General features: G+C 33.5%; 1 protein-coding gene and 1 pseudogene across 1 annotated transcript; one reads left to right on the forward strand and one right to left on the reverse strand.

The window, feature by feature from the left end:
• Window positions 1-16,027: 16,027 nt before the first annotated feature.
• KCNH5 (potassium voltage-gated channel subfamily H member 5) lies at window positions 16,028-458,219 on the reverse strand. Its single transcript, XM_031952690.1, has 11 exons — window positions 457,479-458,219; window positions 421,079-421,202; window positions 384,947-385,053; window positions 377,561-377,689; window positions 337,763-337,878; window positions 334,405-334,797; window positions 298,442-298,868; window positions 158,822-159,021; window positions 108,764-109,016; window positions 72,667-72,863; window positions 16,028-21,124 (listed from the first exon to the last, which is right to left on the reverse strand). The coding sequence occupies exons 1-11, from the start codon at window positions 457,549-457,551 to the stop codon at window positions 20,177-20,179; spliced, it is 2,967 nt and encodes a 988-aa protein (XP_031808550.1). The 5' UTR covers window positions 457,552-458,219; the 3' UTR covers window positions 16,028-20,176.
• A 102,249-nt stretch (window positions 458,220-560,468) lies between these two features.
• Window positions 560,469-561,390, forward strand: LOC100914084 (annotated as a pseudogene).
• Window positions 561,391-576,716: the final 15,326 nt, after the last annotated feature.

A 576,716-nucleotide genomic window follows, 5' to 3' on the forward strand; every position in this document is an offset into this window, starting at 1 on the left:
CCTTAATATTTACTCTTTCTCATACTTTATAATCCAATTTGGTACAAAGTATTATCACTTCTAAGCCCAGGATAGTACTCATACCAATTCTCATATTTTTGTTCACATGTTCAACACCCTAGGATCCCAATTCTTTTTTGTTTTGTTTTTGGAAAAAAATTAATATATTTTGTATTTTTACTTCTGATTTTATCCCTTTCCTTCTTTCCCATTCAGTGAGTTATGCCTTATACAAAGAATAAGAAAAGAAAAGTAGCTTGGTAAGAAAAACAAACATTAATTTTATATGAAAGTGTAGGCAATGTTCATATTTTTATAAGGAAAACAGAGGGATTATTGCTATCCCAGCTTAACAGACAAGGCTAAGTGACTTATCCAGAGTCACATGGCTAATAAATGTTTAAGGCTGGATTTGAATTTAGGTTTTCATGACTCCACATCTGACACTGTCCAATGCACCATCTATTTCTTTTCTATAAGTCACACACATATGTACATGTATGTATGTATATATATATTTAGATATTCACAGCTCTACTGAGAGAGTATTAGAGTTTCTTTTTCAGTAGCTCCTATATCATTATTTTCAATTTTTTTGTCATGCATATCAAGTTACTGAATATGAAAAAAAACCCTCAAACTTGCTTTGACTTGCATTCTCTTATTAGTGATTTGGAACAATTACTCAATGGTTATTAATAGACTGAAATTATTTTTAGAATTGTTTGTTCATATGCAATGTTCATACCCTTAATAGTTCATTCTGTTAAATACTCTGTAAATTTCAAATATTTGATCCTTACAAGAGTTGTTTATTATATTTTGCCCAAACTTAATTCCTAATTAACAAATTAACTCCCAGTTAACAAATAAGCTTTTAATTATTTACCTTACCTTTCATTTTGCCTCCTAATCTAACTTCCATTCAAATGTGAAAATAATAATTATTAAAATTCAATCCTGACTATGTCATTCTCCTGCTCTAAAAACTTTGACGACTCTCTTGCTTCTATGATAAAATAAAAACTCCTTTTCTTGACATTTAAAGCCTACCCTTATAGGCTTATTACATACTAGTCCACTTCACACATTCTACTTTCCAGCCAAATTAACCTAACATATTGTTTCTTATACACAATAATATGCTTCAGGTATTACTTCAGGTTTTTTACTATTTTGAATGTACTACTACAACATTTGGCTGGTCTCTGTTATTCCTCATTCTTATTATCTATTTCAGCTCCTCTCTGTCTTTTGCTTTATCTTTTAATTTCACGAAATTTATTGTTAGCATAGCACAACTAATTTGCTTGCATTTTTCCATTGACCTTTGGATCATTTACAATTCTGACTTTTATGAATTATGCATGCACATATAGCATCACTTGGAGAATACTAGTATTAAAATAGTATGTTTTTTAAAAAGGAAACATTTTGGGATTAAAAAAAATATTATGTAATTCCTAAATGAAATCCAATTTGTTCTATCATGCTGGTCCATATGTAGTGTTTTTCTAATATCAATACATTAGTGAACTCAATAGGCTTTCCTTTCAACTGAATGTCAGAATCTGATTATTAAGCATTCCTTATCTATTTTCTGTTTCCTAAGTGTTAGACTTATCTATTTGTTACTTAACTCTTTTCATGAGATCCTCTAGGATTCTGGAGTTTGATGCAATCAGCACAATAGGCAGAAAATCTAGAGAATCTCATTTACAGGGAATTCCTTTTTCACTCCATAATCTGCATTGGGCATTCTCTTGATAAACACTTCTAGTGAGCATACTTCTACTTTATACCTTAATTGATATTGGTATCAATGTCATAACAGAGGAATAGGGAAAAAAGTATTTTTATAAATAGATGTATCAGAGATTGTATATCATTTTATCATACATTTGAGAGATACTTTGTGAAAAGAGGGCTTCTGCATTTACTCTTCTGAGAAGTGATTTTTAAGAAGAGGAAAAGGAACAAAAAAATGTACCCTATAGGATTTTGTATTTCATGCAAATCTTAATCATGTGACTTTGAACACAGTGTTTTTTTTTTACATCAGCAAAAAACAAACAAACAAACAAACAAAAAACACTTGCTATTTTCATGAGGGATAAACTCAAAAGATACATAGGCGATTAATAAAGATTTTTTTTTAAAGATATGGGAAGTAAACCTTAGTCACAATATTTACAAGTAGACACTTGTAAATTGCCCATCCAGCAAACTCTAGATCTTACCACTCAAATGTCTCCTTAGGTCATTTTGCCATCCACCCAAACTCCAGGCATGGTAACATACTCCACTATCATCTTCCTATCTCCTGCTCCAGGCATAGTAATCAAAAGAATGCTATCATTAATTTTGTAAATGGTGTGAAATGGCTGCCTTGTAAGTCAACTCTCCATGTCTTTTGATTCTAAGACTCCTCTATGCAAAGTATATTTTTTAGTTGCATATAAACTCCTTGAGAGCAGGAACTCTTTTACTTTTTAATTTGTATTCTCATTTAACATTTATTTGCTGCATAAAAAAGTCTAAGTCATTTTTCACATGTAGCTGTAGCCTTTGAGTTGTAAACAGACCAGGAATGTAGTTTACTGGAGAAGAAAATGAAACATTTGTTTCATAGGCTTTAAATTATCTGTCTGCCATTTTTCAAATCATTATCTATGTGAGAGAACATAAAAGACTTTAGAAAGTTCAAAGGTTGAGGTAGCCAGACATCGAATATCCTTTAGAGATTAAAATTGTGAGGTACACAGAATACTTAATGTGAAATAGTATTATGTCTCTGACAGAGCATGAAGCTCCTAGATCAAGAAGAGGAATCCAAAGAAAAGACCAAGTTTGAGAGGATTAATGAGTTAGAATAAGGGTCTAAATTCTCAAATGTCTGATGCTTAGGACAAAGAGAGATGAAAGACTTTTAAGACAGGAGCACCTGATGGGTGCTGCTGGTACCATATGGAGGTTTGTATATTTTCAAAAAAGAATTGGAAGAATAGATTTTGACAGAGATAGGGAGGAAATACATTCCAAGTAGAGAGGACATATTGCCTGAATGTGAAAAAAAAAAAATGATCTGAGCAATGATGCTCCAGGAAAATGTCACAGCTCTCATGTACAGAGAAGTTTTGTTTACTCTGTATTAATGATGTTACTGGGGAATAAATTGGCTTGGGAAACAGACACAAGGCACAACTTTCTCTTACCAGCCCTTCTGCTCCCCCAACAAAACAAAACAAACCAGAAACTTTGCCTAGATCCCCACATTAAAATAAAGGACATTTTGAAAATGAGTTGATTTTACCTATAAAAGTGGTGGTAAGAAATAATGCTTCTGTTAAACATAAGAAAATATTTTTTCAACTTAATTAAACTTTTGAAGATTATGTGAACACTTTTTCATAAGCTATTAGGCTTATACTACATGCCTGAAGTTTTCACATTACAATTCTCATACACTTTTAGATATGTCCATTAAGATCTTACGTTTGAATACTTTCTTTTATTCCCAAAAGAAAGGAAAGGAATTAAGAAAACATATTCTTTCCTTCCATGCATTTTTCATCCTCAAAACCTTTACAGACTAGCTAGATTTAATACAATGAATTCCTTCTTAGAAAGTTCTTTTTTCTTAATCTTTTTTTTTCTGTTTTCCTGTGTATTCACACAGTGCACAGATCTATTATTTCAGTCTGAAGTTGAGGCTCATTAAACAGGATCATTGGGGAAGGACCCATAGAGCACACTGTACATTTATAAGGAAGAAGGATACCAACATAAGGAAGAGAGCATATTGTGACAGGGGCATTCTGTGGGGAACAAGGTTCTCTCCAAATTCAGATCTTTATCCAACCATTCTGGAGAGCAATTTGGAACTATGCTCAAAAAGTTATCCAATTGTGCATACCCTTTGATCCAGCAGTGTTACTACTGGGCTTATATCCCAAAGAGATCTTAAAGAAGGGGAAAGGACCCACATGTGCAAAACTGTTTGTGGCAGCCCTCTTTCTTTTGGCTAGAAACTGGAAATTGAATGGATGCCTATCAATTGGAGAATGGCTGAATAACTTGTGTTATATGAATGTTATGGAATATTATTGTTCTGTAAGAAATAACCAGCAGGAGAATTTCAGAAAGGCCTGTAGAGACTTACATGAACTGATGCTGAGTGAAATGAGCAGGACCAGGAGATCATTATATACTTCAACAACAATATGGTATGATGATCAGTTCTGATGGACGTGGCTCTCTTCAACAATGAGATGAATCAAATCAGTTCCATTTGTTCAATAATGACTAGAACCAGCTACATCCAGAGAAAGAACTCTTGGGAATGAGTGTGAACCACTACATAGTATTTCCAATGCCTCTGTTTTTGTCCGCTAGCATTTTTTATTTCCTTCTCAGGTTAATTTTACATTATTTCAAAGTCTGATTCTTCTTGTGCAGCAAAATAACTGTTATGGATAGGTATACATATATTGTATTTAACATATACTTTAACATATTCAACATGTATTGGTCTACCTGCCATCTGGGGAAGGGGGAAGGGGAAGGAGGGGAAAAGTTGAAACAGAAGGTTTTGTAAATAAAAAGCTATTAAAAAAAAAAAAAAACAAATTCAGATCGTCATGTGGTTTCCCAGATTCTTGCTTCATCCCCACCCTTAAGTTCCTGGTTCTGAACTTTGGATGTCTATTCCAATTAATTTTAAAAATATTTCTGTCACTACAGAGTTATGTGAAAGATATCTTTGTCTTTTCTCTGTCTCTCTCTTCATCTTTCCTTTCCCTCCCCCCTCCTTATTCTCCCTCCTGCCCTTCAGTTCTACAAAAATTTAAACTGTTTAACTACCACCTCCCAACTCTTTTTCTATTATGAGCCCCCACTTTGTATAAGTACAATTACTAGATCTACACAAAATAGAAAATTTTGATTATATCAAGTTAAAAAGCTTTTGTACAAACAAAACTAACGCAGACAAGCTTAGAAGGGAAGCAATAAAATGGGAAAACATTTTTACATTTACAGGTTCTGAAAAAGGTCTCATTTCCAAAATATAAAGAATTGAGTCAAATTTGTAAGAAATCAAGCCATTCTCAAATTGGTAAATGGTCAAAAAATATGGACAGATAATTTTCAGGTGAAGAAATTGAAACTATTTCTACACATAAGAAAAGGTGTCTCAAATCATTATTGATCAGAGAAATGCAAATTAAGACATCTCTGAGATACCACTACACACCTCTCAGAATGGCTAAGATGACAGGAAAAGATAATGATGAATGTTGGAGGGGATGTGGGAAAAATGGTACACTGATACATAGTTAGTGGAGTTGTGAACAGATCCAGCTATTCTGGAGAGCAATTTGGAATTATGCCCAAAAAGTTATCTAATTGTGCATGCCCTTTGATCCAGCAGTGTTACTACTGGGCTTATATCCCAAAGAGATACTAAAGAAGGGAAAGGACCCATATGTGCAAAACTGTTTGTGGCAGCCTTTTTTGTAGAGGTTAGAAACTGGAAATTGAATGGATGGCCACCAATTGGAGAATGGCTGAGTAAATTGTGGTATATGAATGTTATGGAGTATTATTGTTCTGTAAGAAATGACCAACAATGATACTCTATGAGAATCAATTCTGATGGATATGGCTCTCTTCAACAATGAGAGGATCCAAATCAGTTCCAATTGATCAGTAATGAACAGAATCAGCTAAACCCAGTGAAAGAACACTGGGAAATGAATGTGGACCACAACATAGCATTTCTACTCTTTCTGTTATTGTTTGCTTGCATTTTTTTTTCTTCTCAGGTTATTTTTACCTTCTTTCTAAATCTGATTTTTGTGTGTGTGTGCAGCAAAATACTGTATAAATATGTATACATATATTGTATTTAACATATACTTTAACATATTTAACATGTATGGGACTATCTGCCATCTAGGGGAGGGGGTGGAGGGAAGGAGGGGAAAAGCTGAAATAGAAGTTTTTGCAAGGGTCAATGTTGAAAAATTATCCATGCATATTTTTTGTCACTAAAAACCTATAATAATAATAATAAAACAATTACTGGATCTAATACTGTTGTTCCAAAATTTTGTTAAATGATTTCACGATATTTATTCCAAGTGATTTATTCTCATGTTATGATATGCTTTTCAAAAGAAAGATATTATAAAAATATCTACTAAGATACATCTCAGATTAAAGATAGAAAGATTTGATATATTCTTCAGAGGAAAGGTACTATAAAAATATAAAATAACCATAGCTGAAATAATATATCTAAGGACAATTGGAAATAAATCATGTCCTTCACTAAAGCTCTGACATTTTTATCCTAAGGGACAGATATAAAATTTAATATAAATTCAAAACAGAAGTTGTCAACAAAGACCCAGGTTCACACACATTCAATAAAATGCACTTTTTTTTTATTTTGTATCAATGAAAAAATATCAACATTTAAATTAATCGTGAAAAAAATCAAAGTTGATCTTCCCTGAAGAATTACAATTTATTGTGCTAAAATCCAGAACCCTTTTGAGTTAAAAACTTCTATCTCTCAATTCTTTTTTAATGTGACTCTTTTTTTGCTTGCTTACAAATGATCATTGCAACAAACTTTCCAGAAGTGACCATGTGTGTGGGTCATATATTTTCCAATATTAATAAATTGCAGTCTCATTAAGTTAAAAATGACACATTCCTTTAGCAACCTGTAACTGGTCAACAGTGCATACAAAATTTTTATAACACATTGAGATAACTTTTTTAGTAGAAAAATAGTCTGCTTAGCCCTAGTCAAAATCATCTCAGAGACTTTTGAACAAAGCAGACACAGACTGCTAGCATAGCAATCATAAAAACGTCTTACATGAGAGCTTCACATTATTCAGAATGTAAGATCAGAATATAAGAAAGCTCATTCTGTGGAAATAGTCTCTCAGAAAAGGGACATTCCCAAGTTTCCACTAAATGGGAGCAATGACAAAACAGCTCTAGAATTTGCTGTGTCCTAGATCACATTAATGTCACATGCAGGTATTTGTATTAAAATATACAAAAGGTAGTTAAACTTGTAAAAACGAAAAAGCACAATATCAAATCCTCAAAAATTGCATTTGTAGATTCACCGCAAATGCCCAGTCCTTCACTGCAAAGCTGAGAATCAAGTATTTAGGCCAATCATACATTTAGGCCACATTCAATAAACAACATTATACTCTAAAGGATAGAAATGGTTCCAAACTGTGTCATCTTTCAAATGTCAATGGAATGAAATTTCCTTCTAGATTCTCACTTTTTTCATGGAATGCATGTTCTGTTTTACTTAAATATCTAGGTTGAAGTAGACTAGTTCAGAGATTCTAGTGCAAATAATCCCAAAGTATTAATAACTCTCACTACTGTACATATTCTATTAGTAAACCAAGATACAGAAGACATATAAAAGCATTCCCTGATATTGCCAAATATGGAACAAGTTCAGTAAAACCAGCTTTACATAATTGTTCATTTGGGATGTAAAACATTTTAAACTAAGTTTCCTTTTAAAGCTGAAAATTCATTTGATCTTCCATTTTGGTGTCTTACTATCTGAATTTCAGGTCTCTTTTCCTAAGTCAATTAAATCTTTTCTGGTTCTGTACTCCAAATTATGCCTTTGTACACATAAAGGTTTTGCATAGGTGATATCCATACTTCTTGCTCACCAAATATCTATGTGATCATAAATGCTCCCATTTGATTAAAAATAGTTTGGGTGGCAAAGTTCCAGAAGTAGAAAATGTAACATGAGACTTTGAGCAGATCTAATCTAAACAGAAGATTTTTTTTTTAAAGAAAAGAAAACCCCTAAGTTTTATAACATTAGAAATTTTAGATGGAGGAAAAAATTCCAAGTAAGAAAAAGATAAGTGTAGTTTGTCATTGATTCAGCACAAAATGAAGATAAAAATTTGGAAATTATCCAACTTCTTTTTTATAATTGACCAATTATTTGCTTCAGTTGTTAAAAACAGTTACTCTTGATTATCAAGGTCCCAGGTTGAGGCTTAGGCCCTAAATGATGTGCTAGATTTAGCCACCTACACATTAATTAAATGCACTTGATTTAATTAGGTTAGTAACAAATTTATTCTTCATTTTATGTTATATAATTTCAGCCTGAAGGACCAGAGGATACAGTTGGACTTATGGTTGCAGGTTTTAGCAATCCCTGTTAGGAATTAGCATAGGTGTTCTATGACCTCACTCATGCCCTCACATATAATGGAAGAATATGAATGTGACTTTCTATATATAGCAGGACAGAACCTTAAGTGTAATCTGTCCCAAATCTCTCATTTTACAGGTAAGGAAGCAGAGTGCCAGAATTGCCTAAGGCAGTAAATGTCAGAGATGAGATTCAAATGTAGATACTATGGCTACCTTACTCCAAACAATTCTAGATTTAACTAATTTAAGTCAAAAGTATCAGATAGCTACACTGAAATTCTTCGTGATTTATATATATAGATATATATACACATATACACACAAGTACATATGTTTTAAATTACAAAGGATGGAGAAGAAATTCAATGGTTTCTGAAAATAAAAAAAATTATTTTGGGAAAATGTATTTGGATATCAAGAAATTATTTTAAAGGACCCATGTATTTTAGAAATAAGAAATGTGATGTGCCATTCTAAACAGAAATATTTCAGATCAGATTTTAAAGTGCAAGTTTTGTATTTGTTTGGCAAATGAACTGGCATCATTAATATTGTTAAAAAAGAGAGAATAATCCATTCAAAATTCAAATGATACTTGATTGGTCAAAAGTTAAATCTTGAATAAATAATGAATATAATGTTTGATCCAAAGGATTTCTCTTCAGCATACACTATCTACCACTATCTACCATGTGTGAGTATGGGTGTGTGGGTATTTGTGAGGGTATTTATCTAAATATCTTATTTTAGCCCAGCCTTGACTTGGCATGTTTTATTGCCAGCATGATTTAGCCAAACCTTCATTTCCATTCAGTTTCTCATTTTTACTAATCCTTAGTGGTTTTATGGTCCTACATGGTCCTTAAAAGCCCCTGCCCTAAAAACCAAGAGGATAAGAATGAGTGTTGGAGGCCAGGCCTCAATGCGGGTTTCTCTTAATTTCTTATTGTTGTATGTTGGGTTTCCTCGCTGTTTAAAAAATGGTTCAATAACAATGACAATGATGTTATGACCATCATGGAGATATAAGCTTGGTACTTCATTAGTAGTTCTTTACATCAATGAAATCACAGATAAGAACATCCTTCCTCCTCTCCAAAAAAGTAAATCTTCATTTTTAACAATTATTTGTCATCTAAAATTTGGAGAGACCAAAGTGGATTTCTTTCATTAAATGCAAAATATTCCTCATGATTTAAATTATCAACATTAAATGCTGTCATAAACTAATCCACATAGGTTTTCTCATTGTTAATAGAATCATTTTGCCCTGGTAAGTAAACACTAGCCTTGGAATCAGAAAAATTAAGAATCTAATCCCATCTCTGACCTATGTATAACCCTGAAAATAAATTGTTCTCAAAGAGGCCTGGGAAGCTTCAGTTAATTGGAAGAAGACTCTAAGTTACAGAATGCTGCTAGCCTATATTTTTTAAAAGGGAACTTCCTATACAGATAAGATAAAAAGACAAGGTCAGAAATAATTTGGTGTTTATGTTTTTCCCAAGATACAATGGAAAAAGAGAAGGTGAGTTGCTAAGATACCACTACACACCTGTCAGATTGGCTAAGATGACAGGAAAAAATAATGATGATTGTTGGAGGGGATGCGGGAAAACTGGGACATTGATGCATTGTTGGTGGAGTTGTGAACAAATCCAACCATTCTGAAGACTAGTTTGGAACTATGCTCAAAAAGTTATCAAACTGTGCATACCCTTTGATCCAGCAGTGTTACTACTGGGCTGATATCCCAAAGAGATCATAAAGAAGGGAAAGGGACCTGTATGTGCACGAATGTTTGTGGCAGCCTTGTTTGTAGTGGCTAGAAACTGGAAACTGAGTGGATGCCCATCAGTTGAAGAATGGCTGAATAAATTGTGGTATATGAATATTATGGAATTATTGTTCTGTAAGAAATGACCAACAGGATGATTTCAGAAAGGCCTGGAGAGACTTACACGAACTGATGCTGAGTGAAATGAGCAGGACCAGGAGATCATTATATACTTCAACAACAATACTATATGATGACCAGTTCTGATGGACCTGGCCATCCTCAGCAAGGAGATCAACCAAATCATTTCCAATGGAGCAGTAATGAACTGAACCAGCTATGCCCAGAGAAAGAACTCTGGGTGATGACTAAAAACCATTACATTGAATTCCCAATCCCTCTATTTATGCCCATGTGTATTTTTGATTTCCTTCACAAGCTAATTGTACAATATTTCAGAGTCTGATTCTTTTTGTACAGCAAAATTTGGTAATGTATACTTATTGTGTATCTAATTTATATTTTAATATATTTAACATCTACTGGTCATCCTGCCATCTGGGGGAGAGGGTGACGGGTAAGAGGGGAAAAATTGGAACAAGAGGTTTGGCAATTGTTAATGCTGTAAAGTTACCCATACATATAACCTGTAAATAAAAGGCTATTAAACAAAACAAAACAAAAAGAGAGAGAGAGAGAGAGAGAGAGAGAGAGAGAGAGAGAGAGAGAGAGAGAGAGTTGTTTGGTAATTAATGGGGTAGAAAGGTAAGAAAGGACCAGGGTAAGAAAAAAAGAGAGCTTAGCAATGGATGTTGAACTCATGAGGGCAGCTAGGTAGTATTGTGGCTAGAGTGCCAAGCCTGTGAACAGAAAGACTCATATCCCTGAGATGAAATTAACCCTGCCTCAGACATACATCAGCTGTGTGACCCTGATCAAGTCACTAAATCCTGTTTTACTCTGTTTCCTCATCTCTAAAATGAATTGAAGAAGGAAATGGTGAACAACTTTACTATCTTGTGCCAAGAAAAGCTCAAATGAGGTCTTAAGTCATATAAGACTGAATAACAATAACAATTGGACTCATAACAGGACAGCTGTCTCCTCTAATGGTTAAAATATTAGTTACTCTGTGTACAATATTTTACTAAAGGAAAATATTAATAATGATCAATACTGGTACCATTATAATAATTTGCACAATCTAATTATCCTCACATTATAACATTAAAAAACCCTTAGCTTTTTAGCATTTCACACCCAAACATTTCAGTTTAATTACTTTCAAAATTCTTTGTTATAGATCTATGTATATGTATACACACACACATATATATATAATGGCAAATAGATAAATTAATTAAGCTTGAGGCTTTAATCAACATCTGAGATACAATCACAATTGATAAGTTGTAAATTCTATTCATAGCTAGCCCTGTGCTCTGGACAGATTAGGTATTTAATAGGCATTGTCTGATTGATTTGCTAGTGTGCAAAAAATGATTTAGATCTTTTGAATCTTTGAGGAGATTGAAAGCAATGAAAAACAAAGCTTTAATAAAATTAATATCAAGTACCTAAATTTTGCAAAAAAAAAAAAAAAAAGTCTTTTTGACTACATGTCTCTAGTAAAATTCTATTCCTACTCTTCATTGTGATATGCAGAGTTCTATGCCAAATGGAGCATAAACTGTTCATTGATAGCAAACAGGAAGCAATTTTCGTGTAGATGGGCCACATATTTCCCATGCAGGAACCAGATTAGCTAAGTTCAATAGAACAAAAGTTCTATTGTGGACTCTCAAAATATTAGAATTTACGTTAACTCTTCGCAAAATTTCTGATTTATCTGAAGGGAGTCACAAGGAGGCCATTCCCTCTAAATTTCAGTTCAATAAGAAATAAAAGTGAGATATGTGTTAGGAGAGTTGTGAGGTATCATGCATTTTGACAGTATAGTCTTGAGAAAAAAATATGGTGAAAATATAACCTGTCAATCATGAGGTAATTAATATAATAAGCATTTATCATATAACTGACTCCCCCAAAATTTTTCAGAAGCAAAAGACTTCAAAATTCCATAAGAATGGGTTAAGAATCAACGGATAGAAGGTTGATCACTTTGAATACAAAGATGGGCTGGTAGAACATTCCATTTTGAGTGGCTCTTTTCAGAAGAAACAGGAATAGAAAGTCTGAACATGTGTTTCTTTTTGTGTGGGTGGTCCTACAGCATCATTATTAAGAATTGAAGCTGTCTTGCATTTTAATGAGTTAATATGGGGGAATATCTCACATAAGGATATTTTTAAGAAGTAGGTTGAATAAGGGTGGATGAAGACAAGGTTAGAGATAAGCTTATGCAATCAAGTTACACTGTATGTTAACATTGTTTTGGAAGTCCTGTGACTTTTCAGGACTGACTAAAATATAGGAAGAAATTCTCTCATATAGAGATGACTGGAAATTGAATAAAATACAGAATCATCCTTTAAAAAATACTCGTGCAATAGAGGAATATGTATTCTAAGCTCAAATTTTGATCCTTTTCTTTGAAGGTCACCACCAAGCCCTCATTTTAGCTGACTATTTTACTCCTCCCTCTCCCAAATTATACACAAACTAGTTTGAGTATTACAATAATTATTATACTCTTTCTTTCCTTCTCATTGTCTAACTTACTCTTCTATTATAACATTTGATGTGGCTAGGTGTAATTTGATTCTGTGGCCTTATATTGCATGATCCTTGGATTATATTCAAAGATTTTACTGCACAGAAACTTCTCTGATGGGGAACTGATCTGTATAATTTCTTAGAAATGCAATGTAAACTTCTATATATTGTCACAGGCATAAATTTTGTTGTTATCCATATTGTATCCAGGCATTTAAGGAGTGTTATGTTTGTATTGATGGCCAATTCAATGACTGCAATATTTGTACATTTAAACCATAAATGCAATTGTTTGTATTTATTTATGTATTTAAATAATAAATACAATTGTTTATAGAAATGATGTGATGGTATAGACATATAAAAGTATTATTAGTTCAGAAATCAATTTAGCAATTTTATAGTAGGTTAAAGCATAGCATAAAGTTTTATAGAGCAAGAATATTAGAAGCCTCAAACTTCACTCCTTTAAAATATGATGATCTTGTTATACTTTGTTTTTATCTACTCTGAGGTGTTTATTTTATCAAATTCAAATTAAAGTATGCATAATTCTTCCATTATTCATTACATTTTGAAGGACATTACATGAAAATAATCCAATGAGAACTCTCACAATCCAGTCTAATGTATATAAACTTTATCCATTGTTTTTCTGTATTGTCTTTTGTTTTATTCCTTAAGCAAAAAAGGAAGGAAACAAATTTGATGACTGTGTGCTTGATAGTGTCCCTCTAAGATATTTGAATTGCTATGTTTTTCATAAGAAATATTGTACATTATTTAATGGAATTTCATTTAAAATATTTGGTGTGTTACTTAAGTTGCAGTACTAATCATATTTTCCCTAGATTTCTTATCTTTTGCTTAATATTATCTTAAAGTTCTTCCTGACTATACATACATACATACACATTTGAAACACCTTTAGCTTTATAAAAAGAGTAATTTTTTCATTAAAGAATTAATAGGCTCATTTTCTTTCTAATGAGATCATTACTTTGTAACTACTACTGGAACCTAATTTACTTTAGTTCATTTGATAAAAAATATAGCAACAAATTCAATTGTTTGAGGATTTTTTTAGAAAGTAATTTTATTTTAGGGATAAATGCATAGACAAATCTGTATAACTTTAAAATTTCAGAATCATCTTAGTAAAGAAACACCTTAAGAAACTACCTGCTTAGTCCATAGTAAGCATTCAAGAAAGATTGACAAACTCATTGTGAGTATATAAAGTAAAAATTCTTAGAAATATATGCCTGTGGTACAGCTGATCATCTTTCCCTGAACATACACAGTTAGAAAACATGTATCATTGAATAATGTCATTACATGGAGGAAGAAAAAAACATAAGTACTAATTTCTCTCTCTTTAAGAAACATCATACCACTACATCATCTTTATTCTGCATAATAGTTCCAAATATTCAAATAATTTTTATACCTTATGAAACTCTTCACTTGCCAAATTGTGTCCAACGGAAATCTGGGTGAAATAAATGAAAATTAAATCAAACTCTTCTATTTGTTCATAATAAGCATTAATCATCATGCATTACCCCAAATGAAAAATAAAATGTTTGGATAGCTACCATGTTCTGGGATCTACCTCACAAGTTAAATATTTTGATAATTTAATTTGATAGTTGTTTATTTGAGTTCTCCAGAGGATAATTGTCTCCAATCTTGAAATATATATAGAGAGAGAGCCCTTTATTTTCTTACCTAAGTGAGAAAATTAGCTCTAAAATTGAGCTCTAAATACACAACATTTCACAGATATAATTCTCATACAAAGACAAAGAGAGCATCATCTTCATTTAAATTCATTTAAATTTTACTGATGGGGAACTTGAATCCAAAAACACCCCAAAAACTGATATCTAAAGAAATTCTTTTCAATTTGTGATGAAGTGTGTGATTAATATTCATTGTCTTTATCAAATTATTTCCTAGGGAAAAAAAAAAACTCTTCTAAAATATACCCCCAAACAACCAAGATATTACATCTGAAAAATACTACCATTAATATCTTTTAAAAGTCAATATCCAACTAGAGATCATTACTGATCACAAAATAGAAAATTTCGATTATACCAAACTGAAAAGTTTTTGTACAAACAAAACTAATGCAGACAAGATTAGAAGGGAAGCAATAAACTGGGAAAATATTTTTACAGTCAAAGGTTCTGATAAAGGCCTCATTTCCAAAATATATAGAGAATTAACTCTAATTTATAAAAAATCAAGCCATTCTCCAATTGAAAAATGGTCAAAGGATATGAACAGACAATTCTCAGATGAAGAAATTGAAACAATTTCTAGTCATATGAAAAGATGCTCCAAGTCATTATTAATCAGAGAAATGCAAATTAAGACAACTCTAAGATACCACTACACACCTGTCAGATTGGCTAAGATGACAGGAAAAAATAATGATGATTGTTGGAGGGGATGCGGGAAAACTGGGACATTGATGCATTGTTGGTGGAGTTGTGAATGAATCCAACCATTTTGGAGAGTTTTGGAACTATGCTCAAAAAGTTATCAAACTGTGCATACCCTTTGATCCAGCAGTGTTACTACTGGGATTATATCCCAAAGAGATTATAAAGAAGGGAAAGGGACCTGTATGTGCACGAATGTTTGTGGCAGCCCTTTTTGTAGTGGCTAAAAACTGGAAACTGAATGGATGTCCATCAGTTGGAGAATGGCTGAATAAATTGTGGTATATGAATATTATGGAATATTACTGTTCTGTAAGAAATGACCAACAGGATGATTTCAGAAAGGCCTGGAGAGACTTACATGAACTGATGCTGAGTGAAATGAGCAGGACCAGGAGATCATTATATACTTCAACAATAATACTAGATGATGACCAGTTCTGATGGATCAGGCCATCCTCAGCAACGAGATCAACCAAATCATTTCTAATGGAGCAGTAATGAACTGAACTAGCTATGCCCAGAAAAAGAACTCTGGGAGATGACTAAAAACCATTACATTGAATTCCCAATCCCTATATTTATGCACACCTGCATTTTTGATTTCCTTCACAAGCTAATTGTACAATATTTCAGAGTCTGATTCTTTTTGTACAGCAAAATAACGTTTTGGTCAGGTATACTTATTGTGTATCTAATTTATATTTTAATATATTTAACATCTACTGGTCATCCTGCCATCTAGGGGAGGGGGTGGGGGGGTAAGAGGTGAAAAATTGGAACAAGAGGTTTGGCAATTGTTAATGCTGTAAAGTTACCCATGTATATATCCTGTAAATAAAAGGCTATTAAATAAAAAAAAAAAAAAAAGAAAAATTCAACCAAAAAAAAAAAAAAAGTCAATATCCATGCATAATGTAGATATTTTAGACAAACTTTCTAGTTCCCTACACGAAATTTTGCAAAAGAAAATCAAAACAAGTGTATCATAAATACAAGCCAAATGATTCCATTAGACTGAAAAACCATCATTTCACAAGAACCAGCCTCTTTACTTTACAAAAGCAGTGCCTGCTATATGACTCAGAAATGAAAAATTAACTTAAAGAGATTCATTTTTATTTTTAATTTTAAGAATCAAATGGTCCAAATCCCACAGGTGAATAAACTACTTGATTTCAAGTTAAACATTTGGATTTAATGAATCTTAGATCTAGATTTCTGGGAGACAATTAATAAGATGATACCCAAGTTGGCAAAGTTAATATCTTTCATAAAGTGTTGCATAATCAAGGAACAATTTAATCTCTTCTTATAGAATCTATGTAAGCTATAAAACTCTAAAGTTTCTCATTTTTCTCACCTTTATCTCCACAAACATTATAGATAATATAAACACACATTTGAACAATGGGATTTGATCATGCTACACAGTCTTCTCCTTAAGAATGATTTTATAAAGTGATATTAATGTTTTGATGCATCTTTTATACTTCTTGCATTTTTAAAAAAAATGTCCAATACTTTTAAATTCTTCTATATTTCTGTTCACCCCTTTCCCCATCTTCTTAACATAATGCACCTCTGGTCCAATTGCTTACCCTCTCAATATCCCTCATTAGAACACATCTTAATAACATATCCTATTGCAGACAGAGAAAGCTTATCAATTTGTGATACCTGGTTCATTTTTTCATTTTAAAAACATCACTATTATGTTTTATCTATTCATTCAAGTTATGGTGACTAATAATATACATTATTTTAGAAAAATATTGAAGATGTATAAGTTGCTTTGGAAAAGTTTGAATTTTCAATACACATATTTACTCATATTACTGTCTTGGTCAGAAAGAGATACATAAATAAACACATATGTATATCTTTTAAAAAAGCCAAAACATTTTTCTGTATGCACCAAGAGCTTTTGTAGAATAAATCATGCAGTTATCTGGTCCCTCCAAAAGAGAGGGACCACTTATGTGCTGAGTGAGGCAACACAGAAAATATTTCTATCATTATTGCACTTATTAAAGCAAGTGTTCACTGTTACTATGTTTGTGTTAGATCAATATGCAGGAATTGTCCTTCCTGGAAACCCAGAGGAAAACAATATATACAATGTTCAATGAATGCATGCGGCCAGCACCATGACTAGGCCATGCAGGCATGGAAAGGAGATGACTGAGAAGCAAAACCTAGAGCTTCACTGAAAAGCAATTGATGCTACATTATCTGCTTGAGAACTCAAAATACTCCACTACCATGAGGTTCCTTCTATTTAAGGACAGAGAATGTTTTCTGATATTTTGTTTCATGACTACAATTAACTATATAAACCTGGCATTAATTTGTGAAGTTGAACATTTCATGAAATGGGAAGGAACACATTTCTGAGTTCAGATTATATTTCATATTTGTTCCTCCTATTAAAATTTCAATCATGTCGCCTACAAAGTTGAAACACACATACACACCAGATTCACAGATCATGAAAGAATTAGAGGTTAATAAAATGTTAGCACATGTAAAGGAACCTTAGAGAACATCCACTACATTCCCTTTCCTTTGCCGATGAGAGGATGAGAGAAGTGATAAAGTTATAAGAGTATAAACCAAATCATACAAGCAAAGAAATCTCTTTTTTGGAAAACAATGATTTACTGTGTTATATTTAACTCATTCTATAATGTCTACACTATATAGGCAAACATTATAACATGTTTTCACCTAAAGACCCCCTTTATAGTAATGAAAATTATGTATATAAAAATGGAAATATTACCTATAGCCTCTGATCTTACAATTTTGTGAGACGTTTGGGATAGATAGGCACATATTGAACATATACAAGAAGTGGGTTGGCCCAGTGAAATGCATGTCAATTTTATTTGTAGATTTCTTTGCTTCATAGGAGACATGCAACAAAGATAAACCAAGTTAGGTACTGGCCTCTAGCACATAAAGCTAGGAGGTAGAGGAAAACAATGTGTAAAATATTAATCAATTATCCCAAATACCTCATGTCATTAGGATAGGGAACACAATTTTTTCACTTGAGTGTAAAATTAGCTGTTACAGTGCTGCTTTACAGTTCTCAAGTTAGACTATGATATATTTGACTGAATGTTTTGCCTGTAGACGCTGAAAGATTTGGTTGGATTGAAGGAGAGCAAACGTAGGGATTGATCATAAAAATTTGAGTATTGCCATCTTTGGTTCCACTATCATCTTTTCTGTGCTATAATATGTATATTTCACACATATGTGTGTATATTCCATATGCCCCCAACATATGTATGCATGTACATGTGTGTGCATATTAATATCAGATAATAAAATCACACACCATATATACATATGAATAGAACATATTCTCCCCTTGACACATACATCTGATTCCCACTAACATTTAGAAAACTCATGCATGCACCCAAAGGAAAACACACTTCTCAGAGCTATTTAAAATACATTGTTTCATTGTCAAAAAAGAAATTAATAGATTCCTTTGCATCCTTTAAGTGAATTTGCATTTTAGTAGGATGTTAATTATAAATATACATTTCATTTAGTTACTGACTATAAGCAGCTCATTGTGAATATTGTTAAGTTTGGTTGTTTTTGTTTGTTTATTTGTTCCTTTTGTTTTTGGTTCTGTTTTGTTTGTTTTAAGATAAAATAGGCACTTTCTAAGAGGATTAGTGACTAGGAAAAAAAAAACACAATCAATCAAACAAACAAAATTAAAAGTTTTTACCTTCCTATTAGAGGACAATGGTTCAGAGCCTTAGGGGATTATTTTTTCAACACTCATTCATTTAGCAGCAGAACCAAGTTAGTGTACAAAAGAAAAAATCCTTAGAAAATTTTGACTGGGGAAAAATCAGCCCAAAAGCAGTTCTCTGATTGAACAATCTTTGATTTTTAAGTATCTACTCTTTTTTTTTTTTTTGCTTCTTTTCAAGTAAGTTACCCATAGATATTTTTTTCCCAAACTAATAGGACTTACCACAAATATGTCTCATGCTAAATTCTACTCTTTGTGAATTACCAACATATTTTTTAAAATTACAACCAATAATTTTATATTCACTTTTAGTATCCTCATACCTAAATCTGAGATGCAAATATTTTGTTTTCATTTTCTGCCATCATATTCTGGTTTTGGAAAACCAGTAGTAGTCTTAGAAAATTAGATTATCTAATGTAAATATTGATAAACCTTTACCTAACATAATATTTCTATAATGACTTACCCTATAATCATAGTCCAGTATTCATGTTATGGATGTCAGTTTAAAAGAAGGTAACATCACTAAGAAAGAGTGTGCAAGGATTCTCTTGTGAGACTGTCTCTGATTATTATCTAAAGTAACATGGGAAAAGAGAAAGGGGGGAAGGAGTAGCTGAAAGAAAATGTAGTTCATGCATAATTTCCATAGCAATCGATCCCCCTTACCCTTAATACTTGACATAGACCTCTCATGAGGACTTTCAAAATTGATTGACCTGATAGGGAATAGAAACTTCCACACAAAGTACACAAAATACCACATGAAGAGATATCATAGAATGTGACTAACAGTTTGAAAAAGTTAATTTCCTCATTGGTATTAATCTATAATTCAAACTCAAAAGAACAATGAAGAAATGAGAACTGAACCCACCCTAGACTGAGGTCAAAATGCTCATGGAAATCCTAGCAGGTTGGACCCTGATTTTTTTTTTAATAGTACATTGCCTTTTTAAACAAACAAAATCGTCCTTTTTATTATATAATATATTATAAATAACTATAAATTGTGCATGCAGTCAACTGCATATTATACAAGCAATATCTAGGTTGTCAATAGTCATCTTCTTTGGCAGGCCAGAATCCAGCTGGACATGCAATATTTACATATCAAAATCCTTGTTATATTCAAGTCATAGTGAAAGCAAGTGAAAATATATATGTATATACTATATATACACACGTATATAACTGTATATACTATTTCAATATATAAACAAATATATATGTATGCATATAATATTAAAAGTGGATTTCATCTTTTTCAGAATCGGGTGACTCAGGCCTTGAAACACTAAAAATATCCTGACAGGGTATTTGAGGAGGTGCTTGAGATGGCACTTGGGACTGGGGAGAAGAGATCTGGGGCATATTCTTTTCAGAGAGTAGTTTCAAAATTTCTGCCACCTGCTTTTCCAGGGCAGTCATTCTGCAGCTTAGCAGGTGAATGTCATCTTTGAGTTCATGTTTGACTTCCTGCAGTGTTGTCTGTAAGGCCTGCTCGGGAATGGGATAAAAAGGATGTTTTGCATCAGCCTGAATAGGACTGTGCTCCAATGGGCTCCTAGTCTCACCAGCTTTATCTAAACGGAGATCACTTTTTGTTATTCCACTGTCACAAGAATCTGTTTTCCTTAATGGGTTTTTGGTCATGCTGGTCTCTGAATCACTGCATTTAGGGTCATCAGACAATAAACCCATGGATTCAGCCTTTGTGACATTGTTCCAGTCTTCCTTTTTCTCCTCATGACCACCCATATTATTCTTCAGTCTCAGCCATCCTTTCCCATTTCCATTTTTCATTCTCATGGGACTGTTGACTTTGAGACACTTTGGGTCAGTACTGCCATTTGGCTTTAGTTCCATTGCATCTCGGTTGTTCTGTTTTAGGGACTCACTAGTTTTCACATAGGCTAGAGAAGTCTGTATAGGTGTGATCTGAGAAACAGTAACCACACTGGTGCCAGTGATAGAAGCCCCATTCTGTAAGGAGCGGCTCTCCACTTGAAGCTGGTTTCTTTCTGGATCACTCTGTGTTGACCCTTGATTTCTTAACTCCTTCTGCTGTTTGAATTTCTGGAAAAGCTTCCTGACAGGGTGATCGACTGGGATACTGAGGGTTACCTCATTTTTCTGCCGAAGACGTTCCTCTTCTTCTTTTTTCACATCACTGATTTTACGGAAGATAATCTGTCAATGAAAAGGGAGAACCCACAATGTAATTTTTAAAATAAAGTCAATATATAAATGTATAATAATCTTATTATTAAATATTGTTTGGAAAGGAAGTATTCTCAGCAATAAGAATAGCATTCATTAAGAGATTAAAAAACAATCTACAGAATATAATTGAATAGAAAATTCAATATAATTTAAACCTTAAAATGGGAGAATCAGTATGTTCAGCTCCTTTACATTTGAGAACAGAAAGATATTCACAATCAATTCACCATACTCACTTTGCTTTATACTTAATATTTACATCTAATAGAAAAATATAAACTTTAAAATTGCTTGGAAACACACTTGCATTTTAACTAAGGAGGTAAATTAGACATGAATAAAGCATCAAGGTCCTAAAAACTTGCAAGGGTCCTGGAGAGTACAATATATGCACAATTGAAAAAATGAGGAAGAACTCAAAAGATGTTGCAATATTTTGTCTCTCCGAAAAAGAATCATCAAAGAGCATCATAATTTAATGGATTAAGCTCAAACTCAGGAAGAAATGGATTTTGTAACCTACCTTCTTCAGCAGTTACAACTGGGAAGATCAAATTTTTTGTTACAAATACTCAAAGATAATGTGACAATGTGCATAAAGCAATTTGTAAACATTAGGTACCATATCAATGTTTACCTTAATGTTTATTACTGAGCTTTTCATTATTCTGAATCCTTTCAGAGATTTCATTCTATTACCACAAACAATAGGACAATACACAAGATCTTTCCCAGGATAATACACAAGACAAAGGAAAATAAAACACATACATACAAACCCATGCACATAAAAAGACACCTAAGAATATCAGACTGTCAGTGGTACAAAACACTGACACAGAGTTCTCATCACTTGAATCTCTTATTTAACACATATTGCCACTGTTGGACCCATTCTTACATTCTTCTAAGACATACAGCAGTTATTGGCCCCATACATGGCCAACTTCTACATGAGTCTCCAGACTTTTGCTATCTTTAAATTATATGTGCTATCTTCCAACAGCCTCACAATGGGGAGAGAGACTAATAGCCTTATTAGGACTAATTACAATATCTTCTGCATTCCTTCATCCTCTCAAAAATTAATTGTACACCAATTCTTTTAATAGAATGAAATAGAAAACAATATAATGCAGAAATTCTTGATCTTTTGTATGTCATCGATCTCTTTGGCAGAACCGATGTACTCTTTTACAGAATAATGATTTTAATGCACAGATTTATTTTTTTAAATTATATTTAAAGCAATTTTTCAACTTTGGTTTTGAAACCAGTTTGATTCCTCAAGAATGTCTGCGGTAACACAAAGAATCTAAACCAATGGGCTTCTATGCAGTCAACATAACAATCCCCATCACAGGGTACCCCTGGACCTAAAAATGTCTGTCCTCTACAGGACAACTCAGTTCTGATCCCCACTCAATCTTTTTGTCAGTGTCATAATTGACTAGAATAACTAGAGGTGATAACTTAATAAGGAGGAGAGAAAGGATAATAATATCCTTTAAAAGATCTTTAAAAGATGGCTTTGTTTAAAAAAAAGAGAAAAAAATAGAGAAGAAAATGTTCCAATGGTAGGTAGAGAAAATGGAATAATTAATAAAATGAACAGAAAACTTTAAATCAGTGGCTCCAGTTAAATAGTGCTGAGTACAGCAGCTATATGTGATCCCTGAAGAGAAAATGGAAAGAAAAAGTATTCTAGAAATAACTTTCCCCCCCAAAGATTGGTGCTTATATATTTGATTTAATTTGGTTCTTCTAAAAACATTTTTTTCCTTCTTTTTATTGAAAATGCAAATAGTATATAGCATTGTAAGATTAATCTAGGTTCGGAATTGAACCTAGGTTTAGGACTGTTGTATTCAACAGGCATAGTCTTATAAGGAATGGGTGTAAGTTTATTACTTCTCAGAATCCTGATTTAAACAAGGCAAAAAAACTCAAAGCATAAAGGTAATGTAAGATTACCAAACATAGTGACCACCATATAAAGACGCTATTAGCAAACACACAAACAACATATAACATACATCATCACCACTCTGAGGAAGTACCAACATCTGAATTCCTTAGCTGGGAGGATTCATGGTCACAGCTATTCAGAGTTTCCAGTGGGAGCCTTTGCTAGGCAGGCTGAACAGTACTTTCTAGTCACTATGCTAAGTATTCTCATTTGATAATGGGATTCTTGAGACAAAGCAGCCCCTAGGTCCAGGATGCTCCCTCACAAGAGAGCCACTAAGGATAATATTTCTTTATTCATTTAGGAAAATTATGCTTACTTCAGGAACTGGCCAGGTTTCTGGGATAAGCACAGGCCTGCAATAAATGATGCTCATGAATTAAGGCACCAGAAGAATGGCAGACTCTTCTTGTGTGCTTCCTGAGATTCTATCAGATACCTGTGAGAACATTCCAATGTTCTCAGCAAACAGATTTACACAAAGGCATGCCAGAGACTCACTGAAATTTCTCACTAGGATTTCTCACAATCGTATATTGAAAAAAATCACAAGTTCTCATATTTGGAAATTCACCAGGCTTACTGATCTTTTTGGACTCTTCTTTTTTGCAGACTGCATCATTATCTCTTAAAGATTGAACATCTTTGAGCATTTGTAAAAATACATTTATTGTGAGAGGAGTAACCAAACAATGATTATGGACATTACCAAACATAGGGAAGTTAGTGAGGCTTCAATCTTCTCTTCCAACTAGATAAAGTACACATTTTCTAAATTGAGATAGATGGGTAAAACATAGCTTGTCAAGTGGTAATAATAAGGTACTTTAAAAAATATTCTCTACATTCAATAGCTATCTGTAAAGGGAGGCATATTTTTTCCTTTCAAGTGACACATGAAAATGAGTCTTTTAAAGATATAATATTAATCTCAAAGTCTGACATCAAAGCTCATACCATTTAATTACAAGCCTTTCAAAGGACTGACATATCTTTCAGTCTTCCTAAGTAAATAGCATTTGTACTTACTCTTCAGAATGTTAACACCTCGTGATGAACCAGTTATAAACATAGAAATACATTTTTGTGTGTGTTTGGGGGAGATTGGAGAGGGGAGGTGGGGCAGAACAGAAGAGTATGTTCAGGAGCAGCACATTTTCTATCTTGGAAAATATACAAGTTCTGGTGACATGAGGCCTAATAGCTTGTTATAGCTTAGAGAATTATCTGATCAAAAAAATTCAATAAAATTTTAATGACATTTATTTTGACCTAATTTCTGATAGATGTTGGCCTCAAACATATATAGTCCAAGATCCTGACTGTACCTACAAATGGTTTTCAAAGTAGATCAAATGATTGATTAAAAAAGTAATAATGTTCAACACAGATAATAAGATTTATTTCTGGAAAATAGCAGCAACCTTAGTAAATCTAAACACAAAATACTAAAATCTAAATTTATAAAACATGTCAATTAGGGCCTAGCTATTCACATGCTCAGAGTTTCTTACTTTGCAAAGAGATTCACTGCAAAGTTCTTTTAAATATCAAGCTTTTCTAGTAAAATTAAAATGTGATATGCTTTATAAAATTTCAACTTACATACCACTTTTCAGGAAGACACCTATTTTTATCAAGGTAAGTACTTTTTATTTTATTTTTTTTTAAGGTAAGCACTTTTATAATGAGTGACACTTATTAAATTCAGAGTAAGTAACTGAATGAATTCTCTCACTAATCTGTAATGGTTACTATTGTCACATTGCCAACGCTGATATAAATATATAAATATAAATAATAATATGAAGGCTGCAAAGAATAAATGACATAAAAGAGGATGAATTTCATGTCATTTTCTTTTTAATCTATAAAATTAGCTACTATTTTTTTCTTTTCAATTTGGACCTCTGCTACCAGAAATTTAATATATATGTAAATCTATATATGTAAATGTATATAAAAACAATGCAATGTATATACATATATACATATACACATATATATAGCATACAAATAAATATCTATCTATATACACACATACATATAGATACATGTAATATAGTGGTAACAATGTTGCCTACTGTCTATGTCCACTTCTGAACTTCCTTTTGCTGTTTGTGTATTTTAAAATGTTTATGTTTATAGTCCTTGTTTTCTTCTCCTTTTTTTTCTATTACATGCTATATACCTGATCCCCATCCTCCCATTCTCTGCTTCCTCTCTCCCCAAGAAAAGTCCTACTTTGTAAAAAATAAGAAGAATCAAGCAAAATATGTTTATATTTTATTGGTTTTATCTGAAAATATATGCTTAATTTTTTCCTACAATTTATCATGCTTCCACCAAGAGGTGGAAAGTACAAGAATTATTCATTATGTCTTCTAGTGTCATTATTATTGGTCACTCTAATGATCAGAGTTCTTATATTTATCAATTTTTTTTGGAAATATACAAATCCTGTGGTCATTGTGGAAACAATTCTTCTGATTCTTCTCACTTCACTTCTCATCAGTTCATACAAAATTTTCTAGGTTTCTCTAAATCTAATAAAATTCCCTTATTTGTATATATTCTAATTTATTTAGTCATACTCAAATTGATAGCCACCTACTTTTTTTCTAGTTCTTTGCTATAATAAAAAAGGACAGCCATAAAATTTTTGTACACTCAGCTCTTTCTTTTTGTCTTTGATTTCTTTGTTATATAATCCTAAAAGTGGTGTTTCTGGGGTTAAAGGATATGTAGAGTTTAGTGACTTTTTGATATGGTTGCAAATTGCTTTCCACAATAGTTGGAAAAATTCAAAACTTCATTAATAGTGAATTACTATTTTTTTTTTTTACTGTAGCCCCTACAAGAATGTTATTTATTAATGGAATACATTTCTCTTATTAGTAATTAGGAGTATATTCCCATATACCTTCCTTTGGAGAACTTTTGTATTCATATTTTATTATTAACTATAAAGGAATAGTTTTTATTTTTATATATTCATGTCAAATATCATGGATATCAAAGAAATTTGCTACAGAAAAAAAGTTCTCCCCTAATTCTTTCATCCTCCTCTAATTAAAATAAAGTGTGACCTTTTATATTTATTTCATCTTATGGATGAAAAATTTGAGCCACTTAAGGATGAAAATGAAGAAAGAGAGTATAAATATAAGAAAAAATTAACTCAGAAAGCATTTCAGTAAACTGATTTTTGTCCATCAAACTTAGAGTAATTACCATACTTGTATTCTAGCATCACAGTCCCTGAGATATTTATAGACACTCACAAATGAAACTAAGATTATCCCAAATAAGTATAGAACAGATCTCCTCCAGACACAATCTAGCTGTTAGAATAGTAATACAGAGTATTTGAAGAAGGAAAGATATCAAAGATAAGAAGGAAATCTCAGATCTTTTTCACGCCCAAAAATGATAATACATAAAAATGACTAAAACATAATTAACTCCAAATCTGTATAACTTCTTTCCCATATATAACAAATCATCTATATACACATTGAAGGTATAGTCAATGAGAGTATTACTAAGAAACAAGCAAACTTTCATAAGCAATAATCAATAAAAAAACCATGTTTACCATTTTAACATTAACTTTAAAGTCTAGAGTATAAAATATTGTGTTGTTCATTATTTTATAAAATTAAAGTTATATTATATTATAAAATATTGTGTAATTCATTATTTCTTGGTTATCAAAAAAGGGCTTATAAACTTTTTAATAGCAAGTTATTTCCTACCCATACATCAAGATCATGCAGGATTTTTTAAAAGATATAACAATAGGAAAAAAATAAACTCTCTTCATATAAAAATCAGATGAGTCATAAAATAGGAAGTAAATGCTCTTCAAAAGTACATACTACAATGATGGAGGAGACTAAGTTCAAGTAAAAGAAAAGATCTCTGTAAATCATGAAGTATTACAAATGTTTTTTGTTTGTGGATAACATTATATTAAGCTTCAAGATAATGAAAAGCTTCCTGGAAGAGATCAATAAAGATTCAAAAAAGTTTAGACTGTCCATCTAGAAAGGAATGACCAAGAGAATGAAGAGTATCTGTTGTCCATATTTCAGCATGGAAGAGATAAAACCTAGAGAACTTCTCCAACAGTATATATTTGGAATAGATAATATAGATGAATAATGAATTGGGCAACAGGATAAATATTTATTCTCTTAATGAATCCAATTTTTTCATGAAAATAAAAGCCCATCATTTAAATACTATTTTTTAATGTTGATATATGGAATTGAGATGTGGAATGCCATTGTTCCCAAAGAACTGAAGATGAGTATTATAGAGAGGATAATGAGAAGACAGATGATAAATGTGTGCAAATTGTACCATATAACCAAAAGGGGCCAAAGGGAGAATTAAAGGATGTTTTCAGGGAATTGTGTGTTAAGAAGAAAAGATGAGCTAACCTCACAGAAAGGGCAAGCCATAAAAAGTGCATAGTCAGAATCTTTTATAAGTACCTTGAGGTTGTCAGGAGAAAGAGACCAAGTCCTTCTGCACATTGAGAAGGCCCCATATAAAGACTTTGGGGAAAAGTAAGAAAAATAATTAAATAAGATATGATTGGATAGATTTCAATATGTATCATTTGAAGGAAATAATTAATCCATTAGACCCTATTTTGAGTACTTAGTTTTCTTTTCCTTAATATTAGAGCTAGAATTTCTCAAAATATGTCAAATAATAGTATTGAATATGAACAGCTATGCTTTACATAGCTTTATGCTTGATCTTATTAAAATAGTCTAGTATTTTTCCAAGGCAAGAAATATTAAGTCTTAGTTTTAGAGAGATTCTACACAATATACCAGGCAGCTAAGTAGCACAGTGACTAGAATGCTGGCCCTGAACTGAGGAAAAATTTAGTTCAAATACTTCTTAAACTTATTAAGTGTATGACCCAAGATAAGTCACTTAACCCTGTTAGACTCAGTTTCTTTATCTGCAAAAATAAGCTGAAGAAGGAAATGGCAACCCGTTCCAGTAGCTTTGCAAGAAAACTCAAAATGGGGATCAAGAAGAGTAGCACATGATTGAACAACAAAATAGATTAAGAGGAAAATGAATTTAATCTTAAACTGGTTCTTTTAATCAAAAAGAATATATTTTGACAAAAGATTCTCTGCATCTATTTATAACTGATCATATTATTTTAAAATTGATAATAATGATGATATTGATGACAATATCTACCATCTACCATATTAACTTGCTATGTGCCAAGCACTGTACTTTACTACTTTATAAAAATTTATCTTCAAAGCAATCCTGAGAGGGGTGCCATTATTATCAGTATTTTATAGATGAGGAAACTAAGATTAAGTGACTTGCTCAAGTGAGCTCAAATTTGAATACAGGTCTTTTTGACTCCAAGGTTGGTATTCTATCCACTGCCCCAAACAGTTATTTTGCTGCAATTTTTATTGTCTTTGTCAATGGAGATCATTATGTTTGCAGTTTTACCGATATCTGTTGTTTATATTATCTATTTGTTGTTCTGTTGATTTATTTTATATTTTTATAAATCTTTTCCTTTTTATTGTTTTTACTTTGATGTAATTGGGCAAAATACTTAGACTTTTAAATTATTTGCTGTATTTTCTCTTATTGTGAGTTTTATTTACTGTGGATTACAGTCATTTGAATTTCCTTTCTTTTTGGTCTTTTTGGTCATATTAACTAAATTGTTTTCTATTTTTATCAATTTGTTTCAAAAATCCAGCTCCTATTTAGGTTTTTTTTTTGAGGCAATTAGGTTTAAGTGACTTGCCCAGGGTCACACAGCTAGGAAGTGTTAAGTGTCTGAGGCCAGATTTCAACTCAGATCCTTTCAGGGCTGGTGCTCTATCACTGCGCCACCTCAGCTCCCACAACTCTTGATTAATTCAACATTTTCTTGATTTTTAAAAATTCTGTTTAGTACTTCTTTGCTTTTGGAATTTTTATTTTGTGTTTCATTGGGATTTTTTTTTCTTTTCTTTTTTTTTGCTTATTGCTTTTTTGCTACTTAGTGCTGTTGTTATAAAATGTATCCCCTGTTGATGTGTTCAATCTTTTTTCTCTTTAAGTAATGAAAATGTTAAGACATAAAAACTTTCCTTTCTTTCCCCTCAAAACTTTTTGGCTACATATTCAAAGCTTTGATATATTGTCTCATTGTGAAAATTTTCTTTAGTGAAATTATGTATGTTTTGTCCTATGCTATGTTCTTGCATAACCAAAATATTGCTTTTTGCATGTAATTGAGGTAAATAAAAATTAAAAAATAAGAAAACACAGACCCTGGGAGTTTGGAATGATGACAAAGAAAAGAGACAGCTACACCTCCCCACAGGATACCTGAAAACCTTAAAAAGGAAATGCAGTAAGACTAGCTTCTGAAAAAGTAGGGCCAGGATTCTAGATATTTAAACATAAATTCTTGATCCTGACTGATGTTCAAGGCCCTCTACAATCTGTCTAGAGGCTACATTTCCAAATTTACAATACTTCTCATTGTTTACTCTGTGTTCTAAATAAACTACCCTTGTTCACCATTTTTGTCTTCATTCCTTCTATCTGCACTCTCTAATCTCTAACTGTTCAAATCTCCTTCCTTCCTTCAAGCTCTACCTCTAGGTAATACCATATAACAGGCAAGCTTGTTCTCTCTCTCGCTCTCTCTCCCCCTCTCTCCATACTAGGGTGAACTTTAAAACACAAAGCAGAAGCACAAGAATGACTGAAAGTCTTTATAATTTCCAAGATAACTTCTATTAAGCTAAATTTTCAAACTGTATGCCAATGGTTTGTTATTATATCATACATACACTTAGCAAATTTCCCTGTAATGTGAAAATCAGGCATATAATCTCCATTATTTCATGCCAGCATTTTAATGTTTCTGTAATATATTCTGTTTATTCCTTATTTTTTGACAGCAATCCTTGGTCTCTTAAATTTTAAATGATTTCCATATCCAATAAAGCCTAGAATTTACTATGTAATGCAAATGACTGATAAATGGGTAATTAATGAAAGCCTTTTAATATAATAAGCAGAAATAAAGTTTTTGATGGGTTTTGTTTAAAAGGGAGGAGAATAAAAATATATTTACTACTCTTTTGGCTACTGAAAGAAGCTGAACCTCACTCTATCTTTCCTATTGTGAATCAAATACCCTCTTGTTGTTTGCATTTACATAGCATATATACAAATATAGCTCTTGAATTATTATAAAACTCCTTTTTATTAGACATTATGAATTTTCTGGATGTTCACAAAACTCAGAAGAGGATTTTTGATTTGTTTTGTTTAGAAATCTACAAGTTATAAAAGGAGAGAATCTGTATGTAATTCCCAAAGGAAGGTCTCATGAGCATGAATAAATTGAAAGGGATGACCTTCAAGACTCTACTGAATAGCTTTTATCTAAACACTAAGAGTCTTGTGCCACCTATACTTGACTGCCCACCATGATCTTGAGGATTAGGGATGGTTTTTATCTTATGCTCAGTGGGTGACTGGATTCATGTTGTACATCTTCAGCATTAAGAGAAGAAAGAAAAAAAAAAACAAAAGGAATCAGGCTGTGATTTCTGCTCTTGCTGCATATTCAGTGCTGGTGTGTGTAACCACCAGCACCATTTCCAGGCAGCAAAGGGGTACACTTAAGCCTTCCTCTCCTGTGCTTCATTACACTCTGCAGTGCCCACATTAAGAGGTTTAATTTATTTAAACAATAAAAGCTTCTTATACTTAACAGGGAAAGGACTAGCTAAGCTTTCCATTTCAGAAGTAGGGCATTTGATGATCAAAATGATATCAGAAACTGAGGAATGTGTGTGTACACTGAAATCCAGTGAAGAGAAGGAAAAAAGCCATTTGTTTAATGATGAGGATTTAGAGTTACACATTTTATAGGACATAGTTTTCCTCCAAATGCCCCTCACTTTCCAGATTGCTCATCTAAGCTTTCTTTTGCAGAAATATGTAATTTCATTAATGCAGGTTATCCCCAAAAGGAAACTCCCTCTGCCAGTACAGATTGTCAGGTCATCAGTAACTTATAGCTTTAAAGGGCTTTATGGGAACAGTAAGAGGGGAAGGGGAAAAGAACAATCATTTGTTGATTTAGATGATGCTACCTTCTGTATGTGAATCATTTGCTAAATAGTTTATAGATATTATTTCATTTGATAATCAAGCAATTATGACATATCAGCAGTTACATGGAATTGATTGATCAGAGGCAAGACATGAACCGTGACTTTTCTGATGTCAAAGATGGCCTTGTTCATTATTCTAGGCTCTTTCTGCTTGGTAGAGTGGAAAGGCTGTTGGATTTTGTCCTAGGACTTGGGTTCAAATCCTGATTCTGCAACTCACTACCTAAGTAATGTTGGATAAGTGTATGGTTATACCAAATTATAAAAATGAACAGCCTAAAATAGATCAATTAAATCATATTGAAATAGAATTAGGGCCAGTAATCCATACATAAGGATTCCTGTGGGACACATATCGACTTAGGTTTAAAATGTAATTTTATCTGTGTTGTTAAATATTTCCCAGGTATATTTTAATCTCATTGGGGCAGCAATTGGGAGTGTTGTTTGGAGTTGCATAGCTACATGCTTGACACCTTTGGACCAGATGACTTCAGAGGTCTTTTCTAACTCAATGGTTTTACAATGTAGGGCCATAATATCAAACTGAAATAGAAACAGATCTTTTGGGGCTACATATTGAATCAGAAAATGATAAATTATCTAAAACTGTATTATAAAGCAGCAGTCACCAAAACTATTTGGTATTGGCTAAGAAATAGATTAGTTGATCAGTGGAATAGGTATGATTCACAAGACAAAATAGTCAACTATAGCAATCTAGTGTTTGACAAACCCAAAGATCCCAACTTTTGGGATAAGAATTCATTATTTGACAAAAACTGCTGGGAAAACTGGAAATTAGTATGGCAGAAATTAGGCATATACTCACACTTAATACCATATAGCAAGATAAAATCAAAATGGGTCCATGATTCAGGCATAAAGAACGAGATTATAAATAAATTAGAGGAACATAGGATAGTTTACCTCTCAGACTTGTGGAGGAGGAAGAAATTTGTGACCAAAGATGAACTAGAGATCATTATTGATCACAAAATAGAAAATTTTAATTATATCAAATTAAAAAGCCTTTGTACAAACAAAACTAATGCAAACTAGATTAGAAGGGAAGCAACAAACTGGGAAAACATTTTCACAATGAAAGGTTCTGATAAAGGCCTTATTTCCAAAATATATAGAGAATTGACTCTAATTTATAAGAAATCAAGACATTTTCCTATTGATAAATGGTCAAAGGATATGAACAGACAATTTTCAGAGGATGAAATTGAAACTATTTCCACTCATATGAAAGAATGTTCCAAATCCTTATTGATCAGAGAAATGCAAATTAAGACAACTCTGAGATACCACTTCACACCTGTCAGATTGGCTAAAATGACAGGAAAAAATAATGATGAATATTGGAGGAGATGCGGGAAAACTGGGACACTGATGCATTGCTGGTGGAGTTGTGAACGAATCCAACCATTCTGGAGAGCAATCTGGAATTATGCCCATAAAGTTATCAAACTGTGCATACCCTTTGATCCAGCAGTGCTACTACTGGGCTTATACCCCAAAGAGATACTAAAGAATGGGGCCAAAATGTTTGTGGCAGCCCTGTTTGTAGTGGCTAGAAACTGGAAAACAAAGGATGCCCATCAATTGGAGAATGGCTGAATAAACTGTGGTATATGAATGTTATGAAATATTATTGTTCTGTAAGAAATAACCAGCAGGATGAACACAGAGAATCTTGGAGAGACTTACATGAATTGATGCTAAGTGAAATGAGCAGATCATTATATACCTCAATAACAATACTGTATGAGGATGTATTCTGATGGAAGTGAATTTCTTTGACAAAGAGAACCTCTAATTCAGTTTCAATTGATCAATGATGGACAGAAGCAGCTACATCCAAAGAAAGAACAGTGGGAGATGAGTGTAAACTGTTTGCATTTTTGTTTTTCTTCCGGGGTTATTTTTACCTTCTAAATCTAATTCTTCCTGTGCAACAAGACAATGTTCAGTTCTGCACACATATATTTTATCTAGGATATATTGTGACATATTTAACATGTATAGGACTGCTTGCCATCTGGGGGAGGGGGTAGAGGGAGGAAGGGAAAAGTCGGAACAGAAGTGAGTGCAAGGGATAATGTTGTAAAAAATTACCCAGGCATGGGTTCTGTCAACAAGAGGTCATAATTATTTTTAAAAAATGATAAATTAAAATGATCTATGTTGTATTTTATTTTTGTTTATTTTGCTAAATATGTCCCAATTATATTTTCATTTGGTTCATATAGTACACGGAAGTTTTGAAGGCTATTGAGTCTGACATCCCTTATCTAGAGAATAGTATCATTTAATTTTTTAAAAAAGTCGAAGTTATTCAAAGTCCACTGCAGCAAATCAATGATTCTATGTCATCCTATTGTCTTGGGTCTAACTGGTATAGTACTCTTTTGTCCTTACTTCCACTGTCTCAGCTACTACTTTCCCAATCAATCCTTTAATTTTTTTTTTATAATATAATCTGTGTATATGTATTGAGCACTTATGATTAATGAGGCACTATTAGAATATTCTAACACTAATACAAGGCCTTTTCTGGTACCCTGTTTGACATAAATGATACTAATTTTTGTGAAATTTAGTATTCCCATAATCTGATTTATAAAGGGACACTGGGAGGTACATGTAGATCTTTGGGTTTCAAATGCTACATTTTTTCCTCCATTCTTCTCATATAAAACCTGGAGCTCAAGAGAACAATATTTATTTTTAAAACTGCTATCTATAATTCTATATCATAAAGTACTTAAGGCCTAAACCTAAATCCTATAAACCAAATATTACCAACAATGCCTTGAAATTGACATTTAATAAATATTTGCTGAATAAAGACAATAATGTGGTGTTAAAGAAAGAGCATTACATTTATAGTCAGATATCCTGAGTTTAAAATTTGCGTTAGACAGTTTATGCCTATTTTACCCTCTGCAAACTCTTTTTGGTTTCCTCTTTGTTAAATGGGAATGATAATAGCACCTATTTGTTTTTGAGGATAAAATGAGAGAATATTTGCACATCTTTTTGCAAACCTTAAAGAGCTACATAAATATTAGTTATCTTGTAAATAAATGAAAAAAAAAAGTGATCTTGAGTATGATCTTGAAAATATCTTCACCTCTTCAAGTTTATTTATTTATATTTAAAATGAAATGAGTGAACCAGTTGATTTCAAAAATCTTTGACAGTTTCTTAGAGCATAATGGCCTGAATTCCTTATATGTTGAATTAAGGGGTAAATGATTTCCATATCTATTATTCATTTTTTTTAAAAAGCTTCTCAGCATTCCATTGGTAAGTTTCAATATAAAAAAAATGCTTGTGAAGTAGCCAAACCCCATGTCACTTGTTGCTCTGATCTTCATTCATAGACATAAAAACTAGATCTGTGATTTCATGACTATAGGGAACTCTCATGTGAGAAAATTTTGGTTGATATTTTATCTCTGCGATCTATAATCATAGACTTACCTTAGAACACAGGTAAATAGTATCACTCAAACCAGCATGAGTCAAACTTGATCTACTATAATGACTCCCCTAATTCAATCCATAGTAATTAATTAAATCATTTTAAATGTTATCTAACCTCTTTGATGTACACTACACTTTATTAGGTACATAGAAGGGAGATACAATTTCAATAAAACACTGCTCCTATCCACCTGAAACTTATCCAAGTGATAAGACCACATACCAAATAATTAAAATAGGAATTACAACATCATAGTACATAGAAAACATCCAATGTGCTATTAGAATTTTAAGTAAGAAATTCTTATTTCTGACTGGGTGTTTTAGGAAAGAATTCTGTAAGGAAATGGAAAATGCTGTATTTTAAGGCATTAAATAACAATAGTAATGTTAATAATATTGGTTTTGTTCAGCTGTGTCCTATGCTTCATGATCCCATTTGGGGTTTCTTTGGCAGAAATACTGGAATGGTGTGCCATCTCCTTCTCCAGTTCATTTTACACATGAGGAAAATGAAGTAAACAGAATTAAGTGACTTGCTCAGGTTTACACAGTTACTAATTAAAGATCTGGAATCAGAAAGACTCATCTTCATGAGTTCAAATCTGGCCTCAAACACTTACTATCTGTGTGACCCTAGACAAATCACTTAACCCTGTTTGCTTCAGTTTTTATCTATAAAAATGTGTTGGAGAAAAAAAATGGCAAATAGTTCCAGCATTTCTGCCAAGAATACCCCAAATGGGGTCAGACATAACTCAAACACCTGAACAGTAATAACAACGTTTGAACTCATGAAAATTAGTCTTCCTGATTCCAGATCTGATATTCTATCTACTATGCCACGTAGGTGTCCCAATATGCCCCAATAATAATGAGCTTTTATTCCTATAGCATTTTAGATATGCAAAGTGTTTTTAAAAGATTATCTCATTTTAGCTTTACAAGAAGCCTGGGAGATAAATACTATTATTGCATTTGAGGAAACTGAGGCAGGCAGAAGTTAAGTGACTTATTTTAATCCAATCACATGGAGCTAATGATGCCTGAGGTCAGATGTGAATTCAGGTCTTCCTGACTACTAAGCCACCTGGGTATGTCTTAATGCTATCTAAAGTTCAAATAGCATATAATAACAAGAAATTTGCCATCATCTTTAAACTGTATGAGAGCATTCTCTGCACTGTCGGGAAATCTTTTTTTTTTTTTTTTTTTTGGTTTGTTTTGGTCCTGATCTATGATTGTGTAAGTGTCAGAAACTCCTGGTATGAAAACTCCTTCTACCAATGTAGATCAAAAACTATAATATTAAAGAAATATTTAGAAGCAGTGAAAGGTTAAATGATTTATTCATGGTCTTTCATTCACTATGTATCTGAGGTAAGCCTTTTAAACCCAAATCTTCCTGATTTTGAGATTGTCTTTTCTGCCTACAACTTTGGTTTTTATAGAGGTATGCAAGTATCATTGTTTCCATTATGTATATGAAGAAAATGAGGATTAAACAATAATTTGCATAAAAATCACATAGCTACATAGTATCAGAGCTGAGGCTGGAGCCCCAGCCTATGGTTCCAAATACAGGACTTTTTCCACCATACCTCAGTAAGTTTTTTTTTTTTTAATGTATTTATTTATTTAAAACCTATTTTTTAATAGTTGATCTTGGAGTTGTATCCCTACAATCCCAACTAGCAGGGAGTCTGATTCTGACAGATCTCTGGAGCTCAGGAGTTCTGAGCTGCAATGGTTTAGACCAATCAGATGTTTTAACTAATTTTGTCATTCATATAGGGAGCTGCCAGGATCAGAGGTTATTTAAGGAGGGGCAAAGTATCGCATATCAGAAACAAAGCAAGTGAAAACCCCCATGCTGTTGAGTAGAAAGATCAGTTCTGTGATTAGCCCCTGCACTTTGAGCCTAGAAGAGATGTGGAGACCCAGACTAAAGTCTATAAAACTAAATACACACACATGTATATGATCCAGTCTTAAATTATATATTCATGTATAATGTGTACACTTAAGTATTTGCAATGTAAAGAATCACCTTTATTAGAAAAAAATATCTTTAGCTTTTATGGCTTTCAAGACTTAAACTGAGTAATCTTTCTCTCTTTAAGACAATATTTTACCAATGATTGCCCTCTAAGTTAAATGCCAAAGTCCCTTATTATTATTAACATAAGTTCTAAAACTTAGTAATGTAAGGAATTATAAAGATGAGAGAGTTCAATAGACTATGATTGGCCAAGGCAAATTTTGCACACTGATGTTAAACATTTGACATCTTAAACATTTTGTTTCAACATCCTCACATAGCAATTTTTGGGGGGTTTTTATTTTATTTTGCTTTTTATAGAAGAAAGATACCAAGCATTTATCAAGCTTCAATATATTCCAGGAACTGTGCTGAATGCTTTACCAACTATTATCTTATTTGATCCTTACAACAACCCTAGGAGGTAAGTGATATTATTATTCCCATTAACTGAGGAAGATGAAGGTTAAGTGACATGTCGAGGGTCAAAGAATTAATAAGTGTTTGAAATTGGATTTGAACTCAGATCTTCTTAATTCCAGTTCTAGTGCTTTCTTCATTGTGCCAGCTACTTGCCTAAACCATTTGATTCTTTTGCTGAATGGTTCAATTTGCAATCACAAATAATTAAGTTACTAAATTCTAAATTACATGTCTACAAACATTTATTAAGCACCTAATATGTATGATAAATACTGTACTAAGAGGTGATAATACAAAGAAAATCATAAGACAATTCCTGCTTTTAAGGAACATACAATCTAATGCAGCAAATACCACGAAAACTACGTAAAAATAAGCATTGTATAGGATAAGTTAGAGAGAATAAGTAAAGGAAAAGCACTAACACTAAGTAGGACTGGAAAAGGCTTCTTCATATAATTTAGACAGCCCAACATGAAGTAAATTCATGCCACTCTGAAATGTTAACTTTTTTCATTTTAAGTTAAGTGCCTCAAAGTCAGCCTAGCTATCTTGTAAAATCTAAGAAAAGTCTCATTATTCAGTTGAACAAAGACAAAACAAATTTTGATTACACTGCATCTATTTAGAAACAAATCACGTATTAGTTACTGTTTCTGAATATTGGAGTTTGCAGAAATTACCACTTTTCTTGCCTGTGAGCTGGTACATTGTTTTTTGAAATACAAAACACAATATGGGACTGTCTCAAAATGTCATTCGAGAGGTCATAAATATTTGAATGGCGCTTTTGTAACACTTTGTACTATTTGGGCTATTAGCTACCTTTGTTCATCTAATGAAATAGTACTTCATCTAATAAATCCAACACTAAGAAATGGGCTATCAAAATAATAAGTTTAACCAAAACTATGGTCTTTCATTCAGTCTTTGACAATGCTTTCAAGAGACATTTTATGAGAGAGGATAGTGGTTATCATCCATGAATGTATTTTCTCTTTCTCTATGCTTTATAAAATCCTTCTCTTCCCCCAGGATTCAGCTCAAATATTACATTCTACACAAAACCTTTCTTTTGTTCCTTCCCAATATTTAGAGCCCTACCTCCCTAATTTCCTTGTATTTAACTATTTTGTCTGTGTATATACACACACACACGTATACACATTATCTCTGCTGATAGAATGCAGGTTCTTTTAAGATTAAGGGTTATTTCATTTTTGGGGTTAACATTCTCAGTATCTAGTAAACAGTAGGTGATTATCAATTGTTTACTGATTTAACTGCAATTAGATAAATTTTAAATGTCCACATAATAGGTACTTAAATATTCATTGAATGACTGACTTATTTATGAAAATGTGGTTTTAATTTTATTCACATTATTTTTCATATTTCTATCTTAGAAAAATGATGACTATTACAATGTCTTTCTATCTTCTTAAGAACAAGTATAGTAGTGAGGCTTAGCATGAACTGTGAGTAGAATTAGAAGACAAAAATCACACCCACCCTATTCTTTTGGAGAGGGTCTATATTGGTAATTTTCTTTATACAAAGAACTTTTTCTTTATATAAGGAATTGAAAACTTCCTCCACCAATGCAATTACATATATAGACTATAATATACTTTTGGAAAGCTGCTTGAAGCAATGGGAGTTTCATGATATGGATAGCATATGACAGAGATACACTTCAAGATTTGGACCTAGGACTTTATGACTCCAAAGATGGCCATTTTTCCACTTTAAAAAATCTCTCTGAAAGCAGCATGGCAGAATTGGGCATAAGCCAGTATATTGCACCATTTTCCAGTGTTTTAAAATAGATACATAACTTAGATATAAAGAGAGAATTTAAAAAAACATGATAAGACATGCATTAAATGATGAAGAGAGAAATAATAGTAATAACAATATTGTTTTTAAAAAAACTTTTTTTTGCTTTTATAAATATCCAAATTAATTATAAAGGACATATGAAGTAAAACACTATTTGCATTCAGAGAAAGAATTGATAAATAGAACCATGGATAGAATAATTTTACATATATACATTTACATATATGTGTATATAGGCATATATGTGTATATACATATATAATTTGTGTATAATGGTAGCCATCTTCTAGAGTGGAGTTGGGGGAAAGGAAGAAAAAAAAAACTTACATAGTAATTTTGTTGGATATTTGAAAGAAATAGCAAGTTTTGCATTGTAGATTTGCACTTTCATTTGCATTTTTATTGTTCTTTGTCTTATTCTACAAATGAAAAATAAAATTTTAAAAATCTGTTTATGATGTTGAGTATAATACATTAATATATTCAAGAAAGGCAAAAAAGACAGTTTCTTCAAGAAAGTTACTTGAGACTTAAAATTAGAAATAATCATTTTAGAATTAGTGATTCCAAAAGAAATAATTAGTCATCTTATTCTGAGAGATAAAAGGTTAAACATTCATATAATAAGAAATTAATTGATGGATCTATTAACGTAACCAAGCATATTAAAAAAGTTGTTAGAACTATTATTTTCTTAATTATTTTCCTTATTCTTCATTGTTAGAATAAAAGGAAGAAAAACCTCTATATAATTTCCATTAGTATTGAACCAAAATCAATTGTAGAAAGAGGGAGAATAAGTTACCTTGAGTCTTGGCTAGACTACTCACTTCTATCAGGAATACAGAGTGATTAGGTAGAAGGAACTCTAAATGTAGAGTCCCAGGGCATGAGTACTAACATTGGCTCTGCTATTAATGATCTGTGTGACTTTAATCTTTATGCATCACAGTGTCCTAATGATTGGACAAAATCTCTAGAATATGTTCTAGATATAAATAATATCCTCTTATAAAAATTTACTAGTTAGATTATGAGTGCTAATCAACAAGCACTCAATAATCATATACTATGAGCCAGGTATGGGAGAATAGGAATAAGATGATACATACTCTCAAGGAGCTTACTTCCATTGAAATCAACCCAGTCCACTTGGGTTTTTATTAATCGTCAAAATATTTCATCTGGCACCTAAATTTTCCACATATTCAACATTTACCTCAAGGCCAGTAAAATTACAATAGAACAACTTCTATCTTAGTTTCAGTTGGTTGCATTTCAAGTACTGCATGACACTTAATCATTAGGCTAGTTTTTATAGGTGGCTGCTCTTGTAGAGCATGGTCTGTCATGTTTCCACAGATTATCTCTGTATAACAAGCATCTGGAATAAAGAAATATCCTTCTGATCTGAAAAATGAGACTCCAAAGGAAATAAAAAGAACTCAAAGAAAACAACATGTATCTGTAGTAAATATTAGATTTCATAGTGTCTATTAAAAACTTTGGCTTTTGAATTTTTTAATATATAATGTCATTCATATCTAACACGTTGTGATTATACTTGGAGTTTTCTTAGCAAATATATTATAGTGGATTTTCATTTTCTTTTCTAATTCATTTTGCAGATGAAGAAACTTAGGCAAATAACGTGACTTGCCCAGAATCACACAGCTTGTAAGTATCTGAGGCCATATTTGAACTCAGAAATATGTCTTCCTGACTTTACCCCTGGCTTTGATTGTACCACTAGATAAAAGTTTATATATTATTATGATTCATTACATATAATTATGCTGTATTATGTTAATTATCATATATAGAATGATACATAGGATAGATGTATCACTATAAACATATTATATATTTATTTTAAAAGTATTTAGTACTTTTAGTACTTAGTACTTAGTACTTAGTATTTTTGTACTAAGACTTGTGTGACATTATCCAAGTCACCTAAGGAAGGAAGGAAATAAACATTTGTGAAGTACCTACTCTGTGGTAGGTTCTGTGCTGAACATTTTTATTTAATTTGATCTTCACAACAAATCTGGGAAGCAAGTGTTACCTTCTCATTTTACAGTTGAAGAAACTGAAAAAACAGAGATTAAGTGATTTATCCAGAGTCACAGAACTAATGTATAAGGGCATATTTAAACTCAGGTCTTCTCTACTCCAAGGCCAGTACTTTATCCAATACACCATCTGGCTGCCTCTTAACCTCCTAGAGCTTTAGTTTCCCCATCTATAAATTGGGGCTTGAATTGGATTGATGAATCAAGCAACATTTATTAAGGATTATTTATGGGCCATGTACTTTGCCAAGCATTGGATTGCACTTGAAGTCCTTTTTCAGGTCTAAATCTATCATCCTGGGATCTCTTTGACTGCTAATCAAAATGATCAAAAGAATGTTGTTTAAACAAATTCTAGAAAACAATTTCAAAAGCCTTGATATGGTGTAAAAAGATTTATTGTTGAACTTTGTTCCCATAGAAATGGATGAAGTAGCATGATTCCAAGCAAAGAGGATGCACATTGATATTTGATCAATATATGTATTTTTCTGAATAGAATCACGTTAGCCTTGAGATAACCAAAAAAAGAAAAAAAATAAGAGACATCTCTACCATAGAAGGAGAGATTGTAACTCTTAACTATAATTATTCAAGGTCAATCAGTTAGAATCCAATATGGACAGGTTAGGGAATGCCAATCTTCTATTAAAATTGATATTCAAATATTATAATATTGGGTTTTTTCTTTTTTTTCCTCCTTTCAGAATCATACATAATGTAAATTTCTACTGTACTTTAATATAATTTTTTCTGAGTGTTATAGAAAGAAAGAGTTCTTAAGATATCAGAAGGACAATAAGACAAGGAAATTGATTACTAAGTCACATTTCTTAAAAATAAGTTGATTCTGAGGAGAAAAAGAAGACATCCTTAATTTAAAGAAATACTCTGCAAAAAGGATATTATTCTCATTGATTAATTATCTTCAACTGTTATTTGCTGGTAATTATTGCATTAGAGACAAATAGATAGCTTATTTGGATAGAGTGCTGGACCCGAGTTCAAATGAATTTCAGACACTTACTTAGAAATGGGAATATTAAGCCTAAAAAATACTGGGGATGGATGATAGCTACATTCAATTGTTTCAAGAGTTGCTATATGAGAGACCATGCCTGGAAGCAAAAAGTAAAACAGAGGAAAAAAGAGGAGATAAAGGAGCAGGAAGAAAAAGAGAAAAAAAAAAAAAAAGAATCGGTAAAGGTTGCAAAGAGGTAGATTTCAACTAAAAATAAAAATAATAGCCTTTCCCAGAAGTTTCTGGGAATAATAAGAAAATTTATCTTGGGAAAGGAGTTGATAATGATGGCTCTTTGTGTTTATGTAAGGTATGCACTTGTGGTTTATATGTTTATGTATATGTGTGTGTAAGAAAAAGCCAGAGACAGACAAAAGTCAGAGATAGGGATGGACAGAGTCAGTGAGATAGGAGACAGAGATGAAGGGAAAGTGAATGTAAAGAGTGGGCTAGAGAAAAAAATCTTGTGCCAGAGGGTGGTTTTTCATTTTCCCCCTTTTATACTGGGAGGAACACAATATGAGTAGGGCAAAGATAACCAAGTTCTATAGCAACACCTAGGAAGGAGTCATGCAAAGAAAAAAATATCCAGCGATAACAGTGGAATCAGTTGCATTGGAAAATGGAGAAATCCAGCTAATTATAACTCAGCAAACATATTGACTACCCAAATGTTTGGATGTTATATAGATGAAGTTGGAGAAGTAAAAAGGTGGTTAAGAAAAATGCTCATTCTGTATGTGCACGAATGTTTGTGGCAGCCCTTTTTGTAGTGGCTAGAAACTGGAAACTGAATGGATGTCCATCAGTTGGAGAGTGGCTGAATAAATTGTGATATATGAATATTATGGAATATTACTGTTCTGTAAGAAATGACCAACAGGATGATTTCAGAAAGGCCTGGAGAGACTTACACAAACTGATGCTGAGTGAAATGAGCAGGACCAGGAGATCATTATATACTTCAACAACAATACTATATGATGACCAATTCTGGTGGACCTGGCCATCCTCAGCAACAAGATCAACCAAATCATTTCCAATGGAGCAGTAATGAACTGAACCGGCTACACCCAGAGAAAGAACTCTGGGAGATGACTAAAAACCATTACATTGAATTCCCAATCCCTATATTTATGCCCACCTGCATTTTTGATTTCCTTCACAAGCTAATTGTATAATATTTCAGAGTCTGATTCTTTTTGTACAGCAAAATAACGTTTTGGTCATGTATACTTATTGTGTATATAATTTATATTTTAATGTATTTAACATCTACTGGTCATCCTGCCATCTGGGGGAGAGGGTGGGGGGTAAGAGGTGAAAAATTGGAACAAGAGGTTTGGCAATTGCTAATGCTGTAAAGTTACCCATGCATATAACCTGTAAATAAAATAAATAAAAAAAAAAAAAAGAAAAAAAGAAAAATGGTCATTAAGAAAACTATTCAGATTTTAAAACTATTATCTAAAATATAGTAATGGTGTATTCTTGGCAATGAATGTAGTTTAGTTTTAAATGGCTATGAAAAAAAATTTATTTCTTTAAGGGTAGATGTGGCACAGGAAGCAGGATCTGTTGTCAGGTAGACTGAGTTCAAATCTGATACTATATACTTAGTAGCCCTAGTCAAGTCATTTAACATCAATTTGGAAATATTATCACAAAATTAGAGAATCTTTGAATTAGAAAGCAAGGTCATCTACTTCAACTCTTTGCTTCTTTTCAACTATTTTCTCCTTTACTGTATATGTGTGTGTAAGAGACAGCCAGAGACAGATAGGGATGGACCTCCTCCAGATCACAGCCTCTAATTGTAGGTGTCCCTGAGAGATTTTTTCCTGTTCTTTCTTAATTGTTCTGTCTTATTTTCTTCTCCCTCTACACTATTTTACTTTATTTTGTCAGTTCCCATAGATTTAATTACCATCTCCATTATATTGTTTTTGATATATCAGTTCTATCTCTTCTGTCCTAATCTATTGGCTGACCTCCAATCTAGCATTTCTGCCTTTCAGACATCTCAAACTAAAAATTCAGTAAACACCTTAAACTCCATACTTCTAAAACAGAATTCACCATCTTTTCTCCTAAAGCTCTCTACCTCTTACCTTCACTAAACACTATCTTCCCAATCTCTCAGGTTCACAATGTAGAAGTCCCCTTGACTTCTTATGATGTCTCACCACCTCCAGATTACCATATGCAATGTTTCCAAGGCCTGTCAATTTCACATCTCTGGAATTTTTTTAATTTACTACCTTCTCTTCTCTGAAATTGCCACCAGTCAAGTATAGGCCCTCAGTATCTCATGCTTGGAATATTTCAGTTACCTGCTAATGTGTCTGTCAACTTCAAGTCTTTCTCTACTCCGTTCTATTTCCTATTCAACCAACAAAATGATTTTCCTAAAGCAAAGATCTAATCATATATCCTTATCCTCCCACTTAATAAATTTCATTGGTTCTCGCTCATATTCAGAATGAAATACAAAATCTTATTAGCATTCACAGTTCTTTGTAATTCAGTCCCTTCTTGCCTTTTCAGTCATCTTATGTCTTATTTTTACCATACATTCTTCAACATAGTGACACTGCCTTCTTGGCTAGTCGATGAACATGAGACTCCATCTCTTAGCAATGAGCATTCTCTCTGGCTGTCTACCATGCTTAGTGTGCTCTCCCTTCCAAATTATGCCTGCTGACTTCCCTGGATTCCTTTAACTATCAACTAAAATTCTAATTTTTATAGGAAGTCTTTCCCAATGCTTCTTAATTTTAATTCATTTTCTCCTTTTAAATTATTCCTATTTATCCTGGCAATAGCTCATTTGTATATATTTGTTTACATGCTGTCACCTACATTAAATTTTAAGGTAAATTGTAAGGAAGACAGAGTCAAGATGGCAGAGAACAAGCAGATTAGGAATAGAAAATCAACAATAGAGATGATGAGGTTATCACTATCAAACACACACACACACACACACACACACACACACATACACACACCCCTATAGGCTTCAGATCTAAGTCAGTGTTAATGGGGCCTCAGCTATTATTTCTCTAAAAAGAAAATCATCCTTGTCTCAGATTTCCACATTTGAGAGGTATCAATTCTAATATCCTTATTTGGGAATGGAAAATAAAATTTGGGATGGAAGAAAAAGCCTATTCTATCTTGTGATGTGATGAATCATTATATTAAGTAATTATTTTTACTAAGTTCTAAGCTTTATTGTTTTTCTACCTATGCCTTCAGTACATTCTCAGTTTGGATGATTAAGTAAAACTTTGGTTGTTCCACCATCACTATACTCTTCTGTGTAAAAGAAACATCAATGTATTCATTTATAAGAATATAATGGGTAATGTAATGAAGAACATATGCAAATTATAGATTAATAATTTTGATTTTAATTTCTTGAAAACCCCTATTAAGAGGATATTATATGAACACTTAAAAAGGGAGAGTGAGCACCTAATACAGATTTAAATTAATCTAGAATAAATATCAAAAAATTAATATGGTTACTAGACCAATAGCTATGGGAAATACTACATACATAGTATTATAAATTACACTTGAATAAAGTCATTTATAAAGTCTCATTCTATGAGACAGAATATAAGGCATTAGGTGAATGATTATAGATTTACAGTAAGTGGATTAGTAATTGGTTGAATGACTAGACCAAAAGAATAGTCATTAATAAATTAACATTAATGTGGGATATAATCTTTAAAGAATTTCCCATAGGGTTCTCTGATTGTCCCTGTGTCATTCAATATTTTTATCGATGACTTAGATGGCATGTTTGTTAAAAAGACAAAAATAAAGCTAATAAGATAAACTATGATATGAAAAAATTTAAATTCTTATACCTTAAACCTAGTACAAGAAATCAACTACACACTCCAAGGTGAAGGAAACTCTATAACTCTGGAAGTCTCTCCTGGTTCTTAGAATCTGAGATTCCATAATAGATATATCACCTTAACATTTACCAAAGTATTTCCTCAAAAAAAAAGCCCAATACAACAGTTAATGATCATTTTGTATCATAAACCTAGAGCTTTAAGGGACTTCAGAGATCATTTACTTTTTATTTTATACTTGAAGAGACTAGGCCTCAGACAAGTTAAGTAGCTTGCCAAAGTTATACAAGTATTTCATATGAGACTAGGCCTCAGACAAGTTAAGTAGCTTGCCAAAGTTATACAAGTATTTCATATGTCAGGTAGGGTTTTAACCCTGTCCTCTAACTTCACAACCAATATCCTTTCAATTGTACAATATTTTGTTCCCTTTGTATATTTTTTACATGAAGAAACAGAAGTTTACATAGATTTATCCATGGTCATACAGATAGAAAGTATTGTTGCTGTTCAGTAATTTTCAATCATTTCCAGTTCTTCAAGACCCTACTTGGTTTTTATCTAGCAAAGATATGGAGAAGTTTACACATTTGATTTTCCAGCTTATTGTACAGATGAGGAAACTGAGGCAAACAGGGTTAAGTGACTTGCCCAGGGTCATACATTTAGAGGTGTCTGTGGCCAGAACTCAGGAAGGTGAGTCTTCTTGACTCGCAGCCTGATATTTGTTCACTGTGTCACCTAGCTGCCCATAAAAAATACTACAGACTCTATTAATATGCAAGACTTCTGAAATGGTCTGATGTTCCTTATGCTGTCACACTACTTCCAAACATGCTGAAGAATATAATACTCAAGTCATTGGAGCCAGTATATCCTATGTTAAATAAAACACTTGAAATAATTACTAGACTTAAGCAGAAATTAGATAATTTTACAGATAAAAAATTCATAATATCTAATAAAGTAAAATAAGATATATTTGGGGGAGTATATCACTAAACTTCTCTGGTTGATCTTGAAACAATGGACAACCACAAGTTTCTAGTATGAAATTTCTTGTAGTCTTATAGTCTTAAAAAGGTAAATTGTGTGTGTGTGTGTGTGTGTGTGTGTATGTGTGTGTGTGTGTGTGTGTGTGTACATTTTACTGGTGTGGGCATCACAGGAAGTAGGGATTCATGGGATGATAAGATTAGGAAACTAGTTCAAGTACTGAGGGTGACATGGGACATTGGAAAAATGACAGGATTTGGTATCCCAAAGACCTGGGTTTAATCTTTTTTCTGATATTTACTGACTGGAAGATTATGAGAAAATCATTTTAACTACTCAAAGCCTCAAGTTAGTTCATCTGAAAAATGGGGATAATAATACCTGGAATTATTATGATATATATATATATATATATATATATATATATATATATATGATTTTGTCAATTTTGCAGCACTACAGAAGTATAAATTATTATTATAAATGTTTCCTTTGTATAAATGGCAAATGAATAGGAGTCCATGACCCTAGAGATCTCTGGAATAGGGAATATACTGTTATGATTTGACATATGAACTAAGAGAGCATTTAATGAATTGAGAGGAAGAAAAAATTTGTCACAGATCTCTGTAACTGCCAATGGAACATTATTTTTGATTTGTGTTCTCACTGTAATGGAATTGTGTAGATAGATCATAAACATAAAACTTAATCAAAGGAAAAGCTTTTAATGAAATGAATTTTAGTGACTTTGTATGTAAAGGTATGGGATGGGGTGTTGAAGTTTTTAATATCACCATCAATGCTTATGAAAGGTTATTTTCCTTGATATATCAAAATGGAAGACGTGTTAATCTTAGTTTATATCTCTACGCATCCCTTATTTGGTTAGGTCAGATCAGGCCAATCCAAAACAAGAAAGCTAACTTTAAGGAACAGTAAAGGCCATGAAGGCATTTGTCTGTGATAGATAGATTTGAAAAGCTGTCTTCCAATGTTCATCACTTAATATCACTAGGTCTCAGTTTCCTTCTTTATAAAATGAAGGGATTAGGCTAGAAGATTTCCAATATCCTTTCTAGCTCTAAATCTATGATACTGATGCCATCTATGATAGATACTGTGCATACAGGACAAACACAATGGCATATAATTACATGTCAGAATAATAATAATAATATTCACTTTTATATAACTTTGAAGTTTTCAAAGATTTTTACATATAAATCTCATCTAATACACATAATAAGCAGCATCCTGCAGTGTGGTTTTCTTTATAGCAAATGCTATATGGTGTAGTAGTCAATGGAAAAGCACCCTCAGAAGCAAGAAATCCTGGATTCAATACCAACCTTCAATATCCATCTTGGACATTGAATATGACACCTCTGAGCTAGACAAACAGCCTCAATTAAGCCATATAATATTTTCAAGCTCCTCCCTTTTTGTCTCTTTAGAATAAAATAGCTTCTCACAGCAATTTAAAATAGAAAATTCATGCGAAAGGTTTAATGATTCCATTCCTGACTTCTATTATTTGCTTAGCTGATTTTAATCTGCTAATTGTTATATCAATTATTTTTATTAACTACATATTATCTCAACATTTGTTGTTTTATAAAATAAGGACATTTTAAATGGGTGTAACATATTTTATGTTTTTTGTCTCTCCTATGGCAAGAGTTATCATTGTAAATATTAAAAAATTGCCCTATGAAAATTCAGTGGTAGTTGAAATAGAAACCATTATTTTAAAACTCTTCCAAATGTCTGTATATGCCAAAAGGGAGACCAGGAAAAAAGCCTCGTATCACATTTTCAGACTACACGGTGACTGGCAATAAGATATTATTCTATCACTAAAGTAGACAGGGAGGAGAAAATTGTGTTCAGTGAAAGCTCATTAAAGTACAGATTTGGAGAGACCTCCATCACACCATGTTACAGGCTGCCTGTGATATACTGACCTGTGCTCACAAACCATGACTCACTCTTTTAATAAACTAGGCCTCCTAAACCAGATGTCAATTATAACCAGGACTGGCTTATACAATATTTGAATTTAAAAAACATCTTTTCTGTGCCATACCTAACTTAAAAACATCTTTTATGTCCCATACCTAACTTTTGTCCATTTTGTTTTCTCCTTATACTCCCATTAATGGTGCACAAATCCCATAAAAACTCACTAGATTGTGAGGACTTGAATACACATTAGTGGTTTTGTTAAAAGTTTAGCAAGAAACAAGATAAAAACTTCTTGAAGAAAAGGAGATTTTAAGGTTTTCAAGATTTTCTGTTGACTTCTGATGCTACCTATCCAGTTTCTTCCCTATGTGCAATGAAAAAATACAGGCTTGAAATGGGCATTTTTTTTTTCTGTAAGTATGTTTAAAGATAGGCTGAAATTGGAACTAAAGTTACCTTAAAGGAAAACATATGAATGTTCTCTTTTGAATCTATAAAAACATCTCCATAGTCATTTATTCAAATTCAGAGGTTTTTTTAAACCCAGGTATTAACCAGTTTTAAAAACCATATATATTAGCATCTTGATAAAATGTCCTTTCTCTCTCAGAAGCCATGAAACAATTATAAGTGAAGTAATTACATTTTCATGACAAAGAGTTAAGTTACTTAGAATGTATTTTTAGTTGGGTAATTAAACCCACAGTAGGAAAAGAGCATTTTGGAAACTTGTGAGTTTAAGATAGTACAGAAATATTTTTAGTAGCAATTTTTGTTGTTGAGTTTTTTTAGTTGTGTCCAATGTGCATGGTTTTATTGGCAAAGATATTGGAGAGATTTCCCATTCCCTTTTCCAAATCATGTTACATATGAGGAAACTGAGAGTTAAGTGACTTGACCAGGTTCAAACTATTAGGAAGTGTCTGAGGTCACATCCTAAAGTATTGGGATTGAAGTATAATTTAAACCTGGATTTTTCTCCCTCCATGACCAACTCTCTATTTCTGATACCATTTCTCTGCAGTAGAAATAGGATGCAATTTCTCATATCATTATGTTTAGAGCTTTCTTTTGAATTTATCATGGTCTACTTTGTATTATAATTCTGTATGAATGTCTTATTTTTCTTTCTAGACTGAACTCTGAGCATGGAGATTGTCTTCTTTAACCTTTGTAATCCCAGAACTTAATTTATCAGTTTAAATATTTTTAAAGACATATTATGAAAGGATATTTCCTCTAACCAGGTAGATTACAACCTCAACCACACCTTAGTTCATATAACTGTGATCAAATTTCAAAATTACCCGGCATATAATTACCTTTTGTAATGAGCCTCTCCATCAGAGGGTCATGTCATTGTATGATGGAAACACTATTCATCATCAGCTCTATGTTTGAAGTTCTTTCTACATAGATAAGATTTGCTGATCTTCCACAAGCATAGTGTTTGAGAAACCAGGAAAACAATGCTTACGGTTCTGATGCTGATAAAATCATACATAGGACGATGTCCTCAACTAGTGCAGATTGTCAACTGTTAAATACAAAGATTTGTCTAGGTTTATGAAAAGTTGATATGACTTGCCCAGAGTCAAGCAATCATAATGTGTTAAAGAAAGGACTTGAACTTAAAGCTTCCTGACTTTGATAACATTTTTGTCTCTCCATACTGTCCTTAATAATGCACCGCCAAGTTGAGGTTTTAAGAAAAGAATGATTAAAAAATACCTGTTTTATAGGCCAAGCTATCTGCTAAAGGAGGCCACTAGATAACACAATGGATAAAGCACTGGGCTTGAGGTCAGGAAGTCTCATCTTTGCAAGTTCATCTGGCCTCATAGAAATCATTTTACTTTGCTGGTCTCAGTTTCCTCAAGTATAAATGAGTTGGAGAAAATGGCAACCCAGTTCAGTTGATCTTTGCCAAGAAAATTCCATGTGGAATTGGTCAGAAACGAAATACAACTGAACAACATACATCTGTTAAACACAAAAGATATATACTTAGGAGAGTCTGCTGACATTTTTATTCATTCAAAATGTATATCCATGGTTACAGACAGAACTTCACAATCATGTTTTTGAAAGACTTAGTCAATGGAGTAATTTCAGTCATAGAGAAAACATTTTGCACAAGACTCAGGGAATGTATTTTCCTGTTTTAATTCCTTTGTTCCTTTCTCCACTAAATCCTGAATTTCTGTCTCATGCTGGGGCCTCAAAGGCTATGTCCATGTAGCACAAGCTCTAACAGGCCCTGTCAATCAGGAAGGCTTTATTTAAGAATTCACCAGACAAGTCCTAACAATATAATTGTTCCTTCCTTGTATCCTTTAGTGGTTCATTATTCATAAGGATAATGCTTTATTCTTTGATCTCTGTTTAGATGGAAAAAAACAATGTTTCTTAAATCCATAAAATAAAGTACAGAGCATCCAGAAGGAATAAGTATAATTTATCACATTTATATATGAAATAAAGTCCAACAATCCCGAATTATGCAAACAGTATTGCATAGGAGACAAAATGCAGTGCTTGTATTAAAGAACTGAGTTTAAACCTAGGGTCTGATATGACTAGCTATGTGAACCTGGAAAAGTCATTCAATTTCTCTATGCCTCAGAGTTTTCTGTATCCTTACAAAGTAAATGTGATCTGCATTGTATAGGGAGTTCCCTTATCAAGAAATCATATATCTTCTCAATGTTCTCATTTTATACATATTGCTTCAAGTGAGCCTCACAAGCCTCTGGAAATTAATTTAAGGAGCATAAATTGATGTACATAACAGTCAAAGGCCAAATATTGAGTTAGTTGTATCTTCCTGATTATAATCCAGTTCTTCTGTTCCTAAAACCTGACTTCTCACTACACAAAAAGCAGCTTCAGTTCAGTGATCTATTATCTTTCTTGAATCATTAAGACTAACGACTTCAACACAAATTTTTGAATGTCTACCACATGTTATTACTTTACTTAAATTAAGAACACTTTGGGTATAGATAATGTAATGTCACATGTTAAATGTATTAGACAACTTCAAAACAAAGTTCTATGTCATGTTTGAGGCTAAAGGTTATGATTAATGGGGAACAATGGAAGATTTCACAAGGGAAGCTGCCATTTTAGTTGAACTATAAAAGATGAATAGAAATTAAACACCAAAGACAGGATAAGAGGGCAGTCCAAATATAGAGAACAGAATGAGAAAAAACAAAGAAGTAGCAATGCAAAGCTAATTCTCTGGACAGAAATTAATTCCTTTTTATCTAGGGGATAGAGTTAATAAAGGGCAGTTAGGCAGCACAGTGCATAGAACCCTGCTTTTAGAGTTAAAAAGAATCTTCTTTCTGAGTTCAAATCTGGCTTAGCTATATGACCCTGGACAAGTCACTCCTGATTGCCTCAGTTCCCTCATCTATAAAATGAGCTAAAGGAGGAAAAATACTCCAGTATTTTTGCCAAGAAAGCCTCAAATGAGATCATGAAGAGTCAGACAGAAATGAAAAACAACTGAACAATTGAAATAAAATAATTTTGGAAAAAAACTGGAATAATAGGATGGTATCCTATTGTTCATGGCCTTGAATAACCAGCAAAGGAGTTTGAATTCTTTACGATCTGCCACCTCTAGCTCCAGACTTATTTAATATTTCCCCCCTCTGTCACATTTCACATTCTATGATAACATCAAATTAGCCTAGGTACTTTTACTTAACTTTGACATTTCATTGTCAATCTCTATGCCCTTCATTCTGCATGCATTCTGTCCTCCTCTCCATGTCTTAGAATCCCTTCTTTCCTCCAAAGCTATGATTCTTACAAAATACTGCAAGATCCTTGCCCTCCCCATTTTTAAGTGTTCACTCCTTGCTAAATTCTCTTGAAATTATTTACATGTCCCCATTAGAATTTATAGATTGTAAACATCTATGTCCCCAAAACCTAGCACATGACCTAAATATTGTAGACACTTCACTAAATGTTTGTAGGACTGAATTCAACTTGGCATGACTCAATAAACAATAGGGAGACACCGTGGTCTTTGCAAGTGAATGATAGTATGATTAAATCCATTTGTAAGGAAGGATATTCTGACAGTGGCATAAAAAATAAATTAGAGATAGGATGAGTATGAAAGTAGGACTGTTTGACAGGAAATTGCTAATACAGTAACAAAAATTTTAATATCCAAAGAAATATGGATTGTCATTCCCTTAATGATCCCAATAATGTCAAAGTAATGTCTTTATACTCTTATTTTTAAGAGATTTACTTTTCATAATGATGTGGGGAAAGATTCCAATCTTTGATTCCCAACCCCCACCCCACCCCCAGTTAATGTAAATTACCCTTTGACTCACAAATCCTGGTCCCTTTGAATTCCAATAGAAGATCCGGACCTGTCCCAGCCCCACCCAGATCTGAGCCAACTTTGGGGCTACACCCCAAAGCCCCTCGAGCTAAGTCTCCGACTTAAAAGGACCACACTGGGAACTCCTCTTTGCAGAGATTCCAAACATAGTAGCCATGTGAGGACCCTCTGTCCACTGGACCCTCTGTCCAGTGCCCTCCTTATCTCTACCTTCACCTATCTCCTACTTCTAAACTCAGTAATAAACCTCTTTTATTAATCTAGCTCTCTGGGCCAATAAATGCTTTTATTGGGAATTCCGCGCTACTACTAGACCTCATATACCGCTGTATCCTTGCGCCGAATCTAAGGGGGTTGCAGGGGAACTCTGTTTGACTCTCTGTACCCCAAACCTGCCACTAGACCTTAACTAAACCCTAATTTCATTTAGGTACCCCAAATCTAGACCTCAACATGTGCTCTACACCTCAACATTTGGTTCCTGACCTCAACAATTAGATTGAGCTGATTCATAGCCTAAGTCCCCCTACCCAGAGATTTTTGCCTTGTATAGGAACCTAGCTCAGGATGGATTTAAACCTCTAATGTCAGAGAGAACTCTGTTTTGCCCTTCATATCATGAATCCCAATAGAAGAAGGAAATGACATTAGAGCATATTTAGACACACATATACATTGCATATATAGAGATATAGATAAATATAGAAATATATACTTTGACATTTGCAGAGAAGGCCTTCAGGAGTTATTGTTTGCTAAGAAATTTATCATCTTCTGGCCAACCTTGTGTGATTAATTATGTTTCTCAGAGTTCAGCTAAGTTTCTGCCCAGACACCATCACTGGCTCCATATTTGAAAGTTTTTCAGACAGTCAGGGTCTGTCAGTATTTATACTCTGTTGTCATTGACAAGCCAGGATCATCACCATGTCACTGTGACATCAGAGTAAGTAGCATTTTAGTGGAGGAACAACTAATTTGATGAGATTTGATTTTCAAAGTATTAGACTTCAAAATTAACACTAAGATCAAAAACATCATGATCACCCTATCAGACAGAAATCTATGAGAACACAGACTTATGCAATAAGCCATGGCTAAGCTCCAAAGCCAAAGAAAATTTTAAACTTTTTCCAACCTGTTTTAATTGAAAGCTGATTTTTCTCTCATGATCCTATCTTTCTGATAACTCCTCTAATCTTAGATACTGTTTTAAACTCTTCTATTCTTAAGTTCCAAATTTAATCTTTTCCTCCTAATTCTCGGAGTTAACATTTTATGTAGTCATTTTTCTGTTTTATCCGACCTTTTTTAAAATCATTTGGGGCTTTCTCTGTCAAAGACACAGGAGTGGTTTGCCATTTCCTTCTAAAGTTCATTTTACAGATGAACTAAGAGTCACATAGTTATTAAGTGTCTGAGGCCAGATGTGTACTCAGGAAACTGAGTCTTCCTGATTCTAGGGATGGTGCCCTATTCAGTGAATCACTTAGATGCCCCCAAAACAATCTTATCTTCTGCTGAATAAAACAACTGAAGCCAGTTGATGCCATCAAGCATAATGTACATAGTTGCCTACATATTACGATATCCAGCTCTGTCAATTACAACCTGTGTGACTTGGGACAAATCAATCATTCTCTTTGAGACTCAGTTTCTTCATGTATAAGGGAAAAAAAAAAAACTAATAAACTATATCACCACTTCAATCTCTTCCAGCTCTAGATTTGGGATCACAGCTTTACAATAAAATCAAAGGCCTCTGGAAGTGATTGGTGACTACAAATCATTCTTTTCTCTAGTAACGAGGAAAGCACCTTAAGTTTCAAATAAGGCTACTTTACTAGTCTGTAAACTCAAACCATTCTTGCTTTCATTGAATATAAACAATAGTTCTCAACTTCATTGTTGAGACTGATTACTTAGAATAAATATAAATACCAATTATTTTCTGTTCAAACCAAAACTTCTAAGGTTAGTTTTTGAGTCAGTAAATTGCATCTCCATTTCTGTCTCAGTTCTTACCTAGCCTTTAGGCATTGAATGGGCATTGCCTCAGAGGAACTGAGACCTAGGAAAGAATTAATTTAAAAAGGCCAAGGTCACCTTCTGTTTACAGGCCATCAGTAGACATCTTGACTTTTGCCTTGCTAGAGGATTTAATGATCTGCAGGAAAGAGCCAGGCTAACAGCTTTGTGCAGTTCTGAATCATTCAAATCCAAATCTGGCAGAAATCAAATTATCACTCTAATTAGCCTATTTGGCCTCCATTGTTAGAACTTTAATCCACTCATTCTGTTCCCATTGACTGTTTTGTTAATCTCATTGAATATTTAAATCAGTAGATCTTTCCTTGGCCCCTCCCTGGCCTTTCCCTAACTTTTCCCCAACACCTCCTTAAATCTTTCTCTTAGTCCCAAAATCTTGCTCTTGTTCCTCCTCTCCTCTGAGGTTTTAAAAGTCCCCTATTGGGAACTATGTTGCTTAATCTTATATGATTCTACCTTGTTTAGTTGAGTCTCTGAGCTATTTCATGTAATAAATTGCAAACCTTTGTGACCTGTGATAAATGTGTTAGTGATTGTTTCACATCTACTGGCACAATGCTCTTCCATAAAATAACCTGGTATTCTCTTAATATACTACTTCGCTGTGATGTTATTGGTTCTCTTCAAGAAAAAAAAAAGCAACAGGTCTATGATCCCATGAACCTGAAGAGTGTTAAAATAATTATATATATATATATATATATATATATATATATATATTACTAAACATAGTTTATACATTTTATGAAATTCTTTACATTAAAAAAATAAAATTGCTTTAATTCAACCAATGAACCATTATTGGTTCAAAATAGTTTAGAGGAGTCATTTTGCTTCTTGAAAAAAAAATAACTATATAAATTAATTAATTTTTGCTAACAGTTATCTGTTATGGGGCAATTAGGTGGTGCAGTGGAGAGAATGAAAGACCTGGAGTCAGGAAGATTCATTTTCCTGTCAAAGCCCACCTCAGATGCATACTAGCTGTGTCTACCTGGGCAAGTGATCTCACCCTGGCTGCTTCAATTTCCTTATCTATAAATGAACTAAAGAAGGAAATGGCAAACCATTCCATTACTTCTGCCAACATAAAACTCCAAACAGGGTTTCATATAGTTGGATACAATTGAACAATAGCCAGCTGAGAATGCTGAAGGACTAGGATTCTTGAATCTAAATTTGGATGGGAGGATAAATTCTGAAGAATGAAGAAAAGTATAAATGTCTAAATAGGACATGATGGAGGGACTTTGGAGGCAAACATTGGAGCCCTGGGCATATAGAAGTGAATAGTCAAAATAGGCATAAAGGGGAAAAAAATTCTTCCCTCTCCCATAATTTCCCTAAGGCAAAGTTAGTCTCATGCAGATTTTTTTTTAAATAAAATTTTCCTTAGTCTATTCTACAAGACTAAACAATTTTAGTTCTTTTAACCTTTCCTGAAGTGGTACATGTATTACAGTGATGGTGATGGGGGAACCCCATACTGTCCTGACTTGGGGGGGGGGGGTAACCAGGAGGTGAAGTGCCTGAGAACCTCCTTGAAGGGGAGGAATTTTCCTTGAACTCCTGGCAAGCCCTCTGGCATGGAGAGAGCCAAAATAACCTCCAGTATATAATATTGTATATAGACTAGAATCTCTTATTATTCATGTATCTCTCTAAAAAGAGGATTTTTTTTTCTTGTTAATTAATAACCTTGAAGAAATTATTTTCATTAAAATTTATTATTTTCTATACTGCAAAACATGAAATGCTATCATTTAACTATTACTATACATAGAACACTTGGTTTTATTAACTATAGCATGTAATTTTATATTCTAAATAAATTAGAAAACTTCAAAACAAACCACTGTCATGTCTTAAGGTAAAGGTTTTGAAAGATAGGGGATCAGGGAAGGCTTCCCAGAGGAAGTGTCATTGCAGTTAATGTCAACCATGCATATTTTTTTTTTCAAATTTGTTATTAGAAGCTTGAAAAAAGAAACTTGTAAATTTACCTTTTTGAGCAGATTAATGAGTAGATTAAGTTTATTAAAATAACATTTCTCCCTCTTTCCACAACTAGTGACTTTTCCATATATTCTGTGCATCCATGTACATATATGAATGGATATGTAAATATACACAAGCATTGAAAAAAGAAGAGTTTCAGATTGGAAGTAAAGTCACAGATTGGTAGAACTGAATTGCATTATAAGCAAAGAGAAGATCTTGTTTATTATTGAAAAGGCAATTCAAATTGAATTTGAAACATTAAAAGTTGTGAGCTAGGTTCCAAAGTAAATCTTTGTAGTGATTCTTAACTTGTTGGTTAACACTTACCAGAGTTGGGGCAAAGGGTGGTAGTGGTGCTGTCTTTCTCATTTTCCCCATGCTTTCCCTGGGTTTTCACTTATGGCTCTATAGTTGCAGGGTTATGGCTCATGGCCATGAAATTTCAGCAGATTAAGTACTTAGATTGTCAAATCTAATGCTTACAAGAATCCAGGATAAGTCTCTACTAAACAGGACAGTTAAAGTGCAGGCAGTTTAGTTAGTTAAATAAAGCTAATCTTAACACTGGGGGAAATGATGGGTCATCTAAGGTTTAGAAAGAATAAACACAGAGAGATTTGATTATCCCTTGAGCTTGGTAATAAGTGCCAGAGTAGCAGCTGGTAGCACAATAAATACAGATCTGGATTTGGATTTAGAAAGATCTGAGTTCAAATCCAACATTTGATAATTACTAGTTGTATGACCTTGGGCAAGTCAATTAATAGCTTTTTGACTTAGTTTCCTCATATGTAAAATGGAGACAATAATAATAATACCACTCAGTGCTGTTCTGAAGATCAAATGGGAAATTATTTGCAAGCACCTAATATGGTGCCTAGTACTATATAAAGATATTATATAAATATTTATTCCCTTCCACTCTGATATGTCATACAAATTTTGAGTGTACTAACCTTCACTTGATATAAAATTGCAAAATTGAGCTTATTTTCTGTGATTTAACTTGAGCTAGAGATCTTTCTCTAATGTCAAGAATCATTTTGGACTTTATAATAATAAACAAGCAATATGTAAACAAATAAATAGATTAATAGAGAAATAAGCAAACATTAACTAGAGAATCTATGTGTGTATACAATTTTAGTGAATACACTATTTGTTTTGTTTCTTTTTTAGTCCCCTTTTGTGCATTTTGAAGAACTACATTTTGCCAGTTTTGCCAATGGCATATCCTGCAGTTGGTTACAATGTCTCATGAAATTTTATATAAAGTTTGTGCTAGGAAAAAAAAACCTCTCCTGCAGAATGTGAAGGCGCCACTGACACTGACTACTTGCCTAAATAATATATTTGGCTGCTAGAGCTTCCACGTCTACTCTCTACCCCAAACATGTTGCATTAGAGTGCATGAGTTGTCCCAAGACTGCACCTGTCTGTGAGCTTAGATAGTTAGGGATTGTTGTTTCCAGTCTTTAGAATGTCAGATCCAGGGAACTAAGATGACTTTGTTCTCTGACCTTCTCTACAACCCTCAGACTAATTAGCAATTCCAGCCTCTGAATTAGCTCTAGACTGGTAGAACCCACAAATATTGGGAGTGCAACAAATTATCAGCAGAAGATAATTTTGAAGGTCACTAGAAAAGATCTGTTTCAATTGGAAATGGGAGGAAGGCAGTTAAGCACAAGGCTGAGCATAAATGCCAGCATAGACAGCACAGAGTCCTGGGGTCATGCAGTCTCTGAGTGGCAGAGAATCTACAGGGAGGAAACAGACCAGAAAGGGTCTGTTTCAATCAGAAACAGGAGGGAGGCAGTAAAGCACAAGCTGCTGGGCACAAACACACAGAGTCCCAGGGCAGTGCAGTCTCCATGTGATGGTATAGACTCCACATGGCAGAGAATCTACAGGGAGGAAACAGACAGGAAAGGTCTGTTTCAATCTGAAATGGGAGGGAAGAAGCCTAACACAAACACCTAACACAAACATATTTAGTTTGGTACTTAATGTGAAGTAATGATGTAATGTTCTACAACTGGCCTGTGCTCAGTGTGGTGTATTGATGTAATTGTACTGAAGTATTAAAAGGCTGGGACAATTGGGAATGCTCTTAGACACAGCTCTCAGCCACAGCTCTCTCAGACACAGGTCTCAGCCAAAGACACAAGAAAGGACACCAGACTACAGATTCCAGACTCCATCTTTAACCAGCCACGTAGTAGCTCTCCTACCTCCTTCATTCCTTCACTAAGACTAAGTATTTGGACTGATCCCGACATCCTTCAGGGTTAGTCCAGACATTACATTAATACACAGTAGCGATTACAAAGAGGTATAAGACATAGTTCTTACATTTTAAAATATTACAATCTAACATCAAATTTAAATATATGTGGATATCAATATAAACATATATGTATATTTACACATGTGTGTGCACATGTATGTGTGTATATGTGAACTGCAATGTGCTTATATATACATACATGTATATACATATACACACATACATACATACACACTTATACATAGTTCTTGAAGCATTCACAGGAGAGACAGTGAATATTCAAGAGCTAGATATCTCTATTACATGTTAATATACTTGGGACTAGGAATGGGGTTCTAGTTGTAGGAACATGTGCATTTGCTGAATCCATTTCTGGAAAGAAATGATGATGTATTATGAAGTAGCAGACTCTCTAATTTGGAGCATGGAAAACTCCTGTGACTTTTTTCTGTTCTTTTATTTCATGGTGAAGGAAAAGTGTTTTTTTTTTTTTTTTTTGGCTGCTGAGCCAGAACTGAGAGTTCATTCAAAGGGCATTAATGGAAAAATTCACTCCTTTCTTCCCTCTTGCTGGCCACAAGGTATAAAGGTGTCTCTCTGAGCTCCACAGGGTCAGTGAACATATTTCCTATTATGCATGTCTTTGAATGGGCCAGATCCACTAGAAGTCCCTCAAAAATTTTACTTTAGGTCTCTTCCTGTTTCTTTCCTTTTTTTCCTTTGGCCTAGGGCCTCATGAGACCTTGAAAAGCCAAAACAGCTCCAGAGACCCAACAACCAAGTTAAGAGAAGAGCAAAGTTTTTCCTGTATATGCTCTCAGGGGATATCTGGAAGCAGACTCACAAGCCTCCACACAAGTATCCTATACATATTTTCAAGCAATGGGGGCCTTCCTTGTATAGTTCCTTATTATAATTATCAAATATTCAATATATGTAATACAATATTCTAGGTGATAGTTATACAAAGTTATACAAATGTAACATAGGTTCTACTTTCAGTTATATGCTACAAGTAAGTGTGCTAGACATATGACACAAAAGTACAGACAAATTGATAGGAAAAAATTGAGGAGGCCTATCACTTGGGGTTTGATAAGAACTATGAAAGCCAGCAATATCTTAGTCAGGTTCTGAAGAAAGAGAAGAACTTCAGAAAGAGGGCATCTTTCTAAGCTATTCAGTACAGCTTGAAGAAAAGGCAAAATGAGAGGAAGGGAATTTTTGTTTGGTAAGGAGAATGTAAAGGCTGATAGATGAAATAAAGCTAGGAAATTAGGTTGAAAATGAATTATAAAGGGCCTTGAATCACAGCATTGTAAAGACCCAGAAAGGCTCTCAACTACATCTTGTTTAGACTACCTCAATTTAAAGATTTGGAAATTGAGGCCATGAGAGGTTAAATGACTTGCTCATGTGCCCTATGTTAGATACCAAGCTTTATACTCCATCAAATAGGCAATGGAAACCATGGAAGGCTTTTTAACTAGGTGAGATAATGCTCAGCAATATACACTATATTGGGAAGCAGGGTGTGAAGGACAGATTAAAGGGAAGAAAACTACAGACAAGACGAACAATTAATTCAGAGTATTACATTAGCCTAGTTGAGAGAGTCACCGAATAAGAGGTTACAATGTGAGTAGGGAAGAAGAGCTGACTATGAAAGATATATATAGATATATATAAACAAAATATCATGTCAGTTCCCTGATATCCAGTCACCATTACACCAGGATTCTTTTAATATAATGACATTATTAACAAAAATTAAAAAGCTAGTGGATCAATTTGAATGATATTAATGTTGTTTTAGACGTGAAATTTCAAGTGTCCATAGGATATCTGAGTGGATGTATCCAACAAAAATTAAAAATATATGACTAGATCCTACTAATTGGAGAAAAATTTAATGGTAGAGATAAAAATCGGGGCATTATCTGAATATGTTATAACTGAAGCAATGGGGCAAGCTTATGGGCATTATCAATAGTTATAATTTGGAAGAGAGAAAAGAAAAGGTATGAGATTATAACCCTAGGGAATATTAATATTTACATAGCAAAAGAGAGGAATATTTAAGAGAATAAGGAGTTAGGACCGTTAAAGTCAAGAGAATCAGGGAATGTAGCAACATGAAAAGTGAGGAAAGACTTCCAAGAAGAACAGCATCATATGTAGCAAATATGCAGAGAGAAAATGAGTATAGAAAAGAGTATTTGTCATGAAATAGCATACAGTATTTGCTATAATATATAGCAGTATAAGTATACAGAGAATTTAGTAGAGAAAAAGCTCATTTGGACTTCTTCAATGAATGAGATGGTTACCATCACTGAACTTTATGACAATTAAAAATCTATCCAAGGAATACAATTTTGCACAGTTTTGTTGTTTCAAACTCTGAGGATGAAACAAGCTTCTTCAATGCTAACAAATGAATAAAGTCACAATTTGTCTCCATTTTACTTTTTTTGGATTTATATTTACTAAGTAATTTAAATTACCAAGTGATTTTTTAATTACTGTGTAATGAATTTTAATTCCCATTTGATTTTTTTAAAATAATATTTCTCCAATTTTCCCAATTACATTAAAAAAAAACCAATTTTTAATGTTCTTTATTAAAAAAAAAAATTGAGTCCCTGTTGGAATACACAGGAGCCACCTGACAGTGGCTGATGGAGATCCAACTCAGAATGGATCTCCTCTTATGAGAGAATGATTCAAGGAGACTGAGAGGCAGTTGCTATTCTCTGAGCTCTCTCCCAAGAGGCCATTGGGCTGTCTCACTTCTCTTTCCTCTGCCTCCAATTTATCTCATTCCCAGTCCACAACACCTGTGTCAGCAAAGGTTACTTTGCAACTCCTTCAGATATTATAATCCACAGCTGTGGAGGCTCTCGAAAAATTGACCTGTCCCTTAACAATTCCCCATTTGTTTTTTTTTTTTTGTTTGTTTGTTTTTTGGTGTTATTTCACACACACACACACACACACACACACACACACACACACACACACACACACAACCATGGTCTTCACACTGAGGAATGCAAGCAGCACTATCACTTGTGGATGGTTGTAACAGGTGTTAAGGCAAACTTTCAAATAGAGAAGAGTATTGTGGTCAGAACAGGCATTTAAATCTCTCATTAGTCTCTTGGCTCAGCCCTTTGATGTGTTGGTCCACATTTAATTACCCCAACTAAAAAAAGTCTTAGCGGGGCTCTTCTTCTTGACTCTGGAAGGATCCTTCTGATAAACATCTCTGGTTCTCTGAGCATTCTCGTGAGAGGCCTTTGCATAGTCTGACTTCTCTCCTCTTCCCTCTGCCTCCAAATTATCTCATTCTCAGTCCACAACACCTATGTCAGCAAAGGCTGCCTTGCAACTCCTTCAGAGTTGATCCACAGCTGTAGAGGCTGTAGGAGAATTGGCCTGTCCCTTAACAAGTCCAAAATTTTCTCTCTCCCTTCTTTATCTACCCATTTCTTGAGAGATTAAATACTTTGATATACGTTACACAATCATGCAAATCACATTCCATATTATTTATGAAAGAAGACACAGAACAAAGGGGAAAATAACATGAAACAATATAGAAAAAACTAATATGCTTTGATTTTTTGTTTTTGTCTTTTACTTCAGCTGATGCATAATAGATTCTGCTTCAGCCTTTACTTTCTGTGTGACTCTCTTCTTCAAATGTGTTTCTTGTAAATAATATATTGGAGAATTCTGGTTTTTAATCCATTCTACCATCCACTTCCAGTATAATGATAGATTTTTCTCTTTGACCTTCACAGCAATTATTACTGTGTATTTCCCTTCATTCTACTCTCTCTCTCTCTCTCTCTCTCTCTCTCTCTCTCTCTCTCTCTCTCCTCTCTCCCCTCCCCCAGCCCTGTCCCTTCTTACCTTCCTTGTCCCTACCACTCTTCTACTTCTCTTTTATAGATTTCTATAACCAACTGAGTACTCATGTTATTCCTTTTCTGAGGCAAATCTGATGAGAATAAAGTTCAAGTGATGCTTAGCCCCCCCCCCCTTCTTCTTTTCTTTCAATATAATAAATCTTTCTTGCATCTTCATTTGAGATAATTTATTCTTTTTTACCTCTCAGTTCCTTCTTCTCCCAGTGCAATCTTCTTGTCATCCCTTATTTTTTATATCAACCCATCAAAGTTAACTTATACTCACACCATTTGTCTCTCTATACTCCTAACTGATCTATGTAAGTTCTTAAGAGTTACAAGTATTATCTTTCTATATAGGGATGCAAACCATTTAAGCCTATTGGATCATTTATATTTTCTCTTTCCTGTTTAGCTTTTTTATGCTTCTTTTGAGGCTTGAATATGACAATCAAATTTTCTGTTTGATTCTGATCTTTTCATCAGGAATGTTTGAAAATCCTCTATTTTATTGAATATCCTTTTTCCCCTGAAAAAAAAAAAATGCTCAGTTTTGCTGGGTAGCTGATTCTTAGGTGTAATTCAAGGTCCTTTGCTTCTCAGAATATTGTGTTCCAAGCTTTCTAATCCCTTAATGTAGAAAGCTCTAAATCGTGTGTGATCCTGACTGTGGTTTTTTTGAATTCTTTTTTTTTTTTTTTTTTCTGATTGCTTATAGTATTTTCCCCTTGAGAGTTCTAGAATTTAGTTATAATATTTGTAGGAGTTTTCATTTTGGGATCTCTTAGAAGAGGTGATCAGTGGAGTCGTTCAAATAGTTTACCCTCTGGTTCCAGGTTATCAGGGCAGTTTTCTTGACAATATCTTGAAATACGCTATCCAATCTTTATTTTTTCAATTATGGATTTCAAGTGGTCCAGTAAATTTTAAATAATATCTCTTGGATTTGTTTTCCAGGTCAGTTGTTTTCCCAGAATTTAATATTTTCTTCTATTTTTTCATTCTTTTAATTTAGTTTGATTCTGGATATTTCATGGGATCATTAGCTTTCACTTGCTCTATTCTAATTTTTAGGGGATTTTTTTCTTCATTGACCTTTCATACTTCTTTCTCATTTGGCTAATTCCACTTTTAAAAGAATTGTTTTGTTCAGTAAATTTTTGGACATCTTTTCCTATCTTTTGTGCTTCCTTTACTGAGCTATTGACTTTTTTCATGATTCTCTTGCATCACTCTCATTTCTTTCCCTACTTTTTCTTCTACCCTTCTTGATTTAAAAAAAAAAAAAAAAAAATGAGTTCTTCTGAGAGTTACTTAGAAGCCTGAGACCAATTTATGTTTTTCTTTGAGGTTTCACATGTAAGCATTTTAACATTATTGTCTTCTTTTAAGTTTATATGTTGATGTCCCCTGTCACCATAATAGCTTTCTAAGGTAAGATTTTTTTTCTTTGCTTTTTTGCTCATTTTCCAACCTACTTAATGATTTGATGTTGAGTTCTACTCTACTCTAATCCTCTTTCCAGAGTATACAGGAATCCCGCTTTAAATTTCTTGTGGTCAAGGCCAAGGGTCTGGCTTCTATTCTGTTGTACTGAGAATGCTGGGTTTGGTAATATCTGCTGTGCTGGGATTTAGTCTGGGCACTCACCTGCTGTGCTGGGGGAAGGGAGGCCTTCTGCTTCACTGTGCTGCTGATCTGCTGTGTCAGAGCCACAAGGCATTAGTTGCCAACCTGGACTAGGGCTAATGGCCTTCCACTGGTTTATCTGGTTTATTGGAGGCACTGGACTACATTCACCTTTTACTTGGGCTGGCAAATTGTTTGACTCTGTACATTTGTGCATTGTGCTACTTGAGAATTCATTTTGATGTGTGATTTAAATTTATTTGGAGAAGAATTTAGGAGAGTTCAGGCAAATTTCTTCCTTTTCTCTGTCTTCTTGGCTTTATCACCAATGAATTGATTTTCTATGTAATATAAGCATTCTTATCTTTTATTTTCATTTTTACTACATTCAATAATGAAACCATATCTTTGTTTCTATAAAGGTCTGAACTCATCTCTGATTCCATGTAATTAAAATTATTAATGACAAGAGAAAAAAGCCCAACTTCTAAATAGTCATTTTTTTTAAATTGGCCAGTTCTCCTCTATTGATTTTTTTTTAAAATAATGGAAAAGATGCAAGTATTTTTAGATATTAGAGAAATTGTTACAAAAATGACAAGTTGAGCCTTTAAAAATTCTTAGCTACTGATATTTCATTATCTAGAAAACAGATTTTTTTGTGTTTTTAACACTAACACACACACACACACACACACACACAACCAAGTTTATTGAAAAGTTGAAAACATACCTATTTTATTACAATTGTTGATACATTTCAGTAAATGTGTTACATAATAGCATTCAATGCATTAGGAAGCTCATATGAACTGCAGTATGAAAGATGGTTTGGAGATAGGAGACTGGAGATAATTAGAAAGCTAAAGTTATACTCCAGGTGAGAAATGATAAAAATCTGAACCACAGTGTTGGGAATGGAAGTTGGGAGGAAGTACTGAATGTCACCCACAAGTATATTTTTACATAATTACACAATGCACCAGAGACATTGTAACATAATTAGACCAGTAGCTAGTTTTCTCGATTATCTTAAATATTTTGATTCAATGAATGTTTCCTTGTATTTGTGACTCCTCAGAATCCCTTCTCCACAATTAAAAATATGTTCTAAAAAACTATGCCAGGAAGAATGGTTTGATAGCTAAGCTTTTTCAGTGACACACCTTTGACATTACCTTTGAAGAAGATCTTATTTAATTCTTTTACTTCATTGGGACAAATGTGCACTGGCAGAGCCTCCTTTGTTCTTTCCTTCAGATAAGTCAGCTATCTTATAATGAAAAAAGGTGATGAACTCAGGATAGGAAAGTTTCCACCCTAATCTATCCTTTTGGCCCCATATACAACACACAATAAAAGAAGATATTCTTGGGATTTCAACTTATATTGCCTTGTTATCCTTAGCTTTAGAGATGGAGTTTTAAAATGAGCAATCAGACCTACTTTAAAAAGTTTTAAATTCAGTGCCATGGATGTACACACATACACACACACATGCACACACACACTCACATGCCCTTTGCTGGAGAACAACACACACTATGTAAGCTAAGTAGGTCATCTCACTTAAATCCTCACAAAATCAGGTCTCTGATTTTGATTTGGTGGGATAGGAGTGGGAGGGAATGAGGAAGCAGTGAGCAAACATTTTCCCACTTGAATTACTCTCTGAGTGTCAGCATTGCTAATTTATCCACATAATACATAATTATCATGGAACTTAATCATATTTTAGTATTTATCAAGGCAAAAAGTAGAAATGAAAAAACATATTCCTGAACAATAGTTCATATAGAAGTATAATTTTCTAGTGTCATGTGTCCCTGTATGCAGCTGCAAGAGAAATGTATTTTCTTCTGAAGTATGCAATGGTTGGAAAACATTTTATCCAACACTTTCCATTTTAGATTTTATTTCCTAAGGCATTGAACTTCTCCTAGTTTTTTTTTTTTTTTTTGAAGCTTATATCCTTTTTTTTTGGAGAAGAAAAATAAATAAATAAACAAATAATCAAATACCAAGTTATAAAAGTGATAAGAGAATATAGTGCATGATGTTCCTTAGTATTAGTAGAAACAAGAAACAATTTCCTAGTAGGAAAAATGCATTGTTACGGTTTTCCAACATTCAGTCCCTACATATCTATGCCTACTTGGAATGAGTATTTGATTTGATTTGGTGGGGAGAAATGATGCATTTTACTGTCATGATTGGAAAATGTAAAATGCACCTCTTAAATAAAACAACAACAACAGAAAACTCTAAGGAAGTGATAATAACTGGCTTTTATATATGGTATTAATCCCCTCTTTCCCTTTTCTTTTGAAATTGGGTTTCTCTGTCTTGTCCAACCAGAGAGTGCAGTGGCAACTCACAGGTTCAAATCCTAGGACTTTATCAGCATGGGAAATTTACAGATGAAAAAACTGATGCTTAGAAAGTTTACAGAATTTAGTTCTAGTTCATCTCTATATACAAACTATAAACAGGATATATTGAAAATATTAATCAGAGGGAAGGTTGCTATAGAACCTAGAGAACCCTCAAAAAGGGTTCCTTATAGCTGGAATTTAAAGTAAGTCAGGAAAGCTAGGAGATGAAGAAAGAGCATTTCAGTCACTGGAAATAGCTAGTGAAAATTCCAGGAGTCAGAAGATAGATTATCTTGTTTGAAGAAGAAGAAGAAGGCTTGATCTCAGAATATGCTGTATCATATAAAGTGTAAGATGAATGGAAAGTTGATAGGGGAAGGGGAGAAGTTATAAAGACTTTTAAATACCAAAAAGAATGAATTCACAAGAAATGATGAAATCAGCAAGTAAAATAATATATATAGAGTGGAGGGCAAAGTGTGTGACTTGGAGATTCAAGTCACCAAAAAGTAAATGGAGATCCATGGAAAGAGGAATGTCATAAAAACCTAGAGAAAAAGAACATCTAAAAAAAGAGAGTTATTTACCTTGTCAAAAGGTGAAGAGAGGTCATGAAAGAAAAGGACTGAGAAAATGCTATTAGATTTGGAAATTAAGAGATCACATTCCTCTGGGAAGAAAAGTTTCTGTTTTATACTGTAGTCAGCAGCCAGACTGTAAAGAGTTAACACTGTCTTTCTAAGAAAACTGGAGTTATTTTCTCACTTTATACATGCACACACACACATACACACACACACACACACACACACACACACAAATACATTTTTTCTTTTTTTGAGAACAAAGAAATCTTAATTATCAAAAATGTCATTTTGGTGATTATTATCTATACATATTTTCTGTAATTATTTAATAACAGAACTGTTAGTATAGCATATAATAATGGAACTATTAATATAGAAAAATGAGCTTCTAAAATAGATCATTTCACTAGGTGGTGAGAATCATGTTATTATGATATATATACATACATAATATACTCATACATATAATATCATGACAGTAATTTTCTATTATTGCTAAACATGATTATTTATAATGTATAGTATAATCTCACATTGTAAATGTCATGGATTCTTAAATTTTTGTGTGTCATATATCCTTTGGAAGTCTGATGAAAAATATGGAATGATATTTTATTTTTATTTTATATATTTATTCCTCAAAATAATATTTTAAATGAATAAAATGCATGTGGGAACAAAAGAAATAAAATTATACTGAAGTATAGTTTGTTTTCATCATCATCATCATCATCACTGTCAATTATCAAAGGAAGTTTGGGAATCCCAGAGTCAAGAATTCCTGCTTAAGAGTATCTTTAATGCCCACAAAATAAATAGCTAAGGAGTCTGCAAGTCACATCCAATGTATATGTAGGTTGACTTTATAAGATGATGCAGTGCTTTAGATTCAGATCCTGAACCAACTTGTATTTTTGTCAGTTGACTCTCTCTGTAGTAAATTTTTGACTTGGCCTTTCCAAAACCAGGTTACTAGCACATGAAGTTTCGTGAAGGTCATGAGGCAATCTAATTAATTTCATTTGTATTCTCAAACTCTACAGCCTTTATCATTTACTTGGAATTCTTTTCTTATTATATCTTTATTATAACCCTTTACTTAATTTTCTCCCTTTTCAATTTTCCTTGTGCTATATTTGCATTAATGTTATATATTCCCCTGTCCAGTAGAATGTAAATTCCTAGAGTGTGGGACCTATCTCAAACTTTTTTTTTTTAAATTTATCTGTGCTCAGCAAAATGTCTTATGTGAAGAAGAAGACCAAAAAGAAGAAGAAGAAGAAGGTTGTTTAATTACAAATTGACCTAAAAAAGAAACATAAAGAAATATTTCATTTCTCTAAAAAGACTATTACCAAAATTATGTCCTTTTGGGAAAGACTGTAGAGTGGGAGGCAAAATTGAAATTTTCTTATTTTACTGTTAGTTTCCTGGGCTTTAGTTTCCTTATGTGTGCACTGAACCATATGATTCCTCATTTCCTTTCAGTTTAAAATTCTATGATACTTTCCCATAGTACTGTGACCTAGAAAGAGCAACCATGCCTTTTTTGGCATAGAAAACAAGGAAATGCTATGATTCTTTCTATGTGATATCTTCTGATCACAAATGTATGTATACACAAACAATATACACATATAAAATTAAATATATATATATATATATATATATATATATTTATAGTTCCTATATGTTAAATATGTGGTATATCTATGAAACATATGTGTGTGTGTGTATATATATATATACACACACATGCATATGTATGTATATTTCAGTTGTCATGTTCAACTCTTTGTGACCCCATGGACTGTAGCATGTCAATACTGTTCTTGAGTTTTCTTGGTAAAGATATTCTAATGATTTGTCATTTTCTTCTCAGACACATATGTGTATGTATGTGTGTATAAATAGACATATATAAAAGTCTATATATAATAAATACATATATATATAGGTGTAGAGACATATATATGGATATATGTGTGAGTATTTATGTGTGTATGTGAAATAACTGGACAATTAAAAATCTTTGAAAACTTTGATGAAAACCTCTTATCTAAGAAGTTGGGTATATGTCCTTCCTCTCTCCAAACTCTCTAAAGGGCTGGGTACCTTGAAGACACTTTAATTGATATTAAATCAGGAAGTAATTTTCTTCTCTTGTCCTTCCTCTCTGAATTCTCAATGTGTCTAATCTTATTTGAAATATTAACATCCAATGCTCCTTTTTTGGAAATCCTCTGGCATATGGCTTTACTTTTAGCATTGTTTTATATAATATAGACTTCTTAAACAAACAATTGTGAGATGGATGGCAGTTATAGCAGAAACACCATAGTTAATTAAAATTATATCAATTTCAATTTCCATCAGTCAAATCCCAATCAATCAAAGCCAATTAGGAATTCCCAACTTTTCTCCTTAAGTATAAAATTACTAAACAAACTGTATCACTCAGCCACCATTTCCTTTCTTAGAATACTAAGAAGTTAATTTTGTTTTATTCCTTCTTCAAACCCTTCAATAGACTGACCTGTGTAATGGGCTGAAGCTCGAGTTGATGCACTGAGGTCCCAAGTGCATGAGGCTAAATAGTAATTAGAACATATTCTATTAATATATATATACTTGGAGAAAGAATGGCCCCCGCCCACTCTTTGTGCAAGTCCTGATGTGTTCTATGGGAAATGACGATTTTGGTGGGTGGAGGCAGAGGGGCAGGAAGAGAGGTGGGGAAAGGAACAGCTGGCTGGTTTCTGGCCTGGCTGGCTTCCTGTTGCAGCTGCACACATTGCGTGATCCCCCCTTCACCTCCGATCCCCCTTCACCTCCAATCCTTCTTCACCTCTACTGAGAATAAAGATTGAAGATTTTCCCTTAACCTGAATTCCTGACTGGCTGATTTTAAAATACGCGGTCATCACAGACCTGAGTTTAAATTCAGTCTCTAACATTTACTAACTATGTGATCTTGGGCAAATCAATTAATGATCTCTGTTTGCCTCAGTTTCTTTATGAGTATATCAATAAGAGGATATTATAAATAAGACAACATAAATATGATATCATATTATAAATATGATAATATAAAAATGAGGATATTAATAAGACCTACCGTTCAGACTTGTGAGGACAGAATGAAATCCTTCTTGTAAGGCACTTTATTATTATTATTATTACAAATAAGTTATTACAAGTAATAATGATAATTATTATTATATTTTGTGGCCTACTAATTTCTGCTGTGATCATTTTATTCTATAATAGTATCTATGACAATTTATATCACATATTCAATCCTACATCTGTTAATAACCAATAGGGAAGATTTTGGTAGAGCTTATTTTTGTTTGGAACTATAACTCATGGTTATGAGGGAAATCTTTGGGTGCAAATTTCTTCTGCTAATACAGACCAGCAATTCATTGGGAGCTTAGAAAACTGACTAGTCCATGGACAACAGCTTTGTACCAGAGGCAGGTCTTGATATATCCTCTTAACCCTACAGTCAATTCTTTCACCACTGAGTTATGACGCTTCTTAAGTGATTTTAGCTGTTTTAAAATGCTTCACAAAGAGGGGCAATATTTTCTGATGAAATTCCTTAAGTTGAATTATCTGAAAATATATTTCATTATTAATCATAAAAGTGTCATCAGTGCTGTCTATGGGTAATAAGTCAGAACCTGGAGATCTCTTCACATAAATCAAATTTCTGTCACATTCTTCAATAATAGAGACAAAGGTGATGAAGACAGAAGTAATGAAGACTAAGCCCTCAGCTATAGTACAAATTAAAATTACACTAAATCTACAGAATTTACAAGTGATACCCTTATAGCTAATTAATTTTTTAGATAAAATGATCTTTTAAAGGATTAAAGGATAATATGTTCTTTGAATTGATTATAAAATGAGCTGACAAATTTAGAGAAAGCCAAGAGGGTCAAGCTTTCAGTAAGCTTTACTCACTTTCCCATTAAAAAATATAATATATATATATATATATACACACACAAATATATATGCATGTATATATACATATATGTAAAATGTGATACATTGGTTTGCAATTATATTTTTAGCAATTAAAACAATCTTAGGAAATTATTTAATATATTAATTTATCCCCTTACTTTTCTTGTTTTTTCCCCCTTACAACATGATTAGGAAACCATGAAAATTCATATTTAAGATGATACATTAATACATCTTCCTTACCTTTTTAACCCTAAAAAAATAAAAAGAAAACATAAAATTATGTCACTTGATACATAAAGAGATCTAGTGATGCAAAACTAAATCAAATTTCTCTTAATCTTAATTGTTGTGACAAATTATTACCATTATTACTAGCATGGTGAATATAATACAACATACCCTTTTCCTTAGATTGCAAGTGAGAGTGAGGTTTCTTGAGAAGGAGTTTGCAAAAGCTGTGTAGAAATCCAGAACTTTAAGCAAGGCTTCCCGCTTTATGATGTGTAAGTCACAATATGTCAGTGCCCGGACATTGGCACAAGCATGGGCAAGGGTGGTTTCCTTCCAGAAGATATCTCCGAACACATCCCCTTTCCCTGTAGAATAGGACAAAGGATTTTATTACTTTTTAAAGTAACACATGTCTGCTTCTATCTGTGTCCCAATCTTCATCCATTAGTCATTCTTTAATATCTTACTTTCCTTTTTTTAATTAAAGCTTTTTATTTTCAAAACATATGCATTGATCTTGCAAAATCTTGTTTTCCAAATTTTCCCCTCTTTCCCCCAACCCTGTCCCCTAGATGGCAAGTCATCCAATATATGTTAAACATGTTAAAATATATGTTAAATCCAATACTATCTTACTTTCAAAGAAAATTTAGAAGTAGAAACCTGTAATATTTAGACACACATCTTTAGATTATTTAAACACAAAACCAAAAGAACCATAATCTTTGACCAAAAAATCCATAGATAATTTTTAATTGTTTTACCAGGTAGTTGATACCCTTATCAACCTAAATATTTTCCAATCTACTTGGGTTTAAATTTTGACCAGGGCACAGTTGTATTGTAGATAAGAGTATTGTCTGTATTGTCTGTGTTTCTAATGTTGTATTTGACTCACACTGGCTATGTTACCCTGAGTAAGTCATTTAACCATAGTACACCAGGAAAATCTTTTAGAGTATAAACAAGAGTTTTCAATAAGGATTTATTTATCAGGATGAGGAGGGATATTTGACAAGTTTTCTATTCTACTGAGAATCACAGGTTCAGATCCCCAAATAAAAAAGGCATTATTCTAGGTATTGAAAATTGCAAAGGCAGAATAAAAAACAAAACAAAAACAAAAAACAGAGAAGTACCATAGAACTACTAACAGTTTAAATTGATAGTTGATAAATTCTATCCTTAAGCTCTGGTGGCAATCATTATGAGTACAGCTATATATCTTGATTAAGAAAAACAATATATTAATGATTATAATTGTACATAATTAAATCAGATAACTGATTCAACATTTTGTTGTTGTTCAGTTGTGTCCAACTCTTTATGACCCCATTTGGATTTTCTTAGCAAAGATACTGGAATAGTTTGCCATATCCTTATGTACTTCATTTTACAGATGAGGAAATTGAGGCAAACAGTTGAATGATTTCTTCAGTCACACAGCTAGTAAGTATCTGAGGTAGATGTGAACTCAAGAAAATGAGTCTTCCTGACTCTTGGCTTGGCAGTGACCTTAGTGAAGTGTAAAATTATTTTTGGTTATTGACTAAATTTGGAAGAGCTAACATATGAATGTAATAATAAGAGGTAGGGCATTTGCTTATTGTGGAACTAGATATTATTATTCACAGCATTCCAATTGTGGATGATCCAAAATAAAATAGAAAAACACCTTGTGAGTATAAACAGCTTCCAGCAAATTGCCAGTCATTATGTGAATCTAGGAGGTGGTATAACTGCTTTTTGTACATGATCAAAAAAGAAGGCAGGCTATTTATGAACTGAGAATGAAGGTCAATAGTCTCCATGATGAACATTTTTTCATCACTTACTAGAAATCATAGCGAAGGCCATGAGTGATGTACTAGATAGGTTATCTGGGAGCAAATAGGCATAGATATACATTGATAAAGAGTATAGAGAATGACAAGATATGGAGATGCTGTGGTAATGAATGGAGGAAGCACTCACATTGATAAAATAATAAAATCATAAATTTATAATTAAAAAAGACTTTAGGGCATATAGTCCAACCACCTCATTTTAAAAGTGAGAACCTGGAGCCTGGGAAGATCACATAGGTAATGTTAAATCTGGAATTTTAACCAAGATTCTCTGAGTAGAAAATCTAGCAGTTGTGCCCAGGTTCAGTTTAATAATCAAGTCAAAAAACATTTATTAAGCACCTATGTATATATGTATATTATATATATATGCATATATGTGTATGCATATATGTGTATATTTATATAAACTGGTTGTAGCTACAGAATAAATAATACTAGTGTCTTAAAGCATATATATTAAGGATCCCTAAAGAAAATTGTCTCTTCATTTACAGATCTTAAAATCACTTGCGTTTTATTATCCTTAAAGGTTAACTCATTATCACTCATTGTCACCCAGTGGAAATAAATTTGTCCAGAAGATGAAATTTCTCTTTTACTCTAGGAAAAGCTCTTTCACATGTACCCCCAGTATCTTATCTTCTCATCTCTTTATAATCCTTGTTATCATACTCACATCTTCCTTCCCTGAAATCAATCTCTCCCATTCCATTCATATACAATTCCATTTATTATAATTTTTAAAATCTTTTACTTAGTATTACTTTTCCTTCTATATCCTATATACACAGTCCAAAACCAAAATGAACATGTCAATAAAACACTGAATCAATCTATTACAAAACTTTAATCATCATCTCTATGTTAAATTGATAAAACTCTGAAGACGAGATTGACTAAAATTGTGCTTGAATTATTCACAGTTAGAAATAATATTTTCCCACTGAAACTTTCAGGCGACTGAACACAGAATTCTAAAGACTATGATGGAGAAATGTTTAGTATTAGGATAATTTTAAATAGGCATTCAGTTTCATGTAGTAGAATTGCTTTTTGAGGACTACTCAAGCTAAATTTAGAAGGCTCATAACCTTAAGGTTGGTCAGAGGGAAAGAATATCTTTTTCAATCCCAGCAAGATTCATTATATGGTCTACTAAGCCATGGAAAAGTTGGTGATTTGCATCAGTGGAGGATGTAACCTCACTGATGAAATTATGATCCTTGAAGAATTTTGCAATATAAGAATAACTTTCTAAAATCTTTCTTTTCCCAAATACTGTTGTGTGTGTGTATGTACATGTGTGCTTTCTCAGAATTAGTTATATAGAATAAAATTAAAGTTTTAGTATCCAAAATGCCATTAACAATAGCTAGCATTTATATAGGCTTTATGATCTGCACTGTTTTACAAATATTATGTTATTTGATCCTAGCAATAACTCATAAAAGTAAGTGCTATAATCAAAACAATTCTGAAATACCACTTCATACTTATTCAATTGGTTAAAATTATAGGAAAAAATGATGAAGATCGGAGGGGATTGGGAAATTTGGAATACTAATGCATTTTTGGTGGTGTTGTGAATGGATCCAACTATTCTAGAGAGCAATTTGTAACTATGCCCAAAACATTATAAAACTTTGTATACCTCTAGCAGTGTCACTACTGTCTGTATCCCACAGAAATCATGAAATGAGAAAAGATTCACATATGCAAAAATGTTTGTGGTGGCATGAAATTGCAGAAATTGCAAATGAATGAATGCTTATCAATTGGGGAACGATTGAATAAGTTATGGTATATGTATGTAATGGAGTATTATAGTTCTATAAGAAATGATGAGCAGGCTGATTTGATAAAAACCTGAAAAGCATTACATGAATTGATGCTAAGTGAGGTACGCAGAACCAAGAGAACATTGTACATAGAAATAACAAGATTATGGGATGATCAACTGTGATGGGCTTCGCTCTTTTTCAACAATGAAGTGATTCAAGGAAATTCCAGTAGAATCGAGATGGAAAATTCCATCTGCATCCAGAGAAAGAACTATGGAGATTGAATGCAGATCAAAACATACTATTTTAACTTTTTAATGATTTTTTTTTCTTTCTCGTGTTTTTTTTTTTTCCCTTTTGTCCTTATTTTTCATTCACAAAATGACTAATATGGAAAAAGGCTTAAAATGATTGTATATGTATAATCTATATCAAATTGCTGTCTTGAGAGAGGAGAAATAAGGAAGGGAGGGAGAAAAAAATTAGAACACAAAATCTCCCAAAAACGAATATTGATACAGCCTGGGAGTTAGGAGGATCTGAGTTCAAATCTGGTCTCAGACAATTAACACTTCCAAATCATTTAACCCTAATTGCCTCATAAAAATGTAATTAAAAATTGAGTGTTGAAAACAATTTTTACATATAGTTGGAAAAATAAAACACTATTGAATCAAAGAAGAAGAAGAAGAAGAAGAAGGTAGGTGCTATTATTATCCTCATTTTTCAGATAAGGAAATTAAAGCAGACAGAGATGTGTAAAAGGCCCCACAAGCTAGTAAGATTGCATTTGAATGCTCATCATTCTGATTCCAGACCCAGCATTCTATCCATTGTGTCACCAATTACTGCAATAGTATTAAACAAGAAACAGTACTAAACAAAATAAACACTGAAATTCAGTTCTCCTGTAAAATTGAGAAACTATTTTTAAACAACTTAATTTCCTTTGACAATTTCAATAAAATTTTCATAGTGATAGTTTGAGGTATTTGGGAGCTGATTTTTCCTTTTCCTTGACAAGAATTTTTTATTTCTTTCAAATGTTTCTATAGCAAAGATTAAAGGAATGAACAATTTAATTTTAATTCAGTTTTTGATACTATATAAATGTTCAAATATTTGAATCTATTTATGATAGAATTAGTGATTCTTTATCTTTATGTTGTATTGAATCAAAATTTTTATCTGAGAATCTGAAATTATTGTAATTTAAAAAACAAGACTTCTCTTGTAAGGCAGCAACATTTAATGGATATTGAGCTGGCCTCAGTCATTCCCTTCCCTATCCTGTCCCTCTCCCTCCCCCCAGTTTGCATTTCTGGTACTCTAGGATTTTCTTTACAATGTCCCAGAAATCTCTTCATTCTAAAAGGTCACTGACCCCTGGTCTTCATTTCATTGGAGGTATTTTTTTGTCCTTCTCCATATGATTGGCTTGTTCTTCCCAGGGCCCTCATTTCAAGACCAGCTATGTCTTCATTCTCTCCAGTGTATACTTCTCACTTTTCCAAACATTCTCCACATTGCTCTCAAATCCCTCTTCAGGTTTTTTTTTTTTTTTTTTTTTTTTTTACCTCTTTCCCCTTTTGGCTTCCTTTTGTGTGTTGTCTTTACCCCATTAGAATATAAATTCTTTGAGAGCAGAGGTTGTCTTTCCTTCTCTGTATATTTATTTCCCTGATATTCAGTCCAGTGTCTGGCATATAGTAATCACTTAAATAAGTGCATGTTAATTTGACTTAAGGAAAACTTGTATTTAAGTTTCATTTTTGAATCCTACTATATTTGTGACCAGGAATAGGTAGGTCACTTAACCTCTCAGTGCCCTAGACAGCTCTCTACAAAAATGAAGTTTCAAAGTGGTTGCTGTTCTACATTGCTGAGAAAATATCCTTAAAACAGCATCTGATATATACATGAAATCACAAGTTAGAAGGGGTGGTCTGAGGGAAAAGTTTTGTTTACTAGTTTAATATATGTAATTTTAATGAAGACCCTGTCTCCAGCTTGAAAAGGAAAGCATTAATATAGACTTGTGGTTAAATCTAGTGCTATGTGTTCCAAGATTCTCTTCTTTCCTTCCCCTTCTTATTTCCATTGTATAATTCCCTAGTTATTAGCAAATACTATCTCAAAATTTAATAGAAATTAACTTATCTTTATTCATGCATAAAACCCATTTTTAAAAGTGGAGAAACCAGATAAACAACTCTAATTAACCACTCAGTCACTCCCACTTAGCACTGATATGTTTATCAGATAAGAATACTTCCATAAATAAGTAAAAATAAGGTATAAATAGGTTGAGATAACTCTCTGTGCTCAATCAATCCAAGACTTGTGAATTTGGTATGAAATAGCAAAACAATTCAGAAACCAAGTGAAAAAAAAAAGATCATCTGCCAGCATAAAGGAAAGTCATTACAGCCAAGTTTCCAGTTTATTCAATTTCTTTTTGTGATACTGATTTGTTTATAAATTTTATATTTTGTCTTGATAATTTGAGTATTACATATTTTTATAAATGTTCATCTTTTTCCTTTTTATTTTCATTTTGGTGGCATAAGTTGTATATAGTAGTTACTGGCAATAATCTTTATTTTATCTCTATTATGAATTCATCTTGTTCATTTTTAATTGAGTAATTTGCCCTTTCTTTTTCATCCTGCCCTTTTTTTTTCAACCAGGGTAATAAAGTTGAAAAATTGTAAGTCTTTATTTAAAATGAGCTTTGAAGTTTATTTTTTCCTCTCATAATTAGTAAAATTTTTTCTTTTGTTCTTGTCTGAGTTGCTTATTTACTTTTTAGTTTTTAAATTTCATATTCAATTCATTAATTCTCTCTATACAGTTGTTAATGTTTCTCTTTCTTTGTCATTATTAATGTAAGTTTTCAGAGATAATATTTTTCTTCCCTACTATGAATTAGCTCCATCCCACTAATTTTAGCCTATTGTCTCATTATTGTCAATTCTTATAATATATTCATTTTTCCTATGTTTTGCTTTTTGATCAGTTAAGTACACAGCATGATGTTACTCAGACTCCTTTTATTCACAATCTTTTACTCATTTCCTTTCCCAACTATTTTTCCTGTGTTATGGTCTATAAAAAATGTATTTATTATCTCTATCTTTGGATGCTAATTCATTAATTTTAATGCCTAGCATATGATCAATTTGTAAAAGTACAAAACACATGTATGCTTTAATATTTACATTAAAAAAGATGTCTTTTCAATTACTTTTTCTGACAATCTATCACTGTGTGTTTATTCTTTGAATTTATTCAGCTTATTATTTTGAGTTTATTTATGCAGCAATTAAGAATATTAAGCCTTCTTTGATATTTTATTAACAATGTTTTATTTGAAAATTAGCTTATGTTCTCTAAGAATATAGAAACTTTGGCATTTGGTCCATAGATTTAAAAATTACATGTTTTTTTCATTGATCATAGTGCTTTTAAAAATGTTATATAATTTCCTTGACTAATTATCTTAATTTTTGTTTTGTTTTTTGACCTGTGATTTTCTTGATATAGGCATATAAATGTTTATTTTTTATCTTATCACATAGTATGATTTTCTCATTGCCTGAAAAATACATTTTATTCCACCTTATCTTTTCCCCTCTTTAAATAACTATTTGTTTTAAATGTATTGTTTATATGCAATTAACAATTACCCTTTTTTTTAAATCTGGGGGCATTTTATCTATTTATATTTAAGGTTATAATTGACTTCTTTATGTTTTCTCCCATTTATTTGTTTTATATTGTTCCTTTGCTTCTTTAAGATAGCCCTTAGTTTTTATGATTCATTTGGTATAACTAAGATGATCTATGTCTTCTCCCACTATCCCCATATCCTACTTAGCACACACATAATTTCTGTTTACATTGCCAAAATCTATGCCTAAATTCCTTGAGTTTATTCTTGTTGTGATACTCTAAATTGTAATCTTTTATTCATGGATATTATTACTTAAATATTCTTTCTTTCTTCACTCTGTGACCCTTGTCTGAAGTATGGTTTCTGGGGGGTGAGAACTTTGTCATTACCTTTATTTTGTTCTTGCTTCTGTCTTTTTTTCCCATTTTTTTCTGCTCCTTTCACAAGGTAACTCTAATCAAATCCTTGGAATGTTGCATATTCCCTATGAAGGAATTGTTGAATGTAGAAAATTTTATTTGTGGCTTTCCATATGTTAAACTTATTAAGAGACTTTAAAGTCTTGGACTCAAAACTGTATCATGTCTGAGCCGATTTTTCTCATCTCATTTGACGATACTAATATAAATCCATTGAGAACAGTCTATTTTCTTTTTATCTTTACATGTTCAGTGATTAATACAATGCCTGATACACAGCAAGTGCTCAAATAAAGTTTAGCGACTTGAATTGAATAAATTATATGTGAGATATGACAGGAAGAGATGGCATGTGATTTAAATTTTAGATGAGTAAGAATTCAATTTTTAGAAAGTGGGTAAATGTGGGTAAATCAACATTATTATTCAAAATGGTACTAGAAATGTTAATTTTAGCAATAAGAAAAGAAAAAAAAATTAAAGGCATATAATAGGCAGTGAGGAAATAAAACTATTGCTCTTTGCAGATGATATGAGGATATATTTAGAAAATCCTAGAGAATCAACTATAGAATTACATAATAGGGCAGCCAGATGGTGCATTAGACAGAGCAATAGTCCTGGAGTCAGAAAAACTGACTGAGTTCAAATCCAATTTCAGACACTGAACACTTTCTAGCTATGTGACCTTCAGTAAGTCACATAACACCAATTACCTCACAAAATAAATAAATAAATAAAAATCTACTTGAAATAATTAACAACTTTAGAAAAATTGCATAATAAAAAATAGAATACCAAATCACTAAAATCATTAGCAGTTCTACTCATTATTAACAACAAAGTCCAGCAGCAAGAAGCAGAAAGAGAAATTCTATTAAAAGTAACTGTAAACATTATAAAATATTTGAGAATCTATCAGCCAAGATAAACTCAGGAACTATATAAACACAATTACAAAACAGTTTTCTCATGAATAAAATCAGATCCAAATAATTGGAAGAATATCAATTGCTTGTGTGTAGGCTGAGCTAATATAATAAAAATGACAATTCTACCTAAATTAAATTATTCAGTGCCATATTAATAAAGCTACCAAAATTATTTTTAGAACTAGAAAAAACAATTTAAAAATTCATCTGGAAGAACAAAAAATCAAAAATATCAGGGAAAATTCATCCATCCATACATCCATCATCAGGGAAAAAATCATCCAAATTAATTGGTACTTGTTAAGGAATAATGTGTTGGATCAGTGGAATAGGTTAGGTACACAAGATATAATAGTCAATGACTATAATAATCTATTGTTTGATAAAGGACTCCAGCTTCTGGGATAAGAAATTACTATTTGGAGAGGCTTAACAAGATAGCAGAGTAAAGTCAGGGACTTTCCCAACCTCTCCCCGAAACTGATCCAAATTCCTTTAAAAAATGACTCTAAAGTTTTAGAGCATCAGAAAACCCCAAAAGATGGAGTAGAATATTTTCTAGTGAAAGTAATTTAGAAGCTCAATACAAAAGGCCTTTGACACCAGGGTAGAAATACATTGTGCAGTCTTGATACAGAATGAGCTAGCACAGCCCCACACCCAGCTGGGTGTGGCCAACCTGGACCTGGCCAACCTCTGAATCAGTGGCAGTACTGGTGGCTTAAAGACTTTTCAGCCCAAAAACAACAAAGAGGACTAGAAGGTCTGCAGGAAAAGTCAGTGTAACTAGAATGGGAACCCAGCACACAATTCAAGCACAAGACCAGCCCTGGACCCAGCTCCTGCATAGACCCCAGCATCAGTGAGGCAGAACCTCTGAATCAATAGCAAGTCGTGATATAGAGGCTTCTGGATCTCTCAGCCCTGGGACAGCAGTAGGAATGAGAATGGAGAGGTTTTGTGGCAATGGAATGGGAGTCTAGTGTGCAATTCTAGTGGAGCTCCAGCCCTAGCCAACATACTAGATCTTATAGCTACAGTGTGGTGCTAACACAACTAACAGTTCCAGGGCAGAGAAGAGAGCTTGTTTGTGGTCAGATTCCTAGAAGGATTTCTAAAAAAAGCTGCACCAAACAAAACCACTGAAGCTTAGGACATAACACCTTTCAACCTGGAAACAGTCTTACTTTAACAAATAGTTAAAAGCAGAGTAATAGGCTAAGAAAATGAGTAGAAAGAAATAAAAACAACCAAAATTTCTGCCAATTGGAAGTTATTATGATGACAAGGAGGATCAAAACACTCACTGAGGAGATAACGAATTCTAAGCTCCTACCTCCAAAGCCTCCAAGAAAAATAAGAAATGGGCTTATGGAAGAATTCAAAAGGAACTTTGAAAATCAAGTAAGAGAGCTAGAAGAAAAATTAGGGAAAGAATTAAGAGAGGTGCAAAAGGAAATGTTGGAATCTTTACAAAGTGTTAAGACATTGGAGTTGATAGAGACAATAATTATCTAATTTGGCATGCTTCAATATGATTGATTTGATCTTAGAAGGAGATATTTTGGGCCAGAACTTGAAACAAGATACTAAGTACAACTGATGGAAACAATGCCTATGTTCACACCTTTAGAGAGCTCATAAGTATCTAAGTACTCAATGGAGTTCACAGGTTTGGGAGAATTCAGGGTTTAGAAAGAAATATCTGAATTCACACCTCCCTTACGGCCAGAGAGCATGCTAGGAGATATCTCACAATCCCACTCTCGGAGAAGTAGCATAAATACAGCTCCAGTAAGCCACTCAAGAGAGTTTTCTGGGGAACATCAACTGGGGTCGGAGAAGAGCACTCTGGGAGGAAGCCTACAAGCCCTACCTTCAAGCAAGAGAGATTCTTTGCATCTTCTACCTTGGAGCTGGCTGGAGTTGGAAGGACAAACCTTTGGATTTGGAGACATTTGGAAGGAGCTCTTGGAACCAAGCAGAGAGATAGGCCTGAGCTAACCGGGCTGTATTGAAGGACATAATAAAAGATCTGAACTCTTTTATCACCTGGCTATGTTTTGGAAAAAGAACACCAACAAGGAAATATAAAAAGCTAATGAGGAGATAAATGCTTTAAAAAGCAAAACTGGCCAATTGGGAAAAGAAGTAAAAACTCACTGAGGACTCTAATTCCTTTAAAAAGAAAATTGAGGGACAGCTAGATGGTACAATGGATAGAGCATTGTCCTGAGAGTCAGGAGGACCTAAGTTCAAATCTGGTCTCAGACACTTAATATTTCTTAGCTCTGTGACCCTGGGCAAGTCACTTAACCCCAATTGCCTCAGGAAAAAATGGAATTGAGCAAATTGAAGCAAATAATTTTATGAGAAATTAATATATAATAGGGCAAAACCAAAAGATAAAAAAAATAGAAAAAATGTGAAATACCTCATTGGAATAACAACTAACCTGGAAAACAGATCGAGGAGAGATAATTTTAAAATTATTGGTCTACCTGAAAGTTATGATCAAAAAAAGAGCCTGGATAACATCTTTCAAGAAATTATCAAGGAAAACTTTCCTGGTATTCTAGAACCACAGGGTAAAATAGAAATGGAAAAAATTCACTAACCACCTGCTAAAAGAGATCCCAAAATAAAAACTCCCAGGAATATTATAATCAAATTCCAGAATTCCCAGGTCAAGGAGAAAATATTGAAGCATCCAGAAAGAAGCAGTTCAGGATAACACAAGATTTAGCAACTTCTACATTAGAAGATGAAAAGGTTTGGAATATGATATTCTGGAGAGCAATGGAACTACAATTGCAATCAAGAATTACCTATCTGGAAAAAACTGAGTATAATCCTTCAGAAGAAAAGGTAGTCAGCATTCCTGATGAAAATACCAGAGGTGAATGGAAATTTGATTTTCAAATACAGAACTCTGGAGAAGCATAATGAGGTAATCAGGAAAATTATATGAGATTTAATAAGATTTATTTGTTTACAATCCTACATGGCAGAATGATATTTGCAACTCATTAGAATGTTCTCATTGTTATGTCAGTTAGAAGGAATATATATAGACACAGGTGTGAGGGCACAGATGGGAGTTGAATATGAAGGGATAATATCTTTTTTTAAAGATGGAATTAAGATGTGAGAGAGGAATGTACTTGGAGAAATGGAAAGGGAGTAGTAGAATGGTACAAAATATCTGTCATTTTAAAAAGAGGCAAGAAAAAGCTTTTACAATTCAGGAGAGAAAGGGGAGCAGGGTGGAAGTGAGTGAACCTTATTCTCATCAAAATTGGCTCAAGTAGGAAATAACATACACACTCAATAAGGGTATAAAAATCTATCTTATCCTGCAGAAAAATAGGAAGAGAATGAGATATGGGAAGGGGAGAGAGTGATAAAAGGAAGGGTATATTGGAGGAAGAAGTGGTCAGTAGCAACATACTTTTAATGAAGGACAAGGTAAAAGGAAAGAGAGAATAAGTGGGGGTGATACAATTAGCAATAATAATTGTAAAAAAATTTGAAGTTTATATGATGGAATATTATTATTCTCTGTGAAATAATGAGCAAGATGCTCTCAGTAAACAAAAAGAAAAGAAAGGAAAAAAACCTGGAAAGTCCTACATGAACAAAGTGAAATATACAAAATATTTTGTATACAAAAATAATAGCAATGTTCTGAGATTACCAGATGTAAATGATTTCATTATTCTCAGTAGTACAGTCATCCATAACTACTCTGAAGGATTTACAATGAAAAAAATGATGAAAAATTCTATCCATATCAAGAATAGGAACTGATTGAGGCTTAATACAGATTGAAGCCTTCTCTATTTCTTTCTCTATTGTTCTCTTTCTTTTTAACTTATGTTTAATCTTTGTTTTCTTTCAGAACTTAACTTTTATGGAAATGTTTTGCATAACTTCCCATGTGGTTTCTTATCCCCGCTTATAATTAAGAAACCACATGTGAAATTAAGGGGAAAAAGCTAGAACTCAAAAATCTTAAAAACAAATGCAAAAAAAGAAATTAATATTTGACAAAAACTGCTGGGAAAACTGGAAAATATTTTGGCAGAAACTAGGCATTGACCAGTTCCTCACTCTATATGTATCAAGATAAGGCCAAAATGATTTAGATATACAAGGTTATGTGATAAGCAAATTAGGAGAGCAAGGAATCGTTTACCAATCAGATCACTGGAAAAGGGAAGAACTTATGATAAAACAAAAATGCAAAATGAATAATTTTGATTATATTAAATTTAAAAGTTTTTACACCAAGCCAATGCAACCAAAATCAGAAGGAAATCAGCAAGCAGGGAACCAACTTTCACAGCCTGTATTTCTGATAAAGGTCTCATTTCCAAAACATATAGAGAACTGAGTTAAATTTATAAGAATTCAAATTGTTCCCCAATTGATAAATGGTGAAAGGATATGAATAAGCAGTTTTCAGACAAAGTAATCAAACTATCTATAGTGATTTGGGAAAAAAAATGCTCCAAATCACTAGTTATGAGAGAAATGCAAATTTAAAAAACTTTGAGATATTACCTCATTCCTGTCAGATTTCCTAATATAACACAAAAGAAAAATGATAAATATTGAGGGATGTAGGAAAATTAAAATACTAATGTACTATTAGTAAAGTTATATATAGATTCAACCATTCTGGAGAACAACTAGGAACTGTGCTCAAAGGTCTATAAAACTATGCATTCTCTTTGACCAAGTAATACCAATACTAGGTCTATATCACAAAGACAAAAAAAAAAAAAAAAAAAAAAAAAAAAAAAAAAAGGAAAATGATTCATGTGTACAAAAATATTTATAGTGGCCCTTTTAATGGTGGCAAAGAATTAGAAATTTAGAGTATGTCCATCAACTGGGGAATGGTTGGACACTGATGGTATATGATTATGATGAAATATAGTACTAAAATAAATCATGAGCAAAAAACTAGGAAAACTTATATGAACTGATGCAAAGTGAAATGAGGAGAACCAGAAGAAAATGGTACACAGTAACAACAAAATTGTATGATGTTCTACTGTGAATAATTTAACTATTCTCAGCAATACAATGATCCAAGAAAATTCTGTAGGACTTTTGATGAAAGGTGTTGTCTATCTCAGAGAAAGAATTGTTAGATTTTGAAAATAGACAAAAGATACTTTTTCTTTGCTTTATATATTATTCTTGGATTTTGTGTATGAGTGTGTCTGTGTCTGAATTTCTGTCTGACTGTCTGTTTTCTTCTACAGAATGACCTACATGGAAATATGTTTTCATGTATTACATGTCAAATTTCTTGTTTTCTCAATGTGGAATGAGGAGAGAGTGGGAAAGAATTTGGAACTCAAATTTAAAAAAAAAAAATTAAATTGCTTACATGCAATTGTGGGGAAACAAAATATGAAATATAATTTTAAGAAGGAAAATATGTGCTAAATCGATAATAATTACAGAAATCTAAATTTAAGCCACTCCAAGGTGCTATTTTATAATCATCAGATTCACTAATACAATGAAAGTAAAATGACAAATGGTGCAACAGTTATGTGTAAACAGGTGCACTAATGCACTATTGTTGGAACTGAGTACTAAGCCATATTCTGGATAACAATTTGTTGCTGTTTGTTGTTTGCTATTCATCCTTCATTCTCAAAGAAGATTTTCAATTTTATTTTGGAAATGGTTAATGCAGAAATTCACTTTGCATTACTGTGCATACTTGCAATGGATTTTGGTTTTTTACCTTTCAATGAGAGAAGGAATTTAATGGGAAAGAGAAAATTTGTAACTAAAAAGTTTTCAAATCTTTGTCCTTTTTTTTAAAAAGGAAAGAAAAAATTTAATTTTAAACTACAAACTTCCATTTCCTCAATTCCAAAATAACTGAGTTGGACTAGATGTCTTCTTAGGACATTCCAGTGAAATAACAATCCTATAATACCTTTTATAAGTTACTGGCTGAAATTTTTCAAATTCGATTTATCAGAAAAATTATTTGCCTGGTTTTCTTTTTATTTTAATAGAAAAAATGAAATTCAGGGCCCTCACTGTTTCAAAGTGCTGCTATAAAATAGACAAATAAATTTAAAATTAGATTTGTCTCTACCCGAATAATGCTAAATTTATGCTAAAACTTAGTAGCCAAATTTTTTTAAATGCACATAAAATTTATCCAGTACATATTCAGTTGCCATGTTCATTTTTCTTCTAATACATCATGCACTTTTTATGTTCAGCCAGGAGGGTCACATACAATATGAACAGGATAAAATTTATATTGAAATACTACTTATGTATACCTTTTCACATTCCTTAGTATGCATTCAATTCACAGCTGACTTCTGAGATACTGGGAGAGGGACTGCCATGTAAATTATTAAACGTATGTGGCTAACACTTCTTCCAGGCAGTAGTGCATAATTATGCTAAATAATCTGTAGATCTTGAATGGAATTGTGAATGTATGGAGGTTTGATACATGAAAGGCAAAAGGAGAGACTTTTCACTCATCATGAAAAGTCTGCTCTTGAATTTTCAGACATCTAAAGAATCAAATACGAGTTTTTAGGTCAGCTTCCATTCTACCCAAATAATCATTGCTATCCCATTGAAGAATATGAGGACTAATTTGTTCCCATAAATCTAAAATTAGTAGAAAGTATAGCACTCAGCATGAAAGATGTTGTTTGTTCTATTTATATATTTCTCAGTTCTTTGCATCAAGCCTTATGATATATATCACTGCTTGATCATAGGAAGCAGGACAACAAAGTAGAAGTGATTTCAAGAAGTTCAAAAATAGCAAGGCACTGAAAAAAAATCAAAGTACTGAAAATATAGGCCAATTCTTTCATCATTATTAGAGCAGTATTTTCAGTTTAAAGGTTTCTAATTCTGGTGTTATGGTCTGTGAGGCACAATGCCAAAAGTAACAATTACAAATTATTCAGTGAGGTAAACATTTACAAAACAAAATTAAGTGGTAAATCATGTTAGATGCCAATAGCCAACCAGTAGAATCAGTGAACTATTGAATCCATAGCATGTGAATTGAGTTAACAAATCTAAAGTGTTTATTGCTATATAGATATATTATAATAGCAATAATATCTAGCATTTTATGAAGCTTTAAAATATATCATAGATACTAGAAATATTATATATTATATATCATAGTCATTTCAGATGAATTATGATTGATTCTTTGGCAATTATGTGTGTTAATGATGTATTATTTAAGTAAAATACTAATGTATTAAAATTATTTCTCATTTATAAATAATAATTGTCTATTTCCTGTATCCTATATCCATTTTGCTCAAGTATTATGTTATACCACATCAATAAAGATTTGACTTAATCAGTTCTGTTACTTCCTCCATTGACAGATATCAGTCCCTCTATAGTATTCAAGAGTTGCTATAGTCAGGGCAGCTAGGTGGCACAGTGAATAGAGCACCAACCTTGAAGTCAGGAGGACATGAGTTCAAATCTAGTCTCAGACACTTAACATTTCCTAGCTGTGTGACCCTGGACAAGTCACCTAATTCCAATTGCCTTAGGGGGGGGAAAAAAAAGAGTTGCTATAATCAACTAACTTATCTCATGCACCATATAAGAATTATATAAATACAAAACTGTACAGTTAAGAAAAACTATAAGTTTTCTAATTACCTCATATTAAGTAGGAAAGAATAAGTATTTGGTGACATGAGTAAGGTAACAAGATCATCATTTTAGAACTGAAAGGATCTCCATAAATTATCTTATCCACCTGCCTCACTCTATGAGAAAAATGAAACTCAGAGAGGAGTTATTTATTCCATGTCAAACTGTTAATAAATAACAGATGAAATTCAAATCCAGGTCCTCTTATCAATCGAGTATTTTATTATATCATACTTCTGGTAGTATCACTTCTCAAATCAAAGCAACTTTTTATCTTTCTAGACTACATTAATAAATTATTTCTCCCTGGTAGTACTTCAAGGGTGACTTAGTACTTTGAATATGATGAACTGAGAATCAATATATAAGATTTCATTGGAAATAAATATGTGTTACAGGCCTGGAAACAATTACCAAGGATGTTAGAGATAAATTTTCTATATACTTCTTTTTTTTTTTATTTTTATTTAATAGCCTTTTATTTACAGGATATATACATGGGTAACTTTACAGCATTAACAATTGCCAAACCTCTTGTTCCAATTTTTCACCTCTTACCCCCCACCTCCCTAGATGGCAGGATGACCAGTAGATGTTAAATATATTAAAATATAACTTAGATACACAATAAGTATACATGACCAAAACATTATTTTGCTATACAAAAAGAATCAGACTGAATTATTGTACAATTAGCTTGTGAAGGAAATCAAAAATGCATGTGTGCATAAATATAGGGATTGGGAATTTAATGTAATGGTTTTTAGTCATCTCCCAGAGTTATTTTTCTGGGCATAACTAGTTCAGTTCATTACTGCTCCATTAGAAATGATTTGGTTGATCTCGTTGCTGAGGATGGCCTGATCCATCAGAACTGGTCATCATCTAGTATTGTTGTTGAAGTATATAATGATCTCCTGGTCCTGCTCATTTCACTCAGCATCAGTTCGTGCAAGTCTCTCCAGGCCTTTCTGAAATCATCCTGTTGGTCATTTCTTACAGAACAGTAATATTCCATAATTTTCATATACCACAATCTATTCAGCCATTATCCAACTGATGGACATCCATTCAGTTTCCAGTTTCTAGCCACTACAAAAGGGCTGCCACAAACATTCGTGCACATACAGGTCCCTTTCCCTTCTTTATAATCTCTTTGTGATATAATCCAGTAGTAACACTGCTGGATCAAAGGTATGCACAGTTTGATAACTTTTGAGCATAGTTCAAACTACTCTCCAAAATGGTTGGATTCGTTCACAACTCCACCAACAATGCATCAATGTCCCAGTTTTCCGCATCCCTCAACAATCATCATTATTTTTTCCTGTCATCTTAGCCAATCTGACAGGTGTGTAGTGGTATCTTAGAGTTGTCTTAATTTGCATTTCTCTGATTAATAATGACTTGTAGCATCTTTTCAAATGACTAGAAATAGTTTCAATTTCTTCATCTGAGAATTGTCTGTTCATATCCTTTGACCATTTTCAATTGGAGAATGGCTTGATTTTTATAAATTAGAGTTAATTCTCTATATATTTTGGAAATGAGGCCTTTATCAGAACCTTTGACTGTAAAAATATTTTCCCAGTTTATTGGTTCCTTCTAATCTTGTCTGCATTAGTTTTGTTTGTACAAAAACTTTTCAGTTTAGTATAATCGAAATTTTCTATTTTGTGATCAGTAATGATCTCTAGTTCTGCTTTGGTCATAAAGACCTTCCCTTCCACAGGTCTGAGAGGTAAACTATCCTATGTTCCTCTAATTTATTAATAATTTCATTCTTTATGCCTAGGTCATGAACCCATTTTGACCTTATCTTGGTTATCGCGTTAAGTATGGATCAATGCCTAGTTTCTGCCATATTAGTTTCCAATTTTCCCAGCAATTTTATCAAACAGTAAGTTCTTATCCCAAAAGCTGGGATCTTTGGGTTTGTCAAAGACTAGGTTGCTATATTTGTTGACTGTTTTGTCCCTTGAACCTAATCTATTCCACTGATCAACTAATCTATTCCTTAGCCAATACCAAATAGTTTTGGTAACTGCTGCTCTATAATATAATTTTAGATCTGGTACAGCTAAGCCACCATCATTTGATTTTTTTTCATTAATTCCTTGAAATTCTTAACCTTTTGTTTTCTATATGAACTTTGTTGTTATTTTTTCTAGGTCATTAAAATAGTTTTTTGGGACTCTGATTGGTATAGCGCTAAATAAATAGATTAGTTTAGGTAATATTGTCATCTTTATTATATTTGCTCACCCTATCCAAGAGCATTTAATATTTTTCCAATTGGTTAGATCAGACTTAATTTGTGTGAAAAGTGGTCTGTAATTTTGCTCATAAAGTTTCTGATTTTCCCTTGGCAGATAGATTCCTAAATATTTTATATTATCAGTAGTTACTTTAAATGGAATTTCTCTTTGTAACTCTGACTGTTGGATTTTGTTAGTGATATATAAGAATGCTGATGACTTATGTGGGTTTATTTTATAACCAGCAACTTTGCTAAAGTTGTGGATTATTTCTAATAACTTTTTAGCAGAATCTCTGGGGTTCTCTAAGTATACCATCATGTCATCGGCAAAGAGTGATAATTTGGCTTCCTCATTTGCCTATTCTTATTCCTTTAATCTTTTCTCAGCTCTTATTGCTATAGCTAGTGTTTCTAATACAATATTAAATAGTAACAGTGATAGTGGGCAACCTTGTTTCACTCCAGATCTTATTGGGAATGGTTGCAGTTTGTCTCCATTACATATGATGCTTATTGATGGTTTTAAATAGATGCTGCTGATTATTTTAAGGAAAAGTCCATTTATTCCTATACTCTCAAGTGTTTTTAATAGGAATGGATGTTGGATTTTATCAAATGCTTTTTCTGCATCTATTGAGATGATCATATGGTTTTTGTTAATTTGGTTGTTAACATGGCCAATTATATTGATAGCTTTCCTATTATTGAACCAGCCCTGCATTCCTGGTATAAATCCTACTTGATCATAGTGTATTATCTTGGAGATGATTTTCTGTAGTCTTTTGCTAATATCTTATTTAAGATTTTAACATCAATATTCATTAGGGAGATTGGTCTATAATTTTCTTTCTCTGTTTTCAGCCTACCTGGTTTAGGTATCAGTACCATGTCTGTGTCATAGAAGGAATTTGGTAGGACTCCTTCATTCCCTATTTTGTCAAATAATTTATATAGCATTGGGGCCAATTGTTCTTTAAATGTTTGGTAAAATTCACATGTAAATCCATCTGGTCCTGGGGATTTTTTCTTAGGGAGTTGTTTAATTGCCTGTTCTATTTCTTTTTCTGAAATGGGACTATTCAAGCAATTACTTCCTCCTCTGTTAGTCTGGGAAGTCTATATTTTTGGAGGTAGTCATCCATTTCACTTAGGTTATCAAATTTATTGGCATAAAGTTGAGCAAAATAACTCCTTATTATTTCTCTAATTTCCTCTTCATTGGTGGAAAGTTCTCCCTTTTCATTTTAAGACTACTAATTTCATTTTCCTCCCTCCTTTTCTAATCAGATTTACCAAAGGCTTATCTATTTTATTGGCTTTTTCATAGAACCAACTCTTAGTTTTATTAATTAGTTCAATAGTTTTTTACTTTAAATATTTTTAATTTCTCCTTTTAATTTTAGAATTTCCAATTTAGCATTTGATTGGGGTTTTAATTTGGTCTTTTTTTAGTTTTTTAGTTGCAAGCCCAATTCATTAATCTTTTCTTTCTCTGTTTTATTCAAGTAAGCCTCTAAGGATATAAAATTCCCTCTTATTACCGCTTTAGCTGCATCCCACAAATTTTGGTATGATGTCTCATCATTGTCATTATCTTGAGTGAAATTATTAATTGTATCTATAATTTGCTGCTTCACCAATCATTCTTTAAGATGAGATTGTTTAGTTTCAATTACTTTTTGGTCTATTTCCCCCTAACTTTTTGTTGAATGTACTTTTTATTGCATCATGATCTGAAAAGAAAGCATTTACTATTTCTGCTTTCTTGCATTTAATTTTGAGGTCTTTATGTCCTAATATATGGTCAATTTTGAATAGGTTCCATGAACTGCTGAGAAGAAAGTATATTCCTTCTATCTCCATTCAATTTTCTCCAAGATCCAACATACCTAATTTTTCTAATATTCTATTTACTTCTTTAATTTCTTTCTTATTTGTTTGTGGTTTGATTTGTCTAATTCTGAGGTGCAAGGTTGAGATCTCCTACTATTACAGTTTTGTTGTCTATTTCTTCTTGCAACTCTCTTAACTTCTCCTTTAGGAAGTTGAGTGTCATACCACTTGGTGCATATATGTTTAATATTGATATTGCTTCATTGTTTATGCTACCCTTTAGCAGGATGTAGTTTCCTTCCTTATCTCTTTTAATTAGATCAATTTTACTTTTGCTTGATCTGAGATAGGATGGCTACCCTCTTTTGACTTCACCTGAAGCATAATAGATTTTGCTCAGCCTTTTACCTTTACTCTATATGTATCCCTGCTTTAAATGTGTTTCTTGTAAACAACATATTGTAGGGTTCTGACTTTTGATCCAGTCTGCTATCTGCCTCCTCTTTATGGGGGAGTTCATCCCATTCACATTTACGTTAGAATTACTAAATCTGTATTTCCTGCCATCCTAATAACCCCAGATTGTGCTTTACTTATTCTTGCCTCCCCCAACCCTCTTTCCCCCTTTTAAACTTATGTACCCCTCTTGTATCACGATACTTATCCTCTTTATAATCCCTCCCTCCCCCCTTTGAGTCTTTCCTCCTTCCTTCCCTTATTACTCTTTTTACCCTTTTCCTCTCCCCCGTTTTTAATGAAGCGGAGAGAATTTTCTCTAAAACAAATGTCAATTATTTTTTCTTTGAGCCAACTCTGATGAGAGTAAGATTCACACAATGTTCCTCCCCCTCTCTAAATTCCCTCAGATATGATAAGTTTCCTTAGCCTCTTTGTGGGATGTGGTTTCCCTCTTTTTATCCCTCCTTCCCCCCTTATTCTGCCATCATCCCTTTTCCATATCTACTTCCCTTTTTTATGTTATATCACTACAATCAAATTATACATGTATTCTTTTTGTATATCCACAACAGAAATACGATTCTCAAGAGTTATTTTTACCTTTTCTGCATCTCTTGAGGTTCTATGCTTGGAGATCAAATTTTTGTTTAGTTCTGGTTTTCTTCAGAAACAAATGGAATTCATTTGTTTCATTAAATATCCATCTTCTTCCTGGAAGAAAATGCTCAGCTTAGCTGGGTAGTTTATTCTTGGCTGCATCCCAAGTTCTTGTGCCTTTCGGAATATCATATTCCAGGCCCTTCTTTCCTTTAATGTAGAGGCAGCCAGATCTTGGGCGATCCTTATTGGCACCTTGGTATTTAAATGGTTTTTTTTTTTTGGCTGATTGTAAAATTTTTTCCTTAATCTGATAGTTCTGAAATTTTGCCACAATATTCCTTGGGGTTTTTATTTTAGGGTTTCTTTCAGAAGGTGTTCGATGAATTCTTTCAATGCCTATTTTACCTTCTGATTCTATTACATCTGGGCAGTTCTCTTTGATCATTTCTTGTAAAATAGTATCTAGGCTCTTTTTTTCTTCATAGTTTTCAGAAAGTCCAATAATCCTCAGATTATTCTCTCTAGATCTATTTTCCAAGTCTGTCGTTTTGCAAGTAGATAATTCATGGTTTTCAGTTTGTCATTTTTTGTTTTGCTTGACTGATTCTTGCTGTCTCAATGAATCATTAGTTTCTATTTGTTCAGTTCTAATTTTTAAAAATTATTTTCTTCATTAGCTTTTTTACTTCTTTCTGTATATGTCCAATTGGTTTTGAATGTATTGTTTTGGTCTGTGGAATTTTTTTCCATTTCACTAATTTTTTTTTTAGTGAATTATTTTCTTTTTCCAATTCATAGATCCTACTTTCTTGTGTGTTCTTTGTCTTTTCCAATTCACGGATCCTACTTTCTTGGGAGTTCTTTGTCTTTTCCAATTCACAAATCCTACTTTCTAGTGAATTCTTTATTTTTTCCAATTCGTATTTCAGGAAGTTGTTGCTCTCTTGTAAGGCTTCTCTTTCCTTTCCCCATTTATCTTCTAACTCTCTTTTGAGACTTTTAATGGTCTCTTCTGAGAGCATTATGTAAGGAGGACAGTCTGATGTATTTTGCTGTTTGAGGTCTCTTCAGGTTTGCTGACCTGCTCTTTTTCTGCATAGAAGCTGTTGATCGTTCTTTTCATCTTTTTATTCATGTTTTAAAGCCTTTAGGGTAGGTCTCCTAGGCAAGGGGGTTACCAGCTTCCTCTGCACAGCAGGGAAAGATGTAAACCGATTTCCGGCTCCGAGGTATGGGAGTGCTCTGAGTGAGAGTTTTCCCTTCCCCAACAGGAAGTGGATTCAGCACTGGCCGAGCTATCAAACTGCTTAGTAGGGCTGAGTGGGTTAGCGATTGCCCTCGGCTAGAGACTAAGGGGTGAAAGTGTCACTGCCCCAGGCCGGAGCCTCTTGTGGGACTGTGAGTATTAGCAGCTGACCGCAGACCACAGACCGCAGACCGCAGACCGCAGACCGCAGACCGACCGCAGACCGCCACAAACTCTGCCCAGCGTCTCTGCCTGATGCAAATCGGCCCTGGAAAAGCTCTATGGCTCCAAGCCGAGCTCCCCACTGCGCAGATTGGAGGCTAACCGGGCTGCGTCCTCCTGCCGTGCAGGATCACAACTGCCCCAAGGAAAAGCCCGTACTGCGGGTTGGGGCTGCGCGCTTGTGCTGAGATCTGTGCCTTCACCCTCGGTTTGAGACTCTCCTCGGAACCTAATTTCTCTCCCCGTCTGCGCCGATCTCCCCCCTGGCCCCGGAACCAACCTTTTTTGGCGAGACTGCAGATTTTCTTGGCGGTGAGTTGTTCTACTTCTTATCTTTACGAATTGTAGCAGTCAAGACTATTTTTGAGGCTCGATATAATATTGATAAAGAGGATAAGAGAAGAGCTTAGAAAGTCGCGTGTGTCTTCTCCGCCATCTTGGCTCCGCCATCTTGGCTCCGCCCCCGAGATAAATTTTCTAAAATAGAATTTCTCTTTATAAAAACAAAATAAAGTAAAATCCTGGCCTAGGCTAAGTCAAAGAGCTTAGAACATGAGTTTTGGGTTTTTTTTCCTCTCTTTTGAACAAGAAAACAATAGAGAATATAATCATATAAAACCCATCATACTGCTGAAATCTAGGGAAAACTAATAGTAGCTATATTATAGATGTTCCATTTTATAATCCTTTCATTAGTAAAATGAGGGAAATAATACCTCCCTGCCCTAACTCCTAGGGGTATCAAATGAAATAGAGTGCCTACTTTGAGGAAAGCATAAATCTTTATATAATTGTAAGGTACTGTTATTATCATTATTATTATAATGAGATACATCGCTAGGTGAATAGCAGAAATAATTTGATTAATTATATAACAAAATTCATTAAATCATGAGTCACTTCAAAATTATTTTTAAAATCTATTTCATCTACTAGGCATCTGTGCATGAATGGTTTAATCTTATAAACACTGACTTAGGATTCCAACATTCACCCACCTTCCAGATCCTTAACATGTCAAATGTTAAGGTTAATCAGTCATAGGGTTAATCAGTCACAAGGTTTCAGACACAGGTTAACTAGTCAATAAATTAATTAACCAACCAATTAAAAAAGCTTACTATTTTTCAGGTACTGCCCTAAAATCTAGAATTATGAAGACAAAAACAAGATGGTCCTTGTCTCCAAGGAACTTATATTTTATTGGGGAAACATCCACACATAAGCAAATGCAAAACACATACAAAAGAAATTTTAACAAGGGAACATCAGCAACTGGGGGAAAAACAGGAAAAGCTTCATGAGAAGGTGGCTTTGGCTGGAATGCACAGTGCAAGAAGGGAAAGGAATTGCAATATTGCCATTTTACAGTTAAGAAAACTGAGGTAGACAACAGTTGAATGAATCTGAACTAAGGGGTCACTGAAATAATAAGTAATTAAGACTAGGTTTGAACTCAGGTCTAAGGAAATGATCAAACTAAGCTTCATTCAATGGATAGAGAAATGTCTGCCCTTTTATTTGGTAAGTGAATTAGCTAAGTGTAAATTTCTGTAATAGATCTAAACTATCTTTATCATAGTGCATCTCTAAAAACACAGAAAGGGTACAAAGAAAAAAAATTCACTGTAGGAGGGCCTGGGAAAACCCTTTTAGATCTTGAAAGTGTGAAGCAGTTGATTGTTAACACCAGGAAATGAGGGAAGACAAGTATTCATGATAGCAGTGGTCACACTTTTACAGATTCTTAAAATAGCAAAATATCATTCATTCCAATTCCATTTTTTTTCTTCAGAGTGAAAGCAAAGAGCAAGCTTTGAAATATAAGAACTAGCATAGTTCAATTTTCTCTGAGAAACTAGAAAATATTTATGAAAGACTGATTTTTTTAAATCATTCCTGAATAAAATTCCTTATATTTACAAATTAATATTTTAAATTAGTCATTTTAATCCTTGTAATTTCCATCTTTTACCTCTTTTTGCCACTCCTCCAATCAACCAATAGTTGAGTTCATAGACCAGAACTTCATATAAAGCAACAACAACAAAAAAAAAATAAATATTTTTTTTTTTCTCATACTTACAAACCTACCCATGCTACACTAATGGCCAATATACACTGGAGAAAGAAAAGGGAAAACTTGCAAAAAGTTGAAAAAAATGTCTTGGGAGTAAGGCTCTATTGTCTGGGAAAATACAGGGAACTTTTATGTTCTGTGTTATAGGACAATATACTTGTCAAGGTACTGAAATACCCTAGCTATTTCTGCTACCAGGATGGATCTTTTCACATTAGCTAATTACAGGGAAGGAATTAAAAACTGGAAGGCATTAAAACATATTAAATATTATACATAATGAATTTATTTCTGTACTCTGTATAGTTTGTAAAAAAAAGAGATAAAATTGTAAAAGAGAAAGGAACTTCAAATTGGGAGAAGAAATGAAGTACAATAGTCATAATGTACTAGTCAGGAAAAGATACTAAATTATACATTAGACTAATAGACAGACTTTAACTCTAAGTTATTCAGTTTCCTTTAATTAATTCTGCCCCAGAAATTCAGGTTGGTACTTATTCATTTTGGTCAGAATTGGTTTTTTTCACTGAAATAAGAACTTCATTTTGTTATGATGCCCAGAGTTTCCAGTGTATAATTTATATATAAATCAGTAAGAATGATATACCTGAGATAATACAGCTATTTTAATACATGTAGCCTGGGCAGGGGGTAAAAGAGAAACTGTACAAGTTGATGGTTGTGTGAGTAAAGAGAAAGTGACATATATGAAAAAAAGGTATGAAGGTAGAAATGATAAAATTTGACAAATGATAGATTATATAGGATGAGTAAGTCTATGTGAGGAGATGAGAATGATATTGAGAATAACAGCTTGGGAGATGGAAAGATGGTAGCGATCATTCCAGTATTAGAAAAGCTGGGAAGAAAGGAGGATTTAAGGGTAAAAAATAATGAATTTTGTTTGGGGCATATTGAGTTTGAAAATAAAACAGGTCTTACAATTTGAGATGTCCAAAATCAGTTGAGTATATTGCAGCTTAAGATAGACAGTAAGGAGGGCAGAGCCAAGATGACAGAGAGGATACACATTTCTATCTGACCTTCTCCAATGACCTCAACTAATTACCAAATTCAGCCTCTGAATTATTTTCTAGACTAACAGAATTGAATATTGGGAGTGCAGCAAATTACCAGAAGAAGATAATTTTAAAGATTGCCAGAAAAGGTCTATTCCACTGAGAATCTATGGGGAAAACTCTACCACAGTGTTGGCTACTCTGTCCTGGTTGCAAGCCAGTAGATCAACAGAAAAGTTATAAAATATGCAACACAAACACAAAAGATTAATAGTGAACCCTGAAGCACCAGAGTCTCACAGGACCTGGGCACATCCACCCAGCACCAGAAATGAGTCAGCTTCCAGTACACAGTACAGTCACTGCCTTTCCACTGACTCTTTGCTGTGGCTTGTAGAGGAAGCTTTGAAAACCTCCCTTGCTCTAAAAGCAGATCCCAACATTTTTTTCATGAGTAAAAAGGCAAAGAGAACTCTAACTATAGATAGTTTCTATGATGAAAGAGAACAGATTTCAAACCCTGAGAAAACTAAAAGCATATGGTCTCCAAATGAAACCACAGAAGGGGATATAATCTGATCCCCATCATACAAGGCTCTCCTAGAAGAAATTAAAAAAGATATCATAAGAGAGCTAGAAGAAAATTAGGTAAAGGAAAGGAAAACTTTGCAGGAAGGTTTGGAAAAGGCATATAATTCATTAAAAGACAGATTTGACAAAATGGAAAATGAAAAGAATTCCCTAAAAAACAGAATTTGTGAATTGGAAAAGGTAAATAGCTCCAAGGAAAACAGAATTTGTGAGTAGAAAAAAAAAATAACTCCTTAAAAAACAGAATTTGTGAAATGAGAAAAAAATTCCATACAACAAAATAACTCATTTAAAAATTTAATTGGACAAATACAAAAAGAAGTAAAAAAAATTAAATTAAAATAGTTCATTAAACATCAGAATTGAACAAATGGAAATGGATGACTGGATGAGGCATCAAGAATCAGTTAAGCAAAACCAAAAAAAATTTAAAAATAGAAAAAAAATGTAATACAACTGACCTGGAAAATACATCTACGAGAGACAATCTAATGATTATTAGACTCACTGAAAACCATGGTGAAAAAAAGAGCATAGACACTATTTTTCAGGAAATCATCAAAGAGAACTGCCCTGATGTCATAGAATCAGAAGGTTAAATAGCCATTGAAAGAATTCACCAAATACCTTCTGAAAGACACCCCAAAATTAAAACCCAAAGCAATATCGTAGCTAAATTTTAGAACTATCACACCAAGGAAAAAATAATACAAGCAGCCAGAAAAAAAAAAAAAAAAACAATTCAAATACTGAGGAACCACAATAAGGATCACCCACAACCTAGCAGCTTCCACCTTAAAGTTTCGAAGGGCCTGGAATCTGATATTCTGAAAGGCAAAGGAACTTAGAATGCAGCCAAGAATAAATTACCCCGCTAAACAGAGCATTTTTCCCTAACAAAAAATCCCCAGAACCAGATGGTTATATATGTGAATTCTACCAAACATTTAAAGAACTAACTCCAATACTATATAAACCTGTGGAAGAGGAAGGAATTTGTGACAAAGAAGAACTAGAAATCATGAATGATCACAAATTAGAAAATTTTGATTATTTTAAGTTGAAAAGTTTTTGTACAAACAAAACTAATGCAAACAAGTTTAGAAGGGAAGCAATAAACTGGGAAAACATTTTTACAGTGAAAGGTTCTGATAAATGCCTCATTTCCAAAATATATAGAGAATTGACTCAAATTTATAAGAAATCAAGCCATTCTCCAGTTGATAAATGGTCAAAAGATATGAACAGACAATTTTCAGATCAAGAAACTGTAACTATCTCTAGTCATATGAAAAGGTGCTCCAAATCATTAGTGATCAGAGAAATGCAAATTAAAACAACTCTGAGATAGCACTATACACCTGTCAGATTGGCTAAGATGACAGGAAAAGATAATGACGAATATTGGAGGGAATATGAGAAAACTGGGATACTGATACATTGTTGGTGGAACTGTGGACAAATCCAAACATTCTGGAGAGTAATTTGGAACTATGCTCAAAAAGTTATCAAACTGTGCATACCCTTTGATCCAGCAGTGTTACTACTGGGCTTCTATCCCAAAGAGATCTTAAAGGAGGTAAAGGGACCCACATGTGCAAAAATATTTGTGGCAGCCTTTTTCATAGTGGCTAGAAACTGGAAACTGAATGGATGATCATCAATTGGAGAATGGCTGAATAAATTTTGGCATATAAATGTTATGAAATTTTACTGTTCTCTTAAGAAATGACCAACAGGATGATTTCACAGAGCCTGGAAAGAATTACAAAATTAAGTAAAATGAGCAGAATCAGGAAATCATTATACATGGCAACAACAAAACTATATGATGATCAATTCTGATGGACATGGCTCTCTTCATCAGTGAATTGATTCAAACCAGTTTCAATTGTCCAGCAATGAAGAGAGCCATCTACATCCAGAGAGAGGACTATGAGAACTGAATGTGGATCACAGCATAGCATTTTCATTCTTTCTTTTATTGTTTGCTTGCACTTTTGTTTTCCTTCTCTGGTTTTTTTTTTCCTCTCTACATCCAATTTTTCTTGTGCAGCAAAATAACTGTATAAATATGTATACATATATTGGATTTAATATATAATCTACCATATTTAACTTGTATTGGACTACCTGCCAGCTAGGGGAGTGGGGGGGGAGAAGGAAAGAAAAATTTGGAACAGAAGATTTTGCAAGGATCAATGTTAAAAAAAATTATCCATGCATATGTTTTGTAAATAAAAAGATATAATTTAAAAATAAAAAAATAAAAAGACAGTAGGGCTATATATATAGATCTGGGAATCATCTGTATAGACATGATAATTGAACCCATGGGAGCTGATGAGATCACTAAAAGAGACAGTATAGATGGAAAATGATTGATCCAAGACTTAATTTTGGTAGTTGTCCAAAATTAATGGACATGAGCTAGATGAAAATCTAGGAAAGGAACTGAGAGGAGCAGTCAAGTAAATGGGAGGGAAACACAAAGTACAACTGTTTTGAAATTTTAGAGAAGAGACTTAGAAAATTAAGGTTTTAAATCTAATTCAAGACCATAATATTAGAAGAGACAGAAGAAGTCACATAATACAAATCCTGAAGCATTACCACATACTTTTCTGTGACATTAAGTATCTACTTTGCTTTTCATCACTAAAGGGTTCACAGAGCAGAAAGAAAGCATCACTGTTACTACCACTGACATTTATACTACTCCAGCCGTAGACTTTGCCAAAGCCTTATTCAAAAAATGGAAACTGAAGGATTCCTCAACATAAATGTTGCCTGATTGCATTTTAATAAAAAAAAAATATGTTGCGATGGAACAGAAAGGTGAAATGAATGTCCAGATTTAGAAATTTCCATCAGTATATGACCTTTCCAATCATAATAACCATTTTAATTATCATTGATTTTCCCATACCCTTCTCTAATCACATTCTTACTATTTTCTTAATTCATGTCATAAGAGTTATCATGTACTAAGAAGCAGAGGATAATGAATTAACAGCTGGTTTTCAAGCAAGGAAGACTTAGATTCAAGATTTATCACTGATACATATTTTTTTATGTTGGCAAATGGCAGAGAAAATAATTGACATATAGGTAGAAGGAGTTTTTTCATTTGAGATTTCTCAATACCATTGGAATCACAGGTTTAAATCTTAAAGTATCTATATTATTTGATCAGGTAGAAGTCCCTTTTCTATTCCTGTCTCTATAAATTAAGTTCTGTTTAGTTCAGTTGCACCTTTACCCCAGTCTCTGCATATTCCTTTCTCAACACCTTTAAATTCTCTCCCAATTCTAACATTCTGTGACAATGTGAAAAAGTATTTTTGAAAGCAAAAGAATGAATTTGAGAAAGCAATGTAAGTACAACAGAAAGTAGTGAAATGGTTTAGGAGAAGACTACAAAGAGATACAGAGAAGAGTGGTACTTATTCTGATCAAATAGAACAAATTCCTACAATGTCAAATCCAGGCAAAATGTCAGGGAAATTGCAAACTTATGCTACTTTCTTTCAAAGTCAGCCCGGAAACCATCTCAGTCAACAAAATTTTTATATCCTTTCCAAATGGAGAATCATGCTGCCCATGAGCTACATCAGTTCAGAATATAAAATATTTGTAATCTACTATAGAGAAAGCTGATGAAAGATGATTCATAGAATCACTTCATAAGACAGTGAAGAGGAATGGAAATGAAAGTAAATCTCTAGAAATATTGGTTTCAGGCACATAGATGAAACTGACAAAAGCAGCTCCTATTTCAGTGACAATTGGGAAATTGGAAAATAACAATTTAGCCTCATTTCTACAATAATTTATTTTTATCATCATTGATAATGGAGCCACCAGATTTGGATCCAGGTATCTTGGATCTTGATGTCCTGTAAGAAATATAATGGAACTTGAAGCAGTTAGGCAGAATACTTGATCAAATACGGTCACCAAGATCACTGATCTCAGAAACAAGCAGTATTCAAAGCAAATGGAATAATTTCAGACAACATTTTTATTCCCATTCACCCAGAAAAAAGTAATACAGAAAATTTCAATAGTTATCCTTATGCCTATTGTCTCACTTCATAATATGTTCATCTTTATGAGAATCACCATCCTTTATGAAATTATAAGAAGGAACCACTTAAGCTTTTACTAATGATTCTCCAAAGTAGATCACTTCATTCTAGTCATACAAATGACTGAAATCAATATTGAATATAATATTCTTCTGTATTCATTACATTGATTAAACCATTTGACAAAGATTGATACATAGCACACTATTGTAAAATATCTCATGATGGATATTTGTATACCTGAAGTATTTGCTACTATCTTAGAAGATGCTCTGCAGAAAATTCCAGTGGTTTTCCTCTGATCTACAGATGAATGTGCTGATTGCCTCGTCTCAGACTACTGTGTCCCATAGTTTGTCTATCACTCTGTCCTTAGCACTAATGTTGGTAAATAAATTGAAGCTATTTTTATAGTTGTGGGGGTTTTTTGCAAATAATTATCATTAGTATTGTAAAATATATTGATCAAATACTCCATGAAACAGCATATCCATGTCACTTTTGGTCATATGGAAAAATTCATTTCATTAACTACTCCTAATCTTTCCTTCTTTAAGGAATATGTATGATCCATTTTTCTACTTAGCTACAATTCATTTTTTTGTAATTTCATTTATAAGCAATAATGTCATTTTTCAATTCCTTCAATAATATATGCTCTCATTAGTTATAGCCAAGGATCTCAAATACATAGTACAAATGAATTTTGCCAATAATATAAAAACAGTGTGAATCTTAACAGTCTCTGTCCTTTTTCCCACTACTATGTCTCCATCATGACAGAACTGGAAGGATAAGATTACACAGGAATGAAGTCCACATTTTATTTTTCTCTATTTCATAGCCAGATAGTCAGTTTATTAATGATGTATCTTTCAATAACAAGCAGGTTTTGTCCCTGGAAAACACATAGTCAAACCTTTTCCAACATGATAGAACCTTTCAGAACTTGCATTCCACTGGCACAATGCAAGAATTAACAGTCACTTCCACACCATGATGAAACATGAGAGTAGGAATTTGTGGGTTATTTATCATATAAAATATCACTCACTAATAATAATAATAGATAATGTTTGTATAGTTCCTTAAGGATTACAAAACTTCTATCTGTTATTCCTTTTGATCCTTGAAATAACATTTTATAGATGAGAAAATTGAAGCAAAATAAGCAATTTGTTCAGGGTTACACAAATAATAAATATCAGAGGCAGAATTTGAACTCAGGTCTTCCTAGCATCAATATTAGTACTCTATCCATTAGAACATGTAGAACATCTATCATGTGTGTGTATATATATATATATATATATACATATATATATATATATATCTGGAACAAACACTGAAGATAGTATATTTAGCTTGACCTAGAATTTACTACAAAGATAAATGGAAGAATTTTGGGAATTTGTGCAGTATCTTTAATGATCTTTAGTTGTTCTTCAGTGCAAAAACCAAATAAATTAAAATCTTTTAAATGTAAATATTTTTCTAGGGGTAATATGATTATGCATCTTAGAGCATCACTATATCAAAAAAGTCAAATGAATAGGTCATTTGAAGGATGATGAAGAGAGGGATAACAGGTCTCATAGTATTTTCTTTGATAATATATGGACAAGCAGCAAGACATGGACTACTCAAAAATAATTCATACATTGCCTGATTCCTTATCTGGTAACCACAAAATGTAAAGGGATAGATGCAGAAGCCGCTACCAGATTAGAAAGTTCTTTTCATGGAATATCTAAGATAGAATATGGATAAATAACTGAACAGGATGAAAGATACATATGGGCTGCAATCTGCACCAAGGAAGGAAATGCTGACTATTGACATCACAGAATTATTGAATACTATGTTAAAAAGTTCCATTTTTCCCATAGGCCACTGGGCAAATGTCAATCTGCCTATAATAATTAGTCTTTCCCAGAAAAGCATAGTGAATAAGTGAGTAGTTGGATAAGTGATTCCCATGCATGTCAGTTCATTAAAAATGGAAAGATGACACTACATTTCATTCTGATACTTCTGAGAAAGAAAAATTGAATGCCTTCAGAAATAAATTGTGCTAGATTTTTGATAAGAATAATCTGATATTATAAGGTTTCTGAGTGCATCTTCATTGTGCCATAGTACTATATAATCCACAATTGCATTTTAAAAATGAAATGTTTATCTCTGTGTTTCACTGGGTGACTAATCATCTGGCACAGATAACTAGTCTGGGAACATGAGACTAGTGTTCTCTCTTCATATAAAAGTTCTCTCCTCATATAAGAATAAAGTTGTTGAGTTAAGGCTATAATTAAGAAAATAAGATTAATAAATCTAACAACATGTGGATCTATAGTAATGATAATTCATTCTACTAGTATGTTAACAAATTTTGGATTTGAAATTATCTTCCTCCTTTATTGAGTAGAATCAAAATGAAAAAACCAAGCCCCATTTTTGACCTGTAACAGTGATTGGTTGGTTGGTTTGGTTTTTTTCTTCCCTTGATTTTAAGTAGCCCCAGAATACTTTCTACAGAATGAATATTTCTTAATGTATTCCCATTCACCCAAAAGGATTGGGTGAAATATGAGTCTTTTATGAGGAATTAAATATAATTCTTTTACACTGCCATAAACAAAACAAAAAGCAGGAACTCTGGACAGCATTTCACACACCCTGAATGCCAGCTTTGAAGTGCTAAAAGGATCAATGTAATAAAAACTAAAACAAAACAATCCCTGAAAGGCTGTAATAGAAGTATCATTTGCAGACACTTAGAGGATAGTTCTCAACTCTTTTCCTGGGTCTTTTTGTGCTACCCAGAACCTTTTCCAGTGATAGAAAGACCTCTTACAGTCTATTCAATGCCAGACCTTCCCATGAAGCCTAATTTCTCTCTCAATTCTGGCTGTTTCAACAATTGAGCTTAGTATAGCTATTTGCTTATTTCAAGTGGATTGAGAGTTGTTGACATTTCTGTTGCTTTGGGAAAAGCTCCTTTCAATTCCTAAAATATATCAAACTGTAACAGCTAGAAATGAAATAAGTATATTTTTGTGGCAGATTGTACATTTGTTGTTCAGTCATTTAGTCACGTCTCACTCTGTAAACCTCTGGACCACATCAAAGCAATATTGTTTATAGGGTGAAGATACTGAAATTGGGTGCCCTTTCTTTCTCCAGTGGATTAAGACAAACACTCTTTAAGTGACTCATGCAGGGTAACATATCTAGTAAATGTTTGAAACCAAATTTGAACTCAGATCTTCCCATCTCTGGACCAAGTGCTTTATGTACCATGTCACCCAGCTACCAGTTTACAAATGTGATTATCATTTTCACATTACTTTTGTCAACAAAAGTTAAATAATTTAAAGCTAAATGCATTTTCACAAAATTTGAACTTTAGAAAATTTTGTTTAAAATGTATTTGACACTTTGCAGCTCTAGTTTTATATACAACAAATAAAGGATGATTATCAGGGGAATAAATCAGAATTTTGGAATTAGAAGAGCCCTGAAAACCATTTGGTCTAGCTCAATAGCAGTTGGGTGGCAGAGGTAAGCACCAGACTTGGAGTCAGAAAGAACTGAATTCAAATCTGACCTCAGACACTTAGCAGTTATGTGACCCTAGCCAGGACATATCCTTACTCTGGTGAAAGTAAAATGAAATATTATTTGAAAAGAACTTTGCACCCCTTAAAGGGCTAAATAAATGTTCTCATTTTTGTTGTTGATATATTTTTTTTAATTTGTCTTTAATTTGTATCTGACAAATTGTTATTTGGCATCTTCTTGACTACCTTCTAAGGCAATTTAGTTTCATTGTTAGAAGTTCATTATTAGAAAAGTTGCTATATGAAATTAAAAATCTAAATCTTAATAATTTTCACCATCAGGTGAATAGGACTATCAAGTCCTATTTATTTCCACTAAAGATTCACTTGTCACCTTATTGAATTCCATCTATTTTTAAAAGATAATCTTTTTAAAATATATGGAATTGGTGCAGTGGATAGAGCAGCCCTGAAGTCAGGAGGATCTGACAAATCTGATTTAGACAATTAACACTTCCTAGCTGTGTGATCCTGGGCAAGTCACTGAACTCCAATTGTCTGAGCAATATATATATATATATATATATATATATATATATATATATATATAATTCAACATTTCATTTTTAAGATTTCATCTACATTTTACAGAAAATCAAAGCAACATGATATATAGGAAGAGGATAGGATTCAATGTCAGAAAACCTGTTTTGAAATCCCAGTTCTGATGCTTACTGTATAATGTGAGGCAAGTTATTTAATCACTCTGGTTTTCAGCTATCTCATCTGTGTGAATTGAAGATAATACTTGTACCACAGAATTATAGTAAAGAACTGTTTTATGAACTATAAAGTATTATATAGATTAAAGTATTTAGTTGACATAAAATATATATTTTCTATTCATTCAGTTTATTGTATTCAATATACATTCTCTTTTGACCTTTTTCTTCCTTTTCTTTCAAAAAAATAACATATCAAAGCTGGAAGGAACCTGAGAAGTCCTTTAGTCCAAATCAATTTGGAAAAAAAGAAGAAATTCCTTACAGATTGTCACTGACATGAGCCTATCCAGCTTCTATTTAGAAATATCTAGAAATAGTAAACACACTTTTTTTTTTAAAGTCCACCCCACTATTGGACAGATCTAACTATCCAAAATTTTTTGTTAGATTAAAGTCTTTACCACTGTCTACATGCTCTTAGTTTTAGTATGCTTTTTTTTCCCCAACAGATCACAATTTCCTGTTTGATATTCAGTAGATGAAATAACTTTTCAAAGATGTTCCAGGAAAAAAAGGAAAATTATCATCTCATCTAAAATGAATATGATTATATTGTGATCATTCTCTCAAGGCAGTTGCCCATAATTATCTCCCAAAACAGTCCTACTCTGCTGCTCAGGCCAAGTTCAGTATATATATAATGTTAGTTACTAATGTGAGTACTTAGAGACATTGCAGTATGATGAATCAAAAAAAAAAAAAAACTGAGAAGAAAACTGGCCATTGCTATCACTTTCACTTTCAGCCTTTGAGCTTCAACTTTTCATTTGCAAAATACAAAGTTTAGATTGGATCATTTCAAGTTCTTAGTTCACTAATCCTTTCACAAACTAAACAATATTGTGGTGATAAAATATGTTGATATTGCAAGTATCAGTCCCAGAAAGCTACAAGAAACATTTTCAATTTTTGTTAAGCCTTCTTGTGTTTAAAAATCCAATTTTTATTAGGCTACTAGACCCTTGACCAATATTAATTTTCTTGGCTCAAATCTCTTATCTGTGCTCCAAAAAAATCTATCCTTCAACAGGAATCCAACTTCCCAAGTCACCAAATTAAGGCAAATTCTCTTTTTAACAAAATTGAGAAACAAAATATTTTTTGAATATTCTATTATGCTAGAATATAATATTCTTTTATGTCAAGAAAGCTCACAGTACCTAAAATAGCCACCACCTCATCATCCTGTATAACTTCGAGGGATCCTGATACCACAAAGCAGAGGGCATCCACACTTTCTCCAGCATGGTAGATGAGGTCTCCTGGAGCACAATGAATTGTTTGGAATTCCACTGCCAAGGCGCGTAGGCATCCATCACTGGCCAGTCGGAAGGCAGGATGCTCATTAAAAACTTTGCGGTTCAGATGCACACAGATATCTGCTCTCATGTCCTTTGGACAAATGGAGAGGACCTGAAGATAGTGAAATATAAGAGAGATAGAGAGAGAGAGAGAAGAGAGAGACAATCACACAGAGGCAGAGATAGAGAGATAGAATGGAGAAACAGAGACAGAAAAAGACAGAGACAAAGAGAGAGAGAGAGAGAGAGAGAGAGAGAGAGAGAGAGAGAGAGATGGAGGGGGAGAGAGAGACATCAAAGACAGAGACAGAGACAAAGAAACAGAAATGAACAGAAATAGTGATCAAAAAAGACAATAAAGAGACCAAAACAGAAAGACAGAGATAGATAAAAGTGATGCAGACAAAAAAGATCAAGAAGTAGGGGGAAAGGAAAGGGAATCAGAGGATAGGAAAAGATAATACAGAAGAGGAGAAGAAAAGAAATGAGAAGAGAAGAGAAGAGAAGGCCACATCACAAACAGGGATAAATATCTATACATCAAAAACATTTTATAGCAGAAGTATGACTACCTAATATCATTTTTCTACTTCATGTTTTAAAAATTCTTTGTACCTAAACATATATCCAATTATATGCATTTAACTTCATGTTGGACCTCAATTCACATTACCTATTTAAACAAGGACAGCGTTATAGCAGAAGTAACTTGGCATGCTGACACTGCCTGATATTGTGTGACTATCTCTATACTTCCTGCTATGTGCAAGAATTCTTTCCCCTACAAGATGAATTGCTATCTAGGGAATAAAAGGATATTTACCATGTAGAACTTAGGCAGCTGGGAATGTCAGCAGGAAAGGCAAATTTTTTTTGGAGGGGGAAGTGGGGAGGAAACAACCAAAGGTAAGAACATTCTATTCTCTGGCTCCAAAGGACTGGCAAGGGCAAAGGTAAGAAGCAAACCATAGTCAACTTTTAAAAGAAAGAGCAAATGGGAGGTCATACTTAGAAAACTGAGGCCGTGAGAAACAGACCTTTATTGCTTATAGCTCTCAGACAGGAAATTAAATACCAGATAAAAATGAAGATTATCTTTAATTACAGTCATAAGAAAGCAAGGAAAATAAAAAGGTTATCTAAAATGTTCTTCAATTAGGATTACACAAATCCAATTTGTATGCTCTTGGTGAGCTATTCCTATCATGACATATTTTTATCTATTTTTAAATTTTATTTATGAGCTTAACATTCTTTTCTTTTAAAATTTTGAGTTTCAACTCCTCTTCCTCTCTCTCACCAATACCTTACTCACTAAGAAGGCAAACAATTTATCAATTATACATATGAAAACATAGTCTATGTTAGCCATATCACAAAAAAAAAAAAACCCATAAAGCAAACAAAGTATACTTTAGAGTTCATCTTGGATGGTGGATAGCATTTTTTTCTTCATGAGTCCTTTGGAATTGTCTTAGGTTACTGTATTGATCAAAATAGTCAAGTTTTTCCACAGTTCACTATCATTAAAATCTTGTTACTGTATACAGTGATCTAGCTTTTTTTAACCTCAATTTGTATTAGTTCATATAAGTTTTGTTATATTTCTCTGAAACCAAGCTCTTGTCATTTCTTATAGCACATTAGTATTCCATTACAATAATATGCCAGAACTTGTTCAGTCACTCCCCAATTAATGAGTATCCCATCAATTTCCAATTTTTGCCATCATAAAAAGAGCTACTATAAATATTTTGATGTATATAAGCCCTTTTTTTCTCTTTTTTCTGATCGCTTTTGAAGTACTAGCCTAGTAGTAATGGATTAGAGGATGTGCACTGTTTTAGAGTTCTTTGGAAATATTTCCAAATTAGTCTCCAGAATGGTTGGACCAGTTCACTATTCTGCCAACAAGTCATTAATGGATCTTTTTTCTCCTCTCTACCTCTAGCATTTGCCATTTTTATAGATGTTGGATGGTAACTTGGAATTGTTTGAATTTGCGTTTATCCAACAGTGATTTAGAGCATTTTGAATATGACTATAGAGAGTTTTTATTTCTATTCCTGGAAATTTCCCTTTCAAATCCTTTTAATACTTATCAACCTGCCCTTTACATAACCCTATTTGCCTCAGTGCCTCATCTGTAAAATGAACTGGAGAAGAAAATAGCAAACCACTCCCATATCTTTGCCAAAAAAAAAAACCAAAAAACAGAAAACAAAAAATCCTCCAAGATGAGAATCATAGAGAATTGGACATGAATGAACAACAACAGCAACAATGATAAGAAGTTTCCCTGATAATTTCTTTAAATTAGGTCTATTTTTGCTTCTGCTTTCTCTGTGATCATGATTGACACCCTTACCCTTTTTACTTCCACTGAAATAAAACAGATTTTATTCCAGGCCTTCACTTAAACACTTTGTGTCTTCTTGTTTTAATTTTATCTCTTGTATACATCATATTGTTGGATTCTGATTTCCAATATGTTCTACTATCTGCTTTCATTCTATGGGGTTAGCTCAAAACTTCATAAACTATGTATTGTGATGCATACAGGGTCATGAAAGTGTATGTGGGGGGTCCCAAAATTATGATTTATTATAAGTAAATGTTGGATTTGCATATCTACTTTATATACCTGTATACACAGACTTTTGTAAAAATTTCTCAGCTCAAAGGGGGTCTCATGTGGAAAAAATTTCAGAAGTCCTAGAGCTAATCACATTCACATTCACAAAATAATTATCATTATTTTATTGTAGTAAGTTTATTTAGTTTTAATATATATTAAATGCTTTATGAATAATATTGGGAGAGAAAAATCAAAGCAAATGGGGAAAAACCATGGAAGATATAAAAACAAAACAGAAAAAAATAAGTGATCATAGCAAGTGTTGATTTACATTCAGTCTCCTTAGATCTTTTTTCTGGATGAAGGTGGCATTTTCTGTCCAAGGTCTACTGGGATTACTTCAGATCACTGGACCACTGAAAAGAACCAAGCTTTTCATAGTTGATCATTGCACATTCTTGTAGATATTGTATATCCTGGTTCTGCTTGTTTTGCTCATCATAAGTTCATGTAAATCTTCCCAAGTCTTTCTAAAATTAGCTTGTTCATTTTTTATAGAACAATAATATTCCATTACCTTCCAATAATATTCTACTACAGATTGTTCAGTCATTTCCCAATTGAAGGGCTTCTTCTCCTTTTACAATTCTTTGCTACCACAAAAAGCTGTTACAAACATTTTTGCACTTGTGGTTCCTTTTCCTTCCTTTATGATTTCCTTGAAATATTGACACTATAATGGCACTACTGGGTTAAAGGATATGCACAGTTTTATAGCCCTTTGGGCATAGTTCCAGCATGTTCTCCAGAATGGTTGAATTGTTTCAACAACTCCACCAGCAATGCATTAGCATAGAGTTTTCCCACATTCCTCCAACATTTATCATTATCTTTTCCTGTCATCTTAACCAATCTGAGAAATGTGAGGGGGTACCTCAAAGTTGTTTTAATTTGCATTTCTCTAATCAATAGTGATTTAGAGAATTTTTTCATATACCTATAAATGGCTTCAATTTTGTCATCTAAAAATTGTCCGTTCAAATCCTTTGACCATTTATCAATCAGGAAATGCCTTGCATTCTTATAAATTTGACACAGTTCTTTACATATTTTAGAAATGAGACCTTTATCAGAAATACTATCGGAAATACTTGGTTCTTCTCAGTGGTATTTCTGATAAAATAATAAAAAATATTTTTTTCCCAGCTTTGTACTTACCTTTTAATCCTGTTTTTGTTGGTTTTGTTTGTGCAATTTTAAATTTTAATTTAATTAATATAATTAAAATTAATTTGATTTAATTTAATAAATTAATTTAATATAGAAATTTTAATTTTAATTTAATAATTTACTATATTTTAATTTAATAAAATTGTTTATTTCCTCTTTCATAATGTTCTCCAGCTCTTCTTTGGTCATAAATTCCTCACTCTTCCAAAGATATGAAAGGTAAATTATCCCTTGCTCTCTTATGGTACCATCCAACTCATGTATCAATTTTGACCTTATTTTGGTATGGGAATGAGATGTAAGTCTATAACTATTTTCTGACATACTAGATTCCAGTTTTTTCAGCAATTTTTTTTTATGTGAGTTCTTATTCCAGAAGCTGAAATTTGGAGATTGATAAATCTATTGATAACTAGATTGCTATAGGCCTTGATTATTGCCATGTATATCTGATTTATTCCAGTGATCCATCGCTCTATTTTTTAGTCACTACCAAATGATTTTGATTACTGCTGCTTTATAATATAGTTTTAGGTTTGGTAATTCTAAGCCATTTTTATATTTTTTTCCACTAATTCCTCTGAATTATTCCTTTATGTTCTTGACCATTTGTTCTTCTTTGTTATTATTTTTTCTAGTTCTATAAAATAATATTTTTGCACTTTGATTGGTATGACACTGAACAAGTAGACCAATGTAGGCAGAATTGTCATTTTTGTTATATTAGCTCAGCCTAGCCATGAACAATTCATATTTTTTGAAATGTTGAGATCAGATTTTATTTGTGTGGGAAGTGTTTTGTAATTCTAGTCATATAGTTCTTGCATTTGTCTTGGCAGGTAGACCCCAAAGTATTTTATTTCATCTACAGTAATCTTAAATGGAATTTCTCTTTCTATCTCTTGCTATTGGGCTTTGTCAGTAATATAGAAATGTTGATCATTTGTGTGGGTTTATTTTATATCCTGCAACTTTGCTAAAGCTGTGAAATGTTTCAAGTAGGTTTTTGGATGATTTTCCAGGATTCTCTAAGTATATTATCATATCATCTGCAAAGAGTGATTTCTTCATTGTCTATTCTAATTCCTTTAAAATATAAATTTTAATTTAATTTTAAATTTAATAATTTAATTTACTATATTTTGACTTAATTTTTCTTTCTTATTGCTAAAGCAATAATAGGGTTCCTTGTTTCAACACTGATCTTATTGGAAATGAGTCCAGCTTCTCTCCATTACAAATAATGCTTGCTATTGGTTTTAGGTAGATACTGCTTATTATTTTAAGGAAAGCTCCCTTTATCCCTATTCTCTCTAATGTTTTTAATAAGAATGGATGTTGTATTCTGTCCCAAGCTTTTTCTGCATCTATTGAGATTATCATATGATTTCAATTTGTTATTGATATGGTAAATTATGGTAATAGTTTTCCAGATATTGAACCAGCCCTGCGTTCCTGATATAAATTCTACTTGGTCATAGTGTATGTCATGCTGATAAATTGCTGTAATCTCTTTGTTAATATTTTATTTATAATTTTTACTTCAATATTCATTAGAAAGATTGGTCTGTAATTTTCTTTCTCTGTTTTTGCCCTTCCTGTTTTAGGTATCAATGCCATATTTGTGTCATAGAAAGAATTTGGCAGTATGCTTTCTTTACCTATTTTTGCAGATAGTTTACATAGAATTGGAATTATTTGTTCTTTAAATATTTGGTAGAATTCACTTGTGAATTCATCTGGCCTTGGAGATTTTTTTCTTAGGCTGTTCATTGATGATTTTTCAATTTCTTTTTGTAAAATGGGACTATTTAAGTATTTTATTTCCTCTTCTATTAATTGCTCAATTTATATTTTTGCAAATATTCATCCATTTAAGTTAGATTGCCAGGCTTGCTGCCATAGAGTTGGGGAAATCAGCTCCTAATTATTGCTTTAATTTCTTTTCATTTGTGGTGAGTTCACCCCTTTCATTTTTGATGCTAGTGATTGAATTTTTAAAATTCCTTTTTCTAATCAAATTATCAAAGGTTTATTTATTTTGTTAATTTTTTTTTATAAAAGCAACTCTTAGTTTTGTTTATTAGTTCAATAGTTTTCTTAGTCTCTATTTTATTAATCTCTTCTTCAAGTTTCAAAATTTCTAATTTAATATTTAATTGGGGGGGATTAATTTGCTTTTTTCCTAGCTTTTTTAAAGTTGCATGCCTAATTCATTGATCTCTTTGTTTTCTATTTTATTTATATAGCTATTTAGAGATATGAAATTTCCTCTAAGAACTGTTTTGGCTGCATCCCATAGGTTTTGGTATGTTGAATCATTATTATCATTTTCTTGGTTGAAATTAAAGATTGTTTCTGTGATTTGTTCTTTAGAATTTGATTATTTAATTTCCAATTGGTTTTTAGTCTATCTTTTTCTGGTCCTTTATTGAGTATAATTTTTATTGCATTGTAGTCTGAAATGGAAGCATTTACTAATTTTGCCTTTTTTGCACTTGATAGTGAAGCTTTTATCCCCTAATACATGGTCACTTTTTGTGTTAGTGCCGTGTACTGCCAAGAAAAAGGTGTATTCCTTTCTGTCCCTATTCAGTTTTCTCCACAGCCTTATCATATTTAGGTTTTCTAGGATCCTATTAAACTCCCTAGTTTCTTTCTTGTGTATTTTGTGGTGAGATTTGTCTGATTTTGAGAGGAGAAGGTTGAGGTCCCCCACTAGAACAGTTTTGCTGTCTATTTCTTCCTGTAACTGGCTTAAAATCTTCTCCAGCAATTTGCCTACTCTACTACCTTATACACACAAATTTAGTATCCTTATTACTTCATTATTTACTGTATCTTTTATCAAGATGCACTTTCCCTCTTTATCTCTTTTACTAAAATCTATTTTTACTTTTGCTTTATCTGAGATCAGAATTGCTACCTCTGATTTTTACTCCAACTGAAACATAATAAATTCTGTTCCAGCCTTTTACCTTTACTCTGTATGTGTCTCTCTGTGTTAAATATTATAGGATTCTTACACTCTACTACTTGCTTCCTTTTTATGGAAGAGTTCATCCTATTTACATAAACAGTTATGATTACCAATTCTGTTTTCCTCCATCCTCTTTTCTCCCTATATATACTTTTGTTCTCTCTTTCCACCCTGTCCTCAGTCATGTTTTTCCTTTTACCCACTCCACCCACTACCTTATCTTCTATCAATCCTTCCCCTCTTCTCCTACCTTTTTTCCTAGTGCCACTCCCCTGGCTTCTATCCTTTCCTTCCATTTTCTTTTCTTATTTCTTTATAGATTTAAATAAATTTCCATACCCAACTGAATGATCAAATTATTCTCTCTAAGAGCCAAAGCTGATGAAATCAAGCCCTCAAGAGTTACAGAAATATATATTTTCCCCTGTATGATTCTCTTGAATCCTGTATTTGTAAATTAAAGTTTTTGTTTAGTTTTGATTTTGTCAGTAGAAATAACTGAAAGTCTCTTACTTCATTGAAGCTCTATCTCCTCTCATGAAAAATGATGCAAAATCTTCTTGGGTACTTAATTTTTGGTTGTATCCCTTTGCCTTCCAGAATATGATATTCCAAGTCCTCCAATCCTTTATTGTAGCAGCTGCCAGATCCTGAGTAGTCCTGACTGTTGCTCCTTGATATTTTAATTATTTTTGTCTGGCAGCTTGCAGTATTTTTTTTTCTTCAGATTATAGTTTTGGAGTTTTACAACAATATTCCTTAAGGTTTTCCTTGTGGGAATCTCTTTCCAGAGGTGATTGATCCTTTCAATGAGTATTTTCCCCTCTGTTTTTAGAATATTGGGGGAGTTTTCCTCAATGACTTCTTGTAGAATGTAATCCAGGCTCCTTTTTTGATCACGGCCTTCAGGTAGGCAAATAATTTTCAGATTTTCTTTTCCGGATCTGTTTTTACCAATGAGATATTTCATATTTTCTTCCATTTTTCATTCTTTTTAGTTTGTTTAAATGATTCTTGTTGTCTCACAAAGTCATTAACTTCCATTTGCCCTGTTCTAGCTTTTAATATGTGATTTTCTTCAATTAGCTTTTGTGTTCCCTTTTCCATTTGGTTTATTCTACTTTTATTTTTTCAATCACTTTTTTCCTTTTTTTTCCAAACTGTTGACTCTCTCATGCATACCTCTCATTTGTTTTCTCATTTTTCTTCTACTTCTCTTATTTGCCTTTTGAAGTCTTTTATAAGCATTTCCAGGAAGACTCTTTGGGTTTGAGACCAATTTATCTCACTCTGTGAGATTTCTTCTGTGGACATTCTGTCCTCTGAGTTTATGTTTTCTTCTGCCCTGTCACCATAGTAGCTTTCTATGATCAAGGTTTTGTGTATATATATATATATATATACATAGGGGATGATAAAGAGGAGAGCTGATTGAGAAGGTAACATTCCAAACTAAAACAGATATTTGAGGAGAATAAACAGAAAAATGGGATGAAAGGAAATGAACAGTTTGTAATAACTGTGGAGGAGTTCTGGGGGTGAAGCCAAGATGGCGGAGTAAAATCAGGAAGTTACTTGAGCTTTCCCAGTTTCCCTTGAAAACCACATGAAATTAAGCCTCTGATGGAATGAAACCACTCTCTAGCTCAAGATAGGCAGAAAAAAACTCAAGAAAAGTCAGTCTCATTGGGGTGAAAAAGGTCATCACAGCCAGCTGAGATAGACTCTGGGAAAGTCAGTGAGAAGGTCTTAATTATAGCAAATCAGCAACTAATACTTTCAGTCCTGGCTTAATAGAAGAGCAAATTAGCGGAGTAGCTTCTAGTTCCAGCTCAGAATGCAAAATCTGGGAAATTGTGAGAATATAAGCAGTTTAAATCTGTTAAATAGCTTATTATTAATATTTCATGTTTATTTTTTTATGCTTCTCTTAAGTCTTCTGGTTGACTGTCACATTTTCTATTTATCTCTTGTCCTTTCATCAGAAATGGTTGGAAGTCTTCTATTTCACTAAATATCCATTCTCCTCTTGTAGGATTATCTCAGTTTTGCTGGGTAAGTTATTCTTAGTTGTAATTCTAACTCCTTTGTGCTCCAGAATATGAAATTCAAAGTCTTCTCTTCATTTAATGAGGAAACTAGTGAATCTTATGTAATCCTGATTGTAACTACAAAATATTTGAATTGTTTCTTTATGACTCCATGCAATTTTTTTCTCCTTGACCTGGGAGCTCTGAAATTTGGCTATAGTATTCCTAAGAATATTCATTTTGGAATATCTTCCCAGAGGTGATCAATAGATTCTTATTATTTTACCCTTTGGATCTAAGATATTTTGGACAGTTTTCTTCTGTAATTCCTTGAAATAATATGTCTAGACATTTTTCTTTTTTTTTTTTTTATACAGGTAGTTCAATCTATTTTTTTTTAATTTTGTAAAGCACTTTTTTTTATTATTATAGCTTTTCATGTACAAGTTATATGCATGGGTAATTTTACAGCATTGACAATTGCCAAACCTTTTGTTCCAATTTTTCCCCTCCTTTCCCCCATCGTCTCCCCCAGATGTCAGGTTGAAGAATACATGTAAAATATGATAAAGTATAAATTAAATACAATATCAGTATACATGTCCTAACAGTTATTTTGCTGTACAAAAGAATAAGACTTTAAAATAGTGTATTATTAGCCTGTGAAGGAAATCAAAAATGCGGGAGGACAAAAATAGAGGGATTGGGAATTCTATGTAATGGTTCATAGTCAACTCCCAGAGTTCTTTCACTGGGTATAGCTGGTTCAATTCATTACTGATCTATTGGAACTAATTTGGTTCATCTCATTGCTGGAGATGGCCACGTCCATCAGAATTGATCATCATATAGTATTGTTGTCGAAGTATATAATGGATCTCCTGATCCTGCTCATTTCACTCAGCATCAATTCATGTAAGTCTTTCCAGGCCTTTCTGAAATCATCCTGCTGGTCATTTCTTACCAAATAATAATATTCCATAATGTTCATATACCACAATTTATTCAGCCATTTTCAAATTGATGGGCATCCACTCAATTTCCAGTTTCTGGCCACTACAAAGAGACCTGCCACAAACATTCATGCATATACAGGTCCCTTTGCCTTCTTTAAGATTTCTTTGGGATATAAGCCTAGTAGGAACACTGCTAGATCAAAGGGTATGCACAGTTTGATAACTTTTTGAGCATAATTCCAAAATTGCTCTCCAGAATGGCTGGATGTATTCACAATTCCACCAACAATGTACTAGTGTTCCTGTTTTCCCACATCCCCTCCAACATTCCGCATTATCTTTCCCTGTCATTCTAGCCAATCTGACAGGGGTGTAGTGGTATCTTAGAGTTGTCTTAATTTGCATTTCTCTGATTAATAATGACTTGGAGCATCTGTTTATATGGCTAGAAATAGTTTCAATTTCTTTGTCTGAGAATTGTCTGTTCATATCCTTTGACCATTTATCAATTGGAGAATGGCTTGATTTCTTATAAATTAGAGCCAATTCTCTACATATTTTGGAAATGAGGCCTTTATCAGAACCTTTGACTATAAAAATGTTTTCCCAATTTCTTGCTTCCCTTCTAATCTTGTCTGCATTAGTTTTGATTGTACAAAAACTTTTCAATTTGATATAATCAAATTTTTCTATTTTGTGATCAATAACAATCTCTAGCTCTTCTTTGGTCATAAATTCCTTCTTCCTCCACAGATCTGAGAGGTAAACTATCCTATGCTCTTCCAATTTATTTATGATCTCATTCTTTATGCCTAGGTCATGAACCCATTTTGACCTTATTTTGGTGTACGGTGTTAAGTGTGGATCATTGTCTAGTTTCTGCCAAACTAGCTTCCAATTTTCCCAGCAATTTTTGTCAAATACTGAGTTCTTATCCCCTAAATTGGGGTCTTTGGGTTTCTCAAACACTAGATTATTAAAGTTATTGACTGTTTTGTCCTTTGCATCTAACCTATTCCATTGATCAACTAGTCTATTTCTTAGCCAATACCAAATGGCTTTGGTAACCACTGCTTTATAATATAATTTTAGATCTGGTACAGCTAGGCCACCTTCATTTGCTTTTTTTTTCCATTAATTACCTTGAAATTCTTGACCGTTTGTTTTTCCATATGAGCTTTGTTGTTATTTATTCAAGGTCATTAAAATAGTTTTTTGGGAGTCTGATTGGTATAGCGCTAAATAAATAGATTAGTTTATGTAGTATTGTCATTTTTATTATATTTGCTAGCCCTATCTAAGAGTATTTAATATTTTTCCAGTTGGTTAGATCAGACTTAATTTGTGTGGAAAGTGTTTTGTAGTTTTGCTCATAAAGTTTTTGATTTTCCCTTGGCAGATAGAGTCCTAAATATTTTATACTATCAGTAGTTACTTTAAATGGAATTTCTCTTTGTAACTCTAACTGTTGGATTTAGTTAGTGATATATAAGAATGCTGATAACTTATGTAGATTCATTTTGTATCCTGCAACTTTGCTAACGGTGTGGATAATTTCTAATAACATTTTAGTAGAATCTCTGGGGTTCTACAAGTATAGTATCATATCATCAGCAAAGAGTGATAATTTGGTTTCCTCATTGCCTACTCTAATTCCTTTAATCTCTTTCTCAACTCTTATTGCCAAAGCTAGCATTTCTAATACAATATTGAATAGTAACAGTGATAGTGAGCAACTTTGTTTCACTTCTGATCTTATTGGGAATGGTTGCAGTTTGTCCATATTACATATGATGCTTACTGATGATTTTAAATAGATGCTTCTGATTATTTTAAGAAAAAGTCCATTTATCCCTATACTCTCAAGTGTTTTTAATAGGAATGGATGTTGGATTTTATCAAATGCTTTTTCTACATCTATTGAGATGATCATATGGTTTTTGTTAATTTGGTTATTAATATGGCCAATTATACTGATAGTTTTCCTAATATTGAACCAGCCCTGCATTCCTGGTATAAATTTTACTTGATCATAGTATATTATCCTGGGGATGATTTTCTGTAGTCTTTTTGCTACTATATTATTTAAGACTTTACTATCAATATTCATTAGGGAGATTGGTGTATAATTTTCTTTCTCTGTTTTCAACCTATCTGGTTTAGGTATCAGTAACATGTCTGTGTCATAAAAGGAATTTGGTAGGACTCCTCCATTCGCTATTTTTTGAAATAGTTTATAAAGTATTGGGGCTAATTGTTCTTTAAATGTTTGGTAGAATTCATATGTAAATCCATCTGGTCCTGGGGATTTTTTCTTAGGGAGTTGATTAATAGCTTGTTCTATTTCTTTTTCTGAAATGGGACTATTTAAGCAATTTACTTCCTCCTCTGTTAATATAGGAAGCCTATATGTTTGGAGGTAATTATCCATTTCCCTTAGGTTATCAAATTTATTGGCATAAAGTTGGGTCAAGTAACTCATTATTTCTTTAATTTACTCTTCATTGGTGGAAAGTTCTCCTTTTTCTAATCAGATTTATCAAAAGTTTATCAATTTTATTGGTTTTTTCATAAAACTAACTCTTAGTTTTATTTATTAGTTCAATAGTTTTTTTTTTTTTACTTTCAATATTATTAATTTCTCCTTTTAATTTTAGAATTTCAGGTTTAGTATTTGATTGGGGGTTTTTAATTTGGTCTTTTTTCTAGCTTTTTAAGTTGCAAGACCAATTCATTGATCTTCTCTTTGTCTATTTTATTCAAGTAAGCCTCTGAGGATATAAAATTTCCCCTTATTATTGCCTTGGCTGCATCCCACAAATTTTGGTATGATATCTCATCATTGTCATTATCTTGAGTGAAATTATTAATTGTGTCTATAATTTGCTGCTTCACCCATTCTTTAAGATGAGATTATTTAGTTTCCAATTACTTTTTGGTTTATTTACCCCTAACTTTTTGTTGAATGTAGTTTTCATTGCATCATGAACTGAAAAGAAAGCATTTAATATTTCTACCTTCCTGCATTTAATTTTGAGGTCTTTCTGTCCTAATATATGGTCAATTTTTATGTAGGTTCCATGAACTGCTGAGAAGAAAGTATCCTCCTTTCTATCACCATTCAGTTTTCTCCAAAGATCTATCATACCTAATTTTTCTAATATTCTATCTACCTCTTTAATTTCTTTCTTATTTGTTTTGTGGTTTGATTTGTCTAATTCTGAGAGTGCAGGGTTGAGATCTCCCAATATTACAGTTTTGCTGTCTATGTCTTCTTGCAACTCTCTTAACTTCTCCTTTAGGAAGTTGGATGCCATACCACTTGGTGCATATATTTTTAATATTGATATTGCTCCACTGTCTATGCTACCCTTTAGCAAGATATAGTTTCCTTCCTTATCTCTTTTAATTAGATTATTTTTTGCTTTTGCTTGATTTGAGATCAGGATGGCTACCCCTGCTTTTTTTAATTCACCTGTAGCATAATAGATTCTGCTCCAGCCTTTTACTTTTACTCTGTATGTATCTCCCTGTTTTAAATGTGTTTCCTGTAAACAACATATTGTTGGGTTCTGACTTTTGATCCAGTCTGCTATCTGCCTCTGCTTTATGGGAGAGTTCATCCCATTCACATTTATGGTTAAAATTTCTAATTCTGTATTTCTTGCCATCATAATATCCCAGGATTGTGCTTTTCTTTTTCTTGCTCCCCCTTTACCCCCTTCCCTAGTATTAAATTTATGAGCCCCACTTGTGTCACCCAGCTCTCCCTCTTTAGGATCCCTCCTTTTTCCCTTTGAATCCCTTCCTCTTTCTTGTACCCTTCTCTTATTACTCTTTTTCCTTTTCCCTTTTCCTCTCCCACTTTTTAATGAGGTGAGAGAAGATTCTCTGTAAAATAAATGTCAATTATTTTCTCTTTGAGCCAACTCCGATAAGAGTAAGATTCACACAATGTTCCTTCCCCTCTCTAAGTTCCCTCAGATATGATAGGTTTCCTTTGCCTCATTGCGAGATGTAATTTCCCTCTTTTTATCTCCCCTTTTCCCTTTTTCTGACACCATTCCCTTTCCATTTCTACTTCCCTTTTTTATGTTATATCAGAAAATCAAATTATACATGTGGTTTTTATGTATATCCACAACAGAAATACAGTTCTCAAGAGTTCCTTTTACCTTTTTCTGCTTCTCTTGAGTCAAGAGATCAAAATTTTTGGAGGCAGCCAGATCTTGAATGACCCTTATTGGCAACTCGGTATTTTAATTGTTTTTTCCTTGCTGCTTGTAATATTTTTTCTTTAGTCTGATAGTTCTGAAATTTGACCCCAATATTCCTTGGAGTTTTTATTTTAGGGTCTTTTTCAGAAGGTGTTCGATGAATTCTTTCAACGTCTATTTTACCTTCTGGTTCTATTACTTCTGGGCAGTTGTCTTTGATGATTTCCTGTAAAATAGTATCTAAACTCTTTTTTTCATCATAATTTTCGGGTAGTCAGATGATCCTCAGGTTATCTCCCCTAGATCTATTTTCCAGGTCTGTTCTTTTTCCAAGTAAATATTTGACTTATTTTGTCTAATCTTTCATTTTTTCGGTTTTGCTTGCTGATTCTTGATGTCTCAATGAATCAGTCATTTCTATTTGTTCAGTGCTGATTTTTAGTGAGTTATTTCCTTCATTAGCTTTTTTTTTACTTCTTTTTCTATATGTCCAATTGAATTTTTAAATGAGTTGTTGTTATTGATCGTCCTTTTGACTTTTTCACTCATTTTGTTAAAGCCTGTAGGGTCTGCTTCAGGACCAGGAGGTTACCAGCTTCATCTGCAGAGCAAAGATAGGTGTATGGACAGGTAGCTGTCCTGCCAACTGGCTCTAAAGAGTAGCAAGGTAAGGGAGTGCTCTGGGAAAGAATTCCCCCTGGAAGTAACTCAGGCCTGCACTGTGGAGCTGCAGAAGTGCCCTGCAAAGAACCCTGCTGTGTGAGTTAAGGACTGCCCTGGGGCTAGAAGCTGGGCAGTGAAAGTGTTATTACCCCAAGCCAAAGCCCACTCTGGGGCTGTGGGTGTTAGTGGCTGACCAGTGAATAGTCCCTTAGGGAATGGAAGTGTCCCTGCCCAAGGAAGCATGGTCCTTGAAAGTTCTATTGCCCCAGGCTGAGCCCCCAGTGTGCAGATTAGAGGCTGCCCTGGACTGTGCCCTGCTGCTGTGCAGATTTGTAACTGCCCCTGCAAAAGCCCCGTACTGCAGGATGTGGCTGGAGGACTGTGTTACTGTCTGAACTGAGTCATTTCCAGTTTTGGGTGGTTATAGCCAGATCTTGTTAGGTTCTGGCATTTTTTAAAGAGTACCCTCTGTCTTTGGATTTAATTTCTCTGCAGGTTTACTGCTTTATAATTAAGGCAGAGCAGTTAGCCTATGGGAGAGTCATCTCTAGCCAGAGAGGTCACCCCAGCCCCTTGTCTGCTCTGAATGCTAGTTTCTCCCTGCCTGTGCTGGTCTGTTCCTAGCCTCTCAGGACAAATCTTTCCTAGCGATCTTTCAGATTTTCGGCTGGTAAATTGTGGTGCTTCTAAACTTCATGTGTTTTACCAGTCAAGCACTATTTTTGAGGTTGAATTCAATGTTGGTTGTGAGGGCATGAGAAGAGCTTAAAAAGTTGTGTGTGTCTTCTCTGCCATTTTGGCTCCGCCTCCAATATTTCTTAAATTATTTCTCCACAAACTATATATTGTTGTTTTTCTACTGAGATACTTTACATCATTTCTTCTAGTTTATTTTTTTTCCTTTTTTTGACTTTGTTGTTTTATTTTTGAAGACTCATGGATTCATCAGTTTCCACTTAGCCAATTTTAATTTTAAGAAATTGTTTTCTTCAGTCAGCTTATGTATCATTTTTGTTATTTTTTTTATAAATTATTTTATTATTAAGCTTTTTGAAGAGTTCTTTTCTTCCATAAATGTTTATACTTCCATTTCCATTTAATCTATCTGGCTTTTAAGAATTCTTTTTTTCAGTGAATATTTTTAGGTTTTTGTTGTTGTTGTTGTTGTTGTTGTTTTGCTGAGGCAATTGGGATTAAGTTACTTGCTCAGGGTCATACAACTAGGAAGTGTTATGTGTCTGAGTCCACATTTGAACTCAGGTCCTCCTGACTTCAGGGTTGGTGCTCTATCCATTGTACCACCTAGGTGTCTTATTTTATTAGGGTTTTAAAATTATGTTGTCTTCAATATTTGTTGTGCCTCATTCACCAAACTTTAATTCTCTTCTCATAATTTTCCTGCACCATTATCATTACTTTTTCTGATTTTTCTTGAATTCTTTTCATTTTCTTTAACTCTTCCAGAAATTCTTGCTGGATCTGACTAACTTTTTTTTGGAGGCTTTTCTTGTAGCTATTTTCACATCATTGTTTTCTTGTGAGATTATGAGTTAGTCTTCCCTGTCATTATAGTTTTTATGTTGTTGTTATTGTTTGCTCATTTTCCCAGCCTATTTCTTCACTCTGAACTTTATTTTGAGGTTTGACTCTACTTATCTGGGGATGGTGAGACACTGTCTCAAGCTTCAAGCTTTTTTGTGCTACTTTTTTCAGGTCTAATTCTGGAAATCTGAAAATTCTCAGTACTTCCAAAGTTGTGTTATCCTGGGAAAGGTGCAGTCATTGTTCTCCTGCTATGACCTTTGCTCTTTATCCAGCAAGTTACAATAAATAGTATTTCTTTTGACCCTAGAACTAGAACCAGATACCCTGCTCTCTTGTACTAAACACAAGCACTTCTCGCACCTTGGAACTGCAACTTATAAATGTATATGGACAATAGACCTGACAATCAGTTTCAGGAAAAGATCCCCATGATATCTTTCTGGATCAGTTGTCCAACTCCTTTATCATCTCAGGGTTGAGAGCTCCCAAAGATGTTGTTGATAGTGCTATAGCACCCACCTCCAAACCTACCAATAGTGTTCCCATCATATTCCAGACCTATGCAAACTTCTCTTGTGGATCTCATAAGTTATCTTAGCTGAAAAAAAAAAATCTCCCATTGATCTTTTTTTTTTTTTTTTTTTTTTTTTACTTTGCTGCTCTAAACTATAATTTGAGATGGTATTTTAAAGTTATTTGGAGAATAATGTTGAGAAAATTCAGGAGGATCTCTACTCTACCATACTCTACATACATCTAATGTAAATCACTCATTCTACTGCTTATCTCTTTGCTTCCCTGTAGACTGAACCCTTTCTTGTAACAAAGAAAAAGCAATTAAGAAACAACATCTGATATAGAGATCCCACATGATATTGTAACCAATAGTTTGTTGTAATCTTCCCCCACTTCTCTGTCATTTGAGAGGTCTGATAATTCATTAGGGTTTTTTTGTGACTTTAATTGGTTTTTCCCATCAGAATTCAAGAATCATTATTTCACTGATCTTTTAATTTATGTTGTTATAGTCATTGTGTTCATTATAATGTATTTTGACTGCATTTCCATATAAATTTGTACAAATCTTTTCAAAATGTTTTGGTCACATATTATTGCACAATAATATTGTATTACAACAATCTGCAATATTTTTTCAGCAATACCCCCAATTGATAGCCCTCCCCTCTTTGTTTCTAGTTTTTTTTTTTTTTTTTTTTGCTGCAATAACTGTTGCTCATAAATATTTTGCTACATATTGGACTTTGTGACTTTGATTTCCTTTCAGTACATGGTCAATAGTGGGGTGACTAGATAAAGGAGTATGAATAATTTAGCCTTTTTCTTTTTTGCATAATACCATATTAATATCCAGAATAACTGTACCACTTCATAGCACCAAATCAAATCAGTAAATATTTTAAGCATCTGCTATATGCCAGGCACTACGATAATCATTGGGAATGTGAAAACAGGCAAAAATGGTCCCTGCCAATAAGGAGCTTACAATCTAATAGAGGATACAACATGCAAACTATAAATATATAAAGATATGTACATGTATATGTATAGTAAAAATTAGAGCTGTTCCCAGAGAAAAGCACCAAAATTAAGGAGGATTAGAAATAGCTTATTATAACAGGTAGTTGGAATTGAAAGCCACATAAATCACAATGCAGAGATCAGAAGCATTCTAGGAATAGTAATAGCCAGTGTCAAAAGATGGAGTGAGTGTCTTTTGAGAGAAACCACAAGGAGCTCAGTTTCACTGGATCAAAGAATACATGGAAGAAGGAAAGTAAGGTGTAAACAAGCCTAGAGAAGCAGGAATAGGGTAGATTATTCAAAGCTTTAAAAGCTAGAATGCCATCAGTATGCCTATATTTCTACAGTGCCTCCAATATTAGATATTGCCATCATTTTTTATCTTTACTATTTTTTTTTTTTTGGTGACAGATGAAACTTTAGAATTGTTTTAATTTGAATCATTTTCTTCCTAAGGTTGTTATTGCTTGGCCTTCACTACAAATGAAAAGCTAATATCTTTCATCTATGCAAGAAATTTGAATTTAACTACATGTTAAATTGCCCTCCAGATTCCCTGTCTCAAACTGAATCATGTGATCACTGAATTTTAGAGTTGGGATTTCAGCAGCCCTCTCGTCTAATTTATACCTGAAAAAGAATGTCCAGCCCAATATATCCAGTCTCTGCTTGGAGAACTCTAATAACTGCATTCTACTTTTACACATTTCAATGTTTAAAGTTGCCTCTTTTTAACTTATATTCACTGCCCATTAGTTCTGACCTCTGAAGCCCAACAAAACAAGAATAAACTGTATTTAACACAACAGTCCTTCAAATGCCTGAACAATTATCATGTTACTACTGAGTCCTCCTTTTATAAATTAAACATTTCCAATTGTTGGTTGTTTTTCTTTTTTCTTTTAAAATTCATCTTCATTTGTCATGGATTCAGAATCCTTCACCATCATGATGGGTCTCTGGATACTTTTCAGTTTATCAATATATTCCTCTGTAAATTGGAATTAGGCCAAAGGCAATCAAAGGGGCAACAGGCATGAGCCAGAGGAGAGATACCTTGAATGATCAAAGGAACATGCAGAAAAGCTGTTGTTGGGAGCCATCAGAAGGGGAAACATCTCTCCATAGAGAATTTAGCCGAGACCTACCTACCTCTGAGGATGTTCCTCAGACACAAGAAGCCAAGTATGCAAGCTACTTTAAGCAAGGTTACACAGGCCTTAGAAAGGAACCATGTTAAATAAAAATACATGATGAATGAATCAATAAACATTCATTAAGTATCCACTACTGGTCAGATAATATGTCAACTACTAGGGATAAAAAGAAAGAAAAAGATACCTTTTGCTCTTGAGGAGCCCCCAATCTAATAGGGGAGATAAAATTCAAATAGTTTCAAACAAACAAGATAAATACAGGATAAATTGAAAATTACCAATAGAGAAAAGGCACTAAAAAGAAGAGAGTAAAGATGATCTTTCCTATACATAATCGGATGACTCTAAATGTGCAGTTTTAATTACGTCATGAAGAACTCAAGTACAATTTAGGACATTTCTAGAATTCTCAGCTGCGGTTTCAAGAAGTTTCACAACAATTATACACTGATAAAACTGTCTCTGCAAACAGGCTAAATAAACCATGTTGAGAGTAACCAACAGCCTCCATCAGTGAATTAATTGGACAACTAGGTGACTTAGTGTTGTGCCACAGTTCCCTTCTGATGTCCTGACCTAGTTTCCCTAATTGTCCTATTTAGTTACTCTGACTCAGTTTATAACCTTTCCCTCTTAATGTTCGATGAGATAAAGGTCTACCTCTGTTGCTCTGCTTCAAAACCCCAGGCTATAAACATTCCCTCTTAAATGGTTGATGAGATAAAGGTTTTATATCTTTAGGTTATAATCATTCCTTCTTAATGTTTTACAAGATATACATTTATCCATTTTAGATATCATTAGAATATCAGTAACCTCTCTAGTACCTCCCTCCATTGTGTTATCCTAGGTGCCTCCCCTCATTAGGTTATCCTCATCCAGGTACCTCTCCCATTATGTCATTGTTCTTGTTATTCTATAAAAGAGTCTTGCTGTCTAATGCTCAATGCTGGATTCTTTGAGATGATCCAGCCCTGGGACCAAACCTGGATCCATTGGTCCCAGTATATCTCTCCATTTAATAAACTATTAAATTGGTCTCTAATCTCTGTCTTGCTCAGTTTCTCTGGCATTACATTTGTAGATAGTGCCAAGCCTGGAGTCAGGAGATTGATTTTCCTGAGTTCAAATCTAGCCTGAAACACTTACTGGCTGTGTTACCCTGGGCAAGTTACTTAACCTAATTTAGCCTTACTTTCTTTACCTGAATAAGGAGCTGGAGAAGGAAATGGGAGTATCTATGCCAACAAACAAATAAACAAAATTGAGTGTTCTAGATCTAATAATAATAACCCATGTGATCAGACCAATAGAGATTACAGTAGTACCATCTCCCTATTCATGAAAGCTATGCCTCTCCTTGAAACCCAAATCTCATGTTTTGTTTTGTTTTTCTTCTCTTTTCTTTCCTTTTTCTTTTTTGTTCATTCAAATTCTAATGTTCATTTTACTAAATACTCAAGATTCTTAAAATGAGTACAATTCATTTAATATTTCCTTATGTTATGTATCTTATTTTACTTTTATTTAATCATCTCTGTGGTTCTTTATTATGGATGTTATTAAATGGTTTCATTCAAATTAAATCCTAAGGGTAATACTTTCATTTGTGCCTATGAAAAACAATTATCTTTGAAAAAAATGAGTGACTTAAAAACTCATGAAAAATTTTAATATATGGTATCCTATCTACAACCCCACAATTTTTTCCTGTATTCTATCATATATTTTATTTAAAGGAATCAGGATTTCTCTTTCTCTGTAAGTAATCTTTTCTGACTTCTAAGAGTATATTGGAAATTAGCCTCATGTCTCACAGGCTCAAGCCTATTGAGCCTGAGTAGGATAGGAGATAATTTTGTTTCTTTAGTTTCCAAAAAAAAAGTGATTTTTGCTTCAGTTTCATTCTATTCCCTTCAGTATGTTTTATTTTAAATTAACATCATGGTTTTCTAATGGGCCCAGTGGACAGTTTAAAGACATTAGGATTGGGTGGGAACTGGAAAAGGGAGGAGGTAGAAGATAAAACCAGGAGAAAGCACATTTAAAGCTTTAGGTATTATTAGATGTTTCTATGTTATACATTTTTTTTCATTTAAAATGAAAAAGGCATCACAAAGGGGGAAAAACACTTTCACATTAAAATATGGCTTAGAATAATTTAATGGGGAAATGGATAGCCTTGTTTATATCCATTTACCTTGTGAGATTTAATTGTTTTAAGATTCATTTTTGTAACAAAGTCATTTTATTCCTTTTTAATCCATTTCTTTAGGATTCATGCCACAAATAAAATCTGAGTCTTGCAATTTCTGTGTCTTAATGACACACCAAAGATTTTCTCTTACTTAAGTATTTGAATTTTTCTTTTAGCTCTATCCTGGCAAACAAATGAACTCATTTATTATTTTGATTGATGGAAGGTACTTGCTCTCTGGATGCCATAAACTAACACGTTAAACACAGGTGATGAAATATAACAAGTAAAGGCACACATAGTAATCACTAGTAAAATCCCCTTGTAACCCTAGAATCATGGCAGGTGCTTTAAATCATTCCTTAGCAGAGGAAGCCATGAAAATGTAAATGTTCTTTGGGCATGTTGTTTTCTTATTTTCCCTTCTGAGAATGAGTTAAGGATTGTGATTGTGATAATTCATAAAAGCTTAAATAAAATTTGGGGGGATGTCAGATTAAAAAAAAAGAATAACAAGATATTTTTCATTATTAGTCCCAATTTCAACATATATCTTGAATGATTCAATTCATCATAGTTAGATTATAATGAGAAGCAGTGTGTGACAGCACAAAAGAAGTGAACTTGTAGTGTGAAGACATTGGTCCAAATTGTGATTTGACCACTTAAAACATTGTGTAATCATGAATAACTTAATAATCATTGGATCTTCACCTGTAAAATGAGATAGTAATAGTTGTGCTGCCTATGTCAAAGGAAAATTGTGAGAACAGCATTTTGTAGACTATGCTATATAAATGTGAAGTACCTGAGCTTGGTTAAATGAAAGCTTTGCCACTTTACCTGTGTGACCTAGGACAAGTCAGTAAATCTTTTTTCTCTCTTATTACTTTCCTCATCTGCAAAATGAGAACTGAGCTAAATGATCTTTAAGGCCCATTCTAAATCTGTGTTTCTAATTCTAATAGGGAAATTCCTCCTACTTCCATTCTGGGAAAATTCTGCATTTATTTTATTCCTAATTGAAATAATCAAAGGGATAAAACATGGAAGACATGAAATAATGTTTTAGAAATTTAGAAATAATGGTTTTGAAATTAGAAATTGCCCTTCAGTCTCTGCAAGTCAAAACCTTAAATGCATAGAAAGCCCAGTAAGTAGAGATTTAAAACTTAAAACAACCTTTGTTGCTCACATAAACATAAAGTCTAGAATGGCCACTGGGCATGGAGAAAATAATAACCTTGCTCAAAGGGATTTCTTGTTGTTTTACTGCTTTTTCTGTTCTCATTCATGACCAAAAGGAGAAAAAAAAAAAAGTGGGAGAGGGGAATTGAGAAACTAGTGAACCCATGAATTCTAGGCTGTTTGGCATAATAATCTCAAGTGACTAAGAGTAGTTTAATTGTTAGAAGCTAAATAGGAAGCAACATAGATTTAGAGAAGCTAGGCGTCAGAGTAGATATAACACTGGGCTTGGACACATCTTTCTAAGTTCAAAATTAACCTTAGACCCTTACTAGCAGTATGACTCTGAACAAGTCACTTAACTCTGTTTATCTCAGTTTCCTCACTTTTATAAACTAGAGAAAGAAACAAAAAACCTCTCCAGATCTTTGCCAAAAAAACCCTAAATGGGTTCACAAAGAGTTGGACAGGACTGAAATAGTAGAACAACAACAACTTGGATTTGCCTGGCCCAAACTGAAGAGTATTCTCTGATCATGACCTTATTCAAATTATATAGCACAAATTTTATAGCCCTTTAAGCATAGTTCTTAATTGTGTGAGCCAATTCACAAATTTACCGACAGTGAATTAGTGTCCCTATTTTTCCAAATCTCTTCCAATATTTGTCCCTTATCTTTTTGTCATGTTAATCTGAGGTGTGTGATGGTTTTCCTTGGAAGACAGCCTTAGTCTCAGTTGAAATAAATAATTACTCCAAAATCGTAGAGCTGGTAAAAATGCAAACGTTTATTTCTCCTTCTGAATTTAGCCCGGTTAGTTGAAGCCTATCTCTCTGCCTGGCTCCAAGTGATCTTGCAGCTTTGTCCTTGGCTTCTGCCTCTGCTTTCTTCAGCCTCCAGCCAGCTCTGACTAGTGGCTTCTCAATCTCCAGGCTGTTCCACCAGAAGAAGTAACTTCAAGCTTCTAAAGCTCCCTATATTTATATGATCTCCCAAAGGTTAACTCTGCCTTCTGGAGGGAGAGGGATTCTGGGTTATCTCCCAGAGTGCTCTCTGGTCCTAAGGGAGGTGTGAATTCAGCTCTCATACTAGCCCTGAACTCTCCCAAAGGAGTGAACTCCATTGAGTACTTAGATACTTATGAGCTCTTTAAAGGTGTGAACACAAGCATTGTTCAATCAGTTCTACTTACTATCTTGTTTCAAGTTCTGGCCCAAAATAACTCTAAGATTAAATTAACTCCAATGTCTTTAACACTTTGTAAAGAAATGTCTTAACACTTTAGTAAAGATTCCAACAGAGGTGGTACTTCAAAGTTAATTTAAATTACATTTCACTAGTAAAGAATAATTTTGAGCAGATTTCATATTATTTACACATAACTATTGACAGCTTTGATTTCTCCTGAAAACTGCTTGTTTATATCCTTTGACAATCTGTTAATATCATATTCTTTGACTATTAATATCTCATTTTTATAAATTTATCTCAGTCCTCTATGTTTGAGAAATAAAGACTTTATCAGTTTTGTTTGTACAAAAAATATGTAATTTCATGTAACCAAAACAAAGCATTTTACTTCCCATAATCCTCCCTGTTTCTCATTTGGTCATAAACTCTTCACTTATGCATAGATCTGATATGTACTTTTTCTCATACTCTCTTAATTTGCTTTTATCACCCTTTATTTCTCAAATCATCTAACCATTATGACCTCCTCTTAGTATACAGTTAAGATGATGATCTATTCATGATTACTGCCAAAATACTTTACAATTTTATGAGTAATTTTTGTCAATTCATGAGTTCTTGCCACAGAAGCTTGGATCTTTGACTTTATTGAACACTAGATTACTATAGTAATTTCCTACTGTTCATTGTATACTCATTCACCACCTTATTTCTTAGTTTGTAACTGATTGTTTATTTACCGTTTTTTCATAAAACCAGCTCCTAGTTTAATTTATTAATTTAATTTTTTTCTTCATTTTCTTCATTATTTTTGTGCCTCTTTTACCAAGTTGTTCATTCTCTTTTCATAATTTTCTTGTATCATTATTGTTTTTTTCCCCAATTTTTCTTCTACAACTTTTATTTGTTTTTTAAATCACTTTATTAGTTCTCACAGGATTTTTGTTGTTGGGTTTGTGTCTATTACACTTTTCTTTTTCCTTTAAGGCTTTGTGTATAACTCTTCCCTGTCATCATAATGTCTTTTTATAATCCGAGTCTCTTATTTGCTCATTTTTCCAATCTATTTCTTAACTTTGAATTTTATGTTAAAATCTGCCTCTTTTCCAAGGGCCTGGGGAGTACCGTGCCAAGCTTTAAGGTTTTTTTTGTTTTTTTTTTTGAATTGCTATTTTCAGAGCTAGTTCTGGAGATGAGATGGAGGTGAAGGATTGTATGTTTTCAGGATTTTCAAGGTGACGTGATCTGCAAAAAGGTTTAGTCACTATTCTGTTCTCTAGTCCTTATCCAAGGAGAATGCCAGCCATCACTGCAATCACAAGTATTATTGCTCTATTGCTCTTCAGGGCCCCTGGTCCTTTGAAACCAGAAACATCAATGCTCTACTTCACCTTGAAACAGTTAACTAAAAGTGGGCTCAGCTAATGAATTGAAGCAGACAAATAGTGTCTGGTCCTGCTCCCATTGAAAGCACAGGAGTGCCCTGTAATCTCTTCCTGACTAATTGTCCAATTCCCTTGCTGTTTCTGGGTTGAGAACTTCTGAATCTTCTGCTACTACTGCTGTTGGCACCTCCAACAATTTATCTTTTCACAAAGAGGAAATAGATCTTTCGGGGTTCTAGGACTTAGCTAAGATTGCATAGGTAGTAAGTGTCAGTGGAGGAACTCAACTTCAGGACTAAAGCCAGTATCCTTATCAGCAAGCCTTATACAGAGTGACCAGAGTAAGGAAACCATTCCCTGAAAGTAAAAGGTCTTAGTAATAGCACAATTAAAGGGTCTTCAGCCACTTAAGTGAGTTCCTAGTCACAATTGTTCTATTAATTGAAGAAAACTAAATTAAGGATAGCAGCTTGGAAGTAGAGAAAATTATGAGTTTTAATACTTAAATACAAAATAGAATCAGAATTATATCTAAAAGAACAAAACAAAATTTTATAGATGAAAGATTAATAACAACAGTTTATATTTTATATCACTTTGTAGCTACAAAGGATTGCCATATACATCTTACTTGATCCTCTAAATAAACCAGCAAGGTGAGTACCTCACATATTATTGCTCTATTTTAAGGATGCAGAAAATGAGGCAGTTATAAGCCATACTCAAAGTTACATAGATAATGAATAACAGAGGTAGGACTCAAGTCTTTGTCTTATGACTTCTACCAGTAGCAAGGTGATTCATTAAAGTACTAGAACTGAATCAGAATCCTATCTCATTTAACTCCTCCAAATTCAATTGCCTCATCTTTAAGATAAAAGTGCATGAAGTTAGGATCAAAGAACTTGCCAAGTCCAGGCTAGCTCTAAATCTATGATCATATTATCTCTTTATCTAGTCTGTTTTATTTTCCTATATTACACTCTCAAGGTAAAGTGGACTCAAATAAAATAAAGCACACACAACACTTACCTTTCCTCAGATTATTTCAGAAATGCCAGATACAGAATTTTTAATAATTGGTCTAAACAATGCAAGTTATATGTTTATATAAGTTTGCTGAGTTCAGAGACATATACCCCCAAAATTTTCTAATTCCACAGTACCTAAAACAGGACAAAACCTTAAGGGAAATCTTTGGATAGAGGGTGTGCTCTGGAAGAGAATCCAGGAAAGGAAACAGAAAAGGAAACAATCAAATAGAAAGCGGTGGGGTCCCCCCCAAAAAAAAAAACAAAACAAACAAACAAAAAAAAACAAGAGAGAAGATGGTATCAAGGGTAGAGTGATTAAGAGTCAAAAGCTATAGAGAGGTCAAGGAGAATGACTATTGAGGAAAAAAAAAAACTAGATTTGACAGTGAAAAGATTATTTGTAAATTTGGAAAGAGCTGTTTTGATGGAAAGAGAAGGTCAGATTCCATATTGAAAGAAAGTAAGAAAAGAGAAAATTAAAGCACCTATTTTAGATAGTCGTGAAGAGTTTAGTTAGAAAAGGCAGAAGAGATATAAGATAAATAGTTAGCAAAGATATGAAAGGATTAAGTGAGAGGATAAAGGAGACATAGGAAAAATTTTAGACAGTAAGAAATGAGTAAAGTGAAAATAAATGAAAATTGGGATGGTGATGATAGAACAAACTCTTGGAGGAGATAGGATGGAAAGGGATTCTTTGAGCAGGCAGTAAGGAATAAAGAATAAGGAATTATGTGAGACAGAGTTGAGAAGATAATGACATCTGAGTGATAGGAGGTGAGGAAGAAGGGAAAAGTGAGAGTTTATGATGAGTTACTTAAATTTTTTCAGTAAAATTAAACAAATATAAATAAATTGTAAATATTTTTTTAAATTTTAAAAATATGAGACAAAGTTCAACACACACATACACACACATGTGCCTGCACACATGCATCAAAGAGATTTTTATTCCCATAATTAAATTAGCTGCCAATCTATAGGGAAGCAAAAAACTCCATGAAATGGACATAGGCTTTAGAATTTTTTTTAAATGGAATTAAATGACAACTTAAAAGAAAAGAATAAAGTTGAAAAGCATCTTCAAAAATTCATAAGAAGATGACAATAAGCAAACATAAATTTCACCTTTGAAACAGTCTTTTCAGGGTATAGTATCCAGTTATAGAAGTGAAGACTAGAATCAGTTTTAAAAGGAGATCCCAATTTAATATACACAAAGTCCCTGGGATCTCAGTTGTATGATACAGTGTTAAGTAAGAAACAATACCTATCACTAACATCATATGAGGAGTTTAGTTAGAAAAAGCAGAAGAGATAAGGATTAAATGAGAGGATAAAGGAAACATGGGAAAGTTTTTAGACAATAAGAAATGATATTTACAGATTTCAGAATATTTGCTCAGTTATATTATAATGCTGACCAAATAATGATCCAAGAAAAGTTTATTATGAATGTTATAATGTAATTGGGGGAAATGGCTCACTAGATCCAGTGCATAGAGTGTGGGATATGGAATCAGGAAGACCTAAATTTGAATCCTTATTTAGGCATTTATTAGCTGTATAATTTGGGCAAGGTACTTATTTTACAGAGTCTTAATTTACCCATTTTTAAAATGAAGATGATCATCATAGCACCTACCACACATCATTGTAAGAATTAAAAATGATAGCATGTCAAGCACTTTGAAAATCTTAGGGCACAATAAAATGTCATTGATTATTTAATGCCAGCTAAATAATTGTTCAGTTATTTTTTCATTCTCCCTGTCTAACTCTTTGTGATTCAATTTAGGGTTTCCTTGGCAAAGATACTGAAGCAATTTGCCATTTTTTCCAGCTCATTTTACAGATAAGGAAACTGAGGCAAACAGATTTAAGTCACTACCAAGAGCTATACAACTAATAAATGTCTGAGAAAGAATTTGAACACAGTTCTTTCTAACTCCAGAGTTAGTTAGTTAATCACTGCACCACCTAGTTGTTCCCAAGTTAACATAATCCTGTTAAATTTTTATTGTGATATCTTATTATTATAAAGCAAAGTCTATGTATTCTTAAAGTTTGTATCAGAAGAGAATATATCAGTTTTATCAATGAGAAAGGCTTTGACAATGACTTTGATGATGGATTGTATTTGTGTGATTGACAACCTAGCCAGCTTGAGAGTCAAAAAAATATCTAAATTGAGACTTGTTGAAGATCTTAGCTTAAAAAACTTTGGGTCTCCCATCATATCTAAGGCCATCTATAGCTGTATTGATCTAGATCTAGTCACTGGACCCAGATGACTGTGGAGAAAAATGAGGAAGGTGACTTTACACAGTCTTCCCTCATTGAAATCCAATTCACTTGTATGTCAGATATCATTTCCCTGATGTCATTGTCCTCTTTGAGAATGAAAGACACACAAAAAAACCTGAGAGGGTCATCATCAAAAGATCAGCCACCAAGTAATAAATATGTCTTTATTGCTTTAATTCAATGAATCAAAAAGACTGCTGCTAAAATAATGAGAAGCTATGATCTACAATGGCAGATCAAATACCAAATGATTGAAATTGTAAATATTTTGAAGAAGTGAATTAGAATTTTCATAAACCACATTTAGCAATTTATAATAACAAATCCCTTTATGGAAATTATCTCATCTGATCTTCAAAACAAGACTTTAGAGTAGGTACTATATTATTAATATCTGTATTTTCAGGGAGATCATTAAGGATTAATGAAATTAAGTAATTTGACCAAGATTGTGTAGATAGTGTGAGATGAAAACCACAGATAACTTGGATTTTAAATATTAAGATTTTTACATCATTTTTATTTTTTTCTAAGTTCAATTGTTGTCTTTTTATATCATAGTCACTTCTGAAAATGTGTAAGAGTTGATAAGCAGTGTGACAGATGGGATTTCAGATGAGATAGGATTGACAGTAAGAGGCATACTTACAGCAAGGACATCATAGATAAATCCACAGAGTGATTTATAAAGATAGAGAAAAAGTGACTGAGAAGTGAATAAGAATTTAAAGCATAAAATTATTTCTCAACAATACCCTCTCAGTCTCCCTTCCCTCAGGAGAAAAAGCTGAGTAAAATCTTCAGATGAAAATGAACATAATACAATAAATTCTATAAGACCCTTTGAAATGACAATGGAGAAACCTTTTGAACCAACTCCAAAATCATTCAGAAAACTGGTCAAAGAAAGAGCTTAAAGAAATAGGGATAGCTAAGTAGCATAAGAGTGCTGAGTACAGGGTCATGAAGACCTGAGTTCAAATCTGTCCTTACTTATTGCAACATAAGCCTGGTCAAATCATTTAACCCTATTTGCCTCTGTTTCTTTATTTGTAAAATGAGATAGAGAAGGAAATGACAAACCATTTTAGTATTTTTGCCAAGAAAACTCCAAATGGTGTCAAGAAGAAATTAACACAATTGAAGAACAAGAAAGAAATGCAAAAATCTAATTAAAGGTTAGAAGATTTTGAGCAAAAAACAGAAATTCTTCATTATAGTACATTTTATGGAAAAGAGATTGACAAATTTGAAATGCAAAAATGTCCAAATAAAAGGAAAGTTATTTGAATAAAATCAAAAGTTAGCAAGTTGGAAAGTCTCATACAACTAGAACAATGGACTTGATGATAGAATAATCTAAGAATTTATGATCTCCTAGAAAAAGAATATCGAAAAAAAAAATGAACACTAATTCCAGAAATCACACTGCAAAACTGAGCAGAAAGATTATGAAATAGACATCAACTTAGAGAAATTCAGTTGGAGGTTGGGAGAGGCAGAGAAAATAGAACATTTTAAGTGTTAACCATGTGTTAAGCAAAGGTAAACTTTAAAACCATAATATCAAAGAAAAACATTTCAGACAACAAGAAACAAATCTTCACTATATAAGGAAAAGGAATAAGAGCACAGGATTATTCTGCATTTATAAGAAATCAAAGGAAGAATTAGAATTTTTGTAGAGAGAAGATAATTTCACACCCTCAAATAAAACTTATAAAACTAAGAAATAAAGGCAATAAAGTGAAGATTGTGAATCATTCCTATAAAAAAAATTGAGAATTAGGCAATATATTCAGATTGTCAAAAGAAAGTTAACTATATTCAGATAATGAAAGAGTAGGATATGTAATGTTAATTTTCATGTGATAAAGATTAGACTTGGCATGTTGAAGTGTTTTTGCTTATTGTTTGATTTTTCCTTTTCAAAAAATCACTAACTAAAGTGACATTAAGAAATAAAAAAAAAAATCAATGAGTTAAAACATTTAAGAAGAAAATAGAAAATTTTTTTTGTATATTAATTTTTTTTAATTTAATAGCCTTTTATTTATAGGTTATATGCATGGGTAACTTTACAGCATTAACAATTGCCAGAAGAAAATAGAAAAATAAAAATTAGAAAGTATATGAGGGATAATACAGAAGAATTTATTTTGGGCAGGCAGAGGAGGGAGGAGGGAAATAAGCATATATTAAGTCCCTCCTATGTGTCAGACACTGTGCTAAATGCTTTTACAAATATTATCTCATTTGATTCTCACAACAGCTCTGTGAGGAAAGCGCTATTGTGATCCCCATTTTACAATTAAGGAAACTGAAGCAGACAAAGGTTAACTGCCTTATAAAAGTCATACAACTATGAAGTGTCAGAGTCTAGATTTCAGCTCAGGCCTTCACAATCTCAAAACCCAAAGTTCTTTTCATTCTACCACCTACCTTCTTCTAGAGGAGAGCAGGGGAGGCAGAAGGAGGAAGGAATAAAAAAATGACCAGTTAGGAAACAAGAGGAGAGATAGATGATACATTTAATTTCTTACATTGTATTTGGGATGGTGGGAAAATAAAGCTGTCTACTGAACTACATAGATGCCCTTGTTTTGCTTAGTCACTTTTAATCATGTCCAACCCTTTTGAGATTTCTTGACAAAAATACTGGAGTGAGGCAGTAAGGAGTTAGGAACCTTTGGAGACCAGGTGTAAAGAGAGTTAAACAAAATAGCATAGCCTCAAAGAAAGGAGCACATAGCATCAAAAGAGATGAGCAATGAAAAAAAATCTACGAATAAATGTCAATACATTTTCCATTGAACAATTGTCACTTTGAATTGTGTCAAATTGAATAGAAGTTGGAAGACTGATTATGGCCAGCCATGGGCATATAATTGAGGAAGAAAGAAACAAAAGATGCTAGCACAGAGTTGTCTCACAAAGACTTCTATGGACAAGGAAAAACAGAATGCATATCCAACTGGAGCCAGTATTTTCCCTTTGGAATTTACTCTAGGCCAGAAATCAATTGGGTCCTATGGTTTCCAATAAAAGAAGGCTGAAGATATTCAACTTTCTAGGACTATACAGAAGTGAAGTCTCAGGGACAAAAAGTGAGAATGGAAATCAGTAACAAGTTACTGAGATTACAAAAAAAAGGTATAAAATGCAGCAGTGAAAGACTAAGTTTAAGCCTAACCCGCAATTAGATAAACCTGCACAGAGATGCATCTGGGGAAGTTAGATATGAAAGATTTATAACATCCTCTGAATAGGAATGCAAAAGTATATACATGTCAGCACTATATTTCATATAGTATATCTATAAAAATAGATTATGTTCTAGGAAAAAGAAATGACTTATAAGCAAATATATAAAAAGACAGACATAGCTCTTCTCTCCTTGATATTATTTGACCCAGCTCTAGAAATGCTAATTAATAGCAATAAGATAAATTAAAGAAATTAGAGGCATAAAAAGAGGAGACAAAATTATCCCTATTTGCAGATGAAATTAAGTTTATTCAGAAATCCAGGAAAGTCTACAAAGAATTTGGAATAATAAATAGATTCAATAAAGTAGTAGGATACAAAACAAATCCATAAAATTTTCAGCATTTCTACCCAAAAAGCAGTTAAATAACAGAAAGAGAAATTCCTTTCAAAATAAATTTAAAATACATGATCAAAAAATCAATCTGAAGATATATGACAAATGCGTTGCTTATATGAAGGCCTCCCCAATATAATAAAAGGGATTATACTGCTGAAATTTATTTTAAAACATATACCATACTAATCAGATTCCCAAAGGATTATTTAAAAAACTAGAAAAAAATTACTGACAAAACTTGTTTGAGGAACAACAAATTTTGTTCAATCTTTTTCAAAGATATACAGTTGGAAGGGACTTTATATCATCAAGATAAATCCCTTATTTTATGGATAAGAAAATTGAAGCCCAGAGAGGCTATGTGAATTGAATTACATAGCTAGTAAATGTCAAATAATTTAAATCCAAGTCTTCCTGATTTCGAGTCCAATATAGTTTCAAAATCTGTAGCACTATTTTTTTTTTTAACTATAACTCACTATAGGTTAATCTACCTCCTAACCTCCAAATCCATTCAGTGAAATTAAATAAAACATATCATTATCATATCTGATGTGAATTTATAGCACCTGAGTGCCAATGCTTACCCTGTCATTTAATAGGTTAACTGGGACAAAGTGTTGTTATAACATTTTTTGGCTCTAACCTTCTCTGATTCTGACACCACAAACAATTATGGACTTAATGCTTTTGGACATGAGAATAATAATGAATTTTCTTTTTTACATCAATATCAGAAATAACATCATGAACAAGCATAATACCCTCAGAGCATCATGCTGAGATTAATGAAAGTTAACAGCAATTTCCCAGGCCATTTAAATATTTGTCAAGCTATTTTTAAGCATCTGAGTCATGAGAAAACTTTACTTATTTACAAGATATAAAATTTATCAATGAGTAGGGGTTAGAGCTATGGACTGCATCTGTGATTTCATTACTAAAGGAATCCCAAATGAGGAAATTCTCTAGACCAGTGTAGAGTGGTATCTTCTCTAAAAGTTAAAGTCTTACAGAGATGGCTAAAGGTTAAGTGACTTCCTACCCAGACAGTATGGATCAGAAGCAGGAAATGAAGCCAACCAGGTCTTCCTGGTTTCAAAGCCAGCTCTTTTTCTACTATGCCATATTATCTCTCAACTATCAAAAAAGAACCCAAAATCTTAAATAGAGAGCTTTCTATGTCAGAAAATGATAATAAAAGTTCTGGAATAATTAAATCCACAGAAATATTATGCTAATCCTATTATTCTTGAGTAAGAGAGCAAAGGCTAAAATTTCTAAAGATATTCATCAGATTTTTTCTAAACATTGCTATCTTTTCAGGTAGTTTAAGACAAAAGGAAAAACCCTCAGGTGGTCATAGAGATTTAAAGTGGAGTTATCAGAGGAGCAAATGTAATATACACTTTAAGGATTAAAAATATACATATAATGTCTCCTTGACAAGTTTTAAATTTCTGATACTGCAGAGACTGAAAAAATCCTTTGTTCAGCAGAATAAAATTCAGAAGGCAATATCATGTTGATAAATAAAATAATTGGTAAATCTTTTTCAGCAATCTTGTATAGCAATCTTATATGGATGCTATAATGTGTGTGTGAAACTATGCACATGCCTATATGTAATATGTATATTTTATATTTATATATAGTTATATGCATAATATATGATACACAATATAGTATGCTATTATTCTTCAGTAGTTTCAGTCATTTTCAATTCATTGTGATCCCATTTGGGATGTCTTTGGCAGCAATGTTAGAGCAGATTTCCATTTCTTTCTGCAGCTCATTATACAGATAAAAAAATTGAAGATAGAATTAAGTGTCATGCCCAGGGTCATAGAGCTAGTAAGTGTCTGAGATTGGATTTGAACTCAGGAAAATGAGTCTTCTTGACTTTAGACTTAGCACTCTACCCACTCTAGCCACCTAGCCACATATGGTATATAACTAACATAATAAATAAAAAGTATAACAATATTTAAATATATTAATATGTGATATACATATTATGTATAATATACATTTAATATATAACACATATGTATATACACATATGCTAGAGAAGGAGCACTCCAAATTCTTTTCCAAGAAAACATCAAAACGAGGTCATGAAGAATCAGACATGACCATGAACAACAAATAGACACACATATGACCATTAATTGGAATGAAGTTTATGTGAAATAACACTGTATGTGTCCCAGATACCTATATTTCAGTCAATATATTAGTGGATAAGGTTGAAGCTTATAATTTCATTTGTGTAGTGAACTATACAAGATCTCCAATATTACAGGCTAAATGCTGTGCTAAACTCTAAATATGCAAATAGAAGAAAGCAAGCTATCACATGCTCTCAAGAAGCTTACATTATAATGGGAGAAGAAAACATAGGGGGAAACTAGAAAGAGGAGAAAGTAGAGAGAAGGTTTCATGATTCAGGGTTTGAAAATGGTTAAGATGGAGGCTTGGACAAGATAAGGAAAAAGATTACTCTTTGGAGAGGAGAGAGAGGAGGGAGAAGTAGTTAAGGAGGAGGGAAGAATTCAAGGTTCTTGTGGTACAGGGATTAATTAGAAGGTGTTTCTTAATACTTGTGTTCACCAGATCAGATAAAATCAAACCAATTTTGGATAAAATTATTGATTATGTCTGTAATTTGCTGTTTCACCCAATCATTCTTTAGGATGAGATTATTTAGTTTCCAATTTCTTTTTGGTCTATTTTCTCCTGGTCCTTTATTGAATGTAATTTTTATTGCATTGTGATCTGAAAAAATGCACTTACTATTTCTGCCTTTCTGCATTTGATTTTTATGTCTTTATGTCCTAATATATGGTCAATTTTTGTATGAGTTCCATGAACTGATGAGAAAAAAGTACACTCCTTTCTTTCTCCATTCAATTTTCTCCAAAGATCTATCATATTTAGTTAACTTTAACTTCTTTATTATTTATTTTGTGGTTTGAATTATCTAGTTCTGAGAGAGCAAAGTTGAGATCTCTGACTATTATAGTTTTGGTGTCTTTTTCTTTTTGCAACTCTCTTAACTTCTCCTTTAGAAATTTAGATGCTACACCACTTGGTGCATATATGTTTAATATTGGTATTGCTTCATTATCTATGGTACTCTTTAACAAGATATAGTTTCCTTACTTATGTTTTTTAATTAGATCAATTTTTGCTTTTGCTTGACCTGAGATCAAGACCATTATATACAGAAGTCAGGGAAAGTGGGCTCAAGATTTAAAAATAAATATAGTAAAGGGAAGGGGGTAATCCATGACTCCTATTTGCTAGAAATCTTTTATTCCTATTCACAGTTTCCTTTTCAAGTTTATCTTTTAGACTTGTGTAGTCTGCTTAATGATGTAGAGTTCTAAAACTGCCTTTCCAGGTTGCTTCTCTCTTTTTCTCTTTTCATCCAAGAGAATGACAATAATGAGACAAAATGCCCAAATTTGTGGAATGCAGCCAAAGTGGCAACAAGGAGAAATTTTATATCTCTAAAGGCCTACTTGAATAAAATAGAGAAAGAGAAAATCAATAAATTGGGCTTGCAACAAAAAAGCTAGGAAAAGAGCAAATTAAAACCCCCCCAATCAAATACCAAACTTGAAATTCTAAAAATAAAAGGAGAAATCAATAAAATTCAAACTAGAAAACTATTGAATTAATAAATAAAACTAAGAGTTGGTTTTATGAAAAAAAAAAAAAACAAAATAGGCAAACCTTTAGTTAATTTGATTAGAAAAAGGAAAGAGGAAAATCAAATTGTTAGTCTTAAAAATACAAAGGGAGAACTGTCCACCAATGAAGAGGAAACTAGAGCAATTGTCAGGAGCTACTTTGCTCAACTTTATGCCAATAAATTTAACAACCTAAGTGAAATGAAGGAATACCTACAAAAATATAGATTGTCCAGATTAACAGAAGAGGAAATAAATTACTTAAAAATAGTTCCATTTTAGAAAAAGAAATCGAACAAGCTATTAATCAACTTCTTAAGAAAAAAATCCCCAGGACCAGAAGGATTTACATGTGAATTCTAAGAACAATTAACTCTGAAACTATATAAACTATTTCAAAAAATAGGGAATGAAGGACTCCTACCAAATTCCTTTTATGACATAGACATGGTACTAATACCTAAACCAGATAGGACAAAAACAGAGAAAAAAAATTATAGACCGATCACCAATGAATATTGATGCAAGAATCTTAAATAAAATATTAGCAAAGCGATTACAGAATCATTCCCAGGATAATATTCCATCACCAAGTAGGATTTATACCAGCAATACAGGGCTGGCTCAATATTAGGAAAACTATTAGTACAATTAATTGAGTATATCAATAATCAAATAAACAAAAATCATATGATTATCTCAATAGATGCAGAAAAAGCATTTGATAAAATCCAACACCCATTCCTATTAAAAATACTAGAGAGTATAGGAATAAATGGACTTTTCCTTAAAATAGTCAGTAATCTATTTAAACAATCAGCAAGCATAATATCTAATGGGGATAAACTAGAACTATTCCCAAAAAGATCAGGGATCAAACAAGGTTGCCCACTATCATCATTACTATTCAATATTGTATTCGAAATGCTATCCTTGGCAGTCAGAGAAGAAAAAGAGATTAAAGGAATTAAAGTGGGACAACTACATGGTTCAGTGGACAGAGCATCAGTCCTGAAATCAGGAGGACCTGAATTCAAAATCTGGTATCAGACACTTAAGACTTCCTGGCTGTGTGACCCTAGGCAGGCCATTTAACCACAATTGCCTCAAAATTTCAAAATTGCACTGTTAGACAAGTGAGATATTAATTGAAATGGCTGGACATAAGTAAGCAGGTTCTTTTGCTTATAATGATATCCTATTTTCTACAGGAGGGGAACAGCCCATTAACTTTTCATCTGCTATTATTTCATTTATTTTAAAGTATAAGGTATAAAGTAATAAATGAATTTAATATAAATCCATGGTTCTTAATTTTGGAAACCAAATGTGCAGAAAACTAAATTTAGGCTGGTTTTGCAAAAACAAAAGGAGGAGGTTGAGAAAGCCTGACACACTTACCCAAGTTTCCCCTGTTCTCCAAGGTTAATTGTTTATTTGTTTTAATTCCATAGGGACATGTAAACTCCTTAAATCACTTTCATTACTTGCTATAATAGGAGGTGTAAGATTATCCCCCAGTATTCCAAAAAAAAGCAATAAAAAATTTGGAGATACCTGCATTCCATAAGAGTGAATTTAACTGCACATTTTCTTTGCAATTTATTCCATGAAAAAGGTTGCATGTTGGAGCCAGTAGAGAGCTGGCCTTAAATTAGAGTCTATATTTAAAGTTTTGCCTCTGACATATACTGGTTTTGTGACCTTGAATATATCACTTTTCAATAGCTCAGATAATTCTCCAAGACAATACTTTGTAAAGTTAGTCCTCATCTGTATTGGTGGATATAGTTTCCTCACCGGAGTTTTGTGTACATCATTGGAATCCTGAACCTGGAATCCCAGGTCTTATTCAAAAGAAATGTTGATTTTCTGTATATTTAGAATACTTGAGAGAGTATTGTGCCACAGTTCCATTTTAATGTCCTGACCCAGTTTCCCAGTCGTCCTATTTAGTTACTCTGCCTCAGGTTATAAACTTTCCTTCTTAATGTTTGATGAGATAAAGGTCTATCTCAGTTGCTCTGCCCCAAAATCCCAGGCTATAATAATTCCCTATTAAATGGTTGATGAGATAAAGGTTTTATATCTTTAGGCTATAATCATTCCTTCTTAATGTTTGACAGGATAAAGGTCTATCCATTTTAGACATCATTAGAATATCAGTAACCTCTCCAGTAATTTCCCCATTATGTCACTGTTCTTGTTATTCTATAAAAAAATCTTTCTGTCTGATACTCAGGGCTGGATTCTTTGAGAGAGTAGTCTAGTTCAGCCCTGGGACCAAACATGGATCATTTGGTCCCAGAAAATCTCTCCATTGAATAAACTATTAAACTGTTTTCTAATCTTTTTCTTGCTCAGTTTCTCCAGCATTACAAGAGCAGAAAACTTTCCAAGATAACTAGAGTTGAGTCAAATGGTAGATTGGAATCTTTTATTAATTCTGAGCTATATTTCATTTAGAACCCAGTCAGTGAACACTTCTTTGTCATTATATGACATTGTTAGCTTTTACAAATGATTCACAGCAAACCTTTGCAGAAAGTAACACAGTATTATCATTTACATTTTATAAACAAGGATATTGAGATATAGTTAAGAGAGAATGAGTCATTAAATGGTTATCATGTGTCAATCAGTGGGCTAAGTACTGGATATCTGTTTAAGATTTGTTATTGGAGGTAAAATTTCTTGGGTTTGTAGTTAATGTCACTGCATTTTTTTTTCTCCTGTAACTGATTTCTATAATCAGAGCAATGGTCAAGAAGAAATTGTTAATTCAATTATGTCATACCTTGCTGTTTCCATTCTGGTTATCTGTAATCATTATATCCTAAATACTTGAGCAAATAAGTACTTAGTCTGGTCATCTATTGGTTACTAGACATTGTGTCTGGATATTCAATTTTTTTTTTAAAGATTTATAACCAATGAAAGGTCACATCTTATAGCCGTCCTTGTGAACCAGTCTTTCTACCTCAGACTGTTCTAACCTTTCTTTGTCAGATTTGTTTTTGTTTCTAGATTTGGTCAAATTACAGATATATTGACTTGCTTCTGGGACCTAGATCAAGCTCTAATTGTCAGCAAGCCATACCACACCCAGCAGGAAGCAGCTTTTGAAAAAAATCATCCAGATGTAATTTGGACTGATATGGGGGAGTGGGAAAATGCTTGAATTGTTAGAATTTTAACGTATTACTGTGTGTTAAGATTTGTGATGGAAATTGTTAAACTTGTGTAACTATTGCTGTTATGTTTGAGGGACTTTTAGTCTTATGTATATGCATATGTATATGATTTATATGTGGGGTAATTCCTTTCTGAAAGAAAAAAAAAGGAGGAAGAAATAGAAAATTGGGGAAACTGGTTTATTTTCTTAGGCACTTCTGCCCTACACCCTATCTTGCTAGTTCAGATTTAATTGGAAGTCCTTTAAATAGTCCTTTTCATTTTTTACTCCTTACTTAAATTTACTGGACTACGATTTGCTGGTTGTGCTTTAACTTTGAAATCCCTTATTCTGTTGCAATTACCCTGGCAGACTCAGTTTTGGGGAGTATTTTTTAGAAACAACCAGAAATTGGATACCTATCTTGGGACTGGCAGTCTCTGTGATCTGTTTCTCCACTCCTGTTATCCCAGGTCCTTAATTAGTATTTCAGCATACTTAAAAGGACCTTGTAGTTGATATCAGGCCTCTAAAAGTTTGGGGTTGGTCAAAATTGTGATGCTAAGACCTTCTAAAGGAAGATAATTCAAAGATTTGAATAGTTAGAAGAGAGTGAGGAATGTTGTGCCACAGTTCTCTTTTAATGTCCTGACCCAGTTTCTCCATTGTCCTCTGCCTCATAACCTCTGCCTCAGGTTATGACCTTTCCCTCTTAATGATGATGAGATAAAGGTTTTATATCTTTAGGCTATAATCATTCCTTCTTAATGTTTGACAGGATAAAGGTTTATCCATTTTAGATATCATTAGAATATCAGTAACCTCTCCAGTACCTCCCTCCATTGTGTCATCCTAGGTGCCTCCCCCCATTAGGTTACCCCCATCCAGGTACCTCCCCCATTATGTCATTGTTCTTGTTATTCTATAAAAGAGTCTTGCTGTCTAATGCTCAATGCTGGATTCTTTGAGATGATAGTCTCGTCCAGCCCTGGGACCAAACCTGGATCCATTGGTCCCAGTATATCTCTCCATTTAATAAACTATTAAATTGGTCTCTAATCTCTGTCTTGCTCAGTTTCTCTGGCATTACAAAACAAATAAGAATTAAAAATTAAAAAGACAATATTTAACCTGACAGAGCTTATATTTCAATGGGAGAATATGGGACTTCAAAGGAATCTGCAAAGGAGAAAGTGCTAGTCACATGTGGGCAAGATTATACTCTAGAGAATCATGAGTGGAGCCTAAAATAAGGTGAGGATAAGTGACCTGAATGCTTTGCTGAATGGAAGCTCTAGGCAGGAACTCAGGAAAAGAAGAATCTCCCAGGGTTAAGAGAAATAAAATGGCTTGATCACATAGCAAGGAGATTTTAAAGTTAGAATTTAGGCTTTGATCTCTTTCAAACTCAATTTTTTTTTTCCTACAATAACATAGTTTCTTACATATTTCCTTTGGTTAGATTGCTAGACAATTAGCTTAGGGTAATTGTGGTGATGCTAATTCCCATATTCTAGGCCTCAGTTTATTCATCTATAAAATAAAATTAGGCTAGATCACATCTAAGTGACTTTCCTGTAGAAAAAAAGAAAAAAGACAGATACAAAGGGAAAGAAAAGATCTCAATATTAAAAAAAAAAAAAAAAAAGGGATTGCATTCAGAAAAAGAATGTCCATTAACAAAATTCAGAGAATAAAATTTACAAATCTGTCTGCATAATATTTCACTGGGATGGCAAATCGTAAATGTAAGATACACAATTTAAATGATCTCAACAAAAATTCATTTTGGTAGCCATTAGTACAGTTTTATACTGATGGGAGTTTAAATAGAAATCAATCAAGAGGGCTATGAACAAAAAAAAAAAAAAAGATTTAAATGAAAGCACCTACTCATATCTCAATACAATCTGCAGATTAAATTGATTGTGATTCCCAAGAATGAGTTTCCATTCCCAAACATAACTAAAATACTACATAAATGTGTGTGTATGTATGTGTGTGCGTGCGTATATGTGTGTATGTGTGTGTGCGCATGTGTATAAATTATGCCTGGTTCTCTCAAAGTAGCATGGTATGGATTCCAATTTATGGGCCATTTTATTCCTGAATTTAAAGACAGCAGTTGAAATAGAATGACAACATGGATAGAAATGTGAGGAGAATTAGATTTTAATCTCAATTGTGCAACCATTTGGCTTTATGATTTGGGGTGAATCATTTCAACTTTTTGGACATCTATAAAATAAAATTATGTTGAGTTTATCTCTAAGGTGATTTTCAGAATCAGAATTCTATTATTCCATTCATTGATGGCTAAATAAAATTCAATCTAAATACCATTCAATTGGTTTTCCAATCTTTGCACTTTATTTTTATTGAAGGAATAAATAAGTTAGAATCATTGTATATCAACACTTCACTATATATATAACCTATATATTTAGAAATCTAGCAGAAGTTGAAGAACATTCAATTCAATTTAATAAGAAATGCCAAATATGTATAAGTCACTGTGCTATGCATTGGGAATACCAAGAAAAAAGTTAAAATAATCCTTGCCTTTGAAAAGCCTTGCTAGAGAAAAAGTGATTTACATTGTTTGCTTTTCCAGTCTTCCACAACTGACCTCCTATGTACTAAGCCATTCTTTATCTTCTTTAGCATAATAGAGATGGGAGAGATGAGATGTTTTTGTTCTACAGAAGCTTGAATAAAGAATGTTGGACAAAAATATAAATACCTTTTTTTTTGTTTTGTTTTGCTGAGGCAATTGGGGTTAAGTGACTTGCCCAGGGTCACACAGCTAGGGAGTGTTAAGTGTCTGAGGTCACATTTGAACTCAGGTCCTCATGACTTCAGGGCTAGTGCTCTATCCACTTAGCCACCTAGCTGCCCTGTGTAAATGCCATTTTTAAAGAGAACTTTGGAATTGATTTAGAATTTACTTTAGCTTTCCTATAGTTGATAAAGAAAACTGCTCCTATCTGAAGCAAATAGTAGTTGTCAAAAAGAATACAACAAAACAGTGGCAGAAAAGGGAATGAATGGCTCAGTCTCCCCAATTTTGAAGACACAGTCAATTTAAAGATACTTTCTCAATTTACATGACAGGAGGCAATGAGGCCTTTATTCTAGGTAACCTGGACATGGCCCAAAGGCCTCTTAAGGGTATTTACATGTTGCCCAAACTGAGTATGCCCAGACTAGCTCAGGTGTTACACATATAAAAGTGCATACAGGTTAGAATTAAGAGTTGTAACCCTCAGAATACACCTGCCTTTAGCAGACTATAGAGTCTTTATGATAGGCCAAATCTGTCACAGGTTGTGTCCCTTTCCTTACCTTGATACTCTAATGGCCACACTGATGAACCAAAAACCCTTTTATAATAACCAACCAGAAGTTGTTGTAATTGTCATCTTTTTAAAATATAAAATATAGTAGATATGCCAATTTTTGAAAGAATGAAACTAAATTGTAGAAATATATTTTTTCTGCCATAACTTATTTGAAGAACTTCAAATATTTACACTTTAGGCATAAATGCATTCTGTTTGGCAGTGGTCCAGGGATACTAGTGTAAACCTAATTTAAAAACCTGTTCAATTCCGAAATTGAACATCAATTTTCTGTGGAATCTCTGGTGATACAGTCACAGTATAATATAGTAGGAAAGGGATCCCAGAGGCTTGCAAGTCCCAGAATCCCCATATAATGTGCCAAAAAAAGTTGTCTCTCCTTAAAGATTTACAGTACCAAAGGGTTATCTAGTCTTTGAACCAATTTATTTACATAAAAGTATATAAAGCATGCAATTCCATTTTTGGATAGATCTATTTATGAGAAAGATCTTCTTTATCTTGCTTTAAAATCCACTTCCCTATAATTTTTGTCTACTTCATTAGCCCAAAATTTTCCCTCTGAAACAAAATAAAATGAATTTGGTAACTTTCATAGCAATAAAAAAATTACAGATTTCAGTTATTTTTTTCTCAAGTACTTTCTTTCTTAATTTAATTATTTAATTTAATAGCCTTTTATTTACAGGATTTATACATGGGTAACTTTACAGCATTAACAATTGCCAAACCTCTTGTTCCAATTTTTCACCTCTTACCCCCCCCCCCTCCCCTAGATGGCAGGATGACCAGTAGATGTTAAATAACTTTCTTTCTTAAGTTAAAAATCTCAGGTCTTTCAATGAATTCCTCCTGCAATCTAATTTTCAAACTCTTCATCAACTTAATTATCTTTTGAATAGGTTCTCATTTTTATGTCCCTCTTTTAAAGGGAAAATTTAAATTAAAATGGTCCAATGAGGTAATTAACTGAGAGATACTAATTTCATTTATTTCCAGCATCTCAATAATGTCTTATATCTGTTTATAGAAGAAATTCTTAACATGGTTCCCTGAATTCATCATATTCATCATTTTTTAACATATACAGTTATTCTATTATATTCAGCCATTAATTACATTCTATTACATTTACCCGCCTCCAATTAAGGGACAAGTACTCATATTTATGATTCTTTATTATGACAAAGAGAGCTGCTATGAATGTTTTCTTTCAAAAGAGACTCCCACCCCCCACCTTTGTCTCTTTGAAATAGATATTAAACAGAGGGTCAAAGGGCATGAGAATTATAGTCACTTTTTTTTAGCATAATTTCAAATTGTTTTCCAATATACCAATTCCAGCAATAGTAAGCATTATTCCTGCCTTTCCACATCTCCATTATAATTGACTTCTTTTTTTCTTTAAATCTTTTTCCAATTTTGTCAATTTACAGGGTACAGAAATATAAATTCTTAATCCTTAAGCCCTTCCCAAATTCTACATGTACATTTAATATATAAATTAAAGTATATTATGTGATGTGCTGGGATATCTTATACCTATCAAATTACTGAAGTGAAGATAATTAAATATAGAAACAACCAACATTAAGGGATTGCACTATAATAATCACATTAATTCATTTGTAAAGCTGTAAATTAGTCTAAAAATTCTGAAAAATAATTTGAAATTATTTGAGAAAAGATGAGAAACTCTTCATACTCTTTCATCTTATTTCCCCAATACAAAATGTACTTCAAGCAGATGATAAAAGAAAAAAAAAAAAACTTTGACATACAAAAAAATATTTGTTTTAACATTTTGCATGGTTGCAAAAGCTAGAAACAAAACATATGCTTATTGTTAAGGCAGTTACTAAATAAACTGTGGTATGCTATACAAATGGAAAGGAATGATGTTTTAAGTATAAGGAATTACAAATGAATTTCATTTCAAGGAAAAATCAGGAGACATGAACTAATTTAGAGAAAGGCAAGAAAATCAGAATTATATATACATGGCTAAAATAACAGAAATGAAAACAACACTAAAAGACAGCAGAATTCAGCTCAAAGTTCATGAAGTCATATAGAATCAGTCATGATTGAACAAATGAACAATAATAATATGTGTGTTGTGCCAGGGATACAAAGAAAAGTAAAATGCAGACAAACAAAAAACATGGTTTCTCTTTTCAAGGATCTTACAATCTAATAAGGAAGACTCTATCTAAATAATTATGTGCATATGCAAATGGAAGGTAATCTCAGATCAACTACCAGACCAATACATATTCCAGTTAACTTATATTAAAATGTTTCCTTTTACCTCTTTTAAGAAATAATAACTTTTAAAGTATTTTTACTAGTCAAATTCAATATGCAAAAGTTTGCTTAATTCATTTTTTGTTTCATTTCTTTTTTTTTTTTTTAAACCAAGGTACTAGAGGCAGAGGATGGGAAAGTAAATGTGTCAAAACAACATATCCCAACCCACTACCAGTATTAAAAAATAATAAATTCAGAAACAAAGTCAACAAAAGGGGAGCATGACAGATCAGGAAGACCTTAGGATTTGGATCAGAGGATCCAGGTTTAAATTCAGGCTTTTCTACTTTCTTCTGGTTTAACTTTGATATATTACACATCAGTTTCCTCATTCTAAAATAAAGGGGTCAAATGAGTCCAAAGACCAAGGTTTTTTCTTCTCTAAATTTTATGAAGCTTCAGGATGGTCTGATAAATTCAGATTACAGTTAGGATAGTGCTACCTTTTATCTAGATAGATAGACAGATAGATATGGAGATAGAGGTTTATTTATTAATAGAGTAAAATGGAATTAGTATTTTAGCATAATCTAGGGATGTTTGTGCTTATGAGTACATTTATTGTAAATACCTTAAAAAACTCCCACGATTATTTTCATTTCTATATTATCATACTGTGTGTATACACAGCTGTATATTCATTGTGTATATAAATAGATATATATTTAGCAAAGCATTTTGCTTGTGGAGCTATTTTTGGAGTGCTGAAATGCAATTGTTTATCATCATAGGAACCTGCTGCAGGAGAATCCAAGTAATATTTTCATATGTTGTGATTTTTTTTGCCTTGTTTTGGCTTTGAAGAAGAAACAGCAATATTTAAACTAGTTGGGCCAAATGACGAAACACAAAAGATGAGTGACTTAAAGGGATATACTGCAGACCTTGAATATAAACATTATAATGTTTTTCTTTTTCTACATTCAAAAAAAGTAGAGATCTACATTATTTGATTGGAAAAAAAAAGGCAAAACAAACCAAAAAAACACCTCTGAGATATTCAAAGAGTCTACATTAAAGTTCTGAATATTTTTCTTTCTTCTTTAAAATATAACTATTTTCAACCCTCCACTTTCTCTTATTCATCAAGCCAAGGGCTATTCTACCATTTAAGAAGGAAGGTCAGCATAGTATGCTTTGAATACTCTGGCTTCCTTTCACTGGTGTTAGATTAACACTAGTTAATTTAAGTACAGATCCTGCTGGTAGTAGCAAATATTTCAAGAAGAAAACAAATTACTTCTAACATAATTCTACAGAAAAGGCATTGAGTTAGAAAAACCAGTGTTCAAATCCCCTTTGTGATACTTATTAGCTACATGGTCCTCCTCAAAATGCTGAATATGTAATACTCCCCAGGATTTATCTATCTACTGTCATGAGTAATTTGTTATAATTGTTGGTCAAAGAAGCTCCCTATCATTGTCAAAACTGTGTTTCCATATTCTCTCTCCTAAAACTTTTGAAAGATATTGTTCACATAACAGCAGTCAGTAAACAAGAGATGAAAACCATTCTGGAAAGCAATTTTGAATTATGCAAATAAAGTAGTTAAAATGCCCATGATCCCTAAAGAACAGATTTCTCTGCTAGGCATTTACCCTAGGAAATTAATGGGGAAAAATGCCTCCAGATACACAAAAATATTTATAGCAGTTTTTTTTCTTTTTTTTCCCCCTTTTCTTTTTCATGTGTGTGTGTGTGTGTGTGTGTGTGGTGGGGGCAGCAAATTTGAGTAGATTAGCTTCTTTGGGATTGGGGACAAGCCACAAGTTTGGCTGAGTAGCCACAGTGGTTTGTGATGATATTATTAAGAATAAAGAACCATTCCACTTCAGGGAAGATTTAACAGAGAATTTCTGTTAAGAGAACTATTACCTACTCACAGGCAAATGTCTAAATTAAATCACAATGATTAATATGCTTGTGGAATAAAACTGCATTTGAGAAATCTATAAAACTAAATGTGGAAACTGTGGAAGGAAATCTCAGTAATTAAAGCAAAGATTTTTCTCTAATTAGCTGCAATACATCATTAAATTCTATTATAATTGTGATTGAAGAATATAGCTCCTTTAATCTGCCTACTGAGTGGATGAATTTTCTACAAACATTCATCTTTACACATTCTAATCCATTTCCAGCATATAATCTTTGATGTATGCCTCTAGCAAATTGTATTTATTTACATCTTTGGAAAGTAGATCATCAACTTAAAAAAAGAGAGAGAAAGAAAGAGACAGAGAAAGGTTGGGAGATGGGAGAGAGAGAGAGAATAAACACTGTTTAAAGAATTTGATGTATTGAGGCACAAGAAAACTATTTAAAATATGCCTGCCATTAACAAGATCATATAAAACCTATGTTTAATAGTGATTCAGGATAAACTATTTCTTAGTATATAATTAATTTGATAGCTATCTTTTTTGGACACAGTGATTGTAGCTACCTATTTGAAATGATTAACATCAACAATTTTCTTTTTTCATTCAAACACTCCAATTTTGACAGGCTTCAATCATTTCAAATCTCATTATAAAACAGCTTATCAGATAGTCTCTATAATTTAAATAGGAAAAGGCAGTCCTGTAATTCACTTCTAAAGAATAGGATGCAATTTGTTATTCACATTTAAACCTAATTAGTATAGAAGCAGCCATAGAAAGATGAACATTGTCTTACCAAAAAGGAGTTAGATTGGAAAGATGTTCTAGATTACATGTTAAATATTTTAAAAGTCAGCATTTCATAGTACAATCATAAGGAATGGTATTATATACTACTGGACCTATATAATTGATATCATTTTACCAACAGATAGAGAACACTATGGAAAAGCTAAAATTCAAAATTGGAACTAAAATATTTTCCATGGACAATATCTGCATAGATTCATCCAACTGATAAAAAAACAGTAGAAGCTAGCTAAATCAAATATATCTATTTACAGAAATGCAGAGGTTAGTGATAGTGAGAGTTTAGGTTATTGCTAAAAGAAATTACAATAACTTATTTTTTAAGGATCCTGGACTTACTAATCAAATCAAATCAGCATTTTTTTTAAAGAAATGATGGAAACTGTGTGAAATATCACTATATGTTGAAAATATTTAACATCTATTTAATGTCTAGCAAGATGCAATAAGGTAGTTGCAATTTATCTCAGAAACTCACTGATGCTTCATAAAATAAGAGGTGATAAATCACCCTATTATAAATATAAACTCCAAAATGTCATTAAGAATTCAACACATAAATTATAATGGAATATGACTGTTATTTTTATAGCAAACTCGCATTTGTCTGAACATAATATTGACCCGCAAAAATTTGACTGATGCTATACTGTAGTCAGTCAGAGGCATACTTAAGTATAGTATTATTCCCACTGCATGGAATCAAAAGTGATATCAAATAGTACAAAACTGAAAGGTCATTTCTATGCTAAGTTCACATTCCAAGAGTAGCATTAACTTTTCAGAACTGTCTCTGCTTCTAGAAACATGGAGTAGACACATTCAGAATTATAGTATATACTAGATTGGTAGGCCATGATACTTTGATAAGTATTAAATGTTGTCCATTATCTACCCAGGAGTTTTTTATTAGGTATTGTATCAGCTCATATTTATTAAATGATTGAATATTTGTTGGCTAAGTGAATATTAGACTGACAAACTTGAGGAGGTACCTTTATTCATAGGATATAAGCTCAAAGGATATACTGAACTCAATCTTTTTGAAGAAATTAAAGACAATCTTTCCAACTCCTTCCTCTACAAGATCTTTTCTTGTTTCTCCTTGAATTCTTTATCTGAAAGGAATCATAATCTTTCCCATATATATTTCTTATCTTTTTATTCTTCCTTTTACTTCCAATGGCACGGGTGTTCATGTCTTGTGGAGTCCAATAAAATCATTATCATTAAATAATGTACAATCTAGCTATTGAAATTCAAGAGAGAAAGCAATTCTGCTTCCTTCTTTCATATATTTTCCTCATGTAAGCATATTTTTCCTTTAACCAGAATACTCCCTCTATACTTCTTACATCCTGTTAGATACCATTAGCAGATTTCCTCCTCAAGTTACATTTTTCCTCTAAAACTCCTGATATAATTCTTCTAACCAAATCATTTCTCTTTTCTCTTTGACAGAAAAACAAATCCTGAGGAAGAACTGTCATTGCAAGACTGAAAGTCATAGTCATTGGAATAAAAACTATGTTTGCCCAAATAAATTCTTACAAGTTCAGTGTCAAAATTTATATCTGGGAAATTGATAAAAGCCACAAATCAGGGCTTAATTTTTTTGATTTTTAGACTTAAAAATACTTTTGGAAAGAGGTATCTAGATAGCTCAGTAGAGTCAGGAGGAATTGAATTCAAACGTGGCCTCAAATGCTTAACAGTTACTAGCAATGTTACCCTGGGCAAGTCACTTATCCCAACTGCCTTGGCAAAAAGTGTTGGATAAAATGTTAATATTGCAAAATAATTGTAAAAGTGTGTCATCCTTTTTTAGAGAGTCAGTTGTTTAACATTTGCCAGTTCAACACTTATTTCAGTTTTTGATTCACTAATTAACACATTTTTTTTTCAAATTGGCACACAAAATATGAATTAGAAAATTCTGACTTTTTAAATGCTCCTCACAACATGTTTCTTTTATCATTGAAGTTCCTTCATCACCCGTAATTGTTAAATCTCAGATGACAGCCAGGGATTGGGTACATGTTCAGATTTGGTTTTGTTCATTGTGGAGAAGGGTTATTAGTGTTTATTGTTGATAATAGCAACATTTTTAATTTTATAAAAATGATTTTGAAGACAGAAATTAGAGAGTATATGTTATCCTTGTTTTAACTGTAAAGACAAGGAAGAAAATGTAATTTCTAAGTAAGTATGAAGTAAGAAAAGGTATTTATTTTATAAATTGAGGAAGAGAAAATATTAGCTAAAAGAAACATTTTTAATCTGTGAAATGTTGATAAATGAGACTTGATGACAAAAAAGGAGGCATGTTTTTTTAAGACAGAAGTCTGTTTTCTTTCTATGGATGATATAAAATGAGTTTTTCTTGAATAATGAATTTCTCTTCTCTTGGAAGAATTCAAGTGGAGAATATACGAGTATTTGAGATGGATGTTGAAAAGGGAAGTTGGGATGTGAATAAGCAGTAGGGCATGTAACCTTTGAGATCCCTTTCAACTCTGAGACCCTAAGATTGTTTAAAAAGGTTAAGAGGTTAAGGCAAAAATCAAAACAGATAGGTAACAGAATTAATAGCAATTTGCAAGCTTTAAAAAATTGTCATGAGTCTTACATGATAGAGAAAAAGAATTGCAGTGATTAACTTCCAAAAAAATTAAAGGTTTTCAAAAGTGACAGGATGGATCAGTCTTAGCTGGAAATAAGTGATAGTCACTCAATATATTGATGAAAATACCATTTATGAAATAGTCATTCTAATTTACATTATATAATAGGGACTCCAATAATGAATTACACATGCACTAAGTGAGTATGGTAAAGGGGGAAATAAATGCTTAAGCATTTCATACCTTCTCTGTGTCAATGCCTTTTGACATGGACCATGTGGAGACGATATAATCCATAACTCGCTCACTAAGGCCTTTAGGGACTTGATATAGTTTTAGGAAGTCCCGAACATTATTCAGCATCTCATGGTAGCGATTGGTGTTGGCATACATTTGCTGGAATATTGTAGTAACATTTCCAAAAATAGTTGCATATAGGAGAGCTAAAAGAGAATAAAGAATGAAAAAATAAACACAAATAATACATAAAAAAATTTAAATAAGGTATAAATTAAAAGGCTATATCAATGAATACCACAAGCTAGATATATGCATATTTTAGTAGGATATATGACCAAAAGAAAAAAAATAAATGAAAGAACCTTGATTCAAGTTCTTTAGTTAGGAAAATAAAGTGATAAGCAACAAATGATATGTGTCCAGAATCTTGTGACTTTTTTCAGATTGTTCCCTTTTAATAAAATTTCATTAAAAATGTGTGTATTCATTCTCCAGGGTCTTATTGTCAAATTTGAGAACTGATTCTTTATGACATTGCTTCTTTCCCTACACATCTAATGACTGTTTCTCAACATCATTTGCAGATTCATCTTCTACATATGTCATAAATTGTGGGCCAAGGCTTTATTACACTTTCTTGATATACTCACAAACTTAGTGACCTTATCAGCTCTGGGGTTCAATTATCATTTCTATGTTGAATATTCCAATATATATAGTCCTAACCTCTCTCCTGAGTTCCAACTGTATATCAAAAACTGTTTATTAGACATTCCATTCTGCATGTATTACAAACATCTCAACTCAGTATATCTAAAATAAGAACATTATGTCTCCCCAACAAATCTCTTGATTTTCTAAACTTCCCTATTAGTTTTAGGAGTACTACCATCCTTCAAGTAATCAAGTTTCCAATTTTGGCCTTATATTTGATTCTTCACTCTCAATTACCCAACCTACCTAAGTTGCCAATGTTTTTCATGTATTTCTCCACAATATGTCTCATTTCCATCCCCTTATCTCTATGACCACCAAAAGTTTTCCTCTCACTTGGAGGGACTACTGTGATAGCCTCCTAATTAGTCTCTCTGCCTGTAGTATCTCTTCTCTCCAATTCATCCTCCCCAGAACTGCAAAAGTGATTTTCCAAAAGCATAATTCTAATCGTATTCCTCACCTTCTACTGTTTCAATAAACTCAAAGGCCTTCCTATTGCCTGTAGGAACAAATATACAGTAAATGTCTCTGTTTATCTTTGAAAGACTTTCAGATTGTGATTCCAATCATTTTTTCTGACATTATTATTTATTACTTCTTTTACCACACTTTAATGTCCCCCCCAAAGTCATGTTAGTATTGCTTCTGATAAAATTTTGGTGTGGTGCATTGTATATAAAAAGTGTTAAATGTTACTGTGAAATTATCAACTTTGTTTCTTATTAATAGCTTTAAAATGGATCTGATGAGGAAGAAATACAAATGAATGCTTAGAATAAAATCTAGGAATCATTTGCCATGTTATTTTTAAAGATAGCTCATGTTTTTACAATTTTTAAAATGTATGAAGTTCTGAACTCAGTCTCACATGGGTAGCTTATAATTGATTGCAAATATCTTTTAGTTACCATTAGTTTAGTATATTTTCTTCATCTAAAGCAGATTCTACTCCATTCTCAAAGAATATTCATTCTTTTTGTATATTGGAGGAATGTAATACAAAGCAGTACAAAAATCAAGCTTTTAATGACAAAGAATACAGAAAATAATTTTCTGAGGGAAATATTTTATTTCCCTTTGCCTCTAACAGTTTTCCCCTATGAAAACATTAATTCATAACAAAAAGCTGTTATCATTTCACATTAATTTACTACATAACTATGATTTAGGGATTCTAAAGCCAGGATAATGTAATTTTTAAAGATAATTTATTATTAGAACTGAATAGGGAAAATATATTGTGGACATGTATCAATTGAGTCTCAAAATTTTTGAGTATTTAAACATGAAAAATCAGGTTTCACATCTTTAGTGTACTAAAGTCAACATTAAATAATATAATTATTTTGGAAATTCAAATATATAAATATATTAAAATACATGAATAAAGTAAAGTTGCTGAAGAAACAAATTAATATCATAAGTTCTTAAGTGTTCAAGGAGAAGAAATGAGAATTGTTTACTTCATGGGGGGAAATGTAGTTCTTGACATATTGCTAAACTAAGTATTGTTTATCATAATATTTAACTAGAAGTTTTTGACAAATTTTCCAGACATTCTGAATATTTTGATATACAAAACTCATTTTGGTTCTCTAAGATACTTGCTTATCAACTAAACTGTTATGGTATCTTAGCTATACAGTATCTTAGGATAGATCTTCCTAGTTACATTTAACTACTAAATGACAGCTAATTGTAAATCAAGAGCATTATGTACAGCATCACACAAGATAAAACAATATTATATAGATATAGTATTTATATAAAATTTCATGTCATTTATTAATGTTGACATTGAATAAGGGTCATATTTAATATTTAATGGTTTAAGGCTCAAGGTTGGGAAAGGGGCAACAATTTTTTTTTTTTTTTGGCAACTTAAACTTGAAATAAAAAGTGAGTAACATTCCACAATGTTAAATTCTTCAAAAAAAAAATATTGTTTGTAGAACAGTAAGTACATCTCATCACCAGCATTAAATTATATTTCAAATCTATTCTCATGAAAATATGGAATCATCTTCACTAAGGAAATTCAACATTAAAACATCACTGCTAGAGAGAGTCTTCTCAACCTTGAAAAGGAAAGCAATATAATGCACTTTCCTCTCAAATTAATTTACTGTGAACATGTGAACACTGAAAAAAATAGCTTAAATTATCTTTTAAATCACCCTTTCTTTACCCCAAGTCCATTCATTAATCACTGGTAGAAGAGCATCGTGTTCATCTTCGAGGAGCATAGTGCTTGGCATGCAACATTTAGATCTGATCATAATTAAACAGACAGTGAATTAATTAAGGAAATATAATTTTCATTTCTATGAAATATTCATACACATACTTTGTGGCTACAAGTGCAGTTGAGATTTATTAAATGATTCTGTACATAGAATTTAAATGTCCAATCTGCCATCAGCAGGAATTTTGTACACATTACTAAAATGTCATTAAAATAAACTATAGAAAATGTATAATGATTTTTTCCTTGCAACTTTTCAGATCATAACAGATGATTTTATCAACATTTGAATCTTATGCAATACATGGTCAATACCTATATCTAAAACATCTCACTTGCATTTTGTCCATTCTTTCTTAGTACCCAATTCATGACTTCCAGATCTCCAAAACTCAAGTTCCACACTAAAAACTGCATTTTGGATATCTAAAACTGGATGTCCATTTCAAATTAACATGCCCAAAAGAGAATTCATTGTCCCCATTTTTCTCTTCCCAGTTTTCCTTTTACTGCTAAGGACATCACCATCTTCCTATTCATCTAGGCTCGCAATTGATTTATTTTGAATTTCTCATTCTTATTTATCCCATATATTTAGTCATTGTCTAAGCTTTATTATAAACGTCACATTTTTTGCATATATATCTTTTTATCCATTTATATCTCCTCTACTCACATTTAGGCCTCCATTACGACATGTTGAGATGATGGCAATGATCTTGTAATTAGTATTACTGGCTCAAATTTCTTCTCACTCGAATCCATCTTTCATACAACTACCAAAGTTATTTTTGAAAAGCATAGGTTTGATCATGTTAATTTTCCCTTTTTAAGAAAGTCCAGTGGCTCCCCATTGACTCCGGGATCAAATAAAATGTCTGCTGAAGTAGATACATTTTGTAGTGAATAAAGTACTGGGTCTGGAGTCAGAAACACCAGTCAAATCTGGTCTCAGACACTTACCAGTCACTTAACTTTTATCTGCCTCAGTTGTCTCAACTATGACATAAGAATAATGATAGTACCTATTTTCCACAGTTTTGTGAGGTTCAAATAAAGTATTATTTGAAAAGCGTTTTGCTTAGAACACACTAAATGCTTGTTCCCTTCTCTCTTCCACCCTTTTGTTTGGTATTTAATACTCTTTACAACCTTCCTATACTTCCAATCTTTTTAACAGTCTGCTCCCCTTCATGCATTCTGTGATCCATACATGTTTGCCAACTTACTTTTCCTTGTACATAACATCCCATTTCTCATCTTAATAGCTTTGTAATGGTTGTCACCTATACCTAGAATACTCTCTTATTTCACCTCCGCGTTTTAATTTTCCTGTCTTTTCCCCAATTCAATCAAATAGATTTTCTAAAGGAGGATTTTTCAGGCTATGCAAGTTACTATTTTCCCCACTTAGATCATCTTTATCTACATTGCATATATCATGTATGTATCTAATTATTTTCACATTTGACTCTCTAATTTGTTTAGTGAAATCTGTAAGGGCAGAAACTGTTTTCCCTTCTTTTTGTATCCATAGTACTTAACATAAATTTTGACTTATAGTTAAGTAGTTAATGATGCAAAACTGATTAATAATAATATAAACTGGTACACATGAGGATACATTGGCATCTGACATAATTAAACACACCATTTCAGTATTACATTTGTTTTCATATGTTGATCTCTTTTCAAGATCAAAAGCTAAATTATGCAAAACTCACATGTAAACACAGTGAGGTTTTTTTACCAATCTATTTCTAAGTCCTTTTCTCCCCTAATGACCTGCCTTCTCCATTACCATTTGCAAATCTTTAATTCCTTCATAATCACTCTCCTTTGCTCTTAAAAAAAAAAAAAAAAAAAAACTGATCTTAAGAATTTGGAACTCATTCACACTAAAATATAAATGATTGATATCAACAAAAGTCACAAGTTAAGGAACTGGAATTTTAGTAATAGTATTTCAGGCATCGGGCATTAATCAGGGAGTATTTTTCAAGTTTAAGTAACTATTCCCATACATGTAGATGCTTTTCTTATTTACATGCAGGGCCATAATTCATATAGATCTGATATCCAAATGTTATTCATAATATACTGTGCATGATATCAGGAAAAATCTATTTATGTTGAAAGGAGATTCAGGTAAGTTCATATGGAACACTCAGTTCCCCATTCCAATGGCCCAACCTAGCTCTACCTCATATATCTCTCACTTCTGAGGATCAAATACTGCTTTCTCAGTTCCAGGTATCTGGCACTCTCATTTAATATTTAACATGATTTCAATTGAACAATATTTTATTGCTGTTCTGTTCTAATATGCCAGAATTTTGGCATACTCTCTTCATTCCCTCTAAGTTGTCTTTTGAGTATGGTATAAATACTTAAAAACATAATGGGTCCAGTGTATATAACTTAAAAACATAACGGGTCCAGTGTTATATAACCACAAACAGAAAAACATATAATATCAGATTATACAGGAGTGGATTGAGAAAGGAGGATAAAAAATGGAAGCATAAAGAAACAAGAAAAAATTCAAATAAGATAGACATATTCCAAGTATTACAGTTTTGATGATCCATAAAGGCCTTAAATTGGGACAATTTTAGTGCCAGTGGTTATCAAGTATAGTGTTACCTGCAGTTTCAAATAAAGTCCAATTGGTATATAAATACCAATTGGTATTTATATAAATGTGTTCAGTGTTGTTCTTTATAAACCACAAAAAGGAGGAAAACAAAATGTACAGTGATTTTCTCACTTTTGGTTTTCACTCTCATGTAGAGTTTTCCCTACTATATCATATTAAAGCTTAAAAGAACTTTAAAAGACATCATGTTCATTCATTTGGTTGAGGAAGCTAAAACAGAAAAAAATGGCACATGGGCTATGTCAAGGCTAGCCTATGTGTACAAATCTAAGCCTCACTTTCCTCATCTGCAAAATGAAGTGTTTCAGTAAGATTGTCTAAGTTCTTTCAAGATCTAAATCCATGATCTATGAACAACAATAATAATTTAAAAAGAACTTCTCTACATGGGGGAATTGGACATTAATTATGATTATTTTTATTCACTGAAAACAACCAGCATTCACTCACTATCTATTTTATGACTTGCTCTTTTTGTTTTCTTTCTTTCTTTCTTTTTTTCTTTAAGATAACAACACTTAATTATTAAATGTCTTTATGGAGATTCCATGGAGTATAACAGATATTTCTTGTCTCTGGTGAATAAGAAGATTAAAAGAATTAGCAATGAAGTCTTGCATAAAAACATGTATATCTAATTAGTTGTAGGCCAGTCTTTTCTCTATTGAGAAGCTCAGTGAAAATAGATAAAATTATGATATCTGTACTTTAGGAGAAATTACCTTCTCTATCTTTTCATTTCATTTGCTTGTTAGGTCAAACTGTATTCATTCATCTCCTTATTAATGCTCTTCAGTTCTCAAACTTTTTTCATTTATTCATTCTGACATCTAACATTTACTTTTCCTAATTATCTTCCTTTCAGAAATCTTGGCCTGTCTATATTCGAATTTCAACTCGGCAATTTAAAATAATGATGTGAGAACACTTTTCTTCTAACCCTTAAGGCTATCTAGATGGTTTAACCATCATTTTCTTTTCTATTTATATTCACTAAAGTTGATTTTAATGATAAATATTTTCTAAAGAGATTTTGGGAAGGAAAATTCTCTGTCAATTTGTGATTAAGTATAGCCTAAACTGATCTCTTGCTAAAATATCTGCTGCACACCAATGCAAAATCATTGGCATTGATCCCAACCTTTCTGGAAAACAATTGGGAATTGTGCCTAATAAGTCACTAAACTGTGCATACCCTTTATCCCTGTGATACCATTGACTTTTGTCTTTATATTGCCATTGCTACACAAATATCTAAAGAAGAAAGACAAAGGAAAAAGCTCCATATACATAAAAATATTGATAGTGGTACTTCATACTAATAAGAACAAGTAGTAAAAAGATTACCAGTCAATTGAGAAATAGCTGAACTAGCTGCGGTATGTTAATATAATGGAATTTTATTACACAACAAGAAATGATAAAAATAATTTGAGGAACCTTGGGAAGATTGTATGAAATGATTCTAAGTCAAATGAATACAATCAGAACAACTTACAAAAAGATTACAATGATGTAAAGGAAAACAACAATTAAATACTTCAAAACTCTAATCATTAGTGGCCAGGAACTATATTAGAAGACTGATGGTAAAGCATATCTCCCAACCCACAGCAGAGGAGAAGTCATTTAGAGGTATGAAGCATGCATTTTTAGTCATACCCATTAATTTCCATTTATTATGCTCCTGGATATTTATTTGTTTTAAGAAAGGAAGAATATTGAAAATCAGAGGGAAATGACAAATCTAAAAAAAGTATCAATAAAACAAAAAAAATAGAAAACAAAAATATATCCTGGCTTGGAGCAAAATTATGAAATATCAGAATGTGGTTTGGGGTATATTGAGAATACCTCTATTCTAGGAGCCCCATATATATTAAGATCTGCCTTCATTGTTTTACAAATTCTTTTTTTCCCAGCCATAATTCAAAATTGAACTGACTCATGACCTTGTACTTCCATACATCTAGAAGTCTAGAAAGTAATCTCATGAAAGAGAGAGAGAAAGAGAGAAAGAAAGAAAGAGAGAAAGAGAGGGAAAAAAGGAGAGAGGGAGAGATGGAGAAACAGAGAGACAGAGAGAGAAACAGAGACAGAGAGAAAGGAGATCAATAGAAGAGATGACAGAAACATAAATATAAAGAAACAAAAATAAAGACAGAAAGAAAGAGAGGAAAACATTTGACACCAAAATATTGTGGCAGAGTGCTATCTCTGATTGGGGGCCTAGAGCTAAAAATAGAGAGAGGTGAGATCATTTCTTTACAACTTCTCAGAACAAAGGGAGAACATCTGCATCAGGAAATCCATCTAGGCAATGAGGCAGTAGTAGGGTTATGCAAAAAGGACTTGTTGAACAACCATATTTATCATATAAACAAGCAAATTATATATATATATATATATATATATATATATATGGGTGTGTGTATATGCATGTACATGCAAACTCTCTCATTAGAATGGAAGCCCCTTGAGGCAAGAGATATTTTTACTTGTATTCCCCATCATCTAACATGATTCATATTAAGTGTTTAATAAGTGTTTGCTGATTGATACACTCTGACTCAAATATCGGTCTCTAAAATATCAGCTTTTAGGGCTAACTTGACATTATTATAAAAAATACTTCCCTTTTCATTTCTCTTTAATGTCATATTCTCAACCTCCATCTTCTTTATTCCATTCCACAATATAAGTCATTCCCATTAGGCCCTGATTTCATCTACTAATCATCAGTGGAAATTTACTCATCACTTTTGGATAAAGTTTTTTGTTGATAATGGCCCAAGTTATTATACCTCCACTAGGGTATTTGTAAGTTTCAAGAGAGATTATGGGAATAGTTCTTGATTAAATTTCTCTTACTGTATATGACTGACCAGTGGAAGATTTTTCCCCTTAGGAGGCTTTATGAAGGCATATTGCATATTCTTTCTATTTATAAGATCAACTATATACCATAAAACCCCAACAATACTGTTCTCCTCATCCTATTGATAATGCTGCAACTACTACTTCTATCAATAAGAAAAACAATTATAATTACAATAATCCGTATTTATAAATTGCTTTAAGGTTTACATTATAATCTTCTCACAGCATCTTTTTATTATTCTCATTGTATAGAGAAGTAAATGCAGTCACAGACCATATACCTGAGATGAAAGAACATATGATATAACATGAAAAGTATCAACTAGGGATCAGAAGACTTGGACTTGAATTAAGCTTCATATATGTAGTAATTGTTGAGGTCATGGCAGATCACTCTACCTTTCAGATTCCCAAGTTTTTCATTTGTAAGACACACACAAACACTAATACTTCATATCTTAATGATTTATTGTGAGGAAAATGCTTTCCAAATCTTAGAAGTGTATACAGTGCGCCAAAAGTTTAAATGTAGGGTTTTTATTTTAAAAATTTCGTTGTTTAAATAACTCAATGCATAAGACTTTTGGTGATTTGTGATCATAATTAATTGCTGACCAGGATGATATTGCTAGGAAGTAGAAAAGGACAATAATTACTTAAAAGAAATGTATTATATAAATACATGAATAAAAATAAGTTAGTCACATGGAAAGAGCAACAGAAAACACAGAACATAGTAATAGACACCATGGACTGCACTGGTATCTTTCTGATGTGAATAGATATTAAAGAAGGTAAATGAACAGCCCATGACAAACATATACAGTCACAAAGATTGGTCAGGCATGTATAGCTTGTAATATGTAACACTGGACAAAAGATTTTTATCAATGAAATGACAAATACATTTGAATATTTTAGAGTATAGTAATTGATATTCATAAAATTCTTTAAAGTTGCAAAGTACTTTACATTTATTATTACAACACTTGATTCTTAGAATTGCCCATTGAAAGAGATCCTATTTACAGATAAAGAAACTGAAATTGAGATTTCTTCTTGCTCCCACCAAGGTCAAATAGCTTTGGAATATTTGATTTAGAATTTAGACTCTAGTCTTCCTCATCCCAAATCCAATGTTGTATTCACTATGCTATATTGCTACAAAATAGGTATAATGATTTTATTTTACATTATGCCTCTTGATCTTCATTACTATCCTGTAATGGGTTGAGGTTTGAGCTGATGCACTGAGGTCCCAAGTACATGAGGCTAGATAGTAATTGGGCTATACTCTATTAATATACATGATTGATAAAGAAATGGTCCCGCCACCTCCGCAAGTCCTGATATGTTGTATAGGAAATGACGATTTTGGTGGTGGAGGCAGAAGGAAAGGAAGAAAGCTGGGAGAGATTGGGTTCCGACTCCTAGTTTGGTCGTGTGGCTGCTGATCTAGCTTACTTTTGACTCACTGCAAATTGCTATTCTGATTCTCTTCCACCAATCCTTCTTCACTGTGAATAAAGAATGACATTTTCCAACCTGGAATTCTGTCTCTGCTATTTAAAATAACTGATCTTTAATTTGCCAACGGTGGGAACCAAGGATAAGAAGTCTCCGTGACAGAACTTGAGTATGTTAATAGCAAATAAGGAAATTATTTTCTTTAAAAACTAAACCAGTTATCTTTTTAAAATGGACAAATGTTAGCTAAAATCTCCATCCCACCCAACCCACCAGGGTGCCTAGGAAAGATGTTGTGGATAGAAACATGGGTTATTTTATAACTTGGGAACAGGTAGCAACTTTATAGGTTACATTAAACTGCATCTCCCCTTGATCGTAGAGAGCGATTGAGATAACTGGTCCCGGTTGGTGAAAGATGTCCATACATTTAGATATTGGTCCTCATTCAATTTCCATGGAGGCATTTATTTATACAAGTTTTGAGTTAGCTAGAATCCCTGAAGAAAAAAACCCATGGCTCCTTCCACTCCCAAAATTAGCCAATGATATTAAAGGGAAGACAATGAAAGAGAATTTGACCATATCCCCACAGGGTGGAGACTTAAGGAGCAAGGGTGGGGACCTTTCCCCGGAGGCGCCTTCAGCCCCACCTAGCAAGTGGATTGATCTCTCCACTCAACCCTACCCTCGGATGGAGGGAGGAGGGAAGTGAAGGACCAATCCTTGAGAGGCCTCCAAGAGGGCTAGAATGAAGGCCAAAGAAAAGGGTGTGGATATCCGGGAGCTTCCAGCCACTTATGTCCTGTAATTTCCCAGTCTAATGCCCTCGGTAACAAAATCGAAGATACACCCCTTTAACATTAGAAATCATTAAAGATCTTTAAAAAATTCATAATTAAATGGGGCTAATCAGCTTATGTTAAGATGCTGTTACAGAATTGGTTTCAAGTCTTGACCTTATGACTGGAAATCCATAGCAAGGGTACCTAGAACCTGGACAAAAATGTTTCTGAATATAGTGAGTCCCAAGGGATACAAGCCAACAAAATAGGTCAAACTTCATGTGAGGATCACCCATGACCCATTAGGGTATGGTCCAATGCAGAACGTCACGCACAGGGTTATTACAGTAGCAGCATATGAGCAAACTTTGCTAATGCTACAAAGCGGGTAATCACAATAAATGATAAAGGTGAGGCCCTTCAAAAATAATGCAAGGCCAGATGAGCCCTTGGCTGACTTAGGGACGTTTGCAGATGCTACTAAGAACTAATGGGAAATCAACAACAGATGTTTAAAAGCAACTTGGGAAAATGCCAATGAGGTGCAGAAGGATATTCTAGGATGTGAAGGATGTCCTTTAGAGAATTCAAAGACGCTGTGCCCAGTGGGGCACAAATGCCTTTTATAGCCAGACTATGATGCAGACTTCCCAAGATCCCAACATGGTAGACAGGGTCCCTTCCGCAAGGACTTCTTAGAGAGACACGTCAATGCTTTCCAGTGTGGTAAAGTGGGCATCTAAGCTAATGTTGGTATAGAGGCGAGGAAGACAGGTGGGAGAACAAGACCCAGTACCCATGTCCAAATCACAGAGGCTTCCATTGGCCTTGGGAATGAGACAGGTTCAGGAAAACAGGATGAGGGGCCCAAAGCCCTAGGGCCCCGTGAAAAACACTTGGGGCATGATGGCAGCCAATGGGCACCAAGAGTGCCTAGACAGCCAGTAACTAATATGACCAATCAGCCAGAATATGATGGCAGAAAGGGATTACACAACAATCAGCAGGAAGCAACCTGATGGAAGAAAGGGATTACAATTGAGGAGAATAGAATTGTATGCAGCTGAGACAACTGAGATTTCTGAGGGTGAAATCTGTTCTCTCCAGTCTATGGATCCTGCCTCGGACAGTAGGTTGACCATTTTCCTCCTGAGAGCATGCCAAAAAGTGTCCATCCACATATGATGTGAACTGGGAATTGTAGATAAATCCCAGGCACCAATAAGGCAGAAATGTGTACTTATCACCCAGGAGAAATAGTAGCATCAGGTTTACTTACAGAATTATCAACATCTTGGTGATAGTCACCCGATTCTGATTTCAGATCACAAATCCAGCAATATGATTGGACAGCAGCTGTAAAACTGACCGACCTATTCAAGATCTATATACATGGTCTTCCATTGGAAGGATTGGTGAACTGGTGCAGATGGAGGCATTAGAGGTGCCAGCTGGCCAGCACTGCCAAAAAGAAAAGAGACACCTAACATGTCGGGTGGAGGACACAGAGCGCTGAAGTTAGTGCTACCCTATGAGATGGACTTTTGAAGGCAAACAGTTTTACTCCTTTATAGTTGAAAAAATCCCATCAATCAGGGGAAAGACTTTACAGCAATTAGGGTTAAAATGAGTATCAGTTTTTAACAGGGCTGTTGTTGAAGCCTCCAACACTTTCACCTGTTCCATCCAATGGAAAAACTGATAACAGTGTGGATAGAGAGGGCCCTTAAGTAAAGATAAAATTCAGGCTTTTAAGATAATTAAGGAAAGCTTTGGTCAAGGACATTAAAACTTTAAGTCCTTGAATTCCAGTGTTTGTTGGAAAAAATCTGAAATGGAGGATGTTAAAGATTTAAGAAAGTGAATGAACAGATGGAAACATGGGAATCTCAAAGCCTGTTCATCTCCTACTCAAAGTTGAGAATGCCCTTGGGTCATAGATATTTAAGGATTGTTTCTATTCTATCCTTCTGGAATAAGGAGGATAGAAAAGATTTGTTTCAGTGCCCAGCGTTAACTAGCTGAGCCTTATAAAAAGATATGAATGGACAGTTTGCCACAGGAATGAAAAACAGCCCTACATGTGTCAAATGTATGTTGCTGCTGTTTGTCCATAAGAAAAGTATCTTCCCAAAGTTATGCTATTAATTACATGGATAAATTTTGGGAAAAATTTGAGAACAAATGTTAGAGGCATGTCTAAAAGACCATAGAAACATTAAGGAATATAAAATTATATAGCACCAGAAAAAATTCAAAGACATGCTCCTTTTCAATATTTAGGATATGAAGTATACCCTAAGGTGTTAATTCAAAAACTCTCCTTAAGAAAGAAAGCTAAAACATTGAATGATTTTCAGAAATTGATAGAGATATCCAATGGATGCAACCAGTGTTAGGGTTTTGACTACCTATCAGTTACAACTGTATATGACATTTTATGAGAAGTGCTTTAAATTCACCACGTCAGCTTACAAAAGAAGCTCAAGAGGTTTGGGAGAAGTTGAACTGGTTTTATCCAATGTGGTTGAAGAGTTACTCAAACCCTTGGAGATATTAGTTTTGCCACAAAGAGGCATCAGTCCTTCATCAAGACACAGTGGATAGGAGTGGGTGAACCTCCTGCACAACAGAACAAAGCCTTAACCTTACCCAGTGCTTGTGGTTAGAATTTTATTAAAGGCCACTAAGGAGCAGTACAATTATTCTGGGATAAGACCTGAAAGATATAACCTTTTAATACCAATACACAAATTATATGGTAGAGACTATCCAGAGTGGAAAATTTTATTAGCCAGGCTCCAAATTTTTAATGGGTCTCCATTAAAGATAACTAGATTATTAATAATTGGCGATGGACTCTGAAGAAAAAGTTTCTAAAGTTCCTCTTCAAGGACCAACAATCTTCACGGACGCATCCAAACATAATATTCATGCTGTGTACTCTCATGATCTAACTATAAAGAGAGTAGTCAGAACTCCTTTTCAGTCCACTCAGCAGAATGAATTGTACGCGATCATTCTAGCTCTTACTTATTATCCAGGAGACATAAATATAATATCTGATTCGGCCTATTCAGTAGGTGTGGTACAAAGAATTGCCCAGCCCAAATAAAATTTGCAGCCTCTAATATATATCAGCTCTTAAGAAACTTCAAGAGCAAGTGAGAAAGCATCCAGGTAAGATCTATATTACATGTCCATTCTCATAGTGGACTTCCAGGTCCCATATTTGATGGCAATTCAAAGGCAGATAGCCTTCAACTATGTTGGTCAATACCCTTTTCCAAGAAGCTGGCACTCATTCTAAATATCATCAGGCTGTTCGACTTTACGTTTCAAATTTGGAATAACAAAAAGAGGAAGCTAGATCATAGTAAAAGCCTGTTCGGCTTGCCTTCCTTTCCAGCTCCTACACTGCCTCAGGGAAGAACCCCTCGTGGTTTGAGACCCAATGAAATCTGGCAAATGGATGTGACCCATTATAAATCTTTGGTCGTCTTTTCATCCATGTTGTGGTAGACACTTTTCAGGATTCACTTTTGCAATACCAGGCAAAAGAGAAGCCTAAGTGGTCACTGAATTCCTCATACAAGCATTTCATTATGGGGTGCTACAAGAATAAAAACAGACAATGGTCCTTTAACTTCAAAACATTTTGCACACTTTGTGCACAATATAAGATTTTAACACCACGGATACCTTTTAATCCTCAAGGACAGGCAATAGTGGAGAGGAGAAACAGAGATATTAAGACACTACTCCAAAAAAAAGAAAGGGGAGCCCAGGTAACCCTAGAGAACTTCTAAATCTAGCTCTTTTATACTATTAACTCTTGATTTTGACAAAGATGCACTGGCTCCGGCTGACAGGTTTTATAACCCAACGGAAGGTCAAAGGTCCAGTGCAGCAGCTCCACTATCTTTAGATAATCGCCAGGTGATGTGGAGAGACCCGGAAAGGGTGAATGGAAAGGACCAGAGAGGCTAACTGCTTTGGGGAGAGGGTTTTGCTTGTCTCTACAGGTGGAGAAGGAATCAGATGGGTGCCAACGAGCCTATATCCGCCTTGTCCATCGCAGAGATGGAGCAGACCTTTGAAACAAAGGAAGACCCAAAAATATCGGGGTGGTGCTGTTCTGATTGTGCTCCATTGAAAGAGCTTGGCAGTTATGGCGTTTGTCTCATGGACATCAAAGATTGTTGACAAAACCCTAGGAATCATTGGATTCTCTGAGCCATAGGATTTGAAAACCCTGGGAATCATTGGATTCTCTTGAGACATAGGATTTGAAAACTCCTCAGGAATCATTGACTCTGAGAAATGATAAGATGTTACAACACTTAAAATCTGCTGGAATCATTGGATTCCTAACATAAAAAGACTTTTCAGACTTCAAAAACTCGGGGATCATTGGATTCCCTGAACGTGAAACAATGGACAATAGATTGGTTTTGGACTATCTCTGGCTGCTGAAGAAGGTGTATTGTGACTGTTGTTTAATACCCCACCTTCTAGGACTTCTGGTGATCTTTTCCAACACCATGTTGATTTATATTGTTTGCTATTCCGCTACTTTGTACAATTCATGTTTGTTACACCACATCGAGCCTGCACTGACTGTGGGGAGGGTCATCCCTAATACCCTGCATTATTGGTGTGCTTGGTAATACTCCCATGCTGTGGGTTTGTGCATAAAAGACCCTTCAGCCCAGAAACCCCTAGCACCCCCCATTTCCCTTTGGTGCTTTTTTATCTCCCTTCCTGAGATGTCAGGTAGGGTGATCATCTCCCTTTTAGTGCTTTCACCTGCCTTTTCTGAGAAGTCAGGGAGGCTGTGATCACCTCCTTTTCGGTGCTTTCACCTCCTTCCTGAGAAGTTAGAGGCTGTGAATCACTCTCCCTTGGGGGCTTGACCTCCTGAGGGAGTCAGGGATGGCATGACCACTGTGTTCTAAAATAAAAGAAAGCGGGAGAGTAATGGGCTGAGGTTTGAGCTGATGCACTGAGGTCCCGTACATGAGGCTAGATAGTAATTGGGCTATACTCTATTAATATACATGATTGATAAAGAATGTCCTGCCCACTCTCCGTCAAGTCCGATGTGTTGTATAGGAAATGACGATTTTTGTGGGTGGAGGCAGAGAGAAGACAGGAAGAGAAGCTGGAGAGATTGGGCCTGGGTTGAGATCCTGAGCTGCTGGTTGTGTGGCTGCTGGTTGAGCTAGCTTCTTGACTCAGCTGCACACATTGCTATTGCCGATTCTCTTCCACCTCTGATCCTTCTTCACTGAGAATAAAGACTGACGACTTTCCCCTAACCTGAATTCCTGTCTCGTGCTGATCTTAAAATACACGATCTTCACACTATCCCATAACATCAGTGTCAGATTCCAATGGGTAAAAAACTGAGTATCTTTTTTTAAAGTTAACCCTTGATAATTCAGAGCTACTTGATTTTCAAGTAAAGACAGAACTCAAAATGTCTAATGAAACTGAAGTGAGGTAGACCTCTAGTATATCTTCTGTGAAGTAATTAAACTGGACCATCGTCAAGATTCACATATGATGAGAAAATGTGTATGGGTAATGGTCTGCACTGATAAAAAGGAGTACCCACATCTATGAAATAATGAATCCATAAAAACATATAAATACAAAAGATCTTCTTTTCTATTGGCATAGACTTGAAGGATTCTTTACATACTAAGATGTAACCTTGAAATAGAAATTTTAGTGGAAGGATATGAGGGATGAATATAACATAAAAAGACATTTTGATGAGAAAAAATGGTTTTCTTGAACTAGAACAAAAGTCTTTAAAATCAAAAATCTGGTTCATTAAAATTTTCAATTTTAGTATCTTTATATTACAATGCTAAAAGCAATGGATATTAGAGAATTGGGGTTCAAATCCTGGAAGTAAAGCTTACTATCAGTTTGATTTGAGCAGGGAAGGGGAAGTCTACAGAGAATTAGTAATAGTCATTAAGCATCTAGTATGTTCCAGATACTACACTAAGTACATTATAATTTTATCTCATTTGATCTTCACCACATCCTAGAAGGTAGTTGCTATAACTATCTCCATTTTCTAGTTGAGGAAATTGAGGCAAAGAGCTTAAAATTACTTGCCCAGTCATACATCTAATAAATATCTGAGGCCAAATCTGAGTCCATATATAGCAGTTACTTAGTCAAGTATTTTATCCATTGTGCCTATGATTTTGTTATTTTAAAAAAAGGGGTTAGACTTGAAGACCTCGAGGTTTCCTTTTGACTCTAATTTTTTAAACTTATGATTTGAAAGTCAGTCTTTGATGAAGATAGCTTTAGAGCAAATATAAAGATATATTACTTTAAACTTGGTTAGTAGAATTTTGAAGGAAGATGGTATAAAAAATTAGATGGTATCAACACTAATAGTAGTTAAGGTGAAGCAGGGCACAAGTGACTGCTTGGTGGACAATACTGAGCCCTTAACAACTGAGTACATCGTAACTAGCATAGGATATATAAAGAGGAGAAAGGGCTGTTACCAAGGGCATAGGCTTAAAAACCCTGGATAATTTTTAGACTTTTGACTGTCTAGATTTATTACAGAACAAGAATTCATGTAAGCCTTTAGGGCATGTAAAAGACACAATTACTTTGAATGGGTCTTTTCTAAGATGATAGCAGTTAGTCAGCTAGCATTTATTAAGCACCTAGTACATGCCATGCACTGTCCTAAGCATTAGAATGAAGAAATTATAGGAGAGTATGTGCTGTCTCTCTGAGAGTGATAATGTTTGATATAATCCTATTTAAAACTTATATACTGTAAAAAAAAAAAGTATAATGAGGAGTTCTCTCAAAGACAATTCCAGATGAACTTCTAATATGGCACTATTTCTAATACTATCCTTTTATGGTAGGGGGATCATAGGCTATATATTACCCAAAAAATGATATAGTCTAAAAACATGTTTAGTTTCTAAGGAAAGCTTTGGTTTATTTGGAGGTTAAGAACATGAGGGATATTAATTAGTCAAGAAAAGTCATCATCCATGATCTACAACAAAATATCCCCTAATTATACTTTCAGAGTTGAAGTTCAAAGTTAGATGAGCATTTCAGTATGGCATTCTATGACAATTTTCAGCTGGTCTGAGAAAAGTCAAAATCTTCGCAGGATTCAAGACCAGACAGCCCATAAACCATATAGTGTAACTTATGTTATACTACACGAAATCATTTTGGCATGTGCTCACCGGATCTGAGTGACTTCTTGTTGTTATACCAAATGGTTAAATAACTAGTTAGAGCAATAGAAAAAATAATTTCTTGAATGATACTATCCTGAAGATTTAATTTCCCTTCAGAAGTAAAAACTTCACTAATGTTTAAAGATCACTTGATTCAGGATAAACCTAGATTCAATAACACTAAGCATATATTTTATTTATTTTTAGTTTATGGAATAAACAAGCATTTACATAATGGTATAATAAAAATGCACATGAAACTGCAAATCTACCATGTATTAACTTATTATTCCTTTTAAATACACACACACACATACACACACACACACACATATATATATATATATATAGAGAGAGAGAGAGAGAGAGAGAGAGAGAGAGAGAGAGAGAGAGAGAGAGAGAGGGCTGAAACTCGAGTCAGTGCACTGAGGTCGGTTCAAGCATTTAGGGCTAATTACTGATTGGACAATACTCTATGGGCATATGCTTGGAAAATGGTTCTTCCCACTATCCTGTGCTGGCTTGATGATTGGCGTATACAAAGGATTGTAGAAGGGACTAGGGGATGGAGTAAGATGAGCCAGAGTCACTTTTTGCGGTGGACAAGGAAGAAGGCAGTTGTGGAGATCCTGCTTCCATCCCTTTCACTTCTACCCCTAAAGACTAAGAATATAGACTAAGGACTTTTGTTTATCCTGACTGGCTGATTCTGAAGTATCCTGGTGCTAGCGTGGTCGTCACATATATGTGTGTGTGTGTGTGTGTGTGTGTGTGTGTGTGTGTTTATATAAAATGTATTTGTTTTTCTTTTTTATCTACTCTCCCCCTTCCTTACACATGGCCACGTTACACACAAATATGTGTGTGTGTATATATATATAAAATTTTTGACTCTCTCTCTCTCTCTCTCTCTGTATATATATATATGTAGATTAATTATATTATATATATACATATATATATATATATGTATATATATAATATAATTAATCTACATATTTTCCACTCATTATTCCTCTAGGTTCAAGTAGTCTTTCTTTATATGTCCTTTATAGCCAATTTGGGTATTTATAAAAGTCAAAATAACTTATTCAGTCAGAGTCATTCCTAAAACAATATTGCTGTCACTGCATAAAATTTTCTCTTGGTTCTGCTCATTTTAGTAATCATTTTGTGCAAATTTTCCATGTTTTTCTATGATCACTGAGTTTATCATTTCTTATAACACAGCCATATAGGTCTCAGACATTGTCTAATTCCAAACTTGTCTCCCTCTAAGGAAATAACTTAAGAAAAACAGGGAGAAGGGAGATGTGAAAGGGAAAACTAATGGGAAATAAAGGAGTTTGAAGAAATGTGGTATTAAGATGATTAGGTTCCATCTTCCATCTTTTGACCAAAAAAAACAAAAAGAAAGAAAGCTTGAATCACAGAAACTAGGGAAGGCAAAAGATGTATCTGACAGAGATCTAATAGATATTACAATGGATGACAAAATTTTTAGCACTTATTTCACTGAAAGTTGCCTGTTTTTAAATATACCTGACCTACTCAAGGTCAAATGCCCTTCATGAGCTTAATGGAGCAGCAACTGGCATGTAAACAAATTCTAACATTGTGACATAATTAATCTAAATTCAAATATATTAATTAAACTCCTCTTTTCCATTGACTTTTCCTTTTCTCTCAAAATAAAATGAAGATGAAAAACAAAAACAAAAACAACTTTGATTTTGGTGCCTCCAATAAGTACCCTGATAATTTTGTTTTGTTTTGCTGCTAAAATACTCAATATCTACATTTGGGATCTTAATAGCTCTTAAATATTATTATCTGGATTTTATTCCCATTACTCTGCTTTGGCTGTATCTCTGAAGATTACCAATGATTTCTATATTACCAAAGCCTTTTCTCTTCTTACATTGAAATCTATTGATTTCTCTTTTCTATTTAACACTATTGATCACATAATCTTGGTTAAATATATCTTCCTCTTGGCTTCTATGACATAATGAACATCTTAACAAACATATATTAAGCACTTATTGTACTCCAATCATTGTATTAAGATTTGGGGGTACAAATACAATCAAAAGAATGACTAATTCTTCCTGCAAGGAATTTACATTCTAAAAGGGAGAAACAGCATATAAAAGTGAGAAGCAGGAGTTGGAGGAGAGTAGAAGTGATTTCTGTGGGAGCAAGGCAATAAAGTCCATCAAATTAGAAGTAAAGGCAAGAAAGGAATAAAAGTGACTGGTCTGGGTCCACCCCCAAAATGTTGGCCCTGGAAAAACCTCACCAATGGAAGAAGGGGAGCATAGGAACAGAGGTCACAAGTACTGAGGGGTATTCTAGGGAAAAGAGGTAAATAAGGCATAGTGGCAAAGTCCTGCCTCTCTCAACACATCACTCCTCAATTTCCTCTGCTAACTCCTTTTCTTCTTCCAATTTTCGAAATATAGATATTCTACAAGACTCACTTCTTGAATCCTTTCATTAATAACTCTTTTTCTAAAGTACAAACCTTATCTTTCTGCTTTGATTGTAACTTCTATGCTAATGCAATTCAAATCTATATCTGCAGTCTCAAGGTCTTATCCAAGGCCCACTCCTATATTTCAAGCTCCCCATGATATTTCACTTAGACAGTTCACTGTTATATTAAAGTGAAAATAGCTAAAATCTCTGGTTCTCTATTTCAGTTTTCTCTATGTTGGTTAAGGTACTACACATTCTCACAGTCAACCAATTTCCAATTTTCAAATGCTTTTCTTTTTTTTTTTGCCCCCTTCTTCTTTATCCCATACTATGTTAATTTTTAACACACATACATGTATATCTTTATTTTGAATAATGAATCTTTTGACATGGGTATACATTCAGATTCATATTATTAGAAGTATATGCAAAATATGACAATTAGTTCCAAATCAACAGAAATAGGCAGATAAAATTCTAATAATGTAATCAGTTCACAAAATTTATTGATTTGCACTACTTGATTCCTCGTCATTATGTATACCTCTCTTTTTTTCCCCTCAAGGAATACCCTAATTCAAGGTTAACAAGAGCTAACTACTAAACACAACTACTAAAAATCTTTCCTAATTCGCCCCTCTACTTTCAACATTTCCTCTCTCTTTGTAATCTATCTCACATGTATCATAAGATTTATCATTATCACCATCATCATGATCCTCATCATCACCTCATTCTCATATTTTTGGTGGAAGAGGCTCAAATAAGGAAAAATTCTGGGAAAGTCATTATTAAATGTTATTATTTTTATTTAATATTTATAAAAATATACAAGGAAATACAATTAATACATTTAGTTGATTTAAAGTATTAGTATAAAAAGTCATCCAATTTAACTTATCTAAAAGCATTCTTGGTACAACTCAAGCAACACACAATAACAACTGTTCTGCATTCTGTTTTATTTCTATTTTTTAAAAATCTTACATATTCTGTATTTTGGAAGATTTTTGTGCCACCTAGACTAGAGATTTGAAGTATTTGATATGACATCTTTTAAAGTTTGCTTTAAAGTTTGAAAAAGTAATAGTATTTCATCTTCTTATTAATATTATTATCACTATTGTGGCATTATCTATTTTTCCTCAGGGTGGACAATTGCCAACACAGAAATTTTATCCAATGATACAGACTGACCACTCATCTGTAATTTATGGTATTAGAAAATTATCTGGGTCACTGAAAACTAAGTGATTTGTTCTTAGACACAGTCCTTTTTAGAAGCAGGTTTTAAACTCAAGTCTTCCTTACTCCATGGCTGGTCCACTATCCACCATGTCATGATGCTCCTCACTACCAGTTTAATCTTTTAAAACACTGATTTCATCAATGTCATTTTCCCTTAATGACCTTCAGTGACTCTTGATGGCCTGCAGGATACAAGCCAAACTCCTCAGCCTGATATATAATATCCTCTAGAGCCCCAGCATGAATATTCTGTTCCAAATAGATTAGTTTTTGTCATTCTCTCTTGATGACTGCATAGTGACTTTCAAGTCCAAGATTTTGTTCAAGCATTCCCCCTACCCATTTTAATAAATCTCTTCTAAGATTTAGAAAAGTAGAATCAGAGAAACTGGTTTTAAAGACTTTTTTTTTTATCTATCTATCTATCTATATAATCCCCCAAGCAAATCACTTCGATGCTCAGTTTCATTATATGCAAAATGAGAAAATTGGATTGAAGAACCCCTAATGTTCCTTCTAGTTATAAATCTATGATCCTATGTGAATTCTCAAATCTATTAGCTCTGACACTTTAACTATTTATTAGCTCCAATTCTATATAGTATTTTTACTTAGATGAACCAGTCACTTAATTTTTGACATATTAAAGCTTAATTCATTATTTCTTCCCCCCTCAAAATACCATCCCTTTATACCATTCCTGTTTTTATTACCATAACCATACTCCAAGTAGAAATAAAATTTAAACCCAAGGGGCAGCTAGTTGGTGTAGGGGATAGAGCACTAGCCCTGAAGTCAGGAGGACCTGAGTTCAATCTGGCCTCAGACACGTAACACTCCCTAGCTGTGTGACCCTGGGCAAGTCACTTAATTCCAATTGCCTTAGCAAATTTTTTTTTTTAAATTTAAACCCAAAGACCTCAGCACACTCTGTATTACTGTCAACAACTATACTGACAAAACCATAAGTGCAACTGATAAGAGATAAAATTTGGGAAACACTTGGGAAAATAATGAATTTAATGTTAAAATATTTTGTACAAAAAAACAATAATGAGTCAGTGCATGGTTTTAACCTTAGATGGAGGGAGTTACATGATAAGTATAAAGTGAATGAGTCTTGTCAAATTAAAAAAAAAAAGTTTTGCAAAGCATCTCCCTTTCAATGTGTAATGTTGACATTGCATCCCAATAGTCTATATTTTAATACAATCTGTGTTATTTTTCTATCTACTGGATAAATGTGTCTCTTTCTCTTCTGATGAGAACTAATATACAATGCTCAACTTTCAGTTTTATTTCTGCCCAGGTCTGACATCTATGAATTAAAGGCATATCTGGTTTCTCCTACTGAATCTACTGTGTCAGAAATGTCAACTATAATAAGTACAAGATGAAAAAGATTTGCAGGACTGCTGTAAAGAAGCATGAAACCTGACAGTAGGTTATGACTGATCATTTACATGAAGAGGTTGAGTGACTAAAGCTGGCAGCTGTCATTAACATTGTCAAAGATACACAACTTTCACTGCTAGGCTTCTGAGTTTTGATTCCACAGCTTTCTTTATCAAATTTCTAGCATTAACTTGGGGTAAAAATAAAAATAAACATCAAATAACAGATATAAGCTTAGGGCAAAGTTAGGTAACCATTAATCTTTTTTTTTTTTTTTTTGCTTTTTTCATACCAACATGGTATGATAGATAGTATATATTTTTTTCTGATTACATGCTACCATGAATTGGTTAATTTTAATTTGATACCTCTCTAACTATTCATATGAAAGTAATTTTTTTCACAAACTATTTTTACTCAAGAATACATTTATGTGATTTTTTTTGTTCAGTTGTGTCTGCCTCTTTATGATACCATTTTTAAAAATTTGTTTTTGTTTTTGCTTGCTTTTTGATTTTTTTGGCAATGACACTGAAGTGAGTGGCGTGCTGTGACATACAGAGCTGTATGACCCTGAGCGAGTCACTTAACCTCTCATCACCTTAATTCACTTAAAGAAGGAAGTGGTAAAGCACTCCAGTATTTTTGCCAAGAAAAGTCCATATGGGATCACAAAGAATGAGATAAAAGTGACCATCAGCAACAACTACCCTAATTAAAAACAAATTAAATAACATTAATAAAGTAAACTAAAACAAAACCCTTAGTGTATGTATGTATATGTGTGTTACATAAAAATATATATGACAAATTTTTTTTCTTTAACAACCTAAGGTCTTCTCTAAGTCATGATCAGGGCTGGAAGAAGGAAGCTACAAAGGTTTCAAACATTATTCTGAACATAAAGCAAGGTAGTAGTGTAAAGGTACTTAATGTATTAAAGTTTCATACAAATGTAAAACATCATAGCTGACTAAAGTACTTCAGGTGTATAAAAATAGCTTTCATCCATTTCAAATATGGAATAAGAGTATTCATCCTTTTCCTTGGATGTTTTCCTGGGTTTCAAAAAGAAAAAGTGCATTTAACCTCAAAATATCTCTTATAATTCACAATGGTAATTTTGTTAGTTTTGCTTAACCAAGTTTTGTTGGAATGATTTCATAGTGTTACTTCTAGATTCATGATTTTTTTTTTCATTTTGCACTGACCATGGAAAAGATTATTTTCCACTTAATTCTATTAGGTTTCTAAAGCTATTCTCTGCAGCATTCCTAGCACATCTACAGCTTTTGTTGTTTGTAAAGCTTTTCAGCACCAAATGTTTCCAAAGCATCCCTACTCACTCTTAACATCCCAGATAATGAAAAAAGGGAATATAAGGTCTGACTGTTCCTTTAGGGCAAGGTATTTTGGCTCTATAGATGTGTAGATTACATTACAGTGTCTAACAGAGATATTCAGAAAATAAAAATTTATGATGGTTAAGTCAAATAGAAGCCATAATTTACTTCTTTTGTATGGCAGTGATAAAGACATGTGGAGAATATATTTGTACAAAGAAAAGAGGGTGAGAGAAAAAAGAATATGCAATTTATTTTTTGAGACACTGTTAAACTAGACTTTTTCATCTTAGACACATTTCTTGTATATAATAGAGAGGAAGTATTTACAGTTTGGAAAAACGTGCATTCATTCATTTTAGGTTTATGGAAGCAAGCAAAAAAACATTCTTCTTAAGCTTGAAGAAAATGACATATATGATTTCATTACACTTGAATAATTGCAAGTTATTGAAGGTTCAAATTTGATAGTCTTCTAAAAGTAATGAACAGATACATTTGATGTTTTCCACAAAAAGAAGGATTGACTCAAAAATGAGAAATAATTTAACTTGAAGGTATTTGTCTTGCAAATAACTTGAGGGTATTAATTTATATACATGTGGTATGGCTTTGCTGAGAACAAATGTCTTTTATAATTACTTCAACTTTTACATACATATATATAATATATATGTTCCCATTACATTTTAAAAATGGAAAAATAGACAAATCAAAAATTCAAACCATGTATCTTGTGGACATTCAATAAAAATTGCTGACTGGCTTAATCAACAAAAATCTTATTTGGTGAATATGACTAATTAAATTTATACCATTGGAGTGTTAACTCTAGCTTGCAGATACTGAAGATTAATGAGGGATCAAACAATTATTATATTTCAAAACTGATTTTGCACAGAAAAAAATATTTTTTCTTGATCAGGGATTGTTTTACCAATCTATTAGAAATACCTCAAAATCAAGAGTTTCTTTTGTTTTAAATGAATGAATCAAGACTGCTAGAAGGGAGCTGATTGGCTAGGAATAATAGATAGGTGCATGGAGAATATACAACCTAGGAAGGGCTAGTGTTACCCACCTCCTGCTGACCACCATAGAGCTGAATTAAATAAGTGAAAAGGTCATTTGATGTACTGCCTTCCTGAGGCCAGTCTGACTCTCAGCATTTCTATTTTTATTTCTATGCTTCTAAGTACTTAATATAGCACTAGGTACCCTGTGGGTGCTCAATATTTACTGACTTCTATGCACACAGGCAGCCTTCTATGAATCTTTTATGATGCAGCTCCTGATGATAATAATGACAGTAATGTTTATTTAAACAAAGAGACCTTTTTACAGAGAAAGAGAAAGAAGCTTAGCATTAAGATTGATATTCATGCTTAAAATCCTAGAATTGTAATTGGGTTTTTCCCCTTTGCTTTCTTTTTTTTTTTTTTTTTATAGCAGAACTGATTATTTCAAAGCCATGGTAAGAAATTTTTTAAAAATTGGCACCCAGCATATTCTTTCTTGTCTTTCAAATACAAAATGCTTTGAGTATGTAAAAATCAATCATACAAAATAAATTTCTTCTGTTTCCTCACAAATATTCTCCTTGTCTAAACTCACCTATCATAGTTAAATGAACCACAACCTGGAAGGCATTGCAATACAAGTAAACAAGCTCAAGTTGTAGAGACAGCAGATCTGTGTTCAATTCCTGGATTTGCAATTTACTACCTGTGTAATAATGAGCTCACCATTCACCTACTATGGTATCTCAGTTATATTCTGTAAAATCAAGATGCTGGACTCTATCCTCTATGGCTCTTTGAGAACTAAATTTCTTGTCTTATTTGCTCCTTTTTAGTCATGCATCCTCATAGCATGAGTCATCCTTGATTTTTCTATCTTTTTTCCCTCTTCATATCCAATCTGTTACCAAATAGTGGTAAGATTTCTTACTTTCATCAGTTTCTCTTCACAAACTAGTTCAGTGACATCTGGAGTCTGGAAGATCTGAGTTCAAATCCAGTTTTAGATACTTTAGTGAATGATCCTGGGTAACTCATTTAACTACTATCTACTTCAATTTCCTCATTTATAAAATGGGGATAATAATAATACCTAACTCCCAGAGTTTTTGTGAGGATAGAATGACATAGTATTTGTAAAGCCTTTTGTAAACTTCAAAGCACCATATAAATATTAACTATTAATTACACATTCTCATTGATCTCCTTGCTTTTGGCCTTCCTCTTCTTTAATTCATGTTCTGCATAACTATCATGTTGATATTTCTAAAACATGGGGTCAACCCTTTCATTCGTGTGCATAAGAAACTCCAATGTCTCTGTCTTATCTCTTTTAAAAAAAAAATCTTTGTTTAGCTTTGGAGGTCCTTTATAATTGGCTCCATTTAACTTTTTTTTTTTTCATGGTTTTGTTGTTGAGAGCAAAAAGGAAGTCATTCCATTTCCTTTCCCTGATCCTTTTTCCTCATGTCTAGAATGTATTTCCACCTCACTTTAACCTTCTTCAAAGTTCATTTAAATGCTTCCTCTGAGAGACTATTTTTCATTAGAATTACGACTAACTCTCCACACACATACATACACAAAGACATACATATTTAGTTAGGATCATGGATCTAAAAAAGATGGAAAAAGCTTCACTCTTCACCTTATAGATGGGAAATTAATTTGAAATTGAGGTCTTATGACAAAATGAAGAAGAAGAAGAAGAGGAGGAGGAAGAAGAGGAGGAGGAGGAAGAGGAAGAAAAAGAAGAGGAAGAGGAGGGGAAGAAGGAGGAGGACAAGAACAAAAACAAGAAGAACAAAAAGAACAAGAACAAGAAGAACAAAGAGGAGGAGGAGAAGGAGAAATCATTCCAAAGCCATTTATCTTTCAACTTCTACTTCATCTGTTTACATGTTACCCCACAATGGAATAAAGCTCTTTGAGGGCAGAGAATTTCATTTTATCTTCATATCTTCAGAGGTTAGCATAGTGCCTGGTACATAGTTACCACTTAAATGTGTGTCAAATGAAGTCACCTGACTTCAATAAATAAATTATTTATTTATATGTTAATTCATCATAAGTACAAATTGTAGATTTAAAGTTGGAAGGGAACAATCCTCTCTACAACATTTTAAAATATATATTTTTAAAAATATATGCTTTGCATTTGATAAAATCCAACATCCATTCCAAATAAAAACACTTGAGAGAATAGGAATAAATAGACTTTTCCTTAAAATAGTCAGGAGCATATATTTAAAACCATCAGTAAGCATCATATGCAATGGGGAAAAACTGGAACCTTTCCCAGTAAGACCAGGAGTGAAGCAAGATTGCCCACTATTACCACTATTATTCAATCTTATATTAGAAACGCTAGCCTCAACAATAAGAGTCGGGAAAGAGATTAAAGGAATTAGGGTAGGTAATGAGGAAACCAAACTATCATTCTTTGCAGATGATATGATGGTATACTTAGAGAACCCTAGAGATTCTACTAAAAATCTATTAGAAATAATTCGTAACTTTAGCAAAGTTTCAGGATACAAAATAAATCCACATAAATCCTCAGCATTTTTATACATCACCAACAAATTCCAACAGCAAGAGATACAAAGAGAAATTCCATTCAAAATAACTGTCAGTAGAATAAAATATTTGGGAATCTATCTACCAAAGGAAAGTCAGGAATTATATCAGCAAAATTACAAAAAACTTTCCACACAAATAAAGTCAGATTTAAATAATTGGAAAAATATTAAGTGCTCTTGGATAGGCCGAGTGAATATAATAAAGATGACAATACTCCCTAAACTAATCTAGTTACTTAGTGCTATACCAATCAGATTCCCAAGAAAATACTTTAATGATCTAGAAAAAATAATAACAAAATTCATATGGAAGAACAAAAGATCAAGAATCTCAAGGGAATTAATGAAAAAAAAAATCAAATGAAGGTGACCTAGATGTACCTGATCTAAAACTATATTATAAAGCAGCAGTCACCAAAACCATTTGGTACTGGCTAAGAAATAGATTACTGGGATCAGTGGAATAGGTTAGGTTCACAAGACAAAATAGTCAACTATAGCAATCTAGTGTTTGACAAATCCAAAGATCCTAACTTTTGGGATAGGAATTCATTATTTGACAAAAACTGCTGGGAAAACTGGAAATTAGTATGGCAGAAATTAGGCATGGACCCACACTTAACACCGTATACCAAGATAAGATCAAAATGAGTCTATGATTTAGGCATAAAGAACAAGATTATAAATAAATTAGAGGAACATAGTATAGTTTACCTCTCAGACTTGTGGAGGAGGAAGAAATTTGTAACCAAAGATGAACTAGAGACTATTATTGATCACAAAATACAAAATTTTGATTACATCAAATTAAAAAGCCTTTGTACAAACAAAACTAATGCAAACAAGATTAGAAGGGAAGCAACAAACTGGGAAAACATCTTCACAGTTAAAGATTCTGATAAAGGCCTCATTTCCAAAATACATAGAGAATTGACTTTAATTTATAAGAAATCAAGTCATGCTCCAATTGATAAATGGTCAAAGGATATGAACAGACAATTTTCAGATGATGAAATTGAAACTATTACCACTCCTATGAAAGAGTGTTCCAAATCACTGTTGATCAGAGAAATGCAAATTAAGACAACTCTGAGATACCACTACACACCTGTCAGATTGGCTAAGATGACAGGAAAAAATAATGATGAATGTTGGAGGTCATGCGGGGAAAACTGGGACACTGATGCATTGTTGTGAATGAATCCACCCATTCTGGAGAGCAATCTGGAATTATGCCCAAAAAGTTATCAAATTGTGCATACCCTTTGATCCAGCAGTGTTACTCCTGGGCTTACATGCCAAAGAAATCTTAAAGAAGGGAAAGGGACCTGTATGTGCCAAAATGTTTGTGACAGCCCTGTTTGTAGTGGCTAGAAACTGGAAAATGAATGGATGCCCATCAATTGGAGAATGGTTGGGTAAATTGTGGTATATGAATGCTATGAAATATTATTGTTCTGTAAGAAATGACCAGCAGGATAAATACAGAGAGACTTGGACAGACTTACATGAACTGATGCTAAGTGAAATGAGCAGAACCAGGACATCATTATATACTTCAACAACGATACTGTATGAAGATGTATTCTGATGGAAGTGGATTTCTTTGACAAAGAGACCTATCTCAGTTTCAATTGATCAATGATGGACAGAAGCAGCTACACCCAAAGAAAGAACACTGGGAAATGAATGTAAACTGTTTGCATTTTTGTTTTTCTTCCCGGGTTATCTTTACCTTCTGAATACAACTCTTCCTGTGCAACAAGAGAACTGTTTGGTTCTGCACACATATATTGTATCTAGGATATACTATGACATATTTAACATGTATAGGACTGCCTGCCATCAAGGGGAAGGGGGTGGAGGGAGGTAGGGGAAAAGTCGGAATAGAAGTGAGTGCAAGGGATAATGTTGTAGGAAAAAAAATTACCCAGGCATGGATTCTGCCAATAAAAAGTAATAATTATATATATATATATATATATATATATATATATATATATATATATGCTTTGTTATTTTTTATATACTTTGTTCTTGTGTTGAGTCATTTTTTAATTGTATCTGACTCTTCATAGTCTCATTTGGAGTTTTCTTGGTAAAGATTCTGAAGCAGTTTGCATTTTCTTCTCCAGCTCATTTAACAAACAAGGAACTGAGGCAAACAAAGTTAAGTGACTTGCCCAAAGTTATACAGAGTGTCTGAGACCAGATTTGAACTCAGGAAGATGAGTCTTCTACCATTCTATTCACTACACACTTCATTTATTATATATATATATATATATATATATATATATATATATATGTGTGTGTAATGTTCTCTAAAATATATTGTTCTCTGGGATCAGGTTTCTTGGGGGGCTTCTGGAGGCAGCCTTTGTTTCAGTTCAGAGTAATAATCACTTCAAATGCATCCAGGGATAAAAGTCCAAATCCTTTAGTGTTTCCTTTTAAGTCTTATCTCCTTCCTTGGGCCCCGGTAGCTTTCTTAGAGACCTATCTCTCTCCTTGGTTCCTGCCACTAGTCCTTTGCCTCTGCCAACTTCATCCTCTAGCTCTCTCCAAACCCTCAGCCAGCACAAAGGTAGAATATGGAATGAATCTGACTCCGCCTCCAAGAGTGGGCTTGTGTCTTAGACTTGTGAATCTCCTGGACTGAATCCTGACTTGTGATTCTCCCGAAATGCATCCTGGTTGAGACTCCTAGCTTATATATGCTCTCTTAAAGGTGTGAAAGGTGTGGACTCTAATAAGTACTAAGTTCATTAGTGAACTAGCGGACTGTTAAATACCATGCTAAATCAGATAATTATTGTCTCTATCAATTCCAGGGACTTAGCACTTTGGAAGAATTCTAATATATATATATATATATATATATATATATATATATATATATATATATAGTTTAATAAATATCCAAACTCTTACATGGCTAGTAAATGTATAATAAAGATTAGAATCTAGGTCCTCTAACTATAATTTCATCTTCTTTCCACCAGAGCCTGAAGCCTCAGCCATGTGTTAATAAAAAATCTTAGAAAGCAAAAGTAAGATTCGTACTTTTTAAGCACTTTTACACTGAATAAATACCCCAAATACATAAGCTTCAAATCCCAGAATTTATCACAATAATATTTCATTCAGAAAGTACAATTTAAATAAAAATATATATTCAGATTTATATATCCCTTTAAAGCTTGGAAAGCATTTTACACAATTCATCTCATTTGAGCTTCACAGTTGCTCTGTGGGATAGAAGCTACTATGAATCCTATTTTATAGATGAATAAATTGAATGTTTGGAGATATTAAATGACTTATCCAGAGTCACTTCAGCAAATGAACTGAAAATCACAGCCAGTTCTAGATCCATTTATGTAACACAATCCTGCTTTTTCTAATGGTGGAAGCTATTTTAAAACTTCTTAATAAAATAAATCTAAATAAATAAAGTTTATTAATATGTCCTTAAAATAAGTTCATACCACAAACTTCCTAAATCTATGCATTCTCCCAACTCCATAATAATTGTGAAATTGTTACCATTTTTACCATTCAAACTTTTTCCATTCAAAACAGTCAATGCTATTTTAGTCTCAGGTTGAGAGAGGAATTACTTTTCTTGTTTGATTTCTCTCAGCTCAGTTTGCTCCCAAGCACAAGGTGGCAATCTTTTCACTCATTCCTAAAACTTATATTAACTATGTACAAAGAATTAAAGGAATAATAACAGCAGATGTTCATAAAGAATTTTGTAATTTCTATCAAGCTTTCCATATAATATCACATTTTATTTCCACAATAGGCTTATGAAATAGTACAGGCATTTATGTTGATTTTTAAAATGTGTAAACAGAAACTTAGGATAAACTCTTTTAAAAACTTGTCCAACTACTACAGATAACAAGCATTACAACTGTAGCTCAAACCCAAGTCTTCTGACTAACCTAATCCAATTCCCTTCTCATTATACAGCACACATAATGAAGATGGGGAAGGGGAAGGGAAGAGAATAAGCATTTGTATAGACACTTCTCTATGCCAGGTATTGTACTAAGTGATTTTTGCAAATATGTCATTTGGTGTGTTTTTTTTCCAAGATATCAATATTCACAGGGTGCTGGCCACATTTGCTGGCAGCATGAACCATAGTATCTAGTTAGTATGAATAATTAAATAGGAAAAAAAATCGGCTGGCACACTTTCTCACCCTCATACAGTATTACAGGTGAACTTCTTCCAGGCTTAACTCTATTCAACTGCTTCTTTAGTGATGGGTTCTCAAGTAGTATTACATTGGCTAGGGACCCAGAGTCATGGTGTTTGCCACCTTCTTCTGTGGCCTTGAGTATATATAATCAAAGTCTCTCCTCTTCTCCTTTTCATACAAACAATGGTCCTTTCAAGATGTTTACCTAAATGCATTTAGGAGTACTTACTTGAAACACTGCTATTGCCATTTATATTTCTACAGTATATTATAATTCTTCTGCCTACTGAATTTTGATGAAAATCTACTGATAGGTCTTGTCCTAAAATAGAATCTGGGGTAAAAAGCAGATGACTTTAAATGTTTTTCATATGTTTTATTAAAGATTTTCACCCCTACATCACAGGTATTTCTGAGGGAGAGGTGGGGAATCTCTTTGAGATTGAGGTCTTATGACAAAATAATCATGCCCAATGCAATGATGACATGTGATGATATAAGCAACATTTAATAAGCAATATTAGGAGATCTCTACCTTTCTGCAACACCATGAGAAGGAAGCTATATTTTATTATCTGTTCTCTGGGAGCTTTTCATTTTATTTGGTTTAATTGTTACTGATCAATCAATAAGGACTTAATAAGAGACTAATAAATTCTAGGACTATGTTGGTTGCTGCAGAGATAACTACCAAAAATGAAACAATTTCTGTTCATAAGGTACAAAGATGATAATATCAATAATAATATGAACACATACATAGTAGTGAAATATATGGTTATTTGGAAGGGAGAACACTAACAGCTGAGGGATCAGGAAAGGTTTCATGGGAAAGATGGTGCTTGAGAAACAAATTAGAGAAAGAGAGAGACTGGAGGAAGCACATTCCAGAAATAGAGGACAGACTGAATGAATAGAGTTGTGAGTGGTAAGATGGAGTGTCATGTGTAAGGAACATAGAGGACAATCTGACTATATCACATAGTGTAGGAAGGCAAATAATATCCAAAAGGCTGGGAAGGTAAATAGGGCTAGATTGTATCAGGCTTTAAAAAGTAAAAACAGAAGTCAAAATCTCCTTTACAGAAAATTGTTTGAATAACATTATGAAGGACAGAGTGGGATGGAGAGAGATAAAGTGTGGAGACAAATTAGGAAGCTGTTTCAATCATCCAGGATAAAGGTGATAAAGATGTGAAATAAGCTTTCTCTGTCAGGGGAGAGAAAGGGTCAGATGCCAGAGATGCTGCATAATAGATTAGCATGAGAATAGCTAGCATACAAAAGGCAGAAATATTAAATGCTTCCTTTTCAGACCACAATGCAATAAAAATTATATTCAATAAAGGGCCAGGAAAAAATAGAATAAAAATCAATTGGAAATTAAATAATCTAATTCTAAACAATGAGTGGGTCAAACGACAAATCACCAAAACACTATAATTTTATACAAGAAGGTGATAATAATGACACAACATATCAAAACCTACAGGATACAACATTTTTACAGGAAATTTTATATTTCTAAATAGCTACATGAATAAAATAGATAAAGAGGAGTCAATGAATTGGGCATGCAACTAAAAAGTCTAGAAAAAGAACAAATTAACCTCCCCCCAATTAAATTCCAAACTAGAAATTTTGAAACTTAAAGGAAAGATTAATAAAATTGAAACTAAGATTTCAATACTTTATTGAACTAATTAATAAAACTAAGATTTGTTTTTATGAAAAAACCAACAAACTAGAAAAGCCTTTGTTAATTTGATTAGAAAAATATAAGAAAAAAAAAAAAACAAATCAGTATCAAAAATGAAAAAGGTGAACTTACCACCAATAAAAAAGAAATTAAAATAATAATTAGGAGTGATTTTGCCCAACTGTATGACAGTAAATCTGACAATTTAACCAAACTTGTTGAATATTTCCAAAAATATAAATTGTCCAGATTAACAGAAGAGGAAATAAATTATTTAAATAGCCCCACTTTAGAAAAAGAAATTGAATAAGCCCTTAGTGAACTTTTTAAGCAAAAATTTCCAAGGCCAGATGGATTTACAAGTGAATTCTATCAAATATTTGAAAACAATTATAAAATATTATGTTACCTATTTGGGAAAAGAGATAAAGAAGGAGTCCTGCCAAATTCTTTCTATGGCACAAATATGGTACTGATAACTAAAGCAAGAAATGTCAAAACAGAGAAAGAAAATTACAGACCAATTTTCCTAATAAATGTTGATGCAAAAATTTTAAATAAAATATCAGCAAAGACATTATAGCAACCTATCAGCAGAATAACACACTATGAATAATTGGCATTTATACCAGGAATGCAGGGCTAGTTCAATATCAGGAAAATTATTACCATAATCAACCATATCAATAACAAAACCAACAGAAATCAAATGATAATCTCAATAGATGCAAAAAAAAAATTGACAAAATACAGCACCTATTCCTATTGAAAACACTAAAGAGCATAAGGATAAAGGGAGTTTTCCTTAAAATAATAAGCAGTATCTATCTAAAGCCAAGAACAAATAGAATTTATAATGGAGAAAAGCAGGATGCAATCCAAATAAGATCAGAGGCAAAATAAGGATGCCCATTATCAACATTTTTATTCAGCATTGTACTAAAAATATTGGCTTTAACAATTAAAAAAAAAAGGAATTAAAGGAATTAGAATAGGCAATGAGGAAATAAAACTATCACTCTTTGCAGATCATATAATGTCCTTGATGATCATCCAAAAACCTATTTGAAACAGTTATCAGCTTTAGCAAAGTTGCAGGAGATAAAATAAGACCACACAAATCATCAGCACTTCTATATATTATCGACAAAGTCCAGCAGCAAGAGATAAAAAGATAAATTCAATTTAAAATAACTGTAGACAAAATAAAATATTTGGGTGTCCAAGACAAACCTAGGAATTATATGCACACAATTACATAACACTTCTTACACAAATAAAGTCAGATCTAAACAAATGGGAAAAAATTACCAAATGCTCGTGATTAAATGATGATGTAATAAAAATGACATTTCTACCTAAATTGATCTACTTGTTCAGTGTTGTATCAAAATAAAAATTATTTTATAGAACTAGAAAAAAAATAATAAATTCATCTGGAAGAACAAAAGGTCAACTATATCAGAGGAATTAATGGAAAAAAAAAAAAGGATAGTGGCTTAGCAGTACCAGACGTAAAACCATCAAAATCATCAAAACCATTTAATACTGGCTAAGAAATAGAGTGGTGGATCAGTGGAATGAGTTAGATATACATGACACAATAATTAAGGCCTATAGTAATCTAGTATTTGATAAAACCCCAACCTATAGCTTCTAGGATAAGATATCACTATTTGACAAAAATTGCTGGGAAAACTGGAAAATAGACCTACATTTCACATCAAATACCAAAATATGTACAAAATGGATACATGATTTGGGCAAAAAGGGCAATACCATAAGCAAATTAGGAGAGCAAGGCATAATTTATCTGTCAAATGTTTGGAGAAAGGAAGAAGGTATGGCCAAACTAGAGAAGATTATGACAAGCAAAATGGACAATTTTGATTACATTAATTAAAAAGATTTTGCACAAACAAAATCAACTGAAATAAGATTACAAGGGAAGTACAAAGATGGAGAAAAAATTTTTACAGTTAATGTTTCTGATAAAGGTTTCATTTTTAAAATATATAAAGAACTGTGTCAAATTTATAAGAATACAAATCATTCCACAATTGATACACAGTCAAAAGATATGAACAGAAAATTTTCAGATAACAAAATTGAAGCCATCATATGAAAAAATTCTTTAAACCACTTTTGATTCAAGAAAAGCAAATTAAAACAACTTTAAAGTACCAACTCATATCTCTGATTGGCTAAGATGACAGGAAAAGATAATGATAAATGTTGGAGGAGATGTAGGAAAACTGGGACTCTAATGCATTGTTAGTGGAATTGTGAAATGATTCTACTATTCTGGAGAACAATTTGGAACTATGTCCAAAGGAGTTTAAAACAACATCCATTTGATCCATCAGTGACTCTACTGAGTCTGTATCCCAAGGAAATCATAAAAGAGGGAAAAGGGACCCACACATGTAAAAATGTTTGTAGTAGCTCTTTTTGTGGTAGGAAAGAATTGGAAAATGAATAGATGCCATCAATTGGGAAATGGCTGAACAAGTTATGGTTTATGAAGGTAACGGAATATTATTGTCATGTAAAAATGATAAATAAGCTGATTTTATTTAAAAGATCTGGAAAAATTTACACAAACTGCTGTTGAGTGAAACAAGCAAAACTAGGAATACATTGTACATAATAATAGCAAGAATGTGCGATGATCAGGGCGGAGCCAAGATGGCGGAGAAGACACACGCAACTTTCTAAGCTCTTCTCTTACCCTCTTTATCAATATTATATCGAGCCTCAAAAATAGTCTTGACTGCTACAATTCGTAAAGATAAGAAGTAGAACAACTCACCAGCCAAAGAAAATCTGCAGTCTCGCCAAAAAAAGGTTGGTTCCCGGGCCGGGGGGAGATCGGCGCAGACTGGGAGAGAAACTAGGTTCTGAGGAGAGCCTCAAACCGAAAGTGAAAGCACAGATCTCAGCACAAGTGCGCAGCCCCAACCCGCAGTACGGGGCTTTTCCTTGGGGCAGTTGTGATCCTGCACGGAAGGAGGACACAGCCCGGGTTAGCCTCCAATCTGAGCAATGGGGGGCTCGGCTTGGGGCCATAGAGCTTTCCCAGGGCCTATTTGCATCAGGCAGAGACACTGGGGCAGAGTTCGGGGCGGTCTGCGGTCTGCGGTCTGTGGTCTGCGGTCTATGGTCAGCTGCTAATACCCACAGCCCCACAAGAGGCTCTGGCCTGGGGCAGTGACACTTTCACCCCTTAAGTCTCTAGCAGAGGGCAATCGCTAACGCACACAGCCCAACTGGGCACTTCGATAGCTCGGCCAGTGCTGAATCCACTTCCTGTTGGGGGAAGGGAAAACTCTCACTCAGAGCACTCCCATACCTCGGAGCCGGAAATCGGTTTACATCTCTCCGCTCTGCAGAGGAAGCTGGTAACCCCCTTGCCTAGGAGACATACCCTAAAGGCTTTAAAACATGAATAAAAAGATTAAAAAAACGATGGACAGCTTCTATGCAGAAAAAGAGCAGGTCAGCAAACCTGAAGAGACCTCAAACAGCAAAAATGCATCAGACTGTCCTCCTTTACATGATGCTCTCATAGAAGAGACCATTAAAAGTCTCAAAAGACAGTTAGAAGATAAATGGGGAAAGGAAAGAGAAGCCTTACAAGAGAGCAACAACTTCCTGAAATACGAATTGAAAAGTTAAAAAATTCTCAGGAAGTGCAGGAAACAAAATTGGTGAACTGGAAAAATAAAGAACTTGCAAGAAAGTAGGATCTGTGAATTGAAAAAGAAAATAATTCACTAAAAAAAAAAATTAGTGAAATGGAAAAATCACAGACCAAAACAATACATTTGAAAACTCAATTGACATATACAGAAAGAAGTAAAAAACTAATGAAGAAAATAATTCTTTAAAAATTAGAACTGAACAAATAGAAACCAATGATTCATTGAGACAGCAAGAATCAGTCACAAAACAAAATAATGACAAACTGAAAAACCATGAATTATCTACTTGCAAAACGACAGACTTGGAAAATAGATCTAGGAGAGATAATCTGAGGATTATTGGACTTTCTGAAAACTATGATGAAAAAAAAGAGGCTAGATACTATTTTACAAGAAATCATCAAAGAGAACTGCCCAGATGTAATAGAATCAGAAGGTAAAATAGGCATTGAAAGAATTCATCGAACACCTTCTGAAAGAAACCCTAAAATAAAAACCCCAAGGAATATTGTGGCCAAATTTCAGAACCATCAGATTAAGGAAAAAATTTTACAAGCAGAAAAAAAAAAAACCATTTAAATACTGAGGTGCCACAATAAGGATCACCAAGATCTACTGCCCTACATTAAAGGAAAGAAGGCATGGAATCTGATATCTGAAAGGCACAAGAACTTGGATGCAGCCAAGAATAAACTACCAGCTAAGCTGAGCATTTTCTTCCAGGGAAGAAGATGGATATTAATGAAACAAATGAATTCCATTTGTTTTGAAGAAAAACCAGAACTAAACAAAATTTGATCTCCAACCATAGAACTCAAGAGATGCAGAAAAGGTAAAAATAACTCTTGAGAATTGTATTTCTGTTGTGGATATACAAAAAGAATACATGGATAATTTGATTGTACTGATATAACATAAAAAAGGGAAGTAGATATGGAAAAGGGATGATGGCAGAATAAGGTGGGAAGGAGGGATAAAAAGAGGGGAACCACATCCCACAAAGAGGCAAAGGAAACTTATCATATCTGAGGGAATTTAGAGAGGGGGAGGAACATTGTGTGAATCTTACTCTCATCAGAGTTGGCTCAAATTAAAAATAATTGACATTTGTTTTAGAGAAAATTCTCTCTCGCCTCATTAAAACAGGGAGAGGAAAAGGAAAAGAAAAAGAGTAATAAGGGAAGGAAGGGAAAAGACTCAAAGGGGGGGGGAGGGATTATAAAGAGGGTAAGCATCGTAATACAAGAGGGGCACATAAGTTTAAAAGGGGGAAAGAGGGTTGGGGGAGGCAAGAATAAGTAAAGCATAATCTGGGGTTATCAGGATGGGAGGAAACAGATTTAGTAATTCTAACTGTAAATGTGAATGGGATGAACTCCCCATAAAGAGGAGGCAGATAGCAGACTGGATCAAAAGTCAGAACCCTACAATATGTTGTTTACAAGAAACACATTTAAAGCAGGGAGATACATATAGAGTAAAGGTAAAAGGCTGGAGCAAAATCTTTTATGCTTCAGGTGAAGTCAAAAAAGCAGGGGTAGCCATCCGTAGATCAAGGAAAAGTAAAAATTGATCTAATTAAAAGAGATAAGGAAGGAAACTACATCCTGCTAAAGGTAGCATAAACAACGAAGCAATATCAATATTAAACATATATGCACAAGTCATATGGCATCTAACTCCAAAGGGAGAAGTTAAGAGAGCAAGAAGAAATAGACAACAAAACTGTAATAGTAGGAGATCTCAACCTTGCACCTCAGAATTAGACAAATCAAATCACAAAACAAATAAGAAAGAAATTAAAGAAGTAAAAAGAATATTAGAAAATTAGGTATGTTGGATCTGGAGAAAATTGAATGGAGATAGAAAGGAATATACCTTCTTCTCAGCAGTTCATGGAACCTATTCAAAAATTGACCATATATTAGGACATAAAGACCTCAAAATTAAATGCAAGAAAGCAGAAATAGTAAATGCTTTCTTTTCAGATCATGATGCAATAAAAACTACATTCAACAAAAGTTAGGGGAAATAGACTAAAAAGTAATTGGAAACTAAACAATCTCATCTTAAAGAATGATTGGGTGAAGCAGCAAATTATAGATACAATTAATAATTTCACTCAAGATAATGACAATGATGAGACATCATACCAAAATTTGTGGATGCAGCCAAAGCGGTAATAAGAGGGAATTTTATATCCTTAGAGGCTTACTTGAATAAAAACAGAGAAAGAAAAGATTAATGAATTGGGCTTGCAAACTAAAAACTAAAAAGACCAAATTAAAACCCCTCAATCAAATACTAAATTGGAAATTTAAAATTAAAAGGAGAAATTAAAATATTGAAAGTAAAAAACTATTGAACTAATTAATAAAACTAAGAGTTGGTTCTATGAAAAAGCCAATAAAATAGATAAGCCTTTGGTAAATCTGATTAGAAAAAGGAGAGAGGAAAATGAAATTAGTAGTCTTAAAAATGAAAAGTGAGAACTTTCCACCAATGAAGAGGAAATTAGAGAAATAATAAGGAGTTATTTTGCTCAACTTTATGCCAATAAATTTGATAACCTAAGTGAAATGGATGACTACCTCCAAAAATATAGACTTCCAGACTAAAGAAGAGGAAGTAAATTGTTTGAATAGTCCCATTTCAGAAAAAGAAATAGAATATGAAATTAAACAACTCCCTAAGAAAAATCCCCAGGACCAGATGGATTTACATGTGAATTTTACCAAACATTTAAAGAACAATTGGCCCCAATGCTATATAAATTATTTGATAAAATAGGGAATGAAGGAGTCCTACCAAATTCCTTCTATGACACAGACATGGTACTGATACCTAAACCAGGTAGGTTGAAAACAGAGAAAGAAAAATTATAGACCAATCTCCCTAATGAATATTGGCTAAAATCTTAAATAAGATATTAACAAAAAGACTACAGAAAATCATCCCCAGGATAATCCACTATGATCAAGTAGGATTTATACCAGGAATGCAGGGCTGGTTCAATATTAGGAAAACTATCAATATAATTGGCCATGTTAATAACCAAATTAACAAAACCATATGATCATCTCAATAGATGCAGAAAAGCATTTGATAAAATCCAAGATCCATTCCTATTAAAACACTTGAGCATATAGGAATAAATGGACTTTCCTTAAAATAATCACAGCATCTATTTAAAACCATCAGTAAGCATCATATGTAATGGAGATAAACTGCAACCATTCCTAATAAGATCTGAGTGAAACAAGGTTGCCCATTATCACCGTTACTATTTAATATTGTATTAGAAACGCTAGCTTTAGCAATAAGAGCTGAGAAAGAGATTAAAGGAATAAGAATAGGCAATGAGGAAGCCAAATTATCACTCTTTGCCGATGACATGATGATATACTTAGAGAACCCCAGAGATTCTGCTAAAAAGTATTAGAAATAATCCAAAACTTTAGCAAAGTTGCTGGTTATAAAATAAACCCACATAAGTCATCAGCATTCTTATATATCACTAACAAATCCAACAGTCAGAGTTACAAAGAGAAATTCCATTTAAAGTAACTACTGATAATATAAATATTTAGAATCTATCTGCCAAGGGAAAATCAGAAACTTTATGAGCAAAATTACAGACCACTTTTCACACAAATTAAGTCTGATCTAACCAATTGAAAATATTAAATGATCTTGATAGGGCGAGCAAATATAAAAGATGATAATATTACTAAACTAATCATTTATTTAGCGCATACCAATCAGACTCCAAAAACTATTTTAATGACCTAGAAAAAATAACAAAAAGTTCATATGGAAAACAAAAGGTCAAGAATTTCAAGGGAATTAATGAAAAAATCAAATGAAGGTGCTTAGCTGTACGAGATCTAAAATTATATTATAGAGCAGCAGTTACCAAAACTATTTGGTATTGGCTAAGGAATAGATTAGTTGATCAGTGGAATAGATTAGGTTCAAGCGATAAAACAGTCAACAAATATAGCAACCTAGTCTTTGACAACCCAAAGATCCCAGCTTTGGGATAAGAACTTACTGTTTGATAAAACTGTTGGAAAATTGGAAACTAATATGGCAGAAACTAGGCATTGATCCATACTTAACGCCGACACCAAGATAAGGTCAAATGGGTTCATGACCTAGGCATAAAGAATGAAATTATTAATAAATTAGAGGAACACAGGATAGTTTACCTCTCAGACCTGTGGAAGGGAAGTCCTTTATAGACCAAAGCAGAACTAGAGATCATTACTGATCACAAAATAGAAAATTTCGATTATATAAACTGAAAGTTTTTGTACAAACAAAACTAATGCAGACAAGATTAGAAGGAAGCAATAAACCGGAAAATATTTTTACAGTCAAAGGTTCTGATAAAGGCCTAATTCAAAATATATAGAGAATTAACTCTAATTTATAAAAAATCAAGCCATTCTCCAATTGAAAATGGTCAAAGGATATGAACAGACAATTCTCAGATGAAGAAATTGAAACTATTTCTAGTCATATGAAAAGATGCTCCAAGTCATTATTAATCAGAGAAATGCAAATTAAGACAACTCTAAGATACCACTACACACCTGTCAGATTGGCTAAGATGACAGAATAAAATAATGATGATTGTTGGAGGGGATGCGGAAAACTGGGACATTGATGCATTGTTGGTGGAGTTGTGAACGAATCAACCATTTTGGAGAGTAGTTTGAACTATGCTCAAAAAGTTATCAAACGTATACCCTTTGATCCAACAGAGTTACTACTGGGATTATATCCCAAAGAGATTATAAAGAAGGAAAGGGACCTGTATGTGCACAAATGTTTGTGGCGTCTTTTTGTGGCTAAAACTGAAACTGAATGGATGTCCATCAGTTGGGGAATGGCTGAATAAATTGTGGTATATGAATATTATGGAATATTACTGTTCTGTAAGAAATGACCAACAGGATGATTTCAGAAAGGCCTGAGAGACTTACACGAATTGATGCTGAGTGAAATGAGCAGGACCAGGAGATCATTATATACTTCAACAACAATACTATATGATGACCAGTTCTGATGGACCAGGCCATCCTCAGCAACGAGATCAACCAAATCATTTCCAGTGGAGCAGTAAGGAACTGAACCAGCTATGCCCAGAAAAAGAACTCTGGGAGATGACTAAAACCATTACATTGAATTCCCTAATCCTTATATTTATGCACACCTGCATTTTGATTTCCTTCACAAGCTAATTGTACAATATTTCATAGTCTGATTCTTTTTGTACAGCAAAATAACGTTTTGTCATGTATACTATTGTGTATCTAATTTATATTTTATATATTTAACATCTACTGGTCATCCTGCCATCTAGGGAGGGGTGGGGGTAAGAGGTGAAAATTGGAACAGAGGTTTGGCAATTGTTAATGCTGTAAAGTTACCCATGCATATATCCTGTAAATAAAAGGCTATTAAATTTAAAAAAAAAAAAAAAAAAAAAAAAAAAGAATGTGCGATGGTCAACTATGATACATTTGATTCTTCTCACTAGTTCAGTGATCTAAGACAATCCCAATAGACTTTGGATAGAAAATGTCATCTGCATCCAGAAAAAGAACTATGGAGATTGAATATAAACATTAGATAGAGAAGTTTGGACGTGGGGGAAGTTGGGGAAAAGAAAATTAGTTGAGTTTTTAGTATGTTAAGACAATATTTGTCTAGGATATCCAGTTTGAAATACTTAGTAGGCTGTTAGTGTTATGGGAAGAGAACACAGAGGAGAGACCAAGACTAGATCTATACATCTCTACATGAATACATACATACATACATACATATATACATAAATATATATTTAAAACATTGCTTACAGATAGTAATACTATCTATGTATTGTTACTGAGAATCATATACATAGATCAGTGATATTACATTTCTATTGCTGATATTATTGTGCACATCACTCATTATTCTGTTTATTTCATTCTGAAACAATTCATGCAAATATCCCCATGGTTTTTCTTCATTCTTCATATTCATACTTTTTGCTACATAAGATGATTATAAATGTTGCACAAAATTAAATAGTATCCAAATTCAAATAATAGCATACTCCAAATAAGTAATAATTAAAATTCCAAGCAAAATCAAGAGAGCATGGCCATAACCTTTGACTTGATTTCACAGATCACAGTATTTTGAGCTAGAGGAGACTTTAGAATCTAATCACCTATTTCAACCCCCATATTTTACATATAAAGACATTGAGCCCTTGGGAGATAAGTGACTTTTCCAGTATTTTTGAGGTACAAAATAATAGCCAACAAATACTCTACACAGTTTGACTCCAAGTTCAAGGTTTTTTCCAGTGTTATAAAAATTCCAGTTTCAAAAGAAAGACAATTGTAATAAATATGCTAAATAATTCATTTATTAATATAAGACCCATATCCATTTGATTTCAGTATCACTAACTTTCTCATAGGATTATAAATAATCAGTCAATTTAGAGGTCAAAAACTCAGTAAAATAAGATAAAGATTCAATTACTTAAAAAGAAGTAGAAATGATTAGAAATGATGGGTATAAATCATTTTGAGGGATAACAGTAGTAAGTAGTAACAGCAAAAGCAGCAGCAGCAGTAATGGTAGTGGTGGTGGTGGTGGTGGTAGTGTCAACAATTATAAATTCATATTTACATAGCAATCTAACTTTTACAAAGTACTTTCTTCCTAACAACCCAGTGAGGTAGATAATACCTTATATGCCATTATGAGTCAATCAATGAACTTTCACAAAAGAAACTATTTCTTCCTCAAAGTGGCAGCTGAAAAAAAAATCTATAATATGTATTATTGATAACATCTCCAATAAGTGACTGCATTTTGGTGCATACAAAAAAGAGGACAAAGAATCTGGCCAGTGAATTAGCTGTATGGGATTAAGTCTAACAAATTTTGTTTCCAATGCTCTATAATCTTCAGTCCCAAAAAATGCATAGTCTTGCTAATAAGTAAGTGATAAAATATCTATGAATAGCTATTGCAAGATAAAACGGGGAAAAACTCAAAGCACATGTTCAGATGAAAGCAAGCAAGACACATTAACTTCCTCTTTAAAAACTAGCATCCATTAACCCTATAGCTTTGTGTCTAATACAATTGGCAAATTTTTTTGTTAGCATTTATTAGAATTATTCCAGTTACTGTATCAAGAGATAGCTCCTAAATTCATTTCCTGTGGTGCATGACATGACATCTGAAACTTTCAGTGAGATATACTGGAGCTCAAAGTCTCCTCAGTAACTTTAAACATATATTATATATAACCTTCACTTCATGCTCCATGCCATTGCCCCCCCAAAACAACAAAACTTTGTACCAAAGAAGTAGCGCATTGAAATTAAAATACCTTTACACCAAGGATTGATCACATTCATAGGAATATGGTAAATAGCATTAAATGACTAAGGGAAATGTCTTTGTTTAATTCTAATAAATCCTCTCAATTAGGATGATGAGACAATCCTGAAGGAGTATTCTACAAGCCAAAAGAATAGACTAGATAGTCACTGTTTAACTTTGTTAAAAAAAAAAAAAATGTTATTAGAGGAATTGATTTGTGCTTGCAATTTAAATTAGTGAAAAACATCTGTTTAGTGATTTGAAGGTCAAGGGAAGAATGGATGAGAAAATAGACTAAGATTGTAATGAAGCATAAGAAAAAAGTGACATATTTCTCATTCTTAAAGGTAACTTCATCTTGGTGCTAAATTTTTATGGAACAAGGGCATACACATTTAAAATAGTTATAAATTTTGGTTAGCAATTTATTTACTTGAAAACAGCTCAACAATGTGCATATAGAGGAAGATTTTTAAAAGATCTTGGATGTTCATGTTATGAAGTTAAAACTAAAGGAAAGCCTTAAAGGAGAAAATCAACTGAAATATAGCAAGTGGTTCTTGTAATTGACACAGTAGGAAAAATGCAATTGCAATTGCAAATGTATCATGTGTTTGCTCTGGTTCCATTATCTGAAGGCTAGGCTTTTTACATTTTATCATTCCCTCAGGGCTCTCTAGATCCCTGAAGGCATAATGGATATCTGCCTTTTTTGCCTCTGGCTAGAGTCCCATTGATTGTGTTTCCTAAATTTTAGTGACCAAAATCCCTGATTCCATTTGACTATTACACAAAGAAATATTTACTTCAAAAACATAACAAAAAAAAAAAATCATTTCACCCAATACCTTGGGGGTATCTAGAAGAGAGGTATTGTATCTTGATTTCTGGGAAGGAGTAGTGTTTAGGCTCATAGTTTAACTAAATTCCTAGGTAGTTAGTCCCACCATGTTCAAGTTCAAAGCAAACCCTCCTCCCACCCTCATACTTGAGGAAGGAACCTTGGCTATTCAGGGGTTCCCTGTTGGGCTAGGTATAATATTTAGCCTGGAAACCTGTGCTCAAAGAAACTCATGTCTCAATTACTTGGTTCAGAGAGGAAAGTAATAAGTATTTATTTAACCCCTACTACATACCAGGCATCATGCTAGTATTATTTCATTTGATCCTCACAACAACCCTGGGAGATCTGTGTTGTTCATTAGTCCCATTTCATTTGAGGAAACTAATGCTAACAGGTTAAATGACTTGCCAATGGTTAAACAACTTAAATATCTGAGTTCAGATTTGAATTCAGGAAAACGCCCAACTTTTCCTGAGTCTGTGCCCAGCACTGTAGCCACAGTATCTTTTGTTTCAGTGTGTTGTGACTGTTTTGCCATAATTCCTCCCATAATGCCCATTTTAATTTTATGTCATCTTTGCTGCTTCTCTGATATAGTTATGGTAGAAAACTTAGAGAATATATAATCCCTGCCTACATAGAGTTTGCAATTCAATCCTATGTTATCATAAATTAGAAATGGAACAAATTGCAAAACAGTTTGACTAATATAATTACCAAAAGTGTATAGACTATTAGCCTAATTAATAGGCATATTCTTTTTTTTTTTGTAGTTGTTGTTTGTTTGTTTGGGGTATAAGTGAAAAAGTGAAGATAAAGGAATATTTGGAAGGAAAAAAAAAGAATGATTCAGTTACTCTAATGAGATTGGCATGGCCTAAGAGATTAGGGACAGAAGAAAACACTTTTATCTGAAGATATTAAAGTTTCATATAACTTCAGACAGACTGCATTTTTTTCAAGTAGTCCTTAACTGGCCCTAAGGGAGGACTTGTACAAAAGCACATTATTGCCAAAGGACAGGACAAAATGGGGCCAGAAAGTTCAGTGCAGAGGATAAAATTCACAAAGAAAAGTAATTAGGGGAAAAAGCTTAGAAAATAGGTTGGAAACTGCTTCTAAAAAACCTGGAATATAATGCTAAGGAATTCATACTTTTTTTCTGGTGACAAAATTTAGAAAGAGATGGTTTTTGAGGAAAGAATTAATATGGGCAGACATATTAATTCAACAATTACTTTGTCTTGCAAAGGACAAATTGAAAAGAGGAAAGACTGGAGACAGGAAAGTTAGGAGGCTGTTCTAGACAGAAGTACTGCTGGCCTTAACAAGATCAATGGGGAGGATGCATGTGAAGGCAGAATTTATAGGACTTGATGATAAGTGATTTGATATGGAGTCAAAGAAGAAAGTAAAGAACAACAAGTTTTGATCCCCAAGAACTAGAAGAAGGGTGCTAACAACAGGATTGAGGAAGAGATTTTGATCAGATCTCCAATTCCTGTCCTTCCTTCTCAGAGGACCAAATTGACATCACTATGTTTGAGTCAAGTTACTATGTGTCCGACAATGGCTGATTGGACCAATATGAGCTCAGAACACTTTGTGGCTCTGTAACCCTTCTGTTTGGTAGTCAGCCTAATATCTCTCCTATCTCACACTTTCCTTCAGACTCCCAAACAACAATGTGTGTGTCGATATCATTATCGGTGTAGACATCCTTGGAAAGTATACTGTCAATTTATCCACAGCATTCAAAACTTCACCATTTCCTATAACTGATGATTCTACATATGGATCTGAGTTCCAACACCACTCATGATATTATGAATGGAAAGTTATTTAATCTCTGAATGTTACAGATAACTCCCTTGAACTCCAAGGATATCACTATTGACTTGAACAACATGGACCCCGATTTACATTTTAGAGTCAGTGAAATTATTAGTTTGTGACTGGTCTGAAAGGAATAACATTTATGGGAATGACCATGAATTTGTTTTTAATGGCTAACGAGGAAGGCCTTTATTGATGGTGCTTAAAACCCAGTTGATTAACTCAGAGCTTGATTTTTTTATTTTGGAGGGTTGGAATAAGTATTCTGCAGAGACTAAAAGGGATGGAAAGAGTAGACTCGGAATATTAGTCTCTCTGATCTTTACAAAATAGCTATACTTAGTGACAGAAGGAAATGGGTACATATTTGTCGATATGTAAGAAAAAAGCCTATCGTATTCTCTCTAACGAAAGGAAGGAAAAGATTGATTTCTTCTTGACACATCACCTATCCAGGCATTCTTGTTTAAAGAACAATGATACCTGGACTCATGAAACCAGTAGTATGCAGCTTAATTACATTCAGCCTTATTTGGGCCAAGACTAAAAGCGTGAACTGCAAATGTTTAAATTTGTTGCATTTTTTTTTATAATAAGTACTTTTCCTTCAATGCAAGGAAACTTTATAACATGCTTCAAGTCAGGGGATAGCAAAGAGATAAAAATGGAAAGAAAAAAAAAGGAGCTGATAGAGAAGTAGAAAAATATCAGTTAAGGATGCATGGGATAAAAGATTATAAAATATCAAATTGTAAAGATTAAGGAAGATGACGATGAAAGCAGATGTTGGATTTAATAACAAAATCATTTAAGAGATGATTTTCAGTTTAGTGTGTGTTAGATAGTTTCTATCTAAAGAGATAGAAACAAGATGTAAAGGTTTGGAAGATAAAGCTACAGGTAAAGACTACCAGAAAGAAGTCTTTTGAAAATTGTTAATTAGGGAGTGAAAGAATTTAATTATTTCTTTCCTGCTTTCTTAGCTGATATTTCATATTATCATTCTATACCAGTTACTGCAATGGGAGGAGTGCTGAGGCTTAAAACATAGGGTTATAGAATCATACACCTAAGGCTGAAGAGACCTTGTTCAATACTTTTATTTTAGTAATGGAGACACTGTAAACCAAGAAGATTAAAGCTTGGGTTATATGAGTAGTAAATATCCAAGTCAGAATTTGAACCTAAGTCCTCCAATTTCAAAGCCCGCATTCTTTGTGCTGTAGTGCATATCCCGCCTTTGCTCCTTATGATGCTTTTGACTTTGGCCAAGTCATTTCCCTTTCCTGGGCTTCAGTTTCTCATTTATAAAATATGGGGATTAGATAATTGTCTATAATGTTGTTAGCTGATGTTAGCTAGCTGAATGACAATGGTCAAAATAAGGGAGTTATATTTGGGAACGTTAAAACTTAAACTTAAAACATAAACCTATATTCCTTGATATTTTCTAAGTTATAGACATGATCCACTTGATAGAGGGAGTTCCCATATTTTCCTTCCTGTATGTACAGATTATTTTGCTACTCAAAGCCTTCAAGTTCAATATTCTTTCCACTTTTTTATACTGCCTCTCCTAAATTCATTTAAGACTTCTAAAAACTTCAATATCATTTGTATAAAGTTAAAGTGCACTTAATTTTTGCATTTTGTAAAAATGTACCTTTGCATTTTTTACAATAATAATAATAATAGACATCATTTAAAAATGCTTTATTCATTGCAGTTCACAAATATTATCTCATTTTATCTTCAAAACAACACTGGGAGGTAGATACTATTATCATCCTTATTTTATGGATGAGGTAACTAAGGCATTGAAAAGTTAAGTTACTCATCTTGAGTCACACAGCTTATGCATATCTGAGACTGGATTTAAAGATGGAGATTACTTTAACTTCATATCCAGTATTCTAATATCATAATGATCAAGATGTATAAGACTGGGTATTAGGAACTAAGATTATCTGTCCTCTGTCATTCATTTTTCAGCTTGTGAAGTATGATGAAAGAAAACACAGCTGCTTATTAGAATTTGTAGGAAATCCTGCCTGCCTAGTATGGTCTAGAAATCAGGATTTTAAATAATTAAATTGCCTGGTTAGCAGAAGGATGCTATAGATGGCAAATATTGACTGCCAAGTTTCAAAAATTTTAAATAAAATAAAATGCATTCATTGTCAAAAATATAATGAACACAATACCATCTTTCTTTGGTAATTTAGAAAGCCTTGAAGCTCCTTCTGGCATCTTAGGGTCAGCATGGTGAATATCATAATTATTGTATTATGGATCTGAACAAGTGCCATTTAACAGAATGTCAGTTAATGAAGAGTTTACTGTCTATGAATAATCTATATGATAATAATAAAGCAATTTAAAAAATTAAGCAATACTTCAACTGAGAAGAGGAGGAGGGTAGAAAGAAGGCACAGGATTGTAGGAAAAACATGCTTCTCTAAGCCCTGAGCACTCTGACAAAACTATAATTCCTGCTTCAGAATCTGTGCTGTCACCACTTGTCTGTTTGCAAATAAACATCGAGCAATTATGTTCCCAACTGCTGAATATTTCCCTCATTGAAAACTGAGCACCTGCAGAGAAAAGAAAAACAACAACAATAATAATGGGAATCCCATCTTTCTGGGCATCTGCCAAGCTCCAATTTTTGTGGCGCGATGCCCAAAGTGCCACTAACTACACAGCTGGCTTATTCTGGAACTCATCAATCCACATGGTAACAAATATGATTGGAACCCATCTCCAAAACTCAGTCATGTCTACAATCAAACAAGCAGCATCACGTGCCTTGATTTTTATAGCTATGTCATTTGTCCTTCACTTAAAATTAGCAGCTAACAAAAATTTGGTCATTGTATGTGAGCTAGTGCATGGTCAAATGACCTCTTCCCTTCCCCCTCTTCCCTTCCCCTTTATTTTTTCTTGCTGTATTGGACTGTGGCTACTCCAGAACTAATTTTCATGCTACTTAAATAGGGATTGTGATAAGATTGAATTTAGGAGTCCATAAATACTTCTATAGTCATTCAATATTTAAATAGGACATTTCTTGTTTTTAATAACTCCAAGTTTCTCCCCTGAAACAAAGGCCAATTTTATTTAATAACAACAACTGTCATAAGATTCTGAATCATAGTACAGCATGTTCTACAAAGAATTAAAAAGTGAAATTCAAACCACCCCCCCCCAAAAAAAAATAAAAGTATGAGACACATGATAGGCATGAGCTGAATGCAACATATTAATAATTAAGGTATGTTCAGGAGAAATCACATCAAGGATATCATCAAAGAACTGTATGACCAGAAAAAAAAAATGTGATGTGAAAAGTATAAGACATGGCTAGGAAAGCAAGAGAGGAATTGGTAAGAAAACAAGGAGGTTTTACTAGTGAGAAATTTATGATAGCTGAATTTAAATAGCATTGAGGAAGAACAGGACTACATTTTCAAAACTATCAAAGATTATTTAAAGATAACTCAGGAAGAATAAAAGGAGAAAAGTCATAATGAATTAAGAAGATAATCCAGTGGTTTCACAAAGGCCTGGAGAAACTTACATGAACTGAAGCTAAGTGAAGTGAGTAGAGCCAAGAGAACATTGTACACAGTAACAACAAGATTATGTAGTGATCAATTCTGACTGCCAAGTTTCAACAATGAGGTGATTCAAGGAAATTCCAATAAACTTGTGATAAATAGAGCCATTTGCATCCAAAAAAAAAAAAAAAAAAAAGACTATGGGGACTGAATGTGGATCACAACATAGTGTTTTAACCTTTTTTGTTGTTGTTTGCTTGCTTTTTTTCCTCATTATTTTTCCTTTTTAATTTGATTTTTCTTCTGCAGCATGATAAATGTGGAAATATGTTTAGAAGTACTGCACATTTTTTATTTATATTGGGTTACTTGGTGTCTAGAGAAAGGGGGTAAGGGAAAGGAAGGGAGAAAAATTTGGATCACAAGGTGTTACAAGGGTGAATATTGAAACTATCTTTGCATGTATTTTGAAAATAATAAGATTATTTTTTAAAAGTAATTCAGATAGTCTTGTTTATTTTCTCTGACAATGTTAGAAGGGATATTTTCTAATAATAATAAATGTAATAAGTAGTTTTCCCCCATGCTGTTATTATTTTAGAAATACAAAAGTTCTCTTTAATACCCTTACTTAATAATCTATCTTAAATAAAACAGTTCTTCTGTTTTTTTCCATCATGGCAGAAATTTGAGAAAAATGTAGAGCCAATACTATTTTATCTAAGGCTTACTTGGTTTGAAGATTGATGTCCTCACACTTGCAAATGATTGGTAATCTATTGCACACAGATAAAGTATAGGTAGAGGAAAGGAAAAGAGATGCGGGTAGAGATCCACAGTGAAGGCAGAAATCTTGACACTTGTTAGGAGGCTGAAGAATGTGAAGAAATTCGACTTAGAAAAGGAAAGGAGGAAAAAGCTAAGTGTATAATGGAGCTGAATAAACTCATTTGATACTCATCTTGAAGAGGGAGCTAGACATCATTAGGAAATAGCTGTTCTTCCAAAAAAGGACTTGACAGGGCCACAAATATTATCAAGGAAGAGATTATGGTAAGAGACCAGTGATTATCCCCCAACTATGCAATTCTCTCCCTTATGCCTTCCTGGTCCCAAGTAAACTAATACCTTCTACAAATAGTTTTTCTTATCTTCTCCCTGCTTAATGTTGCTATCTTTCATTATGAATATCTTCAAATTATCCTCTACTTATCACAGTGCCTATTACACAGTAGGTGTTTAATCATTGATGGCTTACTTAACTTGACTATCCATTGACCTGAGAAAAAACAAAATCTGACAAAACAACAACAAATATGTGGCTTTTCCTGGGACAAATATCCAAAATATAACAGAAAAGTTCCCAAGAATTACCTACCTTGTGACATCCACCTAAACATAAATAGTATTACCAGAAAGAATCTTTAAAAATATTACTAAAGATTCGGAAGTTTTTGACATGAAACTAAATTTAATAGTAGCATAGATCATTATTTTTCTGGATGCTATTCATTCAAACTAAGGGATACAAAACAGGAAAAAAAAAATATTTGGGAAGGGCACTTATGAAGAATCTGTTTTAGAAGGCAATTTACATGGCAGATTCCTGGACAGGGATGAAGTGATAATCTAATAAAAAAAAAGACTTTAAATTAAAAAATAGGAGGAAAGAAGACAACTTTCTAAGTATATCTATCCTCCAAGTTAGATGCAACAAGGGGACAATAACAGTTCACAGGAAACAAAATTTAAGAAAAGAGCCAAAACTAAAATCTAAGATCAAAAAGTTGATACGCAATACCCTAAGTTTGGGGACAGAAAAAAAAAAAAAAAAACTTAAACTGGACATTTTAATACAAGGAGACAAAGTTTATCACAATTGTCACTAAGACTTGATGAAATAAAACCTATGATCACCCTATTCAAAGGACAAAAAGATAGGCAAAAAACATATATTGCTCATAATTGGCCATATCGGCAACAACTTACTATGTGAGAAAATCTGAAAACCTGAAGGAGAAAAGCATGCAGAGAACAAAGGGATACAGAACAATCTAGCAAGAAGCAATTTTGTGATCAGAGTAGATGATACAAATCACCTGGATATAGACTTAATAAAGTAGTGACAGTTGTTCAAATCATTTTTCAATTCCCTCCAATTCTTTGTGATCCCATTTGAAATTTTCTTGGCAGAGATATTGAAGTGGTTTGCCATTTCCTTCTCCAGATCATTTTATAAATGAGGAAACAGAGACAAAGATGATTAAGTGACTATTCCAGAATCACACACTTCTAAATGACTAGGGCCAAATTTGAATTCAGGAAGAGGAGTCTTCCTTATTCCAGGCCTTCTACTCATCCACCATACAGTGGATGTACAAGCACCTTATTGCCATTGTTAGTAACAGAAAATTTCAATTATTCAGACTTTCACTCTGTGTATCTCTCTGTCTCTCTGTGTGTGCCCTGTCTCTGTTTTTCTCTGTTTATCTTTCTTTCTAGATAGATAGATAATAAATAGATTTTCATTTACATATTTGTAAATTTCTGTTTCTAGCTCCATCTCTCTTCTCTCTCTCTCTCTCTCTCCATCTGTCTCTCTGTCTCTGATTCTGTCTCTGTCTCTGTCTCTTACACTTACATCAATAATAAATCAATTTTCCAAAAGGAAAACATATAAGAGAACAATCTACTTTGGATATGATTCTTGATAATAGGGAAGAAGTGGTTCCTAGGGTGGAAATGATGAGATCTCTGGGGATTCATCCTAGATTCAGGGAGAGCAGACTTCAAAGAGTTTGGGGGGAAGAATATATAAGATTCCAGGAACTAAATATCTGTAGGAGAAATGACCTCAGCAAGGATGGAAAACATTTAAGAACAGAATTCTGGGAGGGAAAAAGGAAACAATTCCAATGAGTAAGAAAATATGAGAATTATCTGAAGAGACTAATTTGCATACACAAGGAACTCATCAATCAACTTAGAGTTGAAAAACATATACACAGAAAATAAAAACAAAGGCAGGTAACAGGTTGAATATAAGAATATAGATTGGTCCTATAAAAATAATATCAAGAATGCTAAAAATTAGAATGAGCTAGTAAATGAAAGAAAGGACAATTAGAAGGATAATTGTTGCTATGTTTTGTTTCATTTAGGTTTGTTGCTTTGGGTTTTTTTTTGGGGGGGGGGGAGTTAAAGAGAAGAAAAGGAAAGAAGATTCAGAGACAAGACAGACACTCATGATGAAATGATTAAGGGGACCGAATTGATCACAAAGAAAAGGAAGAGCTGTTGAGTTCTTAAACTGCTTCAGTTCTGGTTGCCAAGGAATATGACCTTTTCACTGGAAATGACAGAATACAAACTGAAGATAAGTAAGAAATAATAAGAACATCTCATTTCTCTTGATGAATTCAAGTCACCTGACCATATCAACACCATCCTTGAGAGCTGAATGAACTGGAAAATGTGGAAACTGTAACCTAAACTGCAAAATATAACCCAATGAATTTTATTTCAGTTCCTCAAGAAATTTCACAACTGGTCATGAAAGAAAGGACTAGTGAATATTTGGAGAAAGAGGCATCTGTTTACCCAAAAAACAGCATCCAAAACTAAAATTCAGTATAGCTACGTTGAACAGATGATAAGCTTATTTTATTTTTCAGGGTGACTAGTTGATAAGGACAAGATTATAGCTATAGCATGTGAGTATTGTGTGTTTACATGCATATGTAAACACATGCATGCACACACACATTTACACATACATCTACATATAGATAAGCCCAGCTACAAGATGCAGTAGTTAGTGCTGGAAGCAAGTAGACAAGAATTCAAATCTGGCACTAGACATTTAGTAGTTGTATACTTCTGGGCAAGTCATTTAACCCTGTTTGCCTTAGTTTCCTCCTTTGTAAAATGAGTAGCAGAAGGAAAGGGCAAACCACTCCAATATCTCTGCAAAGAAAACCCCAAAATGGAGTTACAAAGAATTGGACAAGATTAAAAAAATCACTGCTTTGTTAAATCTCTATCCAAATTGACAAAATTGCTTCTTGCTAGATTGTTCTGTAGCCATGTGTTTTCTACATGCTTTTCCCTTCAGATTCTAAGATTTTTCTCATTTGAGTAAGTTGTGCAAATATGCCCAATTAATGGCCAACATACCCTTTTTGTCTATCTTTTTTTTTCGTTTGAATAAGGTAATCATAGGTGTCATTTCACCAAGTCTTAGAGATAACTTTGTCTCCTTGCATTAAAATGTCCAGTGCATGGTTAATAGGAAAGAGATTGGAAAAGGAAATAATAACTGTTACTTATAAGTACTTTAACATATACATTTGCAAAACTAACAAATATAAAGAAAAGAAAGAATAAATGACTGGCCCATAATCATATACCTAGTATTGGCCAGGGCCATGACTCAAATCCAAATCTCCTGATTCCCATGTCTCACAGTGACATTCTATGATTTTTCTCCTCAAAGCGGTAGCTTGAAACTTGAAAGGAAGCATTTGTGAATCAAGATCTGGGATACTAATAGGAAAAAAATGGGCTCTAGGCAATCTAATGAATTAAAACCAATGTTAATATAAGATGGGAAAAGAAAAGAATAAAATCTGGGGTACAAAATACAGTGTTAAATGTTTATTAAACACTAAAAATATTGACAGCTAAGTAATGGCTACAATTGCTTGTGTTTGGGCCTTGCTATCAATGAAATATCTGTTTTGGTTGATATGTTTGCAGAATATCAGCTTTCTTTTAAAGGTACAATAGAAAAAAATAGTCTTGTCAAGTCTCCAAGAGCAGAACCTCTGTACTACCCCATGAAATAAATTTAGCTTGAATTTAATCACTCCTACTTTTTCCAGCAAAATAAAACCCTTGACATGTAGAAATGCTGCACGCTACTCTCCCATACTAATCAGTCATTCAATTGAACAACCCATGAATTATGAAGTGATTACAATGTGTCTACTACTACTCTAGGTGATGGAGATTCAAAAGTGAGGTAGCCTTTTCCCTCAGATTGCTCACCTATCGTAAAGGGAAAGGAATTGGAGCTGGAAAATCAAGAATATTGACTTTAACTGAAAGGCCCACAGGTGTTGGGGGAAGTGGACTTTTTGAGTCATCAATTGTGTAGCCACACTGGACAATAAGCTCTTCATCTATACAAGAAGAATAAGCATAAGTTTTACTTTTTTTTTTCATTTCTCTATTGATGGGACTCTGCACTCACATAAATTTTCACTATTTTCAGTTTCAGGCACACTGATTTAATCTAAGACAATTTTTCATCCAAATGAATTATACCTTGCTTCTTTAGGATAGGTGACTTCATCAATGTGAACATCCCCTTCACTGATACAGATTGCAACAATTGTATACCTTATTAGACATTCTTTCAGAGTTTTTGTGGGCAAAGTTTAAAACAAAACATTCTCTCAAGTGATTAAATCCTCAGTTGATGAACTTATCTAAAAGCACTTGTGGATGAATACTTCTCAAGTGACAGACAATTTATTCCCAGGATTGCCCTTGGAACTTTTTCAACTTAATAGGACCTGAACAAGCTTACACTTTTCTGGCATACCCTGTGAGAAAATCAAGTTCACAGCTAGTTGATGATAAGGCACAAAAGGCTTTAAAGGTGTATTTTAAGTACAAAATGAGGAAAACCAAGTTAGACAGAATTTTGTCTGGAAAAAAAAAACCTAGTGTCTACTGAGATCATTAACTCAATGTAATTAGGCAGTGGACAGTGGCAATCAAAAAATATAATGTTCTCTTGGACTACATTGAGAGATAGAATATCTAGGAGTGTGGATATGATTGACTCAATGTTCTGTGCTCTGGACAGGTTTCATTTAGATTATAATATTCACTTTTGGATATTAAATTTTAAGAAGAATTTAGATTCACCAGGATAGTGAAGAACCTGGGGTCTATGTCATAGGAAGATTAGTTGAAGAAACTAAAGAGATTTAGTTAATCATAAGTAGAGAACACTGAAAGTGAAATGACAGGATAGTTGTCTTTAAATATGTAAAGGATTTTCATATGGAGGAGAGATTAGTCATGCTCATATTGGTCACAGAGAGCAGAACCAGGAGCAATAGTGAGAAATTGTAAAAAGGAAAATTTTAGGCTTGACATCTAGAAAAACTTCATAATGAGTAGAGCTGTCCAAAAATTTAATGAGTTGCATTAAGAGACAGGTTCTTCTTTGGAAGCCTTCAAGTAGAGACTGAATATCTACTTGTTTAATATTCTATAATGAGGATTACTTTCAGAAATAAATTAGATATTTGTCATAACTTCTGTTAACTCTCAAATTTTGTGATCTAAAAATTTTAGTTCCTAGGAGATTAATTGTCATGCAGTTATACATGTATGTATGTGTATATGTACAAGCCACATAATCTTTTAGTTCTCCAAACAACATTCTAGGGAAAATATATGAATTTATCACCCAGATTCCTAACTTCACAATGATCTTCCTCTACTCTTTACTTTCCATCTCATTCTCCATATCTAATCACTGCTAAGTGTCTTTTTTTTTCTTTTAAAAATTTATTTATTTATTTATTTTTAGGATTCTTTATACATCTTTGAGTTCCAAATTCTTTCCCTCTCTCCCAGCTGGCACCCACTGAGAAGGAAAACAAAATAATATCAATTATATATGTGAAATCATTCAAGACACATTTCTCTATTGGCCATATCACAAAAAGAAAAAAAAATGAGAAAATATTTCCTTCAGTTTATATCCAGAGTTCACCAGTTCTCCCATTGGAAGACATTTTGTCATCATGGACATCCTCTAGCATGGTCTTGGATCACTGAATTAATTAGAGTAGTTAAATCTTTCTCAGTTGATCATCATTACAACATTGCTATTACTGGGCACAATCATCTACTGGTTCTCCTGTCTTCACTTTCCCTTAATTCATATAGGTCTTGCCATATTTTTCTGAAACTATCTCCCTTATTATTTCTTATAAGCAGGATAATATTTCATCACAATCATATGCTACACCTTCTTCAGCTATTCCCCAATTGATAAGCATTCTCTCAATTTCCAATTCTTTACTACCACAAAAGAGCTGCTATAAATATATTTGCACATAGAGGACCTTTTTTCCTTTTCCTTTGATTTCTTCAGGATACTGGATCAAAAGGTATGCATGATTTTAAGGCCCTTTGGGCATAGTTTCAGATTATTCTCCAGAATAATTGGACCAGTTTATCATTCCACCAACAGCTCATTACTGAACCTTTTATGCTCAAGCTCCTTTTTGTTGCTTGCTCATTTTCCCAGACTAGTTATTCACTTTGAACTTTATGTTAAAGTTGAATTCTGCCCATCTTGGTGTGGGAAGGCACTGTGACAAACTTGTGCTGCTGTTTTCTAAGTTAGATTTGGGGATCTATTACTTTTTAGTGCTTCCAAGATAATGCTAGCCTGCTCTCCTGGTCTGAGCTTTAGTCTTTATCTTTCTTTTCTGCAACATAAATGTTAGAAGCTTTCTCTGCCCCGGAATTGTGACCCAGAACTGCTTATAAATTAAGTTGCCAAACTGCACCAGCTGCACCCACTGCCACAAAGGTTCCCCTGTAAACTCTTTCTGAGCATCTGTTTGTCCCCCTTATTTAAGCTGAGAGTTCCTGAAACTACTGCTATTGTCATGGTCACCTCTAAGGTCCACTGCTAATGCTTTTGTCACACTCCAGGTCTACACCCACCCCAACATCCCAAACCTCTCTTGCAAACCTCCTAAGTTGTCTTAGGCTGGAAAATTGTCTCCCTCTATCTTTTGTGGATTCTTCTATTCCAAAATTTGATTTGAAGTATTAAACTTGTTTGGAGGGAAATGCTGGGAGAGTTGAGCTGGGTCCGAGCCTATACTCTGACATACTGGCCCTGAACCCCACTGTCCATATTTTGTTGATCCCAGCACTTTTGTATAGCTCCCATAATCTGCTTTTCTACATTTATATTGTTCCCATTCACGTGGACTCTTACAGAAAATAGTCTACTCATTCCCTATCCTTCCCCTCCCCAAATAATCATCTACAATGCTATTGTCTTAATCTTTCTGAAGCACAGGCCTGACTATATAGTGTACTCTCAAGAAGACTCAATTACTCCCTATTACAGCTAGGATAAAATACAAATGTCATCTTTTGGTGATTATGATAGCTACTATGGAGTGCAGATGCAGAGTAGTTAACAGGAGGTAGTGAGAGGAACATTTCCTTTTGCCTAATCTTTGTCTGCCTGTTTAAACTCTGAGGTTCCACAATCCTGGGAAGTTGGGAGTGCTCAGTAGGAATAGGATTGGATTTGAGAGCATATTATTAGTGAGGTACTCTAATTTTTAGAGTAATATTTATTAGAGAGCAATATTTATTAGATTTTTGGAAGTTTTGCTTTAGCACATTTAATAAAACATGTGTCTATAGAATCTTTGCTTTCCTGTGAATCATCATCTTAGAAGGTCAACACATAACAAGAAATTTCCTAGAGTCAAAGAAATATCTCTACAGATTTTTCATCAATTGTTAATGATCTTTAATTTTTAGTAGCCAAATTCACCTTGAATCCAGGGACAGTTGCTGCTAATACATGAAATCGTAGAAGATAGGTAAAGAGTAATAAGAAGTATTAGTATGAAAATTAAGAACTATTAAATGAAAAATGGGATATTTCAGCCTTTTAGAAAGCCCATATATGCATACAAGAAAAGAAGTCTATTTAGGCAAAAGAACAAAATCCCATGCAGATATACCAAAATAGATGCTATCAAACTTAGTTGCATGATTGATTAGACATAGCACCACCTGGTGAAGAAATTATACAGACTTTTCTTACTTTATGTAAGTGAATCATTCCTCACTAAAGTGATATTTATGTAATTTAAATTTGCCTCTATTCATCCACTTTCCTTGCCTGTATAACAAAGCATTCACAAAATAATTCCCTTACACAACTCACTAAAATGCAGACCTACTAAATATTATACCATGATAATAAAAAAATTTTGAAATAAAAGGTAAAGTTAATGATAAAGTATGCACAGTACTATATAGTAAAATTTAAATAGATGTCCAGTATATTGTCTTATCTCCACTCACTGCTTCTAGACTTTATCACTGACAGTTGGTTTCATAACAATTTTTTTGTGAAGCTATAGAAAGATATTTGGACAGTGACTCTTTTTTCTCATATATCTGACAACTGCAAGCAATATTATTCTCAACTATTATTTGAGATTTTAAAAGTCTCGAAGTGTTTCAATCCATCCTTTCTTTTTTCCCCCCATCCTTTCAATATGAGAAAAAAATTCACTCAAATGATGAAATGGTTCTACCAACTATTGCACTGTGAAACTTTTTGGTTCATCTTTAGGTTCTGAAGCTTCCTTTTATTTTCTTTCAGCAATCTTTGCAACTAGCAACTCAATCAGATCCTCATTTGACCATTCTTCTCCACAAAACTCAAATCAACGGCTGCACATCATTTTCAACCACTTCCAGCTCCAATTCTTGTGCTAATTTTACAATTTTGTTACTCACATCTTCAAATATTTCATCTTTGTCAAATCAACAAAAATTGGGAACAAACTGCAGAAACACTTTTTTCCAAACTTGCATAAAGCCATATTTGACTAATGGGAATTTACATAAAGAACTGTCTGTATACTGTAACCCCTTTTCAGTAAATAGTAAAATAAAATTTTTCTTTCTACAGGCAATAGAATGTAAGCTCCTTGAAGGCAGGGAACTTTCTGCCTAAAAAACAAGGAATGTTTTTATTTTTGCATACCAAAATCTTGCTAAGCACTTGGCACATAGTAGGTGTTTAATAAGATTTTTAAAAATTAAGTTGAGATTATGTGAGATTTTGTGTGTGTGTGTACATGTGAAGGGGGTTGTCTATGTGTGTATGTGTGTGTGTGTGTAAACTTTCTGTAACATCTCCACAGGGGTAATTTTTTTTTTTTTGCAGAATATAAACAGATACAATATTTTTTTTAGATATTTGGGAGATAATCAAGCTTAACTAGGATGCACAGAAGGTGCATTCCCTAGCTTCTCAATATATGGTAGAAGTAAGCCAAAAAGAAAACTTCTTTCTCAGATGGCACAGGGGGTGGAGCACTATATTTTTCAAAAATGTCCACATTGATAATGAAGCTGACACACATGTTGCCAGAGGTAACTTAGTGTTTGGCAGTGTCTGAAGGAAAGTGTGGGAGAAAAGAGCTGACCACCAAACTGAAGGTCTGGAGATATTGTGCTGACATTGTTGTATACCTGTGAAACCTGGATTGTGTACCAGCACCATGTCAGCTCAGTGAATGTTTCCATTTGAATTGTCTTAGGAAGATTCTGAAGATCACCTGGTAGGATAAAATACCAAATACTGAGGTCCTATCTCAAATTAAACTGTGGAGCATTCAAACTCTAATGCCAACAGCTCAATTCCATTTGGCTGGCCCCACTGTTTGAATGCCAAATGTGCACATTCTGAAAAGATTTGATAAAAAAGTGATGAACTCACACAAAGCAAATAGTCACATGGTAGTCAGAAAATGCAATATAAAGAAATTCTCAAGGTCTTTCTTAAGAAATTGCATGATATAGGAGATACTGACTCGGGACCATCCAGCATGGTATGCCCTCAGAAGAGAAGGTGCTGTATGCTATGAGCAAAGCAGACATGAAGTAGATCCCAAAAAAGTAAGATGCACAAAGTTAGAGAATCTTCCCCAAATGTTCAAGTGAACTATTTGTCTCCAACTTATAGTAAAGCATTTTGAGCTCATATTAGTCTGATCATCCTTAGCTGGACACACTGTAATTTGACTCAACACAGTGATGTCATTTAGGTCCTCTTCAGGAAAAAAGGACAATAATCACATCAACCACTAACCCTTAAAATAATTTTCTTCTGTTTTCTCCGGAATTTAAAATAAAATTTGAAATGAAATTTGAGTCTTTATGTCTTTAGTCATAAAGGTTATAAAGCCCCCCTACAATGGAACTGACAGGCAATTGATCCTGACTTCCTTCACCAATTTATAGATTTAATGAGTGTTAGAATTGGAAAGGACTTCATAGATCATCTAGTTCAACTAATATCTGAACAAGCATCTCTTTTATAGTATAACTGAAATTTTTGCTAGTGAAGAGCAAGGCATTTACCTGCTGAAGCAACCTATTCCATTCTGAGAAAGCTGTAATTAGAAAAGTTCTTCCAAAATTGACACTCAGATACTTCTATCCATTACTCCTGGTTATCTCCTCTGTAGGGAAACAGAAAAACTCTTTTTCATATAATGGAGATATTTGAAGATAACAATTATAACTAGATAACTTAAATTTCCTCTTCTCCAGTCTTTACCTTTCCATTTCTTCCAAACAAAGTAGACATCATGTTATATCATGACCCCTATCTTCCTCGAACAATACACCATTTCCAACTGAGGATTTTCACTGGCTGTCTCCCATACCTGGAACTTTCTCCATTCTCATCTTTGCTTACTACCATTCCTAGTTTCTTTCATGACTCAGCTAAAGTACTACCCTCTCCAAAAAGTTTTTCTCAGTCCTCATTGTCCTTAGTACCTTCTTTCTAAAATTATACCTAACTTTTCCTTTATATGGCTTGTTTGTACATAGTTGTTTGTATGTTCTTCTCACCCCCAATTAGTTTCTTTGCAATTCAGAGATTTTTTAAAATTTTCTTTGTATCCTCAGCAAGCAATGCAAAGTGCCTGGCATATAGTAGGCATTTGATAAATGCTTGTTGACTTTCTATATCTGAAGCCCATTCTCTGGTCACTTCACAATTTGTCAATGTCTTACTGGAAATATGGCACCCAGAACCGAATGCACTACTTCAAATGTGGTCTGAGTATGAGCATTGTGACCCTCAGTGTAGTTATAATAACACTAACTTTTTTTGCTGCTACATAATATTGTTTCAGATTGAGCTTAATAAAAATAGTAGCCATACTCTTCTACTTAAGATTTTGTATTTTTTAAATTCTGATTTTCTGAACCCAAGGCAAGACTTTATATTTTTCCCAACCACATTAACCACTATTTCATCATCTCCCACTCAGTTACCAAGTACTAAAAATTTGTCTTCTGACTCTCCCAATTACCTAAAATCCAGTAGCCTATCCTTAGGCTTTATCCTTCTTGACCTCTGAAGCTTTTGAACCAATTACATACATTCTCCTAAATGTTCTCTCTATGATTTTTCATGAAATGTTCTTCCCAGCTTCATCTAGCACTTGTCTTTATCATTCTTCTTTGCAGGATTATTATCTATGTGTTGCCTCTGATGCATAGGTATAGATAGCTTAGGACTCTGTCCTAGGCCTGTTTCATTTATTTCTAAATATTCCTTCTTGATAATCTCATTAGTTCCCATTAGTTCAACTCACATCTCCATAAAGATGATTTCCAAATCTATCTATCCAAATCTTGTCAGTACTCTTGCACTCTTGTTCCACCAAATGCTTGCTAAATATTATCTTGAAACATCCTGTCATTGAAATTTCATTCATTATCTCCCCACCTCAAAACCCTCTTTCTAAATTCCATTTAATTCACAACCCTTTTTCAAGTCATTTGGCTTCACATATTAGAAGCTATTTTCAATTCTTTTTTCTAACTTACCTTCATTATTTCATTATCTAAATAGTTCCAGGATTGATGGAGTCTACCTGCACAAGTTTTTTGTTTGTCTGTTTGTTTGTTTACTTGGTTTTGTTTTGCATCCATTCCTCTCTGTTCTCATAGCCACCACTCTATTTAAGGCTCTCACCTTGATTGCTTATGTATGTTCACATTAATTTCTTACCCTACACTTTATCCTTTTTCATTATGTCTTCCTTCCTCCTTCCTTCCTTCCTTCCTTCCTTCCTTCCTTCCTTCCTTCCTTCCTTCCTTCCTTCCTTCCTTCTTTCCTCCCTCCCTTCCTCTTTCTTTCTTTCTTAGTTTCTTTCTTCCTTCTTTCTTTTTTTTTCTCTCCACTGCCACTATATTGTGTTTCTGTGGATATTCAGTCTTTTCAGTCTTTTCTGACTCTTCATGACCCCATTTGGAATTTTCTTGGCAAAGATATTAACCTTGTCACTTACATTTCTTCACAATCTGATTCCAATCTATAATTACTCATTAAACATTATCCCATCTCATATACTATATTCTAGTCAAATTAACCTAAGTTAAATTCTCCATAAGTAACACTGCATTTTCTATAAACTATGCCTTTTCACAGTCTGTCCCTAGAATGTTCTTCCTATGTTAGAATCCTAGTGTTAACTCAATGGAATTGGTAGATGCAATGGTTATTGGTTCACACATTAGAGCAAATCCTTACAATGTGATAACTCAATGGAATTGATGGAAGCACCTTTGAGAATTCACACATTAGCTCACACTTGGAGTTCACAAGTATGGGAGATTCACAAAGTTAACTTTGTACCTTTGTGAATTCACACCTCCCATAATCCCACTCTCAGAGAAGGAGTCAACCTTTGAGAGAGCATAAAAACAGTTGAGCTCAGTCAGCAGAGTTCAATTGAAAAGATTCAGAGTGGAGGAGAGTCAGTTCAGAAGAAGCCACGAGTTGGAGTTGAGCTAGAGCCAGAAGTCATTTTGAAAGATTGACAGAGTGAGAGTTCAGTTCGGGAGATTGAGAAGCTAATCTGCAGTCGGGCAGAACCAAGATTCAGAGAGAGGCTGAAGCTAGCAACAAGAGCTATTGGAACCAAAGAAAGCCAACTGGGCTATTTTGGAAGAAATAATAAAGAACTACTTTAACATCTGGTTGCATTTGAAGTGATTATTGATCTGAACCAAAACTAAGGATGCCTCCAGAAAACCTCCCCAAGAAACCTGCTCTCACAGAGAACCATTATATATTATAAAAAAGAAGAGAACACCACATTCCTACCCTCTTCTACCCTTAAAAACCCTAATTTTCTTCAAGGTTCAACTTGTGTCATATTCTATGAAAGACTTCCTTATTTCCAAAATTGTTAAACACATAGACATGCATACCACACACACATGTATATATAAATATAGACATGTGCTTATGTGTATATTATTTACTTATCAGGAACCAGAGGGCCTGCACATGGCTAAAATAGCATGGGAAAAGTTTTTTTCTCTGTCTATGAACTTTCTGCCATGATCCATTAAAACCAAGAAAAACATTTTGAAACTCTGCTCAGTGATGTGCAATTTTAGTTGGCACCTTATTACCTTACACCAGACATAGAAGCTTAACATTTCATTGATGTTCTAATGAGCATGTTTAAGACCCTGAGACCAAAAAAAAAAAAAAAAAAAAAAAACAAACTAATCTCAGTGAATTCAGTGTATGGCTTTTACATAATAATTCCCCCAGGAGTGATCCCATCAATTTTACATCCAATTTGACAATGACTGAACCTTAGCCATGCCTACCTGTTAACTTAGAGAAACTGTAGATACAACTAATGTATCTCAACTGAAGAAAAAAATGAAAGAAATTTACAAATTAACTATAATTTCAAGCCAGGAAGATGACTGAAAGAAATAAAGGAGATATCATGCTTGTGATCTTTAAAAGTTGGCAGTCATGTTGAGAAAACTTGATGCCCATGGAATACTCAGCTTAGGAAGCAAACTAATGGAAAGCTACCCCATACTGAGTTATCTAGAGTTGAGGCAATTTCTCTATTTATAAAGTAGCCTCTGAGGCTAAAAGAGGTCCCATAAAGACAACAATAATTATCTATTGCCATTTGGGTGAGAAAATTCATTTCTCAAATGGATAGGCTGAACCTGGGAATACTCACCTTAGCAGATTGTATGTAGAGAAAATTACCTTCCAGTCATGCAAAGACTATCTGATCCAGATAATGATTTAAAAACAATATTCTGAGGCTACTGAATCCAAATAATGAATTTTAAATGATAGAGGAGGAATGAATCCAGAGGTAAAACTTTTTTCTGTTTGCTACTTAAACCAAAAGAGATAACATATAATACTATCTTCAGACTTTATAATTTTGCTAGGCAGTCTAGGAAACATAAATATAATACTAACCTATATCATCTACTTCCACAGGTAGGACTATGCCTAGTGATAAGACTAACTTACAATGTCCTAGATAAAAATGGGGAAATGATGAAACACAGCCATATAATGATACTAGTATTTACTCAGCTAACATGTACCTTGAAAGTAAATACATATGTTAATGGATGCATGGGTAGTTTAAGTATAATTCTTTAAATTTTATCTTATATTATGAATTTTGTATTGCATTGTAATATCAGAGAAACTGAAATGAGTAAAGATTGATTTTAATCTTTAATGTGGAGAGTTTAAGCTAGCTGACTGAAATAGGAACATACTTCCAAAGCATTTGGTGTAGAGAAACTGAGGGCTAGAGTTTATATAAAATTTGCAAGCAGAATATAGAAGCTCAGAATACAATTAGCTTTTGCAGCTGTTATTATCTTTACTTCAAGGAGAGAAGAGTTAACTTGGTCCTATCAGACAGGAGAGGAAGGATAGATAACATAACGATGTCTATGCTTGACAATGATTCTATTCCCAGGGTAGTTTTGGACACGGATGAAGTCAGAGAGACAAGCACCTGGATACTGCTTTTTCTTTTCTATCCTTCATTGTGTTGCAATGGTATATAAAAGGGGAGTCAGAACCTCAAGGTTTAAAGTTTTCTTTTTAAACTCAATTTTCCCAAGTCTAATTGTACAAATGAAAGGGAAAAAGGAGGCAGTGGCCTAACAGTATTCATAATATACCTTTTTGAAAAAAACTCAATTTCTCTCTGAATCTTTGTCCCCTGGACTATCTTGTTTGATCAGCTGTTGTTATTATTGCTAAATTTACTTTTATTTATTTAATATTATAGAGTAGCCCATCATGAAAAGTGCATACAATTTAAACGTGTTCATGAGAAGCCTTAGAAGTGATGCTTTGCAATGTCCTATATCTGCTTAATGTATTGGGATTTTATTACATGGATTGTGTTATTTTAATTTTTTTTAATTTAGCAAGCTTTTGATAGCTGCCTCCTTGCTTGTCCTTAGAAAAAGATATTCCATGTCATAATTCCATATATGGTCCATTGATGCCTCTCATGCCTAAAATTCCTTCTCTTTTCCTGTTCATCTCCCTACTTCCTGGTCTTCAATTACCAGTTAAAATCCTATTTTCTGTAAGAAGAATTTCCTAATGCCTTTTAATTCTAGTGTTTTTCCTCTGTTAACTATCTCCACTTTTCTTCCATATATCGTGGCTGTTTATTCTAACTCTAACCCTAACCCTCTGCCAAATTTGAGATCCATTTTTGAAAATGTTTTTCTATCAGAACAGTCTTATCGTGTGAGGAAAATTAATAGGGTGCTGTATTATTTAATAACTAATATTTTGCTCTGATCCATGCTTTTTTTCATTTTGACAGATTCTCACTTCTGAAGGGCAGGGAGTTCCTGAGGGGCAAGATCAAATAAGGTGGCACTATGAGGCCCCAAAGCATCTGCTCTTTAAGCAGTTTGGGCAAGGCCCCTGCCAAGTAGGACTACCACTTCCATTTACAAAATAAATAGAACCCAGTTCAGTCTGGGCCCTTCCCAAGGGGCATAACCCTTTGTGTTTGTTTTCCTTCATTAAAGTTAGGAAAGATTTGGTCTATAAGGGGGAGATCAAACAGAGAACATCTTGATTGGGGTAGTTTTGTTTCTCTATGCAAGATTTTTATATTATAGCAACTAGTATTTATTAGGTGTTAGAGAAGAACACAATCAGTCTTATCTAAAGGCCAGACTCTTTTTCTTAAATTCATCCTTTCACAGAATTAATTATTTTCATAGATTAATCCTTTCATAGAAGAATTAGTCTTGCCCTCCAATTCTCCCCAATATTGAAGCAATTAGAAGAAGCTAAGAATTCTTCATCTATTTCCTCATTAAAATATCCACCAACTGAAATTGCCTTGTCTTTGACAGAAGAGTTTTAACTAATGTATTATCAGGCCAAACCTGATTAGATTTTAAAAGCTTTAAGATTTCTTATTCTGAGTCTTTGGGACAAATGGAAGCAGATCAGAGATAACTTTATTATCATCACCATGGGTTCATCACCCATTAATAAATAATATCTTCTTCAAAGAATTATTTCAGCTTACCTTTTTGTTAAATTTTACTCACAACATCCTGTCAAAGGGATCAGACATTAAAAAGAGAGTAGGATACTGGAGAACATTTGCATGAAATTCTGTATAGTGGAAATTGAATAAATGTTGCTATTACAGTAGGGTACAAACAGAATTAGGCAAATATATTTTATTAAACCTTGTTTATGTATGCTTCATTCCTGACCAGAAACCTGTCATGCTTATATTTTAAATGATGGTCCAGAAATCCAAATCACATTCTAAACAAATTGTTGACTTTTCAAATATGACTTTTTATTTTAAATTTGTAATTTGTGGTGAGTAGAAGTGATGAAAACATTACTTATGCCCTAAGATCTTCAGATTTCTTCTAAATTATTCTAGATTGCCATGTGAATCACTATAAAAAGATAGTAAATCTCATTTAACAAGTTTACTGTCACATCTTTAATGTGTATTCCAGAATGACAACAAGCTTCTTTAATATCATCAGACTGAAAATTAGTTGCTGCTGTATTTCTCAGAAGAGAAACACCATCATTCTTTGGCTCTTATTTCTCTGATGATTACTAATTAATCTCTAACATGGATTACCAAATTGTTCTTTAGATGACAAATCAATGCTTTTTCCTCCAAGCTTCAAACTCCTATGTTATCAGAAGGAGACATCTGCCCTTAAGAAAAGATCAAGAACTGAACTGCCTACTTCAGGTAAAAGAAAAGAAAGAAGAATCATGAAAAGAAACTGAAAAAGGCATGTAAACGGATTTGGTTCAGGTGATTTCTAAACTCTCTACAATTCTGTGATCTACAGCACAGTAATAGTAAAGATCATATGTTGAAGGAGTGTTGAGACCAGATATTAGGTCAGTAGAAGAGAGAAGTTTGGAGGAAGGGCAGAAACTACTAAGAAAATATGCCAGGGATTCAGTGAAAGAGGAATAAAAGAATCTCCAACCACTGGTGTGGTCCAAGATGAAGTTGGATAGCTAATTTCCACAAAATCCCCCATGAGCTCTCAGCAATAGAGAAGGTATGTGGTTTAGTGAAAGAAGAATGATTTTTGAATCAGAAGACTATGGTTGAAAACAGCCTTAAGTATTTACTAAATTGCATGACAGGGAAAGACCTACCTGAGACCCAGTGCCCCATTTGTAAAATAGGGGGTTGAACTATCTGGCCTCTGAAGTCTATTCTAACTCTTAAATGTTATATAAGTATAAAGTAGTTTACTTTTATTAACATTTAATACCAAGGAATACAGGGAAGGTTACAATATATACTAGGGGTACTTCTTGCCCCCATCATATAAAGAATGACAAAACAGCAATGACAAAAAAATAAATAGCTATGAACCTGACAAAAGGTAATTTTTAGAGAAAAATGTAATTAAAATAACACCACAGCCTTTCACTTTTGATGCTCTGAAGATAACACATTTGTGTTACTTTTACAAAAAAAAAACTGACATGAAATTCTTTATATGTTCATATACATATACACAACACTAAGAGCTTGTATAAGCTGTGAATAAATGCTACTCATTTCCTCAATGCAAATGGGGTGAAATAAGAGTAATTCATCTCCCTACTATTGTTTGACACAGTTCTAGAAATGCTACCAATAGGAATAAGACAGGAGAATAAAATTAAATGTATAAACATTAGCATGGAATAGAAAGGAAATTGTCCCTATTTGCATAAGAAATGATGGTGTACTTAGAAAACACCAGAGAATATCCAAAGATATTATTTGAAACTATTCACTATATTTGTCAGTATTTCTATGCAATACTAACAAGATCCAAGTGGAAATCTTTCAAAGAAATTTCAATTCAAATAATTAATAACTGCATAAAATATCTTGGAGTTAAATAACAAAGCAAATGCAATATTTATAGAAATGCCATCACAAAACATTCTTTACAAAAAATAATGGAAGACACGTTGTACTGGGGCAATATAATAAAATAATATCGCCTATATTAACATAAAACTTTAGTGCTATACCAATAAAATTGTTAAGGAGATATTTTATAGGAACAGAAAATTAATCAAAAAGTTCATTTGGAAGAGCAAAAGGTCTGGAATTTCAAGGTAAGCTTGAAATCATGAGCTCAAACCTTGTTATAATCAGTATTCAAAATTATTTGTATTGGTTAAAAATAAACAGAAAGACAGATCAGCAGACGCACCTAAAATAAGCAATAAACAGAAATTAAAAATAGCTTCACAGTGCTTGATTATCCCAAGAACACAAATCAGTAGATTGATGATTCCCTATTTATCTACAACTGCTAGGAAAACTGAAAAGCACTTTGAAAGAAATTAGATTAAGACCATAATCCCATAGCACATTTAAAGTTAAAATGGATGTAATCTAAATATAGAATAATGCCATTAAAAAAAAACTTAGAAGAGAATAAAATTAGCAACTTTCCTCTAGTACAGCAAAGGGGGTAATCCTTAACTAAATAAGAGATAAATTAGTTCAATAAAATAAAATACAATAACAGTTTTGACTATAAATAGGACAACAAATTATATGAACCATAGAGTTTAAAATTGTAAATGAACACACAATATATCACTAAATTTACATGAGATTCAAATTATAATAAGGTTAAAAAAATTTTATCACAGCTTATTAGCAAATTTGACAAAATATGGAAATAGGCTATGTATTGTTGGTAAAGCTATGAAAGGATAAAACTCTTCAAAATATCATCTTGGAACTATATAAGAAACATCACTAAACAATCTATACTCTTTTTTATCCAGTAATAACAAGACTAACACTAATAAATAGAATATTAATAAATACATAGTAAAATGCTTAACCTCTTGTATGACATATATATATACATGTATATATATATATATATATATATATATATGTCATACATATTATCTCATTTGATCTTCACAATATGCCCAGGAAATAGGGACTATCCTTATTTTTATTATCCTTATTTTACATTTGAGGAAACTGATATAAAGAGAGATTAAGTGAGTAGTGAGATCGCATATCTAATAACTATCCAATGATAAAATAGAACTCATGTCTTCCTGACTTTAGGCACAGAACTCTATTCACTGTGCATAAGCAAATATTCCAAGGAAATCAAATTTGCTATCTTGGGGAAGAGGGAAGGAAAGAAGAAAAAGAAAAAAAAAATTGAAACTCAAAATCTTACAAAAATGAATGTTGAAAACTATCTTTCCATGTCATTGGAAAAAAATAAAATGTTATTAAGTAGAATATTGATTGTATTAATCTTTGTGGCAGTAAAAAATATATAGAAACAAAGAAGGTACACATTGATTGGGAAAATTCTAAAAAAAATATGGTATTTGAAAATAGTGGAATATTATTGTCCAATAAGAAATGACTAGTATGCACCAGAACAGATATATGGAGGAACAAAAATACTTAATGCCAAATCATTTTATCTAATACCTGCTATGTAATAGATTTTTCATTGAGTTAAACATAAAATTTGATTACATTTTCAGAAAATATGCTAAAAATACTGACAATTTCATGAACACATGGAAAAACAATACATTCACTTTAATTTCTTGAGCAGTTGTCATTTCTATTTAATATAAGGACAGTTTTGTTCTCCTTCATTCCATTAGAAGCAGTGGTATTTCCAACAACAATAATATTATCTATGTATTTCTCCCATATGTCACAAAATTCATTGGTTTATGAGGGGAAAAGAACAAGCATTTGTTAATCATGCCAGATACCGTGCTAAGTACTATTAAACTCTAGTCCAAATAAAATACATTAGAAATAAACCTAAGTCTGAAGATTTGCATTATTGCACATATCTCACAAGCCTCAATAAAAGTATGTAAGGCCAAAGAAATACATAGAAAATTATCTCCTATCCAATACATAAATATGTATGCATAAGTATAAAAATTAGGCTATTTATTTATTTGTTTATTTATGCCATTAACATGAAAGTAAAAAAAGTTCCATAATGAATTCAGTGTAGGATAAAGAAAAGAATACTTGGCAATTGGGAGAAATATGGGTTTGAAACCTGCTCTGATATTTAGAATTTGTCTGATATTGAGAAAGGCATGCAATCTCTCTGAGCCTTGGTGTTCTTATCTATTAAATGGGAATTATTGTTGTCTGTCCATTTCCAAAGAGGATCAATGACATCACAGGTGATAATCTGACTTGCACATGAATTGGATTTAAGTGACAGAGTTGCACTGTCATCAGTCTAACTCTCTCTTCCAGAAGTATCAAAAGTCTAATAGCAGGGCAAAGGTCAAGATGACTGAAGATGGTCCAGGACACAGGATCTGACCTTGGCATTTTTAATGTCTAACTGCTTATCTGCCACTCTGGAAAGAGTTTTTGTAAACTTTAAAGTGGAACCTAAATGTCAGCCAATATTGGTTGCATCATGCCTTATTTGTGTTCTTATCAGTCAGGCAAAAGCAAATAAAACTGAAACAAATCAAGTCAAGTTATAGTGGTTTAATCCTGGGTCTCTGAATTTCTATCAAGCCAAAATGATCTTTTCAACTTTAGAACACATTCCTATGATTCTTAATTGTTTCAGCTTATGATGTTTTAAAATTTTCTATCACAAAAGACTTGCATCTTGTTATGACTGCTACTGGTGGACCTACATGAGTTTTTCTTGTTTATTTTTAATATGCATTTCTTTATGAATCATATTGGGAGAGAAAAATAAGAGCAAAAGAGAAAAACAATGGAAGAGATGAAAAAAACAGAATATAGCATGTGTTGATTTACATTCAGTCTCCATAGTTCTTTTCTGGGTGCAGATGGCATTTTCTATCCAAAGTCTCTTGGGATTACTTTGTATCACTGCTTTGGAACTACTGAAAAGAACCAAGCCTTTCATAGTTGTACATCACATATTCTTGCTATCGTTTTATACAATGTACTCCTGGTTCTGTTTTTTTTCACTCAGCATTCATTCATATAAATCTTTCCAAGCCTTTCTATCATCAGTTTGTTCACCATTTTTTATAGAACAATAATATTCCATTTCCTTCATGTACCACAGCATGTTAAGCCATTCCCTAATTGATGGGCATGCACTCCTTTTCCAATTCTTTGCTACCATAAGAGTTTTTCTTAATAATATTAAGTTTTCAATGTATCATACAGATTTCTCAATTGTCAATGTTTGCTCTTAGATTCCCACCCCATCTTCTTAATGTATTTAAAAAATCCTTTTATCTAATTTTGCTTTGTAATTCCTTTCTTTCAGCAGTTCACATTCATTATATTCCTCTCCACTGTGTTATATGACTTGCAGCAAGTAAGATATTAGTATTAAAAAGCAAATCTTTCTTAGAGAACAAAGTTCTGCAATTTCCCAAATAATTTGGGCTCAAAATATTGTCCCTTTGCTTTGAATATTCTGATGATGGATAAGCATAGTAGGCCATCTATATAACTGCACATCTTCATAAAGACAAACATTCTTTATCTACTTGATTTTTCTTGTGTGTATACTGAGACAATATTTTGAGTGTTTACAGATCTTTAGCAGGATATTCTACTGTGTTCTGAGATTTGACACAAGTAACACAAAAGCCATCTGAAGGACCTCATCATTCATAGGGAATACCTTTTGGATTTGAGCTAAATTGTATCACCTCCTTGGCAGTGGTAAATAATTTTGTAATTACAGACCTCCCTGTATTATTTCTTGTCTGATATTATTGATCAGAGAGTTGCTGAAAGAGGTTAACTCTATCATATCAATCAAGCAAAGCTATTTTGGTGTATGAACTAAAAAAGTATATAGATACACATAGATATAGACATAGACATAGACATATACTACACACACACACATACACACACACACACAGATTTAGAGAAATTATTTCACCATTGTTGCTACCTTGCTTAACATGGATTTCTAGTAGTTCATTTCTTTTTAGTAGCTTATTTTCAACAAATATTTGTTGAGACTATTATATTGGATACTGGAAGGAAAATAAAGGCTAAGGAGCCAAGTAAGACAAAATCCAATAATCAAGGAAAGATCCTTGAAGAAAAGATCATTTTGGATATATTGGACATATATTGAATATATTGGAATACATATCTTTGCAAGATTTTACATTCTACCAATGGTACTAGTAAGTAGCAATATATTTTTTCTTCATTTGTTTAGCATAATCCCAAGAATTAAAGGCATTTTACAAAGTCCAGTAGTTCACCCTTTCCTTTAGAAGGACTATAAGACTGCCCCTCTGTCAAGAAAAAAAGCTTATTTTCCTTCTTTAGAAAGACACTCAAGGAATAATCTTGATAACTCAACTCTTTATAACTCAACCCTATTGTTGCAATTTTTAGCATCTAATTTTATGCCAGAGCTAAATTCCTTAAACTGTAGATTAAGCCCATTCCGCCTTGTTCAAGCTTTGGTCTAAAAGGACAACATCTGGTGCTCTTTTGCATAATGACCCTTAATCTGAGGGTACTGTTTCTATTGTGCACATGAAACATGATAAGTGTGACACATAGTGAAGAGTTTTAGAAAGGAAAAAACCCATAGCTACATTTATTCTCAGAAATATGTAAACTCACATGCACTTGGATCTGCTGTGGCCTCAGTTCCGAAAGTATTAAATTAAGGATGTAGGTTTTCTTCATATAATTATTTCTTCATTGCAAAAAGCATCCATTCTTCACAAAAAGGAAGATATCTAAGTTAGGAGTGGAAAGCTATTAAATGGCATATGAGGATAGCATTGAACTTGAAATCAGAAAGATATGAGTTTGAATTCTGCCTCAGATATTTACTAGTTGACTGGTTTACTAGACTGGGCAAGTCATTTAACATCTTTCAATGTTTCCTCCATTACAAAATAGGGGTGTTGATAATAGCACATCATAAGACTTTTGAGAAGATCAAATGACATGATGATAAGACTTTAAATGAAGTCAGAACAAAAAGCAAAAAATCCATTGGAAAAAAAATGAAGTACTCTTCTACATGCGCTTAGTTTGCATGGAAAATTTTCATCTCTATCTACTGGTAAATGAATCCAAACTACAAGAGAACTACTAGACAGCACAAGAAGGTAAAAATATATAATTAAAGTTACCACCATATAGTGAACAAAAGATTTCTAGAGTGCTCCCAGATCTTTGATCACAATAATTTTTATATATTAAAAGCATGTGTGGCCTTTAAAATGTGTGTCTCATCTAGTTTGATAAAAGGCAGGTTCAGTTAGAACAATACTTATGGAAATCAGGCTCACACACAATCAAAAAATAGTAAGTGAAGTCGTAAACATTTAACTATCTGCTGCCATCACCTACCTTGCATCACAGTTGAGTAATCTCCCTCTACTTAGATGAGCAGTCAACCTAATAATTACATATTATAAAATGTTTAACCTTCTACAAGGAAAACACTTGCTTTTTTGTAAAATGCTTCATTTGACTCGATGATTCAATGATATAAACAGAATCTAAAATTTCTATATATTTCCTTTTTTCCTTCTTCCATCCCTTTTTTCCTTTCTTTCTTCATTTTCCTCTCCTGTCAACACCACTGCTCATTTTCACAAAGCTATAACTTTATTCTTATAAAGGTCTTAAAGATCACCTACTTTAACCAATTTATGTTACTGGTGAGGTAACTAACTGAGGGCAGCTATTTAGTACAGTTGTAAGATTTCCAGGTCTTGAGTCATTAACACTCATCTTCCTGAGTTCGAATCTAGTCACTAGATAGTCACTAACCTAATTTGCCTCAGTTTCCTCAAATTTAAAATGATCTGGAAAAGAAAATGACAAACTACTTCAATATCTCTTCCAAGAAAACCCCAAATAAGGTCATAAAGAATCAGATATAACCAAAAACAACTTAATTGAAATTAAAATTCAGACTTCCCCAAATCACCAAAGTAGTAAGTGGCATTATAGTTCAGATTCAAACTGATTAAATTCAACAAGTATTCATTAAATGGTTACTTCAATTTCCCTTGTGCAGTTTGGTGATCTCAAATTTGTTTAAAAAAATTAATCTAGCTTAGATTTAACTGTACAGAGAAATGGACCAACCTCATTATACCCAGTGACAAAAATCCTCAACTTCTCAACTAAAATACTATACAATAATATCTGGCGTATTTCAAGAATGATTTTAGGGATTAGAACTAGATTTTTTGTTCCCTCTTTTTTATCACTCTCCAAGAGAAGAAAATTAAACAAATTTGGCATGAATGATCTTTAGGGCACCAGGTATACTGTTCTTTAGGATTCCATTTTACTTTTTTAATATATATTGTCTTATTCATGATTTTACTAATTACCTATAAAAACACAGCTACAATGTAGAGATAATGTTTTTATTCTAAAGAAGAAAATAATTTGGTAACTGTTTTCAATTGGAATTTTATTATAGAAAAGTTGATTTTTTTACTTTGTTCCTACCCACACACACACTGGAATACTAAGGGCCTTCAATAAGAAAAAAAAAGTGAACATAAAAAAAAAAAGCTGGAGAGACGGAAAGTAGAAAGTTTAGCATGAAGTTCTAGGATTATCTATATATGAAGAGGTTCTTTTGCATTGAAATTATTTTAGAAGCAAACTTTACTTAAAAGGGTTTAGAGAAAAATGTCTTAAAGAAAACTACAATAACATATGATGCTAAATGAAAGTTGCTAACGCAGAATAAATGAACCTGTACTTTTGTATTCTTTCTAGAGTAATTGGGAATTAAACAGGATGTACAGAGAACTACCCTTACTGATCTGCTATTCACATGGGATAATCCAGTACTTTGGAGATGATACAGTTTCTGAATACTTCTGCATTTTATGTCTCAATACTAGGGTACATTGGGGATTACAAACTGGATGCTTCTGACAAATCATATGAGAGATTCAATAGAGAAGTGATGAAGTTATTTCCTACTTGACCACTGAATAAGAAAAGCCAATAATCCAATGGGTCTTTAAAGGGAGTGACCCCTCTTAATCACTCTTCTTTCTTCATGATGCAAGAGTTACCCTTTGAACCTCTTATCCTTAAGTAGAGTCAGAACTAGCACTCTCCATCACCATAGCCTCATGTTGACTATTTGCACAATTTAGTTTAAGTGGGTAGACTTAAATGCACAAGTTTGAGCCTGGGCTTCTCATTGATTTTGGATTTCTTTTGTTGAATAAATGACCACGCATCAGTCTTGAGATGATCTTATCTTTGGATGTGACTTTGTCTGTATGAGAAGTTCAAAAATAAGTGGATCCATTGAGACTGATAGCAGGGGAAGTTACTATTTCAGAAAACATGAGCACTGACAAGAAGAGTCTAAACCTTGGTCTCCCGACCAATTGACATGCAATTTGAGCACAGTGCAGAACCAAGGTGAAATATAACAGTGCTTATTTAGCAACTGTCATATTTTATTTGGATTTAAATATTAAATTCTCGGGAAGTACAATATTAGTAATAAGTTAAATTATGGAATTCTTGTTTAAGTTTTTCTGTCAATGCAATCTTTTGTATTTTGTGTTTAGCTTTTCTATCGTGTATACTAATAGATATACAAAAGGTTGTTATAGTTCAGTGGTTTTCAGTTATAGTTCAATTTGTTATAGTTCAGTGGTTTTCAGTCATATCTAACTCTGTGTGATCCATTTGATATTTGAGATCCATTTGATACTTGTGATCCAAAAATCCTTGAATGATTTGCCCTTTGCTCCTGCAGCTCATTTTCCAAATGAGAAATTGAATAAACACAATTAAGTAATTTGCCCAGGGTCACACAACTAGTAAAATCTGAGGACAGATTTGAACTCAGAAAAGATGAGTCTTCTTGACTCTAAGTCCAACACCCTGTTCACTGTGTCATCAAGCAGTCCTCAACTAGAAGAGATGAGTTTAAATAAAAGCAAAACAAATTTATACTAGAAATTATTACTAATAAAAATACTACATTTATGTCTATTTGTAGTAGCAAAAAATGAAAACTAATCAATTGCAAAATGGATAAACAATTATATTATATGGATGTAATGGAATATTATCATATATAAAAATCAACCAGTCCAAAAAAAAAAAAAAACATTTATTAGAGCCTATTATGAGCCAGGAACAGTGCTAAGTGTTGGATTTACAAAGAAAGAGAAAAGACAGTCTCTGATTTCAAGATGTTCATTAAATAGATGGTTTCAGAGAAACCTATAAAGAATAGAATGAACCAATTCAGAATGAAGTAAGCAGAAACCAGAAAAACAATTTATACATAAAAAAATCTTTGAAAGACTTGAGAACTTTGATACAATGATTAACTTCAGTTCTAGATTACTCAGGACATAGCATGACAGACAATTTTAGACACAGATGAGAGGATTTGTTTTGCTTAACTATGGGTATTTGCTTAAAGACTTTGTTTTTCTTTTTATTTATTTATTTATTTTATTTAATAGCCTTTTATTTACAGGTTATATGTATGGATGGATATATATAGATGTTAAATATATTAAAATATAAATTAGATACACAATAAATATACATGACCAAACCGTTATTTTGCTGTACAAAAAGAATCAGACTCTGAAATATTGTACAATTAGCCTGTGAAGGAAATCAAAAATGCAGGTAGGCAAAAATATGGGGATTGGGAATTCAATGTAATGGTTCTTAGTCATCTCCCAGAGTTCTTTCACTGGGCATAGTTGGTTCGACTTTGTTTTTCTTTTTGTTGTACAAATGGACATTGTTGGAGTATAAGGGGGAGGAAGGAAGGAAAGGAGGGAGGGAGGGAGGAAGGGAAGAAGGGAAGCAGGAAGGGAGGGAGAAAGAGAAAGAAAAGGAAGAAAAGAGGAAGGAAGAAAAGCAGATCACTGAGCCATAATGTTTAAAATGTAGAGAGGAAAAAAAAAACAAAAAAAAAATCAGAAACGAGCAGAAGCAAACAATAAATTTGAAAGCTACAGGTTGAATGTATATGTTTAAGAAGAAAACAACTTTAATATAATAGGGACCTGCAGTTTTATATATAATATTCTTTTTTTTTCCTACTACATACATGGTAAATGCTAGGTAGGTACTGAAGTGGCTACATCATGTGACTTGAAGACAGGAAGACCTGAGTTTAAATCCTGTCCAACAGTCAGTAGTTGTTAAGCCTTCTGCAAGACACTTAACTTCTTTCAGCCTCAATTTTATTCTCTGTAAAATAGACATAATAGTACCTACTTCACAGAACTATTAAGATCAAATGATATTTTATATATGTATGCATAAACAGACACTCATAGATATACACACAGACATAGAAATATATATATATATATATAATTTTAATACTACATAAAAGCTACTTATCATCATCATCATTATATTATATGAAAAAAACCTATTTTATTTGGTTGTTTGTTAAGTTTTATGAAATAAAAGGAGACATAACCATTTTCATTATAGTTCCAAGTTATTATAATACTGAACCTAATTCAGAAGAGTCCTAGCCCCTTTGTTCAGTCAGAATTTTTATTCTTAGACTTGTTTATACCTTACTTCCATTAAGGATCATTATTCATTCTATCTGTATACATGTGCCTACATTCACTCTGAAATTTAAACTTCTCTTGATTTTACTTATATTTACAATGTTTTGGTGCAAATGACATATATTTACTACCTGGTATGTTTTCCTTAATTTTATCCTTAAAGACCTTCATTTTACCTTCAAGGGTATCTTCCTACTTTTTAAAATTTAATTGGATCTTTTATTTCATTGGCATAGGGAATCAATCTGGTGAGAAAATTGTCCTTTATTAATACCAATCAGGTGCCACTCTACAACTTCAACAGCTACAGGTAACAGACTTTGGGAAATTGGCCATGGCATCAAGAGGTTAAATCAGTTGCCTACTGTCAAACTGGGGCAGCTAAATGGTGAAGCTGATAGAGTGATGGTCTGCATTCAGGAAGACTCATCTTCCTAATTTGAAATCTGGTCTTAGACACTTACTAGTTGTGTGACTCTAGGCAAGTCACTCAAACCTGTTTTGCCTCAGTTTCTTTATCTGTAAAATGAGCTGGAGAATGTAAATCATTCCAGTATCTTTGCCAAGAAAAAGCTAAATGGGTTCATGAAGAGATAAACATGACTGAAAAACAACTGAACAATGACAAATATGTATAAAAATTGGAACTTTAACCAGGTTTTCCTGTCTCTTAAGTTGGAACGTCAAACTACTATTTCATACAAAAACCTAGAGCGGGAATGCTCCTTAAAGACTTTTCATTTTCTGTCATATAAATGAGACTTAGAGAATTTAGACTGGTCCAAGGTAACTAGATATTGTCAGACTGAGAATCAGACTGATTTTTAACATTCACTTTGGCAAATCCTTGTGTTCCAAATTTTTCTCCCTTTCTCCCTTCCTCCCTTCCTTAAGACAGCAAGCAATCCAATATAGGCTAAACACGTGCAATTTATATATATATATATGTATATATATATATATATATATACATATATATGAATTGTATATATATACACACACATACATATACACATATACATAATATGTATATATACATACATACATACACACACATATATTTCCACATTCATGTTACACCGAAAAGAAATCAGCTCAAACAGAAAAAAACACAAAAAAGAAAAAATAAGCAAACAACAAAAAAGGTAGAAAATATTATGTTTTGATCCACATTCTGTCTTCATAGTTCTCTCTCTAGATGCAGATGACACAAGTCTTTCCTTCAAAAGTCTGTTGAAAATGTCTTCAACCACCTCACTGTTGAAAAGAGCCAAATCTATTACAGTTGATCATTACATAATATTTGTGAATTTGTATACACAAAATTGTATAAAATGATCTCTTGGTTCTACTCACTTCACTTAGCATCAGTTCATCTAAGTCTCTCGAGGTTGTTGGTTTTTTTTTTCTTTCCTGAAATCAGCCTGCAGAGATTGTTCTTTGATTCAAGAGCCTGTGCATTTTCCTCTACTGGAGACCTGAGACTTCCCACTAGTAGAAGGAGCACAGCCTCTTGAATCAGAGAAAATCAGGGTTTAAATCAGTTGCTGATGCTTCCTTATTATGTTTAATAATGTTCTGTTGCTATGAATTAGACATAACCAACTCTTCATGACCTATATTAGGATTTCCTTGCCAAAGATACTAGAGTGGTTTGCTATTTTCTTTTCCAGCTCATTTCACAGATGAGGAGACAGACAAACAGGGTTAAATGAGTTGCCCAGAATCACACAGCTAGTGTCTGAAGCCATATTTGAACTCAAGAAGATGAGTCTTTCTGCTCCAAGCCTGACACTCTGCACAATTTACCTGCCTATCATACCTGTAACTACCTGGCCAGACTATGACTTCTATTGTTAATAGAAAGTTAATAACATTCTAATGTTAAACGTCCTGAATTCTAGCTTTGCCCAGGTAATCAGTTTTTAATTACTAGAAAAAGACATAGAAGGTGATGAGTTTTGATTTACATAAAAATGTATTTAAATGAGGCAATGGTATACAAAGTTAGCAACCTCTCTTTCTCTTTGACTCATCACAGATGAGTGACAAGGCAAAATTAAGATGAAAGTTGATGGCTTGGGATGCAGTGAATGACACTGGTTTCTTCCTTGTCTAAGCAAGAATCTGCTTCAGCTGCCTTCATGGCTGCTGGAACAAATTGCTCTCATCTGCCCTTTCTGCCAGGGGAAGTCTTCTCATGCTTGGGGGAGGCAACTAATTCACTAAAAGGTTTGAGACCCCTATGTTATTCTCAGCCTAATTTAGCTGCCTGTCATACTACTGAGCACACTACATCTTCTTGGAGTCACAACTGAGAATGAACATCTAAGGTGAAAAGCATCACTTAAAAAAAGGTCATCAAGTCCTCATACCAGAGGTGCCAGTCCTCCCTGAACACACCCTACACCCCACATAGAAGGTAAGGAAAGAAACAAACTAACATTGATTAAGCTCCTGTTATGTGCCAGGCAGGATGCTAAGTACTTAATAAAGGTTTTCTCATTTGACCATTTTACAGTTGAGGAAAACTAAAGCACAAATTCAATGATTTGCCCAAAATCACAGAGTTAGGAAGTGTCTAAGAATGGATTTAACTAATTTCAGCTCCAGAACTAAGTAGCACTGAGGAATAAAAAGAATATAAACAATCCCAAAGTCTAATTCGAACTCTTTCCTCAGGAAAATAGTCCATATCAGTAGGAAAGGGGGAAAAAACCTGAGTGCAGAAGAGGGGTTAAAACAGGAGTGTTAAAAAATTAGCTAATCAGTACACAGAAAATCAGTGGAACTGGGAAAGCTATTGACAAACACAAGAAAGGTGCTTTGAATATTTCCAGAACACTGAACAGCTGGTTTTCTATCTATCCAGGGCTAACTGGCAAATGAGTACCAACAGAGACTGATAGGATCTTTCTTGATTCCCCACTGCATTTCTCATCTCTTTAGCTTTATAGACCAAAAGGTCTATTCATTAACCTGTCCTCCTGTGGAAGCTATTCTACCTTTTTGTGCATTCCAAGTATCTTTCTCTGGGATTTTTATTCTTCCATTATTTATAAATCAGGTTAATTATCTATATCCAACATTCAAAGTCCCATGGTATTTAATAAAACTAATATAATGGGTTCTTTATAGCTTAAATTACACAAATTAGAAGGTAAGAGTACAGAAAGTGAAAAGTCAAAAGTAAAATGATCTTTAAGATGAAGGCAATTTTCACATGACAAGTTGTATTTCCTTTAAAATCTCACAGGGCACATTAAGACTATGCAATTTCATGAGTCTATTTAAAATGAAACTCCATTTGGACACATAAATGACTACAGATAACATACTAGTAAACTAGGCCTTTTTTCTTAAATTGCATGCAATACCTACCAGGGTTACTGGTATTCTCAACTAACTATATCTATCAGGAGTAAACCTAGAAAAATGTTTAGAGTTCCTTCCCTAATAAAAGAGACTGAAGACTAATAATGAAGATATATATATATATATATATATATATATATATATATATATATATATAAATGGAACTAAGATCTAATGGAGAGAAACAGTCATATGGCTAATCCTTAAATGGCACATAAACCCAAAGCATTATATATATATATATATATATATATATATATATATATATATAATGTGTGTGTATGTGTGCATATATATATGAAAATATATATATATACACACACATATATGTGTGTGTGTATGTGTGTGTATATATATATATGTAAAATACTGAAATGTCATCTTTCATTTCACTTTCTTAAATGAGTTAAAATAAAGTTGAAAATATATCATGAAGCAAAATAGGAGTGGTAGACTAAGAGAATAGAGGGCAGAACAGGCAGTGGGTAGTCTCAATTTTTCAATGTAACATAAACAAACAACTGTACCATAATCAATGAAGCAATTTAGGTGGCTCAGTGGAAAGAGTCTGGGCCTGGAGATCTAAGTTTGAAGATCTAAATTCAAATCTGGCCTCAGATAACTATGTGACACTGGTCAAATTATTTCAGTCTCTGTGTCAATCCACTATGGAAGAAAATAGCAAATAATGACACATCTTTGCCAAGAAAACCATACATGAAGTCACAAAGAATCAGACACAATTGAAAAACAAAAAACAGTGAGCTGTAATCACAAAATTATCACATGACTGAGAATCTAATTTGGAAGGAAAGTACCCCTATTTTAATTGGAGAAACTGATTCAGATTTTTAGGTAATTTATCATTAGAATATCTTAGAAAAGAAGAAAAGATTCCCTTAAATAAGGGAATCTAGGTTCAAATTCAACTTCTGATTTATACTACTTAGAGAACCTCATGAAGTCAGTCATTTCTGTATCTAAAGCAATTATCCAGGACTTATCAACTGAGTCTTAGGGAATTGTTAAAATAGAAAGAGTGCCCACACTATGAGTTTCCAATTCTGAAGAAAATAACAAATTCTTTTTGTATTTGCCCATACAGAATTGATAGGGGTTGTGTCTAATCATTTAACATATTACAATGATAGGTTATTTACATAAAATTTCAAATAAATATCAATAATAAATTTAAAATTAAAATGTGAACTGAGTCACTTTCTTATGTATTAAAAGAGTTTTTGGTCTATTTTATTTCCAATAACTAGGACAACATGATTCTTCAAAGAAAGCCTTATTAATCATTCATGCAAATAAATATAGACCCTAGAATGAAAGAAATTAGTTTTGTTCTTGTTCTCCTGTCATAATGTGGTTTTGGAGAAAGCAACAATTATCTTATACACACACACCAGAACAACCACAACAACCAAAACAACCATCTATGGTTTAAAAATAAATATTCTAATGAACATAAGGATGAATGAAAACAATATGAACAATGAAAAGGGAATAGGTGTATATCCATCCCTTTTCCATTGTTTTCATTGTTCTTTGTTATACATACATATATATATATATATATATTCAATTTTAGTGAAAATGTAATAATAATAATGACTAGTATTTATATAATGTTTTAGGCTTATAAAATATTTTATGAATGTTATCTCCTTTTATCCTCTCAACTCCAAATGCTAAATGGTTTTGGACATGTTGTTAGTTTGGGTGGGACATTTATTTGGATAATAAATGTATCCCATAGATAATTGGAGCTATGAGACTAAAGTTCAGGATAGGAATTGGAGCTTGAGATAGGAATATGGGAATAACATGACTAGAAATATAGTCAAAACTATTTAGGTAAATTAAATTGCAAAGAGAAAATATAAAGAGATAAGAAAACAAATAATAGGAGAGAGCCTTGGGGAACACCCAAATTGATTGGTAAAAGTACAGGAAACACATAAAGAAAATAAAAAAATAGTTAGGTAAACCATGGGAATATACTAATTCTGAAGCCAAGGGAGAAGAAGAGATCCCAATAAAAGATGCTCAATCATGTCAAAAAAGACCCAATTCAATAGTCTAGTCTTGAAGTCCCCAAACCAAGAATAGAGTCTAGAGGGGAATGAAGGCCAGCCTGGGATCTTCCACAAATTGAAAGCACCAGGAGAAATTGGAAGAAGGAGGATAGTTTTTAACAAAAGTGATATTTCAGGTTGAGAACCTTCCAGAGATGGGTAAATGTAGGATCAGGAGGTATCCAGGTGCTGAGGGAAGCTTTAATGAGCTATTGAAGTAAAATAGTCAGTAACAGAACAAAAGAGGGGAATAGAGTGTGACTGGGCACAGAGATGAAAAGAAAAAGATTGGACCTATGACTATGAAGAGCCCAAAAGAATAAAATAAAAGGATATGTCTAATAATTTTATTTGTAGTTAATAAAATCAGCTGATCTTAAGGATATATAGGTAAATCACTTATCTTTTCAGTGTCCCAGGGAATATTCATTGGGATTTCCCTATGTCAATAAAAATTCAGGCCTTTTCCCCTACCAAATACATATCCTGGGACAGAGACAGACAGAAGATATTCACCATCAATTGTAAGGATAGCAGCACCAATCAGATGCAAAAACATGAAACATATTCATGAAGCTTTGAACAAAGAACATCATTCTTTGCAATGAATACATGAATATGGAAAACAAATACTGGTTTTTCCAAGCACAAATGAATACCTTTCCATTTTTTCCCTTAAGACTGAGAAGCATATAAAAGATTATGAAAATCATATTTGCTTTTGAAATATGCCTCGTCTTAACTGTATCCCATTTCCCAAAATAGAATTGTTAATAACAATCTAAATTAAGTTAATCATAGTGAATCATCATTTATGTTATTGTATCATTACAGAATGATAGTGTGCAGAGTTTCGCGGATACTTGTTTTCTGTACATGCTGAAAACCCATATTTTAAAATTCTAATTGTTGCTTTAAGGATTAACAAGTACTGAAATTCTTAGGCATCTTCTAGTACCATACAAATCAGCTTATGCAATAACTAAGTGAATCACTCTAATATCAAAAAGTGATAAAAACTAATTTATCAAGTAACTGATAGCCAAGGTCACCAAAAAACATCCAATCATACAGATAAATAAAATAGAGCCAAATAGTCTTTATAATTCATGTTGATTAGATGATGTGAATTCATTATAAATAGGCCATTGGAGAAAACATTTTCTCCTATTTACACACAAAACAAATACAAATGTTGTAAAAGGTTTTAAGGGAAGGTGTGCTTCAAGCAATAATAATGATTATTAATAACATTAATAGTATTTTTGTATCACTTTAAGGTTAGCAAAGAGATTTACATATGTTAATTCATTTGATTTTAACAAAATGTTAAATGTAGAATGTAGGAGGCATTAAATAAATACTTAATTGAAATTATTTGAATAGAGAAAAAATCAGGGATTTTTAAAATATTCTGGCAACAAAAACAAAGGGATCACCTGCAGCAGACATCTGGATATGTCAGAAAACACTAAAAGAGAATGTTTCTTTTGCATTTTTTGATGTCAAGTGTAAGTTAAGATTAAGAAACCACAAATTAGCCAACGACTTTTGAAGTCTCCTGATTGGACTTGCAAGAAAAAACCTGTTCAAGTAGGCAGATGCTCTTTATGCATTGCTTCTGTTTTTCAGGAGGCAGCTAACTGGCTCACTGACTAGAACACTGGGCTTGGAATCAGGAAGACCTGAATTCAAATCCAAACTCGGATACTTCCTAATTGTGTGACAAATCAAACCTCATGCGTATCTTTGCCAAGAAAACCCTATGGACAGTACTGGTATGCTGTAGTTCACAAGATTTAGAAGAATCAAACATGATTGCACAATTGAACAACTTCAACAAAAATCTATGTTTCAAGACACAAACACAAAATGAAATGCATAGCTCTATGATCTCTAGTCATTCAGTCATTCAAAAAATTTATCAAAAATCTACAGTGTGACTAATTCTTAGATGCATATAGAAGCTAATTAGGCTGAAAAGGTAGGGTCGCCCCTGATTACAGAAAACCTTGAATGACCAAAAGTAGGATTTCAAATCTTTTTGGTAGGTAATAGGAAAACATTGAGATTATTTTGGTAACAACATAAAGAAAATATTGGAGGAAGAACAGACTGGAGTTAGGAAGACTTTTTAATGAGATGATTGCTGTAGTCTAAGAAGGTTGTTATAAGATTCTATACTAAGATAATAAATATGGAGATAGATAAAAAGGAGAAACTTTTATAGGTCTTAAATAGAAATAATTTATGTGACCTGGTAATGTATTATATACAATAACTAAGGGAGAAGGAAGCATCATAACTATATTGCTGCTGCTGGGTCATTTCAGTCATGTCCCATTCTTCATGAACCAATTTGACGGTGCTTTTTTTTTTTTTTTTTTTTTTTTTTTAGCAAATATATTGGTTTGCCATTTTTTCTGTAACTCATTTTACAGATGAGAAAACTGAGGCAAATAATGTTAAGTGACTTGCCCAGTGTCATACAGCTAGTATATGTTGGAGGATGGATTTGAACTCAGAAAGATGAGCCTTTCTGACTCCAGGACTGGTGTTGTACATGAGAGATAAGTGAAACCACAGTTTAAAATCAAAAGGAAGAATAGGATAAGGGAAGAGATAATACATTTTATCAGCATTGCCCTAATTTGAAAATTAAAAGTATTAAAGATTTCCATTTCTACTTCAAAATTTACATATCTGAATTTAAATGCAATCATTTTTTCACTAACCTAGGGAATTTCAGCTCACTTCCAACAATCAGGAGAAAAATCAGATTTTAAGTGTATATTATGTACCATTCAATACACTAGTTCCAAGAAGAGATAAGATTGATTAAGACATGGCCTTTGTCCTCATGGCCTAAAAAAGTGATAAGAAACCTATACATGTAACGATTCTACAAAATGTGTGCATCTATGATGGATATCCAAATTAATTGTGAAATCGGCCCTAATACTCAAGTTTGATACTGGAGCTAATGATTTGCTCAAACTCTTATGGAAAGAACATCTTACCAAAAGCCACAGAAGAAACCATAAATTAAGAAGCAATAACATTTAATTAGCACAGAAAAGCAAAGTAGGTGAAGGAAACAATCACATGATAGAATCATTCATAGTTTCCCCCATAAGTGAATGCAAACAGTCTTCCACAGACACTGATACTACTAGGGAAAAGGACATCTCCTTGATAAACTCATGTTCTGAAAGAAGGAAGAATTGTTCTGTGTACAAATCACTTTTCTAGCCTGAGTTTCCATGCCTCCATCTCCCATATGGTGGTAGTGTCTCACTCTTTCTTGGCTCTTCCTCTCATATCTATTTTGGCCAGCATTTTCTTGGCACTGACATTGCTGCTCCATTCTTCCTCCACAAACATCACCTGATCCCCTCTATTGATGTTTCCCTCATCCCAAGTTACAATTCTCTATTGCTTCTCAACCAAGATACTGATATTATTCACTGAAGTTGTCATCTGCTGCTTTAGCTGAGACCACCCAGGGCCAAAAGGGCTCAAAGCTAATTAGCATAATTATCAGTACTTTTGTAGATTAAGATCATATTTTGCTAGCACACAAAAGGGTTACTCTGGCAGCTGCTCAAATTTTGCTTATTTACCACCCATGAAGAAATCTTCCCAACTTTCATTCATAAGTAGGTTAGGGAAAATGAATTCCCTTCACCTCTTCTTCACATCAGGATACAGACTGTGTGTCCCAATATAATCTACACCTCCTAATGAATCTTTCAGAGATTGAGAAAAAACTTATTGAGGCACAGCACCCTATACATACGTACGTGTGCATGTCTATATAGATATAGATATAGATATAGATCGTATCTATATCTATATATATGTATAAAGAGAGAGAGATGCAAATTATCTTGAAACTCTGTTAAGTCTCAAAAGAAAACAACAATTTACAAAAGAGAGAATGAAGGGTAATAGGCATCAGTCTAATAATTTTTGGTCTGTGTTCTTGCCACTGAGTAAAGCACCCTGTTACCTTGATACCTAAAATTGGTTATAAAAAGGGATATTCAAAATTCAGGCTAAGAAGGAAATTTTCATAAAATTTTTTTTGGATATTAAAGGATGAAGCTATTACAAGAATAGGGAAAGGTAAGAAAGTATAAGAGATGTATAACAGCTAATACAAAATCCATTTTAAAACTAACAAAAAGGTTAGGATTTTAAACAACATATGAAAATTGGTCTCTGACCAAGCCTTCTTCCCTTAGGCTGAGGAACCCAAGATCTAAATGCAGAAAATGAAGAGATGAACAAAAACTGTTTAACTATAAAGCTATAGCCCTGCTCATTGATCCAGGTATGAAGTGCAAAGAAGTTCCTTAGTGAAATTTAGAGATCCTAGCCATGATCTGAATAAAATGTTGGCCACATTCCTAAGTGGCCTTTAAATATAGTTGAACAGTTTAAGAGTGAGTCAATTTGATTGAATTCAAGCCAAGGCAGTTTTGTGAAGAATGACACATGAACCTGTACCAGAGAAGGAAAAAGTAAGGAACTTTATTTAAGAGTAGAGAAATTTCTCCTCATTCCCATTAGCACTAGCTTCTAATACCAGAGAAACTTGTCCAGTAGAACAATTAATGAGTTCAGGACACAGTTGAGAGAGGAGAGACACACAATCTTTTTAAAGACATAAATACAAGGAAGTAGTTACTCAAGGCTGGAAGTACCCTCAAGGAAAAAGATACTTGGCAATAAAGAAAGGAGCCAATCGTCCCTTCAAGCCAAATTAATAGTTGAGATACATGAGGACACTAGAAGGAAGAGAAGAACTTGTATGAGTTACTTTGGGCAAATGTGTTCCCTATTACCACTTTGCTACCATTAGAGTTAAGTGTTTTTACTTTCATCTATAGACATTATGTATAATTGTCAAAGAATTTGATCCAAGCTATTGTTTTTAACTAAGTACCTTCAATTTGAGGTGATTTTGTCTCCTAGGTAACTGGTTTAGGGAAGCACAGCAATTTTTGCTTGTAAACTATAACTTTACTGGGTACTCTTGGAGTTTCAAAGTATTAACCACTATCTAAGGAAAGAGCGGACTGTATGTGGGAGTTTGGAGGGTGCCACACAAGTATGTGATGCTTTTCTTATTCCCATTCTGAGGATTCATTCTATAGAAGTTGATCAAGACCAAAATGGAATTATAGGGGACAAATTTCCAAAGTTTTCTCTCAGAAAAATTCATATCAATTTAATTTTTCTAGGAATTTGTGTGAATTTAATTATCTTGGGTTTTTTTTTTTTTTGTCAATAGAGGCAACTAAGAACTTCTTGCAAATGTTTATGATTAAAAGAAATACCATAGAACTATTAGGGCAACTAGGTGACCCAGTGAATAGAGAGCTCCAGATCTGAGTCAGAAAGAAGAGTTCAAATGCAGCATTAGACAATTACTGTGATTCTGAGCAAATCACTTAACTCTGTTTGCTTCAGTTTCTCCATCTGTAATATGAGCCAGAGGAGGAAATGGCAAACCATTTTAGTACCTTTGCCAAATGGGGTAACAAAGATATATCTAAACAACAATAATATGAAGGTATTGAATATAAGGTCCTTATGACTTGATTAGGAAAAAGAGTAGTTCTAATCAAGATAAAGCAACCCCAAATCTCCTTTAGGAAACAATGGTTAAAAGATAAGTATCTTCATCTAGGATCTTCTCTTTCCCAATCTGGACTGTAATTAAACATTTTAATAACCATGTACATAATCAAATTATTAGATTAGACTGAGAAAATCCATTTATAGGTGTATATATATATGTGTGTGTGTGTGTGTGTGTGTGTGTGTGTGTGTGTGTGTATACATATATCCCAGAGGTCAAACACAAAAATGAAAGGTCTCCTACACATAAAAACATTCTTCACAGCTTCCTTTTTAAAATAGTGGGGGAAAAGAATGGAAAGAAAGCAGATGCCCATTAATTAATTAAGGAATGGCTGAATAAATGATGGTATGAGAGTGCAAAAGGAAAATATACCATAAGAAAGCACAGAATTAGAGAAATATGGGAAGCCTCATATAAATTCTCATAGATTAAAGTAAGAACCTATAAGTTAGAAAATTCAATGACTACAATAATTCAAAAAAAATCAATAAAACAAAGTTGAGAGCTTTTTACACAATATTTTCAAATAGATTAGATACTAAAGACATGAAAAACTAATTTTTGTTGTAGATTACAAAGCACTATAAAATATGTTATTTTTATAGTACAACTAAGTGAGTCAAACCACTGGATTCAGGACCACATGAGTTCAAATATTACCTTAGATGCTCATGAATCCTGGGCAGTCATGTAACCTATTTCTGCCTCTGTTTCCTTATCAGTAAAATGGGAATAATAATTGCACTTATTTTACAGAATTATTGTGAAGCTCAAATGAGATATTTTTAAAGCATTTTGCAAAACTTAAAGTGAATATAATAAGTGCTGGTTATTATTACATTATTGTTGGTAGGCAGATATAGCTTGGCACAGTGAATAGAGATTTAGCTGGTCTCAACTAGCTGAGCGAGCCTGATTTCAATGTTCAGTGCTCTAGGTGACATATGCAAGTAAGTCAAAGGAGTTTTCTTCTCTGGGAGTTCCCTTACTCAATAAAATCACCAATCTAGTCCCTCATTCTTATATTCATTATGACCAAGTAATAGTCGAAGTTAAGTTTAAAAGGGGGAAAAATGAACAAAAATGAAAAATCTTCCTGTTTCAAACAGCATTTAGAAACACAAACTTGACCTTCAGTAAAAATTCGTGAATAACTCATAGTCATAATCATAAATCATAAATGAACACACAGGTTGGGTATACACAAGTCTACTTGAGTACTTATCCTTGTTTCTCAAAAGCAATTTCTTCTTAATACCCTTGATTGACAAACAAGCATCTGATTTGATGTAAAGAGAAAACCCCTGCACTGACCCACACCTAAGACCATATACAAAGATAAGGTCGAAATGGGTTCATGATCTAGACATAAAGAATGATATTACAAACAAATTAGAAGAACATAGGATAGTTTTCCTCTCAGATCTGTGGAGGAGGAAGGAATTTGTGACCAAAGAATAATGATCTCTTCATCATTATTGATCACAAAATAGATAATTTTTATTATGTTAAGTTAAAAAAGTTTTTGTACAAACAAAACTAATGCAGACAAGTTTAGAAGGGATGAAATAAACTGGGAAAACATTTTTACATTCAAAGGTTCTGATAAAGGCCTCATTTCTAAAATATATAAAGAATTGACTCAAACATAATAGTTCAAGCCATTCTCCAATTGATAAATGATCAAAGGATATAAATGGACAATTTTCAGATCAGAAATTGAAACTGTTTCTACTCATATAAAAAGGTGTTCCAAGTCATTATTTATCAGAGAAATGCAAATTAAGACAACTCTGAGATATGACTATACACTTGTCAGATTAGCTAAAATGACAGGAAAAGATAATGAAGAATGTTGGAGGGGATGTGGGAAAACTGGAATACTGACACATTGTTGGTGGACCTGTGAATGGATCCAACCATTCTGGAGAACAGTTTGGAACTATGCTCAAAAAGCTATCAAATTGTGCATACCCTTTGACCCAGAAGTGTTTCTACTGGGATTATATCCCATAGAGATCTTAAAGAAGGGAAAGGGACCCACATGTGCAAAAATGTTTGTGGCAGCCTTTTCTATAGTGGCAAGAAACAAAACATCAATTGGAGAATGGCCAAAAAATTATGGTATGTGAATGCTATGGAATATTATTGTTCTGTAAGAAACAACCACCAGGACAATTTCAGAGAGGCCTGGAGAGACTTACATGAACTGATGCTAAGTGAAATGAGCAGAACCAGGAGATCATTATATACGGCAACACAAGATTATATGATGATCAATTCTGATGGACATGGCTCTCTTCAACAATGAGATGATTCAAACAAGTTCCAATTGTCCAGTGATGAAGACAGCCATCTACACCCAGTGAAAGGACTATAGGAACTGAATGTGGTTCACAACATAGGATTTTAACTCTTTTTATTGTTGCTTGCTTGCATTTTATTCTGCTGCTTTTTTTTTTTTACTGATTTGATTTTTCTTGTGCAGCACAATAATTGCATAAATATGTATGCATATAATGGATTTAACATATATTTCCACCATGTTTAACATATATTGGACTACTTGCCATCTAGGGAAGGGCATGGGGGAAGGGAGGGAAAATTGGAACACAAAGTTTCATGATGTTAAAAAATTGTCCACGCATATGTTTTTAAAAATAAAAAGCTTTAATTAATTAAACAAGAGAAAGCCCCTAGCAGTGAACCATCATAATTTTTTGCATTTATTACTTTGAAAGACTGTACCACTATAGTGCCTTTTTTAAGTTTTACTGGCAAATGAAATGCATTTCCCCAATTCTGCATTATCACAAATTTAGTACTAAATATCTCCAAGCCAGAAAATGTTACAGATGGAGATTTGGAAAATAAGAAGGATTATGAATTGAAATGGTTTGATTTAACAGAAAACCTAGAAAGGAGTGAATTATGATTAGGCAAAGATGAAACATGGGAATGGAATGTTCTTTTAACATATAATCACCAAATGATAGAGCTGAAAAGAACCATGAAGTTCATCTAGTAAAACTTCATTTCAGTAAGGAAGCAGAGTGCCAGAGAGAAGTGTATTGTCCAAGGTTATACAACAAAACTGTGGCAAATATAGTCCAAACTCATATGTCATGTAACCACTAAGTAACTGATGTTTTCCTTACAGCCCATTGGAATCTATGAAGCATATAAATGCTATAATTGAAAAAAAAATCTTCCTAATTTTTGAAAATATCAAACTATTACAAATGCATGTGTTTAATTTAACTGAAAGGGAGAATTAACATTCTAAATTTACAGTAGAAACTCCCTGAAAATAGGAGGCAGCTAGGTGGTTTAGTGGATAGAGTGCTTGACCTGGAGTCAAGAAGAAGAATTCAAATCTGGCCTCAGATACTCACAAATTGTGTTACTCTGGGCAACTTATTTAGCTTCTATTTATCTTAACCCATCAGAGAAGGAAATGACCAATCACTCCAGTATATTTGTCAAGAAAACCCTACGGACAATATTGATGTAATATGGTCTGTGGGTCACAAAGAGTCAGATGTGACTGAATAACAATAAAATGGCAAGACAGAATATTCTTTTAATTTGATGATTAATACTACTGGGGACTAGAAACATTGATTTTGGAAAGCAACAGAGATTAAGTAATTAGAGAGAGCTAAGTGGAATAGTGGCAGCTAGATAGTACAATGGATGGAATCAGGAAGACTCATTTTCCTGAGTTGAAATCTTCCCTCCAATACTAACTAGTTGTATCACTCTAAACAAGTCACTTAACTTTGCTGGCCTCTGTTTCCTCATCTGTAAATTGAGTTGGAAAAGAAAATGGCAAACCATTCCAGTATCTTTGCCAAGAAAACTCTAAATTGTATCACAAAGAGCCAAATGTGACTGAAATAACTGAACAACAACAAAATAAAATAGTAGAAAAAGATCTGACTCTGGAATCATAAAGACCTGACTTCAAATATATTACTGTGTGACCTTGGGAAAGTCATGTGACTTCTGTCTGTCAGTTTCCCCAACTATAACATCAGGAATGATAGTACCTACCTCTCAGAGTTGTGATAATCAAAAGAAATAATATCTATAAAACATTTAGCAAAATGCTAAATAAATGCTTATTCCCTTTCCTCACTGATTAACAGGTACTTTGTGGAAAATATAATTCAATATAATTCAACCTTTGAAAATAATTATTTCATAATCTTTCAATAAGAATCACATGCTTACCCCAAAATTATTACACATTATAAAATGAAAATATTCCAATGTTTTGTTGTAATCATTTTTAAAATTAGTTGAGATTTTGTGGCATAAACTTTGAGGAAGTATTTCATTCCTGTCAGCACCCTCATCATTCCCCTGTCCATCATATAACAAGTTAAAGTGAATTCCCACATCTTTTCCCTGAAATAGGACTCCCTCTTTTGCATTCCAACAAACAATATACAAGTTTCATTTGTATGAACTTCATTTAATCATTTAGAGGGTTTCTACCTACACATGAAAACTACAGAAAATATGTTGCTTTCAATATTGCTTCAATTGTAGGTGCTTAAAATTTTTACATGTGACAAAAAGATATTCATTTTGGATAATGTGACACAAATGATAGTCTTTTATTATAAAAAGCAAATCTCACTGATAACTTCTAATTACTGATTTTTTTAGATATTAAGAAATATGTTAGGTATATTATATAGTATAATAACAAGGAAGTTAAAATTTCCCCAGGTTCATGTAACAAATAGACGTCAGAGGCTAGACAAAGTCTTCCTCATTTCCTTGCAAGTTCCATATCCACTATGTCATGGTATTTCTCATTAGAATTTACCAACTGCTAAAAATTCAAATGATTAATTTTTTAAATTACTTGCATTTGTACATTTATTTGCAAGATGCTTTCACATATAGTCTCTCATATGTTATGTATTAATTCCATTTTAGTAGTGAAACAACAGAAGGGTTAAAAAAAAAGCTCTGTCAACATCAAAAAGTGAGTCAATAATGGAATCAGAATCAAGACAATCAAACAAACATTTATGAAGTGAATATTAGATACCATATCCTCTACTAGGTGTGCTGAGAAAAAAACAGTTTGAATAAGAAACAATCTCTCTATTTTCAACAGCCTAGTAAGGAGATCAGACATACACAAATAACTATAATGCAAAATAATATTTGGTAGGTCAATTAGAAAAGCATAAGTAAAGTCCTAGCTGAGATCCAGAGGGAGGAATGATTAGGAACTGAAAGTTTCAGAGAAGGCGTTACAGAAATGCTATTTAAATTAAGCTTTAAAGATTGGTAAGAATTCATCAGACAGACCAAAAAGCAGAAGAAGGTATTTCTGTCAAAGGAAATAGAACAACCAAATGAAACATATGGTGCTTGGTAAATAGCATGACTCTTTAAAACCAAATCCAATTCTCTTTTCTCCATCATTGTTAATCTCCTAGGAAAAGTTTTCTCCATTTAAAGCCTTCATTTCTTTAAAATCTTTATTCAAACCTTCAATCTGGTCTCTCACTCTACCACTTATATTCTCAAAGGTGAATAATGGAGTCAAAGCAGGATTTTTCTGCCCCTGAAACAATCATCTTTGGCATAAATATCACCAAAATCTTATTTGGTGGCTCAGAGAACGTGTAAATAACCATTGTTTTCTGTTTTGGCCAGAAACTTTGAGACAAACAGAGGTTAAAAGATCAGGTCACAAAACTCATAAATATCTGAGACCATATTTGAATGCAAATCTTTAAGATTCTAGGTCCAGAGTGCTATCCAATATACTACTAGCTGGATTAGCAACATATTCTCTGGCAATTTATATTTATAACATCTAAATAGTCTTTAACTCTTCCTTTTTCCTTGATACTCCTCCACCCTGCCACTATGTCATATTCTGTCAATTCCTTTTGCACAGTGTCTTTTGCATTCATCTCCCTTTGTTCCCTCACTTATGTCACCATCATTGTAGGTCAGATCCCCATCACCCCTTCTTAACGGATCTCCCTGACTTAAATCTTTGTTCTCTCATTATCTTCTAAGCCACAGTTATGGCCATGTCATTTTTATTCTTAAAAATCTTCAATGTCTTCCTCCTACTTCAAAGATAAAATATAAATCTTTTACCCCAGCATTTATATTGTCTTCAATCAGATTCCAATTTAATTTTCCAATCTTATTACTCTCTTCTCCTTTACACATTGCATATTCAGCCAAAATGAGAGATTCCATAATTTCAAATGCCTGCAGTCTACTACCTCCTCTTTCAGATTCTTATCTTCCTTTAATTTTCAGCTCATTTTATCTTTTCCATGAAAGTTACAAACACATATGCATGCATACAGATACACACACACATACACACACAATTCATCTGCTTGTACTCTCTCCTTTCTCATATAAAAGCTTTTGTACCCATCTTTAATTCACATCCTACTTTGGAATTATCTATCTATCTATCTATCTATGCACATATATATGTATGTATGTATGTGTATGTTATATTTTCTTTCTCTCAGTAAAAACTAAACCCCTTGAGGACAGCAAATATCTAATTTGTGTATTTACAAAACCAGTATTTATCACAGTTATTTTCACATGATATAGACTTACTAAATATTTACTGAATTGAATTGTTGCACTATACCAGAGTGCCTCTTCACCTAGGTGCAGAGGAGTGTTCCTAGAAAAACTTGTAGAAAAAACAAATGATCCTACTTTGGATGGAGGTAGTTATCTAACCTATCTTTTTAATTTGACAAACATTAGATTAAATACCCATAGATGTTTTTAAATTCCCAACAATTTGCTCAAAGAAACTGTATCTAAAGAGCTCTGAGGAATTATGTGAATAACAAATATATAAACTATCAAAGTAATATTTGATTTTAAAGTTTCAAAATCAATTTATGCAGAGAAAAAGTCAAGATAATTTTCAGGAATTTTGTGTGAGATATGTCTACAAAGTATATTTTGAAATTACATAGTTGGGAAGGAGTTAGTGGTTATCGATTCCAACACCATCATAGAATTTAAAAAATAAAATCTTAACGCTAAAGGAACATCAGAGACAATCTAATCAAATTCATGCCTGAACAAGAATCCTTTCAATAATATATCTGTCTAATAATCATCTAGCCACTGCTTAAAACTTTATGGTAAAGGAAAACCTACTCCCCTTCTGAAGCAGTTCAATTTCATTTTTTTTTTTAAGAAAAACTGGCATCTAGATACATTTTGTCCATTTATGTATTTATGAAATTGATTTTTAACCTAAATGTAAGACTTTTCACTTACTATTGCAAAATTGTCTTATTAGATCCAGTCTAACTTTCTAAGCTTTCAAGATTATTTTTTAGATTCTCAGTCATACAATATGTTATGTATCCCTTCCAGCTCTGTCACATCTGTAAACTTGGTAAATGGAACATTATCCAAGCCACTGAAAAAAATGTTAAGTTGTTGGAATCTTTACAAAGTGTTAAGACACTGGAGTTGATAGAGACAATAATTATCAAATTTGGCATGGTTCAATATGATTGATTTGATCTTAGAAAGAGATATTTTGGGCCAGAACTTGAAACAAGGTACTAAGTACAACTGATAGAAATGATGCTTGTGTTCATACCTTTAGGGAGCTCATAAGTATCTAAGTACTCAATGGAGTTCACACGTTTGGGAGATTTCAGGGATTAGTATGGCTTAGTATGAGATATCCGAATTCACACCTCCCTTAGGGTCAGAGAGCACTCTGGAAGATAACCCAGAATCCCTCTCTCTCCAGAAGGAGGAGTTAGCCTTTGGGAGATCATATATATATACAGGAAGCTCTTAGAGCTTGAGAGAGTTTTCTTGGGAACATTGACTGGGGTCAGAGAGGAGCACTCTGGGAGGAAGCCCACAAGCCCTATCTTTGAGGCAAGAGATTCATTGCATCTTACAACTTGGTGCTGGCTGGAGGTTAAAGAAAGCAGAGGCAGAAGCCAAGGACAAAGCTGCAAGAATTCTTGGAACCAAGTACAGAGATAGGCCTCTGAACTAACCGGGCTATATGAAAGACATAATAAAAGATCTGATCTCTTTTATCACCTGGCTGTGTTTTGGAAAAAGAACACCACATTAAGTAACATAAGGTTAAGAAGAAATCCTGGAGAACTATACTAAACACATCATTCCATACTTGTTGAGCCTGGATATCATTCAGTCCCAAATCAATAGAACTGTACTATTGAATAGTTGATAAATCTCTATAATTTCTCCAAGAATATCATGAGAATCTTTAAAAAATACTTTGCCAAAATGTAGACAAACTATATTTGAAGCCTCCTTATCTCAGTCTAATGACTGTCAGAAAAGGAAATGAAATTAGCCTGATTAAAATCTGTTCTTTATAAAGAAATCTATTAATCATCCATTAATAATACATAATAGAAGTTTTTCAATATTTTAAGTAAATCTCACTGATCTATAGATTGCAGATGCATTCTCCTCCCTGTTATCGAAACCGGTATATTTCCTAGTCTCCAAAATCACTGTACTCTTTCCATCTTTCCATCTTTCAACCACCAATCACAATAACTCACTTCTGCCAACTCTTTCTGCACACCACTAATAATTTCATTGACTTGAATTCATCCTGAGATCAAGAGAAATTAAAATACTTGCCCAACAAAATACTTCAAGTTAGTACAAAGTACCTAGAACGGAATCCTCACTTCTAGACTCTCAGACCCATAATCTTTCCATTGAAACTTCTCACTATAACTCAGTGAGTGAAGTGAAATTAGCAACTTTTACCCATTTTTGCTCCAAAACAAGGAAGAGCAAAATATCCAAATTGAAATACAGAAATATAAAATCTCTTAGGTAGGGTTCATTCACAGGAATTCATCTGGAAGGAACCCTCTTAGAGATCATCTAGTCAGTATGTTTTCTTTCTAAGAATTAAAAATCTTGACCATGAAAACAAATGTCTAATGATTTAAACAATAAACATGAAAAGGTTCAGATTCTAGAGAAGACATTCGTTTAATCATCCCTTAATAACTCTTTTAATTGAAACTTCAGAACCTGATGAACAAGGAGAATATAAAATATCCTTTACAAATATCAAAAAACTTTACCTAGTTTTAATAAATCATGGACAATTCTTTAATGTGCATTATTTATGAATTTTTTTCCTTATTAAACAGAAATTATGCAAATTGAAGAAGAGTTGTAGTTCTAGCAAAGCGATAATTTTTAATCTCACTATCATCTAGTGATAACACAATTAATTCATCATTCCTATAAAGGCAGGTGGTGTGTATTTTTACTATACCCTGTTTCTAACTACCTCTAAGTTGATCCAGAGATGTTTCATTCTTATTCCCTTGTTTCATCCTCTTTTATTGTGTTTTAGGACTGAAGAATCTGTATGCCATATAAACTACCACTTAGTTGAAAATACAAGTCAAATTTCGAGTGTTCACATGCGCTTTATTTTTCTTGTTTTGAAAAATCTGACAAATTGTTCAAGAAAAACTAAATAATATGAATCTACAACTTCTGAATAGAAAAGAAAATTGAACGCAAGTTCAGAAATGCAGAAAAACAAATGAAACTTGCAAATGACCTCATGGATAAGATCTTAATCAACATTTTAGCAATCCATGTGTTTGACAAACCATTATATGCCCAAGAAAAATAATACCCCAGAAATTTCTCTTTTTTTCCCTTATCTTTTCTTTACCCAATCACCTCACCCAATCCAGAAGTTAGCTTAGTTCTTCCCTAAATATGGTATTTAAGTGTGGATGAAAAAAAAAAAAAAAGTGGGAGAATCTACTTCCAAATGGCCAAATTCTAGGTCATCCCAAATTAAATTGCTTTATTCATTCCTAACTCTCATCTTGCTCCCTCAGCACATTACCTAAGAACTGATTTAGAATTTCCCAGGAATCTGCAGATTAGGTATAATATGAAATCAATCTATTATAATACTAGTTTTGTTTTTGTTTTGTTTTGTTCTAAATCTGTAAAATTGGGATGATAAGATAGAAATGTCATAATAACTGAACAAAGTACTATATGTAAATACATTTTTACAAATTTTGAAGGATTGAAAATATTATGAAAGTTAATTATAAAGTTCAATGGTTCTGTGCTTTCTTAAAATAGTTTCTTCTTTCCTTCAAAGATAACTACATTTCAAGAATAAAGGAATATTATTTTATATTTGCTTTATGAAGTTAGAAACACCTTCTGGCATCCTTATGGACAAAAAGAACATTTTAAATGTAAAATACCATGGTTTTTTTTTACATGTTTTTTTTTTCTGAATATCAGAAACTTTCCAATTTTTTCTCCTGCCAACTTAAACTTTTCTATGAAGAAGCCAGAAAATATCTCCTCGGAATAGTATTCACCATTATGATAAAAACAGAATAGAAATTTTATCAAACTAATAGTAGAAGAACATGTTTATACTGACCCTAAGAATCTATTTCAATCATTTCAATAATCACTCATTATGTAAAAAGATTATCCTGGGTACTGAGAATACAATGATATTTTTGAGGATTTTACACTATCATGTGAAGAAGGAACAAAGGAAAACATGATTTTATAGTTGGAAAGAAGCTTATATGACATCTAATATAGGCAAAGGAAAACTCTGGATTGCAGATTCAGAAATACGTTAAGAGAAAGGTCACTTTCTCTAACTAAACTAACTAAAGTTAGTGATCTCAAAAAAATGCTTAATAGAGGGGGTAGAACCTAAATAGCACTGATGTAAATAAATTATTTCAATATATATTGAGTATATAAAGGGAAATATATGGAAATATGGAGAGAGTTCAGATCAGAGAGTGAAATATTTGTTTAAACATATATACCATATAGGTCAAAAAAAGAACAGACCATTAATATAGTTCAACTGACCAAAATGTTGGATTTTTAAGGGACATAGAGAGTAAATTAATCTGAAATAAATTGAAGCTATAATGTCGAAGATCTTGAATGACAAACCAAAGAGTTTGTACTTCTTCATATACAATAAATATTAACTTAAGATTTTTGAGCAGGGAAATAACCATACTTGTGCATTAGAAAGATCGATTTGGCATCTTTATGAAAAGTTAATTGAAGTTAGGAGATGCAATAATCAGAAAAAAATACTAAGGAAGATATTAAGATAGTTTCAGAAAGTAATATTGAGGCCCTGAAAGAAAGATGATGGTAGTGTGAATAAAGAGGAAGCAGATTGAGAGATATTTTGAGTAGACAGTTTAATGGGACTTAATAGCTGACTGGATGTAGAGGGTGAAGAAAAAGATAAAAGATGAGGCAGAGGTTTGGAGTTGAGAGGGTGAGGGTGCCATAAAGAAATAACTGGATTTACAGTCAAAGACTTGCAAATACCTACTCTGCCACTTACAACTTCATTCATCAATGAAAATTTATTAAGTATCCTTTATGGTACTTAACATAGGCACTACTACTTGTGTGACATTGTAACATTGTTATTTAATGTGACAATGTTATTTAATCTTTGTGATTTCCTCACCAAAAAACTAGAGCAATGAATTAGATCCCTTTCAACTAAGGGCCCTTCTACCTTTAAATTCAATGACCCATCATGAGAGGCAACCCCCAAGAGAAAGCATAATTGGCCAGCCTCAGAGTCAAAGGTTGCTAGGTTCAAGTCGAGCCACTGGCACATAATAGCTTTAGGAGTCTAGCCAAGTTATTTAGCCTCTTAGGGTCCAAGTTGATTCTCCAAGATTCTTAATTATAGAAGTAACTGAGCTTCAAAAATCCATTTTGGTGAAAAAGTTTCCTTATTTTCAAGAAAGACCCTTATGCCAATGAAATCACATAGGTAAACTATTTGGTACAATTAATAGAGCACTGGGCCTGGCATCAAGAAGGATTGAATTCAAATCCAGCCTCAAACACTTATTAGCTGTGTGACCCTCAGCAAGTCATTTAAACTAATTTGCCTCTGTTCTTCATCTGTAAAATGAACTGGAGAAGAAAATGGCAAACCACTCCAGTATCTTTGACAAGAAAATCCCAAATGATGTCACAAGAGTTGGGTATAACTGACAGTACAACTACAACTGTCAACTACAACCACTACCAATGAAATCACAGGTTTGAAAATTTGTTGTTCCTTCATTCCTCTAAAAATAAAAAATAAAAAATTTCCCCATTCTTCAAATCTTCATATTGAAATGATAGGCAATTTAAAAATAATCCAATAAGCAATGCTTCTAGATATAGATTCTGATATATTCATGAAGGAGCAAGGAAATGTTAATCTAATCTAAAATCAAAGGATTAAGCAAAATGATTTCACATCTGATCTTTTCAGTTTATGGGTTCATAATAAGAGGCAGTTAGGATGACAGGGGTATCCAATAAAAGATTACTATTAAACAAACTATTCTGTTTCTTTCTCAGCCCAATCCTAAATAAAATGGTGAAATAAAAGAATATTGCCTTAAGGGATCCTCAAACTACTTTTAAATCCCATTTACTCCTTTCACTGCTACTCACCCAACTCTCTTCTAGGCAACTTCCAAGATGTCAGCATAATAAGGAAAGTAATCTGATTTCACATCTTCCTGTGAAATACATTAAGAGATTATCCATCTCAGTAACAATTAAAAATTAAAGAATCAAAGGAAATAGGACCTCAAAAAACAAACTAGTTGTGGAGATTTTGAGGTAATGGGCCTTTCTTGTGCCTCTCAGATAACATTATTTTTTAAATTATTTTTTCATTATTTAATATTTTATTTTTCTGCATGTGCATGTAAAACAATTTCTAACATTTGTTATTATTATTATTATAGCTTTTTATTTACAAAACATATGCATGGGTAATTTTTCAACACTGACCCTTGCAAAATCTTCTGTTCCAAATTTTCCCCTCCCTCCCCCCATCTCCTCCCATAGATGGCAGGTAGTCCAATACATGTTAAATATGTTAAAGTATATGTTAAATACAATATATGTATAACATTTATACAGTTATCTTGCTGCACAAGAAAAATAGGATCTAGAAAGAAAGAAAGAAAGAAAGAAACCTGAGAAGGAAAACAAAAACGCAAGCAAACAATAATATAAAGAGTGAAAATGCTATGTTGTGGTCCTCACTCATTTCCCATAGTTCTTTCTCTGGGTGTAGATGACTTTTCATTACTGAACAACTGGATCTTGTTTGAATCATCTCATGGTTGAAGAGAGCCATGTCTATCAGAATTGATCTTCGTATAGCCTTCTTGTTGCCATGTATAATGCAGATCACATTATTGAGTAGTCATTTCCATCTATAGATCAATTAAGCTGTCAGTTAATTCATTACTAGTGGTGTGTTTCTATGAATTCATTATGATGCAACATAATTATAATTTTTAAATATATAAGCTTTGTCATTATAGCATTTGCCTGAATACATTTACATGATATTTATTGAATAAGTAGGATGGAATAGTTTTTATTTATTTGAAATAGAGTTTCCTCCTGTAATTAAAAAAAAATGCACTTTATTACAGAAGTTCCCTGTATAAACCATTCAATCAACAAGTATTTATTAAACAACAGTTTTTTTTTTGTCTTTCTTTAAATCCCCAGATGGGTACTTAATAAAATAACTGACCTACTATGTTACAGCAAGGCAGTTCTTACTCTTAAAGTACTCAGAGTCTAATGGGAGACACAACATGAAAACAACTATTAAAAAGATACAAAAGATAACTCAAAGATAATCAACTGGGTTGTTGTTCAATTATGTGTGACTCTCTGTGACCCTATTTGCAATTTTCTTGTTAAAAATACTGATGTGGTTTGCCATTTCCTTCTCCAGCTCATTTTACAGATAAGGAAACAGCTAGTAAGTATACAAGACAATATTTGAACTCAGATCTTTCTGACTCTAGGCCTAGTGTTCTCTACAATTTGCCACCTGGAAGATGAAAGAGACAAAGACAGACAGACAGACCCAAATACACAAACACACACACACACACACACACACACACACACAGAGAGAGAGAGAGAGAGAGACAGAGACAGAGAGAGGGAGGAGGGAAACAGAGAGAGAGAGAGAGAATATGTGGAAATATATAGCTATATAGACTTAGATTATATAGAGATATTATAAACATAGATATACACATATATAACACATATACATGTTTTGTATTTCCTTAATTCATATTTCCACATAAAGCTTCTGTTTCTTTTTCAATTTAAAACTGAGTATTTTTAAAGGAAAACATTTAAGAAGAAAGCAAATAAAGCTGGCATTCTAGGGAGCAAAGTGGAAAGTGGAGGGTAAACTTAGAATAAGACAATTAGAGTTAGATTTAGGAACATGTAAATAAACAATCAGGTAGTATGAAAAGGAAAATTAGGTTTGAATGACAGTCAGTGAGGCAGAATCACAGGGATGGGGAGAGCATAACTTGGTGGGAGTTTATTAATTATTTAAAGAGTGACTTCCAGAAAGGTATTAATATCCCCCCAGGTTTGGCCTTAAGGTAGATTCCTCTCCATATTCACAGCTCAGGTGAAGGGATCTTTAATACCTTCAATTAGTTTTTGTGTTGTAATCTCAAGGTCTAGTCTTTATAAAATGTAGACCTAGAAATTTTCAAAATTTTAGAAATCAGGAGTATGCAAGATTTGCTTTATCTATCAGTTATGTAATGATTAGAAAAAGAATATATAGAACCTAGAAACAAAAACATATTTTTGATGGCCTCTAGGGATGTAGAGGGTTTTTATTATTTCAATAATCCTCCCCAAAATTCAATCAGTCTGGCAAAACTAGTTTGAGAAAAATTGACATTCATATTACATGTTCAATGCAAACTAAAGAACTGAGAGATGTTCAGACTGGTCTTTATTAATCACATTTTTCCAATTGACCACAGTTTGAGTCTAGATTTAGAAATCTGAGAAAGGGGAAATAATGAGCAAATCAGATTGTTTTGCTTTTAAAATTCATATGATTTCTTTTTTTCTGCTTAAAGACTAATTAAAGCACATGTTCATTTTATTTTGCAAATAAACCACAGAGATTTAAGACTAACAATGTATAAGAGCTTCTCTTTTTTTATACTGTAACCTACATTTAGAGATTTTTTTTCAAGTTTATGCTGTTTCCTCCTTTATAGCCTTGAAATAAGCTTTCCAAATAACACTAAGTTCTAGTTGTTTCCAATCTGGGTATCATAACCAAACATTCCTTAATGGAAAATAACTGTATTTAGTCTGCTAAATTCTTTTTAAATGAATGTATGACTCTTGAAATATGTTCCATTAAATTCCTTGCTTAAGAGCAAATTTGATGTGCCATTTTCATCTGCTTCTTCCCTAATTTCTTTAAGTTATTCAAATATTGTTGATTAAGCATTATTTTCTTCAGTGGGTATTCATCTGGTAACTACGGCCTTTGACATTCATCACATAAGTCACAATGCAACCTTTAAGCAGCTTTTAATCAAAAGACTGGAACCTACTGAGTTTAATTTCAGTTAAGGATTTAAAGATTAGAAAATATAATCTAGTGCCTAACTTTGTAAATCCTTATAACTGGTAAAAAAAAATTTATATATTCTCCAAAATGATAAAAAAAAAAAAATTGAACTGATTCACAGAATAGAACTGAATGAAACTTTTTGTGGTATTATCAAGAAGTACTGAATAGGCACTCCGGTAAATTTAGAAACCATAAATAGCTTATAGCATACTATACCATGAAGAACAGATATGAAAAAGTCTCTTGTATCTTTGAGCCTGCAAGGGAATTTTTCTATGCAAATACGGTAAAAATATTTCAATCTGGTTCCATATTAGGTATGAAGCATCAGATTATTTCCTAATCAGTTAATCCTCAGCAAAAGTAACTCCACCTCTATAATGGATACATAGCCTTAAGCCATTGACAGCTCTAAAAAACATCTTCACCTTTTTCCCTAACCCCAGATGGTTTATGTCAGTCAGACTTTCCCTCAGTCTCTATGTTTTTATTTGCTGTAGATAAAATTCTGTCCAACAAGAGAAAATGTTCAGGTAGTAGTAAATCAAAATATCATTTTCAACGTGGCTTATCCAATAGATTATCAAAAAGCATTATACAAAGCACTTAAGTATCTCAAAGCAATGGTTATCATGGCACTTATAAGACCATTTCTCTTAATATTTTATGCACACACACACACACACACACACACACACAAAATTGCAAAGAGTCTTCTATTATATGTTCTCATCCTGTACAAGTTGCCTGATAAAGCAGACTGACAGCAAATTCAGCCTATACATAGAGACAATACCTGCACCATTTTCATCTGCAAAACACAATACCCAGGGTATTAAATCCACTGTGACTTCAACTATTTCAGTCATCATTACTTTGAATGCAGCCAATTTCAATGAGAAGTTTTCCTTCTCTTCTATAATATCAGTCATTTTAAGTATCATTGAGTCTAATTCCTTCCCCTCCCCCCCGGGGGAGCATAAAGGAATTCTGCCTGTGAGAAACTGAAAATATTTAGATCCCATTGCCTTTTGAAATCTTTACAAAATCCATGCAATTCTTTTGATTCGGTTGAAAATAGCATTTACAAAATGTCCTCTATGTGAAAATATGATTAAACTTAGTGAAGGATACATTCAATATTTGCCAGATTTACATACAATAGTTCAATATGTGGATTGTAGAGAGTAAAGCTCACCAATTTTTGCTATATGAGAGTAGAGCTGACCTGCACATATGAAAAACACCTCACTCCATTTGGTTTGGTTGGTTGGTTGGTTGGTTTTTGTTTCTTTGTTTTTTACATATTGAAATGTTTTGAGAATTTGTTAGTCAAGCAAAGATTATATAAGACAAGTCAGGCAATGAATTATCTAGGGAATAAAGGACAAAGGAAAGGAATCGAGCATTATTAAGCATCCACTATGTGCCATGAACTACACTAAGCACTTTAGAAATATCATCTCAATTTTATTATCACAAAAACCCTGTAACCAAGTGCTATTATTATCTTTATTTTACAGATGAAAAACTTTGGGCAGTTAGAGTGACTTGTTGAGGGTCACAAACTTACCAATTTCTGAGACCAGTTGTGAATTCAAGTCTTTCTGACTCCAGGCCTCCTGCTTCAGCATTATACAATGTTACATTATAATGTAACTGGGCATTGAGAACCAACAAACTTGCAAGGGCAGCAATCAATAAAAGATTACATGCAATTAAACATTGAATTATGTGCTGCAAAATCATTCAAAGGACCTCAGATAGGTGTAAATGAAAAAAAAAATACTATAGTTTATCTTTTCTACATCATGAGACACATGTTCCTAGTGATCTGGAAAATTCATGTAAAAATTTTTGGATCTCCCTTTATACCAAAGAAGCCTGAATTATTATGGTATTAAAAGATAAAATATGTTAATATTATATAGTACTGTAGATATGCTGTATGCATTTATGAGTTTCTAAACTTTCTGTGTTGTCTTTATATGTTTGTGATTTCCATAAACCTGCCCCAAAATTCCCACTTGATGTCTTATGCTAACCTATCAAAACTGCAAAGGGGAAAATCATGATATGGAAAGGATAACTGCACATTTAGAGTCCAGAGGCCTAGATTCAAATCCTAGACATATAATAGTGCCTATGTAACCTTAAAGAAGGTAGTTAAACTCTTTAAATATCAGTTTTCTTATTTGTAAAGATTTGGGATCACTTAATCTGTTACCTCGAAAACTATAATCCAAAGGGGGTTAGAGTAGTCATGGAAGTTTTGGAGAGAGTTGAACTAGGCCTTGAAGGATGGGAGATGTTAAGAAGAGGGAGGAGAAACATGACAAAATTCTAAGAAGAAATAAAAGTCACAGAGTCAGGAATACCATATCATCTTTTTAAGAGCAATGGGAAAAGTAGTCTAACTAGAGTGCAAAATACTTACTATAGAAATAAGAGAAATATAATTGGACCGGTAGAATGAAGCCAAAAATCTGGAGCCCAACATGGAAGTTGAGGATTAATATGTAGTGAGAAAAAGCCACTGAAAACTGTTGGGCAGAAGACTGACATAATAGAAGTTAGCTGTTGGAACTCAATACCCAGGGGAAGTCTATGGTTAAAAGTAAGAGACTATGAAAATTTTCTTCTAATACCTCTTCATTCTGAATGTGATCTCTATCAATCAAATGGATCAGCTAAAAATGGTATCTTGTGATGAGTGAAAGAACAAATAAGTTCAAGCAGTACATTTCTCTGTAGAAGCACAGACAATTTTAGTCCTGTAGCTAACCCTTCCCCTTCTTTCCATTCTCAAATAGAGATATTTTGTGCTTGTGAAGTAATTTGAGCTGATACTGACATTGGACTATACTATAAAGAGCAGAATAAGCAGTATTTGACATAGAACTTAGGCAGCCCAATCAGAACAATCTACAATTTTTTTGTTTGTTTGTTTGTTTTTTTACAAGGTTATCTTAATACAGAAAAGATTCAGAGCAGGAGATTGTCATTTGTGCAAGGAATCAATCAGGATTTCAGCCCAGATCAGTACTGCAACTACACTGTTACCCATCTCCTAGAGAATCAGGCTCCCCCTGTCCCCCCCCCCCCCCCCCCCCCCCCCCCCCCCCCCCCCCCCCCCCCCCCCCCCCCCCCCCCCCCCGCCTGCCGCCTACATTGTGGCTGAAGAGCAAACAAAAATATTTTGCCAAAATTCCAATAGACTTGTGATGGAAAATGCCATTCACATCCAGAGAGAGAGATCTATGGAGACTCGATTTGGATCATACTATAGTATTTTTATTTTGTTGTTGTTTGTTTGCTCTGATTTTTTTGTTGTGTTTTTTTTCCTTTTGATCTTATTCTTGTTGCACAGTATGATGAATATGAAAATGCATTTAGAAGAATTGCACACATTTAATCTATTTTGAATTGCTTGTTATCTTAGAAAGAAGGGACGGATAGGAGAGAGAGAAAAATTTGGAACACAAGGTTTGGCAAAGGTGAATGTTGAAAACTACCTTTGTATTAAAAAATAAAATACTATTAAAATAACAAAATATTTTGCAAAGTTATCAACTAGAACCAGAACCAGAGTGGAGTGATCAGAGCTTTCTTCAAGGCACTGAAATTTCTAGCAACAAAAATTTAACACATACAGTTTTTCTTTAATGTAAAAGCACCTAAAGTGACTAATTTTCTCACTTTTCAAATTCATTTGCCTTAGGTTCATTAAACACCATTTAGTATAATGCATAGATATTTGGTCTCAAAGCCAGGATGACCTGGATTCAAGTATTATCTCTGAAACATATTAACTATATGATCCCGGGCAAGATAATCTTTCAGTACTCTAAAGAACTCTTTAAAACTACAAGATGAAGGGGAAATACTACATTAGTAATTGGGAAATACACATTAGTAGAGGAAGTTAGCTCATGCAAGAGTTTCCTGAATCACAACACCCCATCCTATTATATGCCTAGCATGAATTGCAGTTTATTTGAGGGTATGTCTGTGCCTCTTCCAGGCATGTTTTGTGTTGCTGTGATGAAAGAAAAATCCGTTTCCAAATGCCTTCCCATGTACTCTTGATCCCTTCCAATACATTGCTTTCATGAGCATCCATTCCTTCTCTTCTGCTTACAAATATGCCCTTGTTCTCTATTTTTTAAAAAAATATAAAAACCCTCAATTGACTATTCCCTACTCTCACCCTATCATTCCTTACTATATCTTCCCTAATCATGCTTTTATTAATCACCTTCTGGCCTTAAACACAAAATTATTATTACCTAAAAACTATATCTCTTGCTCATTTATAAATGATTCTTATAAGTAGCTAGATGGTGCAATGAATAGAATAATCAGTGATACCTAAGTTCAAATGGGGCTTATAAAAAGCTTAACATAACACCTGTCATTTAATAAATGCTTATTTCATTCATGATTCCCGAATTTCTAGTGTCTCCCTTCACCACCACCACCAACCACTTTTTAAAACTTTAGCATCTCTTTTGTTCATACTTACATATCAACACACACCACACATATACACATACATACACAGATGCACATAGTTTCTGTCTTGAATGAATGTAAGTTCATGTTAGATCTATGGATTAGGAGAAATTTATGTCAAAACAGTAAATAGACTGTATCATGGAAAATAAAATATTTTATTTTGATTATGTGATATTTAAAATGTTTTGCATAAACAAAACCAATTTAGGCATAATTAAAAGGAAACCAGGTATTTGGGGAAATAATTTACAGCAGTTTTCTCTTTTAAAGGTCTCATTTCTCAAATATATAGAAATCTGAGCCAAATATATGCAAAATAAGTGACATTACCCAATTGGTAAATAGTCAAAGGTAAAAATATCAAAGGATATAAAGTCAATTTTCAAATGAAGAAATCAGAGCAATTAATAATCATATAAAAATACTCTAAATTACTACTAATTAGAAAATGCAAATTAAAACAACTCTGAAGTACTGTCTGACATCTATGCTAATGGCTAACATGATAGAAAGGGGAAATTATAAATGTTGGAGAGAATATGGGAAAATATGTACCCTAATGCATTGTTGGTGGAATTGTGAATTGGTCCAAACATTCTTGAGAACAATTGGAAATTATGCCAAAGAGGTATAAAACTTTGACACAGCAAACCATTACTAGGCCTGTATCCCCAAAAGATCAACAAAAATTAAAAGTACCAACATATGCAAAAATATTTGCAGATACCTTTTTCTGGTCGTAAAGAACTGAAAATTGACAACATGCCCATCAGTTGAGAAATGGCTGAACAAGTTGTGGAATATAATTGTGATAGAATACTATTGTGCTATAAAAATTATCAAAAGAATGGTTTTGGGAAAACCTAAGAAAACTTATATGAAGTAATACAAAGTAAAATGAGCAGAACCAGAAATTGTTATATATAATGGCAGCAATATTGTAATGATAACCATCTCCAAAATATTTTGCATCTCCAATCAATACAATGATCCACAACAGTTCCAATGGACATGAAAAATACTATCCATTGCCAAAAAGAGAATGGATGAACTCTAATTACAGATTGAAGAACATTTTATTTAATTTTATTTTTCTTAAACAAGGTAAATATAAAAATGTTTTGCATAGTTTCACATAAATAATAGCTATTATATTGATTTTTTTCTGAATAAGTAGGTGTTGCAGGGAGAGAGAACATTCAAAACTAAATTGTTTTAAATGACTGTTTAAAAAATGCAAGTTCCTTTAGGACAAGAACTGTTTCATTTCTGTCTATATATCCCAGCTCCTAGCACAATACACAGAACATAATAGGTAATTAATAAATACTCATTGATTGATTGCCTCAGGTGCCACAAGAGTTAGTTATCACATAAATTCTAATCTCTGTTGCTTTTTCACTTCCAATCCAGATGAGTCAGGTAGTATACACATACACATATATACAATAGTATATAGCATCTATAGAAAGCAAATAAGGACAGAAGCATAAAGGGTTACACAAAGGTGGGATGAAATATATTTCTGATTGTGGAATCAGAAAATCTTTAGGAACTTTGTCTAGATGCATAGGGTTAAAGTCAGGGAAATGAGAGAAAGAAAGGTCTTTTAAGCAGATAGAATGATCCAAACAAAGGCAAAAGCAAAGAAATGCTGACTATATTATGAAAGGTAGAAAATAGTGCCATTGACTGTCATGTTGAACATAAGGAGAAGAATAAGAGGTAACCCTGGAAATCTGGGAAGTTATGATGTGGAAAGGCTTAAGTAGGAGGGAAAATATGTGAGCTTTGACTGGGAACAAGCAATTATTGAATTATTGATGGCGTATAAGAAGAGGGCTATACATTTCAGATGCATGCTAAGGAAGATTAATCTGATAGTGATATAAAGCATGATTTTGGAGGAAATAAAATTATCACTCTTGGCAGATGATATGATGTTATATTTAGAGAATAATCCTAGAAAATTAACTGAAAAACTACTAGAAAAAATTCACAACTCTAGCAAAAGAATACAAAAGAAATCCACTATATATATATATATATATATATATATATATATATATATATATATGTTATATGAATTCACTATTTGACAAAAATTGCTGGGAAAATAGGAAATGAGTATGACAGAAACGAGGCATTGTCCCACACCTAATATCCTATACCAAGATAAGGTCAAAATGGGTTCATGATTGAGACATAAAGAGTGATACTATAAGCAAATTAGAAAAATAAAGGATAGTCTACCTCTCAGATCTGTGGAGAAGGAAGGAATCTGTGACCAAAGAACAATAAAGTTGCACATAATGTACTAGAATACATTATGGAATGCAAAATGGATAATTTTGAATTATTAAGTTAAAAAGTTTGTGTATAAAGAAAACCAATGCAGACAATATTAGAAAGGAAGCACTTAAACTGAGAAAAATTTTTACAGCCAATGATTCTGATAATGGCCTCATTTCTAAACTATATAGAGAATTGCCTCAAATTTATAAGAATACAAGCCATTCTCCAATTGATAAATGGTCAAAGGATATGAATAGACAATTTTCAGATGAAGAAATTAAAATCATTTCCAGTCATATGAAAAAATGCTCTAAATTACTATAGATCAGAGAAATTCAAATTAAGACAACTCTGAGGTACCACACACACTGCATAATATGTCTAAGATGACAGGAAAAGATAATGATAAAGGTTGGCAGTGGATGTAGACACTAATACATTGTTGGTGGTTGTGAACTGACCCAACCATTGTGGAGAGTAATATGAAACTATGCCCAAAGGGCTATCAAATTGTGCATATCCTTTGATTCAGCAGTATCTTTACTGGGCCTGTATCCCAACGAGATCATAAAAAAGAAAAAAGAATCCTAATGTGCAAAAATGTTTGTGGCACTTCTTTTTGTAATGGCAAGGAAATGGAAACTGAATGGATGCCCATCAATTGGGAAATGGTTGAATAAGTTATGATATATAAATGTTAGAATATTATTGCTCTATAAGAAATGATCAGCAGAATGGTTTCAGAAAGGCCTGGAGAGTCTTATATGAAGTGATGCTAAATGAAGTGAGTAGAATCAAGAGAACATTGTACACAGCAATAATACAATACACAGCAACAACTCTGATGGTCATGTCTCTTATCAACAATGAGGTGATTCAAGCCAGTTCCAAAAGTCTTGGGATGAAGACAGCCATCTGCATCCAGTGAGAGGACTCCAGAGAGAGTGTGAATGTGGATCACAACACAGTATTTTCACTTTTTTGTTGTTATTTGCTTGTTTTGTTTGTTTGTTTTCTTTCTTATTTTTTCCTTTTTGATCTGATTTTTCTTATGCAGCATAATAATTGTGGAAATGTGTTTAGAAGAAGTACACATATTTAAAATATATTGGGTTACTTGCAGTCTAGGGGAGGGGTGGAGAGAAGGAAGGGAGAAAAAATTGGAACACAAGGTTTTGCAAGGGTGAATGTTGAAAACTATGCATATGTTTCAAAAAAAAAAACTTTGTTTAAAAATAAAAGGATGATTTAGAGTGAAGAGAGAATGGAAATAAGAAACTGATTATGAAGCTATTTCAATAAACCAGGGAGGTGACAAGGCCAACTTATGCTAAGATGATAGCAAAAAGAATTTTAGAAAGGTGAGGAAACATATTTAACACATTACAATAATGTAACCATAGGGTCTTGGTAAAGTGCTTTGATGTGGAAACTCATGAAAAAAGGGAGAAAAATGTCAGATTACTAGAAATTTAGAACTACAATTTAAATTTATTTGATGAGCAAGAAAGGCACTAGAAAATAGAAATTCAAAGCATTTTCATTAATTAGCTGTTTTTTTGGAGATTAAGTTGAACTTTAAGGTCCTTTAAAGGACGTATTTGGAATGGCTTTCTTGGACTCTTCTTTCTTTGATAAATGGCTTTCCTTAAAAAAAATAATTCATAATTTTATAACTGATTTCAAGAATTTAAGGTTCTCACATTCACCCTATCTCAGTCTTAAAGGAAAAGAACTTCTAAATTAAAAATACAACATATATAACCAGAAAGTAAATTAGATAGGAAGTCCATAGTTTATGGTAGTATTCTAACCACATTTCTGCATAGATAAGAATAATTGTTAAAACAAACAAACAAACAAAAAACATCAAGGCCATTGGACACTATATATTATCATTATATAACCTTATAAATCTCCAGAATGTAGATATTAGGCAATATATGAGAAAATTATTTCAGTGAACATTTGATTTCCTACAAAACTAAAACTATATGCCAGTGAATTCCTAATGACATCAACAAGAGTGTCATAGGTGTGCCTGACATTTGTTGTTATTCAGAGTACTATTTAATCTTTGTATAATAAGGATAGACAGGTCCATGACAGAAAAGAGTTTGGATCTTTCAAAGATATTCCTTGTTTGATTTAGTCTACCATATACAACTTTGAGGAACTGATTTCTAGCACATATAATTGCCACTGATGAGGGGTTTACACTGTGAGATGATGAAAAGTCGTCTGATTGGCTGTAAAGCAAGAAAGATTGATGGCCCAGGTGTTGCTTAACTTCAAGAAAATATATGAAAGGAATAACATGCTCTCATTCCTTTGCAATTTTGAATGAGGCATACATCAAGCTGATCCTAAGAGATGGATGGAGTACAGCAGAGCATTTGTTTCCCACTTGACCATGGTAGTTGTGAGCACACAGCTATTGTCATCTGTTTTTGGTAATTGTTTCTTTATTTAGGTGAATGAGTGTTCAAGGACAACTTTTATTCTCGATTATCCTGGATTTTCTACAATGTTCCAGAAACCTTAAGTTCATTCCAACCTTAGACTTCACATATTAGAAGTAGCCTCTGACACTAATCTAAACCACCTCCTTCAATTGGATGATTCCTTACAGAGTTGCTATTTTAAGGACAGTTCTCAGGTCACTTTTATCTTCATTTTTTTCTGGATTGCACTCCTGACACTCCTGCAGAACTATCTCTACAATGTCACATTTTTATGCTTATTTGTTTACATTATTACATTTTAATTTTTCACCCTGCTTCCAGTTTTCTAGCTGCTTTACCTATTGGAATGTAAGCCTCTTGGCAGCAAAAACTGTATTTCTTTCTATTTAAATTTGCATTTGTAGCACTTAGCATAGTGCATAACACAAAGTAAGGAATTAATTAATACTCTTTGAATTTATATAATTTAGAAGTGGCCAAGTGACTTGATGAATTCAAATAAAAGAAATGTAGTCAAGGAAAGCAGAAGAAAAATAGAAAATTAAAGAAATGGGAATTATAGACAGTTTATCAGATAAAGATCCCATATTTAAAATATGCCAGGAACTTGGTCAAATCTAAAAGAATATGTCATTCCCCAATTAATAAATGTTCAAAGGATATTAACAGGCAATTTTCCAGTGATGAAATCAAAACAATTTATAGTCACATGAAAAAATGTTCTAAATTCTTATTGATTGGAAAAATGCAAATTAAAATTCCTTGAGATATTATTTTATATTTACATCAACTAAAATGATAAAAAGGCAGAATAACAAATTTGGAGGTGATGGGGAAAAATGGACACTAATTCATTTTTGGCAGAAATGTGATCTAATCCATCTGTGGAAAATTACTCCCAAGGAGTTATTAAAATACATATATCAAGGATTTCTGGGGGTGGAGCCAAAATGACAAAAAAAAAAAGGCACAAAGAACTCTGGCCATAGATAATTTATATGGTGAAAGAGAAGAACAGATTTCAAACTTTAAGGAGACTAAAAGCAGATCATCTCCAGATAAAACCCTTAAAAGTAATATAAAATGGTCCCTATCAAACAAGGTCCTCCTGGAAGAAACTATAAAAGATCTTAAAAGAAAGCTGGAAGAAAAATGGGGAAAGGAAATGAGAACTTTACAAGGGGGTTTGGAAAAGGCAACACAAAAATTATTTGAAGAAAATTCACTACAAAATAGTGAAATGGAAAAAGCATATAACTCCTTAAAAATTGACTTGACAAAATGGAAAAAGAAAACAACTCCCAGAAAAACAGAATTTATGAAATGAAAAAAGAAAACAGCTCCCTGAAAAACAGTTGTGAAATGGAAAAAGAAAATAACTCCTTAAAAACACAATTTATGAAATGGAAAAAAAAAATTCCGTAAAAAACAAAACAACTCATTTAAAAATTCAATTGGACAAATACAAAAAGAAGTAAAAAAGAAGTAAATGAAGAAAATAATTTACTAAAAATCAGAACTAAACAAATGGAAATGAATGACTCAATGAAACAGTAAGAATCAGTCAAGCAAAACCAAAAAAAAAAAAAAAAAAGGAAAAAAATGTAAAACACCTAATTGGGAAAACAACTGACCTGGAAAATAGATCTAGGAGAAACAATATAAAGATTATTGGACTTCCAAAAAATTCTGATGAAAAAAAGACCCTAGACACCATTTTCCAGGAAATCATTGAAGAGAACTTCCCAGTTGTCATAGAATCAGAATGTAAAATACCCATTGAAAGAATTCACCAAAACAAAGAAAAGCAAGTAGTAAGCAATAGGAATTCACAGTTTCATTTGTAATTTTCTTCTGTATGTATGGGAAATACTCTTTTGGATTTTTAAAAATCAGAATAAAAATGAAAGTGAAAAAACAAAAAACAAAAAACAAAAAAAAAAAGAAAGAAAGAAAGAAAGATTCACCAAATACCTCCTGAAAGAGACCCCAAAATTAAAACTCCAAGAAATATCATGGTGAAATTTCAAAACTATCAGACCAAGGAAAAAATATTACAAGCAGTCAGAAAAAAATTCAAATACTGAGGAGCCATAATAAGGATTATCCAGGACCTAGCAACTTCCAACTTAAAGGATCAAAGGGCCTGAAATTTGATAATTCGAAAGACAAAGGAACTTGGAATGCAGCCAAGGATAAACTAACCCACTAATATGGGCATTTTCTTTCAAGGAAGAAGATGGACCTTGAATGAAATAGGTTGAATTCCATTCATTTCAATTGAAAAGACCAGAACTAAATGAAAAAAAATTTGACCTCCAAATATAGAACTCAAGAGAAGCATAAAAATGTAAAAAGAGTTCTTTTCTGAGAACAGTATTTCTGTTTTGGGTAGACATAGAGATGTGCATGTATAATTTGATTTTACTGTTACAATATAAAAAAGAAACTAAAGGTGAAAAGGGGATTGTACTGAAAAAAGGGGAAAGTGGAGATAAAATGATGGAAATTACATTGCAGGAAAAGGCAAAGAAAACCTATTATAATTGAAGGAAAGAAGGGAGAGGGGTAAATATTGTGTGAATCTTATTCTCATCGGATTTGAGTTAAAAAGAAAATATAAGACATATTTGGTTTCACAGAGAAACTTCTCTCATCTTAAGAGAAAAGTGGGAGGGGAACGACAAAAAGGAAAGGGGAAGGCTAAATAGAAGGGAGAACAGAAATCGTAGGGGAAAGGGGGAGGGACTTTAAAGGGGGCGGGGGGGAGGGGAAGGTTGTTGCTTGAGGCAAGTGGTGCCCATAAGTAAAATATTGGGGAGGAGGGAAAGGGGGAAAGGAAAGAGAAAAGTATAATTTAGGGAAATACAGAATTAGTAATCTTAACCATAAATATGAATGGACTGAACTCTCCCATAAAGCAGAATCAGATAGCACATATCATTAAAAGCCAGAATCCTCTAATACATTCTTTACAAAAAAAACATATTTAAAGCAGAGCAATACATACAGAGTAAAGGTAAAAGGCTAGAGCAGAATCTATTATACTTCAGGTAAATTTAAAAAAAAAAAAAAAAAGCAGCAATAGCCATCCTGATCTCAGATTAAGCAAAAGCAAAACTTGATAATTAAAAGATAAGGAAGGAAACTATATCTTGCTACCATACATAATGAAGTAATATCAATACTAAACATATTTGCACCAAGTAATTTAGCATGGAAATTCCTAAAAGAGAAGTTTAGAGAGTTGCAAGAAGAAATAGACAGCAAAACTATAATAGTGGGAGATCTCAACCTTGCTCTCTCAGAGCTAGATAAAGTAAAGCACAAAATAAATAAGAAAGAAAATAAAGAGGTAAATAGAGTACTAAAAAAGTTAGATATGATAGATCTTTGGAGAAAATTGAATGGAGACTGAAAGGAGTATGATTTCTTCTCATCAGTTGTTGGAAACTATACAAAAATTGACCATATATTAGAATATAAAGACTTCAAAATCAAATGCAGAAAGGCAGAAATATTAAATGCTTTTTTTAGATGATGCAATAAAAATTACATTCAATAAAAGGCCAGGGGATAATAGACCAAAAGCAGTTGGAACTAAATAATCTCATCGTAAAGAATGAAAGGGTGAAACAGCAAATCATAGACACAATAAATAATTTCATCCTAGAGAATGACAATAATGAGACAACGAATCCAAAATTTGTGAGATGCAGCCAAAGCAGTAATAAGGGAAAATTTTATATCTCTAGATGACCATTTGCATAAAATGGAGAAAAAGATCAATGAATTGGCCTTGCAACTAAAAAAGCTAGGAAAAGAGCAAATTAAAAATTCCCAATCAAATGCCAAACTTGAAATTCTAAAAATAAAAGAAAAGATTAATAAAATTGAAAGTAAAAAACTATTGAATTAATAAATAAATCTAAGGGTTGGTTTTATGAAAAAAAATAGATAAACATCATTAATTTGATTCAAAAAAGGAAAGTGAGACATGAAATTGTAAGTCTCAAAAATGAAAAGGAAGAACTTTCCACCAATGAAGAGTAAAATAGAGCAATTATTAGGAGTTACTTTGACCAATTTTATGCCAATAAATTTAATAATCTAAGTGAAATGGAGGAATACTTACAAAAATATAGATTGCCCAGATTAACAGAAGAGGAAATAAATTATTTAAATGGTCCCATTTTAGAAAAAGAAATAGAACAAGCTATTAATCAACTCCCTAAGAAAAAAATCCCCAGGACCAGATGGATTTACATGTGAATTCTACCAAACATTTAAAGAACAATTAGCCCCAATGCTATATAAACTATTTGAAAAATAGGGAATGAAGGAGTCCTACCAAATTCCTTTTATGACACAGATGTGATACTGATACCTAGACAAATGAAAACAGAGAAAGAAAATTATAGACCAATCTCCCTAATGAATATTGATGCAAAAAATCTTAAAAAAATATTAGCATTAGCAATGAGATTGAAGAAAGTCATCCCCTGGATAATACCATGACCAAGTAAGATTTATATCAGGATTGCAAGGCTGGTTCAATATTCGGGAAACTATTAGCATAATTGACAATATCAATAACCAAATTAACAAAAAACACATGATTATCTCAATAGATACAGCAAAAGCATTTGATAAATTCCAGCATCCATTCCTATTAAAACACTAGAAAGTATAGGAATAAATGGACTTTTCCTTAAAATAGTCAGTAGCATCTATTTAAAACCATTAACAAGCATCATATGTAATGGATATAAACTTGAACCATTCACAGTAAGATCAGAGGGTGAAGCAAAGTTGTCCACTATTGCCATTAGTATTCAGTATTGTTTTAGAAATGCTAACTTTGGCAAAAGGAGAATAAAAAGAGATTAAAGGAATTAGAGTAAGTAATGAGGAAACCAAATTATCACTCTTTGCAGTGATATGATGGCATACTTAGAGAATCCTAGAGAATCTAATACACAACTTTAGCAAAGTTGCAGGATGCAAAAGAAATCCACATCAATCATCAGCATTTTTAAAAATCACTAACAAAATCTAACAGCAAGAGATACAAAGAGAAATTCCATTTAAAATAACTGTTGATAATATAAAATATTTGGGAATGTATCTGCCAAGGGAAAGTCAGGAACTATATGAGCAAAACTACAAAACACTTTAAAAAATTTAAAGTCAGATCTAAACAACTAAAGAAATATCAAGTGCTCTTGGATAGGTTGAGTGAAAATTATAAAGATGATAATACTACCTAAACTAATCTATTTATTTAAAGTGCAATACCAATCAAACTCCCAAGAAACTATTTTGCTGACCTAGATCCATCTGGAAGAACAAAAAGTCAAGAATTTCAAGAGAATGAATGAAAAAAAAAAAAAAAAAAAAAAAAAAAAAAAAAAAAAAAAAAGCAAATGAAGGTGGCCTAGCTGTATCTGATCTAAAACTATTTTATAAAGCAGTGGCCATCAAAACCATTTAGTACTGGCTAAGAAATAGACTAGTTGATCACTGTAACAGGTTAGGTTCACAGGACAAAATAGTCAATAACTATAGTAATCTAGTGTTCGACAAACTCAAAGACCACAGCTTTTGGGATAAGAATTCACTATTTGACAAAAACTGCTGGGAAAATTAGAAACTAGTGTGACAGAAACTAGGCATTGACCCACAAATAACACTATATACCAAAATAAGGTTGAAATGGGTTCATATCTAGACATAAAGAATGATATTAAAAACAAATTAGAAGAACATAGGATAGTTTTCCTCTCAGATCTGTGGAGGAGGAAGGAATTTGTGACCAAAGAAGAACTAGAAATCATCATTGACCACAAAATAGCTAATTTTGATTATATTAAGTTAAAAAACTTTTGTACAAACAAAACTAATGCTGAAATATTAAAAGGAAACAGTAAACTGGGAAAACACTTTTACATCTGATGGTTCTGATAAAGCCGTCATTTCTTAAATAAATATAGAAAATTGACTCAAATTTATAAGAATTCAAGCCATTCTCCAATTCAAAATTGATCAAAGGATATGAATGGACAGTTCTCAGATGAAGAAATTGAAACCAATTTTAGTCGGATGAAAAGGTGTTCTAAATCACTATTAATTAGAGAAATGCAAATTAAGACAACTCTGAGGTATCATTACATACCTCTCAGACTGGCTAAGATGACAGGAAAAGATAAAGGTGAATGTTGGAGGGGATGTGGGAAAATTTGGACATTAATACATTGTTGGTGGAGTTGTGAACTGATCCAACCATTCTGGAGACCAATTTGGAACTATCTACAAAGGACTATGAAAATGTGCACACCCTTAGATCCAGCAGTGTTCCTACTGGGCTTATAGCTGAAAGAGATCTTAAAGGAGGGAAAGGACCCATATGTGCAAAATTGTTTTTGAGGCAGCCCTTTCTGTAGTGGCAAGATACTGGGAATTGAGTGGATACCCACCCATCAATTGGAGAATGGCTGAATAAATTATAGTATATGAATGTTATGGAATGTTATTTTTGTATAAGAAAGATTAGCACGATGATTTCAGAAAGGCCTGGAGAGACTTACAGGAACTTATACTAAGTGAAATGAGGAGAATCAGAAGATCATTTTGTACATGCCAACAAGATTATATTATGATCAATTCTGATGGACATGGCTCTTTTCAACAATGAGATGCTTCAGATCAGTTCCGATGATTTTGTGATGAAGAGAGCCATCTACACCCAGAGAGAGGACTGTGGGAACTGAAGGTGAATAACAACATAGCATTTTCATTCTTCTTGTTGTTGTTTGCTTACATTTTATTTTCTTTCTCATTTTTTTTCTTTTTGATCTGATTTTTCAAGTGCAAGATAATTATATAAATATGTGTTCATATGTTAGATTTAACATGTATTTTACCATGTTTAACACATATTGGATTACTTGCCATCTAGAGGAGGGGTGGGGGGAAGGAGGAAAAAATTGGAACACAAAGTTTCACAAGGTCAATGTTGAAAAAATTATCCATGCGTATGTTTTTAAATAAAAAGCTTTAATTAAAAATAATATAAGAAAGAAACACTGGTTGTCATAATTTTTCCCAGGTTTGTACTTCCCTTTTAATCTTGTTTCTGTTGGGTTTGTTTGTGCAAAACCTTTTTTAATTTTATATAATCAACTTGTGCATTTTGCCTTTCATAATATGCTCTAGTTCTTCCTTGGTCATAAATTTCTTCCTTCTCCAAAAATCTTATATGTAAATTATCCCTTGCTCTCCAAATTTGTTTGTGGTATCATCCTTTATGCCCAAATCATGTACCCATTTTGACCTTATTTTGTTATGAGGTGTGAGATATAGGTCTATGTTAAGTTTCTGACCTATTATTTTCCAGTTTTCCCAGCAATGTTTGTCAGATACTGAGTTCTTATTCCAGAAGCTACAGTTTGGGCATTTATCAAATAACATAGGTCTTGGTTTTGTGTCATGTGTATCTAATTTATTCCAATGATCTATCACTCTATTTCTTAGCCAGTACCAAATGATTTTGATGACTATTGCTTTATAATATAATTTTAGGTCTAGTACTATTAAGCCACCATTTAAGAAAGACCTATTGAGACTTACATGAACTGATGCTAAGTGAAGTTATTAGAACCAAGAAAACATTTTATACAGCAAAAACAAGATTAGGTTTAGATTAATTCTGATGGATGAGGCTCTTTTCATCAATAAGGTGGGTAATTCAGGCCCATTCCCATAATGATGAAGAGAGCCATATGCATCCAAAAGAGGATTGTTGGGACCAAATGTGGACCACAACATAGTTTTTTCACCTTTTTTGTGGTTGTTTGCTTCCTTTTTATCTGATTTTTTTTTTCCTTTTTTGATATGATTTTTCTTGGGCAGCATGACAATGTCAAAATATGTCTAAAAAAGTTGTACCTGTTTTAACATATATTAGATTACTTGCTGTCTTGGGGAGGGATGGGAGAAGAGAGGAAGAAAAATTTGGAATACAATGTTTGCAAGGGTGAATGTTGAAAACTTATCTTTGTATGTATTTTGAAAATAAAAATTATCATTTTTAAAAGAACCAAAAAAGAACAACTTCAAATAACTAAGTTATATTCTCTATTCTAAATACAAAAGTTAGCTATAAAGGATATATGAAGAAATACACTATCTGAATTCATAGAAAGAAATGATAGAATAAAGGATTCATTTCAAAAATATATAGAGAATTGACTCTAATTTATAAGAAATCAAGCCATTCTCCAATTGATAAATGGTCAAAGGATATGAACAGACAATTCTCAGATGAAGAAATTGAAACTATTTCTAGATATATGAAAAGATGCTCCAAATCGTTATTACTCAGAGAAATGCAAATTAAGACCACTCTGAGATGCCACTATATACCTGTCAGACTGGCTAGTATGACAGGGAAAGATAATGTGGAATGTTGGAGGGGATGTGGGAAAACAGGGACACTAATACAATGTTGCTGGAATTGTGAATACATCCAACCATTCTGGAGAGCAATTTGGAACTATGCTCAAAAAGTTATCAAACTGTGCATAACCTTTGATCCAGCAGTGTTACTACTGGGCTGATATCCCAAAGAGATCATAAAGAAGGGAAAGGGACCTATATGTGCACGAATGTTTGTGGCAGCCCTCTTTGTAGTGTCCAGAAACTGAAAAATGAGTAGATGCCCATCAGTTGGAGAATGGCTGAATAAATTGTGGTGTATGAATATTATGGAATATTATTGTTCGGTAAGAAATGACCAGCAGATGATTTCAGAAAGGCCTGGAGAGACTTACACGACTGATGCTGAGTGAAATGAGCAGAACCAGGAGATCATTTTATACTTCAACAACAATACTGTATGATGATCAATTCTGATGGACCTGGCCATCTTCAGCAATGAGATGAACCAAATCACTTCTAATGGAGCAGTAATGAACTGAACCAGCTACACCCAGCGAAGATGGAAGATGACTAAGAACCATTACATTGAATTCCCAATCCCTATATTTTTGTCTGCTGGCATTTTGGATTTCCTACACAGGCTAATTGTACAATATTTCAGAGTCTGATTCTTTTTGTACAGCAAAATAATGGTTTGGTCATGTATACTTATTTTGTATTTAATTTATACTTTAATATATTTAATATCTACTGGTCATCCTGCCATCTAGGGAAGGGGGGTGGGGGAAAGGAGGGGGAAAATTGGAACAAAAGGTTTGGCAATTGTCAATGCTGTAAAATTACCCATGCATATAACTTGTAAATAAAAAGCTATTTAGAAAGAAATGATAGAAATATTTATATAATAATTAAACATTCTGTATGTATATACACAATATATATAGATAGCTATAGATATAGATATCATGTAACATATAATGATAATCATCTTTAGGGTTGAGGGGAAGAATAATAATTTTGTTGTATATTTGAAAGAAAGAATCAGTTGTACATAGTAGATTTACAGTTTCATATGAAATAATCTTTTTAATTGTACTATATTATAGAAATATTTATTTCATTCCATAAATTTAAAAAGAAGTCTATGGGAACTGAAAAATAGACTGTAATAGTAACTAGGATGTGTGTATCAATATCTATATTTACTTAGATATGGATAAGCTTGTACACATACACACAGACATCCAAAAATTAATTGCTACTGTATTTTTTTGACAGTAGATAGAGTGCTAAACCCAAAGTAAAGAAGATATGGGGTCAAATCCAGCCTTAGATATTTACTAGCTGTATGACCTTGCATTACTCACTTTTCTTTATTGTAAAATGATCTGGAAAAGGAATTGGCAAACCATCCCAATATCTTTGCTAAGAAAAGACCAGGAAGGATCACAAAGAATCAGACATAACCAAAATCTATTAAACAACAACAACTGAATTCTCTTTATCTATTTGTATCATATCTGTAAGATGGTGGCACCTGGTAAATTTATCTCTATTTTCTAAAGAAAAAAACTAGGTTTTGATGATGATAGTAATAATAATATGATTTATACAGTCCTTCAAATTTTGCCAAGTATTTTACAAATATTAACTTCTTTACCCCCTTCTCCCCCCAAAAAAAACCCCGGAAATTGGGACAAGAATGATATTATCCCCATTATGGAGATGGAGATACTGAGGCAGGTTCCAATTTATTTACTTATTATATTTATTATTTATTTAGTGACTTTTCCAGGGTCATATTGGTAATAAGTATCTTAGGCTGGATTTGAGCTTAGAGCTTCCTAATTCCTGACTCAGCTGTCTGCTAGAATTTTAATAAGTTTCAAGGGACAAAAGGCCACTAATTAGTTAGTCAAAAAACCTTTGAAGCATTCTTTTGCCCACTAGGGTAGCTAAAACTTTAATGAAACTCCAAATCACAGGCAATGTCATTTATTGAAATAATGACTGGGCCAAAGCAAAAGACCAACTATCCTTGATGATAATGTGAAAAATATGAGTTTATAATCATTATCATCATCATCATTATTACAGTTGAAAACATTTTAATATAATATTCATTTTAAAGCTTGAACAAAGAATGTCATTCATAGTCAGTTTCTGAAATCTAAAAACATAATCATATGCTCTAAAGGTGCCAATCACTCTATTCTGCAGACTCACAAAGACCTATTTCTAACAAGGACATTCACAGTTCTTTTTTTTTTTTTTTTTTTTAAATTACAAGCCAAGGTATATGAGATGTGAACAGCTGACCCAGTTTCCAAAATAAACATCAGGCTTCAGGCTTTTGCCAGCTGACTAAAACTAAATACAGGAAAAGAAAGAAGCACATTCCCACTCCATTTCTTACTACATAGTCTTCACACCTGGAACAGCAGAAGTAGCACACCAAGAAGGAACTTTAAAATGGAAGTCGATTATATAACTGAATTGTGCTGATTTGCAGATCAAGTGTTTTACATGATGGAATGTTTACAAGAAACCTCATTACTGTCATCAAACCTTTAAAAAAAATAGCAACTTTTTTAAAAGGGTATAACTGAGGTCTACTGATTCTACCTTCTATCTATATGTAACAAAAATCATTGTAATTTCCCTATCTCCAAGGCACTTTATCCATAAAATAAATCCCAATTCTGGGAGACGCTATCTAATCCCAGAAAATTCTCTTCCTTGTTTAGTAGAGAGAAAGACAACATTCCATGCAGGATTCTTATATTTTAAAATGAACATCTTTAACTATTGCCTATCCCTAATGAAATAGTTCCCAGTCCTGAAGAGAGCTCTTTGCTGATCATGATGCATTTCTTCCTCTTCTTCACTGGAATACACACACACCAATACACAACTATACTTTATAATACATTTGTTTTCCATTTTCTAAAAAAATTTTTTGAAAGCATAGAAGGTAGTAAATCTAAATACATTTTATTAATAAAATTGCAGTTGTAAGGAAAATACAGTCTACCTTGAAAGCCAAAAAGTAGTTTCCTCCCCCCACCCCCTCTCTACATAGTACCAATCTTCTAATCACAGTAATATAACTTCAAACCAATACAGGAAAAAATAGAAAATTGCAGGTGGCAGGTACTTTTAAGATCATTTAGTCCAGGAGTTTTTAACCTGTGGTCCAAGATCCCAAGAGAACCATGTATAGATTTCAGTAGGCCTGTGAACATAGATCAAAAAAACATATATATTTTCACTAATAACTAGTTGATAATTAGCATTTCCCTTCATTTTTAAACTATTCTAAGAAAGAAATTGCCAAATGGCTCAAAGGCATAAAATCAAGATGAAAAATGTCCTGTGAACAAAGGATGAATTTAGAACCAAAGAAAATATAGAGACCATTAAAAAATTTTAAATAAATAATTTTGATTATATAAATTTTTAAAAAAGTTTTACACAAACAAAATTTTTGCAACCAAAATTAAAATGAAAACAAAAAATGGACAAAAATATTTGTAACAAATCTCTAATAAAGATCTCATTTCTCAAATATGTCAAACACTGAGTCAAATTTATAAAAAAAATGTCATTCCCTAATTGTACAAGCAGTTTTCAGACAAAGAAATAAAACCTATCTATAATCATATGAAAACATTCTCTAACTCACTACTGAGAGAAATACAAATTAAAACAACTCTGAGTTATCACTTTACAGCTATCAGATTAGCTAATAATGACAAAAAAGGAAAATGATAGATTTTGCAAGGGATGTGGGAAAACTGGAATACTAATGCACTGTTGGAATTTTGATGTGATCCAGTCATTTTGAAGAGCAATTTGAAACTATGATAAAATCATGCATAACTTTTGATCCAGCAATATAACTATTACTATATCTCAAAGATATCCCCATAAAAAGGAAAAAGGGCATATTTGCACAAAAATCTTTGTAGCAGTTCTTTTTTTATATTGGCTAAAAGTTGAACACTGAAGCAATGAATGTCAAAACAAGCTGTGGTATATAATTATGATGGGATATTATTTTGCTATAAAAATGAGAAGCAGAATGATTTCAGAAAAACTTGGAGTTACATGAACAGATGCAAACTGAAGTAAAGGGAAACACGACAACATTGCACATAAGAACGCAATATTATACAATGAAGAAATGTGAATCGGTTAGTTATTCTCAGAAATACAGTAATTCAAGACAATCCCCAAAAGACTAATGAATATCTATTAATATCTGCTAATGCATGCTTTCAGAGAAAGAATTGATATTGATATTGACTAAATTATGCTATTTTCACTTTCTTTCTTTCATTCTCTTTCTTTTACTTGAAATTATTAATAATATCTAGTCCATCCTCACACCTATCTCCAGGTGAGAACTGAGATCTAGAGTAATTACCAGCCTTAAGTTACATTTGCCCTTTTCTATTTTCTAAATTATCATAACTTTGAAAATTCGTAATCATCTTCCACTTCTTTCTGTTTCCTGTGGGGGAATCGTTGAGATAATATATCAATGACAATATTACTAATTACATTTAAAAGTACCAAATAAATTGATGTCATGGAAAGAAACACATTGCCTTCTTAATAGAATAAACAAGAGCCAATGTGTAACTGAGTATAGTACTCTCAGTTCAGTTAAAATAGGTACATGAAAATTCAGATTTCCCTGCACAAACATCCCATTGGCAGAGTGGTTCTTCCCATATGCTTAAATAGGCTAAACAATTTGCCTTGTGTAAGTCATGCTAAATACTAAAAAAAATAACAGAATGATTTGGCTTTCAATTACATCCATATCATCATACATATGATATGATTTTTCCCTTACAGATTTTAAAAAACAAATCTTTATTTCTATAACTTCTTGTCTATCATCTTTTATAATCACAAGCAATAACTGTTGACACTCAAGAAGTAATAAAAATAGAATGTAACATGATCAACCAGATGACAAGGTCATTCTTTTCCATCTATTTCTTTCCAACCTAACAACAGCAAAAGAAAGAAAAGATGTACCAATCCAAAGTAATCAAAGTTCGATCTAGAAAATAAGACAGAACTACTTCATGAAGTAAAGGCCTCATTAAAAACCATTGTACAAATGAAATTCTTAGAGTTCCTTCTCAGCATGTTTCCAGACAAAGCCATTTACCAGACTTAGCCAATTCAAATATCATCACAAATTTGTGTTTGAAGGTTCAGCTATAATGGTCCCTTAGGTAGGTGGAACAGTAAGAAGAGAACCAGGCCTAGAATCAGGAACACTTAGTTCAAATCTGGCCTCAGATACTTACTAGCTATCTATGTGATCCTGGGCAAGTCACTAAACCCCATTTGCCTCAATTTCCTCATCTGTAAATTGAGCTGAAGAAAGCATTGCAAACCACTCCAGTATCTCTGCCAAGAAAAAGCCAAAAAGATTAATTAAGAGTCAATGGCAACTGAAACTGTTGATGTCTAGATTTTGAGGTTCCTGGTCAGGGAACCAAAATGATAAGATTAGGATTAGGGTTCCTGGTGGTCAGGGAGTTAAATGATGACATTAGTGGTAGGTTTGGGGTTCAGGAAACCAAATGAAGAGGTTGGCTCCTCTAAATCCCCTTTTGGATTGGAGCAAGATAGGGAGTTGTAGGAACCCCCTTCTGGCAGCATAGAGGTCCTTTGTAAAGGAATTTATGAACCCCAAAAGCTAGACTAATAAAAGGAAGTTTATTTTTGGCATTGGGAAGTCAGCCTTTGTTATGCATGAATAGAAAGACTGAATTCCTTGGTGGCAAGGTAAAGTTCCTGGCAGAGAGATAGAGCATTTCTAGCAGAGAAATCACAACAGAGAGGTATAAAGTCTTGTTAGGGAAATAGGTGAGACAGATAAAGAGAGGGTAATGCTGAAAGAAAACATCATTTCAGTGGGCAGAGATTGCTGCTCTGCCAGGAAGAGATAGTTTCCTTGGCATGGCATATTAGATGCTCTGCGAGGACTGGGTTTAAAATTAGCTCTTTTTATAATAGAAGCCTTGGCTACAAGCTGGGGTTTGCTCATGATGAGGGCTGATTTCAGCTTGTGCTAGAATTTGAACAGAATTGAATAAGTGTCTCTAGGTTTGATCTTTAATTCAATGAGAAGCTTAATCACTAATGAGTGTTATCAATGGGAGTGGTGCCTGTCTCTCAGGATAACAGAATGAAGCTGTTTATCCTATTTCCCTTGGGCAGGGTCTTTTACAGAGGCCAGGATTTAAGGAGAATCTGATCTTTAAGGAGTTTTAGAAAGCATTTCGGGGCTTCCCTCATCAAAAAAATTAAATAATAATAGCAACTTGATTTTCCTCAATTTATTAATTAATTAGTTCACTTAATTAATTAATAACTAATGAAATGATGTCATAATTTGCACATCATTAGCTTAAGTGAGGCAGAATTGCACAAAGTGGTCAACTTCATTCTCTTCCAAAATCATAGAAGTCCAGTAGCAATACAAACATCAGGATGACTGACAATGGTCCAGAATGTGGTGAATGACTTTAATGTCTTTGACTTTTGACCAAGCCCTAAGTGATGCACAGAAGCCACTTCAGCTGCCTTCACAGCTCTTCTCATCCATCCCTTCTGCTGGAAGAAGCCTTCACATGTTTGGGATAAACATCCCCCAACTCCTTCATTTGGCTTATCAATACCTCTCAATATGGTTTAGCCTATCTGCTGAGACAAGCTTCAGTTTCTCAGATCCACAGGTGAAAATTGGATGATATGAACACCAAAGATGGATGAGCAGCCTTGAAAAGACCTCAGCAAGCCCTTACACCAGAGAAGCCAGTTCTCCCTTAATACCCCATATACCTCAATAGTAATGAAATGAATTCCTCAAACCTATATGAAATGAAAGATACTGATTCTGCCCAGCTGCATGAAAAAAAGTAAATGCAACAAGAAATGAGAATTTAGAGTTGTTTAGAAAGTCTTAAGCAGCCAACTGCCACTTCAAAATATTCAAGTACTTTTAAGTTTAAATCTGCATCATTAACATATTCTTAATCACTTACTTTAATCCAGAAATCAACAAAACAAATCCTGATTTATAGTTTTTGCTAATTTTGCAATTCAGTTGTACAATTCACACAGAAAATTTGACAAACAGCACAGACAGTTTGAGCTGGCTCCAGCACACCCCTGGTTCTAAGAGATTTCTATGTCTAAGGGAAGAGTGACAAGAAACAGAACTGCCCTTAATTCTCTACACAAAGTCTGCTCTGACCAGAAAAATAAATGGATCCCCTTATAGCTTCAATTTTAGAAATTATTAAGTGGAAGATTCTTCAGGTAGCAATAGTCCATCAGAATTTGAATCAAGGATCCTATCTTTCCAAAGAGAGCACTCTCTCCATTATCCAGGGGACATTAACTTTCCCTCAGAGACTCATGTGGCTCCAAATTTTTGATAAAGGCATCTGGGCAAGAAACTAGTTTAAACTGATAAAGGTCAAGGACCTGGAAAAGACTTTTTTATTGCACTTGCTCATAAGCCTCATGTAGTATATAAGCTGACACACTTCACATAGAATTAGAACCTCATTAACAGAACATGGGATACATGGTGAAGGAGGGAGAACATGTTTAGGAGTATAATGCAAGAAATGATGTAACCCTAAGAGGAACTGAGCAATTCATTCTCTGGAGGGAGGGAGCTTATCTGCTTCTGTACTTGGTGCTCCCTCTTCCCATTAGAAGGATGGAACCTGTTTCTGGTCACAAATATCCAATTCCTCTGGACTTTTTCTCTCAAAAAAATTCCTTGTTACCTGACTTTCAGAGTCAGTTTGTTTCTAACTCCTCTTCCCTGTGTCCCTGCTTACTTCATGCACCCTGGCTAGTTGGATCCTACAGTACTCTTCTACTAGACATGGTTCAACTATTTTTTCTTGATTTGACCTAGAGATAGGTCCAGACAAGGAATACTCTAAGATAGTAACTGAAAACCTTCCAGAGTATGTCCTACAAAACTCGCTAGTCAATTAAACAGGAATGAGAAAGTCTTTAATGATAAAGTCTCTGAGGACAGGGAGCCAAAAGCAAGGAGTACATAATATGGAGGAAAAATTGCAACATTTATCTACCATTTGTCACCATTAACACAACAAATATGTCAGTATTATTTTAAGCTGTCCTTTGTGAAACTAACCTTGCTGAGGTTTTTTTTTTTCTCAGCCAGACAGTGTGATACAGAGAAGAAAAAGAAAGAGAAGAAGAAAAAAGGACAAGAAGGAGAAGGAGGAGGAAAAAGAAGAGGAAGAAGAACAAGAACAAGAAAAAGAAAAAGGAAATCACAGCATGAATCCTAAAGGTAGGGAAACTGGAATCAAATTCTGTCTGATTTACTACCTGATTTTGGACAAATTATAATCTCTCTATTCCTTAATTTCTTATCTGGAAAATGAAGAAGATGGCTGCTAAAGTTCCTTCTGATTAGACAGCTATGATAGTTTAGGGTTAAACTTCCCCTATGAATAGTTCCCAGTATTTATAGTGTTTTCCAAATGAGGAATGACCAAGTGCCAGTTTAGGGTTCCAGGAAAAAAAGGAAGGAGACATTATGGTTCTGATAACTAGAAAAAATGAAACTAGTATTAAGATAGGTAATTTTTTTTTCAAAAGTAATTATGCAAGGCTTTTTCCAATCTCCCCAAGTGTTCAGTAAGATTGGTTCACGTAACTAGTACTTGAAAGAAGCAAAATGCATCTCTACACCAATTTAATTCAGTTCAAATAAAGCTATATACATTAAATAAAAATTCGAGTTATTTAATTGACATTTTAGATAGACATCTATTAGTCAAAAGTGAAGCATACATAATATTAAAATTAGTTTTATTTCGTGATCACACAGGGAATGGTAGGAAAGGGTAACCAGATGCTTGTAGAAATTCATCTTGGCATTTTAAACAAACAAAAGTTGGGGAATAATTCACATGTCAGTAATATAGAGCCTGGAATAAGGCTCTGGACAATCAGGGGTCCTCAAACTACAGCCCGCGGGCCAGATGCGGCAGCTGAGGACGTTTATCCCCCTTACCCAGTGCTATGAAGTTTCTTTATTTAAAGGCCCACAAAACAAAGTTTTTGTTTTTACTATAGTCCAGCCCTCCAACAGTCTGAGGGACAGTGAACTGGCCCCCTATTTAAAAAGTTTGAGAATCCCTGTAAATAGATACTCAGTAAACATTGGATGAGATGAGGAGGAAGAAGAGGAGGAGGAGGAGGAGGAGGAAGAAGAGGACAACAATAACGATGATGATGATGATAGTAATGCTAAATTACTGCTTAAAGAAATTTGAGTATGGCTCTATTAATTTTAATTTCATAAATGTAGGAAGCCAAGGACATTTTATACTCTTCTACCAAGAATCCTTCCCTATCACACCCACACTTTGACCTACATAACCATCTGTGCATATTGATATTCTAACCACTCTTTAAAGTACTATTTTCTCATAGGTTTCTTTAAACCCCTCACAAAGAAATGGTTTCTCCCTCTTCTTATCTCACAAACTTAGTACTTCTTTTATGAATTTATCTTTCCCTAATTTATATCATAAGTTTCTACATATGAATTTGTCACAATACCACTTAGGGTAAAGGAGAGAGAAAGAAGTAGAAGTGGGGAGGAGAGGAAGAGACAAAAAGATAGAAGCAGACAGAGAGAAAAGGAGATAGAACAATGAATGATATTTTATAATTTTACTTTTAAAATAAAATTTTATAAATGCCAAGAAATTTTACTCTCAGTGTTGCATAAGAAATGGCAAAAATTAAGTTGTATTTCTTAAAGGGAAGATTCAAAATATCCAATAATCAATAATATAAAGAAGTTATAAATCTCAGACTTTTCTTAGGGCACTCAAACATTTAGTCCCAACTCAGATAATAAGGGACTAAACATCAAGTATTTCCCAGAGATATATTTGCCAAATAAATCAACAATGAAGTTTTATGGATCTTTATCTAAAGGGGGAAGAAAATTATTTTTTGCAACTGCTAGGCAATTAATTTTCAAAAAAAAATAATGCTTTCCTCAAAAGATATTTATGTGTTAGAACATCATTTACATAAATGCCAATTATAGTACATTTGGTTACTCAATATCTTTTCAGTTTTGTGGCCAACAGATCACACAGAAATTTCCTCCTTTATATGAAATCAAGACTATACTTTTAAAATTTCATATCAAAACCATTTGACTAATGCTACTGAGCAACAAGCAAATGATTAGGGGAAATAGTCTGTAGTGAAAAACATTAGATTTGGAAATGAAATCTAGGTCAAGTATAATACAACTCTCCCAAATCTTAGCTAAGTGACCTAAGCAAAATTGTTCACCCCATGGGTGATCTATATGATATATGCATATATAATCTATGCATGATGAAGGTACAATATTCAAAAAATTAATTTACCATCATTGGTAGTTACTCACTGGTAAAAAGATAGTTCTTTGATAAAGATTAGATAATCTTTACTTTCCAAAATCCCAGACTCAAATGTCAACTGGTCCAATCTACATCTATTCAGTAATCACCTCAAAAATATCCCTGATAAATAGCATTTTATCTTTCTTATAGGCAACTAGATAGCATAATAAATAAAATGCTGAACCTAAATTTGGAAAGACCTAAGTCCTGTTTCACAACCTATGTGTCCATAGAAAAATTGTTTAACTGCTCTGTGCCTTAATTTTATTATCTCTAAAATGAGGGATTGAACTGGGAGACCTCTTAGGTTATAAATGTATGATCTTATGACCTCCAAATATCCTGTGACCACCTGCTAAGGAAGTAAACATTCTATTTTTGTATAGCTCCAGTTATTCTTTTAAGAAGTTGTTTTTCCCTGGGACACTAATACATTGTTGGTGAAGTTGTAAACTGATCCAACCATTCTGGAGAGCAATTTGAAACTATGTCCCTTTCAAAGGAATGTCAAACTGTGCATATCCTTTGATCCAACAGTGTCTTTATTGGTTCTATAGTATAAACAGAACATTAAAAAAGGGGAAAGGATCCACATGTAGCAGTTCTTTTTGTAGTGGCAAGAAACTGGAAACTGAGTGGATACCCATCAGTTGGGGAATGGCTGAATGATATGAATGTGATGGTATATTATTTTTCTATAAGAAATGATCAGCAGGATGATTTCAGAAAGGCCTTAAGAACTTGCTTGAATTGATGCTAAGTGAAGTGAGTAGAATTAAGAGAAGATTTTGCATGACAACAACTAGATTATGTGATGAACAACTGTCAGGGACTTGGCTCTTTTCAACAACAAGGTGATTCAAAGAAATTGCAATGAACTTAAGATGGAGAGAGCTGTTTGCATCTAGAAAGAGGACTAGGAGGACAGAAGGTAGATCACAACATAGTATTTTCACCTTTTTTATTGTTGTTTTCTTGCTTTTATCTTTCTCATTTTTTCCTTTTTCATCTGATTTTTCTTATGCAGTATGATAAATATGGAAACATGTTTGGAAGAATTGTACAAGTTTAATCTATATTGGATTACTTGATATCTTGAGGAGAGGCATAGGGAGAAGGGAGGGAGAAAATTTTAAAGCACAGTGTTTTGCAGGAGTGAGTATTGAAAGTTATCTTTGCATGTATTTTGAAAATAAAAAGCTATTATTTAAATTTTTTAAATTAAAAAAATCAATGTTGTTTTTCCTCCTTAATAGGGATTCAAAATGTTAATGATTTTGGCTCTCCTATTCTGTTCCTTAGAGACAAGCAGAACAAGGATAAACCTTCTTCCACATGACAGGACTTCTTCAAACTTTCAAAGAAGAACCCTGTACCTTTATTTTTTTTAGTACTAACTTTTTGCTTTTCTAGTTTTAGATAACTTTATTAAAAATAATCAGGAAGGTAGTAGAAAAAAGACATTTGTTTTATTAGTAATGAGGATATCATCATTATGACTGATCACAAATTATTATGATGTTTTACAAGAGCCTAATCATATTTCAGTTGAGATATGTTAAAATGTAAGCACATATTTCACAATTTTTTTTTTGCAAACCAGAACTGCTAGCTACAACATCACTGAAGAAATGACTATTCATGTTCATTATAAATCAACAATAGCTCATCTCCATAAATAAGTCAACAAACTATATTAAGTACTTACGAAGTATGAAATATATGCACTCCTTATATCTCCCCCTTTCTCTCCACTTACACAGTCACTGCCTTAGCCCTGGCCTTCACCATCTATCACCTGGACTATTGCCACAACTTCCTAATTGATCTTCTGGCCCCAAGTCTTTTACCTCTCCAATGCAGCCTTTGCACTGCTGCCAAATTGATTTTCTTGATGTGAACGTAGTACCCTATTTAATAAATTCCACTGGCTTCCTATTACCTTCAGAATCAAATATAACTCCTCTGTTCAGCATTGAAAGTCCTTCATAACCTAGCCCAAACTACAGCAACTTTTCAGCCTCCTTGAACATAGCAACCTTCCAGACATATTGTTATCCAGGCAAACTGGTCTTCTTTCTGCTCCTCCTACACAATACTGCAACTTGTAAGTGTATTTTTGTTGTCTTCCATTCCCAGAATACACTCCATCCTCATTTCTAGCTCACAAACTGTCTAGCTACTGTCAAGGCTTTTACCTCAAATTTCTAGCTCACAAAATGTCTAGCTACTGTCAAGGCTTTTACCTCAAGGGCCCTTTTTGATGACTTTCTTCCCCCCACCACAAAACTACTGGGATCTTCTTTTAAAAAAATCATACAAAAAATCCTCCAGCAGGAGGATTTCAGAAAGGCCTGGAGAGACTTACATGAACTGATGCTAAGTGAAATGAGCAGCACCAGGAAATCATTATATACTTCAACAAGAATAATATATGATGATCAATTCTGATGGACATGGCTCTCTTCAACAATGAGATGAATCAAACCAGTTCCATTTGTTCAATAATGAATAGAACCAGTACACCCAGTGAAAGAATTCTGGGAATTGAGTGTGAACCACTACATAGCATTTCCAATCTCTCTGTTTTTGTGCACCTGCATTTTTGATTTCCTTCACAGCTTAATTGTGCACTATTTTAAAATCCATTTCTTCTTGTGCAGCAAAATAACTGTACAGACATGTATACATATATTTAATTTAATTTATACTTTAACATATTTAACATGTATTGGTCTACTTATCTGGGGGAGGAATTGGGGAGAAGGAGGGGAAAAATTGGAACAAAAGATTTTGCAGTTGTCAACCCTGAAAAATTACCCATATATATATTTTGTAAATAAAAAGCTACAATAAAAAATGTTTTAATAAAAAAAATCACATTGTATCTCTCTGGCCTATATCTAGAAATGTATATGTGCAATTCCTTGGCTTGACAATAATATTCTTGAATCCCCAGAACTTAACACAATGCCTGATAACAAAGGAAGAGCTCAATTAATGTTTGCTGATGCATTGTGTTTTAGTATCCACAAAATACAATAATATTTTGAGGGTAGTAGCAGTACCTTATTGCCCATTTTACAGATGGGGAAAAAGAGAATTAGTGAAACTATATCATATAACTAGTAAGTGCTAGAGATTAGATGCACATTTCTTTGGACTGCAAATTTAGTATTTTTTTTCTCTATACTACATTTCTTTAAACCACTGGTATCAAATTCAGATAGGAATAGGGGCCATTCATCTGAACCTAAAGATCCCTGGGGTTGCATATTTATTTAGTTTTGAATTTTAATATTATTGTTTTTTGTATTTTACTTATTCATATTTCTCAATTATACTGACTACATGTGATTCAGGCCATACTTGGAAGTTTTGTGGACATTTGACATATAGACCATTTGACACAATTGTTTTAAACAATTCCAGTGACAGGAAGCTCAGGGAGCAACTAATATTTTGGGACAGTTTAATATTTCCTTTCTTATTTTTAGCTGAAATGTTCAACTATTAGTTATAGCCTCCAGGTCAAGATAAATTGAATGCCTTTCCACATGAAAAGTTTTAAAATATTTGAAGATTGTCATTTCCCTTATTTCACAAATCTTTTCTTCTCCAAGCTAAATATCCTTAAAAGATAGTACAAGAGTCATTTTTTTCTGCCAGCCACCATCTTCTAGAAATGCTTCAAGCTTGTCCATTCTAAAATGGAACTTTGGTAACTTCCCAAAATAAGACATGACACCCCAGGTTGAGTCTGTACACCATTATCACTACACAGAATGCTTCTATTATTACATTCTTGGATTGCATGAACTTTTTGATTTGCTCCCATTAAAATATCACATCATACTGAACTTGCTGTCTGCTTAGAACCAATACATACATATATATGAATTGCTTTCAACACATATCCTACTCATCACATTCAATCCTATACTTTATTATTTGAATACAGCTACAGAACTACATTTATCCTTATTAAATTTATCTTGTGAGCTTCACCTTACTTTATTTCTGAATCTTAATTCTGTCAAGAAATGTATTCATTTTCTTTTCCAGCATTGTACCCTCTATGAATTTTATGAGTATGTATACTTTTCTTCATTCAAGTCACAGAAAATTATAAAAATATTACATTAAATTATACAGCACGAAAACATTTACCATATATCTACTTTTATATTGTATTTTAAAAATAGTTTTCAGTAAATATGTCATATTTTTATGTTTATATATGTTGGAATTTTATCAGACCTGTGATTTCATGGGTATAGAACAATATCCATAAGGAAATCCACTCTGTCAACCCCCTAAACAACTGTCCAATATTTTATAATTTTAGAGAATTGTCTGGGAAAACTGAGAAGTCACATGATTTGCTCAGGACCACAAAGTACTTGGCATATGGAGAATTTGAATCGAAATCATCTTCTCTGCTTTTGCACTTCTGTGTAAACAGGCGTTATCTATGCAGAGCATAAAAGTAGCCAAAACAACTTTTCTGATACAAAGTGATGGTGACAATAGAGCGCCTTAAAATTTCCTTAAAAGCCCGTGATTTTATTTTAATATTTCAAGAACTGTGATTAATGGTCTTAACAAAGAAATATTAAACTACTTACAGCCAACCATCATCATGGCCACTGAAAACATCTTCTCCACATCGGTGGTTGGAGCTATGTTTCCAAATCCTATTGTGGTAAGGCTTGTCATGGTAAAGTAGAGCGAGGATACATACAATGAATCCTTGCTGGGTCCTCCTTCCCATGCCCCTGTACTAGTATTGTACTGATAAGGCGTCCCAATACTCATCGCCAACTGGTAAAGCCAGCTATCATTTTGAATGCGATTCGTGACTTCATCGATGACTTCATAATCTCCGATACTGTACCAAATGCAGGCTAGCCAGTGAGCAACTAGTCCAAACACACATACCAACAGCACCAATACAGCAGCACCGTATTCCAGATAATGGTCCAATTTCCTAGCAACACGGCCCAGGCGTAAAAGACGCACCACTTTCAAAGAACTGAAGAGGCTGCTGATCCCCTGAAAAGAAAGAAATGATAGAATGACTCTAAAAACCTGGTGGAAATGCATGTGATGCATTGACTCACCTTGAATGTCAAGATCCATTTATATTATGACAACAGACACACAAAATGCACCTTTAACTTGCCATGAAGTAAAGAACCTGAAAAATAAAGGAGGTATACTAAAATAGGGATATTTTTAAAAATAAAGGTGTTTTGTGCTTTAGGAGGCACAACAGACATTTGTTAACAAAGGAAAATTGAGACTTTTCATAAAAGAAAAGAGTTTCTTAAAGGTAAGAGCCCTTGTTTTAACTAAAATTTGATTTTGATTTAAGAAAGCCACATGGCTTGGAGTCAGGTAGTTATTGTTGTTCAGTCATTCAGTCCAACTTTGTCCAACAGTTTATTGGTAAAGATATTCAAGTAGTTTGTCATTTCATTCTTCAATGTGTCCTATTTTATAGATGAGAAACTAGATTAATTAAAGGTTAAGTGACTAGCCTGAGTCACACATCTAGTAAGTGTCTGAAGCTGAATTTGAACTCTGATCTTTATGACTTTAGGTATGCTATCTATCTAGCTACCCCTTGAAGTCAGATAACCTGAGTTTAAATCCTGTTGGATAACCTGAGTTTGAATTTCACTTCAGATACTTACTAGACATGTGACCTGGGCAAGTCCATAATTTTTCTCAGATACTATTTTTCATTTTTAATATGCTAATAGTAGCATATACCTTACAAGGTAATTGGGGACTCAAATGAGTTAACATGTATAAAGTGCTCCATAAACCTTAAGGTATTATATAAATGCTTATTATTGTTGTTGTTGTTGTTATTGTTCTCCTCCACTTTCAGATATTGAGGTCTATAAAAATGAAAACCCTAATAGATGAGAAGAAGAAGAAAGAGAAGATGAGAAGAAATGTCATTAGAATAGACTCCAGGAAGAGTTCAGAACTCATTAGTGGTGAAATCCACACAATTTTTTCTATTTCCTATGAAGCTTGTCCTCAAAATGACCTATTTTCATTATCTTATCTTGTGCCAAGAGAGAACATTAGCATTGTTGGAAAGGGAAACACAATGGAGTTTTTCCCAGGGAAACTATTCGTGGCCTGTTGTGTTTTTGTTTTTTTTAAACATCATCAACAATGACTTCAGTAAAATCATAAATGGCATGCTTACCAAATTTGTAGATAATATAAAGCTAAGCAGGATGGGTGTGCCAGAATCCAAAAGACTATAAGAAAAAGATTAGAACAATGAGATACATACAACTTATAAGATGAAATTTCACAAGGATAATTGTCTTACACTTGAGTTGAAAGTTGCAATGCCCCAAATACAAAATAGAGGAGATATGGCTATACAGCAAGGTTTTTTGTTTGTTAGGGGTTTTTTGTTTATCCTGAAAAATATCTGGTGGTTTTAGTGCGACACAAGCCCAGTATTAATTAACAGACTGGCAAGGCACACAAGCATCAATTTGTCTTGGACACATTAAGGGAAGCACACTGTTCCAAGCTAAAGAGGTAATAGTTCCTTTGTGCTCTTCCTTTGTCAGACTATATGTGGAGGATCATATTCAGCTGTAGACACTATTTTTTAGGCAGACCATTGATAAAGTAGAGAGCACATAAGAAAGAAAACTAGTACAGAATGGACTAAATATCCTGCCATGTCAGGGTCAGTTGAAAGAAACAGAGATGATTAAAGAGAAACTGGAGTAGGAAGGCAAAGAGAGAGGAAGGAACTTGATATTATTTGTCACATATTAATATTGAAATCACATTCAAGTATTTGAAGGGCTGTCAGATGGAAAAAGGGACTGGAATTGTTCCATTTGTTTCATATGGGGAACGATATCACAGAAGTCAAAAAGTTCAGATTTAGCCCTGATGTTAAGCATTTCCTAAGAATTTGCTAACTAGATGTGGGATTGAGTTGTCTCAGGAAGGAATAGATTTCCCTGGATTGGAAATTTCCAAGCAAAAGTCTTAAGACAATAATGAATATATGGTAAAAAGGGATTTTTATTCAATTATGGGTAATACCATGTAGCCTTCCCAATGTGATTTTGTGTGATTATGTAACTGATAAGTAGCTATATTGGAATGAGGGATATAACTGAGCTGAATATCACACCCTACAGCAAACATCACTGTTAACTTTTTTTTCTAAATCCTACCACTAGTAATTGCTACCCATCCCTACACCTAGATAGTTAGAACTGAAATAATAATAGCAATTAAAAATAGCTAGCATTTCTAAAAGGTTTATTAAGCATTTTGCAAATATTACCTCAACTTGTACTTTCTATAGCCTTTGGGGGATAGTTGTAATTATTATCCTAATTTTACATACGAGGAAACTGAGGCAGATAAATGTTAACGTGCCCAGAAGCATACAACGAGTAAGAACCTGAGGTTATATTTGAACTCAGGACTTCTTGTCACAGGTCCAGTGCTTAATCTACTAAATCACCTTGCCAAAGGAAGTTAGAATTTATCTAGAACCTATCCAGTCTTAAACAGGAAACCAATCAGAGTATTTATGTTTTGTCTATTCAATTTACAGGCAGAAAAATGAATGATTTTATTTAAATGTTTATCCTTGAAGATAATGTTTTGTTTTTGTATCCCTAGCAACTAGCACAATACTCTGTATGTAATAGGATATATATTAAATGTGTATTAAAGGTTTATTAAAATGTGTATTAAATTGAATTGAACTGAAAACATAATGAAGACTCACTTAAATCCAAAAATTGCTAAATAATTTAGCTGATGTTTAGATGAGTGGTTCAGTATCACTAAATTTGTTTAAATTTGTTCTCATTACTAATTTATTCTTTCCACAACTATAAGCAACAAGAACAAAGGACAGTTTTCCATTAATATTACACAATCCATCATTTAACTTACTCTCATTAAATTAAAAAGAAAATGAATAAGTGAAAATGTCTATAAAGCACAAATAGACTAATAGTAAATTTGTTAGTGTAGTACAGCTTCTGGACTCACTCACTTACTTTCTACTGGAACTGGTGAGCTGGGTCCCCAGGAACTGACTTCTATTTCTCACTCTAAGAGTTCAGAGGGTAATCCAAAGGACTGGGAAATGATTTTTCTGGTACTTTTCCTCAGTAACTTCACCAGTTTGCTTTTTATTAACTATCAGTTTATAGTAACTAATCAGATAGAGCTCATTAGCTTTGACTTAGAAGCATTTACTAAATAAATATTGTAAAACACAAACATTCCTTTAAAGTGTGAGATACACCTTTCAATAAAGACTTCTGAGAAAAGTGGACAGTTCCTAATTATTGGGAATCATTTTTGTAACTTGATAGAGTCCTCATAAAGTTTTTCATAGATATGATTTTCTGATGGATTCTTTTAGTTTGAAACTATCTTTCCTCAGTATTTATTTTGAGTTTTGCTCCCATCAGCCACTGCTATGGCATATGATAAAGTGCCAGGCTTGAAGTCTGGAACCTGAGTTTGAATCCTTTCTCAGTTACAAGCTGTATGGACTCTTTACAAGTCAATAAACTTTTCTCAGCCTTCAGTTTACTTGTTTGTAAAATTAACCACAAAGAACATATGAAGGAACCTGCATCGAGAGAAAGAAGTGATAAATAAAAATATAGAGAGAATGAAAGCCAGAGACAGAGAGAAAGAGATAGACACACACACAAATAAATTTGAGCCTACTGGTACCCATTTTGGGAGGGAAGAAATCCATATGATAATGTTATTATATATTTAAAAGGAGTATATAATAGATGTGCAGTTTCACTGAAACCATCACTTTTTTAAACCTAAAATAAAATAAACAAAAAATTCTAAAAGGTGAAATAAGGTAATGAGGCAAGGGGTGACTTTTTAGACCCTAAGATCATTTCTGATTCTAACCCTATTGTCATATGATGCTATAATCCTGTGTTCAGAAGTCCAAAATTTCTGATATTTTATTTATCTACTTATTCAGTCCTAACATCTCTGCTGATATCCAGAATTTCACCCTCATTTGCTTACTGGACATCTCAAACTGGATCCCACAGATATCTTAAATTCTATACATCCAAAACTGGACTCATTATCTTTCCTCCCAAATTCTCCCCTCCTTTTTTTTTTTAAACTTTTTTTCATAGCTTTTTATTTACAAGTTACATGTATGGTTAATTTTATAGATTTGACAATTGCCAAAGCTTTTGTTCCAATTTTTCCCTTCCTTTCCCCCACCCCCTCCCCTAAATGGCAGGATGATCAATATACCCTCCTTCTAATTTCTGTGTTATTGTGAGAGTACTACTATCACCCTCCAGAGTTACCTAGGAATGAAATCTAAGTGTCTTCCTCAAGTCCTTATGCGCTCTCATTTCTCAGTTGTTAAGTCTTGTTGTAATATGTTTCTTACATGGTCCTTTCTCTTTTTCTGAAACTGCCACCACGATGATGCAATCCCTCATTGTTTTATTTCTGCACTCTTGTGTCTCTTTAGGGTGATCTTGGTCTCCCTGCCTCAATTCTCTCCTATTCCAAGGCAGCTCTGGTATCAGAGTGATCTTTTTAAAGTCATCACACACACACACACACACACACACACACACACACATACACACACACACACACTGGCTGCCCTTCATATCTAGGATCAAATATAAAATCTTGTTTGGTTTTTAAAGATCAAATATAAAATTTTGTTTGGTTTTTAAAGCTCTTTGTAATTTCTCCTTACCACTTGTCCAATCTTCTTGCACCTTTCTCCTTTCCCCACATGTTCTGTTATTCAATGGAACTGGCCTCCTTTTCACCTTGAATTCTCTCTATCATCGTTCTACATTTATTGGCTTTCCTGGCTTCCTTCAAGTAAAAAGCTGAAATTCTATCTTCTGCAAAAAGTTTTTTTTTTCCCCTAATCTTTTTGCTTTCTTCTGAGATTATATTATAAAGTATCTCTTACACACGATGGGTGTACCCAAAGCAACTTATGCAGTATTAAGCTACTAAATTTTAAAGGTATTAAAACATAAAACTGCACTAAGACCTTTGGGACACTCTGTTTATCTTGTTTGTATGTATCCGCCTCATTAGGTTATAAGCTCCTTGAGAGCAGGGAGTAATTTTTCCTTTGATGATTTGGATGGATGAGGGTTGTTTTTACTTTCTTTGTACCCTCAGGATTTAGCACAATGTTTGACACATAGTAGCTGCTTAATAAATACTATTTGTGGCTTTTGAAGGCCTCAAGATTTTCTTCTAGAATGTGGGATAGGGAGGGAGATTTTTTCATTTTTTCTCTTTTCATCCTCCACTCCCACAATCAATCCCTTTCAAGGACTCTGCAGTCATCTCAAAGCATTTCACAATCCAAATAATTTAAGAAGTTTTAATATCTAGTTTATGTCTTTGAATGAGTTAGTAATAATATCTAGGAATTTTTTGTCCCTACTTTATAACGTGACTCAATGACTGATTCATTGAGAAATCTGGGTCTTCTCTGATCTGCTGGGATAAAGTGGACTCTTACCCTTGCACTAAATGTCAAATTTTGAAGCTATTCATGAAAATACTATTTTCCCCAAAATCAAAGGAGATTAATACTAGTTAGATATCTAAAGACTATTTTAATAGAATTATTTTTTGTAAAGTGTTGTTTTACAATATGCAGTAGCATTATCTTTGGAAGTAGCCCAATTAAGTAGTCTCCTCTTTGTACCTATGATAACAATGATTTTATAACACTAGCAATTGTTTAACAGTTCCTCTCTACCTAAGAATTCCTTCACTTGCTTCTTCTTTTGTCATTTTAGAAGAGTTGAAAGGTCATTTAAGACCTTTCCAAGCCTGCAATAAATTTGCTTTTGTTAACACCTCCACAGATGACACAACAAAGGTTACCTTACAAATCTTTGTAAATCTTTCAGGTTTTATGTCTATGGGTGCATGCATTTGTTCACCATGCACACACATACACACACACACACACACACACACACATGCACACACACACACACATTTAGTCTTCCAGTGCCATTTAGGGGTCCCATTAATTTAGTCAATTACAATTTAGACAAAGAATCAATTACCTCAAATAGCATAGGCAATGTTTTAACAAAACTAAGGAAATTGGAAAATATTATGGCATTGGGCATAAACAAGCACTTAGCATGGTGCCTGGTACATTGGTATTTTAAAAATGTTTATGAATTGATTTATATTGAAACTGAATCTCTCAAAATATAAAAGATTTCTTTCAAGTATCAAATAATATGTGTTCTAATCTTATAGGTTCAGGAATACTTCAAAATGTCTAATTGTTTGCTTTATGAAAATTTTACCAATTCTAAATTTGTTTATAAAATAAAATAGCCCCTTAACCAGATAAAGTATTTTATTTATACAGTTTTAAAAGAATGGGATTGATCTTATCATTCTCCTCTTTAAATTAGAGAGTGGCTTCTCAGTCTTCTGAATTAGGCATTTAAGAGTTATAACTGGCATTTCTATAGTTCTTGAAAATTTACAAAATGGCTAATATATATTACCTCATTAGACTTTAAATTCAAGTATTATTGTTCCCATTTTACAGATGCAGAAAATGAATCTTGTAAAAGTAAAATAATTTACTCAAAATCACACTGGTCCCAAATGTCTGGGTCAAGATTCAAATTCAGACTTTCTTGAATTATAGACCTTCACTTAAATACTATGCCATTTGCTCCTCCATCAGTAAAGTTATTAACCTGGCATTTAAGTATCTCCACATACCCATTCCATTTACCTTTTCAGCCACATTTAATGCTACTCCATTTCACAATTCAATTTGATAATTCAATAAACATGTATTAAAGCACCTACGAGGTACCAGGCAATGTGTTAAGTACTGGGAATACAAAAAAAAAAAAAAAAGGTATGAAACAGTGCCAACTCTTAAGGAATTCACAGTCTAATGGAGGGGAGAACACAAAGAAATCCATACAAACAAACTATACAAGTTAAATAGGAAATGACTGACAAAGGAAAATCACTAAAATTAAATAGGATTATGGAAGACTTCCTGTGAGGAAGATTTAAAGGAAGCTACAAATTCTTTACAACAGAGAAAATGAGCTGATTTAGTCTTTCCTCAATCAACCCTAAATCTCCCACCTCTGTACATTAACACAAATGGTTCTCCATGCCTGAAATGGACTCCCTCCTCATTTCTAGCATCCTTGTTTTTTCCTTCAACTCTCCTCAATTCTTCCCATATCTACTCCAGTTGTCAGTGCTCTCAGTTTCCACAATTTTTTCTTGTGCTATAATTAATCTGTGAACATAATGCACCTCACCCTCCCATTCACAAAAGAATGTAAGTGGATTTTTTCATTTGAGTCTTCTATCCCCAGTACCTAGTGCAATAGCTTCTTAGGTACATAATAGGAAATTAATAAATACTGAATCAAATTTAAATGTGTAAGGAGTATGCAACCTGCTTCTGAAATGTATTAATACTTTCATTTTCATAACTGAGCAAGAATAGATTAACTCTGAAAAGTGTTTTTAAAAAGTTCACATAAAAGATTTATATTGAGACAAAATTCAGTTAGGAATTTATGGCCCAGCATGTTAAGAATCAGTTTTCTGGTGTATCAGTGCTATTTGAAGAGGATAAATTCTAAGATATAGGTTAGCAAGACTGGGGATTAACAGGTGATTAACAAGTGGGAAAAGAGAATGTCTGCAGAAATGAGAGTGATCCAAGTCTAAGTACCCCATTCCAGAACTCAATAAGAACAAAAGTTAATAATCCAAGAATGACTGAAACTAGTAGCAATTTTCCAGAAATGAGACTGAGTGAACTAGAATGAAAAATGTGATATATGTTCAAGGGTAATGGATTCAAAATCTAGAGGGGATTGGGGAATGGAGAATAAGGGAGATAAAGCATCAAATAAGGTCAGTAAGAATAGAATAGAGCTTTAATTAATAATGGTTTGTATTACAGAAAATTTTGAGATAATATAGAATAGGTCATAGAGTCTCTGAGCTAAGATGATCTAGGTTAAAGTTTTACCCAGATACATAGTGTCTTATGACCCTAAGCAATTAATTCTCAATGCTCTAAGCAACTATTTAAAATTTTAAGTTGCAAAGTTCTGACTTGGGCTAGCAAAGTAAGTTCCAGAGAAGCATCTGACTTGGGCTAGCAAAGTAAGTTCCAGAGCAGCATTAATAAAATCATAGTCCCAATTATTTAATTAAAAATGGTGTAGTAAACAAATAATATTACAAAAGTGATTTTGAAGCAGCATCCTTTTATGAAGATAACATACTTCACATGTACCCCAACTCAAATAAAGGCAACACAACTAATCTTCCCACTTCTTATAATTATTCCCCAAGGTTCAAGGCTATAGTTTAGTGGAATATCCATGGGAAACATTTGGCCTATCCTAGGGTAGGCATGCAGTATATGTATGAGTTTCCATGTTGGTTTCTCAAACTCCTATTCTGACTAGTTTATCAGGTACTTGGTATGACTTTATCACCTTTAAGAGTCTATGGTGGAAAAAAAAAGAGTCTATGGTATCCTGTTAACATAAATCTCTTGCTTGTATGTAATTAGTTGGGATTCAATAAGTGCTAATAAATGTTATTGAATGTTTCAAAGGGTGTGATGTCTATCACCCTCCTAGGAACAGGGTCCCTGTGGCCTCTACTCTGTGTTACAAGTTGGCTTGACTAATATATATATATATATATATACTTTAAATAAATATAATTGGAATGAAAAGTGTAAATGTGAAGATAAGTTGGGGTAAAAACTTTAGTTTGTTGAAAAGAACATTTTTTTTATCAGTGATCAAAGTGAGCTCACTAGGCAGAATTCCATCATGGCAGCAGAGAGATCTTAGAGGGACAGGAATATATGATTTAGGGCTGGAAGGGATTTTAGAAATAATCCACATGGTATTCATGTATTCTCTCTATCCCTAGGTTCATGGACAAATTTCAGGGAGTTTACAATTTTTTTAAATGGTAATTATATCATTAAATACTATTTTTTAATAATTTGGTATATTTTAATTTATACACTTGAAATATTGTTCTGAGAAGATATCCATAGGTTTCCATAGCCTGCCAAAGGGATTGACCTCACAAAAATGTAAAGAACCCTGATTTATTCCAATCTTATAATTTTAGGGTGAAGAAACAAGCCCCCAAAGTGAAATATCTAGGCTAAAGTTACATAAGTATAAGTGGCAAAAGTAAAATTTGAGCCCATGTCTTCTGACTTCAAATAGTACTCTTTGCAATACATTATAATGTTCCTAATGTACAATACCTTACATAGTGTTTAGACACTGTTTAGACAGTGTATTGTCTACTGGCTGTTCATCCAGTTACTGTACTCTGTTGAGATCACTGTCTACCAGGATCCAGCAATTTTTGACACAGTCATCCCCTAAAGCACAAGGTAAAGTTCACAATGCATTTCTTATGAACATAGCCATCACTGACCTAGTGACACAGACCTCATTGCCCAGTCCCTTGATCTATTATGTATTTAAGACTTTTCGCAACTTAGAACATAACCCAGTAGGCAATATTTTCCCAAGGGACACGTACAAAAGGGCTACAACACAGGTTTCCAGAGAAAGCTACCCCATTAACCAGACTCCCTAGAGCAGAATTACAGTCACAGAGAGGTCTTTGTCACTCTTATTCCCCTTCCTTACAAAACACATTGCTCCATCATCTCAGTACAAAATATAAGCCTAGATGACTAGTCTTTCCCTTCTGTTGTCCACTTCTACAGTCATGCTCAGAGTAATGAGAACCTAGTGTTCTCATTAGGATTACTGACAGCAGTTGCTACCTTCCTACCCAGAAAATCAATTGTCTTGACTTCCTATTTTAGTGAGAATCTGATGGACTACAGATATGTGATATGATATGAAATGATATGCATATGTGAATTTTATCTATATTGTTGTGAAAAAATTGGAGATGAATTCTATATTCTGATCATAAAGAGATAGAAGAAGCCATGGAAGCTAAAAAAATGTAATTTAAGGAAAAAATAAGAGGTATCCATTTTGGAACACTTGCATAGAAGAGAACATCATCCATTTTGATCAAAGTGTTGACCACTACCAAGATGACATCATATCTATGGGAGTGAGGCAAAATCGTGAAAAAAATTCAGCATCCTCTCTCCTCTAGAATGATGGAGAATCAACAGAGGTTCTAATAAATCCCACGGATCCCTGAGTTTGGGCATATCCCAAACAGGTTTTCACTTTATCCACATATATTCCCTAGCAAGTGGCAAATAACTACAAAGTAACAGAATCTAAGATTTCAACTTTACTCATAAAGGACCTGAAAGTCTAACAAGGTGAGGAGGAACACTGTAACATATGCAAATGTCAGTGGAGGTAGAACAGTGCAGAAATGGATCTTTTTCCCCTTCAGGTATCAATTTGTGCCAGTTTGAAATTTTGACAACGGGGTCTGAAGAGAGAAATTCCAGGCTGCTGGGGTCAGTGATATCTACTTCATGTAGCTAAGTTGAACTGAGCGGAGCCAAGCCCTGGCTCTACTACTACATGAGTTTGATCGGTAAAATAGAAAGAATGATATTTGAGCATCACCTACCTTATAGGGTTGTTTCTAGGATCAAAACATAAAATGTTTTGTGAATTTCAAAGCACTATATAAATCTAAATCAGTATGTTCTGCATGAATGTCTTCTGTGACTCCCCTTTAGACTGTAAGCTCCTTGAAAGTGTTTTGAAACCATCTTTTATCTTTTAGTATTCCAAAGGCTTGACACAATGTCTAGAACATAGGAGGTTGGTCCTTATTAACTTTTTGTTGACTAACTGTAATAGCTGATTCATTGGGTATGCAAAATAGTTTGTGAAAAAGTACATGTCTGCTGGTTGCATTATTACAAAATTTAAAATATGACAGTGTGTTATGTCTCTTTTATTTTGTTTGTTAGATAGTTTCAAGTGAATTTGACATGTATCAAATTACTGATCAGCATTCTTTAAATTTCTAGGATAGGTGCAAATAATAATGCAGTACAAAACTGTTCCCCATAGTGTTTCCATACATCAAATCCATCAATTACATATTACTTTTTTCTCTGATATCATATAATTTTTTTTTCTGCTGAGTTCAATCTGGAAAAATCTATAATGTAGGGGAGATATAATTTATAAGGGGATGGCTACCACTGCTTTTTCTATTATGAAATCTTTTTAAAGATCAGAGGAAATTGAAAGAGGAACTAAGAAAAAAATGTCACAACCTCAAAACATACACACACATACACACACACATACACACACACACACACACACACACACACACACTACACACACTCTGTTGTAGATATCCAATGGCATACTGTCATATTTCCATATCTAGATAGTGCTATATGCTCCCCTGAGGGTAAATTTGGCAATTATCACTAGAGCCAGTTTAAGAGTAAGATTTAAGAGTTCCAAAAGGTTATTGTGTGCAGGCCTCTGTAAGCATCACAAAGCCACAGCTCCTTGATCTTCTGCTTTAAAAAAAAAATTGTGTCACCAGTACAAGCAAGCAGCATTAAGTGACTTGTCCAGTCTCATGTCTAATGAATGTATGAAGTCAAATTAGAATTCAGGTCTTCCCAATTCCAAAATTAGCCACTCTATCTACCATGCTAAGTAGCTGCCTATATGTAAAGATAGAGAACTATACAAGTTCTATGTGGAAACTAGATATTATTATTAATTAATAGATAGAGTACCACACTGGGAATAAGAGATACCTGGGTTCAAATCATGTCTGATACTATGTGAATCAGAGCAAATAAATTAAACTTTTTTATGTCTCAGACAAATTCTAATATTTATATATGTATATTTACATATACAAAAATTTTATACAAATATATCTGGCTTGAAACTAGCTGAATATACTGGTAAAAACAAAAATAGCTTTAAGAATTGATTATGTAAAAAATCTGCAAAAATGAGTTTTAAATAAATTGGCCTTATTTTCAATTGTTATTCAAATCCTATTGAACTCAACATGCATAATATGTTTGTCTCGCTTTTTTTTTTTCATTTTAAGGGAATCAGTTAAAATTCCTATCTTTGAAGTGGAACTCTGGATTTGTAGCATTGCTCTGTGTATACATTTGAGGGTTTTCTTTCCAGTACAGATTGCAAATCATTCATATCTGCTTGCCCTATGCCATTGTCCATAAATTCATTACAATGTATCCACTTCACATATTGAAAATTTTCCTTGAATTCTCTTCACATTTTGAGAATACCAATGGACACATGCATACTGTTCCTTTCTCTATCTTGCCTACCTTCATTCTACATATTTGAATGTGAAACAAATAATTCAAAACTTAAAATAAAATCACAATAAATGTTGATTGTAATTGAATAGAACAACTGGATACACAACAGTTTTGAGCAAAGATTCTGAATAACATTCAAAGCCCACGTGCTGGAAGTGAGAGGTTGGAGAGATCTTACACTGAGAGAAAAGGATACTGAAATGTGAGACAGTGGGCACCAAAGACAATGCAACCATCACAATATTTTTCTTAGGGTGCCAACCGTGCCTATTTCTTTTTTTTCTTTTACTCTCCCTAAGAGCTATCTTCCACCACAATAATCCTTCCAAAATCACCAGAAAATTCCTTCAGTTTTGAGCGACCTTAGTAATGATACTGGCATGCCCCTATAATAATATGACTTTTTTTTAAGTAAGATTTGCCTTGTTTTAAGTACATTTTAATTCTCCTTCTCTTATCCACCCTTATAAATACAGTAGCTAAATATAGGAACCAACAAATGCTAGTCTCAACATCATCTTGAAATTCTGTTCATTAAGTGACTTTGAGCTATTAAAAGCAGAGATGAGATAGGTACCATAAAAAGTTAAAAATACATGCTAAAATCATCAACCCTATTGCAAATACATTAAAGTTAAACATTAAAATAAAAGAGATAAAACATACATAGATGGCACCTATATAAATTGGAAAGGTTTTATATAGAAATAAAATTTTAGAATCATAATTTTTCAGAATGTAAAAAGTTATCATCTTTTAAATGATGAATTAAGACAAGACCATATCTAAAGCAGTTCTCTCCAGTCAAATATTCTGATTTTTAATCTAATCCCTTCTTTAAAAAATGAAGAAACGTTAATAAAAAGAACCAAAACATAATACTGAAAGCTAACAGCTTGTTAGTGACAGAGCCAGAATATCCTAGGTCTCCTGACTGAATTCACTAACCACTGGATTTCTACTATGTCATGATGACTTGAATTTAGGGTTTAATTGAAGTATTTAAAAGTTCTTTTTTGTTATAATAATACTATGAAATAGGTAAAAAATTCTAAGATTAATGCAGATGAAAGACTGACATTGAAAACCATATCAAAATTAAGATTTTGCCAAATAACTTTTGCATTAAAACTTATTATTCTAACATACTCCAGTATTCCAATGGATTTGTGATTTATAGATAAGATACACTACTCTGAGTAATACTTTTCTTTCCACAATTTTTCTGAATTGTAAAATGACCTGGAAAAGGAAACAGCAAACCACTCCAGTATCTTAGGCAAGCAAACTGCAAAAAGGGGAGCACAGAAAGTTGGCCATGAAAAACTACTAAACAATAACAGTTCTCACCTAGACAACTAAGTGGTTCAATGGAGCCAGTATAAGATCTGGAATCAGGAAATCTCATGTTCCTTATTTCACATTAGCTATGATATTCTGAGCAAATCACTTAATCCTGTTTGTTTCAATTTCCTCATCTATAAAATGAGCTGGATAAGGAAATAATAACTGAATCCAGTACATTGGCAAAAAACAAACAAACAAAATTAACTTAACAGGGTCCTGAAGCACTAGACACTGCTAAAAAAAACCTGAACAACAACAAAGTTATTTCCACCTGTTTCTGCCTTTTATGAGCTATTCTCAATAACAACTAATCTAATCTTCTTTATGTTGAAATCTGGTCATATCACTTCTGAGCTCAAGGCTATAAAAATATCCTTCTTGTCTATGAAATATAAGTAATAAGTTCTGCTTTTTTAACTTGGCTCTTGACAGACTAATGCTATTCCATCAATTAAACATTATCTTCCTTCTACTTCCTTCCATAACAGATGTCTCTGAACAAATGACCTGGATTACTTATTGCAGCAAATATAAGGTCTATGCTTTCCTGTATTTATGACTTAGCTCTTACCATTCCCTTTCTCAAATGTCTTTTCTCCCTTTCCAGTCAACTGAATTCCTCTTAACCCTTAGAAGCCTAGCTTCAAGTCCATCCAGTTAGTTGCTAGTCAATATTCCTTCTTTCAGCTTCATGTAGAACTCTTATTTAGTATTGCTGTGTTCCTGTAATTTGTTTTGGTGGTGTTTCTCCCTGTTACACTATAAGCATCAAGAACACAGGAACTGTTGGACACTAATTAGATGTCCTCATAGGCATCTGATCTGTCTACCTCCTCTGGTGACTAGCACAGTTCTCTGTTACAATAAGCGCTTAATTAATGTGATATTGATTTTTTATATTGAAACTAAGGCCCAAAACACAAGAAAGAAAAGTCAGATCATAGGTGTTAAATAATGTGAAATGCAGTAGTATGTTTGTTACTTAAGACTTGCTGGTTTACAAATTTGAGAAGTTATTAGTTCAGAAGACCATTTGAAAAGAATAAAAGATATAGCAAAATGAATTTTCCTTGAAATGAAAGCATTGTTCAATTATTAAGATATTTATTATTTTATAATTCTTACAATTCAGTGAAGTGATTTTAATTATAACCAGAAGTAAAATTCTTCAATGACTTAAAAAATCTTAAATACTAGGATACCCAGCAGGATTTTCAGATGAATGTATTAATTTCATTCCATTGTGGTCTACTTTTCGGTTTCCATATGGTATGACCATGACACCAAAGGCAATATCACTGAGTACAATATCTATAAGGTGCAAGCAGTTTTGAAGGCTGTATAGTATAGACCCAATAATCAACCATATGTCTCCTATCTAAGAACTAGCATAACAATATTTCAGAGTCTGATTCTTTTTGTACAGCAAAATAACGTTTTGGTCATGTATACTTATTGTGTATCTAATTTATATTTTAATATATTTAACATCTGCTGGTCATCCTGCCATCTAGGAGAGGGGGTAGGGGGGTAAGAGGTGAAAAATTGGAATAAGAGGTTTGGCAATTGTTAATGCTGTAAAGTTACCCATGCATATATCCTGTAAATAAAAGGCTATTAAATAAAAAATAAATAAATAAATAAAATTAAATTAAATTTAAAAAAAGAACTAGCATAAGTTCTTCAAGGCAGTGAACATTTGCAGAGGTTAGCTTTCAGATAATAAATGTTTTGGGCTTCAGAAACACAAAAAATAAGGTATGAAAGGTATTAGGGTTTGCTATTTGAATTGGGGTGGGGAGAATACCTTACCAATGGAATAAGGAAGAGTTTATAAAAAGTCTTGAAGTAAATTAAACTGTAGAATATGATTTCTGTTTATTGGTATCATCATTTTACTCTTTTTCTGAGAGGAGAAAAAGCAAATTAAACTTTTTTTTATCTCATTAAAAGATATTTATTTCTCTGCTGGCTGATCCAGAATAGTTGATAGAAAACTGGATCTGGAGTCAGAAGGACCTGAATTCAAAACCAATCTCAGGAAATTACTAACTATGTGAGCCAAGGCAAGTCACTTAATATTTCTCTTGGTTCCTTCATTAATAGTGCCCACCTAGCAGGATTTTTGTGAGGATTAAATGAGAATATTTTAAGCCACTTTACAAATCTTAAAGAGCTATCATCAAATAAATTCTGTCATTATTGTTATTGTTATTTCTTATGAGTCTTGCTCCTCATCTTCAATCCATCTTTTCTCAGATTATTTAATTTGGCAGGATAATCTTCATGAAATACCATTCTATTCATTTTAAACAGATTTTGCTAATCTTCTACTCTTACTATTTCACTCATTTTCCATTTTACTTTATGTTCCCAGATGTCCCTTTTCCATCTATGTACTACAATGATTTCCACTATTACCACTACCCCACCTCCCATCTAACCAGTGCATTACTAACAAACAAATCTTCATTGCTAACATCAAATATGAATCATTAAATACCATGAAGGCAAATTAAGATATTATAAGCATGATGGAGAATTCATATTCAGCAGCCTCTCCCCTCTTTGTGCAGTTCTGTCAACTTGTAAATTCTGCAAGCCCCTGTGGTCAGACACAAAAATAAAAACATTTAGGGACTTATTGAAATATTACATATTATTCTGTCTTTAGGTCCCTTTCACTATATTCACATCAAGGAAATAAAGGAAGGGTTTTATTTAATAAGACTGTACATTTAAGAACATTTTACACTACACAAGCACAATTTATATGTTAACTTATTCCAGTCTCATAGTCCTTTGTTTTATAGACTAGTAACTAATCTCAGAGAGGTTATATGATTTGACTATAAACAAAAAGTAAGAGACTAAATTATACAGACTGACACATGCTATTTTTAACTTTCTTTCCATCTTTCTTTTATTGTCTGCTACAAAATGCCTTATATGAAAATATTTTACATGAATGCAAATATATGAACCATATTAGATTGCTTATTGTCTCAGGAGAGGAAGAGAAGAAGGAAAAGAATTTGGAAATGAAAACTTTTTAATATTTTAAAAATTATTTTCACATGTAATTGGAGGAAATAATAATAATATAAAGAGTAATTTTTATATATATATGACTAGAACCCAGATGTTCTGATACCTAGTCCAGAGCTGCCTTTCATGTTTGATGTAGATCAAAGAGTATGTACTATTGCAGCAGAATGTAAGCTTCTCAAAGACAGCAATGGTTCTGTTTATATCCTCAGATCCTTGCCTAGTACTAAGTATATAGTAGGTACTTACTAAGTGATAAATTAAACATGTTGCTATATATGTGTAACTACTACATAGACACTGTACAACTTCATGTCTTCAGATTTTAGACTGAAAAAAATCTACAAATGAGAAAATCTGACAAAATGCTCTGCCAATAGCTCCAAACCATGCCACCCCCCACTCTACTTCCTCCAAAGTGGAAACTTGAACTCTGCCCCAGAATTATCCTAGATTCTACTAGGTGAATTTTCTCCCTAACTTTTCCAAAACAAAGGTAGTACTTCATACCTGGCCACCAGCTCTAAATTATATTGTTATGCACACAGCAGTCCTTTAACTCCCTTCTCTCTTCCCCAATTAGAATGTAAGTTCCTAAAGGCATATCTTATTTTATCTCCCTAGTGCTTATCACAGTGCTTGACACATAATAAACACTTCATAAATTATCTATTTATCATCTTTCTAATCTATTTGGTTGTCCATCTATGTCCGGAATTTCCATAGTCCACAAGCTTTCAGATTCTCTTTGGGACTGACTCTAGGAAAGAAAAAGAAAAGAATTTCTTATGGATATGTAGTGGGTGCTAGCTCTTCAATATGTCCCTGGCTTCCAACTCGCCTCCCTACAGTCTTTGGAGAATTTTCCCTTGGATGAGATTGGAGCCTCTCTCATGGTTAAGTGTATCTCACTCTCAGAAGAAAAGTTTATTTACTCTTCTGTATTTTCTGGTATACTGCAATCTATATGACTTCTCTAATTTCTGTTTTTTATGTAGTGGATTTATTCTGTATTCACTATTTGTGATTTTTATAACCTGGAAATTTTGGCATGAAAGAGCAAGCCAGTAGATGCAACATTGGAGTACTCTCCCCCTTTAGATAAGAGTCCAGGAAAGTAGCTTTTAATTCAATTGTATCCCGAGATCAGCAACATTTAAGGGAACAGAAAGATACAATTCTCTCACCTCTTTCTCTCAAATGAGAACAATAAGATCAGCCTTGTAGTCATTTCTCCTTCTCCCCTCAACACAGGACTTATCACCTGGAGAGGGATGGTAACATTCTAGATATGTCTAACCAATGCCTCCACATTTCTAGATGTTTAGACATCCAATGTGAATATATGTGTTTGTGTATATCCTACATAAGTAGCTATGTAGTAGCCTACATAACTAGCTAATGGTAGTCCAGAAGTCCCACTGTGGATCTATATGCAGTTTTATATATAGTACATTTATTATGTACTTCTTATCCCCCTCCTCCTTGCTTCCAATTAAATTCAATTGGAAATCTTATCATCTAGCAAGATCTAATCAGCCTAGAAACTTACACTTCATCAGAACCTGCTACCCCTCTGATGTTAGCATAAGAGCCTCAAGCTCTATTTAAGTAGAGGGGACAGGAGATAACTCAAATATTTTCTCATCCCCAACACCACCATTTGCATTCATTTTGGACTGGATTTATCTGCCATGTATCTGCCATGAACCTGTACTTTTCCCTCCTTCCCTCTCTTTTTAATCTTTCTTTTATTACATTAGATTGTAAATTATTTGAGGGTAAGGGACTATCTTTTTTTTGTGTGTGTATTCCCATTGTTTAGCACACTGCCTGTCATATATCAGTCACTTAATAAATGTGGATTGACTTACTACTTCAGTACTTGCCTACCTCAAACTGCTTAATCAATCAATCAATCAATATTTATTAAATGATTACTATGTACCAAACTTTAGGACAAGTGCTAGGAAAAACAAAACAATTTCTATTTGTATAGATCCTAAGAGACAATTATTTCCTCTTCTATTCCTTCCTAATTTCCTTCAAGTCTACAAAATAGTCTGGACAAACCACAGAGTTTAATGAAAATTGGGAATGGGTATATGAAAAACATTATATTTCATATGAATGTCAACTACCAATCATATTTTTTTCATTTAACAGAAAAGAATGCCATTCATCTTTCTTGCTTAAGTTTATAGATATCTATGTCCTTTTGTGGAAGGAGGGAGAGATTTAAAACTGTGGTTTCATTGGTATAGGGAAACGTCCTGTACAGATGAATATTATTAAGTCTTCTACAAAATATGCAGTTGTTTGGAGCATGAGAGGTAATGTGACTCACCCAAAGTTGTATAGCCCCTATATTTCAGAGGCAGGTCTTGAGCAGAGCACAAAGTGAGCTCTCTAATATGTCACCATGCTTCTTTGAAATGTCAGACATATATATCAAACACACAACTCCATACTGGATGAGAAACCTCTTTTCTGTATCTATATATATATCTATATACATATATATACATATATATATATATTTTTATATATATATATATGTAATGAGAGAAATTGCATGAAAAATAGACCATGACTCTATGAGAACAGGCACCCAATTTTACTCAGCACTGCAAACGTGTTTTGAGATGAAGCCACAATCCTTAATTGGTTCCTGTGACAATGGAGTCGTGTCAAAGATGACCAGGAAAATATGACCTATAAATAAGCAATAAAAGGAGAGGACACAGGCTTTAATTTCCTCTGTTTCCCCTTAAGTACAAGACTTTTTTTTTTTTCCTCTACCAACTCTCTTGGAAGTCAATCAAGGGAAAGAAGGAATTAGTCTTCCTTTGCTTCCCTGAGGAGTAATAGCAGCTACTATTGAAGCCAAGTAGAAGCAATAACATGCTTGCTTAGATGAATTTAGATGGAACATCAAGTTCATGGTAACCTTTGCTCCTTTGTATTTCTTCTGAGTTACAGGTCTTTAAAAAGACCTGGACACAGGTCTTTAAAAAGTAATACTAAGAAATAAATGTTTCACATTGGTGGCTATCACATGAGTTTGAGAAATTCTGAGTTCCTAAATCATGGTTATTTTGTCTGAGAAGAAATACTTCCTGCAACTACATACCTTCTCAGAGGAGAAGATGCATGAGGCACCAGGACAAATGTCAGAAGGATGCTGAATCCAAAAGAATGTAGAAATTCAATCCATTCTCTGGCTAGACAGTTGTACAGACGGTGTTCAGAAGTGAAAGTAAAGTATCCATTCAATAGTTCAACAGAGCGTCTTTCCCGTTAGGACAATATAATTGGTAAAATGGGTTGTGATTTTAGATTTCAAGTGTCTGAAAATGAATGTATATAAGTATTTTGTGTTTCCCTTTTACAGAAGAACCTAGAACTTTATTTGATGAATTTTCCCCAGAACAATGAGGCAGGGTCAATTAGTCAGAAAGAAAAGGGAAAGCTGGACTCTCCTCTTTTAAAGGTCAGACTCCCTGATGATCTTGTTCAGTAAGATCAAATTCAAAGTTTCTTTTTTGAGAAACACCACTCCCTCACTTCTACTGGTCCACAGATAATATATGCATATACAGAATGTTCAATAAATGGTCACTATTGTTATTTCAAATTAAATTTTGTTTTCACAATTTCCTGATTCCTATAGCAATACTTATCACCATCAATGATATTTATCAGACCATTGTTGAGCATAACATTTATGAGGCAACTTAATAGAAAACCATCTAATGAGAACCAATGAAACTTTAGATGATGGTCACATTTTATCCATGAGGGATTTTGTGTGCTTACTCTTCTATATCCATTCATAAAAAATAATAATAGCTGTGATTTCATTTTTTATTCTTAAAACTTACCTTTTTAATCTTAATATGCAATAGATAAAAGCCTTTGTTTTCAGTCCACTTCTCTACATCCTGCTATCAAAAAATCTATGAGGAATTGATCCCCTAATAGATGATACATTTCTTAATATGTTCCAGTAAGAGAGTCTGAATTTAAATGGATTGAATTTAACATCTTTTTTTTTTCCTTGCAATATCCATAGTACATTAAATTTTAAATACTACATTTTAAGGGGAGTATTTTTCTTTTGAATAACAATGATGTCCAGAGTCAATATAAAATGTGAACAAAATAAATATTCCAGAAAAAACTTGACATGCACTACTCCCATATACATAAGTTTTAATCTCCTGACTATGAAATTTAATGTATTTCATGTTTTTCTAGGTAGCTCAGAAGAAATACAATTTTCCTAATTTTAATAGAAAATGAAAAATGGTTATTTATCCAGGGATTTAGAGCTAGAAGACCCTCAGGACTCATATTTTTTGGATAAGGAAACTAAGATTGAGAAAGCTTAAATGACTTGTCATATTTCATATATTAAAGATATTTCACAAATAGTAGAGTCAGGTCAACTATAGCCAAATCCAGTATGTTTTTCATGACCCTGTACTTAGTCTGTTCAGAAATGCATTCAAGCCACTGAGGGTATCATAACCCTTTAAAAAAAATCAATAGTGATGTTTTGTAGGTTTCTTTAACAATTACTTGTGAATAACAATAAGATTACCATTAAATCATACTACTTAGTGCTAATGACAAATTTATTAAATATATTGCTATTGTTTTTAAGCATTATAATCACTTCCTCTTCTGGAAATTAGATCTCATAAGACATCTTTTAGGTGGAATGGAAGACAGGACAATTTAAGTAAATTTTATATAAATTTAGAATATACATAATCCTCCCAGGCTCAATCTTTTCAGTCATATTTTTCCTGTCTACAAATCTTACAAAGTTAGTACCAACAAAATGTTCCAAACACATGGAAAGAACATGTCAGCATATACATTCATACACACACACACACACACACACACACACTCACACACACACTCACACACACATATTTCTTTTTTGTTGTTGAGGCAATTGGGGTTAAGTGACTTGCCTAGGGTCACATAGCTAGGAAGTGTTAAGTGTCTGAGGCCAGATTCAAAATCAGGTCCTCTTGACTTCAGGGCTGTTGTTCTATCCACTGTGCCACTTCGCTGCCCCCATCAGTATATATTCTTAAGCAGTCTTTTTTAATCACATTTTTTACTGAGCATATGATCTTTACCAAGACCAGTTTGCTAACTCAAAAACATTTCCAAAACAAGGGTTATAATAGATTATAAAGCACTTACTTTATGTCAGTTCCCTAGATTTTGTTTCTTTCCAATTTTTCTATAAATCATAATGAGAAGACTCATTCATATGTTAATTGCTTCTCTCATAGAAGCATATAAATGTATCCTAGTGACATTCTCAAATTCCTCAGCTTTTTATTATACTGGATTCATTTTAAAAAATAAATTTATAAACTCAGTATTAATTTAACATGAACTATCATAAAAAATTCATTGAATTTAATTGGTTCCCTCCTGTTCTATCAGTTAATGAAGTATTTTATATTTCAGGTGACATGCCCTTAGCAAAAATGTTATATTTAACTGCTACAGTAGAAAATAAATTGAATTGATGTTGTGTTCTAAAATGTTTGAACATATTACCATTAGCATTTATGTTTCTCCCTCCAAAATACATTTACCAATGGTCTATAATATGTCTGACAACTTAGTTGTAACTTGATTTAATGTTTAGATTTATAGTGCTTATTTCTTATGTGTACATTTGTATCATTCTTAAACCATAAAGTAAGTGTATGTATATTCAGAGTGATAGATGAATAGATAGGTAGAGAGACAGACAGATATACTTATATACTTATATAAGTTAAATGGATATACTTATATAGGTTAAATGGAGACAGTTGCCTCTCAGTTTAAGCTTGATATTCAAAAGATTGAGGTCTTGGCTTCATTCTTCTTTCTATGCCCATTAGATTCATTTTCTCAATGAATATATTTTCACAGGTATTCTACTGCTACTAAAAAATAAGTAGGGCAGCTAGGTGGTGCAGCAGATAGACCATCAAGCTTCCAGTCAAGATGATTCATCTTTATGAATTCAAATCCAGCCTCAGACACTTACTAGCTAAGTTACTGTAACTAAGTCACTTAACCCTGCTTGCCTTAATTTCCTCATCTGTAAAATGAGCTAGAGAAGGAAGTAGTAAAGTGTAATGTTCGAGCTAGCTTTCTGGAGGTCCCTTGGATGGGCCTTGGTCTCAGCAGGATAGACCACTAGAATGGTCAAGAATAGAGTCTAGATTCTTTATTCTGGCCCAATCTTGATCTTAGTGCAGGAGGTAGGAGAGCCACCACGAGGCTGGTCAAAGAAAGAATGTCTCTCTTCCAGTCCTTCTTACCCCTTATATACCTTAGTGTAATTACATCATTATCACATACTGATTATGTGTCAACTTAAAGAACCATTACATCACCATACTAAATATTAAGTATATGTGAACTAGAGAATCATTATCTCATCAGTTCCACTGAGTTAAGACCTTGTTTCAAGTATACTTCTCCAGATTTCCAGCCCTCTACAGTAAACCATTTCTGTATATTTACCAAGAAAACCTCAAAAGGCAGACCTAAGTTAAATGGCTAAACCACAATAACTAACAAAGCATAAAGCATATCCTTGAGTATACAGGCCAATATAACTCAAATTTGCTTACACAATACCATGTCAACCAAGCTACCATAAAATTACTTCTTGGAGCTTGAAAAAATTAAGAAAAAAATAACCAAGAATATCAAGTAAAATAATAAAAAGAAAGAGAAAAGAAAAAAAGGAAAGAAAGAAGAAAAAGAAAGCAAAGAGGAAAAATCAGGAAGGAACCAGGGTACAGTAGTAACAAATCTCACACTATTATACAAGCAGTAATCATCAAAATGATTTGGCAATTATTAAAAAATAAAGAAGCTAGTCAGTGAAAAATATTAAGTACATAACTTTCTTTACTGTAGCAATCAAATGTAGTAGCCTATTGTTAGATGAATCCAAAGACTTAGATATTTTAGATATTATTATCTCTATGCTAACAATTCCCAGATCTACTCACTCAGCCCTGAATTCTGTGGAAGAATAATAGGAAACATGTTATTCAAGAACTTGGTAAAGTAGACAGTATCTTTCACTGTTGTCATAATTACTTGTCCTTTGTAATAAACCCTAGAGATTTGTCTAAAAGGACTGCCTTCACAATTATAAAAATATTTGATCTTGCCTATTTGTCTACTCTTAGATAAAGAATTTTTTTTTCTGATGTCATGCCACTTGCATTCCAATACTCTTTTCTCCCTTGATTTATCCACCTCTTTTGTTATTCTTCTTTCTCCTTGAATGCTTTGCTCTTATATTCTCTGTTACCACAATAATACTGTAGAATGATTATGAATTCTAAGTGGGCCTGACAGGCTATAAAAACCAAACCAATATCCTAGAAATTTGAATTCATTACTGGAAAGAGCAGATCTTTTGGCATGTTTAAAGTTTTTTACTTGCCACTTGACTTCCCATCTGTGGCTCATACTCATGGGACGCCCACTGATGATCTTCCTCTCCCAAAATACTGAGACCAAGTACTCTTCAAACTATCAGTCTCACATCTTCAACTGCCTATTGAACATTTTAAATTCAACATGTCTGAAATTGACCTCATCATATTTTCCCCTAAAACTCTACTCTCTTCTTATATTTTCTATTGAGGATACCACCATCCCCCTTGGTCATTCACAACCTAAATTTCATGCTCAACGTTTCACTCTCTTTTATATCCTGTTTCTATTGTGTTGCCAAGGATTGTCTATTCTAACTTCACAACACCTCTACCATATGTCTTCTCCTCTCCACTGACAGAAGCCATTTGCAAACCCTCAGCAGTTCATGCTTAGACATGTTTTTTTATTTACTTATTTATTTTTAATTTATAGAATAAGGCAATCATTTCCATAACATGGTATAATAAACGACAATTGCACTTGAAACTGCAAATCTATTACATACAACTGGCTATTCATTTTAAACATATGATAAAGTTACATAAATTCCTTTTTTTCTTCCTCTCCCCCTCCCCATTCCAGAGATGGCTAACATGAGACATTAACTTTTTTTCTTCATATATCCTTTATTTTTAATTTGTGTATTTTATAATAGTCAAAATGACTTTGTCACTCAAAATTGAGGAGATCATAATGCTTAAACTAATATTCTAGCATTCTGGTTGATCTCCTGACCACAAATCTTTCCCTTTTTTAGTCTTTCATTTAGCTATCAAGTGAATTTTCTTAAAGTATACATCTAAACTTGCTATGTCCCTATTCAATAAACTCCTTATTATCTCCAAGATCAAATACGAAATACTGTGTTTGAAATTTAAAACTTTTTATGACCTAGCTCCCTCCAATATTTCCAGTCTTTTCACATCTTGCTAACTATCAAGTTCACTGCAATCTCGTGACACCAGTCTCCTTCTTGTTCCTCACACAAAATACTCTTATCTCCCAACTTCTGGAATTCTCATTGGGTATCTGCCATGCCAACTATTATCTTGTACTGCACATCTGTCTACTTCCCTCTCTGGCTTACTTATTTATAAATTACAACTAAAATCATGTCTTTTATAAGAAGCCTTTCCTCCTCCTTTAATTTATACCTTCCTTCTGTTGATTATTTTCATTTTAACCTGTTTTTATCTTGTTCATACATAGCTGTTTATATGTTGTCTTCTCAATTAGCTTGTGAGGTTCTTGAGATCAAAGAGATTAGACTATTCTTTGACAGAATACTCTGAGCTTAGTACATTGCTGAAATGTTGTAGATACTGAAAACCTATTACTGAGTGATTAATTCATCTCAGCTCTTGAGATCAGGACTCAAGTTAAAAAAAAAAAAACTACAAGGAAAGGTGCAAATAGTCCATCTGGAATTTGATGTGTGCCACAGTTATTATCTGTGTGATAATGGGCAACTCAATCCTATTTGCCTCAGTTTCTCATCTGTAAAATGATACTGAGAAAGAAACTACTCCAGTATGTTTTTTTTTCAAATAACTGCAATTTTAATCATCAGAAGCTGTTGTTTTGTTATTTGTTCTCCATTCTCAAAGAGGACCAAAATATCAGGCAGATGATGTCATAACATGCAAGTAAATTGGATTTAAGGGAAAGAGGGTTGTTCAATGTCACCAACCTCACTTTCTCCTCCAGAGCCATCTGGATCCAGGGGAAAGCTATATATCATCATGATTATAGATGGCCCTGGATGAAATGGAATCAATCATTAGAAGTAAACTTAAATGGAAAGCTTACAATAGGAGTTACATATCACTGCCTTTTGAAAACTGAGATTGAGAAGAAAAAGGAGTAAAAATTGACAATTTTTAAATACTGCAAGGAAAAGTGGAAAATGGTCCATCGGAAAATTGATTTAGAACAATATTTCATTCCATACACGAATATAAGTTCTAAATGAATACATGAGTCAGATCACAACACAAAAAAAATTTAAAGTCAAGGAAGAAATCACCTTTCTAATGTATGGAGAGAGGAAAAATTCATGACCAAATAAGGAATCAACAGGATCACAAAAATAAAATGGATAATTTTATTGACAGAAAATTGAGTGTTCTTCACTGACACACAAAATAGCTAAAAGTAAAAGGAAAAAATAAACTGAGGAAAAACTTTTGCAGAAAATTTCTCTACTAAATGTCTCACTTATAAGATACATATTTTTTTAAGTTTTGAAACATACAAGAATAAAAGCCATTCCCAACTAATACATATTCAAAAGATACAAACAGACATTTACCTAAGAAATTCAACCTATCAATAACCACATAAAAATCCAATTCATTAATAATTAAAGAAATAAAATTAAATCAACATCATTTGTCCAAATGCATAAAAAGAAAGAAAATAGCAAATGTCTGAAGGGCTGTGGGAAAAAAATAAACATCAATGCATTATTGCTGGAACTATCAGTTGGCTTAGTCCTTCTGGAAAGTGTTATCTGGAAAGAGATATGTTCCTAAAATTACTGTAGTTACTATATTTTTACTCAGTGATAGCACCCCAAAAAGGGGAAAACCTGTACAAAATTATTTATAGTTCTTTTATAGTAGCCAAGAACTAAAAACTGAGGAAATTTATCAACTGTCAAATGGTCGAACACAATGGTGTAAGAATATAATAAAATACTATTGTTCCATAAGATATAACAAAAGAGATAGCTTCAGGAAAACTAGAAAAAAGACATATGAACTGATACAAAGTGAAGTAAGCAGAAGCTGAGGAATAATTTAAGCAACACAACATTGTTCAAGCCAAACAACTTTAAAAGGCTTAAATCTGATCAATAAAATGCGCACAATTCCTAAGCATTGTGATGAAGCATACTATCCATCTCCTGGCAGAGAGATGATGGACTTAGGATGTAAAATAAGGCATTCATTTTTTTTTTTTTTGATTTGGCCAATATGAGAATTTGTTTTGTTTGTGCATATGTGTTACAAGGGTGTTTTATTATTTTCTTTTCTTTTTTTTTCCTTTTTGCAATGGGAGAGGGAAGTAGAAGGAAGAAAAAACAAATGCTTTTTTAAACAAAAAAAATCTAAAATTTTTAATGAAAGTATATATGATTCAGTTATTAATTTTCATATTTATCTTCACAGAGCAGACATTATGCTGTCTTATATTTTAAGCTGCTAGAGGACTTGGGGGGGGTAAGATTTTCTTAGTATACTCTCCAACATAATGCTGTTAAAAGTTAGTTGTCATTCATTTATTCAAAAATATTTATTAAGTACTTACTGTATATAAAGCACCATGCTAGGCCCTGAAGGACATTAAAAGTTTAAATATGAGAAACCTGAGGCCTTGCTATAAAACAGACCATAACCATAGGCATTTGTTACTCCTGAGAGAATATAAGCTAAAATGAGTAGATAAATTTATAAATGATAGCTCAATAATAGGTTATTAAGGGAACCAACCATTGGATGTTCAGAATACATCCTTAACCTTTTGAGGTCAAATTCATGTATGGAAGCCTGAACTTTCCATAAAACATCACTTAGGACCATTATCAGAAAAAGAATCATGAGGCTAGTAAACTAAGATGTAAGCTAGAGAATTTCTTAGGTTTTGTCCTTCTTGTCACATTTTTTTTATTTTATTGAAAAATCATTATTACATGTACCAAAGAGAAAATAACAAAGGAAATATTTTATTTAATAAGATTTCAAAAGATTTTATCTAAAGTTCTTCAAAGCAGACTAATTAGTATACCTGAAAACCAAAGAATAAAAAATAAAACTATTCCAGAGATAGCAAATAACTAAGGAGTAATGCCAAAGTTCACAACTCTGTGCAAAATAAGATTAAAAACTAACTACTTAAGAATGAATATTAACAAAACAGTTTCATGTACCTGAAAAAAATCTGATTCATTACAAATTAGAAAAATTGCTTAATAGAAAATTTTAAAATGTTCATGTTGATCAAAGCTGAGAGGACTGTGTAATTTGCCCAAAACATTAAATTTTTAAAATTAAGAAAAGTAATACAGACAAAAAACAACTAATTCTAAACAGAAGTAGTTAAGACTATTGATAGTCTATGAATTATCTATAAGTTTTTGGAAAATAAATTTGGGCCTTCTCTATTGTTGTGATGTGGCATTTACTAATTAATTTCTTTTGTGACCAATCTGGGATAAAGAGAAAAAAGCATAAACAATCCTCTTCAAACCAATGTTCTCAATGTCCTATGCTATAAGGACTCAAGAAATATCAAAAAATACTATTTTTTTTTAAATTCAAGGGTATGCATATTAATTGATAAAAGCACATTTTCTTTTTTATAAAGCATTTCAAGGCAAGACAATAAATTGACATATTATAGCTGCTCCTTATTCTTAATGATTATTAATTGTTCTCCAAGGCCAATATTGGTCTCTCATCAAGTGCACAACACATTCTGTCTGTCACTCATTTTTGGAGGCACAGTGGATAGAGCTGGGAGGGCTGGGAGTCAGGAAGACTCATTATCCTAAATTCAAATCTGGGCTCAGACACTTACTATCAGGACAGCCCTGGGCAAGTCACTTAACCCAGTTTGTCTCAGTTTCTTCATATGTAAAATGAGTTGGAAAAGGAAATGGCTCAGTATCTTTGCCAAAGATGGAGTCACAAAGTCAGACATGACTGCAAATAACTGAACCACAAAATTCCTGGATTTCAATATTTCCACATTTCTAATACCTGTATTTCAGAATCCTTATCATTCATCAAGTTTCATCTTAAGTGTGACCTATTCCAAGCATCCTATTCCTGAAAGTTTCCTTTGCTCCTTAAAAATTTTTTCAGAAAGGCCTGGAGAGACTTACACGAACTGATGCTGAGTGAAATGAGCAGAACCAGGAGATCATTATATACTTCAACAACAATATTATATGATGACCAGTTCTGATGGACCTGGCCATCCTCAGCAACGAGATCAACCAAATCATTTCCAATGGAGCAGTAATGAACTGAACCAGCTACGCCCAGAGAAAGAACTCTGGGAGATGACTAAAAACCATTACATTAAATTCCCAATCCCTATATCTATGCCCACCTGCATTTTTGATTTCCTTCACAAGCTAATTGTGCAATATGTCAAAGTCTGATTCTTTTTGTACAGCAAAATAAAGTTTTGGTCATGTATACTTATTGTGTATCTAATTTATATTTTAATGTATTTAACTTTTACTGGTCATCCTGCCATCTAGGGGAGGGAGTGGGGGGGTAAGAGGTGAAAAATTGAAACAAGAGGTTTGGCAATTGTTAATGCTGTAAAGTTACCCATGCATATAACCTGTAAATAAAAGGCTATTAAATAAAAAAAATTAAAAAAAAAGTGATTTCCTTGAAAAAAAATTTTTTTTTCAGAGCACTTGAATCTCTCATTAGCCTATTACCATCCACTTTGTATTATACATAAATAAATATTATTGTCTCCTAGTGGAACATAAACTTCTTAAAATCAGGAAATATCATTTTTAAATATTTATAAACCTATAGCATGTGCTAAAATGCAACTAGAATAGTACAGGCTTAATAAAAGTTTATTGAATTAAATTACACACAACAAAATATCTAATATTTAAAATGTCACCACAAAACCTTTCTTGGAGTGCAAAATATGGTCCCACTCTGTTTTTTTTCCTGCAACTCATTTCATCTCCTTGTATATTTTAAGGACAACATCCACAAGAGTGTTTTTTCTTCTTTTCTCACACCTCGTATGTTTCTTACTTATTTTATCATAAATTAATCCATCTGCAATAAAGGCCTATAGTTCTCAGGAACTATTAAGTTTTATAATTTCAAAAAAAAAAAAATCACACTCGTCTAATAATATAATTTTCCTCATCCTCCTGTGTTGTACAACTGGATATATTATCATAAGCTAGCCTATCTTTCTTTAGTGTCAGATGAGCAAAAGTCCAGCTCAACGTTAAACTTGCTATTATGAATATTGATAGCTTCATAATTTATCTTTTATACTCAGTATATTATTGTAGCTACCAAGTCTTCATGGTTCACATAGAATAGATTTATTTAATAAAATTTTGGTCATCCTTCATCATCTCACCCCAAAAGAACTTCATCTTATCCACAGATATTCTTAGTAAATCATGATTTGCAGGAAATATTTGAATCAGGCTTTAAAAAGGGAGGCATCTATGAAATCCTGAGGACATTACAGCTACACAATATATGAACAAAGTAAAATTTTAGACTCAAAGTTTCTCCCTAGCATTCCATACTGTATCTCACTACCTCCTTGTTATACTTTTTGGAGTAGTATATAATTTATATGTACCACATTAATGCTTCACTTTGAATCAGTTAGTATCTACTATCTCTGTCATATATATGAGACAGATATATATAAATATATATTTATGTATGATACAGTCTCTGTCTTCATATTTTTCACACTCTAGTCAGAAAAATAGACATAAATTAATGAAATAGTAGTAATAAAGATGAGAATAAAATTGATAGCTCATATTTGAAGAGCCCAATGTCATGCACATATTAGATACTTAATACATATTGAGGTTATATTTTTCAAAGTGAATGAGTTATCTCTTTTCCCATTTCAGCTTCACTTTGTAAGGTAAAAAGGCAATGTTAAAAACTAATGCCATTTTACAGATGAGAAAACTAAGGTCCAGAAGGATACATTTAATAGTAGAGAGGGGAATAGAAACTGTCTTTACTATTTAGTAGAGTATTCTGAAATATTTAAAAGTCAACCACTTTGTACTATATTAACTTTGAAATATGTGAATGCTAAGAGAAAGTAGTGAAAGAGGGGCTGGGGTTCAGAATACATGAATGTAATAGATTACTATTTCAATGTTAGAAATGAGCCAACACATCAAAAAAAAATAATAAAGTTCTAAAATGAAGCATGACAAACTAATAATCATGTGAAAGAATGCTTCAAATCCTTAATAATATGACAAGTGCAAATTGAAACAACCTTGAGGTTTTACTTTATATCTAACAATAGACAAAAAAGAAAAAAACATAGGAAGAGGAAATGGAAAGATTGTGAGAAAATTGACATACTAGTCGTGGAACTGTGAATCACTACAATCATTTTGGAAAACATTTTAGAATTACACAAATAAAATAATTAAAATACCAATACCTTTTGATGAATGGATTCCAGTTTGAAGGGTATACTCCAAAGAGATCATTGATAACAGAAGAAAGCCCCCACATACATCAAAGTAATTCTACCAGTAGTTTTTACAGTAGTAAAGAACTAGAAACAAAATACATTGACTGAAAGATTACTAAACAAAATGTAGTGCATAAATGTAATTGAATGATACCACACAATATGAAATTACTAATTTGCCAAATACAAAGAAGACTAGGAAGACTTCTACAAGTGAATGCAGCTTGAAGCATGCAAAAGGAGGAAAACAAAACAATACACATAGTTTCTATAACAATGAAAATGAAAAGCCAATCAGAGGGCAGGTAAGTGGTGCTATGGTTAGAGTGTGGGACCTGGAATCAGGAAAAACTGAGTTCGAATCAGACCTCAGACACTTACTAACTGTGATGACCCTAGGCAAGTCACTTAATCCTTTTTGCCTCAATTTCCTCATGAAATGGAAAAAAATGGCAAATCACTCTAGTATCTTTGCCCCCCCCCCGCAAAAAAAATGGGGTTGCAAAGAGTTGGACATAGCTAAAATGCCTGAAAAATAAGGTAAACACAAAATAATTAAAAATGACTTTTGCAGATTATAAAAAGCAAGAAGCCCCAAAGAACAGATATGATAAGACACTATGACCTCATTCAGTTACAGAAGTGAGAGCATTGATTATGGTACATTTAATATATTTTTGCATTTTTTCAATGTATTGATTAGTTATACTGATTGTGCTTCTTCCTCTTTTTCTTTTACCTTTCTCTTAAAATGTTACTTTTTATATTGGATGACTCTCAGGAAGAGTAGAAGATGTGATAATGGGGGAAACTTTGGTTATATAAAATAAAAGAATCAATACAAATGTATGCTTTAAATATTTAATTTAAACAATTTAAGTTAAATCAATAAGTTAAAATGATGTTAAATTTAAGTTATAATTAAGAAAAACAATTTTAAGTTAAATTAACAAAATGCTGAAAAGGAAAAAAGGAAAATAATATCTATGTCCTTTGGTTGTGTGAGGATAAAATGAAATCCTATTTGTAAGGAAGTTAGCATATAATAATAATGGCACATAATAAATTTAAGGCACTTAATAAACAAACACCTGCTCCTGTTCTCTCTTGGTCCAAGGTGTACCTCTAGAAAAATATCTATGGGCCAGTATAATCCTGATCAATTCCAAATGCTTCCTGAACCTTACAAAGTGTAAGTATTTTAATCACATATATGTTTTACACTAAGAAAAGCTTATTCAACCAAAAGTTATAGAATTTCAAGAATAATTAATAAAGAGATTCTGAGTATTTAATGGTACAGATGAGGTGGAGGGCACTTTATGCACAAGTTAATTCATTCTTAAAAATCCACTGGTTCATGTATCATATTATGATCTTATTATACTATAATATTACTATCTCTGGTCAGGGAGGAAAAATAGCTGAAAAGTTTCCCAAAACACTAATAAATATAATTACATTTGCACGGTCTACTGGAATAGAGAAGGTCCTATAGGGAAATTAAGTTAGGAAAAATATCATTATGAACACATTTTAATAATAGGTTTTACCTATACTGAATCATTTATATGTTATTAGCAATGTTTATTGCTTGTTTCTTCTTTGCTAATTCTGGCAAGCTCAAATTTTATGTTATTAAATATAAGGCTAAGATGTACATTTTTAGTGATTTTTTTCTAAAAGATTTACTCTTAAGTATTAGGGGCAACTAGATGCCTCAGTGGATAGAACACTGTGTCTAGAATCAGGAAGACCTGAGTTCAAATTTGGTGTCAGACACTTATTATCTATGTGACTTGGAGCAAGTTACTTAAACTATATTTTTCCTTATCCATGAAGAAGAAAATGACAAACCAGTCAGTACCATCCAAGGAAGCACCAAAAATCAAACACAATTAAACAACAGCTTCAATTTGTAATACACATTATAATCATAGAATGGAAAGAATCTTTGGGGTCATCTACGCCATCTTTTCATTGACAAATGTGCTTAAAAACTTACCACTTTGAAGTAGAATTTAAAATTCTGTTTAAAAAGATAATTAAAGATAGAAACAAAAATGGCCAGCATTCAAATATAACTTCACTCTCCCTAGATGAATCAACAAATCTCTGATTAACTTTTATAAGAATACAGTTTTTGAAGATGGGGTTAGAAGAAAGAAAAGAAAGGAATATTCATAGATGTCTTTTCTCCAGTTTCAACAATCAACTTGAAACTAAATATGTGAGCTAAATTACAATTGTTAAAAGAAAACACTTCTGCATGCTGGTTTAATAATCTACTTTGGGAATTAAAGTGTTGCCATCCTGCTCAAAAAGATCTGAGTTTAAATCTGACCTCTGACTTGTATTATTTGGGTGATTTTAGACAAATCACTTAATAGCCTCAGTTTCCAAATATGAAATGAGAATAACAATAGTACCTGCTTTTTAGGACTGTGAGAAATAAAATGTGATAGAATTTCTAAAGTGCTTCTCAAATGTTAATGAAGCAGTATACATATACTAACTATTATTATTTTATTGCATGTCTTCTAGATATTTCTCTACCTAAGATAATAGGATCTTAGTGTTAGTAGGAAATTTAGAACTCTGGCTAGTCTAGGTTTCCATAATTAGAATAGATATGAGAATTTATTCACTAAAAAAGAAGAAATTAAAGTTAGTCAAATATAATAATTAACTGGTTAACAAAAGATAGGAGAAGAGACTGGTAGAGGAAAATTTAAATTAATAGTAACCAACAATTACATAGTAGCAAAGAACTAGAAACAAAATACATTGACAGAAAGATTACTAAACAAAATGTAGTACATAAATGTAATTGAATAGTACTACACAATATGAAATGACTAATCTATTTAATCTAGCAGATCTATCACAAACCAAGTTTTCAGATAGTGCTGTCACGCTTATAATATGCTTAAGAATAATTATCACAATACATCCAGTCATTCTGGAGAACGATTCGGAACTATGCCCAAAAAGTAATGAAACTATACATACCCTTTGATCCAGCAGTATTACTACTGGGTTTATAGCCCAAAGAGATCTTAAAGAAGGAAAAGGGACCTGTATGTGCAAGAATGTTTGTGGCAGGTCTCTTTGTAGTGACCAGAAACTGGAAACTGGATAGATGCCCATCAACTGGAGAATGGCTAAATAAACTGTGGTATATGAATGTTATGGAATATTACTGTTCCATAAGAAATGAACAGCAGGATGATTTCAGAAAGGCCTGGAGAAACTTAGATGAATTGCTGCTGAGTGAAATGAGCAGGATCAGGAGATCATTATATACTTCAACAACAATACTATATGATGGTCAATTCTGATGGACATGGCCCTCTTCAACAATGAGATGAACCAAATCAGTTCCAATAGAGCAGTAATGAGTTGAACCAGCTACACCCAGCGAAAGAACTCTGGGAAATGAGTATGAACCACTACATAGAATTCCCAATGCCTCTATTTTTGTCCACCTGCATTTTTGATTTCCTTCATAGGTTAATTGTACACCATTTCAAAGTCCGATTCTTTTTGTACAGCAAAATAATTGTATGGACATGTATACATATATTGTATTTAACATATACTTTAACATATATAACATGCATTGGTCAACCTGCCATCTGGGGGAGGGGGCAAGGGGAAGGAGGGGAAAAATTTTAACAAAAGTTTTTGCAATTGTCAGTGCTGAAAAATTACCCATACATATATCTTATAAATGAAAAAGCTGTAATAAAAAAATTACACTGCATTAAAACCTAAAAAAAAAAAAAAGAAGAATTATCACATTTGATCCTGACAGCAATCATCAGAGGTAGGTGCTATTATTATTTTACAGATTTAGAAACTGAGGCAGAAAGAGTTAAATGGTGCAAAGCCATGTAATTGATATGTAGCTAAGGCCAGATTTAAACTCCAGGCCCAATGCTTTACCCATTGTTATATCTAGCTGTGTAAAATGTGTGTTTTAGATAATATCTGAATTCCACTTACTCGAGTTAATTGAAATTTGGGTGACTCCTATGTATGGAGATAGCTTACCTCATCCACATTTTCAAAGGCATTGATGATGTCATAAGGTAAACAAGACAGCAGATCTATCACAAACCAAGTTTTCAGATAGTTCATCCTTATGAGCTTGGGGTCAGAAATGACCTCTCCACCCGGACCAACAAAAGTTGTGTGGAAATTTAAAACAATGTCTACAAGAAAAATAACATCCACCACACTGTCCAGCACCAGCCAGGCTATGTTGTTCTGTTTTGTTTTGAAGGAAACATTATAAGGAACCATAATGGCGGTGTAGAAAGTAAGAATTAAAATCACCCAATCCCAGGTTGTTTTAAAAGCACAATAGTGTAAAATAATGTGTGGTGGAGTCTTTGGAGCCTCTTGTTTATACTGAGGAAGAATGTCTGATCCCAGCTGAAGAACCTAAAAGAGAGAAAATACATTACCTATACAAACATTGAACTGAAGTCTAATGATTCGATACAATGTATCTTCCTAGGAATCCAGAAACTATTGGGCATTAATCAAAATATAATTGATCATTACTACATGAAAGAAAAGCATACATGTTTAATGATCTATTTTTAAGAGGAAAGGCAATTTTCAGAAGAAGCATTGCATTGCTCTTTAAATTTGAGGATGATTCTGGTTATATGTATAACTGCAAACTTTCCTCAGCATGCAAATTTGGCATGCGGTTGTTATGACCATTTTCTTCCCCTTCACCCTCCAAAAAAATCTCTCTCCATGAATAATCATGTATTCTTTGGGTCATGAACACCATAACAAGATTTTGCTTAAATTGACCCACTGTTATTTTGCTTGCTGCACATTTGTCATTTGCTAATCTAATCTGTGTGAAGATTTTGCTTCAGCAAATACTAGAAACATTTCAATTGCAAGTCCTGCCATTGGTTAAGCTACCTCCATTTGACATTCAATAACTACCATCCCTCTCTTATCCATGCCTAGCACTTCAGACAATAGTGCTACAACTTCAGTGGCTCAGACTCTCCAGGATCTCAATGGCAATGACTTTATGTTTTTATTTCTTATTGACTACATCAGAGAGTACTACTAAAATTCCTTTGGAGGTCAAAAATATTATAGGCAGCTTTACTTTTTTCCTCTCCTAAACTAAAGGCCTACATAATCAAGTCTCTTAGCAATCACACTGCTGTTTTACCAATACAATTTGCCCAAAGCAAAATATTAAATCTTCCTACATATCTATGTCTGTTCACCATTTGTTATTTAAACCAATGAATTAGATGGTTATAGGGACAGAAAGAAATCAGAGTTACTAAATGAATGACTATACTAATTTTTCTAGAGGTAGAATCAAATCACTGCCTAGTGCAAAATAAACCTATAATTTCCAAATTAGATACTGTCTTCTAATTTTCTGTATTCTGCTTCCTAATATGTTGCCTCAATCCAATATATGTAAGATCCTTGAGGACAGGAACTGTTTCATATTTCATCTTTGTGTCCTCAGAGCCTAGCATTTTGTGGACATTTAATAAATATTTATTGAATTTAATTAATGAAATGATTGTGGCTAATGATGTTGGTGATTCCATAGATCAGAGGTTCTCAATTATTTTGGTCACAGAACACCTTTTTTAACTCTTAAAAGTTATTGAGTCTAAAAAGTTTTTGTTTTTATGGATTGTTATCTGTCAATATTTTCTATATTAGAAGTTAAAACTGATCATTTAAAATATTTATACATCGATTCACTTTAAAATAAATTAATAAAACCCTAATAGGTTAACAATATTTTTATTTTTGAAAAACTTTATTTTCAAAAACAGTAAGAAGAAATACCATAAATAATAATTAAAATATCATTTTATTTGGTTCTGAAATTTTCTTTATTGTTTGGCTTAACAGACAACTGGATTTTCTGTATTTAGTATGTTGGGATATATTGTTTTAGTTGAAGTGAGTATGTAAAGGAAATCTAGCTTCATACAGATACATGATTAGAAAAAGGAGGGGTATTATTTTGAACTTACAGACCTCCCTGAAAAAGTCTTAGGAATTCCCAGAGATCCATGAACCATACTTTGAGAACCACTGATGAGCTACTATATAGAAGTTACTTGAATTTTTGATTTATCTTACCTAGAGAAGATTGGATGAATTTTAGCTTTATTATTGAAGGCATTAGTTTTTCTCATTCATTATATTTTATTTGTACCGTGAACAAAATAGACCTTATTTTTTAAATTGCCATATGAAGAATTAACTTAAACATTTGTATTCAGAGAGATAATATTCCTATTGTTAGAGGATCTAAAATTTGTGACTATAAAGGAGGCACTGAAGTTTAAAGTGATGTGTCTATGTCAGCCAAGTCATGGCTGAAGGCAGACATAGATTCACATGGAAAACTAGAGACTTGTCAATAAGGAGATTCTAATCCTTAAAATTAACATCTGGCTTGGAAATTTCACACACATGGCTTTAAATACAAATATGCATATTCAACTTTCAGAATGAAGGAACAGACAGCAACTGCACAGTATGTCTAATACCCTAGTTGTCCAAAATATGCCATAGCAACTATTTAGGCACAATTTAAAATACAACTAGCTCATACCAAATGTATAGTATCATCAGAATTGTCCTAATCTAACACAAGTATTATTTCATTACAATAATATAACTATAAAATTGAAGCATTTTTTTACATCATGCTGCATTATAAACTCACATTCTATAACTTTAGATGTTCCCAAAAAAATATTTTCTTATCTAAAATTTTCATTATTCTGTCTTTTCTTATGTTTGGTTGGACATGACAACACATAATTTCCTAACTCCAACAGCTTTAGAAAATTGACGTTTTCCTGGTGTCAACACAAATGAAGGAAAAATGATGACAGATTTAAGGCCATTTTTTAATGTGAAAATGCTGCAAAATGAAACAAATCTCCAAATGCATTAAATGTTGCCATAAGTGTTTAACACTGAACTCTGCACAAAAACTCCCAGGCTTAGATTTGGATTAAGAAAAATCAAATATTTGTTGTGTCTACTATGTGTTTTATATTTCTAGTAGCTAAATTTATAAAATGGAAGACATGTTTATAACAGATGATGTCAAAAGAAATGTGGAATACACGAGTTTTTCTTGGCTCATTTCTCCTTACTCAAAAAATATTTCCCACCTGAGCATGTATAATTCATAGTAGAACTGATTTGCTATTTCAAGAGCAGTAGGGAATAAAAGTAATTTCTTGTCAAGGAAACATTCTTCTATCAGGGGAAAAAATGTTAGCATATTAACCATATTTGGAAAACAGTGCCTTTTGAAGACAGTCTCTCCCCATTCAATGCTCGCTGACTTGAGAGCTCAAAGTTAATATGACACACTTACTTCAGCTAATCTTGAATGTTTGTGGACCACCTCTGTTTTGTTCATTGGAGTAAGTTGCTGCAAAACACTGCGGCTATTTGTCAAAGCCCGGGTCAATCGGGCAAACTTTGTCCAACCTTAAAAAGGGAGGAAATAAAATCTTAGTACCTTACAGCATAATAATTATAAGTTTATCTTTAGCTCTCACTGACCATTAATCATCAAAACTGACTCCAAGGCTATTTCAAAATATAAACATAAGAAAGTTTATTGAAAAATACTTACAGTAAACAAAGGCAGAAAATTGTATGCATTCAGAGAACCTTGATTTGAAATCTGACTCTGTTACTTACCTGTGTGTTTATTGGGAAGTCCCTTCACCCTCTGGGTTTCACTTTCCTCCTCTGCAAAATGGAGGAATTTGACTAAATGGTTTCCAATATCCCTGCCACTTCTAGATTCTTTGAAGAGTTTGTGATGTTTATGAGGGAAGGGAGAATGGGTAAATTTAAGGAGAAAAAAACTTCTGAAACCCTTGTTATACCCTTTAATTTCATTATTATGATTGTCATCTTATCAGATGTGAAAAGATAAAGATGCTACCCTTATTTTTAAAATTTATTATCACTTTTCTCTTCCTTCACCTTAATGAAATGTCAGTAAGTAAACCTATATATATATACATACACTATACATATATATATACACGTATATTGCATCTAAAATGTATTTCAATATATTTAACATGTATTGGACTACCTGCCAGCTAGGGGAGGATGTGGGGGGAAGGAGAGGAAAATTTGGAACACGAGGTTTTGCAACGGTCAATGTTGGAAAAATTATCCATGCATATGCTTTATAAATAAAAAGCTTTAATTTTAAAAAAGTAAACCTAGATCCTTCCTAGTTCTACTCTTCTTTAACAATTCTCTCTAACTCTTCAAAGGAAAGAAAGTTGGTGGTATAAAAAACAAACCCAGTCTTCTTAATTCTTATACAATTTTTTTTTTTTTTTTTTGCCCTTTTGGTTTGGCTAATTCATGATATAATTATCTTGTGCCAAGGTCTATTCCAACATCATATATGATCAGAGAGGGGCAACATGAAATAGTAAATAGTAAGCTAGCTTAAGAGTCAGGAACACCTACTTTAAAATCTTGCCTGTCTGATCATGGGCAAGTCATTTAATCTCTTAGAGACAAGACAACTATTTAAGACTATCATTTACAATTGAGTTTGTTGTTCTATATTCATTAAGGAAATTTCCATACAAGGAGTTTCCTATAACAGTGAAATCAAAGATCTGTGTTCACTAGTTCCATGGAGAAAAAGAAATTGTGAACTAGAGCTAGAATAAATATTTGAATTAAAAGAAAGGAAGGGAAAGGAGGGTGGAAGGGAGAGGAAGGGAAGGAAAGGGAGAAGACTGCAGGGGAAGAAAAGGGAAAAGAGAAAAGGGGGAAGAAGTGAGGGAAGGGAAGGACAGAGAAGGGGGAGGAAGGGAGAGGAGGGAAGGGAAAAATGAGAATGAAAGGGAGGGAAAAGGAAAAGAAAGAGGAGAAGGGAATGCAGTTCATGTGTATACTAAAGTTGCTGCTCCTTTTGTTGATTAATTATTGAGATTGATTTGGATCAAAAATAAATATTTTTATTTTTTAAATTTTTTAATTTATTTTAAGATCTCAGTCTAAAAAAATAAAATCACTTAAATGACTAAGAATAGATTGCATTTTCTCTTTAAATTTAAATTTTCTTTTCTCTAGTAGGAAATTAATTCCTATATAGAAAAGGATTGAAGAACATACCCTCCCCCCCAATACTCCACTGGGCAAGAGTACTTATACTCTGAGCAAAATCTCCCCTTTAATTTCATTATCATGATTTCTTATCCTCCCAACAATGCCACACAGGTACAAGAGATAGAGACCTTGAATACAAGAATAACCATTACACTCCTATCAGGCAAAATACTTTTTAGCTAGAGTTTACTTTTTATACCAGGAAACTTCCTGATTCCTTAAGAAAAATCTAAGTCAAAAGTGCAAACATTATTTTGGTTATATTCTTTATTCTATGGTATGATACAATTTTGGGGAAAAAATTGATTATTGTTCAGTATTTGCTTATTTCAAAAAAAAATCATGATTTACATCCCTCCCCTCCCCAAAGAAAAATAATTTGTGGTCACTCATAACAGTGCCTGGCACAGAGTAGGCTCTTGATTCATCATTTTTGATTAATAAAAATAAAATCTTATCCTGAAAATAGTTCAAGTGAAATATTATTTATAATTATTATTTGGGTAATCTAGTCTCTTAATATGCAAACACATGGTTTCTATTCATGTCAGTAGGAGTGCCACAAACATAAAACAAACTGACAGTTGAATTAAGTGTATTTGACACTTGTGAATGAGAGGTAGATTAATAATAATTTAAGCTATTATGTTGCTGAGCAAAAAAATGATTAACTATTTGATCACTGGCGATTTAAAGTTTTATTCTAAAGTACTAGGCCAAATAATATATTTTATTATATTGATTTAGAGAAAAAACATGTTGTGTTAAGATTAGTCTTACCTTTATTCAATTTACCCTGTACACAACTAGATGATCCTCTAAAAATGTAGATCTAATCTTGTCACTCCTCTTTATGGAAATCTTTAGTGCCTTCCTGTCACTTCTAAGATGAAATACAAAATCATCAAATTCTGAAAGCTATCATGCTACCTTTCTGATATTATTTCATATCATTTTCCTTCATATGTTCTCTCTTACAGCCAGCAAGGTACCATGGAAAACACAAGATTTAAAATCAAAAGACCTAAAGTCTAATCCTATGCCTTCTACTTACTTAACTGACCTTAGAAAAATCAATCTCTCCAAGTCCTGGTTACAATAAGTGGATTTAGAGACAACTTCTGGATCCCTTCCCATCCTAAAACCATGAACCCAAAAACTAGACTGACCTTCTATCTTTTTTCCTATACATGAAGCGAAATTTCCCATATCTGTGGTTTTGTATGTTTTCTTCTTCCTGTGCATCTTCTCACTTCTACCTTTCAAAATCCCTATCGTCCTTAAAAGGGAGCTTATGCAAAAGAGAGAGCACTAGATTGAAATCAGGAAGTGCAAATTAGGTCTTAGGTCTTTATTAGATGTGTGATCCTAGGCAAGTTACTTAACTCTATTTGCCTCTATTCCTCATCTATAAAATGAACTAGAGAAGAAAATGGCAATCATTACAGTATCTTCCCAAATAAAATTCTAAATGGACTCACAAAGAGTTGAACATCACTAAAAAAAAGCTAAATAATATCTTTCTTAAAAGTACAGCTCAAGTGCATTCTCCAACCAAAAGCTTTCTCTTAGTCAACATAATTGTTAGCCTTTTTTCATTTTGAAATTATTTTAAATAACTTTGTACCTATCTGGCATTTATTTTTCTGGTTATACCATGCATATTTCCAGATATTCCCCTTTCTCTAGAATGCAAACCTTGCAAGGTAAGAATATATATATACATATATATATATAAAAATATATATAGTATACATATATAAATATATTTATGTATATGTGTTTGCACATATGTGTATATGTATTTTATGTAGAAATATCTAAATATGTAGACATGTGTATATATATATTCATATATGTATATGTGTGAATGTATGTGCATTATTGTGTGGAGATGTGTATATACATGAAGCTATTATGAAATATATATATACATATATATGAGCATATGTACACACATTTGTGTATATGTGTGTGTACATATTAAAATTTGGGATTCCAAAAGTTCCCAAGACTTAAAACAATATCTGGTTCTCTAAAAGCATTCTTTCAGGCAACATGGCAGTTACAGTGAACTTCTAGATGCAACTCATTAATCTCTCTCTTTAATAATCCAAATCAAATGCCACCTCCTTTAAAAAGCCTCTCCTGATTCTCTTCTGATTCCTCAGGTCAGGAATTACTTCCACTCCTACTTATCCATCCACTTACACACACACACACACACACACACACCCCTTGGGTTTCATTTATAACTTTGTTTTACAACCATCTAATGCACTTATCACATAATGCAATATGTTAGAGTTTTCTGTGTTTTAGTCATCTCTTTCTTATCAAAATATAAACTCTATGAGCCTGGTATTATACTTTACCTAAATGTTGGATCTCCCATAGTACCTGGCATAGTGTTCAGCACATATTAGACCTTAATAAGTGCTTTGTTTTAATGAAGAAAGAAGCACTTGCCACATTTGAAAATGACAAAAGCCTGGGCAGTATAACTAATACAATAGATGACAGAATCGGAATCCCAAAAGATCTTGACAAACTGGAAATAAGAGCTGAATATGTCCTACAGCCCTAGAGGGAAGAAAAATGTCACAATTTTCCAAAAAGAAGAAATAATGGGGCTTTTTCAGAATATAATCCAGTTAACTAGATTTTGAGGCTTGATGAAATTCTAGAATATATTATTAAAAGGAAAATGTATAAACACTTAGAAAGACCATTAAGAACCAGTCTTGTTTCATAAAAATCAGAGTCTGTCATGTCTTTTCCTTGCTTGACAAGATGATTAGAATGATAGATTAGGTGAATACCATAGAATTAAGCATATCCAGAGCTAGAAAAATTCTAGTTCATATCTCTCCATGAATGATAGATGATAACAAATGTAGGCATATTCAGGATTGGATAAATGATCAGACCCAAAGAGATATGCATGCTAAAATACCACATAAATCTATCCTTGACTCTCTCCTGTCCAACATTCTTATCAGTCATTTAGAGTAAGATAGAGATGGGATGCTCATAAATTAACAAGTAACACAACACTGAGTGGGATAGATATATTAGATAACAAAGTCAGTATCCAAAAATTTCTTAAAAGGCTAAAACAGTAGGCTGAATCTAATATTTAAATTTAAAATGAATAGTGGCAAATTCCAACACTTGAGTTCAAAAATAAAATAACTGCACATATTCAGGAGACCCAAGTTTTTTTTTTCTTTTTTTAATGGAAGCCCACAGGTTCAATATAATTCAACAGTGTCACAGAGCAGTCACAAAAGATAATCAAAAAAGCTCATGTAACAAGTCTGCATAAATGGAAACACAGTATGTAGAAATAAGGAAGTAGTCCTACCATGCTCTGTATTGATCACACAAGTTTCAAGTTTTGGATGCTATATCTAAGAAAGAGTGAATACAATGGTATATGACCAAGATAGTGAATGTACTGGAAATCATTCAGCAGGAGCATCAATTGAAGACTTTTAGGCTATATAAACTAGATGATAAAAGATTTAGGAAACAGATGAGAGTCATTTTTAAGTTTATGAAGGACTATCATCTTGAAAAGGGATTAGATTTGAGTCCAGAGTACAGGATATAGATCAAAGGATAAAAGGCCCAACAAGGCAGATTTACATTTGGTAGGAAGCAAAGCTTCTTAACTATAAAAGCTGTTCAAGAGTGGAAAGAGCTGTCTTGGGAGGTAATGAGATCCTCATCACTAGAGGTCTTCAAGCAAAGGATCGATAACCACCTATAGAGTATGCCATAGAGGGGATTTATAGTTGTGATATAGCTTACCCTATACAAGTTTCAATTATATAGTCCTATGTTCTATGAATTCATAAGGTGGGGAAAATCAAGTTACATTAAAAATAAATACATTTTAAAAATAAGACATAGGATTCAACTAAGAAAGAACATTATAATAATTAGAGCTTTCCAGCAGTGAAATAAGGTGCTTTCTGAAGTAATGTGAGTTCTTCTCAACAAATTATTCAAAGTGATGGTGATTGTCAAGGATAATGATGACAAAGTATCACACTAATGCCAGTTATTAATATCCACTAAGTAGCATAATGCTCTGCACTTACTAAGATTATAATTTGCCCAGGAGTGATTGACCTGCATTGGTAGAAAAAGTTCCCCAAACAAATGAAATCGTTGTTCAGTCATTTCAGTCATGTCTAATTCTCTGTGACTCCATTTTGGGGTTTTCCTGGCAAAGAAATTGGAGTGCTTTGTCATTTCATTCTTCAGATCATTTTACAGATGAGGAACTGAGCCTAACAGGGGTAAGTGACTTTTCCAGAGTTTAAAGCTAGTAATTTGCCTGAGGCCAGATTTGAACTGGAAGAGATCTGATTACAAGCCCAATCCTCTATCTACTGTATCACCTAGCTGCTCAATGAAACCATATGTCAGATAAAAAAAAATCACTTTATCATTTTTTGGTAGCAAAGAAAATCGAAATAAAATGGATAATCATTGATTGAGAGAGGACTAAACAAATTATGAATGTAATATAAGATTATTATGTAAAAAATGACGTATAAAGGATTCAGAGAAGTGTTAGAAAATAAGAACTGACATAGAGAGAAGGAAATTAGAAAAATAATATACAAAATACTTCCAATAGAACAAGTGTAAAGAACAAATAATAAAATTAAACTGAATGCCATGTATTTATAATGCCCAAGCTTAGCCCTATAAAGGAGCTTTAAGAACTCACCTCCTTTCCTTCACTGGAAAAGTTGGGAATTATACTCAAATGAACAAATAGCTCGGTGAGCTCTTCTATTTAAGACTTATAGTCAAAGATATAGTGGTGGTGATGGTTTTGTTGGGGGATTTTTTTGCTCCCCCTTTTTTTTACTTTTTGTTACGAAGGATGACTTACTGGGCATTAGAGGGGGGAAGAATATATCCAAAACCAAAGGTAATATTTTAAAAGATTAATAAAAATAAGATTTTTTTTCAGAATAGGGAGTCTTAATAAATCAAAAATTTATTAAGCATCTACTATGTGCCAGGCACAAGTGATACAAAAATAAAAATGGAATGTCTTTTACCAGAAAGAAGTTTACATTGTTCTAGGGGATGACATCAAGTAGATACAAACAAACAAAATATCACATGCCATCTAATAGCTAATACAATTCTTAGGAAAGGAACAATTTGATGTCCTTTAGTACTTATTTATGGGTTTTAGTCTAATAAATGAAAACTGTTTACTGAGCAGAGAACTTGGGTTTGGAAGAATTGGGTTGAATTATCTCACATCAGCTAAACTAATTTCTTCATTTGCAAAATAAGGGGAATTTAGCTAAATAATTTCTGAAAGCTCCTTCCAAGTTCTAAATCTGTGATCCTTAAGGATCACATTTTACTTGATGATGATTGCTCTTGAGGTTGATTGCATATGAGTTAGGATTTCATTAGCTTGAAAATTTAAGTTCTCAATACATAGAACTGGTAGTAATTCATAGTATGAAAAATGGATATCTGGCATACCATATTGTTAGAAGGGCAAAGTGTCATAAAATCAAATGTAAGTATACAGGTTCTCAGTACTCCCTAAACCATTTCCATTATTAAGTAGCTGCACAGAAAAGGAAAATTAATATCACCAGGGATGCCAAAATTATTAACATAACTACAGTCAAGAATTAGAGTTCTTGGGAACAGAGCCAAAATGTGGAGATAATGTAGCAACTCACCTGAACACTCTTCCAAATTCCTCTGAAGACCTTTAAGTAATGCTATAAAAAAATTTCCACAAAAAGAAGAGTGAAATAATTTTCCAGTCAAAGATAACTTATAAGGTCAACCGGAAAAGTTTATCATGCCTGGGTCAGAGTGGATCATAGTCCAGTGCAGACCATGCCAGAAGAGCCCTGGCACTATCAAACTAGAAGTAAGCCTTGAGTACCACTGAATCAGCTGTGCCATCAATTTCTTCCAGAGCTCTCGTTAAACAAATGGTAAGGGGGTTAAACAACTGGTCAAAAAGAGATTACAGGATTCTCTTGCTTTGCCCATGCTTGGATGTGGGTCACAGTGTCCTGGGTAGCAATCCCAGCATAAGGAGGAGCACTAGCATAATAGAGATTGCAACTGCAACTAAGTGGGGTTCTTCTTAGAGTTCCAGGACAGAAGACCAGAGTTCACAGACCCAGAGCATAGGCCAGAAAAGTAGGAAACACATTTCTCACTAGATCATACCTCCTTAGAAGAACTAAAAACTTATATCTGATAAAAGCTGTACAAAAACTACTTCAAAGTCCGACTCTTTTTATACAGCAAAATAACCGTTTGGACCTATATACATATATTGTATTTAACTTATACTTTAATATATTTAACATATATTGGTCAACCTGCATCTGGGGGAAGGGGTGGGGGGAAGAAGGGAAAAAGTTGGAACAAAAGGATTTGCAGCTGTCAATGCTGAAACATTACCTATGCATATATTTGTAAATAAAAAGCTATTTTAAAAAATCAAAATAAAAAAAAATGCTGTACAAAACCCCAAATCTTGTGACAATGTGCTCTCTACCCTGGAAACATAAGCCTACTTTAATAAAGAGTTAAAAATCAATAAATAGGCTGGAAAATAAACAAAACACAGAAGAAACTCTGACCGAAGAAAGATACTTTGATGAAAAAGAAGACAAAACACACACTCAAAAAAATAAATAAATAAAGACAAAACTCCTACATCCAAAGCCTCCAAGAAATATATGAATTGGTCTCAGATTATGAAATGCTCAATTTTTTTTGAAAATGAAGAGAGATGGGGGAGGGATTAGGAAGAAAAATCAAAGTGATGCAAGTAAATCATGAAAAATGAGTCAACAATGTGGTAAAAGAGATACCAAAAATCGTGAAGAAAATAACAACTAAAAAAACAGATTAGGCCAAATGGTAAAAGAAATAAAATAAAATAAAAGGTACTAAAAATGAGTAGAAGAAGGCCTTAAAAAGCAAAATTGGCCAAATGAAAAACGAAACACAAAAATACACTCAAGAGTGTTTCTTCTTTTTTGAAGAAAAAATTCCTTACAAAGTAGAAATGGCAAAATAAATAAGGAGATACAAAAGCTCACTGATGAAATTATTTCTTAAATATTAGCATTGAGCAAAGAATCCACCAATCATGTTCTGAAAAAGATCCCAAAATGAAAACTCCCATGAAAATTATAACCAAATTCCCAGAGGTCACAGGTGAAGGAGATAATATTAAAAGCAACCAGAAATAAGCAATTCAATTATCATGGCGCCACAGTCAGGATAACATAAGTTTTAATTGCTTCTACATCATAATTATTAGAATATGATATTTTGAAGGGCAAAAGAGATAGGATTACAAGACTCACTTACCCAGAAAAACTGAATTTTCAGGGGAAAATGGACATTCAGTGAAATAGAGGTCCAAACATCTTAATGAAAAAGTCAGAGTTAAACAGAGAATTTGACTTTTAAAAATAAGATGCAAGGGAAGTATAATTATTTCAAGAAGAAACAAGTTGTTTCCTGTGAGTATTGTTTTGTTTTGTAGATAGTAGAATTCTTTGGTCTTGTAGACACTCTGAGATGTATTCTGATGATCATTTCACTATACTATTACATCACATACTTTTTAAAAATTTCAATCAGTTTATAATTCAAGTTCTGATGTAATAATAGAAATCATATCTCCCCAAAATAAATGTATGGAATGAAAAAAAATTGTGTCCTGCTAGTGTTTAGATTAAAAAATAATAATAATAAACCTTAGAGGCTATGTAGGTTTAACCTATATCTGAATAAGATTCTTTTCTACATCATATTTTTACATCACCTAGCCTTTATTTAAAGATCACTAAGAAGAAAGAACCTATTTTCTTCTCCAGTAGCCCATTTGACTTTTGGATGGCTATACCTGTTAATATTTTTTCCTTGTGTCAAATTTAAATTTATATCATTCCAATCTTAACTAACTCTTTGTAGTTCGCTATTCAGGGGAAGACCATCCTCCAAATATTTAAAAACATCTGCCCTCCCTAAGTTTTCTATTCTTTCTTAGGCATCATTAATTCCTAAAAACAATCCTTAAGTAGCATTTACTCAAGATTTTTTATCATATCAAGTGAGAGGGAAGATACTAAGATTGAAAAGAACTGAGGAAGGATTCTTGTAAAAGATGAGACTTCAGATGAGACTTTAAAGAAACCTTAGAAGATAGGAACAAGAAATAAGGAAGGAAAATTTTCCAGACAGTGAAAATGCATCCATGCCATCATCTAATTCTTTGGCAAAAACAATTGCACAGGACCAATAATAGATTCCTGGGTTATTTTAAGGCTCATAGAAATCAATAAATGATTACTCAGCACTAGTCATTCAACTTGAGACTATCTAACATGTTATTATATAAATCATATTTCTATCATGTTTTCCACAAGCGTATCAGGAAAGATATCAGATGGTCTGTTAAAATAAAGCAACATCATAATATTCCAACATACTCTTGATATATTAGTCTGGTAACTGCAAAAAAAAAAATAGATGAATGGATGAAGTTTATTTGGCATAGGCTGTTCTTGATGAGCAATTCTGGCTCCTTTTGAGTTGTTTTCTTATTTTTATAACTGTCCATTTAATGATACAACTTAGAATTTTGCCAAGAATTTGCCAATTTTGCCAAGTTTTGTCAAACTCACCAGCCTATAACTTTGAGTATTTTGTGAGGAAGTATGGGAATTGAAACAAGATTTATCTTTCTCCTTTCCTCACTTATTCTCCACGATTTTTCTTCATTAGAATAATTTTTCTTTATGTCTTAATAATTTCATTCCTGATACTTCTTTGTCCATCCAAGGTGGACTTTCTCTTTATAGAATTTTGATCTGTGAGATTCAACTTATCCTTTCTCTGAAGCCAAAGAAATCTGTTTTCTTAAAATTTAGAGTTCTTGTCAGGTTGTTCTCTTTTACCACAAATTCCAACAAGAAAGAAGAGAATGGAAACAAGGATTGATTAAGCATCACTATGTATTAGGCACTATGACAAAATAAAGCATTTGAATTCCCTTTCAAATTTCCCATCATTTGCTGTTTTAAGAATCAACTCTACTTTATGATTCAAAATAGATCCAATTCCTCTTTTGGTTCATACATATCTTATAGGGATGAAACTATTATTAGATAATGCATTTCCCTCCCCCAAACTACTTTGATAGTACTGCCATCTTTCTGGTCACTCAGATTCAAAACTCATTGTCATGCTTATCTTTCCTTTGTCAGTTATGGAGGCTTATTGATTCTACATCATTAGGGAAATGTAAAAATAAACTATTAGCTCTTCTGCTTTGGGCAAAGAAAAAGAATTTCAGCAAATAACATGCTAATTTGTCTCCTATCACCATATCATTATTAATACAAATATTAATGTTATGCCTCAATGCCAGGCTTTTGATCCATTTCCCAAGTACCTCATCTATTTAGTCTTTATTCTGTTCACGTGGTTTTTTATATTTGACCTTTGCCCAAATGTTTTTTCCCATGCATCTGATACTGTGGGTCATGGATTTCCTTCTAATCACAGAATTTTGAGAGTTTGAGAGAGCTCAGAGACAGAAAAGAGAAGTGGGATTGGGAAAGTGGGATAGGTATTTGGGGAAGGAAAAAGGGAAGAATGTAGTCAAGGAGAGGGAGGAGGAAAGTGAAAAGAGAAAAGGAGAGAGAAAAACCTAATTTACTCTACTAAGAGGAAGCTGATAGAGCAAGAAAGCCAATAGTAAATAATGATGTCATATAAACACTGTCATGGGGAAGAGACATAAATGGAAGCAATAATTTAAACAAACAAACAAAAAACACCTTTGTTAAAGAATGCATCAACTAGATGATACGATGGATAGAGCATTGACTCAGAGTCAGAAGGACTTGAGTTCAAATCAAGCTTCAGACACTTAACGCATTCTAGCTGTGTGACCTTGGGCAAGTCACTTAATCTCAATTGCTTTACCAGAAAAAAAAAAAAAAAGGCAAAAAATCTTAAACAGCTGAAAGAAGCAAGTGTAGTAACAACAACAACAACAACAACAACAACAAAAAAAAAAAAAAAAACTTGCCTAAAGTCTCAAGAATTAGTACAAGTTCAAGTAGGTTTTGATTAGGAAAATTACAGGTGAATGAAAGGAACCAAGGCAGTTATCTTCATCTGCATTTTATCACTGTCCCTCTCCCTCCTTTTCCCTCTCTTTCTCCTTCTCCCTCTCTCTCTCTCCTTCTTCCTCTCTCTCCTTCTCCCTCTTTCTCTCTTTCCCTCTCTTTCTCTCTCTTTCCATCTACCTCTCCTTCTCTCATGAAAGAAAGAATTAGGGATAATAAAACTTAACATTTAGTGAAGAAAGAAAATTATGTCTCAGAGTTGTTTATATTTCTTCTTCAAAATTTTTAGGCGTCTCTGAAAAGTACTAACTGCTTTGATGTTTAAATTTAGTTGTTTTATTTTAATTAAAAGACTGATATTTAACATAAAAATCAAGAAAATTTGCAGTTCTGAACCTGGTGAACTTGAATAGGCAACCATCATCTAAATCTCCAAGAAGCAAAAAGTCCTTTCTCTTGCTACAAGGTAGCATTATGCCACAATTGCAGGAATACATTTTTTGTTGTTGTTGTTTGAGAATGTTTTAGTAGGTGAATAAAAGTTCTTGAGCACTGAACTTATGGATCTGTAATATTTGGTAAACATTATAGTTCTGAGGTAACAGTTTTGTCATACCTTCCCTGGCACTATCATCTGCTTCTACTTGATATGAAGTAATTATAATTCAAAGCCAGGGCAAGGATGGGGTCAGATAACAAAAATAGGGCTCTTGTCTCTTGGAAAACTTCTAACTTTAGCCCATTAGTACAGATAAAGTAATCACAATTAACTATTATTATCTTGAAAGGTACAAACAATTCACTCAGTGGCAGAGCTGATTAGAACTGGTCTCCCACTATAACATAATTATAAAAATTATTTCTATGTAGAACTCTTGGATTCTCATATATAAAATCCCTACTATCTCCCACTTCTTCCATCTAACCTATTGCTTATTTGCAAATGTATTTCTTATAGGTATCTCAAATTCAGCATATCTAAAAGAGAATGTATTAATCTCCCCCAAACTACTTTTTCCAATTTCTTTTGCTCACTCAGATTCAAAATCTCATTGTCAAGCTTGTCTCTTTTTTGTCCCTCTTACCCTATATCCAATCAATTACTGAATCATACTGATTCTACCAAAATGACATTAATCAGATTCATTCCCATCCTCTTTATACTCACAACTCCTTTCCTAGGTCTTATCATCCTTTACTTGTACAACTCCAATGGCTTCCTAATTGGAATCATTTTCTTGTCTGATTTGTTCACCATAAAACTAAAAGTTATGTTCCTGAAGCACAAGTCTGACCATGTTACTTTCATGTTCAGAATAGGGATAAAACATGAATTCCTCAACCAGGAGTTTAAAGCCTTCCACAATAGGACTTTGATCTAACTTTCTAGATTTATTTTACATTATTGCCCTTCATATACATCATGCTCAATCCAAAGTAAACCTTTGGTGTAGCATCATGTACTTATTTCCATACATTTGAATCCCATGCCAAGAATTTATTTCCTTTTCAATCCCTACATTATCAAATCTTCAGAATCTTTCATGCTTCAGGTCAGTTACCATCAGTCCTATGCAAAGCTTTTATGGTCACATAGTTATTCATAGTCTTTTTCTATGTGGATAACTGTATTTGCTTATTTGTGTATATGTCCTGTCTCCCCAATTGAATGTAAACTTGCTGGGAATATTTTCTTTTTATCTTTGTATCACCAACATCTACCACAGGGTCATATATCACAGATATTTAATAAGTGTGAGTTGGATTGAATTCAGTTGAATTGAACTAAGCTTAGATAAGCTGAACTGAGTTGAATGAAGAAAATGAGTGTAATGGTAATAAACCCTGAGTGTCAGAAACAAAAAGTGGTTCTAAGAAAGGGTAGGTTCAGGTAAGGATACAACAGGGAAGAGCCATATAAAAAAGGATACATAAGGGCAGTGGGTCCAAAAAGCCACTTTATGAGGTACATAGAAGCATTTAAAGGATATATCTGAAGTAAGATCAGAAAATAGAAAAAAAAAAAAAAAGAAAAAAAAAAGAAAATACTCTGAAAAATAATATGGTATCAAAGATATATATGTATAGTCATTTGACTAATAAATTTATAAAAACAAAGAAAATGATTTAATAAAAGAATTAATTGTTCTCTGTATAAAGAATAAAGAGATGCATGGTCTGGCTCCTAGGGACAAGATAATAAAAACCAAAACTAACTGCATTCCTTTTGCCATTTTGATGGTATTATTAGGCAATATCAGATTCATAATATACTTCAATTTTAACAAAGCATTTGACAAAATGTCCTATTGTATTTTTGTGGATAAGAGAGTGAAATTATAGTATTATTGTTCATTTGCAATTGAGTGAAATGAAAAATCATACCCAAGGGGTGAAGATTAATTCTGTGTCAAACTCACATATTTCTTATGTAAACCACAGGGCTCTTACCATGGCCTATTCTTGTTTGACATTTTTATCAGTGACCTGAATATAATATAGAAGCCATTTCTATATTTTCATTTTGACACAGATCTAGGAAAGATGGCTAATGTGATAAATGAAGGAATCAGAATCCAAAATTATCTTAATAACCTTGTCCAGTATTACTAAAATAACCCCCCCCCCAAAGTGAAATATTATATTGGGATTAAAAAAAAACAGCAATTGCATGAATAGGAAAAAAACAAATTTAGAAGGAGTTTGGAAAGAATTAATTAACTACCTTAATGGATTCTAATAATAAAATGCAACATATAGGAAAATAATAAAAACAAGAGGCAGAGTAGGTCTGAGAAGCAATGGATTACATGAAGTATTAAGCCATTTTACTCTGAATAAATTTAAAGATTAAAACAAAATTATTTATTCCAACTTTTTCATACTTAAGAGATAAAGACAGAAAAATGAAAGCAGGACAAGTAAAAGATAGGCAAAAGTGAGACAGACTAAAGATAAACATTCATCATTTTTCCAGTTATATGCCAGGAGACTTAAGATAATTTCCATCATTTCCCCAGCATAAAGACAAGTTTGAATACTGAATTATATTAAACAGCTCTGAAAGCCACAAATCACTGCAGCTTTTTCCAGGCAAATCTCTACACTGTCTTCAAAAAATATCACTAAATTTCCAGATCCATTATGACAAAATTAAAAAATAATTGCTACTATTTGTACAGCACTTTAAAGTTTACAAAGCATTTTATAAATATAATAATAACTAGGAGTTATAAAGGCACCTACTCTATTCCAAGCATTGTGCTAAGTGCTTTACTATATTGCCTTGATCCTTATAACAGCCTTAGAGATAAGTGCTACTATTATTATGTGTTTATTTGCTGTTGTTGTTGTTGTTGTCGTTGTTTTAGGAGGTTATGACTTAGGAAACTGAGCTAAACAGAAGTTAAATGACTTGTTCAAAGACACATGACTAGTAAATGATTGAGGCTAAATTTGAATTCATGCCTTACTGGCTCCATAGTTCTATCTACTGTACACTACCAAGATCTTGACATTCTTTTAAGAGTCTTTGAAAGTCAACACTCCTCTACTGTATTCCCTCAATGTCTCATCATAATACGGAAGTATTGTTGGGGTTGGCACAGTTTGTATATATCATTATGAAAAGACTTGGAGTCATCCAATGACCTACTAATTTTGCTCACTGAGGTTCATTATCTAGAGGCTGACAATGAGACAATGAATTTGGGAGCCATAGAGAAATGTAAAATTTTGTAGAGATGTTGCAATCTTAGTGGAAGGAATGCCCACTGAAATCATTTGCAGTCTGGAATTTTGAATTAAGTAATGCACAATCATCTAATTTTCAGCTAAATTAGCTCATTTGTTCTCACTCTCCAACGTTACTCAGGGCAACTTCAAAAAGCTGAGCAGCCAGACTGTCTAGGTCAGAAGAAAAAGAAGCATCAGCAGTTCTAACTTTTCCCAATGATACTTTTACTGATATCACCTTTGCAGAAACCTAACTTGTGTGACTGATTATTCAGCATGGCTTACTGATGTTACGTAGGTTTGTTCAGGATAGGGAAAAAAGTGAATAGACAGCTAAATATGAACAGCCTAATACTTGCTCTGCAAGATGCTTGTGGTATTATTAGAACATTTGTTCTGCTCAAAGTGCAGAATGCCTTTGCCTCCTTAATAAAACATTAGTTTAGCTCTATTGGGTTGCAATTAACCTCTTTATCATGAAGGGTCTAATCTTAAAAGTGAAAGCAAATAATGAAGGCATTTAAATCCATGTATCAGACTAAAAACCAAGATCTTAATCTATAACAAAAATACTTAGGTAAATAATGATCCTCTTAGGCAAAGAGGCTATACACTCTAATTACTTTTGTATTATTGTTGCTTCCTATCTAAAAGGATAGCTCTGGGTTCCCAAGATAAAAAAGGTTGCTGTTTTCATTATTTGGCATTTTTGGTGTTGTTTTGTTTTATTATTTATCTCAGATCTTGCCACAAAGCTGCTATAACAACTGGACTGTCTATTTCATAACAGAAGCACTCAGTTTAGGAATGCATCAGCTTGAGAACACATCAATTTGCATAGTATAAATATTTGTTTATGTCTTCAGTGTCTCTTATCTAAATTATAGCATATATAAGAATATCCAACGGCATAAAAGCCAAGGTTGCATCTTGATTTCTTTCTACATTATTTTAGATATCTGGTTCTATTGAATAGTTATTTGAAATATAATTTTAGGAGCAGAAGAAACCCAGAATACTTCAACTCCACCTCCTTGATTAGTATCAAAAAGATACAGAGAAAGACATATAGATAAGACAGAGATAGACAGATGATAGATATATAGAAAGACAGACAGAGACAAAGCATTTATTGAGACGTTATAACATATCAGGGACTGGGCTAAGCACAGGATACAAATACAAAGAAACAAGATAAGCTCTACCTTGGGGAGATTATATTCTAGTGAGGGGAGATAAACACTTAAGAGAGATACATAGGAGAGGAGGGGGAAATTCATAAGACTTGAGGGAAGCTAAGCCTGGAAAGAGTCTAGATGAGATCACAGGATCATAGATTTGGGACAGGAAGAGACAGGAATCACATAGACCAACACCCTCATTTTACAGAAAAGAAAACTGAAATCAGAAAGTTGAAAATTTTTGCTCATTTGTTCACTTGGTTCCCAGTATTGTTGCATTTCATCAATAAAGAATTTTGGCTTTACATTGCAACTTTATCTTATAATATATGCCATAATCTTTTTTTCATTAGCTAGGAGTGACAATTGATAAGAGTATAGGACTTAAAGTCAAGAAGATCTCAGGAAAGTTATGAAGAACCTGCCTCAGACAATTATCAGCTGGATAGGCCTGGACAAATCACTTAACCCATCTGCTTCAGTTTCTCCATGTGTAAAATAAGGATAATATCACCAACTCCTACCATTAAATAAATTAACATATGCTAAGACCTTAAAATACTGTATACATGTTAGCTGTATAAATTTCAGTATATTTCTAGATCTGTTTGAGGAACAATAAGGAGAGTATAGAGAGGGAAGATGGAAAATTAAAAGTAAGGTGAAGGACACAAAAGTTAGCAATCAGAAGTCTCTGGCTAAATAGCTCTTTTACAAATGACATGGTTTGAAAAGTAAAGGTTACTGAAAACATGGTCCATTACTATTATTTCAGTACCATTATCATCATCATCATCAATCATCCTCCCACCCAACCACCCAAAATGAAGCCTTAGGTTAAAACAACTCTCATGAATCATCATGTTGAAAAGTTACAGTCAAATTGATTTTGCCAGTAAATCTGCTTGTTTGAGTCTTTCATGATTTTTTATGTTATCTGTATAGGCTAAGAATAACAAATGTGACAAATAACAAAATCAATCCCTCTGTTATAGAAGTATGCGAAAACTTTGGAAAGTCCTGTTTTTTTACTGCATACTCCAGTCACTGCATAATTTTGCTTCAATCAAGAGAATATCTTCACCTCCTGGTTTTTATCAGGCCACAGCAGAAAGTATTCCTAAAACTTTCCCAGCAGCTAAGCATACAACAGTTATATTTTGGTTGGGCTATTATATAAACATAATCACAAAGATATTTTTTAAAATGAATCTCAAATTACAAGTCTTTCCCATTTATTAATGTAATTCTCTTCTTCCTTCTTCTACTACTTTTCCTCTCCTCTGGAGAAGAATCCTGTTGATGCTTTATCCTCATTTGAAAACTTTTCATGTTCCTATTTCTTCCATTCACCTCCCAAATTTCTTCTCCCCACTCCCATCCCCACCATCTCCATCTCCCCTTTCCATATCTTCCTCAATTAGAATGTAAGCTCCTTGAGGGGAGGGACTGCCTTGCTTACTTATATTTATATCTCTTGTGCATACTTATTATCATTGTTGTTTAGTCATTTTTCAGTCATGTCTGACTCTTTATGACATTGTTTGGAGGATATTGGACTGGTTTGCCATTTTCTTCTACAATTCATTTTACAGGTAGAGAACTGAGGCAAATAGAGTTAAATGACTTGTCCAGGATCACATAGCTAACAAGGTGTCTTAGATGGGATTTAAACTCAGGAAGATTAGTTCACCATAGTAAGTGAGAATTATTAAGTATTAATAAGTAAGGCATATTTTTAAAATTTTTTTTTAAATTATAGCTTTTTATTTACAAAACATATGCATTGGTAATTTTTCTTTCTTTTTTTTTAAATAATTATAACTTTTTATTGACAGAACCCATGCTAAGGTAATGTTTTACAACATTATCCCTTGCACTCACTTCTGTTCCGATTTTTCCCCTCCCTCCCTCTACCCCCTCCCCCAGATGGCAAGCAGTCCTATACATGTTAAATAGGTTACAGTATATCCTAGATACAATATATGTGTGCAGAACCGAACAGTTCTCTTGTTGCTCAGGGAGAATTGGATTCAGAAGGTAGAAATAACCCGGGAAGAAAAACAAAAATGCAAGCAGTTTGCATTCATTTCCCAGTGTTCTTTTTTTGGGTGTAGCTGCTTCTGTCCATCCTTGATCAATTGAAACTGAATTAGATCTCTCTGTCAAAGAAATCCACTTCCATCAGAATACATCTTCCTACAGTATCGTTGTTGAGGTATATAATGATCTCCTCGTTCTGCTCATTTCACTTAGCATCAGTTCATGTAAGTCTCTCCAGGCCTTTCTGTATTCATCCTGCTGGTCATTTCTTACAGAACAATAATATTCCATAACATTCATATACCACAATTTACTCAACCATTCTCCAGTTGATGGGGATCCATTCATTTTCCAGTTTCTGGCCACTACAAACAGGGCAGCCACAAACATTTTGGCACATTCAGGTCCCTTTCCCTTCTTTAGTATCTCTTTGGGGTATAAGCCCAGTAGAAACAGTGCTGGATCAAAGGGTATGCACAGTTTGATAACTTTCTGAGCATAGTTCCAAATTGCTGTCCAGAATGGCTGGATGTGTTCACAATTCCACCAACAATGTATCAGTGTCCCTGTTTTCCCACATCCCCTCCAACAAGGAATGTTTACTCTTCACAGGATAGATGGCTGCTCTGCTAATAATAAGTCTCAGACCTGAAAGAGTTCTGATCATCACAAGCCCTGTGCAAAAAAAAAAATTAGGGAATTCAGAGAATCTTCTTTTCTAGTGCTGAAACTTTCTCTTGGGAAAGTCTAGCCCTTTAGAAAATATCATCTAATTAACCCTAAGTACATTAATTAACTCCATTTTACATGCATATAAACTGAGACTGCAAATCCAAGTAAAGAGAAACTGAGGTAAAGGTAGAGAATAAAAGAAATGTCCTTATAATAGGCTTAGGAAGAGAAAACATTACCTCATTCTGTTATCTACAATTGTATAGGATACTGAACTGAGTTAATGACTCTGAACTCTCTTCTCTATTCTCAAATAATTATTTCTAGAGTATTTTCTCCAACTCCTCTGTTTTTTTTTTATTCTAGAGTACTTTTTCCTCTTATTTTATACTCAGAGATCTGTGATACCAATCACAAAAGATCCAAGTCACAACCCATTCACAATTGCCTATTCTATGTTAGTTCTTGTATAAAAGTCCTATGATTGTCCTTGCCCTTCCATAAATTCATCATAGAGATCCCACCCAAAGTCCTAAGGGTATTCCTAGATTTCCCCTGCTTTGATAAGAAGACAGATGGAGCACACAGCAATCATATTTTGTTTCTGCTATATTTAATAGCCAATCTTCATTTTAACCCATGGATTTCTTTGATGGCATTCTTTCTCTTTTTCTTCAGAATTTTTGTATACAATGTATTTCAGTTTGTAAATTACACTTGCCTATACTACCAGCTAGGCTAGTATAACAACACTAATATTCTTATTACTCTAAGTCTTCAAATTTATAAAATATTTTTTCTCATAATAATTCTGTGAGGGAGAATAATTATTCCCATTTTATAGATAAAGAAACAGGTTCAAAGAAATAAAACCCCCGCACTCATACAACCAATATGTGTCAGAGCCAGGACTAGGATCCAGCTCTTTTTGGCTCAAAGCTCTTTCCATGGATGCCAAAGCTTCATTTACAATAACCATAAGCCACAACTCCTTCCTCTTTCTGCACTGTTTTAAGGATTGTTATTCTTAAGTATCCTTAGCATTCAATCAATTGAAATGCAACAATTAGGACCCAAAAAAATTCATTTTTTCCCAGAAACATATTTTCTTTCACCTTAACTAGCTCTTTCTTAGGGAGAGGTTAGCCTGTATTTTGAAAATTACTGAAGTGTATGTTCTTTCCATCCTGTGTTATAGCCACAGTGCTAATTACCAGAAAAAAAAATTAACTAAGCTGGATTATTACTCATTTGGGGATTATAGACAGCCCCGAAGTAAAAGAACCATATAATGTTGGCCTAAAAGAGATTTTGGGAATCATGTAGCTCACAGCTGAGGAAGTGACCCATCCACAGACACATAACTGGAATTAGAACCCATGGCTATATAAGGGCATAAATATTTTATTTCTATTGAATTTTTCATAATACATTTGTAATGCCCATGAATAATAGAAAATGGTCCATAGATACTATTAACAGTTAACCTTATGAAATGGTTTTATAGTCATGTATTATATATTTTGCAGGTCTGGCAGAATTTCAAAATATAAGACTATTTAAAAACCAATCCTTGCTCTACAAACTCTTGCATTGAAAAAGATATATTTTATTTTAATGCTTTTCTCAATGGTGTGTGATTTTCTTGGTCCATTGCAATTTACATGCCTATCCAACAAATAATTTAAAAATAAAGTACTCTGAGTATGTGGAAGCTTATTACAATATTATTTTCATGAAGAATGAATTATGCAATGCCTAAAGAATCATGTCTAATAAAACAATGATGTGATTCTGATTCACCAGGAAATGTAGGAACTTAAATTTGGGAAATAAAAGTAAACTTTAAGGTATATTTATATCTTTTTCCCTATAAGGTAAGATAATAAGAATCTGTTAAGTGCTTACTATGTGCCAAGCATTGTGCTAAGTGCTAAGGATACAAATAGAACAAAAAAATGAGACAGCCTCTGCCTTCAAGTTTACATTGTATTAGGGTAGATAACATACAAAAGGGAGCTGAGAGAATATTGAAATTGCACATTTAGAAAGTACTCTTCTAGCCTATCTTCAACTATAGCATTGGATCAGTCACAATAAAATGAATCATAATATTGCCCCACTGTGAAAATTATAGCATTTCAATAAAAGTTTTCTGTGTAAGAAAAAAATATATATGGGATTCTGCTACCAAGATGGAGTAGCAAAGAAGGAAACCTATGAAGGTCTCTCAAAATTCCCTTCTAAAAAACTGTAGAACTGCCTCAGAATTGATCTAGAAACAGGAAAGGAATTTACCAGCATGGCAAGAAAGATCTGCCTGCCTGAGATGGGAGGGGGGCAAGGCCAAAGAGCAGCATCAGGATCCAGCCTCAAAGATGGGGGCCTACAGCAACACTCCATGCCTTAGGCAATTCATGAGGCTCCACTCTCCTGCAAGCCCACTTCCAAGACCTACCACTAGTACGGACTTTACCCCATTACTGACCAATAATGAAACCATATTCCTGGACTGGTCAACAGTGAGCACATTCCCCTGGGGCCTACTAACAGAGAGAACCTGTTTCCATACACCCCAACACTAAGACCCCACCCTTGAAGCAGGCCAGCAGCTAAATCACACCCAGTAGAAGCCAACAAGGAGGCCCTACTTTACAGTACAAGCCAGAAGGGAAGCCTGTTCTCCAGGGCTAAAAGACCCAAAGCACCAGCACAAAAAGTTTGGAACAGTACAAAACCAGAGCTCAACTCTCACATAAAAACACCAATTTATTACCATAAGGACAATTTGAAAGAATATAGGCAGACAGGGGATGTGGATACAAGGTGACTTTGAAGGTATAATACCCCCAAAACAAAATAAAGGGTGAGAAAAAGGATAACACCGAAGAAGAAGGAGGGGGGGATATTGAATAGAGTAAATTACTCCACATAAAAGAGGTTTAAAAGAACTATTATAATGGAGAAGAAACTATAAGGATGGGAGGGATGGGCAAGGTTAACCTTACTTTCATCAAAGTTGGCTCAAAGAGGGAATAATATACACACTTAGTTAGATACAGAAATTTTTCTTACCATGTAAGGAAGTAAAAAGCATGGGAATAATAAAAAGGAAAGGGGGCATTGATAAAAGGAAGGGTATAAATGAGGAAAGTGGTTTTCAGAAATAAAACATTTGTGAGGAGGGAAAAGATGGATATAAGAAAGAGGAGATAAACAAGAAAGAGGGGGAAAACATGGAGAAAAATACACACTGAGTTATCATAACTATAAATGTGAATGGAATGAACTCATCCATACAATTAAAGTAGATAGTAGAATGTATTAAAAACTAGAATCCAACAATTTATTGTTTACAAGAAAAAACAGCTGAAGCAGAGAAATACATACAGAGTAAAGCTAAGGTGCTAAAGCAAAAATCTATCATGCAAAAAGAAAGCAAAGGTGATGATCTCAGACAAAGTAAAAGGAAAACTAGATGTTATTAAAAGAGACAAAGAAGGAAATTGTCTTGCTAAAAGGTAATATAGAAAATGAAATTATATCAATACTATGAGGGATGTAGAAGACCCTCACCCAAAATGACTACTCTGAGATCACTCAGACAGAAAAGTTGTTTACTGAAAACCTCTGGAGGATGAGCCCTCTCATCACAAGATAAGAAAGAGAAAGCTCGTGATAGGAGGGCTAACGAAGTAGTAAAGATACATAGCTTTTATACAAGAAATTACATCACAAGTAAGAAAGCATTGAGAAGGAGAGGGGGAATCATCTAATTGGTTGTTGCTATTCAGAGAGATTGGAATGGAAGGTTTCTGTTTCTCCAGAATCTCCTGATTTCTAGGAAACAAAATCAGACCTTCAGGCTTAATCAAGCAGATAGTGGTCCAGCTAATAGACTAAATATGAAAAAATGTCAAATATCAATAAATGTCATCAGCTCAGGTTAAGTAAATATATTTATAGCTGGCCAAGGCTCAAGTAAATATGAGCCCACACAGGTTATATAGGTCATAGGGGAAACACAGAAATAATGAAAATAAAATACAGAAAAAGAATTCATACATTCCTGTAAGTTCTTCACCTTATCTCTCTCTATTCCATACAATACTAAACATATATGCACTAAATGATATAGCATCTACATTTTTGAAGGACAATAAGAATGAGTTATAGGAGGAAATAGAGAATAAAACTGTACTAGTGGGGATCTTAACTTTACCCTCTCATCTAATCTAACCAAAAGTAAATAAATAAATAAACAAGAAAGAACTTAAGGTGGCAAATTAAATTCTGGGAAAGTTAGATAGAATAAATCTCCATAGAAAACTGAAAGGAAATAGTTAGGAATATACTTTCCTCAGCAATTTATAGCATCTATACAAAAATTGACCATGTATTAGGACACAAAAATATCACAACCAAATACAGAAAAAAGAAATAGTAAATGTATCCTTTTCAATGCAATAAAAAATACATTCAATAATGAACACGGGGAAGAGACATTAAAATTAATTGGAAATTATATAAGCTAATCCTAAAAAGGTGGATCAAAGAAAAAATCATAGAAACAATCAATAATTTCATAAATGAAAATAACAAAAATGAGACAACATTCCAAAATTTATGTGTTACAGCCAAAGCAATACTTAGGGAAATTTTTCTACCCCTAAATTGTTTTTTATCAATACAATAGAGAAAAAGCACATAAACAAATTGGGTATGCAACTAAAACCAAAACTAGAAAAAGAGTAAATTTAAAATCCCCAAATAAATACCAAATACAAAATCTTGAACATCAACAGAGAAATTATTAAAATTGAAAAAAAAAACCATAGAACTAATAAATAAGACTGGAGGGGAGGGGGAGAGGGGAAAGTAAAATAAATAAACCATTGGCTAATTTTATTTTTAAAAGAAAAGAAGAAAAGTAAATTACTTTTGTCAGAAATGAAAGGGGAGAATTCTCCACAAATGAAGAGGAAATTAAGACAATGATTAGGAGTAATTTTGCCCAATTATATGCCAACAAATTTGACAATCTAAATAAAATGAATACATATCTACAAAAATATTACCCAGATTAACAGAAGAAATAAAATACTTAAATAAACCAATCTTAGAAGAAAAAAATTAACCAAGCTATCAATGGACCTCCCAAGAAAAAAATCTAGAACTAGATAAATTCATAAGCAAATTCTATCAAACATCCAAAGAACAATTACTCCCAGTATTATATAAACTATTTGGAAAAATATGAGTCTTACAAAATTCCTTTTGCAACACAAATACAGTGCTGATATCTAAACCAAGAAGAGTCAAATCAGAAGGAAAATTATTGACTAATTTCTCTATTGAATATGGATGCCAAAATATTAAATAAAATACTAACAAATTCATTACAGCAAGGATCTTACACTATAACCAGTTGGAATTAATACCAGTAACACAGAGCTGGTTCAATATAAGGAAAACTATTAACATAATTGGCTATTTCAATAATAAAACCAACAGAAATTATGTGGCTATCTTGTTAGATGCAAAAAAAATCCATTTCTATAAAAATACTAGAAAGCATAGGAATAAATGAAGCTTACCTTAAAATGATAAGTAATATTTATTAAAACCATCAGCAAGAATTATTTGAAATGGAGATAAGCTAGAAGCTACCCCAATATAACTGGAGGAAAAGTAATGATGCCCATTATTACCTATATTATTTAATATTGTACAAGATATGTTAGTTATAGTAATGAGAAAAGAAAAAAGAAATTAAAAGAATTATAATAAACAGTAAGGAAACAAAATTATCACTCTTTGTAGATATAGTTAGAAAATCTAGAGAATCACTTTAAAAACTATTTGAAATTATTAACAACTTTAGCAAAGTTACAGGATATGAAATAAATCCACAAAATATGAGTATTTCTTTGTATTATCAACAAAGTTGAACAGCAAGAGATAGAAAGAGGAATCCCATTTAAAATAATCCACTTATTCACTGCCATATCAAACAAACTATCAAAAAATTATTGTAGAAAACTTGAAAAAATAATAACAAAATTCATTTGGAAAAACAAAAACTCAAGATTAAATGCAAAAGAGGTATTCTTGCTGTACCAGATCTCAAATTCTATTATAAAGCAATAATTATCAAAACAATCTGATACTAAGAAATAGAGTGGTAGATGAGTGGTACCATAAATCTACAGATCCAAACTTTGGGGACAAAAACATTATTTGGCCAAAAAAAAAAAAAAAAGCTCTTGGGAAAACTGAAAAAACAGTATAGCAGAAACTAGGCATAGACCAGTATCTTAATATAAGGTCAAAATTAGTAGATGGTCTACATAAAAAAGGTGATACCATATGAAAATTAAGAGAGCATGGAACAATTCTCATATCATATTTATGAATAATGGAAGAAATCAGTTTCAAAGAAGGTATAGAGCAATTACAAAATATAAAATAGATAATTTTGGTTATGTAAATGAAAATGTTTTTGCACAGATAAAACCAGTAAAAGCAATATTATAAGGAAAGCAGAAAATTGGAGGAAATTTTCACTACAAATATTTTGATAAAGGTTTCATCTTCAAATATAAAGAGACCTGAGTCAAATATATATTTTTAAAAATATAAGTTATTCCCCAAATGATAACTGGTCAAAGAATAAGAACAGTTTTCAGACAAAGAAATCAGAGCTATAAATAGTCACATAAAGTACTCTTAATCATAACTCTCGGATACCATCTCACACCTATCAAAGGGACTATTATGACCAAAAAAAAAAAAAAAAAAAGGAAAAAAAGAAAAATATCAAATATTTGAGGGGATATGGAAAACTGGGACACTAGCATACTGCTGATGAAATTGTGAACTGATGCAGACATTCTGAAGAGCAATTTGGAACTATGCCCAAAAGGTTATGTGTGCATAGCTTTGAATCCAAAGGAAATTCTATACCACAGATCTCCCAAATAAAGGGAAAAGGATCTATTTGTACAAACACATTTTAGCAGCTTTGTGTGTGTGTGTGTGTGTGTGTGTGTGTGTGTGTGTGTGATAGGTAACAATTAAAAATCAGAGATTTCCATTAATTGGGTAATGGCTTTTCAAGCTGTGGTATATGCTTGGATTGAAATATTATTCTATTATAAGAAATGGCAAGCAGGATGAGTGCAGAAAAACCTGGAAAGACTTACATGAAGTGATGCATAGTGAAATGAACAGAATAAGGAGAACATTGTACACAGAAATAGCAATGTTATTTGATGGAGAGCTGTGAATGACTTAATTATTCTCAGCAATACAATGATTGAAGACAATCTTAAAGGACTAATAATGAAACATACTATCCACTTCCAGAGAAAGAACTGATATTGATTGACTGCAGAATGGAGCAGGCTATTTTTCACTTTATTTCTTTCTCTCTTTTTTTCTTTTGAGTCTTATTAAACCAAAAAATGAGTAATATGGTAATGTTTTACATAATTGTACACGTATAACCTATATCTGATTGATTATCATAACAGGGAAAGGGAAAGGAAGAGAGGGAAGAAGGGACAGATAAAGGTGTAGAACTGGAACCCAAAGCTTTAAATAAAATATTTTTCTAAATTGGAAAAAATAACATTCAATTGTGATACAATATTTAGCTAATGAGTAACAAGCAAACCACAAGTATTTAAAATCATCAATTGTTCAGTTGCTTATAATTGAGAGCAATGCTCCTCTCCATTTACATACTACCAGTTCAGACAAAAGTCTCATGAACCATTTAGCCCTGAATGATATAAACAAATTAATGTTATAATATGCATGCTTGGAAATAATCTAGAGGCCTTTTGCAGACCACACTTTAAAAACTATTGATTAAGAAATGGTCTGTAATGTAATTAATAAATATCTCACATCTATTTATACAGATCACATGGTATGTTAGATTTTAGTGAACTTCTCATGGTCTAATTAGTACTGTATTTATGTATATAATTTATCACTTCCTAATCGACTTTAAGTGACTCAAAAAGAAGTACTCTGTCTCATCCTTTTTCTTGTATTTCCCCAGTGCCTAGCATAGTACATAAAAATCATTTAATAAATTGTGAATGAATGTGCAAAGAAGTAGCAGAGACAATTATAATTCACTAAACTGTTTCTTTTCAATGCAAGGAATCACAAACCAAATATTCCAAAGTTGTGTCTACAACACAATTTTGAATATTTTAATGTATCTTTTTTAACATTTTCTTCATCATGTTCATTCATCTATAATATTTGTTTCCATGTCATAATAATCTCTCTTTCTCATCTTTCAAAGTAGAATTCATTTTGATAAAATAAAACACCCTAATCTACAACATTCATTATAAAGCCCCCAAAGAAAATGCCATCTTCCTTTTCTTTTCTATAAAGGGCAGTCTCTTTTTGATCTAGCAAAAACAAAGAAACTGTGATTAACAGTACTTGAGCATGAATTGAAGATGATTGTTTCAAGCTCCTAAGTGGCTCAGAAAAAAGTACTATTCAATACTTAACTCAAGGCTTAAATAAATGAAGACCAAAAAAAAACAAAAAACAAAAAACTGAAAATTGCTTCTGTTAGATGTCAACTCAGTAGCAATGGGGAAAGAGGGGAAAGTGCCATCTAAAAAATCTTGTAATGATAGTATTGAAATTGAAGTAAGTGGGTTGACTTGTTTTTCATTTGTTTGTTTTCTTTTGTTGGTGGTGGTGCAAGAGTTGACACTCAAATCCCAGATTTTTCTCTTCTGTTTTCTGGACAGAATATTGTCAGAGCAACAGAATAAGAGAGAATTAAATCATGATAAACTATTAAGATGTATAAAGATAATTCTATCAAACTTAAAAAGAACACTTCACACACACACACACACACACACACACACACACACATACACACACTACATAAATTGGAAGATAATGCTGCATAGTAGCTAGAGATCTGACTTCAAAGGCAAATAGACCTAGGAATCTAATTCAAATCTACCTCTGAAACCTGCTGTCTTTGTAATCTTTGGTATATCAGGACTCTTAGATCTCTCTGTAATAAGACTGTTAAACTGATGAAATGTTGACTTACATTAGCAGAGAGAGCTTCCAAATCCTGCCATTCCCTATACCAATTAAATCACTAGTCCAAGCTTCTGTCCCCTTCTTCATGAATTATTCTTAAAGACTGAGAAAGAAAAAAGTATATAAATTCATGAAATTAGACCATCTTATTAGGCAAAGTATGAAATCAGAGTAAGTATATTATAAGAAGTAATGGTCCTCATTAGGTGGTTTTTGTAGGGTGGGGATCAGGAGAAGGAGCACAGATTCTGACCATCATGATTTACTGAGCATATCTTCCTAAACTGAAAGAAACTTAAAACCAAGATTTTTAAATGTGAATCACAACCCCATGTGGGGTTGTGTAATTGAAGGTAGAGGTCACAAAATTATGATTTATTATCAGTAAATGTTTAATTTGAATTCCTATTTTATATACCTATGTACCCTGAATTTCTCAGGTGAAAAGTGGCTGCAAGTGGAAAAAGTTTAAGGATTCCTGATCAAAACAATATGCCAACATTTTGATAGTAGAAAGGAGCCCATATCTCAAAATCAAGTTACCATAATAATTCACATTTATATAATGGTCTGTAGCTACATCATCACATTTGATACTCATAATTTAACTTGTGGGTTAGGCAATTTGAATATTAACATGGAAAGCTTAAAGCTTCTTTTTTTTTTCATCCAGACTGATTTTCCCAGTGAATGGGTGTTAGATCATGAATTCAAACAGGTCTTTCATCTCTTAATCTAGTGTTCTTTCCAGTATAATATAACTATCAAATCAACTTTGCATAATTCACAATGAACCAATGGTATGCATACCATATTTTGTCACTTCACAATACAGAGTACAAAGAAAAGATTCAATTTTAAAGGTGTTGGTGGTCTCTGAAATCAAGTTTTATTTTCTTACAGTGAAAATTCTCCAAAGGATATATTTGCAGTCTGACCATTGAGGGAATTCACTTTTCTTGATATTTTGAAACTTTGACATGCAGTGAAAAGAGAACTGGATTTGGCATTAAAAAATTATTTTTAGGGAGCAAATACTAAGATAACAGAATAAAGGCAGGGATTCACCACACTCTTTCTCAAAACCCACTATATTCCTTTAAATAATGACTACAAACACATTTTAGAGCATCAGTACTCACAAAAATATGAAGTAGAACAATTTTCCAGACAAAGATAACTTAGAAGTTCAGCAGGAAATATCTATGGCCCTAGGGTGGGAGTCCAGCATGCAGTCCAAGCACAAGCCATGTTAGCCTAGCTCTGGTCCCAGCATGGAAACGAAGCCAAGCAGGAGTGGGCCTTAAAGCCTCTGAAACAGTGATAGCACTGGCAGTTTCCAGATTTCTCAGCCCAGAGACATCAAAGATAAAATGGAAAGTCAGCAGAAAAGATTTATCTCAACAAGGTTTAGAGAGCCTTGGAAACTAGCAAACTTGGAGTGGGCAGTAGCTTCTAGAGGCCTTAGCCTATAGGAAGTCTCTTTACTAGCACTGAGAAAGGACTTTGCAGTTTTAGCACACTAAAACTTATAGCCGTAGTGGAGCAGGTACTCTCCTCCCAGTGGCAAAGCAGAAAAGAATTCTTATGATCAGATCCCTAGAAGGATCTTAAAAACAGCTGCATAAAACTCTTGAAGCTTGGAGCATCATACCCTCCACCCTAGAAACAGACTAATTTAACAAAGAGGTAAAAGCCAACCAAGTAATAGGCTAGGAAAATCAGCAAACAACAGAACAAGATTCTGACCATAAGCTACTATGGTGACAAGAAAGATCAAAACACACACTCAGCAGAAAGTAACAAAATCAAAATTCCTACATCTAAAGCCTCCAAGAAAAATTAGAATTTGTCTCAAGCCGTGGAAAAGTGCAAAAGGGATTTTGAAATTCAAATAAAATATAGAGAAAAATTGGAATAGAAATGAGAATGATAGAAAAGACAAAGATATGAGTATGAATGTTACCTTGAACAAGCATCTCAACTCCTTTGGTATCATTTTCTTATATATAAAATGAGGAGGTCACCCCAGATGTTACAAATAGTCAGAAAGAAACAATTCAAATATCATGGAGCCACAAAATAACAAGATTTAGCAGTCTCCTCATGAAAAGATCAGAAGATTTGGAATATGATTCCAAGAATATGATATACCCAGAAAAAAACTGAGTAAAATCATTCAGGGAAAAATGATTTTTTATTAAATGGAAAACTTTCATCAGAAAAGACCAAAACTGAATAGAATTTTGACTTCCAAATGTAAGACTTAAAAGAAGCATATAAAGGTAAAACATTAAATAGAAAACATAAGGGAATCAATAAATCTAATGTTTTATATTTTGATATGGGAAGATGATACTTGTAACTCCCAAGAACTTTTCTGTAATGATCACATGAAGAATATTTCATTATTGATTAACATTTATTCGCTTCAAAAAGAAAACTTCTGGCTTTCTCTTTATGCTCCTTGCTCAAATATTTATGGGTTATAGATCAAAGGTAAGAGGTTGTATATATTCTGAGTCAAACATAAGCTCTGAGTATAAAAGAGGGTAAAAGTTAATAAGACTTTTTTACTTGTCCTATGAAATACCTAATAGAAATGAGTACACAACAGAAAAAAATTACAATCTTTTTTTTTTTTTTCTAAGACTGGTTCTTTTCTTTACCATGCTAAAAGTGAACCACTACATTAGCAGAGGAACTTTCACTTCTCCTCTTACCTGACTACAAATTATTTTCTAAACGGACTTTTTCTTAAATCTTATACAAGGATTGCCCTCAAGCAATTGCTCTGCCTTAAAGACCTAACTATAAACGAGGAAGAACTAAATGTAGTAATAGTTTCATTTGGTACATGGAGCATCACATTCCTTATTCTACTATAACACAAAAGACATATAACATCAGGCCCATAGAAATACATTAAGAAAATTGGGCCTTAATTATACTTGTATAGGAATCCATAAGTTTGATTTTCTTAGCCATCACTCAAAATCTTAAATAAAGTGTAACTTTAGTTACACAGTAACTAAACGCCCAGTAACACATTGGGAGACTCATTATTATTTCTGTGGGGTGTGTATGCCATGGGGAGCAATGTTATGATGAGATCCATCTCAGATTGAGTAATCATCTTCCTTGGATGAAGTCCAAAACAGACAAGTCTTAAAACAAATTCCAGAGCTTAGCACAAGGTATTGTAGCACTGTTCCAGTACATATAAATAGAACAATATCTCAAAATTATTCTTTTTTTCAGTTTGTGTCAAAATGCCGATAATTAAACTTAGGCCTCCATTAAGATCATAGATACAAAGCTGGAAAGGACTTCAGAAGTCATCTAGTCCATCCCCCTTATTATATAGCTTTCATGTCTCCATTAAACACAAAGAAATAATAAAAGAAAATCAAAAGAATAAAAAAAATAGAAGATACAGCGAAATATCTCATTGGAAAAATGAATGATCTGAGAAATAGGCTGAGGAGAAATCAAGGAAAAATATTGGACTGCCTGAAATCTAGTATCCAAAAATAACCTTAACATAATCTTTCAAGAAATTGTCAAGGAAAACTGCTCTACTAATCTAGAATCAGAAGGTAAAATAGAAATTTAAAAAAAAATTCATTGATCTTATAAAAGGGGTCCCATGGTGAAAATTCTCAAGACTATTATAGCCAAATTCCAGAGATTTCAGATTAAGAAAAAATGTTTTAAATAGTCTGAAAGAAATAATTAAAATATCATTAGCCACAGTCAGAATAACACAAGATTTAGAAAAGTAGGTGTAGTGTGCTTTCTAGAGCCCCCAAGTTGGAGTACCAAAATGTACTGTGCTTTCTAGAACCTCCATTCTGGGGTACCAAAATATATCATCTAAACTAGTTCTCTGGAGGATCTCTGGACCAGATCAAGTCTTAGAGAAGGAGTGATGAGACAGAGACCAATGTGGATGGTCAAATATGGAGTATCTTTATTTCAACTTTATTTCAAGTTCTCTCAGTCCTAAATACTTTAGTAAAATTACATCACCACAGAACACTGAGCATGTGCCAACTAGTATCACAGAACAATAAGCATCTGCTAACTCTAGTATGATTATATCACTACAGCACTCTGCACGTGTGCTAACTATAGCATCCTGCTATTATTATGTAAATGCATCTTTTACTGCAAGTATCTCTGTTTCAAGTAGAACACAGGTTGTCATATCCCCTTCCCCACCCCCAACTTCTTAGGAAGTAAAAATATTAAATTCATCCTTTTCAGTATTGCAATAAATATAATAAAGTTTTATTTAATAAAGGTTAATGAAAACAAATCAAAATTAATTGAAAATTAAATAATCTAATCTCAAAGAATGAATGGATCAAAGAACAAATCCTGGAAATAATAATTTCATTAAAAAGAATGACAAATACCAAAATTTTTTGGATGCAACCAAATCAGATGTTAAGGAAATGTTTATATCTCTAAATGATCATATCAATAAACACAGAAGAAGAGCAAATCAATGAAGCAGGCATGCAACTAAAGGGGAGATGAAAGCCGAACCAGACATTATCAGCAGGTTCCCTCTGGGCTGAACGGATTTATATCTCACTGGGAGTGCCCCCACTTCTGTGGCTCTCTACAAGTAGGTAAAAAAAGGATTCTTGGAAGTCATTGTTGAATACCAAATAGATAATTTTGATTATCTTAAGTTTAAAAGTTTTTGTACAAACAAAACTAATGCAAATAAGACTAGAAGGGAAACAATGAATTGGGAAAACATTTATACATTTAAGGGTTCTGATAAAGGCTTCACTTCTAAAATATATAAAGAATTGATTCAAATTTATAAGAATTCAAGCCATTCTCCAGTTGATAAATGGTCAAAGGTTATGAACAGACAATTTTCAGATGAAGAAATTAAAACTACTTCTAATCACACAAAAAGGTGCTCTAAATTATAATTCATTGAGAAAGGCACTCTGAAGTACCACTATACACCTATCACATTGGCCAAAACAACAGGAAAAGATAATGATGAATGTTGGAGGGGATGTGGGAAAACTAATACATTGTTGGAGGAATTGGGAATGGATCCAGCCATTCTGGAAAGCAGTGTGGAACTATGATAAAAAAAGTTATCAAACTGTCCATACCCTTTGACCCAGCAGTTTTTCTACTGGGCTTATAGCCCAAAGAGATCTTAAAGGAGGGAAAGAGACCCACATGTGCAACAATGTTTGTGGCAGTCCTTTTTTTTAGTGACAAGAAACTGGAAACTGAACAGATGCCCATCTGTTGGAGAATGGCTAAATAAGTTATGGCATATGAATGTTATGGAATATTATTGCTCTATAAGAAACAATCAGCAGGATGATTTTAGAGAGGCCTGGAGAAACTTACATGAACTGATGCTAAGAGAAATGAGGAAAACCAGGAGATCACTATACACAGCAACAAGAAGATTATATGATAATCAATTCTGATAGACATGGCTCTTTCCAACAATGAGATGATAGAGGCCAGTTCCAATGATCTTGTAATGAAAAGAGCCATCTCCACTCAGAGAGAGGACTGTGAGAATTGAATGTGGATCACAACATAGCATTTTCACTCTTTTTGTTGTTGTTTGCTTGCATTTTGTTTTCTTTCTCATTTTTTTCTTTTTTGATCTGATTTTTCTTGTACAGCAAGATAATTGTATAAATATGGAAAATTTGGAATACAAGATTTGTGAGGGTCAATGTTGAAAAATTATCCAAGTATATGTTTTTGAAAATAAAAAGCTTTAATTAAATAAAAAAAGGAGATCTATGGAATTTCTTTTGACACAATATGCTGCTATTACTTAAACAAGAGCAAAAACAGAGAAAGAAAGCTATATACCAATTTCACTTATGAATATTAATGTGAAAATTGTAAATAAAATGCTAACAAGGAGATTATAATAAAAAGGAAATTAGAGCAATCTATCACAAACGGGTGTGTGTGTATATGCATGTGTGTGTGTATGTAAGTATGTATGTATTTGTGTGTGTCCCACACTATGAGTAGGTGGGATTTATATAAAGAGTTCAGGACTAGTTCAATAGTAGGAAAACTATTTGTATAATTGACTATTATCAATAACAAAACAATAAAATCATATGATCCTCTCAGTATATCTAGGAAAAGCTTTTGAAAAAGCATACCTATTAAAATCACTGGAAAACAGGAATAAATGGAGATTTCCTTAAAATATGTAGTATTTATTTAAGACCATCAGCAATTATTATCTATAATGGAGCTCTATAATGGAGCTAGAAACATTTCCAGTAATCAGGGGTGAAGCAGGGATACCAATTGTCACCACTATTATTCAATATTGTTCTAGAAATACTACGTATAATATATGTAATATAAGACCAAAAAAAAAAAAAAGAGTCAAGGGATTAGAACAGGTAATGAGAAAACAAAACTATATATACTAAGAGAACCTCAGGAAATCAACCAATAAATTATTGAAATAATTAGCAACTTAAGCAAAGTTGCAGGACACAAAATAAATACATATAAATATTAGTATTTTTATATATTAAAAAATCCAACAGCAAAAAATAAAGAAATTCCATTTAAAATACCTGCAGTGAATGTAAAATTCTTGAAAGCTTATTTACCAAGACAAACCCAGTGATTTAAACACAATAACAAAATTTCACAAAATATAAAGTCAAGTCTAACAACTGGAAAAATATTGTTTATGAATAGACCAAGAAAACATAATAAAAATGACAATCCTACCTAAATTAATTTAATTATTCAGTACCATAACAATCAAATTACAAAAAAATTCATAAAGCTAGGAAAAATAATAACAATATTCACTTGTTATGGGCCAGAACTATGAACTTGAAACAAAGGATTCTTACGAGGTGCTAAATCAGTGGAATTGATAGAGACAATGGTTATTTAGCATGTTGCTTAACAGTTCTCTAGTTCAGTGCATGTAATTAGTACTTAACATAGTTCCACAAGATTCACACCTATGATAAGAGAGCATATAAACTCAGACAAACTCAGCCAGAATCAGGAAGAAAGCAGAAGACTGTAGTGGTGGATGGTGGTGATGGTGGTGGTCCAGGTGGTGGTCCTCCTGCCTCCCTCACAGAAACCAAGACACATTCAGGAAGACCTCAAGAAAGCTGGCCCAGTCCCCAGGCAAGGAGATAATAAAGGATTTGGACTTCAGCCCCTGGCTACTTGTGTGGTCATTACTGAATTGAACTGAAGGCTGCTTCCAGAGACCCCAAGAAAACCAAAACAAAGAGAATATTACATTTACTGGCAGAACAAAATCTCAATAATATCAAGGGAATCAATAAGGAAAAAAATTTGAGGTGAGATAAGATAAGCACTACCCGATCTCAAGGTGTATTACAAAGCCAAGCAATATGGCACTAGACAAGAAATATAATGGTGGATTTGTAAAATAGATTAAGTAAACATACAGTAGTAAATTTCCACTGTAATCTAGTATTTGACAAACACTTTACACAAGATTTTGGGTAAGAAACAACTATTTGACAAAAACTTCTGAGAAAACTGAAAAACAATGAGGCAAAAAGTAGGTATAGAACAACATCTCACACTGTATACTGAGATAAGGTCAAAATGTGCACAATTAAGACTTAATGGATGATGTTGTAAGCAAATTACAGGTGTGTGGAATAGTTTATCTGCCAAATTTATGAAGAAGAGAAGAATTTATAATTAAACAAAAATAAAGAATACTATAGAATGTAAGATAAACAAAACTATCGTAATCAAGATTAGAAAGAAAATAAGAAAGGTGATTTTACAAAATGTTTCTCTGATAGAGGCTTCATTTCTCAAATGTAGAGAGAACTTGGCCAAATTCATAAGGAAGTTATTTCTCAATTGATAAATGGACAATTGATATATTGATACAGTTGTCAGAAGAAGTCAAAGCTCTGTACAGTCATATAAAATGCTGTAAATCACTAGTGATTAGAAAAATGAAAATTTAAGCAATTCTGAGCAATATGACAGAAAAGGAAAGTGACAAATGTCAAAAAAGTTGTGAAAAAATAGGGACACAAAGGCACTTTTCGTGTAATTGTGAACTGATCTAGACATTTTGGACAGCAATTTGGAACTATGCTGGAAGAGCTATAAAGTTATACATACACTTTGAATCAGCAATACAACTCCTAGGTAATATCTCAAAAAAGATCAAAGAAAAAGAGAAAAGACCTATATATACATAATCATAGCAATTTTTGTGGTGGCAAAGAATTAGAAATTTAGGGAATGCCCATCCACTGGGGAATGATTGAACAAGTTGTCTTATATGATTGTGATGGGATACTATTGTGCTATAAGAAATGATGAATAGGATGCTTACAGAAAATCTCGGAAGACACAAACTGATGCAAAGTGAAAAGAACAGAACTAGAACAACATTTTACATAGTAACAGCAATACTGTGTTATGATCAGATGTGGTTATCTATTCACAGCAATAAATGATCCAAGACATTTCTAAAGGACTCATGATTTTTTTTTAATGCTATCCATACCTTAAAAAAGAACTGATAGAGTCTGAATGGAAATTGAAGAATGTTTTTTTTTTTTTTTATTTTTCATTCTTATTCTCGGTTATGGGGAAGTCCATCTGTGTTTTCTTTCACAATATGGATAATATGGAAATTTTTATATGATTTCAAATGTAAGTTCTATATTAAATTGCATACCTTTTAAGGAGGGATGATGGAAAGGAAGAAAAGAATTTGGAAATAGAAAAGTTTTTTAAATGAATGTGAAAATATTTTGTTTCCCTATATTTAAAAAAATAAAGTGAGAATGAAATAAAGAAGTGCCAGTTTGGGGGTTCTAAGCAACCCTAGGTTAGAGAACTTGATACTCAGTCTTCTGGAGAGAGGGAAGTTACCAAAGGTATCAGGTTCTTGGAGGAAAACATCCCAGAATCCAGTCTTCTGGTGTGGGAGAAAAGGTGTGGCAATATTCTTGGGCAGCATCAGCCTCTTAATGAGAAGATGATCACATATATTTACCTGAGAAATGGAGATTCAGCAAGAGACTATATTGTGGTGTAAGGTAGAAAAAAAAACGGGCTTTACCTTCTTTTATTTGCCATGCTTTATTTGGACTGTCTAGTCAGTCTAATCAGAAGGTTCAAGTCTTTAGTTTAGTACCATAAGGTTTTTGTAGTAAAACTGGAATTTACTAGAATTTCAGTGGCGTGCTCATTTACTATTCCCAAATTCATTTCCCTTTCTAAGGGAATTAAAGCCATAATATGGTCCTGTCTGAAGAATTATACAGTCATGGGAGAAGGTGGAATGGAGATGAAGTGAACTGTCTCTTTTATTATGAGCCCTTTATGCATTTTGTATAAGGAAAAATAAAAACTATTCTATATCTGACTTGTGCATTAATGGTCTAAACACTTGCATTGGAACTAAAGATATTTTATGCACATCTGTGGAGACCTAAATAAAAAATATAATCTGAGATTTCCCACAGGCAATTCTGGGCAAGGCCCAATAAGTCAGAGATAGTAATGTGGGGACAAGGAAAGACGCCAAGATCTGACCTTATTCATGTAAACCCTGAATTTGAGAGTGGCCCTTGAATCAGATAAAAACTATGATTTATGATAAATGAATTAGAGAGATATAAAATCATGAACTATGTGAAGTCTGGGAGGGTAGAATTAACTACTGTGAATGTCATGTTTTAGAATTATTACAAATCTATCTTCTCTACACTACTATCTGCTTATCAAAAAAAAAAAAAAGTAAACACTTAGAGGTCATTGAACTCTAATGGCTTTGAAATCCACACTTTATTATCTAGTTCCTGAGTCTATATTCTAATAATAAATTATGGAAAACCATAGAAAGAAGTTCTGTACCTCAAGAAAGTTAACATTTGATTTTTAACATCTTAAGGAACACAAAAATTAATTGTTCTACAAATATTACAAAGTGATTTTGTAATGACCAGTGATGTAAGATATCCTTTTCTTCTGTCTTAACTATTAACTACTATGGCTTATGTTAAAGAGTAAGCTATTATCTCAGTTAGATGGCACAAATGTTATCTCAAATCTAAGGGAAAAGCAATTGCAGTGTTTTTAATCGAAATTTCAGCCTAAAACAAAATCAATGCTTTGGTTCCAAACTGGGATAGCTAGAGCAGAAAGAAGAAAAAAGAAGGCTATGGGGATAGGAGGCAGCAAGAAAAGACAATATTTGTCAAATGCAAAAGAACAAATTTGCTAGAGAAAGCCACTTCGTTTTCAATCTCCTAAGAGGTTATTAAAAGCAACATATCATAAAAAACTACTTTTATGAGTATTTGATTGTATCCTTTTATATGACATCCATTTCTAATCTAAGCACAAGCCAGTCAGAAAGAAATGAAAATGAAAATGAGATGGGAAAAAGAAATAAAAAGCTTTTTAATAACTACTGGGACTCTTGCAACTGGTGTTCTGAAGTGGTCTTATTGAATGGCACTGGTAACTGAATTTTATACTCCAGAAGAATGAGGGTCACAATTTTTATATTTTTCTACTTGTATTTTTGATGATAGAAATATCTTTTCAAACTATTCAGACTAACTCTAACCTATTTTCTCTTCCCAAAGTCACACATATACAGAATAAAATAAGATGGATTAGAAAGAACCGTGCAATCAATACAAAACCTAAACTACTTGAGATCATGGGTTATGGAATACCATTCTTAAAGGTTTCTATAGAAGAGTTCTTGAAATTTCCTAACATCCACCTGAATTTTATCAACCATTAAGATTAAAAAGTCTTTCTTTAACTCTTACCTCAATCCTTCAGTATATAATTGAAATAATTTCTTATATTATTCCATGATTGGCATTATCATATGTTTTAATTAGAGACAAGAAAATTAATATCAGGGTGACTTTGAGATTATAGAAATAATAATTTGGACCACTGTTATTTACCACTACCATAAATGCACTTCTTTGGTCATTCACAAAGTGAATTTACTAACAAACATTAAGTTGGTAATTAAGTAGAAGCCCATATCTTAAGAGTAGTAATAAAATCATTCAAAATTACCTTTTGTAGAATCATCTTCTATTGGCTGCTTGAACAGGGTGATATCCTTAAAAGTACACAGAAATAAGACAACCTTTTCATGTTCATTTCTTATTGGTGCTATTTGCATATAGAACCAAACAGGAGTTCCTGTAACAAAAACAAAGTTTATAAATGATAGGTAAAATAGAATAGGTAAAGAGAACTATTAAACTGATGGAGATAGAGATGGACTAATAAGATACATACAAACATAAATAGATAAATAGATAAATAGATAGATAGATGATAGATAGATGAATAAATGTGATTGATACAGATGTATAAATGTAGCTACATAGAGAGAAATAGAGAACAATATAATATATCATTTCCCAAATGCTGGTGATTATTTTCTTCATTTTTTCCTTAAAGAAAAAAAAACTATAAAAATAATGATATTTTGATTGTTTTAAAGAAATCATAATTATTTATCCTTTGGATCAAATTTATATTTGACCGGCAATCAAGAAGCATTTATTAAGAATATATGTTCCACATATTGAGAAAAGGGTCTCACATGGGATTACACAGGCTATATAATAACTCATTCATGTTTCAAATAAGAAACAACCAAATTCAAAGCTCAAACAATGAAAGCTATTCTAGTACTATATTAAAAATCATTATTGTGTTATTAGGTTGAAATACTTATCTCTGCTTTTTAAATAAAAGTAATATTTATTCCTCTAATAAAGTAACATTTATTTCCTTTGGCATTTGTCTCATTTCTGGCTTCTCGCTGCCCACTTCACTCTACTCATATTTTACTTATTTCTGACTTCCTCTTCTAGCACATAGTTTATGCTAGGTTAGTTAGTTCTAAGTCTAAGGAAAGTCAGTCAAGGAAAGGAATAGGTATGAAAATGAAAATTGAAGGGAAATCTATCACAAGGAAAAATCAAGGACAGCGAAAATGAGAAAGTGGTCCAGTAACTTCCGAAAAAAAAATCCCTGAAGACTGAGACTGATATGGATAAAATGAATGGAAAATAATGTTGATAGAGCAATAGGTAGGCTGGACTAGAACCTTTTTAAAGAAGGTAATTAGAAGTTAATGTAAAAAGCCAAAGGAAACCATGGAAAAGCTTTGAAACAGCAGTGATATGGCTAAAGAAAAAAATGAAGTAAATTCTTTTTGTTTCCACATCTTGAATGCACATGGTATTTAAAAAAAAAAAACATTTCTGAAGAGCCAAAGGAAAGAGATGCATGAGATTTTTATGATCCAAACATGAGATGAATGAGGCCAAATGTTTGGTTGCAAGGGGAATTATGAAGAAATAGAGGAAAAGAGGAGAGAGTAAACTGTTTTGAAAAGAGTTTCAATATTAATCCAGGTACCTTGGAAATCTAGACTTCAAAGAGAGAATGAAGAAGATAATAACATTGGGAAAAAACTCGAGGAAATAAATAGGATTGGACTTTACATCGTATTTAATTTGATTTGATAGCAAGATAAACAAATCTTGTCCTTTAGATCTGTCCTTTAGATAAGAAATAGAAAATGGAGGAAAGGAAGATCCACAGTAGATATGGAAAGTCTTCCAAATAAAATTAGATGTTAAAACAATGTGGGTGAGATACAGCAAGGAAAATGAAAAGATATAGCCATAGTTTTAGATAGGGGTGGACTAGTAATGAGAAGAGACCTTCATAAAGATTCCTCCCTATGTCCTGAACACAGAAGTTAGATCTGCCTCCTTAGAGTTTATGAGAGGATTCAAATCAGGATATAAAGAAATTATGTACCTCTATCAATTCCCATTTTGTCATCAATTTCATCATCTATTCAAATATGTACCTCTCCTATTCTTTGGGAGTCACCTTTAACAGCTAATAATAGCTAAAAATTCCCTTTTTTTCATCTCAGTTCTTTTTATCTCCCTCACACCTAGTCTATGACATTTATCATGCCAAAAGGCATCTTTAATTTTTGATAGTTTCACTTATTACTTTCCTTTTCAAATAAGATAGTACACATGGAGTATCTGATGTCTCACCACTTCTTACTTTAGCATTGTTTATTTATGTTTTATTTATTTTTTCACTTCATCTAGTAAACACATTTATATCGCATCTCTAATTTCATTAGTATTGTATATTCATCATTGGCAGAGAGGTGGTACCATGGTTAGAGTGCCGCCCTGGGGTCTGAAAGACTTCAGTTCAAATCTGGACTTGGAGACTGGGTATGTGATTCTGCACAAATTATTAAATCTGTTTCATTGTTTCCTCATATGTAAATGAAGATAACAACCTACCTTCTAGAACTGTTATGAGAATTTAGTGAGGTAATATTAGTAAAGTGTTTTGCAATCCTTAAAATATTCTACACATGTGTAATTATTATTATAATATTAAACATTAATATTATAAAGGAAATCCTGATGAATTTTTTTCTGTCAACAAACATCAACATCTGCTCTGGAATTTAGAGACTTAGAAAACTGCCTGGGCACTGAGAGATATAAGTTGTAGATAATCACATAACAGGTTTATATCAGAGGCATAAACTGAATCCAAGACTTGACATTGAAATCAACTCTATTCAATATGTTAACTTTCTAAAATGTTATATTATGCTTCATATAGTCATGAAGGTATGGGTACTTTATCAGATTTAATCTGTTAGTATATTTTGATATTCAATAATTTGTTCTTCTTGTGAAAACCAATTTTAATATCCTCAACACAAAAACTCAAATCAAAATGAGAGATTTTATATAAACTTTAACAAATGACTTTCTCTAATGAATGTATTCTTTTGTATTTGACAACTTGATCTTTCTAAGGTTTTCAGGACATGACATAAAAAAGCCTCATTAGTTATTACACTGAATAGGGAAGGTTAGCTGGACAAATGTTCCAGCTAATAACTAACTTCCCTACTACTAAAAATCACAACCACAAAAGCCAGAGTAGTGTCCTTCAAATTTATTTTTTAGATGTAGAGTAATGAGTTATAGAATTATGGACTTGGAGACAGAAATAACTGGGTTTCAATCCTAACTCAAACCTCCTATGCTCTGTTTGACCCTGACTTAGAAACAGGAATTTTGGTGTTAAAATCTCACCTCAGACATTGATCTGGGTGAATATGACCCTGAATATGACTCCCCTCTGTCTCAGTTTCCTTATCTGTAAAAGCAAGATAAAAATAGCACCCCTTTAATAGTGTTGTGAGGATCAAATGAGATAATATCGGTAAAGCTCTTTGAAAGCTTTAAAGTATTACATATATTCTATCAACAACAACTAATAGCTATTTCTCTGACCTCTTCTTGGCATAGACAGGCTACTTGTTGCCACTTTCCTGTGAGATGTTCTAAATTAATTACTGATAGCATCAAGTCAACTTTCCCACCCTGAACTTCATTTTGCTTATCTATAAAATAAAGGGTTGGAAAAATGTTTTCTAAAAGTCTTTCCAACTGAAAAAACATATGATCCCATGAATCAAAATTTGGATAGCTGAAACATTGAGATTCCTCAAAATGAAAATGTGTATGGAATTAGGGGGTGATTTCTGAAATGCTGTTTTCTAAAGCTTACCAGATGGTAAGTTGAAGCTAACATGACTTCTATCACAGGAACACTTCTATCACAAGACACACAGGAGAGATTAGTTGCCTTCACACGATGGGTATGATAGGTACCTAGGACAGCAACCCCAACACTATATAAATAGTATGCTTACTATTTATGCACTATAATAATTAGCTATTATATCAACAATATTTAATATGCAATCATACATAAGATACTTTAGGTAGTTAAAGAGAAAGAATGAAGTCTTTGTATTTTCACCCATTCCTCAAATCAGGAAACTAGGTTTGAGTATGAAGCTCTTTGAAGAGTGATTCACCTTTGGGAATTATGGCCCATGCCTATGATCCCTACTACTGAGGAAGCTGAGGTGGTCACCAGATTATCTAAAAAAGAATGATCAGGTTGGGAAAGGAGCAAGTCAAACTTTTTGTGCCAGTCACTAGTAGGATTAGAACCAAAAATGCCAATGCACTTCTAGCATGGGTGAAATAAAAATAGCCAAGGTAAAGGAGGTGAGAATTTAAAAGAGTGAATGATGCAAAACTCAGGGGAAATGGAATTGAAGGCAAATTAATAAGAATGCAGTTCCATTTGCTAAGATGCAGACAAATCAAAGAATCAAACTTTGAGAAATTCCTCATTTATGCTTAAATGGTATGCCCCTGCCCATGTCATTAAAAGTCTTCCTCTATTTTTTTGCTCAAGTTGTTTTTTTCACTGAACATCCTGTGAATTCTCCTTTCTTAAAAGTATTTAAGTGTAAGGCAGCTAGATAAGAGTACCAGCCCTGAAGTCAAGACAACCTGAATTCAAATATGGCCTCACACACTTAATGCTTACTAGCTGTGTAACCCTGGGAAGTCAAATTGCCTTGCAAAAAAAGTGCTTAAGTGAAGGCTTAAGTCTATCTTCTAATCTTTATAATATAAATAGTATAGATATTAATGGCATATTCATGCAAAAATCTATAATGATTCATAAGTTTTTTCTAACAAGACCCAAAAGGAAGCAGGAGAAAATAGCACATTTAGCCGCAACAAAGAAAAATATATAGTCAAGACAACCTGAGTTATTTCTATTTATATCCATCAAAGAGCAGATAACTTCTTGTAGAGGCTCTCACTGGGGGTTCTTTGACTCTAAACTCAGTTTATTTTTAATACAAGAAGCCCTATTAATTTTTAGATATAAGTAAAGGACATGACCCTACCCAGGAAAAGCCAAAGATGAGAATGATGCATTGAAAAAGATTATAGTGAATTGTATAATTTTGAAGCTCCTTGTTTTTCATTTTTGTTTTGTTTCAAACTTAATATTCTACATCTGAGAAGAGACTAAGTGGTGTGTACATTAAAGAAGCCTTTCATATAAACCCAATGCTTCTTTCTGGGGACAGATGAAAGCATTAGAAAGATATAGTAACCTGTTAGAGGAAGCCAAGCACTAGAAGAATAAAAGTATAATTTCCTTGAGGGTACAAACTATTGTTATTTATCTTTTATTGAAGGATTTACCTCAATAATTTGCCTTTACTTAGATTGCATTGAATGCATTACTTAGATTGACTGAATAAATAAAATTCTAATTTTGCTACAAATTAATATTCAATTTTGATTTTATTTATTTATTTATTTATATCCTGCCCTATGGCTCAACTTTTGTATATGTGAAATGGTTAAGAGCCTATGATATATGTATATTTTGATCATGTATATTTTCCATGTATTTTTCATAAACCTTGCTTTAATACATAAATATTTGTTTTATTTTTAAAATAAAAGTGGTTTATCTGTTTTGATAAAGTGCCCTTAGTGCCTTGAAAAATATATGCATTTATGACAAAATACAACTAGTTAGTCCAGTCTTTGAGGCACAAAGATCCTCATTACTAGAATAAAGATCTACTCTTTGATTTTTTTAACTCCTAGGAAAATTGGATAGTAGTATTGAAGAAGTTTGATTTTGACAATATTCCATGCCTTATACTAAGATAAGATCTAAATGAATATGTGAAATTTATAAAAAAGAATTATTCACCAATTGATAAAGTTTATAAGAATATAAGCAGTCATTTCTGAAGGGAAGAAAGTAAAGCTATTACAATGATATAGAAAAAATAACCAAAACCACTAACATAGAATTGCAAAAACATTTCTGAGATTGTACATCACATAGATGATAAAAAAAAAAAATGACAAATGTTAGAGTGGCTATTGGGAAACAAGAATGCTGAGGCACTGGTGATGGTCTAGTGAATGGGTCCAATCATATTGTAAATAATTTGTAATTATATACAAAAGGTTATTAAATATTGAAAGCCCTTCGATGTAGCTATATCACTGCTAAGCAAAAATTAGAAATTGAAAGGATATTTATCAATTAAGAAATACCTGGATAACTTGTGGCATTATGAATATGATGGAATATTATTGTGCTATAAGGAATGAGATAATAGATGATTTCCACAAAATAAAGAAGGACTAATATGAACTGATAAAGAATGAAATAAGCAGAACCACAAGAACAATTTATATTATGCCATCATTATTATAAAAGTGAACACTCTGAAGACTTATAAAATGATACAATGTAAAATAAACAGGAGAACAAGTCATGAAACAACAGTACAATTAAGCCAGACAGCTTTAAAATCTATAAAAACTATACTTAATGCAATGATCATATATGATCCCTGAAGTGTGATGATGAAACAGGGTATTCACATCCTGTCAGAGAGATGATGGATTTAGGGTACAGAATGAAACATATTTTTTAAACATAGACAATGAGGGGATTTTTTTTTGCTTGACTGTACATATGCATCACAAGGAATTTTTCTTGTCTTTCAATGGAGTGGGAGCAAGAAGAGAGAGAAAGTAGATTTTTATTCATCAAAAACAAAATTATTATACAAATAGAGTTTGAAGAGGCTACAGGTTTAAAATATATAATATTCAAGTAGAAATTGTGTTGTTAGTTTTGCTTAGTTACGTTCCTTTCCAAAACAATTGCAGCAATCTGGAATAATATAAAAATTGTTTATAATATAAATATAAAATGTGTCAATAAAACAAACAAACCAACAAAAAATAGTACTATATTTGATTGGTCTTTCCTTGGGAGGTTAATTTGGAAAAGGTCAGTGGTAAGAAGAATTTTCCGAGTTGGTTTCAGATAATAGAGAACCCCATTACAATGGAAAACGATGACACCTACATTTTATTTTTCATATTATACTGAATTATACTAAAATTACACTGAAAACAAAGATACAAGACCAGAGATGAATGTGCAGTAAAAGAAGACAAAAGAAAACATATAATATAATTAAACCCATGATAATTTTTTTTATTATAGGATTTTTAGTATTTCAGTTACAGACTGTATGCAGAGAGTGATCTTTTTATATATCAGTACCATACTTGAGAATGTATAATGTACCTAAGCCTAGAGAATGATTTTATCTCATTCAAAATCAACTTAAGTAAATCAAAGAGGTCTTTTTCAATGCTGAAATTCTATGTTTGTATCAGCAAAATTATTAATAAATATTTATTTAATATTAGCTTTCTACTTTATACTAAAGTAATGGACTATTTAATGGTGGTCTATGTTTCTCCAGGTTCCTCGGTTAAAATGTCATTCTTCAAGCCATTTTCTCTATTATCACATTTTGTCAGTCCATGAAGATGCTAGGGAGAAAAACAATTGCTCAAATTCTCCTATTATTAGGAATTAACTCAAATATACTATCAATTTTAAAAATTGGTACATTTTGTTGATAGTTCACAATTTATACATATTGATAATACATACTGTTTTTCTTATACAGAAGAACTTCAAAGCAGTTTGACTCGTAGTTGTCAAAAGTTTGCCTGACTTTCTCAATGGTCTTCTTGTCTGTCAGTTCCCCATACATAAAACTGGAAAATAAAATAAAATAAAGTCCACTTCAGACTGTTTTATTTTTGTTTTCATATGTTACATAGTAATATCTTAGTTATAGTTATCTTAATCCCTATACAGAACAGGCCAAGACATGTTAGAAATGCCCATCAAATAAAGCAAAATAATTAAACTTCATTTTATTATATGTGATATTTCAAGGTTCTTCTAATACTTATAAAAGTTATCTCTCTTTTCTTATTACAAGGAAAAAAATGTCATTTGCATACTCATTACCTTCCCAATCAAGCCCTCCCCTCTTCCTATCTTTCCCATTTCTCTCAAAGACACCATCATCCTCCCAGTCACTCAAGTTCAGAACCTAAATTTCATCCTTAACTCTTCACTTTTTCTCCCCCTCTCCCCCCACCATCCAGTAAATTGACACATCCTATAAATTTTGCATTCACAACATTTCTCAAATATGCCTTCTCCTCTACCACTCTGGTGCAGACCATTATTACTTTCTTCTTTGATTATTGCAATAGCCTACTGTTTGGTATTCTGCCTCAACTCTAGTTCATCCTTCTAATGAAACTGATCTCCCTAAATAAAAATATACACCATGCTTCTATTTAATAAACTCAACCTATAATATATTACCTCCAGAATCAAATATTAAATCATCTTTTTGGCATTTAAAGTCCCTTATAATCTAGCTCCTACTTAAATTTCCCAATTTTCTATACCTTAAAATATGACAATGGGTTCCTTGCAGTTCATCACATGAGGCTTTATCTCCTGACTTCACCTAGGCAGCCAGATGGATAGGGTATTGGAGTTGGAGTCAGGGATATGAATTCAAATCTGACCTCATTCACCTATTAGATATGTGATCCTAGGCAAGTCATTTAACCTCTACCTGTATCAGTTTCCTCAAATGGAAAAGGGGAATAATAATAACATCCACTTCTTGAATTGTTGTGAATATTAAATGAAGTAATATTTGTTTAAAGTATTTAGCCCATCACCTGGCACATAGTAGATGTTTAATACATATCTGTTTCCCCTCTTCCTTGATTCCACACAGTTTCATCAGCCATTCTATTCCTGGAATTCTCTCCCTTCTCGTCTCTATCTCTAGGCTGCCCTGGCTCACTAAAGTTTCCATGAAAATTCCACCTTCTGCAAGAAAGTTTTCCCAAGCTCACTTAATTCTAACTCCTTCCCAGTGTAGGTCACATGGAATTTACCCTGTTGATATCTTGTTTGTTCATAGTTTGGGTTAGGGTTTGGAGAAGAGAGACTCTCTGTATCCCTGGTGTTTAGCACAGTGCCTGAAACCTAAGAGATGCTTAATAAATGCTTATTGACTTGATTTCACTTGCTATTGAGTTTATGAGCATTTTCTTAATATAGATAAAAGTAAATTTTGTGGAGAGAAAAGGGTAAACTCTAAATTCAGGCATGACTGCAAATGTGATACTAAGCACAAATTAAAGGCTAAGTGGGAACACTGAATAAAAGCCTTAACATTTGCTAATTTTCCAAGAGAAGCTCAACAAAGTCTTGATTATTAACATAATCAAGAGCTAAAATGTAGTCTTTTACACTTTACTAAAAATATTCAAATATCTCTCCAATACTAAGGCTCTTACTTTCCAAAGTAAAGTTTCTTATTATCAGGAGCACCGGGCACCCACACAGATGTTCTGAGGTATATTCCAAAATAAAAGGATCTTTTTTCTTAAAGGCAAAGAAGTTAATTTATAATACTTTGCATATAACATGTACCTACTATTCTTGAATTGACTTGAATTGAATTAATGTTTATATCTATTGTACAAAGTCAGTATTTTCCTTTTATATGAAATATGAGCTATGGATAATATCAGTCTATATTAGCTTTCACTTAGCTATTTTTAAAAGACAAGTTAAAAATTGTTTCCTACTCTGTGAGGAGAAGGATGGAGAGGAGAAGGGGAAAAGGGAAGATGGAAGGCGGAAAAGAGAAAAGAGAGGAGGAGAATGAAGAGAAAGAAGGAGGAGGAGAAGGAAAGGGGAGCAGGAAAAAAAAGAGGAGAAAAGGGACATAGGAAAGAAGAGGGTGAAAAGGAGGGAAGGAGAGGAGGAAGGAAGAGGAGGAAGAAGAGATGGAAGAAAGAGGAAAGAGAGAAGGAGAAAGAGGAAAAAGGAGGCAGGAGAACAGAGGGGGAAGAGGAGCAAGGAACAAGAGAGAGGTAGGAGAAGGAAGAGCAAGAAGGAATACAAATGAGGAGGGAGGAAAAGGAAGATGGGGGGGAAAGAGGAGGTAGTGGGAATGATTGTGGCACAGTGAAGAAGGTAAGATGTTTTACTGTACATATTGTATTATTCATGCATTTCTTGTGGAGTCAATTAATAGCTACATGTGAATTTAATTGATGCAGATTGCTTTTCGTTCTAAAACTAAAAACCAACCAAAGAAAGTTAGAAGGATGGTGATCCACTGAAGAGAATGAAGTCACTGAAAGGATGGAATAAATTCTTCAATAGGAAAAAAAAGCAAAGTGATCTGAAGAGGCAGAAAAGCATCCAAACTAGCAAAGGGGTTGTGCTGTTTAGGAATTTAATACAGATGACTCTTTCTAATAATGAGATGACTGAAACCAGTTCTAATGATCTTGTGACAAAGAGAGCCATCTATACCCAGAGAGAGCATTGTGGGAACTAAATGTGGATCACAACCTAACATTCTCATTCTTTTTGTTGTTATTCACTTACATTTTGTTTTCTTACTCATTCACTTTCCTTTCTTATCGGATTTTTTTGTGCAACAAGAGAATTGTATAAATATGTTTATACATATTGGATTTAACATATATTTTAACATGTTAACATATATTGGATTGCTTGACAACTAGGGGAGGGGATGAAGAGGAAAAGGAAAAATCTGAAACACAAGGCTATGCAAGGATCAATGATAAAAAATTATCCATGCATATGTTTTGAAAATACAAAGCTTTAAACAAAGAATTTAGCACAGAGAAGGAAGCATATGAATGTTGCACTTCTGGAGCAATGTATCAGAGTCAAGGCTCTTGTCAAGGAGGTACACTAGGAAATTCTGATGTGGTATACACTACCTGTGTATAGAAAGGTTATAAAGATATATAGGTGTTCTCAGAAGAGCATATACAAGAAAAAGAGATAAACCATGATATTTAAATACTTCCTACTCAGTGATACAGAAGTATTCATGTGCCAAATTGATATGAACAATAAGGAAATATGCTGTTTTTCTCAGACATATTATCTGATTCATGGCAAAAAGAACCCTGAGAATTATCAAAACTAAAGACAATCCCCATTTCTGATAATATGTGCAATAAAATATGATTTATGCTAAAATGTTATCTCTAGGTATTAAAAATCCCTGGTTAAAAAAAAACCTAAAAATCATAAAGCAAAAGATTAGGGTTGTCATCACTTGGTATAATTTAATGAAGAAAGATTAATTAGGGTGAATCATTAGGAAAGATATTGTCTGAGAACAGGATTTGGATTTCTGATCCAGGATTTAAGATAAAATAATGAAAGATTCTTGACTAGGTAATGTAGAATATCTATCTAACTAAAACCAGAAAAATATATTTGATCAGAAATCTTGCAGAGAAGAGAAAGTGTCAGTCAGTTAACAGACATTTATTAAATACTTACTATGTTCCAGGTATTGTGCAAAACATTGAAGATACAAAGAAAGGTAAAAGGTAGTCCTTTCTCTCATGGGGCTCACAACACAATGGGGAAGATAATATGCCATAAACTATGTACAAACACAATTTAAACAGGATAATCAGCAGAAAGAAGAAAATATCTTTATTAGCATTAAGAAGTAATAGCAAAGACTTAGTACAGAAGGTGATTTTAAACTGAAAATTAAAGAAAAGAAAGAAAATTGTCCTGTTAAATAGTTATACTAGCTATCACCCTGAGTAGTGATTATTATATAAGAACAATGATGGAGACACTCAGTAATTCATAAATGGCAATATCCAGGTAAGGAGCAATAATTAAATTTATTTTTTTATATATCTATGCATAAAACCATAATTTTTTAAAAAATCTTATGAATTTAAAATCTCAAAATAAATTTAAAATATAAGGAATTAAATTAGGCAGCTAAATGGTACAGTGAATAGTTTCACACACACCACTCTCCATGCCCAGTCAGGAAGACCCAAGGTCAAATTTGGCTCTGACACTAGCTAAGTGACCCTGGATAAATCCCTTAAATATTCTTGCCTCAGTTTGCCCCTCTGTAAAATAAACTGGAGAGGGAGATGGCAAACCACTCCAGTATATTTGCCAAGAAAACTTCAAATCAGGTTACAAAAAAGTCAAACACAACTGGAATGACTGTACCTACAATTAAGGCATTAAATACAACCTGATAAATATAACTAAGATGATAGTAGGACTGTAGTAAAACAGATCTTTTTCAAAAGGAACAAATAAGATAAAATGTAATATTGTGGTGATGGTGGTGGTGATAGTGCTGGTGGTAGCTTGGGAGTATCATAATAGAAAGCACATATAAAGGATGAATGGAGAAAGTTAAACTGAAGCAAGATTCCAGTAGAGATTGCCCAATTAGCAAGAGAAACTCAATAGAAAGTTCCATCTAGAACATTACAAAACTGGCATAGAAATAAGATGCAATAGTGATGGAGCACTTCAAATGTGATAGTGGCTTCTTTGTGCTAACAATTCTCAGCTTGCTTAGGGACAATTATCTCCTTCAAGAGAAAATTATTCTAAATAATAAACAGGAATACCTTACTTGTTGAGGTAAAGATAATCCTCAAAATGCCAATGATACTTGAATTTATAACCAAGTATCGGGAGAAGGCATTTCAAAGAGTCTAGGGGAAAAATAGTTAGGATATTGTAATATATTCTTTATAAACAAAAACTGGATCAAGGCAGTAGTATTTTTCCCCCTGAGGCATTTGGGGTTAAGTGACTTGCCCAAGGTCACACAGCTAGGAAATGTTAAGTGTCTGAGGCCAGATTTGAACTCAGGTTCTCCTGACTTCAGGGCTATTACTCTATCCACTGAGTTACCTAGCTGCCCCAAGACAGTAGTATGTTCTTGAGAAAGCTACAGGCATATGTCTTTACTGAGTCTGTATGCCAAAAAGATCATAAAAAAGGAAGAGGATTCACAAGTACAAAAAAAGTTGTAGCAATCCTTTCTGTAGTAGCAAGGAACTGGAAATTGAGTGGATGCCCATTAATTGGGGAAAGGTTGAATACAGTATATGAATATAATGGAATATGATTGTTCTATAAGATGCGATAAGCAGGATGATCTCAAAACAGACCTCAAACAGTAAATAGAAATTTACATGAAGTTGTGCTAAGTGAAGTGAGTAGAATTAAGAGAACACTGTAAACAGCAAGCCAAGATTATGTGATGATCAACTATGATGGGCCTGACTCTTTTCAGCAATGAGGTAATTCAGAGCAATTCCTATAGACGTGATGGAGAGAGCCATCCACATGCAAAAAGAGGATTGTGGGGAATGAATGTGGATCACAACATAGTATTTTCACCTTTTTGCCATTTGCTTGCTTTTTTCTTATTTTTTTTCCTTTTTAATCTAATTTTTCTTGTGAATCATGATAATATGTTTAGAAAAACTGCATATGTTTAACATAGATTATTTGCTGTCTAGGGGAGGGAGGTGAAAAAAAGGAGAGAATAAATTTTGGAACACAAGGTTTTGTAAGGGTGAGTGTTGAAAACTATCTTTGTATGCATTTTGAAAATAAAAAGTTATTATTAAAAAAAGAAAAAAAAAACTCAGTATATAACTACTTAATCCAGCAAGATAAAATTGTCCATTATCCATGTTTCAAAAATGTAAAAAAATAAAATAAAATAAAAAAGAAATGAGTTACCTTCAAGTTCTATGACAGCACTTATCCTTGAAGATTTATATATATACATATATATATATATATATATATATATATATATACACACACACATATATATACGCACACACATACATATACACATATATGTATGTATGTATATATACATAGGGATATACAAACATGGCTTTAGTTTTGGTTTTCTTGTTTTAAAAAGTGAAGAGAGTGTAAAGAAGAAAAACTAAGTGCTTATTAATTGAAATGAAATAAAAGTTTAAAAAAGACAATTGTAGGCACAAAGGGGGAACTACAGAGAGAGAACAATGTAACTGTAAAGGAACATCATTAAGATCCTCAGATTAAAAACAAATACAGCAAAATCAAGCAATTGGGGGGGTGAATAAGAAGAATGCAACTAGCCAAGATCAATCAGGTCTGGCTAAGAACTAGAACAAGCTGAAGACTCAGGACAATAATTAGTAGTATTTTACTTATGTTGTGCTGTTTGTTGGGAGTGGGGGTGGGGAAGAAGAGTTGCAAAAAGAATTCAAAGAAAAGCTACCAGTGGTTAGAGTAGATAGGTCTGTGAAAATGATAAAATATAGTTAATTAAATCACTATGTTTCTGTTGAAGAAAAAGTTAATGAAGAGTTGAGATCTCAGCCAAAATAATGAGAAAGAAGGTTAACACCAAACATTGCTGGCTCAAATGCAATATAACTTGACTAACCATATTCTAAAAAAGTAAAAGAATTTGTGGATATAACTCAGAATCGGTTTTCTTAGAATTGTCATGTCAAACAGGATAGGCTCCACATAAGATATGAGAAAATGTGGGCCTAATTTTCAGTAAATGAAAGAAAGTAGATTTTTTTAAGCTAATAAACCAGTGAGATTTCTATCAAGTCCAAGTAAAATTGTAAGCACATCATTATTTTTAAATAAACGTATTATTTATTTTGAAAATTCTTCTTTTTTTTTAATTTTTAATTGTAAATTCCAAAAGCCTGCTGCTCTACCACCACTTAAAAGGAAATTAATATAGGGAAGGATTCGGGGAAGAAAAAATCTCAAACTCTCCAGATTTTCCCCACAAATAGATCAAATTTGTACCTCAAAGTAAACATAGACTAGTGAAAGTAAAGAAGATGTGGAGCAGAACAGGGGTCCTACTGGATAACCTGAGAAGACCCAAGAAAGATCCTAGGAGAGGAAGTTGCCAACTTGAAGTACAAACATCTCCAGGTTAGCTCTACAGATATACCAAGTGGAGAGCCCTGGGGTTAGCTGAATTATAGTGGACCCTCAGCAGGAAACACAGGAAATTTCATCTTTGGGACAGTTTGGAGAATTGGAGTTCTGAGTCCAGGAAAAAGCAGGGAACTTCTGCTGCTTGGGAACTTTAGGCCCAGCTGTGTTGCAGAGATGCAGCCCTTGAAGAGAAGGACCCAGCATACCAAATGAATGAAGAAGAAGTGGAGCAAGTATGCTGCTGGCTACAGACACTTGCAAGAAGGTGGAGCTTTTGGTTTGGGATTCTAAATTAGAGGGGAAAGGTGAAGTGAAGCTATAGGCACCATCTCTAAAACCCAGGATTACAGGTGCTTACACTAATAGTTCTCATTTTTTAAAAATAAACTGACAAAAAAAGAATCTAACCATAGATTACCATGGTAATTATCCTCATTATTTACTATGAGAATAGGGAAGATCTGGCTTCATCTTCATAGGCCTTTTCTATCCCAATAAGTTAAATGACTATCTGTCCAGAAAGATTTATAGGACTCAAAAAAAGACTTTAAAAATCAAATGAGAGAGATTGAAGAAAGACTAAAAAGAACAAACAAGAATAACAAGAATCATCCAAGAAAAACAAGAAGATTATGAAAAAAGTTAACTAATTAGAAAAGGAGATATAGTCTTAAATAAGAAAATGATTATTTAATAATGAGAATTAGGCAAGGGGAAACCAATGAAGTTATGAGAGACCAAGAAATAACAAAACAAAATAAAGAGAATGAAAAAATAGAACAGAATGTGAAACATCTAAGAAAAACAAGAGATCTGGAGAACAGATCAAGAAGAGAAAAAATAAGAATAATTGGACTATTTGAAAGCTATGACCAAAAAAAAAAAAAAAAAAACCTTGACACAATAATGCAAGAAATAATATAAGAAAATGACCTGGAGTGATAAAACATGAGGAGAAGATAAGAATAGAAAAAAATCCAACACTTAAAAGAAATTTTTGTGGAAAACACATAGGAACATTTTTGCCAAATTTCTAAACCCCCAATTAAAGAGAATAATTTGCAAGAACAAAAAAAAAAATTTCAAATATACTGGAGCTCCACTTAGAATTGTATAGCATTTGTCAGCAACCACAATAAAAGACCACAAGTCCTGGAATTAAATATACTGTCAATCAAAGGAATTAGGCATGAAGCTAAAAATATCATATTCAGAGAAATTATCCATAATATTGAATGAAAAAACATGAATGTTCTACTAGCAGATTTTCAGGATTTTGACTAAACCCAAACTTAATAAAAACTTTCACTTATGAGAGCCAGTATCAAAGATTTATTTCAAGTGACTCAACATGGACAAATCACATATGGTTTTTCATGGAAATGTAAACCATATGTTTAAAATTGATATTACTAATTTATCAGAAGAAAGATTGGGGAATAGTTGAGTATTTATGCAGGAATATGGGGCAAAGTTGATATGACTGAAAAACAAAGTTGCAGGGGGAGCCAAGATGGTGGAGAAGGTACCCATGACTTTCTAAGCTCTTCTCATAACCTCAGACCAATTATTAAATTCAGCCTCAAAAATAGTGCTTGGCTGGTAAAACCCATGAGGATTAGAAATACAACTCACCAGCCAAAGATAATCTAAAAGATCGCCAGGAAAGGTTTGTCCTGAGGGGAGGGAACAGACCATCACAGGCAGGGAAGTAGGAAAGGTTAGCAAAGAGAGGTGATGGGAAAGGGTGTGGCCTCTGTACTTAGAAAATTACAGAGGCAATTTTGGCATAGACATTGCTCTGCCTTGGTTGCAAAACAGCAGATCAACAGAGAAATTGAAGCCAAAGGCAGAAATTACGCTAAAAAATGCCAGAACCTAACAGGATCTGGCTACACCCACCCAAAACTGGAAGTGAGGGACTCAGCACAGACTGTAACACAGCTCTGCAGCCACATTCCACAGTATGGGCTTGCTCAGGGCAGTTACAAATCTGCATGGCAAGTGGGCACAGCCCAGGGCAGCCTCTAATCTGCACAGTGGGGGGCTCAGCCTGGGGCAATAGAATTTCCGCAGTAGGACTGTGCTTCCCTGGGCACAGACATTTCTGGTCCGTGTACAACTACTCGTTGGTCAGCTGCTAATACCCGCAACTCCCTGGTGCTGACCCTTTCACTGCTCAGGGTCTAGCCTCAGGGTAGTTGCTAATCCGCACAGCTTGGGTTCTTCACTGGGCACTTGTGCAGTTCCAGCCAGTGCTAACCAGGTCTGAATCACTTCCAGTGGGGTGGAGGGGGAGGGGACTTTTTCCCAAAGCACTCCCATACCTCGCTGCTCTTTGCAACCCATTTATACCTATCCCTGTTTTTGCAGAGGAAACTGGTAACCCTCCTTGCCCTGAAGGCAGAACCTAAAGGCTTTAAAAAATGAGTTAAAAAACCAAAGAATGATCAATAACTTCTATACAGAAAGAGAGCAAGTTTGTAACCCCATGGAGACTAAGAACAAACAGTATGCAGACAATACCCCAAAGGGGAATGTTACCTGGCCCCCATCACAAAACGCTCTCCTAGAAAAGACCATTAAAAGTCTTAAAAGAGAGTTAGAAGAGAAATGGGGAAAGGAAGAGAAGCTATGCAAGAAAGTAACAACTTTCTGAAATGTGAATTGGAAAAGGTAGAGAATTCCCAGGAAGTGCAGGAAACAGAATTTGTGAATTGGAAAAGGTAAAAAAAATCCCAGGAAAATAGGATTTGTGGCAGAAAGATAAAGAATTCCCAAGAAAATAGGATTTGTGAATTGGAAAAAGAAAAATAACTCACTAAAAAAAAATAGTGAAATGGAAAAAAAACTCAATAGAGCAAAAGAACTCATTTAAAAACTCAATTGGACACATACAAAAAAAGCTATAACTCATTAAAAACCAGAACTGACCAAATAGAAACCAATGGTTCATTAAGACAGCAAGAATCAGTCAAGCAAAACAAAACAAAAAAAAAAAGATAAATTAGAAAAAAGCATTAAATATCCTGGAAAAACAACAGACCTGGAAAATAGATCTAGGAGAGAGAATCTGAGGATTATTGAACTTTCCAAAAATTATGATGAAAAAAAAAGCCTAGACACTATTTTACAGGAAATCATCAAAGAGAACTGTGCAGATGTAATAGAATCAGAAGGTGAAACAGACATTAAAAGAATCATCAAACACCTTCTGAAAAAGACCCTAAAATAAAAACTCCAAGGAATATTGTGGCCAAATTTCAGAATTATCAGATTAAGGAAAAATATTATAAGCAGCCAGAAAAAAACAATTCAAATACCGAGGTACCAAAATAAAGATCACCCAAGATCTGGCTGGCTCCACATTACAGGATCGAAGGGCCTAGAATCTGATATTCCAAAAGGCAAAAGAACTTGGAATGCAGCCAAGAATAAACTGCCCAGCCAAGCTCAGCATTTTCTTCCAAGGAAGAAGATGGAAATTCAATGAAACAGATAGATTCCATTTGTTTCTAAGGAAAAAAACAGAACTAAACAAAAAATTTGATCTCCAACTATAGGACTCAAGAGAAGCAGAAAAGGTAAAAGGAACTCTTGAGAACTGTATTTCTCTTGTGGATATACATAGACTACCTGTATAATTTGATTTTATTCATATAACATAAAAAAGGGAAGTAGAAATGGAAATGGGAAAGTGTCACAAAAAAAGGGGAAAGGGGGATAAAAAGAGGGAAACTACATCCCACAAAGAGGCAAAGGAAACCTATCATATCTGAGGGAATTTAGAGAGGGGGAGGAACATTGTATGAATCTTACTCTCATCAGAGTTGGCTCCAAGAGAAAATAATTGACATATTTGTTTTATAGAGAATCTTCTCTCACCTCATTAAAAAGGGGGAGAGGAAAAAGGAAAAGCAAAAGAGTAATAAGGGAAGGGTACAAGAAAGGGGAAGAGATTCAGAGAGGGGAGAGAGGGATCCTAAAGAGGGTGAGCGGTGTGATACAAGTGGGGCCCATAAGTTTAAAACTGGGGAAGAGGGTTAGGGGGGAGGGGCAAGAAAAAGAAAAGCATAATCTGGGGATAATAAGATGGCGGAAAATACAGAATTAGTCATTTTAACCATAAATGTGAATGAGATAAACTCTCCCATTAAGCAGAGGCCGATAGCAGACTGGATCAAAAGTCAGAACCCTACAATATGTCGTTTACATGAAACACATTTAAAGCAGGGAGATACATACAGAGTAAAGGTAAAAGGCTAGAGCAGAATCTATTTTGCTTCAGGTGAAGCCAAAAAAGCAGGGGTAGCCATCCTTATCTCAGATCAAGCAAAAGCAAAAATTCGTCTAATTAAAAGTGATAAGGAAGGAAACTATATCTTGCTAAATGGAAGCATAGACAATGAAGCAATACCAATACTAAACATATAGGCAACAACTGGGATAGCATCTAACTTCCTCAAGGAGAAGTTAAGAGAGTTGCAAGAAGAAATAGACAGCAAAACTATAATAGTGGGAGATATCAACCTTGCACTCTCAGTATTAGATAAATCAAACCACAAAACAAACAAGAAAGAAATTAAAGAGGTAAATAGAATATTAGAAAAATTAGGTATGATAAATCTTTGGAGAAAACTGAATGGAGACAGAAAGGAATATATTTTCTTCTCAGCAGTTCATGGAACATCTATACAAAAATTCACCATATACTAGGACATAAAGACCTCAAATTTAAATGCAGGAAGGCAGAAATAGCAAATGCTTTCTTTTTAGATCACAATGCAATAAAAACTACATTCAACAAAAAGTTAGGGGTAAATAGACCAAAAAGGAATTGGAAACTAAATAAACTCATCTTAAAGAATGATTGGGTGGACACAATTAATAATTTCACTCAAGATAATGACAACAGTGAGACATCATACCAAAATTTGTGGGATGCAGCCAAAGAGGTAATAAGGGGAAATTTTATATCCTTAGAGGCTTACTTGAATAAAATAGAGAAAGAGAAGATCAATGAATTGGGCTTGCAACTTAAAAAGCTAGAAAAAGACCAAATTAAAGACTCTTAATCAAATACTAAACTTGAAATTCTAAAATTAAAAGGAGAAGTTAATAATATTGAAAGTAAAAAAGAACTATTGAACTAATAAATACAACTAAGAGTTGGTTTTATGAAAAAAATCAATAAAATTGATAAACCTCAGGTAAATCTGATTAGCAAAAGGAGAGAGGAAAATCAAAGCAGTAGTCTTAAAAATGAAACGGGAGAACTTTCCACCAATGAAGTGGAAATTATGGAAATAACAAGGAGTTAATTTGCTCAACTTTATGCCAATAAATTTGATAACCTAAGTGAAATGGATAACTACCTCCAAAAATATAGGCTTCCCAGATTAACAGAGGAGGAAGTAAATTGCTTAAATAGTCCTGTTTTAGAAAAAGAAATAGAACAACCTATTAATCAACTCCCTAAGAAAAAATCCCCAGGACTAGATGGATTTACATATGAATTCTACCAAATATTTAAAGAACAATTAGCCCCAATGCTATATAAACTATTTGAAAAAATAGGGATTGAAGGAGTCCTACCAGATTCCTTTTATGACACAGACATGGTACTGATACCTAAACAAGTAGGTTGAAAATAGAGAAAGAAAATTATAAACCAGTCTCCCTAATGAATATTGATGCTAAAATCTTAAATAAGATATTAGCAAAAAGACTACAGAAAATCATCCCCAGGATAATATACCATGATCAAGTAGGATTTATGCCAGGAATGCAGGGCTGGTTCAATATTAGGAAAACTATCAGTATAATTGGTCACATTAATAACCAAATTGACAAAAACCATATGATCATCTCAATAGATTGCAGAAAAAGCATTTGATAAAATCCAACATCCATTCCTATTAATAATCTCTTTTAATTAGATCAATTTTTGCTTTTGCTTCATCTGACTTCACCTGAAGCATAGTAGATTCTGCTCCAGCCTTTGGTTTTTACTCTGGTCTGATAGTTCTGGAATTTAGCCACAATATTTCTTGGAGTTTTGATTTTGGGATCTCTTTCAGTAGGTGATCGATGAATTCTTTCAATGTCTATTTTACCTCCTGTTTCTATAACATCTGGGCAGTTCTCTATGATGATTTCCTGAAAAATAGTGTCTAGGCTTTATCATGATTTTTCAGGGAGTCCAATAATCCTTAGATTATCTCTCCTAGATCTATTTTACAGGTGTGTTGTTTTCCCAAGTCAGTATTTAACATTTTTTTCTATTTTTCTTTCTTTCTTTTTTTTTTTTTTTTTGTTTGTTTTTTTTTTTGTTTTGCTTGATTGATTTTTGGTGTCTCCTCAAGTCATTCATTTCCATTTGTTCAATTTTGATTTTTAATGTATTATTTTCTTCATTTGCTTTATTATTTATTTTTGTAATTGCCCAGTTGAGTTTTTAAATGCGTTTTTGGTTCTATGGAATTTTACCATTTCACCAATTTTATTTTTTAGGAGTTATTTTCTTTTTCCAATTCACTAATTCTGTTTTTTATGTGTCTTTATCCACTCTATCTTTTAATGAGTTACATGTCTTATCCAGACCCTGTTACAAAGCTTCGCTTTCCTTTCCCCATTTTTCTTCTAGATCTCTTTTAAGAGCCTTTTTAATTTCTTCTGTGAGTGCCTTGTGTGATGGGGACCAGATTATATCACCATCTGGGGCTTCATCTGGAGACAATCTGCTTTTAGTCTCCTCAGGATTTACAGTCTGCTATCTTTTAGGATTGAAGCTATCTAAAGTTAGAACTCACTTTACCTTTTTACTCATTTTAACCACAACAAGAAAACAAAGCTGCAGTCTGATTTGGGGGCAATGTGGGATTACTGAGCTTCCACAGACAACAGGAAGTAGTAGTGAAGCACCAGTGGGACAGAAATGGCTGTGCTGTGCTGATCCCAGTATCTGCACTGAGATAGTGCTGAGTGCCTCTGGGAGCTGGGTGGGTGTGGCCAGGTCCAGAGAGAGATTCTAGTGTTTTGGGGTTATAGTCTTTACCCCGCTGTGTTTATAGCTTCTCTACTGATACACTGGCTTTCTGCCAGAGCAGAGTAGTCAAAAAACTGTAATCAAGTTCTCTCCACAAATTTTCAGCCTGAGAAGATCACACCCCACACCCTTCTGGTCTGCTCAGCATGAGCTGTTTCCTGTGCTCTCACTGTCTATGTGCCTGAGTTTCTGCCTGACCTAGCCCTGTTCCATCCCCACATGTGAGAAAAAAACAGACCTTTTCTAGTTAATTTCAAGATTATCTTCTGTTGGTAATATGTTGTACTCCCAATATTCATGAGTTTTGACAGTCAAGCACTAATTCCAAGGTTGAGTTTCATAAAAAACATTGTGTGTAAAAGAGAGATCAGATTGATGCATGTGTCCTCTCCACCATCTTTGTTCCTCTTCTATTGTAATATATGCTTTCTTGAAATGGAAATTTACTTTTTTATATATTTTGACCCCTCCGTGATGTTCTGCTGGGCATGTAACAATATTTTGTTTTGTTTTATTCTTCTTTCTTTCTATTCTGATTTTTCTTATTTTGTATTTAGTTCAATAAATATTTTTTAAAAACTCAAAAAACAGAAATAAATATGATATCAATTATAAATGTGAAATCATGCAAAACATCTTTCCATATTAGCCATATTGTCAAAAAAGCTAGAAAAATAAAATTAAAAAGATCATACTTCAATCTCTACTTATACTTCATTAATTCTATCTTTCTGATGGTAGAGAGCATTCTTTATCATAAGTCCTTCAGAATAGTCTTGGATTACTGTATTGTTGAATAATAGCTATTGCTAAATCATTCACAGTTACATCATATAATATTGCTATTACTAGTTATAATGCTCTATTTGTTCTGCTCACTACACTTTGCGTCAATTCAGATAAATTAAATACATTATTTTTTAAAAATGTTTTAGAATCTAAATGGAAGTAGTGATTTTTATAATCTAGTTCATTAAGAACAATTCAAGCTATCATGCCATATTAACCTTATTTCCTTTTTAGAAAGAATTACTTTAAGTCTACTAACTGAGGCAGTGAGATTGTCCAATGGATAGTGTATTGGGCCTGAAGTGAGAAAGACTCAATTTCCTGAGTTCAAATCTGGCCTCAAACACTTACTGGACAAGTCACTTATCCCTCTTTGCCTCGGTTTCCTCATCTCCAAAATGAACTGGAAAAGGAAATGGCAAACTACTTCAATATCTTTGCCAAGAAAACCTCAAATGAGGTCATGAAGAGTTAGATGCAATTGAAATGACTGAACAATAACAAACTGGTAGATCTCAGCAATGTCATATGCATAAAAAAGCTGGATTATATAAATAACAATATATTTGTGAACAAAATGAAGAAGTGTAGACTAATTTTAGAAATGGTCAATTACTCACACACAAAATATGATTGTTAATGCCTTGATGGCAATTTGGAAAATAGAATCTAGTGGAGTATCACATCATTCCATCATGGTTTCTAGAACATTCAACTTCTTATCAATGGTTTGGATGAAAACATGGATAATCAGGAATTATCCTCAGAGATGAAAAGAAATATCCAGACAATAGAGAGTGGATCCAAAAAGGGCCAGAGAAACTAAAACGATAAGCCACATCTAGTAAGATGGCATCAAATAAGTATGATAAATCCTGACTTTGCATTAGGAAAATCAATTTAGCAAGTATATGATGGTTAGATGATAATAAATGCACTTGTTTTATTGGAATGCAACTTAATGTGACTAAACAGAAATATTCCCTCAAAAAATGTCATGTAAGACTGCATTGATAGAAGTTTGGTGTCCTGAATGAAATAGAGAATGGTTTTTCAATATTTTGCCCTGATTAGACCAATACAAAACATTGTATTTAACTATGGACATCTCAGTTCAAAAAGTATATTTACAAACTGGAGCATATTCAGACACAGTAAACAATAGTGAAAGGGCCAGAAACCAAGTTGAAATTGCACAGAGAATGCAAAACATGACAACTACCTTCAGATATATAAAGGAAAGTCATATTTGTTTCACTTGATCCCAGAGGGACAAACTAAAGACAGATTATGCATTTGATATGTAAACAAACTTCTTAATAATTAGAGTGTCAGAAAGTAGAAGAGTAAGAGTGGCAACATCCACACCTTAAGAAATATTCTTCTGGGGCAGCTAGATGGCTCAGTGGGATAGAGCACCAGACCTGAAGTCAGGAGGACCTGAGTTCATCTGATCTCAGACACTTGCTAGCTGTGTGAAGCTGGGCAACTCACTTAGCCCTAATTGCCTTGTAGAAAAAAATAGAGAAGGAAAAAAAGAAAGAATCTTCCTTAATTTTTAGCAAAATAATCATAATGCTGATAATAATTTGGCAAATGTAATGAAGCATTGTTAATTAACCTGATGAGTAAATGATCTTCCTCAATTTAACAAAGTATTAACAAAAATTGGTGAATATACTGAATGACTATTAATTATTCTATTTTAAAATGATAATCACTTTTAGTTTTAACCTGAAGAAGAAACAAGTGTAAGAAACTCAAACAAAATTTAGAAAAAAAGGAGAATTATCTTTATTTCTGGTCTAATAACTTATTTTGTTTTATTATAAATAAACAAGCTATAAAACTTAAGCAAGCTGAGGTATTCTATATATATTCATACCACAGAAGAATAAAGCCAAAAAGAGGAGGGTGGGGTAAGACAAGAATCCATTGAATTTGGATGTCCATGGTCTACTATGGGGAAAAGTTCAGTTAAAACAAAAATCATACCAATATTTGTGTAATGAAAGAAAAACTTACTATTTAAATGAAAAAAAAAATAGAACCCAACATATCACTGTCACTAAGAATGTTACTCATATTATATTCAAGAAACTGTTGAAACTGGTGAGGAGTGAAAACTTTTTCAAATAAAATATAAAATCATATGAATATAGTTCATGATTTGGCTTTCCCAATTTAAAATCATCAGTTGTGGAAAACTCACATAAGTCCTTTAGATAATTCTCTGTTAGAGAAATAATAATTTTTAGTAATTTTTCTTCTCTTCCAAAGTTTAGTTCATATTTTCTCACCTCATGTGTTAACATCTAGTGGTTGAAGTTTAATGTTTCCTTCACTATTAACCCGTTCTCTTCTAAGAAAAGTTTAGAAAAAAAGAAAAGAAAAGAAAAAGTAAACAGTGAAGAGGAGAGGATTTAAAATAACAAACCATACTTTGCAACTGATCCCTTCATTTGACATTCTAGTTTCCTCTATTGTGCCCGATTTCTCTCCTCTATATCAAATAGCAAGTGTTATTGTTTATATCAGTTGTAAGGAATTTGTTATACAGAACTTATGATTAAAGCAATTTCCATTCATCTCCTTTTTCTCAGATAGATTGTAACCTTCTGGAGGACAGGAAATGTGTCATATGTATGTGAATCCCCCACAGATGAACTACAGGACCAACAGCAAAGTGAACATTGCCTAAACTATCACTCATTTATTTAATATTTCTTTCTGATCATTCTAAAGAAAGGCTTAATTTAATTTTAAAGTGAAAAGGAGAAAAAAGCTTCAAAACTTAGATTTTTCCTCCTCAGGCAAAGTTCACATTCTCCTTTAATTTTACATTTACAAATCAACTAGGTGAAAGAGTAGATAGAGCTGGAGAACTGATCAGAAACACGTAAGTTCAAAAAGGGCTTCAGACAGTTTAATAGCTGTGGGCAAGTAACTTGACTTATTCAAGCTTCTGCTTTCTCATCTGTAAAATGTAAATAATTATAAGACCTGCTTCCCAGGATTGTTCTAAGCAGAAAAATGAAACAATAGAGCATTTTGGAAACCATAAAATGCTATATAAATGCTAGCAATTGCTACTATTTTTTGCCAGAAAACAGATAAAGATATTTTATTAACCAAACTAGTTTGAGTCTAATAATAAATAGAATAGCTTAACTCTATTAGTCATAAAAAGTAAATGGGAATGGATCATATTGACATGGTTACTACCCTACAAATACTGATAAGAATAATCTAAACCTGTAATTACAAGTTGTTTCCCTGGACTGTATTGGTTCTCAAATTGTGGTGCTTAGACCTCTGATGGGTCCAAGACCCTTTCAGGGGATCTGAGAGGATGATTTAAATTGTGTTTAATACTTCTAATAAATTATATTTTCCTGAAAATATTCTTTCCTTTCTTGTTTATATAACTTTATAAAACCAGATTTTTCTTCCTATATTTCAACCAAAATAACACACACACAGATCGCAACAGATCAAAAACAGAAGCAAACAGGAGAAACCAGCTGCTTTCTCTTAAGTCAAATAAATTGTAAATCTATTCAGAAATTTGCAAAAATATTAAAACAATACATTTATTCTCATTTTTTGGCTTGAGAAATTTTTTTCAGAAAAAATATGCTACTTATGTTGACATATAATGGATTTTTATTGTTACTTTAAATAAATAAATAATTTAAAATTTTATTAGCTTTAACTTCTAATATTATGTTGTTAAGTCATTCAGTTGTGTCTGAGTTTTTGTGATACCATGGACCATAGCAAGGCAGACTTAGTTCTGTCTTCCACTATATTTCAAAGTCTGTCCAAACTCATGTTCATTTGTTTCCATAAAATCATTTATTCATCTTAGCCTCTGCCCTCCCTTTTGCCTTTTGCCTTCAATCTTTTCCAGGATTAGGATCTTCTCCAATGAGCCTCATCTTCTCATTATATGGCCAAAGTATTTAAGCTTCAGCTTCAATATTTGATCTTCCAATGAATAGCCTGAATTAATTTCTTTAAGTATTGATTATCTGCTCTCCTTGCTGTTCAAGAGATTCCCAAAAGTCTTCTACAGCATCATAAATCAAAAGCATTGATTCTGTGGCATTTAGCATTCCTTGTAGTACAACCCTTGCAACCATACATACTACTGGAAAAACCATAGCTTTGATTATACAAACCTTTGCTTACAAGGTAATATCTTTGCTTTTTAGTATGTTGTTCAGATTTTCTATGGCTTTCCTTTCAAGGAGTAAGCATCTTTTAACTTCATGGCTTCAGTCATAATCTACAGTAATTTTTGAGCCCAAGAATAGAATGTCTAATACTGCTTCCATTTTTCCTCCCCCTATTAGCTAGGAAATGGCACCAGTTGTCAAGATCTCCATTTTTTAACATTAAGCTTCACAACAACTTTTATATTCTCCTTTTTCACTCTCATCAAGACACTTCTTATTCCCTCTTCCTTTTGTATCATCAGAGTGATATTTATCTCCATATATGAGATTTCTGACATTATCCCAGAAACTTTAATTCCAGCTTTTGATTCATCCAGCCTGGCATTTCATGTGATATATTCTGTATGCAAGTTAAATAAATAAGGTAACAATATGTAGTTTTATCATACCATTTTCCAATCTTAAACAATCAATTATTTAATGTTTAGTTCTAACTGTTGCTTCTTGGCTCACATATTGGTTCTTCAGGAGACATTTCCTATGAAATCCAATGAAGATTGGACATTTGATCTCTAGTCCCTCTGACACTTAAAAAACCAGCCTGCTTTTCTGGTGATTCTCAGGTCACTTATTGATAAAGGCTTGCAGAATCATAAATGATAGTTTACTGGCATGTGAAATGAGTGCAATTGTAATTTGTACTGTAATTTGTACATTCCCAAGCATTTTCCTTCTTTAGGATTTAGATAAAAACTTATCTTTTCCACCCCAGTGGCAAGTGTTAAGTCAAACTTCCTGATATATTGAGTGTGCAATTTAATAGCATCATCTTTTAGGTTTTTAAATAGCTCAACTGGAATTTCATCACCTCCACTAGCCTGATTGTTTTCTAAGGCTTTCTAAGGCTCACTTGGCATCATTCTTCAGGATGTCTGGCTATGTATGGATCTATGCTATGCAGAGTTATCTGAGATGAACAGGTCATAGTGGAGAGTTTTTGATTAAAAATAAAAAGAAGGAGGATGAGGAGTAAAAAGAGAAGAAGGAAGAGAAGAAAGAGGAGAAAGAAGAGGAGCAGGAGGAGAAAAGGAGAGGAGAGACAGAAGGGGGAAAGGAAGAAGACAGTGGAGGGCGGATAGGAAGGGAAGAGGGGTAGGAATAGGAGGGAGAAAAGGGGAAGAAAAAAGGAAAAAAGATACAGATTCAGAGAAAAAGAGGAGAGAGAGAGGAAAGAAAAGGAAAGACAAAGACAGAGAGGAAGGGAGAGAGGGAAAAAGAGAGAGAAAGAGAGAGGAGAGAGAGAAACAGAGAGAGAGAGAGAGAGAGAGAGAGAGAGAGAGAGAGAGAGAGCTAGCCTCAGGAAATCAGGAAGAATAGGGTTCAAGTCCCTTCTCTGTCACATACTGACTATGGATTCTAGGAAAGTCATTTAACTTCTCTATATCCTAAGCAGCTTTCTAAGACTATAAGCCACAAAGTGCCAATCTATACTGTTAGAATGAATTTGCTCATCCAGAATTTCCCTATATCAATAAAGTCATAGTCCCTTTTCCTGTCTCTAAATAACAAACATGTTTTCTATCTGCATGATAAGTACAGGCAATATCAAACCTAAATGGAACATAACTTTGATATCACTGACACCTCAGAAAGTTGATGGAAAGATGGGGACACACCCAGACTAAGAATTGGGATCAACAGATAATATACCAAAAGAAGTTTCAATAGTAATCAATCTAGAACCTTAACAAGCCATACAGATACTATGGCATTTCCATGGATAGAATTTCTATGGGTATCAATTTCATATTTAAAGTATACAAAAATGGTCATTGAGATATATAATAGACTAGAGTAAAAGAATATTATTAAGATGGAAACATTCAATATAATGACACTCAATTAATATGTATTAAACCTCTACTATATGAAAAGCAATTAGTGAATCTATAAATTTAACCTAAGTAGCAAAAGTGGACAACTTAAATTGTCCTTGAATTCATTTTTAAAATTTACATCATTGGAAAAAAGATGTAAAGATGAGGTTTTAGAAAAAGCTAATAGCTGCTATTTAGGAAAAGCAACCATCTAACCGACAATAAGGAAAACAATAATTTTGACTTCATGCAAAATAATATATAGGAGAGATAATAATATTAACTTATATTTGTATAGCTCTTAAAAGTTGAACTAGCAGATGCTTGTGAAACAAATGTAGAAGCAGGTAGTGTAAATTAAAATGAATCTGTCTAGATGAGTAAATTAAGGCTACTAGAGGTTAAATTGTTTCTTCATAATTACAAAATAGAAGACTTAACCATTGTTGAAGGTTGGATGTAACACCAGGAACTTCTTAGTCCTTCTTAGTTCAGGTTCAATATTGAGATATACTCATAAATTGCAACAAAAGAACCTATTTTCCCCTAAGATTGCATGAATATGCAAAAATGAACCAAAATTACTTAACTTTTCTGGATACACCATCCCCTGCTTCTCAATTTGAAAATATGTCTGGTCAACAGATCATTAGAGCATAATGTCTTGCATGGTCTAAGACAGGAGCACACTATCTTGCATGGTTTAAGATACCCACCAAGTCTGAAAAGCATAAATTCTACATAACTGGAACATTTTATGCCCTGATGTAAATAAATAGTAGGTTTTATCAGGGAAGCCAGAGCCAATGAGGTCTCAGAGACAGCTTTGTTCTCCGTCAACCCTATGTTGCCTGGTTGTAGGGATAAAGAAGGAAGGATGCTACATTCTGAAGAAGCAGCTTTGCCTTATTACAGCTACTAATTCCAAGTCTAGCGCTTCTTCTTATTGATTGAATATGGCTCAACATTCCAGGAGGAAAGCAGTAAAATAGATTTTGGTTAAACATATATTTGTGTGTGTGTGTGTGTGTGTTGAAAATTGTTAGCATAATTGACTATATCAATAACCAAATGAACAAAAAACATATGATTATCTCAATAGATGCAAAAAAAAAGCATTTGAAAAATCCAACATCCATTCCTATTAAAAACATTAGAGAGTATAGAAATAAATGGACTCTTCCTGGAAATAATCAGTAGCATCTATTTAAAACCATCACCAAGCATCATATGTAATGGTAATAAACTGGAACCATTCCCAAAAAAATAAGAGGTAAAACAAAGTTGCCCACTATCACTATTACTAGTTAATATTGTATTAGAAATTCTAGCTTTGGCAACGAGAGAAGAAAAAGACATTGAAGGAATTAAAGTAATGAGGAAACCAAATTATCACTCTTTGCAGATGATATGATGGTATACTTAGAGAAGCCCAGAAATTCTACTAAAAAGTTATTAGAAATAATCTACAACTTCAGCAAAGTTGCAGGATAAAAAATAAATCCATAAAAATCCTCACCATTTTTATATATCACTAACAAAATCCAACAGCAAGAGATACAAAGAGAAATTCCAGTTAAAATAATTGTCGATAGTATAAAATATTTGGGGATCTATCTGCCAAGGGAAAGTTAGGAACTATATGAGCAAAATTACAAAACATTTTCCACCAAATAAAGTCAGATCTCAACAATCGGAAAAATATCAAGTACTCTTGGATAGGGTGAGTGAATATAAAAAAAAAAATGACAATACTACCTAAACTAATCTATTTATTTAGTACTATACCAGTCAAACTCCCAAGAAACTATTTTACTGACCTAGGAAAAAATAACAACAAAATTCATCTGAAAAAACAAAATGTCAAGAATTTTAAGGGAATTAATGAAAAAAAGCAAATAGAGGTGGCCTAACTGTCCCATATCTAAAACTATATTATAAAGCAGCAGTCATCAAAACCATTTGGTACTACCTAAGAAACAGAGTTTCAACAGATCAGTTGAATAGGTTAGGTTCAAGGCTAAAATAGTCAATGACTATAGTATTTGACAAACCCCAATTTTTGGGATAAGAACTCACTATTTGACACAAACTGGGAAAATTGGAAACTATTAAGGCAGAAACTAGGCATTGACCCACACATAACACCATATGCCAAGATAAGGTCAAAATGGGTTCATGATCTAAACATAAAGAATGATATTATAAACTAATTAAACCATAAAATCGTTTATCTATCAGATCTGTGGAGGAGGAAGGAGTTTCTGACCAAAGAAGGGCTAGTAATCATTGATCACAAAATAGATAATTTTGATTATATTAAGTCAAAAAGTTTTTGTAGAAACAAAACTAATGCAGACAAAATTAAAAGGGAATCAATATTTTTACATTCAACTTTTCTGATAAAAGCTTCATTTCTAAAATATATAGAGAATTAACTCAAATTAGAATTCAAGCTATTCTCCAATTGATAAATGATTAAAAGATATGAACAATTTTCAGATGAAGAAATTGAAACTATTTAGTCATATGAAAAGGTGCTCCAAATCACTATTGATAAGAGAAATGCAAATTAAGACAACTCTGTGATGCTACTACATGCCTGTCAGATTGGCTAAGATGACAGGAAAAGCAAGCATGAATGTTGAAGGGGATGTGGGAAAACTGTGACACTGATACATTGTTGGTGGAACTTTGAATGGATTCAACCATTCTGGAGAGCAATTTGGAATTATGCTCAAAAAGTTATCAAACTGTATACCCTTTGACCCAGCAGTGTTTCTACTGCTTTACATCCCAGAGAGATCTTAAAGGAGGGAAAGGGACCCAAATGTGCAAAAGTGTTTGTGGCAGTCCTTTTTATATTGGCTAGAAACTGTAAACTGAATGGATGTCCATCAATTGGAGAATGGCTGAATAAATTGTGGTATATGAATGTTATGGAATACTACTGTTCTATAAGAAGTGACCAAAGAATGATTTCAGAGAGGCATGGAGAAACTTACATGGACTGATGCTAAGTGAAATGAGCAGTCCCAGGAGATCTCTATATACAGCAATCACAAGACTATACAGAATCAATTCTGATGGACATGGCTCTCTTCAACAATGAGATAATTCAAACCAGTTCCAATTGTTCAATGATGAAGAAAGCCATATACACCCAGAGAGAGGCTTGTGAGAACTGAGTGTGGACCACAACAAAACATTTTTACACTTTCTGTTGATGTTTGCTTGAAATTTGTTTTCCTTCTCAGGTTTTTTTTTTCCTTTCTAGATCCAGTTTTTCTTATGAACCAAAATAAATGTATAAATATGTATGCATACATTGGATTTAACATATATTTTAATATATTTAACATGTATTGGACTGCTATCTAGGGGAAAGAATGGGGGGAAAGAGGGAAAAAATTAGAACAGAAAGTTCTGCAAGGGTCAATGTTGAAAAATTACCCATGTATATGTTTTATAAATAAAAAGCTTTAATAAAAAAATTTTAAATAAAGAAATAAGAGGATGCAGGAATAGGATTGGAGTAAATAATGAGGTATACATATTAATAGGAATGAAATAAAGAGGGAACAATATGTATGTTTGGAAGGCTAGAAAATTCTTTTAAATTCAGATTAAAAACAAGAGGATAAGGGGAAATGATGGAGAGAAAGATTAAGGGAATAATTGTTGGAGGGGGAAGTATGTTAAGAAATATGATGGCAAAGTAGAAAGTAGAAGTAAAACAGAAAAGTCAGGAGAGATAGGAAATAAGAGATACAATTAAACATAAAATAAAGATTAGGCGTAGAATTTACTATGTAAAAACAAAAGGGGGTAGTAATCATGAGCTCAGACAAAGTTAAAGGTAAAACAGATTTAATCAAAAGAGAAAAATAGGGAAACGATACTACGTCAGCCACATTAATCAGTATTTATCATATAAATATATATATATATATACACACATATGTATATTTGTTTGCATGTATAGATATATATGTATATGTGTATGTGTATGTTGTGTATAAATGGAGAAAGAGCTGTATACATACACACACACACACACACACACACACACACACACACATGCCTAATTGTAGTCTTACGGGAGGGCAGAAGGAAGAGGGAAAAAGGAATAAATAGAAAAATACTGAGCAGAGAAGAATAAAAACCTACTAGGAAGCAAAGAAAAGATGGACTATTAACAAAACATGTAATATTAAAGTAGAAATTTATTGCTTTATATGTTTTGCTGTGTATGTGGAAAAAAATTTTTCTTTTAATATTTTGTAAGTCTAAAATAAATAAAATCATCATTTCATGGACCCTAAATTAAGAGCCACTGTTACAGATATTTAAGATTTCTTTAATAATAATTTAATCCTATATGACCAGTACATTTTCTTTTCTAATCCTAAATTATACCCCTTAGGTTATTTCTTGTGAAGATATCATATTTAAAAATAAAATATAGCATACCATGTGTGTCTTCATTGACTTCTGAGTTACTTACAACTTTGATTTTTGGAGGAAAATGAGATTTTTTGACCTTACAACATGAAGAAAGTATTTGTAGTTGAAATGATAGATTCCTATTTTAAAATGTTAAAAGCAAACAATAAAATTAGTGTAATAATATCTAGGGAAAGGACACCAAGAGAACTTTACCATCAAAAGAAAATGTATCTATGATTTGGAGCCTCTGCAGGAAATCTTCCAGAAACATAAAGAAACTATGTTATCCTGCATGTTTCCAAATTGTTTTTTTTTTAACTGCTTTTACTAATAATCCAGAGCAAATAATGTAATCTCTCTAGGCCTCAGTTTCTTCTTATGTGAAATAAAAAGGTTAGATAAATGAACTTTAAAGATTCCTTGGGATTTAAAGATGTCAATATCTAAAAGCCTACCATTTTATGATTAAAGGTCTTAGATATGTATTTGGCTCTATGGCCCAAACACGATCATGTGTCACACAAATTTTTTCCTCAGTTTTTTTCTTTATTACTTGCTTTGTTTTTTTTTCCTTGTTATGCATGTATATTAACTTTATAATACACATTTCTTTATGAATCAATTTAGGAGAGAAAAATCAAAACAAAAGAGAAAAACCACAGAAGACAAAGAGAAACAGAAAAAGAAGTAAACATAGCATGAATTGATTTACATTCAATCTCCATAGTTCTTTTTCTGGATTTAGTTGGTGTTTCTATCCAAAGTTTATTGGGATTGCCTTGGATCACTAAACCTCTGAAAAAAAACAAATCTTTCACAATTGATCATCACACAATCTTGCTATTACTGTGTACAATGTAGTCCTTATTCTGCTTGTTTTACTCAGCATGACTTCATGTAAATCTTTCCCAGTCTTTCTAAAATCAATTTGTGGGTCATTTTTATAGAACAATAATATTCCATTACCTTCATATACCACAGCTTATTCAGCCATTCCCCAAATGATAGGTATCTATTGCTTTTCAGTAATTTGCTACCACAAAAAGAGCTGCTCCAAACAGCTCCTTTATGATTTCCTTGGGATACAGACCCAGTAGAAATACTGCTGGATCAAAGAGTATGCACACTTTGATAGCCCTTTGGACAGAGTCCCAAATTGCTCTCCAGAATTGTTGGATCATTTCACAGCTGTACCAATGATGCATTACGGTCCCAGTTTTCCCACATCCCCTCCAACATTTATCATTACCTTTTCCTATAATCTTAGCCAATCTGAGAGGTGTGAGGTGTTACTTCAGAGTTGTTTTAATTTGTAATTCTCTAATCAATAGTTATTTAGAGAACTTTTTCATATGATTATAGGTGGTTTTAATTTCATCATTTAAAAATTGTCTATTCAAGTTTTGCAAGAGTCAGTGTTAAAAATTTACCCATGCATATGCTTTGTAAGTAAAAAGCTTTTATTTAAAAAAAAGAAAAGAAAAATAAATAAAAATTGTCTATTCATATCATTTGACCCTTTGACCATTGTATTCTTATGAATTTGACAGAGTTCTTTATATATATTTAGCAACCAGATTTTTATCAGAAATACTGGATGTAAATGTTTTTCCCAGCTTTGTATTTCCCTTTTAATTTTCTTTGTGTTGGGTTTGTTTGTGCAAAACCTTTTTAATCTAAGGTAATCAAAGTTGTCTGTTTTGCATTTTGTCATGTTCTTTAGTTCTTCTTTGGTCATAAGTTCTTCCCTTCTCCAAAGATTTGATAAGGAACTTATTCCTTGCTCTCCTAATTTGCTTATAGTATCACCCTTTATATTCAATTCATGTACCCATTTTGACTTTGTTTTGATATGGGATGTGAGATGTAGGTCTATGCCAAGTTTCTGATATATTGTCCTCCAGCAACTGATATTTTTCCAGTTGTTTAGAACTGACTTTATTTGTGTTGAGAAGTGTTTTTTCATAATTTTGTTCATAATTCCTGGGTTTATTTTGGCAAGTAGACACCCAAATATTTTATTTTGTCTACAGTTATTTTAAATGGAATGTCTCATTCTATCTCTTGCTGCTGGACTTTGTCAATAAAATGTAGAAATGCTAATGATTTGTGTGGCATGCATACTTTTTTATCCAAGTCTACCTATCTAACATGTGTGTGATGATCATCATTTAAATACACCATCCATTTTCCTCCAACTATCACCTGACAAATTGTTAAAATGGTAGAAAATAGAATCATTTAAAAATTAGCCAATTAGTTTTTCAGTTGCTAGACTTTCTGCTGCACAATAATCACAGTTTTTAATATTCTTCATAACTAAATACCTTAATCTTATAAGACAAATTAAATGTACCATTTTACTTTTCAATACAACAATTCACATATGAATAAACAGTGGGATATGTAATATTTTATCCAGTATCCATATTAATCTTCTTTATTTTAATCCATCTAATGAAAGTTTTATATTAATTCTATTTTGACACATATAATATAGTAATCTGTCTTAAGTCCAAACTAAAAAATTCATTGATTTTGAAACTCTCAAGTTTTCATGTTGGTCAAAAATGTCATCATGATAAAAATCAGAAATCACTTAAATTAATTACTAGACTCCTGTCAACATCAAATGTCATCTTTTCCCCCTTAGAAAATCCTTACTCAAGATCATGAATTACTAAATTACTACACTAAGATACAGTGCCTATTTTTATTACAATATTCTTAAATTGTGATAATCTCTTAGACTCAAATTCCTTAACATATTGATGCAATTTCCCACCCCCCGCATATTTATAGAAAATAGGATGGTTCTGCTCCTTGCATCTATTATTATTTAGCATAGTAATTTAATGTTTCTGAGCCAATTTTTTCATCAGTGAAAAGGGAAGTTTGGATTAAATAAATCAAAACCCTTCTTTATTTTCTAACATTCTATGACCCTAAATTATAGTATCTAAACTTTACAAGTGTTAAACAAGAGGTAACTGGATTAAAGTGACTTTATTCGACAGTAAATCAGGATTCAGAACTGAGCCAGGTCTCCAAACTTTAATCCAGTGCTTTCATCATTTACATCAACTCTTTTACTGAGTTTTGGTTATTGAAAAATTCTTGCAAAATGCTTTAAGATATTTTATTTACATATGAAAATCACAACAAATCTTCCCTAGCTTCTCTAATTCTTTTTTACACTCTTATTTTCTTAATAGAGTACTGCAACAGATCCCATAGTTTATATATGACTGTTCAGTGATTTCAAATGTCCTAAGGATGGAATCACACAATGATGTTATGAAAAAAAGAAAATATGAAGATTCTCAGTGATTGTAGAATAAGACCACAAAGAAATAGCCTCTGTAAGGCTCTCTCTCTCTCTCTCTCTCTCTCTCTCTCTCTCTCTCTCTCTCTCTCTCTCTCTCTCTCTCTCTCTCTCTCTCTCTCTCTCTCTCTCTCTCTGTCTCTCTCTCCTCTCTCTCTCTCTGTCTCTGTCTCTCTCTCTCTCCTCTCCCTCTCTCTCTCTGTCTCTCTCTCTCTCTCTTCTGCTGACTATATCTCTCTATTTCTCTCTATGGCTTTCTCTGTCTCTCTGTCTTTATCTATGTGGCTCTCTTCTCTGTCTTTCTTGTCTTTCTGTCTCTTTCTGTGTTTCTCTGTCTCTGTCTCTCTCTGTCTCGCTGTCTCTCTCTCTCTCTGTCTCGCTGTCTCTCTTCTTTCTTTTCATTGTGTGTATGTGATTATACATATATACATACACAGATATACATAGACATATGCATATACATATACACACATATGCATACATGCAAATATATGCATGCCTGTATGTGTATATATATATATATGTGTGTGTGTGTATATATATATATATATATATATATACACATTTATATATATATGAATAGACATTTGTTTAACACATACTATGTGCCAAGCACTATGCTAAGTGCTTTACAAATATTATCTCATTTGATGCACACAACAACTCTGGAAATAGATATTATTATCCCCATTTTACAGTTAAGAAAACTAATGCAAGCAAAGAACCAGATTCATATAACTATTAAAGTGTCTGAGAATGAATTTGAATTTAGATTAGTGATTCCAAATTCAAATTTGAAAAAGATGCCCATAAGCCACATATTGACTTAAAAAACACAATATGATCTATGATATATTCTAATTTATTTTATTAAACATTACCCAAATACATTTTAATCTAGTTCAACTCCATTCTGAAGTTGGGGGTCTGCACTCCATGAATATTTATTAACTGGCATTCTATATATTTTGTGTTTTATTTTTTACTTCCTTTGGGGTCTGCACTCCATGAATATTTATTAACTGGTGTTCTATACATTCTGTTTTATTTTTTACTTCTTCCTCTCTCATTTCTTCTTCCATTATTCCTCCTTATGAGCTTTCTTCCATTCTAACTTCTTTTCTGCTGACCCCTCTCTTTTAGGTTCTGTTATATTCAGAAATTATAGGACTACTTTGAGAAACTGAATGATCAATTTATTCCTGTCTCAATAACCAAAGTCCCTGAAGTAGGGTTTATCAGTCTTAATATAGTTTTGGGGAGGACAGAGTTGTGTAGGTGGAAAACAAGTTATAATCAGTTAAAGGAAGTCAACATATGAATAGAAAAATCAGTGTGATTGGTTAGAGCTAAGGCATGGAAGACATAATTGATTGGAAATTAAGGATAAAGAGTTCACAACAACCTCCCCCTTCCCTCCTGTAACTAAGAAATGTTCACTGTTTGAGTATATCTGCAAGATAAGATATAATAGACCAGACTTCTTTGGATAACAAACCAGAAATCCTTGAAGGATTACTTAGTAGTATAAAGTTACTAGACCAGTCCCTGGTGTCTATCCACACCTCAAGAATAGCAGATTTTCTTGAGACAAGGATATGATTAGCAGAAGAATTAGATTTCTAAATTTAATTCATTATGGACCAGTTTAGTGACAAAGAACCACAACTTTAACAATTATAGGACAAAATCAATGAATTGTAATTAGGATTAATAAAAAGATGATACAGAATCAATCTGATTAGTGTAGTTACCACATCTAAAATGCTAAAAAAAATTTAAAAGATGGCTCAGAGGCATAAGTTGTTGGTTTGGGGGAGAAGCTAGAGAAACATATGTTAGTTTGGGGGGGTTTTGGTTTGGGTTGTGTGTTTTTTTTTTTTGCACTTTTAAATTGTAAGATTCTTGAAAGCTTTACTAATAGTAAATAACCTTGGATAATGTAGCAGACATTTTACTTCAATTAATTAAGACAGACCATATTTATCTCCATATGTTGAACAGTACCATGAACACAATAAATGTGACCAGCCCCATCATATCTACTATGGTTGCCAAGAAAATTCATAACATCATGAAATATCTACCCAACAGGTACTTAAATGGAAAATATGGAATTCCCTATGTTCTGGGCATCAACTGTAGTCACAAATGCACAGCTAATCATGATCTCTCTTCTCCAGTGTTCCATGATCATTTTTGCTCTCTCAAGTTCAACTTCAAGGACACCTGGGTAATCTTCTTCTATAGACTATAGACTTCTATATAAAATTACTTTTCAGTTTCTGAGTTTCCAGGGAAACACATTTAGGTGTGGCAAGGGTGAGGTAGGGGTAGTTTATATTACAATTAGCCTTTATATGAAAAATATGTAAGATGAAATCATAACATAGTGGGAAAGACAACTAAATTTGGAATTAAATAACCCAGTTTCAAATCCTAGTCCTGGAACTTCTAAGCTATGTGACCTACAGCAATTCATTTAATGTCTCTGAAGCTCAGTGTCCAAATCCATAAAATGGACATGGCAGAAGTGAATAGATGAAGTCAAAGATCCCAAAAATTCATTTAATGTCTCAGTTTCCAAATATATAAAACAGGAAGTGGGGAGATGACAAAATGAAGATAAAGGCTCAGTACTAAATGTTTGATCTTGTGATACTGTGATTTATCTTAGAGCTAGAAGGGAACTTAGTGAGTCCTAATAAGTCTTTGTTCTTGCCACTTCTATTCAGTTATAAACAAGGTGTCCTGAAAGTCTAATGCAGTTGTAAACTTTAAAACATCCTGTATACAAGGCATTAGAGATAGAAAAGCAAAAGTGACAGTTCTCTATTCTTGTGGACCTTAATTTTTCTATTATATTCATAATATATATTTTATATTTACATATACTTAATTATATATTCTATAGTTATATGTTTACTTAATTATATATTCTATAATTATGTATGTATATTCTTAATATATGTTTTTGTGGAACTTAATTCTTATAAATGTGTGTGTATAAGAATTAAGTTCTACAACAATAGAAACTGTCATTTTTGTTTCTCTATCTCTGATGACTTACACAATGTCTGACACATCATAAAATCCTAATAAATTATTGTTGATTAGATATATATATGTGTGTGTGTGCAAAATCCACTATCTTATCAACAACTATTCTATGGGGTTGGTACTACTCTGTTTTACAGATAAGGAAATCAAGGCTCAGAAAGATGAAATAACTTACTCAGAGTCACTTGGTTAGAAAGCAGTAAAGCAAGAGTTCACACCCAAAACCTTTAAACCACTCTTTTTAGGATCTTTACCATGCTCCATGGGTTTCTCTAAAGAGAAATATACCTACATTTCTTGAGAGTTAACTATAGATTTTACTGGCTTTTATCTAAAGCCATACCTAAACAGCTTCACCATCAGTGAATCAAGTCGAAAACCAATGAGGATGGTTCAATAAAAATAAAAGATTAGAGTAGGAGTACATCACAGGGATTCTGCCTGCAACAAGACCTGACAGAGCTTTGATATAATTCGTTATTGTTTCAGATGCTAATTTTCCTCCCTCTTTGAGGGTATTAAGCTAGTTACTATTTCTGGATTAATAAATCACACAAGGAATCTTTGTGCAAGCCCATAATAATTATTTATGTTAATGCATGCCTGCTTGCTTTGAGAATATCATATCTGGTGATATCCCAAGATGCAGGGAAGTCTTGGGGGAAAGATATCTTGTGCATTCTTGCCCTGCAAGAATGATACAACCCAGAGGAATCTGAATATTCTCTGGTGCTTCAAACACAGAATCTCTACACCTTTTCCCTTAGGAAAAAGTACAGTAAGATCCAGTTTAATGATCTCTGCAAAGTAAAGGAAAATGAAAGAAAAGTGTTTGGAATACTGTGGAGAACTGAGGTCTCCCGAGACAAATTAAGATCAAAAAAGCAGTCCTATCTGTATCTAATGTATTTTCTATATTAAAAAAGTATGTCTCCTATAAAATTAGATTTTTAAACTTACTTTTTTCTTCCCCAACAACATTTTTTTTTCTTTCTAGCAATTCTTCTAGTGATACACTTAGAAAAATCTTTATGATAGGTTATAAGAGTTTCTACTGGTTTAATAACTACTATGTTCCTTGAATACCACATTTCTCAAAAAGTCTCTTTCTCTTTTCTGAAAGATTTGACAATGCATTCTAAGATCATATTATTATTTGATTCTGTCACAACTCTTCTGAGATGAAGTCATGGCTAGGTGGTAGACTTCTTTTGGCTATTCTCTCATCATCAGTTGTGATGATCTGTCTGTGTACTTCAGTGCATGTGTTCTTGGGATATATATGGATTTTGTCCTACATGAAATCTAAACCTATTAGTTATGGAAGCATACGCTATCATCCTTTTTAGCTTCTGCTCCTTTGTATTCAAACTTCTCGAAAAGGTCATCTACAACAACTAAATCTTCTCACTTTCTTCTTCACCCCTTATAATTTGCCTTCTGATACTCAACTGAAACTGCTTTCTCCAAAATTACTAATAATCTCTTAGCTGCGAAATCCAAGAGTCTTTCCTCAATTCTCATTCCCTTTAATATCTCCTCAGTCTTTAACATCATTGATCATTCTCTCCTCAATATTCTCTTTGATTCTAGGTTTTCAGGGGCACTGCTCTCTCTTGGTTTTCCTCTGACCTATCTGGCATTCCTTTTCTATCCACTTTGCTGGATCCTCTTCCAAAATCTCTACATGTCTTTTCTCCTTCTACTTCACTGAGTGAACGCATCAGTTTCCATGGCTTTTTTATCCTAAACAAATTTTTTATTTTAATAGCTTTGTTTTTCCAAATATATGCAAAGATAGTTTTCAACATTCATCTTTGCAAAACTGTGTGTTCTAAATTTTTCTCTCTCCCTCCATCCCCTCCCATAGACAACAAGCAATCCAATAGAGGTTAAAAAACATATGCAATTCTTCTAAACATTTCTAAACATATTCATCATTCTGTGCAAAAAAGAATCAAATAAGAGGGGAAAACATGAGAAAGAAAAAAACAAGCAAACAAATAAAAAAAGGTGAAAATACTATGCTTTGATCCACATTCAATATCCATAGTTTTCTCTCTGGATGTGAATGGCACTTTCTATCCCAAGTCTATTGGAATTGCCTTGAATAACTCCATTGTAATTCCCATGATTTTAATTATCACTTCAGTACTGGTGATCCTAAAATCTACCTATCCTATCTCAACCTTTTTTCTGGCCTCCAATTTCTTCTGACTATTCCCCATGCCTAGGATGCTTCCTTTCCTCCACTCTGACTACTGACCTCTTTGGCTTCCTGTAAGTCTCAGATATGATCTCACCCAGGAAAAGCCTCTTCCAACCCCTCTTAAATCCAGTGTCTTCCCTCTACTAATTATTTCCAATTTTTCCTGTATATACTTGCTTTGTATATTTTTGTTTACATGTTTTCTTCCCCGTTTGCTTGTGAGCTTCTTGAGAGCAGGAACTATTATTTTTTTTGCCTTTTTTATGTCCCTAACTCTTAAACAGCATATAGTAAGCCACTTAACAAATGTTTATTGAATTAAACTGAATTTAATTGTCACTATATGGGAATATACTAGTATATTCTGGCATTCTATTCCTTGGCTCCTAATGCCCTGATAATGTAATACTGATACTGCTGCTGGTGATCATGAGTGGAGCTGCTGTGCCAATCAGAATAAAGTTAGAACCAAAAATGAAGAGTGCTGCAAAAGGAAAGTGATGACCAGTAAGTTTCTCTCTTAGCTCTCTGCCTCTACAGTGGAAGGGTGAAAGCAGGTGCCATTAACAGCCCCATTGCTCTGAAGTTTTGCCTTCGCTCTTCTCATGATGACAAGAACCTAAAGCAGTCCAAAGACAGCACAGAACCAATTGCCCTCTTCATGATCTATAATCCTCCTACTATCTGCTCTTTCAATGTTATCATTTACTACTTTTATGTAACAAAACCCAGTAGCCACTAACATTAATCATACAATTCTAAAAGAACTTTGGTGAAATGGCTAAATCTTATTAGAAAGTAGGAATCATATCTTACTGGAAGGTGAAATTAGTAATACCCACCCCCATGCAAGGAATCATAAATACTTTGGTATAAAATACTGTGATAATAATTTTAAGTCAGTTCAAGTTCATGAACAGAAAAAGTTGTAAGCAGAAAAAAATAACAGCCTAAAGTGAATTAAATTCATTTTGAAATAGGAGAATAACTTTGCAAGCCAAGGATATAAGAATGGGAAAGAGGGAAACTCAGATATCTTCTGATTTACTCATCGGTGAATATTATACCAGAGAGCACCACATACATTTGTATTGGCGCACTGTAACTTTTGTGCACTCTAATCCCTTTGAGAATAACCACATTTATAGAGGAATCCTCTACATTTCTGCAACATTTCCTGCATTATATTAGCATGTGTTTGTATGTATGCATGTATACATGTGTGTAAAAATGTGTGAAAATGTGTGTGCATATGTATGTATTTGTGTGTTTATATATGTATGTACATACATATATAGAGACAGCTAGATGGTTCAGTGGATAGAGTACTAGGCTTGGAGTTAAGAAAATTTGAGTTCAAATTTGACCTCAAACATTCATTAGCTATGTAACCCTGAGCAAGTTATTTAACTCATTTGCCTTAATCCACTGGAGAAGGAAATGGAAACCCCCTTACAGTATTTTTGCCAAAACAAAAACAAAAACCTTATGGAATTGCAAAAAATTGGACACAACTAGCTAATTGAACAAGAGCATGTATATATGTATATGTGTATAATGTGTATGTGTTTTATATGTGTATGTATATACATGTGTGTTACTCTATGTTTTTGTATAGTAAGAAACAAGTTGTAAAATACAATTGAACCATCTCTTTTGATTGCTTCAAAAAGTAGCTAAATATGTTTCTTACAGAATGGTATTTCTTACTTTTTTGGGGTCAAGTCAGAATTAGTGGAACAAATAGCTTTCCAAAGATGAGTAGAGCTATCTTACTATTTACAGATAGGCAAAAATATCCACTTATATAAAAAGAAAAGGTTCACTTAGCTTCTTAAACAATTTTCAATAGAATGTTTATACTTATCTAATTTGTGAATTTAAGTTGGTATACTTTATTCAAGTTTAATACCAATTTCATTAACAAAAAGTGTTTACAAAGAATTACCTACCTGCAGGTGCTACTTTTCTGCATAACGTCAGCTCGATGATATCCAGAGAGTTTACAAAAACCGTCATTACTATATACTATAGGCCAGTCCACAATCTGGGCATTTCCCAGTAAAAAACTTGATTCTAAAGAGGAAATAAGAAAGAGAAAATTACTTGGCTTCACATTCTGAAAACAGAATCAGAAATTTTGGGTTCAAATCCTGCTTGTCCATTTATTATCTGTACAATTTTGAGAAAATAACAACTTATAGATTCAGTTTCCTTATTTGTAAAAGCAGAAAAATAGGTTAGATAATCCCTGAAATCCCTTGTATTTCTAAATCTAAGATCATATAATCTTTTTTTATTAAAGCTTTTTATTTACAAAATATATGCATGGGTAATTTTTTTTTCATTGGTAATTTTTCAACATTAACCCTTGCAAAACCTTCTGTTCCAAAATTTTCCCTCCTTCCCCCCATCCCCTCCCTTAGATGCCAGATAGTCCAATATATATTAAATATGTTAAAATATATGCTAAATCATATATATATGTATATATACACATATTTACACAGTTATCTTGCTGCACAAAAAAAAATGGGATCAAGAAGGAAAAAAAAAACTGAAAAATAAAACAAAATGTAAGCAAACAACAGAAAGAGTGAGAATGCTATGTGGTCCACACTCAGCTCCCATGGTTCTCTCTCTAGGTGTGGATGGCTCTCTTTATCACTAAACAACTGGAACTGGTTTGAATCTTCTCATTATTAAAGAGAGCCACGTCCATCAGAATTGATCATTATATAGTCTTCTTGTTGCCACATATAATGATCTCCTGGTTCTGCTCATTCCACTTAGCATCAGTTCATGTAAGTCTCTTCAAGCCTCTATGTATTCATTCTGCTGGTCAATTCTTACAGAACAATAATATTCCATAACATTCATATACCATAATTTATTCAGCCATTCTCCAATTGATGGGCATCCACTCAGTTTCCAGTTTCTTGCTACTACAAAAACGACTGCCACACATTGACCCACACTTAACACCGTACACCAAGATAAGATCAAAATGGGTTCATGACCTAGGCATAAAGAATGAGATTATAAATAAATTAGAAGAATATAGGATAGTTTACCTCTGAGACCTGTGGAAGAGGAAAGAATTTATGACCAAAGAAGAACTAGAGATCACTATTGACTACAAAATAGAAAATTTTGATTATATCAATTAAAAAGGTTTTGTACAAACAAAACTAATGCAGACAAGATTAGAAGGGAAGCAATAAACTGGGAAAACATTTTTACAATCAAGGTTCTGATAAAGGGCTCATATCCAAAATATATAGAGAACTGACTCTAATTTATAAGAAATCAAGCCATTCTCCAATTGATAAATGGTCAAAGGATATGAACACACAATTGTCAGACAAAGAAATTGAAACTATTTCTATTCATATGAAAAGATGCTCCAAGTCATTACTAATCAGAGAAATGCAAAGTAAGACAATTCCGAGATACCACTACATACGTGTCATATTGGCTAGAATGACAGGGAAAGATAATGCGGAATGATGGAGGGAATGTGGGAAAACTGGGACACTGATACATTGTTGATGGAATTGTGAATACATCCAGCCATTCTGGAGAGCAATTTGGAACTATGCTCAAAAAGTTATCAAACTGTGATACTTTGATCCTGCAGTGTTACTACTGGGCTTATATCCCAAAGAGATTTTAAAGAAGGGAAAGGAACCTGTATGTGCAAGAATGTTTGTGGCAGTCCTCTGACCAGCAGGATGATTTCAGAAAGGCCTGGAGAGACTTACATGAACTGATGCTGAGTGAAATGAGCAGGACTAGTAGATCATTATATACTTATATATTATATACTTCAAGAACAATACTATTTGATATGGCCCTCTTCAACAACGAGATGAACCAAATCAGTTCCATTTGTTCAATAATGAAGAGAACCAGCTACACCCAGAGAAAGAACTCTGGGAGATGACTATGAACAACTACATAGAATTTAAGTCCTTCTATTTTTATGTGCCTGCATTTTTTATTTCCTTCAGAGGTTAATTGTACACTATTTCAAAGTCCAATTCTTTTTGTACAGCAAAATACTGTATGGATATGTATACGTGTATTGTATTTAACTTATACTTTAACATATTTAACATGTATTGGTCAACCTGCCATCTGGGGGAGGGGATGGGGAGAAGGAGGGGAAAAATTGGAACAAAAGGTTTTGCAATTGTCAATTCTGAAAAATTACTCATACATATATCTTGTAAATAAAAAGCTACAATAGAACTGCTATAAAAATTTTTGCACATGTGAATCCCTTTCCCTTCTTTAAGATCTTGTTGGGATATAATCCCAGTGATAACATTACTGGGTCACAGGGTATGCACAATTTGATAACTTTTTGAGTATAGTTCCAAATTGCCCTCCAGAATGGTTAGATCTGTATACAGTTCCATTAACAATGTATTAGTGTCCCACTTTTCCCACATCTCCTCCAATATTCATCATTATCTTTTCCTGTCATCTTAGCCAATCTGTGAGGTATGTAGTGGTATCTCAGAGTTATCTTAATTTGCATTTCTCTGATCAATTGTGATTTGGAGTACCTTTTTCATATGACTACAAATAGTTTCAATTTCTTCATAAGATCCTATAAGCTATAAAATAATTTTAAAGGACTATTTGACCATATCTACTATGGGTCTATTCATAATTTAATGTTTTATACGATTTATATTTTAAAACCATGTCATCAGTTAAGTTTCAGCATTTGGATAAGACAATATAGTGAATGATAATTTTTATACATAAGAATTCTTTTTTTTTTCAGAAAAAGAAGATAATTTTCAAAGTGTGTGTGTATACTGAATCATGTCCTCAAAGTATTTAATTAAAGCAGGAAAGTGATAGAACTTGCATTTGCCCTTGACAAGTCACATAATCTCAACCTCAGCTTCTTCTTCTATAAAATGGGATTAATAATAGGATCACAAAATTGCTTCAAGGATTAAATGGGTTAATAGAGGCAAAGTTTTTTGCAAATCTTAAAGAACTACCTAACTGCTAGCTATCATCATTATTATTTATTATCTATCACAACAATTATACTTAAGATAAGTGGCTTATTGAACCAATATGGCAGAGAACAGGCAAAGAGCCACCTAAGCTCTCTCTAAAACCCCTCTAAAAATGTTAAATAATAACACAAAACAAATCTGAAGTGGCAGAACCCATAGAAGGACAAAATAAAATAATTTTCCAGCCCTACAACTTAAAGGGTCTGTTGCACCAGGGTGCTAGTGGAACATAGTCCAGAACAGGCAGCACCCTATAAACTAGCAGCAGGTCTTGGGGACTACTGATCAGAGGTGGCTGGTAACAGTAGCAGTTTCTGGACCTCTCAGCCCACAGACAATAAAGAAGTCAAACAACTGGTTAGAACAAGATTGTGGATTTTCTTTGCTGGCATCAAGGTCAGGACTCTGCTGCATGATCTATATTTGGATCTGGATTACAGTCATAGGATGAAGAAGATCACTACCATATCAGAACTTGTGGCTAAAGGAAATCTGGGAGCCTGGTCACAGTTCCAAGGCAGAAAAGAATGTCTGTGGCACTCACAAACCACAGCAAAGACCAGGAAAAAAGTAAGCATACCTTTCTCTAAATTGTACCACTTTAGAAGAGCAAAAAACTTACAGATCTCCAGAATTATCTCTGAAACAGCTGCACAAAGAAAAGATCCTGAAACTTGGGAGACTGGTCCTTCTACTTTGGCATAGCATCAAAAGTCAAGTAGAATGGAAAATGAGCAAAAAGCAGAAAAATATCCTAATGATAGAAAGTTACAATGATGAAAAAGAAGATCAAATAATACACTGAGAAGAAGATAACAAAGTTTAAAGTGGTATAGCCAAAGCCTCAAAGAAAAATATGGAAGGGCTCAAAAAGGATCATTAAAATCAAGCAGGAGAAATAGAGAGAAAAAAATTTAAAAGAGAGGGAAAATGGTAAGAAAAGTGAAAATGGGACAAGAAAAACATGAAAAAAAAGAGTCAGCAGCTTGGTAAAAAGGCACCCTAAAAATATTGAAGAAAATACCTTAAAAAACAGAATAGGCCAAATGGAAAAAGAGACCCAAGAAATTTCAACTAAGTGAAGAATATCTTGAAAAGCACAATTGAGAAATTGGAAAAGGATGTACAAAAATTCACTGAAGAAAGAAGTCCTTAAAAATTAGAATTGGCCAAATAGAAAAAGAGATACAAAAGCTCCCTATAGAAAATATAATCTTAAAACTTAGAAATATGCAAGTGGAAGCTAATAGCTTTATGAGACAACAAAAAACAATAAAACAAAATCAAAAGAATGAAAAAATAGAACAAAATATGAAATATCTCAGATAATTTAAGAATATTTGGACAATCTGAAAGCTATAATAAAAAATAACTTAGGCATCACATTTCAAGAAATTATTAAGGAAAGGCATTCTGATATTCTAGAATCAGAGTGTAAAATAGAAAATGAAAGAATCTACCAATTCACTTCCTGAAAGAAATTCAAACTGAAAATTCCCAGAAACGGTATAGTCAAATTCTAGAGCTCCCAGATCAAGGAGAAAGTATTGAAAATAGTCAGAAAGAACTAATTCAAATATCATGGAATCACAGTCAGTATAACATAAGATTTAGCAATTTCTCTAATGATTAGAGTCCAAAAAAGCTAGGATTACAAACAGGAATCACCCATCCAGCAAAACTAAGTACAATCCTTAAAGGGAGAAACAGATATTCAATGAAATAGCCTTTCAAGCATTCCTGAAGAAAAGATCAAAGCCAAATAGAAATTCTGACTTTCAAATACAAGATTCAAGAGAAGCATAAAAAAGATAAACAGGAAAGAGAAATAAGGAATTCAATAAGGCTAAACTCTACAGTCTTACATGGGAAAATTATATAGTATCTCCTAAAAACTTTTTTTTTTTTTACTGTGAGGGCAGTTAGAAGGAATGCAAATTGTGCAGAAGGCATGGATGTGTGTTGAATATGATGAGATAATTCTCAAAAAAAAGTAAGGGGTGAGAAATAGAAATCCTTTGGGAGAATGGAAAGGGAAGAAGTAAAAAATTATCTGACATAAAAGAGAAGCAGAAAAGAACTTCTAGAGTAGAGGGGAAATAGAGGACTTTATGGGAGCAGGGGGACCCTTAAATTTCACTCTCACTGGAACACTCGCATTCAGTTGGGCACAAAAATCTATCTTACCCTTCATGAAAGTAGGAAAGGAAGAGGATAAGAGAATTGGAGGAAGCTCATAAAAGGGAAGGCGGATTGAGGAAGGCAATAGAAACAAACACTTTTGAGAACTGAAGAGGAAAAAAAGAGAGAGAGAATAGAATAAATATGGGGGAATCGAATGGAGGGAAATACATAGTTGATAATCATTACTATGAAAAACTTTATAGCAAGTGTCTCTGATAAAGACTTCATTTCTCAAATATTTAGAAAACTGAGTCAAATTTATAGAAATAGGAGTCATTCCTCAACTGCTAAATGGTCAAAGGATATGTTCAAATGAAATAATCAAAATTATCTCTAGTCATAAGAAAAAGTGTTTTGAATCACTATTGAGTAGAAAAATGTAAATTAAAATAATTTTGAGACACCACACCATATTTATCAGACTGACTAACATCACAGAAAAAGAAAATGATGAATGTTGAAGGGAATGTGGGAAAGTTGAGACACTTGGTATAGTGTTCTGTAGAACAATTTGGAACCATGACCAATGAGCTATAAAACTATGTGTACACTTTGACCCTGCAATACCACTTCTAGGTCTGTATCCAAAACTATAAAAAACAAGAAAGAAAATGGCATATATCTACTTAAATATTTATAGCAACTCTTTTAGCTGAGAAAGAATTGAAAACCAAGGGGATGTTCATCTATTGAGGAATGACTGAATAGGTTCTTCCACATGATTGTGATGGAATACTATTGTATAAACAATAACTAACAGGATGCTCTCATAAAAATGTGGACCTATATAGACCAATTCAAGTGAAATTATTTGATCCAGGAGACACTGCACATAATGATTTTTTTTATTTTATGATGATCAATTGTGAATCAGCAATACAATAAAATAAGACAATTTTAAAGGATTTATGATAAAAATGTTATCCATTTCCAGAGAAAGAACTGATAAATTATGAAATCTAGACTGAAGCATACTTCTTTATTTTATTTTTCTTAGGGGGGAGGGATCTGTGTTTTCTTTTACAAGATAATTAGCATGGAAATAAAAAATAATGTGTTTTGCTCACACACAAAAAAAAAAAGATAAAGATTTATTAACAATAAGTTTGTCCTGACTACCTAAACTACCCATATTGCTTGACTTCAGTATATGGATAAGCAAGATCATTACTTTAGAGCATCTATAACCAAGGGTATCAGTCACCAAATGGATACTGTTTGGAACTATTTTTTTCTTCTTAAAGAGAATATGATTTAAATATGTGTTATCAGCACAAACTATTTGGGATTGTCAGTGTAATAAATAAAAAAAGCCATCACCACTATTATTTTTGAGATACTACATGATTTTCTGCTAGTTATCGAAGGGAAAATTGCATTAATTTATGGGGAATAAAATTCAAAATGCTTGTTTTTTTTTTCCAAGCATTATTTCAAAGCTTAAGATTTTATAATCTATATTACTTATTTAGTGGCTTACATAGTAAATACAGCACTTAAATTTAAATACAAACAACAAGGCTATAAGAAATAACTAGAAGGAAGTGCTTAAACTAGGAATAGAAAGGAATATTTACAAAATATTAAATAGATTGGTTTAATAACTTGAAATTAAAATTAATTTATGAATAAAATTAATCCAACTAAAATTAAAAGGAAAGTAAAATTAAAAGTGAAAGGAAAGGATGGGGGTAAATGTTGGCATCAATTATCTCTGATAATGGTCTAATAGCTAAGAAAATCTAATACAAATATATAATAAAAGAATTTCCCAGTAAATAAATATTCAGAGGATATGAACAAATTATTCTCAAATTGTAAATCATTAAAGAACCATACGAAAGTCTACAACAAATCATTAAAAATAAGAACAATGCAAAATCAAAATAACTTCCAAGTTTCACTTAACATATAGCAAAATGGCAAGGATGACAAAAGCTAGAATGGTCAATAGTGGAGGAATGATGGAAATGCAAACATAGTAGAATAATGTTGGTGAAGATGTGAATTGGTACAACCATTCTGTAAAACAATTTAGAATTAAGCTAAAAAAGTTATCAAAATATTGATAATCATGAAGTCAAAGTACTTACTGCTAAGCATATACCCCCAAAATGTCAGTGATAAAAAAGAAAATTTCTACATATGAAATGTACATATGTATATGAAAAATATTCTATATATTTCTATAAGATATATTCTATAAATTCCTATATATGTTAAAATTATATGATAATAAAATTACATGATAATATAAAATATTTATAATAGTACTTTCTATAGTAGCAAATAACTAGAAAAACAGTAGATAATTTTTAATTGGAGAATGGCAAAAGAAATTATAGTACATTAATACATTGAAATATTATTACACTGTAATATTGAAATAATGAAAATTAAAAGATCCAGAGAAACATGAGGAGATTTACTTAAACTAATATAAAATAAAAATAATTAGGAAAAATGTATACATGATGACTTCAACAATGCAATTGGGAAGAAAATCATAAAGCAATCAAAAGTAAAATTCTTATGGTAGAGAACGTCCCTCCAAAAAAAAGATATGAAAATATATCTAACACCCTTCTTTGCAGAGATAAAGGATTATGAATATATGAGGTGACTTTTGTCTAGGTCCTAATTTAACCACTACTGAAATAATGGTTAATGAGTATACAGTTAATGAATATAATAAAAATTCAAGTGGGAGCAAGAAAAACCAAGATTATAAGATAGAGAAAAGAAGGAAAATATTAGAAACAAAGTTGGGAAATGTAAAACAAATATGCCTCAAATTATTTAGAGATTTTTCTTTGGCTAGTATTAGAACATCCTCCAAAGCTGTTATGGCATCCAATATTTAATAATAAAAAGCCATTGGAGGGAAGGGAATCATTGATTTTCTGGACAACTGAGACTTTCACTTGGCAGGGTGAAATCAAAATTTGAATCAATCTCATGGTAAGGGAAAAGAAAGAAACAGGGGTAGACATGGGAAACTTTTACACTATTATTATGCCCTAATTTGCAGCAGTATGTATCCTTGTATTGGGTTTGACACTGTTTCCTTATGCTCCTTACTGGTATTGTGAATTGGTCAGTTTCACCATCTTTATAACTGAAGTTAGGGTGGCTTCTCAGAATCATCGGTTAGTTAGTTTTGTTGAACTGTTTTTATTACTTTTTTATATTTTGTCATTAATGGAAACTTTTGGAGTAAAAGAAAGGATATATTAGAAAACACAAATAGAGTAAAAATAAAATGTATCAATTGAAAATATTTTAAAAGGCAAAGAGAATTAAGGGAAAGGGGCAAGAAAACTATATCTGCACACTGAATATTTCTGGAAGAAAAAAGGCTGCCTTAGTTGGCTATTATACTGCTGAATTCATTCGTATTTCCACTAATTAAGGATTCAAGTCAATTCCAAATCTATATTTATGATAATGATAGACAAATGTTAATGTTCAACTAAAATTGTAACACTTTAAAACATATTTATACTTGGACCAAATTCAAATCTTCTAAGAGTAATTTCTTCCATTAAAGTAATTTAATCCAATTAATTTCTTAACTTCCCATGCAGATGATTGAAGCCATTTACCAAGTTTTTACTTGAGCACAGGATTCAGAATTCCTTATATAGATTCACAGGGACAAATGATAAGATGATTATGAATGGAGATAAATAGAGATAGGCAGGGGTCAGTAATTTTGCCATTACCAATTTCTCAATCTCCCTAATCCCCTTTTCAGTTGGTTTGGAAATTCAACAAAGGTTACAAATGACAATGTGTGTGTGTCTGTGTGTGTGTGTGTGTACACACATACATATATACATGCATATATATATTATATATGCTATATATACAAACATATACATATATGTATGCATGTCCATATATGCATATAGATAGATTTACACACATACACATAGAATATATATTATAGATAATATAGGGATACATACAAAGAAAACCAAATGGTATCATATTTCTTTCAATAAAGAAGAAGCAGGAAGAGTAGAATTTACTCTTAGGTAGAATTCTAATTTGAAAAAGTAAAGAATAAAAACTTAAGATTTGGGGATAATAATTTATTCTTTGGTAAAAAATTATTGGAAAAAATGGAAAGCTTTCCAGTTGGGAAAACTATAAGGGCATGGACCAAAATCTCACATCATTTATCAAGTTGAGGTCAAAATAGACATTAACTATATATAAAGAGAGATTTTACAAGAAAATTAGAATGGAATATATTACACAATGGTTTGAAAAAAATTGGGATTTGGATGTAGAATTTCTAGTTATTTTTTCAGTACACTACAGTTCACCCATCACCTAACACTTGTACATTTTTTTAAAAAGCTTAATATTTGGCATTCATTTCTATTAAATTCATCTTTTTCAATTTAATCAGCTGTTGCAATTTGTTAAGATGTTAAATCAGGTATACAGTGTATTGTTTTTCCAAGTTTTGTGTCATCACAAACTATTAAAATCACCCTATGTCTTTTTCAAATCCCTGTCAAAAATACAGAAAGAAACAGGGAGTAATAATCATAATAATAGTTGTTACATAATATTTTAAGATTTGGAAAGCACTTTACAAATGTCTCATCACCAAAGTAGCACTGGGACATAGATGCTATTCTTATTTCTACTTTGCAGATGAGGAAACCAAGGCAAGAAAAGTTTAGTGACTTGCTTAGAGTCACACAGTTATTAATTAGTATCTAAATTCAGATTTGACCTCAGATCTCCCTGATTCCAGCCTTCCATCAATGATCCTACAGTGGACATACCAATTTGATTCAATTCAACATTTACAACATGCTTACTATAGATAAAAGTTTGCCTTGGTTACTGGGGAGATAAAGACAGAAGTGAAATACTTTTTCTGCCCTTAGGGATGATATCATTAGGGATCATTTTCCAAGTTGACACTATAATTCAATTAAACTTGCTCAATGCCTTGTTGAAATGATAATCATAGCATTGAATAGCATTTTAAGGTTTGCAAAGAATATTATAAATGTTGTTGTTTGTCCTTCTTTCTCAAAGAGGACCATGGAACAGAACAGAGTGAAGGGAAGAAAGACTAAAGAAGGGGGTCTAAGATAGAGTCTTCAGTTTAGGAAATCAAAATCTTTTATGGGAGATGTATTATGTCCATGCAATAATTTAATTAAAATGACTTATTAAATTCAAAAGAATCAAAGAGTATCATGACATCAAAGAGGTGATGCCATGAACATGCAAGCAAATTGGATTGAAATGGAGGGCTGTGCAAGATCACCTGCTTCACTTTCCCCTCCATCTGGATCTAGATAAAGATATAAATGACTAGAGATGACTCTGAATGTTAACATTTGTCCCAAAAACCCCTTGTTATGGACCTCTTTCTTGTTGGTGGAAATTAATACCCTGCTCTGAATGAGGAGCAGAGTTGGAGAGAAAAGGAAAGAGCTTCAGTTCTCACTCAGTCTTAAACCTCCAGTCCTCTTACCACATCACCTCTCTCAGATTAGTTAAAATGACAGGAAAAGATATTGATAAATGTTTGAGGGGATGTGGGAAAACTGAGACATTAATGCATTGTTAATAGAATTATGAAGTGATCCAACTATTCTGGAGAAGAACTTGGAATTATGCCCAAAGGGTGGTGCCACTACTAGGTCTGTATCCCAAAGAAATCATAAAAGAGGGAAAAGAACTACATGTTTGTATTCATTTTGTGGTGGCAAAGAATTGGAAAATGAGAGGATGCCCATCAGTTGAATACATTGTACAAAGACTTGGTTCTTCTCAGTGGTTCAGTGATCCAAGGTAATCCCAATAAACTTTGGATAGAAAATGCCATCCACATCCAGAAAGAGAACTATGGAGACTGAATATAAAACAACTCATGCTATGCTCACTTTTCTTTTTCTTTTTTTTTTCTCTCATGATTTTTCCTCTTTGTTCTGATTTTTCTCTCCCAATGTGATTTATAAGAAAATATGTACAAATGAATTAACATGTATAACCAAAAAAAATTTTTTTTACATGTAACTGGGGAAAATTTAAATAGAAAAAAAAACCTTCAAGTCTTTTTCAAGACTCTTCAAGCATCATCTTCTTTGGGACTGTCCAAATGCTGAGTAATTTCAGGTACTTCTGACTCCCAGCATTGAGAAAGAAAATAGAAGATATCAATCCCATTTCAAGTTGCTGAAGAAAAAGACTAGGAAAATGTGAGGAAAACTCATAGGCATAGTCTCCATAATGCCTTTATCTCTATTTTACTATGGTGAAGATTTTTTTGGGGGAAGGACTTTTTCCTTGGGTAAAATCCAGGACAATACACATACACACACACATACACACACACACACACACACACACACACACACACACAGAGTTTCTCTCTCTCTCTCAGTCTCTCTTTTTATGTCTCTTTCTCTCTGTGTCTGTCTCTGTGTGCATGTGATTGTCTCTTTAGCTCTCCTCTTTCTGTGTGTTTCTATCTCTGTGTATGTATGTGTTGGTCTGTCGTCATATCTTTATCACTCTCTGTCACTCTCTGTCTCTGCTTTACTCTGTCTCTTTCTGTCCCTCTGCCTCTATATGTATGTCTGTCAAGCTCTTTCTCTATCACTCTCTGACTCTGTCTGTCTGTGTGTCTAATATTCTCTCTCCTTCCCTCCCTCTCTGCTTCCCTTACTCCATTCCTCCTCCTCCTCCTCCTCCTTTCTCTCTCTCTTGCTCTCGCTCTCTCTCTCTCTTCCTTTCTGTTTTGCTCTCTCACTCTCTTTCTACACACACACACACACACACACACACACACACACATATGCACACACAGATACATACACAAAATCTAGAATAGTATTTTTAATTGCCTACACAAGAGCCTCACTTCAAAATATCATGAAATCACAGCTATCTTGTCTTAGTACTGATCTTCCCGTCCAGCCTCAGAGCTGGCATTCTACCATCTGTTACAGAGCCTTGTGTTCATCACTGACAAGAGTACATCATCATCTGTTCAGCTACAGACCTTTTCCTTTCCCTTTTTCCACCTCTTGCTCTGGAAGTAATCATCAAATGAATGTGAACATTCCTGGAAAGGACATGGAAATCAATCGTTCTATCTCTACTCATAATCTCTGTGCCTTCCCTCCCAAAATATTCTTCCCTGGTCACAACTCCCCCATGATTCTCCTGACAGAATGTTGGTGGAATTGTCTGCCTTTTTATATCTCTATTGCTTAACACAGTCCCCAGAAAATAAAAATTTAATACATGCATTTTTTTAATTCATTCACTTGGATATCTTACTAGGATTTCAAACTCATGTTCAAAACTGAGCATGTTATCTTTTTCTTCCATGTGACTTCATTATTTCTGTAAATAGTACCACTATTTACCCAGTCTCAAATGTCCAAAATTTGGGTGTTGTCTTTGAGGTTGTTCCCATCTCATATCAAATCAGTCGCCAAGTTCTATTGATTCTATATTCACAATATTTCAAGGGTCTGTTTTCTTTTGATTTCCTCTGTCACTATCTTACTGTATATCTTTATTACTACTACTACCTGGCTATCATTACAGCCTAAATGGATATAATACTGTAAGGATCACAAAGATTTTTACATATATTATCTAATGTGTTCAATATAACTTTGAAAGACAGCAGAACTCTGATCAATGCAACAATAAACCATGAATCAAGAAGGCTAAAAATGAAGCACTTTATTCACATACTACTAGAAAGAAAGTGATAAACGTAAAATGCAGAGAAATAGACAGTGTAGCAATTTGTTTTCCTGTACTATAACATTAAAAAGTAGATTTTTTTAACCCTTTCTTTTGTTTGTCCAACAAGGGAGGTGGGGTAGAGAAAGATGTAGATTATAAACATCTGTAAGTATATAAATTATTTGTAAAATATTTTAAAATCAAATTTTTAAAAAAATATTTAAAGAATATTTTAAAACTTTAAGTTGACAAATAAATACCATCTTTTGTCATTATTCCCTATCCTTGAAAATAACATAGCACTTCTATTATACCTCACTGTACATTTATCATGAATTTTTAAAAAGTTATTTGGGCATATGTCATATTTCACTACTAAATCTCTATGAGACAAGGAATTACATCTTTTCTAAAACATATATCTCAACTAATACCTCCAACAATTCTCTGACTGCAACAGGCATTAAAGAAAATCTATTCAATGGAACTGAGTATAACATCTCTGTGCACTAGAAGCTGCCTACACTAGGACACATAAGATTAGTTTCTGCTTGAGTTCAGATCCTAGGGTAGGAAATTGTTTCTGTAGCAAACTATGGATACTTTCTATTATAAGAAAAGAAAAAAAAATACTTTCCTCTTTTATTCTGACTTCCAGGATACTTAGAATCAAATTTACCTGAATGTTATCACCTACAGTGGAATCAACTAAATTAGAAAGAGATGACTTCATGCCACACTTGACTTAGAAAATTATTAATTAGTATATCTGTGTTGTACAGCATTTTTATTTATTTTTGTTAAATATTTCCTAATAACATTTTAATCTGTTGGATCACACCTTCTACCAGGCCACCTTGAGGCAAGTTATCCCAAATTGGACACCTCTATTCAATAATAACATCTAAAAGCATTTAATTTTTCTGCTCATTTTAGGAAGGTTCCTACATTATTGTTAAATTCTCATTTTACACAATTTCTCTTGTTCAGGCTCTACTGTACTATTATTGCATTTGAGCTATAAGAGAAGTTTTTGTTGTTGTTCAGTCCTGTCTGCCTCTTCATGACCCCATTTGATGTTTTCTTGATGAAGATGCTAGAATAATTTACCATTTCCTTCTCCAACTCATTTTTACAGATGAAGAAACTGAGGCAAACAGGGTTAAATAATTTGGCCAGGGTCACACAGCTAGTAAATGTCTAAGATCAGATTTGAATTCAGATTTTCCTGACTTCAGGACCTGTACTCTATGCACTACACCACCTACCTGGTGTTTATAATGTACCTTAGAAGTCATCTAGTTCAAATCCATCATTTTACAGATGAAGAAATGGAGACCCAAAAATATTCTGGTACTTGGACAAGTTCACATAAGTAGTAAGTGGCAGAACTAGAGCCCAAACACACATCTTCCACCTCTACACCCAGCCTTCCTTATAACGCATCATAATAGGGGACTTTGGAATTAAATGGTATATAAATAAAATACATGAAGTACATATTTCCATTGGGTTGTGAATTACTTGAAGGTTGTGAACTTTGTCTTTGCCCTCTTTTTGTATGCTCAGTACTTAGCATAGTGCCTGATATACAATAGTAAGTTCTTAATAAATGTTGATTGATTGATTGATTGATTGATGTTTATGTACAAATAGATATACATTCAAACATATAAAACAGTCAACATCTCAGACTACAGGTTGGAGGAAAACTAGAAGTTCCCCAGAACAGGATAGATAAGGAAACAAAAGTCTAAGTTAGAAGAGGGATGCTTGAGTTTTAAATATTGAATACATACAATCTTCTTTTTAGGTATCTAACATGATTAGAAGTTTAAAATGGCTGGATATTGTGGGAAATATCTAAATCCCTGTTGCAGTGGAGGCTGAGGTTGGAGACTCTTGAACCCAGGGTTTGGAATCACAGTAATACTAAACCATCAAGAGTCCACACTAACATTAATATTCTAGTCTAGCACAAATATGGAGAACCTTTAAGAGTGTCCCTCCAAGCTGAATGTGTATGTGTCAGGAAGGAACTGGTCCAGATCAGAAACTGAGCAGGTCAAAGTTTCCATACCAATCAGCAATGAGACCAGGCCTGCAAGATGTTACTGCACTTCCAATCTGAATGAAATTTGAGACTTGGTCTCAAATAAAGAAGAAAAAATGAATCTTTTGTGTAAAGAGAATATTGAATAATGGTACAGTTGGATGTAGATCCTATAACAATCTCTCAAATTACAGTAATGGTTGAGATAATTAGTAAATATTACCAATAGGAAGACAAACTCAGAATGAAATTGTTATCCAGAAAATTGCAAATATCCTTTAGTTGAAAAAAACATCAGGTTACTGATAAAGTATTTGGAAACGTGGGTGAATTTTAAACTTAGACTACAGGATATTCAGTTTAGAAACGTAAATAACGTGTGACTTTACACAACTTTTCAGAATACTACTATCCTGTGATTATAAAATGCAATAAGGTCAGACTGTTACAGGAATTATTTGTGCCAATCTCAGTTCTCCTCCGCTAATCCTGAGTAAAAAACATTTCAACATGTTTTCCCAGACTATTATATTATTATTTGATAATGAACAATTCATTTTATAAATTGTTTTGTTTTAAGGTTGTCTCAGGCTAGCCTCAATACACAAAACTTTTGAAAGATATTTCATCCACAAAGATTTATTTTACTACACACACTGGTAAAAAAAGAAATCATTGTACATTCCCAGTGGTAAAAATCAATGGGACAGCATTCCTGTAGTATCTGCTGCTAGAGAAGCAGGCTGCTGGATCACTTGAGTTTGGGAGTTTTGAGTTGCATTAGGGTTAGAGCTGTTCATTTAGTAATTTAATTATTTAATAAGCAGAACACCAATATGCTAAGCCCCTGGGAGCAGGAGTGCTATCATTGAACACCAGCAGAGTGATTACCATTCTAAGGGATAAACTATCCCAAAGTAGAAAAAAAAAGTCAAAACTCCCCTATCAAATAATATTGGAACTGGACCTGAAAATGACTTATACTGTAAAGCTTTGTTGAAATATGCAGACCGTATCTCAAAAATAAAACAAAATGAAATAAAATAAAAATCCATGTGCAACAGATAAGATCTTAAGATGTTGAAAACTTTTTTTTTAATATCAATTCCAAAACAATCCCAAGGAATATATTCTGGTACAAGAAAGCTCTGCACTGCCAACTCTTCAAGACCCTACTGTGTCTTCTCTGTGATAGACTTAACTTGCCAGACAGGTACAATTTTCTTTTGAACAGGAGGAGTTTTATTGAAATATCTTATGATGCCATTAGCTCTATAAAAGCTTAAACTATTTTCTGTAATCTATCTTTTAAAATTAAACACCCAGCACTTTGGGAACAAAATACTGATATGACTGATATCAACATCTTTATGATTACTTAACATGGTTTTGATCAGTAATTCATTAAATCTCTTGATACTGGATATATTGAATATACAGCACATAAATGCTATAGAAATCCAAATAAGTCAATTAAATAGCATTTATTAAGCACCTATTATGTGCGCTGTATACTATGTGCTATATTCAAAGTATAAAAACAAAAATAAAAACAGTCCCTGTCTTCAAAGGGATCATAAAATAATGGGGAAGACAATGTTTAAATGAATGTGTACAATAAGATAAAGAATATAAGATAAGAGGTAATCATAGAAGGAAGACACTAGCATTAAGACAAAAATTCCCTGACTTCAAGGAGCTTGCAACTAGTCTAGTCTTGGGTTACACTGAAGAAGGAATCTTTAACAAACCTTCAACCCCTACAGTCAAACATCTATTATACTGCAGAAGACATACTTCCTTCCAAATAATTTTAAAATCTTCTACTACTACTACTTCCACCACTACCACTACAATTATTAGTATTACTACTACTACTACTACTACTACAAAAATAAGATAATGTGCTTGAGACTGATGTGTTTTTGTTGTTGTTGTTTTATTAAACAGGTATCTGATACAAAGCAGCTAGATGGCACATTGAAAAAAGAGTGCTGGGCCTGAAATCAAGAAGAATTAAGAATCAAATCTGGCCTCAGATACTAACCATGTGACTGAGGGCAAATCACTTAATCTCTGTTTACCTTAATCCACTGGAGCTTTGACCCAGCCACACCACTACTAGATCTGTATTCCAATGAAATCATAAAGGAGGGAAAAGGACCTACATGTGCAAAAATGTTTCTAGCAGCTCTTTTTGTGTTAATAAAGAATTGGAAAATGAGTGGATGCCCATCAATTGAGGAATGGTTGAACAAGTTGTAGTATATGAAGGTAATGGAATATTATTGTTCTATAAAAAAATAATGAATAAGTTGATTTTAGAAGGTCCTAGAAAGATTTACACGTACTGATGTTGAGTGAAATAAGCAGAATCAGGAATACATTGTACACAATAGTAACAAGAAAGTGCAATGATCAACTATGAAAAACTTGGTTCTTCTTAGCAGTTCAGTGATCCAAGACAATCCTAATAGACTTTGGATAGAAAATTCCATTTGTATAAAAAAAAAAAAAAAAGAAGAAGAAGAAGAAGAAGAAGAAGAAGAAGAAGAAGAAGAAGAAGAAGAAGAAGAAGAAGAAGAAGAAGAAGAAGAATTAGGGAGATTGAATATAAATCAACACATGCTATGTTCACTTCTTTTTTCTGTTATTTTTTCCTCTCCCACAGTTTTCCCTTTTTTTCTGATTTTTCGCTCCCAATTTATGATTCAAAAAGTGATGTATTAAAATAAATTGTTTTAAATATTTAAAAAAATAAATTATATGTATTAAAATATAATTAAAATATTGTATTAAAAATAAGTAAATAATTTTTAAAGAAATCCATTGGAGAAACATTCCAGCATCTTTCTCAAGAAAACCCTATGGACTATACATCTTATCTACTTTGTAAGATGCCTTTTGGTCTTTGAATTTGGTAGCCTCTGAATATAGGTGTAAATACCTTACTCGTATAAGAAATAAAAGTGATATTCAGATCATTTAGTTTTTGAAGTAAGTGATTAATGAAGAGTAATGACTAATTTCCCAAGCTGCTTTCTCTATTTTTCAAATAGCATAAGATAACCTAAGAGTCAAACTCAAGTAATAACATAAGCTCTCGAGGAAGGAACTGTATCATTTTCTACTATGCCTAGACATCCATAATGTGCATCATGGAACATAAAAAGATGTCTAACTCTAGAATCAGGGGACCTGGATTCAAATCTTATTTTTTTAGTGTTTATTACCTATTGGAACTTAATCAACTCTCTTAATACCTGGGCCTCAGTTTCCTCATCTGTCAAATGAAGGAATTGATACCCTAGATACCCTTCATGGTCTCTTCTACATCTAGAACTATGTTCCTAATATTCAAGAAGATGGCATCATATTTTGTTGACTGAGAAAAGTAACTATAATTTGAGGCAAACAGGCAGCATACTGTGCATAGAGCAGTAGACCTAGAGACAAGAAGACTTGAGTACAAATCCAGGCTCAGAAATTTCTTAGTTGTGTGATACTGGGCAAATCACTTCCCCTCTGTTTGCATAGGAATAATAATAGCATAATAATAATAATGCCAACTGGGATAGTTGTGAGATAAAATGAGGTGATATTTATAAAGTATTTTTTAAGCTTTAAGGTATTGGCCAACAGTTTTGTTTGTTTTTTTTTTATCAGCTGAAGCTACTAGCTTGTACTATCTTATAAATATTGTACTTTAATCCATCACTAAATTTTAAGGATACAATCATTAATAAAAGGATTTCTGAAAAGAACACAGAAAAATAAATAAACAAACAAAAAACTATTGGGATCAAATGTCAAACAAAAATTAAATCATTGAGTTGAACTGTAATTAAACACACTAAATACACATTCAAAATTAATCTCCTAAGCAGATGATGACTGGTCTGCTCTCTCAAGCTTCAGTGGAACAAGAGCAACAGAATGATTTCCCATACATTTTACCTTGGTAAGCAAAATTGGCATGGATGGGAAAACTGAAGTCTCGTAGTTTTAACAGCATAACCCACAGCCACAATGTCCATCTCTGGTAAACAAGATCAAAGACAGAAGGGCAGACGTTCTTTCCCATGAACTTTCTCAATGCTCTTTCATTTCTTATTAGGAGCTCATTCAACAATAAAAATTCATGTATATGGAAACAAATGTAGATTTATTATTATTATTAATTGAGACTGATAGCATTATATATTATCATTGTAGAAATTTAAAATCAATACTAAAATGATTTCTTCAGATTTGCTCAGTTATTGTCAAACATAAAAGTATGTCACTACCTTCATCTCCTCAAACTTTAAAGGCAATTTTAAACTGTCTTTGTTTCTATCAGTTTTATTAGTCACTTTTCCACCACTAAAATTTTTTTATTATGTGCAGATAGAATACAACAATTATTGAACATGTTCATTCAACATTTATTTATAATATTCTAAAATCCTGATAGTGAAAATATAAGTAATTTTAGATATAAAAAATGCAGCAACTTTTCCAAAAATATTAAATATTTCAAAATCTTTTACTCCAATAGTTGATGCTTTTTTAATGAAAGAGCAACTTCTAGATGTACTAGAATAATTAAAATCAAAATATTAAGTTGTGTCATGAAGGAATAGTAATACATAGGGCAGTATATCAATATTCATTCATTTACTCTATTATTTCAAGGTTTTTTGTTTTGTTTTGTTTTGTTTTGTTTTTTTACATAGAGAGCGTGCCAAACTATTACTGTCTACTTACAGTGAACTTTTTTTTAAATCCATAAAATAGCATAGTGAATAAAGAGCTGATCTTAATTCTAGGAAAAATCTCAGAAGACATGTGAACAGATGGAGCATGAAAAACCAAATAATAAAACCAAAATAAAAATTTATAAATAATAAATTATATTTTAAAGACAAACAAGGCTGAATGACTGAAGAAATTTGATCAATGCAATGACTAATTCTAATTCTAGAGAGTTGGTGATAAAACATGATACTGATCTCTGAACTGAAGATATAGAATGAAATATATTTTGGGGACATGGCCAATGATAGAAATTTATTTTGCTTAACTACACATATTCATTTCAAGAGTTTTGTTGTGTTGGTTTTTTCTTCATTTTTTTCCAATGGGAGAAGGAAGCAAAAGGGAAATAAAATAGGATTTTGTTCACTTAAAATTTTTTAAATTATTCTACAGCAGGAAAAAAGCTCCTTTTCTTTTTCAAAAAAATAGCATTTTTTTTCAATAAAGCATTGTGGTAAGGTAGAAAAGTTGGCTCTATTGTTTTTTGAGCAATGAAAATTATTTCACTTGATTCATATCATTAACATGTCTTAGGAACATGGTTTATATAATCAGAAGAAAATTATTAGATCATAGGCTCTCAGAGTTTAAAGGGTCTTGACTAATCATTTAGTGTATACTATATCTAAAAAGTAAACCCTTTTACAGCACTTCCAAACCAACAAATAAGCATGTACCTTCTTTTTAGAGATCTCTAGTGATGAGGAACCGTCCATCATATATTAGCAAAGAACTAATCATTGTAAAGCTTAAAAAAAAAAACCTTGTTCTTTCCATTTGAATCCATTCTATTTAATGAACATTTATTAAGCACCTACTATGGTCCACATATCGTGCTAAATGCTGATGATACATATAAGAAAAAAGTCAGTTCCTGTCCAAAAGGAGCTTACAATTCAATGTGTGTGGGGAAGGTGGAGAGACAACACACAAAAGCTAAAAAGAGAGGAAGGGGAATCACTAGGGCTCTCAGTATGAGGGCATGAAGGTCTGGGGCATTGAAACAAAGTAGAGCTGCTGATAGAAAATGGAGAGATAGAGGGAAAATTCTAGAATTTCTGAACCCCACTATGAAGGGAGACTTTTGGGAGTTTTTAGTGCTCTATCTTTCAGCCCTCCTCTTTCAGAAAGGTGAAAGAGCTAAGGGTAAAAAAAGATGCTGAATATCAAAAATTGTGTTAACTGATAAGTCAGTGATGTCCTCCTAAAATCTGTCCCCCTCCAATATTCATCTCCTGTTACCATATCTGTCCTTTGAGTCCAGGCAGAAAAAATAATCTAATGCTTTTTCATTCTAATATATGTTTAAATATATAAAAATAATTTTGATGGCCCTCCACCCCAACCTTCTCTTCTCTAAGCAAAACTGTCATACTTCAAGATAGCATCAAATGTCATTATTTCCATTCCCCCCACATTCTAGGAGCATACAACCTCCTCTGTATATCCTCATTTTACAAGTCCTAATTTGCTTTGCCCCAAATTATAAATGTGGTCCAATTAGAATGTAAAATATCAAGACTCTCACCTTCTTTATTCTACTAAGCTGATGGGCTTATGAGCATTTATTAAATAACCACTATACGACAAGTACAATCCTTCTTTATATTAGCCCCATTGTTTTCTAAGTAACTTATTTCATTGCTCTTAATTCTCCCCTAATGAAAGCATTACAAACAAACTTACTACTTCACTATAATAGTATTTGAATTAACATGGAGATCCAAATGTGGAATAGGCCATCTCATGGGATGATGAGCTACCCCTCAATGGAGAGCTCCAAGCAAACAAGAAAAGGGTCTGTTAAATGACAATTATTTCAAAAAGGAGGTTGTGGAATTTGAGTCTGGAAAAGGCAGGACACACTTTATGATCTCTTCACCTCCCATGAGTTCAACTATTATATTTTACGGGTGATTATCAGATCTCTACATGAGACCTAATCTCTTCTGAGCTCCAGCCCAATGTTTACAAACTGTTTTTAGACACCCTGAATGGATGTTCTATGAGCACCTCAAACATATGTTCAAAAAAAAACCCAAAATGCCCCCCATTTCATTCTCCTCCTTTCCCAGCTTTTTTCTATATCTCTTGAGAACATCAACATCTTTCTAGTTACTCAGGCCAACAACCTAACTGTCTTCCTCAGTCCTTCACTCTCCATAATCTTTTCTCCCATATTCAACTAGTTATTAAGTCCTGTTATTTCTACCTTTGTAACAGCTCTCTTACTTGCCTTCTTCTTTCCTCTGGCACTGCAATCACCCTGATACAGGCCATACACCAAGACTATTGCAGTAGGTGCTCATTGGTTTACAAGCCTCAAGTGTTTATTTCAATCCATCCTCCACTTGACTGCCAAATCGATTTTCCTAAAGTGCAGCTCTAACCACTTCACCCCTTACTCAACAATTTCTTGTGGACTCTTAATATCTCTAAGATCAAATATAAAATCTCCTATTTGACTTTTAAAACCCTTCACATCTTAACTTGTATCTTAACTTTTCAGTTTTCTTATACTTTTCTGCCTCTCACCCTCTACAGAATTCTGAACTCAGACCTACTTGCTGTTTTTAACATGAGAAATTCTATCTCCTGATTCACTCTGTTTGTGCTGGTTTTCCTCTGTTCCTGTAATGCCTTTCCTCCTCACCTCTGACTCCTAACTGCCCTAGTTTTCTTCAAGATTCAGCTCAAATTCTATTTCCTGCAAGATGCTTTCCAAACCCTTCACCCCATCATGCCTATACTTAGTGTCTACCCTCTGATTCATGTTCAGATAAGATAAAATCCCTTCCCTGGAGTTGGTAGCCAATTAACTCTTTCATTTTGTAAGAGATCATTGGTGTCTTGCACTGATTAGGATTCTAGAAAAATTACTTTATCTTTCTTAGCCACATTCTACTTATCTGTAAAATAGGGTCTCATCTGTAAAACTAAACTAATTACATGTACCTTGTGCCTTTCTCATGGATGATGCAAAATCAAATAAAGAAAGGGAGGAAGAGGATCCAAAGCCAGATGCACAAAGCACTACTATTATGATAGAACAGAGGATGAGTCAGAAGGAAAATCATCCATATAATGCAGAATTCTCAGGACCAACTTTAGAATGAGACAAAGCATTGCTATCAAATATTGAATTTCAAGTATGCTCTCATTTAAACACTGCCAATGTAGGCTTTACATTACAATAAAGCTATCTGTTTCATTGTTGACAGCTTAGCTTAATATCACCACTTATAATTTTTCAGGCATTAACGTCTTTGCAATTGCAAAATATACCTTACATTATTTGAGTCTATTAGTCCTTCTTTACATTAGACCCATGGCTTTCCAAGTAACTTATTTCATTGCTCTTAATTCTCACCTAATGAAAGCATTACAAACAAGCTTACTACTTCACTGTAATAATACTTGAATTATTCTAAGACAATGACTATGTTCCAGTCTAAGCCCAAAATTGAATTCATTTTCAAATCCATCTCCACAGTTGACTCTCTAACTTTCATCATGGTTCAATTCAGGTATTGCTTTTTCTATGCTACTTTTTTTCATTTCCTGTCCCCACTATAAAGCTAAAAAGATCCCCAAGTTTCCTATAACAAAATGTTATAATTTTATAATATTAAATGCCACAGAGTGGTCACGAAGGCTAAGAAGTTCCTTGAAATTTCTTAGAAGGAGTTGGTTCCCTTCCATCAATGCTATTCTCTCTGGTTTAGTGATTTGTGTTTAAAGTCTTTAATCCCAAGCTTCTCCTAGCACAATGGCTTGCATTTATTTGTTTGTCTATTTATTAAATTATTCTTTCCTTCCTTCATTTGTTTGTTTTGTAAAGCTGTGATTTTATTGACATAGGAAATAGTCAAGATATTTCTCCACCACTGCACATCAGCAAATATTACAGAAACTTAAGAGTTTTAGAAACTGAGATGAATCACATAACTGGCAAGTTACCCTGTCTTTGTGTGTCAGACTGCTTTTGTGTTGAACACAACTCCTCTAGACTCCAAAGTCAGCAGTCTCTCCATCACATAGTGCTGCCTCTCAGTCTTGAACATATCACCTAATTAAATATTTGAAATTATATATTAAAACTTAGGACTTGTCAAATTTGAGTTAGTAGCAGGAAATATAAGTGCCACTGTCTTCACATAAGTTATAAATATGGGAGCAAAATATAAATAAGGGATTGAAAAAGAGATGTAGCCTTGGGATTTAAGAGCATAAAGTATATACAGTTGAATTCATGAGAATAGACGATCCTAAAACAGTCAACAAATATAGCAACCTAGTCTTTGACAAACCCAAAGATCCCAGCTTTTGGGATAAGAACTTACTGTTTGATAAAAATTGCTGGGAAAATTGGAAACTAATATGGCAGAAACTAGGCATTGATCCATACTTAACGCCGTACACCAAGATAAGGTCAAAATGGGTTCATGACCTAGGCATAAAGAATGAAATCATTAATAAATTAGAGGAACATAGGATAGTTTACCTCTCAGACCTGTGGAAGGGGAAGGTCTTTATGACCAAAGCAGAACTAGAGATCATTACTGATCACAAAATAGAAAATTTCGATTATACCAAACTGAAAAGTTTTTGTACAAACAAAACTAATGCAGACAAGATTAGAAGGGAAGCAATAAACTGGGAAAATATTTTTACAGTCAAAGGTTCTGATAAAGGCCTCATTTCCAAAATATATAGAGAATTAACTCTAATTTATAAAAAATCAAGCCATTCTCCAATTGAAAAATGGTCAAAGGATGAACAGACAATTCTCAGATGAAGAAATTGAAACTATTTCTAGTCATATGAAAAGATGCTCCAAGTCATTATTAATCAGAGAAATGCAAATTAAGACAACTCTAAGATACCACTACACACCTGTCAGATTGGCTAAGATGACAGGAAAAAATAATGATGATTGTTGGAGGGGATGTGGGAAAACTGGGACATTGATTCATTGTTGGTGGAGTTGTGAACGAATCCAACCATTTTGGAGAGTAGTTTGGAACTATGCTCAAAAAGTTATCAAACTGTGCATACCCTTTGATCCAGCAGTGTTACTACTGGGATTATATCCCAAAGAGATTATAAAGAAGGGAAAGGGACCTGTATGTGCACGAATGTTTGTGGCAGCCCTTTTTGTAGTGGCTAGAAACTGGAAACTGAATGGATGTCCATCAGTTGGAGAATGGCTGAATAAATTGTGGTATATGAAAATTATGGAATATTACTGTTCTGTAAGAAATGACCAACAGGATGATTTCAGAAAGGCCTGGAGAGACTTACACGAACTGATGCTGAGTGAAATGAGCAGGACCAGGAGATCATTATATACTTCAACAACAATACTAGATGATGACCAGTTCTGATGGATCAGGCCATCCTCAGCAACAAGATCAACCAAATCATTTCTAATGGAGCAGTAATGAACTGAACCAGCTATACCCAGAAAAAGAACTCTGGGAGATGACTAAAAACCATTACATTGAATTCCCAATCCCTATATTTATGCACACCTGCATTTTTGATTTCCTTCACAAGCTAATTGTACAATAATTCAGAGTCTGATTCTTTTTGTACAGCAAAATAATGTTTTGGTCATGTATACTTATTATGTATCTAAGTTATATTTTAATATATTTAACATCTACTGGTCATCCTGCCATTTAGGGGAGGGGGTGGGGGGGTAAGAGGTGAAAAATTGGAACAAGAGGTTTGGGCAATTGTTAATGCTGTAAAGTTACCCATGTATATATCCTGTAAATAAAAGGCTATTAAATTAAAAAAAAAAAAAAGAGAATAGACGATCCTATACAAGAAGGAAATAGAGAGATAAAAGAATTGAAAGTTTAGGACCCAAACCTCAGAGGTAAATTACATCTGAATGCTAAAAAGGAGGAAAAGAAATTAGAAAATAAGACAGAGAAAGGGAATTAAAGTACAATTACATGGCAGGGACATAATGAGTTAATGCTGGCTTTGGAAGCATCCATTTATATAATCACTTAATTTCATTGGGATGTCATTTTCCTTGATTGTAAAATAAAGAATGGGAGGACCTTGAAAGTCATTTCTGATTCTAAATCCACTGATGAGCTGAAGAAGAGCTCTGCAGCCAATAATATTAAATGCCACAGAGTGGTCAAGAAGGCTAAGAAGTTCCTTGAAATTTCTTAGAAGGAGTTGTTCCCAGAAATAGAAAGGACATCAGTGACCTCCTAGTACAATCCATACCCAGAAAGTGATTGTTTCTTCAGCATACCAAAAGAGTAAACTCTAAGGATGAGGAACTCATTATCTCTAGGGGGAAACATTTTTCTTACTTGAAACTTAAATTTAGTTCTTGTAAATTTCACCTGCTTCTATCCTTTAAGACAACAAAGAACAAATCTAATCCTTCTTTTATGTAATGGCCCTTCAGGTCCTTCCCCATGCTAAGTGTCCCTAATTGCTTCAATCAACCCTCATATGATATGACTTTCACAACCTTGGCTGCCCTTCTCTGGAATCTCTCCAGCTTAGCAGTATCTATTTCTAAAATTTGTTGCCTCAAATTGAACACAATACTCCAGATGCTATCAGACCAGGGCAAAATACAATGAAAACATCACTTCCTTAAATCCTGAAAACTATGTCTCTCAAGGCAAATGGTTATTAGTTTTTTTTGACTGCCAAGAAAAAAAGGAACTAGTGAAAGAAAAATGAAAGCAGTAAGTACCCTGACTTCCTGCAAGACTCACCTCATAATATCTACCTTCTACAAGACAGCTTTTCTCCTCTCCTAACTACCATCCACATCTTCCTATTGCTAGTGCCTTCCTTATGTCATGACCTTCAATTTACTCTCACATAGATTTTGTATGTACATAATGGCTTGTATGTTGTCTCTCATTAGTAGGTGAGTTCACTGAAAACAAAAAATATGTGTGCCTTTCTTTGTATTCCCAGTTAGCAAATTGCTGGTTCATAGTAAATGTTTAATACTAAATGCTTATTGACTTGACTTGACTAGAATGAATATTTGAGGAGTGTGGTAACAAAAGGGATAATTATTTACCAATAGTTAGAAGAGGAATCAGGATAGATTTGTTTTTATTTTAATATAATTCTGTGACCTATATAAAACAATGACTCCATTTTTTAAAACAGTCAATATACAAAAGAAGCAAATTTGCTAAGGTTTATTTTCCCCAAGATGAAATATAAACGATAAGGGAAGGTTTACATCTCTGCTTTGGAGTGTTCAGTGACTAGACACACTAGTCAATCACAATGAAATTGTACACTTCTTATAACTACGGTTTATGACAATGAAATGTCCCTAGGTTCTCCACAATGACAAGAATACATTTTTATCCTTCATTTAGTCATATAAACAGACTGTAAATCTCTTTCTGTGGTAAAATGTGACCCAGTTATTTATCAGTAATTTATTTTTAAAAGCTAAATCATGTCTCTTTCTACTACTATGAATTCTATTGTAGAACTAAATATTCTCTTAAATGACTATCAAATGCATGTTTTTATTTTTGTAATTATAAAACATATCTGTTGACTTTAAACCAAACCAAATATGTCTATTCTTCCAAGGTCTTAAGCTTTGAAAAATGTTTCCTTATACATGTTTCTCTAACCAGAACGAACATTCAAGTAAATAATATATATACACATATATGTGTGAGTTTGTATCACATCTTTTAGACACAGTAAAGATCACAAAAATAGAACATGTCAATTATCAGTCATCTGAGGGCAAAATAAAAGAGAGGCAAGGTTGACTAATACACATTTCCTTAAAATGTATTATTAAATTTGGTCCATTTGGCTTTGCCTAAACAGATAAATTCCTAGTTCAGTATAAGAAGAGGTCTTTCTCTATCCTTTGTTCCCTTCTAATTCTAATATCTTCCCTTACTCTAAGATTATATCACCTTTATACTACCTATATCTTATATGGATTCTAATTATAGGTTGTCACTTTCACTAGAAAGTGAGCTCCTTCACTAATGCATTGTTGGTAGAGTTATGAACTGATCCAGCAATTTTGGAGAGCAAGTTGGAACTATGACCAAAGGGCTATAAAACTGCGCATATCCTTTGATTCACAGTATCACTACTCAATTTGTATCCTAAAAAGCTCATAAAAGAAAGGAAAAAGACTCACACATGCAAAAATGTTTGTAACACCTTTTTTTTTTTATAGTAGCAAGGAATTGGAAATTTTGATACATGCCTATCAATTGGGGAATGGCTGAATAAGTAATAGTATATGAATGTAATGGAATATTACCATTCTATAATAAATGATGAGCAGACTGATTTCAAAAAAGGCTGGGAAGACTTATGTGAACTGATGCTAAATAAAGTAAGCAGAACCTGGAAAACATTGTCCTCAGTAACAGTAAGATTATGTAATGATCAACAATGATAGACTTAGTTCTTCACAGTAATAGAGTGAGCCAAGACAATTGCAATAGACTTGGGAAGGAAAATGCCACCCACACCCAAAGAAAGAACTATGGAGACTCAATATGGATTGAAGCATAGTATTTTCACCTTCTTTGTTAGCTTTTTCTTTCCCATGTTTTTTTTGTTGTTATTGTTGTTGTTGTTGTGGTTGTTGTTGTTTTCTTTTGTTCTAATTTTTCTTTCACAACATGACAAATAAAAAATATGGTTAAAAGGATTGTCCATTATAACCTATATTAGATTTTTTGTTGTCTTGAAGAAGGAAGAGGTAAAGGAGAGAGGAAGAAAAAATTGGAAATCAAAATCTGACTCACTGTAAAAAATGTTTGCTGAAAGAATAACTAAATATTTTTAACCGTTTAATAACTTTATTGCTGCTTTGAGATCTCTCAGCTTCATTGTCTGAAAAAATACATTCTGGCATGAGTCATTATGAAGGTAACATCTTGTTCTATAAAATACAGAGGATACAAACAAACAATAAAAAACAAAGATAAATATTATTAATTTATGGCAAGCAGGTGTATATACTGTCCCAAACCTGAAAGAACTTGTTATCAATTTACAATGTCTCATTTTTTTATTTTCAATACCTAAACCACACAACAGATTCAAACCTTGGAATGAATCTCTCTTGTAGACAACTATAGTTACATATTTTTATAAGAAATAGGAGTCCAGACTCAAAAATAAGAAAAAAAAAAAACAGTCTATTTCAGTGCAGCTTAACAATAGCCTTCTTGTTATATAATCTTCTGGCTTTTGTAAATTATATGAATTTGAGTTAATAGAAATCCTTTGTCATTTTTTAAAATCAGAAATAAAATCAATATTCAGAAATTGTGCTAATATTTCATTTATAGTTCAGAATTTATACACAGATAATCACTTAGTCCATTTCTAAAATGTCAAGAAAAATGCAATAGGGCTTAAGATGATTATCACCACTCCTCTTATGCTGCCAAACATCTTTGAAGACTCACACTTTCCAATATTATCTTCCAGGCTATTTAAAATAATATTCAAGTATGTAGTCATTTTTTAAAGGTGAGAAAAGCATTTTAATTCTTAATTGAATAACTATCAGATTCTTTTTAGGATTATCTGTTCTCTTCCATCCCCCACTGTCACCACTGCACTGAATCTATAATTCATGATTGTAGGGCATTCCCAGTAAACAAACTCCTTTCATTAATGCAAATTAGCTACTTTACTGCAATTAATATGTTTTGATGTTATCTGGAATACTGAAAACCTAAGTGACTTATCCATCCAAGATCAAATAGTTTATATATATCAAAACCAGGAAACATTCTTGTTTCCATGACTCCAAGTCTATAGCTCCATCCATTGTGCTACAACAAACATAATAAAATAGCATGTAATGATTGACTTCTGACTTCAAAAATGTAACCATTATTATCATTAACTCCACTGTTTAAAAATGATTCACTATTATTTTTCTATAAAAATGATCAGGAGGCTGATTTCTGAAAGGCCTGGAGAGACTTACAAGAACTGATGCTAAGTGAAGTGATATAGCAACAAGATTATATGATGATCAACTTTAATGGATTTGCCTCTTTTAAACAACGAGGTGATCCAGGCCAATTTTTGTGATGAAGAGAACCATCTGAATCGAGAGAAAGGATTATGGGGACTGGATGCAGATCACAACATAGTATTTTCACCTTTGTTTTGTTGTTTGCTTGCTTGTTTTTTCTTTCTCATTTTTTTCCCTTTTGATTTGATTTTTCTTGTGCAGCATGATAAATGTGAAAGTTTGCACAAGAATTGCACATGGTTTAAGCTACATTTAATTAGTTAATATTCAGGGAAGAGGAGGTGGGGAAGGAAGGGAGAAAAAATTGGAACACAAGGTTTGGCAAGAGTGACTGTTGAAAACTCTCTTTGTATACATTTTGAAAATAAAAATTATTTATTAAAAATGATTTCCAATTTTTCTGTATTATATAGCACTATCTATATAATTAGATTTTTTACTTATTTTCTTGATGAATAGAGATGGTTTGAATTTTTTAAATTAAAGGTGATTTAAAAATTAATTTTGCTTTTTGATTATAATTGTTATCCTTGCAATTATTAAAGATCAAAAATGTGGAACTGAAAAAGGCCTTAGAGAGAGAGCATCTAATCTAATTCCTCATCTTTATCAAGTGAAGAAATTGAAGTTAAAAGAGATTGCTACCCAAAGTCACATAAGCAGTGATAGATTCATTATTTGAAGCCAAGTCTTCGTCTAGAGTCAGTACCCTTTCCTTTAAATGATGTTAAGACTAAGTAATTTCCCTGAGTTGTAGAAGAAACAAACCAACAGACTCAGATATCATTTATTTGTAGTAAATGTTCTAGGGAATGTTGGGATCCTAAATTTTTCTTTTATAATTTAATAAATTTAGATAATTTATTTTAGTTCATTTTTTAAATGTTTGATGTTAATTAAAATGATTGGATAGTCTCAAATAAATTGAATACTCATGTTTATTCAACATAGATTGCATAATACTTTAACAATAACCTCCAGTTGTTTTTTTTTTTTTAAATCAGGGACAATCTAACATTCTAGCATTCCATATATCCATCTCAATCTCATTTCTCTCCCTTTTTCATCTGCATAAAAGAAGAAAAGAAGTGGTGAGTAGAGAAAGCATATGTACAGACAGTAATGCTCACTGAGCCAGAAATATGAAAAGCCAACATAATCATCTTTACACTTGTTTTTAATAAAGTTGAAATAGACATGTTAATTGAGGTTTTTATTTGTTTATATCAAAGCATCTGATAAAAAAGGATAAAGTTATTTTAACAACTATTTTTAACATTCAAAAACTACTTCTTTGGCACATATTTTGCAAAATATTATCATCCATATAAAATTAGTCACCACATCAAAAAGGTATGAATGCAAATCAAAATCACAATTCATTTGTCAAAATAAATATGTTTTATAAAAACACTAATACAAAACTATGTCAAATCATAAAATAAATTGGATGGAATTCTATCTATAAGTCTGTTTTTTTTTTTCATTTACTAAATGCTAATTCAACAATAAGATTTTAATAACATAAAGAAATCAAATATGTTTCTATTTCATTTCACTTTCTTCCACGATTCTTCCATTTGGGCTCTTTTAGAACAGCAATAGCAAACCAGATATTGCTTCCAACAGCCTATAATTTTATTTAACAGTTTTCCCACTTCCCCCACTCCCAACCTCCAGAAAAACGTTAGCAACTCATTTCACCTCTGACAGAACTTAGAGTGACCTCTTGTGGTAACTGCTAACTACAATCCCCTATAACATTCTTTAGAAAATTGGAAACCAAAACATCTCTACATGAACACACAAGTGCCATTAGCAATAAAATACAAATTAAACATTTACATACCCAAGAAATACCTTTATGGAAATTCACTTAATCAAATGTTAACAAAAATATGGTTTTTCCCTTCTACAAATAACCTAGTATTTTTAAGGCATTCTTCCCTATAATTCTAAGAAACCTAGTATATGTATTTTGTACATTCCACTTTTTATATTATACAAAAGACAGAAAAAGAAGGAAGATTTCTAGGGAAGAAAGGGGTGTCCTGGAGTAAAGAGCTCTCTGCTCACCAGTGTACTGCAGTCATTATATAATGCAGTGCAGTCTCTGAACCAAGAGTCAATCTCCTACTGATTTATAAATAAAATCTACTGAGTGGGTCAGTACAGTTCCAATTACTATAGCAGGTTTGTTCTAAAAGTAAGTATACACAGACTGACCTGATGAATAACGCAAGAAATTATGTCTAGCTTTATATTTTCACTACTTTTTTTATCCTCTATCTGCTTAGAATTTGAGAAAAAAACATTTATGACAAGGAAAATATCCAATCACATTAAACTCAGGCACACACATTTGATTCCAACTATTTCTTTTAAAAAGTTGCCTATGATTCCCTCAAAATTGATTAATATTATTTCTACACACACGAACACACACACACACACACACACTCTACACTAAGTGTATATTTTTGGAAACTCAATGGTAGATTTCTTTTGTAAAAATAAATGCACAAGAAAGCATTTGAGATTGTATTCTTTTATTCTAAATTATACAGTAAGATGCAACTAGAAAGTACTGAAAAAAAATCTGAATATCCCTAATACTATTAAATATTTATTCTGTTTCAAAGGTAAAAGCAACATAAGATGCTAAGTCCTATCTCTTTTCTGATTTTGTTCCTTTCAAAATACCTTGACCATCTTAAGAAGAAATTTTTTCCTTATCTTTATCAATATTTGAATTTGTGGGTATTAAACATTACTGATTAATCATTAGTAAGCATAAATAAAAATATAATTTTTACAAACTCTTAATAACTGTGTGTTTTTTTTTACCCTAAACTATGCCTCCCTACAAATAAAGGAATTTTTAAACTTGTCAAAACTCATTATGCAAAGTGAATTTTGTATTGCAAAAATCCCTTCTACTCCCAAAGTTCCAAAAGAAATACAGCTTTTATTGAATTTTTCAAAAGTTTACAGAACTATTGAGCAAAATATATAACAAAGAGATTTTAGAAATAATTTGCATTTGGAATAAGAGGTGTGAAGAGAACACCATACTGGGTTTGGGCCAGTGATTCAACCAATTTTTTTGTGATTTTGATTTCTGTCAGTGGTACCAAGGAACATTTTGTGAAAGATTATGGCAGCTACTTCTATAACATTTCCTCAAAGGCTAAGATATTTTATGAAGTCTTCTAACTTCCTTGCCATCCTTGTTATGATTCCTTTATTAGCTAATGTATCTACATCTTTCCTGAACTTCTTCATATGTTGACCTAGAAAACTTCCTAAGAAGAGGAATACCATATGTTTCCTACCCCACTATGTTATTTATTGTACCTCCTTGTATTTCTCCAAAAACATAGTTCTAGTATTCTGGGATTTAATGAAAAACTTTACCTTCCATTATCCTTTAATGTGTCATAGACTTTAAGTCTGACCTGATCAAATAAAAATAGACCACTAACAAATTTTAATCTTTAAAGAATAGTGATTTAAATTTAAGTGAGGAGAGTAAAGAATCATTAAGAATAAATGCTCAAAACATGTAAGCAATAGTCACTCTCAAACCTAAAATACTACAGAGCTTTATAAAATTGGGGTTTGAGGCAGGAGTTGGGGGGAGACCATATAGACTGAATACTTTAAATATAGCCTTGTTTTTAAATCAGGGAAAGTCTTACAGAACTTCAGCTTTAACATGCCATACATCAATCTCAATCTCATTTCTCTCTCTTTTTCATCTTTTTTTTTTTCATTTTAACTCTTTTTAGACAGATATAAGAAGAAACAAGCGGTGAGGAGAGAAAGCACATGTATCTTTTCTTCCAGTATTAAAAAACCTCTAATTTTTAGTCCTTTACTATTGAATATCTGCCAAATGTTCCTAACCATGGATGATAAAATCTTGGATTATGTTTCCATAATGAACAAATCTATCCAGTAGGATAAAGAAGAGATTTTTAAAAATTATATTATGCCACTTTTTAAATAAAGAATATTCATATTCATGTGTTATATCATTTAGAAACTGCTATCAAGTGCTGGACATTGCTACATAAATGGATACTATGATTCAGTGCTGTGATTGTCAATTCCCTATTTTTTATCTTTAGACGAATTCTTCGACTAGATAGAAAATTTTGTATTGGACAATCAAATTCCAGTTTCTCTTAAAGAATATTTATGTATAATTATCTCAGAATTACTAGGCAATCAGAGAAGCTTGAATTGCATGAACATGGTGGTTATAGAATATCAATACATTAGCGATACTAGAAAAACACTCTTTTTGCCAAATAAAATGTTAGTTTAGCATTTAGTTTTTCATCAGAACTAAAAAAAAAAAAAATGACTAGCATATAGAAAAAAAGAACCTTCCATAAAATGGATAATCAACATAACTCAGAGAGAACAAATATAATATGAATCCAGTATTCAGCTGTATGTAATTATTTAGAGTCTATCTAAAGTCAATCTTAATTTTAAAGTTTGATCAAACCAGAAGACATTAGAAAAAATTAAACATTTGTTTATCCCAAGTTCTCAATTCAAAGCAAAGTAGAGGGTACTAGAATAATAATCCTGAATCAATAAAGACCCCATCATATCTTGACCAACCAGAGGAAATAGAACCTCCATTTTTAAAATTATATCTGAAAGATCCTCTAATGGACTGAAGTGCATGGTGACCAGTTACTCTAACAGGAAAAGAGAAATGGCTAAGCCAATACTTCTAGGACTGACTGTCCAGTTGTAGTGTAGTATTCCTTAACATCATGTGGTTATTTATATCAACATAAAATAATATTGTATGTACTATCAAAATTGGATAACTATGGTTTATCTTGAAGAATTTCTGTTAAATTTTGCTATTTAAAATGACATAATGAATGTGAAATCACTATGAAGTGCCTACAATAGTTTTGCAAATGCAAAGTTCTGGTATTTTATGAATATTTTTTTACTGTGTTGATATCAGAAATAAATATGGTATTGTTATTAGTTGCTTTCATTCCTCTTATTTAGAGTTGTAGACTTTGCATATATATCAGCTCAAGAGCAAATACAAAAAAGATAATTCCAGGACATAGTATTCCAAAACCTGAAATTAGTACAATATTTATTCATAAGCTATCTTTGTATGCTGAAAGGACTAAAGAACAAATTTCCTTAAAGTCAATAAATTATTTCATGATCATTTAACTCAAAAGAAACTGAAGTTTCAAAATTATTAACTCAACAAAGAGTCCTTCATGATGAAATGTTTAATTATAATATTGGCTGTTATTGTCATAGTGCTCTAGACAGAGCTTCAGTTACTTCATGTCATTCATGTCCATACTGGTGTTTTCCACCATACCATTTTAAAATTTTTTAAATATGATTGAAATGACTAATCTCTGATGAAAACCTTTCAGAAATGCAGAAATCTCTAACTCTGATTTGGAAATGATATAACAATTAACCCCCCTCCCAAAAAAAAAAAAAAAACCCTAACACCGAGATCTTAATCAAGTGCCTACAGGCATGGTTCACAAAGTTTAAAAGGTCTCAAAATTTAAAATAAAGCCTGTTATCACCTGGCACTATTTGAGAAAATATTAGTATCATCTCACAGCACTCTTAAAAGACACCTAAAAGCAGAAAAGCCTTAAGAAATGAGCAGCAAAAGAAGAACACTACATCCTAGGAATTCATTCTCCAAATGAATCAAAAGTAATGTGGATGTTATTTCAGTTCTATCTCTCCAATTTATGTCAAAATAGTCTTTATAAATATAAAGAAGCCTTTTAAAACAAGATTTGTTTTAACTACAGAGATTTTTTTTTAATTGCCTTCTCATTGAAGATTCAACTTAACATGCCCACAATAATCATAAGGTTCCTTCCAACTATGCCCACTGGGATTAAAAGCAGTTCTGGCTCCCTAAACTTCATTAAACAGCTACGACTTTAGCCACTATGGACCTGAGGAAAACCTTATTTTACGGGAAATTGCTCTGAAAATTTGGTCAATTCCTAAAACCCATCTTTAAGAAAAGAAGAAGCAGAGGAAATTTTTAAAAATAAAGTGGCTATCATAAAACCTAATATGAATTCCCTGCTCCAGACATTACTTAGCTGCAGATGGATACTAAGGCACAAGTGAATTGTCAACTTCTCTAGCTCTCCGCCCTCACTCACTCCCTCCCAGTTCGCTTCTGGAGCTCTTGACAGATGTAAATGGGGGTGGGTAAGTGGAGAAAAGTGGGGATGGTAGTTTCCCTGAAGCAACTTTCTTTCACCTCTCCAGGTCCCAAACAAAACAGAAAACCTTGCGGGATCCAGAGGGTCTCTGCATCCCCTCCCTCCCCCCTGCTAGAGAAAGTTAGAAGGAAGGGCAGCTTATACAAATAAGGATGTGGATAGGCACAGGCACAGGCACAGGTCTGGGTGGGTGAAAAGAACTCTCCTTACCACTAGAGCGTCTGACGATGTTCTCCAAAAATGTGTTCTGCGGTGCCACCAACCCTCTCTTGCCCCCCGGCATCCTGGGTCTGGGGAGCAGCGGCCAGGATCCGCGGCGGGGGAGGGGGAAGAGGAGGAGGAGGAAGAAAAGGAGGAGGAGGAAGGGGAGCAGAAAGAGGAGGAGGAGGAGGAGGAAGCAGAGAAGGGAGAGGAAAAAGAGTAGGGGGCGCGGTGACCGGGTCCCCTGACTGTATCTCGAGCCCGACCCGGATGAGCAGCTCTGGGGAGGAGGACCAGGCAGTTCATGGTAGTAGCGCTCCCCTGGCTGCTGCTGCCCAGACTGTGGCGGTGCCGCACACGGGGCTCTGGAACTGCAGGCTCCGGCGGGCACAGTGCGCCTGCGCCGCCCCCGCTGTCGCTGTCCCACGGCGGCTGCTGCTGCTGCTGCTGCTGCTGTTGCTGCCTTGACAAGGGTTCAGCATATCTGCTCTTAGTCCCGGGAGCCCCAAACCAGGGAGTCAGGGAGGGGACTGAGGGGAAGAGTGGAATGGAAAAAGCGGACTCAAATCACCACCCTCCTTGCTGGAGACAGGCTAGACTTAGTCTTTGTTTTTTTTTTTTGTTTTTTTTTTTTCTCTCGCCCCCACTCCACCTCACCCCTGTTTCTTAGGCAGCTGAACCCATAACGTCCAGCTGTGCCAACTTCTGCCAGGGGTTAGTGGTTGTTCCAATGAGATATCATAACCCAGTAAGAACCATGGCTAGGGAGAGAAGCAGGAGGAGACAAGGGGGGGGGGGCGGTAGGGAGGGAGAGAGGGGGAGGGAGAGAGAGAGGGAAAGAAGGGAGGGAGAGAGGAAGAGAGATAGAGACACACACACATACACACAGAAAGAGAGAGAGAGAGAGAGAGAGAGAGAGAGAGAGAGAGAGACTGAGAGAGAGAGAGACTGAGAGAGAGAGAGACTGAGAGAGAGAGAGAGAGAGAGAATGAAAGTTCTAAGTGTTATTAGTCTATGAGTAAAGAATGTTTTCAATCACATATCCTGAACACCTCCCTGGACAAGTGCCTACTCCTTGAAACCGCCGTGGCTGCGGTAGAAGCCGTGCTGAGAATCCCTGTTCTCGGTCCCATTTAGATGATCGCAGAGCAGGAATTAGAGTTGAACGGATCTGAAATGGTCAATTCCTTCATTCCGGGAAGACCAAGCAAGTCAATAAGTATTTATTAAGGTCCTACTCCTACTAGGTGCCAGGCACTGCCACCTGAAGATGCTGCTGGAACCTAATCCTGAACTGTCCAAGAGGAAAGGAAGTATAGGGGCGGGCATTAGTAGGAAGTATCCTTAACGTGACGCTCAATTTCTCTTTTGCTCAATCCAGTGAAGAGAAAAGGGTTAGAAATGTAGAAAGAAGCTCAAGGTTAGCACATGATAAATTGACAAGTGAGAGTGGAGGATAGGCTCTGCAACAAGAAGCAGCTACTAAGGAGGTTGCTTATTAAGCTGGAAGAAAATATGTAACAGTCGCCCAAAAGTTACAAGAAAGATAGCCGCACCTAACTGGATGAGATGTTAGGGGGAAAGGGTGAATAATTTCTGACTGTTAAAGAAGAGACTAAGGTATACGGGTAAGGTAATTAGAAGGAACAGTGTAAGACTTTCTGAAACTGTGGGAGAGGGAGAGGGTGAGAAGCAGAGTTATACAGAACTGCCCGTATATACCACTACTTTTGTTCCTGGCATCCCAAGGAAGAAAAATGATGACCTAAGACCCTGATTCTGTGTGACAAGGGACGGAGAGGGAAGACTTGAAAACTGACCCACCAACTATGAAAGTTTGGGAATTAAACTGTCCACTGCCCCTACTCAATCAAACCAAGGAGTCAGGACGGTTCGAGTTAAATGTTCTGTAGTCTTCCTGATCTGCTCTTCAGCAGTACGGAGTAGGTGATCATCGAGTCCCAGATCTGGAAAATAAAGAGGGAAAGAAAGGGTGGGGAAAATGAGTGTAGCCATTCCTGAGCCGGACTGGCTCCCACCCCCGCAAAAGGGAGCTGCGGAAACCGATCCAACGTGGGCATACGTAATAAAACCCAGCCCTAGGTGTGTGGAGAGGTTAGAGTCGGGTGAGGGATGTCCTCTTTTTTTAGGAAGAGGTTTGTTGGAAGAAAGAAAAAACGTCTTTTGTCATACAAGATAAATCTTGCCGGGAGCTGATGGCGTTTCTTTTTTTCAGTGCGTGTCTTGGGATTCCTCTTTGCCACCTCCTACCCTAAAAAAGAGGAAAGAGATCCCATCTAAATCTATTTAGAAAAAGGACTTCTCACCAGCTCCCGAGATCTCCGGCAGAGACCAGAGACCATTTCCTACCGTTGCTGGCAACTCAGTTCTGTGTCTATGCTATCGCTTATTCTTGGGGGCGGGAGTGGGAAGGTTGTTAGACATCAAAGATCCTACTTAGGTTTATCATATTCCCTCCCCCACCCTCCCCTGCAAGGTTTCCTTCTATACTGCATGCGAGCATTTTGTTCGGCATTGATCTTTGCAAATAAATATATAGAGAGAGAGAGGGAGGGGGAGAAAGAGAGAGGAGGAGAAAGAGAGAGAGAGAGAGAGAGAGAGAGAGAGAGAGAGAGAGAGAGAGAGAGAGAGAGAGAATCTTTCCTAAAGAGTAGGGAATCTAACAATTCACATTTTAAAATTTCGGACCTACCTCAAACAATGAAACATTTTAAGTGAGAGTTGATATTTTATATACATAGTGGCTTGCATGTTTTAATAACATGCTATTGTGTGCGTGAAGCACAACTGCTACAGAGGCAGGAGCTGAAAGGGGCGGAAGCGTTTTTGCAGCTAAGGCCCGACAGCTAGCCAGAGTAATTTACTCTAGTAATCCTCTGTAGTGATCTGGCAAGTCCAGATTGCCCCCTCCTGGTGACTTCTCGTGCTCTCATCTTTGGGGCTGGACTCATAGAGGACTCGGAAGTAGACATTTATAGCTATAGTCAATGAGAAGAAGGAGAAGAGAGAGAAGGAGAATAAGAAAGAGGAGGAGGAGGAAGAGGAGAAGAAGAGGAAGAAAAGGAGGAGGAGGAGGAGGAAGAGGAGGACGGGAAGGGAGGAGAAGAAAAAAGAAGAGGGGAAGAAGAAGAAGAGGGAGGGGAAAGGAAAGGGGGGAGGGGGAGTAGATCCACAAAAGTAGAAGAAAAAAGTGTGAAACTGAAAATTTGTGTTAGTTGCAGCCTGTGTTTAAGTATATAGAAAATTCAGAATAATGCTTTTAAAGCTGTTCTGTTTTTCTGTTTCCCTTTGCACTTTTTTTTTCTGTTGATTTTAAAATGCTTCAAGGGCCTGATTAATTTTTCTCAAAATATTGGTGAAGCAATCAGTCTCCCCTCCTCTTCCATAAGAAAGTAAAAAGGCTACCCTTACATAAAAAATAAACATATTCAAACAAAACAAATCAATGTTTGCCATGTCTAAGAAATGTATGTATCATTCTGAAGTTTGGAACCATTATCCCTTTGTCAAGAGACAAAATAAATGTTTCATGTTTCATCCTGTGTCCCTAGTGTCTTGATTGGTCTTTGTATTGATTAGAATCCTTGAGTTTTTAAAAGTTGTTCTACTTTGCAATGCTTTGCCAATATGAAAAATGGCCCAAATCTTGTTTACTTCCCTTTAAATTATTCAGACAAATCTTCTCAGATTTTTCTAAAATCATTCCTTTTTTCAATTCTCAAGGCTCAATAATTCCATTATACACCTTAATTTGCTCAAGTCATTACTCAATTGATGGGTACCTCCTTTGTTTCTATTTCTACTAAAACAAAAGGAACTACTTTAAGTATTTTGTATAAATGGTCTTTTCCTCTTTCTTTGATCACTTTGACAGCTAGTTCTTATTATACTGGTATCTCTAGATCAAAAGATATACCTAATTTATTAACTTTTTAAATATAGTTCCAAATTGCTTTCCACAATTTCTGGATCAATTGACAGATCCAATAAAAGTGCACCAATGTGCACACTTCCCGACACACTTCCAACAATTGTCATTTTCTTTTTTTGTAATCTTTGTCAATATGATAGTTGTGAAATGGAACCTCAGTTATTTGAACTTAAAATTTATTTGCATTTCAAAATTATTAGTCATTTGAAACTTTTTTAATATAGCTATCAAACTCTGGGACTACTTCCTTTGGAATATGCTTGTTCATACATTTTGACTATCTGGAAACAAATGGGAACTCATATATTTGAATCAGTTCTCTATGTGCCCTAAGTTTTTATCAGAAAATCTTGCTATAAGGATTTTCTACAGTTAACTGTTTCACTTCTCATTTTAATGGCACTTATTTTGTTTGTGCAAAAGCATTTACGTTTTATATAATCAACTTGTTCATTTTGCCATGCTCCCCTCTACTCCTTATCTACTCATGAAATCTTCCCCTAATTGCAAAAGATCTTTTCTTCCTTTCTCCTCCAATTTACTTATAATTTGATTTTTTTATATCCAGAACATATCCATTTGGATCTTTCTATAGTTTATGTCATAAGATATTGGTCAAAATCTAATATATGCCTGAATGCTTTCCAGTTTTCTCAAAAGATTTTTGTTAATGTGTGAGATCTTGCCCCAGCACTTTTGATATATCAAGATACTCTTGAAAATCTAATTTCCAAGATTTTAAATTAGAGGTTAAATGAGAGGTGCATTCCATAAGCAGCCACAAACATGTAAAAAGGTTCACCTTGAAGGCTAATCAGAAGTGTAAATACCCAAGCTTGCTATTCACCTTTAGATTTTTTTCTTAACTTTCAGCTGCCCTCTGTAACAGTATGTCTCTGGGGAGTCGTTTACATAAGGTTGAAAATTTCATCTGTTGAACTACTGAAGAAAGAGAGGGATAGGATACCCATTTCTCTCCTTTAAACCCTGCCTTTGAAATGTGGGCATCCCAGTATTTTCCAGAAACTCTCTTTCTTCTCTCACCAATCTGAACTATTCTCTAGTTCCCACCCTGTGTGAAAGGGAGGAAAAGAATGGTTTGGCATATGTGAAATAGAAGTGTGGAAAAGGTAACATGACCCCATACAGGTGCCCACTTGACACACACACACACACACACACACACACACCCCTAACCAGATAATAAATGATATTGAGCCCACTTTTTTGACCGGGGTAAAAGGAACATGATTCATGCTTTAAAGACAAAAACTTATTGTGAGAAGTTTATAAAATATCCAGTCAAGATGATCTTTCCTTTAATAGGATCCCCAGGCCAGAACAAGATCCCAACAATTTTCCAACAGTTTATTTTTCTCTATCACTTTATTTTTCTCTCTGCAAACCCTACTGGTCATTGCCCTTCCCTATGGCTTTACATTCACAACAATGAAGCATACAAATCAGAATCACATGCTGAGCATTTCTCCTCGAGCCACAAAGGACTCTGTCCAAACCTCTCTGCCCTTGCTCTCTTCTATCTCCTCCCAAGATTTCCACTTTTCTTGTCTTTTAAAATGCAGGGAGAGCAGACTATCTTTCCCCAGGATAATTACTTCAATTCTATATCCAGAGACTCATGTAAACAGATAGTAGACTTAATTTCTGCTACCAGAAACTGATTTCCAATATCCTGCTATATCAGTGATTCCCATCTATTGTTAATAACTTTCTATTCCTAATCATTCTCATTAAGTAAATTAACTCATCCTTCCCAAAAAGGACATTCTTTTGGCTTTTGGCATACGCAAAATATATTACCAGCTACTTACAGAAATTGTCTATTTTATTCCTTCTTTAAATATAACTAAAGTAATATTTGTCTATTTTCTGGATTTATTAATAATCATATAAATATATTGGTTTATAAAGGATTATAAATGTCCTTTTGAATCAATTATGTTTTATGATAGAATTATAGACTTTAAAAGATTTTGGAAATTATCTACTTTAACCCACAAACAGCATGAAGTAGCACTAGAGCACTTGAGTTGGGAAGATTTGAGTTCAAATCTTGTTTCAGACATTAGTGCTGTGACCCATAAAAGTTTTTTACCCTTTCTGTCACAATTTCCTTAACTTTAAAATGGGATGAGTGAATTTTAGCTCTTAAATTCATGAACCTATTTTTAGTATATGAATTCTGTTATAAGCCCTTTACTTTTTTTCTATCTCCTATGAATTCAGCTTTCATTTCTATGCAGGTAATTCTGAGATGCACATATCAAACTACTATCTCTCTCCTGAGTTCCAGTCTTGCATTCAAATGTTTATTCAACATTTTCCACTGGAATTTCCAGTAGACATTTCAAATGTGACATAGGATCATAGAATTGTATAGAGAACTGGAAGGAACCACAAAGGCCATCTAATCCAATTCTCTCATTTTACAGATAAGGAAAGTGAAGTCACATAAACAATAAGCATGATTAGAGAGCCAGTACCATTTTCTGGTTATCTAGGCTTCCTGACTCATCCCCCAAGTTTCCTTTTTCTGTTGTCCACCATTATACCAATCCCTCAAGTATCATCCTTTGTTAAGATCGTGTATTTTAAGATCAGCACGAGACAGGAATTCAGGTTAGGGGAAAATCGTCAGTCTTTATTCTCAGTGAAGAAGGATCGGAGGTGGAAGAGAATCGGCGATAGCAATGTGTGCAGCTGAGTCAAGAAGCTAGCTCGACCAGCAGCCACACAACCAGCAGCTCGGAGTCTCGAACTCAGCCCAATCTCTCCCCACTTGTCTTGCTCCCTCTCTCTCTGCCTCCACCCACCAAAATCGTCATTTCCTATACAACACATCAGGACTTGCAAGGAGAGTGGGCAGGGACCATTCTTTATCCAATCATGTATATTAATAGAGTATAGCCCAATTACTATCTAGCCTCATGTACTTGGGACCTCAGTGCATCAGCTCAAACCTCAGCCCATTACAATCCTTGAATTTTCAGTCACTTCCTCTTCAAATTATCTCACACTTAATCCCTTCTCACTATCTTATATCATAACTATAGGCCCTCATAAACTCTCACCTGGACTAGATGCCACTCCTTTACTCAAGAGGCTTCAGTGATTCACCATTATCTTTAAGATATAATATTTAAATTCCTTTCTAATCCAATCCTAGACTTTATTGTCTAGTGGCATAAAATTCGTTTTCTTGCACTTTATACTCTGACCAAACCAACTATCTATTCTCCCCTCCAATATTCTAACTCCTTCTTGCTCCATGTCTTTGAACAAAAGCTCCTTATGCTTAGAATGCTCTACCTTGTCTCCTCCACCTCTTAGAAAAACTTAATTGCCATCAAGACTCAATGAAAGTGCTAGATTATTCAAAAAACCTTTCTTGATTCCCCAATTTATCAATGTTAGACTTGCCCCCTTCATTGTGTGTTTATTTTGTATATATCCCTTATTTGTTTACCTGTGACCATATGAGGTAAGTTTATTGAAAGAATTTTTGTCTCACTTTTGTATTTATGGTTCTAGTACTTACATGTGTCCAATCCTTTTGAGTTATATCTGAGTCTTCATGTGTATTATTAATTCCTTCTCCATCTTATTTTACAGATGAGGAAACTTGTGGCAAACAGAATTAATTGACTCATGCAGGATCATCGAGCTAATAAGTATCTGAGGTCAGATTTAAATTAAGGAAGATGAGTGTTCCTGACTCTAGGAGTGACACTCAATCCACTTTGCCACCTACCTGGCCCATATAAAAAGGGGGTAAATAATTGCTTATGTGTTTATGAAGATCAAAAACTTTATATGATTTGTCCAAGATCATTCAGGTAAATTGATAAGATATCAAAACTAGAACCTAAATCTCTTAATTCACAGGATAACATTTTTCTGAAGATCATAGCTTTTAGAGTTGGAAATCACCTTAGTAATCATCTAATCCAATTCATCATCTCTTTTACAACACTGAATTTGATGAGGACAATACAGCCTCGCCCTGGAGAGCATCTGCATTAAAATGTTCCTTTCAGATGCTCACCTTTTTGGATGCAAACCCAGCCCAAGTATGTCCCTTTCAGATGTAAAACCTATGAACCTTTTGGATGCAAACCCATCCCAAGTACGTTCCTTTGGAATGCAAAAACTCAAATTGTTTTGTTTCTGTATATAAGTAAGCTCAAGAAAATGTCTCCTTGCAATTCTCTGATATTGCCCACTAAGAGAACATCTTAGTGTCTTTCTCTCTTTAATAAAGTGCCTTTTCTTATCATAGCCTTTTGTGTAGGGTTTCTCGCTGCGAACCCGCCATAACTTGGTGTTTTGGAGAACTAGGAGACCAACCCATATTCCTGCCATGTTCCATACCTCATCATTTGGTGGCCCGTACGGGGATTTCTTTTAACTGAGGTAAGAAGCCCATTATAATTTCTTCTATAGCGGGGGGCAGCTCTGGTTACCCCGGGTTAGAACCTAAGCTGCTGACAGACTCAGGGAGTCGATTAATAGGAAATTAGTCGCCTACAAGACGTTGTAGGGATGAAATCCTGGTTTTTTGTTGTTGTTGTTGTTGTTGTTGTTTGTTTTTTGGACGAATTGTCTTCTTACAAGAGGGCCTTTCGTTGACACCTTTCTTGAGACGTCTAGAAAGGTTACGCTATAGAATCATAAAGTTGTTTGGGCTTGTGGCAAAAATGGGTCAGTTTCTCTCCTCCATCCCTAAAGATTCTCCATTGGGCTATCTCTTGAGAAATAAGAACAAATTTAGTATAAAAGACTTAAAATCGAAAAGGCTTATCTATTACTGTAATTCTGTTTGGCCTCACTATAAATTAGACAAACATGAGACATGGCCAATTAATGGCTCTATCAATTTCACCACTATTAGAGAATTGGACCTGTTTTGCAAGAAACAAGAAAGATGGATGGAAATTCCTTATGTTCAGGCCTTCATGGCCCTTTCCCAGAATCCTAAAGCATTGTTAACTTGCAGGATGTTGCTGGCTAAGTCTGTTGTGGAAGAAATAGAGAAAGAAGCTGATCCTCTGAATGACTCTCTCCTTCCTACTTCTTTAGAGGTGCAGGGAGCATCTGCCCCATCTTGCAGCCCTCCGCAGGTTGCTCCTAAATCGCCTCCAAAGCCACCTCCTTACCAGATGGAGGACCCAGGATCCCACACTACTCGACCTATCCCTCCTTCCCCTCCCAAGGTTAGCCCTTCTCGGACAAGAAGAGGCACTTCCTTCTCTTCCCGCTCTCTCCCACCTCCTCCTCCCCCACCTCCTCCTCCTTCACCTTCTCCTCCTCTACCACCTCCTCCGGCCACTCTGGCCCTAAGCCTTCACCCTCCTACCCCTCCCCCAGAGCCTGACCACATCACAGCTGTGGCTCAGGACTCTGGTTTGGGGACCTCTTCTAATCTTTTCCCCCTAAGGGAAGTGGCCAGTACTGGGGGGGGAACGCTTAGAGTGCAGGTGCCCTTTTCTATGTTGGATCTTTCCCAGATTAAGGAGAAACTGGGCAGATATTCTGAAGATCCCACTAAGTTTACTGAGGGGTTTAGAGCTGTTACTCTCCAGTAGGATCTGTCCTGGGGAGATGTTAACATCCTTCTCTCTACTTGTTGTACCATAGAGGAGAAAAGGAGGATCTGGGACCTGGCCCAGAAGTTTGGAGACGAGTTGGCCGTCACCTCCCCTGGTAGATATCAAGCAGGGGCTGCAGCAGTGCCTGTTGTAGACCCTACGTGGAACTATCAGCAGGGGAGTGAGGATAGAAAAAAAAAAAGGGATCATTTCCTAACCTGCCTCATTGAGGGTATGAAAAAGGGGATTAAAAAGCAGGCGAATTACGATAAGCTTAGAGAAATCACCCAAGCAGCTGATGAGAATCCCGCTTTATTTCAGGGGTGCCTCGTAGAAGCCATTAGGAAATATACTAACCTAGATCCCACTTCTTTAGAGGGGACTGCTGTCCTCGGCATGCATTTTATTAGCCAGTCTTCCCCAGATATCAGACGGAAGCTGCAGAAATTGGAATTAGGACCCCAGACTCCAATGAATCAATTAGTGGAAATCGCCTTTGGGGTGTTTAATAACAGGGATCGGGAGGAGGACCGAAAAGTCAGAGCAAGGAACAGAGAACACACCCAGTCTCTGGCTGTCGCCATTTCCAAGGGCCCCCAAAGCTTGTGCTTTACGTGCAATCAGCCCGGCCATAGGGCGAAAAACTGCCCTCAGAGGAACCAGCCGCCAGGCCCTTACCCCAGGTACAAATGGGAAGGACACCGGAAGAGTGACTGCCCGGAGAAGGGGAGAACCACGGCCTCCAGCCTCGCCCTCCAGGCCTCTCCAGGCCAGGACTGACTGGGCCCTGGGCTTGGCCATGGACCCCCTACCTCCATCATCAAAGCCCAGCCTAGGGTAACCTTGGACGTAGGAGGTACGCCAGTCTCTTTTCTCTTTAACACTGGGGCTTCTTTCTCCGTTCTGCTGGAGCATTCGTGTCCTACTCGTCTCTCCCCCCATAAGGTAATGGGAATTGAAGGGAAAATTAGACATTGCTTAGAAACCCTCCCCTTGCCTTGTCGGTTCGGGGACCTGTTGTTTCCACATTCATTTTTAATTATCCCTTCCTGTCCCAGCCCTTTGATGGGTAGGGACTTGATGATGAAACTGGGAGCCCAATTCTCTCTGGTGAGGCCTCCAGATAATCTCTGTGCACTCCTCTCCAGACCTCCCCACATTCCCTGTGAAATCTGGGAGGAAATAGACTCTTCTGTGTGGGACCAGGGCATCCCTGGGAGAGCCATGCATGCCACTCCAGCCCTTATTAGACTAAGGGATCCTAGTGTATTTCCTCATAGGCACCAATACCCAATTAAGCGGGAAGATAAGATAGGGCTGCAGCCTTTACTCGACAAGTTTCTTAAATTCAAACTCCTGATTCCCTGCAACTCCCCTTGTAATACTCCGATTCTTTCTGTCAGAAAGCCCAACGGAGATTACCGACTAGTGCAGGATCTTAGGGCAATTAATGAAGCGGTTATACCAATCCATCCCATAGTAACCAACCCGTATACAATTCTCGCACAAATTCCAGGGAATACACAATGGTTTTCCACCCTGGACCTTAAAGATGCCTTTTTCTGTATCCCTCTACATGAGGATTCTAGATTCCTTTTTGCCTTGGAATGGGCTAAGCCAGGGGAACTTCCCCATCAACTAACTTGGACTGTGTTGCCCCAGGGCTTCCGGGACAGCCCGCATTTATTCGGCCAAGCCCTAGCTAAAGATCTGCGGGACCTTAATCTGTCCAGCAGCAGCCTTGTACAATATGTGGATGATATATTACTTTGCAGCCCGACCAGAGAGGAGTCTCTGATAGCGGCCACAAAGACCTTAAACTTTCTAGCCTCGAGGGGGTACAGGGTCTCCCTACCAAAGGCCCACATTGCCTGCCAGTCAGTTAAATATTTGGGTCATAATCTCACCCCCACCTCTCGATCTCTAACTGAGGAGAGGAAACAGGTTATTTTAAGCCTCCCAGATCCTGCCTCAAAAAGGCAACTAAGAACCTTCCTTGGAATGGCTGGTTTCTGCAGGATCTGGATTCCTAATTTTGGGATTATTGCCAGACCCCTCTATGACTCTATTCAAGGTCCTGATAACCTTCCTCTCGAATGGGGACGGGAACAAGTCAAAGCTTTTAAAACCCTGAAAGCCAAACTGACCTCTGCTCCTGCTCTTGCCCTGCCTAACTTACAGAAACCTTTCACTCTGTATGTAGATGAGAGGCGTGGACAGGCATTGGGTGTCCTTACTCAGCTTCTAGGGCCTGACCCCAGACCTGTGGCTTATTTTTCAAAGAAACTGGACTCTGTCTCCCTAGGGTGGCCTTCCTGTCTCAGAGCAGTGGCTGCCACAGCCCTGTTAATTGAGGAAGCCTCCAAACTGACCCTGGGTCAGACATTAGAGGTTTTAACCCCACACAGAGTCCAAAGCATTTTAGAAGCCAAAGGGCATCAGTGGCTCTCAAGTGGGAGGCTTACTAAGTACCAGGCTCTCCTGCTAGATACCGCTGACCTGTCCCTCCAAGTCTGTCGTACCTTAAATCCTGCCACTCTTCTCCCTGACATCTCTCAATCAGAAGAGATTGTTCATAATTGTGAGGAAGTTATAGATTCTGTCTACTCTAGTAGACCTGACTTAAAGGACACCCCCCTTGAGAATCCAGACGGGGAGTGGTTCACAGATGGGTCTAGCTTTCTCGAGAATGGGGAGAGAAAGGCGGGCTATGCTGTGGTATCTCTTCACGACACTGTGGAGGCCAAACCATTGCCTCCTGGCACCTCTGCACAGAAATCAGAGCTCATAGCATTAACCAGAGCATTAGAACTTGGGAAGGGGATGAGAGTCAACATATACACGGACTCCAAATATGCTTTCCATATCTTACATGCTCATGGAGCTATTTGGAAAGAAAGGGGTTTGTTGACAGCAAAAAACTCTCCCATTAAACATGCGGGAGAAATTATGCACCTATTGCAAGCTGTCCATGAACCGAGAGAGGTCTCGGTCATATTCTGCAAAGGGCACCGGAAGGGAGATTCATTTCAAGCCAAGGGAAACAGGCTGGCAGACTTAGCTGCTGCCCTTTCACCACTGACTATGGCACCTTTAATTCCCCAACTGCCTGAATCTTTTGTTCCTTCCTATAGCTCACAGGAAAAAGCCCTTGCAGAGGAAAAGGGGTACAGCCTTTCTCCCTCCGGCTGGTTTCAATCGCCCTCAGACCACCTCTTAATCCCGGAGGCAAGTCAGTGGAAACTGATCTCTGGTCTCCACCAGGCCACACACCTGGGGAGAAATGCTCTCTATTCCCTGGTGAAACGCGTTTTCACGGGCCACAAGCTGGGGGAAACAATCAAACAGGTATGCCAGGCCTGCCCAATCTGTGCCCAGGTAAATCCTGAGGGAGCCGTTAAACCCCCACCTCTCCTGAAGCCAGCCCAGAGGAGAGGCACGTACCCGGGTGAGGTCATAGGACTGGATCGTGAAAAATCCAATAGAATTTCCCTAATACATTAAATATTTATCTACTTTATAAATTTTGTTCATATATAATTTACTCACAAGTGACTATGATTATATATGTATTGCATAAAAAGCCAAAAACATAGGAAATTCCTGAATCTCTCTCAAGGAATGAGCCCTTTAGTTGGCAAACTGGTGGATTGTGGCTGTCAGGTTGGAGAGAATGCTTTCATGCTCTAAATATCCAACCCAAGGAAATAGCATCCCGGCCCCTTTCTTCAAGTACCACAGAGTGTTTTCAGGAAATAGCATCCCGGCCCCTTTCAGGGGAATGGGGGCTGCCTCTGGGGCACTGGCATTGTATATAGTGAAAGGGGTAATCAAGTGGCCTAAGGTGCAAGACCCATAGTGTTTGAAGGGTGTCAAGCACCGGGTGGAAAGAATCACAAGTGGGAGTGGGTTCCAATCAGAGGCATTTCTCTTAATAGGCCTCTGAGAGGTGATGGAGGGGGATGGGGAACTTACTTTGCAGAGGAAGGCATATCCCTTAGGTGCACAGACGGTAGATTCTGAAGCAGTCTCCTGGTTTGTATGCTGTCTCCTCCACTAGACTGTGAGCTCCCTGAGAGCAGGGTTCATGATTTGTTTTTGTTTTTTGTATTCTCAGAATTTAGCACAGTTTGTGGTACAAAGACAGTGCTTCATTTAAACAAGCATTTGCTTTGTTGACAGACTGATTGAATTATGATCCAACTTGCCAGTTTATATACTTTAGCCTTTGAATTCGTGTGTTGGCTAATATGGTTTTGGATAATCGCAAGGCTTTAGATTATCTTCTTGCCTCCAGCGGAGGTGTCTGTGCTCTAGTCAACAGCTCTTGCTGTATGTATATTAACAACTCAAGGAAAGTTGAGTTGTACACAGAGAGAATCTTACAGAAGGCTGCCTGGATGCAAGACATCCATGAGCAGTTTCTTACACCCCCCAAGTCCACTGGGTGGGATTCCTGGATATGGTCCCTACTGGCACCTATACTAACCCCTCTTCTGATTATTATCCTTCTGCTCATATTTGGTCCTTGCATTTTCAAATTGCTCGTGAGATTTGTTTCTTCTAGGCTACAAGCTGCAAACTTTCAACTTCTCCTGCAACCCGGGAACCCTGAAATAACTGAAACACCAACTTCACATCCACTGGACACTATGGCTTCTCAATAACACTGCATCCTAGATCATCAGCAGTCATCCTGATTTTGTCTGGCCATGGGACTTTGATGACTCTGGAAGAGAGGGAAGCTGACAACTTTGTGCAACTCTGCCCTACTTTAATCCAATTCATGAACTAGTCAAAACATCACCAATCACATCATGATGTCATTGGTTATCTTGGAAAACTAAGTATCAACAACAACAATGACATACTACAACCACTCAAAACAGGAGCTTACTATTTGAAGAAAATAAGGAAGAGATATTTTTTAACATTAGAGCATTATGATCCACTATTCAATTAATCAATTACAATTTATTTCAAGATAGGTAAGTACCCATTTTCAGTAGTTTGGGTATAACTATAGGCAGTTGGGGGGGGGGGGCAGAATAAAGTGTTGAAATTGGAATCAGGAAGGCCTGAGTTTGAATCCTGAGTCACATATTTATTAGCCTTGTGACTCTGGGCAAATCAGTTAACCTATATCTGAGCATAATTTTCATCATTAACAAAACAAGGATACTAATAGCCCCTTCCTATAGGGCTGTTGTGAAAACCAAATAAGATGATATCTATAAAAGGTGCTTAGCCTAGTGCCTGATACAAAGTAAACATTTGGTGTTAGAATATGGAGTGCCTTGTGTGAGGAACAATAAGTGGGACAGTGTTACTGTATCATAAAGTACATGGAAGGGAATGACTTTGAGAGAAATGGAAAGGATCCAAGGCAGGGTCCAAGTTATGATGGAAAACCAAGGAGAGGATTTTATATTTTGTCCTCAAGGTGACATGGAGCCACTGGAGTTTATGGAATCATGAGTGACAGTTAGACCTGAGCTTTAGGAGGGAGGCTTTTTGATAGTTGAGTGGAGGGTGAAGGAGGAGAGACCAACCAATAGGCTATTGCAACAGTCTAGGTAGACTATTCTGAGGGTCTGCACCTTGGTGATGATAAATTAGAGAAGGGGACACATAGGAGAGATGTTTATGAAGTTAGAAATAACAAGATTCAGAAACACAAACACACTGAATATGGGGGTAAGGGAGAGGGAAAGTGAGAAAGCTAGGATGATTGTGATATCACAAGCCTAAGTGAACATGAGAACAGTATTGGACTGAAAGGTAAAATTAATTGGTGATTGATCAATAAATTAATGTATGAGAAAAATGAAGGGTTTGGGGAAAAGTTAAGTTCTTTTTTGAATATTTTTAAGATATCTACAAACATCCAGTTTGAGATGTCCAGTAGTAAGTTAGAGATGTAGGAATAAAGGTCAGGAAAGAGCTTAGAGTTGAACAAATAAGAACTATTTTGGAAAATATTTTTCAGTTTCAAGAGATGAAAGAGGCCAAAGACTTGTGATTAATTCGAAATTTCAGCCCAAGAAGTGAAGTAGAAAGACATTAGGTATATGATAAATAAGTGTATGGGAAAAAAATGAAATTGACTCTACCTTGATGGAAACTACTGGTTAGCTCTTAAGTTATTTCACAATCCCCTCTCTGTGAATGGTTAAATCATTGACTGATTATAGCAAAAGTAAAAATTAATGTCAAATTCAAAATCAAAATGTCAAAGTCATAGAATATTAGAGCCAGAAAAGTTGTCAGAAACCAAGTTCAAGCTATACCTGAACAAGAATTCTCTATACAACATTTTAAACAAATGAGCATTTAGTGTTTGCTTATAGACCTCTACTGAGAGGAAACACCCGTGGGTTATCTTTTCTGAATATATGCTATTTTTTTTTCTAAAATTAGCCTGAAATGAATAAAACTTCAAATGGGACCCAATCAAGATAATTATACTTCATTGTACCTATTACCTCCTTATGGGCTCTTCTTTCCTTCCTTTATGCTTCCTTGATACCATTACTGTCATGTCACACTGTTAACTTATACACAGTTTTATCTGAGCTTTAACAGACTTAAAATCCATTACAACTTACATGTCTTGATCAGCTGTGAGTTCCATAATTTTTCCGAGTTATACAATGATCCAAGACAACTCTGAAGGAGTTTTGATGAAAAATGCTGTCCATATCCAGAGAAAGAACTAATGGTGTCTGAATACAAATTGAAGCATATTTTTATTTAACTTTATTTTTCTTTATGATTTTTCTTTTTTTGTTTATGTTTTCTTTCACAAGGTGACTATTATGGAAATATTTTGCATGACTTCACATGAATAATTTATATCAACTTGTTTGCATTCTCATTAGGGTAGGGATGGGAAAAGAGAAAGGGAGAGAGTCTGAAACTCAAAGTTTTGAAAATTAAATGTTAAAAATAATTTTCCATATAACCAGGGGAAAATAAAATAAAAAATAACACCAAAGCTTCCATATCTTACTCACAATACCTGTTTTATAGTTATGTGTATCACTGAAGAAGTAGTTTACAGTTATTATTTCAACTCAATTGTAGTCCTGGACATTTGCTTCATTAAATTTAATTTTATTTCATTGGGCCCATTTTTCTAATAATAGTAACTAACCTTTATTTAAAATTATGATTAAGTGACTTCACCCCAGAGTCATTCAGCTAGTAAGTGTTAAGTTTGAACTTAAGCTAGTAAGTGCTAAGTTTGAAGTGAGGTCATCCTTACTCCAGGACTCATCCTCTATCCACTGTACTATCTAGCTACCTCTAACATTTATACAGTGTTTTAAGATTTTCAAAACACTTAATAAATTTCTCATTTGAAACTAAGAACTCTATGATAAATATTATAGGCATTTTCTTCTCATTGGAAACAGAGAATCAGACATTGACTTGCCTGTGATCATTTATCTAGCAATTTTGAGAGGCAGTATTTGAACACACATTTATTTTGTCTCTAAGTCCAGAATTCTTTCCAAATTATATTGCAACAATAATCTATTGTAGTTTTTGTGAATACTAACTCTATTTTCCTTTGTTTTAACTATCATTGGAAGTTTCATATCATTCTATCCACCTTGCCATCTAACTGCCTTGTGGAAATATTGGGAGCCTGGGAAAATTTTAAGTTTAACATCATGTTAATATATCACAATAGATTGAAAAGGAAGAGAGATGGTGAAGCTAGTTAGGAAGCTTCAAGATTACTACCAGTGTGAAGTACCAAGGAATAACAATGATACAAATGTCCTTGACTTCAGGACTCAGAATTTTATCAGTCAGTATTATTTGTTGATCAAGTAAAATCAAATTATAACAGAGAGAATAATCCTCTTAGAGGCCTTCTAAATTTTACCTCTTTCACTTGTATTTGTTAATTGTGTGACTTCAGGGAAGTCTTATGATTTATTTTTTAATATTTTCATTTTACTTTTTTATTTTAATGATATTTTATTTTTCCAAATACATGCAAAGATAGTTTTCAGCATTCATCTTTGTAAAACATTGTGCTACAAATTTTTCTCCTTCACCTCCCTCTTACCCAAGATAGCAAGCAATCCAATATAGTTTAAATATGTGCAGTTCTTCAAAACATATTCTCATATTCATCTTGCTGCATAAGAAAAATCAGATCAAATGGGAGAAAACACAAGAAGAAGTTATAATATCTTTAGCTTCACTTTCCTCATTTGAAAAATATGAATAATGATATTTGTACTATGTCAAAATATTGACCTCTAATATGCTACACAAATGTATGTTGTTATTGCTAAATCATTCTTATGTTTTTTGATGAAGTGCAGGCAAATCACTAAACTATTATTCTTTAACATATAATAGTCCCTGGGCTATTATGCTAATGGGTAAAATAACTTTTCTGTTCAAATAAAAGTGTTAGGATACAAGCTCATCTTCTACAGTGTCCTTGAAAGCATGTTTGGTATAACTTGAGTAGCAAGTAGAACAATAGGGATAATATGTATATTGTTCCCATGTGATTTTGATTTTTTCTAGGTCACTCTACAGGGTGTTCCAAAATTCTCAATGCTAGTAAAGCTTAAAATTGCTGTAAGACTTTTGGGATGCCAGGTATTTTGAAAGCTTTTTAGCTATAAAACTGTGTGTATTTAATATTGCAATGATTATGAAAAATGTTATGTGTCAGTATATAAAAGATAGCTACTGGTATGTATTTCTAACCAACAGGTCCTGTCTTGGTAGATAGGTATTTGGAAGATAGAGAATTTTTCTATCTCTACTAAAGAACAACAGTTTTTACTATTTCCCTGAATCATCTGCATTTATCATTAAGTTCAAGTTCCTTAAGGATAGCCATTTTATAAGCCACAAAAATCTCTTCATTTCCATAAATAACATGACAGCTATTTGTCTTTTGCTTTTTAATATATTATTGTCTGAGTTCATGAGGGTATATTGTTGTTTGAGTTCATGAACATATATAATCCATATGGTTCTATTGATTTCATTTTTTAATTTTTCATTTTATACATTCCACCTATAGTGAATCTTTCTATTATTCTTATTATGTCATTCTACAAAACAATATGTGTACTGTATGTATTAGCAATCCATCATCAGGTACTGATGTTTTCTTATTCTAAAAGTATTTGTAGAGTTTTTATCTGTATATCATGTGATTCAAAAAATGTCTATCAATACTCTTCTTTCATGGGAAGAAATATTCATCTTTCCATATCAACATTTAGAATGATGGGATGCTTATGTTGCATTAATATTATATGGACTGGAAGCAGAGCCAAGATGGCAGAATAAAGACAGGAACTCACCTAAGTTCTCTCCTAAATTATTCCATATTCCTTTAAATAATGACTCTAAATAATTTTTAAAGTGAACAGTAAAAAAGATTGAGTAGAACATTTTCCAATGTGGCTTTTTCAACAGTGAGATGACTGATACCATTTCCAATGATCTTGTGATGAAGAAAGCCATCTATACCCAGAGAGAGGACTATGGCGACTGAGTGTGGATCACAACATAACATTTTCATTCTTTTTGTTGTTGTTTGCTTGCATTTTATTTTCTTTCTCATTTTTTCCTTTTTGATCTGATTTTTCTTATGCAGCAAGATAATAGTATAAATATGTATGTATATGTTGGATTTAACATATTTTTACCATGTTTAACATATATTGGATTACTTGCCATCTAGGGAAGGGGGTAAGGGGAAATGGGAAAATTGGAACACAAGGTTTTACAAGGATCAATATTGAAAAATTATCCATGCATATGTTTTGAAAAGAAAAAATTTTAATAAAAAAGAACATTTACCAGCTGAAGTCAATTAGAAGGTCAACAGAAAAGTCTGTGACACCAAGGTAGGAGTCCAGCATGAAGTCCTGGTGCGGATCAATCCACTATAGGCTGGCCCTGGTACCAAATGCATGCCAGTAAAGCAAGGAACCCATCTGGAGCTCTCTAAAATACCATCAGTACTGGTGGTTTCTAAATCTTTCAGCTCAGAAACACCAAAGATAGCTTGGAAAATCAGCAGAAAAGATCTGTTGAACAGGGTGGGAGCCCAGCACAGATCTCACTAGCACAGTTCTAAGATAGGGCCCTGCCCCAGAGTCAATAAAGCAGGATTCTGTTGATTTAGTATAATAGATCTTACAGCTACAGTGAGGCAGGGATAGCTGTAAGGAAGAAAATAGTGCTTGTGGTCAGGTCCCTAGAAGGATCTCTGAAAACAGCCTCAAAACTATTGAAGCTTGGGACAGTGCATCCTTCACCTTGGAAACAGAGTCCTATTTTAACAAAGAGTTAAAAGCTGAGTAATAGGCTAGGAAACTGAGCAGAAAACAAAAAATGTTTCTGATCAAAGAAAGCTACTGTGGTGAGAGGAAAGATAAAAACATATAATCAGAAGAAGACAACAAAGTCAAAGCTCCTACATCCAAAACCTCCAAGAAAAATAAGAATTGGGCTAATGCCATGGAAAGATCAAAAGGAATTTTGAAAATCAAGTAAGAGAGATAGAGAAGAGATAGAAGAGAGATAGAGAAGACAAAGAATTGAGAGTGGTGCAAAAGGAAATAGAAAAAGGTTAATGAAGAAAAGAAGCAAAATTGGTCATTTTGGAAAAAAGGTACAAAAACTCACTGAGGAAAATAATTCCATAAAAATTAGAATTGAACAAATAGAAGCTAATGAATTTATGAGAAATCAAGATACAATCAAACAATTTTTTTAAAAAATGAAAATTAGGGGGAAAATGTGAAATGTCTTATTGGAAAAACATTTGACTTGGAAAATAGATCCTAGAAATCATTTAAAAAATTTTGGGCTACCTAAAAGTCTCAAAAAAAGATCCTGAATATTATCTTTCAAGAAATTATCAAGGAAAACTGTCCTGATATTCTACAACCAGAAGGCAAAATAGAAATAAAAAAATCTACCAATCATCTCCTAAAAGAGATCCCAAAATGAAAACTCCCAGGAATATTATGGCCAAATTTCCTAACTCCCAAGTCAAGGAGAAAATATTGCAAGTATCCAGAAATAAACAATTCAAGTATGGTAGAGCCATGATCAGGATATAAAACAAGATTTAGCAAACTTCTGCATTTAAGGATCAGAGGACTTGGAATGTAAGATTCCAGAAAGCAATGGAGCTAAGATTACAATGAAGAAACACCTACCCAGCAAAACCGAATATAATTCTTCAGGAGAAAAGGTGGATATTCAATGAAATGGAGGATTTTCAAGCATTTGTTATGAACAGATCAGAACTCGCTCTCTCTCTCTCTCTCTCTCTCTCTCTCTCTGTCTCTTTCTCTATTTCTCTCTCCCTTTCTCTGTCTCTCTCTGTCTCTCTCTTTCTCTCTCTCTCTGTCTCTCCCTTTCTCCTTTTCTCTCTCTCTCTTTTCTCTCTCTGTCTCTCTCTCTCTCTCAGATTTTTTATTAGAATTTGAAATCTATATTTTCTTTCATAACGTGACTTTTGTGGAAATGTTTTACATAACTTCACATGTGGTTTCTTAATAGGGACCAGAAGTAAGAATAAGTGAGAAAATCTGAAACTTAAAAAGTTTTAAAACAAATGTAAAAAATTTGTTTTAAATGTAACTGGGGGAAAATATTAAATAAACACATTTAAAAGAAAAAGATACTACATGGACTATAGGATCACCCTACATCCATCCTACTAGCAGCATTCATGGTCACAGAACTGTAGGGAGAATTTTCCCTCCCTCAATTTGTCCTATAGCTCTAGAGACTGCTGAGATTGTGTTCATTTTTAGTCTGAATTGAACTTTTATCTTGCTCCAACCGAAAGAGCCCATTTATTCTAATCTATATAATTGGAGAAGGAAATGACAAACCACTCCAGTATCTTTGCCAAGAAAACCCAAATGAGGTCACAAAGACTCTGACACAATTGAAATGACTGAACAACAGCAACAACAAAAATCAGCAAAACTTCCCTAATTTCTATTTATTGCTTGTTTTCATAAGGATGTTTACTAGCTATTTTGGTGATCTTTTGGTGGAAAGAACTGGCTAATGTAAGCTATGCTTTATCATCCTTTTGAGAATAGGAAAAATACAATTTATTCTGAACCTATTATATCCTAATACTATCACTATTTGGTGTGTGAAAAGATTTAATTCTAACTCAATATCCCTTTTGAAGAAAAGTGAGAGGAGGAGCAAATGGATAACCTACTTACTCCACCTGTTCTGTATAAAAGTAAAAATCAGTTTCCCTTGGAACAAAGTGGACCAAATCCCAGATCAGATATTGTGCTATGACACTTTCAATGCAGCTGTCTTCATAGGTTAACACTGCCCACAAACATATATCTTACATACAGATATTTTCCAAATCCATTATGGTACATTTTATAATTATGAAGTATGTATTGAGATAAATCTTAATCACTTTAAATGTTTTTCTAATTCAGTTTCTATTTCAGGATGCCAATAAATCTTGGCGTATTTGGTAATAGTTTTCTAGTCGATATTGCTATTTTAATGTGAGGGAAATTATTATTAATAATCAATTATAGGGGAGATACAGACTTTTTCTCTGCCCTATTTTCTTGTTCAAAGTTCAGCCTTTGAAGGACACTTCTGACCACTGCCAAAAATTTATTCCACTTAAATCATCTTCTATCAAATGAATTCTTGCCCAACTTGTTGCATTCAAGCAAGTTTGAGTGGAGATAGACCCTTTGTCTAGATTTTCAAAGGGTGGGGGTGATCTTTGTGCAAAGAAAGTCTCTTCATCAAAGAGTGACATGATGTAACTCTCTCAGCGCCTTATTGGAGTGAGCCTGCTTCTCGTTTTAATACTCATTCTCTCATTAATTGTTAACAAATCAGAATTGATTGTCACCCTCAGGAACAACCACTCTTCCAAGGGCATGTAAACTGTGAACCCACTGCCATGAGGGGTCTTTGGCATTTGACAATGGCAATGACCTTCTTATTAATAAAATAATTGATTATCCAAAAACTGTATCTCCTGAACTTTGTGAATATCACAAATGATTCTTTTCTGTAATGGGTCAATATATTTTGTAAGTATTGCTTTCATCAAAAGGTTCAGTGTAACCTCCAAATTCAACCTCTAAATCTAAAGTTTCTATCCTTCTTTGCTATATGTTAAGAATTTTATGCCTATTGAATCAGTGACATTTTGATATCATTGGTGAAAGATCCCACAAGATGAAGGTGCTGTTAATATACTTTTTATTGGAGGGACATAGCTTACTCTTATCCATTAATATAAAGTGATTATTAAGATGTTTTGATTCAATTCTGTCTTTAAGATAAAAGTCATACTTGTTTCTTTTTCATAGGAAATAATGATTTTAAGACTAGGCAAGAACATAAATGGAATATAGAAGTGTCTTCCCTGTAGACTTCAAATATTCCAAAATTATCACCCTTCTTGGTTCTATCTTTTTCAATTGCAATATGAGACTGTCTCTAATCTCAGGGAGCTCATAATCTAATGATAATCATCATAGTTATAACCATGATCTAATCTAGAATGCAAATAACTATGAATAAATTGAAGATAATTTTAGAGAAAAAAAGTTAAGGAGTATTGAGAAAACTTCTTTAGAAGTTAGATGTTAGCTGAGATTTGAAGGAAGATGGAAGATGGATGATAGAGATGTCAGACACAGGAACAGACAGTGAAAAATAATTCAGGGGACAGAATATCTTGTGTAAGTGTAAATGTAAGAAACAGCAAGGAGTCCAGTAACAACACAGAATATATGGGAGGGAGGCAGGGGGTCCAATTAAAAGGCTACTGCAATAATTTATGATAAGGACTCATACCAAAATGTAAGAAATAAGAGAAACATGTTACAACAGTGGATATCAGGATTTGATGACTAATTATATATAGACAATGAGAAATGGTGAGAAGTAGAGGATGGCGATTTCAAATCTATGTGACTGGGAGGATTGTGGTTTCTTCAATAGTAATATGGAAGTTAGGAAGAAGCAAGAAGTTGGAAAGGAAAAATGAGTTCAATTTTGGACATGATGAGTTTAAGATGTCTATGAAACATCCAATTAGATGTCTAATGAGCAGTTAGAAATGTAAAACTAGAGGACAAGATAGGCTAGAGCTACATAAGGAGACCTGCATAGAGATAACAATGGAAACCATGAAAGCTGATAATATGCGTTTTCATATGCCTATATGAAAATATGGTGAAAATATTTTTTACCAAGTGAGAGAATAGAGAAGAAGACCCAGGACAGAACAAAGGAATCCCACTGTTAGTGGGCATGATGTAGATGAAGATCCACCAAAGGAGATAGAACAATCAGATAAATAAAAGCAGATCTAGGAAATAGAAATATCATAAAAAGCTAGAGAAGGGAGTATCAAAAAAAGAGTTATTTGAAATATCAATGGCTGCAGAGAAGTCAGAAAGTAGGAAAAAACAACAAAAAACCATGAGATTTGACAATAAAGAGATCAACAAGTATTTGTTAATTACTACGTACCAAATATATGCTATGTTCTGGAGTTACAAGGGCAGATAAAAAACATGGTCTCTGCTTCTAAAAAACTCATATTTTTAAGTATATTGTCTTTTCCCTCGTTACATGTAAAACATTTTTTAACATTTCTTTTGAAAACTACGTTTCAGATTCTCTCCCTTATCTTCCCACCCCATCCCCACTGAAAAGTCACATGTAAGTTATTCAAAACATTTCTATAAAAATCATGTTGGGGGAGGCAGTATGAGAACATAGATTACCCCTCCCCCAAAGAAAAGGTCTTCAAGAAAAATAACATTTAAAAAAGTATCCTCAATCTGTATTCAGATACAATTAGTTTTTTCTCAAGAGTATGGATAGCATTTTTCTTTTTTATAAAGCTTTTTATTTTCAAAACATATATATGGATAATTTGACAACATCGACCCTTGCATAGTTTTGTGTTTCAGATTTTTTCCTCCTTCCCCTCATCCCCTCCCCTAGATGGCAGGCAATGTGTTAAACATGTTAAAATATATGTTAAATTCAATGTGTATTTATACATATTTATACAATTCTCTTGCTGAACAAGAAAAATCAGATAAAAAAAAGAAATTGAGTAGGAAAACAAAATTCAAGCAAACAATAACAAAAAGATTGAGAATGTTATGTTGTGATCCACACTCAGTTCTCACAGTCCTCTCTCTGAGTGTAGATGGCTCCCTTCATCACAAGATCATTGGAATTGGCATCAATCATCTCATTGGTGGAAAGAGACACATTCATCAGAATGTATCATCATATAATATTGATGTTGATGTATACAATGATCTCCTGGTTCTACTCATTTCCTTAGCATCAGTTCATGTAAGTCTCTCCAGGCCTCTCTGAAATTGTCCTATTGGTTGTTTCTTACAGAACAATAATATTCCATAACATTTATATACCATAACTCATTCAACCATTCTCCAATTGATGGACATCCACTCATTTTGCAGTTTCTTGCCACTACAAAGAGAGAAGCCAAAAACATTTTTGCACATGTGAGTCCTTTCCTTTCTTTAAGATCTCTTTGGGATATAGGCCCAATAGAAACACTGCTGGATTAAATGGTATGCACAGTTTGATAACTTTTTGAACATAGCTCCAAACTGCTCTCCAGAATGGCTGGATCCATTTACGTTCCACCAACAATGTATTTGTGTCCCAGTTTTCTCACATCTCTTCCAAAATTCATCCTTGTCTTTTCCTGTCATCTTAGCCAATCTAGAGGTATGTAGTGGTATCTCAGAGTTGTCTTAATTTTCATTTATCTGATCAGTTGTCATTTAGAACACCTTCTCATATGATTAAAAATATATTTAATTTCTTCAAATGAAAATTGTCTGTTCATATCCTTTGACCATTTATCAATTGACGAATGGCTTGATTTCTTATAAATTTAAGTCAATTCTCTATATATTTTTAAAATGAGGCCTTTATCAGAACTCTTAAATGTAAAAATGATTTCCCAATTTATTGCTTCCCTTCTAATTTTGTCTGCATTAGTTTTGTTTGTACAAAACCTTTTAAACTTAATATAATCAAAAATATCTATCTAGTGTTCATTATGAGTTCTAGTTCTTCTCTGAAACAAATTCCTTCCTTCTCCACAGATCTGAGAGGTAAACTATTCTATGTTCTTCTAATTTGCTTATAATATCACTATGTCTAAATTATGAACCCATTTAGATCTTATCTTGGTATGTGGTGTTAAGTGTGGGCTGAGCCCTAATTTCTTCCATACTAGTTTCCAATTTTTTGAGCAGTTTCTGTCAAATAGTGAATTCTTATCCCAAAACCTGGGGTCTTTAGGTTTTTCAAACACTAAATTGTTATAGTCATTGACTATTTTGTCCTGTGAACCTAAGCCATTCCACTGATCAGCTACTCTTTTTCTTAGCCAGAACCAAATGGTTTTGATGACTCTTGCTTTATAATATAGTTTTAGATCTGGCACAGCTAGGCTACCTTCAACAGCACTTTTTTTTCATTAATTCCCTTGAAATTCTTGAACTTTTGTTCTTTCAGATGAACTTTGTTACTATTTTTTATAGATCTGTAAAATAATTTCTTGGGAGTTTTATTGGTATGGCACTAAAAAAGTAGATTAATTTAGGTAGTATTGTCATTTTTATTATATTCACTCAGCCTACTCATGAGCACTTGATATTGTTCCAACTGATTAGATCTAACTTTATTTGTGTGGAAAGTGTTTTGTAGTTGTATTCATATAGTTTCTAACTTCCCTTGGCAGACAGATGCCCAAGTATATAAGACTACTGACAATTATTTTAAATGAAATTTCTCTTTGTTTTTCTTGCTACTGGACTTTGTTGGTAATATATAAAAATACTGATGATTTATGTAAATTTATTTTGTATCCTGCAACTTTTCTGAAGTTGTGAATTGTTTCCAATAGTTTTTTTTAGTTGATTTTCTAGGGTCTTCTAAGAATACCATCATATGATCTGCAAAGAGTGATAATTTGATTTCCTTATTGCCTACTTTAATTCTTTTAATCAAATTTTCTTCTCTTATTGCCAAAGCTAACATTTCTAATACAATACCAAATAGTCATGATGATAGTGGGCAGCCTTGTTTCACTCCTGATCTTATTGGGAATGGCTCTAATTTATCCCCATATATCCATAATATATGATGCTTGCTGATGGTCTTAAATAGATGCTACCGATCATTTTAAGGAAAAGTCTATTTATTCCTATATCTCTAGTGTTTTAAAAGGAATGGGTACTGACTTTTATCAAATGCAGACATTTATTAAGATAATCATATGATTTTTGTTAGTTTGGTTATTGATGTAGTTGGTTATGCTAATAGTTTTCCTACTATTGGACCAGTCCTGCATTCCTGGTATAAATCCTACTTGGTCATAGTGTATGGGGATGACTTTCTGTAATTTCATTGCTAATATTTTATTTAAGATTTTTGCATCAATATATGTTATTGATTGGTCTACAATTTTCTTTCTCTGATTTCATTCTACCTGTTTTAGGTATCAGTGCCATGTCTGTATCATAAAAGGAATTTGGTAGGAATCCTTCTTTCTCTATTTTTTCAAATAGTTTATATAGTGTTGGAATAAGTTGTTCTTTAAATATTTGGTAAAATTCACATGTAAATCCATCTAGTCCAGGAGATTTTTTCTTAGGGAGTTGATTAATAGCTTGTTCTATTTCTTTTTCTAAAATGGGACTATTTAAGTAATTTATTTCCTCTTCTGTTAATTTGGGTAATCTATATTTTTGTATGTATTCCTCCATTTCACTTAGGTAATCAAATTTATTGGCATGAAGTTAGGCAAAATAACTCCTACTTATTGCTCTAATTTCCTCTTCATTGGTGGAAAGTTCTCCCTTTTCATTTTTGAGATTAACAATTGATTTTCTTTTTTTCCTTTTTCTAATCAAATTAACTATAGATTTATCTATTTTGTTGCAGTTTTTCATAAAACCAACTCTTAGCTTTATTTATTAATTCAATAGTTTTCTTATTTTCCATTTTACTAACCTCCCCTTTTATTCTCAGAATTTCAAATTTGATATTTAATTGAGGGTTTTTAATTTGTTCTTTTTCTAGCTTTTTTACTTGTAAGTCCAATTAACGGATTTTCTCTTTCTCTATTCTATGCAAGTAAGCATCTAGAGATATAAAATTTCCCCTCATAACAGCTTTGACTGCATCCCCCAAATTTTGGTATGTTGTCTCATTATTGTCATTCTCTTGGATGAAATTATTGATTGTGTCTATATTTGCTGTTTCACCCATTCATTCTTTAGGATTAAATTATTTAGTTTCCAATTAACTTTGGTCTATTTTCTCATGGACTTATATTGCATGTAAATTTTATTGTATCATGATCTGAAAAAAATGCATTTGCTATTTCTGCCTTTCTGCATTTGATTTTGAGATTTCTATGCCCTAATGCATGGTCAATTTTTGTATAAGTTCCATGAACCAATAAGAAAAAAGTAAACTCCTTTCTTAATCCAATTTTCTCCAAAGATCTATCACACCAAACTTTTCTAACATTTTGTTTACCTCCTTAACTTCTTTCTTATTTATTTTATGGTTTGATTTATCTAGTTCTGAGAGAGCAAGTTCGAGATCCCCCCACTACTATAGGTTTGCTGTCTATTTCTTCTTGCATCTCTCTTAACTTCTCCTCTAGGAATTTGGATGCTATACCATTTGGTGAATATATGTTTAGTATTGATATTGCTTCCTTATCTATGGTATCCTTTAGTAAAATATAGTTTCCTTTCTTGTCTCTTTTAATTAGATCATGGATAGCATTTTTCAACATAAATCCTTTATAGTAATCTTGGATCATTGTATTGCTGAGAATAACAAAGTCATCCACAACATTTATATTACTTTGTACCCAATACATTTTACTTTGCATGAGATCCTGGAGGACTTTTAAAGTTTCTCTGAGAGCATCCTGCTCATCATTTCTTATAGAACAATAGTATTCTGTCAGCCATATATCACAATTTATTCAGCCATTCCTTACTTGATAGGCACCTCCTCAATTTCCAATTCTTTGCCCTGAGAAAAGAACTACTATAAATGTTTTGTATATAATATTGCCTTTTCTTTTTATATATCTCTTTTGAGATAAGAAGCTAATATTTCAATAGGTCAAGAATCTGCAAGCAATGGTCATGAGTCTTATGACATACTCCCTGTTTTTGCATGACCTGCAAGTTAAAAATAAGTTTTTACATTTTAAATGAAGTTTTATTGTAATTTAAAATGTAGTTTTTAGTTTGACCATTAAAAAATAAGCAGAGGGCCAGATGTGACTCTCAACTAAAGTTTGCTCACTATTTCCCTAGAACTAAGGAGAAAACTCGAAAATATCTATGTGCATATGAGATATATACGATGGCAATGGAAACTAATCATAGTAGGAAGGGACAAGCTGCAGGTTAGGACTGGAAAAACCATTCACTCTTCTCTGAAGGTAGAACTTGAATTAAGTTTGGAAGAAAACCAGAGAAGCTAAGAATCAGAGATGAGGAGGGAAAATATTTCCGGCATTAGGAATAGCTAATACAGATGAATGGAATAGGCGGAAGGTATATATCATGTATATAAGTTGATAAGGATAGTTAGATCACAAAGTATGGGGAGCAGAATAATGTGTAAGAAGACTGGAAAGGAGGGGATTAACCAGGTTCTAAATAGTTTTAAATGTCAATGAATCTTATATTTATTTGATCTTAGGGATAATGGGAAACCATTGAAATTTGTTGAATAAGGTATTGCCATGTGTTTTAGGAAAATTACTTTGGCAGCTTACCAGGAGATGAGATTAAAGTAGAATAAGACTTAAGGCAGAAAGACCATTTAAAAGGCTATTGCAATAGTCCCAGAAAGAGATGATGGAGAGTTCATAAAATGGTGATGACTGTGAATGGAGAACAGGGGCATAAATGAGAGATATTGTAGAAGTAAAATTATAAGATTTTGCAATAGAATGGATAAGGGGGATTGGGTTCAAATGAAGAAAAAGCTGACAGCAACATTAATGGGCCTAAATGACTAGCAAGATGGTAGTGCACTCAACAGTAACAGGAAAGTTAGAAAGAGGGGAGGATTTGAGGGGAAAGATAATGAAATATTTTTAACAAGTTGAATCTGAGGTGCCTATGAGATATCAAATTTGAGAAGTTATGAAGGCAATTGGTGAGATGGAACAGAAGTTTAGCAAAGAAATTAGAGCTAACTATATAGATGTGGAAATTATCAGTATAAAACTGATAGCTGACTCCCTGAGAGCTGATGAAATCATGAAGAAAAATTGAGGGGAAAAAGAAGAATGCTAGAAAGAGCAGAGACCAAAGGACAGATAAGAGACAGGGCAATCATGCCCAACTGAATTAATGCCAAGGCAAACATAGGTGCAGCAGAGGTTGTGCTCAACAAAATTGATGCTGTATTCTTAAAGAATATCCATTCTACACTATTATTAAGTAAAACTTGTTTCAAATGGCTTAATTGGTCTACACATATCTCTTTTTTTTCCCAAACCTGAATCAGAACCAATAGATCCGCCCATGTCAGGCCTTCCTCAGGACACAAATTCTTATCATTCTTTTTATTGCTTGTCCTCATTAGTTTCAGAAATATTATTTTCCTCCCTTTCATTCCTGATCAAGTTAACTTAAAGGTTTATCATTCTTAGGATGCAATTTCCAAAAAGATGATTATTCATTTACAAAATAACTTTATAATCTACTCTTAACTTTTCAACTCATTTTGTTTTATGTGTAACAAAGCAAATAAGCCTGAAAATGAACTATTTGAGTATTGAGTTAAATCCACCAACATGGATCCAAAAATATTTTTCCATATGTCACATCCAGAGAATCCACTCATCTTATTCAAGAATGCACTTAACCTATATTATATTCAAATGACAGTAACTTCAAGGATTTGTGAATTCATTGGTTAGATGTGTACTCCCTCTATGGATGCAGATTTTTATTTCTCTCTGAGACTTGGCAGACCATCATCATTTGCTATGGCTGAAAAGAAAATCACCTTATGTTTATCCTGGTGATCTAGTCAAACAATATATTAGAAAAAGAAAAAAAAAAAGAAAGTTAATTCAAATTTTAATTGGTTAGTTGAGAAGATTCAAACTGAGAAAGCATTCTAATTGATTCTGATTCTCATATCCCCACAAAGGTGCTATCACCAAATATTTCTTTCTCTTAACTCCCCCTGCTAGATTCTATCCTTTGTCCAGATTAACAAGAGAAGAATCCCGTGGCTGCTGGCCAAAGAATGCTTCAACATCACTTCAGAAGTGCCTTAATCAGACTCTTGTCATCAGCACGTATGTACACAAGAGGTATAGTAACCCTTCCAATAGAGTTGCCCTTCACCCAGGAAGATACATTCTCTTTGTAATCTTTACCTCAGAAAGCTGAAGCCTTTTAGAGAAGTTGGAATAGGAATAGAGTCATTTCCTCAAGAGACAGATTTGGACTCCCTTATGTTTATGAACATTCAGAAAACAATCAGCCAAGAAGAGGTTGAAAAATTTTGGGCTCTCCAAATTTCCTCCACAAAAATAAACAAACAAATAATAAAATAGTGAATGAATAGAACATAAGAGTGAAAGAAATAAACAGGAATCAGAGTAAAGCAATTACCCTCCTAAGACAACTTGAGAAGGCCCCAGGAAAGATTTATCCTTCTGGGGCAGAGATGCAGCCTGCATGAAGTACAAATATTTCCAAGCCAATTCTACAGAAGCCATAAACAACAAGCTCTGAGGGCAGGTAGGGTTGAGACTTTCAGCCTCAGAAACTTTCACCTCACCTACAGTGTGGGAATCACATGGTTGAGAAGATTGAAGGACCTTCCACTGTTGAGGGCAATCAAACACAGCTGAAGCAAGAGCATTTGGAGAACAGAATGGCTATGGGAAAGCCTATCTGTGATAAATGTCTAGGACTCGAAAATAATGTCCAAGACTAGGCTCTATGACAGAGACCAGGAAATACCATTAAAAAGCACCAAAGACTTAAGGTATCATTTCCAGTACCTCAAGACTAAAACTTGATATATTAATAGCTGCTAAAAAAAAAGAATAAAACAAAATAAAAATAAAAACCAGGAAGCAAAGAAAAAAAGAATTCAATTATAGATTGCTACTATGGGGATACAGAAAACCTGGGTTCATATTAAAAAGAAGATACAGAGTGAAAAAGCCACTCATTTTTCAATGAGAAATGTCAAATGGTCCAAAGCCCAAAAAAGAGTTTTAGAAGAACTTCAAAAAGATTTTAAATATAAAATAAGAAAGATCAAGTAAAAATTATTTTTAAAAAAAGAGCAATCCAAGAAAACTATGAAAAGAAAGTCACCCAAGTGGAAATAGAGAATCAAAAAATTAAGGAAGAAAATAATTTCTTGAAAAATTGAAGTGAGTGATGTGAAGCCAATATTGTTATAAAACATTAAGAAATTATAAAACAAAATAAAAAGAATGGAGGTGAGGGGGGGAATAATGAGAAAGATATCATCAAAAAAAGCCTTAATCTGGAGAACAAAAGACAACATAAGAATTCAAGTTAATTTAGTATTAGCTAAGAAACAGCTTAGTTGATTAGTGGAATAGGTTAGGTTCACAAGACAAAATAGTCAATAACTATAACAATCTAGTGTTTGACAAACCCAAAGATCCCAACTTTTGGGATAAGAATTCATTATTTGACAAAAACTGCTGGGAAAATTGGAAATTAATATGGCAGTAATTAGGCATAGATTCACACTTAACACCGTACATCAAGATAAGATCAAAATGGGTCCATGATTTAGGCATAAAGAATGAGATCATAAATAAATTAGAGGAACATAGGATAGTTTACCTCTCAAACTTGTGGAGGAGGAAGGAATTTGTGATCAAAGATGAACTAGAGATCATTATTGATCACAAAATAGAAAATTTTGATTATATCAAATTAAAAAGCCTTTGTACAAACAAAACTAATGCAAACAAGATTAGAAGGGAAGCAACAAACTGGGAAAACATTTTCACAGTTGGTTCTGATAAAGGCCTCATTTCCAATTTATTTGACTCTAATTTATAAGAAATCAAGCCATTCTCCAATTGATAAATGGTCAAAGGATATGAACAGACAATTTTCAGATGGTGAAATTGAAACTATTTCCATTCATATAAAAGAGTGCTCCAAATCACTATTGATCAGAGAAATGCAAATTAAGACAACTCTGAGATACCACTACACACCTGTCAGATTGGCTAAGATGACAGGAAAAAATAATGATGATTGTCTACTGGGCTTATACCCCAAGGAAATGGCAGCCCTGTTTGTAGTGGCTAGAAAGTGGAAAAATGAATGGATGCCCATCAATTGGAGAATGGTTGGGTAAATTGTGGTATATGAATGTTATGGAATATTATTGATCTGTAAGAAATGACCAGCAGGATGAATACAGAGAGGCTTGGAGAGACTTACATTAACTGATGCTAAGTGAAATGAGCAGAACTAGGAGATCATTATATACGTCAACAATGATACTGTATGAAGATGTAATTTGATGGAAGTGGATTTCTTTGACAAAAAGACCTAATTCAGTTTCAATTGACCAAGGATGGACAGAAGCAGCTACACCCAAAGAAAGAACACTGGGAAATGAATGTAAACTGTTTGCATTTTTGTTTTTCTTCCTGGGTTATTTTTACCTTCTGAATCCAATTCTCCCTGTGTAACAAGAGAACTGTTCGGTTCTGCACACGTATATTGTATCTAGGATATACTATGCCATATTTAACATGTGTAGGACTGCTTGCCATCTCAGGGAGGGGGTGGAAGGAGGGAGAGGAAAAAGCAGAACAGAAGTGAGTGCAAGGGATAATGTTGTAAAAAATTACCCTGGCATGGGTTCTGTCAATAAAAAATTATTAAAAAATATATATATAAAAAATAAAGTGCCTGGCTAGTCATGTATCAATTAATAGTAATGGGGGTGGTGGTTGTATTTTCCTGTGTTTACTGACATATTGATATTTTAAATACTAAATAATTCCTTACTACTTACATACACACATCCCACACTCACTCACATACACACAACACATATACACAACACACAACTCAACACACATATTTGCTGGATTCCCCTGGTGGAGGGGAAAAAAAAATATTCCTTGCTGGTTCAAGCTGTATGTTAAATTTTCAAAGGTGAAACACTTACATAGATGCTCCTGTGACTTTTTTTTAAACTACCCCTGAACCTTTTTCATTGCCCACATATTTATGTGAATTTTGTCTCGACCACAAAGAGATCAGGAGTTAATTATATATATAAATGTAGGCATTTTTCTAATGAAGGTATTGGAGTGCCCTTGATAGAACTGATAATTTTTCTAATATAAACTAAAGCCAAAGATACATGAATCACATGAAACTTAGGATCAGCATATTGACCTCAGGCTTTAAAAAAATCTGTAATTATTGTAATAGGGTACTGCCCTATTATCTAGTCTATTCTCTTTTTAAGCTTTGATTTTTCAGGACCAATCACCTCTAAGTATTTGCCAAATGGTTGTTCTGTAGAAATTTCAAGTTCAATGTGTTCACCACAACTTTATCCAGATTTTGAGTCTCAAGAGTTATTCTTCACTATTCTTTTCCTTTCGCTGTAATAACCACAACATTGTAAAGATAAACAACTTTGAAAGACTTCAGAACTCTGAACAATGCAATAAGGAACTATGATTCCAAAGGATATTATAAAACTTGATGCTACCTCTTGACAGAGTTGACAGAGTAGAGCTGCAAAAGAAGATATGTTTCTGGACAGGACTAGTGTGTGTATTTGTTTTGCTGAGCTATACTTATTTGCGACAAAAGAGAAAAAATGCAGATAAGAGGAGGAGGAGTGATAGTGATGCTTTTAAAAAGATGAAATGTTTTTAAATGCACAAAGGAGGAAAGAAGATAATACAGAAATAGATACAGATAAACAGGACATTTTCAGAAGCAAAGTGTATTATATACTTAACAAAAAGAACATTATCAAGACTCAGATTTATATAATATTTCCCAAAAGTGTTACTGAAGTTTTAAGCTCAAATAACTTTTAGAAAACCTTGCAAATGATCATTTTCCCTCTTCCTTATATATGGAAATGTTTGTATTTGTTAGCATTTGTCAAATTCAGAATAACAAGAAATTAAAATTAAACAGAAAAAGTCAAAACTGCCTTGTACCCTTGCCACTTTCACATTCTGCTTTTCATAACTTAGTAATCTTCCACTTTGGGTCACTTCTACTATCTCCTCTGCTGCAGCTTTAGACATATGGAATATCATTTCATAAGATCTAACACAAACTTTTCTTATATAATCACAAATAGGTCCTCAGAACTTCAGAGCAATATGCTTATTCAGCTTCAGTTAACTATCTTGGAAGCTGTTAGAAATGTAGACACTCTAAATTTCCCCCTAGGAAAAGACCTTTACTCCTACCTTAATGGGAAGAACAAAATCATTCATCATGATATCTTCAACACCATCTCCTCAAAACTTCTTTACATTTTCAGCATACCTTTTGTTCTTTGCTCTATTGTCAGAGGATTTTCCTCCTTGCCAAGGTCAATTTCTCTTTTTGTGCTATTCTTTGATCTCATTCTCTTCTCTTTACTTCAGATATAGTTTCTCAATCCCTGTTGATCTCTCTGTTTCCATCTTTCTGGCTTCCCCTGAGAAAATTAACTATAAAAAAGCCATCTCCATAATAGTGGTGGTTCTTATTCAAAATCTTGGGTAATTTAGTAGCATAAGTGACCTCTGATGGTGGGATAGGAATGTTATGTCACTGGGATTTGCTGCATTTTGTAGACCAGATTTCTATTGCATGGATTCTGGGAATAAATAAGAAGCCAGTCTTAATCTTGCTTTTCCTAATTCCAAGAAAGCACAGTAGTTGCTGCAAATAAAATTCTGTTCAGGGATTATTTTCTAGTGCATTTTTCAGGCTGGTTTTTATACTAAAATCTTCCCAGAAAAATCTTAATAAATCTTATAGGATCATAGATATGGAGCTAGAAGACATTTTAAAGATAAATGAAAAATAAAATATCTAGAATATCAAAAAAATGATGAAAACAGGGAATTACGTAATAAAACAATTGATAATGGTTAAAAAATAGAAACAGATTGAATAATGGAATGAGTTTAAAAAAGGGTGAATAGGAAACAATATGATTCAGTGACCTAGTGTTTGATAAATGAAAAATAAAATTATTTTAAAAATACTCCTATTTGATAAAAACTGCTGTGAAAATTCAAAAGTAGTCTAGTAGAAAATAGGCTTAGATAAACACCTTATAACATATTCTACAGTGTTTTCAAAAAGGATGTGACCCTAACATTAAAGATCATTAGTAAAAAATCAGAAGAGAAACAGATCATCTAAGTCTTCTAATAATAAGTAAAGATATATTATTAATCAAACAATGGATAAACACACTACAAAAGTTTAAAATAAATAATTTCAATTACATGAAACTGAACAGATTTCGCACAACCAAAATTAGTGCACCTGTGATAAAAAAATGGGGGGGAGTGGGGTAAATGGTTGAATGGGGGGAAAAAACAGTGTATAAGGGTTTAACATCCAAGATACATAAACAATTAATATATACTTATATAAATATACACATATGTAAATATACCTAATTTTACAAACTTATAAGTAGACATAAAAAGTCATTTCCCAGTAGATAACATAGTCAGAGGATATAAGCAAACAATTCTCAAAAGAAGCACTGAAAACTATTAACAAGCACAGGAAATAATAGTATAATTCACAGTAAGAGAAGTGAAAATCATAACAAATTTGAGGTTTACCTCATACTCTTAAAATTGGCAATAAAATGGGAATTGTTTGTGTACCAGAGCTTGTAGAAAAGTAGATACACTAGGCATCATTGGTGGAAGTATGGAACAATGCAACTATTTTGTAAAGCAATTGAGAATTATGCAAATAAAGTGGCTTAAGATTGTCACTTTATTTGACTGACCATATATTCCACTACTGGGCTTATATCCTCAAAGATCTCAATAGTAAGAAAACAATTTCCACATAAATCAGAATGTTTATAATAAATTTTTGTGATAGCAGAGTATTTAAAATAAAATAGATACCCATTTATTTAAAAATAGGTTAACTAAATTGTAGTATATGGATGTAATATGGTGATATTGTCCTATAAGAAATAACAACTGTGATGAACAAAGAAAAGCATGGAAAGATCCACATGAATTGCTGCAAAGTAAACAGAGCCAGGAAAATAATAGATATACACAATATCAAAAATAAAATTGAAAAAGAATGTCTGATTAAATTATAAAAAACAAGCATGTCTTGAAAGAAGAAATATGAGAAGACATTCTCACATTACCCCTTTGCAGAGATAGAAGGTCCAGCAGTATTGTACATATTTTTCAGACTTTTTCAATATGTTCAATAGCTATGCTAATTTTTCCTCTTCTTTTTCTTATATTTTTGTCTTAAATATTTTGTGATATGGGATATTTTCCTCAAAAGGGTATGGATACTTAGAGAAATTATGGTAATATGAAAGAAACAGAATATATCAATATAAATTTCTTTAAAGCAAATAAAAATTATTCAAAATCATATACCTAGTAAATATCTAAACTGGAATTCAAATCCAAATTTTTCTGAGTCCAAGACTACACACCACTCTGTACTCTCTCTCCATAGAAATTTAAGTTCATGCTTTAACACAGTAGTCTTCATATCCATGTAACTGAGTGATGCTTGCTGGAAAAGTAAGGGAGATCCAATTGAAAATAGCATATCAGAACTTTGTGGAAGCTCTGGACCAACTGACAGTATTTAAAGCTTGCTGCACCCGAATGATAAGTAAAGGTGACACATTAAGTTGGTTTGGCATCTCCATGCACATTTGTCAGGCTTTGCCTAGCTCTCATCAGTTAGGATGGTATGGATGAGAACATATAGCTAATCACGTGTTGAAGTATTTGACATTTGAGAGATACATGATAGAATCTGAAAGACACATGGAAAAATAATCTCTGCTTGTTCTTTTCTGTGAGTTTTAAAAATTTCATTGATGTTATTTTCTTTTTTGGCACCACACTTATTACTCTTCCTTTTCCCTCTCCACCAAAAAGAAAAAAATTAATTCTTCCCAATAAAAAATAAGCAAATGAAACAAATATATATTTTGGGCAAATCTAAATATGTATGTCACATTCTGCATCTCTAGCCCATCAGTCTTCTGTTAAGAGGTAGATTAAATCATCAGGAGCCATGTTTTATTATTGTATTAATCAGAGTTCTGAAGTCTTTCAAAATTGGATTTCTCTATGATGATTTAATCATTGAATAAATTGTTTTCCTGGTTCTGCTTCTTTTACTCTGTATCAGTTCATATAGGTTTCTCCGAATGCTTACATTGCCTCATTTCTTATGATGTAAAAATATTTTGTTGTTTTTTCTATTTCTAGTTCTCTATTCTGTTTCATATTTCTATTTCTATTCTGTTTCATATGCTATAATTTGTCAGTCATTTTTGTCCACCATGAAAGAAATAACATGAATCAAAGGTTGTTAGAGAATGAAATCTTGTGTGAGTGAAAGAGGTATGTTTGGGACACATTGTTGGGCAACTTAAGGATGCATTTGGGGACATTGTTTATGCTTCTTGGGACTGAGTTCACTTCAGTTTGACCTTTGACTTGTGGAAAAATAAAGACAATTAGGATTAAGACAACACAGAGACATATGCTTTCAGCCTAGTATCTAGTGAATGAGTTAAAAACACACAAGGTCCCACTTCCTATCATTACAGAGTGATTTTAATATCTGGGAGGGGTTATGAGAAGTCCCCGTAGAACCCACATGCCTACTTAGCACAGTTCTGAGCCCTAATAGAAAAATGCTCTTCCTAGAGGAGAGCATAAGCAGAACTAGAGTTATGTGTGTGTGTGTGTGTGTGTGTGTGCACGTGCGCACGTGCATCTGTGTTTGTGTCTCTGTGCATGCATGCATATATACAGTGTGGAGTAGGAAAGAGGAGAGACAAAGACAATAAGAATACTTGAGTTGGTTTAATTTCTGCCAATAGAGGTTACACCTACATTGGTGACATAAAATACCTGTTGATGAAATTACAAATTTATCAAAATTCAAAGTATACATTTCCCATCTTATTAGGCTTGACCCATCATTCTCCTTTGGTAAAGTCTTTTTATATACCAAATTATGTCATCTAATGTCCTATTCCTTACAGCTTCATATCATTTGCAACTTTGATGAGCATGCCATTTATTCAAATCATTAATTATAAGTTATGTTACAAATATTCATATAAGAATTCATTAATTAGCATGAATTTAGCAGACTACTGAAATTTTTTAAAAAATCAGTGTAGCCTTTAACAGGGAACGTGTGTGTGTGTATGTGTGTGTGTGTGTGTGTGTGTGTGTGTGTGTATAATTTCAAAGGATTTTAAAAATAGGCTAAAAAGGAAATTTAGTTACCATCCTACATTTTAAAAAATCCTAGATTATAATTAAGTGTACTGTGCCAAAATGCAACTCTTGTGACATAATATATGTTTTCAAACCTGGAACTCAATTGTACTGCAAAGTTATCTTATGAATTTAAACAGGAGCACTTAGAATTTATCTTTAAATATCCCTTAATGATAAATTCAAAAAATGATGCAATACACAAAGGGGAACTTAAAAGGAAATTATAAAATAATATCTTTGATGTCCTGAAGTATTTCATTTCTCAGTAAAGTAGCATGATACTGACAGAATCATAGGGATTAAAAATTGCCTTAAAAGATGTATTGTCAAAATGTATGAGACATAAGACAATCCAATAAATGTGAAAAGTACCAGAGTTTTTATCTTTAGCATACTTAAATGTCACATAGGTTAAATAAGGACACTTAAGAATGATTAGAAAAGGAGAAAGGGAAGGATATAAAGGCAGTATCTATTTCTGCAGTAATAACTGATACCTCCATAACTGAGCAACTCATCAATTCCTCATATTAAATTAATGCTTTTTTGTTCTTATTTACAATTTATTGTTGATTAGATTTTTTATACTCTTCTTTTTATTCAGGATGTCTAAAGATTTATCAATTTTGAACTAATGTAAGATTTATTTGTGAGGCTCCTAATTTTTCATGTTGTATTTAGTCTATCAATTCTCACTTTTAGATCAAGAATTTCAAGGGAATTAATGGAAAAAATCAAATGAAGATGGCCTAACTGTACCAGACTGAAAACTATATTATAAAGCAGTGGTCATCAAAACCATTTGGTTCTGGCTAAGAAACAGAGTAGTCGATCAGTACAATAGTCAAAGACTATATTAATCTAGTGTTTGAAAAACCTAAAGACTCCATAGCCCATTTGCATACCCATTGGAAGAGATTGATTTCATCAATGATCCATAGACACATGGGGGGAAGGATTAGCAAAAGCTTGAAGAAGAAAAGAGATCCTGGCTTCTAGCTTTCAAAGAAAAAAATGGTTTCAGAATTTGGTCAGGTTCCTAAAAGGAGAGAAAGACTCTAGGAAGAAGTCAACTTGTAAAGGAGCAAGCACCTCAGTCTTGTCACCGTTCTCAACTTCCACTAGAGACTGGAGAATTTTCCCTTGGATGATATCAGGGAATTTCCTGTTTTAGTTTAAAATTCTCCTAATAGGAGAGCTCATATATACATTGTATTTCTGGTTTTCTCTTTTGAATACCTTTTTGTATAATTTCTCTCATTCCTGTTACAATCAACTTGGACAGATGAGTTTATTTAATATTTGATATGTGTATTCATTATGGAACTGGCATTTGGTGAGAAAGGATTCAAGCCTTGTATATATAACTTGAGACACAATTTTTCCATTAAGTGATTTTTAGTGATCCATCTACACAAAAACTGACTATGAATTAGGGCATAAACCTCACAATCAAATGCAGAAAGAAAGAAATACTAAGTGCTTCCTTTTCAGACCACAATGCAATAAAAATTATATTCAATAAAGGGCCAGGGAAAGATGGACTAAAAGCCATCTGGAAATTAAATAATCTGATTCTAAAAAATGAGTGGGTCAAACAACAAATCACAGAAACAATCCATAATTTCATCCAAAAGAATGACAATAATGAATAATGAGACATCATAACAAAACCTATGGGATAGAGCCAAAGCAATTCTTAGGGGGAAATTTTATATCCCTAGCTACATAAATAAACTAGAGAAAGAGGAGATCAATGAATTGGGCCTGAAACTAGAAAAATAACAAATTAAAAATCCCCAATTAAACACCAAATTAGAAATTCTGAAACTCAAAGGATAGATTAATAAAAATGAAACTAAGAAAACTATTGTACTAATTAATAAGACTAAGAGTTAGTTTTATGAAAATACCAACAAAATAGATAAAATTTTGGTTAATTTGATTGGAAAAAATAAGAAAGAAAAAAAAATCACCAGCATCAAAAATGAAAAGGGTGAACTTACCATCAATGAAAAAGAAATTAAAGCAATAATTAGGAGCTATTTTACCCAACTATATGGCAGCAAATCTGACAACCTAATCAAAATGGATGAATATTTACAAAAACATAAATTTCCCAGATTAACAGAAGAGGAAATATATTACTTAAATAGTCCCATTTTAGAAAAAGAAATTGAACAAGCCTAAATTGAATTCCCTAAGAAAAAATCATTTAAAGAACAATTAATTCCAATGCTATTTAAACTGTTTGGAAAAATAGGTAAAGAAGGAGTCCTGCCAAATTCCTTCTATGACACAGATATTGTACTGATACCTAAACCAGGAAGAGCCAAAACAGAGAAAGACAATTGTAGACCAATCTCCCTAATGAATATTCATTCAAAAATTTTAATTAAAATATTAGCAAAGAAATTACCTCAGTTTATCAGCAGAATGTACACTATGATGGATTTATAACAGGAGTTCGGGGCTGGTTCAATATCAGGAAAACTATTGCCATAATTGGCCATATCAGTAACAAAACCAACAGAAATCATGGTAATCTCAAAAAATGGAGAAAAAGCTTTTGATAAAATACAGCACCTATTCCTATTAAGAACATCAGAGAGCATAAGGATAAAGGGAAATTTTCTTAAAATATTATGTAATATCTATCTAAAACCCACAGCAAGCATTATTTGTAAGGGAGAGAAGCAGGGTGCATCTCCCAATAAGATCAGGGGTGAAACAAGGATGCCCATGATCACCACTATTATTCAGCATTGTACTAGAAATGTTGACTTTAGCAATAAGAAAAAAAAAAGAAATTAAAGGAATTAGGATAGGCAATGAGGAAATAAAACAATCATCCTTGGCAGATGCTATGATGATTATATTTAGAGAATACAAGAAAATCATCAAAAAACTTCCTGGGGGAAAAAAATAAAAAAATAAAAAAACTTCCTAGAAACAACAGCTTTAGTAAAGTTGTAATATATAAAATAAGCCCACACAAATCATCAGCATTTTTATATATTACTGATAAAGCCCAGCAGCAAGAGATAGAAAGAGAAATTCCATTTAACACTATATATAAAATAAAATATGTGGCTGCTACCTGCCAAGGCAAACCCAAGAACTATGTGAACACAATTACAAAACATTTCTCACACAAAGTCAGATCTAAACAATTGGAAAAATATCAATCGCTTGTGAGAAGGCAAAACTGATATAATAAAAATAACAATTCTGCCATTCCAATCAAACTGTCAAAAATTATCTTATTAAACTAGAAAAAATAATAACAACATTCATCTGGAAAAACATCTGGAAAAAATATTAAGGGAATTAATGAAAAAATACAAAAAATGTGCCTCAAGTACCAAACCTAAAACTATATTATAAAACAGAAGTCATCAAAAACATTTGGTACTGACTAAGAAACACAATGGTGGATCAGTGGAATAGATTAGATACATATAACAAAATAACCAAGGACTGCAGTAATCATACTGATATTTGACAAACCCCCAAACTCCATCTTCTGAAATAGACTCACTATTTGACAAAAATGTTGGGAAATCTGGAAAATTATAAGTGAGAAATTTGGCATAGACCTACATTTCATACCCCATTCCAAAATAAGGTCAAAATGGGTACAAGATTTTGGGAATAAAGAAGGATACTACAAACAAATTAGGAAAGCAAGGGATAATTTACCTATTAGATCTTTGGAGAAAGGAGGACTTCATGACCAAAGAAGTAGAGAACATTATGAAGGCAAAATGGACAACTTTGATTACATTAAATTAAAAAGGTTTTACATAACCAACAGAAACAGGATTAAAAGGGAAGTATAAAGATGGGAAAAAATCTTTACAGCCAGTGTTTCTGATAAAGTCCTCATTTCTAAAATATATAAAGAATTGTATCAATTTTATAAGAATACAGTCATTCCCCAATTGATAAATGGCCAAAGGATATAAACAATTTTAGATAATAAATTAAAGCCATTTATGGTCATATGAAAAAATGCTCCAAATCACTATTGATTAGAGAAATGCAAATTAAAACAACTCTGAGGTACTACCTCACATCTCTCAGATTGGCTAAGATAACAGGAAAAGATAATAATAAATGATGGAAGGGATGTGGGAAAATTGGGACACTAATACATTGTTGGTGGTGTTGTGAAATGATCCAACTCTTCCAGAGAACAATCTGGAACTATCCCCAAAGGGCTATCAAACTATGCATACCCTTTGATCCAGCAGTGCCACTTCTGAATCTGGATCCTAAGGAAATCATAAAGGGAGAAAAGAACCCATATGTGCAAAAATGTTTGTAATACCTCTTTCTGTGGTGACAAATAATTGGAAAATGAGTAGATGTCCATTTATTATGGAATGGCTGAATAAGCTGTGGTATATGGAGGTAATAGAATGTTATTGTTTTATAAAAAAAAATCTTGAACAAGCTAATTTTATAAAGGTCTGGAAAGATTTACAAATGAATGCTGAGTGAAACAAGCAGAATCAGGAATACATTGTACACAATAACAGCAAGAATGTACACTGATCAACTATGAAAGATTTAGTTCTTTTCAGTGGTTCTGTGATCTAAAGCAATCCCAATAGACTCTGGACAGAAAATGACATCTGCATCCAGAAACAGAACTATGGAGACTGAATGTAAATCAACACATGCTATGCTCACTTATTTTTTCTGTTTTTTTCCCTCTCTTATGGTTTTTCTCTTTTGTTATGATTTTTCTGTCCCAACATGATTCATAAAGCAATGTGTATTAAAAAAAAATAAACAAATTAAAAAGAAAAAAAGAAATAGTGGTGGATCAGTGAAATAGGTTAGATACACATGACACAATAATTAATATCTGTAATAATCTGGTATTTGATAAAACCCCAAACCACAGCTTCTGAGATAAAAACTCACTATTTGACAAAAAAATATTGGGAAAACTGGAAAATAATATGTCAGAAACTCAACATAGACTTACACCTCACACCTCATACCAAAATAAGTTCAAAATGTTTACATGATTTGGGCATAAAACATGATAAGCAAATTAGGAGAGCAAAGGATAGTTTTACCTATTAGATCTTTGGAGAAAGAATGAATTTATGATCAAAGAACTAGAGAAAATTATGAAAGGCAAAAAGACAACTTTTATTACATTAAATTAAAATTTTAAAAAGCAACTCCAAATGGTTCCAAAAAAAGCTCATAAGTTAATGGGTATGGGGAAACAGCATACAAACAACTATCTACAAATAAGACACAGAACAATAAGGGGGTGATTTCAGACAGAAGGCACTAATGTATACTGGTTGACTCTGCCTCCAAATTTTTCAAGGCCAGGGTTCTTTAGTAAGAGAGGATTTAGGATTCACTCTATTTTTTTTGCCATCCACTTTAGCTACCTCTAGCTTTGTTCCCTTATTTCAGGGGCCCAACAATTAGCACCCATTGGTTCTCTATAACCACTTACAAGGATTAGTTATTCAGATACATTTTTATTACAAACATATAGCACCATAATGCAGAAAATGATGTATGAAAAATTCCCAGAATATATGAGTACAGAAAACAAAATACCAATCAAAAAATTCACAAGGAGAAAAACCTAAAATTTAAACTCCAAAAATGTTAACGGTACATTTAATAATTCCAGTGAAATGCAGAAAATTTTACTTATATTCAGGAGAAATACCTTTGAATATAAAGAAAAAGAAATTTCAGTAGAACAACACTTCATTTATACTAGAAATTGAAGGGAGGATTGGCATAATATATTCCAAGAAAGAAAAGAAACTTTAAAAAAAAACTGCAGAGAAAGGCTTGATTGCAACCAAGAGAAGACTGATACTCTTTAATATTTCAGGGTAGCCCTTCTATCATCATCATCATCCTTAAAATCTTTTAATGTAGAAACTTTAAGGGTATCAAGAATAGCTTTCTGTTAAAGGAAGGATTTTTAGCTAAGACAAATAAAATTGACTTACGCTTTAAACACATAAGTACTTTGCAAATGTTTATTCTTATATAAAAACCTCTTGCCTTTTTGCTTTCTTATTTTGTTAATACAACTTCAATTATTCTACATTTGAGATCTTTTCCTTTCTTTTGGGATAAGGGCAAAGGCAGAAGAGAAAATTAATAGAAATTAGTAAAACTGGCTAATTCACCATTTTATTGGTCATTTAGCAAGAACTATCTCATTGCCTTATTTCATAGATAAGGAAACTTGGCTTCTTAAAACTTAAATGACTTATTTAGGGTCACAATAGCTGGTATGTTCAAGACGCTGGATTTTAACCCCAGTCTTCATGACTATAAATCTAACACTTTAGGCTACACTGTCTTTAACAATTTTGCTTACTCCATTTCATAAGACTTTTCCTCAATCAATAACTCATGTTTCTTAGAATTCCTTAGTTCATTGGAATGTAATAATATTTATTCAGCAGTCCACAACATGTGTAAATAGTCCAATGGACGTCTATTGACTTTAATTACTTTATAAATATTTGTTCTTGAGCTCCTTTGAATGTTTCATATTTTATATATTCTCTCTAGTAAGTAAAATGTTTTATCCATGATTTCAGAAAGCCTGGAGAGACTTACATGAACTGATGCTGAGTGAAATGAGCAGGATTTCAACAACAATACTATATGATGATCAATTCTAATGGACATGGCTCTCTTCAACAATGAGATCAACCAAATCAGTTCCATTTGTTCAACAATGAAAAAACCAGCTACACCCAGTGAAAGAACTATGGAAAATGAATATGAACCACAACATAGCATTTCCACTCCCTCTATTTTTGTCCACTTGCATTTTTGATTTCTTTCTCAGGTTATTTTTACCTTACCTTGTATTAAACTTATGTTCAAATCTGATTTTTCTTGTGCAACAAAATAACTGTATAGATATGTATACATATATTGTATTTAACATATACTTTAACATATTTAACATGTATGGGTCTGTCTGTCATCTAGGGGAGGGGGTGGGGGGAAGGAGGGGAAAAGTTGAAAAAGAGGGTTTTGCAAGGGTCAATGCTGAAAAATTACCCATGCATATATCTTGTAAATAAAAAGCTATAAAAATTTTTAAAAATTAAAAAGCAAGAAAAAATATTTTATCCATGCCCTTGATCCATAAGTCACTACTCAGTAGTAAGAGACAAAGTTGCTATGTGGCACCTGTCCCTATTACTATTCATTCATGTTGGTCTGGTGGAGCCTTGATATATGTTTGGAACTTCTTTTTGACTTGGTGCACAGCCTTTCCCTGGGCACTGAAGTACTCTCATGCATTCTCCTGGCTAGACCTCTTCCCTAGTGTCTATAGACTCTCTGTCTATCTCCTTATGGCAAGCTGAATAGATAAAATTCTCCCCATATTTTTTTTTTCAGAAATCCCCATAAGAATTTATTGTCGTGCTTTTTCTAGATATGTTTGGAGGAGTTTTGTGAAGGAAAGCTCCACATATTACTTTTCCACCACTCCTCCATCCTCTATGTTTATCTATTTTTAAAAGATCTACAATATTACTAGCTTAGTTGTTATAATAATCATACAAAAATGTAACCTTTTGGTAGTTTCATGGGTTTTGTACTCAAAAATATTACCATACAATAGCCAATCTTCTGGTTATCTGCATCCTTAGTTGACAGGTCTCTGTTGGCAGGAGTTTTCCATCTTCACAAGATTTGCCAGAGCTCACTTTCCTCCAGTATAGCCTTCTTGAATTCAGAGTCATCTTCATGCTGTGATTCATTACAATAGGCATTTAGAGAACACCCCTCAAAAAAATCGGTATTGATAAAACTACCAAATTTAACTGCCAAATTTCATCATGGTGGCAGAATACTTGCACAAAATTCATTATTACAGTCATTTAGTCAGCCAATAATCTTTTATTAAACACTAACTATGTGCCAGGCAGTGTGTTGAGTGCTGAGAATATGAATAAAGACAAAACACAATCTCATTCCTTGAGGAGTTCACATTTTAAGTGGGGTAAGGAGCAGAGAGGGAAAGACAAAGATCACAATTTTATTTATGAATATTGTTGCCTGAGACTCTGGAGGTTTGAAGAAATCTCTCTAGAAGTATATTCTAGATCATTTCAGGTTCTTTTCTTCCAGTCTCATGTAAAATGGAAATGAATAGCATGGAAGACACTAATAAGAATTTAACAACAAAAAGCTTCATAAATTTGCATGAGAAAGTGAGAAAAAATGACATCACTATTGAGATTGAGGACAAGTTTAATATGTCCTCAGAAATGCTCTAAAAATTAGTTATGGCACCAAAAGTTAATCATGGCTAAGAATATCTTCCTCACCAGTATTACAAATGTGTTGTAAAGATAACATGAAATGTTCCCATGTGAAAGCAAAAAGCTCCAAAAATATGTTAAAAGTAGTATTATTATTTTTAAAGTAAATTAATTATTCTAAGGGGAATTTTAATTTGCTACAAAATATGAAAATGCTTTTTAAAACCCAAGGATTTGTCATTATCAATACAAAAGCCATGTGAATTAGACAACTGAAAAAGTAAAAGTTGGATATCTGCTATTTTTGAAAGCTCATTGCTCTTGCTTAGCCCAATAATTACATTTTGAAATTCCCTGGCATTTGAAGGTTGATTTATTTTACATGATGATTTGAAATGCTCTTTCATTGTTTCTTATTTTAAAAGCATGATTTAGAGTTACAATGTTTTCTATACCATGCTTTCAGATATTTGAATTCTGGCTCCAAGAAACAAGGTCTTAGACCAATGCACAGTATTGTTTAGCTTTCCTTTCAAAGTAATTGAATTGCATATCTAGAAAAAAAATTCCTCACTACCAATATCTTCTTGGTGCAAGTTCTTGCCTTTGAGGTAAGAATTTAAATAATAATAATAATAATACCTAACATTTCTAATGCTAAGATTTCAACATGCTTATCAGACAGTTGACTTGTAAACTTGATATATTGTAGTGCTTGCCACTTTTGGAAATGGAGTAGAGAGTTTATTAGGATCCACCTTATGAAATATGAATAGGGATAAGATTATTTGACCCATCTACTACAGTGTGCCCTTAACAATCTCTGGATCTGACACATGAATCTGAAGGGATTGGTGATTTGAGATAACCCAGAAAATTTTATGTATTTCTTTGGTCATCTAGTCCATGATGACTAAAGAAGGAGAGGAAAATTGACTCAAAGTTTCATTCTAACACAGTTGAGGGAAGAGGAGTGGACCAGGGCGCTCCTTCTTTCCAGACTGTCAAGATTTTTTAACCCTCTCACTATCCCACCCACAGTTGTAGAATTTAGTAGCAATTTTGTGTTGTTACACAAACATTTGTTAAATAAATTGTGCAAAAGGCTGTATTTCTTCAGTGCACAGCAAATTGAGTAGTTTTTCATTTTTAAGACCTCAGTAATATTCCTTAACCCTTTACTTCCCCATCTATTAAATGAGAATAAGAAAATCTTTCTACTTTGAGGAATCCTTAATGCCATTCCTGAGCTAAAAGTTGAGTAAACATTGACATAAAAGAGCTCAAAATGTTTTGAGGTAAAGATATTTATAACAATCCAAGATTATTATTTCAATATTTATATCACTTTACATTATAATACATACTATATTATATCATATCATATTGCATTACATTATACAGAATCATGTTATGTAACAATGTGTATTACTTGAGTTAAACCTTTACCACAAGAGCTTCAGAAATTAAATTTAGGCATAAAAGAGTTATTATCTTTCACTTAAGTGTGGGAACAACAGGACATTCAATTAGAACATATCTGAAAGTTATTGTATATTTATTCAATGCAGATAGAGAAAAACAGAAATAAAGATAAAGTGGGGATTCATTCCACACAGCTTTTTATAACAACAACAAAAAAAAATGACAGGAAAAGACTAGAAAGCATAGTTCACAGACTTGATAGTCCTTATTTCTATCAAACAGAATGGCACACCCCTGTTAATTTCACTGTCTAGGAAACTGAAATTTGTAGTTCAGGGAGTCTGATCTATAGTAGGCTAAGGTTATCCAATATCCACATTGTATTTAATGTTAGGATTGGGCCACAATTCCAGTCTGAGTAACATAGACCCAGTCGTAAATAAATTTTTAAAAAACTAAGCCTTTTTCTTAGCAATGCTAAAATATTACTTCACTTTCAACTGCAACATTTTCAATGGTTCCTAAAAATCCATAGATTTTTTTATAGGTGCAACTTCAGTGGCTCCCAGAAATTTTATGCTTGAATCTACAGCATTTGTTAAAATATTTGGTGTAATCCATTCTGATTTAATCTGCCATGAGGCATGCTGATGATTTTAATCCTCATATGTAGTCCATTGTAACTGTTCTGTCCACAAAGATTAGAAGAGGATTCCACAAATCCGTTTGTAAAATTGAGAAGCACAAAAAAAATCCAATTTAACAAAAGCTTTAAAAAAAATCCATATGAGGCAGTATATCATGTATCCAATGACCCTGCTACTGTGGACTAATAGAATCAAAAGGAATCCACAGAGAAAAAAAAATTTAAAGATAAGTTAGCCCTCAGAAAATCTTCAAGCATAGAACGTTGAAATTAGTACTAGAATCTTTGGAGGTGGTTGATTCTTAGTCCTTCTTTTTGAATTGCGTATCAACCTAGGAAACAAATTCTTTTTCTGTCACTTTAGTTATTATACAGTTTTGTGTACCAAGATTTCTGATTGTGACAAATTTCTTAACTTCTACTTATCTTTGACCACCATTCCCCAAGTATGGAGAAAATCTGAGATAACCTCTTTCCTCAGACACTGGCTGGGTAAGCCAATGATTTTCTCTGAGCCTCAGCTTTCTTGTCTGTAAAATGGAACTAATGATAAGACATAGCTATTTTGAGGATCCAATGAAAATTATGCTTGAAAATGTTTTAGAAATGCAAAAACTGCTATATAAATAATGATTACCTATCATTAGGTAATAGTCATATTTTCCATTTCAAGACTATTCTAATAATTTTCAGCTTTTAAGCTTGCTGCTTTATGCTTAAAGCATTATCCAGATTTGATGGGGAATTTTTTTTAATGTAATGGTTTGCTGACATCAAAATGGATAAAAGTACTATATTCTCTGGTTGGCAAATTTAATCAACATTATTTTAATGACCTATGTTACAAAGCAAGGTAATCATTTTCTTCTAAATCTGTCACCCAACTATCCATGCCTATTATTAATCTTTTTATTATTTATACTTTTGATTTTTTTGCATGTAGCTCAGTTGCTTTAGGATTAAGGCACTTAAAGGTTTCAGTAAATGAAGATAAATAGTCCTAGAAGAAGAATATGGTGCTATTCCCCAAAGAGTTCTAAAATAAACAGAGTGGGATTGTAAATGGCCATGCTAGGCATATGCCTGGAGGCACCCTAGATTATAAAATCATGTTATTTAAAGTTTGAAGAAACTTTTGAGAAGTTCTATTACATTGACTTGTTTTGCAGATGAGGAAACAGGGCTGTTCCCTTTGACAAATTGGTGGAGCTACAGTAAACAATCCTCTTCATCGCCATTTCTGCATTTGGAATTCTGGACCCAATTCTTTCTTTCCTTTCTTTCTTTCTTTCTTTCTTTAGAGTCAGAATCCAATGCTTTTATTATTTTTTTTATTAAAACTTTTTATTTGTCAAAACATAAGCACGGACAATTCTTCAACATTAGCTTTTGCAAAAACTTCTATTCCAATTTTCCCTTTCTTCCTCCACCCCCTTCCCTAAATGGCAAGTAGTCCAATATATATTAAACATGGTAGAAATATATGTTAAATCTAATGTATGCATACATATTTATACAATTATTTTACTGCATAGGAAGAATCAAATCAAACCAATAAAAAAGAAGCAAAATAAAATTCAAGCAAGCAACAACAAAGAGTGAGAATGCTATGTTGTCAACCACATTCAGTTCATACAGTCCTCTCTGGGTGTAGAAGGCTCTCTTCTTCACTGAACAACTGGAATTGCTTTGAATCGTCTCATTGTTGAGGAGAGCCATGTCCATCAGAAGTGATTATTGTATGATCTTGTTGCTGTGTTTCACTTAGCACAAGTTCATGTAGTCTCTCCAGGCCTCTCTGAAATAATGCTCTTGGTCATTTCTTACAGAACAATAAACTTCCATAACATTCATATGCCATAATTTATTCAGCCACTCTCCAATTGATGGGAATCTATTCAGTTTCCAGTTTCTTGCCACTATAAAGAGACCTGCTGTGAAGACCGTGTATTTTTAAATCAGCAGGAGTCAGGAATTCAGGTTAGGGGAAAATTGTCAGTCTTTATTCTCAGTGAAGAAGGATCAGAGGTGGAAGATAATGGGTAATGTGTGCAGCGGTCAAGGTAGCTAGATCCACACCCACACGACCCGCAGTTAGGAGTATGGAACCCAGGCCCAATCTTGCTTCTCTTCCTTCTCTCTGCTCCACCACCAAAATCATTTTCCTGTACAACATCAGGACTTGATGGAGGTGGGCAGGGACCATTCTTTTCCAATTGTATATTAATAGAGTATAGTCCAATTATATTTAGCCTCATGTGGGACCTCAGTGCATCAACCAAACCCCAACCCATTACATCTCCCACTTTCTTTTATTTTAGAACCCGGTGGTCTCCATCCCTGACTCCTCAGGAGGCGAGCCCCAAGGGAATTTCCCCCTCCCTAACTTCTCAGGGAAGGAGGGAAAGCACTGAAAAGGAGGTGATCAAGCCTCCCTGACTTCTCAGGAAAGGCGGTGAAAGCACTAAAAAGGAGATTCACGCCCTCCCTGAATCCAGGAAGGGAGATGGCACAAAGGGAAGTGGGGTTGCTGGGTTTCTGGGCTGAAGGGTCTTATTATGCACAAACCCTAGCATGGGAGATATTACACAAGCACATGCAATAATGCAGAGGCTATTGGGTGACTCTCCCCACGTCAGTGCAGGCCGATGTGGTGTAAAAAAATGAACTGTACCGCAAGTAGGGAATAAAAACAATATAAATCAACATGGGTTGGAAAAAGATCCAATCCTGAAGGAGGGTATTAAACAACAGTCAACATACCTTTTGAAAGAGATAGTCCAAAACCAATCTAGTCCATTCCTTCACATGTCAGAATCAAGATCCCCTGAGTTTTTGAAGTCCCAAAATCTTTTTTATGTGGGGAATCCAATGACCCAGCAGATTTTGAAGTCCAACAGTCATCATTTCTGGAATAATTCCTGAGGTTTTCAAGTCCATGTCTCAGAGAATCCAATGATTCCTGAGGGTTTTCAAGTCCTATGTCTCAGAGAATCCAATGATTCCTGGGGTTTTCAAATCCTACAACAATCTTTCATGTCTCAGAAATCCAAGATTCCTGAGGGTTTTCAATCCAACAATCTTTGATGTCCATGGTCAAACGCCATAACTGTCATCTCTTTCAATGGTGAGCACAATCAAAGAACCACCCAATATTTTTGGGTCGTCTCCTTTTTTCAAGGTCTGCTCCTCTCTCAGGACAAAGGGAATATGGCTCTTGGCACCCATCTGATTCCCTTCTCCACCTGTGGGTAACAACCCTCTCCCCAAAGCAGTTAGCCTATCGGTCCTTTCCATTCACCACTTTCTGGTCTCTCCACATCACCGGGATTATCTAAAGATAGTGGAGCTGCTCACTGGACACTCACTTTCCGTGGGTTATAAAACCCTTCTGCGGCCAGTGCATCTTTGTCAAAAATCAAGAAGTTAATAGTATAAAGGCTAGATTTAGAAGTTTCTAGGGGTTACCTGTCCCCCCTTTCTTTTGTTTTTGGAGGGCATCTTAATATCTCTGTTTTCCCTCTACTATTGCCTTCCTTGAGGTTAAAAGGTATGCTGTAGTGTAAAATCTTATACTGTGCACAAAAATTAAAATTTTTAAGTATAAGCAGGACCATTATCTGTTTTTATTGTTGGGTAACCCATAATGGCAAATGCTTTTATGAGGAATTCAGTGACCCTGGGCTGTCTCTTTTTGCTGCTGGTATTGCAAAGGAAATCCCAAAAATTGTCACCACAACTGGATGAAAGACAGACGACCAAAAGATTTATAATGGTCAATCCATTTGCCTGATTTCATTGGGTCTCAAACCATAAAGGTTCTTCCCTGGAGGAGGAGCGTGGAGGAAGGCAAGCCATACAGGCTTTACTATCTCCTGCTTCCTCTTTTATCCAAATTGTAAACATAAAGCCGGCACCTGATAATATTTGGAATGAGATGCCTGGGCTTCTTGGAAAAAGGGGTATTGACCAAATGTTAAAGGCTATCTGCCTTTGAATTGCCATCAAATATGGGACCTGGAAGTCCACTATGAGAATGGACATTAATATATAGATTTCCCTGATGTTTCTCACTTCTCTTAAGTTTTTAAAAGCGATTAATGGGCTGCAAATTTTATTTGGGCTGTGGAATTTTTGTACCACACCTACTGAATGGCCGAATCAGATATATTTATGTCTCCTGCATAATAATAAATAGAATGATGAATAATTCGTTCTGGAGTGGACTGAAAAGTTCGCTCTCTCTTTATAGTTAGTCAGAAGTACACACACAAATTTATGTTTAGATGCATCCGTGAAGATGGTTTTTTAAGAGGAACTTTAAAACTTTTCTTTAAGAATCCATCCCAAATTATTAGGGACCCATTATAAAATTTAGATACAAAAAATTTCCACTCTGGGATGGTCTAAACCTTAATTTTTATTGGTTTTATATCTTCTCGGTCTTTCCCAGATAATTGTACTGTCCTTAGTGGCCTTTAATAAAATTCATACAAGATGGTAGTGTAAGGCTTTTTCGGTTGTGGGAGGTTCACCCCTCTATCACCTTCTCCTTGATGAAGGACTCTGTGGGTGCCCTTTTGGCAAAAACTTTGATATTCCAAGGGTTTTTACCTTTCAACCATTGGATAAAGCCAGTTCAACTTTTCTCAAAGTTTTTTGGAGGCTTCTTTTGTAAGCTTTGGTGAATTTAAAGCCCTGTCTCCTTAAAATGTCATATAACAGTTGTAATGATAGTGTCAAACCAAACGTTGATCCATTGGATACTCCTAATTTCTGAAAATCATTCAATTGTTTAGCTTCTCTGTTCTTAAGGACAGTTTTTGAACTTAAGATTGGGGTATACTTCATATCCAAATATTGGAAAGGAATGTCTTTCAATTTTTTCTGGTCTTTATAAATTTTAATTCTAGTGTTTCTATGGTTTTGTAGAAGCTTTCAACATTTGCCCTCATGCAATCCCAAGATATCATTCATTAATGTAAATAACTTTTTGGAATTTTTTATGGAGAAAATAATTTGAACATAGTAGGGCTGTTTTCATTCCCTGTGGAAAACTGTCATTCTTTTTATAACTCAGCTGTTAAGCTGGGACTGAAATCAAATTTTTCTATCCTCCTTATCCAGAGGATAGAATGAAACAATCCTTAATATCTATAAAAGAACCATTTCTAGGAACTGAGTAGGAGATGAATCAGGATGAAGATTCCCATAGTTTCCATTTTCATTCAGTTTTCTTAAATCCGACATCCTCCTTTGAATTTTTTACACAAACACGGGAAATTCCCAAGGACAAGAAGGTTTTAAGTGTCCTTGGTCAACTGTTCCTTACTATATCTAATAAAGGCCGATTTTTATTTCTTAAGGGCCACTTTCTATCCATACTGGTGTATCCCATTGGATAGGAACAGGTGAAAAAGGCAGGCCTTCAACAGCAGCCCTGCTTTAAAAACCGGTACTATTTTAACCTAATTGTGTAAATTCTTTCCCACAGATTGTGGGGTTTTTCATATAAAAGGAGTAAAAACTCCTGTTTTGTTCAAAAAGTCCATCTCAGAGGGAGCCTTTTGCTTATTGATCCCCTACCCCAGACATGTAGGTGTCGCTTTAATTTTTAAATGATGGGCCAGCTGGCACCCTCTAACCCCGATCGACCCAGTGTTACCAATCCTTCCAATGGAAGGCCATGTATATAGATTAATGGGTTCAGTTGTTACACTGCTGTCCAATATTTGCTGGATTTTGTGATCTGAAATCGGAATCTGGGTGACTATACCAAGATCTTTAAATTCTGTAGGTAAACCTGATCTACTATTTCTCCTGGGTGATAAACACATTGTCTGCCTTTTTGGTGCCTGGGATATTATCTACATTCCCCATTTCCCACATCAGTATTGGATGGGCCTTTTTTTCTCTCAGGAGGTAAAATGGTCAAGCCTCTTTGCCTGGGGCAAGGGATCCATAGGCTGGAAGGAAAGATTTCCCTCTCCGGGGTATCTCATTGTCTCCTGCATACAACTCTATTCTCCTAATTGTAATCCCTTTCTCCCATCAGGTTGCTTCCTGGCTGATTGATTATGTAACCTTTCTCCCATCATAGGCTTCCCTGGTGATTGGTATGTCTGGGTTTGGCCATCTAGGCACCTCTGGGTGCACCATTGGCTGCCTCATCCCCGTGTTTTTGTTTGGGGCCCCTAGGGCTGGGCCCCTCATCCCCGTTTCCCTGAACCTGCCCATTCGGGGCCCAAAATCTGGCATTTTTGGACATGGGTTGGATCTTGTTCTCCACCCTGCTTTCTACCTGCCTCTATCCAACACTGGCTTTCAGATGCCCTACTTTACCACACTGAAAGCATTGATTTGTCTCTAAAGTCCCTTGAGAAGGGACCCTTTACCCATGTTGGGATCTTGGGAAGCTGCATCATATCCTGGTTATAAAAGGCATTTGTCCCACTGTGGACAGCGCTTATGAACTCCTCTAAAGGAGACCCTTGGCCCAGTCCTAGTATAATTTCTGCACATCTTAGCATTTTCCTTAGCAAGTTGCCTTATTAAAACATCTGTTGATGAATTTTCCATTAGTTCTTGTGATAGAGTTTGCAAACGTCCCCAAAAGTCAGCAAACCATCTGGCCCTTTGTTATTTTGTAACCTACCTTTGTCTTTTTTTGTGAATCAAAGTCCACGTTTATAGCAGTAGCAGCAATTTGCTCATTGCACTGGATAATTAATTGTGCTGTGACATCGAAGGGACCTATACCTATTAGTGGTCATAGGTATTCGCATGAACAAACATTTTGACTATTTTTTGGGCTTGTTCCTCGAGCTACTATATTCAGAAAGACACATGAAATTTTGTCCAGGTTCTAGGCATACTCTTGCTATAGATTTCCAGTCATTAGGAGTCAAGATTTCAAAGCCAAATTCTGTAATAGCATCTTAAATAAGCTGATGTCGCCCCATAAAAGAAAGCAAGCCTTTTTAGGTTTTTGATGATTTCTATGTTAAAGGGCTATCTTCGACTTTGTTGGACCGGGGCATTAAACTGGGAAATTACAGGAAGATATGTGGCTGGGCTCCCTGATGTCCACGCCCTTTCTTTGGCCTTCCATTAAGCCCTCTTGTAATCTACTCATAATTGGATATTGGGGATGCTGGGGGGTGTGGTGCTGTCACTGCCCCCACTGCCCCTCCTCCCTCCATCCTGAGGGTGGAGTTGATGGAGATGAGTAAATCACTTGCTCCTGAGGTGGGGCTGAAGCTGCCTCCTGAGGTGGAAAGTCACCACACCCTTGCTCACTTAAGTCTCCATGCCCTGTGGGCATATGGTCTTTAATCTCTTCATTGCCTTCCCTCCTTAATATCAGGCCTCCTCTTGGCTACTCTGAGCCGGGAGCAATGGGTTTCTTTCTTCTAGGGATAGGGTTTCTTAATGCTAACTGAATTATATTGTATAAATAAAATACCTCGATGGAAATTGAATGAGGACCGTTTTCATTGTAATATGCAGACACCTGTTGTCCAACCAGGGACCAGATATCTCGAGAGATCTGCTCCTGCTCTACAAACCAAGGGGAGATGCGGTTAATGTACCCAAGTTCAGCTACCTGTTCCCAAGTTATAAGTGGCCCTTGTCCTTCCTTCAGCTTAGCATTTTCTTATAGCACCACTAGTGGGTGGAATTGGTGGGGTTGAAGGGGTTGAAGGAGTTGGCGGCAGGGATGGAGAGTCTTTAGCTAGCATTTGTCCCATTTTAGCCAAAAAAAAAAAAAAAAAAGATTACTGGTTTAATTTTTAAGAAAATAAGTTCCCTGTTTGTCTATTAAATCTCACCCAAGTTCCTGGTCACGGAGACTTCTTCAGTCCCTTGGTTCCCACCGTTGGGCCCAAATGTGAAACCATGTTTTTAAATCAGCAGGGTCAGGAATTAGTTGGGGGAAATCGTCAGTCTTTATTCTCAGGAAGAAGGATCAGGGTGAAAGATAATTGCTATAATGTGTGCAGCTGGTCAAGAAGCTAGCTAGATCAGCACCACGATCAGCACTAGGAGTATGGAACCCAGGCCCAATCTCCCCAGCTTTCTTCCTGTCTCTTGCCTCCACCCACCAAAATCATCATTTCCTTCAACACATCAGGACTTGCATGGAGAGTGGGCAGGGACCATTCTTTATCAATCATGTATTTAATAGAGATAGTCAATTACTATTTAGCCTCATGTACTTGGGACCTCAGTGCATCAACTCAAACCTCAGCCCATTACAACCTGCCACAAACATTTTTACACATGTGGGTCCCTTCCCCTCCTTTAAGATGTCTCTGGGATATAATCCCAGTAGAAACACTGCTAGATCAAAAGGTATGCACGGTTTTATAACTTTTTGAGCGTAGTTCCAAATTGCTCTCCAGAACAGTTGGATCCATTCACAATTCCACCAACAATATATTAGTGTCCCAGTTTATCTACAACCCCTCAATTCATCATTCTTTTTCTGTCCTCTTAACCAATCTGAGAGGTATGTAGTGGTACCTCAGAGTTGTCTCAATTTGGATTTCTTTGATCAAAAGCGATTTGGAGCACCTTTTTATGTGGCTACAAATAGTTTCAATTTCTTGATCTGAAATTGTGTTCATATCCTTTGACCATTTATAAATTAGAGAATGGGTTGAATTCTTATAAATTTGAGTCAATTCTCTATATATTTTGGAAATGAGGCCTTTCTTTATCAGAATCTTTGAATGTAAAAATGTTTTCCCAGTTTATTGCTTTCCTTCTAATCTTGTTTGCATTAATTTTGTTTGTACAAAAACTTTTTAACTTAATATAATTAAAATTATCTATTTTGTGATTAGTAATGATCTCTAGATCTTCTTTGGTCACAAATTCCTTCCTCCACCACAGATCTGAGTTACATCTGTAGTTACAAATTATCTTATATTCTTCTATTTTTTTATAATATCATTCTTTATGTCTAGATCATGAATCTGTTTCAACCTTATCTTGGCATAAGGTGTTAAGTGTGCATCAGTGACTAATTTCTACCTTACTAGTTTCCAATTTTCCCAGCAGTTTTTTTCAAATAGTGAATTCTTATCCCAAAAGCTGAAGTCTTTAGATTTGTCAAACACTAGATTACTATAGTCATTGACTATTTTGTCCTGTGAACCTATTCTATTCCATGGAACAACTACTCTATTTTTTAGCCAGTACCAAATGATCTTGACTGCTGCTTTATAATATAGTTCTAGATGTGGTACAGCTAGGCCATATTCATTTGCTTTTTTTTTTTTTTCATTAATTGCCTTGAAATTCTTGACCTTTTGTTTTTCCAGATGAATTTTACAGTTTCTGTGGCTTTGTTGTTTCTAGGTCAGTTAAAAAAACACTAAGCAGTGATGATTCTTCTGCCAATTTCTAGGTTAGTAAAATAGTTTCTTGGGAGTTTGATTGGTATAGCACTAAATAAGTAGATTAGTTTAGGTAGTATCGTTGTTTTTATTATATTTGCTCAACCTATCCAAAAGTACTTGATATTTTTACAATTGTTTACATCTGACTTTATTTGTGTGGAAAGTGTTTTGTAGTTTTGCTTATATAGTTCCTGACTTTCTCTTGGCAGATAGATCCCCAAATATTTTATACTATTGACAGTTATTTTAAATGGAATTTCTCTTTGTATTTCTTGCTATTGGATTTTGTTAGTGATGTATAGAAACGTTGATGATTTATATGGATTTATTTCGTATCATGTAACTTTGGTAAATTTATGAATTCTAATAGGTTTTAGTTGATTTTTTAGGGTTCTCTAAATATATCATCATTTCATCAACCAAGAGTGATAATTTGGTTTCCTCATTACCTACTCTAATTTCTTTAATCTCTTTTTCTTCTCTTATTGTCAGAGCTAGCATTTCTAATACAATATTGAATAGTGATAGTGATAGTGGGCAACCTTGTTTCACCCCTGATCTTATTGGTAATGGTTCCAGTTTGTCCCTATTACATATGGTGCCTTGTTCTTGGTTTTAAATAATGCTACTGAGTATTTTAAAGAAAAGTCCATTTATTCCTATACTCTCTAGTGTTTTTAATAGGAATAGATGGTGAATTTTATCAAATGCTTTTTCTGCATCTATTGAGATAATCATATGTTTTTTGTTAATTTGGTTGTTGATATAGCTTCTGGCTTTTAATCCAGTCTGCTATCTGCTTCCACTTTCTGGGAGAGTTCATCTCATTCACATTTACAGTTAAGACTACTAATTCTGTATTTCCTGACATCTTATTTACCCCAAATTATATTTTTCTCTTTCCTTTTCTCCTTTCCCTCCTCTCCAGTGTTTTACTTATGAACACCATTTGCCTTAAGCAGCCCTTGCCCTTTAGAGTCCCTCTTTCTTATAACTTTCCCCTAATATTTCTGTTTGCCCTTCTATTTAGCCTATCCCTTCTCTTTTCACCTTTCCCCTCCCACTTTTCTAAAAGATGAGAGAAGTTTCTCTGTGAAATCAAATATGTCTAATATCCTTTCTTTGAGCCAAATCTGATGAGAGTAAAAAATCAAACAATGTTCACTCCCTTCCTTCTTTCTCTCAATTATTACAGATTTTCTTTGCCTCTTTGTGAGATGTAATTCCCTCACTAAAAATAAAAAGCATAAAAATATTTTCAAACATATTTTTACAGTCTGATAAATTGTCTTGATTTTTATAGGATCATTTTTACTTCTTTTGACAGTGGTTTTAATATGTTGTTGTTGCTCAATTATTTTTTTTAAGTTATACCTGACTTTTTATGACAATATTTGACAAAGATATTAGAGTGGATTGCCACTTCCTTCTCCAGCTTATTTTATAGATGAGGAAAATGAGGCAAACAGAGTTAAATAAGGCCAAATTTGAACTCAAAAATATGCATTCTTTCCTACGCCGGGAAGAATACTCTGTCCACTATACCACCCACCTGCCCCTGGTTTTTGTATATTACCTTGAAAAAAAAGATTTTTATGAGAATAAAGAATCTTTTCCAATAATCATCATTCTAGCCTTTATTCTGTCTTGTCCATGACAAACATGTAACTTTAGAAGATTTTTTTCTTTTTTTCACTATTCTTTTTGCTATTGTTCTAATTTTAAGAAGTTTAAGAGGTTTAGAAGAACCCATAATAACTACTACACTTGCGAGGTCTGTCTTAAAGTTTTTATTTGTTTTCTGAAAATTAATTAGACTATTGGTAGCAATATGTTCCATCAGTATTGGTCTTTAGTGCTGTTTTTGGTTTTCTAACAATTTTTTCTTTATGCTTTGGTATGAATGATCTATTTCATTGCAGGCTTCAGTGATCCTTGAAATGCTTGACTTTCTCACATCAGAAAGCAACCCAATAAATTTAACGATCACTGATGTATATTCATTATTATTGCTTGCTTCCAATAATTCACACACTACTGTTAAGTGTTTTTTAAAAATGATTAATGCAATCCACAATTTTTCTTAATTGGATTATTTAATATTCTCTTAATGGGCTTGTCTGTTTTGAGTCTCAACTCATCCAATCTGCTCTTTATATAAAGCTGCTAAAAACAATCCTATCAAGACACAAGTCTAATGAAACAACTTTCCTACATAAAAACTTCTGTAGTTCCCTATTGCTTATAAAATAAAATTAAAATTTCTTATCTTATAATTTCATAAGACCATAAAATTAGAGCCAGAAGATATCTTAGAGGTCATTCAATCTAATACTCTCTTTTTATAGGTAAGGAAAGTGAGGCCCAGTAAAGTTATGGAATTCGCTAAGATTATATAGGTACTGGGTGGCAAAGCTAGTATTTAAACTCAGATCCTTCAATATTCTAAACTCAGCATTATTTCTACTGTACTAAACACTTCCACAATTCAGTTCTAATGGACCCTTCCAAGTTTATTTTATATTAGTCCCCTCCTACAAAATACTTTTAAATTATCTCATTTTGTCCATTATAAAAGTATCTAAATGACAATTTCACAGGATAGGAAAGAATGGAAGGACTACAATTTGTACAAGTGAAGAGATAGCAACCATACCAATGAAATTACACACCATCTAAATACTGAATTTAGAAATATTTTATAAAATACATTTTCAAGATTACACCACAGCACTTTTTAAAGTCCAAACTATGAAGACAAACTACCTAAAAATCTTATTTTTAAGGGACCCAAGGATCTGAATTGCCATAAGCAGCAATTAGATGTTGCTTAATGAGATAGTTGCATCCACAAAGGGATGTTGTAATTGAATATACATAAGCTGTTGTATTTTAAATTTATTACTCACTACTTAAAGCAGTGCTATGGGAAATACTTTTGCAAAGCAAAAAAAAAAATTGTTATGCAATTATTCATCCTCTAATATATCTGCTTTTAGTGTTTGGATTTCCTAACTGCAAGCTTAATCCTGCTAAGACCAATTACTTTTTGCCTTTCATTCATTTCCATTTTTCAATATATTATTTCCTCACTATTTTAATCCTCCCTCCCCCCCCCTCTCTCTGTCTCTCTATCTATCTATCTATCTATCTTTGGAAAACCACAAAAACAATTTTGTAGGCATATGGGAAAAATTCAAATTCTTCTCCTTTCTTATGGTCTAGTGAAATTTTTCTTTTAGAAGGCATAGAGCTTGGACTTAAGAAGAAATGAGTTTGCAGCTGACCTGTGCTATTATCTATAGCACCCTGAGCAAGTCACCTTACCTCTGACTAGCTCAGTTTCCTTAATTGTTAAATGGGGATACTAATAGCACTCACCTTGAAAGGTTGTTGTAATGATCAAAGTAGAATGTACTTATAAAATGCACAACATAGTGTTTGGCCTTACTAGATAATATGTAAATGTTTGTTCCTTACTTTTCTTACTAAGAAAGCGATAATGGACACTGAGGAAAAAGGAGTACAACTCCAGATATCCATAATTGCCATGATTCCTTTCTTAGAGGAATGAATAGAAACAGAGTGGGGCCAATTTGCTGATGATTATGAGCATTGTATAGTCAAAGTAATCAAACTGGAAGAACAAGCAAGACATTGGTTGACTGAGCAAAGGCATAAAGCAGATAGATAGTGGAGATCAACTGAGATTAGCCAAAGAGACGGGTCATAATAAAAGTCACAATTGGTCAGAGCACAGTCCAATTCACAGGTGCAACATTCCTTCACTACCCTTCCAGAATGCAATTCTGAGAAATTTTCCTCTTTAATTTTGCATTTCAATATTTTCTTTCAACCTCTTAGAGCAACTGAAAAGAATTGTGGACATGAAAGAGACCAGCTCTATCATAATCTTTTCTTCTTCTTCTTCTTTTTTTTTTTTAACTTTGGTGCTATGTTACTTGATACTGTTAATCAATCAAGGAAGATTCTTGCTAAGACTATGAGCTCATAATTTGAGATTGAAAGAAAAAAGCTAGATCATAAAAATTCCCAATTTTAGTCAGGTAGCCATGAGAGAGATAAAGAGAGAAAAAGAGAGGGGGGCAGGGGAGGGAGAGAGGGGAAGAGAGAGAGAGAGAGAGAGAGAGAGACAGAGAGAGAGAAAGAGAGAGACAGAGAGAGAGAGAGAGAGAGAGAGAGCAGAAGAAAGCAAGAAAATGAAAATGAAAGTGAGAGCAAGATAATTTAATATTTTTTGTAATTTCTTCTTTCCTTCCTTCTTTCCTCCCTCTCTCCTTCCCTCCTTTCCTTCCTTCTTTCTTTCTTTCTTCCTTCATTCCTTTCTCCCTCCCTCCTTCCCTCCTTCCCTCCTTTCCTTTCTTCTTTCTTTCTTCCTTCCTTCCTACCTTCCTTTCTTTTGTCCTACCTCCCTCCCTTCCTTCCTTCTCCCCTTCCTTCTTCCCTTCCTTCCTTCCATCTTTCCTTCTTTCCTTCCTTCTTTCCTTTTCCTTCCTTCTATCTTTTCTCTCTCCCTCCTTTCTCCTCTTCTTTCTTTCGTTCTTTCTTTCTTTCTTTCTTTCTTCCTTCCTTCCTTCCTTCCTTCCTTCCTTCCTTCCTTCCTTCCTTTCTTTCTTTCTTTTCTTTTGTGGAAATCAGGGTGAAGTGATTTTCCCAGTTTCATGTATCTAGGAAATGTTTGAAGTCAAATTGATTTCAGGTCCTCCTGACTCGAGGGTCACCTAGCTGCCCCCAATTTCTAAATATGATTGCAAGACTCCATTTGAATCAGGAGAGAATTAATAAGGAAATGAGATATGACCATAAAAAGTTGGAGGGTAATGGGATTGTTGAATTTTTTAAAATTTGCATCTGAACTTAAGGTACTACATCAACCTGAATCATATCATATAAGCCTGTCCCACATATATATCAGCCTTCATAATAGCCTTCCTAGACCTATATGGGGTACACACTATAAAATTGCCTCTTCCTTTTTGCTGTGGTCTAGATACTTAATGATGCAGACTAGAAATGGCAATTGTTTAATTAGGCTTTTCCATTTCCTGGAGTCCATTTTTTAAGAGTAGATTCCAGTGGAGAATTGTGATGGGTAAACAGGCAAGAGTAACATTTCTGACTTACTCTGGACTGACAGCTTTTCGATTCCCTTTCTTGGGTTTTGATTAATTCATGATATCTCCATTCAAGATGTTTTAATAAGGTTAATTAATTTATAAAATCATTACCAAAAATATAGATATTAGAAAATTTTCATCTTTTCTTACAATGGGGGTAGAGGGAGGAGAATCATAGGTATGCCTTTTATTTAACATTATTTTTTGTTTTGTTAATATTTTATTTTTACCCAATAATATATAAAAACCTTTTTTACATTTGTTTTAAAATTTTTGAGTTCCAAACTTTCTCCTTTCTGTAGTATGCTTTCTAGAGCCCCCACTCTGGGGTGCCAAAATATATCATCCAGACTAGATCTCTAGAGGATCTTGGGACCAGCCCGAGTCCTTGATCTTACTGGAGGAGTAATGAGGCTGGAGACCCAGGAGAATAGTTAAAGATGGATTCTGTTTATTTCAAGTCTTCTCAGCCCCTAAATACCTTAGTACAATTACATCACTATAGCACACTGAGCATGTGCTAACCATAGTACCGTTACATCACCACAGCACACTGAGGAAGTATTAACTATAAGCACCCTGCTATTTTTATGTAAATGTCTCATTATTGTAGGTATCCCTTGCTTCAAGTAGAACACAGATGGTCATACCTTCCTTGACTTCTCAGGAAGGGTGAGAAGCCCCAAGGGGAGATGGGGAGCCAAACCAGATATTGTCAACAGTTTCCCTCTGGACTGAAGAGTCTTATACCTCATCCAGAGTTCCCCCACTGTCCATGGCTCTTTACACCTTTCCTTATTTCCTACTTCCTTATTGAGAAAACAAGCAATTCAATATAGTTTATGCTTGTGTAGTCATATAAGAAAAATTTCAGTATTTGTTATGTTATAAAAGAAAACAGACAAAAAACTCAAGAAAAATAAAGAAAGGAAAAAATGTGCTTCAATCTGTATTCAGACACCATCAGTTCTTTCTCTGGGTATGAAAAGCTTTTTCATCATAACTCCTTTACAGTTATATTGGATTATTGTACTGCTAAGAATATCTAAGTAATTCACAGCTGTTAATCTTACAATATTACTATTATCTTTACACAGTTCATGTCCCTTTGAATCAGCTTCTTTAAGTCTTTCCAGGTCTTTCTGAGAGTATTCTGCTCATCATTTCTTATAGTAAAATACTATTCCACCACAATCAATGCCACAATTTGTTAAACTACTTCCCATTTGACGGGCATCCCTTCAATTTCCAATTGTTTGCCACCAGAAAAGAGATACTATAAAATTTTTTTGTGTGTAGGTAAAAGGTACATAACTTCCTTTTTATTTTTATTTCCTTTTTATTTTTTAACTCTTTGAGGATATACACCTAGTAGTAGTAGTATTGCTAGATCAAAGGGTATGCACGGTTTTGTAGCAAAATTGCTACAAATTGCTCTACAGAACAGTTGAATCAGATCACAACTCTAAAAACAGTGCATTTATGTCTCATTTTCCCCACATTTGTCATTTTCCTTTTCTGTTCTATTAGTTATTCTAATAGGTATAAGGTAGTACCCAAGAATTGTTTTAATTTTCATTTCTCCAATAAATAATGATTTAGAGAATTTTTTCATATGGCTATCGATAGCTTTGATTACTTCATCTGAAAACAGTTCATATCTTTTCAGTGGCTCTCTTTATAAATTTGATTCAGTTCTCTGTATGTTGTGAAATGAGGCCTTTACTGGAGAAACTTACTTGAAATTTTTTTTCACAGTTTCTATTGTTAACTGCATTCCCTTCATCCTATTTCTTTCTCTATTTATTCTATGCTCTTTCCTTTCAACCATCCCTCCTCAAAAGTGTTTTGTTTCTAACTATCCCCTCCCCAATCTGCCCGCTTTTCTCTCACTGCCTCTTTCTCTGACCCCTAGCCCTCCTCCTGTTTACTTGTATAGTAAGATAGATTTCTATAGCTAACTGAGTGTATATTATTCCCCCTTTGAGCCAGTTCTGATGAGAACAGAGTTCACTCCCTCCCTCTTATCTCATCCATCTTTCCCTTCACTGTAAAAACTTTTTCTTGCCTCATATATGTGAGGTGATCTGTTCCACTCTACCTTTCCATTTCTCCCAATGCATTCCTCACTCATCCTTAATTTTATTTTGTTAGATATCATTCCTACATATTCAAGTCACATCGATGTCCTCTATCTATATCTACTCCTCACTGATATTAATAAGAAAGTTCTTATGAGTTACAAATATCATCTCCCCGGTTAGGAATATAAACGGTGCAATCTTTTCAAGTCCCTTATGATTGCTCTTTTCAGTTCACCTTTTTATGCTTCTCTTGAATGTTATATTTGAAAGTGAAATTTTCTCTTTACCTTTGGTCTTTTTATCAAGTATACGTGAAAATTCTCTACTTTGCTCGATATCCATTTTCTTTCCCTGAAGGATTCTAGTTTTTTGCTGGGTGGGTGAGCCTTGGTTGCAATCCTAACTACTTTGCTATCCAGAAGATCATATTTCAAGTACTCTGATCATTTATAAGCTGATAAATATTATATTACCCCAACTGTGGCTTCACAATACTTAAATTGTTTCTTTCTGGCTACTTGAAATATTTTCTCCTTGACTTGTTAGCTCTGAAATTTGGCTATAATATTCCTAAGAGATTTCATTTTGAGGTCTTTTTCAGGAGAGTAAATTATTTCAATTTCTATTTTACTCTCTGGTTCTAGAGTATCCGGAAAGTTTTCCTTGATGATTTCTTAAAACATGATGTCTAGACTCTTTTTTTAATCATTGCTTTCAGGTAGTTTATTAATTTTTCAGATTATCTCTCCTAGCTTTATTTTCCAGGTCAATTGTTTTTCCAATGAGATGGTTTTCTTTTTGTTTTCTATGTTTTCATATTTTTTAGTTTGTTTTATTATTTTCTGATTTCTCATAAACTTAGCTTTTATTTTCCAATTCTATTTTTTAAGGAATTACTTCCTTCAGTGAATTTTTGTACTTCCTTTTTACTTTTTGTCAACTTTATTTCTTAAGGAGTTTTTTTCCCCCATTGAATTTTTGTGCCCTTTTTTCATTGGCCAATTGGGCTTTTCAATGCATTTTCCTCCTCATTGTTTTTGTACCTCTGTTACCATTTGACCTATTCTGTTTTTTAAGATGTTGAGTTTCTTCAGTATTTTTGATATCTCTGACTTGAGTTTTTTAACTATTTTCTTGGTTCACTGTCATTTCTCTTCAAAATTTTTCTTCTACCTCTCTTGCTTGATTTTCAAAATTGTATTCAAGCCCTTCCATGGTCTGAGACCAATTCACAATATCTTGGAGATATTTTCAATATCTTGGGAAAAGATATTTCAAGTATATCTTTGGATATAGGAATTTGGACTTTGTAATCTGCTTCTGAATGTGTGTTTTGAACACCATTGTCACCACAGTAATTTTCTATGGAATATTTTTCTGTTGTTTGTTCATTTTTCAAATCTATTTGTTGACTTTAAACTCACTGTTAAAGTGAGGTTCTGCTGCCAGGTTGAAGAATACTTTGTCCCAAGCTTCAGGGTTTTGTGTAGTTGTTTTCAGAGATATTTATAAAAACCTGTAAGTTTTCATTCCTTGTAAGAAATCCTAGTGGGATCCTAGTAATCCTTGAACATGTTTTTGTGAAAAATTGTTTGCTAAGTACATTGGAACTTGCTTGCAGTTATTTAATTGAATCTCAGGAAGCATACAAGAAGGGTGGGCCATCCTTTGGGTGCCCTAATTACCCTTTATTGCAGACCTATGTTTACCCCAGAAACCTGTCCAGTTCCTCAAGTAAACATAATCCTCCTAAAGGAATGAACAAATATTTTCCTTGGTTGACTTCTTGCAATGGAGCATCCTGTTCTTGAGAGGACATTTCCATCTCGAGTCACATATCAAATGAGAATACTTAGTGTAATGTCTTTTTTGTCCTCAGTCTATAAAAATCCTTAATGGAAAGGGACTTTGAAGATCTAGCTAGGAAATACTGTACAGTTTGCCTAGCAATGGCTCCCACTCAACACTCTGAATATCTGTGACCATGGGTTCTCCCAGCCAAGGCATTTAGATATTGTATCTCTTCAGAGTGGTGATAATTCATGTTCTATGTTGTTTGTTTATTTGTTATAATGGCCACCATGTTTGTTAATTGTGTATTACTTTTGTGCTATGAGCTTCCTCTTCCTTTATGTCGATTTAAATCAAGGTTTTAAGACTATGTCTATTGAATATGTATCCCAAACCAAGATTAATCACAGCCTTCCAGTATGGTATGATCTTAAGAAAGGTATTTACTACTCCCCTGGCCTGTTCTATGGTGTGTGATCAGATCTTGAATGTTTCTCTTCTACTGTGGTCATAAGTTCCAGTGTACTAATGCTCCTGCTTACTCTGGAACTGCCACCCAGAACTGTGACACATATCTGAGTATGGGCAAATCAATAGAGTCCTGACCCAAAGTACCAACAAAGATATACCTGTAATCTCCTTCTGATCAGCTTCTTGATACCCTTTATCTGTAAGCTCAAAGATCAGGAAAGCTGTTGCTGCTGCTGAGTCAGTGGCTCCCAAGGTCTGCTTCTGGCTTGCTGGGGTGGGGTCTATGCTGGTACAGCCTGAGCTGGACTGTGCTCCACTCTCACAAAAGACCTTTCTTGACAATCTTCTAAATTGTCTTGGCTCCAGGAACCATTTTATGGCATTATTTGGAAGAGTTTGGAAGAGAGCTTTGGGGAGAATTTTCTAGTGCTTAGTTAGTGTAGTGGATAGAGCACCAGATCTGAGGTCAAGAGGACCTGAATTCAAATGTGGTTTCAGTCACGTAATACTTTCTGGCTGTGTGACCCTGGGCAAGTCATTTAACCCCAATTTCCTCAGAGAGGGGGAAAAATATACAAAGTTATTAGATGTATTCAATATCATAGATTACATTGTTTAATGATCATCTGATTATCCTCTTCAATGCATATAACAGGAATTCAATTGCTAACTAAAATATTTGCCATTATCATGGAGGGCTGCCTGTAATTGTATGAAGCCCTACAGGGATAACCATAAGCTGATAAGCACTCAGAAAAAGGGTTCAGACAGAAAAGCTCAGGCTGAAAATGTAACTCATAAAAGACTTCAGCCCAGAGGCTGATAGCAAGCCAGGACAACAGAATTTAAAGCTCTGCATTAAAGATTTAGAAAAGAAAACCTGGCCAGGACCTAGCCAAGAACATTTGGAAATTGCATTTGTGTTTCACTGATACCAAACCACTATTCAGAAGCCAGTTGTGCTCAGACTGGGAGGGCACTGCTCAGGGCATGCCATAGATTAAACTACCCAGACAATACCACAATATTCATTATGTATATCCTTCATTATTGTCCTTCATAATTAAAGACAAGCAAAATGATATCACAATATACAGTATGTCTGAATATCATGAAGATTTTACCATAGAGAAGGAGATATCTCTAAAACTGCATCTCAATAACTTTGCTCATAGAACAATGAACTTTCTTTGATGCGAGCATACCATGCTGTATGAACTTATGCCAGTTTCTCCTATGTCTCATAATCAATTCAAAAGAAACTCTAAGAAACCTTGAGAGTGTCCTGCATCTTCTGATTTTCATGTGACTCCTTGCCTTGTGTGAATTTTCCATAAAACAGTCTTTTAAGCAAACATACATTTGTCATTTGATCATTTTATCATTGGAGTGCATTTTCTACAGTAGGGTTTGAATGTTTGGCACTTTAGTTTGAGAAAAGAGCTCAGTGTCTAGTACCTTATCTTGTCAGGTGATCTTCAAAATCTTCATAAGGAAATTCATGTGGAAAGGGTTAAATTTTCCAGCATGGTACTGGTAAACTGTCCTGATTTTACAAGTATACAAGAATGAGATCAGCACAATAATTGTGGACTTTCAGTTTAATGAATAGATACACCTTAGAAAATACAGATCTATACCAATGAAGACTTTCCCACTCCTTCCAGAAGGACACTGATCCTAATCCTGACACACAGGACATATGGCTAAAAAATGAGCAAATACACACCCACATGCACAATATACACACATTGGTGATAAGGAATATTATGGTTCTAGAGATATGCAATCATTTCTCAACAAACCAAGAAGAGAATACTGCCAGAAAAACAATAAACCAAGTCTCAAGGAAAATGACAGATTTGAAATATGTTTTATGAGGATTTCAAAAAGAAACAAAGTAAAAGTTCTAAAATTGGTCATATAAATAAAATAAGAACTCTAAAAGGGAAAATGAATGAAAAAGGAGCTCTAAAGAAAAGAATGAAAAACAAAGAACAAATAGTATAGTAAATGATGCATAGAACCTTATTCCAGTAAGAAACTCCCTGAAAATTGGATTGAACCAGACATCAATGATTCCATGGAATAATTAAAAAATATTAGAACAAAATTGAAAGACTAAAAAAAAATCAGATTTTTGACCCAAAAGAAAGGGTCAAGGAAAAATAATCTGAGAAAATACCTAAAAAATTTAAGGTATCATATTTTAAGAAATATGAATTAAAACTGACCAGAACTATTAAAACCAGAGAGCAAAGTGAAAATATAAATAGTCAACCAGACACTTCCTGAAAAAAAATCTCAAAATGAAAACTCCTGGGAATGTGATAGCCAAAATGCAGTTTCCACGTTAAAGAAAAAGTCTTGAAAATAGTTGTAAATGATTCAAGGAACAATATTCCTCAGTCACAATCACACAAGACTTATCACCTACAAGTTAAAAAAAAAAAGAAAATTTGGAAAGCAAAATTCCAATAGGCAAAAGACAAAGGTTTGCAATCAAGAATAACTTATTTTTAAAAAATGTTATAATATCATAAGGGAAAATCAATTTAATGAAATAGCAGACTTCCAAGTGTTCTTGATGAAAAGACCAGAACTGATTCCATATTTGAAATATAATCATCTAAGTGAGGGGAAGCATAGAAACAAGTACATTTGGACAAATGATAAAGTACTTATATTCTAACAGGAAGAATAAAAAAAAATGTTCTCTTATAACTCATGTCTCAGTGATCATAGAAGGATTAAATAAAAGAAGTCATAAGAACAATTTTTATACACTGTGGTCTAAAAAAAGAAAGGAAAAGGAATTCTTTTAAAGTAATACATGAGGAAAAAATAGAGGAAGGTGGTAAAAAAAATCTCATAATTAAAATGTGTAAGATTATATAAATATGGAAGAAGAGGAAAAGGAGCAGGGTATGCAAAAACCTGTCTTAGTTGGAAAAGAATAGGGGATACAGAGACAGAGAGACAGGAGACAGAGAAACAGAGACAGAGACAGACACAGAGAGAGAGATAGACAGAAAGACAGAGACAGAGAGAGGAGAGTGTGTGTATGATTGGAATAGAAATACATTAAGTAATCACCAGAAACAGGAAGAGACAATGGAAGGGGGGATTAAAAGAGGAAAGATTCAAAAAGGGATGAGTCATAAACAAAACAAATTAAATTTTCACAAGGTAGAATGTCAATAAGGGAGAAAGTTTAAAAGAGTAGTAACATAATCTGGCACTTTGCCAAGGGAAGAGAAATAATTAAATAGAAGCTTATTAATTCAATAATAAACCACTAATGTTGAGTAGACTGCTTTTCTGTCAGCATCTCCTTTATTTGCTCTGTATCCTCTATCTATAATAATACAATAAAAATTATATTTGTTAAGAAATATTCAACTTAAAAATTAATTAGAAACAAAACCATTCAATCCCAAATAATTAGTAGGTCAGATAATAAATCATAGAAACCACAAAAAATATCATCAACACAAATAAATAATGAGAAAATATGTAAAAAAAAAATCTTTGGGATTTGGGCAAAACAATCATAAGAGAAAAACATGTTTCTTCAATCTTTCATCAACAATGAAAAAAATTAAAATGTATCCAAGAACTGTGTACACAGTCAGGATAAAACAGAAAAATAATAACTTTAAAACTCTAACTAAACACAAAAGTAGGAATCTGACAATCAAATTAAAAGAAAAAAGTGTTGATAAATAAAACTAAAAACTGTTTTCTGAAGAACATAAAATAAAAAATAAGTATTCACTGTTCTGATATTTTTAAAGGAAGAAATCTAAATTGCCAATATTAAAAATGGAATAAAAAAGAAATCACAACAAATGAAGAATAAAGGAGAGTTTTAAAAGTATTTTACCCAATTACACTAAAGAAATTGATCATTTAACTGAAATTGATGAATATCTACAAATGCATAAAATACAAGATTACTAAAAGACAAAATAGAATAATTGACCAGCTCAGTCTCAGAAAAAGATGACTAAATCATAAATGAACTCCCAAAGGGAAAAAAATGCAAAACCACATGGATTTACAATTGAATTCTGTCACATATTCAAAGAACAATTATTCTCAATATTTTATGAACTATTTCCAAAGATTAATAAAGAAAACATCTTATTTTCTATTATATACATATGCTCTTGAAAGGCAGACCAGGGAAAGACAAGACAAAGAAAAAACTTATTTACAAATATAAACTTAATAAACATCCTTAATAATTATGCAAAAATATTGAATGAAATATTTTCAAATAGACAACAACCACTATATCAAAAATGTTATAAACAATGTGTCTGAGCAAGATTCATATAGGAAATGCACATAGCTATTTCAATCTTCAAAAACTATATTGGCCACATTAAAAAACAAAAGTAATCAAAATCATATTATATCAATAAATACATAAAGAACGAATGAAACTAGACATTTATTATCCACTATGTACCAGGCACTGTCCTAAGTACTTTGCAAATATTTTACCTCTTTGAATCCTCACAAAAACTCCTCTAGAAAGGTATTATCCCCATTATACAGTTAATGCAAGAAAGAGATTAACTGTCTTGTCCAGAGTCATGTAGCTAGTAAGTATCTGAAACTTTCAACAAAATACATCTATTTTTGTTGAAAACACTTAAAAATGTATAGAAATAAAGGGAAATTTCCTTACTGTGGTAAATCTTATCTATTTAAAGCCATAACCAATTTTTGATTATGATGGAAATAAACTAAAAGCCTTTTCAGTAAGATAGTACCAAAATAAGAATGACTATCATCACTAATATTAACATAATGCTTGAAGTGCTAATTATGGCAATAAGACAAGAAGGATAAATTAAGGGAATAAGCATAGAGAAACAGGCAACAAAATTTTCACTTTTTATAAATGACAAAATAGTCTACATGAAGAACCCTAGATATGCAACTAAAATTTGTTGAAATAATAACTATATTATACTATAGTAAAGTAGTAGTATATAAAATAAACCCACACAAATCATCAGACTTTCTGAATGTTATCAATAAAACATACTAGAAAGAGAAAGAAGAGAAATTCCATTCAAATTATCCAGAGTGCACAAAATATTCTAGAATCTACCTAAAACACAAAGAAAGACTGTAAAATACATTAATTCAACTATAAAACACTATTTCAGAAACAAAAAAGCTCTAAATATTTGTAGAGATATTAATCACTCACATTTCCATCGAGCCAATAAAATATTTCTATTAAAGTTTTTTGTTTTCAAAATATATGCATAGATAGTTTTCAAGATTCACTTTTGCAAAACCTTGCATCCCAAATTGTTTTTCCTTCCCTTTCTCCTACCTCTCCCAAGATGGCAAGTAATCCAATATATCTTGAACATTTGCAATTCTTCTAAACATATTTCCACAATTATCATGCTAAACAAAAAAAATCAGATCAAAAAAGAAAAAATGAGAAAGAAAACAAAATGAAAGCAAACAACAATAAAAAGAGTGAAAATACTATCTTGTGATTCACATTCAGTACCTACAATTCTCTCTCTGGATGCAGATACTTTTCTTCACTACAAAAACATTGGAACTGGCCTAAATTACTCACTGTTGAAAAGAGCCAGATCTGTCAGAAGTGAACATCATATAATCTTGTTATTGCTGTGTGTAATGTTTTCCTGGTTCTACTCTTTTCACCTAGCATCAGTTTATGTAAGTCTATCCAGGCCTTTCTGAAATCATTCTGCTGATCATTTCTTATAGAACAATAATATTCCATAACATTCATACACCATATGTGATTCAGCCATTCTCCAACTGATGGCCATCCAGTTTCTTGCCTCTACAAAAAGGGCTGCTACAAACATTTTTGCATGCATAGATCTTTTTTGATCTCTTTGGAATATAGCAGAGATACTACTAGATCAAAGGATTTGTACAGTTTGATAGTCCTTTGGTCATAGTTCCATAAAGCTCTCCAGAATGGTTAGATCAGCAGAACTCCATCAACAATGTATTAGTGTCCCAGTTTTCCCACATTTCCTCCAACATTCATCATTATCTTTTTTTGTCATTTTAGCCAATTTTAGAGATATGTAGGGATACCTCATAATTGTCTTAATTTGCATTTATCTGATCAGTAGTGATTTAGAGGATTTTTCATATCAATATAAATGGCTTTAATTTCAGCATTTGAAAATTGTTCATATCCTTCAATTATTTTTTAATTGAAGAATAGCTTTAATTCTTATAAATTTGAGCCAATTCTCTATCTATTTTAGAAATGAGGCCTTTATCAGAATCTTTGGATGGAAAAATTTTTTCCCAGTTTATTGCTTCCCTTCTAATCTTGTCTGCATTGATTTTGCTTATACAAAAACTTTTTAACTTAATATAATCAAAATTATCCATTTGCATTCTATAATGTACTCTACTTCTTTGGCCACAAATTCCTTTCTTCTCCACAGATCTGAAAGGCAAACTATCCTTTGTTCTTCTAATTTGCTTATAACACCACTCCTTATATCTAAATCACAAATCCATTTCGACCTATTCTTGGTATACAGTGTTAGGTGTGGGTCAGTGGTTAGTTTCTGTCATATTAATTTCTTATTTTCCCGAAACTTTTTGTCAAATAATGAGTTTTTATGCCAGAAGCTGGGGTCTTTAGTTTTATCAAACACTAGATTACTATAATCATTAACTACTGTGTCTTGTGAACCTAACCTATTACACTGATTGACTACTCTATTACTTAGCTAATAACAAATGGTTTTGATGACCACTGCTTTATAATATAGTTTTAAATCTGGTACAGCTAGACCACTTCATTTGCATTTTTCATTAATCCCCTTAAAATTCTTGACCTTTGGTTCCTCCAGATAAATTTTGTTATTATTTTTTGTAGCTCTATAAAATAATGTCTTGGGAGTTTGATTGATATGGTACTGAAAAAGTAGATTACTTTAGGTAATATTGTTATTTTTATTATGTTAGCTCAATCAACTTATGAACACTTGACATTTTCCCATTTGATTAGATCTGACTTTATTTGTGTGGAAAGTGTTTTTTGATTGTGTTCATGTAGTTCCTGACTTTGCCTTGTAGACCCCCAGATATTTTATATTATCTACAATTGTTTTAAATGAAATTTCTCCCAAATATTTTATATTATCTACAGTTATTTTAAATGAAATTTCTCTTCATATCACTTGCTGCTGGACTTTGTTAGTAACATATAAAAATGCTGATAATTCATGTGGATTTATTGTGTATCCTGCAACTTTGCTAAAGTTGTGAATTGTTTCTAGTACTTTTGTACTTGATTCTCTAGGATTCTCTAAGTATACAATCATATCATCTGCAGAGTGATAGTTTGGTTTCCATATTACCTACTCTAATTCCTTTAATTTCTTTTTCTTCTCTTATTGTTAAAACTAATATTTCAAATGCAATATTGAATAGTAATGGTAATAGTGGGCAACCTTTTTTTCACCCCTGATCTTGTTGGAATGGTTCCAGTTTATCCCCATTATGCATGATGCTTGCTAATGGTTTTTAAATGGATATCACTGATCCTTTTAAGGAAAATCTCTATTCCTATACTCTCTAGTGTTTTTAATAGGAATGGGTGCTGAATTTTGTTAAATGCTTTTTTCTGCATCTATTGAGATAATCATATAATTTTTGTTCATTTGGTTTATTGATATTGTCAATCATGCAAATAATTTCCCAAATATTGAACCAACTCTACATTCCTGATATAAATCCTACTTGGTCATGTGTATTCTCTGGGGGATAACTTGCTGTAATCTCTTTGCTAATATTTTATTTAAGATTTTTGCATCAATCTTTATTAGGGAAGTTGATCTATAATTTTCTTTCTCTGTTTTGATCCTATCTGGGTTAGGTATCAGCACCATATCTCTCCTTGATCTGATAATTCCGAAATTTAATTACAATATTCCTTGGAGAGTTCTTTTATATAAAGAGTCTCTTTGAGGCTCTTTTAGTAGGTGATCAGGTATTTACTATTTATTCTAGGACACCAAGACAGGTATTTCCTTGATGATTTCCTGAAAGATGTCATCTAGGCTCTTTTTTTTAATCATTGTTTTCAGGAAGTCCAATAATTCTTAGATTGTCTCTCCTAGAGCTATTTTCCAGATTAGTTGTTTTTCCAGTGAGGTATTTTATATTTTCTTCTATTTTTTCTTTCTTTTTTTCTTTTTTTGTTTTGTTTGATTGATTCTTGATGTCTCATTGAGTCATTCACTTCCATTTGTTCAATTCAAATTTTTAGTAAGTTGTTTTCTTCAGTTAGCTTTTTAATCTCCTTTTGCATTTGACCCATTGAACTTTTAAATAAGTTGTTTTGTTCATTGGGGTTTTTTCCATTGCACAAATTCTGTTTTTCAATGAGTTGGTTTCTTTTTCTACTTTGTTAAATCTGTTTTGTAAGGAGTTATATGTTCTTTTTCCATTTCTCTAAATCTATTTTTAAAGGTATTTTCTTCAGATAATTTTTGTGTTTCCTTTTCCAAACTTTCCTGCAAAGTTCTCATATCCTTTCCCTGTGGTGTTCTCTTCTTTAAAATAAAATGGTTCTGTCTGAGAGCAGGTTTCTTGGGGAGATAGCCCTAGTATCAGTTCAAATCAATAATCACCCCAAATGCAGCTAGGGATTAAAGTACAGTCTTTTATTGTCTCTTCCAAAATCTTATCTCCTTCACTTGGGGCTCAGTTAGTTTTCTGGAGGCCTTCTCTCTCCTTGGTCCCAAGAGCTCTTGCTGCAAGTCCTTTGCCTCTGCTCCCTTCAGCCTCCAGCCAGCACAAAGGTGGAAGAATGAATCTGTCTTGCCTCCGAGAGAGGGCTTCTGCTGAACTCTCTGACTGGCTCACTGAAACTCTATTTATGCTGGGTGTAAAAGGCTGACTCCTCCTCCAAGGGAGGGATTAAGGGAGGTGTGAATTCACCCATACTTGTGAACTCCAATGAGTACTTAAATACATTAGTGAGCTAGAGGATTTGCTAAGTACCATGCTAAATTAGGCAACTGACTTAACAGTTTGTAAGGATTCACTCTAAGGTGTGAACCAATAAGCATTGTATCAATTCCATTGAGTTAACACTAGGATTCTAACATCTCCCTTGATTTATCACCTTGTTTCAAGTTGAGTTAACACTAGGATTCTAACATTTTCCCATTTTTCTTCTATTTCTCTTTTAAAATCCTTTTTGAATTCTTGCAAGAGAGTCTTCTGAAATGGAGACCAACTTATATCACCCTTTGGGACTTCATCCAGAGATGATTTACCTTTAGTGTCCTCAGAGTTAGAGGTTTGTCCTTCTCTGTCTCCATAAAACCTATCTGTGGTCAAAGTTCTTTTTGCTTTTTAGATCATTTTTAAAAGTTGAAGTCTGCTTTTAGGGAAAAGTGAAGATTGTGCCAATCTTCCTCTACAGGCAACAGTGGCCTCATGTTGCCCTGGGGCCGATGCTTCTGATTTCCTTCCTATGCTAAGTTAGCATGCCTAAGTTATTCTGCCGTTCAGGAGCTTACTATTTGCCTTTTATAGTTGTGTTGGATGTCTCATAACCAGTCTGCTGATCTACTGGCTTCTGAACCAGAACTGAATGGCAAGTGCTGCTGTATTTTGGCTAAGAGCCTCCTAGTAGATTCCCTTAGTGCTTGCAGGCAACACCACCCTGAGTTCCTGTGCTTTGCCTGTGCATGGCCAGTCTTCTCTCCCACTTCTCTTCTTTCCCACCAGTCAATTGAACCAAACCTTTTCTGAAGTTCTTCCAAAATATCTTCAGCTGGAAATGTGTTAGACTCTAAATATTTGTGTGTTCTGTCACTTTAAAACCATTCTGAGGCTTGATATGGTGCTGATCTGAGGGAAGCTAGAAAGACTTCAAAGACTTGTCTACTCCCCTCCATCTTGGCTCTGTTCCTGTGCCATTGGAATAAAAATAGCAATTTTATCTAAACCATGTACATAATCTGCAGTTTTATATAATCTTCTTTTTCTGCTTATGTAGATATATTCTTTTTTGGTATTTATTAAAGCAAAAAAAATTAAAATATCAAAAATATTGCAAAACATGTAATGTGTCCTTGTTTCAGAAAAAAAAAATGCAATGTCAGCCCTTGTCCATTTTTCATTGCTTTATCAATATCACATACTTTGTAAAGATAAATTGACATTTTATTCAGTTAATTTCTTCATATATACATATATGTATATATGTATGTAAAATGTATATATATGTATGTATACATATAGGATCACAATGTTTCTAAATGTACAATCTTAAATTAATTTACAGAGGAACTGAGTGATTTTCAAAATATACTTGCTTTCCATGTTAAACACAAGCCCTCTAGAGAGGGCTTTTACCATTACTAAATCATTATTAAGTTTCAAATGACGTGCTTTACAATGAAATAACAGCACTCTCCTGTATGTTTATTCTATATATTAGAAGAAAGGGCACGGTAGAAAGTAGTTGAATTGATACATTTGGCATATTGATCCTCCTGCTCAAGAATATGGGATTCCAAGGACTTTGATGTTAATATTTCAATGAATTTTACTAGGAGTGTCCCTTGTTGTTTAGCTCCATAGATTAGAGAGATTGTTTATGAGTTTAATTCTGGTATGAACTAGTTTCATGTCTTCCCTAGAAACAGAAAATGGCCCTTATAATGTTCCTGCAGATATATCATTGGGTAATCAAAAAGGACTGAGTGTTTTATTACATGTGCTCAGTGAGCAAGAAGATACTTCACAAATATGAAACCTGAACTGATTCTTCAAAACAAAGATTGTAAATGGAAGGAATAAAGAGTATTCCAGATATAGGGATCTACTAATATGAACACAAGGGTTTTTTTATTTATTTTAATGTGTTTATTTAAAACTTAAATGCAAAATAAGAAAAAACAAAATAGAAAAGACAGAAAAAATAATTGCCATGTACCCAGCAGTACATTGTGGGCAGGAAGGGGGATTCAAAATACATAACTGCAAATTTCCATTTCAAGAAAGCATATATAATAATAGACATTATATTCATCTTTGCTTCTATAGATTTTCTTTTGTTCTCTGCTGTGCATTTTTTACTTTCTTCTTTTTTTCCCTCTTTCCTCCCTTCCCCCAAAAAGGCTGCAGTTAAGCACAAATATATGTATGTATGTACATATGTATCTACATCTATATGTGTGTGTGTATATATGTATGTGTATATATTTATAGATGAATATATGTGTATATACACATGCATAGATATAAACATAAATGTATACATATATACACACACTCACATACACATACACATATACATATACACATGTTCCTATATGTTTTCCTTATAGAATCTCTTTCAGGTAGTGCATTAGAGGATTTTTTTTTCTGTTTTTACTTTCCTCTTTACTCTTCCTTACTTTTATCACTTCAGGACAATTTTCTTTGATTATTTCTTATATTATTGTGTCAAGGTATTGTTTTTTGGTTTTTGGTTTTTGGGGTTTTTTTTTGGTCATAGCTTTCAGGTAATCCAATTTCCTTATAGTTTTTTTCTTCTTGATCTGTACTCTAGATTATTGTTTTTCTTATAAAATGTTTCATAACCACTACATACAATTCCCAATCCCTCTATTTTTGTTTGCCTGCATTTTTTATTTCCTTCACAGGCTAATTGTACACTATTTCAAAGTCTGATTCTTTTTGTACAGCAAAATAACTGTATGGATACGTATACATATATTGTATTTAACTTAAACGTTAACATATTTAACATGTACTGGTCAACCTGCCATATGGGGAAGGGATGGAGGGAAGGAAGAGAAAAATTGGAACAAAAGGTTTTGCAACTATCAATGATGAAAAATTACCCTTGCATATATCTTGTAAATTTAAAGCTATATAATAATAATACAAATTTTTTAAAATAAAATGTTTCACATCTTCTATTTTCTCACTTTTTGCTTTAATATCTCTTAGTCTCTTGTAACTCCACTAGCTTCTCCTTTTTCAACTCTAATTTTCAAAGAGTCATTTTCTGCTTTAAGACTCTGGATCTCTTTTTGTAGTTGGTTGACTTTCTTTTCATTATCTTCTTGTTTTTCTGAATCTTATTTTATTTTTAGTTTTCCTCAATCTCTCTCTTTTGATTTTTAAAGTCTTTTCTTAATTCTTCTATAATTTATTTTGGGACTGGTAGCCTTTTAAAATTACTCTTTGGGGTAGTACACTTTGCAAGTGCCCTCAGTTAGCATCATCTCTGTCTTGCTGCTTCTACATTTGCTGGATATGTGATGGTGCCTTCTCCCAGAGAGTAGCATCTTGGCAGCATAGCTGGGCCTGGGATTCCTTATCAGGACAAATTCCCTCAGTCTTCCTGTACTCAGACCCCCTGACAACCTCTGCTGTCTGGGAAATGAAAGTTCCTGTGGTTCTAGGTGAGACTGAAACCCAGCTAGCCCTAGAGTTATTTCTGCAGAGCTAGCCTTGAATTGTTTATATTTCACACTGCTTAAATTTCTATCTGGTGTTTTTCTTCCTGTCTTCTTGGGCTGTCCCAGGAAGACCCCTGTTCTGCTTCAGGACTTATTTGTTTTTCACTAGTCAGCATTAACCTTGAGGCCCAATTTCATTTTGTTTGTGAGGCAAATCTGGAGAGCTTGAAATTTTCTGACCCACTCTGCTATCTTCCCATAATCCTCCTCCCACTATAAAGCTTTTGAGCCATGAAATAGAATGTCAGGGTTAGGGTAGAGCTAGTAAGCCAGTAGAATGACATTCAATGTGAGTCAGTAAGATGGTACTCAATCTACAATATAAGTCAAATATAGAATAGTATTTATTTTTTTACCAAAAGAAATGCCTGACATAAAAGGTTTTAAAGCATTAATTAACAAAAAATGACTATGACTGCTATGACTGCCAGATTCTTCTGGAAGTAGATCAACAACATAATCATGAAATAATTTATATTACTTATAATTGGATATTTTACACTGCACTTCAGCTCTGTACTGTCTCCCTTAAAACCTATGTCTTCTGAGAAGTCAGGGAGGGGATCAAGTTCATCCTCTTGATGATGATCATCTCCAAGAAGAGCCCCGCCCTAATGGGTCTTGAAGGCTTTAGCTAAAAAATTGAGGACATCTAAACTTCTTGAACTTGCCAGGTGAGTTCCACGCTTAGACACATTTAGTTCCATATTCATATTTATTCACCTAAGATGAAAAAGAAAAAAAGAAAAAAAAAAAAAAAACAGGCAGCCTCCATTTGCTGGATTAAGTTCACATATAAGCAAGAATGGGCTTTAGCTGACAAATATTCACTAGAGAGAAAGATAGGTTCCCTCTTCTACTACACGAATCATAATAAGTCCCAGAGACAGTAAGTTAGTCAATTAGCATTTTTTGTCTTTTGAACTTTTTAAGTAGTTTTATTTTTCCTACATGCAAAGATGGTTTTCAACATTCACCTTTGCAAAACTAAGTGTTCTAAAATTTCCCTACTTTATCCCCCACCCCTCTTCAATATAGTAAGCCATCCAATATAGGTTAAATATGTGCAGTTCTTCTATATGTATTTCTATATTCATCATGCTGCACAAGAAAAGCCAGATCAAAAGAAAGAAAAAACACAAGGAAAAAAAACCAAGCAAACAAGTACAAAAATGCTACCCTTTGATCCACATTCAGTCCCCAGAGTTCTCTTTCTGGATGCACTTTCTTTTGGATTTTATGAAGATAAAGATAACAACATATTGGATATGGGGTATATTGGGAGAATGAGGAATCAAGTATAATGAAAACTATTAACTAGTATCCTAGCCATTCTGAATATAAGACATTTCCTGCCATCACACATTTTCATTAGATGGCCCTCATACATGAAACACTCTCTCTTTCTCTCTCTGTCTTTCTGTCTCTCTGTATGTCTTGGTCTTTCTCTACTTCTATCTCTTGGTTTGTCTCTCTGTCTCTGTGTGTGTGTGTCTCTTTCTATGCCTCTGTCTCTCTGCTTCCTCTCTCTCTCTTTTTCTCTGCCTCTGTCTCTGTCTTCCTCTCTTTCTCTCTCTCTTCTCTCTCTCTTTCTCTCTCTCTCTCTTTTCCTTTTTCTCTCTTTCTCCCTCCTTCTCTCCCTCCCTCCCTCCCCATCACTATTTCTTGGCTTCTCTAACTCTCTAACTTCCTTCGGTACTCCACTAAAGTCCCTAGTTTCTGCAAATCTTCCTTCCCTCTGAGATTACCTCCAATTTATCCTACATTTATGTTGTTTGTATATAGTTGTTGTGCACATGCTGTCTCTCCAATCAGACTATGAATGCCTTGAGAACAGAGACTATTTTATTTGTCTTTCATTGTACCTAGCAGCACAGTGTATAGCACTGTGTTAGGCACTTAAATGCTTGATCACTTGACTTGACTATATCGTTTTCTTAAAGAAAGTTACATTCAGTCCAAAAGCATCTTTTAAATGGTTTGGCCTCTTATGCAGCTACAACACAGTTTATATACACACCCACACAGAGTCCCTTTAGTACTTATGAACTCTGTCTTCTTTTCCTGCAAAGATGGGAATTTCAAAGCTCCTCACTGAAATGTGCACCTTAATGAAATGCCTCAAAACATTTACAGATTTGCATAATGTCCATCTTATTAGGTTGTGTACTTATTTTAATGCACTGTGATTCTCTAGGCTCTGAAAGTGCTCTCTTTAAAGTGAACTCATCAGAGTAAGCTAAAATTTGCAATTAGCTCCTTTGAAGACATGAGAGACAGCAGGATCCTCAAAAACATTGGGCAGCGGAAATTGGACATGCTCTACCAGCTCAGTAAAACAATTGTGTCAGATTGCTTTGTCAGTTTTTTAAATTTATTTTATTCTGAAATTAACAAAAACTAAATAAGATGAGCATTTCCATAGGAAAGTAGAACAGAAAAAGAAGAATGTACAAGAAGCTTCAAACACTGTTAAAGTAGAGCTTGTATTTCCTCTTACGGATATAATAAGGTCTACATATAACTTTCAAAGCTATCCTGCTTATTTATGCTCCCCTCTGACCTTCTATCTATTGTTTTGATGACTCTTCTTTCTTTTATTTTTTCTCTTTCCTTGTTTCTTTTCTTTCTTTCATTCACTTTTTTTACTACTCCATTTGGTATGATAATTTTTACTGAATATTTTTAGCGACAACAGAATTATTAGGCAATTGAGCATCTAGATGCATTACCAAAGTCTTGAGATTCCCTTTCACACTCTTTTCTCTTCCCTAATACCTCAACCTCTTCTTTCTTATCCTAGACTCACAGACGAGAAGATGGGTTTTTACTTCCATGGATAAAACTCCTCTTGTGACCTTTCTGACGCCAAGCTGTCATATCCCTTTAAAGTCTTCTCTTGTCTAATCAACTTTGTTTCCTTTAACTTAACCTTACATGGCATGGTCACTCAGACACCATGTAAACAAGATAAAGTTTAGTGCATTTATCACTTTCATCTTTCTATCCAATATACCTGTCTCTTCTAATGCAAACTAAGATTGAATTTGTTATTTTGGGGGTTCCATATTATATTATTTACTCACAAACTTTGTGATCCACTAGAACCCCTAGATCAGTGGTTTTCAAACAACGTGCTGCCATACTTTTCCCCAAAGAACAAATCTGACTATCACTCCACTTCTCAATAAATTGAGCTTTCAAGCTTTACTCCATATTATGCCTAGGGATGTGTTGATAAGTATTTAACATCTAGCTTTCTGAAGGGAAATAATATGTGCTCAATACACTATTAAGTATAATTTGCATTATTACCATCACTTTCTTAGGTCTCAAAACCAAAAAAATGATCAAGCCTTGATTTATAGCATTTGCTGGTTATCAAGGTTTCAATGTTCAGACTAAAAATTTAACAATCTGCTCTCTCAAGCCAACAAAACTGATTCCAGCTTTCCCTTGATTATGTCCTCCACACATACTATAGTATGTATATTGTTGATTTGTGCCTTTGGGGTTAAATTGAACTGATGGGTCAGTCAATGAGTGATGATATATCCATGAAGGGAAAGAGACATTTTCATAATTGCTTGGAAAATTCCCAACTTGGTGGATTTGGGCTTTACTGGAAAGAGATTTTGTTGATTCATTTTATGACTTAACAAATGCATAGAAAGACCTGGTGAATCTGAACCAAAAAGAAAACTATGCAAACCTTAGTTTAGCATAGTACATATGTCAAGAAGGATTAATAAGCTGGAGCTATTTATGTTTGAAGCACTTGGCTTTGGTGTCTCTCATGTCTTTTTGGTCTTCCCTAAGTAGATCCTAAAGAAAATCATCAGCCTGAAGGGCAGAGCTAAGAGTCTTGACTAAAAAATTAGACCTGAAATGAAGAATTGGGATTTAGTAGAATTGCCCAAGAAGTCAAGAAAAAATGATTTATTCTCACCAACTCTTCTGCACCTTCCTACACAGTATTAGAAATAGATATAAGAGAACTTTAAGGTTCAGCTCAAGAGCCACCTTCTACATGAAGCCTTCCCTGATCCCCCAGTTTTTAGTGTCTCCTCCATAAATCACCAATATGTTACCACTTATTACCAGTTACCACAACTGCCTATATATGTATATGTTGCTTCTTCTGATTAGGCTGTTGTAAGTTCATTTAGAGTACAGACTTACTCTGGTCTCTGCATTTCCAGCCTAGCACAATGTCTGGGACATGAAAGACACTTAATAAATGAAAATGGGTTACTGAAGGAAGTAGCAAGTTATCCTTCACCAAATATCTTAACAAGAGGCTATCAGGAATATTACAGAAGGGATTCCATTTAAAGGTTGAGTTGAACTAAAACTGTAAAGTCTATTCTGATAGTCTTTACTTTTGTGGCCCATTTTTACATCTATGATAAAATCCTACCATTTCTTTGCAGGGGGGTGGGAAATAAACATACTTATTCTCAAACTATATATAAAATTAGAACTATTCCCTAGAAAAATTTATCTAATTTGAAGAACCAAAGTAGCAGAACCCTGGAGATGTGTAATATTAAAATGAGGTCTTTCAGAACAATATAACATATTTCCTCAATTATTAAAGTCTATAATATAAGCAATATGTGTGCCAGAAGGCACCATCTGGAAAAGAATATTCATTTTCATTGACTTCAAATTTCCTACATGTAATAAATAAAATGTGTTTTATGTAGAAAAAATATAAAAATCCATAAACTTTTGACTCAAACATTGTTATATACTTAAGGGTTTTACCACTTATTGCCCAAATTTTTATTCAATGGATCATAAAATCAGAGCCATAATGGAACTTAGAGATTATGAAGTCCAATTTCTTCATGTTTTGGAAACTAAGATCCAGAGATTTTAATCAATTTGCCTAAAGTCATGCAGATAGTAAATAGTAGAACATAATAGTAAACATAAACTAACGTGTTTTGGCTCCAAATGCAGTTCTTTCCACTACATGGTACCCCTCTTTGATGTCCTTAGCTTTCAAATGCAGCAAATTCTAGAATAGATAAAACCAAGAAAAAGAAAGTACAATTAATCTCATCAATAGTATTAGTGAGACACAGAAATAGATCTTCAGAGTCAGCCTGGAAATAGGAAAAGTAGATGATTTCAAGTCCTAAGAGTACATTTCCCCCATATTGCTCTTTCATACCAGCCTATCACCTTATGGATAGAAATGCTATAGGAGGTGTTCAGGGAGGACTAGCACCTCTTAGGGGAGAGCTTGCCAAGCTTTTGTCTGGGCTGCTCATTTACCTTTGATGTCCACTTGTCGTCCAACCCTCACCTGTGGCTTCAAGAAACTATAATATTTACAGTGGCCACGCTATGATACAAACACATTCAAACCAAATGAGGATAAGAAATAGTCCTCAAAGCCATCAGTGACTTAGAGAAATGTCTGCCCCAACTATATGAACATTTCTCCTGGTAGAATCAGTGGATGAGAACAATTTGCTCCAACAGCCATGATGGCAGATGAAGCAGGTGCTGTGGAGTGCTTAGAGCCTGCTCAAATATTAAAGATTTCAAGGTCATCCATTGCAACACGGGTCACGCCAGTCATCTTGACTTTTGTCCTGCCACTGAGCTTTGATGAGTCTTGAAAAAAAAGTAAGACTGACTACTCTGTGCAACTTAAATCCAATTTATGTGCAAGTCAAGACATCACCCATGATATCATTCTTCCTCTACTAAAATGAAGGACAAACAATAATCACAGCATACAAACTACCAATGATTATAATCTCTTCCTTTCAGATTGCAATGTTTTCCTTCCATTTAGTTCAATTAAAATGTAAATATGTTATACAGGAAATAATGGCACACGAAGACTCTAGCATCCATGAACATATTAGTATGGATTAACTTTCAGACTTGCTTGGAAAGCAAAAAGTAGATTTTGGTGAGAGATTAATATGGGATCCTGTACAAAGTATCAGGTGTTACTGGGAAAAGCCCTAGCAGTCAGTAATAGTATGACTGTGCTAGTTGTCTGGGAAGAGGATATTACAGAGAAAGTGGAGCACCAGAAAACAAAATTTGCCTAATTAACATTTGGATCTTCCTGAACTTAAAAAGCAAGCTTATCTTGATAAGTTTAAAAGTGTTATATTTTGAATCAGAAAAGTCTTAGTTCAAATCCTGACTCAGTCATTTAATGACTATATAACCCTAACTAAAGCTTAATCTCTCTGTGCCTCAGTTTCCTTTTCTGTAAAATTAAGTGGTTGGACTCATTATCTGAAGGATCTTTCTAACTCTATATCTATGATCCTATAAACCCATAAAAATTCCTACCCTCTGCTTATTAGTATTGGGAAAGAGTAAGGAAGTGTGTATATATATCCTAATTTGATGTTTTGTTCCTCTAATCAATCTTGTCCAAAATATGTAATATATGCAAGAATCTTATGAGCCTTCAGACTTGACTCTCCATTAATGATATTCAATGACCATTTGACTAATTAGCCAAAATATTGTTTAATATTCTACATATAGAACATCATTGTGTAAAAATGTTGTGACCAGCAGGACATAAATGGGCTAATGGCAGTTGAAAATAAGGAGATGGAGTTGCTGATAATTCAGCAAAGACATTTATTAAAAGAAATCATGCTGCTTATATATTTTAAAATCATATGTTATTAAGAAAGGCATTGTTCTGTGACCAACCTGATTTCTATTTTCTATGATCTAACTCTCTGAAGCATGTTGTTAGTTTCCAGGACTCAATCTTCTGTAAAATTCACAATACCCCAGTAAATGTGTCAGGACCTTATGTTTTCTCATAATTTCAAGCTTAAATGCATCCTTGATTAATCTTAGGAGAAGGGAACATCCCAGTATCTGAAGTTTCTAGCTTCCTGGGATTACTAGATTCCTAGGAGTTCGCTACATAAAAGATAATCAATCAGGGAAGGGAGAATTGTATTACAACAGAAGACCTAAAGCTACTATAAATTTAAATATAAGAAGGACATCCTTACTATATATGTATATATATCTCAATATATGTGTACACAGTTAAGAGAAGCAGCTTCAACTTGACCACTCAGCCAAACAACACAAGCTGAGTAAAAGAAAGTCTTCTGGTACCAGAACTGTGGTACCAGAGTAGGAGAGACAGAGACAAAGACAGACAGACATAGAGATAAAAAGATGACAAAAAGAGAGAAAAAGAGAAACAAAAAGAGAAAAAGAAATGTCAGAAGAAAAAAGAAGAGAAGAAATATTCCAGTTAAGCCAAGTGAGAAGACAGAAAACAAAGACCATGTAGATAAAAGAAGATTCAAGAAACAAAAGGAATCACAATCTTAGTATTATTAGAGGTTTGACTAAGTACTAGCTGAATTGAGCAGCAGAGAATTAAGTATGTTTTAAAGGAAGATGTATTCAAGGAAATCCAGAACCACAATAGATGAGTAACCTCGATCTTCCTCTTTTCTAAGGCCCCATTCAGGACAATATCAAGAATTCCAGGGAATATGCAGAGAGACAAGCCCAACTGATAGAGGACAGAGAGTTCTCTTATCTATGAGACCCAGAAATAAAGATTTTACTTTATTATATAAATAAATTGTGTTCAATGATACTCCTCATGTCAGCCTGAGGGAAGCTGATGACAACATTTTTGGGTGGTGACAAAAGCCAGATACTGTCAAAATTCCCAAGATTCTTTTCCTGGGTAAAGGAAAATACCCAAAAGAACTAGAAGCCTCCAAAGTCTTCCCGATCTTTCATATTAACCTGTATGTGCTGACAAAGATAACACTAGTAAAGACTCAGTAGTAAGAGTACTTTATTACTCACTATGTGCTACCATGGTAAATATAGAATAGGAAAACTAAGTCAATGCTCTTGCTTCACTGAATTTTTTTCTGTGATATACAGTAAATCACCTTTTGTGATTCAATGATCTCTGTTTGACTCATTTTGTTTTAATCATAAAGCTTCTTATCACTTTTAAGATCCTTTCAAATATATTTATTATTTTATCGTATTCTTTTGATAAATACAGGCTCCAATTAAGACAGAATTTGTTTTAGAATTTACTTTTATTTTTAATATCACCATTTTATTTAGATGTTTGTGTGCAAAGTTCATAATCATTAAGTATTTCTTTTTCATGTTTCTATTAGAATTTAAGGCATGTCATTTGAACAAAGCAAACTATGCAAGGCAATCTTATTATTAATACTCCCACTGTCCTTTCCATCCATAGGTTTGAATATCCAGTAATTTGGAGCCATATATTACAAAAGCTAATTTGCTAAATTGCCATAATGTCCTATTGTTTCACAGTCTGATTGACCAGTGGTTTGGTCACTAGGTGGTAAAAGGCCATTCTGGCAAAGGCCAAAATTGAATTTTTATTTCCTCAGATTATGTTAATGACCTTTACACTTGAGTTAACTATAAACCAGAACAAAAGAAATCCCTCTGTATGAAGTCTCTAAATATTCCATGTATTTAGGGATTTATTACTGTTTTCCCTGGAATTTATGTCTTCATTTTCCAAGAATGAACTCCTTACATGCACTTCTGACCACTGGAATTTGAATTAATGAAGCATTATTGTTCTGCCTATTGGACTATATCCTTCAATAAGCCTAGTACTTTCTAGACCGGATCTACAGTAAGTATAAGTTTAAAATCAACAAATATGAAGTCCTCTCATCTCCCTCTTTCCTCCATAAAATGTTAACTATTACATAAATGTACATACTGTTTTAAGGTACCTTAAAAAAAACCAAGGAATTTATTTTTAAGTGTTGAATTTCAGAACCTTTGGGAAATAATGGAAAGAAAATATTTTCAGACTGAGGGGTCTTTCCCAATGCAAAAAGTCAAAATCAGGGATTCTTGCATCTTGGGCAACTTGAATTAAATTTTTAGGGGAGAAAGAGAGTAAGGATAGTGAAGTGTTAATGTAACTGTAATCATTCTAGGAGAAGGGATTGCCCATCTTCTAGAAAGCCAAGTCTTCCACAAAGATGTAGAAGAAAACAGAGTCCTGGATGATGAATAGCAAAGTGATAGAAGCCTGGAAGAATTGACCCAGATAGTTCAAGGTGGTATAGACTCCCATGAGATACTTTTGATAAAGAAGTTTGCTCCTACCCTAATATTAGCATGCTAAGGTAAATCTTTGTTCACTCTGCACTTTGTTCTGCCAGTGGTTTTCAAAATTCCTCAGGAAAATATTTACCTATTTCATCTATCTTTGTTGGAACTGTTGTTGTTATTTATACTTTGTTTTCAAAGATGACCAATGATATCATGATGTATGAAATGGATTGAAGGCAAAGTACATGAAGTCATCAGTCTCAATCTCTCTTCCAGTATCACTAAAGTCCAGTGGCAAGACAAAAATCAAGATGATTGGAAATGACCTGGAATGCAGTGGATGACCTTGAGGTCTCCTATATTTAACCAAGCTCTAATTGCTCCCACAGTCTATTTCGGTGGATTTCATGACCATTGAAACAAATTGTTCTCATCTACCCATTCTACCTTGGAAGCCTTCACATGCATGGAATAGACACCTCCCAAATGCACCCAACAATGTGTTTCCCTACCCCAAAAAAATCATTATATGAAGTTAAGTGTTGGATGTTTTTCTCTTCTTTAAAATATTATTATTATTTTATATAATACATATATTTTATATTATATTTTATATAATATAATATATAATAATAATAGTTCTCTCTGGAGAAAGCAGGTTTCTCGGGGAGGTTTTCTGGAGGCAGCTTTAGTTTCAGTTACAAGTAAATAATTACTCCAAAATCTCAGCTAGCTGATAAAATGCAAATGCTTATTTTCTCCTTCAAAGTCTTGTCTCTTTCCTTGGGCCCGGTTAGCTAAGAGGCCTATCTCTCTGCTTGGTTCCAAGATTCTGCCTCTGCTTTCTTCAGCCTCCAGCCAGCACCAAGTTGGAAGATGCAATGAATCTCTCTTGCCTTCAACAGAGAGCTTGTGGACTTCCTCACAGAGTGCTCCTCTCCAAACCCAGTCAATGTTCTAGAGAAATTCTTTTAAGCTCTAAGAGCTTCCTCCATATATATGATCTCCCAAAGGTTAACTCCTCCTTCTGGAGACAGGGATTATGGGTTATCTCCCAGAGTGCTCTCTGGTCCTAAGAACTTCAAGGGAGGTGTGAACATAAGCATTATTGTCTATCAGTATTAGCAACCCATCACCCTGCAAGGATTCCCTCTAAGGTGTGAACCAACAAGCACTGTATCAATTCTATTGAGTTAACACCAGGATCCTGACATCACCCTTGAGTTTTTACCTTGTTTCAAGTTCAGTTGACACTAGGATTCCAACATTAAGGATATATAACAAAGCTTAAGTTAAGATCACATAAGTTTATTTACAGACCAAAGAAGACAAATATACTCCTTATCAAAGCTCATGGAAAATATTAACATTCATTAATAAGCAATCCTTCTGGGAAACTTGTATAGTGGCAATCAGTTAGTTTGTCTATAGATAGGGTCCTCCAGAGCGATGCCTGCTGCAGTTCTCCAAAATCACCAGAAGGTGGTACCCTTATCACTCCCCTGCAGCTTTTCACTGCTCCCAACACTGGTTACTAACCCTACAACTTTCTACAACTAACAGCCTACAGTATTGGTCATCATTCTTTAGTAGTTTATCAACTGTAGTTCCCTATAGCTACCAGAAGATATCATCAAATGATATAATGTATGCAAAATGCTTTGCAAACATTAAAACACTTTGTAAATGCTAGCTATCATCATCATTATTACGAGCTATTTTTTGCAGGGAAAATTCTTTTCTATAAGGATCCTTTTGGCAGAAATATAGCTCGAGTTATGATAGAACAAGATGACTCTACTCTTTTAAAAAAAACCTTCCCATGAACCACTTCATAGAATTCCCAATCCCTCTATTTTTGTCTGCCTGCATTTTTTATTTTTTTCACAGGCTAATAGTACAATATTTCAGAGTCCGATTCTTTTTGTACAGCAAAATAGCTGTATAGACATGTATACATATATTGTATTTAATTTATACTTTAACATAATTAACATGTATTGGTCAACCTGCCATCTGGGGGAGGAGGTGGGGGGAAGGAGGGGAAAAATTGGAACAAAAGGTTTTGCAACTGTCAATACTGAAAAATTACCCATGCATACATCTTGTAAATAAAAAGCTATAATAATAAAAAAAAATTTCCCCAATCTTTAAGTTGTCTTCATTTTAGATAAACCATGTTTGGGCAAGTTAATTCATAATTAGAATTACTCTTTCTCCTAACATCTAGACCATGTTTTACACATGTGTTACCATATCTAGAAGCTTAACAAAATACTCTAGTTCTGTGAGTCCTCTGTAGTCCACTAAGTGAATTAAATTCTTCCTTATCATTAGAAGCCTGGGGATTTGCTCTATGATAGATAGAAGACAAAAGATAGCTTGCAATATGACTTTAATGTTGGGTTTAATGTGGGGTTTAAAGTAACTTTAATAATTGACACTATTGAAAGTACCTTTTTGAATTTTGAGATTGACAAGAAAATAGAATAAACAACTCGTTGTACTCTCCTGCAAAAAAGCATTCCTGACACAATTATTGAAGACAGAATTCTGGGGTATGTGAATCATTGCCTCATTTCAGATGGTATAAACTGTGTTAGTTCTGTAGCTCTTTTACTAATGTGATCAATATATCTTTCAAATATTATTGTGGAGAGAGGTCTTAAAAACCAGGAGAAATTGGGGGGTGGGGGAAATCTCATATTAAAAGAGGTACTCGAGTTATTTTTAAAGGAAACTAGATATTCTAAGAAAAAGAGGCGAGAGGGAGTGATTTCAGGCATGGGGGCAAGGACACTGAAGTAGGAGATGGAATATCTTATGAAAGGAAGAGGAAATAGTCTAGTTTAACTGCAATATAGAATATAGAAAAGTTAGTAATATATAATAAATCTGGAAAAGTAAGCTGGTTCCATGTTATGGAGAGATTTAAATATCAAACAGAAGAGTTCCTATTTAATCTTAGAGATTATAAATGCAGAGCCATAGGAACTTATTGTATCACGAGTATTGACCATGAGTAACATGATCAGACTGGTGATTCAGGAAAAACATTTTAATGACTATATGGAGAAAGGGATTGGAGTGGTAAGAAATTTGAGGAAGAAGGACCAAGTAAGAGACTATTTCAATAAGGTAGGCAAAAAAGGATCAGGGTCTAAACTAGGATGATGACTGCGGTAAGTGAAGAGAAAGAAATTTATTCTAGATGTAAAGATGAGTTGAGTTTGAGATATCTACAAGACATCAAGAAAAACTAAGTGATACAATGGATAAAGTACTAGGCCTGAAGTCAGGAAGACTTATCTTCCTAATTTCAAATCTGCTCTGAAATATTAATTTGCTTGGTGATCCTGGGCAAGCCACTTAATGCTATTTGCCTCAGTTCCTCACCTATAAAATGAGTTGGATAAGGAAATGGAAAACCACTTTATTATCTTTGCCAAGAAAATCCCAAATGGGGTCAAGAAGAATCAGACATGACTGAAAAACAGCAATAACACTGAACGTGCAGTTTGAATTATTCAGTATGTAGCTGACTAGAATACAAGGAAAGGATGAAGTATGGATATGTAGAATTGGATTCTTAGAGATGATCACTGAAATCATGGAAGACAATAAGATCAGCAAGAGAGAATAAAGAAAGGAGAAGGAACCAGGACAAAGCCTTTGCATACAACCACTGCTTAGGGATCTGGGATAAAAATGGTTATCCAGGAAAAGAGATTGAGAAAGATCAGTCAGAAAGAGAAACAGCAATTCTGAAACTTCAGAAAAGAGAAAGTGCTCAAGAGAAAGTAATCAACAATGCCAAATGCTACATAGAGGTCAGTAGAGATGAGAGCTAGACAAAAGTTGCCAGATTTGTCAATGTCACAATAAATCTGATAACACTTCCACATAACAGCCCTTTAAATACTTGAAAACCATTCAAATGTTTTAAGTCCTTCCTGTTGGTTAGAATCAGATCTCTTGTGAACTCTCAACACTTCTATTTCATTTATTTTAGCAACTTGAATGGTCTCTAGATAGTAATTTCCTCCCCATGAATAGGATTTGCATGACTCCAAATAAATATATTCTAATCAGCCCTTGTTAGATGCACTCCATCCTTAGAAAGATACCAAAAGTTTATCTGTAGCATCTCCTTACTTATTCTGTATACACCAAAGAAATCAACAACCAAATTCTATTCTTTTTTCTGTTTCCATGGGAATATTAAAGAATGATTATGTTCCCTAAGATATTCATAAGTGCTTTAGTTAAATCAAAAAGTGTTCAAGACAACAATTTTATGGGATACTAGTCAGAAGTGAGCCTACACAAGACTATAAAGTCTATCTTAAATTCAAAATCCACCAAATATCTCTTATCTCCCATTTTATACCTTTATCCTATTAAAGATCACTTTCCTTGAAAAAGTAAGTGATTTCATTAACAGATTCACACAAAAATATTAACATTTTCTTGTGTTATCAGTCTTATGCAAATTTGCATGTTTAAAAGGATACCTACAGAGGAAAGTGCTCAATCCAAAGGAATGAATCTCTTGGTATCTACTGTAAAAATATTTCGATTAGGAAGAGTCAAATCTATAAAATGAAGGTAAAGTTAAATCCACTTGTTCTTTGTTCCCTTCAGAAAATGAGACCTTACAATGATCAAAGTTGACTCTGGTGCTAGATAAAATGGATTTTCTGCCTAAGAGCAAGGATAGTTTTAGATTAGAATAGATTTGAGATTAGCCAAAAAAATGACTATTTTCTTTCTTCCCCGATGGCCAATTAGAAAATGTTTTACTATTTTGTAGCCATAAGATAGTAACTCTCTTACTCTAACCCTAGAAGAAAGAGTCTACCTTACTATAATAATAAGTTAAGTATACTATGAAATATAGTTGTTTTGGGCACAAACATGAGTATTGATTGTCATGTCACCCATCTTCCAGAGAAAGTACCCATAGTCCATGTTAAAGGTACCTTCTGGGTCCATATCCACTAAATCTATAGTTTATGAGTCTCCACCAATGTATTTAATAGTCAGCCATAGGACATAAAACAAAAACATTTAATGAAATTCCATATTAAGAAAAGTATTAATAAATTAATAAATTAATAAATAAAATAAAGCAGAATTGAATTATCTCAGAAGAAATGTGAGAAGTTCAAAGTTAGAGAGTCTACCTGGAATGTTCATAAGCACTATTTGTGTCCAACCTGTGGCAGAGCAATCCGAGTTCATATTGGTCTGATCAGCCACAGTTGGACACACTAATATGATTCTAACATAATGATATAATTCTGGTCTTTTTCAAAAACAAACAACAACCAACCATCTTGTTCCTACTAGATTTGTAACAATCTCTTATTCTCCTTCAGACATCCAGTCTCTACCAAACTCCCCTGGATGCTGTTTTATGGAACTCAGTCTCTGCTAGACATTGTTTCACTGAATGATGCTCTGCTGAATACTACTCTTACAGATGGATAGTCTCAACCAGATGCTACCAGGCATAGCCTTCCTGGATTATGGCTTGGGTAGCTTCACTCTTTCTCCAGCTTCTGGCTTCAATTGAAGTCCTTGGCTATCTCTTCTTCATGAGAATAGGCTTAGCCTGCCAAAAACTAGTCAAAAAATTTTAACTTAGACTTGAAGGAAGCCAGAAAAAGCAGGAGATAGAGACAAAGAGGTAGAAATTCCATGCATAGTCAGGGATGATAGTCAGGGAAATGCAGAAGAGCAGGAGATAGAGTATCCTATACAAGAAATAGCAAAAAGATCAGCATTACTAGATCATAGAGTGCATAGGGGTGGCGACAGAGAGCAAATAAGAAAACCGAAAAAATAGGAACGGGCAAGTCATGAGAGGCTTTAAAAGACAAACAGGATGTTATATTTGAGCCTGGAGATAAAAGAGAAACACTAGAACTTATTGAATAGGAGAGTGGGGAGCAAAAGGACAAAAAAGCTGTCACAGTCAGGAAGGAGGAAGGAAGGAAGGAAGGAAGAAAGAAAGAAAGAAAGAAAGAAAGAAAGAAAGAAAGAAAGAAAGAAAGAAAGAAAGAAAGAAAGAAAGAAAGAAAGAAAGGAAGGAAGAAAAGGAGGGAGGGAGGGAGGAAGGGAAGGAAGAGAAAGGGAAGGAGGGAGAGAAGGAAGGAGGGAGAGTGGAAAGGAAGGGAGGAGAAAGGAAAGGAGGGATAAAGGGAGGGAGGGAGGGAAGGAGGAAAGGAGGGAGGAAAAGAGGGAAGGAGGGAGGAAGGGAGGAAAGAACAGATGTATCAAGTGTTTAGCTATGTGCCAGGCACTCTATTTTGGGAATAAAAACAGAAGCAAAAAGAATGAGGGATCCTGCCCTCAAGGAAAAAGCTTACATTCTGCTTGAGGAAGTAGATGGAGCTTAAGAACTGAAATGGGGTTTGGAGATAGGAGTGGAACAAGGGTATCCGTTGTGGGGAACGATTCTGAAATCCATAAAAATCAGAAACAAAGTCAGGAGGAAAATGAAAACAGGCTTTCCTTTCCATACAATGAAGATCCCAAACACAAGTTTGTTGGCAACCATCACCCTGGCAAAGTCACTGGTCCTTCAAGAACGAAGAATGAATAACCAAAAGTGAAGCAGAACATAAGGTGAGGAGGTATTATGGAGATATTGAAGGTGAATGAAAAAGATAAAGGAGTCAGTCTGCTAAAAATAGAAGAGATAGAATGTGATCACTCTCTTTGCCAAGAAGACAGACCACCCCTTCATGTGAGACAAAGATGAAGGAGGCAATAGTGGCAGAAAGTATCTAAGTAATATGAGAAAAGGAGAAAGGAATAAGAGAAAACTCAGTGAACGGCTTCAATTTTTTTCAGTGAAATATGAGGTAAAGTTCTGAGAAAGCACGGGGAGGGAAAATCATGGGAAGCTTGAAGGGGATATAAAAATTTTGGAAAAGCCACTGTGGTAAAGAGGGTGGTGAATTGATTAGAGAGGTGTAAAAAGATGGCTTTGCTTCAGTGAGGGATCAGTTCAGATTAGTAACATAAATTTGAAATGAACTCAGTCAGCAGAGTTTTGTAATTTTCTCTAGCTTTCTTAAGCAGCACCTAAGTACAAAGTCAACAGTAGTGAGAGTAATCCAAAGCTGATGTTTGTCAGGGAAAGATCAGTATCAGGATAAAGGAACAGAGGACTCAAGAGATAAGGACAGGACAGAATTGAAGTGGTTCACCAAGGAGCTGACTCAAGTGTAGCTAGGATAGGGGTGATGTTCTGGGAAATAATTGAAAGGTAGAGGGATTAGAGATCATGAGAAGGATGAACAGAGTTTAGAGTTTACAAGGAAGAGGAAAATGTGGAATGAAAACAAATTATCATCATATAATGATTATAACAACTAGATAAGATAGTTATCTAATAGAGAGAGAGTACTGGCCTTGGAGAGTCAGGAGGACTGAATTTGAATCCTGTCTTAGAAGGTTTTTAATTGTATGTCCCTGCACAACCCTGGTCTACCTCAATTTTCTCATCTGTATAATGGGAATAATAATAACATCTACCTCACTGGGTTTTGTAAGGATTAAATAATACAGTCTATGAAGTTCTTTGCAAACCTTAAAATGCTACATAATGGTAGCTATAATTAATATAATTTAAAAAAGATTTTTAGAGTTCATGAGCATTTTAGGGTGATGGCAAGATCATGGATGCATAGTCAAGGTGAATAGAGGGACAGGCCATGGGAAATTAATACAATGAGGAACTGGGAGTTTATGATGTTTATGAGAGTAAATAAGTATGTTTAAGTATTCCTAGTATGAGGGAAGAAGAGAAGAGAAAGAAATATGAACCAGGCATTGAACTTTTTGAGAAAGAAAAATGAGTACCTTGGAGGTTGCTAAGAGCTAAGACCTACCAGAATCTTGATTGGGTAATAAATGGAAATATGAGTAAAAGTACAAGCAGTTGTGGAAAGGGTGACCAAGACAGCTATGTCATCAGAAGGGAGCCAGATTTCAGTGAGTGTAAGATGGAGTCATGATTTATAATGTAATCAGAGTCATGATTATAAGACTTCTCATTTCTCAAAAACAGGTCTGCATCTTCTTTTGACTAAAATCTCTGTTCTAGAGGCTTAAATTGTTCCATTATTGACATTTTATCTTTGCTTATAATTAGCATTCCCTATGCCTCTTAAATTTGATATCTAAAACCTATAACTTGGTCAATGTTCATATAAAGGTTATTCATCAAGCAGTTTTGGAGCTCAGGGATCTCTAGTTTTTTTTTTTTTTTTTTTAATTGAAAACACTTCAGTTTGCCCATGCAAATGAGTGGTTAGAGAAAGGGCACATGGGATAAGGTTATAGTCTCTTTTCAGTCTTTCACATTTAGATACAAATCAGCAAATTCTCACCCATATGAGTTTATCTTTATTTTCCTTTTACATCCAAATTTTGTCCCTTCTTTTTTCACCTAGGGTTATTCTAACAAAGCAATGATATCTGTGACCAATACAAGACAAACTAGACAGATGCATCATTTAAAGGCCAATTTCAGAATAACATTCCACTCCCCACTCTCCACCTCCATTCCCTATCCCCCAAAAATAACATCTGGTTCTAAAGCCTTGCCCTTGATGACTCAACTGCTATGTATGTGGCTAGCTGCCTTGTTTGCCTGACAGCAGCTGTACAGCTGTAGTCATATCCACTTCTGACATTAGTCACTGCTGTATAACATCTGGATTTTCCTCTACCACGCGCTCCCCTCATTTATTGTGTAAGGAAGACACTGAAGGAACTGAGGCATGATTCTGGAGAGAAAAAAACTTTGCTGTCATAGGAGTCCTAAACATGCAGCCATGCTTTAGAACAGAAGCTTTTTTTTTTTTTTTTTTTTTTTTTTGGTGCCCAGGGCTCTCTTTTAGGGCAAGAAAGAACTTCCCACCAACAGCTAATACCTGGGGAAACAAAAATAAAGCAAAGCTTTAAATCACACAAGAAAATGGAAGGGATAATGTTAACAGAGAAGGAAAAAAATCAGAACAGAAAAAAAAAATCAGAACAGAAAATATGCAAAAATGCCTAAACCAAAGACCTTGTCTGTCCAGGGAATGAATAGGACTTGTCTGAGCTGCACAGAGGAGCTCAACAATTGTTTGCTGAGATTAACTACATTATTTTTTAAGTTGTTTTTATTTCATTAAATGTTTTTCAATTACATGTAAAAACTTTTAACAATTCTTTTTAATTCTGAGTTGCAAATTCTCCTGCCCCTCCTTCTTCCTTGATAAGGCAAGCAATCTACTATTGATTATAGGCAAAACATATTTCCACATTAGACATATTGCAAAAGAAAATACAAACAAAATAAAACAATAGAAATAAAAAGCAAAAAAAAAAATCTATGTTTCAATTTGCACTTAGAGTTTATCAATTCTCTCTCTCTGGAGGTGAATAGCATCATTTTCATCATGGATCCCTTGGAATTGCCTTGGTTCATTGCCTTGATCAGAGTAGCTAACTATTTCATGGTTGATCATTGAAATAATATTGTTGTTACTGTGTACAGTGTTCTCCTGGTTCTGCCCTCTTCACTTTACATAAGTTCATGCAAGTCTTTCCTGGTTTTTCTGAGAGCATATTGCTTATTATTTCTTATAGCACAATAGTATTCTATCACAATCATATTCCACAACTTGTTTAGGTATTCCCCAATTTCTGGACAGTCCCTTGCTTTTCAATTCTTTGCTACCACAAAAAGAGTTGCTGTTAATACTTTTGCACAAATAGTTTTTTTCCCCTTTTCTTTGATTTCTTTGAGATACAGACCTAATAGTAGTATTGCTGAATCAAAAGGTACGCAAATACACTTTGACCCAGCAGTGTTACTACTGGGTTTATATCCCAAAGATATCTTAAAGGAGGGAAAGGGACCCACATATGCAGAAATGTTTGTGGCAGCCCTTTTTATAGTGACTAGAAACTGGAAAATGAATGGATGCCCATCAATTGGAGAATGGCTGAATAAATTATGGTAGACGAATGTTATGGAATATTATTGTTCTATAAGAAATGATCGGCAGCAAAAAGTTATCAAACTGTGCATACCCTTTGATCCAGCAGTGTTACTACTGGGCTTATATCCCAAAGAAATCATAAAGAAGGCAAAAGGACCTGTATGTGCACGAATGTTTGTGGCAGCCCTCTTTGTAGTGGCCAGAAACTGGAAACTGAGCGGATGCCCATCAATTGGAGAATGGCTGAATAAATTGTGGTATATGAATATTATGGAATATTATTGTTCTGTAAGAAATGACCAACAGGATGATTTCAGAGAGGTCTGGAGAGACTTACACGAACTGATGCTGAGTGAAATGAGCAAGACCAGGAGATCATTATACATGGCAACAACAATACTATATGATGATCAATTCTGATGGACCTGGCCATCCTCAGCAATGAGATGAACCAAATCAGTCCCAATGGAGCAGTAACAAACTGAACCAGCTACGCACAGCGAAAGAATTCTGGCAGATGACTAAAAACCATTACATTGAATTCCCAATCCCTATATTTTTGCCCACCTGCATTTTTTACTTCCTTCACAGGCTAATTGTACAATATTTCAGAGTCTGATTCTTTTTGTACAGCAAAATAACGGTTTGGTCATGTATACTTATTGTGTATCTAATTTCTATTTTAATATATTTAACTTCTACTGGTCATCCTGCCATCTGGGGGAGAGGGTGGGGGGAAGGAGGGGGAAAATTGGAACAAGAGGTTTGGCAATTGTCAATGCTGTAAAGTTACCCATACATATAACCTATAAATAAAAGGCTTAAAAAAAGAAAGAAAGAAAGAAAGAAATGATCAGCAGGATGATTGCAAAGAGGCTGGGGAGAGACTTAAATGAACTGATGCTAAGTGAAATGAGCAGGACCAGGAGATCATTATGCACCGCAACAAGACTATACAATAATCGATTCTGATGGACGGGGCTCTCTTCAACAATGAGATGATTCAAACCAGTTCCAGTTGTTCAGTGATGAGAAAAGCCATCTATACCCAGAAAGAGGACTGTGGGAATTGAGTGTGGAGCATTCTCATTCTTCTGGTATTTGTTTGCATTTTGCTTTCTTTCTCAGATTTTTTTTTTCTTCCTTCTTGATCAGATTTTTCTTGTGCAGCAAGGTAACTGCATAATTATGTATTCATATATTGGATTTAACATATATTTTAACATATTTAACATGTATTGGACTAACTGCCATCTAGGAGAGGGGGTGGGAGGAAAGAGGGGAAAATTTGGAACAGAAGATTTTTGCAAGGGTCAATGTTGAAAAATTATCCATGCATATATTTTGTAAATAAAAAGCTTTAATAATAACAATAAAAAGGTATGCACAGTTTTAGAGTTGGGGTGGGGTAGAACTATATCAAATTAAATTTTAGTTAACAATAGTAGTGTTATTGTCACCATGGTATACATTCACTTAATGTTTTAAGCCTTACAAAACACTTTATACACCTAATCTCATTTTATTTTAATTAAGAGATATCCAAGGCCTATCAGCTTGTAAGAATGTCTAATGATATCCATTTCAAGCTTATAACCATTTGGATGGTTAAGTAGAGCAAGGTATTTATCATAACAAAACTTGGATTATGGAAAATTGAAGGGATTATCCTGAATTTTGGAGCATCCCAGACTACTATTAGGAAGCAATAGCTGGCCGACATATTGTATAGGAAGCTTTTATTAAGTGCTTACTATGTTCCAGGCACTGTGCTTTATAAATCTCATTTGATCTTCACAACAATCCTGTGAAATAAGTAGGTATTATTAGTAGGATACACATTTTAGAGTTGAAACTGAGGAGTTATTCTGGAATGGGGGTAAGGAACCAGAGAGAATAAAAAGATTACTTCTTCTTTGGGATATTTTCTCCCCAAAATTGAATCAGGTTAATATAAAACCAAAAACCAAAGCCTTTTCTCACATTAAGGTATACCACTGATAGACCTATATCCAAAAGAGATAGAAGAAAGAGCTAAAGGTCCTTTATGTATCAAATATTTATAACAGTGTACTTTATGATGGTAAAAAAAAAAAAAAAAAAAAAAAAAAAAAAAAAAAAAAAAAAAACCTGGAAACTAAAAACATTTCAGCAACTAAGGAATAGCTAAAAAAAAAAAAAAAATTATTATGGCATATCATTGTGTTAGAGTATTGTTGTGTGTTTTAAGAAAAGAGAAAATAAATGGCTTCCAAAAAACATGACTTGTTAGATAATAAAGTGAACAGAAACTAGAAAAAGCTGTATTATAAGGATTAATACTATAAAATGAAAAATTTTAAGGACTTTTATAAATTAATGAAAAATGAAATGAGTAGAACCAGCAGAAATTTATACAATAACAATACTATAAAAAAAAACAAGTTAGAAAGTTGGAAGAACTATGATCAATATAATAATCATTCATAATTCAATAATTCATAATTCAACTAATGTTGAAACATGCCATCTGTTACAGAGATTTGAGAGTATGGGTGCAAAATAAGATATATGTGTGTGTGCACACATATATATATATACACATATGTGTATATTATATATACATACATACAAACACGTGCATGTATGCATATTTTAAAATGTAAATATTTTATTATATATATAATTTCTATTTGTATGTAACCATTGGGGGAATTTTTTTGCTTTACTATGTGTATTTGTTACAAAATGTTTCCTTTTCCCCCTTTTTTTACAATCGAGAGGAGAAAATATATATTTCTATTAATTTTTTTAATTCCAAGAAGGGATACTTAGCTCTTCTCCCAAGTTTGCTTCAATCATATCCATGAAACCAGGACTGTATTCAACTTAGATGGTAGGCATTGTGGCCATCAAGGACCCCTTCATTAACTTCAGTGATATGATTTATATGTTTCAATATGATTTCACCCATCACAACTTTAAGGAGAGTGTCAAGGCTGAGAATGGAAAGCTGGAAATCAATGGAAAAGACATTTTCATCTTCCACCAATATTAAAAGGAAGATGCTGGATGGAGCCTAGTATGTTGTAGAGTCTTGGGTATCTTTACCACATAGAAAGGCTGTGACTCATTTGGAGGATAAAACCAAGAGAGTCATTATTTTTTCCTCGTCTGCTGAGGCCCCAATGTCTATGAGGTAAGTGAACCATGAGAAATACAATTCTTTCTTTGGGATTGTCAGTCATGCTCTCCAGCCCTACCAACTGCTTGGCTCCCTTGGCCAAGGTCATTCATGACAACTTTGGCTTTGTGGAAGGACTCATAACTACAGTCCATGCCATAACTGTTACCCAGAAGACAGGCATGGGCCCTCTGGCAAGCTGTAGCATTATGGGCATCGTACTGCCCCCAAACATCATCCTGTTTACCCTGGGTGCTGCTAAGGCTGTAGGCAAGGTTATACCTGAGCTGAATGGGAAGCTCATAGTCAAGGTCTTCCATGTTCCTTTTCCCAGTGTATCTATTGTGGATCTGACTACTGCCTAGAGAAACCTGAAAATATGATGATATCAAGGAAATGGTGAAGCAATCATCAGAGGTACCCTTGAAGGGCATCTTAGGATACAAAAAAGGACCAGATTGTATCTTACGACTTTAATAGTGATACCCAGTCTTTTTCCTTTGATGCTGATGCTGATAATTTCCTCAATAACCATTTTGTCAAGCTTATTTTCTAGTATGACCATAAGTATAATTTTAGTAACCATGTAGTAGACCCCATGCTCTACATGACTTCCAAGGAGTAAAATGGAAAGGCATCCATCCCTGGTCAAAAAAGGAGTTCCATCACTGGGGAATCCATATCCTTAATCTATGGTCCTATATTGGGGATTCTATGCCATATTCACATCCTTGTCCCAAAGTACCCCTGGAATAGGAGGGGAAAAGTAGAGTTCTATATTCTGTAATCAGTGAAGTCCTATATTCTATTCAATAGTTACCATATACAGTGAAAATAATAATAATTGAAATAGGATATTACTGATGTCAAATGTTACATGAACTTTCAAATGAAGTTACTGAATTATTTTATTTTTTTATTTTACTATTTTATTTTGTTCCAAGAGAAACTCTCTTATTCCCCCAAAAAGACTCTCCCTCACCAATCTTCATGTCTCTCTACCAGCTGTTTCATATGCCTAAAATGTTTCCCCTCCTTATATTTGCCTCATAGAAGCCCTGTCTTCTTTCAACATGTAGTTCAAGCATTACATTTTATATCATATTTTTCCTGGTCCTATATGACTCTTCTCACTTAAATATTAATGTTATCCATCCCAAACTACCTTTTACATAACTGCATATGTTGTATACATTTTCATTATTTGTATTAATTGTATATATTCTATGTATATATATATATAATGTATTTGTATTAATTCTCTTTATGTTTATACTATACATATTTTTATCTGAATTTTTCTCCTCTTAGAATTCTTATGTAATTTCAATTGATTGTTATGTAAGATTCTTGTAGGTAGGGATTATTTTATTCTTTGTATTTGCATCCTCAATATCTAGTACAGCCTTCAGCATTTGATAACTATTTATCGATTGAGTAATTAATCAAGCACTGATTGTCTTACTGACCTGTGCTCAGGGGAAGAAAGAGAAAAAAGGAAGCCAAAAATATGGATTTATCAAAGCAAAATGCATATTCCCTCAGCCATTGTAGCCTAGTATACATTATTGCCACTGGCCAGAGTGGTGACTTTAAGTCCAAGGCTGGGCAAGACAGTATATGTGCTAAAAGAAGAGTACCAGTTTCACAGTTTTTATGCTCCAACTAGATTCTATACTCTAAGTTTTCATATGTCCTTACTTTTAGGGAAATCATCTTTGACCTCATCTGTCATCCCTGAAGATCAATTAGAATTTTCTATGTAAATCTCAAGAAAAGCCACAGTATATATCCTTCTCCAAAAGATGGGGTTCAGGTCCAGTGATTCAGTGGTTTCCTTATTTGTTTCTGTTAAGTGCTATTTAAAAGAGCAAAATGCCACTTTCAAGGCTGTTCTCCCCTCAGGAGTCTCTCCTTCATATGTTCAAACTATGCAAAACTCTTTGAAAACTGGAACAGAAATAATCTTGGTTAATACCCTTCCATTAATATCAAGCAAGACATAAGAAAGACATCTGTACAACAAAGATGTTTGACACTGTTATGGGGAAAATGCAAAACCCATTTTAAATTAAAGGGGATTCCCTATATCATAAATTATTAACTTCCATATGCAACTATTTTCAGATAATGTGCTGAGGTTGTATCAAGGGACCAGATATTATGGAACCCTTTAAATGGAACCTTCTTATAAAAGAATTTGTCCTGACTATCCACACAAGGAGGTCACAGTGGTTAAAAAAAAAAAAGTCTATTATCCAAATTATGACATATAATTACATAGATAGTTTATAGAACTCATCCATTAGTACATATATTAGTACGTAATTTTCAAATATTGTAAATGCACAATGTTTTGACCCATACCTAAATATGAGGAGAACAAACTGAAAAAAAAATCTACATGGTAATCAAATCCTTGACCTTGGTTAGTGAACTTTGCTCACTGTATTTGTCAAAATGAGGCTTGAGGTCACAAAGACACAAATCTATCATCCCTTATTTGTAAAAATGGTGATAATAATAGCATCCATCTCTGAGGGCTCTTGTGAGTATCAAATGTGAAGTACAATTAAAGAGTTTTGCAAACTTCAAAGTATAATAAAAATGCTCATTATTATTATCACCTGTAGAATGCTGTACAAGCCCAAAACAGACGCTGATGTGATCAATAGTGATTTCAATGAGACAAACAGATTTTTGGTCAATAAAACCAATGATTGAATAGTACAGAGAGTCAGTTAGAGTTCTTCAAAGTCTATCTGAGCCAGGGAAAGAATTTAGTGAAATTTAAATAGGTGTCCACTGTCCTTCTTTATGTGCAATGGGAATGGGGAGATTTGAATTCAAATCAGAATCTTCTATTTCTTTAAATCTACAATAGGAACCAACAAGAAGGAAGAAAACTGATATGATCACCTCTTCTGTTGTGCACATTTTTGTTGCTTAACTTCATATTTTATCCAATTAAATACAATTAAGGTCACAACACTTAAATAGAGCTTTATTAACATAATATATTGGGAAGAAATTAAAAGACTATAGCCAAGTATTAAGGGGGAGAGAGATGATAGTGCAGAGCTGTAATTAAGTGAGTTATAGTCTTAGATAAGAAAGTCTTAGATAAGGTGTAAAATGATATAGAAGTGTGGTATGTTTGACAGCATGGCTCTAACCCATAACTCTAACCACGGTAAAGGGCCAGACAAATCTGCTACCATACACATATAGTTATACTTTCTATTCTTCCTTATTCTCTCCTTCCTCCTATATCTCCTTCTTCATATCTTCTACAAGATTCATTCACCCTTCAATATATCCATTCACTTTATTGTATCTCATCACACACATTATCTTAAAGTATGAATCATAGACTTATCATACCCATTTTCTTCTCTGTCAACTTACATATTAAACTCTTTTCCTTATTTTCATATTTGTCCCCCTATATTCTTACTCCTACCTCAGTCATCCTAATAATTTTAACCTTCCCATTCTTGATAGATATCCTCCCATTTGCCTTGATCTCTGTAGCTTCTTCTTTTTCTTGTATTTTTATCTTGTATATAAATCTTACTTGTATAATATCTTACTTTGAATTCAAAACTGTCAGATCACTAATACAGAGACCACTTTATGTCTCTTACCCAGTCCTCTTAATTCTCACTTCTAACTATTTTTTCTGACTCTCAAATCCCCATTCCTGTTCCCTAATGCAGTAGCATTCTGTCTTTCTCATCTTATCATATTCTTTCACTCCAAATTGCCTCCCTCTTAATATCTGTGTAATGATTCCTATAATATGTGAGACAAAAAGGAAGAGGGAAGAAGGAAAATGTCACCCTCTGAAACATGACTTTTCCATTTAATTCAGTCTTTTTCTTTTTTCTAAATAAAAATGTTTGTTAAAAATTTGAAAATTACAAATAATCAAACTCCATATTTTCTGAATTAGTGAGAATATATGAAACAATAGAAAGGATACTCTTTTTAAGAATTTTTTAAAAGATGTTAAAACACAAGGAGTTTAAAAAAAAAAAAAAGAATGGCATATGGAAGAAGGGGAGGGAGTGGACTTTATAACAGAAAAGAACATGAATTCAAGATCCAGAGTATTTAATTATACTCTACTCCAAATTTCACTCAACCCTTACTTATTAGGCAAATATGTAGTAAAAATACAATAAGAAACAATAATCCATAAATCAGGATTAATCAAATGAAATATGCCATTTTAATAAACTGCGCATTCTCTTATTCATACAAATTTAAATCTATGTCAAACTAGGCTCCTCATTTCTGAGACCATCACATAACATCATTTAATGCATTACAGTCTATCAGGACTTTTTCCAAATGCAGCTCATAGGCTTGATTCTGGTCTATTTGCTACTAATCCACATACTTATTTGCTAATATTCAGGAGCTCCTGAATTCACCTTGAGCATTTGAGTTCCTGTCAGAATCAATCACACTGATCCTCTTCTGTGTAATCTAGATTTCTTAAATACCAAACACTATAGATCAGAAGTGAGGGGTAAAAAAGGGCTACCAGAGAAGCTCCATGGAGTCCCACAGAGAATTAGTTTTCAAGATAAGCCTAAAACAAGGGAAATCAGTTTGAAAGTTGTGGAAGTTGAAATGATAATCTTAAACAAAAGAGAAAAGAACTGAAGAACTTACGTGAACAACTTTTTTGAAAAAATGCCTTTTGAGAACTGTGAAACTGATTTGAAAAGGAAGAATTCAAGTCTCTGTGGGTAGGCTAATACTAATCCAAAATAATTGAGAATACATGTATCTCAGAGCAAGGAATTTTTCAAAAAAGGAAAATCATCCTATGTATTCTCCTATGAAATAAATTTGCGTGTTTCTGTAGGACAAATCATATGTACTATATGTATATACAGTCCTTTTATTTTAACATAAAAAGACTAAGTAAATGCGGGCTAACTTCAGAACCAAATGTGTTCTTCCATATTTAGAAAGATAGTCCTATAAAAGAACTATTTGCCAAAAATATTTCTATCAGTTTTTTTGTGATGGCTAAGAATTGGAGATGGTGCCCATTAATTGGGGAATGATTAAACAAGCTGTAGTATGATTGCGGTGGAATATTATTGTGCTATAAGAAATGACAATCAGTAAAAACCTGGAAAGACTTATATGAATTAATGCGAAATGAAATTAGTGGAACCAGAAAAAATACACAGTAGGAATATTGTTCAATGAAGAACTGCAAATGACTTAGGTATTCTCAGCAATACAATGAAACAAAACAATCCCAAAAGAAAGAATACAAACTGAAACAAGCTATTTTTTCATTCTTTTTCTTTTATTGGTTACTTCTTATATATAATGACTAACATGTAAATATTTTACATGATTGCACATGTATAACCCTATCTACTTACCACCTCAGAAGGGGAAGAGGGTAGGAAGAAAGGGAGGAGCAGAATTTGGAACTTAGAAGTAAAGTGTTCCATGTAACTAAGGAAAAATAAAACATAGTTTAAAAAAAAGAAGAAGAGAAAGAAGAAGAAGAAGAAGAAGAAGAAGAAATATAGCCCTGACCTTCATTTGGTCTTTGCTCCTCAAACCTTAACTAAGGATAATTACAAATAGGGAGGCCCTCAGAGCTAATGACTATTCCTAGATAGGTTTCAAATCTAGAGCTGAGCCCAAAGAAAATCTGTATATTTTCTTCAGATCTGATTCATAGTTCTGGATGGATATGTGAGTTCCCTGAAGCCACTTAAACTGCATATTAGCTTAACTGTATATTGATCTACCTAACTACAATCCATCAATCTGTATCTACCCCAGCCATAAAATTGTTTCAATAGGGTTACAAATAGATGGTCATGTGAACATGTGATTAATTTAGTCTTCAAATACAGACTGAGATATGAAAAAAAAACACACACACACACACAATATAAGGCAAATGAGTCAGGAAAGAAGGGCAAAGAGGAGTAAGAAATAGGAGAGAAATGAAAAGAATCAGAAATTGGGTCAAAGGGCTGCCAGGAAGACAGAAAAAATTAAAAGGATTTACAGGGAAATATAAAACTCCATGGGGCCTTATCAAGGGAGTTCCTATGTTGTTCTTACTCTTCCACCAGATCTGACATTTTAGAAGGTTAATAAGTACTGTTCAAAGTTCACTCATTTATTTAACTTTACTTTGGTATAAGAGTTTTGAAAATCCTTATCCATTTCTTTCTAGACTTGGAGAACAGTTAAAATGGATAACAAAATGAATAATTCCAACCTTTTGAGCTTTAGTTTCCTCATCTCTGAAATGAGAGTGGGGAGGTGAGACTACATTAACTCTAAAGTTCTTTCTAAACATCAATGATGCGGGGTTAGTGGCAGTGCAGAGTTGTGGGAACCCCTTTTTGGTAGACACAGGTCCAACATGAAAGAATTCACAAACCCAAAATATTAGACTGGCAAAAAGGAAGTCTATTGTTGGCACTACAAAAGTCAGCTTTTGCTAGGAAGACTGACTTCCAATGACAAAGTCCTGGCAGAGAGATAAAGAGAAGTGTTAACACTTAGAAGAGAATGTATTCTCAGTGGGCAGGGGTCCTGACAGGCAGCTATACCAAGGAGAGGTTCCTTGACAAGGAGTGGTTCTGCTTTTGGGACTCTGCAAAGAAATGAGCCCAAAATTGCCCTTTAATAGGAAATCTTAGACTGAAGTTTCAATTAAATGAAATTACTTCAATGTTGTCTCTGCCCCCAGGCCTAGACTTCCAGTTGAATAAGATCACTTAAGTTTGAGCTAAGAAGATGTGGTCCTGGCCTAAATTTTAAGCTCAATATAGGGTGCAGCCAGCTACTCAATAGAAATATCAGGTCCAGTTCTCCAGCTAAATGAGACCACTTAAATTCAAGCTAATTAGGGAGAGGTCCTGGGCCAATCTTAATGAAACCACTGAACTGCCCAGAAGGGTGGGCTCCTTTCCTCCTGAAACTTAGAAGAGTTTCAGGGCTCACCCCAAAAGTCAAGGACAGTTTCAGGGTTCCCCCATCACCAACATTTTGTAGTGCTATATTGCTAAGAGAATATAGATGCTAAATAATAATAGTAGAATTTAAGTCAGCAATAGCTGTACTTTAAGGTAGGGGAAAGCATTTTGGATGTACTGTCTCTATGATCTTCACAATTCTGTGAGTTAAGTATTGTTTTCCCAAATGTACAGATAAGAAAACTGAAGTTCAGAGAGATAATTCACTCATCTTCATGAGACCAATAACTTTTGGAAGCATGATGAACTTTTCCCTCCTGACTCTCAGTCTTTCTGCCTTACCATCCCTGCTTCTCTGAAGAACTTTGAGTCACATTCACACAACTTGGAAACAGCTTTGTAAATTTCTCCTATTTTTCTACAAAATAATTTTGAATGCCATCATCAAAATTTGTTGGATTATGCCTTAAATCATTTTTAAATTGGCCAATGTTCTCCTCACAAAATGAAAATAATAGGAAAAGCTTTCAAATTACTGAAGCATTTCAGTGCTTACCCCACAACAATAAGCTCTCGTTCATATGATCCACTGGAAAATGGCCCAGAAAACTGCACATCCCAAAGTATTGTCTTACTAACTCATTACAAAAGATATCTTCAAGGTTTCCAATATGCTTCTCTTTGTGTTGCATTTCTAAGGGTAAAGAGTTCTAAAACCATAGAATCTCACAAAGAACATTTAAGCTGCTGCTTTGCTTAGGTTCATTGTTATTTGAAACAATATCATTATTAAAATACTCAAAATTAATATCTTATAAAAAAGGTAAAATCTATGCCTCAAATCAGTTATTCAGCACTTGCTACTTTCTCTTTTGTCAATTCTAAAATAACTTTGATAATGGACAGTTTTAACCAAATATGTTACCCAAATGAAATGAACAACATAAAAATTCACCTTAAATTTAACTTTTGACTTATTTTTCTGCCTTGAAATAGAAGAGGTTATAGAAATTTTCCTATAATTTAAAAGAATTTACATTTCAGGTGAATGCAGGTTATAATGATAAATGTTTTATGAGAAGAAATTGTTCAGGATCTGAATTTTAAATAAAATATTTATTTTGTCTGTAACATTTAATTAAGTGAAACTTTTCCATTAAATTAAAATATTTATTAATCACACACACACACACACACACACACACACACACACATATATATCTTTTAATCTATGTTGAGGAAGTTACAATGCCTAAATAGAATATTCTTCTTGCCTTCAAAGAGCCTATAATGTAATAAAGGAGATTTGATACATGTATTAAAACCTATAATATGGAGAATATAAGGTAAGTACAGAAGAGTTACAATAACAGCACTGTGTGAATTCCAAGGAAGTAGACAAGCATGACCAATCGTCAACATTTTTTTCACGGAGGAGATAGCATACAAATTGAACTTTAAAAGGGTCAGTAGGTATACAACAAGTACAGAGAAGGTTGTGCATGCCAGGCTTAAGGAGCAATGTGAGCAAAGAAATGAAAGCAGAAATATATGGAATATGCATAAGGAAGGGAGTAATATGAGATTAAGCGGGACAGCTAAACTGGTTCCAGATAATAAAGGACCTTGAAAGGCCAGAACTTTCTTTAAAAAGCAATAATGAACCAGTGCATTTTCAGTAAGTACATTCAAACTAGAAAATGCTTGTGCTTTATACTCTTTATAATGCTTATCATTATATTAACATAACCTAATAAGCTACTCCCCAATTAATAAGTACCCCCTTTAATTTTCAGTTCTTTGCTGCCATAAAAAGAGCTATATTTTTAAGCAATAAAACACTGGAAATGAAGTAGATATTCATATTCATCAATTAAACAAATTTGGTAGACAAATGTAATGGAACATTAATATGGTATCAGAAATAATGAACATGAAGAATTCCCCCCCAAAAAAATAAAAACTTAAAATTACTTATGTGAACTGGTACACAATAAAGTAAGAAAAACCAGACAAACAATATTCACAGTGACTACAAGAATGTAAGTGGAAAGGACAAAAAGGGAACTGAATTCTAAATAATTAAACTGATCATGCCAAGATGATAGAATAAGCAATGAATTACTATAACCTTCTCATGTTCACTCCAGACAACCATAAAATAGCATTCCAAAGCAGGTCTTAAAATGTTGAAACCAGAAAACACAATGAAATAATCCTTTACCACAAAAAAATTTAAGGATCCACAGGAGGTATTTCTCTTACTCAAGTAAAGGGGAGGGCTGCAGTCTAAGACAAGAAGCTCTCCAGCAAGCCAGCAACAAACCCCACCTCAGTAAATCAGTAACAAGTTCTGAGCTCCAGAGTGGTGGAGCAGGTGAATGCCAGTCCCAGGATTCCCCACATGCCGTGGTAAAACCAGGGGAATGTCAGACTCAAGCTCCGAGGAATTGCCACATTCTCTAGCATAGACTCAGGGAGGGAAGGAGGTAGAGAAATGAGATGAGATGAGATGAGATATATGAGATGGGAAAGAAAAAAAAAGGAAGGAAGGAAGGAAGGAAGGAAGGAAGGAAGGAAGGAAGGAAGGAAGGAAGGAAGGAAGGAAGGAAGGAAGGAAGGAAGGAAGGAATCTGAGCATAGAAATTTATTATAGTGGCAGGGAAGACCAAAACACAAACTCAGAGTAGGATAGCAATGTCAAACTATAGACAAAATCACAAAGAAAATGGGAAGTAGTCTCAAGCCCAGAAAGAAAGAATTTGTGAAAGAGCTCCAAAAGGTGAAAATATCGTATAAGAAGGAGATAGGAAAAAGATTGGAAAAAGAAATGCGAATGATTCAAGAAAATTATGGTGGAAAAGAGTCAACTGCCTGAAAAACTGCTTAAAACTAGACAAATAGAAAAGGAGACACAAAAATCCAGTGAAGAAAACAACTCCTTAAATAGTACAGTTCCCATTTATTTGGGAATAAAGACACAAATACAAAAACAAAAAGATAGAGATATAAATACAAATACAAAATATAATTGAGGAAAACAACATCTTAAAAGTAAGAATTGGGCAAGCAGAAGTTAATAACTCTCTAAGACATCAAAAATCAATCAATCAAATTCAAAAGAATGAAAAAATGATAGAAAATGCAAAGTATCTCATTGGGAAAATAATTGACTTTCAAAATAGATCCAAGAAAAATAATGTCAGAATTATTGGAGTATTGAAAAGTCATAATAAAAAGGACTTTGACAGTGTCTTCCAAGAAATTATCAAGTAAAATGATCCTGATGTCCTGGAACTAGAAAGGAAAATAGATATTGAAAGAATCTACCAATCAGCTCAGAAAAAAAAGATACCAAAATAAAAACTCAACAAAATGTAATAGCCAAATTCCTAACTATCAGGTCAAACCATAAATACAAGAGGCCAAAATATCAGGAACCCACAAAAAGGGTTACACAATACCTGGCAGAGGCAGCATTAAAGTACCAGAAATCATGGAACATGACATTCCAGAAAGCAAAAGAGTTAAGACTATAAACAAAGATTACCTACCCAACAAAATTAAGGATAATATTTCAAGGGGAAAATAGTCATTCAATAAAAATAGAAGGATTTCAAGCTTTCATAAAGAGAATATCAAAACTAAATCAAAAATTTGACCTCAATATCAAGACCCAAGACAAGTATAAACAGGTAAAAAGGGAAAAGAAAACATAAGGGATTTCATAGAGCTAAACTGTTTACATCTCTACATAAGAAATTATTTATAATTCTTCATAATTGTATTACTAATAGTACAACTAAAAAAAGTACATATAGATTAAGGGTATGAGTATGTGATAAATTTGAGGGAATGACGTTAAAAAAAAAAACCTAAGTGAAGAAAAAGAGGAGTAAACTGAGTACAGATGGAAGGGAGAAGTAGAATGGTATAAACTATTTCACATGAAGAACCACAAAAGACTCATTACAGTGAAAGGGATGAGGGGAGAATGGGCAATAAACATCATTAGAATTTTACTCTCATTTGTATTGCCTTTAAGAGTGAATAATATATACAATCTGTTGAATGTAAAAATATATTTTACCTGACAAGAAAGCGGGAAAGGAGGACATTAAGATAAGGGGAGGATAAGGATTGATAGAAGGGAGGGCAGATCAGGGAAGATTGTAGACAGAAGCAAAACACTGGTGAGGAGGAAAATGGTGAAAGGAGAAAGAAGACAAAGAGGAGGAATATGATGGGAGGAGGGGAAAAGAGTAGTAATTGTAACCATAAATGTGCATGGGATGAATTCTCCCCCTTGAAAAAAAGAAGAAAAAAACCACATAGCAGAATGGATCAAAAAACAGAATCCTACAATATGTTGTTTACAAGAAACCACTTGAAGCAAAGACACACACACAAGGTAAAGGCTGGAGCAGAATATGTTATGCTACAGCTAAAGTAAAAAAGCACAGATATCAATCTTAATCTCAGACAAAGCAAAAGCAAAAATAGGCCTAATTAAACAAGATAAGGAAAGAAACTGCATTTTGCTATAAAGGGTATCATGGATAATGAAGCAATATCAACCCTAAACATCTATGCACGAAGTGGTATAGCATTCAGATTCTTAAAGGAGAAGTTAAGTTAATTACAGGAAAAAATTGACAGCAAAACTATACTAGTGGGGGATGTCAACTTGCCCCCTCTCAGAACTCAATAAATCCAACCAAAAACTAAAAAAGAAACAAACTAAGGAGGTAAACAGTTAGCTAATGCAGAGCTTTGGAGAAAATTGAATGGAAACGAAAAAGAATATTACATTTTCTCAGCAGCAAATGGCATTTACACAAAAATAGACCATGTAAGTGGTATAAAAACCTTAACATCAAATGTAAAAAGGCATAAATATTAAATGAGTTCCTCTCAAATCACAATACAATAAAAATTACATTCAAAAAAGGCAATGAAAAGAAAACTTAAAAATTAATTGGAAGCTAAATAGTCTTATTCTAAAGAATAAGTGGGTCCAAAAATAGGTCACAGACACAAACAATAATTTCATTAAAGAGAATGACAACAATGAGACCACATAACCAAAATTTATGGGATGTACCCAAAGCAATACTAAGGGGAAATTTTGTTTCTCTAAATTTTTATATCAAAATGGAAAATGAATAGGTCAGTGAATTAGGCATGTAACTAAAATAATTTGAAAAAGAGCAAATTAAAAATCTCCAAATTGGGGACACAAAGTTGGGAATTCTAAAAATCAAAGGTGAAATTAATAAAAGTAAAAATTTTTAAAAATTGAACTAAAAATAAATCTAGAAACTAAAATAGTTTCTAGATTTATGGATAAAAGGAAAAAGAAAGATAATATATCTTATTATTTTCAGAGATAGAAACTATGATTTAGAACACCAATATCAAATACAAATGGAAAATGTAGCCACTAATCAATCCATGGGTAGAATCTCTGGGGGATTGATTTTAAAATATAATGTTATCTACATTTTATTGTATTTTTATTGATTTGATACCATCCAACTACTTTTTAACATGGTTTGGGCCACACTTGGGAATGTTGTATGCTGCATGTAGCCCACCAATCATGAACTAAAATCTCTGGTTTAGAACATTAAATTTCTTGACAGATTTTATGGAAGTACTAGTTAGTTCGAAACTCCTTTTTTTAAAATCTTATTTATTTTTATTCTTTACTTTAAGAGATAGCTTACTGAGTAGAACAAATATATTCCAAAATAAAGGTGATATAAAAACAAAAGATAAATTAAAATATTTAAAAATCAAACATCTATAATATCATCAATGTGCATTTTGTGGCTGAATCATTTCAGTGATATCCAAATAATAGTACCTGCTTCCCTCAATAGTTGTGAAGATCAAATGTGATAATATTTATAAAACATTTTGTAAACTTTAAGGTACTTCATAAATTTTATTTTGTGTGAAGCAGTGTGCTTAAAAGTTTATTGAGGACAACTGTGTTGCTGTCTATCTAGAAAGCTGTCCTTGCAACACTTACTGCCCATAATCCCTTGCAGGTGTGGCTAAGTGTGCATCCCACTCTGAATGACTCTGGAACCTGGTACTGCCAGGATCTGGGACCCTAATGGAGGCTAGTACATGAATGAACAGAGTGTACACCAACATATTCCAAGTATGATCACATATGCCCTTCATTCTCTCTGGACAGCCAGTTCCATTTGAAGTTTTCTTGACAAAGATACCGGACTGGCTTGCCATTCCCTTCTCCAGCTCATTTTATAGATAAGGAACTGAGGCAGAGAGAGTTAAGTGACTTGTTCAGGGTCACACAGCTAGTTTATATGTGAAGCAGGATTTGAACTCATGAAGATAAGTCTTCCTGATTTCAAGCCCAGTGTTGTAGCCACTAAACCACTTAACTGTCTGAATTAATGTATGTACTGACCCAGACAGATAAATTGGTGACACAGCAAAAAATAAATAAATAAATAAAATAAGAAAGAAAAGAAAAGAAAAAAAAGAAAAAGAAAAAAGTCATGCAGAGCACCAACCCTGAAGTCAGGAGGATCTGAGTTCAAATCAAACCTCAGACACCTAACTCTTCCTAACCTAAAAAAAACACTTTTTAATTTTTTTTTTTTCCCGAGGCAACTAGGGTTAAGTGGCCCTGGGCAAGTCACTTAACCCTAGTTGCCTCAGGGGAAAAAAAATTAAAAAGTCATCACTTAAAGTTAGTTAGGTTAGCTTTCTGATGAAGTCATGCAGTCATACCTTTCAGTATGACAAGCTCCATTCATGCTTACACTACATAAGTATGGCTTTCAAAACCCAAAGGTTACTTCTATTATATAATGAAACATCAATGTAAAATTTCAGTGAAAGAATAAAAATAAAAAGTAGAAAAATATTAATTAAAATTAATACATGAGTCTGCTCTATTTTCACGGAAACTAGAGCACTTATATTTATACTACAATCGGCATTATTCAGTGTCTAGACTGAAAAAAGAAATGTTAATTTGGGAGATGTGTAGTATGCTGATTGAGTGTCTTCTTTAATTGTGGCAGCAATATGGTGTGCCCCAGGAGGAGAGGAGGAGATCAGATTGCATAATTAGGAGGAAACAAGTCCAGGTCAGAAATATAGCAAGTCAAAGCTTCCATGGCAGATCGGGCATGTGCATAGCTCTTTCACTTCCAGCTGAAACAAAATTAGGAAGCTCAAAATATTTTTTTTCTCAGTGCTAATCTGATCTAAGTTGTCCATGTCATATGGATAAATCTTTAATACTACAAGGCCAGTGTCAGTGTTCTGAGACAAGAGGACACATTCCAGTATAAATTCAATTATTTCTGAGGAATATTGGAATTCTTAGTAAAAAGAATGTAACCACTTATTATCCATTGCATATATATTAAAGTGGACTAGAGCAAAAAAATAATATATTTGGCATGCATATCACTTGAATGATGCTGTGATATCTGGTTTACTTCATTCTATTCCCCTGAAAAAATAAGCAACAATTGTCTGGGTTTGAAAAGGCCTAGGGAATTATTTTGCACTATCACTCTTCCAAATCAACTCAGTCTCCTGTGAAAATTCTGCCTTGGCACAAATAGGACCTTTATAGAAGAACAAGCCAAAAGTTTAGCAAAATTTTAAACTGCTTTCTCCAGACTCAATCAACTTTGTTCCTGGGTTTTCTGTGTTTCCTTCGTCTCCCCATGATGCAACTAGCAAAACTTCCAACTGTCAGATGAGACTACAGAGATTCCTTTTTATTGAGACAGTTGAACGAATAAGTGATTTTTAAAAAGTATTAAGCATGTATCATGCACTGTGTCACATACTGCTTTTGGTTATTGTTCTTTGTTCCCAAAAAGGAGCAAAATGACATGACTATGTTAGAGTCAAATTACAGTGTGAATGACTGTGGCTGTTCAGACTAATATAAGCATGGAATGCTCTACCACAGGAAGATACAAATAATCGATATGAAGATTCTCTAACTGAATCTTGCATTTCTTTTGAGTTAATTCAGTTCTACTCTGCTCATGGAGCACAGCACCTTCTCTGATGAAAGCACACCACTTTGGATGGTTCTGTGCCATCCATGTCATGCAATCAATTCTAAAATTCTTAAGAAAGACCTTGAAAGTGTCCTTATATTTCTTTTTTTTTTTTTTTTTTTTTTTTTGACCACCATGTGAACACTTGCCCTGTATGGGTTCTCCATAAAATAGTCTTTTTGGCAAGCATTCATTTACATTTAAACAATGTGACCAGCCCAGTAGAGTTGGGCTCTTCAGCAAAATTTGAATGCTTAGCAGTTTATTTTGTGAAAGGACCTCAGTGGCTGGTATCTTATGCTACTAGGTGATATTCATAATCTTTCTAAGAAAATTCAAATGAAAGCAATTCAGTTTTCTGGCATGGTACTAGTATACCATCCAGGTTTCACAGACATACTATGAAATCAGCATGATGGTTTTATAGACTTTGTTAGTCAGTCTAATACCTCTTCTCTTCCATACTTTCCCTCACAACCTCTTAAACACCGAACCAGCTCTGGCAATGCATGTGTCCGTCTAGTTATCAATGTGTACCTTCCTGCTAAGTATACTGCCACATATATGGCAAATGAACTTATCCACAGCATTCAAAACTTCTCCTTTTGCTGTAATCATTTTCTCAGTTTTAATTATTAGGACAAAATTAGCATAAGCAGCAGAAAAACGATTTTACTTTATTGCATTTCAGCTTCAGAAACTTCATTGAGTGCAAAATCATCTGCAAATAAGAAATCATCCACCAATACTCCCTCCACTTTAATTGTAGCTTGTATCCTTTTCAAGTTGAAGAATTTACTATCAGAGCTATAGCTGACTCTGATGCCATATTTGTCCTCATCGAAGGCATTTGACAACATGGATGAAAACATCTGCTTAAAAAAAAAAAAAAGGATGGGAAAAGT

Source organism: Sarcophilus harrisii, chromosome 2 (genome assembly GCF_902635505.1).
Source record: "Sarcophilus harrisii chromosome 2, mSarHar1.11, whole genome shotgun sequence".
NCBI lineage: Eukaryota > Metazoa > Chordata > Mammalia > Dasyuromorphia > Dasyuridae > Sarcophilus > Sarcophilus harrisii.

Coding starts and splice junctions, on each gene's coding strand:
- KCNH5 (XM_031952690.1), bottom strand. CDS start 457,551: ATGCCGGGGGGCAAGAGAGGGTTGGTGGCACCGCAGAACACATTTTTG. Junction 159,022..298,441: donor GGCCATGATGATGGTTGGCT/GTAAGTAGTTTA, acceptor ATTCTCTTTTAG/CTCTCCTATATGCAACTATT. Junction 72,864..108,763: donor TGAGGTGGTGGCTATTTTAG/GTACTGTGAGCT, acceptor CCTATTCTACAG/GGAAAGGGGATGTGTTCGGA.